The sequence below is a fragment of the Strix uralensis genome, chromosome 1, assembly GCF_047716275.1.
Source record: "Strix uralensis isolate ZFMK-TIS-50842 chromosome 1, bStrUra1, whole genome shotgun sequence".
Taxonomy (NCBI): Eukaryota; Metazoa; Chordata; class Aves; order Strigiformes; family Strigidae; genus Strix; species Strix uralensis.
The window spans coordinates 50,132,752-50,679,501 of NC_133972.1; the positions used below are offsets into that span (position 1 = coordinate 50,132,752).

General features: G+C 38.2%; 2 protein-coding genes across 2 annotated transcripts in view; both read left to right on the forward strand.

Annotated features, from left to right (window-relative positions):
- Positions 1-56,387, forward strand: part of MALRD1 (MAM and LDL receptor class A domain containing 1) — a 288,915-nt gene extending 232,528 nt beyond the window's left edge. The window contains exons 34-40 of the mRNA XM_074876823.1: positions 3,117-3,242; positions 6,856-6,922; positions 43,690-43,772; positions 43,865-43,955; positions 53,455-53,530; positions 55,180-55,236; positions 55,969-56,387. Of these exons, the coding sequence (XP_074732924.1) occupies positions 3,117-3,242; positions 6,856-6,922; positions 43,690-43,772; positions 43,865-43,955; positions 53,455-53,530; positions 55,180-55,236; positions 55,969-56,097 (629 nt within the window). The 3' untranslated portion in view covers positions 56,098-56,387. The remainder of the gene's footprint in view (positions 1-3,116; positions 3,243-6,855; positions 6,923-43,689; positions 43,773-43,864; positions 43,956-53,454; positions 53,531-55,179; positions 55,237-55,968) is intronic.
- A 30,383-nt stretch (positions 56,388-86,770) lies between these two features.
- On the forward strand, positions 86,771-366,605 carry PLXDC2 (plexin domain containing 2). The gene is made up of 14 exons (XM_074865842.1): positions 86,771-87,595; positions 209,597-209,808; positions 231,826-231,972; positions 236,755-236,824; positions 285,270-285,392; positions 288,301-288,419; positions 297,508-297,607; positions 307,029-307,124; positions 308,027-308,108; positions 332,723-332,783; positions 335,591-335,744; positions 337,167-337,205; positions 351,231-351,391; positions 363,595-366,605. The coding sequence occupies exons 1-14, from the start codon at positions 87,487-87,489 to the stop codon at positions 363,709-363,711; spliced, it is 1,590 nt and encodes a 529-aa protein (XP_074721943.1). The 5' UTR covers positions 86,771-87,486; the 3' UTR covers positions 363,712-366,605.
- The last annotated feature ends 180,145 nt before the right edge of the window (positions 366,606-546,750 follow it).

A 546,750-nucleotide genomic window follows, 5' to 3' on the forward strand; every position in this document is an offset into this window, starting at 1 on the left:
GAAGGCCAGGACAAAGAAAAACAAACAAACAAAAAGCATTAGTCAGATCTCTAGTGAAACCACAATTTCTACCACAGAAATATTTTTCTGCATGACTTAGAGATTTATGTAGACAGAGTTTCCTGTAGAGTTCACTCAGCAGTTAGGTTGTACAGTATTATGTTAATACTGTTTTATACCTACTAACGTGGTGGATTTTTTTATTACTTGCTGTTTTTAACAAGAAAATCTGGGAACTGTTTTCCAGATACATAAGTTCTACTTGGCCAGCCCTCTTCTTGTCAATTTTAGTGAAGGGTACTTTATCTCACCTATTTTATCTAATTATTTAAGAAAAAAAAAATCCTGATTACAATAATAAGGATGTAAAATAAACATATTGGCACCAATGGGGTGTATACATTACTTTTCCACAGACCCCCAACACCATCTGACTGAAATGCTAATAGCAATGAACAAAAAATGATTTCTCATTTCTCTGTAGTGCACCAAAATGTATCTGTTGTAATCTTGGTAAGGTTTAAATACCTACTTACTAGGTATATACCTAGTATACTTTCAAAGGGGATGTGATATTTTTATCCTTTCTACAGATTTAATTTGGACATAGAAGATGAAATGTAGGTGAAAATCTATTTTCACTTCCCTGTCTTCACTGTTGTTAATGACTCCATTTAATGTCTTTATCCCAAAACCACTTGAAAGCTTCTCATAAAAGTAAAGAATAACTAGTCAGAGAAATGTCAAGGTACTTGTAACTCTGTTAACAGTAAGCAATTTTAATTTTCATTTCAATGAAATAAGAGAAAAAAAATATTTTTAAAATGTGCTCTTAACATTCTTTACCTCGGCACCAATAACTTAGTGTCATTGTCCTTTCCTGTCATAAATGCTGGATCTGTGCAAAGTATTCAGCAGTCAGATCCATTGCCATGACTGTTCCCTCAGTATGTGGTATAAAAATCTCAGTGCAGTGAGATTGTTCAAGGTAAAGGAATATGTCAAAAGCACCATGCTGATCAACAGATACAAATGGACCAAAAATAATTAACATTTCTTCTGTTTTATCCTTAGGTATGAGTATAGCAGGCAGTCCAGGACTAGTGGAAATAATAAAAGGCTAAACGATACTTTCTGTTCTTACCATAACCCTCAGTGCCAGTTAAAACTCATGAACTGAATCTCTGTATTAGTCATAATATACATGAAAAACCATAAGTAATACTCTATATCCACATAGTTTACAGCTTCCTTAAAATACACGTGCGGGCAAATAGAGATCTAAAGCACATAAGAAGAATATGGTTTTTGTCAAATTTCCAACTTTGTTTCTGTTGAAGTCCTAGTCTGAACATGTAATTACGTCTACAGACTGGGTATTTGTTGCAAATGACCACTTATAAAACTGGTTCATATACCACTGGGACATCATCCCCCAAATTGCAAAGATTGTCCAGGATTTGCATCTGATTGCACCAAAATAAGTATGAGATTATTATTTGGCTAGGAAAGTGCAGCAAAGGGCATGGGACTGTCACTTACTTTCTGGAAAACTGACGATCGTAAGAGATAGATGGTAGGATATGCTACAAATGTGGAGTAAATCTGCTGGGGTTTTTCAGTCTGCCACAACTTGTTCCGCCAGACTGAGTGGTCAAGGGAATGGAGAGCAGAAAAGGAAATTTCTGTTCTTGCTGTCACATTTATACTGCTGCCACTACCAGAAAATTCCCTCTTCAATATCAAGACTTCTCCAGTCAATTGAAGAGACTTTGATATAAACACATATGAAGAACAGTATAGTGATAGTTTAAAACCAGCCAAAGCTTTTAAGTTCTCATAAAGTTGAATTGAAATCAGAAACAAAAGCAAGTTTCTCTTTATAGTTGCTAGTATTCTTCTACAGATTTTTCTGCAGACTTTAGTAAATGGTCAGTGTATGTAATTAAAAGGTTTCATCCTACAAACCCTTAGTCACATGAGTAATTTCATATTTCTGAAAAATATCAAAACTGGCAAGAGCTGACTGGCAAGATCAAAACTGGCAAGCTTTGCCTCCATTATTGTGGTCTAAATTGAACTGCAGTATTTTCAGTTTAGCACAGTCTTGCATTCTATATAGGCCAGTGGTTTAAATTATATCTAAGAGTGGAACAAATATATCCTACATCAGTTGGCCATCCATCCTGGGAAGCTTATTGCCATGTACACTGGCTCTTGAACCCAGACGTAGGAAAGTATTATGAAATTTAAATGTGGCAGTGGGGTATTTTTAATATTCCCAGATTCTTTCTCTCACTGTAAACTCACAAGCTAATGTGAATAAATCTAACTGATGGAGTCAGAAGAGTTCCCTCTGATTTGCATTAGTCATGGTGACAGAGTTCAACTTAAATTACCTAAACAAAAACCTTATAAAACAGTAGTTTAAGGCAGTGTAAGAGAACTTTGTGTGAGGTAAAATGACAAAATGGCGTTATACTCTACAGGATTCTGTAGGACCATCAGGTACATCCTGTAGATCAGTGACTCAGTAATAATTCAGTGGTTATGTGATTACAGAAAGATTTACTCCTATAATTCTTCAGGACAAATGTAGAAAATATAACCAAATGCCCAAGAATAAAAAAGCTGTGCAAGTTTAGATGTTTCAGTCAAGTATTTCTCTACTTTTTATATGTTAACTATCCCTTAGTATTTGGTTTCTTGTAATAGAAGAAAACTACATAATGTCAATTTTTTTATTTGTTTAAAAATTAATTCCATCATTTTAAAACTTTTAAACATCATTTATGAATGAGAGTTGATTCTGGTTTGTGATATCTTTTTATGGGTTTTCATTGGAGTTTTGCAGCTTTCTCTGTCAACATTTTAAATAAATACACCCTCCTCTTCTTTACAGATATAACATGGGAAAATCCAGCTTCTGTAACATCTGTGCTCTGTGTTTGTTTATTTATTTATCTACTCAATAGTAAAGTTGTATGTCTTTGAAGATGAAAGCTTGTAGAGGTCACACAAATGCAAGTTTATATACTATAGTACAAACCAAGTTTTTTAACAGTGAGAAAAAGAAATATAGTTGATAATAACTGTCATGTTACTTTTCATTTCAGCCATTAAAGATTGTTTCAACGGTTCTTTGTTATGTGCATCAACTAATCAATGTATAGCAATCTCCCAACGTTGTGATGGCATTGCAAACTGCATTGATTTCAGCCTTGATGAGTCCAGCTGTTCAGGTACTGAGTTATGCAGAAAAATATCATTTGAAACAAAAAAATATAGTCATTTTCTACTGAATCTTTAGACAGTCCTCAAATTAGACTCTGCTAAAACTTAATCAAATTATAATAGGCATGAATTTTCCTGATGAAAGTATGACACAGATAAAATAGGGAGAAAAAAATGGAAAATAATATGCTTAGTTAACATCTTCCCAAGGAGTGTTCCATAAGGTATAAATACACTGTTTTAAAAAAAATTTCTGTAGTATACTACTAAAGCACTCTTGATTTTAGGCAATTGAATGACCCACTTCAATTAACCCACATTTCTGAGTTAATAGGATTTTTTCTTTGGTTTTTTTTTTCAAGTCTAATGCAAATCCAGGTTGGAAAATAAAACAAAACATATAGCATTTGTTTTAACACAGTACATTTCCCACAATATTCAGGTTTTGTTTGCAATAGTTAAATGGTGGAGAAAGGTAAGAACAAGACAATAATATACATCCAATAGGGATCAGACTTCTGTTAACAAAATCTAACAAAAACATAGATGATGATAGATTGAGACTTTTTTGCATCAGTCTTCACCAGAAAGGGCTCCAGTCACACCATCCAAGACACAGAAGGTAAAGGCGGGGACACCCACCAAAGGAGACGATCAGGTTGAAGACCATCTAAGGAACCTGAAGGTGCACAAGTCTATTGGACCTGATGAGATGTGTCCATAGGTCCTGAGGGAACTGGCGGATGAAGTGGCTAAGCCACCATCCATCATACTTCAGAAGTTGTGGCAGTCCGGAGAAGTTCCTGCTGACTGGAAAAGGGGAAACATAACCTCCATTTTTAAAAAGGTTAAAAAGAAAGACCCAGGAAACTACAGGTCAGTCAGTCTCACCCCTGTGCCTGGCAAGAGGGTGCAGCGGATCCTCCTAGAAACTATTCTAGGCACATGGAAAATAAGAAAGTGATTGGTGACAGCAAAGATGGCTTCACTAAGGGCAAATTGTGCCTTAAAATTTGGTGGCCTTCTACAGTGGGATTACAGTGTTGGTGGATAAGGAAGAGGATAAGGACATCCTTCTCTCTAAACTGGAGAGACATGGGTTTGATGGATGGATCACTCAGTGGATAAGGAATTGGTTGGATGGTCACACTCAGAGTTGTGGTTAACGGCTCGATGTCCAAGTGGAGACCAGTGACGAGTGGAGTTCCTCAGGTGTCAGTATTGGGACCGGCGCTGTTTAACATCTTTGTTGGTGACATGGACAGTGGGATTGAGTACACCCTCAGCAAGTCTGCCGATGACACCAAGCTGTGTGGTGTGGTCAACACGCTGGAGGGAAGGGATGTCATCCAGAGGGACCTGGACAGGCTTGAGAGGTGGGCCCATGTGAACCTCATGAAGTTCAACAAGGTCAAGTGCAAGGTCCTGCACATGGGTCAAGGCAATCCCAAGCACAAATACAGGCTGGGTAAAGAGCGGATTGAGCGCAGCCCTGCAGAGAAGTACCTGGGGGTATTAGCAGATGGAAAACTGACTACGAGCCAGCAATGTGCGCTTGCAGCCCAGAAAGTCAACCATATCCCGGGCTGCATCAAGAAAAGGGTGGCCAGCAGGTCAAGGGAGGTGATTCTCCCCCTCTACTCCACTCTCGTGAGACCCCACCTGTAGTACTGTATCCAGCTCTGGGGCCCCCAACATAAGAAGGACATGGACCTGCTCGAGCGGGTCCAGAGGAGGGCCACAAAGATGATCAGGGGGCTGGAGCACCTCCCCTGTGAGCACAGGATGAGAGTTGGCGTTGTTCAACTTAGAGAAGAGAAGGCTCAGGGGAGACTTCATAGTAGCCTTCCAGTACCTAAAGGGGGCTTACAGGAAGGATGAGGAGGACTCTTTGTCAGGGAGCGTAGTGGTAGGATGAGGGGTAATGGTTTTCAACTGACAGAGGGTCGATTTAGGCTAGATATTAGGAAGAAATTCTTCCCTGTGAGGGTGGTGAGACACTGGAACAGGTTGCCCAGAGAAGCTGTGGCTGCCCCCTCCCTGGAAGTGTTCAAGGCCAGGTTGGATGGGGCTTTGAGCAACCTGATGTAGTGGAAGGTGTCCCTGCCCATGGCAGGGGGGTTGGAACTAGATGATCTTTAAGGTCCCTTCCGACCCAAACCATTCTATGGTTCTATGACAGAAATAATTAAATTTAGATTCAAAGCATGCCATTCAGTGACACAAAAATGCTGCAGTTCTTCCCCACACCAGTTACGAGCTCTGGGCCAGTTCTGTGTAACAGTACTCCCCCAACTTTGTGGAAGTTGCATTAGTTGAGAATTTAACTCTGTTTTTATAATTTATTATGAGTTATGTGATAAAGTTCACAATATATAGCATGTATAGTGATGATATAATTCATTATAGTATGTTAAATATTTATTTACAAAATAAATTTTTATTTTCACTTCTTGGTAGGAAGCATCCACTGGTTTCTCTGGGAGTCAAACTTGCCCACAAGTATTCTGTTCATTATATATGTTTGTTATACTTTTTTTTTTTTTTAATGTGAGAGAAGAAATCATACTTTAACATAAAAAATTACCAGTTTTACACTGCAGAGAGAAAACATACTAGTAAATTTACTTTATAAGAAGTATTTTAAATTAAACACTTTAAATTCCTTTAAATTAAAATGGATATATTCAGAAAATTAGTCCAATGTAGAAGAATATAGAACATAAACTACTAGACTTGAATGAAAATAAATTACAAATCTTCCACTATTTTGTCAGAAAGCAGATCTTTTGAAAAAGTAATTTACTTTCAAAAATTTCTTCTTGAAACTGGAGGTGTCCACACTGAATGGCATTGTTTATATGCCTCAGCAAACAATTTTATGTGGCATACATGCAAAATTCTTTAGACCTAATTGGCATTTTACCAGTTATTTTATTGCTAACGAAGATTGAGGGGATTCGGGTTTGGTTTTGGGTTTTTTTTGTTGTGGGGATATAAAACTAAACTTCTATAAAATTAAATGTGATGATGAGGAAATCCATATTAAGGGATTTCAAAAGCTGATAATAGTATATCACTGACATCCCCCTCTACTTAAAAACCTTTACTCTACTCAGGACTGATTTCTCTAGTTCTTAACTAGAAGTGGTTTTTAAGTGTTAAAATTCTGGACATCTTTAATAAGAAAGTTGGTGATACAGGAGTAAGTGTCTGTTCATCACCCCTATATATAAAAGCTATTATAATAAAATAGACAGGTACTAACTAAATATAAGTTCAGTTCTTTTAGCTCTTATTTTATATATTCTTATTTGTTTGAAATTTGAGTAAGGTGGCAAAAGCTCCATTTTTGGAGTCAAATAAAACTCTGACTTGAGAAAAATTAGAAGCCTGTTCAAGTGAAGGATTTCTACAAGCCCAAGAGGACCCCATTAGCTATAATGTATTTATGGCTTGACACTTTTATCACCAAGTCAAGGTCTAAAGGAAGAGTTTTTGGAAGTGCTAAGCACCCAAAATGACAGATGTGAATATTCTGCCATTTTGAAAATCAGGCAATGACAAAGATAATAACAAGGGGGCAAATTTAAATTATAATTTTTACTTTTGTTTTTGCAGTTTGTCCTGAAGAATACTGCAAAAATGGAGGAAGATGCATCCTCAAAGATGACATTCCATTATGCCAGTAAGTTTCATTGGGTACTGACTTGTGCTTGAAGTTGGGAAAAGGTGCTGTTGAAAGAGCTGGTTCATTCCCCAGGGACTGAAATGATGATCAATAGAAATGTAGTTTTAAAAGTCTCTGTATGTCTACACGATTATTTACAGTTGCTGAGTTAAACCATATTTTGAGAAGAATATTATCAGATAGAATTTTCTGTGACTTTCATCTATCATTACATGAGACAACCTGTTGGCCCGACACCTTAAGTTTTCTGTCTCATGTTTCACATCAACATTTAACAACTTGCTTCTATAAAAAATAGTGGCTTATACGGAGCAAGTATTGTGTACCTTGGATGAGATTTACAGCAGGCCATGTTCTCCTCTTTACTGGAACTTGTGATGTATTTCTGTTATAATGTTAGTTTTTGCATATATTCAAAGAAGGTAATGTTTTTCCACTTATGTCAAACAAAGAGTTAAACATATGTTTGTATTTTTCTTGAAATACTCTATTCTGAAAAACAGATAATGTATGAAATTCTGATGAGGAATGTGTGAGTCATTAGAAAGTGTCTCAGGCTATCTGAAGGGATTCATTTGCACAAAATATCACCCTGTTTCCCACAGGAGACTTTTTAAAGTGCAAAGAAAGAAATGACGTTATACATTATCATACTTTTGTCCTTCAGTAGATCTTGCCAAAGAGTTTGCCGAATTACTAAAGAAGTGATTGTTTTATCAGAATATCTATCTTCGTCAAGACCAGGTGTTAAGATATGTCTCCTAGTCTCCAGGAAACTCACATTAAAAATTTCAGTCACTGCAGAATTCGTATCTTTCAAGACAGGTTTATTCTTTACTGGTTGAAGAATTGTGATAAATAACATACTCAGAAAATACAGGCACTCGTATGGAGTACTTTGATTTTGCTCTCAGAAAATATGGTTAATTACCTGCAGATTTTCCAAAGAATCTCCTCTATCATAAGAATAGAGAATAGTCTCTGCAAGAAGCTTGGAATTTCATTAAGGTGGCTGTTTCAAAACGTCTTGGGACACGGAAAGAGAAGAAGGGGACAAAAAACATGGGGAAAGGTAGCAGATGAAATGGAATGGATAGCCAGCAGAAAATAAAGGGATTAGGAATAGACAGGGAATTTACAATTGGTAGATTAAACCAGCGGTCAACAAGAAAATTGCTTGTAGGGACAAAGCACTGGGGGAGTAATTCATATTTTAAGGATAAAAGAAAATTATAAAAATGGAACTTATGTTAGGACTTGCAAATGAAAGGAAACCACATTAAAAAGTGTTCTTTATACACAGAAATAAGATAGTTGGAATAGTAAAATAGTAAATAGGATACTTTCCCTCAGCATTCAGTAAGAAACATGATATTGAATTCTGATGCAATGCATAGGTAATTGGAGCAAAGGCACAGAAATGAAAATGACCTAATTGATGGGCTAACATAACTCCAGGAGCACCATGTGCTTGTGTTGGGGAAATTGGTCATCTCTGTTCAAGAATACTAGAAAAGTAGTTCATGTTGCAATAGTGGAAGTCTTTCTGAAAACTCTGCCGGTAAGGGAAGTGACTGGAGAACAACAAATGGAGAAGAAACGGAATAATCAGTACTATTTAAAGCTTTATAATATTTTGAAGAAATTACTCATACATATAACAGGCAAGTCAGCCATTTCTAAGATAAACTTCTGTATGATTTTCGAAAATCGTACATGTCAACATCATGAAAAGAAATAAAAGAATAAAATGTACCTTAAATGATAAAAAAATGTAGAAGTATCCCAGTTTGCATTTCCTATGAAAAAAAAATTAAAACCCTAGAAAAGTGTGGAAAAGACACTATTTTTTCACCTGTTTGCTCTCAGTTCTTACCTTAAATTTCCTGAAAAAAGGATGATAGATTTAGGTGGAGATATCTTCTCTTGAGAGCTACTGCTCTTGTAGACTGCAGGGTAGGTCAGGAGAAAAAGCAGAATGCATAAAAATGCAGGAAGCCTGTTGGGCAGCAAGGAGACCCCTGAAAAGAGCGGAGTACAGATACTGCCCAGTCACAGAAGTGGCAGAGAAGGAGAGTCTTCCTACATGCCCAGAGATAATTGTGTGGAGATTACAGTGATCCTAAAAGTAACTGAGTTTGACTAATACTCTTCAATGACACAGTGGACAAGGGGAAAATTTGTTAACATATACTTTCATTGCTATTTTTTCTTATACAAGGGATTCCAATCTTCCTCCACTTTAGATGCTTGTGTTCTAGTTTCTATAAAACAAAACCTGAGTGTGGAGTTTAAAACGTCTTTGGCCTCTCTGAGAATGTTGGTTTAACAAAAAAATTCTGGACAGGTCTCAAAGCTTCATTTGTTTCAAGGTTCCATCATGTTCCTATAAAAACAGAAATTGCTGCTCATCTTACCTTAGTTTGAGGTATATTGATAGAAAAAAATTCAGTCTCTGGAAAACATTTTTGTTGTTGATAGGAGGTGAGTTTTTCTGTGTTTTTAATGCAATGTGGTTGAAGTAGTTAACTGTAGAGACTCCTCCAAGTAGTTTAATATGTCAACATGGGAACAGAGAATTTGCAGTAGCTGCTAAGACAATAGAAATCAATTTGAAGAGATTGAAAGTTGATAGTAGATTTTATACATTTAGCACTTCTAAGTTTCTTTGATGATGTATGTTTTTATATGTGTGTGTGCTATTGTTGCTTAGATATATAAAATGAATACTCAGGACATCAACCTGACTTTCTTTCATCAGTATGTAACTAAGAGGGATCAGTAGAAGGTGGACAGTGAGCACTGACATTCCTCTATGAAGAGATATCTGTAGACCAAGTGGAAAAGATAACAGTGGATACAAGCCTAGATAAAGTTTCAGTATGTATTGCAGCGGGTAACAGGGTTGGTATATCAGGTTGCTGTCATTTCTGTTCATGCTACTGAAAACAGCTATTCTTAGCCAGTGCATAATGATTGTTATAACATCAGTGAGATGCCACAGTATTTGAGAATGTGACTACTGATATGGTGGTAGATGTTCTCAGTGAGAGTTTGTGAGTAAATGCAGAGCAACAGTGTTTTGCAGGTGATGGTTAACTTCCTACTTGAATGAAACACAGCTTGATGTCTGTCCTGATCCTCTCTGGTATTTTCTTCTGAGTTAGGTTTGAAAGCCATTTATATTTGCTTCTCTTATTTAGTCAGGACAGTACTTGGGGCACATATCAAATATGTTTATCGTGTTCTTATTACTTCTTGGGTATCCTCTTTGGCTGCCAGACTAGATGACGCTTTAGTCTGAAATGCTATGGCCACTTTCATTTCACAAAATGTGACTCCTATGTGTCCTGACTGGGTTCCCTTCTGTAGTGGATGTGCAGCCAAGTGGCTAGCGCTGGCAATCAGCTATGGTGACTGGGCATGCAAATCACGATGATTTGAGCAATAATGGCTAGAACTTTTGAAATTTCAATAGTCTAATTTTAAAAATATTCTTTTGATTATATGTGTACTTTCCCCAATTGCTTGTCCAGTGTTTTTTTCTGTTTGTTTTATTTTTTTATAAGTGAGACCACAGAGCTGTGGAAACATAGGAAAAGAATATTGATGAGAACAGGCAAGTTGGGAAATGTGTGTTTGTAACACACTGAAGTGGAAGGGTGAGGCTTCAAAGATTGTACTAGTGCTGAAAAAAAACCCTGAGAACAGAAAAAAAAATATTTTACCAGACTGATAATATATAATTTTAACTCTCATAGCATCTAGACAAGATTAATATAATACATTAACATTTAAAAGGTACTAAAACTCATGTATATTAAACATATTAGAGTGCTTGTCTTTCCTTTTATTTTATACAAACTCTTTGCATGTAATATACCAAATTTCAAAGTACTTACACTGACTAATACTAAAGAGTATAATGAGAGTGCTTTTATGAATGTCTGAACTGTAAGAAGACTCTATCCTTAAGCAGAAAATATAATTACATTCACTGGCCTGTAATTAAACAATCACGTTATAAATTAGAAATACATCTTCATTAAACAGTTTTTAAATTACATTGAGTATGTACCATCTAGCTAACTGAGCTGTGGAGATTATCATTTCAAAGAGTCATTATACATAGATAATTAATTAAGTTTATCTTTGTAGTTGTGTATCTACATTGATTTGGCCCAAAGTATGGAAACTGAATTGTTTGTTTTCTCTATGTGATAAAAGTGAAAAACATTACTTTCCTTTTTATGTTTTAGAAAATAATGATTTTACAGGGTAATAATTCATTCAGAGGAGGGGAGTTTTGCTTATACTCCTTAGAAAAGCTACAGGCTATTTGGTCCTCTATTTTTCACTTCTCTCCTTCTCATTTTTAAAATGAGCTCATTATTATAACCACAAATGGTCTGTTTTAATGTGCAAAAAAAGTATTTTATCCCCAGTGATACAATAACAAATAGTAATCTACAAAAAAAATTTTAAAAGTTACTTTTTTGGTTGTTGAGACATTTTCTCACAATCTGATTTTGTCTTCAAAATACCAACTTCTGGTAAGCACAATACATTTTTTATGAGAAGCCCTTAGGTGGCATGCCACCTTAAATAATGCCACAGTAGACCTGTCCAATACCTTTTCCAGTCAAGTTTTATATGTGGCAAAGGATAGAAATTCCACATCCTCTCTGGGCAATGTCTTCCAGTGAGGAATGTAGTGCGTTCTTTTCTAAATATGTTTGCCTTTGGATGTACTCTTACATGTACTGTTTTACTGGATTTTTGAGGAGTCATGGTGGTAGTTATCTTTAAAAACTAAAAGAGGTGAGATTGCTTTAATATCACACAGTATGTCATGAAAATGGAGTGATAATAGTATTCCCACCTAAGAAAATAAAATGCTTGGAAGCATCTGGCCTGCAATTTGATGGAAATACAAAGCCTAGATACTGACAAGATAGACACATCCAATTCATGAGTAAAGAGAGTTTACAATGGGAGAAGACAGCAGTTTCCATTTCAGCTGTTTGTCCTGATGCTCTCAGAGATTCCCACCTCAGTTGCAGGGAGGATTGCTGATGTAGCAGTTGCTGAATCACTGCAGATTATTAACTGTTAAAGCAAAGCAAATTTGTACTGATTTCACTTGCTTCCTAAAAATTTTCTTTTAGATTTACTGAACAAGTGCGACATAAGCAAATTGATAAAGCTATATAGAACCTATAAATCTACCCAAGAAAGCGGTAGTCATGCAAAAGCTATTGTAGATAGAGGGGGAATGGAACAGGGATGTAACCATGAATAACAACAAAAACCATGATGAGTAGTCAAAAAGATAAGATATTGAAAAGGAATGTTATGTTAAGATTTTGCTTCTGGGAAATGAAGACAAAGGCATATTCTTACATGGACACTTCTATACAAACATACATAGCTTGCAAAGAAGAGCTTTTTTCATATCGTTCCATTATTCAAGTACCATCTGAAAAGGGATGCCAAGGCAAATAAAATTCAGGTTGCCCAAGTTGAGTATAACTGAGAATGGGAAGAAAAATTAATATGTCTGTTCTCTAGAATAAATGAGACACAGCTTGTTGTGAGAGTAAATATACTATATTTACTCTAGAGTAAATGTGAGGGTAAATATTGATGGAATGCACCTTTAAAGGTTTTCTTGCAGAAAACTCTTTCCCGAACTTTCTATTTCATATCTTATTTTCTGTTTACTCTTTATCCTTTCTTATTCAGAAAAGTTTCATGTAATCAAGGTGCCTGTTGCTGATACAATAGTACTGTTGCTTTTTGGCTTTTCATATTTCTAACATCATAGTCTTTTCCAAAAAAGGCAAACATGATGTCATTAAGAATATATATGAGATAAGAGAACAGTAAGCATCAGAGGAAATTAAACTCTTCAGTAACCTTTTGATTCCATTTCATAAAAAAGCAGCAATCAGAGCTACATAAACACAAGTTTACGCAACAAGACAACTGGCTCCCAATAAAATTGCATCCATGCTTGCTGATGCTGGAGTCTTTTTTTTTTATAAAACAATTGAATAGTGACTATTGTTTCTCAAAAATTTTACTTTTAAAATAAATTTGTCATATTTGCACCTTTTGTGGGTTTTTTGCCAGTCATATGAAACGGTCAATTGAGCTCACCCGGAAGTTTGTGGCATTTTATGTATTCAAGTATTACTAATTAATGTTTTTCATTCTTTTTCCCTGTACTAGGAAGACAACTAGGATACAAGAATCATCATATACATAATCTAGGTATAATGCCCTTCCTTTAGAGCCTAAAGTATTTCTGAAACTTGTACACTGTATTTTAGTGTTCCCTGTACCAGCCCTGGACCTATGTTATTACTTCTCTGTCCAAACTGCATATTTCATTCAACAGTCTGGATCTCTCTATTGAGGTATTTTGTTTTCCACTGAATCTGGCTGTGGCATTTAGTCAGCTCATATGGTGACTCCTTACCTATCTTCAGGATACCCAAACGATAATGTTAGAAGGCTGCTGCTGTGGAGAACCAGAGTACTGATTTTCCTTCAGGTCATGGTATATTTCATATGACCTGCATGCATTTTTGTTTGTTCTTCCCCCACCCCCAAACATTAAGCATTATGGTGCAATGTGACAGAAACATAGATTCATAAATCTTACGTATTTAGTCTATTTTGTAATAGTTGGAATGAAACAGCTTTTGATTTTAATGCTGATCACCTACTTGCAGGGCTTTCAGCAATCATTTCACAACATAAATAAACTGAAAAAAAGTTATGAAATCCATTGAATTCTTCAAATATGAAAATTCAGGAAATACTGGTTGTCTGTAAGGAAAGAAATATGCCAAATATGTCTACAAATTTTTTTAAATATATTTTCCCCACTTGTACCAAGTGACTTCAAAGTAAATACGTTCAGCCAAAACAGTTTTACCTAGTGAGAACCTTTCCATTGAGCAAATTATTATTTCTTTACAAGTGGATATACTGGCTATCTTTTTCTATTTAGAAGCAGTTACTTCGACCTTTGCTCTTTTTCATCCTCTTTGCAGATAATAGTATAATCCTGAGGTCAGCTCCTTATCACACCAGAGCCAGCTGCTTCATGCAGTTTGCAACTCCTAGAAATGATGAAAAAAACCCAAATATTTATCTCAGTAAAAACTAATCAAATATATAGGGCAGTTTGCTACCATCTCCAATGAGGCAGCAACATCCTGTGAGGCTCACTTGTGAGTGGTCTGAATTGGTTGATTTCTGAATCCAATAATTTCAGAAGGAATCTCTCTTTTTCAGTTTCTTTATTCTAAAACAAAAACAGGGTTGTCTCTATGTGAATGCTAAAGTTTGACTGCACGTAATTGAGAGCCAGATGTTTTATTCAATTAAACAAATATGACTGAACAGACCCAAAGCTTGGTTTCACAACAACTGTTTCTGATCATGTTCTTGAGAAATCTCTAGCACCTGATTCAAATGTAAATTCCACTTTCTCACTTCACTCTTGGTTTCGATCTTTTTTTGTACAGAAAACTAAAGCTCAGGATACCTGTAAAACTGGAAATGAGCAAAGTAGCTTATAGTCTTCTTCTGTCTTCCTGAGGTGAAATATTACTCTGACAAACAGAAAAAGTCTCTCTTGAATGACACATTGCATGAATCTGAATAGCACTCATAATGGAAGGACGTAGTTTAGATATAGCCCATTGGTCACGCCAGAAAATAAACTGTGACCTAGATATTTTCAAATTGTCTCTTTATGATATGTTTGCTGAGTGGGGAGGTTTTTACCTGTATAGAAAATCAGAAAGGAATTTCTGGGACAATTTCTAAATCAGAGAGCCTGATGAACATTTTGTACAACCTTTTCTTGAAAGATTTTGGAGTTGAGAGGAGCTGACACTTAGCTTTTGGAATAAAAGTAACTGCATGTTTCATTTTAAAAGGTGAATTTAGTACATTATCAAGCTCACTGCAACTCTCAAGATCAGAATGAGAATTATATTTAGAGTTTGATCAAAATAATTGATCTGAAGATACTATAATCTTATCGAGAAAGGTGTAGACAAATAAGTATAATTTAGCAGATAGAGTGAAAATTACTTGGGCATATAAGAATGCTTATGGGAAAAATTTTCTCCTCGGGTTTCCTCTACCTACAAAATTTAGTATCAGTAGTGTTTAAGATGCTAAAAGCATTCAAGCACTCAAATATCCTATATTTCTATTTTGATTTTCAATTCATTCTTTAAAAAAGAGTCAAAGCGAAAAGAAGTAACTACAAGGTGTAGAAAACCATGGTGAGATTTTTATTATTACTAAGTGCAGTGCACCTTTACCTCAGAATGACTTATACCCCAGAACTATAAGCATCATTACATTAAAATTCAGGAGATAGGTTTGTCTGCAGTAGGGAAAAGCTTAGGATCTGGGAAGTGTATCTGTAGGAGAGGATGCTTGTTGAGTTATAATATGAGATAATTTTATATGGGAGAATGTTAATTAATCTTGGATATTGGATGCTTGCCAAACTATGGAGGGTTCCCTGAAGGGTTACTCCTACGAACTCCAGATGCTGAAGAGCAGGAAACAAAGATGAAAAGCTTTAAATCACAACATTTTTTGTTCTGTTTTGTTCAAAACAGGAAAGAATAGCTTTAAAATAATAAATACTTTTCAAAAGAGAGAAAAATAGGGAACAATTGAAGAATTACATACCAGTGAAGGAAGTATAAACACAAGGGTTTTTATACTCTCCTTCACATTCACGTGGTTGTCTTTTGTCCACAGAAATTTAAAAACATCTTTGGGTATATCTATTTATTGGCACATAAATTACTGTACATCTTTTGAATTATATGAAATCAAACAATAATTAACACAGTCCAGGTTCAGATTGTCTTACTTAGCTTAAGTAACAATCTTCTTTCAGACTCAGTCCTCCTAGTTCTAAATAAGAGACAGTACTTGGTGTGAAAACCAGTATTCTCATACCCTAAGATGTCATCTGCATGTCATCAAAACTTCACTGTCTAGAATCAGCTCACCACTAGAGCCCTCTCTGTAGGAAGTACCTGGAGGCTATTGGTTGGGTATATCTAATACAGTACAAAATGTATCATAAAAGTTGTAAGGGAGACTTTTGGAAAAAATATATATACCATCAAGCATGTTGATAAGAGTTTTGAACTTGCACTACAGTGAGGAACATTGAAATGCAGATAAGTATATGTTGAGGATGGCAGGAAAGACAGGGATGGTGGAGATCTGTATTTGAGAATCTGTATTATTGTGTAAGTTGTGTAGGGGAAGACATGTATCTTCTATTCTGTACTAACTACATCCTGACATGTGGCCTACTCAGTCTGACCCACTAGACACCCTGCTGTCACAATGTCCTCAAGCTATCTTGCACGTTTTCAATTTTCCCTCTCGTTCAGCCAGTGTGAATTTAAGTGTACAAGAATTATACCCTTTGTGCTGTTCCTAGGTGGCTAAGGGATTGCCTAAAAGTGGCAAGTTCTACTAAATTAAGAACTTTTGAACTTCTTGTCAGCTTTTGCAGTGTTGACTGATCTGTAAAGCTCCATGCATTTTAATTTTAAATACACATACAAACATAGAGGATTTTTCTCAACACTTGGAAGAATCTTTTCACATTTGTTATTGCTCTAATCAGCTACTAGGCTGCATCTCTAAGTGGGAAGCAGTAACTATGTGCTATTCCAACACAGACTTTTGTATGTCCTTTAGGGAAAAATACCTATACATTTAAGCTAAAATAATTTTGTCTGCATCTGGTCTGCAAGTCATATTTTCAATGTACAGAAATATTCTTTTTTAAAAGTTTCTATTGGATTGTAAGATATATGTGAACTTTGAAATATCCTCTGTGCAGCCACATGGAAACCAAAACTGTGGTGATTCTCTCTGTGGTTGGTGAGAAAGGATTTTCAACTAGCCCAAACTGGCTTCTCCATTTTTATCTCAAGTTCTGTACGTACTTAGAGCACCTTGGAAGCTGCTGAAATTCCTTGGATGAATTTCGGGTATCAACTGTGTATAAACACACGCATTGCACCTAGGCTAATCCTCGTCAAGTGTCTTTGTTGGTAAAGAAAACAGTATTGGAGCCAACAATATGTGATGATGGTTTCTTTAATGTAAGCGCTAGGTGAGATTATATGGTAAGGCTTGTCTAAATTCTAACATTAAATGTGTGTAAATTCTGGGTCATTAACTTAGCATATTAGAAAATTATTTTTATTGCTTCATGAGTTTCCTTGTTTCCACTTAGAACTTTTCAATTATGTGCTTTAACCCTTTTGCCATTTATCCTTATTAACTACTATATTTTCCACTGATGAAATGCCTGCTCAACTGAGTTTGGTGGCAAAAGTTGTATGAATAAAAAAAAAATTGCTTAGGGTTGTAAAATGAAGCTAACAGAATAACTACTTACAGTTAAATGGAGCCTGTATTATGCAGTCCTTGCATGCTTGAGTTTCCTACACAAGCTAATGATGGTGCAGCTTTGCATGACTAGGAGCTGAACAAAGCATTTTTTAAGCAGTGTTACATAGAGCTGAATATCCTAATGCTTGTTTTTCACAGAGCAGAATTCTAGTTTATAAATAGCTAATGCTGCTCTGGTAACTTTATTTTCAGATTTTAGGTACTCTTTTGCAAACCTCTGATTTTTATCAGATGAATTAAAGTGCATGGTTTGATTTGTATTGTAGTCTAATAAAAAAGTAAAAAAGTTAAAAAATAGACCAACAGGAGTTTTTTAACCACCCATTATTAACAGCCTTCAATAGGTGGAAAAAAGCTTTTATTTGCTTTGCTTTTCTTTATCCCTTCTGCAAATTAATACTTTATTAATGTGCAATTTGTTTGGGACTTAGGAAAATGGAAGAACAATCTCCTAAAACTTGTTTAATATTTTAGTATATGGAAAATACTGCGTTTACATAGCCACAGAAATCCACAGAGATTATCCTCCCATCACTTTTGCTTCTAGAGGTGAAGGTGAGGTGATTTGGTAGCATAAGTTTTGAGGCTACACGGCAACTATTCATTATTTTATTTCTAGTGGTTTAATAGATATCAATTTTTTCTTCATTTGTCAGGGCTTCCCTTACACTATTAGTAAAGTTTATCAGTATTTTTTCTATAATAAGATCAGCAAAAACCACAGACTAAGAATGTTTTACTTAGTGTAAGTAGCTAAGAATTTTTTTCTGATGAATCATAAGATAGTAATCTAAAAATGTGCATACAGCTGTGTAACCAATAACATAAACTACATTATACCAGTATAATAAGTATATTTCATTTAGCTTTTATATCTATATATATAGACAAATAGATATAATGCTTCTACAGCTATCTAATACTTTGTGCCTTTAGAATACTTTTCAGCATGCTGTTACTACAGACAACAAGATACAAGTCACTGTAAACACAGTTGTTCACATACCTGATGCTTTATTCTGACCTACAAAAATACTGCTACAGAACTATGAGCATCATGTTTCAAGGTGGGAATATACAACACAACTGTGTATTTAAATATAATATAGAAATTGATAAATTATCAAATTGCTCTTCCTTAGCTTTCTAAAATTCTATATTTATTTATATTTTCATTAAAATATATCATACGGTAAGGCCAGAGTAAGACCTCCATAGGTGTCATAATGTGACCCTAACAATGAACCTTACCATTTTATTTTTTTATATATATATAATTTATATGGCAGAACCATTGTATATATGAAAAAGATAGTGAAGATCTAATCAGCTTTTTCTATGCAGACTATACCGACTACAAGGTCAATGTCACCTGAGTTTTAGTCTTGTGAAAAAGTCCTCCAGAAAATCTTTTCCTTAATCATCCTGAGCTACTCTACAATTCTACACTCTGAACTTCCCCTAATACCCACAGGCATGTTGCGTCTGTACCTTGCACATTCTTTCTCGATTTTTCATTTTAAGATGTGTTCTTGCCCATCACATCTAACAAAGGTTCTTGACCAAGCTGTCATCTTCATGCATCTCAGTTACTGCAGCATTGTCCCTCCTTGCTTGGATGACTGCAAGGATTTTAGGCTGATGTTGCTCAGAAAGCAGATGCAGAGAGAATTCTTCTGACCATTGCTTTGATCATATTGTTCTCCTTTGTGCATCTCTGCTGCTTCTTTCTTATTACATTAAATGTTAATTAATGACCCTGCTTTCAAAACCTGCACATTTTATTCCCACTCCATCTATGATTCCTCATTTAGCAAGTATAATTTGAATACATTTCAAATACTGGATGTTAATCCAGGGTGTAATATGGACAGTATAACCTGTCGCCTACCAAGCGCACAACAATAGCAATAGATTGTTTATGTTTTAAAAGGTCTCCTCTCCCTTGTCAAAGTTTAGAGCACAATTTGACAAAACCCTTTATACTTACTGAACAGAAAGCAGGTATCTCTTTCAAAATAACTTCATTCTAAATGTGCATGAAACAAGGACTGAACAGAGGAAAGAATTAAGCATATGCTTCCCTATAAATCCAGATAATCAAAGCATAGTACAATAATCTTGCCTTTGCCATCTAAGCTTCTTTTACAACTTTTTCATTTTCAGTCTCTAGCCTTCTTTTTTAATAACCTATTTTGTTCTGGCAGTATGAAGACTTCACAGCTGGTAATGGCGTGTAAAGGCTGGAACAAATACTTTGGTAAATTTTCAAGGCCATCTTTATTTGAATATTTTTTCTTATAACTGTGAAGAATGTACAAATATTCCCAAAAAATGCACAGCAGTGAACCATAAAATTCTTTTATAAAGGCAGGCTAGACTGCAACATTCAAAGCCCTGCTGGTATTTCAGAAGTACACATGTGCTGCAATAGTAACAAAAATGAAAACTTTCCCCTTTTTCAGGCTGGCTCAAGAAAGTAATTTATTGTTCATAAGGTCTTGGGGGGGGGGGGGGGGGAAGAGAGACGAAAAAAACCCCAAACAAACAAAAAACCCCAATCAAAACCTTTGTTAATGCCATGGGCTAAAGACATTCATTTGTATCTTTCTTTCTATTTGGATCTGGGAGAAGAAAAAGTTGCATGCAATTTATAGGCGACTAGGGATATAATATTATTTCCTAAGAAGGCAGGCAGGCAGATTTTAGCCTTATTCTGTAAATTCTAATTTGCTTAGACTTTGTCAAATATTACAAAATTGAATTAAAATTTAGTTAGAAGATTGATCCTTTTTTCTCCTTTCACCTCCTCCCCCCAAGGACATGCTAATGAAAATCAGAATAGTGTTATCCTTGCTCAAATTCTCAAGATAAGGAATAATTTTTTCACTAGAAATCCAAACACTTTAAAGTTTTTTGGTGAAAAGCAGAATTTCTAGCAAAATATTCTGCAAAATGCTGTCTAGTCAGAAAAGTTTCTACAAAGTTATTTTTGAGGGAAAATATCCCATCTGACCTAGCCAAAATCTCTGGAATATTTAGAAAGGAAGAATACTTGTCTTCATTCTTAGATTGTACCTTTCTGGGGGTTTTTTGGTTATAAATTTTATGGAAGTGTCCAGTCAAGATTCACTGTTCTCAATACAAGCCTGGCTTGTCACTGAACAAACACATCAGTAACATGTATATGTTACATGATGAAGGGAAGAGGTTCTCAGGAGATGGAGTACTTTTTCAACATCTGAAAAATAATTTTCCTTCTTGTGAATGAAGTGTGTCCTCATTACAAAGTATTTTCACCCAGTATACCAGAATAGTCTCTTTTCTAGTGTCACTAAAATACAAAAGTTGTCAGAAGACTCTTATCTGGGGCTTATATTCCGGTGTAGCATCAGTGAAACAGGAAGCACGGAAAAATTGTAAAACACTTTTTTTGTTTAGTGGTTTAAAAAATTATTGAAGCTAAGTATTCAGAGCAGTGCCAGTGTGTGAATTCCTCATGACTAATTTCACTCTTCCGCAACAAAAAACCCACATGGAAATTTTTTTTGCTGTTGTTATTTTTAGGTCAGTTCAAGCAGCAGTTTCAGGCACAGATTTATGAAGCCTGTCAGGAAAGATGGCTGGACCTTTAAAAAACAAATTTTTGAAATAAAACTTCTAAGGCCACAGAAAAAAGTGCTTGAGCAACTGAGCACTTACTGTGCCCATCCATTCATTCTGCTTCTGAGCGGGTATAAAACTAGTCCTGAGAATAAAGTACACGTCTGGAATTGAGGATTTCTGAGCTCAGCATGTGCAGCTCCCCTAAAATAAGGTTTTCCATAGCACACAAACAATTTAAAAGCCCATATCCTACCTACTTTCAAGAGGCTTTTTGATGCAATATTGCTTAAGTATTAGTAAAGTTCACCCTTCTCTCTTTGTGACTTCTTTATCAGTAATGATCTTATAACAGTGCTCCCTCTCTTCCAGTCCTTTTCGTGTGCTTGTTTCAAGCTCTTCATGAGAAGGACTCTTTGGAGTTTTGTTTACCTTGATTAAATGGGACCCAGATATAATAATAAACACAGGAACTGCAATAGTAAATTTTAAGTACATAAACAAATGTTAAGGTTCTACAGGCTCTTAGAGACTTTTGAGTACCCTGAGAAGCCAGTAAAACAGCTTCTGAAAAAAACAATACTGTTCTAAAAATGTGGAAGCATAATATGAGTTCTTGCAGAACATTTGTATTTTCTTATGTGCTTATTTCAAAAAGTTGAAAACCAAATTAATAAACAGCACACTTTTGCTATTTATTTTTTAATGTTAATGAGGCTTCTGGAAGACTAGTGCCAGGGTAAGGCAATGATAGATCTATGTAACAGTTTGGTGAATAAACTCTGCTGGACCTTAGTAATGAAGTACCAGACTCTAGTTAAGAATATTCCATAAAGATTATTTTCAGTAACCTACTAAAGCAGAACTGGAATGGCTTATTCTAGCTGAATCACTGCTCAGCTTTAACTGAGGCTTTCACCTTTATGTTCATAATGTCACACAGTATATGCAGGAGTGAATCAGGCATCCTTAGGCTAAACAGCAATCAATATTTTAATTTCTACTTACTTCTATGTAAACATTGGTTTATGTCTCCACTTCTGCTCCCTTAGACCTGACTGTGAACTAAATTCCTTGTAGGGGAAATATCAGTATTAATAGAAATTCCACATCTGGATCTAGGATACATATCTGTCAGCAATGAATGTATCAAGATTCATCTGTACTTTCCAAAGAATGCAAGGGTAAGATAGGAATTGATACAGATATGCAGGCTCTCTAAATAGTGCCAATCTTTGCAAATAATTACCCTGATTTTTCAGCCAGTTCAGGCAAACCACAATTCTGTGCAGATCACAGGGGATGGAAGGATTATTGGCCTTTCCATCCACATTCGTTTTGAAACCCTGTGTTTATGAAATGTCATGAGAAAAATACTGCATTTGCTAACCTTCCTTATGATTAACTAAGCCGGGGTTTAGGGGCCAGAGAATTACTTTCTTCCACTGCATGTTTACCACAAAATAAGCACATCTGCTGTAACTTTAAAAGTGTGGATCCAGTAATGCTTTCCTAATCACCACAGATATGGCACACAGGACATTTCTCCAATTCTTGGCTCTTGATTCCCAGTGAAGTCACCACCCACAAAGCATTGTCTGTGCAAGTCAAAATTCTGGCAGCAGGCTCAAGAGCAAAGGCTCAGACCCAAACCATAAGAGATATGTCAGCAAACAGTTTAACTTCCTTTTTGCTGTGTGGGTGACCAGAGCAACAGGAAGACTGTTTTTATTGAATCCTCATGGAAAGTAAGTTTTCAAAGTTTCTTTCTTGAGGAAGAAGTAAAAGAAGAGCTGGAATGGAACTGCTTAGGGACAGGCACCAAAGCAGCATTAAATGTTCAGGAAAAAATAACCTCAAAAGTAAATCGAATCATATAAAGGGTTATTCACAACACCAAGTGCATGAACACCAAGTGTTGATCTCATGTTAACCCTTAACCCTTCAAGAAAAGACTGAGTATAGTCTGAGATACTAGCAACTTTTCAATGGTGAAATAAAAACCAAAATTCTGTACTCAGTTTACAAAACTGAGTAAATCCTTCAATTTGTGCTGATGTTCATACAAGTTCTACAATTTGTACACGCCTGCAACAAATTCTGTTTCCACTCTTGCCAGTACTTTGGTCCCATAGGTTTTATATTTCTAGCTTCATTCTTGAGCACTAAAAGAAGTTCATAGTAGTAACACCACATTAATAACTGAACCAATTATTCTGCTGATGTAAATGTTCTTGTCTCCATCTGGAAGTGTGAAGTGAAAAAGCCAGACACTTTACACCAACGTTGCTCCATAAATTGGGCAAGATTTTGTTCATGTCTTACCAAAAGGAATTACTTTGAAATAGAACTTTAACTGGGTTTGTGCTAGACCTGAAGATACTGTTTTTAATGAAACCCTGGACTTTATTTTTCCTTTTAATTTTGAATTTTTTGCTAAACAGTCTTTCACAGAGTTAAACTTTTAAGTGACAAGAAATAAGGTGCTGGTCTGTTGAGCAATGAAACAATTTCATCATAGTATTGAGCAGTATAGTATAAAGTACTTAAAGACAGGACTTGACCTTGATTTTTTTCATCCTCTGATTTGAAGTTTGTGACAAAGCCCTGTCCTTCAAGTTCACATTCTGTGTTTGATTTGCAGTTGTAATTTTTGAATAATCCTTATGAAAGGATTTCCCAAATTTAAAATTCTAGGGGTTTTCTCATGACTCTTAACATAGCTAATTTGGTTTTATACTTTGTTATTGTCTTATTTTGCTGTAGTCTTAGTTTCTTGATATTGAGGTTTCTTCAGATCTAGCATGAAATATCTTTTTTTCTAGAGTAATACCAACCAAGTGTCTATTATGTGAAACCAGTGACACAGGTATTATTTTTCATTTGTATTTAGAACAACTCATTATTTTGTTTTTGTCTGGTAGGTTTGCTTTGCTTTCTCACTTCTTTTTCTTAACAAGATCCTCTGTAGAAATATCATACAAACCAGTTGTGTGGTATTTACCATCTGTCCAAATTATAAAATATCAGGAAAGATATATTTTTGTTGGAGGACCAAATCAAATCAAGAAAAGAGGGTCAGAAAATATTATAATCTGCAACCTGTTATGGGTAGACAGCACCATTACTCTTCCATCTTCAGAAATCCAAACTGCTCCAATGTCTATGATTATATCCTCACCTAACCACTGACCTTCAAATTAAGTCTTTGAACATAAAAGAGGATTACAAACATTCCTTTCTCTCATGGGTATTTGAGCAAAAGGTCCTGAATAGAATTCCTTGTAATAGAAGTCTGCCATAACTTTAACCGCTTAAAGGAGAAAATCTATATGTTCATAAAGTATTACAAATATATTTATGAATCAAACTTTGAGAATTGCTGTACAGCATCCCAAAATTTTGTTCCTTAAGTACTGCCCCTTATAATTCCTACTTATTATAAGCAGGTGAGAAACAAATAATTAGACATTATTTATTTTAATACATTTAAGATTAGAGTTCATGTTTTGGCTTTCTATTCTGTCAAGTCATTCTAGAGTTCATTAAAAAGCTGGGAGGAAAAGGTGGCAGGGCCCTCAGTCATATGTATGCTTGAGGTCTGAGCCAAAATTTGCTCTCTGATCCACTCCAAATAACTTTTACTCTCAAATGGAAGTTATTCACTGTCTTACAAGTCAGTTAATTTAAGCTTTCATCAGGTCAGCCAGAGAAGAGAGCTGAGTCCTCTGTACTCATATTGCTCAATTAAACTCAGGTAGGATGAGTAATCTGGAAGGAGATGCAAGGATCAGGCAGTGAAGTGAAATCTCTCTTGTGGGGATGTATAGATGTGTTTCAAAACTGGTGGAGCTCTGAGTGATCTGAAAACATTTGTAAGACCTTTAACTAAGAAAGGGATGTGTTCGCTTAATAACTGAAATAGGGCAATGTCAATGATAGAGGTAGAGGTAGATTGCCTAAAGATCTAAGAATTAAGAGAAAGGAAAGGAAAGGGAAAGGGAAGGAAAGGGAAGGAAAGGGAAGGAAAGGGAAGGAAAGGGAAGGAAAGGGAAGGAAAGGGAAGGAAAGGGAAGGAAAGGGAAGGAAAGGGAAGGAAAGGGAAGGAAAGGGAAGGAAAGGGAAGGAAAGGGAAGGAAAGGGAAGGAAAGGGAAGGAAAGGGAAGGAAAGGGAAGGAAAGGAAAGGAAAGGAAAGGAAAGGAAAGGAAAGGAAAGGAAAGGAAAGGAAAGGAAAGGAAAGGAAAGGAAAGGAAAGGAAAGGAAAGGAAAGGAAAGGAAAGGAAAGGAAAGGAAAGGAAAGGAAAGGAAAGGAAAGGAAAGGAAAGGAAAGGAAAGGAAAGGAAAGGAAAGGAAAGGAAAGGAAAGGAAAGGAAAGGAAAGGAAAGGAAAGGAAAGGAAAGGAAAGGAAAGGAAAGGGCAAGGATGTTATTGGGACATACAAGTCTTAATGGACATTGGACCCAGTTACAAACAGAAGAGAGAAATTCTGTATTTTTAAACTTTTTTTTTTTTTTATCCTGATACATTAAGGAAATAAAGTTAGTGTAACTGTATTGTTATTTTCTTTGTCAGTCCATGACTCTTTCCACCCAAATCCATATTTAGTCAGTCAATTTTCACCAATCTTGACAAGAGAGATAGAGATGTCCAAGATGTGATAACCCTAGAACCTTTTGGAAAAAATGTTTACTATAGAAAGACATGAAAACCTAATTTGTAGTCCTCTGCTCTCTCCAAAATAAGGCAAAATGGCAGTATGACCTCAGTAGCCATCCATCCTCTTTGCCCTGCATGTATTAACCAACAAATAAGCACACACTTGTCTCATCTCACCATGCTAACTTTTGTCCATCATGTATATGCTCATGTGAGAGACTTGAGACTATTGTAGAGAAGGCCTGAAAGAAATAGGCTGAAGATGGACAAAATCATGAGGACATGAGAAAAGTGATGTTATTGAGAGTATGAATGGACATGAACACATAGGAAAGTAGGCATTATTAAATCCACTGTTAGCAAAACATCTTTTTATTAAAATTGCTAATAATCACCTATATACAATTTAATATTTCAATATATTAAAATCTTCAATAAAGAGATAATTGAGGGAATAAAGAAAATGCAATTTTTCATCACTATAATTTGTAGCTGAAGAGTGTCTGTATGTTTTAAAGATATATTTACAAAAGCAATTCCCAACCATGGGCTTGCAAAGCCCATCATGCAGGATGTTTTCCTCTAGCCTGCCCCCTTTTCAGCCAAGCAGAGGCAGGCTCAGGTTCCTGTCACTTCCTAGAAGCTGCGTGTCTCATCTTGTAGTTGTGTGTGGGAAAACACCAACAGATGCAGACACAAAAATCACCTGGGTCAGTGTTTTTTACTGGAAGTTTTACTGTATTGTCACACCCACAATATAGGGACCCCAAAAGGAGACTCTAATTTTGTGGCTGCCAAGGTTGCAATATTTTATGACCTAGCCTAAGGTCAAACCCAGGCTAAGAAAAAAACATTTGGCTTTTTTTTTTTTTTCTAATAATATCGTTGTGCTGTTTTTATCCCATAAAATGTACTTGCAGCTTGCTCTATCTTAAAAGTGGATGTGCCCAGACTAAACACAAAAAGGCTTTTAAACCAAAAGCCAGGTTTTACTGGAATCTGAATTAGAACACTATTTAAATTGAGAAAACTCAGTGTGACTGGGGACAATAGAGTGGAAATAAAAGCATTTACTCACAACTGTCCCCTTGCCTACTTGTCCTCACAGATGTGTCCTTTCTTCCCAGCTTGTTGCAGTTAACTCAGACATTTTCTGAGTGGCTGCAAGCTCTGCTCCTTCTCCTGTGGTCCCAAGGAAGCATCCCTTTGTCTCTGAGGGCCTGTGTCTCTCCTTTCAGTTGTTTCTCAGTCTTCTTTACTTGAGCTGCAGGCTGGCAGCTCTGTGCTCTGTCTCCCTGTCCTGCTGAGCCTGATTTCATCTTTGGTATCTGCTCTTTTTCCCAGCTCTTCTCTGGCTGCTCAGTAGTTTCCCAGGAAAAGAGCAAGCTGCTTCCTCTGTCAGAGGGTTCAATAAAAACTAATCACTCCAATTAAAGGAACTTAAAATAAAGCTGAAAACAAACATACAATCTATCTACATATTTACATTTGGAAAGAAACAGGCAAGATTCTCAAATTTTCTTTATGAAAAATAAGCATTGTATGTCCTGTGATAAAATGGCAAGAATGGCCAACAAGATAGCCTTGCATTAGCTTGTCACTATTTTCATGGCTCTGTGCATATCCTTGGTGCTCACACCATATCTTCTGGGATTTAGTAGTCCAGGTTCAGACATACCATCAGTCCTGATGATGAGTTTTGGTTAATATCACAATATAACCAGAAATTTATACTGTACAAGTTTTGGAGAGAGAAAAAAAGGTACCATAGACTACTGAGCTCTAAAATTAAGAGTACTTCCCAAAACAAGAAAAAGGACACAACAATGGGCAGGAAAATTTTAGATTACAAAACCGGCAAGTCTGTAAAGCAGCAGGTCATCAAGTACATCATGAAAAGGAGGATAAAACTTTGGGCTATTCTTGGTTTTACATTAACAAATTCAAAGGAACTGCTATAAGAAAATCCTTCTAGTAAGAAAAACTAGAAAAAGAAATTAGAAAACATCAATGTCTAAGCTCGTTCAAAAGATAGAAAACTGTCATGTGCAAATAAGTTCAGTCTCCTTTTACATATTACACAGTTGGCTAGTTCAGGTCATATTTGAAAACACATTTCAGAATCTCATGCTTTGTTATAATATATGATGAATTTATTTACATAAATGTAAAAAAGTAATTGGTGTGCAGTAATGTGATACATTTCTTACTCTAATTCTTTGAAAAGATTGTGAAATTAAGATATCTTGTTTTGATTTTCAGTTATTTGATGTGGAAGAATAAAGGCAGGGCATTGTACCAGCTTTGTAACAGACTGTTTCAAGAGTAGTAAAAAAAATCAGCTGTTAGGAACCAGGCAGAAAAAAATTTACAGTTTTTATTCCAAATAGATGAAAAATTGCAATGTCCTTGCACTCGGAGAAGTGGGTTAATGAAATCAGTTTTTCAGCTATATAAAAGCTGACTTCAGCTTATATAAAAGTCTTGGTCCTGTGCCTTTACAAAATGTAAATGTGTCCCTTATTAATATGGAATGTTTGTCATGGCTCCCTGCCACCTTATCCCAACTGTTGACATAAAATAATCAGTAGAAAAATGGAACACAGAAGGATTCTTTGACCTCACAGGTTTTTAGATGCTACCTCTGTCTGTAGGTCTGTTGACCAGCAATGCAGGTTAACTAGGTTTTTGTTCTGTCTGGTGGTACATGCTAAAGGAGCATAAAGACTGCTCTGCATTGTACAAGAACAGTGATTCACTGCACAGCAGTGTTAACATCGGTGGAATAGTTCCCTGTTCTTCATCTGTACTGCATATTCCTTGGCTGCAACCAAGACTTTATTGAACGGATGCTGGAATGCTGTTAAAACTTCTTCTATCATTAGCAATAGTTCACCAGCAATATGTGGTGCACTAAAGACCGTGGGAAAGATTTTGCTTTATCAAAGTGTCAAGTATAACAGTTGAAATAAGCTCTTCTATCGAATTTAGGCAAATAAATCAGATTTAGACCTATCTATTCTCCTTAATAAAAGTTTCAAGAATGTACTTGCAGTTCAAATTTCTCTTCATGTCAACTAATAGAGCAGTCTTAAGTGCTGAAGCTTGAAGGCTTGAACACTGGTGACAGAAGAGATGATTTAGCTATTCATAATAACAATAGGGTTTTTTCTGGTTTTTATTAGGCACAGTGAATTACCTCCACTGTATGCCATGATAATAATCTTGTTGCAAGGCTGAATACCAGAATTAAGTTTTTTTATTTGGGAGGGAAGTGCAGGGGGCGTTTGTGATCTTCCAATTAAATACTGTGCCTGAACACGCATGCATGAGGTTTTGAATTGAAATTGCATGTGAATCCTTAATTCCAGCCTCTCCTAAATTCTAAAGTCTTGACTCTGTAACCATAACAACACTAAGAGAATGTGGAGCTGGGAGAAGCATTGTGATGAAATTATTTTTATTGCATCTAAAGTGTCTTAGGTTCTCATAAATTGTTAAAAGGTCATTTCTCTGAAGATTTCATAAATTTAACTCGTTAGCAAGAAACTAGAGAGTGAATTCTCCAAACTTCTGTGAAATTCATCTCTAATATCAAGAGGACTGTGGAATTTATGCAGCAACAACATCCCAGCATTATTCTTTTCCATGGACCACATTGTCACGTGTAGAACTTATTGCAGAATTTAAGCCTTTTCAGGGGGATGAGAGATTCAAATGGAGTGTAAACCACTGTCTGTATTACATGGAGGGTAAGCAGAAGAGAAGTTTTGTGGCTTTTTTGTTTGTTTGTTCCTTATAGATATACATTTAAAATGCAAGCAAAAAGATTTAAAGAATGTATTTGTGTTGATGTAATCTTAGCCTGTAATTGTACACCCAGCTTGTATGATGTTGAGAAGCAGTAGTATTAGATGTTATTGTACAGTGTTGTCTCCCATGTAAGCAGATAGTTAACAACTGTCTGAGAATGACAAAATGATTTATAGTCTCCAATATATACTGCAATACACCTGCCAGGAGCAATGCCATGTGTTGGCAGACTCTGGTTAAAGCAGACCATTTCAGCTGATAAAAAGACTAGACTAATGCTGGAAAGAGGCAGCAGGAAAGGAAAGAAAATAATTTTATTACTTTTTTTTTACTTGTGCCAAATACGTGGTTTAATACAGACAAAACATTTCCATTGCTCAAGCTTTTTTAATAACTTTAATTTCACCTGGACATTGCAGATTTATCCATATGAAAGCTATTCAGACAATAAACAGCAGTGAAAAGCAGATACATGAACTGATTTTGCAATAAATACCTATTATTTCTTACCTAACTAGTTATAGTGCAGATAATAAACTAGTGAGTATGTAGTACTCTTACAGTTTGACTAAAGGCAATAAGAGCAAACAATGAAAAAAAAACCAAAACTCTCCACCCCCAAAAATACAAACCCACAATCTAGAAAAAAACAGAGCAAGAAAAGGAAGACCTCTGTGGAAATATCTAGCTACTGTAAATATATTCAGATCTTTTATTAGGTTTTCTGCTGATATGTAACCCCATCTGTTCTATCAACAGAACGGTCATTTAAGCAAAAAGTTTTTTCTGTGAAATTAACAGGTCTATCTTAAAACTAGATGTCTCTTCTATACTTTATTGCATTATTTCCTAATCTTGCCTAAATATGAAATCAGTGCCATTTCTGAAAGCAAAAGAATTTTGCTACCAGTTGTCAATACAGATACATGGTCAGGCTTTCTGTCAGGTCATTCCTTAATCTCTTTTATTCAGTCCTCTAGAAGTTGCAGCTAGGGGGACATATATCTGAGACACAAACATGTAAAAAGTGTTTCTCTTTGTCTCCTTGCTCTCTTTCTATGTTCTTCAAGAGCAATTCAAGCATCAGCTCCAAGTGCATGTTCTACAAGTAGCAAAAGGGGGGGGGAGAATAGAAGAAAGAGAAACACGAGAGGGGCAAAGAAAGAAAGGCATATAAGATTGGACAAAAAAAAAAAAAAGTACTGGGAAACAAGATGGACAGGCAGACTGGCATAAAGAACTGGTTCTTTACTGTAAGCTGATTTAAGCTAAAGCGTATCTCTTCAGTGAGCTTTTCCACTTTGCTTCAACAGTTAGATACCACCATACTGATACAGACTTCTTGAGTAGGTTCGTATTGTAAATGGTAATTTGTATTACTTCAATCGCCTAGGTTCCTTAGAGTAAGAGGAAATGGAGATAAGTCCCTTTTCTCACTCGTGAAGTGCTCACTGTGCTAGGTGTATCACACGGAGTACCTGCACCAAACCTCTCTCAGTCAGCAAGGTGCCAGCCTTGCTCTCCCAGTACCCCATCTTTTAATTCTAGTACACCAAATGAATAATTTTCACTGGTTTATCCAAGTTTAAAATTACATGAGTTTTTTATGGGCAAGGTTATTTATTCTGATGATCACTTTCTACAAAGCACAGCTCCAGACTTAAAAGCAGTGGGCTGAAAGTCAGGACTCAGTTGTAATTTGAACTCTGATCTCCGCTGGTCAGTCATCAGTGTACCTACTACATCGTTTCAAGCTGTTTCTTTTTTCTGTTGTGTGAATGTCTCATGTCAGGATCAGTTAGAATTAAACAATATGCTTTCTGGTGTTTTGACCTTTAAATAAAGTTGGGTTGAAATATTGGTTTTGTCCTAGAGAAAATTCCTTTTATTTTTTATTTTTTTTTTTACTGGAAGAAATCTTAAGACTTTCATTTTTTTTAATTGTTAGCTAAGTGAATAGTCATTTCCCTAATGAATCTAGCACCAAATCCTTTCTTCAGCACCAAGAGTAGCTTCATGACTTGTCTCGCTGGGACTTCTAACCATTATTTTGTGAGTGGAAAATCTGTTACCAGAAAACTATTATTTAAGAAGGTGGGAAATGGTAGCATAAAAAAGAGCGTAGTTGTTTGAAATGGTGAATTTCAGGTCTGACTGTCTGCTGTGAAGACATACTTCTGCTTCATTGCTGTAGCTGAATGAATCTGTGCCATAAAATAGAGTGTGCGCCTCAGTGAATTCTGCTGGGGTCTATTTCACTCAAGAGTAAAAACACAAAAGCAAATGACACAGCAAATAATTTCCATATAGATCTGCATTTCCTTATTATAGGATAAAATACACTGAAAAAAAATCTGTCATGTACAAGACTATCACACTGGTCTGAAACAGGAAGAATTTTAGTGAAGCCATGAAGTGATTTGTTTCACACGAGTGTTATTCTCAGCAGAGTAACTTCAAAATCTGGGTTTGTTCTGAGGCTTTTAGGGTAAGAGCCAAACAAGAAATCAGGCAGGACATCAGGCAGGTTTCAGAGACTGACAGAATTTCTTTAAAATTTCAATTCATATCCTCTGTGAAATATGAGGTTTTTCATGTGTCAACTAATTTCAGTGAAAAAATATTTGCTCTGAAATTTTCCAATCATCTCTACTTAAAACGACTGAAGCTAGAGATAGTATTTACCTTTCCTTCTTTAATAAATGGTTTGCCTGGACCTAACAGGGTGTCATTTGCAAGCTGTCCATGATACAAAGCTCACCCTCGTGCTCCTACTCTAGCATCAGACATTGCTTGTTTTCTGTTTAAATATTTAACAGCAAGCATTAAGGTGTTGTTCCTCTTGCCTAGCTGTGTAACAGCTAAATGTACCTATCTAATCTGAACTAGTCATTGTGACACTGTTATAACCAATAGTATAGTAAAGGATCCAGATGAGGTTTTGTCTCTTTATTTCACATAGTCTAATCTTGTCCAGACTGTGTCTTGATACCTCCCTTTTCAGGTGGTTAATGTTAGAAAAATTAAGTCCCACTCTAAACATTTAAAATCAGTCACCATAGTTTCATTGTGTATCTATACAAAAAGCCATTAGATACACTGACTGAGTCCTCCCTTCTAACGGTTACCTCTTCTTATTCAATGCAGGCTGTAATTAGAACCTCTCATTGTGGTTATAAGAGCAATGAGTAATCACAGTGTGTCATGCTGGGGACCACGGAGTAGCTACCAGCATGTCCTCGGAGAAAAGAAACCAGAAGATACATGTGAAAATGATGATGCCAATATATGAATTTTCTTTCAAATTGCCATCAGTTAGCACTTTAAGCTCTGTAATCTCTAAAGAGTTTCATTCTCTGTTTTAAGGAGTTGCCTCTAGTATATATCATTAAATTCTTGGCTTCTAAGACTTACTATGGCAAGGACTCTCCCAGGTCAGTTAAGAACTATGTGACAAATAGCTTCCTTATTATTAGTTTAAAATGTATTTCCTTTCAGTTTGATTGAATGTTCTAGAGGATAGACAGCAACACACAATTTTTCTTCCATTTACCATATATCATTTTGTTTACCTTCAGCATATCTGCTCCCACTCATCTTCTGTATAAATTGAATCTGATCTTTTCAGTCTCTGCTATATGATTTTAATCACTGTAATCTCTAATGTCTTCTATCTTACTCTTTATGCATAGTGCATGCTTTTATGGTACAAGTGAGCAGTTGCATTTATTGGATAATCTGTGAGGATGCATAGATATTTTCTTAGAGTACTTTCATTTCATTTATACTTTATATTACTCTGCATCATGTTGATTCTTTTGTATTTGCCAGTTATGATTTTTAGCAGTTTTCAGAACAGAGGCTATATCTGGGTCCTCAAATTCAGGCCCTTGTTATCACACACAGTCACATCATATAATTCTCTTCAGAATTTTAGTTAGCTTTCTTTTATGGGGAATTCTTGGCTTGCATATTCCTCTCTACCTTGCTGTGCTGCTGGGGTTTTCCAGCATCTGAGGATCTTTAGAGTATGTGGTACCAAGTACAGAGGATACCAGCTGACTCTTCTGAAGCAACATGCTATGAGAAATGCAGGAAGGATAACACCCTTGCTCCTCTATTCAGATACTTTCTAATAATTTCCTCATAAATTTATTCATAGCCAGTTTATACCCATTTGTGGTTTTGCCAGCATCCTCCACCAACCTAAAAAGTCCCTCAGTACCTCTGTTGTTTATCCTCCAAAGGGTTTCTAGAGAAAAGCCATGTGCCTTTCAACTTTTCTTTCAGCAGACTAAACAAGCTGAACTCTTTTGGAATCCTCTTGTGAGAGACTATTTTTCTGCTCACCTTAGTAGTCCTCCTCTGCCTTGTTCCATCTGCCTGAACAGGAATGGGCTAAACTGCACAGTGGCTCAGAGAACATCTGACTCTCCCAGTGGGTTAATCTGCCCTTACCTACATGCTACAGTTTCTTGACATTCAAGGTTGCCATCCGCTTCACCTGTCTTTTCCAAGAGAGGTTTGTCCTTGTCCCACATCTGTGAGCTTAACAACAAACAGAATAATGTGAGTCCTAATTCTAGATACAGTCATTATAAGTTATTTTCATTATAAGTTACATTCATCACAAGTAGGATATCTTCTGAGGCCATTCATGCAACATTCACTATTGGAATATTGTATACTTTGATTCAGCAATAACGACTAATCAGAGAGGTTTTTTTTTTTTCTTTTTGAACATCGTTAATAATAGCTAGAGTGCAAATGGATAACTACATCACTGAAGTAGAGGTTACTTTTTTTCCCATAATGGAATGAAGAGTTGCTGTTTTCATCATACTTGTTAAGTGTCTAGGGAAGCTTATTTTGCATAACACTGATTACAAAGGCTAGTGAGCAGAGAAGCTTCTTCTACACTGATACAGCAAAGGGATGTAAAGTCTCTGTTTTCTGCAAAGAACTAAGTTGTAGATTGTTTTTCTATTTCCCCTGTATCCTCTGTCATCACTCCTGGAGTAACCTGGAGGTAGTAACCTTCAATAGTTATGGCACAGCTCCTGAATAATGTCAGCACTCATGTAATGATCCCCATGCAATGTATTATAAACATAGCAATGGCAAATCTGGGTTCACACAGAACATCCTGGCTTGGTGCATTGTGGCAGATTCATAAGCACAGTCTCTAAAGGATACTACAATGTGTAAAGTCGTATACACAGGAAAATATAACTACATATTACTGCCTTAATTTAGATACTACTAATACAATGCACACTAAATAGTTAACTGTTAGTCCTTCTGAATGTACACATAACAGATTAGGTTTTCTGTATGACAAATGTTTCAGATAAAAGCAGATGTGTCTCACAGGAGAGAAAAGGTGTACTTTGGCCAAGAGATACTGGTGAGAATGACAGAGAGGTCTTGTAAGTAGGAATGGTTAGTTTTGGACTTCCCATTTGTTAATTGTTTTCTGTCAGTAACTGAGTGAGCTATGTTACCAACACTTGCAGACAAAAATAGAAATTAGTGCTGGTTTTACATTTATCACATGCTTAAGTGTACCTCACTCCCATCTATGTATGAAATTTCTGTGGGCAGAAGCAGCTTTAGTCACTGTTGTTTGTCTAGTGGTTAATTTTTCTGTTTTGTCTACATTACTTGCTGAGAAATTCCTTTTACACATCTGTGTAGATTTAAATAAATAAGTAAAAATAAAAATTCTGTAGGCATTTCCATGATCACAAAAGATGATTAACATTTCAGGATATTTTCTTAATGCTCAATCTGCCTTTTAATGCAATTTTTTTTAACAAACAAGATTGGCATTTAAATTATTAAATCCGAAGAAGTGCAGAGGAGATGCCAAATGGATATTTTAGTATTTATTGCTTTGAATGCTGCTAGGTTAACATCACATATGATTTCATATTTTTTTTAACCTTTTATCCGGTTCAGCATAAAACATGAGGGCTCTTGAGAAAAGTGAAACCAATACAGCATATTGACAAAAGCTAACAACTTTCAAAACTGAAAATGTAGAACATTGCTTTATACTGAACAACCTTAGTTATTACAAAACATTAATAACTGCTGCTGTTGGGAAAAAAAAAGAAAAAAGGAAAGAAAAAAAACCCAAACCCAACAGATTTCAGCATTCAATTTTTCACCTTCATCAAAGCCTTCCTTGAAAATACAGCTTGTTGGAACTTTTTCTTACAGAGTTAATGAGGATCTGTGCTTCTGCTTGTTCTTGGAGGTCATGGACTTGATTCCCTACTGCAAAGCTCTTCTCTTGTCATTTGGCCCTATCCAAGAGCTATATGTAATACTGATTCATTAGAGTGATAGAGTTTATCTATCTCAGACTGGAGAAAATAATTGCACCAGTAAGGAATCAGATGCCAGGAGGAAAATGAGCAATTAAGTACACATCTGTATCTGCAGTTGCCGAGGCGAGCAAAGGGAGAAACGAATCTTTGCACAGGAGTTGTCAGGGCTCATTGAAAGGGCTTTAAACTAGACTTGTAGGGGGAAAGGGATAAAACCAGGCTCACCAGAGATAAGCCTGGGAGCAGCATGCCAATGTTTGAGGGATGGTGTGCTAGCAAGATCCTTCAGTCTGCCGTCTCAGTGGAGGTAGGGGATGGAGATCCATGTGGCAGCAAAGACGCAAGGGTTATTGATGTATTTGAAACCATGGAAGTACCTGAGGATGGTCACATAGGAATTAGGGCTTCTCCACCTAAAAAGCTGGCAGGATCAGTAGCCCAGCTGAGGTGCATCACATCTACACCAATGCACGCAGCATGGGCAACAAACAGGAGGAGCTGGAAGCCATTGTGCAGCAGGAAAACTATGATAGCTGCCACCATAGGAACATGGTAGGATGACTCACACAACTGGAATGCTGCAATGGATGGCTATAAACTGTTCAGAAGGGATAAACAAGGAAAGAGAGCAACAAAAGGAAGGCTAAGGAGAATCTCCATCATTTATTGGATGTGGATGGAAACATAACAACAAAGGATGAGGAAAAGGCTGAGGTACTTAATGCCTTCTTTGCCTCCATATTTAATAGTAAGACAGTTATTCTCCAGGTACCCAGCCCCCTGAGCTGGAAGAAAGGGACCAGGAGCAGGATAAAGCCCCCATAATTCAAGGGGAAATGTTTAGCAACCTGCTACACCACTTAGACACACAAAAGTCTATGGGACTGGATGGGATCCACTCCAGGGTACTGAGGGAGCTGGTGGAAGTGCCCACCAAGCCACTTTCAATTATTTTTCAGCAGTCCTGGCTAAGCAGGGAGATCGCAGTTGACTGGAGGTTAGCAAATGTGATGTCCATCTACAAGAAGGGCCAGAAGGAGGATCCAGGGAACTGCAGACCTGTCAGTCTGACCTTGGTGCCATGGAAGGTTATGGACCAGATCATCCTGAGTGCCATCACACGGCACATACAGAACAAGAAGGCAATCAAGCCCATCCAGCCTGTGTTTATGAAAGGCAGGTTCTGGTTGACTAGCCTGATCTCCTTCTATCACAAGGTGACCCACTTAGTGGATGAAGGAAAGGCTGTGGATATTGTCTACCTGGACTTTAGTAAAGCCTTTGACAGTTTTCCACAGCATTCTCCTGGAGAAACTGGCTGTTCATGGCTTGGACGGGCACACGCTTTGCTGGGTAAAAAAACTGGCTGGATGGCCAAGCCCAAAGACTTGTGGTGAATGGAGTTAAATCCAGTTGGCAGTTGGTCACAAGTGGTGATCCCCAGGGCCCAGTACTGGGGTTGGTTCTGTTTAATATCTTTATCAGTGATGTGGATGAAAGGATTGAGTGCATCCTCAGTATGTTTGCAGATGACACCAAGTCGTGGGGTGAGTGTTGATCTGCTTGAGGGTAGGAAGACTCTACAGAGGGATCTGGACAGTCTGCATCGATGGGTCGAGGCCAACAGTATGAGATTCAACAAGGCTGAGTGCCGGGTCCTGCACTTGGGTCACAACAACCCCATGCAACGCCACAGGCCTGGGGAAGAGTGGAAAGCTGCCCAGTAGAAAAGGACCTAGGGGTGTTAGTCAACAGCTGGCTGAATGTGAGCCAGCAGTGTGCCCAGGTGGCCAGGAAGGCCAATAGCATCCTGTCTTGTATCAGAAATAGTGTGGCCAGCAGGACTAGGGAAGTGATTGTCCCCCTGTACTTGGAACCGGTGAGGCCGCACCTCAAATACTGTGTTCAGTTTTGGGCCCCTCACTACAGGAAAGACATTGAGGTGCTGGAGTGTCTCCAGAGAAGTGCAACAAAGCTGGTGAAAGGTCTAGAGCACAAGTCTTATGAGGAGCAACTGAGGGAACTGGGGTTGTTTAGCGTGGAAAAAAGGAGGCTCAGGGGAAACCTTATCACTCTCCACAACTACCTGAAAGGAGGTTGTAGCAAGGTGGGTGTCGGTCTCTTCTCCCAAGTAACAAGCAATAGGATCAGAGGAAAGAGCCTTAAGTTGCGCCAGGGGAGGTTTAGATTGGATGTCAGGAAAGATTTCTTTGCCAAAAGGGTTGTCAAGCACTGGAACAAACTTCCCAGGGAAGTGGTTGAGTCACCATCCCTGGAGATATTTAAAAGATGTGTAGATGTGGCACTTACTTAGGGACATGGTTTAGTGGTGGACTTGACAGTGCTAGGTTAATGGTTGGACTTGATCTTAAAGGTCTTTTCCAATCTAAATGACTCCAAGATTCTATGATTTATTTTGAGTTTTTCATATGCTACCTTTAATACAGCATAGAGTTTGATATTCTGAAATGCAGCAGCATATCAGTCAGACACATCCTTGTAAATTAAAACCTGCCCTGAATGAACATCCAAAACAACAGACACCTTATCTGGTTTTTACTTTTCATTCTGACTGAGATGAACCATAACTGCAGGCACAGGATGCAGCAACACAGGCAATGCTTAGTTCATTCCTCTACATTACCAATATCTATATTAAAAAATAGTGAATTGAAAATCCTAGAAGCAAATTTGGAGGGTTAACATTCTCCCTTCCAGGGTGACTCTCCCATAAGAACTTACTAATAAGCAGAAGACATTTTGTCAGGCAGGATAGATTAGGATGTGCACTGGGATGAAAGTATTCAAGTGCTATTTCATCTGCCTTTCTCTCTTGCTCCTCCTGTTTCAACTATGAGGAGTTTCCTGTCTGAATGGATTGCAATGGCTATCTCTGTATTTCAGATAAGCTTAAGACTCATGTAAAAAGTGGTGCTGCTAATTAGTCAAGATGTAATTAGTCCAAGGAAATTAATTGTACATAAATAATGTGGAATTTCAGCTTCATGGCTCAAGAGATAAATTCAGAGCCTTTTCAGAGTTGTCTGTCTTAAAAATAAAATAGCAGAAAAGGATTATTGAAGAAGCTCTTCAAAATTCCCATTACTCTGCTAATGAAGATTTAACACATTGCCCAGAAGACATGGCTGATCTGCACTCTGTAAGGTCCTTCCACTGCCTCAGCATTTGCATATCCCCAGCTGCTCTCATCAGAGAGGAAGCTAATAGTGACATTGAAGAAGCAACTCATCTACCTCCCAGCTGAAAGTAAAGCACTGTAAGTACAGTCCATGCACAGCAGTGGGTAGGTAGTTAAGAGTGTTCTCCTTCATTAACTGGACTTCAAGTAAGCCATCTCTTGGGTGCATACCACAGGCTGCTCTGACCTACCTGGAGCTGTTAGAGTAATTAAAGTTCACTTCAGGATTGCATGTGCCAAGGACTGCACAGTACAAAGGTGAAGTTTGACTTCATTTCCTATAAAGCTGCCTGGTATTATTACCATTATTCGTTGATACAGTTTTGAGTAACAGGCAAAGGACCAAGTCTGCGGGTTGAGTCTGTATTATTGTGAATGCAAAAGCACAGGAATATGTATTCTGTGCCCTCAGTACAAACAGGTAAGGAAACCTCTTCCATGTCCTCAAAAACACTATGAACTAATACTATACTTGGTTTGGAACTTGCCTTTCCCACCTTTTTTCCTGATATTTTTATTTTATTCCTTGATGAAAAGCGGGACACTTCTGGTCTTTTATCCACCACCTAGTCCTACATGCATTGGACAAAGAATAAAGTCTATGGGAAATGTCACTATATAAGAACATCATTTCAAGACCTACCTCACACAGTTGCCAAGGACTACACAGGCAGATGGCTGCAAAGAGTCATACTCAGAGAAATGGGTAGATGTATCTCATTCCTTAAGGACAATAGGTTTTGTGTTTTGTTGTATAAGTTTTGTTTAGTTTCCAAAACAGTTTGATTGGTTAGTTATGGCCTGCAATGGTTTCTGGATTTTGTTTAATATAAAATTATATATAGTGATATAGCATTTTCAAATGTGTAAAATATTCTCAAACTTCTGGATTTCTTATGAAAACCTCTGACTATCCCATAGAAGACCATGCCTAAAATATTTATTTGTTTGAAAATACCCCTCAGCTTTACAGTGGAGTGAAATAACTGCAGTAGATTGTTCAGAATTATTTATTTTATTTTAAATTCATGGTCTAGAACTGTTATCTTCTATAATCTGAGTTATTGGCAGATACTGGTGCCATTAAAAATCTCATTCTATTCTCTTCTCTCAAGTTAGAGAGTGATTTCTCCACCACAACTATCACTGTAGTCAGCTAGAGTTTCTACAGAGAATAGATATAAAAGGATCAAGATATAGTAAGACATCTACAAAACACAACTGTTTTGGATATTTAAGACAAGTCTCCCTCTATTCTGGGCACAGAAATGCTTGGCTTCAGTATAAGCAAGGAGCAGTGCTTGTAGCAGCTGAGACCCAAAGGTGTTAATTAACAATTTTCCCATGTTTTTCTTGTAGCCTCACTGAAAGTTGCAGGCTTCTCAGCTAGCTGTAACTCTTATTTTCTGTTGGTTTTGTTTTTGTTTTTTTTACTTGAGAAGACTGCATTTTGTAATGAACAGACAGACCTTAGGAAGAGTTAAATGAATCTCCAAATTATAACCTAGAGTTTTCTGATAGTCTTATACTTTACTTCAGTGGCAGCGATGATTGCTAAGTTCCCCTGCCAAAGATAAAAATGAACAAATAAATTAATGTGTGAAGATACAAGTGGGAGTTCTTAACCAACTGATATACTCACTCTTCAAGTTTTTTGTGTTTTGCACTGTTTTTCCATCCAGATCTTTGAGATTTAGCTATGTTGTCTTTACTATCTTCATCATTTTGCTTTGCCTCCTCCCTCTCCCTATAAATAGTCCCCATGCTTCATACTTTACAATATTTTTTCCCACCTATTTGTGTTTTAATTTGACCTAATCACTTACCAAGCTTCAGAGATACTATCTTTGCTTTACCTTAATCCATTTTTTATCCTTTTTTTTTTTTAAAGCAATGACAGTATTATAAGGTGACACTTTCGGTAACAACCTAGATGGACCCAGTTGAAAATCATTTCACTGGCCAAAATTACACGTTGATAGTCTGACATCAGATTTCTAAGTGGTGTGTGTCATGTAACATAAAACAATACCATTGAGATTCAGAGATTTGGAGGGGAATAAATGGCCAATTTAAGGTAGTTCATTATAAAACCTATATGTATGTATAATAAGATAAACTGGTTATCTATATGGCTAAAAGGTGCTTAACTTTCTTATCTATAATTCAAACACAGCATGAATATGTGGAAATATTTAATCAATAAATGGGAGCATTGCATATGAAGATATACTTAGTTATTTCTGGGTAGTAGAACTTTCCCATACTCTTACCAGTACACATCCCTGCTTTATGAGAACTACCTCTTTGCAGCTCTGTGGTGAGCCATGCCCCGGTGGCTCCAGAACAGCAGATGGCACCTCTCTTGCCATGTCTGGGCAGTGCTTGTGCACAGCTGCAAATCTGTTTTCTCATTCTTTCTTTTACAGTCAAGTAAGTTCTGCAGTGATGAGAGAGAGGGCAATTTTGGTTAAAAGCATATCTAGCTCAACAGAAAATCTGGCAAATGGGGAGAAAGAAAATTATGCAATTGAGAGCAATCACAAAATGATTTTGATGGGTGATTACCATCAGATTGTAATGTTTCTACATGGATCCACAGGGCTTGGTATGAGCCCAACTGCAATTTGACATTTGTATAAAATCATCAGTCTGCATAAAAGAACAGCTTATGAATGACATGATTTTTTGTAGTATGCTGAAGGAGGACTGAAGGGACCAGGTATTTTCAGTCACTGAATACAATGGGTCTCCAGCTCAGTCAGAGCTGTCAGCTGAAATTGTGCCACTTTTTCTTCAAAATGAGCATGTCAGATGTTATTGGCTCCAGTCTCTAAAGCTCAGATTCATTAGTATACCAGTTACTAACCTTGAACAAGGTAAGCCTTTAACCAGAGAAAACTCAGGTCTGTAGAGTAAAATGTGTTTGAGTAGAGCTGGTACTTTCCTCCCAGCACTTTCTCCACCCACTATTTTTCAGTGGTCCACTGGGTTGCAACAAATCCCGCATCAGCTTCTTTTGGTCTTTAGTGAAGTCACCTTCTTCCTGTCATGTCTGAGACTGGGCTGGATCTGCTTTCTGACATGTCCTGATCTTTTCAGGGTTCTTCTAAATTTCACTGAGGCTACAGACAGATGCCTGCTGCTCCTATCATCTTAGTCTTCCTCTCCCTACATCCACCCTGCTCAGACATTTTCTGGGAAAATGATATACTCCCTTCCCACCGGAGTGCCTCAGTTAACTCAGTGTGCAATTTCTAGGATAAGGCACATAGCCAATACCATGTGCTAAACCATGACAAACAACATGAAGTTCTCTCTCACATGTTCAAATAAAATAGCCTTAATATAAAGATTTAATTGTGTAAATGTGAGACTTTGTATTATACATTTAAGGGCAGGAGAGGAAAACACAGTTACGAAATACAAATTACTTTAAAAAAATTGGTGACTATGAAATAAATGGTGTTACAGTGAGCAAGCAATTCAATATACAATTCCCCCCACATTAATAGTTTGTGAAACTGTAAAGAGAGAAATCAGAAGTGAAACTGATTTCCTATTAATTTGACATTAGTAGAACTGAAACTGGATTACTACCATCACTTCTTGATGATCCTTTTTTTTTAAAAAAAAAAAAAAGTTGAAAATTTATGAAGCTCATAAACCACCAGCCATGCAGATAATGAAAAGTTGGTAGAAGTCATTCAGTGTGACACTCAGGGTGGGGTTCAACTCATCAAGTGGGGTGCCTGAAATTTAGATGTCAGTATGTAGCTGTCTCTCTAACAACCCTTTAAAGTAGTCACCATTTAGGGTTTGTAAATGTAGGTGCCTACAGACATATTGAGACTCCCTGGGGTACCCAGAAGGGCTACGTGATGTACTCCAAACTGCACCTGTCTCAGCAAAGGCAGCCGACACTCACCTGGGTCTCCAAGACCCCTTCATTCTGGTGGAGAAGGTCCACAATAAAACCAAGTAGACAAAAGTTAAATCCAGACAAATTAAAGTGAGAAATGATACACACTTTTTTGGTGACTGTGCTTAACTGTTAAACAACAGGTGTAAAATAAAACATCAAAGCTTGTGTCAGATTGTTTGTATTTTGGTTACTTCAAATCAAGACTGGATTTGAACCAAAGAGCAAATCTAGAATAACTGACATGGCTGCAGTTGTTAGCTCAAATGTAGTGCTTTGGTTTTGAAGAGGCATTTGTTGAAGGGGTATCATTTTTACAAGAAAATAGAAAAACAGAAGATAGACAGATTAGGTGGGGGGAGAAAAACATCTTTCTTATCTCTAATTGTGTCTCTTTGTCTACATTGGGGTCCCAGATCCTCAGCTCAGAAATGTATTTAACCCTCACATGGGGGATAACAGGGAAATTAGTCAAAATTCTTTTGCTGTGGGAGAATGCTGTGATGGCAACATGGACAAGGCATCCAGTTCTAATATTTGATATTTTTTTTTGTTTTATTTTTCTCTTTCTTAAGTTTGTTTTGTGTATTTCTCAAGTTTCATTCTATTTGATTTTGCTCTTTGTATTTCCTGGGTGAGCTTTAGTCACTGGCAAAAGTGCTCAAAAGGATTTGCATTTCTTGGGTGCTTATCACTGTTTATGATCCTTGCTTATCCCTTTTTCAAAAATTGTTATTTTATTCACAGATGTGGAAAAGAATGGAAAGGAAACCGTTGCCACATAAGCACTAAGCCTCTTCAGCCTCCCACTTCAAGTCTCCTTCGAAATGGTGGGTCTGTAAAAAGAAAGAAATATCTTTCAATTCATTCTTTAAGTGTTTCCTTTTACTTATTTCTGTCTTTGATTGCTCTGATTTTGCAGATATTTGGATTGGGTTGGGTATCAGTTTCTTGCTGATTAAAATTACAGCTGCTGCCTTGTATTTTCTTTCGAAGAAGAAAGTGCCAGAAACGTAAGTGAAACTTTTATTTTGTGTAAAGCAGACACAAATGTGGCACAAAGCAATGGCTAACTGCCCCGTATCATTGGTTCCAACTTTTAAATCTCCCCACAGTTTGTTTGCCTTCATATGCATAAAACCTAGCTTTGCAACAAAAGCTGACCTTAGTGGACCCCAGTCTGGAAACAATGAGTTATGGCTTGACTGCCTAGAATATTTTGATTGCAACGTCGTATGATTATTCTTAAACTATAAAATTCATTATTCATCCACCTTAACAGCAGTAGCCCTGGTTTTTGTACATGATGATTAAATGTGAATAATAGGAGATATTTATGGTTTCTTGAAACCTCTGATGCCAATTTAGTTTCTTACAGGCAGTTTCACAGCTCTTTCTGAAGCTACTGGGTACCACACGTACCTAGTGGGACATTTTTTCCCTAAATATTTCAGTATTTACACACATCTGAGAACTTTCCTTTTCCCTGTGGTACCTCGTTGGAATAAAAGTGGGGTTTTTTCTACTTTAAAATATTAGGGTTTTTCATAAAAAGCTTCGACAGATTAGAAAAAATGCAAGCTTTGATACTGCAGAATTACACGACCACTTTTACAAATCATAGTGTTTGTCCCCTCTCTTTTAGTTATTACAGACACACTCACAGTCTCTCTGTTTTAATGTTGTAGTAGTCATCTTAATCAGTGTTTGTTTAGATGTGTCTCACCAACGTCACCTTACCTATTCCACCCATTTCCCATCCCTCTTCATCTCACACCCATTATCCAATACTGCCATTTTGCACTAGGATTACCCCAGTACAGACCTCTTGGCTTGTGGTTCAAGGACCTGTCTTAGTCATGGTGAATGAGTTCTCTAGCTGGTGATTTATATTTCTTTTCAAAATCTATATCTCTTCCACTCAGTACTATGCTTGCTATTAGTACCATGTAAATAGCAACTAGATTATCTTCTGACAACCTACTGCATAAAGTGCATCCTCAGTAAAGGAAAACTTGCAAAAAAAAAAAAGGGGGGGCAAAATTAGTGGTAGTTTATTTCAAAATTTATTTCAATTGCTTTGAATAACAATACTAGTAGTACTAGAGATATCTCCAACCATTTATTTGAGTTCGGAGGTTAAAATAGGCCTTAGACTGACAGTTCATTATTTCACAGATATATTTACTAGCCCTTCCTGTCATCCCTTTGATAATCTCTACTTTCTCCTCCCTAATTTAAGATATTTTTTTTTTCTGTTTTTTATTTTCCTCTAACAGTGGTATTTCTTCTCTGTCCATCTCCTGACTTATTCTTCTAGATTCTTCTCTGTCAGCAAGTACATACCACTGTCCCTTCCTCCCTTTCATCAACTTCTATTGTGCATTGTTTTGTCCATTTTCATGTTGTTAGATTTCCCTCACCCCTCATTTTCTTCTCCAGAATTCATCTTCAAAGCTGTCTCTTTTTCTTTAAACTTGTGCTTTTCTATAGACCTTTCTCTCTTTGGGGATGTTGTTATCTCCCAAACTATCTACTAAACTGTGCAGACTCCTGTCCTCACGTTACTGTTGCTGACACATCTCCTAACACTGCATGCTACCCCTGACGGGTAAAGTTGTCTATGGACACAGAAGTAAAATGTTGAAGCAGGAACATTTAGTGGTTGTGCTACTGTTAACTGAGTGCATAGCTTCACCTACTTTCTTTATGTCTGCTTCCTCTTCTGTAAAGTGGGAATAATAGCATTTCCTTATCTTACTTCATAGGGGCTTTAAGACTTAATTCATTCACATTTTTACAACCTGCTAAGGTACACATGGAAAGGCACCTCAGAAGTGCAAGATTAGTTGTATTCTAAAAGCTATTTGATATTTTTTTCTGTAATTTCAATTAATATTTTTGAAAAAAAAAAATCTAATTCTTTTTTTCTCAAAACATGATGGTCTTTTAATAAATAAAATAAATTATTACTTTTTTCTGACACTACTTCTCCTGTGCTCTAAACACTCCCTTTTACCTTTTTCTTTCACAAATGTCTGCTTAAGGGTTACTGCACTGCCATCCACTTCTCTTCTACCTATATATCTATATTCAAGGATTTTTTTTTCCTTTCTTGTAATCATACATGCTAAATAAAATAGAGTCATTTTTGTACACGAAAAGGTACCCTGTTGCAATATGATGTCAAACACTTAAGTGTTCTATTAGGTATGTAATAAAACATGGATGAATTAGGATCTTCTTACTATGGCACTGACATGAAGAGAATCGGAGCTGTGAAATAGACAGTTAGATAGCTTACACAATGAAGTTCATTCTGGTCTTGATTATTTTCACTGGAGCTGCCAAAAAGTTAAGTCATGATGATGGAAATTTTTGTGGTTCCAAGCTTTGTCTATTAGGAACTGACTAAGATTATCAAATCATTTTGCCCATGGTACAGAATAAAAACATTTATTTAATTGTTTTTAATTACAATTGACTTAACAGGTAAGTTAAAATGCATTTTATCGGCATTTTATCAAGAAATAATCCAGCTAATAAGTGGCAATTTGATTGAAATTGTGAAAACAATGAAATCTGAAACTTTGAATTTGAGAAGATAAACTCATCAGTTTGTCTCTCCCTCTTCACATACCTAATGCTTAGCATGATTTGGTATCCAAAAATCACAGCTGGAAACATAGTAGTAAATTAAGGCAAATTATTCATTAACTGCTTAATCAGTCATCAGAAGTGACTAGTTAAAATGCAGCCAATGTTATCATACTGAAGTTTGGATCTTTAAGACAGGGCTTTAGAATAAGAATTGACTTGTGTTTGCATAAGTCTGCAAAATGTACAATGTGACAGCACCACACAGAGGCATGAGATTTTTCTCCTGATCTTTTTTTAAGGCGATTTGATGAACCAGAGGAATTTAACTGTGCACATGAATGACACTTTCCTACAGTTCATTTTCAGTTCAAAGGCTTGTGTCCACTTCCTAGGTCATGTTGTTTTCTTAAAGTCATTAGGCACTAGAGGAACTCTAGGAGTGCCTGTTCAGCCATTCTTTCACAGGGAAGCTTTCATATGCTTGAGCCCATATTTTCTGCCTTTTGGTAAATTCTTCTCCTAGCTAATTCTTAATAATTTCTATTAGTGTCTCCTTTTTCCTTACTGATATAGACACACATGCAGGCTTTGCCAGATGGTCCTCCAGAGGCACATTAACAGTTGTAGGGGCTAGCTCCCAGGACATTTTAAAATGGAGTGCAGGTCCATCTATACCTCAACAGAAATAGCACAGGAATGTGCACAAGCGCTGGAGGAGAAGTTTCAGAGTCCAACACAACAAATTATTTCACCAGAAAAACAGGTAGCAGGCAGTAGTGGTAGGCTGGCAACCCCTTTGACAACTGCTAAGAAGTTGTCACTAACAGCAGTGAGAATCTGAGTTACATTTGTCCCTCTTTTTCTTCACTGGAAAGATTGATAGCACCTTAACCCCTTCTTTCAATGCAAGAAGTATGCCCCGCTTCCCCTTTGCTCCCTTTTTCTTCTCCTTCCTTTGCAAAAATTTCATCTCTGACCCAGAGGCTTTAAACTCTTCAGTGCCTGAATCAGGGTTACTGAAAGTCATCATATAAGTTTATTTCCTAATGGACAAAAGTGGCCCACCACGTGGCTTGGCAGCTGTGTACTTCATTACCACAATGGCATTCAGATATGCAAACAACTTCCCACCTCCCAGCTGGGGATATGTGAAACTTTTGCATAGAAACCCCAAATCAGAGGAAACTTATAAGTTTTTCACATTTCTGTTTGTGTTCCAGAGATGACGTTTTCTAGTCCAGAAGGGAAGGCTGCCAGTTACTCCACTCCTTCAGTGGCATCTGTCCTTATTGACCAAACAGAAGCAAAGCTTCATTTTAGCTTCCATTTTATTGCAGCAGCCTTCTCATGCTTCATTGTACTTTATAAAGTGAGAATCAAACACCTTCCACCCAGCTAAGTTGTTTCTTTGCTGTTGCATCCAAAGCAGTCAATGTCGCTGAATCCTTTCAGGTTATTTCTTTCCTGTTCTTGATCTGTGCCATCAGCTGCAATGCTAATGTATCACAGCTGTTATCAGTCCTGTCAGTCATAATGAACAGAGAACATTAAATTTTGCAAAGAATATCAATAATATATCTTGCCACACAGGCAATAGAGTGAGATGCTCTGAGAAAATATTTTAAAATGATGAAAATCATGGGAAAACAGGACCCACAGAAGCCATTTTTCATCCTGTCACAGGACAGACCTAATTGTGTCACTTCTGAGTTTGCACCTCTAGCAACATGAATTCAATGGACTCCTTAGGCAACCTTGGTACCCTAGGTAGAAAGAAAGTTTACTGTTAGAAGGCTTTTTTCTAACTGCTAATATGTCTGTTCACAATTTAAGTTCATTCCTGTTCACCATGGACAAAATCAGATCATTCCCTTCCTCCCTGCAAAAAGCTTTTTAAGTACTTGAAGGCAGTTGTCATGCCTCCTTACAGGTTGCTTTCTTTAGGCTAAACAAGCTCAGTGCTTTCAGCCTTTCTTCATGGTTAAAGTTTTCTTACAATTATGATGACTTCCAGTTGCTGTTGACTTTCTCAAATTAGATCATACTATACCCTCTGGAGGTCTGGTGTGGAGGAAGGGATAGCGTATTCCAGGAGAGGGTCTCCAAGTGGATCTGAAGGACAGCCAGAGGTCATTGCTGGCTATGCCTCTGTTCCTATATCCCAAAGTGATAAACAGAATGACAATAGAATGACATTTATTGAACCGTTTTCAGTTTGTGAACTGGAATGGAGATAGATACTGTTCTTGTAAAATGAGAGAAAAAGGTGTTTTTCTTTTATGAGAAAAAGAAAAACAAAACTAGGAAGCAGCAGCCATAACTGTTGTTTGGGAGTTGTCTTGTTAGTCTAATGCTGCTGTCCAAATCCATTCCTTCTGTAGAATTTTTTTTTCTGAAGAATGAAACCTAGAGCTATATTCAGAAGTCCAGTTTTTCTGAAATGTACATCTCACAAACACCACATATAGGAAAGTTTGCAAAGAAACAAGAGGTGACATGCTGAAAGTACAGAGCAAATCTCTCAGTCTATAGCCTTCAGGATCACCAAGAGGAAAAACGCAAAGAACTGATTTTTTAAAAAAATAATAATTATGTTTCCTAAAGTGATGCAAAAGGTACAAAGTGCAGACCTAGGAAGCCCAGACAGCGTATTAACAGCCTAATCAAGTATCCAAGTGACTTTTGGATGATGCTAAATGCAGCTTGTGGAAAGTCGGCCCTCCTTGCACCACGCTTCCCGTTTCTTCTGTGGGATGTGCAAAATATAGCCTACTTCTGCAAACCTAAACTTAGTTTAAAAGGTTTTATAAATGCTTTGGAAATTGAGGTCTTGAGTTATAGTTTCTGTTTAGAACAGAAGCTTTAGAATACCTATAAAGAATTCTTTTAAGTGATTATTTTAATTAATAGCTTAATTGTAACTGAAACTTTGGCCCACTAGGATTTTGTCACTGTTGTTATGGACCTGATGATAAACATTCTTGTAGTACAGTATTTCCTGCAAATTTGTGTACTGTCTAAAAGAAATAGTTAATTTTCATTGAAAGGTACATTGAAAAGTACAAAATTCTGAGCTATTGCATCCAAACAAATGAACTTAGATACTTTCATTTTCCATTAAAAAGCATGATGTTACTCAGCAGTCCCTTTATACACTGGCAGGTATTTTATGGAGCATACAACTTTCTCCCATCTCTGTGAAGCTGTAGTGGAGAAACATATGACAAGGCAGTAGTTTCTGCTACTAAAGAATGCAGATGAGCCTAGCAAAGCTATGACCCATGTGACCTCAGCCCAAGATGATTAATCCTCTCCTTTCCTACTGTGGTATTTCTGGTTATGTTAGAAAACCCAGTTCTCTCTGAGCTGCCTTACCCACATGTTTGAGTCTTTATTTTACTTTTTTTTAAACCATTCTATGTTTGGCATTTTTAACCCTACTTATTCCCTGCTTGGTACAGTCTTCTGAACTTGGCATTTATGCTTTTTCATCATAGACTAGATTTATCAACATTTCACATTGATAAATTATTCTGGACTGTAATTTTTGTAAGTGTTGAGTTACCCTTGCCCTTAGTGTACAGTGATAACACATACATAACTTTCTTCCCATCATGAGACCTTGTGATGGACATATTGCTCTTTACTGTAGCAGTAAGCTATCATTTTTTATCAGGGTGATGTTTCATTCATGTAAAGTAACAGTAAGCACTGCAAGAATGAGCTTAACTCAAGTCACTGCAATACATTTAGTTAAACTGCCTGATCAAGCAGTTTAAAATTAGGGTGTAAACTCATGACCAGATGGCAATGCTCACCGCACTGACTAATACTGCACTTTTGTGCTTTCCTTAGCAGTACCTCTATTGGTGACAGAGTACTGGAGTGGGCATACCATCACTTTGCCCTAAAAATGAAATTTTCATATTTCTAATTAACTAAAGATCTAATGTGTTATGTCTACTTCTAGGGATGTTTGCACAACATGTAAAGTAATATGAATATATCATCTGTGTTCCCAAGCACAGACTTCTTCAGGCAGTTACCACCTGCTGGATTATAGCACTTCTGTAAACATGTGATTAAATTTTCATTTGTATATTTTTGAGGTCTTTCAAGTAATTCAAAAATATATCAGAATTTTTTAAGGATAATTATTGGATTCCCTTAGAAAGAATTGTTTGCTGCATTCACAAACAGGGTTTAACCATACATATGTTTGTATAAGTACATATGCATCTATGTGTATATATGTGTAACATATATGTTACATATAGATAATATATTCAAGGTGACTTCCAAAGCCTTGCTTTGGCAAAAAGATTCCTAAGAAGAGGAGAGAAATTAAGAAAGCTTTTTCTCCACTTCACCTAAATCTAGGGTGCATAAATTCAACCAGTGCCCACATTTTGGGCCATAAAAATTCCCATCATCCCTAAGATTAGGTGCCAAACTACATATGCTCTTTCATGATTCAGACCTGAAATGGAGGGATGCCTGAAATCTGCTGGACAACCTGAGCAAGACTCAATTTTCATGCTTGAGAAAGCCTCACACACATAGACAGGACCAGTTTCAGCACTAAACACAGCAACCACAGACATGCTGTTGAAGAACTCAGCCAGGACTCTTTTTGGTGCCCACAGTTTGGCACAGTATCCTGATGGTTAGTTAGTTTCTCCTTGCAGAGGAAGCTGGAGATCTGTGTTCAGCGTCCTTCCTGCCCTCAGGACAGACCTAAGTACTCAGCGAGTTCTTGCCCAAATAAGCAATATATATGTCTTGCAAAAATTACTTAAGTTCAATGGGGGAGTGGGGCACGAAAGAAAATCAGACCCGCCCCTATCCTTATAATTTCCTATTGGCCCATTAAAGGTGGTTCCCACTGTGAATTGTGTGACTTGCATTGCCCTTTGGAAGTGTCTTCACTGTAAGCAGAATCAATGTGCTTAGTTCTGTATTGTGCTGTTAGGCCATACAGTTGGTTTGTGATGTCTAAATAAGACATCAAAATTAAAGTATGCAAATCTGGCCCTTTGGGCACTAGTTTAGAAGCAGAGCTAAGTTCCTTGAAAACTTCTTATCTGAGTTTGCTCCTGGTCTCAGGTTTTGTGAGCCATTGTGATATTAGAGTAAAAAATCAATTCTGTGTACATTTTGTCAACTTTATTCAGAAGGATTAGTATGCAAATATACACTTAGGAGGCATATAAATTACCTAATATAGCTTCACTAAACTAACTAAAAGCATCAGAATATCATGATTTATTACAGTTAAGATTAAGATCAAATGAACAAATCAACACGTTCAAATACTCAGCTCTCCACACTGCTGTGTCAAGTAACCAAACTGAGTTATGAGACTGGCATCAGAAGGAATTAATTTCTGGAAGCCTTGTTTTGAAAGACTTTAAGGAAACATGCCTGTTTTAGTCTAAAACCCAAACTAAAGTTCTTGCTCTGATTTAACTCATAAGGTTATTCCTATATTTCTGTAGGCTACCTGTGCCTTCCTCCTAAGCATCCATTCTGGTTTCAGTTCTTTGCAAAAGAAATCATGTGGTGTGTCTCCCCTGTGGCTCTCCCTGAGGAATAACAGCTGTGCTTCCCAACATCTCCATTGGCTGTGTTTCTATGACTGCTCTATTCCCTCAGTCCTGCCTGCCACAGTAACACAGAGCCTGTCTGTTGGTTCCTAGGGAGGCACAGCTTAAGGCATCTGTGGGAGCAGTTTTGGAATAGAAACACCTTTTAATACAAGAAAATCCATCTCTCAATCATTGAGATTGAGTATTAGCTTTAGGGAAAATATTATTTTAGAATACTGTATAAACACAGCTTTCTATGTACAAAAAGACATGTATATGTTCTTATTCATAGAAGCATTAGTGAAAAAAAACCCAAAGACAACTAAATGCCTCTCTTCAAAAGCAAAGATTAAAAAAAATAAAGTGTGACTCTGCTTCATTCTTCAGTAGTTTTAACTAATGCAGCTGTTGCTTTTTATATGGCATTGGAATAGTTTTGATGACTTCAAGCATTATGGAATATAAACAACCAGTCATCTATATGGAAAAAAAATTTAGATGTATGCAGAAACTTCCATCCCCAAATATCCTTTGCTTTTGCAGAATTAATGGGATTAACTGCACAGGTCATAAGTGCTTCCGAAAAAAGGAATGTGTGAAGGCCTCTGTCAGGAAAGCATATGTTTAAACTTCTAGCTGAGGTAATGGACGTGAGACCCATAACTAGTAAAATTTTTCCTATTATTCTATTATGAATTGCTTAAGGCATTGTGTTCATTCACAAAACCTTTACATTCCAATAACATCAGTGATTCTTTAAATATTTCTGGCTTTGTAGCAAAAGGTATGGGGAGCTTCTATAACTTTAAAACTAATTATGATGATTTTGACCTAAAATGCAAGTTCTTTCTTAATTCATTGAAAAAAAGAGTTCTTACAACAATTAAATAACTAATGTGTTCTTGAACTCGGAGCCTAAGACCATGTTAATTACTGAATTACTAGTGTGATGGTAGCAAAACTCAGAAAGAACATGATCTCATCATATGCAAACAAGTTATAGCAGTGCAACTTTTTAGCTAATATCATGTTTTATTTAATGTATAGCACTGTACCTGCATTTTATGAATCCCAAATAGCTTTATGCATATCCAAAAGCATGTTTATTTTTAGCAGCAACATATTAAAATTTATTATTTTAACCTACACATGACTTACACAGAACACTGGTTTAAGTTCATTCATTTCAGAAAAGATCAATCGGAAATATATTTAGCCATCTTCATTTTTTGACTCAAGTATTTTCATCCTGAAACTGTTTGGTTCTTTGACAACCTGTGTGACATTGTGGGTGGTTTTATTGTTGTTTGCTTGACCTTTCAAGGAAACTGGAGGAGACCACTAATGCTTCATTTGCCAACCCATTGTACGAAGCCCTTAGTTCATCTGGGAAAGTAAAGGTAAGTAGCAATAGCTGCTTCTATACATTCAGAAAAATGTAAGGTTGTAGTACTCAAATAAGTTTTCCATTAAATAAAACAGTGTAATCCCTCAATGAATGCTATTTAATAAAAGAAGTAAGAATTAAAAATTGCTGCATCATTCTGATCAGTTTCACTGCATTTTCAAAACATAGGCAGATTTGAAATCAGCTCAGTTTTGAAAACATCTTGATGTTTATAACTAATCTTGACTGTGAGCTGCTGAGTCTAAGAAAAAAAGAGTTTTGGGTGAAATATTTAGCCAGACATATAAAAGAAAAAAGCTCCCTGGATTTGTCTCCCTTTTCTTCTGGAAAAAAAAAAAAAAAAAAAAAAAAAAAAGAAAGAAAACACCCAACAACTAAAAAACACTACCACTGACAAAAACACAAAATGCATGATTCAGCACCCAAGTTGCCTTTGCACACTCACTTAACTTCAATAAAAGTGTTTATAACACTTCCCAATGCCTTAAATACACATTACTATTCCCATCACTGTAAAATTCACTTTGACACTAAAAAAACACTTGGTCACACATTTCCCTAATACCATAATTAAGAGACTGCTAGAGTAACAAAGAAGTTTGTGAATAAAATATATATCTAAAAGTGAACATACTGCAACAAAAGATTTCAAGGCAAGATTTAATTATCAAATTACAGTGGTAGCTAAAATTTGTTTTACATTTAGAAAGAGAAATATGATGCAGCTCTTTGCTATTTGATTTATCACTGAAAATAATACAAAGCACCTTGGAGTAAAAGAAGAAAATAAATGTTTAAAACAACCTTCCTGCCCTCATTTTGATACTACCCTTGTTAACATTGAAAGAACTAGGCTTGGTTTGAAATAGAAAATAAAATTTCCTTTTCCTTTCCACAGTCAGTAATATAAGATTCCACTGAAGCTTTGAATAGGATTAACTATGACATGCCATTTACTTTCTATAAAAGGTTCCTTACACCTGATTTTAGAGACATTAGACCAAATTAATTCACTTAGAGGTTGGGGTTTGTGAGAGCTCCAAGTTGGAAACTTTCCCATCACAATCATGTCCAATTTATCAGGACATTTTTATTTTAATTAAAATAGATTCCTGACAGGCTTCATTTAATAGCAAGTTGAAAAACAGAAGCACAGTGTCAGGAGAGACATTTTCATAGAAGACAGCTCCAGGCACTATGATTGAAGTCCAGTGCTGTACCAGATTTTCCTCTATTTTCTTTAAGATTGGGAAAATACATGTTTTCACTAATTCTTCTTTAAAAGGGAAAACAAGAGTTATGAGTTTTCTCTGAGTATGATGAGCCTTAAATCTGAATGGTGTATAACCAGTCAAAAGGTATGGCAAAACATGAGCAACAGCCCTTATCTCCAGCTGAATACCTGCAAGTTACACACTTGCGGGCATCTATAAGTTTCATAAAGAAAGAACAATTCTCCACAGACCTTTCCAAACACCAAAACCATGCAGGCCTAGTGTTGCCACACACTTGCCTGTAACATTGCCTTGTAGTTCTGGATCCAGAGAGTGTGTTACTCAGACAGCCGCATGGAAGGATATTTTCAGAATATTACTTACATTTCACTAGAAGTATTCTGAAGAAGTTTCTTTATTCTTATAGTCTCCTGGGTATGCCACCTCACCTGCTGTTCAAATCAGTGTTTCTCCTTGGCACGAGGTATGTAATCTTCTAAAGTAGGATATATATTGGGCTATTAAATAAAATTCATTTGCAGAGGAAAGGGGAAAAAGTCACTTAAAGTGAAAGGTATATTGCTACTCATAATGTTAGCACCTCTGGAAATCTGAGAAAGATGACCAGGGTTGGATTGGCTGACAAGGACCTCATAATAGCAATATAATTAATGTTGCTTACAGTAGCTACTTGTATACCGTAGGGCAGTTCAACACTTTCCAGTAACGCAGATGTTGAAGAAAATGTTTAGAACTATAGAAGTCCTTACCTGACTCTTTTCTCTTTTCTTTTCTCATATCTCTTTTCTCATATGTTCCTCATTCAAGAAAATTAGAACCGGTCATTTAAATGACAATACCATGTACTAAAATTAGTGAGCCACTGCAATTACATATTGTACACAGATTCTCCCAAACTAATACTATATGCGTGTTAGAGCAAGAGCTCTGGAGACAAGTAAAAGAAAGGTGGGAACGGATGCAGAAGGTTGAATGACTTGATCAGGTGTATGTGAGAGATAATGGTTTTGGTGGAGATATGCTCATTTTTATCAGCTGAAAATCTGGTCTAAAAGGTTTAGAGATTTTTTAGTTTTCTTTGAACTTAGCATCTTATGTTACTTCTGTAATGAATCTATAGCCATTCACATGTCCATTCTAACAAATGAAATGAATGACTTGGTTTTTAAATTTCATTCTATATTTTTTCTTTTAGTATCCATTTAATGAAGATGCGAATGTTACTTCTTTTCTAAATCCTCTCTATGGTGAAGCATCAGAAGACATGGAGAAATTATGCAGTTCCTTGAAAATAGACATAAAACAGGATCAATATTGCTTGTAACTCTTTGCCTGAAGATTTGCTCTAAAATCTGAAAGTATGTCATGATACTGTAGCATTTGCAATATGAATCAATAACTCTTCACAGAATAATTCTTTTATTAAAATAATTATGTTCAGAAAGTAACTTTATATTAAAAATTGAATCCATACATAAGTAAAACATACATATATATAGTCTTCTGTCATTTCTGTTGGAGCAGAAAGAGATTGGTAACTATAACTATGAATTCATTTTGCATTTCCACATTTCAAATTCCAGTATGTTAATAAAATGTTCAATCAAATCCAGATTCTTGAGGTTTGGGAATCATAATTTTATGTCTATTATTTGAGAAATTATGACTTCAATATTTCTGTAATTTTGCATTAGAAAGGGATTTTAAATGGCTATTTTAGTGTTCCAAGGGGCTGAAGCAAAAGAAAAGTCTTTGTATAATTAGAAACATATTGAGCTAAATCAAAGATGGTCATGAATCATGAATTTGCATATCAGCTCAGCATGTGATTCATCCATGTGACATATCAGTATGTACACTTATTTTTATAAAATATGTTTATTATTAACCTTGATAGCTATATCTGACCAAATTCCCTTCTGGACGGCTCTACAGTGCTCACCACAGTCCTTCTGATATATTTAGCCAGTGGTTGACAGAGGGTGGGAACTAGGATGTTCAGGAAACCGTGTTTCTGCTGAATAGCTTGGCCTCCCACACAACTGAAACTTATGTTGTCCCATGCCTACATGAGAAAGATATTGGGGGGGAATTCCGGGTTGCCTCTTGATTTTGAGTGTCATCCTCTGTGATACCAGGCATAGCTTGCAATAGTGCTTACACTTTAAATAACCTGACAATATGTCATTTTCCATAATGCTCACTTGAATTATATGGTGGTCAGTTTTAGCTTGAAGGCTTAACTGTTCCTGCTGTGCTTGTGTTTTCCTTCTTTACTGTATTCCTACAGTCTGCTTAATTTTAAGTCCATTGGCAAGTTTCAAAGATACAACTCCTACAAATTTCATAAAAACAGACACTGGATAGTAAACAGTAATTCTGTTAATACCTTCATTCAGGGAAAGATGAAATGCTTGACATTTATTAGACTTTAGAGACTCCAGACAGAAAAGCACATTGAAGCCTGGCTTCACTCCATCATGCACGGGACTGTTCATTTTGGGTTTGGTTTTGTTTTGCTTTGTTTTTCTTTCACTTTTTCTTAATAGCATAACAGTAGTCCATAGCTCTCTACCTGGGGCCACAAAACTACTTTTTGACTTAGGTTTTGTTATCTGACTGGCATGTTGTTCCATGGGTAGCAGAAGTAACAAGGCATGATTCCTATAGATGTTTGTCCATCATTCGCTCCATACCTTTCTGGCAATATGCTCATAAGTGCCTCTTTGCTGCATTGTAAACCTTCCTATTTCTTTTTCCCCTCTCTTCCACTGTAATATCCTCAGTTCTTCTCCAAGCTTCACAGCCCACCCAAACACTTTGTCTCTTAAGTTGTTTCCCTGACATGTCCTAACTACAAACTGAAAAAGAAGCATCAGTCGCTGCCTGACCCAGAGCTACACACATGATGATCAGCTGCCATACGTTTGGCCAGTTGGCCGCACAAGTAACAAGCTCACACTGCAACTTCTCCTACTCTGTGCCCTGAGTTTGTACGGCTGTCTCCTCTCCCACTGCTACTTTAATGAAGCCACTTGGAGCTTCACATCTTTTGTATACACACCTGCCTTAATTCCAAGTTTAGTTGGATGTTACCAAATGTTATTCATGGATGTTTTAAATAGGGAACTGTGACAAGAGGATCACACATGCTCTTTTCTTTCTGAAACAAGATTATTAAGACAGAAACATAGAATTTGCTTACTATACTTCTACTTGACACAGAGAATGCACTTGATCCAGCAAAGTGCCAAGTGTCTCTAGCTCCTGAACTCTGTTATTTTGATAAATCTGTGTGAGATGATTGATCTCCACATTATAAACACACATTGAATATTCCTACAAGGTTAAGCCGATGTAGTCAAATTCTCATTTATTCTGCAATAGAGTAGCACTGCTTTCAGAATTTCATTAAACACTAAAATGCTGGTTATACTATAGTCCTGAAATCTCCAATTATGTCACACTATGTATATCTATAAAAAATTACAATAATGAAAAGGATAAAATTAATAACAGTAGAATTTTATCACATTCTCCCTTATGAAACAAAATATATTTATTTTACTATTAATGGTACTTACATTTTAATGTCCTAAATAAAAGCATATGATTATAAAGAATTATTTTTAAAAAGCTCAAAGAATACCATATTTCTCATCAGTAGCTATTTCCGGAGAGAACTGTGACTCTTCTGGATTATCTCTGAAGCAAGGTAGGCCTTTCACCAAAATAATTTTCCATTTTTATAACTGATAGAATGTTTTTAAAGAAAGTGTTAAAATTCAGATTTTTATCTTCCTGAACTTCAATCATTTTTTACTATTCTTATTTCACCAAGAACAAAAGATTTACTTATATTCCCTGTATTGTTATTGTCTCTTGCCTAACAGCTGACTAACAACAGCCCCAGACTGAAATGTTTAAGACAAAAATTATACTTTTTATTTCATTTTCTGAAATTTTTCAGTAATTTGAACCAAAGCAGTAGAATTCACATTTTCAGTTACCCTTGCCACAATTTCAATTTCAAAATCTAAAGAATATGACAGGAAAAAAATATTGTTAAATCTCGCTACATAGTTTTCTTATTTCTCTCAATTAATAATAGCCCTTAACTAAATACCCTCTGTAAGCTTATGCTGTTATTATTATAACTTCTAAGTAGCAAAACTTAATTGTTTCAAAGTGGCTTGTTTTTTGGCAATAAATTAGAAGAAGATACTCTATACAGATGATGAATACTGTACTTACTCTATTTTAAACATGTTTGTACATTAATGATCCAAGTTAATAGCAAAAATAAATTACAGACAAAACTTTTAACAAAACCTAATACTACCTGCAGTGAGATCAATATGGTCTTCTGAGCTGTTTCAGCTCCCAAAATCTCACACTCATAAAGAATGCAAGCAAGAAAGTCTCTTGCTTTTGGCTAAACTGCATTTCAAAACAAGACATGGTTATGGTACATATCAACAACCACATTTCACACACAGATAGCCATATCCTTATCTTAGAAAGGGTCATTGTATTTGCAGCTTGTTCCAATACTTGCCTTGACATCTGCCACTGGTCACTACTCAGCAATTTTGGAAGAGGTGGGGAAGGAGAGAAGGATCTTATCTTCTGTTTAAAAAACTTTAAGCACAACATGTGGCTGCATACCCTTCTCCTTGCCAATACTGAGGGGCTCAGGCTGTGCTCAGAGCTTCCCTTTGGGCTCATTGCTTGCACTGTTGCAGCCTCACTAGTGCTTCGTACTGCCGCCCCATTTCTCCATATTCTCCTGCATCTTCTGGCCATTACAGTTGAGATCCCTATGGATGTAGTCCAGGTGCTTGCTGACTTTCTCTCATTCTTGCCCTGTTTCATCAGCAACAGCCTGATCAGCATGAAGATGATAAAATTGATCTACATGATCTAATTTTGAAGTTATTCTGGCTTTGAGCTGGAGGATGGTTTAGATGACATGCAGAAGTCCTTTCTGACCTAAATGTTCTTGTAGTTCTATGATTCTGTGGTGTTGGTGGCACATAGTTCCTCCTTGACAACACTGTCCTCATGCAGTTCTGTCTCCAGCTTGTGCCATGCAGGCATATGCTTGCTGAGATTGTTCTGAAGCCAGGGGTATCCTCAGCTCCCCCTTGTAGTTTCTTTGTTATTTGCTCAGCTTTGGCTGAGGCCACAGGCACAGCTTTTGACGTTTTTGATGACCTGTTTCTGTACCTGACACAGCTGGAGATAGGCTCTCGCATTATTTAGAGCTTTGATCTGATCTGTTACATCTTAATTGAAGTTGCTGCCATATATGAACAACAGAGCCACCTAAAAAATGCCCACTCTTAGTAGCCATCAAGTTGGCAAGGGTTCAATTAAACTTGTCCGCAAGTAGATGCCTACCCTAGAGTGCAGTGAATGAAATTCTAGCAGTTCCTAATTCTTTCTATTGACTGTAAAGACAGCCTAGACATGATGCCTGCAATGGAGGTGTCCAGATTTAATAATATAAATCCCATTCATACTGTCTTATTTTCTTAACTTGAAATTTCATTAATGTATGCATGTGATATGGAGATTCTCACTGGATAATCCTCTTTACAAGTGTACATACAAATTCTCTCTTAGACACATTTTCCAGACCTCTCTCTGTTTATACAAATCAGACAAAAAGAGCTTAATGTGTACATATAACATGGAGTAATGCATCTGTCAAAACCTGACATCTTCTGTCTTTCATTTTCGGTTTGTGTGGGGAAGAGAGGGAGAAGTAGGTGGGGAGAATTCATATATAAGTTAATAAAAATTGAAGTTCATAAACACCTAAGCAGAAAAATCTATTGAGGGCTGTATAGATCCATGTAGATCACAGCATGTGAGAAGTCAGGCACCTGACATGCAACAGGATTCTTCTCAAAGTACTTAAAAACAGTAATTTATTTTCCAAGGTACCAGTTAGTTACTAAGACTTGTGAACAGGAAACTGTTCTCCACTGTGTTGGGATGAAGAAGTAAAAAATGCAGCAAAGGAAAGACACTACTAAGAACACGTGTAGCGACATCATTCTAAACTGTTCCTACACTGTTACCACTTCATTGCCTGTAGCTCTTACATTGTAGCCCCTTTTTATTTGAAAGCAGGTATGCAGCTGACCAGAAGGGTAGCCATAATGTGGGTGTTCCTGCAGCAGCCAACAACAGATCTTCAAAAATTCCAAGCCTGTTAATATTCATATTTGGATTTTAATTCGCCATCTGCAGCTATAATAATTCTTAGGGACATACTCCACTCTCAAAAAAATAGGTGTGCTTTTCTACAGGATATTTAATGTGTGACAACTAAGATATGGTAAACGGTAGAGCATATTAGTCATGGTGGGTTTTCATTTTACTTTTATGAGAATACTCAGGTGAATCTTAAAGGTGGGAAGGGAATAGATCAAACCATAACCTTAATCACACCAGGAATTTACAGCATATTTACTGTTCTATTATAAAAACACTTTCTTTTTGCCCTCATTTAATAGTGCCAAAGAGCAACATACTGTTCATCCCAGAAGAGGATCCAAGAACATAAAGCTTGACCAGGGTGTTCAAGTGGTGAGAATGGGGTGTGGTATCTAAACTAGAGTAGCTTGTGATGTGACAATTAATTTCTTGCAGCCCTCTGGCCCTCCAAGGATCACAAGCTAAAATATGTCTCCCATCATTGGTTCCAACTACTAGAAAGAATTTTCCATTCTGATAGTTCAATGAATTTTTAAATGTATACCTCTCTTTTTGACCATTTCTTCATAAAAGGAGTTCATTTGTCCTGTTTTTATGAACAATGTCAAATTCTTATGCTTTGGAGAAGTGCTGGTCAAGTCCAGGGAAATGTTTAGGCACCAGGATGAAGTCAGAAAAAGTTATCAGCTAGAGGGGAGGGTGTGTATTCTACTTTTCCAATGAAAATGTGAGTCTCTGAGGCAAGTTAGCAAAGCACATTCAACTGGGCTAAATGGGTTTAACAGGGAGAAATGAGCACAAATTTTTCATGGGAATTCTTTAATCTGCTGTGTAATTATGTGATCATTCCCAGAACAAAGACTTTGATTGATCATAACAGGAGAAAAAGTCAGTTTGCACTCCGCATGATTAGCATACAGCTATAGAGAACAAAAAAAAAAAAAAAAAAAAAAAATTATCATCTAGCACTATAATATTTTCTGCATATTTTGAAAGTTTGGGATGTTAAGCCTGAATAATTTAGAGGTAATTATGAATAATCCTTTTTTTTTTTTTTCCAAAAGAAAGCTGTTTTCATTTTGTTCTTCATTTTAGTCTTTAATATTGAGTCCTACTTCTTCAAGTCACTCATTTTTTTTCAACCACTTAATGCAGATCATAAAACAGTATAATTCTGTGACAGGTTTTTTACAATATATACGGTATGTGAATTTGTAAAGCTTTAGTCAACATTATTATGGTTTTGGTATCTAAGGCTTAGAATAAAATTGACTGAGCAGTATATCAACAGCATTAACTTTAGCAATGTATTTGGTATTCACATGGACATGTTAGCAAGAAGTGGACATTAATAAGCATCACATTACAGTTGGTCTCCAATGAAATTGTGTATTATAGCTACCTTAGTAGTTAAAGTATTCAACATGATTCATGTTAAGTGTTGTCAGAGAATTAATAATGATTTGCTTCTTTTTGTAAAAAGGGTCTGTATTCATTATAACGACATGATTAATCATGTAATAAATTAACTCAAGGAGGTAAGTAGGACTCTCAGGGTTATGCACTGCCCTGAGCAAAATTGCTACTGACACAAAGCAAATCAAGATGATAAAGGAATATACACCTAGGAATATACTCCTAGATATATACTCTTATACCAATCTAGAATATCTGGAATATAAAAAGGGTTAAATTACTCTACAGTTTCTGTTTAGCTGTTTTAGTTTGTGGGTGGTTTCTCTGGATACCCTTGAGAAAATTCAGTGGCCAAAGGATGCTCAGGTTGAAAAGTTCTGGTAACCCATATAACTTCCTTTCTAATAAACTTTTAAAGGACTGTTGCTGCATTTTAACAACACTTCAACTGTTACATTAAACCAGTCTAAAATCTGCCTGTTTTACTAGCTTTGTGATCCTTCTCCTGAAGATCTATTTTTCACAGGTGACAGTTTTGAAAGGCAGCATTGATACATTATGATTTGTTCTCATTTTATTTTCCTGTTTGTATGCCTTTGTATTTCACTTTAACTTTTCTACCAAAAAGTAGATACATGGGAAACCCTATTCAGTTCAACTTCAACAAAGCTGTCTTGGAATATGTATGGGGTAGAATGGTGAGAGGCAAGGGGGAGAATTAATCTCAGTAAATATTCACCATACTAAGGTATCTAGGCATCGAGTTTTTTATTTTCACAATTATATCTTGTCTGTGGCCTATTTCCTACTTACAGATAAAAAATCAAATAATAAACTAACATCTTCCTTCTTTAAATTCAGTGTAAATTATCCTAAGAATATTCTTAAGGCATTTAACTGAAAGAGGAAAAAAAACCAAATCAAAACCATTCAGACCAAAAATTGTATATTGCTATAGTGGTGGGAATTCTTGAAAAAATGGCCCGTAGAAAGTTGCTGCATAAAATGTTGCCTATAAGTAGGGACATGTGGGCTCACTCCTTATATTTAGTTTGTCATCCTCCTATAAGCAGCAATTAAACTCACTCACCACCTTATACATTCCTTCAAAGCTCTCTAGAAATGAAACTAAAACATAAGTGGTACCCAGTGCATACCATATAGAGATCTCAGACTGATGTACAACTTTTTACTTCAAACTGAAAAGATCATTTGTAAATATGATTATTTACATAGAGCCTTACAAGAGAAAATATAAAATCTCTCACTGAAGGGGTCACACGGGTAGCTTTGATTTCTTTTACCACGGTACTGATTAATCAAGTTGCACGCATGTGTTATTTTAAATTAAGTTAAGCTTGCATTATATTTTTTAACCTGACACAAATTAATCATCTATCTATACATATATACATATGTTAACTGCCATAAGGAAAGGAAAGAAACGCACATACTCTCTGAACCTCTGCACCTTCAAAGAACTGTCTATGCTTTTGGCTGGACTTTTCCTGTGTTAATGGGCTGTTTATTTCAACTTTCAATCTTTCAATTTTTTTCAGCCTTTCAATCTTCATATATCTGCCTTTTTATCCTCTCTTTCCTATCCTCTTTCACTGATCACTCAACCTTCACTTATCCTCTCTGCTACATGAAAGGGAAATGGGTTTTTGAACAAATATGCCATTTGTTTCAATCATGTTGGTTAAGTTATACTTACCTTCTATACTGTCTCTAACTTATATATCGGATTGCAAATTTCTCAAGGCTTCCTTGGTCCTCAGGCACTACTACATTGATTATCATGAATAATGTCACCTGATTGTCAAAAGTTTCAATTGCCTATAAATCTTACTGAAGCCAATGAGAACTGCAGTCCTGGAACCTCCAGAAATTTCTCATAGAAGAGGCTTGCATCATTAGATCAAATCATTTTCAGATAGTTCAAAACCATGTTGTAGGAACTGTACCTAAAACATAGCATCACAGACATTGGAAGCATTACTGTTCTCCATTACTCTATGCTATCTTGTGACACCATGAGTGCAATAAGTGCTGTGTGCTGCCTGATGTTTGAGAGGGTATACACCTGGGAGGGAACACAAGGCACATGGTAGCGAGGGAGAGTTCATTTCACACAAATAATGCTCCTGCATCTGACACACCACAAAGTAATGGTATAACAATAAGACAAGTTTGTTGTGGATTTTTTGTTGTTTCAGTTAGAATTTGCAATGTGAGCAATATACTAGTTTTCCCTTTCAAGTGACGTGGTTCTGGAGCTCATCTATCACTTTGATTTCTACTGATCACCTTAGCATTTTGCTCTGCCCCAGAGACTGGGAACAGTTGCCTATAAACCAGCCATACCTAGTTAACAGGATTAGGTATAATCTTTATCCCTTCTAGTCAAAGAAAATCTTAGGCTCCAATGTCATTTGGATGGTGTTCAAAAACTTTGAACCCCATTGAAAGACCCTTGGTACCACCAGCATTATGGCATCTGATAAAACATGGAGGAAAAGCAATGAACCTGGAGAATGGTGCAAAACAATCAGTGCTAGAAGTGCTGGCTAAGAAGCACTGCCAATGGTGACATTTTTACATAGTGATTCCACAAACCTGGTTGCATACTTGGTGTTCAAGTATCATAATTAATGACTATAGGCTTTTTTGTTGTTCAATGGTAAGAACATAACAGAATGGAGAATTTGCAATTCTGAGTACTTTTTACAAGTATGTTAATTATCTATCAATATGGCATATAAAAGTCGTATCTTCTTTAGAACCACAAAAGAGGTAGGTTTTTTGTTTGTTTGTTTTTTCATTTGTTTGTTTAAGTGGGTACACTGAAACCCCCCATAAGTTTTAATTTAGGAAAAGATGTGCCCTGTCCAAAATGGTATACTTGTTAGTAGATTCTTCTTTTCTGAACGAAAAGGTCTTAGCTCACATGGATGAAAATGACAAGTATTTCTGCATTGTGTGGTCTGCTTATTCTGAATATCTGAAATATCCCAATTCACTCTCTTTTGGGAGCAAATATCTGTATATCTCAAATGGAGTTGCTGTTGAAAAGCATCAGGTGACTTTGTGCAAAAATGTAGCCAGGAAAATAAAAGATTAGTTGGTTGCCATTGGGAGAGACATTGTTTGCAGAGACAGGAATGAGGACAGATTGTTTTGCATTTGTCTTTAATCTTTTAAAATGGCCTAATCTGTGTGAAGGTATGCACAAAAGGTCAGCAGTGTTCCAGGGATCTACAATACGAGAGAGATATCAAGGTGCTGGAGTGAGTGCAGAGGAGGGCAACGAAGCTGGTGAAGGACCTGGAGAATAAATCCTGTGAGGAGAGATTGAAGGAGCTGGGACTGTTTAGCTTGAAGAAGAGAAGGCTGAGGGGAGACCTCGTCACTCTCTACAACTACCTGAAAGGACATTGTAGAAAGGTTGGTGCTGATCTCTTCTCACAGGTAATTAGTGACAGAACAAGGGGGAACGGCTTTAAACTGCAACAGGGGAGGTTCAGACTGGACATTAGGGAAAAATTTTTCACATAAAGAGTGGTCAGACAGTGGAATAGGCTGCCCAGGGAGGTGGTGGAGTCACCATCCCTGGATGTGTTTAAGGGTCATTTAAATGAGATGTTGGGGGATATGGTGTAGGGAAGAACTTTGTAGAGTAGGACTGATGGTTGGACTCGATGATCCCAAGGGTCTTTTCCAACCTGAATGATTCTGTGATTCTGTAATACTATACTACATAAAAATGTATTTAATGAGTGTTTTATCTAGTAAATTCAAATTCCTCAAGAAACATTTGAGAAAAGAGAAGAAATAGTCTACTTAAGAGAAGTTCTTTTTTGTTTAACCTTTCTTCTCTACTTGGCTTCAAGTTTCATGATACATTCTGACCTTAACAATATGTGAATAGTAAACTCATATTGGTATGTCTGTTTTACACTATAACATTATTAACTATGGAACTGCAGTGCACCACAAAGACACATCACAGCACTTTTCTATTTACACTATGTTAAAATAATAAATATGTTATGTAGGACTCAAGAAGAGACTTACAGGAGAAGCCTGTATATCAGAAGAAGATATTTTGTCCCTCTCTGACAGCCATGTCACACATTTAATACACTGCCAGCACTGTAAATCACACAGACAGCCTTTTCTATTTAGCAAAGAAGTATTGCTATTCTAGTAAAGCTGTACTTTTTTTGGTGATGGCACTTGCTACTTTATGCAGCAGTCAACAGAACTCTGTATCAAAATAGATCATTGTGTAAGCAGAAAGCAAACGTGCAAATTTTCAATTGCAAAACCACTTCAGCTGCAGTACAGACACAACAGTACTTGCTTTCAATAGCTAAGGGAAAAAAGAGATTAATAGACATACCAATCAAATTGCTGTAACTTCCAATCCAATATAACAATGGCAAACTGCCCAAAGGAAATGCCCAAAATATTTGATCTGAGCTATGTTGAAGGACAGTGATTGCACACTGGGAACTTTTAACCTTAACAATCATGATTAAACTTAAAAAGAAGAAAAAAAATCACTACTGCTAAAGATACCTTGTCCAGTAGCAAAATTTTGGCTGTGATGCTTTACAGGATATATTCTATCTCTACATGTTTAACAGCTCCCTGTGAAATTCTTTTCTTTAGCAATGTCTCCAGTATCTAAATTGTAAAGGAGCTGATTTTAATTTCCATCCATGCATAATATAGAACTATCTTCTGTTCTTGTTTATATTTATATATTTTATGTATTATACATAAACTTTTTACAAAATATGTATTTTCCATTCTATTTAGGGGTGTGTGTTAAATGCAATTTTAAGGGTTTAGCTTAATGAAAAATATATTGTTTGACTAGTATTTATTTAAGGTTATGTTCTGGTAATCTTTTTTTTATGACATAACATTTTCTATATCATTTTTTCAATGAAAAGTAATGCTGCACATTGTTGCTGCTAAACACTAATGGCAGCCCTTAAAAAACAATAAAAATAGATCCTGAAGTTATGTGCAACATGTAATTACACATTCAATGATCCAGTCTGTAGTGTACTTCTGCACAACATATTTGTGATTGATCAAACAAGAATAAGTATACTAGTTCAAAAGCTAACATGAATACGTCAATGAATCATCTTATCAAGCCCTCCCTCAATCATATTCCAACAAACTATATAGTTTGTGCTTCATTTTAAACACATCAGTAATTCCAGAGCAGTCCCATCAAAATCAAGGTTATCAAAAATGCTGTTTCGAAAATACATCATATCCTACTTGATGATTACATGATATGGATAAGAATGGATATTCTTAGGTGGCACCAATTTTGTATCAGAAGGTGTTATATAATGAGAGTGCCAAAATATTAATACACATTCTCAGAAACACAAAATTTGGAACTGTTCTTATATGAAATTACCTTTTTCTAAGTGGTAATAGATAAATATTAACTAGCATAACTAAATCCCCTAAGAGCTGGAGTGCCTATCATCTTCTCTTTAATATCCATAGAATGGTGGGAAGCATAAGTTAAGTTTTAGTTATGAAGTGAGAGACGTAACTACAGTAAATGACACAATGCAGACCAGTTCTGTTCAAGGCGAAATTTGCGTGAAGTTTTTACACATTTAACTTCTAAGTGTCTGCTGAAAGTACTTGCTTAGGCTTTACTGGAATACATTCTTAAATTTCATTGCTGATTTACTTCTTAACTGCCTTAAGCACTAAAGGTCTGAGCAGGTAATGCAGCAGTTCTTAAATGTTTCAAGACTGAGTAATATTTTTCCTTTTCCATCATAGTTACCCTCACCTTCATACATCTCACACACCTAAACCTCCTCACTTCAGCCAGCTCTCTATCACTTTGTATGCCACTCATGCACCTTGTATGGGGAGTCAGCATGCACTACCTGAGTTGTGTCCTAGCACGTCTCGTGCAACCTAACACCACAAATGTTGCTCTCCAGCTTCTCTAATGGACTCCTCTTGCACCCTCACTGGCCTCAGAAACCCCCTTCCACCTCTTTTACTTCCTCATAACCATCCCTTGCCCTTGTGCACAGAGATCTCTCCCCTTAAAACAGCCACAGAGCTGCACCATCGAACTCTTGAGTCTCTGCTCCTGCAGGAGGAAGCAGCAGGATGCTTACATGGGGCTGTTGCTCAGCCCAAGCCCAGCATGGAGAGGGAATAAAGCAAGGGAAATCAGAGCAGGTCCCAAAAAGCTACAGCCATGAGATGATCCATGATCTTCTCTATTCCACTCAGTAAAAGTAAACGTGATTCTATTTAACTAGCAAAGAAGAGAAATGCCCAGCTACCAAAGAAGATAAATCTTCAGGTTTGAAAACAATATTATATTTGTTATAAGCCTTTTAGTTTTACAGATGGAAATTAGAATTAATAATTACTGGAACTGACTGATATTTTCCCTGGATAACATATTTTGATCCTTGCACTCTGCTACAGGCTCTTGGTCAGGGAGTTTGGGGAAAAAAAACAGATATCCTGCATTAAATTTTAAACATGTCATAACCATTTAAAGAACTTACATTGCCCCTATATCCAAAAGCTTCTTCATCATTATTAGATGGTCCATCCCTAATGAAACTGTCTGATGGGCAGTCAGTAGTTGAGGTTCAGTTTAAATGTGGGAACCGAGGCAGAGTCCAAGTTCTGGATCTCCATCCCTGCTCCAGCTTCAAGGATTTAAGCGTATGCAGTGCAGTACAAGAATTCAGATTACTTTATCCAAGCAAGCAAAGTCAATTATCCTGCCTGTGACCTGTGACAACTTCAGTCTCCTGTTTAATTCACAAAGTCTCCCTGCACCAGTCTGGTGACCAGATCATGCTGAACATGCGCTCATACAAGGATGAAACATGTGCCAACATGTATGTTCACAAATATGGGCAGGATAATTCCCTGGTGTTTAGTGCACTTATCTCAGAATAGTGAGATATGGATTCCTAGACTATGTTATTCTCCTGGTGAGAAGGAGTAAGAAGGAAAATAAAACAGCTGTCCAATCCCTATCTACACTTTTTCAGAAAAGCACATAGGCAAGGGCAAACTACATACGCTCTTTACAAATTCCCTTGCAAACACACATTATTAGAGTGAATGAAAGATTCAGTGCCAGAGAACCAGAAGCAAGAGATCCCTGCATAGGGGGCTTGATTTCTGGTTTTTATCCTTTATGTATTTTCATTACTGATCCCTTGAAGAAAATGCATGTCTTCTCAGGAGCCAGGATCAGACTCCAAGACCCAGTCCCCATCACAGATTTGAAGGAAATGAGCTTGTTATCCAAAATCAGCTCTAGGAAGGGGCTTTCATGCTGTGGACCCCAATTTTACTGTTTGGGTTTGCAGGTAAGTATGTGGTGAAGTGCTGGAGGGCTCTGGGAATGGAGATGCCCCTTTCTCCTCAGGACTTCTCAGCACGTGGCTTGACTGCCTCTCCTGAGTGTGCTGTCTGGTGGGAAGTATCTTCATCTGCACGTAGCTTACTTGGTTTACTTTATAGAGAGATTTGGTTGGTGACTTTGCCCACACCTTCCCCAGAGCAGTGCCTCACTCATTGCATACCCAGCTCCACTGGGACACTGCTGGTGAGTCTGCACCACAGGGGTTTGCCCAAGCCCACAGAAGCAGCACACCAGGAATAAGGAGTTGAATCAGGGCACCTCATCTTCCAGGCTAGTGATTGACAAGTTTTTCTCTCATTTTTAAGCGGTCTCGGATCCTGATGGAGATGACCAGGCGCTATGGGTTGTATGTGCTACATGGTGAAGCAGTGACCACAGAGCTTTGCTCTGGCTCCCTTGAGCCCAGCACCTGCTGAAGACCACAAACCAGTAAGAGATCACTTCCCCTTGGTTCTCATAGTTTATTAAACTGCTGTCCTCAGCTAACATCATCAACAGATACAGCTGAACAAAGAATTAGCTTAGTAGTAATAAATGACAAAGGATCTTTTTTTCCCAAAAAAACTTTGAAACTTAAAGGTGGAAGTATCTTTGTTGCTAGAGTAAATGACAAGTAGCCTGTGCAAGGATGCTGCCATCTGGAAATGAGAAACCAGAAAACACAATGTATACTTGTCTATGCCATTTCCATTAGCAGAGACTGGATGTGCAGAGTGCCTTACTATGCAGCGTTAATTCAACCTATTGTATAAAATTTGCCAAATTCTGGAGTGCTTATTTGTGTCTGCAGAGATTAAAGATCTGTCTATCGTCAGAACAGACAAGACTATATTTGGCATCTGAATATATATTTTAAAAATGCAATTTGAGATAGCAATTTGTGCTAGCAATATTTCTAATAGAAGATTTTATCTCAGTATCTAAAAGATACCTTTATTCACCTTCAGTTCAGAGCACCCAGACATTTTATTATTTTTTATTCTCGTGCTGTACATTATTTAATAAAGGGGAAAGAGGGGATTGGAACCTAATTACATGTTACTGTATAAGGAACAATATTTGGCACAGGTTTTCTATTATATAGTCCCCCCCAAATGGTACATTCTGGGTCCTTATTAAGACCAAAATATGTCTCCATGTACCCAGAATAAAGATGATTTGTCTCATTGACAGGTATTTTCTTCTTGTTCTATTTCTAAACTTAGAATACACGCACAAGAACTGACACAGATAAACACAAATTTGCACGTGCTTTATACATTTTAAAATGCAATTACTTTCCTAACACCTTTTTTAATACACGATCAATTCAGAGCCAAGATCTGGGGAAACTGTTTTGTTTTCATAACTACAGCAATCAATCAAAAGTAGAATGAGATCTTTTAGCACGGATATTTCTGAGCAATGGTCAAAAAAATAATTGATAGTTGAGATTTTCTTCAACAAATATCTTTACCACAGTATTCTACTTGAAAGTTAAACACTTCTTCCTGAGCTGCAAATGTAGGAAGATGGTTACATCTGATTTCAAGAAGTGACTACTGAGACCAGTACCAATGCAGGTCAATCACATGATGTCACTTTAAGATCTCTGTTCCTGCTCCCTTAATAATTGCAGCCACAGGTAGGTCTTTATGCAGATTGTAATTGAGATGGTATAACTTTTCAGCCTGTTCTTATCTGACAATTAGAAACTTCTTTCCTCAGACACACCAGCTGGAACTACTAAAGACCATGATGAAGAACATACACTTCACACTGCAGCAGTCACCCAGGAAGAGTTAATAATATCACAATCTGCTCTCCTCCCCCTTTTTTCCTTTACTCCTCCACCAAGCAGCTAATGAGGGGCAGCTGCTATAAAAGACGGCAAATCAACTTGTGTAAAGGTGATGAATGATGGTACCACAGGGGCCTCTGGAGCATTCTGGTGGGGAGAGGGCCCTTGTAGGCCTGGCAGGAGGCACCAGCAGGCTAATGTGGGTTGTAGCCTGCAAGAGAGACTGAACTTGAGTCTGGATTTCCCTGCAGAAAGCGAAATGGTGGCTCTGAGATTAAAGGACTGATGATGCAAGACTAATCATCCATCTTCAGTTTTATGTTACTCGGAGGTGGGTGATACATGTTGCATGTAGCGGTAGGGAGGGGCTTCTCTGAAGGCATTATGGGGCATGCTTGTTGGCTTTTGTCACCCTATCCTGAGATTAAAATAAAGCGTGATTAGATTGAAATGGAGCTTTTTAATTTTATTTTTTTAAGAAGAAAATGTTCATTTCTTCTTCTATCTCAGAACTCTTTCTTCAACTCCCTCTTTTCCAAAAGAAAGCAAATTCTGTACTGTCACACTGCACTAGTCCCCAGGGCTAGGCCAAATTCTGCTGTCAGTTGTAGCAATGAAGCCATTAGGGAATGACAGCCCTAGGGAGATATCACCTGCATTAAGAAGAGCAGAATCTTGCCTTCTGTGTCTGTGGTGACACTTGTTTTTACTTGAATAGCTTTTATAGCAAGGTTTACATTTTTTTGCTGATGTGTAATAAAACACTTTTACTGTGGTTGGTTTAATTTTCAAAGCTTTAAAAAAATCAATTTGTTTCTTTGTACTCAGTATATTGGAGTTGAAAACCGTAATGTACTATTACTTCAGGGTCAGTGCTTAACTTCTGTTCACCCTCTTGCCCATGAATATTTCCTGGAGTTTATTACTACAATCTATTTCCTGGATTTTTTTACGCATAAACTTACATTTCGTGTTCTTAAGTAACCACTATCGAAGTCTTTAGGAACAATGATTGATTTTAGGGAAAAAACAATTTACCACGTGCAGGAACAAAAAATCCATGAGACACTTCTCATGAATACCCATGTTCTAGTCTTTGTTCTGCAAAGATTTTGGGGGTGTAAGAAATGTGGATGTTTCAGATGGAGTAATGTACAATGGGGAAAGAAAACATGCAGTGCATAGAGCAAATAGGACACATTAACAAATATCATTCTGTCCTTTAGGGCAATTCTGAGTTAAATACCTGCTAATGTATATCACAGCTTCTTCAACCAGGAGGAGGAAGATAAGGATGGTGCCAAAATCCTTGTTAAGTTTTTGGCAAACACTTTGACAAATTACTGGAAATATTAAACTTTTTTTAGTACAGGGAGGTCTTTAAGAGCTACTTAATGTACTACAGCTGTATTGGAGAGTAGCATTAAAGGCAAACCAGGATTCCTGTTGTAACTGTCCAGGACAGGGTTGGCCAGTAGAGTTGCTTCCTTAAAGGCAGCTATCCAGAGATCTGAGGCCAACATGTTACCCTGCTTATCTCTGTTGTTAAAGGGCAGTATCTAGATTTTCTTGACAGATGTACATATTATGGTTACCACCAGACAACTAGTAATAAGATTTCTGTCTGAGTATGTCTATATTTGCCTAATTAATCTCTTATGCCATGCTAAAAACATCTAACTCTCTCCTCACCAACAAGAAGCAAAACAGTATAAAAACTTCTAATACCTCACTCCTACTAGAAAAATAATTTTTTCTATCAATGCAATATATATAATGGATGAGATGCCAGAGTGTCCTTCACAGTTGTTATCCAGTTTGGATGCTCTGTAACAGTATTTCTTATGATCCTAGTATCTCTGTGTTTTACAGGTTATAGCAATACAATGATACTATATTAGTCACATCACCGATTCTCACTCTACTTATCAAAGCAGCCTTTAGATAACTTCCAGATGAGACATGACAGTGGATAATCCATTATCCTCTTTGCTGGTTCTTTTGTTTTCTGAACAAAGGATTTGATTCAAATTATTAAGCTGATTCCAAGACGTAGCAGTTAAGACTAGCATTTTGAAAATGTTTTTTCCATGCTTGAATGGAATGAATGAGCCTCTTCTGCTTGCTCTAGGGAGAGAGGGCAATGTGTAGAGAGTGAGATGAATAATGACCTGATTTAGTAAAGGGAAAAATGCTGTAGGGAGAGATAATATTATGGGAACAAATAAAAAACCCCAAAGCAGGGAAGCTGAATACTACTTGAAGAAGGAGAGGGAAATGTTTTAATAATCCTGCTCTTTGTCTGAACATCATAGGAGGAAAAAAAAAAAAATAATATCGAGACATCCTCAGGGCATGACCTGCAGCTTGACAGCCAGCAGGTCACCCAGGTTCTGAAGCATGGGAATAGCACCATCTATTGCACAGCCACCCTTACCAAGGTGGTGTCAGACCTCATAGCCTTCCCTGTGTGGCCCTCAAAACAGCTTTGTAAGATAAGGACAGGGTATTTTCTTAATTTAGGAGGGGGGAATCTCCTTTTCTGGTGTCTTGCAAAAAGCCAGTGATAAAGCAGAAATTGAGCCCAAGTCTTCTGAATGACAAGCTCATGCTGTAACTTCTGGCTCTGTTTCCTCTCCTACTAAGAAGTCTCATCTGCTTGAGAACCTTGATAAATCAGGCTAACAAGACCACTTGTAACTATATCGCTTTCCACTAACCTTAGGGAACATATTCGCCCTTACCAGAAGATTATAAGCATGCAGCACTGTATTTTCACATAACCAAGAGAAGAATCTGTCTTTAAGCTCTTACCAAGAGCTGATGGTATCTCACAGTGGCTACACAATGACATTTTTAAAAAATTTCAAAAACCCCCAAACTGTGATAATGTAATGACCCTTTGGAATATCACATACTCATATGCTATATAAAACTTGTCCCAAGTTCAAATCAGAAAGAATTAACTCACAACTCTCTTGCTACTAGAGAAGCATGGTCTCACATTTTCCAGCAGGCAGGGGTGTATGTACATACACACACCCCTCACAACCCTCCACCCTGCCTTTTTCCTCCCAAATCAGTCTTGTAAAACTCTAAAAGTTGTAGTCATGCTACCTGATAATTATCTTTCATCTGACTGTTATCCAACAAAAATAAAGGTAGTGCAATGTTAGACTTAGCTCATTTATTTTCATGAAAACATAAATGACATGTTTTTAAAGGTTGGATAGCATTAAGGAAACAGCCATTTTCCAATCATTACCTGCATAACCGTTTCACCTGCTGAAAGACTGCAAGCATGTCTGTAATTCATTTAGGGGGGTCTTCTGGAGAAGGGCTGTCAAGTCCAGCCATATACTTCCACTGTACTTCCTCAAATGGTCTGAAGTGACATAACCCTCTTGGACATCCAAGTATTTCAGTTCACACCAGCTGAAGGTCTTGCTCTGATATCTTAACAAGATAAGACTTTTTGCCTGGTATCAGGCAGGACCTCTAACATTGGTTTCCAGAAGGAGTTTTTATTCAGTCATGGAAGAAAGTGAAAATATTCTACAATTGTTGTAGTGAACTAGCACACAGACAAAAAAATTGGGAGGCCCAGCTCAGTTGTATATGCTTTTTTTTTTTTCTCCCTAGACCACAACTGGCTATTCCATACACACTGGCTTAGTTGTCTAACTTGGCTAAATTACCTTAGCAGTGTTGAAACAGCAGTGCTATGTGAATGATGCTAGCCAAGAACCTCTCCCTGTGGTCCTGCACATTTAATTCTTATTCAGACCGATGTAACTGACCTTACAAGGAATGTAGATAAATGGGGAATGTAAGACTTCATCCTATTTGTGTTACAATGACTGAAAGAAACAGTATTAGCTATATGAATTGGTATGAGTAACAGTTCGTGTTGAACAAAATACTGAATTTAGAAAAATGTGCTGTTTTCTTTCCCAAACAAAAAATTGCAGATGTATCCAAAACTCAAAAATTATAATTAAAAAAAAGTAGTGTGCTTTGAAAAACATTTTGGCGGAACTACTCTACTGTCAAACCTCTAAAAAAAAATCCACTTTAATGATAAAGAGATTGTAAATCTTTGAAGTATGCTTGACGTAGACTTATTTGCACCCTCTAGAGTTTATAAATTTCTTGCTTCAAAGCACTATTTTGCTTCATGAGCAAAAATAGAAATATATAGGGGAAGATGCAAAGAAAAAATAAAGGTGGAAAGAAATAGATGTATTATAATGCAGAGAAGTTTCTTTATCAAAACAGAGTTTGACTTGTGACGCTGATTGACCTGCAACTTTGAGGTACATTCCATAGCATGTGGAAATTTATAGCTGCCAAAATACCTAATAAGATTAAACAGAAAATCCTGAGACTGTGTGCAAAGGTATTAGCTGCATAGACTTCTTATTTTATTACTGAAAGGAACATAAGACAATTGTTTCTGTTGCATCATTTTCTTCCTTGATACTATTAAATAGCAACTTGTTGCCAACACAGCAGTGTGGGTTGAGGAGAAACTGTGTGAGTTAAGCAGACTTCAGTTAACTTAAGACTTCATGTGTCATCTGTCCCTAAAAATTCACCAAGTGCTTCCAAACAATAAAATTTAGCTCCTTTTTTCCTTTTGTTGGCTAGGATTCAAACACTGCCAGTTTAGGATGCTATTTTCTATTTTCATTTTAAAAACCTTTTGTTTTACAATCTGCATATGCACGGTCTGTCTTCTCTATGCAATATTCATTGTGCACTAGAAACCTAATTGTTCTTGCTGTTAGCAGAGCAACTTTGATGGTTGCAGCTGGGCAACTCAGATCAAACTTCATGGTGAAGCATAAAACTGAGAGGTCATAATCTCAGAAAATTCTTGTATTTACTGACTGTATATATATCACTTGTATGTTTTTACTATCCACTTATTTCGGAAACCCAATCTGAATTAGTGACACGACCATACTGGCAACCTCTTTGAAGATTTATTTCTTCAGTATTATGTGAATAAAACAGAGGCAACAAACTGTAATTGTAACCAACCATTAAAATACACCTAGAAGTTTTGTACCTAGTCCCTCAAAAATTAGAACTCTTATTGATTTAATGAGACTTCACTTAGTGGTATCATACAAACGCTACTGTGAAACTGTTTTTTCTGATCACATGAAATAAGACTGCTCACACGTTAGGAGAACGAGAAGTTGACAAAGTAGTCCACAAAACATTTCTGAATGAAGCTTGAGACCACATTTTGACAACAGTGTCCCGATCCAATATCGGGGCGGGTTCTTAAACAATCCCAAGAGCGAGATTAAGACACAAACGAGGTCAGATGCTGTATAACCTTGTGAACTTTATTTCCCGTAACAATTAGTAATAGCGATAGGACAGAGAGAAAAGGAAAGAGAAAGTCAGAATCCCTAAGCCAGAAAACGGTAGAGATGCAGCTAATTACCGCCACCACCAGGGATCCAACGATGTTCCGTAGACTCGGCCTCGGTGCAGGTGGTGGTGCTCCAAGCTCCGCCGAGGTCCCAGCTCCAGGTAACAGGTGTCAAAGCAGGATGCAAAGACAGTGGCCCCAAGCAGGAGTACGCAGTCCTTTAGTCCCCACGATTTCCCCGAAGAGTCCGCCCATTTCCACGGAGCTCATTGTAATATGTGCCGCCCTGTGGTCCTCCATACACGCATGCCCAGGTGTTCGTGGTGGCCGTGCTGGCGGGGTGGGGGGGGGGGTCGACCTGCAGTCCCTTCAGCTTTTGCACGTCTCCCTCGCCCCGCACCCAGCTTGCGCGCAGGTACAGCTTGGCAGGCACTGCCAAGGCTGTCATTGTTCTCACTTTGAGCGGACGTCGTGGTTTTGTCGGGGACTCTGTAGCGTACTCCTTTAGAACAACAGGATGCCAGGGGTGGGAAGTGGTGGTTGCGGAGCAGCAATGTTGAGACAAACAATGTCTAACACAGTTCCTTACAAACAGTAACCTCAAAATTTTTGCATGAGCTCGTATTTTGACCTGGACAATTGACTATGTAACAAGAATAAAGAAGCATACCATGGTATGGGTTTTCCTGAAGATGTCAACTGCTTGCCTTTGCCAAAGGTAAGAGTACTTTACATTTACTTAGAGCTTTGTTTTAAAACCTGGCTTTTGGAGGTAATATCCAGACACAGTTTGGCATGAAACTAGATACATTTTCTGTGATTCCCAAACTTTTCTGAGTTCTCAGCACTCAAAGGGTTTGTCAGCAATACCAGTTTGTTTGGTCTCCCAGAGGGAGAAGAGCTTCTGATTTATCAGAAGTGCCTGAGCTCATTTAAAACACCACAACAGATTAACAAGAAAATCCGTTGTTTTATTCTACCAAAAAGGAAAAGGTTTAGGTTCTTAATTACAAAACTGGAAAACAGTTAATGTAGTCCTGAATCGCTTTACCTCTAAACTTCTTCTATACTTCCTCCAGTGATTTGGTTAACATGAGGCAGACGTGGCATGTTCACATCTCCTGTTTTCATGGTTGGCTTGTCTTGGAGAACCTTCTGAATTTATGTCTATTTTGAGGATGCTGCTTAAGCTGGAATCTCCTTCTCTTTTCAGATCTCTTTCCTAAGTCTGTTATTTTGTAAGACTACACTAAGATAGCTCCTCATCAGTTATGACTAAGATAACTTTGCTTTCTCTTTCTCTGTTCAATACATTGCATAAAGTAAATGCAACAATGTTGGACATTTCCTGGGCTTATCTCTGGGATTTAATGCATTCTTCAATTAGCATTAATTAAACATCCTTTCCACAAGTGTTAATGTTTTCAAGACTCTTAAATGAGAAGTATTAGCTGTAAATGCATATTATCAAAATCCTTAATCTCTAGTTTCATGCTAAAATCTACATAAGGAACATATGTGACATAGCACATGTCAGATTTATTACTGTTAATAAAAGTGGGGTTTTATCCTGAACCACCTTATCATCCTCCATCTTTCAATAGCATTGGGTGCTCGAAGCACCACAAAACAAAGCAGTGTAAATAGGGACATCCTGAGGTAAACATGTTAAGTGTGTTGAATTGTTGTAGTTGAGTTTAAAAGAGGATGAAATCATCTCTTTCCACTGTCTAGACATTTGAAAGGGTTGTCAGGACTACAGCTACAGCCTACCAAGCATCTGCTTTTGCTCCACAGGGAGAGCTAAATCTTTGAGATCAAAGTCTCACAATAAACCCTAAGCTGGGGTGGATTTCTGACATGAAAAATCATTAAATGAGTGCTACCCTTCACTGGACTCTTGCTTACCATTTCTCATTAGGCACACAGCCAGGCTCCATGGTGTACATGGAAGCCACAGAGAACCACATCTGGATGTTTATATAGGGGCTAAGGTGTTCAAGGGTAGATTAGAACAGTGTGCAGGGGTAAATCACAGGGAAACTTACTGCTGAGAGGTGTGGAAGCTGTCAAAGAGCAGGACTTACTGCTTGGGGCAAGCTCATTGCCTAGCAGATGGGTAAACCTACCTTTGAAGAAATAATTCTTGTGTTTCTGAGAGATAGGAACCACCACAGAAACCTTTTCAATCTGCAATAACCAAGTAGGGACCACTTCAAAACAAGATAAAAGGAGACAGTCATCTGCTTTAGCCTCCAATTGCTCCTGGAGAGTTCACCCCTTCTTGAAGACTTCCCTGGCAAAGGAAATATCACCAGTGACTGGAAGGAAGAAAACTTGCTAGGTCGTACTCTTCTTTGAAGGTATATCCCCTCCTTAAGCCTGCTATCAGCACAAGTCAGAGTGGCATTTTGCAAATCTGCTATGCATTCCTATACATTGAATGTTTATCACGCATTTTAAAACGCTCCATCAAAACACAGGGGAAATATGCTAAAGTGAAATCTAAGACAAGCTTCTAAGTAACTGTATTTCTCATTTCTTTGTAGCCAGATCACCTCTGTACTGAAGATGATTTAGTTCAGTTAAAAAGGATGTCTCTGGCATACTCCATTCTCCGCCTGCACAGGCTGCAGCCTCTGTAACCAGTTTAAGTGGCCAGGTCCCTGCTTGCCTACCTTGGCATGGTCCTGCAATGCCCATGCTGGGGATGCAGGCTCCTGGTGTGCTTCTGAAACAGGTTTCAGGGTATTCACATCCTACTCCTATGTGAGGGTCTGATGGGGCAATCATCTGGGAAGCACATGCAGAGGTCATATGAGCAGAGTTACTGGAGATTGGAGGGGACCCAGGAACAGAACTGCCTCGGAGTTAAAAATTCATCCTCTTCTCTTTGTAATTGAGAGTCTCTTTCAAAGTGTTCCGTGTTAATTTGGGTCTTTAAATTCTCCTGTCTGTTAAAATTGTGCAGAGGAAAAGGATATGGACCTAAGCATAAACTTTCTGTCTTTAGCTAGACTGTGCCAGCTAGTGAGGTTTACCGAGTACTTTGTTGGTTGATAATGACTCTTCAGAACTGCTCCTTGAAAGCAACCAAATTCCTCTCGACAGTTTTGCAGAAGAGATATGAGTGGACACAAGTGATACAAGGAAAAAAGACAGAGCTCTAATACAGCAAAATGCTGTACCCTTTTTCAGAAAAGAGCACGTATTGTCTAATGGACTGTTGTGCTTGTCAAAGCTATGTAAATACCACTCTGAGAGATATAGATTGGTCCAGAACAAAAGCAGGACTTAGATGTTTAATAAAGAAGGGAGAGGGGAAAAGGCTGCAGAAAGAGGAAAGGTCAACATAAACCAAAGTTTGTATTGTGGAAACAGGTATGAAAATAGGGAGTTCAACAAGGATCTTGGATTTCAGATATGTAGCTCAAATCCAGAGGGGATGAGGAGGATGGAGAATTGAGCTGAAGGGATAAAGGACTGAACACATGCAAGGACGGGACAACCTGAGTTGAAGGATAAAGATGTCTTCCCTGTTGCATGACCCAATGCAGCATAATCACTGGTTTGTGGCTCATCAGATATGACAGCTGTGCCTAGAGACATCAGTCCATATGGTAGGGAGGAAGCCCAAGTTCTGTAGCACATAATCTTCATATTGTAAGAGAACAAGTTTTTCAACAGTATTATTTCTTCCAGATGTTAAATTGAAGAAAAAACACCATATATGAACTGCACCCCAAACATGTTGCACAGTCTTGATGCCAATAATGGACCAAGCTGTGGCAATCCAAACAACAAAGGTCTTCCTGGCCACAAACTGCTAGAGCAGTCTGTAGTGTGGTTTCATCTGCAAGCAAGTTGGGAAAAGGCAAATGGGCAATGAGCTGATGGATGTGCAGCAGATTGTTATGCTGCTGTGGACACTGTACAAAAATGTGCCAGTTGTTTTCAAGACTTAACTCCCAAATTTTTGCTACTGGTTGCAGCTACTCCACTCCCCCACCCCCAAAACCATCATTAACACCAAGCATTGACTCTCTACAGAAGGTCTGTGCCACAGTCACTCCTGTGTCAGTTATCTCAGCTAAGCACTTGTTAAGATCATTCTATCATTAAAGTTTACCCAGGCTTGCTGACCTAAAACCTAATCCCAACCCAATTACTTTTTGTAACACCAGTCCTAACCCTTGTCTGCCTTCCCCTGCTGTGCCCAGCAGCAGATTTTGTGATTTGGCCTTGACTGATTAAATAAAGTTAACTCACAACTGTATGAGCCCTAGTAATTACTCAGGCCCTCCTACCAGCTCTAGGTCATGAGCAAGAAAGGCCTTAGTGTGGAATTGCTTGGTATACTTCTGCAGATCCTAATAAAGGTTGCTTTCTTGGAAAATGTGGTCACTGAAAAGCTATGTTTGAAATTGGTTTTAGTTTTAGCTGAAAATTTTTCATCTATTTAAAAACTTCCCTCAGCCTTTTTTGAATTGACTACTTGAGTGACAACTGGTACCAACATACCCACCAAGAAATGTGTCTGTTCTGAATATGCTGAGCCCCGCTGCCCTGGCTGAATGAGACCTAATGGATTGCTCTGGCCTTCATTCCTCTCCTTAGCCCATCTCACCTTCCCTGTGGCCATCCATGATAAAAGGCCTCATTGCTGTGCACACAATCATCACACAAAAGTCTGCGTCCATATATATGTTAAGGTTTCCATCACAGCAACAGATAAATGTCACTGGCAAATTGCTTTTTCCTTCTCTCACTTTTATTTCCATGCTTGCTTTCTCTTCTATGTCATCCTTTAGCCTCTTTCAGTTCTCCTATGGCTTTAAATTAGCCCGCTGACCAGTGCTATACTGAAATTTGAACTTCTCTGTTAAACTTGGCCCTGTCACAAGCATTCAGGGAGCCTTCTGGTTCTTCTCCCGTTCCTGGGTCCCATAGCTATCACTGTACTGGACGTGTATGTCAAATAAGGGTCACAACCACAGCTTTTGCTGGAGCTGCAAGGATGGGGTGTGGGACTTGGAACTCCCAGGCCCTGTTTTGCGCTTTGTTGCCTTGTGGTTTTCAAAGTTGAGTAATGTCCTTGGAGCTCCTCATCACAAGCAGGCAAAGGCATTGTTTGGTGCAGCATTGATGGTGCCTGTGTCAATGTTGCTGCAGAGGCAGATTCATTGAAAGAATATGTTTGAAGCATCTCTAATTCAAATAACTGAACTTTAGCTGGAACTTTTTGTTTCTCATTTTGAAAGGACGTTCCATTTCAAAAACTATTCCATTCTTTTAAAATCATTACAGAGCTCAAATACGAATCAAGACTGGTTTGGATTAAACTTTTAGTTTAACCTCAAACTTTATTATTTTTTTCATGCTGCCTTGCTTGCTGAAATGTTTCTCTTTAATTTTTCCCCTCCTCAAATTGCCAGTGAACCACTTTATCACTACATGAGATAATGAGACTGAGTTCCAGTTTCCACATCACAAAGTGTCTACCACACCATGAAACTGAACTATCTCTTTACCCCCACAGAACCTCTCCCTAACCATACATTGAGGCCTAGGCATAAGGCAGTACGTGGGGGAGGTCTGTCATACTGCTGTCCTAGAGATAAGCAGAAAGCTTCACTGAACAAAGCTGCACTAGCATTAACCACACAGCTCTTAGAGACAGAGTACAGGCATATTCTAATTAATCACAATTATGCAAACTCATGTATTTGCATAGAGCACGGCACACAGGGTTACAGGGAATTTGGCAGATGCCTACTGGATGTGACTCAGCCAGGAAGGGAACCTCAGCGCTTGCCCCAGGAAATCAAGCTGAATGATGAGACTCGAGGCTCTCCCAGCCAGGGGAACAGGAGGAGAAACAAAGGCTTGTTTAAGAGTGCAGTAACGCTTCTCTGGAAAGTTACTGTATTTCCTATTTAACAAGGAAGCTACCTGTCTGCTTCATACTTCAGATCTGAGTTTTGCATGGCCCTTTAGTGATTCAACTAAAATGCTGTGCTCATCCTTTGAACTGGCAAAGTCAAAGGCAGCTGCCAGCTGGGCAGTACTCTGAATTCATAGCTCTAACACCTCCCTTTGACAATACTAAACCTAATGCCTCAGCCAAATTCCCAATAGCAATGCTATTCACCTTCCTGAGCCCTAATCAGCTATCAGCAGAGCTCCAAAGGGAGGGAGGTGAATGTCAGTGGCAAACTCACTCCAGGACATTAAAGCCTATGTGCAGCTTCAATCTGCGATACTCATAACATCAAGCTGCAGACTACTTGCCCCATAAGGGTCACATACTCAATTTTGTCCCTGTGGGGACTAATCCTGGCAGATCAAGTATTATTTATGGCTCTAAAATTATCTAGATCTTTTTCTCTCTGCAGCTGGGAATGTAGGTTATTTGTTAGACACTGCTCAGTTACAAGAAGAAGATATTGCTGGTTGTAGTCTATTTATTAATATGCAGGCAAAATCCTCTGCAGAACAACTGCAAGTGCAAATTCACTAAACAGGAAAACTCACTTCATTTTTTTCCTGGAAGAGAATACAGAGGTATTCTCCCCGCTCTCACGGATGCTGCAATTACCTACCAGCTTCTTTTTCCCAAATGAAGCATAGATCCTCCCCTGACTTCTCAAATTCAAAGCAGGTATCATTCCAGGCTAGCACTGAATGCTTACAGGAGTGCAGTTGAGAGGTGCCTCACCTGTACCTATCAAAGCAGAATAGCTAACATGTTAAAAAAGACAGAGAAAAGAAATATCAAAAACTCTGCTTTTCCTAATCAGATTGCATTAAGCCCAGAAAATGTGTAGGTTGAAAAGACTGTGTTGATAAAAAAACAAAAAAGGAAAATAAAAAGAAGGCAAACTCTTAAATGAATGTGTGAATGAGAGTGAGCGCTTGCAAGCAGTATGACAGTGGAATACAATGATCAGGGAGAATCTTTCCACCCTTCTTTCCTGAATGATTGATGTTATAATCAGGGATGCTGGAGCTATGGAAGAATAGAAAAATATAAGGCCATATTCTTGACTGGTGAAAATGAAAGAATTCGCATTGATTTCTACGGAACCACTGCTGTTTATGCCACTGTAAGATATATCCCTAAGAGAGGTGAGATAATGTGCAAGGACGGTGAAGATAAAAGCACATTAGAGAAATGAAAACTTATCACAGGCACTGTGTTCCAAGTAAACACAGCTCATAACCTCAGAAAGCCTTCAAGAACTTGTTCTTTCAGTTTTACTTGTGCTTTATAAATAACAATGAACGCATATACTTCTCTGTTATGAATGCCTCTCCAGCAATGACATATTGTCATTAATCATTATAGGATTCATTATTAGCTTTCATCTGAGATTTTTTTCAGTTCAATAAAATGTTTTGCCTGTGCTTTTACACACCATTATACCAAGATATAGCTATGTCCTGATTATCTTTTTTAATACAAGAGGAACAATGCATATAGGCTTCCCTGGAGGGCATGGTTTGATTTTTACCATGGAGCACCAGAGGTACTGAATGCAGTGACTCTGTGCTAAGCTCCCAGCGAGCACACTGCAAAACTGTCACACAACTGCATAGAGCATTGCAAATTAGGACTGTGGGACCTAGTATGGTACTGGTACTTTGATCTGCAACTGCATGCTTCAGCTGATTGTTGCTAATCTTTTCCTTTCTTCAGCATACAGAGTTTTTTGTAGTACATCTATGAAGAATATAAATCTAAAACTATAAACCTCTGTAGGACTGAGAAGCAGACAGCAAATGAAAGAAAATTTGAGTTGCCCTCATTTAGGTTTTTCTGTACTACATAGTGGGCTTGAAGAATTTTATTTTAGCAACATGTAAACTTTTCTTCTCAAATCAGTCAAGTCTTTCATATTTTAAGATACACTATAATATGATTTATAATATGATAATTTATGATTAAAAAGTACAAAAGCAGATGAAAACAGATTTTGAAAGTTCTCCAGACCTTACTGTTCTTATTCTCATCTAACAATACTGCTGACAAACAGCTGAGAGGCAGTCCTTCTTTAAGATTAACTCTCTACCCCTTCCAGTAAATGCCAAAAGCTCAATAGCCCTCTCAGCAACTCCACAAAACTTGGGGAAAATTGGGCAATCCAACCAAGTACCAAGGAAGAAAATGGTATTCAAACAGCATGAAGAAACCTCCCTCTCCCATTTTGTTTGAGAAACACCAATAACTTGACCAAACCTGCACAAAAGTCTGTGGCATAATCCAGATCACCTGGTATACAAGGTGATAACACTCCCCAAATTCCTAGAGAGTTCAGCAAGGCCAGGATTTCATTCCTGCTGTTACTTAGCATAAGATCTTCAGTATCATCTTCTCTTAGAAAAGAATTTCTGCAGTTATTTTTTAGCACTACTTGGACTGCTTTTTTGCTGTTTAAGGGGATGTGCAAAAAGGTTGTACCAGAAGGGCCCACTATAAATTCAAATGTATAAACCTTATGGGTGTTATCCTCCGGTATCCTATTTGAATATATGTTGAAAAGATTTTACAAATTTCTGATTATACTTCAAATATATTTCTTAAAACCAGAAGTGTTCTGCTTTGATTTACACACCAGCACATCAAAGATTAAAGAGCAAGACAATTACAATGAAGCTGATGAATTCATCTCAGAAACTGTGGTAAATTAAGGGAAAACACAGTCTCGTTACTGGTTGTTCTTTTGTGATTAAGTAGTAGTTATCTGCGATGTTTGACATTCTGTAGACCTATTTATTTGATTAATTTAATTGTCGTCCTAATTAATTTAATTATTTTGTAGCAAGGGTTGAGAGGCTCGTGCATTCATGGTTCTCCCCATGGCGCTCAACTGATTACCAGTGCCACAGTTTGCTGAACTGGTAAAAAGCCGCCGCCCGGCCCCGGGTGCCCCTTTCGCTTGCCTGGGTTTGACTGATGTGCCCTCTGCTAGTTTCTGTCTCCGGGCCGTTGTTCACAGATTAACGTAGGGGATGGGATTATTCACGGTGCGTTTAATTAAGCATGTAGATAAATTTTCGCGGGAGAGAGCCCCCAGTCCTTGCACTTTTTAAGTGATGAGTGTACACAAACAACTCTTCCATTTGTGAAGAGACAAATAAAATAAGACGGGGGGGGGGGGGGGGGGGAAGGCAGTGGGAAGGGAGTCTGGAGTCTGGTTTCCCCGGAAGCACAGGGAAAAAGGGGGGGAGGGGGCAGGGAAGGGGGATTTGGGTGTTGCTTTAGTTTGTCACTCCGCGAAACGGTCGCATCTTTGCAAAGCAACTTTTGAATAACCAGGCGACGGCGGGCTGGGCTCTCTGCGTCCCGCGGGGCTACCCGTGCCGCACGCCCTCCACTCCCCACGCACACACCGAGCGGCTCCGCGGCCGCGCAGGGGGCGCGCCCCGTGGCCCCAGCCTCCCGCCGTGCCCCGTGGCCCCCCGGGGCAGCGAGCCGCGCCGCGGCCGGGTGCGCGGAGAGCCAGCGCCTCCCGCCACCGCCGCGCGGCTGACCGCGGAGCGCAGCGCGGCTGCGGGAGCGCTCCACCGCGGCCGCTGCCGGGAGAGACGGGGCAGCCCCGGCGCCTGCGCCCCACCGCGTTCCTGCGGAGGGGGGGGCGAGGCGGCCGGGACCCGGCCCCGGGCGAGCCCCCGGCCCGCCCCTGCGCAGCGGGCGGCGGAGACAGAGCGGGGACGCACGGCGGCGGGGGGCGCGCTGGGGGCCGGGGGAGCGCCCGCCTCCCGCGGCTGCCCTCGGCCCCGCACTAGCCCCGGCGGCCGCGGAACCCGCCCCGAAAGAGCAGGAGAACTTGTTCGTCCCCGCCCGCCTCCCCGCCGCCCGCACGTCCTCTCCCGCGGCGCATCCGCCCGCCCTCCGGGTCCTGCTCCCCCCGGAGCTCGGGGCCGGCCCGCCGGCTCTGGCTGGAAGACTTCCCCGTTCGTTTCCCTTGGAGGGGTTTTGTCGGTAGCGGTGTACCGAGGAGAGGCTCCGTCCCCGAGGCACCCTGCCTCACCCTGCGGGGGAAGGGAGCTGGGTGGGGGCGAGCCAGGAAGGGAGGATCTCAGTGGCTCTCCTAAAATCTATCAGCAGGCTGCGAGGAGGGAAGAGTTTGGCACTTCGCAGGCGAGGCTGGGCTTGTTTTCCCCAGCGGTGATGCCGCTGGACTAAGAGCGGCGCGGCCGTGGAAGTTAGGGGGACGGAGACCCATCCCCCCCCCCCAACTTCACCGCCCCCCAGAACCGGTCCAGAGCCTTCAGCCCCGGTGGCTCGTCCCTGCCGCCCCGCTGTATGAGAGCTGGTCCGAGGACAGGGCGACTCGGCGCCTGCTAGGGCTGCTCTCCACCCCCCCGCCCCGGACTTTCCCACCACCGACGAGGAGCGGCCCGCACCCCGGAGAGCTGTCTCGGCAGGCTCCGTGCTATGGCGAGGCTGCGGAGAAGCAAACTAGCCGCTGGATTTCTATTACTTTTCCAGTGCCTGAGCGAGCGCTGCCAGCTCGCTGGCGGGGAGACGCTGAGGCAGAGCCGCGGTAAGCGAGGCCGTTACCTGCCGGGCGGGGCCGGCCCGGGCAGCGCCGCGGAGCCCGGGGCAGCGCGGCCGGGCCGGGCAGGGGGGGGGGCGACGGGGGCGGGGGGCTGGGCCGCCCCCCGCAGCACCGGCGCGGTGCGGGCGCCGCCGGCGGCTCCGCGGGCCGCGTCCCCGGAGAGGAGTAACGCCGTTTGGGGGTTGCCTCCCCCCTGCTCCCGAGGGAGGCCCGGGGTGGCCGCGGCCCCGGCTTCTCACCCTTCCCTGCCCCGGCTTCTCCGGAAGGAGCTTCCCATTACTTCATTTTTTACACTAACGAGAATCCAGGACTTTCCTCCTTCAATAAATCTGCCCCACGATCGCCGGGAGCCGGTGCTGTTCCCATCCCCAGCCCCTTCGCGGGGTCCTGGCCGCCTCCTTCCCAGCCGTGTACGAGACGCTCCCGAAGGCGAGGGGCTCCACTCGAGCGCCGGGAAGGGAGGGACGGGGACACCGGCGCCCCCGGGAGCCCGAGGCAGCGGGGAGCGGCGGGCCGGGGTGCCCGGGCAGCACCCCTCCGCCCGCCCGTGGTGGGGCCCCGCGTCTCGCCCGGCCCCGAGCCGCGGAAGGGGAGGCAAAGTTTCCCTGCAGATCCTGCCTGGGAGAGCTAGCGGGCACTCTCCTCCCCCGCGGCAGTCAGTAGCTTGCAGCCTTCCCTGGAAGCCAGGCGGTGAGAGAAGGAGCGAGATCAGGGAAGGAGCCCCCGAGGGCTGCGGGACCTGTGCGTGAGGAGCCAGAGGCTGGCTCTGCCGGCTGAGTTTGCTTGGGCTGTTGGGGTCCTCTCGTGAGTCCTTCTCGGAGACACCTGTTAATCCGTGACCCGCAGCACCTGTAGTGCTTTCTCTGGGGCCACTCTTCCCCTCAGCGTGGGGTTCCCTTTTGATCATTAAAACCTCTGTATCCCGCATTCCTGTGCTGTGGAGGGGAAAGCTGCTGAAGGAAAGCTTGGCGCCTTTGCGGATAGGTATTTCAGGAACAAGTGAGGAAAGTCATGGGGTTTGTGTGTCAGGGGACCTTGCTGCAGCAGCTTCTAGCTTCTAGATATTTTCAAAAGCTGTGCTTTTATATTCGAAATACCAGCCAGATTATTATCAGATGAAACATGTCCACTGGCTTCCCTGGTGCATCAGAACTGCCCGTTCTTCCTTTTCTAAAACGTTTGATATTAATGTGAAGAGTTTTCTGGTCACAGCGTAACTGACCCGAACAAGAGAGACTGGGGAGGTTTTTGAAATGTCCGGTGAGATAATGTGCCAGACAGAGCGGGGATTTTCCCAGGCAGGGGCCTACCACTGCATTTGGGAATTGCTAAATGACAAGGTAGCTCAGCAGGTTGCTGGGGCTCACATGTCACTTGGGGCCAAAGGGAAAAAACAGGAGGAGGCTTTTCATGTACTGCTGCAAAATTCATGTTGCTGTTCTCAAGGGCTGTAGGCAGCAACTGTTGGTATTTGTTAATGTTAGTTATAAGGGAAACAAAGCGTGGTGGTGATACTAGAAAAAGAAAATTACGATGTTGTGTGGCAGTGGACTGAGCTCACAAAGTTTATTAATCTTGCAGCCATTGTATCTGGAAAAGAAAATGTTAGTGCTAACTTAATGAAATATAATTTATCAGTGGGCAAATAATCACCGCACGTCACTGATTTAGGCTATTAAGTCGTAGTAGTCCTCAATGTCTGCACCAGGAGGTGCTAAATAGAAGGTACACCAACAGCTTGCTTATCTGTAAATCATTTATTAATCTCTTGTGTCTTCCTGAATGTGATATGAAGTATCAAGGAGTTTATAATCAGGCAAATATTATTTTGATATTTAATACATTCTGAAGAAAGTATACCAAGCAATTGTTTTCTTCAACTAGTAAGATGTACAATCTGATGTCAGTTTTGACAGCTAGATGTTTATAACTTTGGCGTCTTTTCCTTCCCTCTTGGTTAAAAAGTCTGTATTATGACAGAAAGAATTAAGTGTCATTAACATAATCAGAGTTGTATGTAACATATTTTCATCATTCTTTTTTTTTTTTCTAATACTGCTCTTCTTTGGAAAAAAATGCAACTGAGGGACTGTGTCTAATCGGTAAGAAGAGGATAATTATGTAAAGCCAGGGAAATTCAACTTCACGTTTTGTGTGTCAAAATAAAACCTGCTGTTTCAAAGTTTTACTGTGTTTAGCATCTAGTGTATACGTTTAGATCAGCTCACATAAAAACTGTAAAGAATTAAGGTAAAAAATAAATCTTTGAAGTAGCTGCAAATTCTTAAGGGAAGCTGTTTTGACATATTCTTCGAATACTCAGTAACAAAACAGCTTGTTGAAACTGAATGACATAACACTACCAAGAAATGGAAACGTTTAGTATGCCCTGGCAGAGCTGGAGCCAGGAGAGGATTTCTGAGGATGGTACCAAAGGGATATGCTATGGTTCCAACAGATGGAAAAAACACACAGGCATGTTTTGCCAGGTCCTCAGAATTACCTGGATGGGTAAAATCAGGTCGGATTAATTCAAGTCAAATCATTTTCTAGGCCTGCCGGAACTTGTCTGGCTGCCTCTGGGTGTTTTTAAAATCCAGATTTGTGTGACCAAGGTGCAAGGCGGCGCTGGCAGGAGCAGGGCTGTCCCCGCTAGAGGGCACAGCGGCAGCCCCGCAGGCTGCGGCTCTTCCCCTGGATCCCTCCCTCCATCCCTCCCTCCATCCCTCCCTCCATCCTCCCCTGTGCCTGCTCAGAGCTTCATTTTTGCTGACAAAAACGCTGTAAATCAAGGATGAAGGTTCTTAAACATACAGTTTTTGTGCATGTGTGTTTTACAGTAGCCAAACTGAATATGGCATGAATTTAGTGAACTGAAGCAAATGGTCTTTTGAAAGCTCGCATCACAATTAAGGCTCTCAGTTGTTTTAAGTGAGGGCTCACTGCTTGTTGAAGTGTTGCCACAAGAAGTCTTGGAAGTGTTACATTCTTTTGCAAACACTGTCAGTCATAATTAGGAGGTTGTTATTTTAATTTTTCTTCTGTCAAAGCATATTCCAGAATCCTGGTATAATTTACATTCATTGGACTGCTGCTGACTCCAGCATCAGCATTTAGAGAGGAGTAGAATTATTTTTATGGGATAAACTATTATTAAAGAGTGTTTATCTAACATTTACCTATTGCTGAAATAGTCACATTTTCTGTATTGCCTGAGCTTCACTCTGTTTAAAACAGAAAAACCACAACCAAAACTGAACTTTCGTCATTACACGTTAGGACCTTCAGCTTTTATCTTAGAAGTGTCAAATGAAATACAATATTAGACAACATGTATGTCAGGTATTTTTTTCTCTTTGCATTCAAAATTACTTTTTTTTTTCTTCTGTACATGATATGTAAATGGGGACAATTGGGTTAGAGAACCCCAGTGACATTTGTGAGTAAATCCGATTTACATATTATACGTATTTTACTAAGAATTCCCACTAAAGTAATCTTTTTTTAACTTTCATCCTGGTTCTTCCTTTTATTTTTCATGCTTTTTGTCACTGTCATTTCCTCTGAAATGGTGGTTTGAAATATTGCTAGTAAATAGTGGGTAAATTAAGACTATGATAAGGTTAACTTAGGTATTAAATTCGGTTTCACAGAAACTGATTTCCACAAGTTTAGAGTAAGATCAATACTCATAGTTCATTGAAGGTTTAAAAATCCCTTGGGGAAAACAGTGTTTTTGTTTGGCTGTAAATATTCCTCTTCCAGGGTTTACATCCTCAGGCAGGCACTTAAAACTCAGCAAACACTTGACTCAGACGCTAGGTTTTGTCTGACACTTAACTTGGAGTTGATGATGAGTAACTGGGAAACTAGCTCTCTGCACTGTAAACAAATGTAGAAAATGAGGAAAAGATCTTTATAGCTTGAAAAGTTCTTTTGTTCTGGGCAGCACATAATGCCCATTTAGAGCAAAATGCTGGGACAACACCTACTGCCTTGCTGAATACCAAATTTCTGTAAAAAGTCTGTGGTTCAGGAGGGCTCGTTCTTTTAGGGGAAGAGACTCCTGAGACCGTGAAGGAGGTCAATGAGGAAATTCATAGTGTCAGATGATGAGAGAGACCCACTGAGGAAAATAGTTGCCTATGGTGAGTTAGCATTTTCATTAAGGACTTTTTGGCACAGTTTAGGTGTAGCAGTGCTGCAGATCTCTGCACCTGCACAGATGTCAGGAGATGGAGGTTTGGACCTGAAGTTTATGTTTCCTGCAGGACTACTATGCAGCAATGCCCAGAAAGTTGCTTTGCTTTGAATTATGCTGAAGACAGCTATCACACAAGAAATGTGCTTGGTTGAATTGTAGTGGTTTTCTCCACAAAGGAGATAAAAATTTATTAGAAGAAATAAAAATAAAAGCATCATTTGACTCTGTTTTTGATAAAAGTCACTGTGGTTTCATTGGACTGTCTGAAGTACTGAGCAGTTCTGCTGCGGGTAACCTTGACAGCACTGGCAAAAAGAAAGCTCTACAGCAGCCCCATTTTCAAAACTTATTGAGGCCGCAGTCTCTAGGCTGAGAACACAGCTGGGGTAACTGGTGTGAGTATATTTTTGAATTGCTGGTGTGGATCAGGCTTCCTAAGAAAAATGAATACCAAAGCAATTTAAGAAGGCAGCAGTTAAGGTAAGCGTGTGCTGGGGGCTCTCTACAGAGCGAACAAAAGGTAATTTGGTGGGAGAATTTCTCATTCAGTACAAGGAAATGTTGAAAGCTTTCCAGCAGTGTGAAATTATATCCAACTATTAGGTTGGATGAGGGCTGAGCTGGGGCTGTTATTGCGGTGCAATTGGCGGATGTCATATTTACTAAACTGGAGAATTGCATAATCACAGCAGGAACTGGAAGAACCCAGGAGATTACTTTCCATGGAGAAGTATGCAGAGAAGCCATGCGAAGTGCACGTGGGTTTTGTTTTTGTTTGTGGCTTCTGACAAATGAGCATAAAACATTGCCCTGAGGTAATGTTTGTGAGTGCTGGGTGCTGTATCTCATCATGGAACACTTCCTCCACTTCCTCCTCTTTTCTTTTTCCTCATCCAACTAATAAACATAGCTTCAATTAGCACTCCTTGCTGTCAACATTGAGCAATCAGTTGTGCTAAGTGTCCTTGTAAATTTCTGGGTTTCAAAGAGCTTGTGTAACATTTTCATCTCCCTCCACCAACTGGCAGCTGTAGGAGTGTGTTTTCAAGTTGGATTTGGCCCAACCTTTTTCTCTTCTGAAAAGGGCAAATGGAGCATGTTCTTAGGCCAGATCCAGAGTCAGCCTTGACACTTGAATTGTTGACACAGTTTCAAAAGTAGCAAACTTTTTGATGGGATGATAAATCAAGAGAAATATAAGGATTAATATGAAGATAGCTACAAGACAAGGCATCACAGGAGTGATGCATCTGCTCTGCTCAACAATGGTAAGATCCCACCAGGAATATTCCCTTCAGTTTCAAGTACTGCACTTTAAGAAATATGTGGCCTAATTGAGGAGTGTCATATGAAATAAAAAAGGGAAGAACACGGATAGAATAAAACTAAGAGATGACACGGTAACAATCTTCAAGTGTGTAAAAGGCTTCCACAGAGAAGGGAATAACTTGTCCTCAACAACAAGTAATGACTTAAATTGCAGCAAGGCAGACTTCTAAATGTTACAGCTAAGGGAGTAGGTTATTTCCGAGTAGTCTTCATCACTGGAACAGGCTAGATAAACATATGCCCAAAATGTCATTCTGTCCAGAAAGGCAGCTGTTCCTGCCTTGGAGCAAATGGCTGGACAATGTGACCTTTCAAGGTCTCACCCAGCTATTTTGAATCATTCTGTGGGGGCAGCTTTAAGAATACAAGGGTTCACCTTGAACTCCACAGCTAGATAAAATACAAGCATGAATAAAAGTGTTCTCTTAGCTCGGGGCCTCTGTCTATCATTTGTCGATGATATATGTGTCTTTAATGTGATTTTAACATACACTTTCTGTGGCTGCAGACAAGGTAAAGACATTTAAAATGCTGCTTTAGTTAGAGTCCTTATGTCATGAAATAGGGCTTTTAAAATGAGATTTTGCTCTTACCTGGTTTAGAACTTTTGTCTTTTAATACAAACACTACCTTGGTTGCATTATAAGCAGATACCTTTTTTTTCTTTTAAGATGTTCTCATAGTGACTCTTTTGGACTTTGGGCAGGCATCACTTATCCCATGTCATTTTATTGAGTGAAAAATCCTTGCCTTGAATAGGTAGAGTTCCACAAATGGAATATATAAACCTTTCCATTTAACCTATCTCTGGTAATGTTTCAGGTATGTGTTGTTTCACAGTTGATGCTAGGAGCTCTGGTCCTTTTCTTTATAGGTGTAATTGAACTGTGTCAAAGGGCTGCTTTTGTTACAGGGATGCAATGCCATTTATAGGTTTTACTGCAGCTTTCCTTAACTGCGGTAGTTAGTAGGGCAGATTCTGTTGGAAGTTTCATCTGTATTTAGTAGCAGAATAGGATGCAGTGGTTATCCAGTAATAAGCACTTTGAGTCGTTTTGTTTGGTTTTTTTTTCTTCTATTCAAGCATTACCTTTTTTTTTCCCCCTTTGGTCATAATGTGAATCCTGCAAATACTAAATGGGCAATACTGCATCTGGGCTGAGTAATTACAGCTTTTCTCTTCACAAGAGTTGTTACTAGGCTGATTGTAAAAGGCAAGTATTATCCATTGTAATTTCAGTGCTTTCTGAAGGGTGAAGTGTTAAAGAGAGGGGAGTTCATCACTATGCAGGTTCTTTCGCTGAGTCAGCAGTTAAACTAAAAATCCATTGGAAAATGCTATCTTGGCCTCCAAAGAGATGGGAGCCAGAATGAGTCTTTACTGCTATAGTTGCTCCATGATATTTTTCCAGCTGCATGTTTCTGCTTTCCTGTGTGGGTGTATGTGATTCTCCTTTTGAATTTGCAAGCCAGAGAGTATGTATTTGCAATTCAACCTCAGTCACCCTGGGGTATAAAGCCAAGGCCCTCTGTTAGGAATCTTTTCATGGCAGGACATGTTTCAGAGTTCCTAGGCTCTTCTCTCCCATTCTTCATCCCCTGCCTGCTTCGCAGGTTGCTTTCTTCTCACTTGCGCTCTTTCAGTAGTTCATGTGTCCATGCTCCTAGGTCAGATGGATCAGACCTGCTCTCCTTAGTGTGAGATTTGAGAGAGAGAAAAGACTACATTTTGGAAGAGGTAGGGGAGGTGAAAATAAAATTACAAGGAGAATGAATGTATTTTTAAACCTCTGAGAATTATAAATCCTCTTAGAACAATGTAAAAACTCTGGAAGAGTAGACTACCTGACTTCTGTTTAATACTACATAGTCTGTGTTACATAGTCAAAAAATGTTCAGAGAAACAACTAATTGAAGTTGGAAAATTATGCCAAAGTTGACATGGTCTTGTCAAATATGTCACTGGGAAGTGTCAAAACAAGTAATTTTGAGTTTCTTATTTTGTTGATGGTAAAATGTCTCATTTCAAATTTTTCATTTTGACTTTTAGATTAAAATTATTATATTAGGATGTATAAGCATAATTGAAAAGCACTTTGGTTTGGAGTTTGTGTGTGTATATCTTAATATTTTTCATTTCATATCCTACAGCAAACATTGACTAATTACTTTTACCAGAACAAGATCAAAATTTTGGTTTAGGGTGAGTAATTTACTTTCTAGTCATCTCTAATTGAGACTTACTATTATTGAGAATTTGTCTACATACTGTAAGCCCTATAAGAACAGACCATTTTATCTTGTAGAAACCTTACTTTTATTTGATGACAGGAAAGGGGGGAATGGCTGAAAAAAACAGTCATCTTGATTATCCAGTTACTTTTTTTTTTTTTTTACTTTATCGCTTATTTCTCCTTCAGGTTGCTTTTTGGTTAATATGATATTCATGAGGCAACTAAATTAAAAGAGAGCACATTTTCCAGATTGCAGCTGCTGTAAAGATAATAGATTTATGGTTTATTTGCAGTGAAGGCATTTATGGACTAGAAGCTTAGCATTTGGTGTATTGCAGAAACCTGACTTCAATATCAACACAATTTATTACTGGTTCCTATTTAAACATATATATAGTGATCTAAGTTGTAGTCTCAAAACAAAGAAAACTAATAGGGTGAATCACCATTATAGATTATCATCAGTTCTTGTTTACATTTACTTTTTATTACATCTGTTATGAATTTTCTTTAAAAAGTTTTTATGGATAAAGTATATGTAATGCAATGCTTTTTAGTTTTATTATGCCAATTATGCAAGACTTAATAATTGAAATGTATAGGTGTGCACTGTGGAAGTACACAGCTTTTCATGTTTGCATTCAGTCACAGAAAACAGAAGGGGTCTTTCCAATGATAAACATCAAGCTAAGCAAAAACATAATTGGTTCCAGTTTTGCTAATGCTAATGTATTTACCCTTCCCACACCTTCTCATTTCACTTCTAATACTGCAAGCTGTTGGAGGCATTTCCATCCTTCTAATGCACAAATAAAATAATAATAATAGTAGTAAGTTGTCCTACCAATTTCTTTCCTAGGACCGCATAGCTAGAAGGGACTACCTAGGTCATCAAGTCTTTCTCTGGGATGAGAAGCAGTTGTGTCGTGGATGTCTGTGGCACATGGCCCTGTGCACTGCAGGCCATCAGTAATGCTCTTCCCCATAACAATCTTCAGGAATGTAGTAAAATAGCAGCAGCCCCAAGTATAATGTGTCACAGAAGATAACAAGGGCATTGACAACAGTTTTAAGTTTCTACAGTAGCAGAGAATTTTTAATTTTAGTACGCTTTGTTGAAAGCTGGTCTGTCTTTATCTGGTTTTGCTAAGCCTGCTTTTCTGTTTGTTTTTTGACCTAATATACTTGGCTTTTTCAGCCCGTTTTGTTTCATGTACAATTACGTGGACATTTATTGCCAAGTTGGTAATACTGGTTTTGTTTCAATTCAGAGCCATTTTCTAGAATAGCATAAATGACCTGCAAAATGGCTCTTCCTATAGTAAACTTGTCAGTTTGAATGGAGAAAAGGAACTGTTATCATTTGTCAGCCTTTTGAGCTAGCCATGTATACATCCTGAAATCTAACATTTAAAAGGAGGCAACTTTATACTCTGCTTCAGCTAAGATGCCTGAGGATTGGCAGTTCTGCCATACCAGGGTTAAATGTTGTACTTACTTGCAGTTTTTTGGGGTTTTGTTTGTTTGCTTGTTTTTTCCTGGGTATGAATTTGTGTTATTTCAGCTCCTTGGACTAATTTTAATCCTTTAATGTGTCGGACTGCAAGCTTGAATCCAACTTGTGTTCCTAACTTTGTCTAGGTACTCTCTGAGGTTCAACCCCAGACTTTTGATTCCCATCACTCATCAGCAGGCACTTTGTATGCTCTACTTCTCCACTGATGTTCGTAGGGCACACTCATCTTACAGCTTTCTCATAATCATCATAGCTATGCACTTTATAGTTATTAGTATTCTTATTCTTGGAAGACCTTGTAGAAGTAAGGTAATATCCTAATTTTACAAATAGGAAGGTGGTTTTGAAAAAGCGACTACCTTGCCAAAGTTAAAAATGCGTTGTTCATGTCTCAGTGTATGAGTTGCTTTCTTCTGCAATAGCCCAGTTACCTTTTGAACTTCCCCTTGCTTCACCAAATTCAGGGCTGTAATTTCTCTCTTCGTTCTCATCCTTGAATTCCCTAACCTAAGATTTTAAATCCCAGTCAGACCTCTGTTCAAATAACCTATGTCTGTCTGGAAAAAAAAAAAAGATTAGAATTGACTAAGGGCTCTGATTTAGTGCCGAGACAGCAAGGCTTAGTTTGGGACTGCTGTAGATTTTGCCATTTCTGATGTTCCTCTCCTCACTTACGCTTGCAGCAGGAAAGGGATGTGTCTCTCAGCTGTTTATACAGCAGATCCCAAACTGCGACATTTTATAGTCTAATGTAATAAGTTTCTTTCCTAAACAGAAGTGTGTCTGAAGGACAGACAAATACTGAGTCAGATTTCTGCTGGTTGGCACTTCGACAATTTGGAAGGATTATGTCCAAATCTCTTTGGTTTTGCCATTGAGTTCTTGGAGAGAAGAGAATGATGATGTTTCACAAACAGTAAAATTATTTTTCCTGTAATCAAACTTTGAAAATAACAATCCAGATTCAGTAATTACTAGTCAGAAGACAGAGTTCCAAAGCAGTCAGTTTGCAGCACTGCTGAGTTGAACTCTTTGTCTGTTTAAAAAGTTTATCTTCCTCAGAAAATGAGCATTGCAAGATGCAGAATATTATTTTACTGCAAAAATATGATAGCAGCCTTTACTGGAATTGTATCTTCATGAACCTTTAAGCAGAAAGATTGCTGACAAATGCTGTATAACACATGTATTATACAGAATCCACGTACAATGCTGTGCCTCTGATGCTATAAATCATTCTGAAATTTCCTGTAGAGTAAGTATCTGTCTAAAAACAGAACTGATAGATTTACTAATACAATCAGTGCTTTTCAGTGTCTGCTGTTTTATCACCAATGGTGTCTTTTGTTTGTTCTGTAGAAATAGTGATAAGTTTAAAAAGCTGGATTTTAAAAAGCTGTATTCTTAGCTTGCAAAGTATGAGTTTTCCTCCCCCCACCTAATTTGAGAAGAAATTTAAATTATCTTTTCCAGACTAATAAAGCCGTCAGTGGGGGGGAAAACACAAACCAACCCAAACAAAACAATACAAGAAAACAACAACAAAACCAACAAAAAAACAAAACCAGACTTTATGCTTTGGAATATTTGGGGTTGCATCTTTAGGTTCCAATTATGGAAAACTTCCCTTATTTAGAACTGTGCTTAAATGTTTGCTTAACAGTGGCAATGTATACAAGTGGTGTCCTACAGATGGGTGAACTGAAAAGGATGTCGATGTTTAGGATTTTTCTCTGATCTTGGACTTTGGAATTTGGTTGGCCCAGAAGTCCCAGGCCAGTTGCAACAGTGGCAGTAAGTTTTGCAGCATTTTGCAGATCCTGAAGATATTTCTGGAGAGAAGGATCTCTCAGCCTGCAGAAAAGACTGACTGCTACCTTCCCATATTGTTGTAGTGGATAACAGGAGAGGACTACAGAGAGTAACCTGTCCTCTGATGCAGGCATGTTGTGTTCTCCGTTAAGAGCTGGGCACAGGGATGTTATTTTAATTTTTTTTTTTTGATGATGTGCAAGACACGTTTAGGAGATGCACGAACTAAATATTCACTTAGATTTTATGATCAGTCTCCAAGGGACTGAAATGTGTCCTGAGTTTGAGAAGCAGTAAGCACACACAGCTCACATCAAATTTAAGTGTAAATGCTTATTACATGCTGCTTTTTGAATGCAAATTTATGGTTTATTGTTCCACTCTTTACACAAACAAGATTGCTGTTAGCTTCAAGGGATGACCCAGAGATGTTAATGAATCACAATTTTTCTCCAGGTAGGCATAGATAATAATCTGAAAGTGAGATCTTTAGGATAGGAAGTTATGTCCAGCTTTATTTGCAGAAGTTTGCTGTAGTTAGTGTAGGATGTAAAATAAACCCAATTCTTTTAGCTTTAGCCTTGACCCTCCCATGCCTATATTTGAACTTCATTATTTTATTCCTATTCTGCTGTTTTATGGCACAGCTAAGTGGGGTGTATACCAAGCCAGCGTTCCTACTGAAATTTAAAAACTGTGGCCAGGGAGATTGTCCAGTGTTTGGTTATGTCTTGCACTGACACAATCATGGTTTTTTATTGATCATCATAAATCCACTGCAGTTTTAACTCTTATCTCTCTAATTATCGGAGAGTCTTTGAAACTGATGCTGAAACAGTTATAAAGCCAGCCAGTTGGCCCTCTTTTTCCAATAATCTATTGTTTCAAAATCTAGGGAAAGGTTTCTCAACTTCTAAGTAGAATTCAAATCGATTTTGAGGGTTTCTGTAAAGTAGGAGAAGGCAAAGAGAGGAAAGATGGAAATGCCTTATAAAAAGAAAAATAGTTGCAACACTTGCAAGTTCAGTTTGGCACAGCACTTAAAAATGCAGCTGAAGTGTGTGCTTGAAGAGAAGTGCGTATGTAAAGTCTTCACCAAACTCACTTGTGCTGAAACATGCTGGTAGGTGTTACTAAAATGTTTATAGGGCCTTTTATATCTAGAATTTAATTTAGGAAAAAAGAGGTTAAAGTCTGCCCTCACATACTTCAACACAGCCACAGTTTACTCCTTTAAGAGCAGTTTGGGCCAATTTGTAAGGAGCCTTTAGCCCACAAAACCTTTCCTCTAATTCTGTACTGTGCTCAACCACCCTTAGTGCATGTGAAATATTGCAGTGTGGGATCTTTGGTGACAGTGCAGCTAGATACCACTTTCCCGTGGGCTTTAAGCATGGTTTGTACAATCCAAGGAAGAGAATGAATGGGAGTGATTTTTACCTTGGTACTGAAAACATACTTAATTTCCCAAAATTGTTCATTACACTCTCTGAAGGTATTTGGGATTGAAGACTGGGAGGTTCTGGTTGCCTGGTTCATTGCTGATGTTTATATTTGTATTATCTACTTATAATTTATGATAAAGTAATTTGCTTAATTGTAAGGGTAAAGGATATTCATTGGCTTTCAGAGTGCTTGAGGCTCTTGGGAAAAAGAGGAGCAAGCAGAGCAGAGTCCATGGGTTGACTGTGAGAGCTATCAGAACATTTGCTGGGCAGGAATGAAAGGCCTGATTCAGTTCACTCTATACATTTCAGCAGCCGTATTAATTCTGTGGGGCTATTCAGCCTGGAAGTCTACAGGAAAGAGATCAAAACATCCATGTTGATTAAAAAAAATAGGTTACTTTGAGGACAAATACTCTGCTCCTTTAATTTAAATCTGTAGGGAGCCAGAGAGCAGAGATAGGAAAGGATATATGCAGAAGCTCTGTAGGGAAGCAGTGTCCTTTTAGGGGAAGATACTGCATTTTCTATTCTATTTCCATTTCTTTTTTAGTCTTTAAAAAGGAGTAAAAACAACCCAAAAAAGGAGACTTTCTCTGATTCTGTACTCCTGAAAATCACAGAATGGAGGAACTGTCTGCTACACAGTTTAAGGAATGTCAGAAACTTCTTAATTATATCGGACAGGTAAAAGGGAAAAGAAAGGTTCCCAACCTGTATCTCCCTGCCAGGTGACTGCTCTTATCAATGGCTGCCTTGTAAAAAATATCTGAGGCATGAAAAGACTTTTTGTCCGGGTCTGTGCTGGGCTATGCTTCTAGGCATTCAGGAGCAGTGCTTCCTTTTTTTATTCCTGAACACCTGTTTTAGCAAGGCATCACAGGATGGGGGGAGGACAGGCCAGGAAGGCAGAGTGGGACCCTTCTGGTCTGTAGCACTTCTTCAAAGATGCAGTTGTTTATATACTCCTATAAACATGCTTTTCTGAGGTGGAAAGAGGGAAAAAATGAATAATGATGATAAAGATAAGTACAGGCTGAGTTCATTTTGCCCTATGGTAATTTTCTGTATATTTACAGCTGTAATGTGGCAGTAGTGGTTTAACTTGTAGCTTGACAGAGTATCCTCTGACCATCATTGTGGTACTGCAAATCACAGCAGAAAGCACTAAGATACAACCCAAAATAATGGCTTCATTATAAAGGGGATGCTGAACGTGAATGTGTTCTGCTCTCACTGCGCATCCCTCTGCAATTGTGGGCTGTATTTCCTTAACTTGTTAACTGACATGGTAGATCATTTATCTTTGTTTGCCAAAGCAAATCGCTCCAATCTTCATCTTTCCCAGGAATCCTAAAACATGTTTCTGGTTCAGAGATGCCCATCCCCCTCAACTTGCTATTTTTATCAGTAGCAAGGCATCTCTGCTCTTACTAACTTAGGGGTTTTGATACCCACCTGCCAAGGTATTAGTAGGAAGTTCATTGAACTATAGCTATTCCTGCTGTTCATATTTATCCAGCCAAATGGCATTTGAAGAATAATAGCCATCATTCTACAAACTCACCGAGAAATCCCATGTGCATTTCATGATTTAAAGTCATGTCATGTGCTTTTTCTCCCTCCCATCCCTCTTGGTATTTATGCTTTAATATATTTTACTTTGCATTTGCGGATTTAGAATGTATGGCTTTGAGTTTTGAGATAATTATTTATAAGCTTTTCTATAGGTTTCATCATCACTATATATTAAAGTACTTTGTAAAGACCGATGGATTTAGCCACAAAACTGCCATGTCTAATAACTGCTATTATTTATTTTCATTTTACCAGTGGAGCACTGGAGTATTGAATGACTTGCCAAGATCACACACAGCAAATTTGGTGTAGGCACAAGAAAAAAATCTCACAGTTCTAATTTGTGTTTTCATGTTTAACCTTCAGAGCAGACACTGTATACTTCATAGTGATAGAACCACAGACTTAAAATTAAATATTCAAGAACTACTCACTAAAACACAAGCCAATAGCCTCTTTACAATTTCTGTCAGAACTCCACCGTCCTGCCAACAGCTCTTTAACTTCGATTTAAATATTTGGCAATCCAAGACTGGGTTTTTCCTCTCTCTGTTGCTGCAAGATGCCATTCAAGCTTACTGCTGAGTAGAGCTGTAGTCTCTTAAAGTAATTAGGGAATCTGTTTTGTTTCCATGGGAATACTAATATACACTTCACAAATCCCCCAAAAAACAACAAAACACTCAACACCCCCAAAAATCCACAAAAAAACAAATCCTGCCCCCCAAACCAAATGAAAACCCTCACCTCTATGAAGTTATTAATTTAGTTACAGATTGTACTTATTTGCCATTGTAGATTTTTGAGAACCTGCCTGCAATTCGGTTCTTCTCTTTCTCATCTTTTTACTTTTTCCTTCAATGCTGTCAGGAAGAAGTAGAAGTGGAAGTTATGTGAGGCCAAAGGAACAGAGATCCGTGCTGTCCTGGAGCAAAGGCTTGTCAGAGAAGTGGAGGTCTAGAGGGGTCTAGGCTCACATTCAGCATCTCTTGCGTCTATGTGAAGGAGATAATGAAGCCCTAGAAATCTCCTTAGAAGAGGAAAAATCTGGAGAAATGCTATAGCCCAAGGATAGTTACATTACTAAGACGTTTTTCCAAATGTTCCTTTCAGCTGCATTTCACTAAGAGCATGAGTTCTTCTGCCTCAGTGAGCAAGGACAAAAGAAAAAGTATGTGACTCCCTAACATTTCTTCTGGCCTACACTTAAAATGTACCTGGTCTTTCACTAAATTACACTACATATTCACAGGCAGCAAAAACCTGACTTGATATTGTGACTGAGCTTGGCTTTGGGACTTCCCAGCAGCAAAGGTACTCCAAAATTTAAGCTCTGGTGATAAAAGAACCCCATATTCCTTAGGATGTGGAGCCCAGCACAACTTTTTGGATTCTTCCGTTGATCTGAAGATTGTATAGTGTGTAGCCTAGAAATAAATATATAAATCATTCATCAGCTCACTTTACCTTGAAAAAGATATGCCAAGTTGTTGAAGAGTTGTTCACAAAGAAATGATGACCAAGAGAAGGCAGCCAAATGTGAACTGTTAATTTTCTTGTGCAATATATGCAACTGAGCATTTAATCTAATTTATAGTCCTTTTGCAATATAAAATTAATGACCTGTACAATTTATTTTAAGGTCTGCTATAAATTAAATGCATCAGCTGGATGTTTTTCTTTTCTCTAAAGAACAATTATCTGGTTTGGAAATCTAATTAAGTCATCAAGTAAAATTATTTTCTCAATTCTAAAAGAAACACAATTGTCTGAATATTTAGAACAGATTTACAGGAAAAAATACAAGTTTTCTAATCCTTTGCTTAATAACTTCCATGAAACGTGTGCTCCAATTAGCTTGGAATGTCTGGCTTTACAATGACCACAATACATTTGTAACCCTCTCAGCAAAACTGAAAATATGAGGATTTAGTTAATAAGATGAAATTAACATGCAGTTATACCATGCAGTTCTGTGACATTACTGTACAGTTCCTTAAGTGCTTCATCTTGGGCATTTAGCACTGACATCAGTAGGAGCTAAATGCCCAAAATCTCCTTAAGCACTCTAGCTGTGCAGTATACAAGGTTATATTTTGCATTTAGTTTGGGTGGGTTTTATTCACTTTTAATAATACCAGGTAATGTGGAGGTTTTGCAGCTTAGTAAGCCTTTCACTTGGGAGCAGATTGAATTCCAGCCATTAGTCCTTGCAATCAAAATAGGAAAAGTAATAGTCTGTCTTGGGACATGATGAATTCTGATCAGTAGTCCCGTGCATTCACAGGGCATTTGAATATGCGTTTCTTGAAGAACAAATATTTTCCATTGATTCCTGAAGAGTTCAACTCTGCAGCAGTCACTGGTCTGGGGGAAGCTGCTGGCCTGGGAAGCACTGAGCTGTATGTACAAGGGGCTGCCAGGTCTTATGATCCTGGTTGTCTTTGTTTCCTGCTGCTAAATATTATTTAAGGAAATGTAAAATGTCACAACTGTGTAGGAACAATGAAAAATAAATTAGAAATATTTAGAAGGAGTTGTGGTACGTTGTGGATTTATATGTGGACAATATTTATGAACCCATTTTTACTGGTGTCCAATCGCAAGTCATTTTGTCATCAGTGTGTAACCTCTTACATAACTGTACAGATAGAAGGGGTGTGTGTAGGTACATGTATATATGCTTGTGTGTATATATAGACATATTTAAAGACAAGGCCCCATATCAGTTATGCAGTAAATTTTCTTTACCTTCATTCTTTATTTGCCTATTTACACATAGGTTTTCATGGTCTCAATAAGGATGTTACTTTGAACACTTGGTGTATTTACTTCCCAGAGGTACCATTCCTTTTACTGTTCTACGAGTGCATTCCACTCCAAGTTTTGCTTTCATTTATTGATGCAGTGTGGTGTATTCAGGAAAGCACAACTGTCTTTATCCTAGCTTAGTTACTGTTTTCAGGATTTTATAATCTTTTTTATACTCTGTACAAATCAAAGTGATAAATCAATAGAAGACTGCAAAGAGCATCTAGTAATTATCTTTTCTTGAAGTTTAGTTTTACTTTTCAACTTTTCGCTTCTGTTAGTACCTCATACTGTTTCCAGTAGTACCTCATAGTGCATTCAAATAAAGTGACTACAGGAGAGTATCAGGGTTCTTCTGATCGTTTTTTTTTTGCTACTCCTTATACAAGTAACTTTGCATGTTGATGATCATTGTGCACTGCTGTACTTAAAGATGTTAGTCTAAATTTGCTTTTCTTACTCTGGCAAATATCTCAGTGCCTTCAGTAACAATTTGCCTATTAAGGTTTATAGCTGTCCTTGATGGAGCAACCCAGGTCCAGCTGCTCACAGTGGCTGTCTGGAGCCCAAGAGGAAGAAGGCGCGTGAGGCTCACATTGCTCTCCAGCCCAGGAGGACAAAGGGTCCACAGTGCGGTCCGGTCAACTGACATGTGACACAGCTCTTGCTGAGGCGGGTGACAATTTCTCCCTGAGTCTTATGGATGTGGCATAGTAATGCAGGGCCTTCAAAGGTTGTTAGAACTGGGGGCTAAAACTTGTGTTGAAACAAAAGCCGAATCATGTGGTATCAATACTGTAGTAGGTGTTTTCTGCTTCAAAACTCTCCATGGGCTGCAGGATCAAGTTTCAAGGAAGAAAATCCTCTACTTGCTTATACATCTAATTGGTTTCTCTGCAGCAGGTGGACACTTTTTGTGTTTGGCATGCGTTATATCCTTAGTATATAGAAGCAAATAGCAAGAATAATAAGCTTAAACTAAAACAAGATGATTTGAGTTTACTGCTGTTAAAATACTGTTCTCTTATTTGGGGAAGCAGGAACTGAAGAGACTGGAAACACCTACTGACTTTTAATAAATAGACCGCATTGGCAGATATGCCTATGTAATTTCCTGCTCTTGAGAGTTTTATGACCTCTTCAGCCCTGAGTCTCTGTCTTTTACTGCAACCCTCCATCTGCTGAAGCAAATGAATCTTGCAAGAAATAGTTGTAAGTAGCAAAGCAGCTTTGTTGCTCTCCCTTAGCAAACTATTACCAGCTTCCTCAGGATTCTTCATTAGGACACCTGAAGTGACGCATTTTTGAAGAGGGTTTAATTATAGGTCTAGTGGAACGTGAATAAAGAAGAAACTCAGCAGGCCTACAGCTGGTGAAGCAAATTATACAAAGTTCTTTGTTGAAAGAGGTGTCTTTTTAAACATGGATACTCAAAAGGATGTCTCATAAGTTTATCCAACAGTTTTAGCAGAGAAATTCCCTACGCTCTTCACCCCATAATGATAATACAAATCAGAAACATTCTCAACTGAATATCAGTCCAGGCTCAATATGTATTTTGATAGGGGAGGTTGTTTGTTTTGCAGGTGGCTTTGTAAGAGACATGTTTTTTTCCTTTTTTTTTTTGGTTAAGACTTGACTAAAACAGGAAAAAAAAGCTTTTACCTTTTCACCCTTTGATTTTCAGTGTTTCTCTAGGAAAAAAGAATCTTTTTTTTTATTTGGTAATACATGACATTTTGTCATGTATCTCTTATTTTCAGAATGAGAAATAGTGATGCAGGCAATTACACTCTTAGGCTTTAGAACACATTTTGAAACAATAATTTTAAAATTTCAGTTGTACACTGACATAATGATTTACTGTTTGTTTTTTTTTCTTTTTTTTTAAGATCTAGGCAATGGATTTTTGAGAAAGGGAAGATAATCATTTTACCCTTTAGTGAAAGGGGTTTGTTGTAGATATTATTTTACTTTTCTTCCCAAAGGCATTTGGTATGATATCACATGGAGGTTCTTAGTTCAGCTAGGGAAAATGGTTACTAACAGAAGGACATGGCAAGACTCTGTGAAAGTGAAACTGGAAGTAGCTTCCCTCCAAGCAAATAGAAATTCTCATAATTGGATTTGGGACTGGTCTTTTTTAGTATTTCTGTAATAAATTTGTCATTAAAAAAAATGGGAGTATGCCAGTAAATTCTGCTGCTTTACTGATGATTCTGTTTAATTTGTGTCAGAGGAGGACTAGAAAATCATGTAAAAAATAATTAGGAGATGGTGAAGTATGAAAAAGACATGAAATAATACAAAGTTAAATTTCACACATTTTGTGACTGATACCCAAGAATTCTGCTTCTAAGCTAAAAAAACCCATCATCTGCCTATTTACTGCAGAAAGACTGGACCTTAAAAATGTGTGACAGATGTGGAAACAGCAAACGTGCTGCTAAAAGGTAGAAGAACCAGCTTTTTCAGTGGTCAGAAGGAAGTATGCTGGTATAACTGAACATAAAGTATTGCATAATGTTCTGATAATTCATTTGCAATAAAATTCATTCAAATTGCAACAGATGCAGAGGAAGCCTATTTGGGATGAAAAGGGACAATTTATCCTCAGTGAGGTAGGATAAATTTCTTTAGTCTCACAAAATAAAGTCTGAAAGAAGATGTAATAGCTGTCTATAAATATATTTAGGCAGAAAAAACAAAGAAGAGGAGATATTTGAGGTAAAGAACAAACAGTTATACATTGACCATGAATAAATTTATGCTGTAAATACGAAGATCAGTAACCAATAATGCAGTGAGGTTCTGAGTGTGCTTCGCTTGCAAAGTCAAAGAGCTCTCTGAAGAGTGTGTACCTAAAATTTATGATACATTATATAGTGGATGCATGTGGCTGTAAGGTGCTGGAGTCCTAACTCCAGTATAACTGCTGCATAACTTAAACTGCTCCTTTCAGGTCCTGTTGTCCAATACTGTGGAGAAAAGTGTTTTGTCCATCTCAGGAGGTGATGAATGAGCCCTCCAACACTGCTCAGTCAATCTTCCACAGATAAACACCTGCAGGGGCAATGCAAGGGAAGGGTGTTGCTCAAAGTCTGAGGCTGGAGATGTAGGAGAAGTAGACATGTTCACAGGACATGTTTGGCATGTTCTGGCCTTGCAGTTCCCTTTCTGCCATGATCTGAAAAGACACTTAAATCATGCGTGCTAGACTCTTAAAACAAATGTGACAGTTTCTGCAGCCTGGAGAGCATCCCAACGGGACTTTGTCCAGGAGCCTTGGCTTGCAGTGTCACCAGCAGTGCTGTTTGTGGACACGGGTTATATCACAACTTTGCTGTTTCTGCTCCAGCTGAACCAATGAGAGCAGTTTCTTAGCATCATAGTTGTGTGTCTAACCTGCTGGCTTCTGCGGAGACTTTATGGCATGGCTGTTTAACTACGGATTTCACTCTAGGTTTTTCTCTAATGGTACCGTGATAGGTACTTATATGACCCTGTTGTATCCCTCTGCAATCTGTCCAGACCTTGCAGCATGGTTTCAAATACCGAGAGGGTGGCTGGTCATTGTTTTTTAAAACCACTGTGGCCCCTGTGTAGTGGAGGATTGAAAATGAAGCACTGTGTTTGAGCCCTTCAGGCATTCCCCTGAAGGGATACAGGCATGTCACGCACATCAGACAACCCCTTCCCTAATCCTGTAATTAAGTTATGCTTGAGTACCACGTTTAGATCCTGTTGGCTCCTGAAGGTGAAGTAATTCCAGTTATGTGACTAATGCATGTGTAATTACAAAGTTGGTGTGATAACAATTAGTAAAATTTTATCATTATGTATTAGGCTTTTAACTAGCAAAAGCAGTTTAAAGCTAATCCAGAAATTTAATGTAATTAAGAAGAATCTAGGGATATTTAAAAAAAAAAAAAAGAGGGGTGGAGGTGTGTGTGTCCCAGCACCCACTGACAAAAGAAGAGGAAGCAACCTTTGAAAGGACAAATGAGCAGGGCTGTGGCGTTTGAAGTTGGGAAACCTAGTGAGAGGCTCACAGCTCCTTACTATGTGCCGTTCCTCCCTTTTCTGGAATATTATTTAGGCAAAAGAAACCAGAAAGGCTCAAAATTGGATTTGGTAGCAAAGAGGCTCTTGAAAAAGTGGTGGCCAGAAGAGCTGTTTCAGAGAGACGGAGCAAATCTAGCTCCAAAAGCTCGCTCATGTGGTAAGCTTGAGAAGCTAGCTGATCAGTCTAACAAAGGTAACTGTACTGTTGGAGTTGCTGATAGTATGTTCTCTTACTTTTGTCTTTTTGGAGCTTGTTTCAGTCTTGTAAATCTGTTTACAGGGGACGAAGAGCACTTGTCCAGTGTCTCACTGTCTTCCTTCAGAGTATCCAAGGGATAACACAGCTGTACAGGGTAGTTTAAAAATTGGAAAACAGATTTAGGAATATCTGGGTGTCAGAGGCATCTACCCATCATCAAACTAACCTCGAAAGCTCTGTGGTGGACAGCTAAGTAACAGGGTGTCAGTTCCTGGGGTGCCCTGGGAGTTTGCAACTTTGACGTTGTATTGTTAAGGCCTAAGTATATGTGTGTTTTAAAAGAAATATGACTTAAAGACTTCAGGTAACGAAGACTGCAACATATAATTTCATCCTACAGTTGTAGGATAGTCACCAAACCAATTTTCAGGAGATCCAGTTTCAATCCCAGTTCTTTCAAATACTGTCTGTGTGAAAGGACCTAACTGAAAATCAGTTTCTGTGCCTGGTCTCCAGCAGTTTTGAGAACAGTGTTTCCTTCTTTATGCCTTTTGTCTTTGAGGGTGGTGACAATTCTTAATGCATTTGGATGATTTCTGTAGCAAGGAAGCCTCCACCCTGGTTCAAATCACAGAGGGAGTGAAATCGCAACTGTGTTGTCTGGGCTCCAGGATGTTTCCTGTGCTTCTCCACACACAAATAACAACCTATGTCCAAAGACTTTAGGAAGAAAAGAAAGGATGGCCAAGGGAGCTTTTTACCCTGCCCCATCAATACCAATTGCACACATTTTTGCATCATGTGAAGAGAAGCTCTAGGAGCTGTAGGAGCACTTCAGGACTTCCAGAAAAGGCATATGTTGCAGCAATTGTTTGAAATACAGTTGTGATCTAGAAGTTGATTTTTGGTAGTACCTCATTTAATGTAAATACATTTTTTTTACTCTGTATCAAAAATCTATCAGGTAATCTGAACATCTGAGAACCCAAACTTCCAATTCCATGTTAGTTTGATATTGAATTCTTTCTTTTGCTTCTAACTCAGTCTTTTTCTTTGGTTTGCTGAAGCACTGATTAGATGTACAGTGTGATATCCCATGTCATTATTAGCATCCAAACACTGATTATAGGGCAGCAGATGTCAGAAAAGCATTATAGTAATAAGGACATGAATGTATCAGCCAAATTTTGCTCTGGTGGAAACCTCTTCTTTATGAGGAACAAGTGCTGCAGTGTTTTGCCTGACGCTAGTTTATGATGTTCTTCAAAGTTATTTTTATCAGTGTAATTGGAGAAAATAGGAATGTGAAATTTTAGATTTTGTTTGGTGATGTTGGAATATATATTTCCTACTCCAGTGTACAGACTGAACAAGCAATAGATTCACTCTGGTGCAGTGTCCAGGTTTTTTTAATACTAGTGGTAACAGACCCGTACCCCTGCCTTCATGAATCAAGCTTTACCATGCAACTGATTCCAAAATTAAATGCCACGAGTCTCAAGAAATCATGGGATTTGTTAAGAAATAATAATATTGGCATTTTTTGTTTGCTTCTTGTATAATTTCTGTGTTGTCCAGACAATTTTTTATTTTTCCTCTAGAAGCCAAAGAGTAAAAGCCGCAGTCTTTATTCAGTGGCAGGACTTTTGTAATTGATCTTTTAGAAAGGGAAGTATGTGTGAGCTAATGGCACTTATGTGTGAGAGCCCAGCAGTATATTAAGCCTATTTAATTTCTTGCCGTTATTTGGCCACCTTTGTCCACTGGGTCTGAGATACTCTGAGTAGTTTGTATTGCTTTCCTATTTGAAGGTCTCTCCACACACTTGTTAGCCTATAAATTAGCTTGCATTGCTATACTCTAGGCTGATAATCCTTTCTCTAAGCCTTCCTCACTGGTGCTGCACCTTGGTGCAGAGATAGATGGTTTTGCAACCCTGTATGATATATGGTGTGCATTCTGTCTAGCCTGGGACTGAAGAATGACTAAATTCTCTCTCATTTAGGCAAAAATTGTATCAGCTTCTGTGACTGCAGGACTTGGATGATGGAATTTTCACACAGCTGGCATTTAGCTTTAATGAGTGCACTGGTTATGTGTAGCACTAAATGGCAAGTGGTGCAAACAGCTGTCCTCTCACCCTAACTTCAGAGCATCAGTGACAAAGTTCATTTGGTGGTGAGGGAACTCTGAGGGCAAACAATAAGGTTATCACACCACAATCTGCTAACATCTGAAGTAGGAACATAGAGTGGGGTCTACTCCTCATATGAGGAATATGAGGCTCTTCTAGTATTTTAATTTAGCATTGGATGTCCTCAAGAGCTGGCTTCATGGCTGAGAAGTCCGCAAATTTCCATACTGACCCTGGAAAGAAAAGTTGTTGTGTTTTCTTCTCTCTTCAATCCTATGGCATCATAGTATTTATGAACTGAATTTTTAATTCAGTAAGACCTTTTTTCCCCCTCCCTACAACTTCCGTTAAAATATTTCTTGCTCTTAATGTGTCAGGCTGTGATCTGCTTTGTTGTCTGGCTTCTGTTTAAATCTTCATCAGTTCAAAGCCAGAGACTGTGGCTATTCACACAGCACTGCTATGACATCTGGGGCGTTTATACATGTCATGTCCTTCTTATCCAGTGTTTCGTGGTTAAGTTCTGAAAATTGCAGCTACTGCAAGGCTCTTAAAACACTGCGAAGTTATGTGAAGATTCTGGACAGCCCTTTCAAAGGGCGATGAGGATTTCTTAGAATAGGAGGTTTTTTCAGGTATATGTTTTATATATAGTAAAGTAGAATTTGCATGCGTGCATGTGCAAGTACTGACACACAGTTTTCCCAAAAGATTGCTTATACATTTTATTTTCTTCCGCTTTCTTTATTTACATCTCACTTACTGTAACCTTTATGTCACTGCATTGTATCTTCTTGTCTGATGGATTTTATTTTAGGCAACCTGGGGATGAGTGTTCAAGAAAATCACCACTGTGATTCTAAGGCTTCAATTATCTCCTGGGGCTCTGCTTTTGGAAGCATACTTTCACAGTTTCTGACTTCATGAGAAGCTTCTGATTGAATAATAGTCTTGAATTCCATTAGGAACCATGTGTTTTTTCTGAGCAAAATATGGAGAAGGTGTCTATTTTCCCATAAGCAACCTGCTTAATTTTCTTGCAGTCTATCTCCGTGTTACACATGTGCTGCTCCTGTTGTCATTCATTAATTTTCCTTTTGAGATGCTTGTTAAGTCATTATTTTCTGCCAAGTCCTGAAGAATATATTTATACAGGATTTTTTCCAACTCTTCCTTCTTTCTGTGAATTAATTATAAATTGAATCATTTGCTATCTGCTTGTCTATGTTCCAAGCAAATGATAATTGGATGTGCATTTGATTGCATCAGTTATTATTTTATGTATTTCAATTTCTGGAGTAATCATAGTTTCACAAGTGCTGTCCATTCTTCTGCGTCTCAAAGACTGCATGCTCAGAGAAGGGACATTACAGAGAAAACATGCACCACAGCTGAACGTGCTATGTGACTATCCATTGAAGGACCAGTATGGCTTCTTTCCTTTAGCATCCAGCTATAACAGAGTTTTAGTTAACCTGTTGAAAAGAGTCTCTATAAATAAAGTATATATATCCATGATACAGATTAGGGAAATGGGTGCATATGACTCAGTGTACTGTATTGGTTGTTTTGTAACTGTGATTAACTATGGCTGCTTTTGTGGGACTGTTGTAGAATTGGAAGCGTTTTCTTTCTTGTTTTGAAGAGTCTTTAGTGCTGATAGATGACAGCAAAAGGAGAGAAGCAGAAACTTGTATGGTTATGAGTTTGAGCTATGGTACAGTGAACCATGATGGCGCGCTCTAGCATATTGGGTTGCCTCATGGGATTTGCCTGTCTGCATGTTTGTTCTGTCACTGGCTGCTTTGCTAAGGCTCCCAGCAAACGCAGTAATTGGGGGTGTAGAGGGTGGTTTGAGCTCATATCTTCAGAGATATTTAAGCATGTTACAACAGTAGGATTTTGGTACCTAAATACCTTTCAGGATCTAGGTCTTTCTCATTTTTTTGCAATACATGTGCATACAGAGAAGTTCATCAAGAGAGACTTAGTGCTTTGATCCCTGTCCAACATAACCTTCAAACTTGTACTCAATTGTCAAGCTCTTGGGTAATCCCATTGAAATACCTGTGAGTCCTTGGCTGGAACAGAATAGACTTGGCATCCTTTAGCCTGGCACTGTACAAAACTACTTGTCTAGCCAGAAATTGCTCATCACAAGTCCAGAAAAAGGACTGTGATTGCCAACTCTTCTTGCGTCCTTTGGGTCACTGAATAGTTACTGGACAGTAATGATATTTTATATTTGATGACCCAGACGTTAAAGGTTATGTCACCATTACTAAACTGTCTCTCTAGTGGGGGCACATTGAGCACTCACTGGTGTCTGCTGATTGTCTTTCTGGGTCAGTGGCTGGTAAGTCCTTTCAGATTCATTGAAATGTTGGCAGTTCAGGCTCTTTTATATAAAACAGCGTTGTGCCTCACCTAAAAATGAGCAAATGGGAAGCTATTGATTTCACAGCCTGTTCACTTTACTGAGCCTGATGGTGGATGAACAGAAGGAATGCACTAGGTAAACTTAATCCAAGGTCTCAGTAAGCATTTCACATAGCCTAGCGAACAGCAGATATCATGCTCTGCCCAGTCTGGACATGGTGTGTTGTCTGTGTATCGTAGGTGCCATCTTGTCACTTTTGAACAGATTACTTTACTTGTAAAGCTGAGATGTTTATTATGTTTTAATTATCTTGTGCCATGCTGCTGGGATTTCTCTTCTCAACCCTGAGTCACAGAATAGCAGTGGAGACTGAATTCTGTTTTGTTGGTATGCCTGCTGCTGCCTGGAAAAGGGTCTGGTTGTTGTTGCACATAAATAAGTAAAGGAGGAAATGTTTTGAGTCTCCACATTATCACAGAGGTAAAATGAAGATGCTATATTCTGCAGCCAGTATTTTTGGCTTGAGTGCACTCATATTCTCTCAAATGTGATAATTATTTAATGTTTTGACTTCACCCTTTTATGGGAAAAAAGCAACGTTTGCCTTCTGTTGATAATGGACTTTTTGCATGGCACCCGGAGGAAGCATTGCTTCAGTTCTCAGGTCTGATGTTTTGTAGATGTCTTCTATGTTGTTGGGGAAAAGAAGGGATGGATAAGAGATGTTAGCTGAAAGTGCCAATAGATGTCTGCAAATTACAGCCCAAATACCGTGATTACAAAGGCCAAGCCAGGTGTGGCAGTGTGTGACAACAGGAGGTGCTCTGTGGTTTGTTTTTTACAAAGCTTAACAAAGCAATGGCCCCTGCATGCTTACCTGGGAAAGTAACTGGTTAGAAAAATTACACGTAATTCTAAATAACTGCAGCTGGGTTGTGTTTGCTTGTTGTTGTTTTTCCTTTTAAATGGGTTTAATTAATGATTTTATTCTTTTCCTTCAGGGCTTGGTCATGCACCATAAAAGTAACTGGGCTTTTTTCCAGTGACTTGAATGTGACCTGCTCTACAATTAGCTTTAAATTAGCTGCTAACATAAGGCAGTGAAACCAGTACTGGAGACTGAAGTTGCTGTACTGCCTCCAAGAGAGATGTTAAGGAATTCCTGAGTTTTTGTTAAGGGATGATTTATACACTCATAAATCAGCCACCTGACTCTTCCATCTCTCAGAGTTTAGGTGGATGTTGAAATAGATCCAGATAACCCAGATAACATTTTGCAAACTCACCTATGTTCAGCATCTTCCAGCTGAGGACAGAGCTTGCCTTCTGTGTTTCCCCTGTCTCCCAGGGGTAATGTGGATGCATGTTCTCATACTTACCTTCTAAGCAGAGTAACTCCATTTAGAGTGACTGTATTCTCTGAAAATATAAACTACTAAATCAGTTTAGTCTGAGACTCTACAGCTGAAGCACCTTACGAAAGCTGAGGCATAAAATAAAATGATTAAGGGGATGGTATGCCCTTTTGCCTCTATAATTTCCCAAGTAAAATTCAAGGCTCCTGGCAGTAGCCAGAGGCAGCAGAAGAATCTGTTGCTATTGCGGGAAAAGGCAAATTTTACCACCATTGGTCATTTAGTTTAAAGTGTGGAAAACAGAATAAGCAAAAATGTGATTTAACATGACTTAAGAAATAATTTTGCCATATGTTCTTACCATCATAGCTCCATTTAGTCCCATCTATATGAGAGCTTTTTTAGGGAAAAGACCCAGTAAACTCTCCAGCAGTCTTTGTTTATGGTTATGGATAGTCATTTCAGCCATTGAAATTCTTTGGGCACTACTGAATTAGCAGTACCCATGATTGGAAATGTTTAGCAGGTCTCCTAGAGCCCTAGCTGCAGTAGTTGTGGAAAACAAATTACTATCCTGAGGTGCAAGCAGATTGAATATCTGATTTCTTCCTTCTGTGTTATTCCCAGTCATCCTGATGATCAGAATGGGATAACATAGGATTTCATGGTGTGCCATTCTAGGGCTTTCTGTAAAGGTGCCTTTTGATGTTGCATTTTCAGTGTCTTTGAGGTTGTATATTATCCATTTTTAGAAATACTCATTCTAGTCTTTTGTTTAACCCGGGTAGCCACCTGGCTTACCTCGCCCTATCTGTTCTGGGTATAATATTCCCTGTGCTTTTTTCTTCTGCTGTTCTCTAAAGATATATCAGTGACTGTCCGTTGCTTGAATGCTGCATTCATTTGAGGTCATCCTATCAGAAATCAAAAGACAAGGGGGTTCAGAAATGAGCTAGAAAATAATTGGGGGTTGAAAGACCTGCCCAGATGGACAGTATCTCTTTGTCTTGGACTCATTAGTTATGAAAGGCTCCAACTGAGGAAAGATGGAAAAACTAACAAGGATGGAGCATGCAAATCAAACACTATGCTTTCGTCTTCTTGTACTATTGGAAAGGCATATCCAGTAAAACTGAGAGGAACAAATAAAAAAGCTGAAGAAAACGAGAAGGTGTGATTTTTTGGTCTTGTTTTGGTTTTTGTGTGACTCATGTTTAACCTCGGAGAACCCACTGCCAAAAGTTACGGAGTCTGAGAGCTCTGCTGAATTTCAAAGAGAGTAAGTCCCTTACAAGGATAATGTGAACATCCCCAACATAGGCGATAAAATTGTGCTTCAGGAGTATGTACCATTCTTAGGGCTGTGATATATAAAATTCTTAAATGCTGTTATTTCACAGAAACTTAATTTTTCTCAGAGGCTATGAATATCCCCTCTTTCCCAATATTCTGCAGAAGAGCATTAACTTTTAAACAACTTGAAAGTTTTAAAGAGTTTGATGTGTTCTCCATTTGCTACCAGTTTGAAAAGGGCTTTCTATTATAATAAAACAAATGGAAGTTGTGGTGTCTGCCTAAGGAAATGCAAACCACTCATTGTTTACATTTTTAGCTCTATGTATTATGTATTGGAGTAGTTGGGCACTGGGTAAAGACTTTTTTTAATAATGGTTTATTGGACAACTGTTGGGCTTCCTCTAGATGTGGGATGATGTATTCTGGATCCTTTTTTTCCCCTACATCTGTACAGAATTCCTATACAGATTTTATTCACATATTTTAATTTACCACTCAGATACTGAATGGAGAGACAAAAGACATTAAAAATAAACTTTGTATTAGTGGGGCTGGGGGGCAAAAAGCTATGAATATGGAGTTGTTTTTGTAATTAGTGTGGCTTTAAATCAGTCATTTTTTAAAAGTTTGGGTAACAAAAAATATATTAATGTGGGATATTCTGATCAGACATTAAGATTTTTCTTTTTACCATAAGCATGATCAAATACTGGAATAGGATGCACAGAGAGGTTGTGGTGTCTGTGTCCTTGGAGGTTCTCAAGACTCAACTGGACGTGGGCTTGAGCAGCCTGATTTAAACAGACCTGCTTTGAGCAAGGGGTTAGACTAGATGATACTGGAAGTCCTATCTGACCTCAGTTATTCTGTGATTCCATTTACCATTTTGAAGAAACTCACTGCTAACCGTGCATTCAGTGAAAATGAGTTCTCTCCCACAATGTGGTAAGATTACAAAGGTTTCTAGTAGAAGCTGCATTATACAACATACATTTATAAACAGTTACTGTCTCCATAACATCTGAGAAACTATGCTCTTAATGAATTATTAAAAAGGTTATTCAGGGATTTATCTGAAGCAATGCAAGAAGAAAAAAAAAAAATACTTGTAAGACTTACTGAAATAAAAATTAAGAAAGACCATCTTCCCTGTAAATGCTGTGCAGTCAATAGAAAGGAGTTATAAGTAGCATTGCACCCCTATTGATTCTGTCACGAAGCAACTATTATTCAATGCATTGATTGGACTCCCCATTTCTGAAATGCTTCAGAATTTTGTTTGCAAAATATGTTTTACCAGGCTATCAGTTTATGGGGAAAGATGGAAGCAAAAGACCTTTTTTGGTGGGAAAAGGGCAACAGAAATAACAGCTGCTGTTACAGCTGGTGAATGCGGTAGGTAGCCATAACATTTTCAAAAATGAGTAAGCAATTCAGGACAGCATGGGGCAGGTGCAAGCCAGGTTAGAATGAAATCAAGTCAGAGGAGATTCTTCAGCTTCATAAATTAGGTGATTATTTCTGTGATGCATCCTGTTCAAGAATATGGTACCTCAGGATCCAGTTATATTTTCACAGATTAATGGCTGGGTCTTGGCAGTGCATTTTGACTCTCTTTGGGAGCAAAGCCAAGGATATTTTATTGAAATGGAATCACCTTTACACCTCTCTTTGGTCTGTTGTTGGCCATATGTATGCCTAAGTCATCTCTGTAACGTAGCTGATCAAATACAATGAAACAATTACAGGGTGCATTCCCAAGTACAAATTACTTTCTACAGACCACTTGTGTTAAATTCCTCTACAAATAGCCCCATTTCTTGGTCTTGCTCCAGCTGGCCTGGCTCAGCACTATTCAGTATTCTGGTTTTCACTAACTCTCACTTGCAGCATCCTTCAGAAATGAGTAGCAGATGCCCAGTTTGATGGTGCAGGTCCTCTGATCATTGAGTGCATATGGTCTTTAGTCATTCTGTCTCAATAATTGAAAGTACTGTCAGATGAGAAAACAACAAAACCCTTCTAAGATCCTAGGAAAAATTGTTTCAGCCTAATCATCTGGATGGATTTTCAGCTTACAAACAGTTCCTCTGCACATTTATCATCTTCTGTCCAGGGAAAGTCCGTCTGTACTGATAGCTCTCAGCTTTGCTTCCTGAGTGCCTCAGCCTACTCACCATTTTTTTAACTTTGCTATCATCTTGTATTTCATGTAAAGAATATTTCAGTTAGTAATCTAACTTCTTGGTAATGAAGAATTTCCTTCTTATCTCCTTGCGTTTTTAGTGGAATTTATGGTATTCACATGTATGGAAATAGTTATTGTCTGGCCATTTTGTTTTGTACTATTGAACAGAAAAATGGTGTTGGTGGAATAAGGAAGTTTTTATGGAACCCTCTCTGCCAGAAATGATGGTTGTCATTTTTGGCAATTGCCAGCCTTGCATTTCCGTATTGAACCCACTGAAATGGAAACTCGTCTTTTGTACTGATGCGTGTTTAGTCTTTTTTTTACTTCACTATAAAGATGCATTTCATGTAAGATTACTTCACCTGGATCTTTCAAAAATACCAAGATTAAGCCCTTGACCCATTTGGATGTGGGAGATCAAGAAGGAAAGCAAGAAAAGAGCTGAAACACAGTGCAAGTAATTAAAAGGTTGCTTGCATCTTCTTTCGTCTCACGGCATGGAAAATTTCTTACAGCATCGGTCAGAGAACACTTCACAGCTGATTTTTCGATGGCATGTCACACCATATTGTTAGAGAAATATCTTTTGGGTTGTATCATTCTTAGGCAGCACAGGGGTCAAAGGAATGATCTGTACAGAGGGCAATAAAAGAGCAGTTTTTTCAAGTTATTTAACATGTTAGGAACTGAGACACCAGTTTCTATTCCTGATTCAGCAGCAGATAATACAGAGCAGAGTGAAACATGGAATAATGAATGCTAATTTACAAAGTTTTGACTTGGGGGATTTGACTGTTCTATCAAAGAGAGTTCCAGAAGTTACTAGTTAATGAGAAGTGGTGGGACTTGAAATGGTGTTTGAAAGAACTGTGGGAACAAAGAGGCACAAACTCCAATTACATAGTTGATAGCAGTTTGGGGAGATGAATTATGGGAACACGAAAGGTCTGATGTTTGGGATACGAGAGGAATATTTTTCTGGTAAAATTAATTGGTTCTGATAGATTAGATAAATGGGATCTTTTAGAGCTTTCCTGAATCTGAAGAGAGCTGTTATCTACAAGGAAAAATATGTTGTGGAGATGAATATTAGAAATCCTATTTTTACAGTTAGCTTTTTTTTTAAGAAGTTGGTTGAACAAAAGCAAATTGTGTGCAGTAACTCATAACTTTTTTGTTCTGAATTATATATCTTTTTGTGATATATGAATATAATGGATAGGCTTAAGAGCACCCCCATTCTTTTTTGAAGTGCATTCTGATCAATTCCAGGTTGGATATAGGGAGACACTTGTTTTCAATATTAAAAATTATTGTACAGGAAAGGCAAGGATCATATGAACTTGCATCTGTTCTTATTTTACCTCTACTGATTCAACCATGCTTAGGCTTTTAGGAGATTTATAGCTAGACACTTGAGAAATGCTAGTAAAATATGCAGTGAAATAAGAATAATAATTACCATGAGAGCAACAGTGAAAAGGCTTGTTGCCAGTTCCACAGACGTCAACTAATCAGAATAATTTAAGTCTTGGACACATTTCAGAAAGGCCATTTATATAACAACTCCAAGTGAACTGTCTAGCTTAGGAGCTCTTCTCTTTGTTGCTAATTTATCAGCTTTCATTCTGAGAAAACAGAAGATGCTGCTAATAGTTTTAAAGAATTATGTAGTAAAGACCAGAGATGAAATACAGAGTTTTTATTAGCCAGAGCTGTGATTTTCTAACTGATGGAGGGATAGGTTCTGTTTCTCACCTATGTGTCATACTTCATTGACAGTAATAGCTGTGTTCCACATTCCTGTCTTTCAGAAACTCCTTTCTGCAAAGATCAGTGTATGGCCTCAAATGACAGAGATGGTGTTGATGGAAAACATCCTTCTCATAATCTTGAAACATTCCCTAATTACATCCACTATTTCACAGAACCTCCCATCTGAAATGTCTTTAGGCTCCCTCCACACTTCAATTAAGAGTATTCACACCAGAGTAGGATACGTTCATGAAATTAGTGACTATTGACCACAGCCCATCCTCCAGGCCTTTGCACAATTGCTACAAGAAAGATCATTGAAGCAATGAGTTTTGATTGCATGAAGGTTAAGACTGAAATTCACTGGGCTTCAGTGTGACATGACTTCACCACAGGTGCATGAAAAATGGAGAGTTGGGTACTGCATATACCGTGATACTAAGCAGTGCAGCCTAATAGACTAGGGACTTTGTCCAAGAAATATGCATAGCTTTGCCCAAAAAGTATGTCACAAATAGTTTTGTACTATACATGCGTTAACTTTAAAACCAACCAAACAGACGTTTTTGGAATACATTATGTAACTCATATGAACAGCTGCATTGATGTCAAGCAGATTATCTGTAAAGAGTATTGGCTACAATGCTGTGTTTATACAACATGAGAAACATTTTAAACTTTTAGAAGTAAATATTATCTTAAATTGCACAATAGCAAAGGTAGTAGAGACAAACGCTGTCCTAAATCCCTTCAGCAATGAGCAGCTTAACATAGATTGTATAACACAATTATAAAGAACAGGAAAATTACTTGGGTGACAGTATACCTGAGGGAAAAACTGAGTTCATGGTATAATGGAAGGGAAATAGGTATATTTTGTTCTGTAGCTATGGAACATTGAAACATTGAAAAGAAACTAAAGAAATTAACAGTTCTGTGCTCTCCTCTGAGAACTCAGATGCTATTGCATATGCTAGGCACGTTTACTAATAGGTTGTCAACTTTGAAAAATCAACTGAGAAATACTAAATTTGCAGATGAAGCAAAGGTGAGCGGATTAAAAGTATATTAGAGGGTTGGATTCAGGATGATCATGACAAATGAGAGCAGGATTCTGAAAGAAACAGAAGCCAATTCTATGTGAAAATGTGCAAGATTCTGTTCCTCAGAATAGCATCAGCACCATTACAGGAATGAGAAAAGATGGACGAGACAGAGGATCCATATTAGAAGTTTTAAAGGCTAAAATGGATCCTACAAAGAAGAAGAACGTAAGGCTGTCTGTTCTCTTCTGAGCTCATACAGCCTCAACAGAAATGCTGCATATGAGCTTGCACATTGTAGTTCAGAAAGGATGCAAGCCAGCTAATTAGACCAAAGGAGACAGAGAAGATGTAGCAAACGTGACCTACATGTCTGGAAAGCGTGGAGAAATGTTAAAGGGCCTTGAATAGCAAAACAGGAAGCAGACTGAAATGGAACACAAATATATTTTTCAGGTGCTTAAAAGGTAGTTGCAAAGGTAAAGGCAATAGTTTGCTCTCCCTTTCCATTGTGGATAGGATAAGCAGTGCTGAGCTTAGATGGCAGCAATGAGAGTAGAGGGTTAGGAAGACCCTCGTGACTGTATGAGCAGTTAAGCTATACAGTAAATTGCGTAATGACGTGGAAAATCTCCACTGGTAGAGATACTTGAGAATGTATTAGACAAATGTCTGGCAGGAATATCTGAAGTATAATTGAGCCTGCTTCCATGCAGAGGGATGTTACAGATTTCCTCTTGCTAAATTTTCTGTGCCTTCTGTGAAATACATAAAAAAATGCTCTCTTTGTCTTTCTTCAGTCATTTATCTTTCCCAGATCATTTTAGTTAGAGGCATTTTGGTTGATTCTAGTGCTGAATAACTACTGCTGCCCAAATCTTGACTGTTGCTGCTTAGGTGGACCCTGTGACTGAAGCAGAGGAGTCCATGTGTTCATCCTGGAAATCATCTCAATAGGCCCAGAGCAAAGATTAGTTGGAAAAGTTGTATTTGAGTTGATATCCTGACAGCTAGGAGTGAAATATGAGCTTTTGCTGGTAGTTTTGAGACCAAACTGAGCAACAGTTTTTATCTGTTTTTTGAAAAAAATCTTTGGGAAGTTTTATTACTGGCTTATTATGGACAGGCTTTATAAGATTAACATACTAAAACGTTGACAAGATGTCAGTCATTCTGTCAATACTGAATGACATACAATTACCATAACCAGAGGAAAGCATAACAGTGTTTCATAACAGAAATTGGCACAGCAACAGTTTAGGAAAACTTGTGGAGATTCATTGCTATTACCCTTCAGCTGTCACTGTGTTTGCCTTTCATTCCATTTTAAAATGTCAGTTATGACTGTCTGTGTCCATATATGCTGACAGAAGGGCCTTGGGGTAAAGTTTGGGTTCCTCTGAGTCAACAAACTGCCAGTGTCTTGCATGAGGTCAAGACTTTGTCTCCAGTCTTTTCTTTCTCTCCTCATGTAATAGTGGGACCTTTCTTCATTTGTATTCTTGCCTTCAGAATGGTAGATGGAAGTCCAGGGACTTTGTGAAATCTGAGACTCATGGGAATTTTTCTTAAAGTAAAAAGAAATAAATCAGAACTGAAGCAGTGTTATATGAATGGGCTTCTGAGAGCTGGCTAGACTAGTGGCAAATGCCTTGTACTTATTTCTGATATGATCTGATGCTGGAACTCAAATGTTCAAAGCTGCCAGACATGTTCATGTCTTTTCCTCAGAATAGTAAATAATGGATATGTTTGTGAGTGGCCTTCAGATGCTCTGAATTCCAGGTTGTGTAATCACCCTGAGTTTCAAGCTTGAGAATTAAAGCACATAATTGCAATTACTCCTCTGGGATAATTGTTGTCTTGTTGAACAAGAATTTCATTCCTTTTGTTGCTCAGCCCATCCTGAAGTATTAAGAACTTTTAATAACAAATAAAATAATTGAATTCATATTGTATTGAGTGTGGTGTCTTGTATAATCCAAAATGGTTTTGGTTGGATTTACATTCTGGGCTGTATTATTCAGCACCTCCTCTGGCTCTCAATCTAGGCAGCTGCCCTGGCTCCCAACCTCTACCTGGCAAATATCCTCCTTCAGAAAGCTTGTGGTTGCAGGGACTAAAGAACAGGATGGAGCAGCTGCAGATCACTACATGTGTGTCTTCTGGATCCAGTAGTATTTGATTACTTGAGAATTTAAGAGAACCCTAATCTCCCATTTGGTTTAATTAGATTTAAAATTTGGTTATTTTTAAGGGGCTGGCTGATTCAGCATTTGGTAGGTCTATCCCAAAGCTGAGAGAGATGAAGCAAGCATCTTTCTTTACAGATTCATTTAGCTTATTTGCTTAATTACTATTCCTTCCACAAACAAATAGTTATATTGCAGGTTTTCTTGTTTGCACTTTGATGGTACTACAGAGTCTTCAATTGAAGCTTTTTTAAGTCTTTTCTAAATGTTATTTTTCATTTTTAATCCTCCTTTGAACTCTCTTTGTTTTCTATAGTTTATCGAGTTCTTCTCAAGACAAAAGAAGCCATACCAAATACAAAAAAACAACTGTTTTCCCTCCCTCAGAGACTGGTGGCTAATTATGTCAGTATGTTCATCTTTGGAAAGTGAATCAGAATCTGAGTGCTTCTCAAGCAAAACTAAAATCTAGGCAGATTATTTCTGTATCACTATTCAAGCCAGCAGGAGTAAGAAATATAGCAAAGTCTCTGCACTGTGGATATATGTCTGGCAACTTACTGCACAGCATCGGTAGTATCCAAGGGGTGTCTTGCCTAGTAGTTAGTGTGACACATAATGAAGATACTAGGATGTGAATTGCCTTCGTGAGAGAACTTGGAGTAAACTCTTTTTTAAAGGAGAGTATGAGAATGCTCGAATAGAATGTGGCTTCTGAACACCTGACTTAATGAACCGACCTCCAGTATGTCTAGCTATGCTTCACCCCATGCTGCAGTCTTCTCCTTCTCATTATGCTGTTCATTAAAATAATTTCTTCAGACCAGACGGGGAGCATGTGCTAAGGTGTGTATCACTAACAGAGGTCTTTTTCTTACTTACTAACAAGTATTATTGGTGTGATGTATTAAAAACCCTGCATGTAGGTGCTTAGACCTTTCTGACAGATGAGTGATTTCAACCTAAAGCATCCAATTCTTTTACCCTTTTTTCTATCATTCTGGTGGAATGAATTTTTTTCAAAAACTTTGAAATGCATTCTGTCTTTTCGGGAATAGTCTTGACAATAACATATATCTAAACCATTCTGACCTGAAAGAAGCCTATTTGTATCTCCTGTGGTGTATGGCAGTTTAATGAAAAAGCTATATAATTCTGTGCTGTAATTTGCCAGGTCAAATTAACCCTTTTTTTCAGGCAGGAAAGCTGGCAATCTGAGAACATCCGTTCAGATTTTGGTTTTGCCGGATATATGATTATGAGAAGGTATCATGCTTCTGAGTAGAGAAACATCAGCTATCTTCCAGAACTATGTTTAAATATATTATTTAGATAGCAAATCATCCAGTCTGCTCAGAAACACCTTTGGAAGAAAGATCCATACTACTAATAGAAACCAAGCTACGGACACATACACATTTTCTCTGCTTTGTGCATGAAAAGGGAAGTCTGTCTGTGTGAAAAGCTGATGTCTGGAATTCCCCTCTGTGTATCTCCCTCTTCCCAGGCCATTTAATATTTACTCAGAAATTAAATGCTATAAATTGGAGAATATATACTTTTTTTTAATGCATACAGAAAAGAGCATGTCTTTCACAAATCTGAGTTAGTGAAAAATCTTGAAAACAGGCAAAAATACCCCTGTAGCTTGTGCTTAGGCTTTGGAGACCATCGCTGCTTCACAGCAGGATTTGCTGCCTGTCCTCTTTTTCCTCTGTTCTGGCTAGAAGCAGAAACCTTGTGTTCTAAAATAATTGAATGGTCTTTAACTCATTTAAAAAAAAAAAAAAAAAAAAAAAAAAAAGATGTCCTGCTAATTCTACCTTCTAAAAGATTTACTGAGTCGATCAGAGGTTTTGTTGCAGTTTTCTCTCTATTCCCATAGTTTTTTGAGTTTTTGGAGTTCTGTGGGGGGCACAGTATTTTACTCTCATTACTATTTCTGTGCAGTTGATGGATGATGGTCATTCTTTGCTGCTTCCCATGAATTATTACTTCTGTCCACAACAGTGGATATAACATAAGAAAAAGGAAAAATTCATTTTCTTACCTGTAATTTTGCCTTCCCTCAGTATTGATTTACTACTTAGTAAAGACTTTTCTTATACTAAGATGGTAATCTGTCTTACATTTGGACTGGTACAGAATTCCTGGTTTGTTTGATTTGTCTGAGTGAAGACAAGAGTGAGGATCACATAAGGTTAAACTTTCACATATTGGCACCCTGCTGTTTCCTTTCCTGCTTGGTTCAAAGATGCTATTTGTGGATGTTTTGTGTGTCTTCTGCTGTGGAAGTCTGCTTCTAGGAAAGCTCCAATGGTCAATCAGTGTATTCAAGCTCAAACAGCAGGTTTTTAAAAAGAGATAGGAGAATTGCATATGCCTTCACTCATCTAGGTCATTATTGTAACACTTGATTTTACAAGTGGCAAACCCATCATAAGAGAAAACAAAAGATCAAAAAAAGAGAGAACTAATTTAGTTTTTCCAATATGAATACACTATGAAGAAAATTATGCATCTCAACATTAGACATCTGAAGGATTTTGCTAGTACGAATCTCAGCCTCATTATATGCGAAACTTGATACTATTTCAATTTTGTTGTTTTAAAGCAATCTTTATGGGGAGGAAAAAAAAAGCTTATGGCAGTGAGGTTGTAGAGAATAAAATAAAAGGATGTAGTCAAAATATCTTAAGTTTTCATTGAAAATCTTTCTGTCATTTCTTTTGAATTTTATTTAATCAGTGCTTTTTTTTCACATTTGGGCTTTGGATATTAAAGAAGTTTAGAACCAGGTTGAATAACTGATGCCTGTACCAACTGCTAAGGCTTTCTACTTAACCTGAATTGCTACTTGCTTTTTGTTTATTTGAACCTGTGAAAAGCTTCTAATCTGCTACCTGTTTCAGGCATAGAGAGAACATTTTGGGGTGTGGAGGATTCTTCCTTTGGTAAAGGCTAGCAGGAAAAGCTGCGGCGAAAATTGCTTAAGCTGATGAGTAGCTCCATATCCATGTTACATTTAGTTTTTGAATAGCCTCTGAGGAAAAAAAAAATACAATTTCTTTGTCAAAGGAATTGTTGATTTGTTTGGGTTTTTTTTCCTTGGCTTTCCATTCATTGTCCTAGGGGCTACCTTAAGTTATTGTTTTGAAGGTTCTTGCTTCATCCCCTGTTAGATGTTTGTGCTAAAGTTGTATTGACATAAACATCTGCATAAATCCCGGTTCAAAAGAATACTTAGTTGAGGGAATTGTTGCAGAAACAGCTGCCAGTTGACATCCTGTTACTGCGAGGCTGGAGAGGCTGGCATACACCTAACATTTTTCTCTTTCTGCCTGTTGTGCATAGACAGCTGAGTTGGCCATAAATTGCATTTCATGTAGTAAAGATTGAAAGACTGGGCCAGGTATTCTAGACAGCCCGAGTGTTACTGACTCCTCATAAATTATTTAGCATGGTTTTGCTCACTCACTGTCACTGTGATCATTCTTCCTCCAAAAAAATGAGGAATCTGTACAAATTTTAAAGAAGCATAGAAGCACCAAAACATCCCTGTGCATATAAGCAAACAATGGATGAAAATAAAGGTAATACAATAATTGTTCAATGTTAGCGTAAGTTCTGTGTTGTCAAAGTCTGTCACCAGGCATAGTTAGAAGCATACTAATCACTTTCAATTATAAGGGTAAAATTACAGTTTTTTAAGGCAATAAGATTTTATTTTCATAATTGCTTTGTTACACCTTAGTTGCAATTTTGAAAAGTATGTAAGGGGATACCAGAGGGGCAGAGGTTTTGGGGGGAAAGAAAAAAGGGAGGATATTTTTTTTTTCCCTCTCAACTGAAAAAGATTAAGAAACACTATGCTTGGGTTTTGTGCATGGACTGCAATGCCAGGAGAACATTTTGGTTTTGCTGATGTAATGGTGGGAGCTGTCGGGGAGAGACATCAGGCACTAGTTAAATCCAGGAATTTGATGGTACAAGAAACACATCACCTATTTTATTAGACTTTGTATTTTATAATGTATTATTGCTGTTATCCTCAGGCAATGACATTTTTACCTAATAGATGGAGTGAAGGGCAAGGGTTTTTTATAGACCTAGATGATAATTGCCCAATAAAAGTTTCATTTGCAACTAAGGCAGTGATAAATGCTTGACAGATGAAACAGGAAGAAAGAGAGACAAAGTGTCCATCAATGCCTTTTAAAGGATAACAAGCCAATATGTTTGTGTTCAGCTTTCAAAGCTCAGGATGATGACTGGAGATACACAGCTGTTAGGCAGTAATGTATTTATGGATTATGTATGTCTCGTGAATGACATTGCAAAAAAAAAATAATTAGTTCTTCAGATGTACTTTTGACGAAACAATGATAAAGCATGTATCATTCTGTCAAGATTATTTTACTTGTCCATTCATTCAAGATAGGGTAAAATATCTGGCTCTTAAATGCATAGTTAAGTCTCTAAGCATGCCACATTTTGAGTTTATTTTTTGGCTTTTACAAATCTATTGCATGTCTGAACTTGACAATGTAAAGACAATGTGAGAGATAGCTATAGGATATCAGTTTTATAGGGGATGGGCTTGAAAACTAGGCAATTATCCTTCAAAAATGTGCACTAACTAAAACTGGACTTTGTCTGATAATGTTTGATAATTAAATGTTTTATAGATCTCTAAATCAAAGCATGCACAGGTATCTTACTTCACTGAATTGCTTGTTGGTTATTTTAAAGCAAGGTAATGACCAATAAAATGCTGAGCATTGCTACCTTTTGACACAGTGAGAGCATTTGCTGACAAAATCATTCAGTATCCATTCAAGATTACATTGTAGCAACTCCAGACATGTCTCAGAGCTGTCCCCTCTCTCTTTTAGGTGTCAGTGCTCTAACAACTATACTGCTGCATGGGTGACGTAATGCAGAGGTTGGAAGGACCCTTGACAGTAAAGTGACAGCAGTGCTTCAGAGGGGAGAGAGTTACTCATTACCTAGAGAAAAAATACTATGGCATTAATTACTATCAATCAAGCAGTCTTTCTCCAGATGCAAACTCAAGAGACTTGCTGTGCTTGAAATTCTGTAAGCTGATAATAGACATGAGCTAATGCTTTGATGCTCACCTTCCATCTACCCACAATGAATGTAGTAGCCCTGATGTTCACTGTTAGGCACCTTACACTTTCCTGGGTGTGGCAGTTTATGACTTTTTCTGTCTCTTATTTATTTATTCACCTGTTTATTTATTTATTTTACAATTTATTTAGAATAGAATAGTTCCAGTTGGAAGGGATCTATAGCAGTCATCTAGTCCAACTGCCTGACCACTTCAGGGTTGACTAAAAATTAAAGCATATTATTAAGGGTATTGTCCAAATGCCTCTTAAACACTGATAGGCTTGGAGCATTGACCACCTCTCTAGGATGCCTGTTCCAGTGTTTGACCACCCTCTAGGTAAATAAATGTTCCTAATATCTAGTTTCATTTAAAAGCAAATGAAAGCTTTATGCCAGTCATCTAAACCAATTTTAGTGTTTACTAGTTGTCAGCAAAGAATTCTCTTTGTCTCAATTATGAGAAGGTATTTAACAACTGAAACAAAATTAAATCATGCTGTCATCTTTCTCAGAAAATGAGCTAGTGAAGTAACAGTATGTTGCAAGTATATACTGTCTGTGCCTATACTGCTGGACAGCTATTATTCTAATACAGCTGAGGAAAAGCTATAGAGGCTGAATCATAGAATGGTTTGGGGTGGAAGGGACCTTTAAAGGTCATCTAGTCCAACGCCTGCTGCAATGAACAGGGACATCTTCAACTAGATCAGGCTGCTCATCATGACTTGATCATCTTGACTTCCTTGGGGAAAATGCTAGTGTAATGTTATTGAACACCAGTATCCTAAATTGTATTATTCTACCTGTACTGGACTAGAATTGTGACATTCATTCCCATAAACAGGCAAGTTTAAGATGTAGTGTCGTACTTTGGAGTTTGAAGTAAAGCTTCTGGATAAAGCTCAGTACACTTACCTCTCCTTCACACACACTCACCTGTGTATGCACACCCCCACACACAAAAACATCAGCCTAGCTTTGCAAGGAAGACCTCATTTCCCACTGTACATGTTTCATATATTTATCTCTCCATATCCAAAAATGTTCTGCAATGATCATGGTAGATAATGATATTTTGTATTGCTTCGAACAGCAGCACCATTATCTCTATCCTGTGGCATTTTCAGCCTCTGCCACAGAAACAGGTAAAGGTAGAGCTGGTTTCTCCCAAGACAGTGCACTACAGTCCGTTGACAAACCAGAGGGGTGAGATGTCACAGGAATGTCTAGTTTAACATATTAAGTTAGTCATCAAACATTTGTTCATCTGTTTTCTTGCAATATCAGATTTGTGTATTATCAAAACGTGCTGCTTTAGGTGCTGTCTAATCACAAAGGAACACAAGGTGTTTTCCATGTATTTGTATATATGCAAACATGTTCCTACAAGGTTATTGAAAAGCAGGTTTTACCAGATAAATTGTAATTCAGATTTTGGTGCTATATAAACAAACTATAAGAATTTATAGTTTATTTATTTATAAAATGAATAAAATATGGTAAATTATATGTAAAAGTTTTAAAGAGGTCAGAAGAATGTTGTAAGGATGGTGAACACTTCATTTTTCAGAAATGTCAGCTAGAAGCTCTGAAATACTTGTGCTGGAAGGAGTGTTGTAAGAGCAGGCATTAGCGAGGGCTAATGGAAGGGAAGGGAAAAAGGAACTGACAGGTAAAGGAAATGATTCTTCTTGAAGTGTCCCTTGATTTTCATTAGTAGAAAATAATCAGCAATGAGAGTAGTAGAAATGATAGGAGGAAGCAAGATAGATAATTACAAGCAGGTAAGGATTTTTTGGGGGGAGGCTTTGCTGACTAGTTTAGTGAATACTGCCTTGGCAAAAGCTGGGGAATATAAATTCAGCAACTCTCACTGGTTAAGTAAAAACTCCAAAAGACAAGGTGTGAGCATTATTTTTGCTCTTAAAGACTTGGACATTTTTCTTTAATTTAACAAATCATAGCCAGGATCCTTTTTTCTTTATGAATAATCCATTAGTCTTCCTCAGTTTGAGTAATCCACCACAATGACACAGGCAGAATTTTTTACTGCCTTATTTCGTAGTGGTAGGTCTTTGCGTTCTCCTAAAATGCCCTGGCAAGGTTTATCTGATATGCTATGTGATCTGGACAGAAGCAGAGGTTTCTGAGTTATCTGGGGTGCCTATGAGTCGCACATCTGTGCAAAAATTATAAGACCTGTTTTATCTGGAATACTGTACCTCCATAGATCCAGCTCATGGACAGGTTTATCTGGCTGAAAGGCTAGGCATTAAAAATGCCAATCTGTTTTGCATTCTTAAACATTAACTTTTTCTTGAATCCTCTGAAGTTAGCATCAGGTTTTGTCCATAAAGAAAGGCAGAATCAAACTGGAGGACAGCCTTCTGTGCTTGGCTTCTGTTGCTGATTATTGCTTTTTATATTAATAATGTTGATGTCAACTGTGGGCACTGTTTGCTGCAGAGAATCCCAAGCTGTGAAGAATGGCTAGGACATTGCTCAAATTTAATTATCTTTTCTTATTGAAGTAGGCAAGGATGTCATCAATATGCATCAGAAAGTATATAGCACAGTACAATAGTAATCTCTGAAAGGTCAATGTTTTATCTTTTTGCTGTGTAGTCAAGTTCTTCACACATGAACATGAATGATCGTCATAACTGATCATCAAAAAACTCCTAGTGCAGAGAAAAAAATTCATTGATCTCATTTAGAGGAGTGAGAATTTCCCCTGAAAATAAGGAAACTAATGAGAAAGTTCATTCTAATAAAGTCTGTGAAGCATTAGCTAATGAAAATGCAAGTATCTTTTTTTTTTTTTTTGCCTTTCACTGTGTACACATTCAGTAAATCTTACCTTACTAAAAAACTTTTTCAACTAGAAAGTTTTTAGAAGTCACATTTCAAATAAGAAATGTCAGTTGCTCCGGCATAGCTTGGAATGCCCTTGGGGGATTTTCCAGTTCAGGCTGGTGGTGCCTTAAGCTTACGGTCAAGCTTATTTTTCAAGAGGATTGATGGCTGGGGACTGTTGGGAAATTGCTTTCTTCTTCTTTCCCAGTATAGGGTACAGAATCACCTGCTGTTTAGAATAATTTCCCATAAAGTACCTTTGTAAATCTAGATGAATAATGGGCAGAGAAGAAAAGCGAAGATTTTACATTGTGCGTATATCAAGGCTTTTTCCATCTTAATAAAATCATAAGTATATTGGGTCTTTTCCTTAGCATGTGAACTTGAGGCCTGACTGCTAGGTCTATTCGTACATCTCAGTCATAGTCTTTATACTCTTCAAGGTCTTTATTTGATCATATGTTTCACTTACAGTAATAAATACCATTAATAAAAACCATTGTGATTACACAGAAAAGATTTTCTGAAACTTTAGATATTGCTGCTGTTAGTATAATACTGTGTTCCGAGAAATCAGCCACGGAGCAGTAGTAAAATGGCAGTCTATTGCTTTACAAAGTTAGTTATAAAGTTCCTGGTTTGTACCTGGGAAACCTGAACACAGTGTTACAAATCTAATTAGGACTTTGGTTCTTCATATTTTTAAGCAATATAACGCCTGCTGGGAGGTCCAGGTGTTATTGAAATCTTGGCCCAATTTGCACAAAGTGCTCTGCAGGGAACTTTCTACCCCCTTTTGTGCGATTCTCTTTGTGCAGGTGCCAGCATAGCAGGTGCCCTGAGGCTGCCCGGCTCTGGCTGGCACCTCTCCCTGAGCTCTCAGTGAAGCAGGGCTTGCCTGTCTGCAATTTAGGTGTCTGCCCTTTAGAAAATGGGATGTAAGCACACCTTTGAAAATGGCATTTGAAAATGGTCTTGGCTACGTTTCCAGTTTTAGTTATTGTAGTAGAGAAAGCAAAAACAAATGTAGACTGCTTAGAGGCCTTGCTTATTGGGAGCGTTATTGGTTAGTGTAATAGAAGTGAGACTTAGCTGGTATGTTTAATCATTTGCCCTTAACTCAGAAAGCAGAGAGTTGTTTATTATTAATGGCTAATAAGGCAAATAAATACATCCCTGTGCTAATTTGGTGGGTAGGAATGGATTTAGACTGGATGGTAACAGTATTTTGATAACATGAGATGCTTGTGAGTTTTGGCTGTTCTGACACCAATTATATTTATGTAGTTACAGTGGTAGGATTAATGTGGAAGTAATGTAAAAGAAGTTTTACTTCTTTTTGATAGTAGACTCCCAAATACACTGTAGGGAATGCAAAGACTTTAAATGTATATGAAAATAAGTATAAAGAGGTGGTTCAGGAATGTCCTCCAACATGCTATCTTTAAAAGCCAGCAGTTGGCTTAGTTTGCCAAGCCAAAGACACTCTGGATATGAAAAGGATAAATAATAACTGCCGGCAAACTTTTTTCTTTTATAATAAAGGGCAAATTTTATCTTTTTTATTTTTGCTGGGAAAAAAAAAATGTCATTTGTTAAACATTTTAGTGACACTGGTCAGAGATGGACTTGGCAAAAGTCATCCGCACCTTGTTTAAAGTTAAATTTGTCCATCAGCAGTTGATAAATAATTGGATTATAGAAGCTAATGCTTATTCCAGCTGAAATTGCAGGCATTCATAGATCTCTGTTACAGCATTATAGAAAAAAAAGCATATACATTGAGAAAGGCATGAATGTGTAGTTAATATGTTTCCAAGGCAACAAATAATTGTTATTGCTACTTTTGGACTTTAAGCTAGTTAAGAAAGCAGGAATTGTAAACACAAAGTGTATTAGTCAGCATTTCTGCAAAGTTTGGTTATTCAGTAGGACAACAAATGTGCAAAGGGGAAGATGAGGCAAAAGATACTTTCTTTAGATTTTTTTGTATATGCATTTGCCACTTCTATATGAGGTGTGGGAAATGTTACAAAAGGCAGAATTTGTTGCTGGCATTGATTTCTTGATCAACCGTTGCCAACATGTGACAGCAAGGAAAGAGTAAAATTTAAAGGATGTGTTTTGCTCATAGATTCTTCCTGGCAGTGAGTCAGAGGTCTTAGCACAAGATTAAAAGTACAAATAATATCTAGATGCTGTGGAAAGGGATAAAAGTGTCAACTGTTGAATCAGACAGATTTCCAATATCTTAATTTTTTTAAGTTTCATTTTCACTGAACTCACCTCACCAGTAGTTAGAAAAAAAGCTGAAAAACCTCCGTTCCTCTGATAAGTCTTCAAACTATATATCCTGCCATATTTATGGGACTGTTGGGATCTTTGGAAGAAAAGATTAATGATTTTCTATTGCACAGGTTTGAGAAAGGAGCGGTACCATGTTGTGCTTGTGCTTTAAAGGGTAATTCTGACTAGAATCTGATTCCTAGTTTTTCAGTTTAGGTGAGATTATGGCCAGTTCAGAGAGATACAGAGAAGAGGGGTGAGTTCCTGGAAATGTGCTTCTGGGAGCAACAGAGTGAACAAGTTGCAAGTGTGGGAGACTCCCGAAGGACGGCTGTCCGAATAGACTGCCCTGTTCCATGGAAACCCCTGCTGGTTCCCTCGGGCATTTTAGGTTACACAGTGAAGCAGTATACACGGGTACTTCTGGCATAATGGCAGTGTACCATTAAACCAGCTAATAAGCCTTGTTAACCTCTCCCTTCAGTGTGTTCCACTGAGAGCAGTGGTTGGAACCTGAGCCAGTAGTTCACAGATTGCCCTTATTAGGACAGCTGTAACATCACCATGATGTAATAATACTGCTTGCAGTTGCAGAGCTTCTCAGTCTCTCTAACCTGTGCCCTGCTGAACAGTGGTCACAGGCTCTCTGAGAGTCTTGCAGCAGTTTAAAGAGGAAGAACTTGGAGCAGAGTTAAAAACAAGTAAAGGAAACTGCAGGGAGCAAATGTAAACCTCCTAAATAGTAAAATGGTTACAAGCCTTTCCTTTTCTCTTTATACACTTGCTCACAAACACATATACCTTGTGGGAATGGAAGTTAACTCCATCATTTCAAAGTTACTACCTCTCAGTTTTTTACACAAAGAGACTTAATTTCTTTGTTCTATACTTTGTGAAGAAAAGTCTGAGACTGTAGTACAAGGCTCCCAGAAATCAGCCCTTGCTATAGGAAATAGACCTTTATATCCAAATCTTCCAGAGTTTGTAACTGAATAGTGTTATCTCACATCTCAAAGATAAAACATTTTGGGAGCCACCGAAGTCTGTATTGAAAAAACCTGTTGTCATCCTGGACTATGTACTACTTCTTTTGCATCTTCAGTGTGCTAAGTAGGCTGAATTGAAAAAAATACGGATCTTGAAAGAATATGAAAAGATGCAGCCACAGTATTGTGTGGAGAATCATAGACGGCTATAAGCATGGAAAACGCAGAAATAACTGTAGATGCACGGGGCAAGCATACTGTGCTGCAGATGGGAAGAAGGTGGTAGGAGTTCTCAAGAAAAGGCATTTTTTGATACCTGTGGCAACAATGTGGAAAATGACAAGAAACAGTGTTAGAGGTTAGTGTTTTGGAAGCTGTAATTTGCAATTCAGACTGTTCAGAGTGGAGACTTCTTGGCCAAACTAAATAATGGAGAAGAAATGAGATGAGCACAGTAAAAACAATCAATAAATTCAGTAACAGCAGAGAGAGGCATGCATAACTAGTGCCTGTCCACCATGTGCACTTGACTCTGCACAGACAGCTGAAGCTGACACAAGAGATTTTGGGGAGCAGTCTGGTGTCAGGCATCCTGTTAATTCCTTAGATTAATTCTTTCACCTTCTGCACCTTCATTGACCACATCATCTGCTCCATCTGGCAAAGTCTGCACTGCTGATCATAGAGACTCTGAGCATGTTTTTGTTTTGCTTCTTCCTTTGTACTTCATGTTTTATATAATGGCTTATTGCCAAGTGCTAAACCTAGAGGCAGAAAAATATGGATATTAACATGACATAGACTGTGAAAATGAAAATCCATGTCTACTGTGTGAAGTCTACATTAACATATTCAGAAGAATATGATAAATAATTGCTTTTTCATTTACCTTTCTGTGCATACTTTGTTCCCATTGATGTTAATAGCAAATATGCCTGTGGATCTGGGAAAGACTATGCCAGAACTTTACTGGCTAAATTATGCAACTGATTCTCTTTTGAAAACTACTCATTTTAAGGTTAACACTCATTTCCACCTTGAGTTGTAGACCAAGACATATGTGTCCATGAATGGAATTTTAATGATAAAAGAGTTTTACAAAAGTATCATATCTCTATCCCAGTGTTAGGTACACTTCAGATTGCTTCTGGTCCTGTGATACCCAAGGGAACCTTTATGTGGCCGCAAGTTGCACAGCGCATAATTCAGAAAGGCAGGAGGAGGATAAAGTATGTATGTATCTCAAAGGCAAGAAGCAGTTATATGGGAAGGCTAATACTGCATCACAGTGTTCTGGGGATTAGGCTGCTTTGGGTGTGCAGCTGTGCTTTGTGTAACCCAGCAAGCCTGGTTTCAGCTGCTCCCTCTTGATATTTTCAGTTGCTTTTGTGCCGGATTGCTTCTAGTGCCATCCAGGAAGGTGCCAGCTTCATGATCAGCACAAGAGAAACGGTTGGTTTGGAAGCCACAAGTTAACTGTCTTTGCTATGTGTTCTGTTAAAGCACGTGTTGAAATAACAATGAGTGATAGGACCAAAGCACTGCAGTATGAATTCTTATTTCCAGTACTGCAAAATGCAAAAGGACAGTAGTATTATAATCCCATGTCATATTTTATTTTTGTATCTCATTTCTTATTATTGTGTTGTATAAAATGGGACAAAGTGTTTTGTAAAGGTTACTATCACATTTTGCAAACAGAGTAATTTCAGTATGAAAAGGAGATGAAAATAAGCATTTTATTATTGTGCAATTAGCCAGTGTTTGGTAGAGATTGCTGAATCTGTCAGGGACCCTTGTCCACCCACAGTTTAGCTAAATTATGGGTGGTACTTGCACTGTACAGCATAGAATGAGATTAACCAAAGAAACAGGTGACCTAAAACTAAAGCCCTACTTTCTTGCTTCAAGAATGTGTGTGACTTCTTGAAGACAGAGAATAGGCCAGGCTGCTTTAGGTTATTTTTAGCTTGTCATTTGTAGAACAGTCTTACCCTGACTTCAGTCCTTGTGAGCATTTTAGTAGACCCATTGTTTTCAGTAGGCTTTCTTATCTGAATAGCAATTATTTCTGTGAATAAGCATTTGTAGTGGTGAGCTCTTAATCAGTCTTGCAATTGTCAAGTGCTAATAATGCACAGCGTGTTCTGCATGAAGTTACACTGACACTTGCCCTCAACATCACTGTGAAACTCCTCCACTGCAAGTGGGCGAGACATCGCCCTGGCTTCCATGACTTGATTTATCCTTTTTACCTTTTTAGAATTTTCTAAAGTGATGCTTGATCTTAACAAACATTAGTTGAAGCCTTCTCTAAACTGAAAGGATTGCGTTGAGATGTTAATCAATGAGGAAAAGCAAATCTGGCCTTTGGCTTTCTCCAGCATCACGTAGGAGTCATGTTACTGCATCCTTTCTGCTTCCTGTCGATTCTCTAATTGCCTTGGCTGGATGGAAGTTTTGAATGAGTGTAATCTGTGGACAATAACAAGTCCAGATGCAAATTGAAAGTTTCTGGTTTGCACTCATGTCTGGCCTGCTGGCTGCTCAGCTGCTTCTTTCAATATTGCTCTCTGTGGAATTGTGTCACTCACAGTTCATCAGTAAATAAATGGGATGATCGATAGTCTTAGTTGTGGCTTTTATAATGATATGATGACTCATTTAGGAGTAGGGATAGTTCAGATCTCTCAAACAGATATATTCGGGCTATCAGAGTACTACCCATTCAGTGATATGTTAAAGACAGTAGGAGAACATTTAATTAAATAATCTAGTAACTCTAGACCTTCAGAATATAATAAAGAATATACAGTGTGTGATTAGTCACAGTATGAAATTTTATGGCTCCAGTTGTGGTAGGTGTAGGGAAATCTGGCCTATTAATAAATGAAGATTTCTTTTTGTCTACACTGGAAGAAAGACATCTCTTGTTTCCTCCATTCTAACTCCAGAGCTGTTTATGATCTTATATTATCAGCAGTCTGACATGGCTCTGATTTATTCACAAAAGATATTGCTAGAATTTAGTAATCTTGCTTTGATTTTACCTCTTCTTTATTTGCAGTAGCGTTGATTTTTACATTTTTTATTCGAAGAGGAGTCAAATTTTCTGAAGGTGCTGAGAGAAAAGGTGCATAAAAATGCTGCCATTTGGATGTCTTCACGTCCTTGCACAAGATGCTGCTCTGCATTGTAGCAAATGTCAAAATTTTGATGGCTTGTCATATTGCACTACGAGGCAGTGAGGGGGAGATCAGTGTGTCTCCAAAAGCAGTTCAGTAAAGACAGGTAACGTACTTTTCTTTGCCATATCAAAAGCTTTTTCTCCTTTATTTTTTAATAATCCTACTCATCTACATGATGCATTAGACAATTAAAAACCAGTAAGGTAGAGATTTTTAACACTGTAAATTTACAGGCTGCTATGTTTTTCTAATGACTGCTGACTGCTTGTGCAGCTAATCTTATTTTACTGAAAATGGGTTTGCTTTTGTTAATTACCTATTGAGAACCTATTGGATGAAGTTCATAGAGCTTCAGACTCACAAACCACAAGTTAAAAACTGTGAATTCAGTTAATTAGCTGAGCCAGAACTAACATAAATTATTTACATGGAGCTTGGTCCTTAGTACTTTTTAATGAGAGATAGAAGACAACATGGTATAATATTCATAACATAACAGTAAATTTTATCAGATTTTCTCTGGAATAATTTAAGATTGCTTAAGGCTGTGTTTTCACACCCAGTCTACCTCTGTTTGTGTAGCTATTTTAGGAGACTAATCACCATTCTCATGTTCTTGCAGAGACATTCTTTATTGGTTTGCATGGTGGGATGATAGAAATCTCATATATTTTGTTACATTGGTTTTGGGCTAAAAAGAATGTGGCTTGTTCACCCGCTAATACATTAAAATCTGGCATAAAGTTTTCAATGGGATTGGCTGGAATTTTGCTCTTAACACACTGCTAATCTCTTGGGTTTTAAAAAATGAGAAGTTTATATTTTAAGTCTGGGATGCCTTTGTCTTACAGTAAGGGAGTAAGCTGCTTTTGCTCCCAAGACACAGTGTTGGCATGGGGATTTCAGCTGTGCTTTTCATCTGGGATTGTGAAGTAGATACTGTTGGATACAAAATAGTTTTAAGCTTAATGTTCCTATTACAGAACAATGTGATTTTAAACTCAAAAACTTGTATGTAATTTTTACCAGTTATATGCTTGTATGCTCGTGTGACAATCTGCACTTCTCAAGCAATATATGTGACTTAAAGATTAAAATCTCACCTAAATGTTTGTCCAGTCCTTTCTTTAAAATAAAAAGAGGTTTAATAAGTGCAATTAGGAAGGAATTTCTAAAAAATTGCTAAAGAAATAAACCTTGGTAAGGATGAGCACTTCTGTCATAGACCAAATGGTAAAATTCCCATGCTCTTTTCATATATACTTGCAACTTGATTTATAGCAGGTATCACTGCTTTCTCACTGAGCAGTACATGACTTTTTCTACCTAAGATGAGCAAGCAGGATATGGCAATGCATTTAAAGTATGGAGCAGGTTGCTTCTCTATTTTATACTGTTCATAGGCTTCTCAGAGTGACAGTATAGTTCAGGGAGTGCCATAGGGCAGCACAAATGGGTCTTGTCACTTTAACTGAAATGTATAATATATGGTAAAATACATACAAAATATCATTTGATACCAAGAAAGTAGTAGTTTCAAGGGATAAAATGGTGGACATCATTGCATCTTCCATGCTCATTAGAGAAAACATGAGCAGTTTGTTATGCCAGGACTTGCTCTGGGAATGAACAAAGACAGGGCAGCTACATGCCAGGGACATCCAAACAGCATGGCTCTGCCTTCTGCTTTGCCCATCCCACAGGCGAGGAGGGCCTGGAGGTCTGCTGCACCCTGTGATGGGCAGTGGGAGCAGAAAGCCCAGCTCCCTGTGGTTGTTTCCCTTTCTCCCAGGCATCCCAGCTGAGCCCTTTGACTCCAGCAACAGGCTCTTTATTACTGGTGTGGCAAAGATGAGTTTTGTTTTTGTTGCCAGGAAGCCTTGGGCTGTCCCAGACCCCATTGTGGGAAGATTATCATGAGGGGATGGCACCAAATCTGCACCTAGTTTGTAGCTCAGGTTACTGCAACACCTCTTAAAAATTTTATAACTTAAATCTTTTTTACTTTCCCGTGTTTCTAGAAAATACATATTGGGCTTTAAGGAGAGGAAGAATAGTTGGCCTCGAACATAGCCTAGGAGTTAGAATGCCTCTGGAGATGTATTTAGCCATATGTGTAGTTGAACATTGTTTTCTTCCCTTGTTTTCACTTCTTACCTTGTACACAGATCTCAACACTGACTTTCACCTGCACACTGTAAAACTGAGATACTGACACTGGTCCTGACCCATAGTAGAGAGTGCTTATGACCCGGGTAGAAGGGAGATGCTTCTCCTTCTTTAGCCAAAGTTGTGGTAGTGTGTTTCTGTGGCTCTCACACATTCTTGTCCTTCGTTCTCTACCCAAAACATAGGCTGTACTTGACTCTATCATATGGGATCTAATCATACACACTATTACTAGAGATTCATGAGAGACAGGCTCACATATAATCTGCTAATTTCACATGCAAGACAATCTCTCCAGTCAAAACAGGATTTGGGGATAATTTTATGGTTTTTTTAGTTTGCAGAAAGCAGTAATGACTTACCATTAAAGCAATTACCTTCCTGGTTTACCTATATATGTGCAGTATAGCAGATTGTGGTTTTCAGAAAATCTGGTGTCTCTAGATTTCTGCCTGATTTTAAAATCTTGCAGTGATAGGTTCTGCATTACAGAAATTCCCTGCCCTTTTCCTGAGCTCTGTGTGGATTTACCTAAGTTACATGCTTAAAATTTCCTGCCTGTGATGAATGTTGTGCTCAGCTGAGTTTGGCAGCAGCTGGAAACCCTCCACTTGCTGCCCATCCTGTCAAGCTCCCATGTGTTTGTTCCAGTTGTAAAGCACAGACCAGCACTGCCCAGGTTCTGCATAGGAACGAAGGAAGATTTAGGGCTTCTGAAAACTGGGACACGAATGCCAGTGATTGTATAGCCAGAAAGTGAAGTCCTCCATTCAGAAACATTTCTGTTAACACAACACCATCCAGAACTGCTATGGGGAATGTATGCCTGAGGGAAGGACAAAGTACTCTCCTGAGTACCTGTTAACTGTTTTATCATGTGGTTAGGTGAGCCAGGGGAGCTGACATGATGCACACCAAAAGGATGGTGCTTTCCTTCTCCCCACTGCTTGCCCCAGAGTCTGGTTGCCTGACCACAGTCCCTCTTGTGCATTGGCTTATGTCAGCTGGTTTGACTCTTTAAATCAGAAAAAAATCCAACAAAAATCCTTTACATCTTGGTGAGGTAATTTGGCTGATTGAGTGGTCAGGCTAAAGTTAGAGTCAACACAGGGGAATGGGGCAGGACCATGCAACCAGGAGGAGAGGAGAGAGAGGGGTCACTCTGGTGATGGTGACCTGACAGCACTGCTCAGCAGTGTTGTCAGGTCAGGCTCTGGGACATGGAAGTATCTGCTCCCCCACACTCAACCCGGCATCTAGCTCTGGAAGCAATGGAGGAGAGGTCCTGCGTTGAATAATGTACCAGCTCTGTGCACTCACTGAAGACGAGTTCTGTTGTGAATGACTTGGAGGCTTTGTGAAGAAAATAGTGTAACTGTGTATTCAGAAATGCTACCATAAAGCACACACAGGGGTTAAGCACATTTGCAGTGGCTTTTCCTACGTTTCAGGAACTATTTTTTGTGAAGGTTTATTGTCACAGAGCATATTTTGGAAGGAAAATGAGAATGAGGAAAACGTGAGGAGAGGCTGAGGGGCCTGGGATTGTTAAACCCTGAGAAAAAAGGGTGCAGGGGGACCTCACTGCTATCTGCAGCTAAAGATGGGAGATGGTAGGACAAGTAGCAATGGACACAAGTTGCAACAAAAGAAACCTAGTTAGATCTTAGAGAAAAAAATCACAATAATGGTCATGGCTTGAGTAAGGGATTGGACCTCCCAGAGGTAATTAATCTCTGGATAATGACTCTAGGCATTTTTTAGTATGTTATGTTATGTACTGATGACCTGTTATATTGCTCTGATAAATCATGCTCCCTCCTTTTCGTTTGCTTTTGAGCCTTAATTCTTTTTAGTCTCTTATCCCTTCTGCTGGTTTTGGTGATTGTTATTTGTCTTGAAAAAAAAGGAAAAAAAAGAGCTTGGTTTGGCCTACAGTACCAATCCTGTAATTGTGTCTTCTCACACTATAAATTGATCATAATAATTAGTCACAGCTAAATTCTTCTCTACTGCAAGTCCACCAACTTCAATGTTACGTAATATTGATTTGCCAGGATTATTAGATTGCACATGTCCGGCTCACTGAGTTGATGGAGTTTGTCTGACAGATGTCCTGGCCACTATCCACATTCCTCCTGTTCTGAAAAACAGAGGACATGAGTCTGCAAGTCTGCCGAGCCAAACCCTTTCGTAACCTTTATTTTCGTGTATTTATTTTGGAAAGACGTCAGCAAAATGAAGTTTGTGTTGTTGCTGACAGACTTATATATGCTAAAATCAGAATATAAAGTATTCAATACTGCCATTTTATTTTTTGTTAAATATTCACAGCCTGATTAATTATGTAGTTGCAGTATGACTTAGTTCTCAAAATTATTTGGAAAAATATGACAAAAGTTTTGGAGGAAGTAAGCAAAATTGATTTTGAGAGTTCAAAGGGGTAAATGACTATTCTCAATTCAAAACTGAGAACTCAGCTGTTTTAAATCTTTTACTCAAATGTGATCTTAATTTAAAAAGGAAGAACAGAAAACATGGAAAGAGAAAAACAAATTTTTGGCAGGAACATGACTAGACAGTCACTGGGGTAGAAAAAAAGTGTTCAGTCTCTAAAATATGGCATGATCTCACAAATGTCTCTAATTTCTTCACTGTCGTTCTTTTGAAGATGACTCTGCACAGAGATTAGGAGTGCTGTAGAAGACTCCCCATAGACTAATGAATAAACTATTTGAAGAAATAAGTGTGTGTGTGTGTGTGTGTGTGTGTGTGTGTAACGCTAGAAAGGTCTTGTTCAGATTCATGTGTTTTTCATGACAGTTGCTTTGTTGGGAGCCAAGTTCTGCCTTGGACCCTGCACAGATGTTTTTCCTGCTATGCAGAGAGGAGGGAGAGTTTTGATACCTCACAAACACTGTTTGCTTTTGCTGAACACGAGCTCCCTGTGTTGTCTGAGGGTGGAGGAAAGTCTTATGTTGCCTGAGATCAAGAGTCAATGCTGAAAACATGGAGAAGGTCTCATAAAATAAAATTTGTGGCACTGAATCAGGCCACTGTTAAATCTCACCAGATTGATCCCTTTGATGTTCAGTACCAGCTGCTTCAGACTAAGATGTGAAAACCATTATAATGCACCTTACATATCTGTTTTTTCTAATTTTAAAAGTTGATGAGGTTGGTTTGTTTAGTTTTTTTTCCTAAATAACATCTCACTAGTTACTTTATATGTCTTTAATGCTTACTTTTAATATTTTATTTTAGTGGCTTAAATACATATTATCTGTTTGAAAAAAACGAAGAGAGAAAAAATAAACCTTACAGATCTAGTATACGTCTTTGTTCTCTTGGAAAGAAAAATGGAAGCATACCTTGCTTGCTAGTAGCTGTTATACAATAGTAATTCTTGAAATTTTTACCTTCCTGTTTCTACCAAGAGAAATATGCTTTGGGATACAACATAACATCCTAAAAATAAGTTAATACACGTGAAAATGTGAAACACAGTGCTTAAAGATCCCACTATGATAGGTTAAGTATAGCTATGCTTTTTCCTAAACTCTGTAGGACTTTCTGGGTTTGTTTTTAAACTCTCCTTAGCAAAACACTTGCTATATAATTACAGTTAATTTTTCCTAATCTTTTCCTAACGCTTTCAGCAACTGTCATCTCTGCTTTATGAGAATCAGAATGAGGTCATCCAGTGGTCAGAATGAATATTTACAAGTTCTGATACAAAAACATTGACATGCTGGCATGGAACATGTTCATCCTTAAGGCTTCAACTGAGATCACCAAAACATATGTTTAAAAGATGGATATGACATATCCTCATGTCCTAGACCATTTCAAACACTGCTATCAGCTATGAAGTCTTATGTTGTAATATTTCTGCACTGATTTCTACTTTCCTTTACTAAATGTATTACCTTATTCACTTTGCTGCCACATATAGGGTAGAATTCATCACTGAGTCTTTGTGAGACCTGGATTTTTTTTTACATACTGAAATTACTGGAGAAGCTGTACAAATGAGATATAGTCATAACTGTCCCTTACAGTGTAGATCACCTTATCTTGTCTCTCTTTATGTCCTTCATCTGAGTTTCCCATTTATACGTTTCCCATTCTGATCTGAGAGATGCAGAGTACCTGCCTCTTTCAATTGGGTTTTACAATTACCTATAGTCCTAATTAAAATAATTTTTCATGGTGGTGCCCTTTTTAAAAACTATCCTGTAGACTAAATTATCATTTCTCTTAATGTTAAGGAAAACCTGCTTATCTTTGCTGTTCATTTCCTGCCTCTTAGCCATCATCACACTTTCCGGAAGGCAGCTGCTATGAGCAGCAAAAGAGTTAACAGCAATTGAAAGGGCTTACAGAAAAGCATAAGAACAAAATAATTAAAGAATTGTTTCGTGGTAGGAAAGAAAAAGAGGTAGCTTTTTATAACCACTGTTAGACAGTTCTGCCAGGGCAAATGTCATTTTGAAATAGAGTTAAAGCTGAAGATGTTAAAGGCATGGGACAAACAAGGCATTTGGGGGTCTAACATTGTTTCAGCCCAGCCCATGCTCTTTCATGTTTAATTGCTTAATTACAGTTTACTGTACATTTTAATGGCATAGACTGAATCACTCAAGCTAAAGCAATGTATGATGATGTGGTGCTCACTGCATTTTTCCAGTGTAAGTGGAATTCATTAATGTGCCTAGTCAAGCAAATGAAATTATCTTTTGTGCCATTTGCTCTTGTTCCTTCCTGGTTTTCTCAACTGACTGGCATCTTTAGGGGGGTTAACAGCTTTGCAAGTAAAAAAGGGAAGGAATAACAAATGAGTAATGGGCTACTTTTTTTGTGATATTGAAAATGGCAAAAATATTGGTTCATGATACTGATTAATCCAGCATTTAGCAGAAAACAGAAGATTTCTTTTTTTCAAACATAGATCCCTGATTTGTTGCCTATTGATTTATCTTGGTCACTGAAGCATGCTGTAGTCTTAACACAATATTGAACATCCAGATAGTCCTTCAGGGCAGTGTTAAAACCTTGTTGATGTTCAACAAATTATTTGACCATTAATTAAACTGTAAATCAGTACATCAGTTTCTACCTTTTTCTTTGTTTCCTTTTCCTTTTTTTTAGCTTTTCCCTTTTCTTTTTCTCCCTCTTTCCTCCCTTTCCTTTTTCCCCTCTTTTTCATAAAACAGAACACAAAAGCTACATAGCTTGTTTTGAAATTTGCATGCTATTGTTTGTAGTGAATCCAATGACTCCAGTATAGATTATTTACTACAACCAAACAGCTACATGAGTGGTAGGGAAGTACTTTTGTAATATGTTAATGAACTCACCAGGTTTTGCTACACTTTGATAAATCATGATGGCTGCATGGCATATTACAAATGAGAATTACGATCAGATTTCTCTTCTTCTGTGTTCTAGTGATTTTTAAGTGCTTTGTGGAGATCATCATTGGTAGATTTCAAATTAAAACTTGGCTGTAGTCAGAGTGATAAATATTTGATAGACATTCATTAAAAGTGTCACCAGCTGTTTTGGATGATACACTTCAGAGAGAAACAAGACTCGTTAGCTGTGGAATGAGTAGCTGCTTCTTTCTTCCTCATTAGTCCATCAGGAGTGCCCTCATCAAGGGAGGAAGGGAGCATAAAGGACAACAACCTCACTGAAGCCAGACATGGAAGGTAAAGACCATATTTAACTTCTATGCAACCAGTCTGGAACCTGTAGCAAATGCCAAATTCCTTTCCTGAGTTTTCTGCAGAGGTGATGGATTGTTTATGGCGATTGAGCTGGTTCCAGAGCAGATCATGTTCCTTGCTGTTCACTGGGAGCTGTCTAATACTTGTACATGTCATTGGATTGTTCTGCATTGGCTACTTATTCCTCCAATGCAGTAGCTGGAGGATTGTGACTATGCTCAAGTCCCAAAGAAAAGTAGAGGGTCAGAGCCTGAAGAACAGAGCAGTAAGTGAGGCTGAACCTGGGCGTAGTCATAGGAGTAGTGTGCCACTGCTGTGCTTCTGGTAAAGGGTAAGGGTTAGAATAGATCCTGTTTACATCAGTATCTGCACTTGGAGTACAGCTTTTCTGTACTCCATAGACTCTTAATCAGGCCATATGAAACAGAACATGGTTTTCTACGCATTTACCTCCTCATCTTCTTCCACTGGGAAAGCACCCATGTGTCTGCAGTGAGCCACCTTGTTTTCACAGGGCTTTTTTGTCCTGGTGATTTTGTTGTGATAGCATCTTGCCTCCCTACACAGACTGTAGAGCCCTATGTGGAAAAAGGATAAAGCCACAGAAATGTGCCCTGTGCATGGAGCAGGTAGCAATGAGGGTTGTGATGGTTATTTGTGCTGCCTTGGACCAGGATCTAAGAAAGTTTCTCATCTAGAGAGCACATTCACCCTTATGGTAGAGATGCTTTATCTTTGCTGTATCAGTGTCTGACCTGCAGACTTGTAATACTGAGCCTGGTGCTTGCATGTTTATTTTATTCCCTTAGGAGTAGGGCATGTGTTATTAAATGGAGGCACAGAAAACAGAGGTTTAAGTTGATTTCACAGGTGCAAATGAGAATCTTTGCCTGTATTACCGAACTGAAATTGATGGTAGAAATGAGTTGCGTTAGAAAGCCCAATCTGTGAAAAGATATTTTCTGCCTTACCTAGGCATCTCTTTATTTTTGCAGCTTGATCACTGCAAGAATGATTTTTCAGTGCTGTTGTTATTTTTCTCCTGGGCCAAATTGTCGAGTGCCAAAATGAACAATTTTTTCACTTTGAAAAATACACAGACTTCTGAAACTGGAGAGTTAAATGGACATGAGAACAATACTACCTTGCAGGATTACTCACGGATGGCAGTTTCAAAACGTAATCTATTTCATATAAAAAAATACACCCTTCTCCTTTCTTAAGAGTGAAATTATGGCTGGAGCAGTGAAGGAGGGATAAGACAAAACTCAGTGAACTTCATTAAATGGCCTCTTCTGCAGAATGGAAGACCAAGCAGGAGCAGAGTGGTGTTTTGAGGGTATTCTTCATTTGTAGCTATGTGAAAAGAGGTGTTCTGCCCTTCTGATCCTGTGGGCAGGGTCCTGCCATACACATTGTTTTAAAAAATGCTATTTTTGCACATTTCAGCACCATGTCTTTTGAGATAAACCAGACAGACTGAACAGAGAAATATTTGATCATGTGCAGAGACATATGCACCACCTAGCCAAATACAGCCGGTGTGGCTAGCCTTAGGTTTCCTAGCATATATAATCTTTCTCTAGCTACAGTAGTGTGAATAGCCTGTTGCCATAAAGCACCATAAAGCAAAGTATTAGTGAGTAGTTATGTTTTTTCTCTTAGATGATTTCTGCTCTGATGCAATCACTACGGCTTGATTTCACAAACACAAACAAGAAGTGGTTTTACTTGTCAAGCCTTTCTGAACAAGTGAAGCAATTAAACAACCAGATATGTTTGAGCTTTCTTATGCCATATGTCTATACACACATTTTCACAAACAGGCTACAAATTGTTTCTCAAATGTAAATAAAAACACTGATTTCTGGCCTGTGGATGCCTCTGAAGGCTGTTAGCTCACAAAATTTGAGACACTTCTGAAGCCCAGAGGGAGCAGCAAGTGCTGCCTGTTGTGTACAGCCCTGCTCGTACCTGCAGCAGAAAACATCTGATCAGAGAGTCTGATCCTGTCCCACCTTGCATCACACACGCTGCCTGCCTGCTGCTAAGGGAGATGGGCTCTGCAGGTCCCTGCCACCACCTTGTGTCCCCTGTGTCACTGGCTGTGCCAGAGGAGCCCAGGCTCATGCTGCCCCTTGTCCCTGATGTGCTCCCAGGCCTGATGTAGAGATGTGCCTGCCCACTCCTCTCCGTTTTCTATGAGCAGAGATTCCTCTTATATAAAGTGGTAAGTCAGGACTTGCCATTTGTATTGAATCTGTCAGGCACTCACATTAGCAAAAAGTGAAACAGGATAATCATTCTTAATTTCCATTTTTAGGTATAGTGATCATGTACCTTGTAGCTCAGTAGGAACAGAATAGGATTTCCAGCATACAGTACAAATCAAATTAATAGCGTAACTCCCATTAGTGCAGCTGGTGTGGCTGGTTTTCTCCATGCTGCAGATACATCTATTACATTAATCTCATATCCACTTAATTGCTGCTTACCATTGAATTTTTCTCATTGATCAAAGTCCAGTTCTGCCACAGTGTAATGCTGGCTGTTACCAAACATCAACAAGAGCAGATTTCTTCAAAATTAAGGTGCAGTTCCAGGAAATCCAAGCCTGTGCTCAGCTGTATTGGGGCAATTTTATTGACAGCTGGAAGATGATCTGTTTTTAAATCCTGGCATTAAATTCTCTGCTGTTTTAAAATTATTCAGTAAATGAATGTGAAGTATCTTTATATGTTCTCTGTAGTTTTGAATTTACACATGCTCAGTTTTCGTCAATCTTGAAACACATCTCTTAGCAGCTAAGAGGAACTAATGATATTGCAAGTTTCTATTTCTTAATGCCACTGTGGCCAAAGTGCCCCTTGGCTTCCTCTGTGTCTTTTGAGTCAGGATTGTTCTGTGTAGCTGTTTTGAAGATGCTGGTCTGGTTTATCTTCTGTCCTAAGGGACTGGTCCTGACCTTCTTCACTATGAAAAGCGATAATCCTGTTTCTTGGTGTGACCGACAAATGCAATCATATCTTACTAGTCACACTTATATAGGGTTTTGTGGGGTTGGGCACAAAGGATTGATTTAGCACAGTGTCTGTAGAAGCTTTTTTTTTGCAACAAGGATAGATTTTTGCAGGAGCCCAAGTGTTCATGTAGTTTAAAATTACAGATGAATTCCTACTCATCCTAATCCTTATACTACTCTATCTACAGGAGGATTATGTGCTCTTTCAAGGGTGGGGACACATTAAAAGAAAGTATCTGGTGTTGTTTAGACCTACTACAGCTAGTTTGTAAACAGAAACCAAAATAATCATTGTGACTCTGCTGCCAAAGCTCAGCTAACTATTTAAGGCATTATGATAGTAGTGAACTGGAACCACTTTTTTTAGGGAAAGGTTTTTTTGGCCAAAGAGAACATATATGACAGCAAGTAATACTGCAGCCTGCGTCATTTACTTCTCCTGTATGACTTTGTTTTGCATTTCACTGTGTCTTTATTGACTTATTTGGATAGCAATTCTATCATGTGCCAGAATGGCATTGTCTACATAGGAATCACTCTCAAATAAAATGCAAAAGGCCACAGACTTGTTCTGAAGATCTGAGCACATTGCTGAACACATTAACACAATCAAATTGCAAAATGTATTAACAAATCTGTAGTCTCTTTTAAATTTAAATCTTCTAGGACTGTGGAAATCTGTAACAGTGAAATCAGTTGTGACAGCATTGCTGTCCACATGTTAGCAAAGTCCCAGTAATAGCATAACCCAAAAGAAACAGTACTTACACTAATGTACCATAACTATTAAAAAGAGAAAAGGATAACTAAGAATAATTGAGAGGCCAGAGAGAGAGAATACATTAGCCAGAGCAGAATAAATGTTCAACTAATGTCAGTCTGCCAGGATAGGAAAAGCTCTAAACCTAAATCCACATAATTCTCTCAGATCTCTTCTCTACAAATTCACATTAGTCATGAATACCAAATACACTGATTAAAAAAGTACCTCTGTAAGCTTAGTAGGCTAGAACAGAAAAAAAAAACACTGGTAAGACCATCCGCTGATACTTGTGATGACATATTTTCTAGACCAAGCAAACAAAACAAAACAGAGAAAAAGAAAACGTGAAGTTGTGTCTCATGTATAACCTCTTAATTGCTGGCAGGCATTTTTTCCCATCGTTCTTTAGAGAACAGATGGTGTCCCTGTTATTTGTAAATTGGTTGCAGTACTGGAGAAATTAATGTAATGTTGCAAGTTATTACATTTTAAATTATACTCTTCCATTGCACCAGGATTGTGCATTGTAACATCCATAGCCAGCCCTTTTCTGATTATTTTAACATTTTATTCTTTTTTCTGTCTGAAGTAGGAAATGCTTGTTCAAAGGATCAATGCTCTGCCAAGACTGGTGGTATATAATGAAAGTGAGCCTAAGCTCAATCTTCATTCTTCTGAAGTTTTTTACAGAGATAATTAAATCAGAAATTTCACATCCTGAATATGCTGAAAGCAAATGGGAATATTTGTAGTGTTTTAAAAAAAATATTACATGACCAAAGTGACAGACTGCATTATATTATTTTAAATGAGGGATAATGTTCTAATACATACAGGTACATATGGGCAAACTACAATGGTATTTCCAATTCAGAAAGGTATTTTTGCCCATTTGCAAATTGAGCTTCATTTATTTATTTTTATTCTTTTCCATACACCTTTTTTTTTCTCCTCAATCCAGCATGAATACATAGAAGAAAAACATGACATTATGATGGATTTCAATCTGAAATGCATAAACTTTAAATAAAAAAACCTCACCCAATGCCACTGAAAACAGGGTTACACAAAAGTAACCTTTCTAGAAAAGGAAGTGTTTTCAAAAACAGTCACTCGGTCAGTTTAAAAGCTTTGGTGGTGACCAGTGGAACATGATTTCCAGTGTGATGAGAGGAGTTGGAGACCAAACACCATGTGCAGATGCATGAACCAGCTAAAAAGGATTAGAAATAATATGCATCATTAGAGGCCCTTTAGAAATAATACTGATAAACTTGAAAAGATTGACAAAGGTGATGTTTCTCCCAGTGAGAAGCTTGATATGTTTAGCTTATCAAGAGAGCAAAAGGGTGATATTTCATATTCCAGAGAAATCCTGGTGAAAACACCTAATATAGCAGAAGGTCATGAAGTGTTCTAAGGACTAAAGGCTTCAATCTAATATATTAAGACTTGAAATGAGACATGATTTTTAAATGGTTATAATAAATTAACCCCGAGAACAGCTTGCACAGGTATTCCACAGATTCTCCTTCACACAAAATCTTTAGAGTTGCTTGCATGTCTTTCTGAAAGCTATGTTGTAGCTAACAGGGGATTACAGATTTGATTCAGAGATAGAGATGTCTGCACACTGAGTTAAACCTGGGCCTCTGCCAGTCTCTCTCAGCATCCAGAATATCCATCCCTGGATCTGGGCACCTTTTGTAGCTTGAAATCTTATGGAGAATTCAGGATCAGGGAAAATCAAGGCATCCCAGGTAAAGTTCTCTTTGACTCACGGACAGGGTGATGGCAAAGAATTCTGAAACTTGGTAACAGGCACAAACTACCCACTGAGAAGTGGTCGAGAGCAGCTTTTTAACTGGAGTGAGCCCTTCTGGTTCTACTTAAGTATGAATCTGAGCAAGTTATGTTCACCCAGCAAAAATGGTGAGGTAGCACCTGCATGGTGAGTTATACCTCAGAGGTGATTTACCAAGACAGTGGTTCCCACCTGTTTGTTGCAGTCTTCCAGAACAAGTGACCTCATGCCCAGCCTGCCTGTGGAGAGCACTCAGAGCGCATTAGCTCCCCATTCAAACCAGAGGGCACGACACATGGTCCCGTTTCATGTGATGCATCGGCAGGGCTGTGGAGTTGCCTGTCCCATGGCCAGGCAGGAGCTGCCGTCGCAGGTGAGCGGTGGCTGAGGCTGCCCTACCACGCAGCTCTCATAACCTGCTGAATGGGCTAGGAGCTCCGCAGTCACACAACACATGAGCAGGTATTTGTCTGTGCAACCCCCTCCTTTCCTTTTTGTTCTTTTGCCCATCCACATCACCGCTGCATCCTGCCCCAAGAAGATGATTTCTAGCACTTTTTATTCTCTTCACTATTGGCAAGTACTGTAAAGGATTATATCTACTAACTGTCAGAGAATATCAGTGAATGAATGAGTGAAACACAGTGCTGTTTTCATTTTAATTGCATTCTGTTCAAGGCAGCATCAAATGCCGTTTTCATCCTCATTCATTCATAAAGGATATTTTGCTGATGTGTGTATTCGTGGCACTCAATTTTAAGCATTGCTGTAGAAACCTACATGAAACATGGAGGAAGGAATGGCTGCGGAGGCAAGAAAGCTTGGAAGTATGTGCACGTGGCTTGGAAGCACACTGTGGATGCAACTCTTAAGGTGACTAGCTGCCTTAATAAGGAGCTACTTTTTTTTTTCCATTGGTACAGTGTTTCCTTGTAACTTTCTAGCACTTAGCCCAGGAAACATTCACCCCTCTGGAATCACCAGAAATTATGTCAAAAATTACTCTGGTCTAAAACTTTCCAAAGTAATGGCAGGTCATTTTGAGTTGTTTGATTTTTTCCTGTGACAATAAAAGGACTTGTGGGATAACTGCACCTAGATATTACCAAGCACTGGCATTACCAAGAAGTGCTGAGAATGAGTGAAATGTGAAGTTAACCCAATACAGTTTGATCTGCTTCACTGAAGTATTTAGCAACTGTACTGGTCCTAGGTAGTTACCATTATAAAAAAAAAAAGTACTGTAACTATTGTTTGAATATGTAAGTCATAACGAGCATACTCACTGGCTGTTGCAACAACATACATCCAAACTGGCATTAAAATTATGATCTTCATACTTGGGCTGGGAGGACCTCTGCAAAGCAATTTTCTGCTGTCTATCCTCTTCCCATGCAATGAATTGGGGGTGAATGCCTTTCTTTGGGGCTGCTAATTCCCCACCAGCCATGAATGCAGAAATGGTTTTAGTTTAAAAAGTAGTGTGAAAGTGAAACTTTTCATTCTGGGGGCAGGGTGGAAACAGTGGAGGAGAGTCTCAAAGTATTCAGTAATTGAATTAATAAAACTATAATAAGAGGAAAGAAGGCTGCATCTTGGTTCTGATTGACTTTCACCACGTCCCTTTCAATCACAGAAAAATGCAATGTTCTGCTTTGTTCTGCAAATATTGTCAAGATCATTCATTTACCCCTTTTAACTTATTATAAGGCATTCATGCAGTGGATTTTTAATTAAAAAATAAAAGGCAAGGCTCAGCCTTTTTTACTTGGACCACTCAGTTTGCATTTCAATCTTTTTTATGGATGCCTTGTTGAGCCCTTAGTTGCATGTCATTTACAGCCTCTGCGTCGACCCTTTGGCATGATTTGAAATGAGAGAGTGGAGCTGTCTCATTCAAATTCGACAGACTTTTCCATCTGAAAATTCCCACATACCTTTTTCTGCAGTCCGGTTATACAGGAACAGAGAAATAATGCTTGCAACAACAGAGACAGCATTCATGAAAAAATGAAACTAGACACTGATTGCAGGAGATAGAGCCCACAACAAGCCACTTTGAGTTATATGGTTCTCATTGATTTAATTCCTGAAGGAGGAAAGCACTCACAATTAAACTGCATGGAAATTGGTGGGTCTTCAAGTTTGTGTTGTATGTGGTCTCAAGAGTTATGTTGCAGCATTTCCCTCCCTGCTGAGTTTTCACTTCCAAGCAGTTCAGCTGTATGTATGTGTCTAGTTTATTGCTTATTTTATTTTTCCTTGCCTTTTTTGCTTTCCCAACCTGATTCCCCAGGATGTTATTTCTGGTAGTGGGATGCAGGGTTTGGATGAATGACTCCACAGGGGTTCTCCTGCTCAGTATTCTGCAGGGGTTCTCCTCAAAACCCTTTAAAGCCCGCTGGCACCGAGGAGACACCCCTGATGTGTGACCTCACGACAGCTTTCCTCTGGCACTGCACAACACTCTCTGGAATATCATTACTAATTCTTATTTGTTAAACTCTTGACACCGTGCCAGACACAAATGCCAAGCCAGTTCTGGTTGCAGAGACACAGAAGGATAAAATGCATTAGGAGACTCAAGAGGCAAAAGAAATTTATACATAGGTGTGTTGTGTATGTTTAATGCATAAACACGCTGTCACACTCCCCTGACCACACGATCAAACTTCCAAACAGATTTATAGTAGGTGACTTGCAATAGGTTTAGCATTTGTACCTGAGTAAAGATGTTAATAATCAAGAGGAAAGATGCTGGATGAGAAAGAGCTTAACAGGAGTAAGACCACACTTGATGATCTGGCAAGTGGTCTCTTAGTATGTCCAGATCAACTGACTACAACACTGCAGTTTTCAACTTGTTTAAATGGGGCTGACCTTCCTGTGACTGCTGGAGCTGCTTCCATTTACTTGACACCAAAAGCTGATGTCTTGGGTTTTTACAAATCTTTCATTTGAATTTTAATACTCTGCATTACCTTACTTCCTTTCGAAAATGACTGTGAACTCTGTTTATCAGTTCTGTAATATGTATCACTTTCTATACAAACTATTTGCAGGTACCTATGTAATGAGCACTATTAGTCCTTTATAAAGATAGGAGTGTTTGCCACATTTCCTTTTAAATAATTTATTCTCTCTCCTTGTCTGCTTGCTTCACATCTGCTGTGTTTATATTCTTACTACTCCCATTATCAGGGAGTTTCTCACTGCCTTGCAGAACCATGCTAAGCAGCTTGACTAATGTTTGTCATATGCAGTTCATTCTTTTTCTCCTTCCTCCAGGTGGGAGATTGTTTATACAATGTTGTTTTAGTTTTAAGGGAGTTTTCTAAATTATGTGTACACCATACATGTGCTATAAAATACTGTGTTATCAAAATCAAAGTAGTGCCTATTGCACTTGGAAAAAGAACAAGATGGTGAGTTTTTCAGCTCCCACGGAAGCTTGTTCTGGTCTGAAAATGGTCTTCTGTACATCTGAGCTTTATTCAGCTGTGATAAGCTCTTTTTCTCTCTGTAGCTATAGCGGTCTTGTTATGGAAAGAGATAATTTGATTTCTTGGCTGTAAGAAATAGCACATGGAAGTTGAGATGGCATTTTAAAGTTTGTCACTGTAGAAGCAAAGATCACTATCATATTTGGCTTACAGTTTCTTGCCAGTTGATTGCTCAGATTGCTCTGTCATAGACCAGCTGGCAAGAAACAAAGTTGGGTCATCATTTGGGAAGAAAACAAAGCACCAATATATGTGATTTTTTTATTTATCCCTAATCGTGGCATATGCCTAAACAAGGTCCATTCCATTGTCCATTGCTTTCAAAGTGTCATATGTGTTTAGGAGAGTGTTATTCGCATGAGTATCACTTCCGTTTTCCTAAAATTGAGAATATTTGTTTCAGGTCTGTATAATTTTTAGTCTTCTATTCATTCTTCATGGGACATAAGCAAAATCTTTAGGGAAGCTGCAAAATTCCAGTTCTACAATCAAAGTTCCTGTCATTTTTCTCATTCTCCTGGTACATTAGAGTGACATTATCTTTTTCTGTGCTATAAGAAGCACTGTTTTTAACCATCATTGAATCTTTTTTTTTTCCATAGTGGTTCATTATGAATGCATTCAAGCACCTGGGGAAAAAAAGAAACAAAAAGGAAAAGGAAAAGAAAAAAGAAAGAAAAATAGCAAAAAAGGAAAATCTAATACCAGGAAAAGTCAGTTTACATTTAGCAAGCACTAGAGAATTTACATTAAATGATTTCTACATTGGAATTTTTCAGTAATTTTTACATTTGTTCAAGATTTTACCTTTTGATCTGTAGGGCAGGGACCACAGTAAAGCTGTTATGCCTGATGCCAGTAATTCATGCAGAATGAATGGACTGTGATGGATTGCTTTGTTTCAACAATTGAAGTAAACAGATCAAATTTGTTACCTTGAGACTTAATAAGAGATGATGAATGAGAACTTCCGTGGAACAAGAAGTAAGGTGTACTTTCCTAGGGCATACTATAATGCTGAGCAGTCTCCGGGAATATGATGAAAAGCAGGCAAGCAGTTCCATGGAAATACACACTTTCCCAAGTAGAGAAAGTGAGGCAGTCAGTGGAGCATGACTTTGTATGAATTAGTCTCCAAAATGATAATAGCTGGGCTAAATGAAACCTCTCTTTCCTCCTGGCTTGCTCCCTTTTGCTCTATTTGTAAGACTGCAATAGAGCAGCTCTTCCAAATTTCATACTTTATTTAGATGGAATCGAAAAGATGTTGGCATTGTTCTGCTTACAGGGTTTCTCTCTTCTGTGGGGAAATTATTATCTAAAATGCATTTTCAGGCACTGAATTTCTGCTAGTTCCAAGCTGGGACACCATGACATTTTAATTTTAGGCTCTGGTAACCAGTATCTTGCAGTTCTCAAGTCCATTGAATGTTTTGATAGATTCAGGGTCTGGCCTAGCTTCGAGAAAACGTTTCCAATTATAGTCTTGCCACAGCAAAACATGAAGACCAGCATTGTCAGGCTTGCTCCTTGCTAAAGGCATCTGACCACCTTTTTTTGCTTTTCGGAACTGCGTCTTGTATCCCTGAGCTAGAAGCCTATTAATAGCAGTAACAAGAATTTGCACACATTCAATACTCCCACTACAAGTCCTATTAAATTAAATAAACACTTGTTAATGAGAACTAAAAGTACAACACAGAGAAATATGCCTAATTGTAGTGATATAAAAAGCTTAGTGCATCCCCACAAAATCCCAGTATAGATGGAATTTGCACAGTTAAATCAATAGCCTGCAGTCTATGTTTACAAACTGGCAGTCTCCATTTAATGAATCAAATTGTCTTAATTTTATTCATCAACAGTCAGACACATTGTGTGCAATGAAATTACTTCTTTAGAGTCATTTCTGTCTTTTTTCCTTCCTTCTATCCCCACCACCTTTTCTTACTTCCCTGTAAATCTGATGAAAGCAATTCTGTCTCCTTCTTGCAGCATGTGCTCAGTAGGAATGGTGAGGCTCTCAGTCCCTCTTGGAAGGCACTGCAGACTGAAAACCAGAACTTTCACTTCTCCCCTTGGTATTGTTTGATTGCCTGTGCTTTGCCCTGAAACACAGTAAAAACCACTGCTGACGGAGAGACTGCATTCATTTGCACATATGACATTTATAACAGCATTTTAATTAGAGGATGCATTCAGCATGATGCTCCCATAATTAATGTATCTGAAATCGCCAGCTTTACTGCAGCATTCAGAAATATGTATTCATTAATAAAATGTAATAAGTTGATGATACAGCTTTAATTGCATGAGTGATTTAAACATGCAGACACGTCTGCCTCCTCAAAGTCAAACCTGGGACACTTCCACATGTTCATAGTCATGTCCTGCTTCTTTTTTCTGTGTTGTTGAATCCAAGGCTGATGGATTTTTCTAAGACAACACAGCAGTATGTCAGTGATTGTAAAACCAAGTTTAAGCCTCTGGATTTCATGAAAATTAGTTGTCTCTGAACTGTTTTGCTGAGTAAGAAGAGGTAGAGTGGAGAGGTGGGCGGGAAGGAGGAGAAGGGTTGCCATTTAGTGTCATCTCTACTGCATATCAGGATGCACACCTGGCTGTCTCGGTGCTGTGATGGATCCCTAGCAAAATCGCTTTCTGTACAAGTTCAACAAAAGTAATACTGGATCTTGTGTTAAGTGAGTTTACAGAACTTTAATTTATGTGACATGCAGGTTAAGAAGGTTGGTAATAACAATTAAACCTCACTTTCTGAACGTCTCTGCATACCTCCAAAGTATGTTCCAATCCCCATTTTTACTACATAAACAAAACAGAACCTGATTTTAGGTTTAAAAGTGGCTTTAAAAACACCAAGGTGGGGGGGGGGGGGGGGGGGGGGAAGTGGGGTTAATCTTCCTGAGCAGACCCAATTTGTTATTTCACTAATTTCCACTTTGCTAGTCATGTAAGCTGCTATCCTACTGAGTAAATGCCTTGTAGTCCTGTGAAAATAAGAAGTCATCCTCATATGCCTGCTTTAAAAATGTGTGCAACTTCAAGAGGCAGGATAATCCACTGAGTAAAATACTAAACAAGGACTTGGCATAACTGTGAGACTTGCTCTGTTTCTTTTTCCCTATATGATGTTTACCAGATTACTGTGGTCAAGATCAGCAAGTCCATATAACTTGGGTCCATAAATTTATTGCTAGATATGTCTGGCATACTTTTGGGAAATCATTTCATGAACTGTAGCTGCCTGTGGAGCTGAGTTAGCCTGAGTCTAATTGGTTAATTATCTAGGATCCCCTTGTAACCAGTGGGCAGAGGTAAGTACCGCCAGGTTTGATTCAGCCCAGTCTAAGGCAGGTGTGTGAAATGTTGGGACAAGTGAACTTGCAGATGTGTGTTGTATTTCAATGTTGTAGGAGCTGAGGCATCTAAATCAGCTTAAATATAACTAGTAACTTTGAGTTGCTGAAGTGAAATGAATCTCCAGCTCTTTTTGTTCTCCTCTATAGTCAAGACACTAGATGGATACTGTGAAGATAAAAACACTAGAAACTGTGAAGTGCTTGTATCAGTGACTGAGACTACTATTTTCGGCTCTTCCACCACTATAAAGTCTGAGCACCTGTATGTCTTAGCTTTAGACATGCACAAATAGTCATGGACTGTTAAGAAGGTGGAGACAAGATGATTTCTTGCAGCTGGTTTAGGTTCAACCAAACTTAATTCATGTAATTCAATATGCCTGATTTTCAAAATCTTGGTTAGAAAACCATTCTCTCTCTCTCTTTTTTCTTTTTTTTTTTTTTTTTGTCTTAGCTAATTCTAAGTAGGATATCCTACAGGGAAATGTTAGATTAGTGCCTCAGGCTGTATGTCATTCTCAGAGACCGGGGAACATTTTGGGAGACTGAACCACAGAAAATCCAGTAATTATTTATTTTCTTCAAAATTTCAGAATTTTTTTAAAACTGTGATTAATTTCTTTGGCTTTGAGAAGAGTATTACAGCATACAAAATTTTTCCTTAATGACCGCCTCTCACTGTATTACAACATACATTTATCTTCAATTTCAGGAACTCTCTTAAGCTGTCTTCAGATTTTTGTGCTGTTCTAGAAGCTGACAGAATAGGTCAGCTGTACAAGAGTGAGGTTTTCAGAACATACAGTATTTAACATCTGATGCTTGATTTAAAAGGGCATTGGTAATTCTGCTTTAGGATATACAAAAAATTCCTATCACAATTACATTACATTACATCTACATTGCAACATTTTCCTTCACTTATGTTTAAACCGTGGCTTTATTTTTCTTTTTTCTTTTATTTCTCTCTTCTTTGAGAGGGCTGAATCCAGTCGAATGCTGGTACTCTTAAGCCAACTCAAGTTAGCTGTGATTGTTGATGCTCAGAGTGTGGCTTATGGTGCTTAGCACTGAGCAGAATCGATCCCCCTGCATGTGTTAAATCTCCTCATGGACTAATCTGCAAACAGAGCTGTTATCTTTCAGCAGGAGTTTTCTGTATGTTCCATTTCTAAAAGCAACTGCAAGAACAGATAAGGATTGATACCAGAGAGAAATAAGAAATGGAAAAAGAAAGAAATGAGGACAAAAAATGTGGTGTGTTATAGAAAAGCAGATAAATATTTGAAAGAGAACAGTTATAAAACATTAAAATTGAATTCTTATTCACCTAACTCTTACAATCACAGGAGATCTTACGTATTTTTGTTAATTTAGTATATAAATTAATGCATACAGGGGCTTTAAATGAGCTGATGGTTTTGCTACTTCAGCTAATGTGAGATGTAGTATTTGCCCTGAAGAGCTTGCAAGCTAGACAATTAGTCTGTCAGAGAAGGCAGCTATTTCAAAAATTTATTTTATTTTATTTTATTTTATGTGGAATGACAATGGATGCTTCCAAGTGTGAGGTTTCTTTTAATTGTCAGCAGCCCTGGTGTTACACCTTTGTTTTTTTCAAGTTGGAAAGATCAGAAACAAGGGGTTTAATACCAGATAATCTGCTATGGGGAGATCAGCATAGACCTTTCACATCCTTGGTTGGTGCTTTCATGTTCATCTCCTGTTCAGTCCTGATTAAGAGTAAAGAATCTGCAATCTTGGAGCTAAATGCAGCTCTGAGCCTGCAGATTGCCTGCAGGTCCATTTCACTTACCTGTGGTACCAAGGTATGATTTAACATGAGGCTCATCAAAACAGTTCTGTTTGGTTTTGGGTTTTTTTAATTTTACCTTCTTAGCTGGTTTACACTTAAAAAAATCCTTCTCATCTCAAGTAAAAGGCCATGTGGGGCTCTTGGGGATGATGGGATGGCTATTCTGTTATTTCATGCTTTCCTGGTTTCCCACATGACGTTGGGATTCCTCCCTCAAAAGCCTGTGATTCAAGGACAAGGTACACAAATTTGTTGTGATGACATGAAATTTGGTTGTGATTATTTCCAAACAACTTTACTGAAGGCAGTGTGGAGGAAATGTGGTTTAACATCTCATTGGTTTTGCCTCTTAATTTTAAGGGAAAATAGTACTTCTATTATTATAAGCAATATTTTCTGAATGGGGGAATTAAGATACTGCCATATTTGTGTGTTTTACGGAGCAGATCTTTAGGTCAGTTTGGCATTCCAGAATTACTCTAGTTTTGTTGTTAATTTCAGTGGAATGAGGTTGAAGAGTTAAAGAGCAGATATTCCTACTGGCAAATTGCTACCTAGAGAAGCATTTTTGGACACTGAAATGACAGTGTATTGATTTTCTGATTTACATTTCTTTAGCTCTGGACACTCTTTACTTCCAAGGCAAGATACATGATTTAGAAAGTACTCTACTATACTTAATGCTCTGTAGGAAGGAATAATGCAAGCCACTAAAAATAGATTAGTAAAGGTATAGCCCTACTTCAGTATCAGATCTGTTCTGTCATAACAGGTGAATAATGGGGAAGATCAAGGCAGCAAAGACTGCTTAAATGTTTATAGACATTCTTGTATGTGAGTGTTAGGTTTATAGAGAAGCCTCTCTGTGTTTCCTTCACAATACAGAATTAAATACAAAATTTCTAAAATTTTAACTGATTTAAAGCATCTTTACTCAGGTAGAGCTCTTATGCTTTGGCTTTTCTAGAACCAAATCTGTTGCTTTGCTTTTCTCTCAGTGCTGGAGGCAGAGGGATACCTAGTGATAGACACTGCTGTTATCATGTCAGTTCTGTTCAGTAGCATGAGACAGTTAAAATCATGTTATCTGGCATGTAGATTCTTATTATAAGGAATGTGAACTTCTGATTCGAGCTGTTTTATTTGCTCAGCCTGATGAAGAGCCTGTTGCAAAAGGGGCAATGCCAGAGTTATGAAATTGAACAGTCTATTCGGAACAACTTTTCTGACACTTTCCAGTCTTGGGGAAAAAATAATTTCTTGTCTCATTGTCATCCTGAGTGCATAGATGTCATATGAACATTATTTACTTTCCTGATGAAAGCTTAATGCTTCAGATGATGAAGGCTGAATGCAAGATTTGTACTGTTATCAGAAAAATAATTTGTTGGTTAGTTCTCTTTCTTTTTATTCCTTTATTTTTTTAAAAAATGTGATTTTTTTTTTTTATATAATTTGTGGGTTTGTGTTCAGTGTTGGACAACATGAGGTAGCTGTATTTTTAAGTCTTTTATGTGGTGCGTTTGTTGTTTACAATATGCTATAGTTTTTGCTACCACTTCCTTTGCACTGTAAGCAAGAATTTATTCTACATAAAACCACAGCCTTGTTAAATATTTTGATAGATGACGCTTTGCATCGTGGCAGAAAAGGCTAAGCGCCTGACATGCTGGGCATTGTTCTTAGCACTTTGTCAACACAGAGTCCCTCATGATGTGCATGTTCTGTTCAAAATCTGTCTTCTGATTTAATAATAAAAGAATTTTGTTAATATGTACTCTGTTCCTTGAGGAAGCAATGTATGTGATGATTAATAACCTCAAACATCTATAAATATTTCCTCTGAGTATTTTGCATTGCTTTGCAAATGTAAGTTCCACAACATTTTTCTAAAATACTTTATGTTAAGTAACTTCTACTTATCTTTTGTATTTGAATCCTTCCTGCTGTGTTGTTACATGTGGCTAAAATGAATTGCCTAACATCATGCATCACCTAACCCCCTGCATTAGGCTTTGGATATGTCCACATAGAAGATGAAGATGACTGCCCTGTGCATGGCATGCACAACTTTAATTTAATCTCACTAGCTCCCGTGCCAACAGAAGTACAAGTGCAGCAAATGCTTTCTGATTCAAGAATGGATCGATCCCAAGCACACCTCTGTAGCTACCTTGTCTTTGGTAACCAGGCTGGCTTAGATTAAAGCTATCATGTTCCACAACTGTAGACAAAACTCTTCATGCTCAGAATTTATTTTCTGGGTAGACGTTTTACCCAGGTCAGCTCACATGCACCACTAACCCATACATTAAAAAATTTATTAATATGCTAATAGTATTAATAATAATAATGCTATTGTTATTTATAATAATAGTAATAATTTGCCAAAATAAGTTTATCATTAATTTACTGCACCTGGCTCACATTTGGACACCAAGTAGATTTTCATCCTTAATGCAATTTATATAATAGTGTGAAAGTATTCAAATCAGTGCCAGAAACACAATTTCTAGCCTTTTTGAGGATAGACCTAGAAATTAAGAATATAGAATCTTGAAGAACCTTTAAACTGATGTGTAAGTGAAATCAGAGCTTATTCCAGGCATCAAAATTGTGATTCTAGATTTTTAATTAAAATTTAATAAAGTTTGGACCTTAAAAATGTGACTGTTTTTAGAACCTTTTCAATAAAACATTTTTTAAAACACACTGGGCCATACTATTACTTGACACATCTCACAGTAATATTCCTGAAAACAGATATTTTTTATAGTACACAGACTGGAAAAAACAGCCTGGGAGAAAAGGAATGAGGGTGGCACATTTATGTAAACATCACCTTTGTATTATAAAAATACTGTATCCATGCTGAGATGTATGTGGCAGACAATCCATTCAGATGTTAACCTTGGCAGCATGTAGGAGTGCTTAAGTGGTATAGATCAGCAGCTCAGAAACTTTCTCTTGCATTATACTATTTATTCATTTATTGATTGATTGATTTATTGATTTGTTAGTATCAAGCACAGACATTTTATTGTGTTTCAAACTGAAGACTAGAGTGTGTGGCTCCAAAACAGGGAAATAGATACCCTAGGTTTTGGTGCTTGCATCCTACATATGCTATGAAGATCACTTTAGATGTCCATAGTACTGGGTCATAGTGACTGCAAAGAATAATCTAGGACCTGGCAATGTTCATCATCTTAGGTGATCTTAGGTAATTAAATGTAGTTACCCAACATGTTTGGGTTTTTTTAACTTTGATGCCCAGAAATCTGTAATATTAATGGCTTAGAAACTATTTCCCTTTACTTTTATTTTTTAAAATATAAGAATTTTAATAACATGTATATTTGTATTTAGTTCTCTTACTGTCAGTGGAAAATACAATTCCACTGTAAAGAAAACAGACAAAATAGAACGAGATGACTTATCTGCCTTGCTGTTGCTAAAAGCAGCATGCGGTGGAGAGGTGCCAGGGAACGTTGTGGAAGTCTCAGAGCTGTTGCCAAGGGAACTCCAAGTTGCACATAGTAAACGTTGGGTTTTTTCCTGAAAAGAGAACAAATGTCTCTTGGGCACTTTGGCTGGATCTTTGTTCAGAGTTGTGGTGAAGCCTTAAACTGGAGAACTCAAGACCAAACAGGCTCTTATGTCGTCCCTGGAGTTAGTGTGTTTGATTCAGGATTGGGTTTACTGTAGATGTCAGGTATTAGTATTTCCAGTTCCTATCACCAAGGCCAGTCTTAGTTTTCTGCCTCTGAGTAGGGATTAACTACTGTTGATGAGTTGGTTAGAAAACCTGAAAGATGCATTATTTCCCTCCATGTGGTTTGGTTTTGTTTTACTCTTTCTAGCCCAAGAATTTTCATGTTTATAATTCTTACCTAGATCTGTTTCTCCTTCTGCTATTTTTTTTTTAAGTTGCATTTAGGACATTATTAACTTTCAAAATTTCAAACATTCATTCATCTTTTGGATGAAATTTTTTTAAAATCTGTGTTGCCTCTGTCAGTGGAGACCGTTTCTTGAAATAATCACAGTAATATGCAAAGTGATTACTGTGTTTATTTGTTCACAGCTTAAGTTTATACTAATGAGGGAGGCTCTGTCTTAAACTAATGGGAAGAGAGCGAGCCATCCCTTACTTCAGATACTTGCATTGGGATGGGATGAATCACCAGCTAGTGACAGGCAGGCCTACCTGGCACTTGGTGAACCCAGCCTGCAGCTTCCAGGCTTGCTTTCCTAATGGACGTGTCACCTGAAACCACATCCAAATCTCTGCACATACCTGGCACAAATTGTTCATATCCTCTGATTTGGTTGAATTGTCAAATGTGGCAGTCCCTGTGAAGGGCAAACAGTTTGCTGTTTGCTTCTTCTAAAGAACAAGTCTTCAGGAAAAAAAAAAATAAATAAAAGGAAGGGAATAGGCATGGCTCTATAACAGCAGCAGAGAGGGCTTTAGATTTGCATGGGAAAGGAGTTCCTGGTAATCTTAGGGAGTCCTGAGTTACTTGTTTGCTAGGGAAAACGGCTCCTCACTCTGCTGCAGCTGTTCCTGCCTGGAAGTGAAAGGGAAAGAATTACTTTTAAGAGGCATCTGTGCCATTGATAGATCAGGGAAGGTAGGAATGTAGACAAGAGACTAGCCATGGAGTTGCCTCTCTTTCTTTTGCTGTATCACTGCCTCACAACTTCACTGATTTGCAGAGGGAGAACTGCATTTTCTCAGAGCAGTCTGCAACATGCAGAAAGGCAGTTCAGAGCTTGCGGAGATTGCTTAAAGGGGATTAGAGAACAAAGAGGTTCCTCCTCATCTAGTTATTCTGTAGGAACTAACTGCTGGGTTAGTACTGCCTCTTACATGAGATAGTTTGCATGTTACAACATCCAGTTTTCATTCTGCACAAAGAGTTCTATTTTATCTTCCTTTGGAAAGAATCCTGAAATTGTCATGTGCAGATAATTAGAAGAGACACAATGGCCATAACATCCATGTCTACCAATTTTCATTTATGAAGTTACTCATTGACTGTTCAACTCTTATGCTTAAACGGTTTCACAGTTGAAACCACTATGAGCCCAATCAATTTAATTGTGTTCTGTTAATTCAAGTGGTTTTTGTACACTACTGCATGGGAATTAGAGAATTGTTGAAATTACATAATGTACTTAAAAGCCCCTGAGTAACTGCAGTAACTACTCTCAAGTGCAGTTGTATAGCATACGTTGTGATATGTTTGTTACCTCAGTGTTAAAAAGACTATGGCATTTGAAAAGGTAATAGCTCAAACTGAAGATCTTCCATGGCTGGACTTAACAATGTTCACATATGTACATAAACCTGACAGTACTGCTACTGCAATGGAGGGGCATTTGAGCATCACTTTGGAAATCAGGTTTCACATAATTTAAGAATATGGGGCCAAGGCTTCTCCCATGGTAAATATGGGCACTAATCATAAGGCTTTCACAAATGTGAGCTTCATTTTTGCTCTAACATATTCTGCTCTAAAATTTTAATTTACTGACTATCTCTCCAACAGTCACCTTCAACTATGTAGTGAATTCATGTTTTCTGGGAGCAATTCAATGTTCCTTTGAGCTTATTAGTAATTCTTATATCCTAGATGTGAGACTACATATGTAGGTCATTTTACACAGCTTAGTGTGTAATATACAGTTTCCCATATTCCATAATGAATAGAGAGATCGAGGACTGGAGGGAAGAAAATGTAGTGCTGCTTTTTATAACAGGCTCTTAGGTACATGTAGGGAACTACAGGCTTGATATATCTGGTCATGCAGAGACCAGAAACGTAGATGAAATTCAGTACAAATAAAGTGATGCTTAGTGAAAAAACAATGCTAACTTCACAAACAGAATGGTAGATCTTGAGCTGCTGACCATTACTGCTGAAGAGCAAGATCTAAGTCTTATGGTGGATAGTTCTATGAAAGCTTCAGATAAATGTACAGGAGTGCTCCAAAACCAAATAGAAATGTAGAGCTTATTAGGAAAGTAACAGTAAACTAAACATGACAGCATCACTGTGCAATTGTAACATTACACAAGGCACTTGCACATTGAATACTGTGTGCTGTCCTGGTCTCCCTCCCAGAAAGGGTGTAGTAGAACTGGAAAAAATTCAGAGAAAGCAACCAAGGATAATCCAAGGTTGTTAAGCTCATTATTATATTTTCATTTTCTAGTGTTATCACAGTGTCTACAACAGGATAATAGATCAAAATGGACTACCTCAAAGCCAAGAAAGAGGTTATTTTCTAACTGGTGTTGTGACACATTAATTTTATGATACGAATCCTTCTTCATGTGTTGTCTAGATAGAGCTGACAATAAATAACTTATGCAATAGCTTCTCAACAGAAGTATTCACAATTTCAGGTACTATGCATCAATTTTGCTTTATCCTAAATGTTATCACAGCCCTATCCTGCTCAAGTAGGGTGTTTGCTTTCATCTTTTTCATAAAGAAAGATAATTCCTCTGTTTTTATTTTTAATTATGAGTAGAGGGTCTCTAAGAACCTTGCATATTTTAACCATAAAACTTCATTTTACTAATTGGGCTTATAAAATGTGTTTCTTCTGAGATTGTGAGCTTTTAAGTATCCGTGTTTGCACAACTCGGTTATAGACAGAGAGGTCTCAGGTGAGTGGTGGTGTGTGCTTTTAATAAGTCTGGTTTTCCTTTTAGCTGTAAATTTGCTGTGAAAAGAACAAGCATCCAAACAGCACTTTATTGTCTATAGCAGCACATTGTTAGCAAAACACCTCAGGGGCAGGGGAGATGTGATTTTCTACTTAATAGAAGCACCAGCAGGCAGAATTCTCAATCTCTTTTGTTGTTTTTTTTTGTTTGTTTGTTTTTTTCTCCTGTAGTGTTTTCATCAGGCATAGGAAATGTAATAAGCAATTACTAACAAACACTGTTTTAATTGTTCATTTTAAAGTTCTGAAATAAAGGTGAAAGACATGCTTTAGCTTTTCCTTTTTTTTTTTTTTTTGGATATTCTACAAGAAATCTACTAATTTGTTTTTGTTTGTCTAATACTTTTGTCCCCAAGAAATGTAAAAATTTGAAGAAATATCTGTTCTCGAGATGAAACATTGTATACTGAAAGTTGCAAAATGCTTATTTTAACTCCAGCTTACATTCTTACAATGACAAACCATAAAAGTATAATGAGCTGATACGGTTCTATGCATGACTACTTTCTGAACATTTGTTTTGCCTAGAGCCAATTTCCAGCACAAAAAAAAAAAAAAAGAAAGAAAAAATAAATAAGAAAAACAACAAAAACATATTTAAGCATACTGTGTTTGAGGTAGATGCTTTTTAGAAAGGCATCTGAATAAGCCACTTGAAATCATTGGCCAAGCACCTGAAACATAAGTTTGTTGAAGTGCAAAATCAGCTTCTGACAGAAATATCTGAATGTTCATGGGAATTATTTTATTTCAGTTTATTCAGTGAGTTCTGTTCAATGATTTGTTCCCTAAAAGTTAAGAAAAAATTTGAAATCAGAAAAGCCTGGAAGTTAGTCTTATTTTTAAATTTCAGTCTATGGTTAAAATACAGTATGTGAGAGGGTACTGCTTACTAGTTCTAAAATTTTGAAGACTGTGCTAACCAACATGAATCTATTTGAATTGCAAATTATAGATAGTACATCCATTTAAAATTATTTCATTTATATAATAATGTAAATTTAGTGGATTTATAATTTTGTTTATGTCTCTAGTGCACTTAGGCGTTTAGATTAAGTAATATGAGTGAGAATCATTCCACCTAGCATTAACTACTGAACTCCAAGCAAAAAGTTTGCCTTTCCTTTTTAGTCAGTGGGAGAAGATAGCCATTACAGATGGCAAATCATCTCATCCTCATCAGAAAGAGGAATCACTCACTGAAGTTGCCTCTTATCTCCACTGACTACAAACAGAGCCTCGGTTACTGGCTGAGACTAGGTGCTTAGCTTTTAGATGGATGAAGGTGAGATTATTCCCTGACTAAAGTAGTTTAATATTTTTTTTTCTGTTTATTTAAACTGAGATGCAATTTTCTATCCATATGCATAGACCCAGATAAAAGAATAAGATTTAACCATTATCCAGTTAGTAAGAAATACTCTATTCACTATTTTTATACTTAATAAAAAGTAAAAACTAAGATTTTGAATAAATTTGTACTAAGTGACACAATTATACTGGTCACTGTTTATGGGTATATTGTGTCTAATGCTCCTTGGTTACAAAAGAGATGAAAAATTATACCAGTCAGAAAGATTCAACTTTTCTTTAAAGAAAAAACCCTACAAATGAAAAACAAGATTAAACTCGAAGATTTAAGTCAAGCTCCTCTGCTGACTGATTAAACTCCTGATTAAATTTGGTGATTCCAATCATTTTGATTTAAATCTGTACACTCTGACATACAGTGAATTGTCCCATTAATTTTAATGAGTCTATTTCATGTGCAAAGCAAAGCACCTGTGCAAGTCTTTGCAGGGAGTAGTCCTTGGAGCATAAGGTTTCTGTTTTAATTATTATCTAGTCTTGTTTTTAGTGTTAATTTATAGTTACACGTTTTCTTTAAAGAGATGATACATGTGTTAACCACTTCATCTACGATTTATACCTCAGAAGTGGGACTGTTGAAGACTTTCTTCTTTAAGTAACTGAAGTGAGTCACAAGAAGATTTTGTTCAGTTCCTTCAACAGCTGGACTGTGAACTAGACAGAACTTAAGGAAAGATGAAAGTAAGAAAGTAGAATATCTGTGCTTTCATAAAGCCACTTCTTTGACTTCTAAGCCTGTTAACAGGGAATGAGAGATTTTTTTTTAACATCTATCATTTTGTTTCGCAAAGTGCCAGTATGAAATGTCTGTGGAAATTCAAGTTCAAGCTCGGATTGGAAGCCAAGTTAATTGAGGTTATTTGAATTGTATTTCTGATTCAAATAAATTCAGTAATGTAGTGCATTTTGCTAGATTTCTCACTGGATTTCAAAGGTCAAAGGATTAAATTGATCACAGCCGCCAAAATTGTATGTTTTGTCAATATGCTTGCTAGTACTCCTAGCAAACCTGCTCAACCTGTAAGTCAAAATTCTTGCTCTGAAAATAGCTCTCTTAAGAAACCTTCAACAAATGCATTCATTTGTGGCACTGTCCTGAAATATTTAAGGTTAGCTTTTTCATGCTGGCTGTGAATAACATGCTAGTTTACTATTCCTCTGAAAATAGGCACATGTGCCATAGGAGGAATGAGCAGATCACTTTAGCAGAAGTCCAGACATCCAATAGGCAAGTGTAATAGTATTCCCAAAGCCTCATGTTTAAAAAGTAGGTCAGGAAAGGAGAAGAATACAGAAGAAAAGACTTCAGTGCTTTAGTGTACATGTAAAAAATAAATCAAAAGCATCAGGTAAGGTTTGGCTAGACAGGCTTCCATTATTGGGCAGAAATACTGCAGGATGTATTCAGTATGTCAGCATGACTTTATCAGGAAAAAGAAAAAGCGCCTTTAGCTCTTAAACTGACACAAAAGGGATGTTTTCATTATAGACAAACAGGATTTTACAAACTTGCTGATATCTTGGCGTGACACCTGGCGTTCTAAATGTTAGAAAAAGTAACTTGAGCTGTCAGGACTTTGAAGCAGAATATTTTTTTAAATGCAAGAAATTTAATGGAGATTTCATTTTTTTTATTTTATTCTATTTCTGAAACTGTCATTTTTTTATGATACACCATGAACGACTATTCTGAAAATGGCACTAACAGAAGTTGATAATGTTTCATTCTCAGCCCACCCATGTGAATGAATGGGTCTTTCTCATTCCTTGGTTCAAAAGGCAGCAGCAGCCGATGTGAGGAGCTATATTTTTGGCATCCAACTCTGCTTTGTGTGCCTCAGGAAGCAGTGACTCCCCTGCCTTGCCATTCCTCAGCAAGCTCAGGTCATGCAGCAGTGGTCTGCCCTGCTTATTTTTACTTACTGACAGCACTTCAAGTGATTGAAAGAAAGAGGGGAGGGAAATAGTCCTCTTATTTATTTCCTTATAAATCCCCCCAAATGTTCAATAAAGACAGTGTGATGTTTAGAAAACATGTACTGTTGAAGTGTGGGAATATCTTTAATTACCAGTGCTGTGGGGTAAACTACAGAGCTTCCTTCTGCAGCGCTCCTTCATGTGAGGAGCAACATCAACACTCCTATGTGTTAGTAAATGTCCTGATTTCGTGAGACATTTCTGTTCACGTTTATGCCTACTTTGCTACTTTTCAACCTTTTAAGCCTTGTTAAAGAACATAAGAATTTCCTGCTAGTTAATCTCCAGCAGTTATAATCTGAGTATGTGTATGTATTTGTGTGTGTACTTGAAATGCAAATCTATTCTGTGTTTTTTAGAATCCAGAGGTTCTTTTATGTGACCAGCATTTAATCACTATCATCCTTGAGCCTCACTGAGGTTGACAGCATTACAGGTGTTATTTTATGTGACCTGCATTTAATCACAGATGATCCATGATTCTTGTTAAACATGGTAGCGTTACAGAGATCCTATCTTCACATTCTCTAATGTAGTAACAAGAAACTTTTGTGCCAGTGGGACATGCACTTATGTTTCCTGACTTCCTACATCTAGCTAATTATCATGGAAATTTCAAAGAAAGGATGCTTCCATTCCCTGTAAAACTCCTCCTATTTCAAAAATGAGAATGAAAATATTTTACTTTCAGAGCTGATCTAGATGCAAAGATTATCTCTCCACCTCTCTCTCTTCCTCTCCCTCCCACCCTTTCTCTCTCCCCTCCTCCCTCTCTTTCCTTCTTGCCTTATGTATGGCTGAAAAATGAAAAATTATATTACATAATTTTTTTTTACATCTGACATGTCTAAAAACCCCAACACATTCTTCTGAACGTTTCAGAAAATACAGAAGTATTTTTAACTGTTTACTTTTCTTGTTATATTTTGTTGAGTATTTACAGATAGTAATTTCAATCAGGTATTCACTTTAGTTGATGATGGCAGAAAAAACATAGCATTTTCCCTTAAAAAAAGCCTTGTTACCTGCCTGTACTGAAATTACTTAAGGATTGCAATAGGAATGTTAAGATATTTATGTATTACACCGTACTGCTGAAGCTGTGGTTGACAGCAAGATCACTGGGGTTTTTTAAGATTTTACATCATGAGTCAAGCTTAGTACTATCTCTACAATTACCATGTTTCAAAGGTTTACACCAAGGCTACACTCCATGAACAAAGTCATTTAACAAGTTCAGCAAATCCTAGGGCCATGTTTATACTTGAGAAGAAGCCTGGCTTCTTGGTGGCAGATGCCATTTAGGTGTATGGAGCAGGACCTTTCACAGGTTGGGGTCCTTAGTATCCAATTTAACAGTGACAAGTAGCTGTCAGCAAAAAATTCTGATAAAAGTTAGCCTCTCTTTCTCAGTTCAGAAGAGCTCGCTGACTTGTTGCTTACTCCTCTAAGCAAAGAGGTTGCTTAAACATATTCACCAGATGTTTTTAGAATTATTACAAGATGTGGTCAACAACACGTATTGCAAAATCAGAATGTATTGCGTATCTGTATTTGATCAGAAAACTTGTATAGCATTTAATCAGATCTGTGCCATGGTTTATATTATAAAATGAGATTGGGACACAATATTTCTGTTCTAAGTATGCACTGTATAAGTATTTTATCAACTATATATTGCAAAGCTTTTAACACCACTGGTCTGCACTTTTCAGCACAAAGAAAACATGCTTGAATTTTTGAGAATATTGCACATTCATGCACTGTCACACATTTTTAAGTCTTATCAGGAGACAAAAAAAGAATTTGTTTTAAGGGCATAATGATGAGCACAGCTTTAATCTTTGGTGGTCTTTGCTGGCAGTAAATGGTTTCATTTTTTTTTACATTTCTTTCACTGTTGGGAGTGGAGGGGAAATGGTCAAGGCAGGTCCAGAACCTGCTGCAATAAGTAATCTTATTTAGTTTTTTCAGTATTTTTCTTCATATTCTTTATTTGACTTTACATACTTTATAGCTAATAAAATCTTGTTAAATGGTATTTGACAAGCTAAATGAAAATTTCAACTAAGGTGTATTGCAGAGTACTTCCTACTTTCTCAGGTAAAGACGGAATGTTGTTGAGAGTGGGAGTGTTCATCAACTTTCCACAGCCTGAGTTACTCCTTAGTGGGTGTGTGTCTGTGTGTGCACGTGAGCATGTTTGCAGTATATCTAATATCTGAGAAATAAGAGTCATAATGACCTTTCCTAAAGTGAGAACAAATGTTTGAAATGATGATAGATCTTTCCTTTTAAGCAAATTACTTGCCTCTGTTAAGGCACAAACTTCAGAGCACATAAGAGCTTGGAGATTAAGTTGCTTAATCCTATGCAGTCTTTTTTCACATTAATCCGTTGCCTTATTTTGTCTTAGTTGACTCAGTAATTGTCATGACTTACACCTGTATTGTCCTTTAGCAGTGGCTTTTTATTCCAGCTGGACACAAAAAGGGCTGCTCCTTTTTCTATAGAAGTAAGAGAAGAAGCAAGACCAGTACTTCTTTTTTGAACTTCTCTTTCCACCAGGAACACTCAGGTTTAGGTTTCAAAAAAGTTTCCAATGTGGCTTGTTGAAGTCGTCAGGAGGACCCCATGCCAAGCAGCATTTTTGTTGCTTGGTGGGGAAAATGAACTAGAAGCATACAAAGAGGAGAAAAAAATAGAAGGGGAAATAGCTAAGGAGTGAGAAAGAAGAAACAGAAAATAAAAAATAGGCTGCAAAAGAGGGAGGAAGATAAATAAAAAGAAAACATGGCAGGAGTTGTGCTATATAAATGGTGGGCAGGGGCAGCCATCTATCAATCTGCCGTGGTCAGAGGCTTCACTGGAGGATGAGACCAGCCAGGCTGTTTACATGTGAGGATGACTGAATTCAAACCACAGCTAAACCAAGTCCTCCTCTGAAAGAGTAAAGGGTGATTACTTTTATGCACATCTATGTTTCCATGAATCAATTATATGTATGTATGTCCTGTATCTACATTTTAATGTTAATATCAAAGAATGAATAGTTTTAATGACTTTTTAAATTAAAATTAATTCAATTAACCAAAAAGAAAAATTCAGAAATCTGTTATATTTGTATGTATCAAGTCTCCAATGGAATAATCAGCATAGACACATGGACTTTCAGTGAATGAAGTGACAGAAGAACAGTGAGATCAACCCTGCCAAAAGTTTGAAATAAGTGTTTCTATCAAAACTATATCAAAATTGGGAATTCTACTTTTAATACATTCTTCTGCTCTTACATTGGATACACTGCTGTCTTTCTCAGCTGCACTCTCAGAACTTACAGGAGCCAGTGTTCACCTTTGCTTTAAGCAATGTGTACTGAATAAAAAATATATCTTTTTGTAGCTGTTGTATCACTGCTATTTAGTATTACTTTACCTGCTTGATATTATTCAGCAGGATCAGTCAGAGTTGCAGACAAAGCTGTTAGGAAGCAAACAGGAAAGACAGAACAATTTCAAAGATGAGATGTCACCAAGAGAAACAGGAGGCCCTGTGAGAGTAGTGGGAGTGCTAACAGGGAAATGTCAACCTCGATCCAGGTGGCTAACAAGATCCTAAGGCTTAGGACTAAAAGAGGGAGAAAGCTTAAAAGTGCCTCTTTACCCAGGAGAAGAGAGAGCCAACCAAAACTTCTGGAAATGTTTTTCTGACAAATTGCTGAAAAACTGCTGTAGCAGGGTTATGATTCTTTGACTCTGGCTATACTTGCAATGAAAAGACAATATTTAAATAAGATTCTACAGCCTGAATCATTAAACACATTCCTCGTTTCAGTGGGAGTTAGGGATGCTAAACACTGAATCTTCTAAATATTTCTGAAGTTCTCGATCAAGCTGCGTAGGCCACATTTACTGTTTTAATCCTCGCTGAGGAAATAACTAATAAATTATTTTGGTGAAACACTTTCAGTATCTTTAAAAATCTCTGTGTTCCAGAGAGAAGGTTTTTTTCAAGTACAGTATCTGCAGGGCCTGTCTTATTTTCAGGAATAGTGAAAAGGACTTTTTCCTGATCCAGGCCAAGAAGAGTCAGATCGTAAAGGATCTTTACCTCAGAGTGAGGAGGAAGAGTCCAGGCCTACCAACTGAGATACGTGATAGGGAGAGAGTGATCTAAATTTAAATTGTGACATAGTGAACAAAGTGTGTTGTGACTTACAGGTGACTAAACTGCAGAAGGACCATGCTGAACATCTCTAGAAGGAGATGGACAGCATCTCTGGAGAGAGATCATGTCTTGAGAGAAACAGGACAAAATAAGGCAGCACTTACTAGAAGAACCCATCATTTGAGGTCTCTTGATTTCAGCTGTTCAACACGTAATGTGTTGAACAAGCCTGTTCATAAATGTTAAAGAACTTCTTTGTCCCAAACGTTTTTTAGCTTAGTTTAATAGCTTAAGCAGAGTGTTCAGGAATCATCAAAGAATAAAAGCACTGCGCTTTGTTCAGGAAATATTAGATAAGACAAACCTGTCAGCATGGCTAGTTTCCTGTATCAGCCCTGCTAATCTAATAGTGCTTTTGAACATTGGAAGCACAATTTGTGTTTTCTTTGTTTTGGCTTAGTTCCAAGCATCTGAGAAATGCAGTGCTTTGCTCTTTTAAGTGTATTAAACTATTCTTGTGGAGTGAATTATGTTGATAGCTTGTTTTCTTGGAGGAGAAGGCAGCAATAAAAATGATTTGTGATTTTTTTTTTTTTGAAAAGATGGACTTCAGGCATCCAAGAAATCGGGATTTGTCCAACATGAGACCTTTTCACTTGCTCAAGTAGATGGCTATTAACCCTTACCACTGTTTAGTTTTTTGTTTTGTCATAAATTGTCCCTTTTTTACGGCCATTCTGAAGGTGGTGTTTAAAAAAAAAAAAAAACAAAACTGAAAATTATGGTAAGGACATCTGAATCACTTGATATTCTTATAAACTGATCTTTGGGACTTGTGCAAAGGAGAAAAAAGCTGTTAATATATGTAGAATTAATTCTGATGAATTATTCAACATGTAGGAATTTAGTGTATAATCTCTTTGAATAATCCTCCCATCTTAAAGCCTTCAGTTCTTTTGGGACTGAACAATGCTGGCTGATACTACTGAGGGTTGTAATACATTCTGATATGTCCTGTCTCGTTCTAGTACAGGTAAATTAAAAGCAAATTTATTTCTAATTAGCCAGATGGATTGCTCAAAGGACTAGGTGTGCTAGGTAGTGTTCAAGCTTTTAATTTCTTATGATCTGAAGTTGATGTTACATATTCTTGATTATTTGAATATCTGAAAAATCAAGAAAGTCTTAAGCAAATGTAATGGACAGTCTGAGAAATTATGGTAGTTTATGTTCAGAGCCATTATAAGACAGATGTTCACCACAGTGTGTTATGGCATTTAAACAAAGATGTCTTTTTCCCTATTTATTCTGAGCAAAAAATTAGTAAATGCCAGATTATCAGAACATTCACAGCCTGGCATATGGGTTCCTTGGAAAAATCTATTTTGTGTTTTACCTTGCTTGTTTGACTTTTTTTTTTCTTGACTTGATTTGAAAACATGGCAATGCCATCTCACTGGGATATAAAGCCCAGTTTGGTTTGTGAGTAAACCAGGCAGCTCAGAACAGAAACACAGTGCAATATGTTAGGTTTTGGCTTCAGTTAATCTGCCACAGTTCGTGAAGGAAATTTCAGAAGGGTCACAGAAATAAATATGCTCCAATGGTGGTGTGATCATAAAGTGTGGTATTTGAGGCACTTCTGGTAAATGGAAACTAATTACATTGTGCAGAGAACTGGTAAGACTTTTTTTCTGCAGTGCTGCACAGAGTTTTGGTATTCCATCTTCTGGAAGGATTAACTAAAACTGGAGTAGGCACTGAAGGAAATGCGAAATTAAATAGAGAGCTGTCAAAAGAGAGAAGACTAAGAGGCCTTGGCTTATTTAGCCTTCTAAAATGAAGGCTGAGATGATTGATCTTCATGCATAATTAGCAGGTTAAATAACATAGAGGGGAAGACCTATTTAAGGTAAAGAACAGTATTGGTGCAAGAATAAATACGTATATTCTACTTATGAATACACTGAAGTCAGAGTTTAGGAGAAATATATAGACATTTTTGGACAGCTTTCTGATAGGTTAGTAAGACTGAGCTACCAATAGACTATCAGTATGATCAATATATGAAGGAGCTTGTGAATCATGGAGGTATTAAGTTTTCTACATTAGTTAACAAGATAAAGAGACAGAATTATACCTTTGGGCCATCTTTATTTTTATTATGCACGCAACTGGATATATTAGGCTTGAGATGTTTCCCGTAAGATTTTGCTGTTCTATCAAAATTACCCCAGGTTTACTTTACTTGAGGACTAAACTCTCTTTTTTTCATGCTGTGAGTCCATTGCACACTTTAAAGCCACCCTTCTGTTCTTATTCCCTGACTCTTATGTTATCCAAGTGCCTTTCAGAAACATGTTGACTAATATGATTATAACGTGTCATACAAATTATTCTTTCTCTCTTTCTCAGAGTGTTCAGGAAAAAAAGCTGTGATGCACACACACACAACCACACAAAAAATATGTGGGAAGGCATGCTGAAAAAATGGTCTTTCTCAGAGAATGCATGGGTGAGGTGCTGAGGTTAAGCAGACTTTCATCCATTATTCTTGTATTGAGATCCATAGACTGGTCAAGTTAAGGGAGAGAGGAGTGTGGAGCATCCTGACTCAAACCAGTGCCTGAGGAAAGGTTTCAGATACTCCAGCAATCATTAAGGGTCATGTTTTCAAAGGCAGAAGTGTCAGAGGATGCAAGCAGGCATACTGGGACTTTCAGAAGCATTTTTATAAGCTTTTCATCTCAATCAGCTGGAAATGAGCACTGAAAATCGAGCCAGTGATCTGCCTCATTCAATATGTATCTAACTTGGCAAATTTCTCACTAAGATCCTCAAAGACAAAGAATAAAATCAGTCTGACATGATATTTTATAAGGCATCATCATCATGAAGGGGTTAATGCTTGAAAACAATGTAAAATGGTTGGGGTTTTTTAAATTATATGTTTACATATAGCTTAGCTCCGTACTGCCTGTTGGTGTAACTGTAATCTAAAGGGAGGTGTTTGCAGCAACACAAATTGTGGAGAAAATGCAATGTTTGTGTTCATAACAGCTGTAATCTCTTGAGAGTGCATAGTTTCATGTTTCTGTGGGTTGCAGTGCTGTATGAAGCAGAAATACTGAATGCATGTATTGCTGAATCCAAGAGATTATTTATCAAGACAGGGAACAGTCTCCTAGGTAGCATTAGTGGTGGGACGGGTGGCTTCCAGAAGGCAGTACGGGAAAACATGGCACATTAAGAGTCAGCTTAAATTCTGCACTGACTCAACCAGGTTTTTTAAAGGATAGTGACAGCACTTAAAAACAAATGTCATAAGAGCAAACTGTGAACACACTGTTTCAGACTATCACAACTGAAACTGTCATTCTTGGTTTCTGTACACTTTGGGCATATATTCCACAGTCGTGTAGTTTAGGACAGCAGCCTTAGAATTAATTTTCTAAAAGGCAGGTTGAAACAAACTGATGTAGTGGTAGGAAAAATCCAGGTACTAGTCAACTGCAATAATCACCATTATGATAAAGATTTAATAATGTACAGGGCTTAATGGAGGATGCTAAATCCTCTGTGATGCTCAAAGTTAACTAGTACAGCTGGCAGCAGCTTCATCCCAGGCTGAAAGACATCTGCATGTCTAACTGCAATGACATCTGCATATCTTCTGGGAGTATGCAGGGTTAGACTTAGAGAGACAGTAAGTGCTGGTACTTAAAACAGTAATTTGGATAGCACTAGGGAGATATAATACTCATTGAATGAAATTAACTGAGGGGCAGAGTGGAAAAAAATTCTAACTCTCTTCCTAAAATATGAATCATTCTGTCAAAATCTGACCAGCATGAGCTGAGGTGATAGTGTTTCATTAACTGTCTATTAATTGGTTTTATATTCGGTGTATGGTGGGTGTAACTGCAATTGTTTCGCTTGGGCTTGGCAAAACTTACACTGTAACTAATTGACACCCTTTTTCAGCTCACCCTGTTAAGTTGCCAAAAATCAAATGGATGTAAATTGAAATATCTTCTATTTCTAAATCTGTGATCTCTAAATCAAGGTATTTTGGTAGGTAAACTTGCTTTTCTGATGCTACTCCCTTAAATAAAGGGCACTTTAATTTCCAATGCTGTCAGACTAGAAATGCCCCCTCCACCAGAATTTGGAGAAAATAATTCAAAGTGGTCAAAAAAGTCAAAAGTGTCAAGAGACAAAAATCTGCTAGATGTGAGGTGAAGTTCCCTCTCATTCTGTAGTTTCTGGTTCCTGATTTTAAGAAGTAGAATATATTATAAAATCAGACAAGTTAACACTTTTCCTTTAATGTGAAATTCTGTGAATCTGCTGGATAAGTGGTGTTTGGGCAAGACTTAGCAATTGTGTGCAAATGTAAGTCAGCTCAGCGAAAAAAGTGATAATTGAAACTTTGGTTGCTCTGCAGATGGTGTATAAGCAGTGTTATAAGCCTGACTCAAAACGTGAAATAAGTGAAAGTATTCTTTTTTTCTTTAAAAAACAAACAAACAAACAAACCAGTAGAAAAACTTATCCTCCATTTAGCTCAGTAGAACATCTTTGAAGTAAGAGGAATTACACTGTTTTCCCAAAGCGGTACAAAGCAGTCACAAATTAGTCCCCAAAATGTCTGTCCGTCCTCATCTTTCCAAACACATTTAGTAGGTGATATCTTGGGACAGTCATGTAGTTAATATATTTGCTTCATTAGATTAGAACAACACATGAAAGACAAATTCAGGTCTTATTAAATGAATTGAAAATTCTTGTTAACTTCAGTGAAACCAGTGTACGGCATTTCAGAGTAAATTGTCAGTGGAGCAGCAGTTGCAGATCCAAATTTGTGTCTGTAGATTGCACACAGATTTGAATCTATTTTTTAGTTTAAAGAATCCCTGTAAAATCCAAGGGGATAGATATATCTACTATAGCATTCAAATTCTGGAAGGACATTGGTGCTGGGTAGCCCACTATACTACTCAGGTAACGTTCTGGTTAACTGCAGAAGCAGCAGAGAGCACCTTACGCTCAGATCTTGAAGAGCAACATTGTGTAGCTAAAATACTTCACACTAAACTAAATCATCTGTGTATGTAATCATTTTATAAGCTGTGTTATTTTACTCCCTTTATGCCTATTATACTCTAGTTATCCCAAGAAAATGCCCCACCATTACAATAAAGGCCTCTTCAAACAATTCATCTTTCCTCCACCTCAGTCAGCAGCTATTCTGAGGCTTGAAATAAGCTTTCGTCCTTAGTTGTATGTCCACTAATATCAATAACAAAATTACTGCTGACCTCATAGAAAGGAAAACAAAGTCCTTAAGACTTCCCAAATGCTGGATTCCTGTTGTAGCAGTCACAGATGTTATTTTATCTCTGGTTTATTATGTTATATAATTGACAACAGATAAGCATTAAGGCAGATGTCACAGCATGGTGCAGTCACACATGCTTCCAAGTCTTTTCCTTCACGTGCAATGTAGTGCACAGTCCTGTGAAGTACATGCTACAGCGTTTGTCTTCTATTTCATTAGACTTGACAGAAATAATGGTACTTAGAGAGCAAGTTACATGACCAGTACTACAGCCTGGTTTTGGCATTGGCCTTTCATCAGAGCCTCTTTTAGAAGCAGAATTTCTCATGGAGAATGGTCTACTTCTATTGAGATGAAAGAAGAAATCGTACTGTGTCCCTTTGGTTTCAGTCAGATGCACTTAGAATATAATTACAGAGTAGAAGCTGTTCACAGCAGAGTTAATCTGGCAAATTAGTGCCTGGGTTAGACTAGTCTAGGTATGAAATTCCTGTATAAAAAGCTGTATTAGAGCTGTTTTGTTCAAATGGGCATTGCATTCTCTCCTGTGAAACAGATGTATAAGGGAATATATCTCGTGGTTCTCAGACCTGCATTTGACTGCATGCCTTCAATTTAATTACTTCCTAATATAAAGTTGAAGAGATATTCTACTCTTTCCATACCCTAGCAGATGTGACCTTAACCCATCAGTGCAGTCAAGCCATTTCCTTCAGTCTGTAATGCTCTAGATTTCTGTCTGTAGTCTGTCTTCCCATCGGTAAAGTGAATATCAGTGTTGACTGTTATTTTGGAAAACACTGCCTGTTATCTTCTGCCTCTTACTAATACTATGAGTTGCTCTCTGAAAAGTTGTAATCATATGTGTACAAGTTACAGTATGATAGCAGAATCATAAACTTTGTGTCTGGAAGCCAAAAAGCCTGTTAGACACCAGCAATTACATGGCCATTTGTGGGATCATAGCATGCTGTGATGATAAAGGGCAAAAGCAGAAAAATAAAACACTTAAATAACCAGAAAGTGCACCTTTGGTTACACAGGCATGGTCCAGAAGATCTGAAAATGGGTTACATACCTATATCTTTAGTGTGAAGAAACCTGTATTGAGAATGTGTTTGTGACCGTGGATACAGAGCACAGCCCTGGTGTGTGCTGTATGAGTTTGCATTGAGATGAGCAGTTTGTATGTTCTTATTTTGAGACTTTATTAAACCCTTTGGTTTGAAATTTCTTCATTCTCTCTCAAACACTTCTCTGAGAGACTGAACAGGAAAATACTTTATAATAAAGTCAAAACGACAGGCAGCTCTGGGAACACAAAGCCTGTAGTGCAGTGCCCTTGTACGTGACCTCTCCCTGGTGCTGCAGTTACATACAGACTGTGGCAGAATGGGGCCTGGGGGATTACCCCTGCTGCCTCTCCCTGAACTACAATTGTCCCAGGGCTGCAAGGACTGCTAGCAGCAAGGGAAGCCATCCTAACAGCCTGGTTCTTGACCAGGACAAGCATCTGCAGTGCTGAGTCCCAGTACCTCCTGGCCACTGCATGCAAACAGCTGTCCGCAGACTTTACAACGCCGGTGGCAGTTCTCCTGCTTTATCACCCCTTTCAGCTCAGGGTAGTCTGTTACTAGCCTTCCCACGTTAAGCATGGTTTGTGTTTCAGCCTCTGATGCTTTTAACTTGTAAAGATCTTCAAACTGCCTTTATTTTTATGGAAAGAGAAGAGATACTTGCATCCTGCAAATACTTTATTTTTTCTGTATGAGGAAAGAAGAGAGGAAGCAAGAGACAAATGCCTTCCCCTGACTTGCTCGAAAGGAAGCTGTGAGTTTTACCCTTGTTGTCATGAATTCCATAGCTTTCTCCAGCTCCACTCCTCTTTCTTCTCAATGTTTCAGTCAGTAAAAATGTACTATCTGATTTATACTAAAGAAAAACAATACAATAAAGATGGGATAGTAGGTACTTTGATATATAGCCTGAAGAAGTCAAGGTCCTCTATTATTTGTGGCTGTGGTAGCAATAGAAAATAGGAACTTGCTGGGAGATCCTGGAGTAAAGACTGCAGTGGACAGTCATCTGTCTATGCCATAATGTTCTTCACCTTGTGATGTGTGATTACCAGGTTAAAGCAGAAGGGGCTCTTGAGCTGCAAGGAGAAAATGGAAACCTGCTTTGCCTGGAAATTTGATTGCATGTTCAGAGTTCCTGCTTCATCAGATGATCTCTTGCATCATTACCGAGCAATGAGCTAAAATTAAGGCCAGGATAAACAGGATGTTAAAATAAAATACTGCCGCATTACAGATGTCTGTGCAACCCACACCCCTTTTCTCTCCCAGCAGCTGGACACAGGATCTTTAGGGCCAAGAGTATTCTGGACATAAGACTGCCTCAGTGGTATTAGTGCCTAATATCTGTATGGCTTGTGGTAATGCTCTGGGGCTGATACCAGAGGGAAAGGAAAGTGTGTTGTCTCCTGTGTGTGTATGAATGGTCCTGGATGGTACTAGTTCCTTCTCTGCCTGCATGCGGAAGTGAGTACCAAAATAAAGCCCTGGTTTCCGTTGTACCTCTGCCCCTGTTTGGATAACAGCCGCGTGCAGGAAGGGGAGCAGGAGAAAGGCAGGGCCAAAGGCAGCAAAAGATCTTCTAATCTCAGCTGAAGTGGTACATTAAAAATGTGATCACACAATTTGCAGGATTTCCATATTACAGTATTGCAAACATACTTAGAGGGGGGTTTAGTAAATGTGTAAAATTTATGTGGCTACAGTAGATTATTATTTCTGCCTAATCCAGAAGTTGCTATGAACCAAGTTGCTATTTAATGAGCCAATATTATAGGCTCTCACAGTTAGTAGTAGATTACATTCCTTTTCAAAGGACTCCATTACTTTTGAATTGGGATAATTATTTTCTTTTAATTTCTTGAATGACTGGCATTACAATATTCCATGCACTTCTTAATGTAAAAAGCTAAAATTGATTAGTTCAAAGTTTGTTTGTTAAAAGATGCCTTCACTCTGAGCAACAATACAGTCTATTCCAAGAGGAGAGAATAGTTATGGTCAAGTTACACTCTTCTGAAGGTAGGAGATGATAGGAAAAAATTGCTTCCTAAGATACAGAAATGCAAGTAAGACAACCATGTGAAAAATAAAATACTGACAGTAGGTTTGTAAGATTGCATTATTTTGGTATTTTCTAGGTGAACCTAGAAAAATACTGTTTTTCTTTAGAAATGCATTAAAATTAATCATAAACAGGGTGACAGGAAACTTTCCTGATCTTACAAATACCAAGAGACATTTATATCATAACCATTTTACATTTTAGAATGATTACCATCCTGAGCAAACTTTTTACAAGGCATTATTAATGTGAAGATCTCCAGATACTTGAAACTAGAATTGTTTTATATCACTGGTCAGTGTGCCCATGGTGAATGCACTGTATTGATTGAGGTGGTATAAGGAGGTGTAAAAGGTTCCCCTTTCTATCTCAGCTGGTATAACTCCACTGGCTTTCTTTGAAGTACTTCTCCTGTCAAGAAATTGTCAGTGAATCACTGTCTCCATTGATCCCTAGTTTCTTCTTTGATATTTCTTCATGAAACAGCAATTAATGCTGGCAGTGCGACTCAGCAGAGGCCTTCCCATGTTCTTAATATATCCTTTGGGCATGAATGAAAAAGGCAGCAGTCTAACCGCAAAGGCTGCATTCTTGTTTTGAGAGCATAGCACAGTTTCTTTTAGAGTGAGAAATTTACTTAATTTTCCCTTGTAGAGGTATTTTGAAGAGAGAGGGAAATGTCTGTAATCTGTAGCCTCAAATCTGTTTCACACCAGGGATTTACTTGACTCAGAATCTAGTGCATACAGACACCATTATTTCAGCAATCAGAACTAAGATGCTTTAAAAAACACTGGTGCTATTAAACCATCACTGATAAACAGTTTGTTAACAACAATTCACTGTATTGAATCTCACAGTGAATATTCACTCTTCAGTCAGTTGCATTCAGAAGTTAAGATTTGCAGTGCTTTGCAGAGCATTCTGTATAGCTCTTGACAGTGCTGCCAGCTTACCTGTAGGACTGAACTTCACAGTCTGACTTGATATCATCTCACAAAATACTATCTCCAGGTAAAATTGGGAAGAAAAATGAAGCAATTATATTCTGAAAAAAATAATAAAATCCAGGTGATAAAACCTGAAAAATAGTTTATGTGACCACTGGATTTTTTTTGGTGTTTATTTATTTTTACACCTATAGTCTCTATAAATATTTTCCTGGGAAGGAAGTGCTTATCCACACATTCCCTGGAGTGTTAAGGAAGTTGCCACACGCTTGTGAGAACTTTGTCTTCAGGTTGCATTTCCATTTGCAGAAGTGTTGTCCATTTTGGGGGGGATTTATCCAATCAGTTGAGATGCTACCCTTGGGCAAGTTTGTCCCTGTTTTTTGACACCTTCTGTATTCTTGTTGTAGCTGTGTAGAATGAAGCACATGTGGGCACATGTAGAGCTGATATATTTCCAGCGATTTGCTATGTGGTTTCATTATTGAGACTTATGGATGTGTCATGGGAGGGTAAAGGTTATACACTTGATGCTTTGCCTGTCTGCATTTTCATATGCTGAAGCACAAGCCTATTTTGAAAGCTAGAAGATGACAGGGTATAGAGAAAATTCTTCCCTTATAGTATCTAAAACAATTTTGCTCTTTTTTTTCCCAACTAATGTGAGAAGTAAGTAATGTTCATAGCAGATGCCGTTAGTCTCAGTGCATCTCCAAGAATCCTCACCTTCATAACAGTACACTCGTACATGTGCTACTGCTGGTTCAAGTTCATGCTGAGTGGCAGAAAATGGAAATATCTTGAGTTCAGATACTTTCAGTATCCTTCACCCTTATTCTTCAGGGCATAAAATGCCTCCTAACACTTCCACCAGGCCAAGAGAGGCCTTTTTTTTCCGTATCAGGGGACTGTTTTCCACCCCAAAATTAAACAAGGAAAACACATAGTAACTGTCTGTCTCTGCAGAGTAAATGATTGAGAACAGATAGAAAATGGGGTTAGAGTAATTTTAGGATTATATACAGCTGTCTATTAGAACAACAATTTCCTTGAAAATTGGGATTGGTAACAAAGTACTTGGTGGAGTTCATGAAGTTTTGCTCTCTTTGCTTTTAAAGTATCAAAATCTCTGTATTAATTTGACACTCTTTTTGGTATATTACTCCTAATGGCCTGACTGCATTTTGAATACATCTGAGTTTTAAGACTGCAATGGTAGTTGTCATGTTAAATCTTCTTTCTACCTATGGAAATCTAGAGAGTAAATCTTATGTTGATACTCTGCATGCACTGAGTTTTCCCTCTGCTGTGCCAGATCTTTGTTTCTGCTTCGATATTTTACAACAGTAAAGAGGCTAATGTATAAATATAATTATACTTTTTGACACTTGTAGAATTCACAAAATCACTGAAGTCACACTGAAGATTAATAACATAATTACTGGTAAAACTTGCTTAGCTTGCTGAAGAGGTTTTGCATCCTGGAGAATGTTGTTTGAAACGTTTTCCAAAACACAGCTGAGCAACTAGATATTAACCTGAAAGATTTTCCCATGCATTCTTGAGCTAATTTAACAGGCAGTCAATTTACACTAACCTAGATTAATTGCTTTAGCAGGGAGAAAATATTTTAAAATAGGCAAAATGTTACTTGATAAAATTCAGCTAACAGACATGAATGATTATTAGATTCAATATTCTCAATATATTTTAAAAAGGCAACCAAACCTCTACCTTTCACAAGGAAGAAAATCTACATAAAAGCAGTTAAATATAATGAAGAGGAGATTTGCAAAAAGCTGGGTTTATGTTGCCCTATTATATAACTGTCATATCCTTTGTAATTTCCTTATATTGAACCAAAATCTAAAAGACTTAAGTTCTTTATTTGTTGTTCTGTCCAGTCACAAGGTTTTCATTTAGAGATGATCTGTACATCGCTATATCCTTATATCCGGGTCTTCTTAAGAAGCTGAAGTTAGCTGCTTGGTTTATGTGTATTATTTTAAGTTATTTATTCACTGAAATCTAAAGTTTAAAGGAATATTATGAAGTTAATACATGGTATAATTTTTGCAGGGATGGTTTGTATATGAAAGGAATCAGCCCTCCAGCTCTGTTTGTACCCTTGCTTTTTTTGAAGCAGAGCACGAACAAAGCTGTTTTGTGAAAGCCCTCTGTCACAGTCATTGGTCTTGTCCTGCAGGCCTCCACTGTGCAAATAGCATAAATCTCACTCTGAATTAGGGAAATACAACTGAAATTAGTGACTATATTCATGAATTGAATCTTTCAAGTTAGACCAGACTGTACTGTTTTCAATGTGGTCACCTTTCTGTTCCACATTCTGATAGAGAGCATTAGAGTTCACAGTTAGGTAATGTATGCCTTTAAACTATGTCTAGCTCTGTCCAGCTGTGTTTTAAATCTTGTTTTTTAAAACTCTTGTTTTTTCCATTTGACACTACTTGGCCAATGAAAATAAGCAAGTCATCCATGTATCTGTTATAGTGTTTTTCTAACCCAGAGCTGCAATGTGGAGGTACAAAACTGTATAAATCCTAACAGCATGAACTCAACCCAACATTTTTGAAACCTACATTAATAGTATGGCTTTCTGAACTCTACTTGAGAAAACTTATCCAACCAGTAGACAAAAGGGGGCACTCTAGATAAAACCACATTAGGGAGCTAGAATACACCATGAATAAATCTTTGGAGAAGGTCAGTAATGTGAAACTCTGCATGCAATTTTATAACCTAGAACTGATTTAAAATCCAGATGAAGAGCTAGTGGTATTTACCTGAGCTCTTCCCTCCCTGCATGCCATTTACCAGAGGGTGCTAGCTGATCCTCTCAGATGGAAAACTTCCTTCATCCTGGTGCCTGACATTACCCAATTCACTTTCTAATTTGGTGGCTCAGTCCAGCTCCTGAGTTTTCTAATCTTGACCTATGTTTATCTGTATTGACATTTATATTCACATTGCTTACTTCAGGGACAGAGGAAGAACCCCCAATTTATCAGAAATACGTGTGTACCTTTATAGACTACAGAGCTTAAGACAGAAATTATTTTTATCCAAGCAGACGAGTGTGTTCTTAATTTTAAAATAAATAAATAGATGGGCAGAAACCTATGTTCAAAGAAGAAAACAAACCAGTACAAATCTAGATGATGCTCTACATGCAAGTTCTTCCTTGGTTGCTCCAAAGTTTTGCCTGGTTAATGGAGCCAGCAAACTAGTTTCCTTCACCCGGGCTGGTACATGCAAAACTGTAGGTCAAAAGAGGGCTTTAAGCATGTTGAAATGGATTATGAGGAGTTCTTTGCTAGGTTGTGAGTGGGCTGCTTCATTTGCTTGCTTCTCCTGCAGTGGCTTCACTGCTTGGTGTGGAAGCCTTAACTTGTGAAAGGGAGATCTGTGGAACAGCAGGCAGGGCTTTTATTTTAAAAATTTGAACAATAAAGGACATGTCAAATTTTATTCTAGAAAAGGAAATAGGAGGGAGGAGACCTGTCTGCAAAACTTCAGATATACTAGCAAAAATGTGCATGTATATCTGCAGTTTCACTGTGATTTTTAGTCTTTTTCTCTCCTGAAAAGAGTGGATGATGCCTTTGCTTTAAGATGTTGACTAAAATGAAACATTAAACCAAAATAGTTGGCATGTAGAACAATACAAAATGTCCGTGTGGATGCAATAGTTAGACTGGTCTGGTGAGAATGTTGCTGCCACATTTCAGCATGTTTATGTATTTTTGCAGTTTTGAAGGTTTCTGAAAAGATAGTGCAGCGAATCCAAGTCTCTCTCCTTGACTGTGATGCTGGGCTCTGTACCCATTTCTAACCCTGCAGAGTACCCAGTACACCAGAGGGGGCCGGTGGACAGGTCTGAAGTGGACAGGTCGGGGGCAGGTGGGCAAGGCACTCCCCGTGGTAGGGGCGGACATGAGCACAGGCAGCCCCCCTGTGACCAATAGCCTCTCCTTGCCCCAGTTTGGTCCTCCAAACTCACAGCTCAGGCTTCTGCTAATGGGCCAAGTGAGGCTCTGTGGCTTCCCTCTGGAAGGATGGGAGCTTACGGAGAACTGTCACAGGGATCCAGGTAAGCAGAAGCCCAGGTAAAAGACTTTATTTGCCTTATTGAGGGCTGGCCCAGAGCCCACCAAAGTCAGCAGAAGTCCAAATATTGGGTCTGTTCTTGAATCTGTATGGGTGTCTTCTTCTTGGCTGAAAGCTTAACTGCTATCATATCAGTGTATTTTATTTAGCCAAATCACAGGAAAAAAAAGTAAATGCAAAGATTTTTTTCTGGCAGGGCTTTTTTTTTTTTGTGTGTCTAATTAAAATGTTTAGTCTTCAGAAACTTCCTTATTTGTGTTCTACAATTATACTGCTGAGTAAGGAACAGGGGGTCTTTGCAAAGAACGAAGTGAATTAGTTTTAGCTAACTGCATCTGAAAAGCAAAGCACGTGATCTTTTGGCCTTGCTTTGAGAGTAACTCAGCTAGCATTTTGGACAGCAGGCTCTCTGAATATCAGACCCAGGAAAAAATGTCACAGATTATTAGAAATGGGATGGATGGGAGCAGGCTTTACTGGAAACATTGGCTAAGCTTACATCGTAATTGCTGTGCTGAAGCAGTAAACAGCTGCTGATCCTGTGATCTTTCTGGTGAAAAACAATCATTTGTTGCAGTTATTTTTCAGATGTATGTTGTTGTTTGCATGGTATTTCAAGTGTCCTACTTGGTATTTATATTATTAGCTCAGTGTTCTACATTACAATAAATGTGTTTACTTATTACAGAAGTACTGACCCTTAAAACATCTGCTTCTCAGCTGAACATCCACAGCTCAGTGGGTGTGGGTAGCTTCTGTTAGCCATTCTTTCATAATATTTTGCAGTCTTTGGCAAGCAGTTTAAGTCAGATTCTGACCTCAGATGCACTTCTGTACAATGGGAATAGCTGCGTTCCAGTCAACAGCATTCTTCTAGTTTTATGTCAGTGTTAACTGAGGTCAGAGGACGTTGCAGCAAGTGGGCCACAATCCTGTCTAATTTTTGCCTGGTGGAGTTCTTTAAGTAAAATACATAAAAATCCTAGTGGCTGCAGACTGATGCCAAAGTCGCCCTCACTCTTCTGGTGACAGAACGATAGCAAATGATATGGCAGAAGGTTAATCAGATTGTTATGAGAAATAAAGGGTTGTGTGTCTATCAGCATCAGCGTGAGAGCTGTAACCACAGTCTGATGGGCTTGGAAGAATGGTGGATGGCTGAAGCGTGCCTTTTTCTTGTGCTGCCCCTTGCCTCTACCAATACGGGACCTGAGGGGAGTGGCTTAGAAGCTTCTTTTGGAGAGGAGGAAAGAGCTTCAATTGCCTCATGAACTGGGGGATGGAATGGGGTCACCTGTTATTTCCAGCAGTGGGGAGAAGACTGTATTGAAATCTCCGTGGTTGGTGTTGAAATGGGGAAAGAATCATTTTAAGGGCTTTGGTGTCTTAGCAAACAGTCATCTTTTTTCTCCTCCCCTTTATTTCCAGCCTTCTCTTAGGTGAGTATGTCTCAGCCCACTTTCCCTTTCTCCCATCCTAAGCAAGTTGTCCATGGTCTGTGATCCATACCTGCTCTGCCCTTTGTGCCTGAGGTCCTGCCTTTCCATCCCTGATATGCCACTCTAAAGGTGTGGAAAGAGCGCCCAACTCAGACCTCTCTCTCTCCCAGAGGCCTGCTGCCTCCTCTGCTGCTGAGCCACCTGAGGAGAGGGAAGATGGTCAGGTTATCTCAGAGCACAGCCTAATTGAGCGCACGCTTAACTCTCTATGCAGCAACAGGAAGGATTGGACAGTCTTTTTCCTCTGCGTTTGCAGGGCATCTACCATCCTGGGTCTCATCAACAGAGAAGGAACTTAGCCATTATGATCATACAAGAAAAAATAATAACATCAACCAACCAGAGGCTGTGTGGGTTGGTATCAGCTGTGACTTCTATAGTGGAAAGAGCCCAAAAGTGAAAACACAGTATGAATTTAATATACACAGCATCCCCTAGAGGTTTGTGCTGCAACTTACGGACAGGGTAATTGAACAGTCCTTTTCCGTAATTGGCTCGTCTTACAGATGCGGTCTAGTAATCATTATAATAAGAATACATGTTGGAATTAGTTTGTAGATGGGTCACGGTTTAAACAATATTGGTGATATATTTTGGAAAACAAGTCTCACTCTGAAATAGAAAAGTTTTGCAAAACTGTTTAGCAACACATCCATTGCAGATTGGTGGAAAAATTGAGCTATTCTGTATTTCTGTTCATTGCTTTATCACCAACAAACTGTCTATTTCCCAAGTGTCTTTACTGCCCTTTTTAAATGGATTAAACTGTTATATTTTCTAGTACGTACATTTAATGTTGACAGCACTGTTTCCAGAAATCAAATGGGCTCTCCTAAAGAACTTCAGACCATACAAATGTTTATGCTAGATAATGGATATCCAAATAAAAATGCAGTGAAAGTTGGCCTGCACAATACATGGAAACATATTGATATGGTTAATTTGACATATAAATAAACCATATTCACACCTTGAATGAAACCATTTACTAAAGAAAAGTAATCAGTGTTTCATCTGCAGCTTCTTTTTGATGTGGAAGACACTTTTGATATTCCCAGGCTATAGTATTTAGTATGCCTCCTTGTGTAAAGGAGGAAAACTCCCGATAAAGCTATTCTGATGTTGTTGATGTCCTGTGGAAACTGGTGATTGAGCATGGAGAATACACCAACAGATGGTATAGCCCCACACGAGGTCAGTAAGCTGTGGAAATACAAAACTGCCAATCCTGAAATTGAAAACAGGTGGCAAAAATTTCACTTGGAGACTTGGCATCTGTAAGTAATCAGTTACTGTAAGAGCCTTGGTCAGACACAAATTAACTTAATTGCTGATTGCATTTTCAATAAGTAAAAGAGAAAGCAGCTGCATTTGATTAGAATCACAACACTGTAGAAATACATAGAAAGTGTTTAGAAGAATTTAATTTTTTGTTTTTTAAGTTAGTTTGAGTATATACTGTTCATTAGATTTTTCTTTTTTTTTTTTCCTTCCCCCTAATATTTTGATCGAGAAGAAAACATGTTTTACAACAGTTCTAGCAGTGCTTCTGGGATCAAGGCTTTTTCTCAGAGCTTTCAAACTGTTTCTCACCATTCCTACATCACTTTCTGCTTCTACAAAATGTAAATAAATAAATAAACACAGGACATCTGGGTTTGCTTTGGGGGTTTTTAATTTCAAATAAGGAAATAAAAAAGCTATTTTGACTAGAACTGAACTATGCTAATGGGGGATGTTGTGTTCTTGAACTTTGTACTTTCTGGCAAGCCCTCCTTCTCCCCACAAATAGTAGTTACCTAACTGAAAATGCAGAAGTCTGACAGTGACCCAGTGGTGACTTTCCTAGCAATGACAAGGAATTTCAGAGCAGGCAATGTGTTAGTGGTGCTAGTCTGAGAAAAAGTATGAAAAGTATGAGGTTTAGAACACTTTCAAAACATTTAAACAGAAGTTATTATTGTATTGGCAGCCACCCTATCTGCAACATCTTCAATATACAAAGGGAAAAGCCTTTGGTGTTGATCACCTAGAATATTCCGGGTTTAAAGGATCAAGTTAAGTCAGGGCAAAAAAGGTTTGGTCCATGGGGGAAAACTAATCCAGTAACACTAGAGTCAGAGCAACCTTCAGAATTGCAGTATTCAAGAGGATTTTGAAGTTGGGGAGATGATCTCCTCCAACTGATGTTGTATGAGGCATAAACATTTATGAGAAGGTAGCAGTACCTGTTCCCAGAAATTTGAGAGTCTGTTACAGCTGATTTCAACTCAGTTTTCCACAGCTGGATGTTTCAAAGAGGCTATCGCCTCCAGTCAGACACCATGCCATACTAGGAGTGGCTTGACATCAAAGGTATTGTGAGCATCCACAACTCCACTGAAATCATTAGATCTTCAGGAGGTCACATACTTGTGTTTACATCTCCCAGAAGAAGTGATTATAATTTTAAGTCTTGAACTGTGTGGTGATAGTGATAATATAAGGAAGAAACTGAGCTTACTAATGAGAACCAGAAGATAAAGAGTTGGTGGATATCTGTGAGGACATGTTTCTGGATGGAATGATATTCAGAAAGTGCTAACAGGTCAGCCAGCAAAAATTATGCTTCTATAAGATGCTTCAGTCAGGCACCTGCAAAATATGGAATGCTCAGTCGTGTTGAGCAGTGCTGGCCACAGGGTTTGGTAATACAAATCATTCACAAATTCATGTTTCAACAGAGATGTTGCCTCATGGGCCTACTTTCCAGCCTATTCGCCATTGCATAGATGATTATCCTCTTTCTGGTAACAGAATAATATTCCTGTGGCAATTGCAGCAATTGCTTACATGGAACAATAAATACCAGATAAATATTTAATACAAGTTTAACTTTTTAAATGTTGTTTAGTAGCTGAATACAGAGGAAGCAGCATGCTGTGACTGATCGGCTCTCTGCAGACCACCAGCAAGTACTCCTGTTTGCTGTAATGCAAAATGTATAGCTTCCAGATCACTTTGTGAGATTTAAAGATACCCATTTCTTGGATATACAGTGCATCTTATGGTAGAAGAATTCTGTCTTTTTCTGAGTTTTCCAACATCTGAGTTTTCCAAGAGAGGCAAGACGAGCGTATTCCATGACTAGCAGTTTTATGGTGGTGTTGTATGTTTAGATATCATCAGTAAATTACCTTCTACTTTTTCCTGCAATCTAGACATCCCACTGGACTCAACATGCACAGCTATTTCATTCCAGTCCCTATGTGCCATGCAAACCACTTGCTATTTTGCCACTGCCTTGACTAAGTGATTTTCTTAGTGATTTATGTCACATTTATTCCTGGAACAGTAAGTAACAAATTAGAACATGCATATAGACTCTTCTGTAAAATAAAACATGTAAGTTCAGTGTCCACAGGTTTGAAGAGTGTGAAATAAGCCCAGTGCTGTTGCTATGTTCTCATAATGGAACACATTTCTGATATTAAATTCAGATATGAAAGGTCCTAATTTTAAAATTTTAAAACCAGAAATAAGATTCCTTTTGTGATACTGAGAAAATATATGATAGCAAAATAGAGCTCAGGCTTGTCATGTTTCTTATCAGAGCAGTGATTTTCTGACTGTGTAGAGCTCCACACCATCTTACTCTCCCCTCTGCTGTTTTATCTGCCTCTGACAGGTCACTGAAGAGGATAACAACTAATTTCAGACAATAAGGTTGAGAAGAGGTAGCAGACAAGTGGGGCCAAAGCCTGTGGCTGAGGCTATGAGACAGTCTCTGCATGCAACATCACCTTTACCTCTCTGCTCTGCTCCTCCTCCTCCTCCTGGCAACTAGGCTAAATGGAAGGGTTGCAACATGGGGTCTGACACCAGGCCTCTTCCTGGGAGAGCACAGACTGATTTGGAGAGACCAGGCAGCTGGGGAAAAAAGGAGATAATTAGAGTAGAGCTGCAAATTGCTGATTGACTGAAATGGGGGCAGAAGGAAACCTAAGGAAACACCTAAAAGGAGGATTTCCCTATAGCTGGTGGGATTGAGTTGGTTCTGGGTGGTGGAGTCTCTAATAAAAGCTGGTGTTCCAGATGTAGAAAGGTTAATCTAAGTTGGGTGAGATGAGACTTCTTTTGGAGTCCAAGGATATTGAAGAGAATAGTCAGTCTGGGTTATTATACCCTGCGGGGGAAAGAGAGAGGGTGTCCGGGGCAGGAAACACAGTGAGGAGTGGGGACACATGCACATGTAGGGGGAGGGAAAAAAAAACCTCACAAGAAAAAGAGAAGAGAGATTCAGTTTGCAAATATTTGAGTACCTGTGCATTACAGACCTAAAAGAAATTGTGTGAGCTGCTGTTTGTGAAATCACTCATAGTTAAGGCTTAAGCTGACAAACAATCTATTGATGAGCCGATGTTTTCTGTGGAGAACCTGTATTAATGATGCTGAAAGTTTTCTCCCACAGCTTTCAGTCTCCTTACTTCAGCAAAACTGATGAAAGTAATAAAGTAAGTTGTTGCTTTTTTTCCTTCTTACTACATTCATGTGAGAGGAGGAGGTTGAATGTGCTGTCTTTTATTACTTTTCTCCTCTGGGAGCAGGTAAAAAGTGGTAATGCTTCATCCTTTTTTACAAACAGATGATACTAGACAGATGCTTAGAAACAGCTTAGCTAAATCATGTGAAGAGAAGCATACACTGTGTGGAAAATCTGCAGCTTTTGGCATAACCAGGCAGAAGTGGAGATTAATTTGGGACACAAAAAGTTGTGAATTTTTGGTTTACCGTTAATGGAAAAGAGGGAAAATCGCCACTAGGAGTTATGCAATAGAGTTCAGTTAAATAACAGGCCTTTGAAGGGCCCTGGTTCGTGGAAGTGTCAGTGGTTTTGGGGGCTCATTTCGAGCCAAAAAATGTGCCCAAATGCACCAAACTATGAGAAACTTCCACATGACTGACATGAAACCAGAATACTTAGATGCGATATATGGGCTGAAGAAACAGATTTAGTCTTCGAAGCAAGTGGGCATTTGCTGTCAACACTGACTAGTGTTGCACAAACTCTTCCTCCCAAATTTGTTTAAGGTTACAAATGTGATAAAGGACTTGAGCGCCTACAAACTCAGTGTTTTCATGACAAATTTGTAGCTTTCTAATTCCTAAGTGCAAGCAATGTTAGTTGCTTACTGTTAATACTTAAATTGCAATCCCAAACACCAATTTGTGGATCTGAGTGTTACCTGAAAATGAGGAACAAAACCAAGCAATGCCCATCATGTATCTGAAATCCTGCTTTTTTCTGGGCAATAGCTGCTCGGTTAAGGGTTGCAAGAAGACACCTAATTGCCTCAGGGTCCAGCATGTGCAGTGTACTTCTGAGAGTGACAGTTGGCCTTTGCAAGAAATGAGAAGACTCTCCATTTGTCTTCTGAGCTGAAGTACTGCTGTCTTGTATTTGCATAGCATTCTAGTGGTTATGCACTCTCCAGGGAAGTGGGGCAGAGATTTCAAGGCTCCCTTTACCCTGGAAGAGGTCTTCCATCTCCTAGCAAGGTATCCTGCTTTTGAAGTTCCAGAAAATGTTGCAGACTAATTGGAACAAGAGAGGGAGCAGGGTGGACAGTTTATAAAATCCATGGGGACTCTCACTAGCCCTGATTTGAGAAGAAAAGAGTTTACTCTGAGTTTTTAGACAGTTCTGTCAGTGAGCATATGCTTTCCAAAACTGGAAAGCAGGAGCAAGTGAACTACTCAGACAGGGAAGAAAGGTGGCCAAGCCAGCACTTAGTAAGGTGGGGACATGTAGTTTGCCAGAGTCTTTTACGGACTGAGCCTGACTGCATCCTTTATTACTGGATAACCCAGTACTTCCATTTATCTAAAGAGAAAATACAATAGACCAGACCTGTTAACTGTAGGGGGTTTGGAAGTGATGGGGCTGTGGGACATCCTGCACAAGGACAGCCAACCTGTGCAAGCTTAGCAGTCGCTTGTCCAGGACATCCAGATATCCAGGAATTGGTAACTTACCCCTCTATAATTCAGACATGGAATGATATACCTGTAGTGACTGAGCTGTTTCTCTGCATCAGTAAATGAGATGTACGTGTTGAGGAAGGCAGTCAGCATTCAGCAAGAAGACAGATTAATTTAAGATTAACTCCTCAGTGGAGTGGAACTGACACCCCTGTGGAAGATGAACAGTTCTAGGGACTGTTAAAGTCCCATTTAAGTTCACCAGGTTGAGACTGGATGAGATGTAAGTGGTTTGACAGTATGAATATATGTGGTACAGAGGCAGAGTTTGTGCCCTGCTACTTCTCTGCATTGAGCTAATTTGGAACAAAATCAAAATGACTATGTCCTTGAGAAATTTAAGTATGATTTTTGGGGTCACATTATCTCCAGGAATCAGGTAAATCTTTGCATCGTACTCTTACAACACTGAATTAAGTCTAGCTGTTGTTGAATCAGTTCCCTGTTGCAAGATGCAAAGAGCTGGTTTCAAACCCTGCTGTGGCTGCTGTGGCTCTGGATGGGCTGTCAGCCAGTCTGTGGGTTAAAACCTTGGCAGCAAGATGCTTTAACATAGAAATATAAGACTGCTCTGAAAGATGGCTTTTTATGCAACTGGCTAGTGCTTTACTGGCACTGAGTCTCAAGGACAGGGTATGGGGAATTATAGCTGACTGCTGGCACTGTGCTTCATTTGGAAAGGGAAAAAAATAGCACGTTGAGACATTGTTAATATGCGCTTGTTAGGAATAAAATCTGTAGTGGGTAGAATGAGAAGAAACACAAGTGATTTTTCAAGTATATTTTACAGCTATATCAGTCTCTGTCTGACAAACTAGGCCACATTTAGACTTATTTTCCCAACTCGTTCTGTACATGAGGTATTCCTGTCTTTGATTAACAAGCCAGAAGGAGGTAAACATTTAAATGTCATTGTGTCCAAAAACTTTTAAAACCCACTATATTCACTCTTATTTCCAGACATTTTTGCCTCTCTCTTCTTCTCATTTGCCTTCCAACCAGTGATAATAAAGAACCTGAGCAACAGCTTGAGCAAGTGGCTAAATAGAAGCTCTGCGGAACCACAGTGGTTACCCAAGAAGAAAACAGACCTTGTGAAGAAGGACTCTTTCTCATAGAGCCATCCATTCAGCTCTGTTAATGCACTGGGTAGTGTTTGCATGCATCTAAATCACTGAGTCTACCATGTCTATACTCCCCTCAGCTCCATTTACAAAATAAGCCCCTCCAAAGCACTTACACACACTTAACGGAGTTTTTTTATGAAGTGTACTGAACTGTCTTGTTCTATGTGTTGCCTCTATTCTTTTTTACCCTCTGAAAAGTAAAATAACATATTCTTCATGTGATGATCAATGTGTAATGATCTTCACACATTGCATAATGTCCTATCTTCCACTTGGAAAAGCACAGGCATAGCAGAGAGAGTTGTAAATTTGTCCATTCGTAACTGTAGAGTGATGTCATTTGAGCTGCCTCATCCCTGCACAGCTTCCAAAACTCCATGTGCTTTGCAGCACGGCAGCATCCATCCCTGCCTCCTCGTTAAGAAAATGCACAGATGAAATGTACGTACACAGCATGCTAGCAAAGCCACCCCAGCAGGAGTGCTGCAAAGCTATTAATGTTTTTTCTTGGGAATGTTGTGGCAGAATTGGAAGGTGTATAATAAAGAAAAAACCCACATTTATCCAATCTTTTCCCAGAACACGTCTATCCAAATAACTAAATTCCACATAAGTTCCATGCATTAAAAGTGGATACCAGCAATGCAGCTTTCTCATTTTATTTAGGCACAATGGAAATGCATGTAAACAGTGTCAAATGTAATATATATCTAAAACTATGCTTTATTTGTAAATTCTAAAATACCTTTGTAGGAGTTGAGTCCTTCCAGCCCTGTTAGTTAAAAACTGTGAAAATGTGTCCTTCCTGCACTTCACTCCCTGTATCTGCACAATCCACAGTACCAGTTTGTCTGTCTTTTGGGAGAAGACAAAGGCAATATTCAATAGTCCATATATTGGGCAGTCCAATTAAATATTTGCTAGATAATTTCATTGCTTTGACAAGTTTCAAGATTGATGCAATATTTTCTCTTCTGTTTCCCCAGTATCTCTGCCAGTTTTCAAATGGATTATTTCTTTTCTGCCAAACAAAGAATGCCTTTCTATCATTCATATCTCTAACTGGCTTAATTCTTATTTTTATGTCTCTGCTTCTTGATAGGTTTAATACAGCTGTTCTTTGACTCTAAATACATATCTACAACAATTCATCTTTAATATATGATTTATTTTTTTGTTCCCACACTAAGTCTAGCAATGCAGACTTTGTGCCAGAGCTTAAGAACAGTCTCTGCTCTAATTTCCTCCCATTAGTGTGCTAGAAACATGTTGTTTTTCTCCAGCAGATCTCCTGATGAAGCTAAAATGAGAATTTTTCCTGAAAGGAAGTGAAGGCATTTAGACCTGTTTTAATTTCAGTGACAAATCTAATCTTCATTTGATAAGATAGAAAAGAGTTTGCCCCTGCAGAGTAACAGACAGTCTGGAAGAAATAAACAATGGCATTTCAGTAATAATATATAACTGTTATCTAGTGTTTTTCATCAGTAACAGAGAATATGTTTAACAGACAAAGCCAGTATCATTATCTGCATGTTACAGATAGCAAAATGAAGCATCCATTGAGCTATTATGCAAAAATACTAAAAAAAGTTAAGTAACCCACGCTTTCACAGTACATTTTTGGTTCCTTTTATAGAATCCGTCTCTACACCATATATATTTACTATAGTTACTTAGTTTGCTCTTGTGCTTCTGGGAAAGTTGAAAGGTTCTGACTTCTCTAGTCACTGGTCTTACAGAGGGCCATATCTATAGTACTGACTTACTGCATTGGACAGATTTGAGCCCATATTGTTTAAAATCACTATTACGTTTTCAGAAGTCCTGAAAATACCTACTTAATGCATATGGATGAAAATGGAGGGCATTGGATCTTCTTTTTTTAAAGTTTTGAACTATTCTTTTGGAATAAAGATACAGAAAAGAATGAACTGTTGAGAGTGAAGAGAGATTGAAACAAGCTTCAAACTCTTCTTTTTAAAAAATATCATTGTCATTTCTTGACCATCCCATCTCTACAGAAAAAGCCTCAAGAATAAAACACAGTAAGCATAATTCAGTGTATCTGTAAAGCCAAGAAAATTAGGTAAAAAATACCTCGAGATTTTTAAAGTACTAAGATTTAAAGTATTTCTCAAACATTGCTGACCTAAACAGGTAACCCTACCACATAAGCCCAGTGAAACCATCTTTATTTTTCCTGACCCTTGGAGCAACTCCATGTTTAAACATGCCAATTTAGTACTTTTACTTTTTTCAGGACGTTTTATGAAAACCCTGTCTTGACACCACAGTGTAGTGAGTTCTGGCACTAAGCCTTCACTTTTTGTTAAATGAATTAATTAATTCCAGAAATGATCAATCTATTTACTTGTAGCTGGCATTATCTTTCTAAATCCTGAATCACTGTTGCTCTAGGAAACCTTCGTGTGCAGAAAATGAAAGAAGATATAAAATTTCCTTATTTAATCCAAAATGAAAATCAAGGGGTTTAAATTTTGAATTCTGTCTGAAATGTTTGTGCATTTAGCACTGAGCCCAAGTTATGTCTCCACAAACAGTTGTAAATTTTAACTTTGCCAGCTTTAAAAACCTCTTTTACCAGCATACTGGAAGAATAGTCATACAGCTTTTTTCTTCAGCTTTTATAATGTCAAATACTATTGCATTCACCACTACACGTTTCTGGGCAACAGCAATTGCTTGTTCGTTTTCCAGTTTTCCAAATCCTGAGCTCTGTGAAACATCTAATACCGCAAACCACTTCCTTTCTACTCCTGCAAGGGGGGCAGAGGGAACTGAGGACACAGCAGGAGAAATGTGTCATGTTTCAGTCATTCCGGGTCTATGTTGCATGATCTCCCTTGTTTGAAAGTGTTCAGGTTGGCTTGAGTTCTGAGTGGTGGCACTCTTTATGTATGCTGTATTTTGGCCTGCTGCCACAGACTCAGTAAGAAATGAGTTAGGAGCAAGTAAGGGCCTCAGGAGTTTGTCCCTGTTTGCAGACAAACCTGCTAACAAGGTGATTACAGTCTGTTGGGCACTCCTGACAAGGGAGGAAAGGAAAACCTTGGTCAGTGTGTCCATCAGTGTTTGCTGTAGCCACTGAAGTGTTATGCTGCCTTTCTTCTCTTATTTCTGCTCTGCCTGGATGCTCAGATTTTAATCTGTGCCTGCGAGGTGATGTTACGTATACGTGTATGTATGGGTAGCTCCATTGTGTTGATACCTGAGTTTTGTTTTCCTGTCTGTATCTCTTTGCTTGAACCACCAAATCCAGTGTGGTTGCCTTTGGTGTGAATGCTGATGTTGATCCCTGTGCCTGACTTGAAGTCAGCCTGACAGGGCTACCCGGGAAGCCAATTACCCTCTGATGCTGCTCCAGCACCAGTGAGTAACAGGCCTGTGGAGAGCTAACTGATGTTGTCTTGGCCAGAGCAGTGTCCCTGGAATTGCCACTCTTTGCTTCTGCACACTACAAAAAGACTAGTGCTGTCTATGCTAATCCATTTTTCAAGCAATGGGTTTACATCTGTTTTAGCCTCTGGCTTTTCCTTAGGCTAAAACTGAAGATAACCCTTCTACCAGAGTTGCATTTGCTACTGACTGCTGGGAAGGGCATAAATTAGCCAAGCTAATAGAGTTTGGTACATCCCAGATATTTGCTGTCTTCTCCCTCTACAAGTCATGCAAAAGGAGTTACAGACATGTGCTGCAGTTCAAATTATGAATGACTAGTTCATTTTTGTATGCTTTTCTCTGCTGCCCAGAAACTGAAATTAGTCCTAATGATATGACTGCAAAATTGTCCATCTAACTTTTTAACTCCATTTCATATCATCTACATATCTGTGCACATCGGTGTATGTCTTCTAGCTGAATGGATTGCTTGCTCATTCTGGTTAAGCCTGGATCTAGAGGAGGAGCTGACCCACCATGGGGCTGGCATCGTCAGGTTGTTCTAGTGCACAGGTTTGCTAGATCCTTCAGGAAAAAGAAAGATGCTTTCAAATGTGAATACACATTGTGAGGTGGACACATTGGAGACAGCTCTAAATGCTCCTGTCCAACGTTAGCAATCATACTGTAATCTAGTTACTGACTAGACAAAGCCTATATAAACTTTTGTCCAATGCCTTGGTATTAGTATTCTCTGGAAAACCCTTGAATCTAGGCTGGAAAAGCAAGAATTTGCATATAAATAGAATATTACAGAGAAATCTCCATTTCTCTTAGCAGGACATTTTTTTGTGGAATTATTTATTTTTTGTTGCTTTTTACACAAATAATTTTGTGGCTTAGCAAGGGATTGTGATATAGTGAGGTTTGGACAGAAAATGCATAAATTACACATGAATTAACATTTTGACATTATTACTACGATGGTTAATTGGAAAACCTCAGATGATTTAAAACATGTTAACTTCCTGCTTTTCTATGCTGTAATTTGATAATCAACAAGAAAATACACTTATTAATATTTCGAGTTGTGTGCTGGGGACATAAGAACGTAGCAGATATACTTCATTTTGCTTTATGTGGAAACTCAGTATGTGATAAATATTCATTTAGGTACACTTGGGTGTCTGCATTACTATAATTATTGGAAGTGCAACTGGGACTGTGGATATGAAGCATGTTTGTATGGTGTGCAAACATTATGTGATGTTAATCATGCTGAATATGGGTAGCTGAAAGTAAAAGGCCTAAAAAAAAAAATCCCAGCACTGTTCAATGTATCAAGAAGAACCTCTTTTTGCTAGTCTGGTGAGATCAGGAGAGTCAGGCTTCCCTTCTATAATGCAAAACTTTGTGCTGGAAAAGAGATGAAAGGGAGAACCGGGAACCTTTGAGTGGGCTTAAATGTACAACTCTACTAGGAAATTTTTAGGGGTCTTCAGCTGAAAAAAAGGTTGAAGGCCAATGTTAAAAAATGGTTGTATGTATAGCAAAGATCAAAGTTATGTGAAGAGAAGCTATACTGAAGTTACAGCAGCTGAGATAAGAAAAAATTATGGAGAAGGAAAACTCTCTACCATTTTTCAGTTGGAGAAACTATTTCAGTTGTGCATTGTATACTGAGTTTGCACAGGCACTAATAGCATGGTTTTGAATTTCTTCATGCATTCCATGATGTCCAGCTCTCTGACTTGATCCACTTGAAAGCTCTGAAAAATATCACATTAGTAACAGTACATCTGTGGAGTTTTAAATTAAATCAGAACTACACTATTTTGTCTTTTCTGTTTTTTTGTTAATAGGGATGCTAAGTAGTACACAAATTGAATTTCCCATGGCTGGATATCTAAGCCTATTAGAACTTCTTCTTTTGTAAGGAAAGGCTAAACCAGAATCAATTCCATCGTCATTTTCTGTGGTTTCCTTTCAAAGTGATTTTGTCTCCCTGTCTCAGAAAGTGGTTGGTTGTGATAAAGGATTATACTCTGCATTTTTTTTTTTTTGTTAGCGTAACATAATTGTGTTTTTACTGTTCCAGAAGTAATGCAAAAGGTCTGCACCTGTGGGATGCAGATGTGCATGAGACATGTAAGAGCCTAGTAGGTATGAAATGTGACATGACTTCCACTTCTGTTACCATCATTGTTCCCTAGACTCCTGTCACTGTTTAAACCTCAGTTGCGAAAGCAGCTTAACTCCATCTAGACTGTGCGTATAAAAAAGTTTAAGTACATCAAATAATAACACATCTTTTTCCTTTTAAAATCTTCTTCTTACTATAATGGCTTCAAAATCTTGATACTGGTTAGGTTTTTGATGATGACAGATATCACTCTTTACTGACCAAATCTCTCTCCCCCTTATTAACCAGTGTCCTGGTTTGAGCCCAGAGGGAAACTGACACCACACAGCCAGTCCCTCACCCCTCCCCTCTCAGGAATGGGAAGGAGAAGATAAAGCAAAAGGTTCCAAATAGAGATAAGGATAGGGTGGGATGACTCACCCTTTATTGTCATGGGCAAGAGACAGATTCGTCAGGGGAAGAAAACAGAACATTAGTTTACTTCAAACACTAACAAAAATTTAACAGACTGAGTAGGACAGTGAGAAGCATTACCGCATCTTAAAAACACCTTCCCCCACCCCTCCCTTCTTCCTGGGCTCAGCTTTGCTCTTGATTTCTCTACCTCCTTCCCCGCAGCGGCGCAGGGGGCAGGGAATGGGGTTATGGTCATTCTGCCACTCCTTCCTCCTCAGGGGGAGGACTCCTCACATTCTTCCCCTGTTCCAGTGTGGGGTCCCTCTCACAGGAGACAGTCCTCCAGGAACTTTCTCTGATGTGAGTCCTTCCCATAGGCCACAATGTTTCCTGAGTTGCTCCGGCGTGGATCCCTCCTGCATGTTGCAATCCTCCCAAGAACAGCAGGGGCTTCTTCCTTCCACAGAGTCCTGGCCTTCTTTAGGCGCAGTCGCCTGCTCTGGTGTGGGGTCCTCCATGGGCTGCAGGCAGATATCTGCTCCACTCTGGACCTCCATGGTGGCAGGGGGGTGGCCCTGCCGTCTCACCATGGGCTGCAGGGAGAATCTTTGCACCACCGCACCCTCCTGACCTCAGAGTTTGCATAGGCATTTCCCTCACAACTCCAACTCCTCCTCTCAGGTTTCCCTTCTTAAATATGTTATTGCAGAGGTGCAGCCACCATCACTGATTGGCTCAGCCTTGGCCATAGGCAGGTCCGACATGGAGCCAAGGCAGCTTCAAGAAGCTTCTCACAGAGGCCACTGCTGTGGCCCCCTCCCCCACTACCAGAACACCCCCGCCACACACAAACCCAACACACCCAGCATCTTCAAGACTGCAAGCCTCCTTTGAGGCATGAGTTGTCTTTATTTTTTTTATTCTGTGTGTATCCAGTTAGCAATAAATTTAGATCCTGGTCCCCGAGTGGAACTGACAGGAAGAGTATCAAAACAAATCCATAATACATTAGAAAGCTATAATCAGACTGCTTATAAATCCAACGTGCATGTTAAATTACTGTGTTTACATAGCTGGAGAGTATGAGTGAAGCTGGAGTTAGACAATATTTCCTCAGTGTTGCTGTATGCTAATCAAAGATACAGTATTGTTACCAGTGGACTCAGACTCCTGACTTTACCAATACCATTTTAATTTACCCAGTATGATTACATAAATAATTGCAAAATGAAAGTAAATCAGACCATTTTAAAAAAAAAACCCCAAACTACTACAGCAGTTATAGTTGTGACAAAGATAAAGTTCTAGAAGTGTGATAATGTGCTCTTTGGGACCACTTGTAGTGGTGAAAAATAATTATTGAATAGAAAGAGGCTGTGAAGGGAAAAGTCTGAATGTGTAAGGAAATTACCAGTTATGGGTTATTACTGATAGTAACTCTGTATTGCACACGAGTCTTAGTAGCTATTTATTGTATAATTGCAAGAAAAACATGCATCAAGATGACGTTTTTATTTCAGACATTATTTGTTGTTCTGAGCATGCAATTCAACAGCAGTACTGTGATCATAATCTGCCATCATTCAATATTTTATTATCATTAACTGCTGACTCCCTTTGCAGGCCACACAAATTCTCATGCCCTGTTTGGTGAAAATTGAGTCATCCTAAGAATCGTTCTCTCACATAATATTAAAATACTGTTAGCAGTCTCAGACAAGCTTTAAAAAGAAAATGTCAGAGTGTGGTCTTTTGTTGCTTTTAAAATCATGATCCAAATTGACACAGCTGATTGCTAATTGTCACTGTGGGATAGCTTTTACAAGTCATGTTATTTATGAGTTTGTTAAGAAATTTATCCTGTCATTATCATGGACATATTGAAAGTCAAGCAAATCTGTTATTTCTTTCCTAAATTAAGGGCAGAAAGATGGAATTGGTCCTAGTCCCATGAATCAGGTACAGCAGAAAAATAAGTTTCTATAGTGTTGAGCTTTTCAAAGGCAGACATAATTTAAGCTGAAAATCCTTCTTCTTATGAGAAGTATGATTGATTTTGCTGTGATATTGGGCATTCAGGATATAAGCACTCTACCTGGCGAATCCTTTAAAAGAATGTTTATGTTTTGAAGAGTCTATCACTTTATGGGTCCAGTATTCATTATCTTCCACCAACGTTTTTTGGTTTCTCATATGAGCTATAGAAAGTTACTTAAGTCGAAGGAGTGTGATGGCATTTTCAGTTCCTTGATGAATAAATTCATATGTTTGATATTTGATTTTTGCTGGCATTTGGTCTGTGGCAGATTTAGAAAGATGATACTATATTTCATGAGCAATCTGTTGAATAGAGGTTTCAGTGTGTATTTCTGGGCTTTCAAAAAACAGTCTTGTTGATTATGGTGCATTTATGAAATTAGTCAAATTGTAGAGTTGACCTAAATATGTGCAGTCATGAAATGTAATTTACACATGTTTTTCAGAAATGCAATTCTGAAATTCTCATGTGCTGAAACATTCTACAAACCTCTGTTTGACCTCATGGAAAGGGGGGAAAAATAAAAAACAAAACAGTTGAATGAGTAGTAGATGATTTACCTATTTGCCTTTTTTGTTTCAAAATAGTGTTTCTTTCTCCTTTAGTTACATTGCTGTTCATAAAATTTCGAATGTTTCTTTTTTTCTTGTAAAGTGAGAGCTAGATCTTCATTCTAGATAAAGCTTTATGCAGACGAGACTTCCCTATTAAATCAGAGCTATCTTACTTGTCAAGATCTGCTGTTTCATTTTGGGTTTATTTACTTAGCATTTTTCCCTTTTTTTTTGAGGGCAGGCTTGGCAAAACAGAGTACCCATGCCCCAGCCATAGTCAGGCAGCTTCTTCCCTTTCAGCAAGTCTTTCTTCTATAGCCCAATCCGCACTTCCAATCCATAAGAGCTGCTTGCATAATTCACACTACTGAAAGACAGACTTCTCTACATATTCAGTTGTTGTCCACTTGCAGCAGTGATTTATGTTCACGACATAAGTGTTGAACAGTTCTGTGTATTTTGTAGTACGTGACACACATCTTCCTGCCCAAAACCTCAGACTAGCAAAGCTACCTCAAAAGTCAGGTCCTGATGTACAACAGGATACAGATTTCAGTCATGTGTTCTCCATCAGGTTAGCTTAATACAGTTTAAAAGCTTGTTTAGTACTTGTTAAAATGCAAGCTAAGGTAGTCAGAAAGCTATTAGCGGGATACATGATGGTTTAGGCAAGAGATGCAAAAATCTTTTAAGTCTTTTTCCTGTGAGCAGGTAAACCTGTCCAGAAGGAAATCTGAAGCACCTGTCTTAGTTGTGAACAAAAGCAAGTCTGTCTGTAATTTTCCCTTCCCATCCCCCTTCCTCAGCCTCCTCTCTAAATACTCTGCGAGGTCTTCGCAGTTTGTGTGAATGATGCCCCTATTCCCTTAAAGCCTTTGGTGGTAATTCTGGTCAGTCACATTGACTACAAAGGCCTGAACTGGCCAACTGTGACAAGAGTTTCTGAACTTGCCAACAGATGTTAACTCCAGATAATAGCAGAGCAGTGAAAGCTTTTTATAGATTTGTTTCCCTTACCCCCACCCCACTACCTTTCTAGCTTTATTCAACACAGAGTTGAAATCTTAAATTTTAACTTAACCCAAGAGGGAAAGGAGCTGCAGACATAGTGATTTTCATTGCTAATTTTATGAAAACTTCAAGGACAAGAGCTGAAGGATCAGACCAAAACACCAGCTTAGTCACATATTCATTAGAAAGACCTGTAATCTGTTTTTACTACTTCCAAAACTACAGTACAATATCAGCTCTACAGACCTTCACACTGAGGTAATTGCATGCCAGTGACAGGACTATATATAACACTCTTGTGGTTTGCACATAAAAATAATCAGTCTAAAACTGTAGTTCCAATTTTAGCAGATTTGAAGGCTTATTGTAGTTCTGAGTCTCTGTTTATACAAGTTGAACAAGTTACTACTCATCTATGTTTGCTAATATTATGATTTTATTATTAATCAGATAATACAGCATTTGGCTGCTTTCCAATTGATTTGAATGACATGTTCTCCTTCAGTGTTAATTAGGTGTGAGCTCTGAGATCTAAAAGATAAGAGTATAATACTTTGGTACATTTCCTCTAAAATGCCCTTTATGTGATTTATTAGCTACACAGTGATTTCGACCTGAAACGTGAAGTAGTTCTAACTTGTAAAGTATTGGATTTTTAGGTCTCTGAATGTTTTTTTCTGCATGAGCTGCCTGCGTTTAGAACTTGAAAATTAATTTATCTATCCATTATCTATGAATTTATGTATTTAAATTAGATTTACATAAAAGGAAAACACCCTGTTTAGCTCATTTAAAAAAAAAAAAAATCATGTTTGTCACTTACTCAGCATTAGAGGTATGTCAGGATAAACCAGAGACACCACACTGCATCAGAGCTGGTCAGGCCGAGCCCATCATCTCTCTGTCTTTCCATCCCCAGTAGCTTAAGAAAAAAGTTTAATGAAGGAGGAAGCATACATTAAATTTCTCTCTTTATTCCCTGAAAACACATCCAGATTTTCTCACATTGTTGCTTCAGTATCCCCATACTGCCAGTCCAGGACAGTTAACTAGTTTAGTGATAACACTGGTAGAAGCTTTCATGGATAATGGTGAAAAAAACCCCAAAGACTAGTTTTAAACTGAAAATGTTATCAGTTCATGCTTTTTAATTCTTGATATTATTAAATTTAGAAGGATATAATGCATTCTGAATGTAGTTAGATGATTGTAAGGCTTCCTTATGTCAGTATAGCTTGTACCTGTAAAATAGTATTTATCAGTGTAATGGCACTAACCATATGGTTTGGAACATTTTCTGTTTCAAGGGAAAAATCACGTAATTAAAACAGTTGAAACAGGATAAAAGTTGTGCACTGACGACATCAAAGATTTCTCTAATGGAGAATGGCCCATGCCAACTTTTGCAGATGCCATGACACAATTACACTGTAAAATAAAATTATGGGGAAAAATGTGTAGAATTTCCAAGCCAGTGGCAATACTCCAATGTACTTATCTCTTTCTTCTCTCCAGCACTATATTATTATTTTAAAAAGCAGTTTATGTTACAACACCTTAAAGCTTAGGAACCACATTCATTTCTATTTGGGATGTGGGAGAACAAAGTGTAATTGCTTTCCTTTACAGACGAGGCTCAGCCTGAGGTGAATAGGATTTAAGACCCTCCCCTAACCTTCAACGTTTTCTATTTGCTAATTTAAGTGATTGCCTCAACATGTTGATTGTGGGAGTGCAGAATGAGGGTAAATAGACTTTTTGCCTGTCTCTCTGAACGTGGGTGTTGAGCCACTAAGGGCAGCCAGGAAAGGTGCTTCAGAAGAAGGGAGCGGAGTCCTGCAGGCATGTAGCTGTTGCACTGTGGCCTAGGACACCTGTTTGCAGGTGTCTAATGCTCCCCGTGCCTCGTAGAAGGTGTTGAGGTGCCTTAGTGCCGCAGATGCAGCTGCAGCGGGAGGGCAAACGTTGACTCTATGGATCCAGCCTCAGGCACTGCATATCACAGGCAGAAAGTGCCTATTTGCGATTGTATCTGGGAAGTTTGCTGTGTCTGTCAGCTTTCTGATGCCCTTATCACCATAACAGCATGGTGAGTGCCTCCAAGCTGAAGCAGGGAGGGCAGCTTTGAATAGATTTTGATAAGGACTGCGGGGGAATAAGTTAGTTCATCTGCTGAGCTGTCCCTCTGCATCTGGCAACTGATTGCTTGATAAAACAGGGAATGTGCTGGCAATTTGTTGAAGACAAGTGTTCTAAGACTTTTAAGAAATGCAAGGAAACAGTTTTCCAAAACCCACCAATTAAAAGAAGTCTGATTACTTGGGGTCTGAGGAAAGTTATGGCCTGAGATTGCTTATTTTGCATTTCTTGAATTCTGATTTCTCTAGGTGACAAAGCACCTTCAGTTCACATTAATTTCAGTGTGATTGAGAGTGATCAAATAGCTTAGGAAATAAATCTAGTAGATTTGGAGAACTTGATAGAAAAATGGAATCACACAGAGCCTAAAGCATATTAGAGACTGTTTCTGTGCTGTAACTCTTTCTAGTCTGTCAAGAACAATGTCTGGCAGAGTCTCCTATATCCATGACTCCGCTACCTGTTCCTGCTTTGATGCAGGAAAATCTTACTTCTTATTTAAACCTTTGATAGGTAATTTTCTAGTTTTCTGTCTCTTCTGTACCTAGACAACATAGGCGATGCTTAGCAAGGACATTGGAAGTGGTGCCTTCCTTTGCTCAGAAGCTTCTGCCAAACAGAAGCCATGGAAATATTTCTACAAATAATTTCTTTACCAGTTTGTCCTTTCTCTCAGTATTTTGCTTTTACTTTGCCACTTCTCGCAAGAGTTCATTTGGAACCGCACAGTTCTGGTTTTTGAACAAGATCCCTTTCTGGCACATGAAAAGCACAGAGAACCCCTCTACTTCTCCTTTTAGACCCAAAGACAATATGGAAAGCCCCTCTACTTCTCCTTTTAGATCCAAAGACAATATGGAAAGCATATCTGATTTTTAGTGCAAAGTATGCAAAACTACCCCTTCTTGATGGTGTTAACTCCCATACATTAACAAAAAATACTTTGGTTTTTTGGATTGGGCAAACTGGAAACTACTGAAAAATCTATGGTTTTGTCTTGGTGATAGTTTTACTAGCATGAAAAAGTTGTGAATGAGCATGACTTACATCCCACCCAACTACTCATCCTTTGCAGAGGATAGAGTGGGTGTCTGCAGACTTCACACATCATTCACATTTATCACTTACACAATGGGACAGCTTTATTTTTGCACTGGAAGAGAAGCTTACAGGAATTTCATGCCTCGCATAATGTTTATTCGACTTCACGTGGCTTCCAAGCTCTTCCTACATGAATCAGTAGCAAAAGCTAAGTCTGTACCGGTGTTTCTCTCCCTCTCTACTTCTGTTTTTTTGGATAATTAACTGATTTTTATTTTATTTTGAAAAGTGACACCTATGGGTAGGCAAGTATCAAAGTTACAAAAGTTACCAGGAAGACTTTTCCCAGACATAAAATAAGGTAAATAAAACATTTAGAATGTTTAGAGGAGTCTACAAAACTTAGTCCAAATTCTTGAATTTTGTAGACGTGTAATATGCCATCTATTCTTTTAAACTCTTATGTTGTTGTAGAAAGTTTATCAGAGATATAAATGGCTATTTTTTGGAGTTGTTCAAAACATTAAAAAAAATACTATTCTTAGGTTTTCAATTATGAGTAGTAAACCAAAGTTTCACTCACTATCTTGTTTTGGGTTTTTTTTTTGTCAAACAGGTGTGTTTTATGAAGTTGTTCAGAGCTTCCCTCGAGTGGAAGAAAATGTGCAAGTCGACTCACATGTAAGCAGCCACAGGTGGAGGAGGCACTCGGAGTCTCTCAAATCAGTCGACACCAACAGAGCCAGCATGGGGCAGGATTCTTCTGAGCCAGGGGGCTTCACAGACCTGCTGCTTGAAGAGGGACGTGACAACACCACCCAGATTGAGGTAGAAATTAATTCTATTTTTTTATTCAATTTGTTGTCTTTGATTGGGGGTAAGTAAAAAATGAAGATATTTACTTCAGACTAATCAAACATTGATAGGGGAAGAGAACCTCCACAGACTTTGTATTTGTGACCCAGTGAGTACACGGAAGCCAGGTTTTTCTCCTGCCCTGATGCTGCAGCCTGCCCTTTCTGACTTTGAAGATAGTCTCTTGAGGATGTCAGTGTCTTTACTGAAAAACAGTTATGGGAAGTCCCATGTTGTAACAGTTCTTGCTGGAGAACTGGAAAATGCAGTAGTATTAAAATAAAACTGAATTCTTTCTTAGAAGTTGGGGTAAGCATCTCAATTTGTGAGATTTTGCCTGGTCTCTGTGGAGAGTGATATCCAAATATGAAGGGGAAAAGACCCTAGAGAAAGAAATTAGGAAAAAATCCAGATTGGTCATTGAAACAATTTGCCAATACTGTTTGACTGTTGATCTTCCAAAAAAGAATAAGATGGATCAAATCCATCTCCATGGAGTCTTGGGACATTATCCCACTGTTCTATGGTTTCATTCAATCTCTAATTGCTTGTTTGAAAATGTCTAACTGCCAGGTTGCCCTCATATGGACATAACGTAAATCCAAGTGAGTACCAGTTCTGTCTTTAGGGCTGCTCTCAGTTTTGAATAGTGTAGGGAGAGCAGAAGTTGACCATAATGTTATGTTGTGATTGGTGCAGAACGTATCCACCTATGATGAATTGTGGGTATTCTTCTATCCTGCCATTTTATCCTTCTGGTTCTACATAAACACACTGGCTGAACTGATTTTGCTTTTATACACAGATAGCAAGTGTTAATATTACAATTACTGTATTTTTACTGATTTTTTTTTTTAAAGTATTAGGTTTGGTGTTTTCTTATTAATAAAATCTGCATCCTATTTTTCAATAAAATACAGCTTGGAATAAGCTACGCTTAACATATTTTAGTCTTTATAGTCTGCTTCCAAAGCAACAGTGCTATTTACTTTTCAGTTTAGAGGAGCTCATTCTCAGACAAACAAAACAGCTTTCAGATTTTGGGTTGTTATCTTACACAATAACAAAAGCAAAGCAATATAAATCCCATCTGTAGAGACAATGGTGTCTCTACAGCATGAGTCAAAAAATAATAATGCTTTCTGAGAGGTGTGTTTTGTGTTTGTTTTTTAAGTTTCCCAGTTTGCACAGTGCTAATTATGTTTCCTCTTGCATAAACATGGAAGTCGCTAGTTGGTAAATTATATTTTTGAATTGCATGTTGATTTTATGATTTGTTTCTTGCCCCCTGTAATCCCCTCTGGCCATACTTGTAGCAATTCACTCAGGCACGACACAGATGGATCCTGCTTGTAATTATTTTAGCAGGTAAAGTGAAAGAGTCTCAGGTACAGGAAAGTTCATGTAGCTGATCTTTCCATGGCTTACCTGCAGATCCCCATGCAGTGTCTCCCTTCAGTTGAGTCTGAAGCTCTTATGAAGCAAAATGGGTCAGAGTTTCCCCTCTAACACTTACCTATGGCAACATGGAGGATAAAAGTGAATGCTTGCAAATGGACATATGTAGAATGATGTTTTTCCAGGGCCATCTTTCCTGACAGATTAATGGCCTTATACTGTCTTAACCTCAAAAGTACATCACCCTTACTGAGTTCATTAAATTCAGGTTTTGTGTTCTGTCTCAGCCCTCTCTATTCTAAGGTCCTCCCAGCACAATAAGATAACCAAGTTGACGTTTTACACATTATTGGATTCGGTTGTAAATCCCTACTACAACACACAGGCATTTTACAAAAAAGCCTTGATGCCTGGCTTTATAGAGAAGGTAATGTGTACAACAGATATTCATAGTGTAAGAATCCATATGTTGCAAAGTCTTCTGCAGTTTGGGAGCTTATCGGTGGTGCTGGAGAGCATATTGATTTTTTTAAACCCTTCTCTGTGTGTTGCAGTTCTTGCTGAAGAAAATCCAGAGAGTGAGTACTACCTGCCACTCATTTAATGACACTACAGAATTACAGCATCCCTCTGTCACAGATACTGTTTCTTCCCAAAGTATTTTGTAGGCTTGCCATGCAAATGTGAAAGATTTCTTTTACAGGAAGGCTGACAATGATGAACATATCTTTAATTTTCACTTGATACTGTTTTCTGTTCTTATTTATAATGATGAGTTTACTTTCTATCCAGCTTTGGGAAAAAAAACCCAAACCAAAACAAAAAAAACCAACCAACCAAACAAAAAAAACCCCACAAAAAACCCAGAACAAACCAACCCCACCCCCCCAGAGAAAAACTGAAAACAACCAGGGTAAAAGGGAACGCAGTATGCAGAAATTTCTGCACAGCTTAAAAATAACTCTAAATATTTCCTGTGTTATCAGATCTATACAGTCATAATGTGGAAATAATAAAATCAACCTGTGTGGAGCATAGCTTAGTTCCACTGGCTTCCCTTGATGTTTTAAGGTAATGAGATTTTTTCATTCATGTTTTTCTATTGGAGTTACTGGGAATTGTTCTGTAACTTCACAGATGCACCATGCTGGATCAGCCCTAATCCAGAGGCAGTTTTAACATCAGCTTGAGTGGAACATGAAGTTCAGGCCTTCAGGAACAGCTTTAGAATGTACAACGTAAATTAGTTTATCACATCTTTGCAGTAGCCAGGGTTGACCTGCTCCCATATGTAAGAAAGATGATAATGCTCAGATTCTCTTTGAAGATGCTGTCTCTCTTCGCATCTCTGTTTTGCCTCCTGTATTTGTTTGGACCTGTGATTCAGGACAGAACTCATGCAAAATGATGTACATGTTCAGGTGCTTTTTTGAATCAAGATGTTCTCTTGAACTAGAGTCTCTGAAAGGTGAACTGCATTGCAGAGACTAGCAGAAGCAGTGGCTATAGCTTTTTTTTGTGCAGGACCTTCAGAAATGGGCAGGACCTTGGGGAGGAGAAGGCAAGACCTCCAAGTCTCATTAAGTTGCTGGAGAATGGGAATTTTGTGGTCCATAGGTGCAGTGTTGTAGCAGCACATACCTGCAAAACTAGAGGTGCCAAAGAGAAAGTCAAAGGACAGGAAGAACAGGTTTCTGCTGCAAGCCACACTTTCTAGGCATGTAATATTTGTGGTCTTTCTGGAGAGCGGATAGTAAACTGGAGATTATAGGGTAAAATCAATGAATAACAAATGCTTATCATAAACACTTTATAAAACAGTATGACAATCTTGAAAATACTCCTCTTTTCTCCTAGTTTAGTAGGGTTATTGTAATGTGCCAGTTAGGGACTAGAATGTTGTAAATCCAAAAAGGTTCCCAAGGATGGAGACTAGTGTCCTATTTGCTTTATTTGCAATTGGTACTACTGAGCCCAAATACAGAGGAGGGAGAACATGTAAGTCTCTGGGGCCATATACCGTAAGATGCTTATTAAAGTTTTGTTCCCACTACATAATGTAGGCAGAGAGAGTGAGCAAACTCTGGGGAGGGGCAGGTGTAAAAAGGGAGAAATACCCAAAGCAGGTAGCCTTGGGACAGGTAGAGAAATAGGTTGTCAGCACTCCAAATCAACTGCAGAGGTCAACCACAAAAAGACAGTATTCTGGTGATGCAGTGAAACAGAGTTTGCTTCTTGGCTTCGTGGCAAATGAGAGCATCAGTCTCCCTTTGAAGACAGGAGCATCTGTGACTAAGGCATATTTATTCCCAAGTGTCACAAAACCAAACATGAAAACCTTCTACCTGGAATAACTTTGGGACTGTCAGAAGCTGAAGTGTTTCCCACTAAGCTAGAGGAGTTTTATAGAGTTTGGAAGCATCAGAATTGCATCCCATATGTGTTAAGTGGTGCTCAGGACTGGCCAGTACAGAGGCAGCATCCATGGTCCCATGGGTGCTAGGCTAAGAGGGGAAATATATATCACACTGTAGATACAGGGGCCTCAAAGACAGAGATGATTGGGGGGCATATTTGAGAAATCAGGTGGGACATTCAAAGATGAAGTGCCATTTATATCAACAATTCTTCTTTCTAGATAATTTGTTTCTTAAATTTCTGGGATTTTGCAATTTTACAATTTCAAGTCTAGCTTTCCTTTTTGTTTCCTCTCCCCCCCCCCCCCCCCCCCCCCCCCCCATCTTTTTTGGGAGTCTTCTCTCCAGTGTTGGGAGTCTGAGTTCTTTTTTTATTTGTTGAGTAATCTACCACTTTTGTTTATTGTGGGACATTCAGAAGTGCCTTTTATTTAGAACAAATAGAGCCAAGGAAATGCAATGTGTAGGTTGGAATTTGTTGCTGTAAACACTGTAAGACCCTGAAAAACCAATGAGCATGAAAATACATCTTAATGAATCTGTCCAGTTTGGCATGTCTTCTTTCAAGCAAGGAGAAAAATAGGACAAATATACTACCTTTCTTTACATACTCTCATAAAAGAAAAGTATGCTCTATAATAATTCACTGTTATTAAGTAAATGAGTATTAATATTGTTAAAATAAACTCTGATTCATGGTATGACCAACTCTTCTGTTAATTCCTGAAGCCCTGTAGCCGTAAAGGTAATAATGAAGGCAGGTAGCAGAGGTTCTTGTTGCCTGTTGCTCTTTTTCATTTACTGGAAAAGGAACTGATCCCTGAAATGCATCTAGTATGGATGTTGGGTCCCCGGTGTCCAAAACTGCGTTCCTGTTTGCTAATGTGGGGTGACCACTAAGCACTGGAAAAGGCATAGTAATGTATTAATATATAATTGTGTATTGCACAAATGTTGCACAATAATATTTCCATAGTTTAAAATGTGCATCATTTTTCAAGTGATATCCTGTGATTATGGCTATGTGGAGCTCCATACAGAGGTGATTCTCCTTCTGTGTTTATGTGTCTCTATCGCAGATCTTCTATAAAGCAGCTCCAGCTGCAGGCTTTATAGATTTCTAGGCAATTTGCTTGGTCCTTTGCTTCACCATTCTCTGTCCCTGATCCTTGTGACTGGTTAACCCCCAGTGAACAGCGTAACACTGAAAAGTAAAATACAGAGAAATTGAAGTGGAGCAGTTTCTAATATATATATATAGCTAGCATTGGCATTAGCAGAAGATGACAAACTTTGCAAAATAACTTTAGAACACATGAATTACTTTCAAATTTGTTGCCACTGTATAGAGATACTACATCAAAACAATAGTCCTTCACAAACTTCAAATATAAAGAAGAAATCCAGCAATAAAATAATAGATTAAATCATAGTCAGGCTTGAGCTGAGCGTAGCCATGCTTATAGTAAAGTTTTATTGCTTTGTACTGTGAAAAGAGTGAGAAAAACATAATTTGTGATATAAAGTCTTAGAACAGAATGAATGATTGCAACTGTATGACAGAAGGTTCAGTTCCAAGCAAGAAACAGCATTCTGAGCATGCTAAGGCAAATAAAATTGCCTGTATCTTAATTTCTCCACCCCTCCCCAACATGGTACTTGTGGGCATAGAAAATTGTGGCTATTTTAGTACAAACCAAATTTGTTTTCAAGTAGTGAAGTGATTCATTTATTCCTGTGGATGTCACTGATACCTCCTGCTGTGTATTGCTTTTAATAAAGTTGTGGCTAACTGAAAACAGCTTGCTTTCTTTTTTGTGTCCTTTCTTTAGTTTCTCTAGTTGTTATTTGAAATATAAATTTTAGCAGTCCCTATAGTTTAAACCTAAAAACCATCTTGCCCCTATCAGAACAACATTGGTGAATTTCCTACTGGCAACAATCTTCTGCTGAATTTTGCATCTTCTCCCAGAGTTTCTGCCCAGAAGAAGGCTTCTCCCTTATCAGTCCCAGTCACTTGTGGAAGCAAAGATGTCTCATTCTGACTGGCAAAAACAACAGAAGGGATTGAGTTTTACAGCCCTTGGGATTTGAGAGCAATTATTCTCAGCTACTGACAGCAGTGTCAGCATGCCCACTGCTGTGTTCTTATTGCAAGTCTGAGCAAGGAAGAAAAATAATGGTTAAGATACAAATTTCACTCAGCTGGACAAATAATAAGGCAGCCCTGCAATTACTGCTCTAATGCACTGTATTAAAAGTAGAAAAACTTGTCCATGCATAAGTGAAGCCCCAAAACTAAACATTATCATAGTCACATAGTGAGTTGCCGGTTTGGCCAAGCTGGCCTCTGGCTTGTTCCTTTTTTCTTTTTTTTTTTTTTTCCCCTTCCACCCCCCCATCCCAATGCTTTTAATACCAGTTACATGTGAAGAACTTAGAAATAGAGCAGTGTTACTAACACTGTATTCTGAAACCATGATCCTTCCAATTTACTGAGAAGAAAGTTCTGCATTTAAGAAAAAATCCCTTATCATATAGTTTAATGATGCTTTCTGTTCTCTTTCCTCATCCCAAGATATGAAAGAGACATGCTTTACTTCTAAAGTCTGTTCTCTGACTTGCCATCTCTTAGAGCCTTTAATTACCTGTGTAGAGTTGCCTGCTTATTTAGCTTTTGAATTTATTAATCAAGTATTTTGCTAAAATAGTGTTTGTATCTTCTTTTCCCTTTTGGTGATCCTCAACAATGTAAGAGTGAATTCCATGGATAACCTTTTGATATACTCACTGTAATAAAATTGGGGATTCTGTTGATCTCTGCATCAGGACAGAATTCTTTTTTAAAGCATAGTCACATTATAATGTAGATTATAAAGTATCGAAGTAATGCATATTCAGTACAAAGTTTTAACCAGATTCTAGGCTTTTAATTTTTATTTCAATTAAAGCAGTTGATATGTAAGAGGGGAGGAATGAAGCTTTGCAGAACAAAGATTTGTCACTGGAGTTAGCTGATTCTTTAGAGAGCAAAAGAACTGTACTCCTGTTCTGAAAGCTGTATTGAGAAAAAAAGTGTGAAAAAAACCCCTAAAAAACCAAGGTGACAATCAGTTTTATCTTTGATACCTGCTTTCAAGAGTTGCTTAGTTTTGGGGAAAGATCCTAGACTATATTATTTAGCTCAATAAAATAAATAGCAAATTTTGTGTTAGATCATTTTAAGTTCCAAGTAAAGAAATCCTCTTTAACTGATTTAATTACAAGGCTGCAGTTTACACAGTCTACTTGCAAAATCTTTATCATAACAAAAGTTGCATTCATTCTTATTTTTAGTTTTAGGGAAGTATAGTTGTCTCTTGTTCACAGTTAATAGTTACTACATCATGTGATTTTTGGTGTATGTAAAGGATTCATTCAAGAGAGGAAGGAAAATTTGAGCTCCTCCTGTAGGCTTGCAAGTATTTTTTTCAATCTTTGATTAATCTTTATTCAGCAGGTATAGCTCTGGCATTTCCAGGGCTAAAACTACTGTGACTAAAAGACGTATTTTTACAATTGAAAGTGGTATTACATCAGGTTTTCTGCCATTTCAGATGCTATCTTATGTTGTCTTAGACCATTTCATGTTCGGTTGTATTTAAAACACAGTTGTCTTGCTCATTTTAAACCAGTGTGACTTAAGCCCAGAATTCTCTGTTTGGATGTGTGCTGTTCACGGCTTTGATGTTTCCATAATGTTTTAGAGGATTAAACAAGCATCCCATATGATTCCTCTCTACTGCACATCATTAAACTGTAAAAGCTCTGGAGCTCATTGACACTGAATGTTGGGGATGCCGAAATTTACAAAATTAGACAAATTCATGGAATAGAAATTTGTCAAGGATTATTAAACACAAAGGGAGTTTCTGAAGAGCAGATCACTGGAACCTAGGAAAAATGGGGAATTGCCACTGTTTGCCCTGGGTCCTTTACTCTTCCTAGGCATCGTTCTTAGTCAGTTCTGGGGACCAGACTGAAAGGCCTAAGAGAGTACAGCTGTTCTTGTGCTCTTATTGGTGTTCACTTTCTAAATTAAGTTAAATGTCATATTATTATTTTCATAGTTAGAAGCTTGAAAATTACAACAGATATTTAGCATATACTGGAGGAACAGTCTTGGGATATGCTGGAGTTGCACTGAAATAGTCATGGATATATCTCTTGCTTTTCTATGTAGTAGAATATAGATGTCATATTTTTGTTGTAAGAGAGATAAAATTTGCTGTTAAATGATAAAGTAATTAAAAGCTAAGATGTATAGGATTTTCTTGCAGTGTTTCAAAGCAAAACTTTTCTTACGCTGTTTTCTAAAACAGTTTATTACACTGTTTTCTAAAAAGGTTGTTACTGCTGTTTTTAAATGCTTTTATTCACACTCTTTGAGAGTTTATTTTAGAAGATTACCTTGTTACTTTGGAGATGATGGAGACAGAATCATAGCATAGTTTGGATTGGAAGGGATCTTAAAGATTATCTAGTTCTAAACCCCCTGCCACGGGCAGGGACACCTTCCACTAGACCAGGTTGCTCAAAGCCCCGTCCAGCCTGGCCTTGAACACTTCCAGGGAGGGGGCAGCCACAACTTCTCTGGGCAACCTGTTCCAGTGTCTCACTGGAGATGGAGAATGTTTTGTTTTGGTTTTTTTTCAGAAAAATCAAGTCTCCTTTTTTCAACGTGAGTCAAGGGAAAAAAATGTTTCTTACTTTCCCTAACATCACATGAAGAAGTATTTGAACTTTCTCAAAATGAAGGTGCTTCAGATGACATCCTAAGTCAAATTAAAATTTTTGTAAATTACTGATAAATCCAGTATTTAATTGATTATTTTTAATAGCTATAAAGAAGAGCCAGAAAGTGAATTGTCCTGGAAGCAGCACAAATCACACATGAAACATCCTAGTCCTCCACTCTTACTAAATCCCACCAAACAGTATGTTACCTGCAACATGAGAATCTGGGGCAATCATTAATTTACTCACTCTTTTCCGCTTGTCCAGCTGAGTTGTCCACCAATGATGTCACAATTTCTAGCTCGCCAGCAGGCTGATACGTCACTGTCTTATTTTCTTTCAGGCTTTCAGTTGCAAAATGGTAAACTAGAGAAAAGCCTCATATTTTTTTTTTTGGTCTTGAATTTATTAATTGCTTATTTAAATCAAGGTCATCTTGACACTTGCACTAGGTCTTTCTACAGTCTTCAGTTAGACTGAATTCATTGCCAGCTCTGCAAGAAGTGTTATAGCAATGAGCCTGTCAACATTACCATTATTCTCAATCTAAACTGAGTGGTGATGTTTCTGCTAATAACTCGGGTATAGCTGAAAAAGAAGAAGGTAAAGTCTGGAGGTGAGATTAATTCGCTATTTCCTTTAAACTTGGGGGAGGATGGGGATGTAAAGAACTTAAAAACAAGTTTCCCCACTCTTAAGTAAGGGAATTCACAGTTCTCTGTGGTAATCGTGAGTTCATTTCCACACGCTTAGCTATGTTGGCACACAAGGCATTTAATTTAACATGCTGATGATAATGAATTTTTATAGCAAAGGAGACGGGGGATTCAGAATTTAATGGAATCTGCCTTTGAATTTTCTTGATGATAATATTTTTCATTTCCATATCCCTCTTCATCTCCAAGTTCCTAAAGCACATTACAATTATTCCAGAATCGCTGAACTCGTAACTGAAGAGAGCTATGAGCAGTATCAACAACAGACCTTGTACTTTCTTTCTGAATTAATTCAGTCATACATGCCTCAGCCCCTGCTTGCAGAAGTTTGCTGAAAACAGATTCAGCTAGTGAAAGCTGAATATAGGGTAGCTGTGAAGGCTGGAAAGGTCTTTCCAGTCACTTCTTTGCTGACCTTCTTCACTATGTTCTCGTGGAGTGTCCTCATGAGGGAGACTTGTATCAATTCGGTCATGCAGAAAGCAGAGGGTGATGCACATTTCAATCCATGCAAAACAAACGGCCCTAGCTAATTTAACAGCACGCAGCAAATTGTGCATAGCTGGTTGAAGCAGGGAGTGAGGGTGAATACATTACTGAGCTGTTAGTGGAGAGGAATTTGGGTAGGTAAGTAAAAAGTTGTTATACTAAGCCACATAATTCCAGTTTGGATAACACCAATCCTTAGGGATAGATTTTCAGAGCTGTAGGATTCCTGCTGACATTGATGGATTACTCTGTGCCACTCTGAAAATCTTTCATGTTTTTGTAATATGGGAGAGTCAATTATCTGTTATCCCAAAACAGTAACAACTTGGCATGTAAGCAGATGGGTACATCATTTCAGATTTGGTCAGACACTTCCTTTGTGTGTAAATTCAGTAATTATAACTTGAGAGCTTTCAGCATTTATCAGGAAGTCAATGGCCTGTCTTCATTGTGATTGCATCAGTTATACAGACTTCTCAAAGAGAATAATAAATGGGGCCAAAGCTCAAAATTTTTATCAAGAGGGGGATCAGAGTTAAGAAAGTTCTATTTGTAAAATGTGCATTTGTCCTTCCAAAAATGCCAGGTAAATGCTGTCAACTGCTGAAGAAAATGCTGATGAAACTCTTTAATAGCTATAGTATTTCATACACGGAACAGAAATTAATAAGTAATGAAAAAAACCAGATTTTTATTTTGTTTTCTTTCTTCTGTAGCACTGGTATGCATTCATGTGCAGCATGTCTAGCTTTTCACAGACCATCAGTAATAAAACAGTATATTTATTTCTAGAACACAAAATTGGCACTGGAGATTTTGGAGAGTCTGCAGTAAATTGCAGTGTGAATAACAAGGAGGCAACAAAAAAAAGAACAACAAACTTTCACATATTCACCAGACTTTTTAGCAGCACAACATTACAGAAGTAGAGAGATGTGACAGGGTTACTGGAGGTTCGCTTCATGCGTTTGTATCAAGCTGCATGACTTTTCAAAAGTTCCTATTAAAATTTTTAAATAAATGAAAGCATCACTCTCTTATTCCTTCTGTAGCCTTGGCAACAAAAGTAGGAAAGGGGAGAAATTGCAGATGGAAATCCTATCTGTCTCATCTCATACAGGTGGAGCAGTAAAATGTCATGAGGGATAAAATGCCATGATCTCTCGGAGGTATTCCCCTTTTGCTCCAGTACAGACAGCAAAACAAGCAGCTTTCTCACATTCTTCCTACCTCAGGTGAAGTGTGGATGCCTCTTTCCTGGTATATGAGAAGAAAAATGCCTTGCAGTGCTAGAACAGGCATAATCTGGCTCCAGAGTGCTACTGCTGAGTTCAGTCATATCCAGGAGTGGGCCAGCACTGTGGCTTCCACGTGTCAGCAGCCTGGTGGGTGCTCATTTAGGGGGGGTATACAAGTGGTTTGTAGCAAGTTCAGTGAGGATGTTTGGAACATCTTCCTTCCTTATAGGCAAGTGCACCATATGCCCCTATTTGTCTAGAAAACAAAACCCCAGTTGCTACAGGTGTACAACTGTTGACTACGGAGTTGAATGAAACAGCAACTTATTTCTGAGAATTTTCATTTTGTTGAAAAAGTAATTCATGTGCTATACAGCTGGACTACAGTTATATTACTGTGAGAAAAGGGTTTAAGTGTTGGGGTTTTTTTCAATAAAAATGGAAATAGAGTATTTGATGCTATCAGTCATTAACTGCATAAAATGTTGATTTTCTTATATTAGTATTATCTTCAAGGCACGTCAGACATTCTTTCCTTCACCTTGGAAATCAAGGTAATTTCTTAAATACACTGCAGAGCTTTTGTTTCTTACATAAACATTCAATTAAGGGTAGTACACATGTGTATACTGCTCTAATAATGTATATGAATTTCTATAAAATACTAGGCTACTGTGACTGCTATGAAAGGCTGGAGTCTGTACAAGTGGCTTTCTTTTTTAATTATAGTTAAGATTGAAATTGAAGGTGAAATTCAGCTCCTCAGTTTGGATATGTAAGTACAGGTGCATGTGGGTAGATGAGGTATGTGCAAGTTCTTGTCTGTGAGTTAAAGTATCGTATTATAGATGGTGGAAATTTAAGGTGAAATTCAGTTGCTTAGCTATAGGTGGCTGGTATCATTTTAGGCACTGTGGTGATACTGAACGGTTTGTTGTTAATCCCGTAGGATAGGGGTCTGCTGTAGGTCCTGGATCATATCTACAAGTCTCCAATGGCTCTGGCTTCCTCCTGTGCTTAGGCAACTGCATCTCATCATGGTCAGTACAGGCAGTGCAGTCAAGGTGGGTATTCCATTTGCTCTAAAGTGGACCTGAAAGCTTGCTGAGCTGGCAGACCTTCGCTGGCAGCATTTACTAGGTCTGTGGTACAGATAATGAGTACTTAGAAACCTAACTTACGCAAACAGCCGCACTGAAGTGTCTAACCTGCAAACCAAATACCACCCTGTTCAGCTACCTATTTATCTAAATCTGAAGTAACAAGGCCAAGGTTTATTGTGGTTTTTTGTTGTGGGTTTTTGGTTTGGGGTTTTTTTTAATATACCAGTAACAAATTGTATCAAGCAAATTAAAAATGGTCAGAGTCAAAATGATGAGATTCTTCCTCACTTCCCCCCCCGCCCCCTGCCAAAAAAAAAAAAAAAGATTGATTTGACACACAAGTAAGATCTCATGTCTTCATCTTTCACTGTTTTTCAGTGCTTAGGAAGGGATATACATGTTTCCCATCACTTTTTTTTGCTTGAAATTGTGAGAAGACACCTTTCAAGTCAACAGTAATTCTGTAGAACCTTCTGTTGTGCCTTCTAGTGTCCTGCATTTAGCTGAAAGCCAAAAAAGGAAATAGAAGTTTACAAAACTTTTTCACTTTGAATCACACTATTCTTAAAGAGCAATGTAGATTTTGAAATTATACACAAGAAAAAAATAACGTCAAAGTCCTGTGTTAGCATAATTTTGAAATATTTGAGAATATCGGATCAACTAGATGCTGGGTTAACTTGAAGGCAGTAGCGCTTTTTGGAAACAGCAGAGGAAGGGTATTATTTAGCATCTTGATCTTGTCTGAGTAATTGCGAAGTGTTCAGAGTATCCCTCCTGAAACGAGCAAGTGTGCAGATCCTTGTTCAGAAACCTTGTTTGGAGCCTGATGTTATGCAAAGGGAGTGACTTGGAAGTGCCTGTCTAGCCAGCATGTACCTGATCAAGCATCTCAATTAAATATGATGTTTTACAGTTGTGGTACTTATATTAGAGACCTCTCAAGGGATTTTTCCTTTTTTTTTTTTTTTTTTTTTTTTGAGTGTGACTGCAAGATCAGATAAAGAAGCATTTCTGTGACAAGTCTTTAAGAAATCTGGCTGGTGAGAACAATTTGTTAAAATTGTACATAGAGTTCCCTTCAATATTCTTGTATAGTCTTGTATAGAATATCCCAACTGAACTCCTGTTCAGATGTGTGTAGAAAAATACACGTGAACAAAGCAAAATGCATACTTTTTCCAAAGCAAAGAGCAAGCTTTCCAAAGAGCAACAGAAATCGGGGCTACACCTTAACCACTTTAATTATCACTACGTTTCTAAGGCATGAATGGTAATTTTGAAATTTTGCATATTCATTGTGGATTTCAGCCAGTCCTGTGTTTTAGTAACTAAAGATTCAAGTGTGTTGTATGTGAGGGCTAAACTAGAAAGTGCTCTGGTTAAATAGACTACCAGTTTTAGTTGCAATCCATTTAAACCGAGCACTCTCTAGAGAAGCCATGGTGATGCAGTTTGTCCTTTGATGCCCAGGCTCTGTGATGAGCGTGCTGCTGGCTGGCTCTAAGCTGAACAGCACACAGCTGAACTGAACACCACGGCTTTGGCAAAGACTAGTGCTGACTGAGGTGAGCATACAACACCTTTAAAAGCTTCAAATTAGGCTTTATCCCTACAGGTAAAAACCTACCGCATTAATAAACTCATGTTCCTACCTGTATCAATTTAATATCGATTGTATGTGTTCTTACAAGTGATTGCCCTATGATTTCAGCTGTGAGCCCTGATGGATCCCTGAGACGCAGTATTAACTGCTCAGGAATTGCAGCACACAGCAGTATGGAGACAGCTTCCTGCACTGTCCTACATAAAGCCCTGATCAACTAGAAACTATACCTCTAATTTTAACTTTATTCTTCAGATCTGTAACATTTTTCATCCCAATTTAGATTTGCCATTTTCCCTCCTCATGTGAGGCCTCAGGGCTGCTGCATCTTGGTGGTTCTGTTTTCATCTTGTCTCTTCCAGTAGAGAAGGGACAGAGAATGAGAAACAAGGATGATTTACCCATCCCAGTTTCTGAATATGTACCAGGAGGAATTAATAGGCTACAGAGATTTTAAAGTTGCTCTAATATCAGGACTCAAAAAAAAAAAAAAATTAAACTGAACTTATTATATGTATTTGGGGGGGGGGGGGGGGGGGGAATTGGACAAATGTGTCTCTAAGTATGTCAGAGTATATACACTCATAAATACATTATTGGTTATAATTCGACACAAGAAGGGAATCTTTGAAAGACTGAAATTCTAAATCTTTAAAAGCTAACTTGACAAAAATGTAATTATTTATGGCATTATCTGGAGTCATGAGCCCCCAAGAATGGGGCTGGTAACAGATATGGGCTCATAACCACTGATGATCTGTAGTCTAGACCTGGTAGTTAGTTTTTTATGTTTACAGTCATTTTTACAGTTTCAATTTTATGAACACTTTAGTCATTTATACATATCTAAAAATGAGAAAATAAACTCTATAACATATTTCATAATTACACCAAAATTAAATTGCTGCTAGGTGTTTTCATGGTCATTTTATTGCAGTGTTTCCTATTTTCTTTTAGTGGAAAGGATGCTACAGAGCAGTTAAAGGCTTATTTTGAGGATGTCATTTCTCAAACTCCTGCTCCAGCAAATCAGGAACAAAACTGCATAATAAATATTTCCCTACTGTAATTGGTTTTTGAGTGACTTGGTGATTTGGCTTTTTTCCTGGCTTAAGTAAGACATTGCAGACTTTTACTCTTTTGAAGCTTGTCTCTTATGACAAGACAGTCCAAGGGGCTTTATAAGACTGCTGTAATGACCCCTAAATAGGCTGACAGTTTTATATCGGTTCCCTAGAGGGAAGCTTCCTTTCAAAAGCAGCTGAATATCATGAAAAAGGCAGTAGCTCCACATTGGCTTTTCACAAATCCAGAAAGACTAAATGGCTTTTTAGATTAATAACAGGTTTATGGCATTCTTCTCTGCCAGACTGTCTGTCAGCGTGTGCGACCCTCCATTATAGGTGCTGTCAGGCACTCAGAAAAATGCAGTTTAAGGACATGGGAGTTTAAGATGTAGAGCTGTGTAAAGCCTTGTGTGTACATAGGGGTGAAAAGTGTGAGCTAAATTCTTGTTTCATCCCAGCTGGTGACATCATTTAGTGTTTACAATAACAACCTCCAGATGTAAGTCTGTGAGATTCTGGGCAAAGTGACTTCCATACTGGCCCTAGTGAAAACCTGAGTTTGAGGGTGACCGCACACACACAACAGGTGTTCAGGACTCTTCAGAGCACTCGTGTAGCCTCTTCTTGGAGAATATAGTGTCAGATGAAGTTCTCAGTCCCAATGCATGGAGACAAAGGATTTCTCCTCTTTTGTTAGATTGGGTTCCCCTCATTTGTTAGACATGATATTGGCTGTTCAGAATGGATTTTGCTAAGGCCTGTGTAATCAACAGTGATATTTGCAGACTGTTTTCAGGTTCTACTGACTGTTGATGTGGCATATGTATGCTGTGCCCATATATACTTATTTCCTAAATTATTCCCATGTCAGATATTAAAAAAAAAAAAAATCCAAAAAAAAAAAGGCGCCAGAAAAAAAAAAAGCAAGAACAGATTGTAGCTTTGTCATTGTGAAAGCAGTGAGGCAGTTCTGTAAATTGTATGTTTCCTCAGTAGAGATTCATTCAGAACAAATGCTTTTGTTAAGAAATCAAACAGCAGAGAGTTTATCCTTGATGCAAAGCACTTATGAAATGAAATCTGTACTTCTGAGCATCAGAAAACCACTCATAACAATCGAGTTTCCTAAGTAGCAGCCACTATATATATATCATCTGCAAGGCTTTCATGTGGTAGCTCACGTGTAGCTTATCTACTGAAATTAGAGCTTTCAATGTTTTGAGAGGCCAGTTCAAATTAAGCATTATTCTGGGTTCTTCAGTTATCAGATCCTATAAAAACTGTAAAATTGCATCGTAATATAAAAACTGTAAAATTGCATCGTAATATAAAAACTGTAAAATTGCATTGTAACAGTGCTATGTTATGATTATAATTACTTTGTGTTAAAATGCAGTTATATGGCAGCAGCATGCAAAATGTCTCTTTCCCCATTTTCTCTGGCCTTAATCTTCTCATTGGGACCACACCTCAGGATGGATGATCTTTTCTCATACTGTCTCATCTCTTCTGCTAGTGGCTGTTAGACCAGGGATATTCTTCATGTATCCTTGCTGCCCACCCCTGTCTCAGTCAGTGCCTGCCTAAAGAAAAGGTAAATAAATGAGGAAATTCAATTGCAACAGCATACACATGTGCTTCCTCTGCCCTGTTAACACAGAGCGTGACCGTGCATCTCTCACCCCCTCTCCGTGCCCAAACACATACCGGCTGGAAGAGGCTCTCGGTCAGCTGCAATGCAGAGCTAGCTCAAGCCCTACATGAGCTGTCATTTCTGTTCTCCTCCTTATGATGTTTTTAGCTGGTGGGTGCTAGTAATGTTCAGAAATCTAAGAGCAATTTTCTAACAAAAATCTGAAACAATTCAGAACTCAATTTTAGCTGTATTTTACTGACAGGATAGGCAGAGATACTATAAGAGAGTAACAAGCATTACGTGAGATTGGGTAAGAGCACAAAGAGTTTTGAGGAAGCTGGTTTCATTGTATGTGTGCAGGGCCATCTTGTCGTTGGCTTATTTTAATAGAAAGGGTGTTCTTTTTTCTTCTGCAAAATGAATTGTCAGAACTGCTTTTTTTTCATTAGGGAAATACTTCTAATTGCTAGCTCATTTCCTTCTTCTAAATTTCCCAAGTATTTTATTATTATCTTTGCTTTCTTCCTGAAAAGTAGTCTATTTTTAAATACATAATTGCCTGTTTTCTCCTTCCAGTATTTCCATTTTATTCTACAAATGCAGCTTTTAGAAAACATAATTGCCTGATTAATTTCACAGGCTATTCATCTATAAATGCTCATATTATATTCAGAGTTAAAGATGACTTTCTGAACTTAGTATTTGGTGATGAATCTCCTCAGTACTAATTTTTGGGGCAAATACCAGCACCACTTTCAGTTCATTTAAAAATAAGCCTAGTCTGTGATTTTTAGCAAAATTTGGACAATTTTTGAATACAGTTTGTTAAAAATCAGATACCAGACGTTCCTTTTACAGTGATAAAACTAGGCATCTATAAGTCTAACTCCATAGCCTTGATGGCTTCAGAGTTTGTTCGCTGTGGTGTCATCTCAATGGAAGTCTGAAAATGCAACTTCAATAAATTGAACATTTAAAGGAACAATAGATATCAAATTAAATGCAGTCTAATTGCCTTCTATTGCAGCTGGCAATACCTCGTGGCACTTAATCACAGATATTTCAAGTTAAGGAGCCTTGGATGATTGATTAATTGATTTGAATTTTTTTTTTTTTTTTTAATCAGTCATGTCACAAACAGCCTCCCAGGACTGGGAGAAAGCAACCAAAACTTAAGCTACCAAAATGTAACTGCTGGCTGACTGGCTGATCTATAATGATTTGCTTTGTGAATGTCAGTCTCTCTTCTTTAAACTGCAGAGAACCTAAGAGTTTTTGTACAGCATACTATTGTGCAGCAGTAGAGCTCATTCTGGATCCCAGCTGCTTTTTCTCTGGTTGAAGTTACTAGCTTTTTTCAGTTGCAGCCTTGCATATACATATGGCAAAACTTTTTGTTCAGTAATGTCTGTGGTTTGGATCCAATTAGATCCTGTATTTAAAAGCAAAATATTCACGCAGTTGGATTCAATAGAGGCTCTTATTCTTAAACTAAATCTTGTTTGATAATATCCTGTCTCCCAGAGATTTACAGTACCTTTCAATCTCTATTAAAGAAGAAATGTGACCTGTAAAGTCCTATGTTTATGTATGTGATTGCATCATCATTGAATCATGATGTCTTTTTCTGTTGAGGGGGAACTTTATTGTTTCAATTATGTTTTGGTACAATTTTCATGTACATCTTTTGGCCAGAATCCCAGTTAGTAATTTGAAAGCATTTCAGAGACGTAATGTGGTTGTTACTTTTAAATATTACACATAGTTACTTTATGGTGTATTGATTGCAACAGCTCACCTCACATATTTGAAGCCTTAATCTGTTAAGGGACAGCAGTTACTGAGGAAATGGGTATGTGGTGTTTGGACTGTATTTGGGAGTATCTGTATATGTAACGAATGGAATGCATGTTCAGTCATTGAATTTGACAAATAGTGAACACCAGGAATTTAAAGAGGGCTTAATCTTCAGTTGCGCTGAGCTTTCACGAGTAGTGCGTGCATTCAGCTTTCCTGAGAAAATTCAGTTGTAGCTGGAGAATATGGGAAAGCGTCATCACACAATATCCCTCGTGAAAACTGGAAGAAATTAATTTTCTTTACAATCTACAGTAAGATGGCAACTCAACATCGAGGATTGCCTTAGGTTAAAAATAACTTATTTCCCCAAAAGTGAAGAGTTATGAGAGAGCTTCTAATAAATATTCCCTTTATACTCACAAAGGTTGCCAACAGTAATCATCATAGCTGGTGCAAAAACTCTCTGGAAAAATCCTTTGCCTGAAAGCTGTACTTCTCAATATAAGAGAAGTGCTTCCTACTTCATATATATGCAGTATTCAGATAGAACTGTACATCTAGAGAAGCAATAAGGAAATAACGCTCATATCCCCAAAATACCTGGAAAACAAAGAAAAAATATTTTCTTGAAGTAGTAATGAGTACGTTCTCTGCTTTCTCTGCATGTTCTTTCGCTTGGTAACATTCTTCTATGTCATTAAAAGATACTGAAAAGTTTGTTTCTCTTCATGCTTGTATTTATATATAATTCTACCTATCTGCAGAACTCTATGTATGTGTCATGTAACTATTAAAATTATTTTCTTAATTCAGTAGTTTACATGCAAATTCAGCATAATTTCTGAAGCATTTTTGCATCTTCTTATAGTACCTGTAGGTGATGGAATGTATTATGAAGCAGGTGCGGTCAACCAAAGCCTATAAACAGCTCTGTCAGAATGAAAACTCATAGATATCTATTGATACCAATAAAATGTTTCTCAACAGCTGGGAAGTTTATAGAAGACTCCAACAATTTAACTGGGAATGCACATTAAAAGCTGTGAATGCAGCAGCTTGGAATGCAAGCATGGATCCTAACCTTACAAAGAGCTCCCAAGCTTCTCAGGCCAACTTTAGTAGTTAGCTGTACGTTTGTTATTGTAGTTAGATTGTAAATTTACAGATAGGATTAAAAAACAAATCAGAATGTAAGAGAGAGATATCTAATGATACATTCAAAAATACATCTATAGGAAGGTTATGAAGCTTTTCCAAAGAGCAAGAGGAATTCTGCTTTCCTTCTATAATCCAGGAAAGAAGTGTGTTTGTTTCCTTCCAGAGGTATCTAAGGTTATTTAACTTTAATTAAAACAGTAAATGAGAATTTTTTTAATGCAAAATTTAGTAGTTGTTTATACATGAGTAATTCCTCACCCACTGACAAAATTGTGGATCTGAAGGATGTAATTTAAGTGTTTGATTTACAAGATGTAAGTATGGATCAAGATACCGTTTAAAGCATTCTTACAGAGCAACCAACTAGGCTCAGTGTTAGAGCCTTCTAGTTGTGGAATTAGGGGCTTAGCTACTAGTAATTAACTGGAGTGGCTTTATTAGTTATGAAAAAGTGGAAATGCAAAAACTCTGCACAGTTTTAACTATAGTATAAAAATTGCATGTTTATCTGAAACAAGCTATTTTGTCAATTATTTCTTCTTCTTTGTCTCTCAGAGCTCTTTCCTTAAGACTTTGTGATGCCTTAAATGTAACTTTTAATTTCTATGGAAATTCTTCAGAATGATAAATTAAAACTGGGAAAATACATCTTTGTTGTCAAAACCTTTTAATTTACTGTACCTCCTTTGTATACATGACAGTAATACCTGTTGACATTAAAGAAGAAGAGATTTGGTAAGGTAGCTGGCTTTTGTCCTTTTCCTGACAATACAGTTTTAATTATATTTACTTATGTGACTAACCTAGATTTGCTGAAGTTGTTAGAAGTTGCTTCAAAAGTGTCACTGAGATTTACTCTGCAGGTACATCCTGGCATATAAAGTACAGCAGAAGATACTTTCTGTTTGATGTTTTCTGTAACCTGATTATATCAGCATCAGCTTAAGTAAAATGCATCAGTAATGGTGTTAATGTAGGGTGAAATCCAGGTGAAACAGGATTTATGGTCAATATATTTAACCTAGAACATGAACAGTATCATCTAGAATATCAGCCCTTGCTAAGTATATCTTCAGCTCAGGACCTCATCAGTAGGAATGGGTTATGCTCTGGGGAGTGGGTCGTGGGGAGGCGGTATCAGTCTGCATGGCAGCATGGCATGATGTGAAGGTAGACCCACACTGCTTGCTGGGGATAGGAGATGCTGCAGGAGAGAAACTTCTCCATCACTGGGGCTAATTCTAAATTCTGAGTCCGCCTCTTCTGTTTGCTATGCCACTGTTTATTTTCTAAGTTTATTCTAATTTTAAAACACTATCATTGAGGTTTTGTTTATTTTGCTTTGGCACAGAGGAGAAGGAAGGGAGAAAGGAACTGAGAAATACCAGCATGTACTACTTTTACAGTATTACTTGTAGCTATCCAGAAGAAAGCTGGCAATGATGTTGATTTAAATGTTTTATGGTTACAACAGCTTGGGACAAGTTAAGGAAGACTGGGAATGTGGGATGTGTTTCATCTCTCACCTCAGACCATGCACTTTTTTTTTCCTTTCACTATCTTAGTTATCTTTTAGGAAGGTACAGACCATCATAGCTGCTGACCTTGATAGAAATTTTGGAATTTTCTATGCTTAGGTTTTTAAACGTTAACTAAATTCTGCCTAATAAGATTTCAAAGTTTTACTTTTTTTACTGTGCTAAATGTATATGATTTCAAGTGTAAACTGATTGCAGTGAGGTTGAGCAGCATACAGAGTATTTTGAGTGTTGGGACTCTCAGCTTTGTTGTTGAAAATAGCAGACATTGCCAAGACTTTGACTGTCTTCTGAACCATGCACTTGATTGTGGAATTGGCTATCTGCAAGCTGCAGGATTTGATGGACCACTAGCACAATCTCCCGTGGCACACATAGGGTTCATGTATTTTACCTCTAAATTTGCTGTGACATGAGCATGAGAGCAACTACTGTCATTTTAAAGACTGCGAGAACTAGGCAGCTTTCTTCCATAAATATATATGTATTTGTCTCACTCTGGCAAATGTACAGTAAAACAGTCTTTTGGAGATTTAAAATGAAATAGCATTGTAAGCCTATAGCTATTAGGAATTTTTTGGGTGTTCTTATAAAAGGTCTTCTAGTAAATTATGTTTAGAAATGTTAGAAAAAACAATTTTTTAAGGTGTTAACTGTCAGTACTGCTCATTGCTTTGTTAGAGCATGACTGTTGGTATAGGAACTTACTGGCCATCTTACCTTGAAAGCCATCAAACATTTTGCCATAGATTTCACTGATGTGGTTACAGGAACTGTATGATTGGGATTGGGGGATAGTGAACATTATAATCATAATATAAAATGATTGCATGAGGTAGCTCTTTGTCTTGCCAACTGTTTGTGGTTAGGAGCAGAGCTGTCTTCTGCAACACATTTGCAATTTGTATTTTTTTTCCTTCATTGTTGACTTGCAGTGTAGTCTTTTTTGCTGCTCCCGGGAGCAACAGGATTCAGTATTTCAAGGGTGAGTTTTATATAAAACTAAGGTGTATCTTCCATTCTAATGCGGATTTTTTCCCCCTTTCAGGAGGATACAGATCATAATTATTATACTTCAAGGACGTATGGCCCATATGATTCTACCAGCCGGGATTTGTGGGTCAATATAGACCAAATGGAGAAAGACAAAGTAAAGATTCATGGGATTCTTTCCAATACACATCGGCAAGCAGCAGTAAGTTGTTACAGCTTTTTCTTCTTTGACTGACATGGATATTTTTCACCAGTGACCGACATAGTAGTATTACTAAGTATTGTGACTACTATTCACAGAGTTTTATCTTTGAATTTTCGTTAAGCTGTGAAAGCACAGTATCAAAATGATTCCAGGTTGTCTTTTTGCACCTGCTATAACAGGCCTTCAGAGATAGATTTAAAATTTGCCTTTGTTCTTAAGGATCACAAACTATCAAACAGTAAACTAGTTGTGTTGCTGAAGTCAGAGGGGAATTTTACCATTGACTTCAATAGCAACAGAACTGGGTTCAGGATTAAGTTGCTGAAATTTAAGTCTCCCATAGAGTGTGTTGGTGTCTGCACTTCCATTTTGTACGAGGTGTCACACTTATTTTTTCTTTTGGGACAACTGATAAAACTCATGAGAATGTCATATAGTAACAGAGGTGACAGATGAGATCACAATTTCAGGGTATCAACAAATAAATATCACAGAGCGTAAATAACAATCTTGTTTAACTTATTGTAATCATGCTGCCTGGTAAAATGGGTTTACATGCTTAGAAGTGAAATTGAGTCCTGCATGAGTTACAGATTATATTCTCGGATCTCACCTGTGGTTGGAAACTGCATGCATAGAGCCAATATTAGCACAAATTAAATACAGAAAATTACAACTCAGAATTGTGGTTCGTGAGGTTCTTGTTTCATCCGTTTACCAATTTAGCTCCAACAAAACGTCCTTGGGTTTTGCCAGTTTGAAAACAAAATCTAGTTAATGCCTTATTTAAAAGTTGTATATTTTTTAAAGATGCTGGTGTGTTTAACAGTTCTAAAGCTGAGAGAAAAGCCAAGTTTAATTTATCTTTTCTCTCAGTTTATCTGTTATCTCCCTGGCACCAGCCAGGTGACTGGCTCAGAGGAATGTAAGAGGCAGCAAGAAGAAATACTGTGTTGTTTAGCTCAGAAAACAAAAAGCAGAGTGGGGTGATAAATCCACTACATGTGACTAACGGAGAGTCCAATACATAAAATATATTCCTCATAGCCAAAAAGACTGTAAGAAGCCAGGGATAATGCAAATGCAGAGGGTTCAGGCAGTTATATATCTTTGGGGTATCAACTATTTTCTTAAGACAATTTGTTTCTAATGAGAAAAAAAAACCTCAAAGGCACCTAATGGTGAGAATCCGTATTGTCTGCCGTGCCTTCTTCATCTGGGATCCTGGTGCTCTGTGTTGAGGGAGAGAATGGAAACTTGCAAAAAAATTTAATAAAGGAATTAAAAATACCTATATAAGGTAAAATATCTTTCCCTAATAAAAATAATTTATGAAGTTTGGGACCTAAACATCAGTGAAATTCCTTTGAGAAATTTTAACCTATTGTTTAATGATTAGTGAAAATAACATCCTTCCACGTCTTTGTTCTAAGCACTTTTGTTTTCGGTTGGATCCCTGAGATTATACACCTGAAAATGCCAATTCCAAAGGGGACATTTTGTTGGAGTTACTGAACCAGAGGTTTAAAATGAAACGGTGCTTTTGGTCTGGGTGTGGGGTCAGTGTAGAGGACCATTCAGAATGGCAGAGGGGAGCTTGGCAGCATGAGGACTGCAACTGTTTCTCCCCAAAACAAGTGGTTTAAGACTTCTCTGCTGACTGTCAGGTGCCCACTCTGCCTTTCTGACAGCTCTAGCAGAGAAGGCTGTGGTCCCAGTTTAGCACATTGATATCCACCTCTTTTCATACTTACCCAAATATCTTGATCTGTGAACTCAAGTGACTGTAGCCATATCTACATGCTGTTTTAAAGACCACTTTTTCAGAGATTTGTTTTATATCCCCTCTGAGAAGGATAAAAAGTACCAGTGAGTCCTCCTGTAAGGCTTTGTATTTTATTTATGTGTCTATAATTGATTTCTTGTATGTGTCCGAGCAAACAACACCCATGTGTACTACACAACAAAGTTATTTTAAAAAAATATGTGTTCTCTATAACCGTGTAACAGCCATAGAGTTGTATATTATGAGCAGATCATACATAACTAAGCAGCAATCTCTTCCCTTCTCTTACATAGAGATAAACTTTGTTGTTACTCTTTTTAAAAGGGCATTTTGCACATCTTTGTGTGACTTGGTGATTTACATGCTGATAATCTCTAAAGTTTAGTCTCCAATTTGTAGAACAAGGAGTTAAATTACTATATGCTAAGTATTAATTAATCTTTCTAATAATGTCAGGGATTCTTTGCATGCTAAAAATTTTATGTGTTTTCCTTCATTTGGAAGTATGTAATCCTAAGAGTTCCCGGAAGTTGCCAGCTGGTTTTGCTTCTACAGGAAAAGTAATACAGAAAGGGTCCATGAGATGGTTTGGCTCTATAAACAGCACAGTCATTGTTTAGGGAAAGTAACACACAAATATTAATGGAACAATTAAAATGTCTAGCACTACAGGATTTATATCACTAGTAGTGATTTTTCTTTTCTTTTTAATATATTGCTACCACCTTCTTAATTGTGTAATAAAATTTTAGGTGTGGCTAGGATGCTCAGTGTGTTTAGATTAGATATCTAAGAGTTGATTACTCAAACACTGAACTAAAGACAGGATCACCTCATACTTGGAAACTCAAATCCCTTTCCTGCCAGTCCATGCTATCATTTATGCATGGAGAAAACATTTTTATTCTAGTGGATTGAAGATTCTAATATTCTTTCTGAAAATTGAGGTATGCTTTCTAGCAGCAAAAGTAAAAACACATTTATTTCTAGTGGCTGTTACAATATTACACTTTAAAATATTCCATAATCTTGTTGGTTCTTTATTACAGTATTAGACTAAACAATTGTCTATATTAAACATTTTTACATTGTCAGAATTTAAGGCATCACTTTTTGATTGAAGTCAATTGGAGATCTGTATCTGGCTTGAGTGGGCATAGGATCAAGTCATTATTGCAAACATCTTTATACTAATGTTTATATTTAGCAACTTAGAAGACTGTTAGGGAAGCACAGTTCTTTTGGAGCAGTTTAATTGTTATTGTGCTATTCAGAAAGTTAATGCTCATAGGTAAAATGGACAATACTATATAAAGGAAAGAGGGAAGGTTTGATCAGAAAATTGATGTTTTTAACAGTGTTCTTGGAAATTATGTTTGGTAGAGCAAGGACATAATTTAAATGGAGCACATACATAAACATTGCATACACTTCAGCAGTGAAAACTTTAGAACATGGTAAAAAAACCTATTTGTTTAAGTTAATTCATGAGCTGTCTTTTGCATATGACATTTTGATTAGAAATGTTCAGTTGTATATCCAAATTTATGTATATACAGAAAAGGTTATTAGAACCTACTCAGTCCAATTAACACAATGCAAATGGATTTTGCATTCTAATTAAAAACAAACAAAAAAAGTGCTAATAAATCCTGTCAAAACTCTGTCTTCCACTTAAGTGGAAAGCAAATCTAATTTAAAGTTACGTAAATCTTCAGCTGTTAATTTCATGCTAAATAATTCTTTAAATATTTCTGGTGGATGTAAATATAATTCTTCCCGAGAGAAGAAATATTCAGATATAATCTGAAAATATTAAACCCAGAATAGAAATAATGGTGGGAAAAATAAAGACAAAATACTTTCTTTTTTTTCCCCTTTTTTTAAAATGTGTGGACTGTTGCCCTTTCTTAAGTGGAGACATCAAAGGCTAGGTTTGAGGGACAGTCAACAGCAACCCATCTTCACACCAATTTTTACTGTAGTAAATCCTCCTAAATAACAAAAAATAATGGGCTGCATACCCCATTCCTATTTGGGCGTTGGGCCACTATGGAAGTTATGTGTTTTTTATGGAATATTACATTTAAACAGTGAAAAGACCTTACTGGGATTTCGGCACTCCTTTCTGTCATGACTACCAATTTGTTCAGAGTTTAGCCAGGTAACACACAAGTTGATAATTATGGGTGGCCACAATAATCAGAGAGCTATGGGAAAGGAGAGCCATAGGCAGAGAGGGAAATGAGTTTGAATTTGAATAGTGCTTTATGATGAGGTTAGGTGAGGAGAAGAGTCTGTTCTCTCTCTCTGCTGTGAGTTCAGCTGATTGAGGATAGTCACCTGTAGGCTGATGGGGGAAAAAAAGATTTTTCTTCTTCTTTTATTTTGCGATAAGTACCTTGAGTTTGTTAAAACTTCCACTGAATATTTCTTTATAAATCATTTCAGCTCCTAGTTAACAGCATAGAGAGGTTTGGGAACTGATGTCATGGGTTTCATGGAGGAGTTGCCTTCCAGTGATGACCAGCCTTCATCAAGTAAGCACCCAGGTAGCAGCAGGATGTCAGGGAGAGCAATTGAATCTGAAGGAGCATGTGGCAGAGGAGCAAACCACCCGCAGCAGTGGGCATCCTGTAAAACTTAGGTATTGCTAAGGCTTTAAATACTGATGGCTCCTATTAAGAAAGAGGTTAAAGCAACATTTTTTTAAGGAAAAACTCTAAAAATCTGTATTAATTTTATTCTTATGAGAGAGTTATAATGTCTGCTGATGTATTTCTGAAGTCTTCAGTTATGAAGATCTTTCAGGTGTTTAAGTGCTACATAGAATTGTTTCCAGTTAGCTTTCGACAATTCCAAATTAAGAATAGCAAGGCTCAGTGAAAAATAAGAACAATGAAACAGATGTTTGAAATGGATGACTGTTCATTTTGTTTTCTCTTACTTTTCTGCACAATATCAATTTTATTTTCTGGTGTTGTTCCTTTCAGAGAGTGAATCTGTCCTTTGATTTTCCATTTTATGGCCATTTTCTACGTGAAATTACAGTGGCAACTGGGGGTAAGTGGCTTTCTAACCATTTACTTTAAGTAATATGAGAAGGGTTTCTTGCAGCTATTTAAAATACCTTTTTTCCCCCATATATGTCAAGAGGTAAGCTGCAGCATTTATTTAGGAAATTTTGTTTTCCACAAAAAGAAAATTACAAAATATCGAAATGATGAGAAACCTCCAGCTGCTCAAGTTGAACTGTTATAAAACCCTCTCAGTGTAGCATTAATCATTTTCTGTTTAGGTATTTTCCTCAGAAATCTTTTGAGTGTGCATGTCTGGAGCGGTTGCACTTGTGGAGATAGTGCTGGAGACAAAACAGGGAGGAAATCTTAGGTGTTGCCTGCATGGGGGCGGAGGATTTACTATCCAAAGATAAAAAATGCTGCTAGAAGTATGTAACTTGTCACCTGTAAGGCAAACCCATTGTAGTGTGTTGCCTTGGTGTGGTACGGTGTCTGCAACAGTACCGTGGTGTTCCTCTCCTCCTCCTGTGGGGTGAGATGGGAGATATGGCACAGCTCCTGCTCCTGATCTTGTAGCCCTGGACACCACTGATGGCTCATAGTTAGGGTTCTCCCTCCCACTGCTGCTGGCTGCTGCTTGCACCGATCTCCTGCACTAGGGGCAGCCATTGACCCCTTCTGCTCCACTCCTGCTCCACCTCCTTGAAAGGCAAAGAGAAGACCAGAGGAAAATGAAATGATGTGGAAGACAACAAATGAGAAAAAGGAGGAGGAGGAGTAATGGTCAAAAAATGAAAACAGGGAGGTGCAGTGCAGCATCACAGAGAGCACACCCACAGCAAGTTCATGGACTCTGTCTGGTGGTGCTCTGCCTAGAGGTGTGACAGGACAAGCAGACAGAAATAGGGACCACCATCGACAGGACCAATCCTATCCTGTCCCTGGTCAAGGTTTCTCCTTCTTATGCTATGGGTGGCCATCTTAAGAAGAATTGCAGCCAGTGTCTCAACAAGAGTACGAGCTGGAACAGAGGTTTCTGTCATGCTCTGTGTCAGGATATCCATTTTGCTACCAAAGCAGAGAAATACAAGAGATGAACAAAGGTGAAAAAAGATGGATATTAAATGGTTGATTTGCAGTCAGAATGATAAAAAAGGATGCAGAATCATGGGGTGACTTCAGTACCAGGGTTTTCTTTTCTTGATCAGCAATGACATTTTGATGTTGATTTGGATCAGATGAGCCATGAACTACACTGACTGGGATTTTGAGACTTGCATGATTTCCGTTCTGTTTTGCTTTTAGTTTCATTTTGGTGCTTGATCATCGATGCCTAGGTCTGTGTTCTATTATTAGAGGAGTTGTATTTGACAGGTGCCCAAATCAAGTGCATGATCTGTATAGCATGAAAGAATGGGGTGGGATGGGTCCTGCACAGCTAAAACAGCAACAGTGGAGACAGTGTTCATTCTTTAAGTGTCTCCTTATTCTTACTAATGAAATTGGTTCCTTAAAACTTACAAAATTCACTCTTTCTCCAAGTAATTCTTGTGTGGTCACTCTGCTGGGCCTTCACTTGTAATGGAAGTCCCGAATTTTTACCACTGCTCTCACTAGTATGCTGCTGTCATCAGTCTCCCCCATCTGCCCGCAAAGACTTGGGAGTAAAGTTAAGTTTCCAATGAGAACTGTGTAGTAGTAATTTGTGAGGGAAACATTTTTTCTTTTGGTGTAGAGCATTTGGGGAATTTAGGTGTTTTGGTGTGGTTTTTTTTTAAAAAAAAACAAAAAGAAACCCCAAAAACAAACAACAAAAAAAACCAAACCAAAACAAAAAAAACACAAAAAAAAACAAAAAAACAAAACAAAACAACCACCGAACATGTAGGCATATAAGAATAGCTGCAGTTCTGCAGAACTCTTTTCTCTTGCTATTAATGGAACACTGAATGATAATTCTACTTTTTTTTTTTTTGCTACGCTTCTACTAAATAATATTGCTGTGAATAGATCTACTGATTATTGTCAAGATAAACAGGACTTTTAATGTCAGTGCTTCTACAGTAGGCCACTGACATTAGTACAGAGATACTTCTGTCTTTCATGTGACACTTCCATGATTTTCAACCTCAAAATTCAGCATGAAAAAGTAAGATCTAGTCAATAATCATTTAAAAAAATCTTACCTTGATAAAGCCCAGTAACTGTACATCATCCTGTCAATCCAGGGCAGGATGCAACCTTTTCTCAACTTTGACTTCTAAACCCATTTAGTGGGAAAATAAAGATTTATTTCTGTCCTAACTCTCTGATAAATGTGTTGCTTTGGCTATATTTGCAGATTTTGTTACCGTAAGTCATTGGTGGTGCAGTGAGGCTTATAGCCTAGAAACAAAGCATAAAGACAGGTTCCAAGTACTTTTTATACTCTATGGTCTACTATTTCTTAGTAATCAAGATTTTACAATGACATTACTATTATTAGAGATCTGGAACACCTCCAGAGTTTATTCTGAGATCAAAAGAATTACAGAGTTAATGTCTACAGGAGTCCCACATGACAGATGTCCATTTCCTGAAGAACAGGATATGATTAATTGTGCTAACGACAACACTACAAACTGGTTTTACCCCCAAATAATAAATTAAATAACCTTGTTAAAAGGAAAGTTGAAGACAATGGCTCATTAAATCCCTGTCATAATAAAAACTTCTACCCAAATGGTTTCTGACATTCTTCATGGAGGGTGTATTGTGGCATAGGAGGGTTTCCAAGTTACTTAAGATTACTTTGAAATTGCTGTGGTGTAAAATTCAACCCTTATTTTGTCTTTAACTAATATTTATTTCCTATTGTGAATGGTTTTGATGAGCTGATTGTGTTTAACTAAGGAAAGGAAGAACAGGCAGTGAAAATAACCAGTTTGAGGGCTTTATTCACTGTTGTCCTTAGTTAGTATTTGACAAGGCTATTTAATTCATAACTAGGAGGTAAGACAGCTTATAGTATTGCTAACATAATTAGTAACTTGTGGTTCTTTGAGATATGGGCATCTGTCTCCCCACATTCCTATAGAAAGTGTTTTTTAAAGCAACCTCTGGAGAGCTCTCAAATTTTTAATAATAGTAGATAATACAGGAAGCCGCCAAGTTTTGATTTTTGTGAAGCTTTGTAAAGTTTTTGCTCTACAGGCCACAAATGCTGTTATTTCTGTAATAAATCACTTGAGTTAGTGAGTCTTGCTGTGAATGTCAGGAAGCTAAGCTCATGAATTCTGTTTGTTGCCAGTCACTGATACCCCTAACAGAGCTCGGTGGCTGTTGTCCTGACCCAGTGTCAGGAGAGGTTTCAATATGATCCAAGAACAAGATCAAGACACAAATGCCATACACCTAAACCAGTTTATTATTAAAAGTGAAGAGTGGTAGTGGTAGGACAGAATGGAAGGAAAAGACAGAAATCAAGCAAGCATCCGGAATAGAGTTGCAAGAATAGTCACCACCATGGATCCAGCGGCGTCCTGTTGGTCCTCAGTCTTCAGTTCTTCAGTGGTGGGTGCATCCTTCGATACACTCCTGCTTCCTTGGGTGACTTTCCTTAGACTAATCCAAAGGCCACAGCTTGTCATTGAGATTTGCACAGACACAGCTTTGAGACAGTCATTTGACATTTCAGTCTCTCACAGCTGTGGTGGTGGGAAAACCCTTTCTGTGCTACAGCTCTCCAGGCAGTAACATAGACCTTCTCATGGGAGTCCTTGAAGCTCTGTGGCCCCACATCCTCCTACTCAACATGCAGCAATGCTTCATAGTTGGTTGTGTTAATTTTCCATGCTCATCGTAGTAAATCCCTCTTGTTTTTTCTCTGTGGCTTACTTTTTTCTTTATCATTCTATGTTTTCTAGTGCAAGCGTTGTATCCGATACTGTAAATATTTAGGAATTTTTTTTCCTTGTATGGCATCTCTCATTGACGTTACATTTATCTATGGTATTGCAATGCCTGTAGCAGCATTACAGAGGAGTGTGGTAGCTAACCCAGATTATTATGTATTGTCATTAAACCTTATATCTGTTGCCTGGGATTAATAAAGGTTTTAACTTTCAGTTTTGGAATTTCTCCTGATGGTTTGAATTATCAAAGTTCATGAGGTGTCTTAAAGCAGTTTCAGTCTCTGTTCTTTCCATGGAATAACTGAATATTATTGTATGTAGCCTGTAAATCAAAAACATGTAATAGAACCAAACTGCTTAGGAGCATAAAACATATTTGATTTTCACGTTTAACAATAGATATTTGAAAGCAGCAAGGGAAACAGCAAATAAAAAAAAAATAGTTCTGCATTATCATATACTGGGAAAGCAACATTTTGGTCATGGAACTTTTCTCTAGAATTATGTTATCAAGGAAGTAGTTAAGCAGTTGTTTATAAGATAATACCTTAGGTCTGTCAGATTTTATTGGACAGTGCAGATAACTTGGTATGGGTACACATTTGGTATTTTATTAGGGAATCCTTCAAGGTATCTGCAAGTCTTCCTCTTTTTTTTTCTCTTTTTTTCACATGTATTTTGTCTGAAAACTTTTTGAAGGTAACTTTTTTTCTCTTTCAATAGCAGTCATATTTTTATAGGTAGTGTGATATACACATATTGTGAGACGAATTCAGAGGCAGATCTTGAACTGACTTAAGTTTACACTATTTTGATGTAATAGTTTGTGCTATTGTCTTTTGAACTAGGATGAGTTCAGCAACATTCTTGCTGGGAAATCTTTGATTATAAGTTTATCATCCTCACGCTGATTCTAATGACCCTATGCAGTCTTCCTGAATTCATCCCTTGGCAGTCAAGATTGGGGGGGGGTTTGTCTAGAGTTGATACATTATTTTTTCTATTTTATCAGTCATATCTATGTGAAACACTATTCCAATTTTTTCCTAATTTTTCCCTAAAATCTTCAGGTAAATTTAGCTATTACTATCCATATTGTAGTTATCTTTCCCATATTGTGTGCCTATAATGACAGCTGCTCTAGTTAGCATTGAGTACACTGGTAGAGTTTTCAGAGATAATAATACCATCTAAGTGTAGCTAAGAGATTCCACTGTATGAAAATATAATTGCCTTTGAGGTTGGTATCTTGGGCAACTCAAGTATATAATCTATTACTAACATTTATTGGGAATCTAGCAGATACAGATAGGTAAAGAAGAGTAATATGAAAACCCAAGCTGTTAATGGTAAATCTGGTTATCAGGTTATTGTATGGGGCTGACGACACAGAAAATTTTGTGGATTTGTGCAAAATGTGGCTCCACAAGGCACCCTAGGTGAACGGGACTGAAGTCAGGAGCAGAAAACTTCTTGCTTGACCCATGCTGAACTCACACCCAGATTGCAGACTTCTGGGTGGAAGTGTGTGAGTTAGGTTTTTACAGAGATAAATGCTATTCTGGCTCTTGCTCCAGCCCATCTTGTAGATACAGTGGTCACAATAGAAAAACTCCATCCCTGTAGGCATTGGTAACTTATGGTGGCATGGAGGCCCAGAGAGATTTCAACAGACTTTGTACAGAAAACTGCAGTAGGAAGCTATGTTGTGGAAACCAGGAGTGTATCACACAGCATGAGCCCTGATATAAGGAACAAACCAGAGTCAAGTTCTTTGTCCTTCCAGCCACCATCACTTTGTTTGCCACAGCTCCAGTTTGTCTGACCCCACTCAGGTCATGAACTCCACAACAGTCACACTGTATCACACTGAGTATCTGTTCACTGGGGCTAAGAGGAGGTTTCTTCTATCCTCGGTCCTCTCATGATTTTGTCTGTAGCAGGAAGATGCAATAGTGGAAATTGCAATGAATATACAGAAAAAGTGTTTAGAATATGACCACAGTATTTGTACAGGTGAAAATAAGTCAAATGTAAAACTTGTGGTTAATTTGGGGCTAATTCCTACTAGAGGCACCTGTAAGTATATGGTGGCAATAACATCCATTATTTGACAGTTTATTTACTTCCCCTTAGCTTTTTTTTTCCCTGGCAGAGCAACATCTGGAAGCTCCAAAACAGATTAGATGATCTTGCCGGTCAATATGACCATTGATTTAGCTGATCTTTCAGGAATTGTCATTAAAAAGAAAACGAGGTGTGCATCACCTAAAAATGCTAGTTTTCTGATAAGTAACTATCAGCTTGGGTTCTGTTGTGGGTTTTGTTTAGGTTTTTCAAAGCCCATTTCTGTTAGATTTTCTCTACACCTAGTGAACACTTCTAGACCAATCCAGACTATAGCTGGATGTGATTTCAGTTGACGGGGAGCACTGGATTGTAGCAAGGAGATGGTATCCCAGAAAAGCTAGAAGGAAGAAAAGCTGTGAGAGAAACGGTTGGAGGGAGGAATCAAGCTGCAGGTCACTACTATTAGGATAAGTAATAGCCATTTAATAGGTCAGCAATCTATTGGAACTGAACCCATCAGCTCCTGATGGGGAAGCTGTTGTACTTGAGGAGCACAGATGAGTGCATTTTGTATTATGTTAGAAATGAGTGCATTTCTGCAGGTATGTGAAATTGTAAACAAGAATACTGTGGAAATTACAGAAGAATACAAAGCAAATAATTGTGGCAGGCTTCCATGTGGAGAAATATGAAAATCAGCATGCTTAATAGTAGGTAAATTACATTAGGAAAACCACAGAATTGTAGGGGGATAGATTATAAATTGCACAAGGTAAGAGCAACCACCTGGTCACCTCTAGTAAGCAAAGATCACTATTTACTCCAGCAACCTCCGAACATGTCAGTAACTGCCTGGGCATTTCGTGAAAAAATCAATTTGAAAGACATATCTTTGTAAGCATAACTTATAAAATGTATACTATCAAGAAGTAAAAAGTAACAGAAAAACAAGAGATTAGTATTTGGTGAAGGAATGTGAAAGAGGACTGACATGATTATTGCTTTGTGAAAGCTTAGCTAATTTACGATGGGTTGATCACTCACAGTGCTGGAAGGGACACTGCAGTGAAAGCGCACAGAGTCTGAAAAAAGTCTATGAGGTACAACCGTGGCCATAGCCTACAGGCAAATTTACAAGTGAAATAAATAGATGATATACAAAGGGTATGGTTCATCTAGCTGTGCCAACATCTATATCCATGTTTATCAGCCTAAACTCATATACAGTCAGTAGAGATGTAATATAGTCAGAAGAGTCTATGAAAACTGAAGGCAGATATTTAAAGTAGGTTGGATGAATTGCATCCTGTGTCTAATTCTCTCCATATGTCAATGTGTATATATATATGGCTACAAAGAGAATCTGGTGTGTTCATATATAGATGTTTACATTTTTAGATTTATAAAGCTGAGTTGACTATTGAGACATTTTACCAACTACCATGAAGAAGGCTCCAGAAAATGTCCACCTACCCCATACAATAGCAAATGAACAAATTTGTCAGGAAAAAATGGAGCTCAAAGGACTCGAAGTTGTTACAGAGAAAAAACATGAATCCAAAATGTTCTGCATAGGTAGACATCTTATGTAAGAATTACAACAAGGAAAGCTTGCAACTGCTAAGCCAGTCAAAAGATAGCTGAAATGGTATCTTGTAGGCAATCAAATCATAGCACTGAAAATAAAATACTTTAGATGTTTGAAACAACCTGGAATGCCAAAGATAACATGTATTGGCCAAATATAATCAAGGATATTAGAGGGCTGATGGGAGTGTATGGGGAGAACAGCAGTAGGAGCCAATAAAAATGTGCAATATGTTTTGGGGCAGAGTAGGGATGGGCCTTTAAAAAGCAAGCCATGTATTACCTCATTGCTGTAGCTTACTGCTCAGAGATCTGGAAACTAGACAGCCTGTGAGACATTTCCACAGCAAGCAATGGACCCAAAGCACTGACACATTTCAGCAGAGCAGTAGGGTATTCCAGCCTGAGACATTTTGAGGCAATGATTCCCAGTCGTCCTGTAGTGAGGTTCTGGCATTTGTCTGAGGATGGGGATTCAGACACATATAGCTCTGCTGAAGTTGGAGCAAGCAGTTGACTTTGTAAAGACTGTATTAAAATCTGGTGAGATAATATTTGATAAATCATACTTCAGTAGAGGAACGTTCATGAGCATCAGATGGAGGAATTGTTTGAAATAATTTTTATGGTGGAGATGTTGCCTGAACATTTCTACCGCTGTTAATGATGGAAAGAGTACCAAAGAAATAAAAAGGCACCCCAATATTAAATCCCACTGTGATCGAGTTAAAGTTGGCAATTTTCTAAAACAGAAATCAAGAACTCTTTGTATGATTGTGTTACTTCCTAAGGTCAGAAGATATGCTTAAAAATAATTGTACTTATTAAAGAGAGAAGTCTTTGTGCATGTAAGATACATACAGCTTTTCGTCAAAACTGCAACTGTTTTACCCACTGTTGACCCAAGATAAAATCACAGGCATTGAAGGTACTGAAATAAATTTTCCACTGAAACCTGGTATTATTGGAACCTGTCCTGATGAGCAGCTGTGAGGTACCTGAACATGGTTTCTAAGCACTGACCAGTCAGGACAACTGGTTCAAAGTAATCTTTTATTCTTACAGGAAAGAATCACACTTACTCAACTATCAACTGTTTATAAGTGTGCGTATAGCTTGTGGGAAAGTAACAGAGACAGAAAATACTGGGTTAGCTAGCTAGCTGGTTAACTGCTTAGAATTTTAAGTTCTGTACAGAGATAACACATTTTGAATTTCCCTTTGGATATTTAGTGTATATACAGGATTATGGTATTATATCATGTTTAATTGGACTATTTTCAATAAAAAGAATCATAGAATGGTTTGGGTTGGAAGGGACCCTAAAGATCATCCAGTTCCAAACCCCCTGCCATGGGCAGGGACACCTTCCACTAGACCAGATTGCTCAAAGCCCCGTCCAACCTGGCCTTGAACACTTCCAGGGAGGGGGCAGCCACAACTTCTCTGGGCAACCTGTTCCAGTGTCTCACTATACCCTCACAGTAAAGAATTTCTTTCTTAGATCTCAATCTACCCTCTTTTAGTTTAAAACCATTACCCCTTGTCCTATCCCTACACTCCCTGACAAAGAGTCCCTCCCCATCTTTCCTGTAGGCCCCTTTTAAGTACTGGAAGGCTGCTATAAGGTCTCCCTGGAGCTTTCTCTTCTCCGGGCTGAACAATCCCAACTCTCTCAGCCTGTCCTCACAGGGGAGGTGCTCCAGCCCCCTGGTCATGTTCGTGGCCCTCCTCTGGACCTGCTCTAGCAGGTCCATGTTCTTCTTATGTTGGGGGCCCCAGAGCTGGGTGCAGTACTCCAGGTGGGGTCTCCCTTCACCTGCTGGCCACACTTCTCTCGATTCAAAGGGGTATCCCTTCTATCAGCTTTCTCCTGAAACTCTGTTTTGTCTTGCTTTCCATCAGTGAAGTCTTACAACTCTTTCTGCTCCTGACCTTATGCTTTATCTTTACAAATTAGATGAGAAACACTTAGGGCAAAAAGAATTATAAACTTTAGGAAAAAATACAAATTCCATATCCCTTGACATCACTCTGACCTTCATATTGGAAGGCATCTGCCAACTTTGACTCTGAGTCTTACGAGCAGTAGTTGTACTGAAGTGGTAACAGGACTTAAAATGACCACATTTGTGTTCGTCTGTAACATTCTGTTTCATAAAATAACAGATAACTAACAAAAGCATTTGCCCATATGTAATGCCAAACAAGCACTTATATAATTTTGCAGATCAGACAATAATAAATTAAATGGCTTAATGTTAATGCAAAGAGCTTTCAGGATAGCCAGCAACTCCTTCACTGAACACTGGAAAGTTGTTAGATATACACTACGTCTAAGATGGATCCATCATTTTTTATTGTAGAATTTTATGGTAGACATATATCTTATGTTCAGCCTTTATAGAAGCATTGCAAAGTTTCAATAATATTGTGCTTTTACACTGTAGTAAAGATTTTTAACACAAGTGTTTATTTTCTGCACCTCCTACAAAATATGGTTTGTTTGTTTGTTGCATGCTTACAAGTTAAAAGGTAAACCTCATTTCTGCCTTTTTACCAATTGGCTTTGTAAAAGCCACTATGTCTGTCCAGTCTCATAAAATTTTATGTGGTTTTATTTTGTCTTTCCTACCTTATAACACAATTTTAGCTCCTATTCTCAATGTAAAAGATTGAATAACTGAACTCTGCAAACCCGTTGAAAAGTGATTTATTGAGAAAAACAAAAAATCATTCCCAAACCAACATCAGGCAAGATGATGAGAACAATGGATAATATATTTAGTTTCTAATTAAAAGAGGAAATTCCTGATAAAGAGTGGGAAATAGATCTTTTGTTGCTGTAAGGCAGTACTTCATAAAAATGATGTATTAATGTGGAAGTCCTGGTCTTAATGAAATGTGCTTAGTCCATTAAGCTTATAAGATTTGTAAAATAGTACTTGTGTATATCTCTTTCATAAAGTCAAAATAAAAAACATGCTGGCAGTTGGTTACAAATTTTTTTTTAAAATTAAGTCTTTCAAAGCATAGAACATTTAGAGACCAATCAGGCTGGGAAATGTGTTGAAAATTAAACTCAGAGTGAGTATAATTATTAAACAAAAGGACTGCTGTAAGTTGAGGTATTTCTAATAAGAGGTGGGGTCTTACTAGTTTGAATTTTGTCCAAATATAATTAAGAGTTGTCCTTTTCTAAAAAGTTAATTTCTAAGTTTGGCAAAAGCTCTGTTCCCTGTTCTCTTAAGTAAGTTTTTCTTGTTTGGTTTTTTTTGGTTTTTTAAACGTGTTGAATTTCTAATAATATCAATTTAAATGCGAAGGGGTATTACAAGTTTTTTTGTCAGTTGGTTCTATGTGCATCTTAGTGAAGGGTCTTTCCTTTCATCTTTCAGGCGAACTTGCTTTAGGCCTCAAATCAGGCTGCTGTAAATACACTATTAAAATTCTGGATGCAAAATCCTGTACAGCATGCGATACTGTGCCGTTGCTGATTACTAATAACAGCCAGGGAAACTGAAGGCTTCGTATCCTTCACATGTCATCAACCATATCTGTAAATGTCACAAGTTTATGTCCTTATTCATAAAATACTTAGGAAGTTCATGTAGTTCCTTGTATTTCTCCTGAAATCTACAGACACCTGCATTGACTGATCATTTGGCTGCTTTAAGAAACGACTTAAAATAACTGATCACAGAAATGGTGTCCTGGTCCTACTGCTATCAAAATAGGCTGTAAAGTTCCTCATGTTGCCACACGATGCTTCCCTAATTGCTTATATTTTGTCTCAGGGCAAGTCTCCCAATTCAAGGTAGTCGCTTTGTTAAAACCATGTTCTACTGTGGCAGGTAGCGCCGATACTCACCCCTGCTCCTCTCTGAAATAGCTGAGTATATTTACAAGTTGTAGGAGTGCAAGAGTCAAAGGGCAAAGTGTCAAAGTCTGTGGGGGTTTTTTTCCACTTACATGGGTAGTATTAGGTACAAGAAGAGAGTAATACGGGCAAGGTTTTTCCATGTGTATAGATAAAGTGCCTTTAATTCTCTCAGGAAAGGATATTAAAAATATTATATTTGGAAGAACTCATAAACTGCTGTGCCCGTTCAACTAAACGGTGTTTTTAAAGCTATGATTAGGTGACAGTTCTATCCAGTTAATAATTTTTTGTTCTAGCAATGAGGGGATCTCTCTCCACTTTTATGCTGTGCAGTTTAATACCTTAACAGTATTTCAACAGCTCATATGATGATGTATAGCAAGGTGTTTAAGCTAGTGCAATGTTAGTACAACAGGTAAGCATTTATGCTTTATTACGTTTGTAACTTAATCTAATGCCTCTGCATTGCATTACATTAGCTTTAGTACCTCTAACGTGATGCAGTGGTACATGGTATAGATGCGCTTATAAAGGTCCAATTTAAAAAAAAAAAAAAATTAATCTGAAGAGCCATCATCCAAAGAATTAATTAATAAGGAAAACAAATTGTAAGAAAAAGAGAAATGTAAAGCCTTGAAACAATGTCCTAGTTTGCAACTTGTAATATCTTGGAAGAGAAGCTTCTTTCTTACCCCTTTATTTTACTTCAAGCTGACTAGTTCATTGGGCCACTGGCAGTATGTACAAAGCAATTTTTGCAAGTGACAGTAGGTTTGGTTTCCAGCTGCATTAGTAAGCGTGGAATTTCTGGTTGTTGTGCTATAAGCAGCATGTTATCTAAAAGAAAAGTTTGCAAGCTTACATAGGCTTAATTAAAATCAATGAAAGATTTAAAAGTGAATACTGAAATTATTGCTGGAGAAATATAATTAACAAAGTAAATTGCATTCTAAAATGATTCCAGATCAGCCCACAGGGACCCAGTGCCAGTCCTCACTGATGAGGAAGCAGCAAATATTCTGGGGGAGCTGAAAGAAGGCAGCAGCAAAAAAGACTGGAACTATCCTACTGATGGCACAGCCTTACATTAAGAGGAGACTATTTAGTCAGTTTTACGTGTTACCAGCAGCATTATTCAAAAATAAATATAATTTCTCTTTCTTTTTGCTATTAAGAGTATCTGCTTTTTTGAATCTAAAGCTACTAATCACCCATAATTTCCATTTCCTATCTGTATGTGTGAAGAAAGACTGCTAGAGAGTATGAAAAGCACATGAATCCAGCTATGTAAGCCTTTTTATGTTTATTAGTTCAGATAAAGTATTCTAATTTCCCTACTTGGGATCTGTCAATGTCAGAAGAAATGTCTGCACCTAGAATTTCATTAGAATCTCTAACAGACAGTATAAGGAATACAGATTTTCTTAATATCTCAACTGTGCTGCAGTGTGGATGTGATGACTGCCCCCCTCTGACTCTTGGAGAGTCTTAAGAAAAGCAAATGCTGCTACGTGGTTTGCATACTCAACAGTTGAAAAACAGAGTGCATGCAACTGTTGTCTGAGTCACATTATGAAAAATCACTTGTCCATTGCCAGCTTCTTCATTATAACATTATTCCTTCCTTGGCAACAACCTTGTCTCAAGCCAGTCCTTGCTAAATTCATTACCCTTGCAGATTGTTCAGATTGATACCAGTCCGTTTTCTGAAACCAAGGCCATTGAAATAAACAGGTTCCCATGGTTATTTGTCAGTTTTGAATTGGGACTTAAATTTCTTCACTTGCTTCCCACTCCTCCTTACAATCTTGGCCTTGGCCCCATTCACATCCTTTCCCCTTCCTCCTGTCAGTGTTGTCATTTGACTGTGACATCGCCAGCCTTCAAGCTTTTTCATGCATATGCTTATTCCTGAAAAGAAGGTTCCAGGTGTGAATGGTGGGAAAAAAAGCATTTGGTGCTAAATAATAGTTTGCTTCTCAAATAAATCTTAGGAAAGAATTCATGAGAGGGTTGTTTTTTTTTTTCCTTGCTACGTCTTGAACTGATGATTTTGTCACAAAGCATTGATTTAATGATAAGAACGTGTCATGAAAGATTGAACAAATATAAGATAGTTTTTGTTGTTTTCATGGAAAGCTTACCTCAAAACCAGACATCTGTTTTCATGTGGTTTAGTTCCATTTACGTTGTTCTTCATGTTCCAGTGCGTTGCAGTCACTCTTCTAGACAAGGCTTTTATTTTAGAACCGCTACCACTAGCCTGTAATATAGTAATAATTGCACATGTTATATGTGTTGTTTTGATAGTGACATTCAAACAGGCTCCTACTTCAGTCTGGAAAAGCAGCTTGTTGTTGTGTCTTTCTAGTGTGTCTGCAGGAAATCATAAGGTAGCCAGAATCACTAGCATGAGGTTCTTACTCTGCCTCAACGACCAGTCCTGATCTCAGCTCTTAAAAAGTAGGGGATGAATAGACAAGGGGTTAGGGCCATTGGTGCAAATGCTGCTTCTTCTTTAAGTGTTAGTGGGTTCAAAGCTGCCGTGTCTTGCCAGAGACAACATTGGTATAACTTGTGGGCAGGGTCTGCCCTGCAATTCCTGTTAGAAGTGTTTTAACTTCACCCGTTACTGTACTACAAAATCTGTTCAGGCTGAAGTATAGCCTATAACTCTGCTTTTAACCAATGTGAAAAAAGAAAGCCAGACCTTGTAAAACTGCATCATGACCCTTGACGCCCGGGGCCATTTACCTTGAAAAATCTTTCTGTAGCTATTTGCTCAGGTAGAAATGGTGACTTTTGATTTCAAGCTGCTGCACGTGGCAGTCTGGTACGTGCCTGCACATCTGAGAGCAGACAGACTCTAAAGGCTGTTGAAGAGAACTTGAGTGGTGGCTGTTTTATGAATCAAAGGATTTAACTGGCTTACTAAAAATGAGTGTGATATTATCCTATTGTTTCTTCAAAGAAATAAATGCTTATTAATTTAATAATTTATTAATTGAAGTGAGCTAGCTGCATAATTGTTATAGCCTGAGCTGAATGGCAGTAGATGTGTGATTTCATATATCTCACTGGTTAGTTGCAGTGAAGCCAAATAAAACAAGGTGTTATTTGGCAATGGTTTAATAGTGCAATAAAAGTAAATTTCTATGAGCCCATTCTTTTTTACTACAGTTTACATTCTGCTTTCATTCCTTGCCTTATGTGGGGGAGGCATGATATATAAAGGAATAAAAATATCTATGGAGTGTTGACTAAGATTCTTTAAATTCTATCTCAATCCTATGGAATAAAATAAAGATTTTCCTTCTTTTGAGTAGATATCTATGAAGTGTGATTAGGAGGCATTATGCATATTAATACCTTTTACTTTCCGATTCCTATCCCCTAATTTCTACCTCTGTCATAAAATGCATTACAATCAGAAGGGCAAAATTGCATTTCTTAACTGATGGCCCGCATTTATTCCCTAGGGTATTCTCTAAGCCATTAGGCCCAGAGACTTTTGGGGCCTCCTTAGTGATTATCTGAACTGTACACCTGCTTCCCTGTCCAAATCATACACTCCTACCTGTGACTTCTGCTTCCTTTCCTCCACCTTAGCAGCTCTGAGCTGTACCTGTTTTCAAGTGTTAGAGAGAGGTTAGGACAGTGATGTCATTACTCACCTCAGTTATAAAAATCTATATCCACATTTTCAGGAAGAAAAATCTTCAGGCCTTCTTTGAAACAAGTTTTGTTCTTAGCCATCCTGCTAAATTATTGTCTTTTAAATAGTGATGTGAAAGAGAAATCATTTTTTACTTTGGAGGCACCATGGTTACACTGCCCATAAACAGCCAGCCAGCAGCTTGATTATATACATAAAAGTTTCTCTTTAAGGAGAGTTTCTAAGTTTTTACAAATACTTTTTTCATGCTTCTGCAGCTGTAGCCTTTATGAGTATTTTATTTGTTAATTCCAACTTCTAGTATGAACATGGGCTTCTGATAACACAGAGATGAGAAAGTTGTGCATTCAACTGTGAAAATGTCTAAGGAATAATATCTGGCATTACTTCATATGTATTCACTCAACAAATAGTGAAAAAGTTTGGTGGAGCAGCTTGCATCCTCTGGTACTTCTCAGAACTCAGAGTGCTTTAAAATCTAGTCCTAGATCTCCAACTGCAAAATGAATGTATTTCAACTTTTATAAATACATATTTAATCTACTTCCATTGTGGAGGGAGGGAACGGGACAGATGTTTATGAGGCATTCAACTGGTTTTACCCTACATGAAGAGTAACTCAAGTAATTCTCACCAAGCACTTTGGGCATTTGGAAGGAGTAGTTAGGGTCATTTCATTGGTTGAGACATTGTTTTCACTGCTAGCTATGTTGGGTTTATTCTGTCATCACTGACATTTATTGAGAAAACACAATTTTGCTGGAAACACAAATGGAGCGTGAGGAGTATCTGTCCATAAATGTACATCTTAAAAGAAAGACACTGACACATTATAGCAGTATAATTATCAATTATTCCAATAGGTCTAATTAATTTTTATGCAGACCAGAAAAGAATGGCAAAATGTGGATTTTCTGTAGTAAATTATGTATTTGGTTTACTGTGAAATAAAAAAGTAGAAAATTATCTGTGGAGTACTCTTTATCCGTAAAAAAATGATATGTTAAAGTCCATGTGATGTGCAGCTTCTAGTTTGAAGACAGATTTTCATGTGTACATTTTATTGACAGAAACCTATCCCGTTTCTATCATACACTGTTGTTAAGACTGGGGAGATGGGAAGGATCAGAATTTTCATTAATCTTATATGACGTGTTTTCCTTTCACAGGTGTTGAAAAGCACTTATCTTCCAGGCAAAAATGCAGTGCTGGCTAGGCAGTCAAGAAGATTCTCAAATATTTCTGAGGTTGAAATATAGTTGTTTTGAAGTATAGCAGTGTTGGCATTTTGTTTTTCTTTAAATTTAGTCATTTTGACAGTCAGTATAGATATTAAAGGTCAGCTCCACTCACAAAAGCACTTTAAACTTATCAAATATTTGAAAACTAATAAAGGCACACTTTATTCACTGTTTCCCATTTAGATGTCTATTTTTTTCTAATACATTTACGGTTTGGGGTTTTTACCTCGTAGTCATGTTATCAGGATGCCACAGTCAGATAGGTTTTCCCTGGTTTTGTTTCTGGATGATGTCTTGTGAAACAGAATGTAAGCACCTTTATCAACTTGCAGTTTCTCTTGGGTCACTCAGATTCTGCAGTGTTTGCCATCATGCGTCTTATAGAAAACATTTCCCTGGTAAAGGCCTTTTCAGCCTTGCTCCTTTAGATGAGTGATCGCTGAAAATGAGTATGCATGGTAGCTTTTGTCTGTTCCTTAGCAGATTGGGAGGTTTGGTCTTGTTGACATGGTCATATGAAATCGGCCATCTAATAGAGACACTTTTTGGTCTTGCAACCCAATAATCATAGATGGCTATGAGCCATATTAAAATTGTTCTTCCTCTTTTACACAGATCAGAAATGTTCCTTTCAGATAAACTAGTGCAGTTCTTAAGATGAAAAAGGAAGGACTGAGGACTCCAATCCTCCAGCTCCAAAATGCAAAGCTACCGTTCTCTGCTACCAGAGGCCTGGCATTAACAAGGCACAGTTCAACTTTGAGAAACTTCTGAAATGAGTTCTCTGCCTGTGGATGATTCCCTCTGTTTGACAGGTAGTTGAATGGTCAGAGGGTACATATGTGGCTTTTTGTTGGGAGCATACTGAGTTCTCTTTGTTTTTCAGCACTGCTTTAGTGTTGCCCTCAGCAGTTAGTTGCCTTCCCTGGATATGTCAGAAGCTTGCATCCCGCAAGAGCAAACACTAGCACAGGACTGGTAGGCAGCTTACCAGTGCATGTTCACTGGTGCATAACTGTCTGATGTGCCCATTAATTGTATTTCAACTGAACAGCAGTTCTGTAGGAGAATGATGGTTGTGTTGCAACAATTAAGCTATACATTTTGATAATATGGCAAATAACTTTGTCACCTCGGTACATTAATGTAAAAGTGGGACAGTGTGAAAAAATATTCCATTTAGCAGGCAGTCAACATGTCCTTTAAGCCAGCAGGCACTGAAAATGTATTTTTTGGACAGCAATGTGAAACAGGTGGTCTCCAAAGATAACAGTGTACCAGGAGAAGCTTCAGTCAAAAGAAAATGTAAGGAATAGCAGAAAGGAGAGACCATTTTGAATAGGTTTACAGAGATCTTGTCATCTCATCATTACTTCCTGTGGCAGATTAGCACTCCTATTAATATTTTGACTTCAAATAATCTAACATCATTCCTTTAGTGTGTTTGGCAGCCTTTTTTGTTTGTGACTGTCTTTCTTTAAGCTAATGTTCCACACAACTGGAACTATGCACTTTATATTATGATTTTGAATCACAGATCAAAAGGTCAGTCAAAAGACAAATATTTTGTCCTCACATCTTTCTGTGCATGTAAGTATTATCACACATTCTTTGGTCTCATGTTTTGGTGTAATGAGATGAGTCCTGGCATGACAGAAAGTCACACAGCCTCATAACTTGGTGGAACCCCATCCGCACAGGCAAACCAGCACAAAAGCCCTAGCCAGTTCAGCTAGCATCTCTTGTGCATTGGTACCAAGAAAATTGAGGTCCCTTCTCAATTTCTAAAGGTGATGACCTGGGTGGGTTCAGTGTGTCCTGAAAAGTCTACTTATTGAATGGCCATCCTTTTGTGGGGAAGGAGGCAATACTGGATTCAAACAGATAGGCTGTGACCAGACATAGCTTATGGGAATTTTTGTATTCATCACAGTATTGAAATGTGTCCTTATGTGGCCGCAGCAAGATTATAAATTCACAAATAATTTTATTGATTTGGGTAATTTTTTGCCAGAAGGAAAGAAAAAGGAAAATAAAACATGACACAGCCATTTCTGGGAATGTGGGGAAATACATCTGATCATGTATATCCTTATATATCTTTGTTTATATGATATCAGGATTATGAAAAATGTGAATTGTTTAAATTGCTATAAAGTCATGGTAGCCAACTGTATAAATCCGTCTTTAAGAGCATGACGATTGCTGGTATGTATGACTAGACAGAAAAAAGGGTCATGTTACTAGATGGCTGCATGTCATAAAACTATGGTGAAAAATTCCTGAGTTTTCTGTTGAAACATCATTTTTTCTCTATTCCATTTCCAACAATAATACTGAATTTTGTATCTGTAATTCTGTTTGTATTCTTTGATAACCTCTTCTGGAGATTTTCTTATGCATGATCATGGATGTTTAGTGTTTTTTGCTGTCTGGAAGTAGGAGCAAAGGGCATTGATCAGTTCATCAGCTTTTCAAAAACTACTGTTTTCTCTGTTGAATTTAAATATGGATATCTCAGGCTTCTACTTGCTTTCTGTCCATTGGTTTTTTTCACTGTGTACTACATTATATTTCAATTTCAGACAGATGAATCAATGAATACATTCTTCATCTTATTTCATTCATCTCTGGTTATATCAAGTGTTCTTGCCCTGTTGACAGTCTCAGAGCCTCAACCTGATTTTACCCTTCTCTTCCTGTCTCTAGTCACTTCATTGTCTTCTTGCTGTTATTTTGGCTTCTTGTGTACATTATTTTTATATAGCAGTGCTCCCATTCTGGAGCCCATTTCTGCCTATATTTCAGCATATTCTCAAACTTTAAAACAGTGGTTGAAGCAGAACCTTTTAGCTGAAACCTCAACATTATCTCCTCAAAATCCTTAGGAGATTTGTTACTGACTTTGTCAAGAGTGGGAATCAATCTGTGATGCAGTTGAGCCTCATCCTCCTATTGTATCTCATCATTGAGGCTGAAAGCTGTTGGATAGCAGAGCAATTCTGTTTATGGCATGCTTCAGAAAAAAAAAAAAAAAAAGACTGAACCTCTGGTTGTGGATCCTGCATGGGACAGCCATATAAATATTCATGGAAATGTTGAACACCTCAGATTGAGAAGGACCTTCAGAGATCACTGTGTCCAACCATGTGCTTCAAGCAGGGGGCTAATAAATTAGTCTTGCCTGAAATATTTATTCCTTCAGTGTATTTAAAATATACAAACCAGAGAGGTAGTTATTTAATTTAAAATCACTACTAGAGTTGCAATAAATTTTGAAATTAGGTGCTTTAACTTTCCTTTAAGCATTTCCAGTAATATTACGGAAGTAGAACCACAGAATATGCTTAAAACAGGGACCAAGAAAAACTCACTAGTACACTGATATGCGAAAAAGAATTTTGCAACGTGAAATGAGCAAACCATGGGCTGCCTGTAGGCATCCCTGCTTCATAAATATTCATCTGACCTTCTGGTTCAGTTGTAGTCAGAGGGTAAAAGCCCTTGTAGACTCAGTGAAGCAAGGCAGATCATGGTCATGGGAGACTGTTTGTTCCACTTTAATTTCCATAGGATCACAGGAATTTCTTTAACTGTTAAAGTCATCCTCATATTATTAACCTAATTCACTATTTTCATCTTAATCAGATGTTGTGTGATCCTTGGGTAAAATTACAGACCTGAGGACAGCTGTATGAAGTTGTTTTCATAAACACAGGAATTTTCAGGTGATGTGTTTTGATGTTTCTAAAAAGAAACAAATTTAACTTCTGCCATTTATTGCAGTCATTCTGAGCATATGTTGACTGATCCTTACCATAGAAAGAATTAAAGCCTGACTGCTTCACTGATTGACTTCATGAAAGCAAACATAACTGCATGAAGCATTTTTCCTTTCACCTGCTCAAGAAAATGAATGATTTAAAAGCATTGGCCTAAGACCCCATTTTGTGTCACAACACCTATAAGCAGGTTCTAACCCAGTGGTTTCATAGCAATAAACAAATAAAAGGTTGCCTCTGTAATGAGTGAGTGGAGAAACTTTAAGGAGACAGTGACTAGAAGAATCTCATTATAAGCGCTGATTGATATCCATGGAAACCTTCTCAACCTTGTAAGAAGGTTGAGAAAATAAATAGCCATAAGAAAATTTACTGAATAGGATTCAGTGCATTGTTATCACTTAACTGGATGATTAAAATGAAGGAGCATTTAGATTTGGCCCCTCCTTTAACCCATCAACAAAATGAACATGGTGTATGTATGAATTTGTAATGTGATGTGCATTTTTTTGTGGGAAAAGTTTCCATGGTAACGCGGCAGAAAATCGATAAAAGAGTTGTGGTGTGATCTAAACAGTGCTTCACCTCCAGGTAAAGTTTGAAGCAGTGCGAAAACAGTATAGTTATCAGCAAACTGCAGACAGTTTGTGTAATTCAGCCAGCCACTTAATTTTATTCATGGATGACTCTAACTTCATCCTGTAAGATTGCCCTATTCCATAACTCTAGTTTCTCCAACAGTACAATTTAAGAATGAAATTGTTGTGCCCCATAGGGCAGGTGATAACAACTTCAATAGTCAGGCAGTAAATACAAAAGACCATGACTGGTTTAGTTTAGCAGGTCTGCTACTGTTTTAATGACTTTGATCTCCATTAAATATTCTGTTTCGTAGTATATCAGCTTGATCTCATTAAACTGCTGAGGTTGAAAAAATAGTTAATGAAATGCTCATTTATGGAATGATGCTTTTTCAGGCAGAATTGTTATTAGTCCAAAAATTAATGGCTATGTCACAAAATATACATATAATAGCCTTGCATGCATTTGCCTTCAGTCAGTCATAGAGAAGGTAATTTTTAAACATAAAAGAATCACAGAGGGGTTGAGGTTGGAAGGGACCTCTAGAAGTCATTGGCTCCATCCCCCTACTCAAGCAGGGCTCCCTAGAGTCAGTTGCCTAGTACAGTCTCCAGACGGCTTTTTAATATCTCCAGGGACAGAGACTCTACAGGTTCACTGGGCAACACGTGCCAGTGCAGAGCCACCCTCACAGTAAAAAAGTGCTTTCAGATGTTCAGACAGAACCTCCTGAGTCTCAGTTTGTGCCCACTGCCTCTTGTCCTGTCACAGGGCTCTATTGAGAAGAGCCAACTCCATCTTCTTTGAACCCTCCCTTCAGGTGTTTATACACCCTGTTGAAATCCACACTGAGTCTTGTGTTCTCTTGGCTAAACAGTCCCTTAATCATCTTTACTGGAGTGTCCTCGCTGGAGAGTCCTTCACTGAACTCTCACCAATAGCTCCATATGTCTGTTGTGCTGAGGAGCTCAGAGCTGGATGCAGCACTCTGGATGTGTCCCACCATTACTGGCTCATGTTCAACTTGATGTCCACCAGACTGCCAGGTCTTCTGCGAAGCTCCTTTCCAGCCAGTCACCCCCCAGTATATACTCTTAAAAAAAACCCCAAACCCAAACATGAAGTCTGAGCTGCAACTAGTATTCAGATTATACAATATCTCATAAATGCTGGAGTTACGTGTCTCTGTGTTGGTATCATCTAACCATAAAATGATAGCTTGCTAAACTGTATTAATTTAATGGCATGGTCTTCTGCTCAGAAAAGTCTAAAATGGACAAAATCAATTATTCCACTTGAGTTATAACAACTGTGATTTCAGACCAGCAATGAAAATTGATGTTTAAGATCAGATTTCAATGTAAATGGCATGCTATAAGTCTAGCTGCAGACTCTTCATGGCATGCTGTAAGTCTAGATGCAGACTCTTCTTTTAAAACGTGAAGGAAGGACCTGTTATGGTTAAGGGCTTGTTATGATTGCTTTGAGTACAAGTGTAGTGAAGACAGGGTAGAGTGTCTTTGTGTTAGAATCAGGGGGAAAGCCAACAGGGCAGATGTTGTAGTAAGAGTCTACTATAGGCCACCCAACCAGGACAGAGAGGTGGGTGAAATATTCTATAGGCATTTAGGAGAAATCTCACGATCGCTTGCCCTTGTTCTTGTGGGAGACTTTAACTTCCCAGACATCTGCTGGAAATACAACACAGCAGAGAGGGATCAGTCCTGGAGATTCCTGGAATGTGTGGGAGATAACTTCCTGACACAGCTGGTGAGAGAACCAACGAGAGAAGGTGCCCTGCTGGATCTCCTCTTTGTGAACAGAGAAGGACTGGTGGATGATGTGGCGGTTGGAGGACTACTAGAGCACAGCAATCACGGAATAATAGAGTTCTCTAGAGAGGCCAGGAGAGGGCTAAGCAGAACTGACATCCTGGACTTCCAAAGAGCTGACTTTGTCTTCTTTAGGCACCTGCTTGAAAGGATCCCTTGGGAGACGATCCTGAAGGGTATAGGGGTCCAGGAAGGCTGGGCGCTCTTTAAGAAGGAAGTCTTAATGGCTCAGGACCAGACGGTCCCCAGGTGCTGTAAGAGAAGCCGGCAACAAAGAAGACCACCCTGGCTAAACAGGGAGCTTTGGCTGCAACTCAGGGAGAAAAGGAGAGTTTACAGCCTTTGGAAGAAGGGGCTAGCGACTCACAATGATTACAAAGATGCTGTGAGGCTATGCAGGGCGGGAATCAGGATGTGTAAAGCCCAGCTGGAAATTAATCTGGGTTCAGCAATCAAGGACAACAAGAAATGTTTCTATAAGTATGTCAGTAGCAAAAGAAAGACCAGGGAGAGTCTCCATCCCCTGCCAGACACAGGAGGAAACATGGTAACAAGTGATGAGGAGAAGGCTGAGGTCCTTAATGCCTTCTTTGACTCCGTCTTTAATAACAAGACTAGTTGTATTGAGGGAATCCAGCCTCCTCAGCCAGAAGGCAGAGACTGGGAGAACGACCCCCCTGCATTCCAGGAGGAGATAGTCGGTGACCTACTGCATCACATAGACAGACACAAGTCTATGGGACTGGACGGGCTACACCCGAGGGTGCTGAAGGATCTGGCTGGGGTGCTCGCCAAGCCACTTTCCATCATTTACCAGCAGTCCTGGGTGACCGGGGAGGTCCCAACAGATTGGAAATTGGCCAATGTGACGCCCATCTATAAGAAGGGTCGGAAGGATGATCCAGGAAATTACAGGCCTGTCAGCTTGACTTTGGTGCCCGGGAAGCTGATAGAGCAGCTCATCCTGAGTACCATCATACAACACATGCGGGACAACCAGATGATCAGGCCCAGTCAGCATGGGTTTATGAAAGGCAGGTCCTGCTTGACAAACCTGATCTCCTTCTATGACAGGGCGACCTGTTTATTGGATGAGGGAAAGGCTGTGGACGTAGTTTACCTTGACTTTAGTAAGGCTTTTGGCACTGTTTCCCACAGCATTCTCCTGGCAAAACTGGCTGCTCAAGGCTTGGATGATCGCATGCTTTACTGGGTAAAAAACTGGCTGGAAGGCCAGGCCCAAAGAGTTGTGGTGAATGGAGTTAAATCCAGTTGGCGGCCGGTCACGAGTGGTGTCCCCCAGGGCTCAATTTTGGGGCCTCTCCTGTTTAACATCTTTATTGATGATCTAGACGAGGGGATCAAGTGCACCCTCAGTAAGTTTGCAGATGACACCAAGTTGGGTGGGAGTGTTGATCTGCTCGAGGGTAGGGAGGCTCTGCAGAGAGACCTGGACAGGCTGGAGCGATGGGCTAAAGCCAACTGTAGGAGTTTCAATAAGGCCAAATGCCGGGTGCTGCACTTTGGCCACAACAACCCCCAGCAGCGCTACAGGCTTGGGGAGGAGTGGCTGGAGAGCTGTCAGTCAGAGAAGGACCTGGGGGTGTTGATTGACAGCTGCTAGAACATGAGCCAGCAGTGTGCCAATGGTAGCCTGGCTTGCATCAGAAATAGTGTGGCCAGCAGGGACAGGGAAGTGATCTTACCCCTGTACTCAGCACTGGTGAGGCCGCATCTCGATTCCTGTGTTCAGTTTTGGGCCCCTCACTACAAGAAGGACATTGAATTACTCGAGCGTGTCCAGAGAAGGGCAACGAAGCTGGTGAAGGGTCTGGAGCACATGTCGTACGAGGAGCGGCTGAGGGAACTGGGGTTGTTTAGTCTGTAGAAGAGGAGGCTGAGGGGAGACCTCATCGCCCTCTACAACTACCTGAAAGGAGGTTGCAGAGATCTGGGGATGAGTCTCTTTAATGAAGTAACAAGCGATAGGACAAGAGGGAATGTCCTCAAGTTGAGCCAGGGAAGGTTTTGACTAGATATTAGGAAGCATTTCTTTACAGAACGGGTTGTTAGGCGTTGGAATGGGCTGCCCAGGGAGGTGGTGGAGTCCCCATTTGTGGAGGTGTTTAAGAGTCGGGTCGACATAGCGCTGAGGGATATGGTGTAGTTGGAAACTGTCAGTGCTAGGTTAACGGTTGGACTAGATGATCGACAAGGTCCTTTCCAACCTAGATGATTCTGTGATTCTGTGAAGGACACCTGACTGGATCCAGCTGTGATGGGAGGGATCTCACAAAGCTTTACTTCAACTGTTGGTGCTTTTTTGCTGTCAGCAAAGGTAGTACATTCACCTGATTTTCATCAGCTCATTTTCTGAAGTGAGACAGAATAAAAAACAACTGTCAGTAGCATATTATTGTATATCTACTGTATACTTCAGAGGGTCTCAGTCCGCTGATTGTACGTAGCACATGCTCTTATGACACCAGAATTAGAGTAAAAACTAAACTCCATGGAATTAAAAAGCTCCAAAAGTTCAGAACAGTGGTCTTTTTTTTTCTTCAAGAAAGAAAAATTTTTGCTTTGTGCTTGTAAAAGGTTTTTGTTGGTCAATTTTTTTAATTTTTTCAAATGGTGTTGATTGAGGATACCTTTATGAAAAAAAAAAGTTTAGCTTTGTAATATATCTGTATCTCAACAGTCTGGTTTGATTTCGTTTGATTGCATTTGAAAAGGTGTTTCTCATCTGAGGTCCTGCTACTGGAGAAGAGGTATCACTTTCATTATTACATATAGTAGAGGCTTTGTTATGCAGCACTAATGTAAAGAAAATAATTTTTTTAAAAAAAAAAAAGTAGTACAGAGCTAGCAGGCACTTAACTGATTAACTTTTGATCTCAAATGAGGATATAGTATGTCACACTGAGCAAAGATTGTTTCCAAACAAACTAAAGCTCCAGGACTAGGTTACTTAAAATTGGATTCTCCTTAGCCATGTAGTGAAAGAAAAGCTTGACAAAGCAAAAAGCAGTATACAGACCCTGGAGAGCTTTCTATGAGACTCTTTATAATGAGGTAAACATAAGGTAGTGCCTGAATGTGAGAGTATGAATTCATAATGTCACATCAACTCCCTTGCCTGGAAAGTCAAATGATAACATGGCAGGGAGGTTTCTTATGCAGCTTGATAACAAATATCAACCAGGACACAATTTTTCTTCCCATTTATCTGCTGTTTCAGAAGTCACAGTCACTGCCTGAAGTAAATCTTCATAGGAGAGCACTACAGTGTAGCACTACAGCACATTTTCACTTTGCTCCTGGTGTAGGAATTCACTCGCATTAGGAGACTGCTGATGAGAAACCAAGAGCAGGTCATATCTGATGAGCTGAAGGAATATGTTACCAGCAGACCTTCACTCTGAGAAATGGGGTAAGAGAGTAAGTTACACCTGCTGAAGGTAAATGATTTATCTCAACCCTGTGAGGTTCTCAGATCTCTGGTAGCAAATACTGTAAATGTGCCAGTAAATAAAATGAGCAGTCCTTTGTTTAAGTGCAGTATCAAAATACACAAGATGGAAGATGTCATTAGCAGGAGACTTAGCAGGACAGAAAAATGCACAGCGATTGGATGTGTGTTTGGGACAGCAGCTAAAAGCAGCTTCTGTGAGCTAATAGTCCTTTGCTTTCTAGCTACCTTTAGTAGCATGATTGATACAAGAGAAATAGGCATTAAATATTGTAGAAAACAATTAAATTAAAAAAGTATTATGATACTGCCAACAATTTTTCGAAGCATGCAGGCTGCATAGCACAGATAACTAGTTAAAATCAAGAGTTGCTCTGTTAGGTACAGAATCCCTTGTTCCACTCTTTCTGCAAGAATCCCTCAGAAATATGTAGTTAAAATTAAGCACTGAAGTTCAGAAAAAGTATGAAAATTCTTGCAGAAAGTCAGTTGCAGAAAAGGGTACAATTCTAACCTGGAGATCAGAAAGCCTGTTTCATGGGGGAAACCCCAAAGTATTGAAAATATGCGGCCTTGAGAAAGGAGAGAACTTGATTACAGAGTTTAAGTATTTAAAAGACCAATGCAAGTGCCTCAGGAAAGATCTGCTCAGATTAAGGAGGATGGCAAAGCAAAAGAGTTTGAATTCTGATATGCTGAGAACTGACAGTAAAGGGAAAATTTATCTCTGAGCACAAACGGATCAGTAGCAGTGAAAAGTCAAGATGAAATATTCAATATATGCAACTGAGTACTGAGCAGTACCCTGCAAAGGGCTAAATCTTCAACACTGGTATCTTAAATTCCTTTCTTCATCAGCACTAAAAGGAAGGGAAAGCAGGAAGTACTTTGGTAAATCCTGCCAACTTTTATTAAGGTATCAAAAGATCAGCTAAGTACTTTCTTTTCTGGTACCTTGTTTAGAAAACATTTGGCTGACTATGCATAAGATGAAAGGGTGTAGATCCAGTGAAGAGTTGCACCCAAGAAATGCATGAATTAGATAAGTCAAATATTGCTTTTGCCTTGTGTCCTTTCTGTGCAGTCAATTTTGCTAAGAGTAGCTACTATCTACTATGAATAAGAAATGTTGTACATGCATATGCGCATGAACAAGTTGCTTTTACATATGAAATTTAGACAGAATTATGGAAAAAGGCCACTTTTCCTCTCCAATCTCATGGAAATGAATCAATGATGTTGTGGTGGGCTAGTTTAGACCAAAAGATGTCATTTCCCAATGGTAAGTGCCAGTGAGATTCCAACTTTTTTTGTTAGGGGCCTGACAAAACTGTGCATGGGATATCCAGGAAGCAAATTTTTCACTGATTAAAATAGATTTCATTAGAACGTTTTTGCTAACATGTGATAGGAGAACTTGTGCATTATGTTTCACATTACTAACATGATGTTAGTAATATGACATATTACTGAGCTCCCAACATAACTTATGGGATCTCAGCCATACTGTCTTAGGAACCAGCTGTATCAGAGTGTGAATTGTGTGTGCTCTGTCAAGGTAGATGCTTCTCTAAGGGATGTATCCATCAGGTCTAAAGTAGTTTTCTGAGTTTGGCTGATATGCCTTATGTGGTAGTTACATTTTGTCCTCTGCACTTAGCAGTTTCATTTGGACTCATTTGGACTTCACCTCAGAAGAGCTCCTACTAGCTGATACTGGTACTTGTTCTACAATGTATGAGTGTTCCTAGCTTAATTAATTTGCAGGTCAAGTGAAGGGGCACAACTCACGCAGATGACACATTCCCAAATGAAAGGTTAAGTGTGCTGAAAACAAATTGTCATTGCAGAAATGTTTTTGGCTGCACACCACTAGTGAGATATGTTGTACTGAAGAGAAAATGTGCAAATAAGTGGTGTTTCAGTAGAAATGGTGCTCCACTGTTTACTGTCCGTGTGGACTTCTGGTATCCTGATCTTCACAAAAAGCACCAAAAAAAAAGTGTTTAAAAACAATTAACAAGGGAGAAACAAGTAGAAACCAAAGCAATGGTAATGGAAACAAATGTATGAGCAGACCTCTTCTTCCTCTGCAAAGGTGCTGTGAGAGCAGCCAGTGCCAAGTGTGCAAGGATTTCCTCTCTTGTGCTTAAGTGAACGTATGATTTCCATCTGCTGGAGGTATAAAATTTTTTTCTTGTGATTGGATGGAAGGCCTGGAAGCAACCTGAGGCAGAAAAGTCCCTAGGCATGGCTGAATTCTTTTCTACAAGGCTGTTCAACAAAATGGGAAACAGTGTCCATGGCATTCAGCCACTTGTGCTGCAGGAGGTATTTGATGGCCAAGAGGACTGTGTGTGAATGTCTTATTAGGACTGAAAGGCCACCCTGAATCCATGTCACCAGATACCCATGCAGACCTTTACGGTAGTAACTTAAGTGTGTAGAAGTTTAAATCTAGTTTCCAGTACTATATTCCATGTGTGGCTGAATGGTAGCAGTAGACTTTTCTTGAGTGCTGTAGTAATATTGGCAGGAGCTGTAGAGATAAGTGTTATCTTTTGATAGAAAAATATGTATAGGTGGAAAACCAGACTTCCTGTCAAACCATTCATACACTGTGAGCACTCTAAATATTGACTGAATACAATAGGCATTGATGGTCCTTCAAGCCTTTGCAGGCTCAAGCCCTTAAATACTTTTATAATTTGCTAAATGTGAAGAGCCATTTCTGCAACTGGTGGAATATTCAGTCCTTTAGGGCTTTTAATTTGATTGCGTTACTGGCCTTTGCTGAATAACTGAAGCATTACATTTAGTCATAAAATGCATGGATTGCTTATAGGCTTCACTGTAAATAATGTGTATTTATTTTATGAAATATGATTTTCACAAGTATATTAAAAACTGAATTAAAATTTAGTTTTGATACATAACATAAATTTGAATAGTTGAGTTCCCTCTTTTTGTGATTCCATCTTGTGAATTCATCAGTCTTATTTCAATAAGTATTTTTAATGGAGCTTAGTCCTTCTATTTCTATAGTTTCTGTATGTGACTAGAATTAAAGAGGCATGTGTGCATTTTTTTCTATTAAGAAATGGCTTGACATTCATTTATGTCAAATTTATAAGCCATTGGTTTCAACATGATGGGGTTTAATGAGTTTTCAGAAGCTGAAATAAAGTGTGGGGCTATGATTTCTCAAGAACCAATGTGTTTTCCACCATGGAGAAAAATATCTAATGAAAGACAGATTTATGATCCTTTCTAAGATTTCTGGTTGAGTGTTTTTAAGTATCTTAGTTTTGGGGGGTTTTTTTACTGGCTTGTTTTGTAGATGATCTAATGTTTAACATTCAATTCCAGCATTTTCACACCATGTGATTGCTTCCTCATGCCTCATCACTGAATCTGTGTATTTGCAAATAAGAAGAAAATCTATTCCTAGGGCATGTCTCTTCTACTGTCAGATGCATTTTTCAGTCACTGTTGAGAAAGGATTTTTAGCTATACCAGACCTGGAAGCATGTGATTTCAGTTCAGGAAGAGGTCATTTGGTCATCTCCATCTTAGAACTGAAGAAAAAGGTAAAGCCTAACTAGCAGGTTTACACTTAATTTATACTAGCAGAAGTAAAAATTTTTGTTAGATGCAATTTAGGCCAAAAATTTTAGAAGTTTCAGAGGGAGTACATTAGCCCACTTATAGTCTCAAGTGGAAATTGAAAGCTCAAGAGATTTTCAAAGTAACATTAATCATACTGACTTGTCTCAGGCTGGACATTCATAAAGACTTTGAATTGGCATAAGGCTACACAGCCAAGAAAAGAAACAGTTTCACTCACCTCTGACCCTGTCTGCTACCTTGTGGCCTTGTGCCTGCTACCAGACCACAAGCACTGTCCTTGGGGTAGCAGAAGTGCTTGTGCTGCAATAGAGTGGAGTAATAAAGATTTTCTTGTCGGTGTTTTTGCTGGCTTTGTTTTCTGTCCCTCAATAGGAGGCATGTGAAAGCAGGTAAAGTGGTCGAGGGCAGCACATTGGATGAGGATGTGGGTTTACATCACCTTGTGTTCATTAAACAAGCTGAAGAACTGAGAACTTGAATTGCAGTGGGGAAGTGTGAGTCTAGTCTTGGAGGCAAAAAGTCTGTGGCATGAAGATCGTGTCAGATTGGTGACAATCCCTTTCAAGGTTATAAACACGAAGTGGGCTTTTATTTTGGTGTAAACCAAGGGTCTGGTGCCAGCCATCTGTACTGTACACAAAGAGAAGGCAGTCCTGTTCTGTGATGGGGATTTCAAGACAGTTTCCCCAAGAAAGGGGAAAGCTTTCATTTCTGTTACCAACCATCATTTCAGCAAACAGCTTCAGAGAAGGCAACCAGCCATGGTGTTCTGGTAACTGCTATTTGGGTTTGGGCACTGCCAAAGCAGTCCTGTTTCAGCCTTTCCCTTGGGAAACTACAGAATGAAGAGCAACAGTGACAACATGGATCTGTGCATAGTTACACTCTTACCAAGCTTTGCTGGTCTTAGTTGGCATCTTACATTATTTGCTTGAGCACACACAGATAGAATCAATGTAAGTCACATCAGTCACATTGGTAGAAATCCTCAGCAGTGATTTTGACATGTTGCCCATTCTGCATAATGCTGGAGTTTGTGTGAAGAGTAACAAGTTATAGTTAAAGTTCATCTGCAAATAGAGGAAGATGGGCAGTGAAGAGAGAATTTAGGGACAGAAATATGAATGTTCTTGAAAATCGGTGTTGAACTTGCCTTTTATGCAGTGTTTTAGTTGACAGAAGAGAGTTGATGTGACCATTTGGAAACTACCTTTCCCTGAACCAGATAGCTTAGTGTAAAAGAGGCAACAAGCACCAGTGTAGTTCAGGAGATGATACTCCACAGCCATCAAGTCCAGTATTATTGCTGAGTAATAGATAAGGTGGTGATCATAGTGGGTTTGACTTGATTGCTTTCTCAGTGTGTTGGTCCTGTTAATTGGATGTGTCCCAACCATTATCTTCTCTGCCAAGAAAAAATACTGTTCTACCACATTGTATGCTGGTGTAAATCACAGTCAAAGTTTTCCTTCTGTCACTTTGATTGATGTAGGAAGTTGCATGGCATCCTTATCTTCCACAACTCCTTCCTGACTGATACTGTACAAGAAAGTCAGGATGCACATAATGCTAGGTCTGTTAAGATCAACAAAGTCACTGTGCTGCTCTTGATCATTTGTGGTGTTGCCTTCCTCATCAGCAGTCACTGAGCTCAGAAAGCTGGGCTCTGGCAATGTCAGGAATCACTGCAACTTCACTACTTGCTGCTGTAGTGATGGACCTGTGTCAGCAGAGTACAGATGAAGCTGGGTCTGACCCCTTATCAGGATCCTGTTTTTCTGAAGTGTCTTTTATGATGTTTGCATGATTAAAAGGGAATGCATAGTATCAGGGTGGTAAGGCCAAACACAGGATTGCACTACCCTTTGTACTAGCTATTGCTTCTTTACGTTTCCAGGAGGATCAAATCTCTCGGGGGCCTTTACATAGACTCAGTTACAAAATCTTGGTTACTGCTAACTGTGACTTGCACTACATATACATGTGGTATAATTAGTAATAGAGGCTACAAGCTGGTTCTTCATTCATTTTACCAAACGTATTTCTGGTCAGAACAAATTATGATTGTTTTTATGTGTTTGTATGTCCACAGTGAATTTTAAAAAATTTTAACCATCAAGTATTGGCCTGATAAGCCAGAGAGAGTATCCAGGGAAGATGTAAAATAATTATGTCCAGATAAGTGGCTTCCCAGGCTAGGGACTCTTCTGGGGAAAGAGCTGGGTCATGTTATGCACTGCAATTCTTATAAAAGCCCTTATGGCATGACAGATGCAGAGGCACAAACTCTTGGGCAAGGGAGCTGAGGCCACTGTAACTGGCATTAGAGGGGAGCCATCTCCTGGTCCAGTGAGTGCTGTGACTTTTGCAGAACAGCCAGATGTGGAAGAGGCCCTGGGTACTTGGTTAACACCCCCCTTCTGCCTAGTGACTCCTTCCCCATGATAGTCATCATCCTCTGAATCATCTTTAAGCTACTCTCAAGTCTTTGCTCTAAAGTTTTGCCTGATATACCAGGGCTTGTTCTATGTTTTTTCCCCAGGATGTAAGAATGCTATCTGAAGGTCTGTGATCAGAACATTTGTCTCCATAATTTTTGGTTCAGCATATCTCCTGGTAATATCCAGACTTCTCACCACTCTCACAGCTCTGGCTTCTCTGTCAAGAGGCAGAAAACTTTTGCCTCTGTGTCCTTTAGGTTGATTGATACAGCTAGTCATGGCTTCAGTGTGCTCCTTAACTCACTTGTCTATATAGAGAGCCCAGCTCTCACTTGCAGCCATGTCTACTTTTCCATCTTACTATTGTCTTCAGTGCATGTGTTATCAACCCTATGATAAGAGCCAGACTGCCTTCTCTCAGAAACTACTGCAAAGTGTCCATGTTCTGAAAGCAATTAAAATTCCAGCTAAGAAGTGACTGTATATACCCTGCAACTGCTATGCACAGAGACAGAGAGCAGATGAAGTGAAATCTGTATGGGTGTTTTAAGTTATCCCAGCAAGCAGTGTTTACAAGGATGCAAATGAACACCAACTTTACAAACCACTTAAGCATTAAACTCCTGCTCAAAGTTGTAGCCAAAGGCCAAAATTGCGGGTTTAGTTTTCCCTGAAGAAGTTAGTTATGTATGCCCAAACCACCCCTCTTTCTTTCCTGTTCCATTCCCATCACATTCAAGAACAAAATAAGAACATTTCTAGATGCTTCTGTCTACATTTGTGTTTCATTCTCATGTATTAGTTTCCCATGCTAATGAAATCATTGCAGTCCCACCAGACCAAAAACATTCAAGAGAGAATTGCTGAATGCTCTGCAATGACTTTGAGGGGGAGTGGTCTTTGGCTTTTAAAATCAGGTAGTCCAGATGTTGCTGGAGAGCATGGTGTCATGACTGACCATTGCAACTGAGTCCCCAAGCCAAAGAGGATGAACACCCAGTTGTGTGAGCAGATTTTCAAAGAATGAATAGTGCCCCAAACTGTAGCCTCGGGGTAGACATTTGAAATCTTTTCCTGCTGCCTTTTTCTTAATTTCTTGACAAAGATCTTAAAATCCTGTGGTGGAAAAACATTATTTCTTTTCCTCTATTTCCTTTATTAAGAAATAATGGTATGTGCACCTTACCAAATGAGATCATGTACTCAACAAATAATTACGTTCCTCAGAGAAAAAATATGAGTTGCCATACTGATGGCAACTTGTGAAAGTAGCAGCTTTTGGAATATAAAATTTGGACAAGAATAAAAGTAATAATGAGTTCCCTAATGAAGCCACGGCAGCCATGACAGCAGCCAGAAGGATGCCAAGCCATATGTCTATACACTTTCAAGGGAAATAAATAGAACCTGCATCTTTTTGTACAAGCTTAATGAAGTAAAAAAATTCATAGGTTCTCCATTTTTCCTCTGGTGCCACTCATGACCTCCAACACTGAAAACAACCATGAGTACAGGCGGTAGCTAAAAGTAGTTTTGTTTGCACATCTGCCTGTGCATGCTTCCTGAATTTAATCTTTCATGTACTTAATTTCTTAAAAAAATAACAGAATGTGAACAAGACTATATTTTGCCTTCTGAGAGTTCATGGGAGGCAAGATTTTCTTCTTGTATCTTCATGGTTTAATCCATACTCTCCATTTTGTTACTCATTCAAAAGGAATTGGGTAAAATGCTCATGGAAGAAACTGACACCACTCTTCTATAGCTGTCATCTGATGGGAAGAGCAGCCTATTGTGTCTTATGCAGCATACAGGCATTTTCCACCACAGCATGATGAAACAGCCTTATCCTCATTACAGCTAATATCTGTCTAAGGCTTCATACATTAAGAGTAGTTTTCTAGCTTTCCTGACATAACTTTTATCTTTCGGATGAGTGATGAGTCATGGGGCTACAGTTATGCTTCACCAGCTCCTCATGTTGAAAGGAATTAATATGTTTTCTTTGGGTAGAACCTAAATGGCTTTTTCTTGGCAAATACCATCCAGCCACGTGATGTTTACTTTTAGTAAATTATGTGGTAACCTGCACTTCGGTTTAGGAGGCAGGGATTGCTGTTTATGTACCCTGTAATTACATGGTATTTACAACAGATATACTACTGCTGCTTGTAACTTACCGTATGGTTAAATGACCAACATTTATCATCAGAGTGAAGTGTGCATCGCATGATGTGTCTTCCACAAAGTAGGACAATATTGTAACTTAAGTTCTTAGCCCTTTTAAAATTAATTTTTGGTCTAGTTAAAAGGCATTTTCTGTTTACTTCCTATGACTGTTCCTACAGTAGTCATATTTAAGCTCATCAGGTGACTGTTGGAAGACTTATACAAAACATTTGCAGAGTCCTTCATTCAGAGTTTCTTTCAGATCATGTAGCATTGCATACTGAATTTATGAAAGATGACCCTTCCAGTCGTTTGCAGATGTCTGAAAGACATGAACCACATATGTTTTCATATGTATTTTACTAAAGCATAGAAACACAGACCCAGTTTCATGCTTGTGTTAGTACATGCTCCCTTGTGCTTCAAGGCACTGGGGTAAAATTTACTCATTAAAGGCATCTGCCTAGTAGGGCTAACTCTAGTGTACAACAAAGTGTTCAGGCAACCCATCACAGCATGTACATCCCACTGGTGACCCTACACTTCAATCTGTTAAAAATGTATTAACGAAAAGAGCTATGAGACTTGGCAGAACTGTATTTACTAAAGGAGTTTGTAGTGATTGCAGGCAAATCAGCTTCCTACTGTTGGCTTTTTATGCTTGTGACAAGTGAACTCTGAACAGCACAGCTACATGCCACCAGCTGCCCAGCCATGGCCTATTTCCACACTCTGAATGTATGGAACAGATGGGTTATTACAGGTCTGAGGTCTTCAGAGGGACAGATTGATTCCCTTGTGCTCCTAAACCTCCTCATTCACAACTCCCACACAGGCTCACCCCTGTCAAGGTTCTTTTTTTTTTTTTTTAAAGGGGCAACCCACATTTTAAAAACATTACTTGAGTTGGAACCAAAGATTTTTCCTTTCCTTTTATTCTTTTTATGACCATAAGAGAAATCTTTTCACTCTTCCCCTTAGAGCCCTTATTCACACACACAAACACTATTTTAAAAGTTGCAACCATACTGCTGTTACTTTTATTGCAACCTTTGTGTTCAAAGTTGAGGCTAGTGTGCTTCTCAGGGCAGAAATTTGTCATCAACTTGTTCAAAGTGGTATTGAATATTTTTTTTGCATTCATTCTTTTTGGCCAGATTATTAAAACCTCAAACTTGGAACTGTGATACAGCACAGGTCCTGTTCCAACAGGAAGATAACAGGAAGGCTTTTTCTCTGATTAAAAGAATTAATCTGAAGAGAGAGTGTAATTACCTGTTTTGACACTACAGATTTTTCTGACACCTTTATGGGACCTTTGTTAAGGTACATTCTTAGAGAAAATTTCATCTTTCTGGATCTGAGTGAATATCTTCCTGTATTAACTGACACAGAGAAAGATATTTTGCTCTTCCCGTCCCCATCGTGTATTACTAAGTTGCGTATGAATATCCATATTTCTCATGAAGGTGTTTAGTATTGAAATTCTGTAAAAACTTAAATGTAATAAAGGAACACTTTATCCAAGCAATATTTGCCTTTATCGAAGGGAAATCAGTCCATTTCCCCATGTGTTTTCAGAAGTTTTGTTTGTGTGCTTTGAAGTACAGATGAATACAGCGCTTTCATGTAATGTAATTTGCTTTAATGTAAACTAATGCAGCAAAAGAGAGGAAACACAAGGGAATTACTGATGATACCAGAGCTAATGTGGCTTAATTCCCAAATTCTAACCACTGAGACTAATATATTCTAGCTTTTCCCCACTTAGATTTTTGCCTGTTCTCTGTTTTGTTCTGCTTGTGTTGCTCTAAGTCAGATGTTTTCATAGATTCATTCCACAACTGAAGAGTGTAGGCAAAAGTGATAATGAGGTAATGAGTGGAGAAAGGAGGCAAAGAAAGGATGAGCCCAAAATTGGTGGCTTCAGCTTCAGGATACGATGTGTCTGTTATAATTCTGGTTAAGTATTGGTTTCCCTGCTTGCTGTCTGTTCCTCTTCAGCTCACCAGCGAGCCCCCACCCCCCTGCCCACACAATCTTTGTCTAGTGCAGGAAGAGTTAGGCCAGCAAATTGATCTTGGTCAGAAATGGTTGGATTGGATTTTATTTATTTTTGACCCAGGGTAGAGATTCCTCATCCAAAGCATTACCCCCTAGTAGTTCGTGAAAGGTGGGAAATAAGTTGTCCAGTGAGGTCTGATGAGTGGTGCATCCAGTTCTGGTTATCAAGGTGAAATCACTGAAAGGGACAGAGGCATCTGATTTTCCCTTACAATGGCTACATTAGAGAGATCATCTCAGGGGGTATGCAGACTTGAACTAGAGACCAGAGTAATATGCTTATGTATGCACAAACTTTAACTGAGAAACATGTGTGAACAAAAACCTCTTTCTTAATAGACACACGTGACCTTGCTTCCCTGAAGCCCAAGTTGCACATGAACACCTACCAGTTTCTCTCTTGCTGTTTTGAGCTGTATGTTCACTGCTGACTAGTCCTGCTTGAGGCAAACCTATACTGAACCCCCTCTCTGAACTTTGTGTCCAGCACGAACAGATGTGGTGAGCAAACAAGGAACTGGAGAACACATACCTATGGCAGGATGTTGGCAGTAGAAGAACACAGAGCTAAATGCCCTTCTGAAAAATTCCTGCTAGCATAAATACTTCATTACATGCTATTTCACTGTTTGTTTTTATGTATATATGTGAAATGTAATTTAATGGCTTCTCTGAAACTTCTCTAATGATGCGTGCTAGCCTCTGTGGGCTTCCCTGACATGCTGTAGGATGTTGTTTTACATGGATAGAAGTATGTGAATATTATATACATAGGATTAGCTTTAGTAGTTTAGGAAGGATTAATAGAAGTAATATAATAGCATTATATAATGGGTGTGGAATTAATCTAATACCTAATAATCCCAAAGTTATATTTCAAATAACACTGATTTACTACAGTAGAAACCAGACATTCAGCAAAGTCTCTTTCTGTTATGCATAAATTTTAAGCAGACTCTTTAGAATTTAAAAAATAGTATTTTCCTCTTCTGCAACATTGCTTTTTTTTTGTTGCAAACTTCTATAAAATGAATGACAACCCAGTCTGATGGCATTTCAAACATTAAAAAATCATTTTCCTCAGTTTCATCCAAACTTTTTTATTGATGACAAGAGTTGTTCAGGCGTAAGGATATTTTACCCAACCAGCAGAAGAGACGCTTATATCAGAAATAGACTGCAAAATTAGATTTCCCCCCAACAGCTCTATTCAAACCTCATCCTAGGATTTAGCAGCACCAGGGTTACTGCAATGACACAGCTGCTAAGATATTCAGCCCAAGCGAGATAATCCTCCCGCCAACCTCTTTTCTCTGGATCCAGCCTGTCTAGGAACCATGCTGGTCTTTGTTTGACCGGAGCTGAGAGGCACTTGGGAGCTATCGCAGGGCGGTATCTCACCAAGTAGATACTGTATTTCATGCCTCTGTCCAAGAATTTTCTTTCGGGAAGTATGCACATGATTGGACAGGAACTGATACAAGTCATTAGATTCTAAATAACCTGTGGGTTTGTTTCTCCTTAACTTGAGAGCATTCACAATTTAGAGTCATTAAAAGTATGCAAACATTTGCAAGTTGTTTGCAGTCCATCACAGTGTCCTTACTTAAAAGTGCTTCTCTTGCTCCCATACTCTTCCTAGTGATATCTGACAACCTCTTGACAAGGGATGTCTCGTGGCATGTCAGAAGAAAAAGCTCTACTGGAAGAGTTTCATGATACGTAATCCCCTAAATCCCTTTGCTGAATTGAATAGGATATTCATCAGAATGGGCTACATTCCACCAGATCATATACTTTTCACAACAGACGTGAGTAGCAGGGAAACTACAGCAAGCTGGAAAACTTATTGGCATTTACTCAATTACATACATTACACGTTCTCAAATTTTCCAGATAATGCTTTCAGTATTAACAAAGCAGCAGGAAAAATAATGGTGAAAAACTAAACTTCTGGCCTTTAAATATCTACATAAGATAGCACAGAAGTACAGCCAAGAGTATGAGGATCCCAGATAGCTTTTCTTTTTTCTCTCATGCACAGACACACAAAAAGTCTTTGTAAGGTTATGCAATTAAGAAACACTGTTATACTTATGCCTTCTGGGGTTTAGCTCTTAGATAGCCCACTTTTCAGGCCAAAAGAAGAAATGGGTTGATGCATTCAATCTAGTCAAGCAAAAGCAAAGCCAACATATATATATAATCTGTCTCTAATTCATTTTCCCCAGAAGGCTGAAAAAAATTATAAAATAGCATGAGAGATTGGTTCATTTTTACACTGATCTTGAAAGCCCATTAAGGTATTTAACTTTCATGGATTGTCTGAGGGATCTGGAGTTGCTGTTATCCTTTTGTTTAATTACACTGTAATCTTCATGCAATTACAGTGATGATAACATTCTTCCACAGACATAACAATAAATTAGCCATCTGGGGATAAATGACATTACTTAAAGCTTACTTCAGTGAAGTATCAAAGAAATATTAATATGGCTATATCGGACAAGGCGTGAAAATAAATGATATTTTCTGTTTCATCATTCCAGTATTCATCATTCCAGTATATTTTAGGGGCTTAATAGCATAACATATTATTGAATTTGCTTCATCATGAAGTAGTTGGTGAGAAATATCAGGAAATGCACAGGGAAAACACATTTTAGCATAGTTGAAAAATATACGATGCAGAGTTTCGTGGGCTATGCTTTATACACCTATGCAATATTTCTCAACTTCACAAAATAAATAGTGAGCAATACTATTCCTGATACGTTTTATTTCCCCCATGACACATCTTGCCATTTTTCTATCGATGTAAAAGTGTCTTTTCAGTCCTTTTGCAGTTTAATTCCAGAAATAAGAATAGATTCATCAGGTTTTTACTGTTACTGCTGAAGAGAAAAAAAGAAAGTAAGAAGAAAATAAGTGGTATGTCAGAAACAGAAAGAGATGGAGAACAAGAAACATACTGAAAATAAAATGCAAGTCAAAATTTTGAAGCTGTTCTCAGCAGCTCCAATTTAAAATAATTACAAAAAAATAGCATGCTACTGAGCTTTCAACCAAAGAGAAAACTTGCAGCTCTGACCTTTCCCAACTGAAGTATCGAATATGATCATAAATTGATGAAAAATATTTTGAAAATATACTTTGAAATGGAAAAAACGTGACAACTTCATAGACAGTGAGAGAATTTTACTGTCTGATAAAGCTTTTTTTATTGATTAGGGAGCTGATCTGCTTATTCTCAATTTCTATGACGTTGGTTATAATTGTACTAAGGTAAATTAGATAAAAAAGTGGAATTAAACTGATGTGATAACTATTTCAAGAACATGTTTAAGTAGTGTCAGTCCAAACAAATGTCTTCTAACCTAATGAGAAGTAGTAATGTTTTATCACTCTGGAGAAAAGTAGCTGCAATAAAAGGGCTGAATCTTTCACTACCACTTAGAACAATTATATTTATTAAAAAGAAAGAGATGAGCAGGAAGAGGTGTCAATGTGTGTGGAAGAGTCTTTTATAGGAGGAGTCTAGTTTCTATAGCCTCATTTACGTGTGGCATAAAACATAATTTATTCTCTTGTTTGAACAGAGAAGAAGTTTTTGCAAATGAGTTGTTTTCTGTGCTACAATTGAAATGAGTTTTCTTGAATGGTTCATGAATAAAAGGATGCCAGGATTTTATTAGATGCTAATTTTTAATAAAGCTTTGTTTACAAAAATCTTTTAGAAGTGAATGACTGCATGAGAACCAGTTGCTTAAAAGGCAGCATTTTCCACTTGGTAGAACTATTTGGAATTCTCTGGCACTTTGAAAACACAAATGCCTATCTTCTTGAGTTATGTTCATGTTCTCTATCTTATATTGATCTCAGCTGATGGTTAGATGTGCCTAAGTAACAACAGTCCTAAAATTTTCTGTCCTTCCTACCGGGGAAAGCTTAGTTAGTTGTGCTGAAGGCAGACGCCATAGCTTTCCCAAATGATAGCTATGTTCTCCAGCATCTTACTACACAAAAAGTGCATTAAGGAATATCTGTTCTCATACTGAAGTATTTTAATGGTTTGATTTTTTGTTTGGCAATTTCTTTTTGTAGGTACATATTAGCACGTGTGTCGCAAATAAAAGAGATCTTAGATGGGATGTCTGTGGCTGGGCCCACTGAGCTGGGCTCACTAATAAGTCTGGACCAAGATACTGGAGTGATCTGAGCAAGGGAGCGTATGAGACAGAGTGCACCAGCATGGGGTGGCCCTGAGGGCAGAGGCTGCAGTTCTCTTCCTGCCTTTGGCAAAGCTGTTGCTATACTCCAGTAATCTTTACAGAGGGTGCAGATATGTTTCACTAGCTCTTATTTCACTACCTAAATCTGGACTTCCTGACTCCAAATAGCAACAAACTATACTCTGATTTCCGTATTTGATTTATTTTCAGCTTTCTATTTACAAATGGGAATATTCAGAAATTGCTGAATTGGTCTTTAAAGCTAATCTCATGCAGATATGCTGAGATGTTGCTGTGTAGAATTAAATACAGTAATATTTGTCTCAGAATGTGCCAGGTCTGATAATTAATTTTTGAAATTACTATTAGAACCTCAGTTTTACAGATGCTTATATAAACTCTCACGTCGTACTTCTCAGTCCCTATCTCTGGTCTATTTTTCCTACTGTCCTGGCAAATAGTAGTTTAACAAGAGAAATGAATGCACCTTTTTGCATCACCAGTGATCACAGTCAGCAAACTGGAGAACTCAGAGGAAGAATTTTTGATCCACTTTCCAATTTTTTTCTTTGGCAAGACAGAATCTCTGGCAACTGGAGACATCAAAACATATGAATCGATTTTAGGATGTGAGGGGTTTTTACCCCCCATTAAGTTGTGAGCCGCTTATCTTTGTCTTAGTCGGTGATGCCCAACTCTGCTTGACAGAAACCAGGCATTAAACATTTCTTTGGCCCCACAGCTGGTTATGGTGGGTTTTTTAAACAAACCCAAGATAAGTCTCTTAATGTTTCTCTCCTACTGTCTTCATCAGGGATGGGGAAATAGATCCTCAGATGAGGGAGACAGCATATCCCATTTTATGTCAGTCTTTCAACAATATATAATTGTTAGGTTGGGGATAAAGTTGCAAAAATCATGGTAAATCTTAATCTGTACAGTACTGTATTTGTGCTGACTCTGGTTTCCACTGCCCTCAGAAATGGGCAGTGCACTGGGTAAGTAAGATGGTAAAGATGGAGTAGAAGCACTGCTACCCATTGAGGTAGCTTTGGGGTCATATGAGATACCAACAAATGCCCCAGGGCAGATTCTCTCAGAAGGCCTTGATTATACTGAGACCAAAAGAGAAGCAGCCAGAGAGCTGGGAAGCTCCTGCCAGTTCCTCTGCACTTTTGTCTCTTGGCTGCACAGTTTTCAGAATGTTTTGGAGGAAAATGAGCAGTAGAAGTCATGTACTCTCACCCTATTTAAGAAAATTAACAGGGATAAATGAAAGGAATGATTCCTCTATGCAACAAGATATTTTGGGAGGTATGTGAGAGTGTGTTGTTACATCTCTACAAAGCTTGTTGCATATGTGAATATACAAGCTGAAATCAAGGCTTTCCCTTGGGTGATCTGGGTAGGAGCCTGTCGTCTTAGGAAAACCACTTTCCTCTGGTTCTGTTTTTCGGAAGCTGCTCTGCCATTTCCCCACTAGTTTATATGCTGCAAAGGCACTCGAGCAAACCCACACTGAACTGTGCGCTCAAATGGCAGCTCTGCCCTTGCCAAGTGACAGTCTCTCTCATGCAAAACCTTTCATTGTTCAGCCACTGCTGGCAGGCAGTTCCTTTTCCAGATAAGTAACCACAGCTTGTTGTATTACTAAGGGTTTTAACATATGGTTTTACTTAACGTTAGCTGCCTGATAAGAAAATGAACTTTTTTTTTTCCCAAAGCAGTCTTATTTCTTTCTACATTTAATATTTTGTATGAGATGGTTAGATTTGTTCTTCGTTTTGAGCTCCAGGTTGTTATACCAGTCCGTTCATTTGGGGTTTTTTAAATGCATATTTTTTCATTTGGTCTTAAATTCCAGGTATCATCTTTTCACTTCTCTTATCTGGAATTAAGTAAGCTGTCTCAAGAAAAATGTACGTCATCCTTCTTTTGCTTCCCTATGAATCAACATCTTCAGGCTCATTGTATGGCAGAAAACGCCTTCTCTGGAGACTCCCTGACACGCTTCAGATAACATAAATCCATGTGGAAAGGGAACAGTTAGTTACCTTTAAAACACATCAGGCTTTGTAGGTCGTAAAAGTAATATTGATGTCTGTACCTGAAACATGATTGCTGCTGTACAAAAGGTACATGAGCCAACTTGTACCATGATGGTAAAACCACCCAATAAGTAGAGTTGGTTTATGGAGCTTTGGTGGAACTTACCTGCCATTCAGTCAAGCTCTCAAATTCTTCAGAACTGTGAAAAGAAGGGAATGATAATTACAGGGGGTTTTTTGAGGCCGGAGCCAAACTGCTTTTGGCAGCTATACAAAGTGGTTTTGAGCATTTGTATTCTTGTCAAATGCATTGTTTGGTATTCCGGGTTGAAAGAAGTATTGTTTCAGGTGTTTGTTTCCAATAAAGATAATTTTGGAGAATAAGCAAAATTCTATATGCTTTTTATGAAAGCAATGTCATGGCTATTTGAAGGAGTAATTCTGCATCAACTTATTTCATTGCTGTTATTTAGCACCGTTTAATTTTTTGTTTTTCAGCAGATACAATGATTCTTTTTCTCTAGATCATTTTCTTTTTGTCAGAACATTTTTCCCTTTTTAGAAGGCAAACGGTATTATATAGTGGGAGTGACCTGACCTGGGCAAGAGCTAGCAGTTGCTGAGGGTAGGACTGATACATTAAATACTCTGTTTCAGCTGCAACTTTACACCTGTCTTCTACTAGAAAAACAGTAATCTAAAAATAAAAAAAAACCCTCTTTAACAAGATACTAAAAATTCCAGTCATTCAGATAAATAATATTATTGTTGCATATTAGGTAAAATAGTTGATATCTAAAACAAAATATTAAATAGGTAATATATGAAACAAGTAAAATATTAGGTTAAGTCTTAGATTGTATTAGGGGCCTGTGGCAAGGTTTCGGTATTGGGGTGGCTGCCTCTATAGAAGGACATGAGAGGCTGCCCTGTGTCAGGCAGAGACAGATCCAGCTGGCTCCAGTGGACCCACTGCAGGACACAGCTGAGCCCATCTGCCAAGCTGGTGGAACCTCTGGGAAAACATATTTAAGAAAGGGTAAAAAGAGTTGCACAGCAGTGTCAAGAGTGAGAGGAAAAGCATGAGAAGCAACCCTGTAAACACCAAGGGGAGAGAAGGTCACCCAGGGACGAAAGCATCTGTGGAGGAGACCGGGCTAGAGCAGGTATTTCCCTGCAGGCCGTTGAAGAGCCCACGCTGGAAGTGTGGAAATGTCCTGAAGGATCTATGGCCTGTGGAGGACCCATGCTGGAGCAGTTTTATCCTGAAGGGCCACAGCCTGTGGGAGGGACCTACACTGGAGCAGGGAAAAATATGAGAAAGAAGGAGCAACGGAGATGGAGTATTATGAAGTGACTGCAACCCACATTCCCCATCTCCCTGCACTGCTTAATGGAGAGGAGGAGATAGAGGGGTTGGGAATGAAGGAGTGACATTGAGTCTGGGAAGAGGGGAGGGGTGGGAGGAAGGTGTTGTTTTCATTTGTCTTCATTTCTCACTATCCAAACCTATTTTATCTGGCAAAGAATTAAATTAATTTTCCCCAAGTCAATTCTGTTTTGCCCATGACAGTAATTGGCAAGTGTTCTCCCTGTCTATATCTGGACCCATAAGTTTTTTCATCTTATTTTGTCCTCCTGTCCTGCTGATGAAGGGGACTGAGTGAGCAGCTGGATGGGTGTGTGGCAGCTGGCAAAGGTCAACCCACCACATAGATAAAGACTGAACTGTCATAATAGCTTTGAAGAAGTGCTGAGCATCTAAAATATATATTCTCAGAACTGAGCCTACTCATCACAAACACATAGAAGTATAATTCATTTATACCCTGTATTCAGGATGATGCTTTTAAGATATGAGCAGTTCAGATATTTAAAAATAAATCACACATGAAATCATAAAGTGGTGTTCGTTATGATTCAGCTAAATGCTAAAGTGCAAAAATGGTTTATTATAATATCACCTACATAAAATCAGGCTCAGGTTTGTGTAACTTGTTCGTGCAAGGTCTTAGAAAGGGGAAGATAGTTATCAACTGAAATGTTTCATTTTTATGTTGCCTGCATGTCTCATATCCTATCGTGTCTTTATAGACGCACAATAGCAACTTCAAAGGACTCATTGCCTGTGCAATAAGAATGTGTATTCTTATTAAGAATTCTTAATAAGAATGTGTATTATAAGAATGTATATTCTTATTCTTCACATCTGCCAAACACTGTTGAAAAACTTTCTAAGTGGTACTGAGTTTCTGCATAGCTAGGAGTAGAAAAAAGAAATGGCAGAAAGTTTATGTGCAGATTGTTGTAATCTTGTATGTTCAATCTTACAGGTAAATGTAATATCTTAAAATGCAACTGATATGGAGCATATTTTGCAATGGATAAATTCAGATGTAAAATAAAGTCAGAATCCTGCATCAAGTGGAAGTGGTGTGTTTTATATATATATCTATATGTAGTTTTCCCCTCTGTGAGGGAAATTTGTACACTGTGAGGACTGGGAGTATACCCTCCTTGATTTACAAGTGGCTTTAGTATTAGCTCATCCTCAGTTTTAGTTAAATTTATATATACACATAAAAGCTACAAAATGCTGTGCACGCTTCCTATTTGTCTTCATTCCAGTATTTAGGAGCATATTATGCTTCTAGGTATAGTACTTGTGGAGAGTTTTGGGAAAGAGTTCTACCAACCCCTCCCACAAAGGAGAGATTAAGTGGTTCAGGAAATTGCAGGTCTGAAAAATTGTTCCTTGACCAAATGAATCAAGCATGGGAATTTACCACTGTCAGAAAATTAGGTCACAGATAGCATAAGCCAATTTTCTGTGGAAGTTCATTCAGGAATAAGTTAATTTTACATTTGCTGCTTTCTTTAAGTTGTAGTGGCAATGATAAAATGTCCATGCTCAACAGTGGCTTCAGCCTTTGAATCTCTGGGATGATTTGAAATGACTTTGTGTTTCTTTTCAAGTTGTTCCAACGCATGACTGGAGTTCTCATTAGAATGATCTTCATGCAAGGCCTGCCTGCTTCCCAGCTATCATCCACCTCCTGCTTTCCATTTTTGTCTAAAATAAAGCTGCATCCGGCAATCACTTGGAAATACGCTCTGTGGTTACTAATTACCTGGACTGATTTACTTGGTTATGTGTTCCAGCACAATTAAGTCCTTTCTTTTCCTATTGTATCTGCCTCATTATTAGTTATAATGGTGACATTTATACTGTAAATGGGATGAAAGCATGAAAGGGAAACTGTGTGTAAGGATAGAACCATTGTGCAACGGATGAATAAGTATTGAAGTATTAATGCTAATTGTAATACATTAATAACAATTGAAAGGTTTTGTTTATATTGTCTTCAAAATATTTTTGCAGAATGGTTTCAAGGTTATAGACCTACCCAAGATGGTGTTAAAATACATGTGCACATGACCATAGGAGTAATAAGAGGCACAAATATAATATGAAATTACATGTATTTAAAATGTCTAAATAAGCATGAGGGAATACTTCTCAAGGAAATTACATTTTAAAAGCAGACAGCAATAAATAGGAAATAATGAAAATGCATTTCAGGAACTACACTTTGGCAGGACTGTTGGCTATCTTAAAATGATGAGTAATAGAGTAAAATTACAGCCACAATTATATATTCTGAAAGTTCAAGTTTATACGTGACTTGTAAATATGTGTAGGCAGATTTATTCTTTTTACTTGGTGTTTCTCTCTCCCTATCAATTAGCAAAAGACAAAAGTGGTATTTAGATATTTAACGGAAAGAATCTCCCTCCCCGCCCCCCCCCCCCCAAAAAAAAAAAGACAGTTATAGTTTAGTCCTAGGAATTAATTTAGTAGTTAGGAGATGTCCAGATATTAAAATACTGTAGTTTCAATACATAGGTGTGTTTTAAACAAAGTGCAGACATCTATGTTCCTAGCTCACCCCTTTGTCAATGCCAAATGTTTTCAAATGAATCTTTTGTTGTATTTTCTCCACACCTGGCTTTATCTTATCACCTCCACTTGAGTTGACTTCATGGTACTTGATCTTAACTGCTAGCAGCCATGCAGGAAAATTATTTCAAAGAACCACCTTTTTTGTTTGTTTGTTTATTGCCTCTTATGACTTCTAGAACTAGTTCCATGAACAGTTAACAAGCATTTAGCAACGTAATTTCAGGAGAGGACAAGAGTAGAAGGATGCCTAAAAACTTATATTTTTTATGCTCTCAGCGATTTCCTATATCATATCAAATAAACCTTTTAACAAACTTGCCTTATCTCACAGTGGTTAGGATGGAGATATTATCATTAAGAGAGTGGGGTTGCACACTAATAGTTTTCTAATATCATATATTATCTGGAGTGGCTGGAAAATGGGATTTCTACCTTGTGGGTAATTCCAGTTGTTCAGGTTTGTGTTTAGTTCTGGAATTTAACAACCGTGTTTTAGGTATAGATTTATATTCTACTTCATCTTTTGTTGTATTACAATGATACTAAATGTGAGAAGAAAGGGCCTCTTGGGCTTGACAGTAAAAGGGGTTGTAGAGGAAGAGAGAATCTCAATACGACTGAAGAAGGAAAAGAAAATACAAACCAGCATAAATACTGTTGCAGTGGATAATATAATTTGCCAGTTAAGAACTGAATTTCTGTGAGATGTCTTCCAAATAGATTTTTTTCTGTTAGAAAATTTTCAGTCAACAACAATATTCTTGTTTTTATTGAGGTATTTGCTTTTGGAATATACTTCATTAAATCAACAGAGGGAGAAAAAGCAAACACTTCAGCACAAGGCACTGTCTGGTAGACACTTTTAAGAGGAGAGGTAATATGCAAACCTTAGTTTTGAAGATCTGCCTGTAGCTCCAAACAACTTAAAGTTTGTCAGTTTTGACCAGCGAGGCAAAGGCTAAAATAAAACTTAAGAAAAGACTCACTCTAGGGCGATGGGAGTTTTTAAGTCAGGCCCTAGGTTGGGACTCTAAAGAAGTTAGTCCCAATGGTCAGTTGAAGTGGAGTTGGCAAACCTAAACAATACAGGTTTATTGTTAGACCATTTATTGTTTAAAATGGCAGGGTTTCCTGCCATTAAAATACACAAAGTTTTGCTTTGAAAAAAAATGCAGCATTACTGTGTTCACTGTAGATGACTGTTTTTCCTTGAAGGAAGAACTCCAGTTCCAAACCAGTAAGAGGTTTTGTTTGAGCACTTCTGATGAAAGAAGCCCGCTATTGATCTGATGAGTACTCTGGATTCAGAGATAAATAGGATAAACTAGTGAGACCTGACACTGCAGAGAATGTAGCGGAAATGATGCTTGGCTTATAATCATGAAAAAATCCTATCTGTTCCACTCTTCATCTGACTTTTTTTTTTTATTTTCCTAAAGGTTGTCATCTCTTGTCTGAAATAGTCTCTTACTCTGTGTCTCTAGAAATATGAAAAAGGGTTAGACTTAACTTTTGAAGAGGTAACAATTTGCAAAAGAAAAACAAATTGCAGATTTTTGGAAGGAATAGAAAGCACTATGGAATATGCATGGTGGTAAATGGCTTATTTTGATAATGCCCCATATCTGGATTTTGCCCATAACTGGAATTATTCTTCCTTGAGTTTGCTCTGGTTTTATTTCTGTATGAAAACTTGCTTCTTGAACTAACTCTTCCATTGTTCATCTTCAAACTTGTTCTTCTGGCAGCCATCACAGGCTTCTTCCTGAAATTTTAGCTCTTACTTAACTCATTATAAAATTGGTGGTGGGATTAATTTCAGGTGACCCTTTAATGCTCTGGCAATGCTTAATTCAACCTACCATTCTATTAAATCTTTTCAGAAGTTACTGAAATGGTCTCAATTTTTTTTTTTATTGTAGGTTTCATATATACTGGAGAAGTTGTGCATCGAATGCTAACAGCTACACAATATATTGCACCCTTAATGGCAAATTTTGACCCCAGTGTGTCAAGAAATTCAACAGTCAGATACTTTGATAATGGTATGTAGTAGTCCTTCATAAATGAATGTGTCTGTGTCCCTTGTCTCTTCATATTTTCCTAAATAACTATTTTTGAAGGAAAAATTGAAGATTTTAAAATTCTTTTTTTGTTCTTTTTTTTTAACCTCACGGGCCGTATAAAGCATGTGGCAAGACATCCATAAAGTTCTTAATTTAGAACATGATTAAAGAGTCATGAATGCGCTTTCCTAACTGGACAGATATCTTCTGGATATTAAAGTACATAAACTGAAACTAGCAATGTATTTTGTCAGTTTTAAAAGGAAAAATCTGTCTTGTATAAAAGTGCAAGTTCTCATTACTTCAAAATATATATAGTAAATACCATACACCCACTAGCTAAAATGAAAATAGCATTTGTGGAATGCAATAGCAAGAATACACAAAAGCAGGGCAGGTATAAGGTTAATAAACCTGTCAAAGACTAAGTGTTCCTGGAGTCCCAGGATTGGAATCCAATACATTCATCTACACCACAAGTTCTCAACAGTCTGTTGTACGAAAGATTGAAAGGGTAAAAGAAAAACTGCAATGTTATACTTGAAGCTCTGTGAGATATTTCAAAGGCCTTGAATATGTGGGTATTTGTCTCATGGAGTCAGTTATAATCAATTTTTTTAAAACATAGCTTATGTGATTAAAAGGCTTCTGGTGCCTTACCTCGGGCCTTTACTGATCAAATACAATCGCAGTGACTGTTTATTCTGACTTTTGAACTTAGAGACTTTAGTATCATGACTTAATTTCATGAGATCTTCCTGGATAAGCCTGTGCCATTCTCTATATGTTTATTCATAGTGAATTTAAGCACAAATTATGAACATGTCCAAAAATACGTCACATTTCCAACCAGGTGTGTTAATTTGTACTCTTCAGATCAGGGATCAAACTGCATCCTATAACCTTTGCACCTAGTCATAACCTTTACTTTCAATCTAGTCATTACTTGCAGCATTTGTTTGTTAAAAATCCAATAAAATAGACTTACATGAGAAAATCCTACTCCTTGCATGGAGAATTTTCAAACAATAAAAAAAATTAATTTCACAAATTATTTGACATTATGGCCTAAAATTTGTCATCTTTATTGAAAGAATCTGAGGATTCTGGGGAAGACACTTCTAATTCTCATTGTAATTCCTGACTTCCACTCTTTGTGCCAGGTGTATCAGGCTGTATTACATGGCTTTCATGACAAGGTTAAATACTTCTTTGAGATTTTGGATCCCTCTTCATGTGTAAGGCATGATGATCTTTTGGACCCCGTGTGCTTTAGGACAAAGAATTTGCTATCTTACCCCAAATAAAAAGGAACTGAGCAAATTGTGTCTTCAACCCCTTATTTCTTATTCATACATGGTTTATGCCTGTGAGTATGTGTGCTGCTTTAGAGCAGCATCTGTAGTGGGCAAGCACAGAGTATGGTTACCCATCAAAGTCTCACTCACGGAGCTAACTGCAAGGAACTTAATGTACACACAAATCTATATAAAAGCCCTGGGAGTGAGAAGACTGTTTTGGAGGCAGCTGACTTCCACGTAAGCTTGGGATTCTGAGATGCACATAGATCTGAGGCGCTCAAAGACTGACTATAATAAGTTCTGGCTATTTTTGCTCCAGTAATTTAAAAAATTCCTTTAAATTCCTTTAAAATGAGATTTAATACAGTCAAATAAATATGCAGAAAGCAGTTAATGAATGTGGTCACAGAAGGAAAAACACACTGTGTGCACGATTAATGAGCATGTACCATACTTATGAAAGACACATGGGACAATAATGTGGTGGACTTAGTGCAGTATGCACCCAAAATTTGCATGCTCATAGTTTCATGACATCCCTTGCCAAGATGTGTTCATTAAAGTTACAGCACAGAAGATCTGTGACAAAAGATGTTTCAAGGATATAGCAAAAATCTATTGAGCTGGATGCATACTGACCCACCTTGAACACTCCAGGAGGAAGTTAAATTAAAGTGTTGTGAATCAAAGCACATAAGTCCCATTAGTGCCAAAGAGAGGAGTATGTTGAGGAAGACATATAAAGATGAAAAAGTTATTTTCAGTAAACACAGTTTTGGTGATAAGTGTCTTTCAGCCAGGCTGCTTAAATATAACCCTCAAGATCAGTAAAACATGCTCACAGGGTATGCAAGTTGCTTGGGGTACATTTTTAGTGCAATAAGTGGATATTCAGCCAGAGAACTCCCGTGAATATTAACAAGCCTCTTGCAACTAAATCTCTGCACACCAGACTCAGTATTTACCCCATCTATGAATCCTTAGTGGTTTTAATTTAAACTACATTTATTTATTGCCAACACCTAATATTTTTCACGTTGCAGAACTTCAGGCAGGGCTTGCACCACACAGAAGAAAACTAATGCTCTTTATATTAATATATAGTTAATGGAAGAATCTGAATTCCTCAAATAATAACTTTTACTAAACAGGCAATGTTATTAGCACTTCACATTTCAAAGTCATCGGGGTATATATATAAAGTGTAAAAAAAGCCACTGCAGAACAGTGGTTGTGGCAGGACACCTGAATTCTGAGTGCTGAATCCTACCTTTACTGATTGTTCACTCCTTGAGGAATTCCAAGCATGTTACTTGACCACCCTTGCTTTAGCAGACTTTTGTGCGAGTAGTTGAGGTAGATATTTGTGACAATGTGGTGTCTACCTTTAAGAGGACTTCAGCTGCAACTTGTGTTTGTAATATTTTTGGCATTTCAAGATGTTGGGCTGAAAGTTACTAAAAAGAGACAAATCACTGTTCTTGTTTCACATAACTGCAGTTAAGTGCTTTTCCTACAGTCAGTTAATATTTTTCTCAAATTTTTTTCTTCCCTTTGCCTCTCTACCCCCACTCTGGGGTTCACAGGCACAGCACTAGTTGTCCAGTGGGACCATGTACATCTGCAGGATAATTACAACCTGGGCAGTTTCACTTTTCAGGCCACCCTTCTCAATGATGGGCGTATCATTTTCGGCTACAAAGAAGTAAGTTGGGTGTGAAAATTATCATTTAAGTAGACAAATTACTTTATACCTGCCAGGAATTTCCCTACATTTTTGGGGGGAATATTTGAAAGTTCAGCTATATAAGATCATATCATTATATTGCTTATAAGATCATTATTTTGCTGAAAATGGCATTTTATTTTAAAAGCGATGTTTATGTGATGGACTTGAAAACCATCATGGTTCAAATGTGCTACTCCTGGATTTCAGCTGGCCTTTTTTGGGTGTTTGTAAGTGTTGAGCACTTAGCAAATTCTTGACTGTTTAGTAAATTCCTCTTGGGTTTTGAAAGGTAGGGTCTAATTTGCTCAATTAGTTCGCCTAATTTGGGTCTGTTTGAAAATGCTGTAGAATCAATGGTTAGTATTAAAAGGTCACGTTTTTCCTGCAGCTATCATTTCTTGGCAGCTGACATATTTCAAAGTTCATATATTTCAAATAAGGAATAACTGGCTTGTATCTCTGGCTCTGCGAGGTTTTCCATCTATTTGGTGATAACACTGGTTGGATTGAGGCCATTTGGTTTGTCTTCATAGCACCAATATGTTGTTATCTCAGTTGGGCTCTTCTGCATTATCCAGGTGTTTCAGAATTTCAATTGTTACTTTAGGTGATTTTTTTTTCTTGCTAGAGTTGCTGGAGTCCTGGAGGCTACAGACTAGAGGCTGTACTTCCAGTTGAATTTCATGCAAATGACAATCAGAAGGTAGATGAGCTCAAATCTCTAGGGGGAAAGAAATCTTTCTTTCTTTTTTTTGGTTATTTTCATCTCAATTTGGCATGCAAAGTGTGACTTTCTCCTCAAGATAAGTCTCCCTGTTATCCTCATAGTAAAAAAATGTAATCAGTGATATGACTGATTGTTCAGACTTGGAGAAATCTGGCCTCTCTTATTTCTCTGCTATAAACCAGTTGTGAGCCTTCAGGTTCTTTTTTCATGCCTGTGTTGAAGCCATGCACCTGAATGAAGCAGAAATAATAGCACTCTTCTCCCTTTCATTAGAAAGCTAGTGAGGATATGGGTTATTCTACTAGCAGCAGTCATATCTTCACCTAAAACAGATGTCTTTGCACCTTGCAAACAGGATTACTGCAGGATTAATTTTGTAGACACAAGAAACTTCTGGTATGCCCAGGTACCTGGCTTTCTTAATCTTATAAAAGGCGTCCTGATGTCTGCCAGCTCTGTTTCTGAGTGTTATATACAGGCTAGTAGTCTTCATCTATGAAAATGCAGTTCATTTGTATTTTGACTCCAGCTTCATAAAAACTTCACTCTGCTTAGCACAATGGAGCCTGTGCTTGATTAAAGGAGGGTGCACCAAAGCTTTGTTTATCTCCTGTTGTTGTGACCTTCTTAAAGAAAAAAAAATCTTTTTAAAGGCTGCAGAAAGGTTCCTGCCTTCAAGACCAAGAGAAGTGGGGAGGGACACTACTTCAGTTTGTAACTGTAAGACAAATTTGACAAGAACTTTATATACATTCTGACATTGAAATGGTGACAGTTTCAGGAGACTACTATTCTTGGTTATGAGATGCTCCGCCCTGTCTGTTACTGTCCAGCCCTGTGCAAAATAAATCTAATATATGTGACAGAACCTGTTGCTCTAAATTGATAGTATCTTGCGTTCATTTTGCATAAATGTAAATGATGATGCAGAGTGCCAAACAGTGGTAAACTTTATTCATTTAGGAAGACAGGAGACAATTGGCCACCTCTTTAATCACATGTGGTTCCCTAGAATTTCATGCAAGTATGTCATTTCATCTGTGGATAAACAATTTCTGTGATACAATGGCATAGGCTGCTTGCTCTCACTGCACTACTGGAAGCTTCCTCCAGAACCACAGTGCTTTTGTGGGGAGGTGTTAATGCTTGTTTCATTAATCCTGAGACAGAAAGAATTGGAATTTACAAATGGGATAATTTCCTTTTTTTCCACTGCTGAATCTTTGAAATCTCCTGTCCTGGGTTATTCTTGCCCGGAATGGAATTATGAAACCACTTCAGAACTATTGCACATAGTTAAGGAAAGAGACTTTCTGAAGTGGTAATACTACTGATAACATCTAGTGATCTGTAAATCTTTGGACAAAAGATTATTGTAAAACCTTAGAATGTTACAACTAGTGTATTCCAGTGGGAATTACTTGGGGAATGGATTTGGAGGCTGAGATTACCAGAAGACTACGCTCTTTATTTGTAGCTTTTACTCCATTAAAACTACCTCAGCTTTTCACCTAAGTGAGGAAAATGCAATAAAATTTCCAATCACTGATCAGATACAAGTTGTCTAAAAGGAAAACTGGACACTTGTAAATTTAAATTTGACTCTAGAGCTTATAAATCTGGCTAGGAATTTATTTACTTTCCAGTGCTGAACCCCTTGCTTTCTGAGAAAGTCCTTACTTCTGGAACCATTTCTCTTGCTGGTGAGTCATGTTGTTGGGAGCCCCATTATCTCCATTAAGATTATGTGTGTGAGTGCTCACTAGCATGAGTAAAAGTTGCATGAGAAGATTTCTACCATCTTTTTGGTGCCATTTCATTTTAGCGTCACAGTTCATCAAAAATGACAGTAATGTATCGCAAATCTGTGAGGTCTTCATTGCATTGTCATTGAAAGCCTTCAAGCTGAAACAGCATGTCAGAAACACATCATACAGATTGCCAGTAACGTTATAAAGCATCCCACAGGAACTCTGTACTAGTGACACCAGGTGTTTATCTTGAAGAATCTCCTTTTAAAATAACTGTAATTACACATTTAAGAGAGGTACAAATAGGGACTTTTATGTCTAAAGCACTTCAGGTAAATTTTACCTTTTATTTCTCATTTATTCAAAGCATATGAGATTCCCTTTTTCATGTACTTCCTACTCATACATTAGGTTTGCTACCTCATAAACCTGGTGTTGATCACCAAGGCAGGTTCTTGACTGAGGTTTGCTGCGTATCAAAGGAGCTGTTCTGCCCGATCTTCTGCATTCTGTTGTTTGCCCAATAGGAAGCAGTCTGAAATGCACAATTGTGATCCAAAATCCAGAATAGATTCTGAAATAATAAAAAATTAGAAAAGGAGCCCAGCCACCAGGATAGTGAAATCTGGAGACATCAGAATATCTTTCAGAAGAGTTAATGGGTAGGAGAAGGAGCTGTACAGTCAAATTTTCAAAATGTAAAAGCAATTTGAAATATGGCAAGGTCCTATAGCAAGTCAAATATTTATATCTGTACCAATTTACTTTGTTTACACGTTCCATTTTAAATATCACTTTGCTTACACCAATTATAGTGTTCTGGCAAATGGTCAATATGTCAGGAAACATCAGCTGGTAGGAAAATTTTACTGGTGCACCTCTACTACGTGTGAAGTATATTATAGCGCAAACTCACAGAACATAGTAATAAAGAAAATTTTCTGCAAAGGGTTACTTTTGTACATATTACTAGTGAATATTCATTTCTTATGCTCTAAATTTCACAAAAGTTCAGTTCTCAAGAGCTTTGCTTCTTTTTGAACAAAATAACTATTCTATATAGTCTTTTCCCATTAGTGCTTATAACTAATGTTCCTTAGTGTAACATTTGGTTTCTTTTTCTGTCCGTGATTAATACAGGACACATTAAGCAAAGGTACCAAAGGCTTTGTTAATGGTTTAGGATATTTTTCTTAATTTCACTGGCTTGAAGGATTTCTTTGTTCATTTAAATAGTAGTGACTCTTTATTTATGTAGTCATCCAGAAACCATTATTAAAGTTGAAATGCTTGTTCAAATTGCCCAATATGTGAAGTTGGAAAACAATTCTAAAAGACACTTGTAGTAGAATTTTTTTCTACTGTGAAAGGAGGCAGAATTGAATGGAACAGATTAAGTGCTAGCACTTAGATAAAATTGATGCTCCAGCTATGTGTGATGGAAAATATTCTGTATCCAGTAACAAGACTCCAAACCTTGTGATTATTTCCTGAAAACTAAAAGGAAAAAAAAAAAAAAAAAAGCATAGTCTTCTTGGTTATTCTGCCTGCATTATACATGCCTGGCATTTCTTTACCTCTGTTATTATTATCAAAAATATTAACATGGAAGCAGGATCTTTGATTTTATGAGGTGATCAGTTTATGCAACTTAAAATTCTTGATTAAGTTTCATGCAGTTTGACCTGTAGAGTAATTAATTGTTATTTAGGAAACTTGCAATGAAAACCCTGCAAGAGTACTATTGTGTTCCTAATTACTATTTTGCAGCATACTCTTTGACTCAGTTTTGAAGTGGGGCAGAAATTGCACCCTCCTTACCATCATCTTCAGAATAAGTTCAGAGGCCATTATTTTGTTCTTTTTTGAAGGGTAAGATTCTGACATGTCCTTAAAGTTGAGAAGAATAAAATTTGAGAACTTTGATGGAAAATACTGTCTAGATTACTGATCCAAATGATGAACAGAATTCAGCATGAATTCTGAATATTTTTCTCCCTATTGTTGAAGTACATAATCCAAAATATAGATGTCGATGGCCCGAGCGCTAGTGTGCATTTGGGAAGCTTATTCATAAACTGGTGACTTGTACAACACAGGAGTTCATATTGTCTATGGTAGACCTAATACACACTTTGGAATGATTCTAGTTAAAATCCATCCTCTGAATGTAATGCCATAAACCCCCTGCCATCCATTACCAACCATTTGTACATTCCTAGCTTACTGTTAAACTGTTTACGTGTCAACTTGTCATGACATATCTTGCTATTCAGGTGAGGAGTTCAGAACACCAGCTATCTGCTTGCTACCTGTGTTTTGCTGTAATTTTCAATAAATTATTTTATCATTTACTACAGGCATTCTGTCAAAAGGGCGTATTTCCTAATAGGCTATCATATGGTAAAAGCCCATTTTATCTTGACATCTCATTCAAAAATTTTCACCTATAAAATGGCACTCAGTACATTCATCACCAAGTGACTGAAGTATTCAGTTCTGTAAAATTATTTTTCTTGCCATGCTTTAAAAATAAATACACGTTTTTTTAAATACAGGTTTCATAACGCTGTAGTTTTTCAAGAGAATAAAAGTTTTCCTGGGTTGTGGATTCCCTCTCTTTCACCTGCATTTCTGTCTGTATGACTAATTGTTTGACACAGGCTGTATCTCAGTTTCAAAGAGCTGGCTATACTAACTTAATTTGTGTTTTCCTCACCTTACACACTTGTTTCTAAACCCTGTTTCTAAAAACATATATCCAAAAGTTTGACTGTTTCTTCTGTTAGACTGGACCCTACTGCAACTTTTTTATTTGTTTTAGAAAATGATTCCGCAAGTTCTTCACTCTCACTAGAATGCCCAACACAAGAGCATGGACACCTGCAGGGATTTTGACAAAATCTACTGAGATATTTCTCCTCCAAAATTTTCTAATTTCTCCTGAAGTTTTTGTTTGTATTTTCTGTTCAACTTGGCTAATATGTCCTATTTCAGTACAGATATCATGCAGTCATTCATAATTTTAATTAAGTAGTGAAACTGAAAGTGACTTTCAAGCTCTGAACCAAGTTGCAATGAAAATAAATTTACTAAAAAAAATAACCAACAAACCACTTGTGGCATTTGTACTGCAAGAACCCATCACTCCTTCCTGGGGGAAAAAAAAAAAAAAAAAAAAAATTAATTTGCTGTTATAATTTTTGAGGGAAAGATGCAAATTGTTTATTTATTCACAAATTCAGAAAAAAAGTGATAAGGCACTAGACTTAAAATTAGGAAGACTTATTCAAGGAGACCTGAGTGCAACTTCTCCTGGTTTGCACTCACACATAAAAATTCGTGTAATTCTTTTCATGTATCAGACACGATTTGTGCCTTGAGCTGCCAATTTTGCCAGCATATTTTGTTGGTCACACACCTACTCATAATGCCAGTTCCAACTACATTTTTGTCCATAAAACTCTGACTCCTTTCTTCATCTGCTGTTTCCTCTCTAACTTGGAAGAGAAGTAGTCATTACATCCTTCTCTTCAGTGCTTTTTCTAACTTGATTTTCAATATCTTCTCTAGAGTGTCCTCCTCAAAATCTTTTAAGACAGTTTCTTTGATAGTTAATATAAGCTTTTCTCTACAGTATTCTGAGACTGTGAATAATTCCCTTATTTTGTGCATACTTTCATGCTGGAGAAAGTTTATAGACTTACTTCTGAACTCAGTGAGCCTTTTATTTTGAAGACTTTGAAAATATGGCTTTCAGCCTTCTTATGTCATATTCTCCAGTAACTGCATCAGAGCTAAACTGATATAAGCCAAATTTAAATTGATGTATTGCTGGCAGTATTTTCAAGCCACTTCTGTTTTTCATGTTGGTTTAACATCATTCCTTTTGTTATACCAAAGCAGATCATGTATGCAAGTATCCCCAAATAAATCAGCTAAACCAGCTGCTAAATCAAGTAAAAGAAAAGGAAATTTATAGAATCATAGAATCGTTTAGGCTGGAAAAGACCTTTAAGGTTGTCAAGTACAACCATTAACCTAGCACTGCCATGTCCACCACTAAACCTCCTTTCAGGTAGTTGTAGGGAGCAATAAGGTCTCTCCTGAGCCTCCTTTTCTCCAGGGTAAACAGCCCCAGTTCCCACAGCTGCTCCTCATAAGTCTTGTTCTCTACAGCCTTCACCAGCCTCATTGCCCTTCTTTGGACATGCTCCAGCACCTCAATGTCTTTCCTGTAGTGAGGGGCCCAAAACTGAACACAGTATTCAAGGTGTAGCCTCATCAGTGACAAGTACAGGGGGATGATCACTTCCCTAGTCCCGCTAGCCACACTATTTCTGATACAAGCCAGGATGCCACTGGCCTTTCTGGCCACCTGGGCACACTGCTGGCTCATATTCAGCTGGCTGTCGACCAACACCCCCAGGTCTTTTTCTGCCAGGCAGCTTTCCAGCCACTCTTCCCCAGGCCTGTAGTGTTGCATGGGGTAGTATGACACTATTTAATTCACCAGAACTCACTATTTCTGTTAATATTCTCAAATTTAACTTTTCCTAGACAGCTACCAGTGTAATCCGGAAAAAACGCAGCTAAATGATGTTTTGGGAACAAGGAGAACAACTACTGATGCTCAACTCAAATACCAGAAGTTGTGCCATTAATTGACATGTAGACAATACTGAATCCTCATTCACTAGATGTGTAACCAACATTTTACTTTGTCATTTTTCTGCTATGTGAAAAATACTGGCCAACAGTATAATTTTGGTAGTTTTACATAGGTAAAGCCAGAGCCGACTATTAGATTAGCTGAGCTAGTACCTCATATCTCAGTTTCTTACACTTGATCCAGTTTCATCTGTCTTCAGCCTAGTAATTTCTGGTTAACTGAAGGCCAGCTTTGAAAAACAAGATATCCAACTGTGATTTGAAAGCAGCAATGGTAGAGAATCATAATTTCATTTGGTAGTTTATCACAGTGGTTAATAACATTCCGTCATATATACATGTGGCTTATTCTGTTTTGAAGGTATCTGTCTGCAGCTTCCACCTTCTGCTTATATCTTTCTGTGCTAGATGAAAAATTCTTTAGCCCCTGAGTAATTTCTCTCTGTGGTAGTACTTGTTTATGGTAATCTAGACAGCTTTCCATTTTCCCTTTGAGAAGACAAATAGATAGAGCTCTTTAACTCTTCTTTAATGACATTTGAAAACTCCAAAAGTTTTCAAAATATTTTTATGACTCTTCTAATCTTTCTTCTTTTAAATTTTCAGCATCTTTTTAACAAATAGATACTCCCAAAGTACATTTCAGTAATAGTCTAATGTGCAGGTACAAGTACAATGGCCACCCCACTCCTAGGCTATATTTCACTGTTTGTGTAACTAAATATCACATCAATTAAATTTTCTTGCTGCAATGTTCCTTCTGACAGCTGAGTTGTTCATCCACTACAATACTGAGATTCCTTCCAGAACTGCTGCTTGCTTGAATTTGGTCCCCAAGCCCTAACCTTGCACTTTTTTTTCTGTGAGCTATAACTCTGCAATTTTTAAAAAGTCTAACTTTGCTAATTGATCCAGGCATTTAATTATTTTTACTCTAGCAGTGGCGTCTGCAGAACTGCTAGGTAGTAAATTTATGTTTCCTTCCTGGTCTTTGATAAAACCTTTGAATACTAGGTCTGATGTCTGGAGAAGCAAGATAAACTGTAAAGACACTGTCTGATCTGCTTCTTTAGTGGTGGCTGCTGTTTGTGATCAGTCTAGTTAACTGTATTAATGTTGTATAAATGCTACGTGTCACTAAGTCAAACACCTTACAAAATTCTAAAGCTATTACATCTATACAAGTATCAGCCAAAACTGTAATCTTGCCTAAAGAGTGAAATCAAACTTGACACTTATTTTCACACAACCATGTTGCCCAGCATCAATATCTCTCTTATGTAAAGCTGGACTGGTCTATGGCTATCTAAGTATTTTTATTTCTTCCTCTAGATATTGGTAAGTGATCATCTGGCATTTTCCACATTTTCCATGACTTTGATAATTTCCCTGCTATTCCAAGACATATTAAACATGAATATCATTGGACCAGAACTTTCTTCAGATAGCTCTTCAAACAGCTTTCAGTGCAAGTTAACTGAGCCATCAGCTTTTAAAATGTTTATCCCAAGCTGAACTTTCATAGTTTGTGTGTTCAATAGTAGACAAGAGGTATTGCCTCCTCCTCCTCCTTGTCTGATACTAGCACATCATCCCACTTTTTCTTCAACTGGGGGAAATAAATTACTGAAAATTACTGCCTTTTTCTGTTTTGTAGTTAACAATTGTTCCACCTCTAAGTGTTGATGTGAATATTGTTATATAAGAAGCAAAGAGAACTGGGATAAAATAAGAATTAAAATGAGAAATTTCAATCTTCAGTAAATCCTTAGTCATATTATGCTGTATTGTATAAAATATTTATTTAGGACTTTAATTTGCACTGGTTATATGTTTATTCTGGCAGTGCTGTTATTTTTAGTGTGAATTTTTTTACTTTCATTTTTCATGCATATCTTCCTGTTTTGTCTTCCAGATTCCTGTAGCTGTGACACAGATAAGTTCAACCAACCACCCAGTGAAAGTGGGACTCTCAGATGCATTTGTGGTCGTGCATAGAATCCAGCAAATTCCCAGTATGTAGAATTGTACTGGTGCTAATGGTTTGGAGGCTGAGAAATTAGTATAAGCTGATTTAATCAAGGATGATTAGCTGCACAACAAATCACTTAGCTAATTTCAGCTTGTTAATTCAAGTGTAATTTTATTTGCTTGATAATTCCCAGTGTGGCTTTCTCTGTCATTGTTTCTTTTGAGCTGATAAATTAAATAAATAAAACTAAATGGCCAGCTAAATAATGTAAAATTAAACTGTCAACCAGCACAATTTGGTATTCCATAAGATAATTTATCTGGAATATGTCTCCTTATCATAGTAGGGAAGAGGCAACCTGTTGAGAAAAATCATCTGTATCCAAAAAGAGAAAAATATCCAGGCTGGAAGTTCTTGATACTTTACATTCTGAACTTCAAATTCATATATACATTTTACTGAGAGAAAAGAAGAGGAGATGTAGTTATTAAATAGCATCTTGGGCTCACGTAGTTGTGGCAACAGTAATGCAGGTGACATTTAATTTTCTCTGGCTTTAATTATACATCATATGGCTTGACTGAAAATGAATAGTAGGAAATCAAGTATGATTTCTTTGATGCTTTGTTTTAACATAATGTGTACAGAACCCTTTGAGATTGTTTAGCTATTGGAGAACATGCTCAATTTCCAAGTCTGCAGGTTTTATTTACACATTTGGAGCAAATTTACTAAGTTCAATTTTTGATGATCCCCTAATAGCAGGGTGTAGATGGAAGGAGCTGTGCTTGAACCAGTCTCCTAGGACTGAGTTCAGGCATATTCTCCTAAAGTGAACCCTGAAAGAAGTGTGGCGCAGATAAAGCTCATAAGGTCTGACCTGATCCATCCCATCTTTAAGGCAGTCAGCAGATGGGGCTGACACTGAAGTTGCAGGTACCATTGTCTCTCAGCTCATCCTATCCCCTCATCACAGTTAAACTAGTCTTTGATATGAGGGAGCATAAATCCTATGTCTTATATGCCCTGCCATGGAGAAAATGGAAAATTTCAGCACCATCTGTTGCTTGTTGTGAACTCAGAGTAGTGTGAAGGAGGTTGGCATGCCCAGATTTCACTTAAAAGATCAGGTCTTGGAAGAAATTTGTTTCTGAAGTATGATAGATAGTTGTAATGTGCCTGTGGTCATATGGATTGCTTTTGAGTGCTTAGGAACAAATGAATCTAGGCAACTGATGTCAGCAATTTGAGTGATGTTTGTTAAGTGAACGATCTGAATATTTCTGTGAGTCTTCAGCTTGTAAGAGCTCCTAAAATGGATTCAGGTGGAAATTACGTTGATTGACCTGTGCAAATGGTTTATGAGAATAGTCACACAGAAATTCAATGTAAGAGATGCAGTGTGCAGATCTTCTGGCATCGGGCCTCCATCATCAAACAGCACTAAAGGACTTATTTTAGATTTAAATATTTTGTATGTAAAATATGTGGTATATGTGACTCTTTATTCTAGTTTGAATGTTTGTTTCTGTAGCAGTATTTCAGACATGCACCTTGTTTTAGTACGACTACATAACATTGGTTTTGATGAATGCACAGAATATTCAGATTTAATAGTCTTCTGCGTTTAGTATTTCTGTGAACCTTTTTGTCACATGACACTTTCTGCTAAGTGAAAAGACTGTAATTACCAGAAAATCTGTCTAGTGCTTCATCTTAGACTTACTCTGTTCATTAAGTTACATCAAGAAGTGGCAGGTAAGAATAGAATGTGGGTAAAGAATCTGAAATGTGCCACGGCAGCAACCGTTTTGATAGCATTTTTTCTGTATTACTGCATGCAGTGCACTGCTTTTCTCCTTAATAACTGGTTCTGTGGATAGTGATCATTCATGATTTTTTTTGCTAGTTTGCAGCTAACACTAGAGCTAGTATTAATCAAGGGAACCATCAGTTTGCAGTAGATTTTCCTGAAGCTAAATTGTGCTTTCAATGAAACAGGTTTATATTAGTATATATAGGCAACATAATAGCACCCTGAAAGAACCGGTAAATAATGTTGGCCCATAGAGAGCCCAGTGCACGTGCTCTTAAAATATGCATGTTCTTGCATTCTTGTTTTTCAGAGGTGTTAAATCAACCATGGTTCTAGTCAATTACTGAAAAGTAATATAATAGAATTGTTGGTTTACTTTATTTGTTAGCTTCTTAAGACAACAGAAGAATATAAATTGCTGTTTGTTTGTCCCAAAATAAGGCAAAGATAGTATAGCTATTAGTTCTTGCTTACCACTTTAACAAAGACTTTTCCATCAAGAGAACCCAGTTTCCCTTTATGTTCATGGCTAGTTATAAAAAAAAACAAACCAAACTCAAATCAGACAAAAAAACCCACAACTCTACTGCTTCACGCTTGAGTTTTGTCAGTTATTTTTGTATACATCTTGCATTTGAAAAGGAAAGAGACCTTAAGTGCAACACAAGCCTGTTTGAACAAAAATATCCTCTCAATTTTCAAAAATGCTGAATGTCTTTGGTGCACTCTGTATGCTCAGTGTTCTAAAATTTGAGTATAGTAGTCCTAGTTTATTGAAGTAATTTTGGAAGATTTAGAAATATTTGTCAGATTTTTTCCAGACATACTGTCCAAAACATTGGTAATAACAGTTTCAATACTTATGAAAGGTGAGTTCTAAAGCCAGGCAAACCTATTTCATTCTGAGGAGAGAAAAATATGCTTTTTGATCAGCCATTTCATTTCAGAAGTGCATTTTAATGAATGCTGAAAAGGATCCTCTTGAAGAGCCAAGAGCAAAAAGAAAGGATTTTCTGAACTTTCTGAAATGGAGGACCTTGAGCATTTCATACCTATTTTTGTTAATATACTTCTACATATAAAGGCTTTGCAGTAATACCCCTTTCATCTGTCCCTAAAAGAATACAGGTATATACATTTTTTCACCTTATCTTTTAAGAGCTAGAGCACAGAGATGAGAGATTTTTGCTAGGTGGCTTTCTGCCTGTTTTCTGTGTTGGTTTTTTTTTTTTTCTCGATCTGCTACTGTTGCTTATATGTAGTGTCTTTATTTTTGAGCCTATATGTGGTACATTTATATTGATCCAGATTGGCCAGTATTTTGATTCCTGTATGTACTCTAGAAGTGCTTTGGAGTGAATGGTAATGTGTGAACGGAAGTGAATTTTTGCTTGACACCAAAGTTAACAAGAAAAACCCTAAATTCTGAGATTTATATGGCAGCAAAATGGCAAACTAAGTCCATCAATTAATTTCAGAGGAAAAGTTTTTGCTGCTTCAATGTAATTCAAGTGAAGTGAGCCAGGCTCTGGACCTCTGATTCTGATTTGTCTGATAAGTTAGAGGGACCACCCTTCAGACAGGCTGAACACTTGTACGTTAACTATTTTTCCTTTTGTTATGAAGACACTGAGAAAGTTTAAAGGATGTCTTCCACTTAGACAGCACATGATTGGTGAAGACAAACCTGGGGGATAGTTTTACATGTTCCTCCAGCAAGTTTTCCTTCTTCCTTTTTTTCAGCATCTTCAGTGCATCGTGAACCTTGTCCCTGTCCCATTGTAACCACCTTCTTTTCTCTGTTCTCTCTTCTTGTTTTTTTCTCAGCCATCCTTGGCATTCCGTTCTTGGTCCTTCTTTCAGTTGTCTGTGGTGTCCTTTGCTCTCCCTTCTGCAGACTCCCAAGATCTCTCTCTAATTTCATGACCATCTTTCTTCCCCTATGTCTTTCCTTCAGAGTTACTACATTTGTCTCCTTTGTTTTAGTGCTCTCTTTCCTTTTGTCTTTTATTTAGCTTTTTATTGTGCATGAAGAAATTAAAAAGCATTTCCTGCAACCCACTATTTTATTTTAGCAATGAAAAAGTCCACCAGTGAAATTGCCCAGATTGTGTTTTGTTTTCCACAAGAGCATGAAATACACTGGTAAAATGAAAGAGTGCCAGATTCAGGAGGTCAACACACTGAGATACTAGTGTTGCACTTACAGATAATGGCTAGGTTTTTCTTTACAGTGAGACATACTTCTCCATGATCTTGGCCTCTACTGTATTAGGTACAGCTCTTTTAGGAAATCCATACCTTGACAACCCAACATTTAATGACACTGAAATTACTCAACAACACTGTGTACACAGATGAAATTGTAGCTGAGCTCTGTGTTAGTAATATTCTAGTTTCAGTACAATTAGTGCCACTCAATATGTAGTGTAACTCAAGCATGTAATTAAGTGACAACTCTGCATGTTATAACTGTTTGCTGAAGATTTCTCTCCAGTTTGTTTACAGCAGTGAGGCTCCTGAAAGAACCTTAGCATTACCTTCCTGAAGGGTAAAAGAAGACTAGCTGTTTATGTTGTGATGTTTATTGTATAAAGATGCAGCACCATCTGGGAAGTTGCAAAGTCTGATTTGTTGCTGCCTCACTGAGAATGTTGTCATTTACCTCTGTGCAAAACGGGCCCCAAAGTTACCTCTCTAAATTCGCAGTATTTATTCTTGCTTTCCACTAGTGTAACTAATTCCACAGAGTGCCAGCTCCTCCAGCCCCATGTGTTTGTCTGCTGGCCCAAAAGGGTTTAGGCAGGCAGCTCAGTACCTTGCACTAGAGGTCTGATTTGGGAGCAGTGAGGGAAGGAAATGGGCATGCTGCCAATCTTTGGAGGCATAACAACACTTCAGGGACTGGTACAAGGTGATCAAAGTTTAAAATGTTCTTGTTTTAGCCAAAGCCTTAACTGGCTATAGACCAATCTCAAAATTAGGCAGTTCGGTGCATGGTGCTTTAAGGGAATAAAGCCTATTTTTCACACCTAGATCCCATACTAAGAGCAGCTCAGCTGGCATCAGGAATTGGGGTAAATCTGAAAGGACATGGAGAGTTTCAAAGTAAATGATGTGTGATAGGCACAGAGCATTGGTCCAGAACAGTTTCTTCTACATTGTTCATAAAGCAGATATTTTCAGGGAGTACTTCACTGCGTTGCTTATTCACAGATTATATTTCTTTGAGGTGCAGCTTCCAGGTTTTAAAGGATTTTTTTTTTAGTAACTTTTAAGAGAATGATAAAATTAATACAACTAGGGAATCTGAATTTTGATCTAGATTCAGATGTGTGTACTAGTCAGTGACCAAGAGCAATTGTGGTGGTGGTTTGATTACAGGCACATTTGATCCTAATATCAGTGCCTTGTGGTGATAGCAATCAGACATACCAGCCTGGAAAAATATATATTTGCATGAAGGTTTTATTCAGCCAGTGGTGCTAAACAAAGTCCATATCAAGCAAAGCCAGTAGCTATGTAGTACAGCAACTGTGCCCCACCCCTCTGTATCCCTTGTATTTTTTACAAATTGCTTGCAGTGTAAGATGGATATGTTTCATAAAGGGTTTGCTTCAAATTGACTTTTGCATAATCAAATGCACCCCCTTAACCATTTGTGTTTTCTGTCAGCTAGACTTAAAAATGAAAGTGCAGCTGTGTGAATACGTACGGCCTTGTTTAGCACTTTTTGCTGGGTATATGTCCAATCTCAATTCCCTAGAAATCTTTCACTGACAAAGATTTTTATTTGTGTATATTTATTTTTTAAAAATCAGACCGGCTTCTCCAATATTTTCACATTTCACTGGGTTGCAGGTTTTAGCTGAGGAATGCTGTGTGAGGAGAAGTGATTATGTGATGGAAAAGTACCAGAGAGATTGTTCATCTGTTGGACACATATTTAGAATGGTTTATTACCCTTCAGATATGTTAGGAAGTCATTGGTGCTCTTCTGGCACTGCTCCATCTCCAGAGCAGTCTCCCTATCTAGTACATTTAGTTAACTCTGGCAGTTCTGTTTCATAGAATATTTATATGCCATTATTTAGTTTAAAACTACTGTGATAAAACTACATAGAAATGTTTTGTCGCACTAGAATCTTGCACATCTATAATTTACTGATCCATTGCTTAATCCCTTGAAAGGATTCTTTCAATTGGCCTTCTGACCCCTGATGTTATCTCTCTGGGTCACTGAGGAACGTACTTACCTCAAGTAGTTGGTGTTTTCTTCAGCTTTTTCTGCTGGAACTGTACCTTTGGCCTTGTATTCAAAGATAGCGCAGGTACATGCCACAGAAACAAACTAAAGAACAATTTGGACCATGCTGTAAATTAAACAAAATGTAACAAAATAGAATCTGTTATTAAAGAAAAATCTATCATTTGGTTAAAAGGGGTGTTTGAAATACTCAGACCTACAGAAAAGTAAAATATTTTCATGACTAGGAGGAGAATATATACATATTTTCTGAAATTCAGAACCAGGAATTGTACTTCAAAAGTACATATGCATGCAAAATGTCCTTTTCCTTTCCTCCCTTCCCTGTTAGACCTGATGTAATGCCTCTTTTCAGAAAAAAAGCTGCACATGATGCTTAAATTTTTGTCTGTTACTACATCAAATGATTCCACTAGTTCTTGTTAAGTTAAAGTGCATACTGAAGTATGTGGGCTCATAAGCTCTTTGTGATTCTGCACTTGTACTTGTTTGTAAAAGAGCTAAATAGGTAGCATAAGACAAAGAACAAGTTCCATCTGAGTGAAGGCAGTTAAAGCAGGAGTGTGTGTGGAAAGGTTGAAGGGTAAGTGTCAGGGGAGGGTATTCATTTTTCTGTTTATCCTGTTGAGTTTAGCTTCTCTAGCCTGTTTTGTTAAGGGGATACAGGCTCAGAATTATAAATAGGGAGAAAAAAAGTGCATTTTGAGGAGCTAAGCATGGCATGTTTCAAGTCAGACTTTCAAAAGAATCTACATCTGCATGTTTTTACAACCTGGCCAGGCAGATAAATTCGAACACTCATGTTTCCAACCACCTGCCTGCAAGTATATACAAAGCTGTTAGAATGTGACTATGCAAATACCTCTCTCTGCTTAGATTTCTTACAGTAGATAGATCCCTTGTATGCAAACTCACCACCTGTGGTTGGCACAGTCTTCTTCCTGAAGAAGAAAAGATCTAACCCGAGTCTACCAGGCAGTGGGATTTAATGGGATCAACAGTCATGCTGAAATATGCATGATTGGGAATTTTTTTTTTTATAACAAACTTAAAATCAGTGGTTTTTAGAAATTTCATGCACTGGGTGAGATAAAAGTGGCTGTGACCTGAGTCAGTGATTCTTACTGGATTTTTGGAAAGCCAAAAGCTCCTTATTTCTTGTAAGGCCTGTCAGAAGTCTGTTAGGAAAGGTTCAGAGTAAACAGGATTATAGCATACCAGCCTGTACCACTACTGATGAGATGAAGTTCAATTAAAGTGTCGGCACCTAACATTTTAATTTATGTATTCATTTGCTTATTTTTTTGGACAGAAGGATAAAGATTTCTGTGGAAACAAATTACAGCCTTCAGCATTGGCAGGAGTTAATTCCAAACACATTTCCTGATCACTCTGATTTGGCAGGTGCTTTTATGTGACTTACCATCCTGGGAGCATAAACCTCTCACTGCTGGCAAGAGATTTTCCCCACCCCAGCACAAGATTAGCTTTGTCTTGAAAACCCTTTCTGTCCAGTGGATTTGAAGGACATGGCTAAGGCCATTATTGGAGTAAATGTTCAGCACATCCCCATATCTGTCTTTTAACTAGTCAGAATGACTTTGTAGGTAAAACATAAAACTAACTCAATTATAAGCACATTTCATGCCAAAAGAGAAATCTGCGCTCAGGAGGGGTAAATCCAAAGCAAAGTCAGCTTCAGATAAATGGCAAGAGGAACTGCTTGGCAAAGGTGCTGATTTGGAGCTAAACAGAAATATTACTGTCTGAAAGCCAGACATTGCCTACCTGTGCCTGGGAGCTTATGCAGTGAGAGAGGACAGAGAAGGTGCTTTACCTGCAGCGATCCTGGCTGTTGCAGGAGAAAGTTATCCCACCCAGCACAACTCTGCTTCTGCCTCCCCATCCCTCCTCAGAGATTGTCCTGTTTATTCCAACTGACACCAATACCTTGATGGTTAGTTTCTGTGTGGTGTAAAGGGGATTCCCACAGTTGTGCTTTTAGATATTGGCCATCCCTCTTAGAAAGCCTCCTCCACTTGAGCCAAGAGGCACCTTAGCCACAGGACACCTTAGTGCACTTTCTCTCTTCCCTTAGAAATTAGTATTTATTTTTGACTGATTTTAGTTGAGGTTCCATCTTCTGTCTGAAAATGTCTACAACATCCCTCCTAACAAGAGATTGTGAAAAACACTTTGAATTTGGTGCTATGTGATTGCTTAACAGCTGGGGAGCCCGTGTGAGTCCACTTCAAGCTGCAGGAACAGAGCCTTTATACCAAGCAACAAGGTGTGCTCTAATCCATACAGGGCTGGCAGCACAAAAGACTGCCTAAGATTGGGTTTGTGGCTGCCTGCAATTCCTTCTCTTCTGTTGCATGTAGACTCAGGACAGCCATTGACCAGAGTAACCTGCTATTTCTCTGTATATAACCCTTTACTCCTCTCTGGCGTGATTACACAAGGTCAGTGATTGTATTTAGCATTGATTTCAATTAGTTTAGCAGGCCTTTAAAAAGGATGTAAAATTTAATCCAGCACACCAGGAAATCATCATTATTGTGTCAGATTGGCAGTATAGGCTGTACTTCTAATTTGCAAATGTACAAGCTCACCAGTCTGCATTTCAACCATGCACTGAAAATCTGGAATGTTCAGAATACATTATAGGATGTTGATCTGGAAACTGACAAGTATGTGATTTTTTCACACTTATCTGAGGTTGGGTCTCACAGTTGTTTGTGTTCAAAGCCCATAAGAACAATGCATTGACTATTGAATTTCTGCTTTGAGAAACTTAGGTGCAGTCACCTTGTGTAAAGATTACGCATAACATTGGATGTTTAGGAAGACTTGTCTTCTTTAATGTTATAATATGAAAAAATGTTCTAGCACATTTAGATGTGATCTACCTCGTGGCTAACAAATTTGATTAAGCAATGAAATCAGTTTTGTTTGTACATCTTGACAGCTGACAAAGTGAGCATATAAAGCATTTCTCTCAAATCTCTAAGCTGAGAAATGTCTTAGGAAAGCAAACATCTGAAATATATCCTAAAATGTCTGACAGTATACTCTAGAATTTCTGCTTAAATGAATGACTAAGATGCATGAGAGCACACTCAGTGTTTTCATAATCCTTTACCAGGAATAGGTGCCTATTCTGTCAGCTCTGATGGTTTCTCAAGTAAAAATTTCTCTATCTATACCTATTACATGTTCCTTCATGCTGTCTAAAGTTAAAAATATATTCTTGAGGAAAATTGGTGGCATGTGTGCATCTAAGGAACAGTGAGCAATCATCACGTCCATTATTTTTCACAATCTACAGACTGAAAAATAGTAAAGTGTGAAAATATTTTTATTTCTCTTTCCTGGTAGATGTCCGTAGAAGAACAATTTATGAGTACCACAGGGTGGAGCTACAGATGTCAAAGATTACCAATCTCTCAGCTGTTGAAATGATACCTCTTCCAAGTAAGTAAAACATAAAATGGGCAGGAGCCAGATCTGGGAAGGACTCCCCTCCCCCTCCCAGCAACACACACACAATTTTAAATATTTTGGTTATCTGTGGACTTGGAGTCATGGACAGATTAATTTATCCTCTCTCAGATTTATTCCCAGATGGATGCTACATTATCCAGTGCATCCTCATGTATCTCAAGTTAGTTTATAGGTATATAGCTCCCAGTAGTTTTTGAATGAAATTTGTGCCAAATCATTTTTTCAGAAGCATGATTATATTGCCTTTAAATTTGTTTCCTTGAGAAAAAAAGAACAGTTTTCATGCTTGCGAGGCAAACACAAATTCTTCTATGTGTTGTGCATCACATCGCAAAGGAATATCCCCAAACACATTTTGCAGTTCATATGCCTCTTTTGTCCAAGGTAAAACTACATTGTTTAGAAATCTCTGGGTTTAAACTGCCAGCTGTACTACTGTGAAAAAAACAGAAACAGCTATTTTCTTTTCTCTAATCCAGTTATAGTTCTTGCACATTTTCATACCAGCCTTATTATCTGCTTATATCTAAATGTTAGCAGCACCAAGGAACACTGGAGCCAGGGAGGAAGGAGATTTAAGGAAATACTTAATATTAAACAAAAAGATAAAAATTTAGCAATGAAGCTAAATGAACAGATGTGGAAGTGGGAATACATTTACAAATGGAATCCTACAGCTAAAATGTACCTTTGTGCGTATGGTTATGCAATGTGTTGTAATAGGCTGGTTTTGATGTCTTAGTTTGGGCATGTGTGAACCTGTTGAGTCCCTAAATACGTATTATCAGAAGATGTATGCTTCCTTTGTGCTTTTTAGGATAATTATTTGTGAGACTAATGTAATAATTTGTGTTTGTTTATCTACATCCCAGCATGTCTCCAGTTTACCAGCTGTGGTCCCTGTGTCACTGCCCAGATTGGTTTCAACTGCAGCTGGTGCAGTAAACTCCAAAGGTAAAGAAAAGGATTTTTCTTTTTTGTGTGGGTATGCAGCTGTGCTCAAATGATATCCAAAAATATTGCCTATAGGTTATTCAACACAAAAGGTTGTTATATTTAGGTCTTATATACATGCATTGACATGAACATAACCTTCAATTGTGATCACTAGCAACACATCATTGTCTCACTTCAGCAAAGAAAATAGGCAAGAATAGTCAAAACAGTTGTTTTGGGAGTTAAGACATTGTTCCTATTTCCTTAACCCTACTTTAAAATCCTGTTGAATGAGAACAAGAAGTAGAAATCATAATAAAATTCATATTTTCTCCCTGTATCCCTGCTTTATCAAAAATAACATAACCATGTGGAGATGCAGAGTCATAATGTAACTATAAAGACATACACGTTCAGAAGGGTGAGGCACGGCAGTTTGCATGGCAGTTCGTGCAGGCAGGGCGAGTGGACAGGGCCCAGTCCATCTCCTGGGTCTAGAACTTATCTGAGCTAGTTTCATCTTATCGTCCTCCACAAGTAGACTGAACCATGGTCTCCACTTGGGTCAAAACCACCACCAGAAAGAACGTGGTGACCCAGACAGAGCTGCCACACAAACATGCAGTGGTGCAGGTCCCAGGCTGCAGGGAGTGCCTGAGCCTGTCAATCCTCTCGGAGGGCAGCAGTGACAACACCTGTGTGCGCTGTGATCAGCTGGATGACCTGCTCAGCCTGGTGGCAGAACTCAAAGAAGAAGTTGAAAGATTAAGAAGTATTAGGGAGTGTGAAAGGGAAATTGATTGGTGGCGTAGCACCTTAGCACCCCTGAAGCATCAGGAGCAAATGGAGGCTCCAAAAGAGGCAGGCAATCCCTCACCCTCTTGCTGCCAGGCAGAAGAGATGGGGGAGACTGGAAACAGGTCCCTGCTCAGGGAGGCAGGAAAATCCTCTCTCGACCTCCTCACTTTCCATGGTGTCCCTTCACAACAGATATGGGGCCCTGGAACTTTTGAATGAAGTAGAGAAGGACAAAGAAAATGAGTCAAACAAGGAGGAAGACCAAGGTCCACCAAGGCCAGGTCGTTCTAGACCAGGTATTAAAACCAGTTCTAAAAAGAACCCCGGAAGAGTCATTGTAGTGGGTGACTCCATTCGGAGGGGTATCAAAGGCCCAATATGCAGACCAGACCCACTTCATAGGAAAGTCTGTTGCCTCCCTGGGGCCTGGGTGAAGGACCTCACGGCAAAACTCCCCAAGGCCCAAGGACTACTACCCTCTCTTGGTTTTTCAGGTAAGTAGTGACAATATTAGCAGGAGAAGTCCTAAATCAATGAAGAGAGATTTCAGGGCCTTGGGGAAACTGGTTAAGGGTTGGGGGCACAAATTGTGTTCTCCTCCACCCCTTCAGCTGCAGGGGTGGATGAAGAAGATTACAGGAGACCTCAACAGATGAACTTGTGGCTCCAAGACTGGTGTTACCGTCAGGGCTTCGGATTTTTCAATCATGGGTTAGTATACAGGGCGCCAGACCTTTTGGCATCAGCTGGGATGCACCTGTCCCAGAGGGGGAAAAGAATATTGGGGCAGGAGTTAGCTGGACTCATTGAGAGAGCTTTAAACTAGATTTGAAGGGGAAAGAGAACAAAACATCAGCCCATCTGAAGTACATGTATACCAGTGCACACAGCATGGGTTAACAAACAGGAGGAGCTTGAAGCCATGATGAAACAGGAAAATTATGCTATAGTGGCTATTACAGAAACATGGTGAGATGTCTCCCATGTGCCAGTTGATGGCTGCAAGCTCTTTCAGAGGGATAGACAAGGAAGGAGAGGCAGTGAGGTGGCGCTGTATGTTAGGGACTGTTATGATTGCTTTGGGCACAAGTGTAGTGAAAGCAGGGTGGAGTGTCTTTGTGTTAGAATTGGGGAAGGCCAACAGGGCAGATGTTGTAGTAAGAGTCTACTATAGGCCACCCAACCAGGACAGAGAGGTGGGTGAAATATTCTATAGGCATTTAGGAGAAATCTCACAATCGCTTGCCCTTGTTCTTGTGGGAGACTTCAACTTCCCAGACATCTGCTGGGAATACAACACAGCAGAGCGGGACCAGTCCCGGAGATTCCTGGAATGTGTGGCAGATAACTTCCTGATGCAGCTGGTGACTGAACCGACCAGAGAAGGTGCCCTGCTGGATCTCCTCTTTGTGAACAGAGAAGGACTGGTGGATGATGTGGTGGTTGGAGGCTGACTAGGGCACAGCGATCATGAAATAGTAGCGTTCTCTATTCTTAGAGAGGCCAGGAGAGGGGGCAGCAGAACTGACATCCTGGACTTCCAAAGAGCTGACTTTGTCTTGTTTAAGCACATGCTTGACAGGATCCCTTGGGAGACGATCCTGAAGGGTATAGGGGTCCAGGAAGGCTGGACACTTTTTAAGAAAGAAGTCTTAATGCCACAGGAGCAGGCTGTCCCCAAGTGCTATAAGAGAAGCCGGCAACAGAGAAGACCACCCTGGCTAAACAGGGAGCTTTGGCTGCAACTCAGGGAGAAAAGGAGAGTTTACAGCCTTTGGAAGAAGGGGCTAGCGACTCACAATGATTACAAAGATGCTGTGAAGCTATGCAGGGTGGAAATCAGGAGGTGTAAAGCCCAGCCGGAAATTAATCTGGCTTCAGCAATCAAGGATAACAAGAAATATTTCTATAAGTATGTCAACAGCAAAAGAAAAACAGGGACAGCCTCCATCCCCTGCTAGGAGGAAGCATGGTAACAAGTGATGAGGAGAAGGCTGAGGTGCTTAATGCCTTCTTTGACTCAGTCTTTAATAACAAGACTAGTTGTATTGAGGGAATCCAGCCTCCTCAGCCAGAAGGCAGAGACTGGGAGAACGACCCCCCCACAATCCAGGAGAAGACAGTCAGGGACCTACTGCATCACATAGACAGACACAAGTCTATGGGACTGGACGGGCTACACCCGAGGGTGCTGAAGGATCTGGCTGGGGTGCTCGCCAAGCCACTTTCCATCATTTACCAGCAGTCCTGGGTGACCGGGGAGGTCCCAACAGATTGGAAATTGGCCAATGTGATGCCCGTCTATAAGAAGGGTCGGAAGGATGATCCAGGAAATTACAGGCCTGTCAGCTTGACTTCGGTGCCCGGGAAGCTGATGGAACAGCTCATCCTGAGTACCATCATACAACACGTGCGGGACAACCAGATGATCAGGCCCAGTCAGCATGGGTTTATGAAAGTCAGGTCCTGCTTGACAAACCTGATCTCCTTCTATGTCAGGGCGACCTGCTTATTGGATAAGGGAAAGGCTGTGGACGTAGTTTACCTTGACTTTAGTAAGGCCTTTGACACCATTTCCCACAGCATTCTCCTGGCAAAACTGGCTGCTCATGGTTTGGATGGACATATGCTTTGCTGGGTAAAAAACTGGCTGGATGGCCGGGCCCAAAGAGTTGTGGTGAATGGAGTTAAATCCAGTTGGCGGCCGGTCACGAGTGGTGTCCCCCAGGGCTCGGTTTTGGGGCCACTCCTGTTTAACATCTTTATTGATGATCTAGACGAGGGGATCGAGTGCACCCTCAGTAAGTTTGCAGATGACATCAAGTTGGGTGGGAGTGTTGATCTGCTCGAGGGTAGGGAGGCTCTGCAGAGAGACCTGGACAGGCTGGAGCGATGGGCTAAGGCCAACTGTAGGAGTTTCAATAAGGCCAAATGCCGGGTGCTGCACTTTGGCCACAACAACCCCCAGCAGCGCTACAGGCTTGGGGAGGAGTGGCTGGAGAGCTGCCAGTCAGAGAGGGACCTGGGGGTGTTGATTGACAGCTGGCTGAACATGAGCCAGCAGTGTGCCCAGGTGGCCAAGAAGGCCAATGGCATCCTGGCTTGTATCAGCAATAGGGTGGCCAGCAGGGACAGGGAAGTGATCTTACCCCTGTACTCGGCACTGGTGAGGCTGCACCTTGATTCCTGTGTTCAGTTTTGAGCCCCTCACTACAAGAAGGACATTGAATTACTCGAGCGTGTCCAGAGAAGGGCAACGAAGCTGGTGAAGGGTCTGGAGCACATGTCGTATGAGGAGCAGCTGAGGGAACTGGGGTTGTTTAGTCTGGAGAAGAGGAGGCTGAGGGGAGACCTCATCGCCCTCTACAACTACCTGAAAGGAAGCTGCAGAGATCTGGGAATGAGTCTCTTTAATGAAGTAACAAGCGATAGGACAAGAGGGAATGGCCTCAAGTTGAGCCAGGGAAGGTTTAGACTAGATATTAGGAAGCATTTCTTTACAGAACAGGTTGTTAGGCGTTGGAATGGGCTGCCCAGGGAGGTGGTGGAGTCCCCATTTGTGGAGGTGTTTAAGAGTCGGGTTGACATAGCGCTGAGGGATATGGTGTAGTTGGGAACTGTCAATGTTAGGTTAATGGTTAAACTAGGTGATCTTCAAGGTCTTTCCCAACCTATATGATTCTGTGATTCTGTTCTCTTAACGGTAGGGAGACTGATATGTCCAAAGAGTCAGTCTTCTCTCTTTTAACCTCTCATTATACGTAGTGGGTACACTGGTTCTGCTCAGCCTCTCAGTGTCGCATTGACAAGGACAGTCAAGTCAGTAGCAGCAGCGATTTAGACTCTGGAGCAGCTGGAGTGCAAACAGCAAAACGGAAACTCTGCAGCTGCAGCTTTTCCAAAAAGTTCTTCACTCACTGATCTTCATTGACCTTCATAGCAAGAATGTATTTAACACCAGTTCTCTGACACAAAATGCAGTATCATAATGGATATTTATTGTTGTTTTGTTTTTCAACCCTAGTGATTAGGTTCAGAAATGTTATGTATAAAATGGATGCATAATGAAAGGAGGAAAGGCTATTAGCATTCTAAAACAGTGCAATAATTTGACACCATGTTGAAGTACTGATAAATAGCTGATGAACATGATATGGAATTAGGAACTTGGGGTGACTTTTATTATGTTTTCTTAAGATTCAACTCCTGTGGTAAGTAATTTGAAAAGTCACTCTGTTCTCAGTTTCTCTTGCAAAAAACCCCCTCTTTTTAGTGGAATTGGAGCTAAATGAAATCACATCACAGAAAACATATCAAACATCTTCAAGAGTAGGGATACTTGTAGAAAACTGTTTCAAGCAAGCACAAATAGATCTACCTTGCTTTAGACAATTTCTTGGTTTCAAGCATTGCTTGATTCTTCTTCCATTCATAAATGTTGTAGCACTGATTTCTGTTGGCTTTGGTTTGAGCAAGGTCTGTTGCTTTGTGGCCAGTGTTTTCATTTCTGTTTGGATAAATTCAATTGTATGGTAGAGTTCAAACCTCTTATGAATCACAGATAAACCTTGAGGTCCTTTGTAGTTTTCTGTAGTTTGTGAAGAACTGCGTTTCCTGAGTTCTGGAATTGCTGGAAAATCTGTTTTGCTCACTGAGCCACAAATTCACTCTGGAGAACTAAAAGTTTTATCCTTCACCTTTAGCAGGAAGCAACACAAGGCACATAGTCACATTGTGTTCCCTTCCACGTATTTAGGTGAATTTGTGGCTGCCCCTTCACAACTGGCAAGGTGTAGTCTACTGCTGAAAAATACACAGTCTCAACACATTTGTATTCAATTTTGTATTCAATTAAATTCTGCATGAAAAAATCTTGGTTTTCATTTTGCCTGTAAAGATCACACTGCAGTCAAAGATGAACCTACTGTGACGTGGTCCTGCACTCTTTCCCAAAAACAGCTGGCTCCATGCTGCAGCAGATAGACTGAACAGTTTTATTGCTGTTAATTAGCTCATTACTGACAGTAGTGAGACTGTCATTTCATACAGGCTGTGTTTGGACATTGTTTGACTAGCAGCAAAAGCAGGAACTGGAGTCAAATCTTTAAAAAAGGATCCAGAAAAGCAAACTAAGATTATGCCTCTACCTGGGAATTTCAGTCATACCATCCAATTTGCATCAGCCAGATTTAAACAAATGAAACATTGCGTATAGAATCATGAAATAGTTCACAATGGAAGGATTTACTAGAGGTCATCTAGTCTAACCTCCTGCTTAAAGTAGGGCCAGCTGTGAGATCAGACCAGTTTGTTCATGATTTTGTTCAGCTGGATCTTGAAAACCTCTGAGGCTATGGTCCAGTTCCCTGAACATCTTAATTTTATACTAGATTTTACGCCTTATTTTTTAAATTGTTATTTCCTTCGGAAACATGGCTGTGGTGATGATGTCTGCCTCAGACCCCATTGCTTTTCTTGGCCACTTTCCTCTAGCTTTTGAAATGAGCAACTTATTTCAACTAATTCAGCTCTACAGAGAAACAGATCTGAAATAGTAAGTGAATACAAACTTTGTGAAAAGAGGCAACTTGCTTTCCAAAATGTGAAGACTGAGCATTTATTTAGTTAGGGTACATCACACTGCAGGATCATTGCAATCAGTACTCATTCCTGTCTCAGCTTTGACAAATTTTCTGCCCCCTACCATTTCTGGATACTCTTACCTGCCTTCTAAACAAGTGCCTCTCTTCTTTTACCTTGCTGTTCCTCAGCATGTTTATTCATTTTAGGGAGATACAAAAAAAAAAGCCTTATTCCATTCTCAGTAGAGATGTCTGGATCACAGGAGAGTACTCAGAATCATTTACTTCAGTACCACACTGTGGTTTTGCTCCCCTCAAATAAATTTGCTGTGTTAAAATGTTCTTTTTGCATGTGATAAAGAAGCACTTGCTCATCAAGAAAGCCTAACTGTCCTGGTTAAAAATTATAAAGGATGGAAAGTTGTGAGTTCTTTCATCACAGTGCTCCAGCTTTTTCTGTGTGTTACTTCTCTTCAGTCATCAGCCTTGTAAATCAACCTAGACATTTATCTCCTGTTGTGATATACATTGCTCTCCAGCAACAGAATAAAATCTGCTTGGAAAAGCAAGGGCAAAGCATTACATGAAGTATTAACTTACACATTTCAGAAGTGCCCAGAGTACGAAGAAAATTAATATTTACGGTCCACTTGCAAATGAGTACTCATAGGATTTTTTAAGTAAACAGATGCTTAAGAGTAATGCCTGGGTAGTGCTTCTGGGTTGCAAAGCTGACTGGACACACTCATTCAGGAGGTGAGAAACCAAAAGCTGTCTCTTTTGGTTGTAGGCAAAGCCCAGGGTGGAGAAGGCAATTAGCCTTTGGTGCAAAAGCCTGAAGAAGGCTTTGAACTTCCAGTGTCATAATAATCTGCCCTAGTCCTCTGATTTCTGCAGAGGGATAATGTCTGTTTGCTAGTGAGAAGACTGTTAGGGAGCGATGAGGGTCAGATATGGCTGTAACAGACAATGATGTTCCTTCTGTGGAGCCAGAGTAGCTCTTTGGTACTCTAAAGTGCGATCTCCCAGAGCAAACAGACTTCCATGTGGGTAATAAGCAAACACGTATCCAGGGGGAAACAAAACTCTGTACCAATTCTACAACTGCTTTTTCTCAACAAGTTATGACCCTATTTAGCCAGAGCAATATTACTACCAAGAACAGCATCTTGTATATTTTTTTCCTCACATAAAATTTAAACTGTATGTTGAATCATTCACACAACAAAGTACAGTTGTTGGAAAAGCAGCAAGTTTATATAAAACCTGTAACTGCAGAAGAAAAATTGACCAGCAGAGCCATTGCAGAATAACTGTACTCCCCCATGTGGGCAATCTGTGTTGGAATGAAAATAACTTTATTCTACAACAGTAGGTTGTTTCCTACCTGTAACTTTAGCCCAGCTGCTGTGCAAACGCTGCAATCTTAAGAAAGGCACGTTCTTTTTGTAGGTGATTCAGAACAAAATCTTCTATTTCTGTCACTCTCTACAAACCTAAATCACAGTTTCCCATTTCATAAGGGATCATCAAACTATCCACTCTGAAATCCAATATGACGTATGTCATACAGTTTCATCATGACTAAAGCAAACTATGTTATTTTCTTTTGACTTCAGCAGATGGAGGATCGCCCTAGGAGCTACTTTTTTTTGAACTATGTATATTCCATAACTGTTCCATAAGTAAAACTGTTCAATAAGTAAAAGAGACTAACTAAAAATACGTAAGCTAAGATGGTATCGTAGCTTCTCCTACACAAGGATCTATGTCTGTAAAATGACAGAAACACTTTGCATCTGTCTCATAGTAGTCACCTGTGGCTGAAACTTGGATTATTTGCCCTTCATTATCTCTGACTTCCCAGCATGTAAAAACTGGGAGAATTCTTTGATGTTAGATCTGTTTATATAATCTTTTCATGCTTCTGAAATGTATACTCTAGGCACTTGGTACAGCCTGCATGTTAGAGATGTCATTTTCTAGGAAAGTTTTTGGAAGCTTTAAGCAACTTTGCTGTTATTTTATAGGTTAAATTTGTACAAATTGCTTACAATACTGAAATAGTGAGTTCCCTTGGAAATTTCCGATAAATAAATTGTATTTATTAATTTTAAAAGAGTTGGCACTGAAATAGAATAGAAATATGATGGTTAAATGATCAAGGAATTTTTAAAAGCCACCTTTATACAAAGTTTTGGAAAGATTTATGTTCAGTTTCTGTAGATACGTTTTGTTTTCATGAACTTCAGGAAAGTGTCAGATTTTGGCAGTGAATTGATACTGATATTTCAAGTGAGTTCAGAAATAAGCAGACAAAGAGCACACCCTTGCAATTTGTGAATGCTGGAGATTCAGGTTTTCAATGTGTATCATGCTTCACTTCATTAAAACAGGAGAAAAGCATCTCCCAATCCTTGCAACATCCCTCAGGTTTAGCATAGTACTGTCATCCCAACACTGGAGACAGGGAACTGGAGTACTGAAGGACTAAGGGCAAGAGCTGCAAACAGTTTAGGTGATAGTTTTATTCAGCTGTCACTGTTGGTACCTATATTCAAATTTTAAATCCTCACAACTGGCTGCCTTATGCCAAGGGTACCTAAAAGCCTAAAGGCTAGATCCCCAATGATGTTTTGCTGGCTGACTCACTTAGGTTCTAAGGGAAGTTATGCAGAATAGGAAAGCAGTACTAGAAGTACATTTTTCACCAAACTCTGGACTTAAGTATCTAAGACCAAAAAGGTCTCTAGGGATCAAACACTTTGTCTGAGGAAATACCTACAACTGCCAGAGTCTAAACAGGGCTCAGCAGTGAAGTCCCCCAGCCCCATGAAGCTCTCATGATGTGTGCCCTTTAGACAACAACAGTCTCACAATGATCAGAGAATCCCCTGAGGCACAGGAGGTAAGGGAACTGGGTCCTCTGAACACAAGGCACCCCTTAAGGGTGGCCCATTAGATGCCTAGGTGCCTAAGCCTGAGCACTGAAACTCATACCCCCTTGCATGGCTCCAGCTCAGTGCAGCTCCCCTGTCCTCAGGCAGTGGCTGCCTGAAGATTTAGGGTCTGCATTTCACTGTATTTCACTGCTGTCCAGGCAGCCCTGCTGGGGGCTTTTCCCGGTCTGCAAGAAAAGAGATTCAGCTTTGGGAATGCCAGTTCACAAAAGGATCTTGCTCATGTTAAGTGCTTAAATGCACTTTTATCCTTAAGAGTCTCTGTTTTCCAGACTATGCATTGAATAATCTGGTTTGAAATCATATCACTTTATGGTATCGACCCATGGAGCGCAAACACCCAGTTTGAAAAGTGCCCTGGAACAGACTGCGCAAATTCACGTGTTGGACTTTCTGTGTGTAGTGATGAGCCAGGACACTCCCTGCACTCTAGGCAGAGTTATTCTGCCCGTGTGCATGCACACAGCTCCCAAAGCTTCTTGTACTCTTAAAACAATCCTGAGCTAAAAAGATGAAAGAATCCCATTTGTGATACATTTCACTTCAATGCTTAATCCTGTATGCCAGCAACAGCACTAGTTGAAAAGGTTACGGCTTGTTTTTATGGAATGTATTCTGAGCAAAGTGAAAAATCAGAAATGTGTCTGGGAATAGTAGCAATAATGTGTTTTAAATCTTAATACTTCTAATCTTTTATTATGATAATCTCTGTTCCTATCTAAGCAGGTAATAAAGAAATGAGTTGTTTTGCATGCCATGCTGATTAGCTGGAAAGTGAGGAAGGGAAAATCTTTAGGCACTTGCTGTTCTTAAGAAAACATTTTACAGTTGAAATATGAAGTGACAGTTTTCCATGGTGCCCTTATGGTAAATGAGATAAAAAATGGTTACCTATTGTTTGTCTTCTGAACTTCTGGGCAAGCTTGAAATGTCTTGTTTGTTTATTCTTCCTTTAGAAAGAAACTGGAAACATGTTTAGTTAACTTTCAAATCTGAGTTTATGTCTGGAAATTTTTAATATCAGGAAGAAAAAGGGTTAGGTTTTTTGTTTGTTGTTCTGTATGTCCCACCTGTTAAGAACTATCTTCATAAAAAGTGTGTTGAATTAAAGATTGTAGTATAAGTAACAGTCTTATGTAATCTTAAATATTTATTGGCTGAGCAAAGTACCACCCATACAGAATTAGGAAAAAAAAAAGCACGAAAATAAATATCACACTATCTGACTACATAAAACCCTTCATTTACAAAAGGAAATAATTAAATCCAAATAAGAAACACAGGATCTTTCTCCACACATAGCTGATTGGTTAGTATCTACATTTCTCTGATCTTTTATTTGATAGCTGACACCATAACAAAGGTTGTAGATTCCATTACGGAGCAGGGAAACGCAACGGATGAGATCAGGACCAAAAATGCTCATCATCTGAGAGTGCAGATACATTAGCTTAATTGTGCAGTGAGCATCTCCTGTTGTGGCATGCTTTGGTCTAAGCCCTTCAGTTTATTTTACCAAAGCTATGAAGTTCTTAAAAAAAACCCCAAATCCTGAAATCTAGAAGTTTTTAACTCAGATGTTATAAATACACTCCTCAAAAGCTCTGGAAGTTCTTCTTATGCAAAGAAATTACAATTAAGGCATAGAACTGAAGTTGCTGTTGGTTTGATGGGTGAGGTAACAAGCTTGGGCATTGCAGTGCAAGGTGGCAAAACACTTAGTACAGTGCAAGGAAGGAAGTTTTACCTTGTAAACTTGTAAATATTTTTATTCCTGTTACTACATTCATAAGCATCCATTTGTTGAGCTCAATTTCTTTTCATAGAATCACAAAATGTTTTGGGTTGGAAGGGACCTTTAAAGGTTATCTAGTCCAACCCCTCCTTCCATGAGCAGGGACATTTCCACCTAGATCAGGTTGCTCAGAGCCCCATCCAACCTGACCTTGAACATTGCTAGGTATGGGGCATCTACCACCCCTCTGGGCAACTTGCTCCAGTGTTTCACCACCCTCATTGTAAAAGATTTCTTCCTTATATCTATTCTAAATCTACCCTCTTTTAGTTTAAAACCATTACCCCTTGTCCTATCGCTACAGGCCTCGGTAAAAAGTCTCTCTCCATCTTTCTTATAAACTCCCTTTAAGTATTGAAAGGCTGCAATAAAGTCTCCCCAGAGCCTTCTCTTCTCCGACCTGAACAACCCAACTGTCTTAGCCTGTGCTCATCTGTGTGTTCCAGCCCTCTGATCATTTTCATGGGCCTCCTCTGGACCTGCTCCAACCGGTCCATGTCCTTCTTATGTTGAATGCCCCAGAGCTAGACAGAGTACTCCAGGTGGGGTCTCAGGAGAGCAGAGTCACCTTCCTCAAGTTGCTGGCTACACTTCTCTTGATGCAGCCCAGGATATGGTTGGCTTGCTGGGCTGAAAGTGCACGTTGCCGGCTCATGTCCAGCTTTTCATCCACCAGTACTCCCACGTTCTTCTCCACAGGGCTGCTCTCAATCTCTTCATCCCCCAGCCTACCCACTAGGTTGCCCTGACCAGGGTGCAGGACCTTGCACTTGGCCTTGTTGAACCTCAGGAGGTTCACATGGGCTCACTTCCCAAGCTCATCCAGGTCCCTCTGGATGGCATCCCATCCCTCAGGTGTGTCAACTGCACCACTCAGCTTGATGTCGTCTGCAAACTTGCTGAGGGCACACTCAATCCCACTGTCCATGTCATTGATGAAGATACTAAACAGCACTGGTCCCAGTATGGACCCCTGGAGGATGCCATTTGTCATTGATCTCCATTTGGACATTGAGCCATTGACATCTACCCTCTGAATGAGACCATCCAACCAAACAATCCACCCATCAAATCTATATCTCTCCAATTTAGAGAGAAGGATGTGGGGGACCATGTCAGAGGCCTTACAGAAGTCCAGATAGACAACATCAGTATCTCTTCCCTTGCCCACTGATGTAGTCGCTCCATCATAGAAGGCCACTAGGTTGGTTCAAATGCTCACTTTTAAATACTTCCTGGTTTTAACTATTTGAGAGTTTCATTTTCTTTGCTTGTTTGCTTTAGGGATATTACATATTTCAATTCCAAATTAAAAGGTGGGAGGAAGACTTGCTGATTTATACTCAGGCGGTTTTTATCCCAACACTATTTAACTGACAGTAGCGTGCTGTTATTACTAAATTGGCCACAGTATCTTACCCATTGTATTACAAAGTTTTAAAAAATAAAGCATTTGTATGGATTAAGTAAACCACCAGAGGGAGCATATATAATCCAATCAGTGTAATAGATTCATATACAAATGACAAGGAAAATCACATTTTAAATGCTTTAGAAGGACTAGAGTTTTAAAATATAGTGTATTCTATAAAATATATTCCACTCTGTCAATGTGTATAACTTCATGAATTTGCTGATCATACTGCTGCTTCAGGCAAAGCAAAAAAATGTGCCAGATTCTGCCTGTCTATAGAATTTGTATTCCACTACAGCAGTTCTTCATGCTGGAGTGGTTTTATATGAAAACATGGCAGAGTCTTAACACCTGAGTCTTAACAAGCAGACTGTTGAATTAGGTCAGATTTATCCTGTGATAAATGAAAAGTAATGTCAGTACTATTTTTCTAACTTGTATACTCTTTCTTTGCAAATTAGGGAGCAATCATATTGAAAATCTGAGAAATAGAAATTGTGGCCCTTTGTCAGAGTTTGCTCTGATTAAAATGCAACATATTTTTCTTCTGGTTTAGAAGTTGTGTTGAGACAGCAATTGGTCTTTTTAATCAACTGCAACAAATGAATGTGTAAATTTGTCAGGCTGGATACATTACAGATAAGAATGATATGATAACTAGATCTATACTTTATTGAGCAGAAAATTGCTCCACACCCAACTTCTTCAAATCCTTTCCAAGCTGGTCGCTTTTAATTTGACAAGCTAATTCAAACGCATGAACTGCAAGAAACTGTTAGGAAATTAGCATTCAATAATTGAGAATTTTGAATGCATGGCAAGCCCGACGGGAGTAAAGCAAGAAAAGAAAGTGACACAGAAGTGCTTAATGAACAAAGCATTTTCTCAAACCAGAGTGAGCCCAGTGATGGTATTGTTTGATGAAAGAAGCCTCACAAGATCATAGTAGTAGATATTCTCAAGTGGGATGACAGTTCTGTTTAGGAGACAGTGTAAGCTTCAGTGAGCCTGAAGGTACATTTTAAAATACATAACGGTAAAGATGTACTTATCAGTAAAATGTACATAATGGTACATTTAAAAGTACTGTTATGGAACATAGATGATCCTGAGCTCTTAATGTGTTTTTATTGAAAGTTAGCCTGCAGCCAGATGAACTAACTTTTCACTGAGATTGATATGTGGATAAATAGCAGGCAAATAGCCTTTCTACATTTTTTTATAAGTTTGTGGAATTCATTAGTACTGGATTCCGTGGAATTATTGTGGAATTTCTGTAATTCCCCTTGAGTACAGATTGTCTGGAACAATTCCTGATTAATACAAATAAACCTAAAGAGTTCAGTCTCTGAAAAGAACTCTAGTGAAGGTGCAGTAGCTCTCAGAGCCCCACAACACATCAGAATAAGACCAGCCAATCCACTAGATACAGTGTGGGACCCGCTAGAGTAGAATCATCCCTTTACATGGTTCAAAGCTGATATCCTAAAATGGGTACATGCCGCCTGAGACCTATGTGGAATACTTTTTCAGGGCAAAAACCTGAGCTTTTTTCTGCATTAGTAGAACTTTGTCTTATGAGCTTCATTCCTCAAATTTCCTTTCTCCACACATTATTCTGCAGTGTCCTCCTTTCTGCTCACCGATGTTTTCAGCAGCCCAAAGATAGAGAATAAAACTATCCCTAGCCTACCATTAATGGATTTGATATCTACTCAACTGAATTCGAATCCTGCTTTGATACAGAAACTAGCCAGTTTACTTACAGCTGCAGCATTAGTCACACACTTTTACTTATGTAGGCCTTACTTTGTTTTCCTGAATAACTCAGAACTTGAGGACAACAGTTATGCTCATAACTGATGGAGATTTTTAAGAAATGCAAGGCTGGGTTACAAAACATTAAATTATTTCTAGAAAATGGGCAGAAGATTGCTACAATTCTTATTTCTTTGAAATCCTAATCTTTCTGTTGAAATATTTTCCATGAAATCCTGGACCTGAAGACTGGGAAGCGTTTTGAAGTTTCTTAACCTAGGTATAAACACAGTGACTTATGTAAGCTACATCACTCACACTACTCATGTATTTGTGTTTCTTACTATATCATTTGCTTTTCAGAATTTGAGACTGGTTTCACTAGGTATTGATTCCCTTGCCAGAGATGTCTCTGTGTCTTCTGGAGCTTAGTAACTCTGTTCATTATCCACTCTGCAGGTTTCTGTGATTTTCAGTTTTGCTTGGCCAAGACGTAGATATCACAGTCAATACAAAAAGGACCAGACTGTTTTAAGACCTTAATACAAAGTCTGTCTCATGTAGGTCTATCAAATATATCACATTCTTAAGGTGTTTTATTATAAATGCAGGAAATAGTTATCAAAGGTACAGAGGACAGTTAAGCAGTTAAATCCCTTTGAGAGGAGGGAAAGTAGACATCTGTCTGTTTTTTATAACTTTGAGAATATTTACTTTTGCTGATTAATTTGGAAGGAAGATCACAAAATCTGTATTTAATTTCCATGTTTAATTTCACAGATGCACCTAAGATACCATAGTGATCAAACACTAGATAAATAGGTAGGTAGCACAGCTCTTTTCTGTAGAAACTTCTTTTGAAAATTCTTTTACATAGTTGTGACTTTTTATTCTTCATTTATTGTATTAGAACAATTAAACAAAACCCCATGCAGTATTTGATGAACCATTTATATCTAGAAGCACAACTTCTCTGCCAGTCATAAATCTTTCAAATAGCAACAGAGCTGAGTTCAGACTTAATTCTGCATTGTTTGTTTATCCAGATTGCTCTAGCCATAATAGTGGGTATTTCCCTGCTCTATTAAACAGGCATTCACTTTGGGATTAAAGTCATTTGCTGGCAGAACTGCATCACATTCAGTCACACAGCAGCCTCAAATTCTTTTATGTTTGGTTTCATTTTTATCTGTTCATTTCTTACATTTATAGCTAATACCAGAAAGTTTGGATTCAAACATGTTCCTATTTCACTGGTGAAGGGTGACACTTGCCTGTGAAATGGCTCCACAGAAAGATGCCTCAGAATGCAATTTATATGTATCCTAGACATTTTAAGGAGCTTGACTCAGACTTCTGATCATCATTCTATGCCATGTCATGGGCTTTCTCAGGACTGATTTTCTATACCAGGCATTATATCCTGGCTGATTCCCAAATAAATGTCTCAAATTGTGGTCTTATGTGGCTATTAGACTTTAATTGTATAATTAGAGGAGTGCAAGGAACACATCTCAAAGAAAACAGACTTTCCTGGTAACAAATAAAAAGATTTATACTTAACATGCTCGTGCAGTACACTGGAGCGGCTGAGGGAACTGGGGTTGTTTAGTCTGGAGAAGAGGAGGCTGAGGGGAGACTTCATCGCCCTCTACAACTACCTGAAAGGAGGTTGCAGAGATCTGGGGATGAGTCTCTTTAACTAAGTAATAAGTGATAGGACAAGAGGGAATGGCCTCAAGTTGCGCCAGGGAAGGTTTAAACTGAGTATTAGGAACCATTTCTTTACAGAACGGGTTGTTAGGCATTGGAATGGGCTGCCCAGGGCAGTGGTGGAGTCCCCATCCCTGGAGGTGTTTAAGAGTCGTGTTGACATAGTGCTGAGGGATATGGTGTAGTTGGGAACTGTTAATGTTGGGTTGGACTAGATGATCTTCAAGGTCTTTTCCAACCTAGACGATTCTGTGATTCTGTGAAAACAATATGTTAATTTGCATGGTATGGTAGCATGAAATATAGGTAGATGGTGATTAGGTGAATACAGAACAAAAATGAGAACAAACAGAAAAAATAAGATAGTTACTTAAACACAACAGTATAGATTACTTCAAAAACAATGAGAGGGAAGTTACCATGTAAGGCAGACATTTTACCTACTTTACCTGAATTCAGAGACAGCTTCAAGAAGGTTTTGACATCAGATAGGACCTGCCTCTATATGAGCACAGGTTCCAAGACAGAGGAGTGCACTCAGGGTCTCAGACTCCTCTGTGGTTGTCTCACTATAATATATCTTAACCTAAAATAATCAGATATCAGCATATCATCTTGTCTACAGCATAATTTTTACCCTGCTTAGATTGCCTCTTGGCACTCAGGTTGTTTCTTCCACTTCTTGTTTGTGTAAAGTCCCAACTCATCTCTTTTTCACACCTCTGAAATTTGCTAACTTTTCCTTAACCTAACTAACACTAATTTGTCTTGAAGAGTTACCTTTATTTGCTAAACTATTGATATTTTTATCCACTTCTCTCTCTGTCAACTATCATACATAGTTTTTTATATTATTTTATGTTAACTACCATTCCTGTGCTACTAGAAGAGTTAGAAGTAAGCTGACTGGTCTCTTCCCCTAATAAAAACAGCAAATTTTTAAATAGTTCATGGTCGCTACTCCTGAAACCAAGTATGGCAGGATATAAGGAGTTTTGACTTCAGAGAGAAAAACCCTTCAGAGTTCTAATATGGAAGCTAAGAAAAAAAAAAAAAAAAAGAAAACATAAGTAGGTGCTTAGTTTCTGAAGAGAGCAGCTAGGCCCTACAACAGCAGTTCTCCCAGTTTATGAGCCAAATATATAAGCAAGGTAATTAATTAGTTTTTGTAGTCCTGACTGAATTCTTACTCATAAAAGGTAGGTTAGTACTGAAATGAGTTAGTTCTGTTATCCATAGTTTCTCATTTTGTAATGTTTTTATGCATCGCTCTACATAAAGCAGTGCTACTGCTATTTTTGCAGTTTATCTTACCTTTTCAGTCCTTTTCCAATGGACTAAAATAAATCAACTTTACTGCTTACAACAGCTGGTCAGCTTGGGAATTTTTTTCCAACAACAATGTATTAGAAAATACAGAAATTTGACCAACCCAAGCTTTATGACTTCAGAACAATTTGTCAGATATATTCAGTTACAGAAAAATCTTCATTAAAGTATTAATAAAAATAATGATTGTGCATTATGTCAATTTTGTCCAATAGGCCCTCTTGGCAGAACATTAATTTAGTGAGGAACAAGGTATTAGATTTCTTCCCTTTTGTGTCTGAGATGAATTTAATTTGTAGTTTCTGACTCCTTCCTTGACTGTCAGAAAATGATGTGTTCTGAGAAATGAGTTGCTGTGTATCTTTATTCAAATATTTAAATGTTCATGAGACTATATTACAGAACCCAGATACCACCTCCCCCCTTGTATCCTAAATTGTTGGGCTAGATAATAATTTTCTCAACTGCCCCTTTCTTTCCTTGTTCCAAGTGTTTATAAAAAGTGAAGGAACAGAAACTGAGAGCAAAGCATTTCAGAAGACCTCCAAGTTCAGGACAAAAATTCAGAACACATCTGTGGAGACAGGCAGCCCATGTTATCACACCTGAGTCTAGGATACTTTATAGGATGAATGTTAATGGACTTTTGTGAAAGCATTAGTTTTCTTCCCTTCATATAAGCATCTAACCCCACTGCATTACTATGGAGAAATCTGTCTTCCACCAATTTTGTGACTCTCACTCTTCATTTCCTCTGCTCTCATTACAAGGAAAATAAATAAAACAAGGACTTAAATAAATCAAGTATTCTGTAATGGAATCTATCAAGATTTTTTAATGGAAAATTTTTACACTATATAAATTTTCTTTTTCTTTACATTTTCTATATCACTGAAATACAATGGAGAATGGCAGTCCCAGTCAGATTTGTTTAATGGTCGATTCAGTGGTCGTACAAAACAGTCACTTGTACAGCTGTAGTTCATCTTCCCATACCAAATATTTTTTGACATAGAATTACTTGCAAATTAAACAGAGCCTGGAAAGCTTCCTGGGCATTGGAAAACGATTGTCTGTGCCATTAAATAGTTATGATGTTCCCTGATGTGATTTCAGTCCATGCCCAGGAGCACTGCCCAGAACAGTTCCCAGGCATGGTACAGGGGTTGGAGTTGGACTGTTCCAGGGATTATTCCCAGTTGGCAGTTTATATGCAGCCTCCTTCTTTTCAAGGTTGATAGAGTTTGCTTGTTCAGACATAGACCATTCTGTGCCAGCAGTCTTCAGTGCCAAGGAACATTTCTGGGCATGTTTATTTTACTAGTATAGAAACAGCCAGAATGATCACAATAGTTTTAACTGCTTTCCAGAAGTGCTAACCTCTTATGGTTGTACTCCTCAATATAACTTGAGCATCACTGAAATCATATTTGTCTCATAGTCTCCTAGATATCACTCTTTAAGGAGGGGCCGTAAATGAAAAGTCTCTTTTTGTAGCATAATATTTTAAATTTTACATATTGCTATACACATATTCCTATGTAATGTTGTCAGAAATTTTTATTTAGACAAATCTGAAATCTGCTTGTCTCTTCATAAAGTTTGGATAATCTGAGATTAAGACCTGCTAAGGCAAACCATTTGATTTCTCAACATAGGCTACTGATTCTCTATAGCATGTATATTTTATCAGTCTTTCCAGTCAAATAAACAGTGTGGACTCTGTAACATTTCCCTGTAGGAGGTATTCCCAATTTCAGGGAAATAAGCAAAGTTTTCTCAGCATTCTTCCTAATATCAAGGCTTTTTTGTGCACCATTACATTTTTAGTTCCCTCTCTATTCAGGTCTATTAACTCTTACAATATCTGCATTAATGAAACCACTTCCCACTGGATATCACAACAAATATTAATATGTACAATTAATGAAGAAATTGAACCCCGACTGTTCTGTAATTCTTTGGTAATCTGTTTTGCAGACTGTTCTTGGTGAATGTTGACTTCAGAAATTGACTCACTTTTAGATAAAAAATGAAATGCAAGTAAAATAATAATTTGGGAAACAAATAACTTTTTGAACTTCAGGTTCCTTTGAACATAACCAGTTACAGGATGATTCATGTCCTTCCTTTCGTTTGCTCTCTAGCTGAAGAATTCACTGAGCCTTTCCAGCAGGTGTTTTTCTTAACCCTAATTCATCCATACTTTCCACAATGCAGTATTATGAATATGCAGTTTCAAAACTGTATGTTCTTTGTTCAGAATGCTCTCCTGTTTTGTTGGCATACCTTTATAAGCATATAAATGTTGGCTTATGTAGTCAATTTAGCACATTATGCCTCCTTCCCCTGTCATACCTCCTGCTTCCTTTGACTTCCTACTCTTTTTAGAGTTTTGAATGAGATATTACAGGAGCAGTAACCTAGCCTAACCAAAATATCTCTGCATTTCTCTTTCTAGCAGCTCAGATACTGACACCCACTAGTACTGAAACAGCCATGTTATGTATTGTGTTGCTGGTGATTCATGTGTGATAACAGAATTGCAAGCAGCCCTATTTCATACTATCTCTAGGCACCAGGCCACCTTCATCCTGTCCCAAGGGCTCTACTAGTTAATGTTAACAGTGGTTTGTTTGTTTGTTTTTAATAAAGCAGCATAGTTCCAGTAAAAGTGTATGACTAAAAAAGGGAGCTTGAGCAATGTGTGAATGAGATCTGTGCCTTGGTGCATGCTAGCTGAGACTTGATGTTTTTCAATATCATTCCCAGTTCTACAATTCATATGTCTAGTAGTACTATGGAAAACATAGGAACTGTGAATTAGTGTATATTCGTCTAGTTTTCAGAAAATCTGGGCTTAACTCTGGGTTCTGTTACAGAATTCTGTGTTATCTCAGCTGATCATTTCATGTCTCCTATTCTCTATTTCCTCATGTCTAAAGTGGAAAAGGAAATATTTTGTCCAAAGGTGACCTTCATGGTTTTATTTTAAAAACAAGAGACAAAGCAATGGGTATGTGAGGCTAACTGTGCTTCTGAGGGAGTCAGTGTAAAGCATTATAAAGCATCTTTCAAAATACAGCTGGCCACTCACTTTATTTAACTAGAAGGAAATGTAACATGTAATATTGGGAACAAAATGTGTATGATCATGGGAGCATCCACCCTAAAACTGAAGAGATCATTTTGGATATTCAAAGATAGAAAATAGTTCAGACAATCATGTAAAGGGGAGGTTAATTGTGCTACTTAGGATCACTAGCCAGAGTGTAAGGTACACCTAGTAGTGCTTCAGAGCTCTTTGCCTTCAATCCTGAGTAATTACTTGTGTGCAAAACAGGTAGCAATGCCAACAGATCAGAATTCTCTGCTAACGTCTGTTGCTATTAGCTCTTTATACCCACTTTGTGCAGGTAGAAATGCACAAAAACAGTGGAGAATGTAATCTAGTATCAGAGACTAATTTCAGTGTGTCTCCTTCCCAGAGAACACATTTGATTGTTAGTATTTTCTGCTTATTCTGTTGGAAGTTCTGATACCATAATCTCATAAATTTGACTCTAGGGCTCTGCTCTTACACTTTCTTTTTCCTTCTTGTTATTCAAAGCAGAGTCTTTAGCAAAAGCTTCTTTTTTATTCTTTATCTACTTTTCAGCGTGTTTCCTTTGTTGTTGTAACTGACATTAAGAATATAGAAAATATCCTCCTATTCTTCTTTAATCAGAACTCCGCCAAGTCTCGCTTTAACTAGAATCTTTTCCTTTCTTTCTAGTTGAATTGAAAATAAAACTTACTTCTTTTTAGCCCACTTTTATTCTTAGGCTCTTCCAATAGCACGAATTCCCCGTGGGAGTCCTTATTTCCTACTGCCTATTCACATGTTGTGTCAGAGTTCCAAATATCGAGCCTTACTCATGTTCAATCTTTTAGTGTAAAATAACAGCTTTTTTTTTTTTTAAACATCTTTTCACTTCTCTGTTTACGTGGTATTTCAAGAGTACTTTACAGAACATGTAGCTATATTTTTCCAAACTTTCTGTCCCATAATATTGTGGAACTATCATCAGACTGAAGATTGCCTGCCGGAATTTGCCACTCTGATCCTCCTTATCATCACCTGAATCTTGTAAATTTTGAGAAGCACACAGTGTTAAGACAATGATGGAATTCAGTGCTGCAGACACAGATATGCTGCATCAAGTATTAAATATACCTTAGTAATTATATTTGAATTTTTCATAAACATTAAAATAGTACAGGCTGTTTGTAGTGCTGTATGTTTAAAATCCTTGTATAAAGCAAGCCATCTTAGCTATTCTTACCTTATAACAGCAAGGTGGGAGCAAATCCTCTTCTAACTATTCAAATTGTCATCCTATTCTGAAGTACAGTTTAATTAAGCAACATGTTTAAGTAAAGGAAAAATACAAACACATTTATGCTTGAATTCAGATATATGATTGGGTGTATTGAGATAGATGATAAGCACAAATGCCATTCAGATACCTTACAAATTCATACCACAGCCACTCACCATGACACTTCACATGAACTTCATAAGCGCTTGGAGCTGTGATAAAGTTCCACATTTGTGACAGAGGAAAGTGGAAAATAACGAAGGAAGGAAAATACAGTCTTATTAAAGACTGAGTCAAAGAAGGCATTAAGGACCTCAGCCTTCTCCTCATCACTTGTTACCATGTTTCCTCCTGCATCTAGCAGGGGATGGAGACTCTCCCTGGTCTTTCTTTTGCTACTGACAAACATTTCTTGTTGTCCTTGATTGCTGAAGCAATCGGTTGGTTTAAAGAAAACAGTTGGTTGTGCATTTTAATGCTCTTGATTGTTTTATACGAGCTCAACCTGGTGAAAAGATTTTTCCATCCAGACTTTGTTCCTTTCCTTCCCAGTAATTTTCCATTATTTTTTTTGCTTTTACAGGTTAAGTCTTGATGAATTTTCTGTATACAGGGTATCTGATTTATTATTATTAATCCTTACTGAACTCTCTTAAAAGAAAGGCAGCAAAGCTCAGGTCCTGCACTGAATGGACACTTCTTGTCATTTAAATATTCTCTGCCAAATAGAAATAATTGGCATCTGGTAGATCTGATGACATCTCCATCTCTTTTCTGGCTATATACAGTTCACTGAAAGGATTCTGACATCTTTCTTGTTACCCAGATTCAGCTGTATTAGTTATGCCAGATCATCATTGCTATACATGCAGAGACTTTAATTCACCCTTTGCTCCCTGAACCAGTACTCCTGAGTTCCACACAAATCCTGGAATTCCTTACATTTCATGAATGTCCCTAACCTCATTTCCTGGGACATCTTTGTTATTGCTTTCCTAGGAGCTAATTTTGGTCATCACTTGACAATGAAGTTGTTATAAAATAACCATGTTGACAGATGGCATAAATGGCATAGCTAATCAAATCTGCTCCAATGTTTTAATGGCAACAGGGAATTATCACCATGCTACTAAATGAAGGTCTTAAAAATGCAGTCAGTAAAGCGGGTGGTGCACTGAAATGACAATTCCCAGAATTCTAACTCAACAACACAGCAATGATAGTAGCTGCTATGGCTGACATCTCATCGACATATGCCTCAAAGGAAGTTCACAAACAGGTTTGCTTGGAGCCTATCTTGTTCCTGATAAAGCTGCTTTCTGATAATATATTTTGGACTCACCATTGCATCAGTAGAAAATGTTAAATGAACAGTGTCCAGGATTTAATGTATTTTTCCTTAAGGTAGGGTCATCTGAAGAGTGTCTCACATGTTTGAGCCATTCCAAGTCCTTGCATGTAGCATTCAACTTCCAGCAGTTTATTAATTCCTGAGGGAAAATCAACCCCAGCAATGTTACTCACCGCTGTATTTCAGTAGTTAGAAAAGACTTAAGGACTGTAGTAGTAAAATTAGTGCACCTGGGATAAGTTTTTATTAATTCAATCTTTGGAGCCTTAAGTTTGACACCATTTAGATACAAGATAAAATTTAAGATAAAAGGTCATTAATCCCCACCAGGTCTAAGTAAAATTGGGGTTGAATTAGCGTGGATATGTAACTGCAGTAATTGCCTCCGTTGTAGGAATTTATGGGTAGCTTGATGTCATGTCTAAATATTGGGCTTGATTTTCAGGCATACAGAATATCCCCAAACCCATTAGATTTTACCCAGAGCAGTATGACTAAAATTACACCATAAATACATCTAACCATAACAGTGGCCTTATTTGCTTGCCTAGTCTTAGCAAAAGACAGTGAGAAAGTTATTTGCTGTACAGTCAGGTAAGTTATGACCATGGGTGCCAGATGACATTATACTGTATCATAACAAAATACTAGAGGAAATGAATGCAGAAAGTAGAAAACAAAACCAAGAAAATTTTAAAAACCCCAGCTGAGGAGAATCTCTTTCAAAGTCTAACATCATGGTTTAGTTATTTGCTTGCCATTTTAATAACGCTTTCTGTTTGTAATGCTACCTGTTGTCTGGGAGACCCTAAGTTGCTGTATAAACACTGATAACACTCATGAGATGGGAATTGCCAGCGGAATCATTACGTTAAAGTGTTACAAGTTGCTTTACAATTTCTTTGCTACATATTGCAAATGAGGAAGGATATTGCAAGCAGGTTATTAACATCACCTAATTTGGTAAGAAATATACATGCAACTTAAGTTTTCTGCAGATAGTGAGGAGGTAGAAGCAGCTGTATAGTATTCTCTAATTGTCATGAAGGCTGTTTAGAGGAGCTGTTACCTAAATCTGTGAACACTGATCGCATTATTATATGTGTAGCTTCATGTCTCAGATCACCTCTCCTGATAAAAGCAGTGACTGGTTCACAACATCTTTTGTGGGATTAAGTTTTCCTGGCTAGGAAATCTGGACATAAATAATTAAACCAATTTATATCCGTATGGCTGACATCAAACTTAAAAATGCTATAGCTCAGTGCAGGCTTAAGAATAATTATCCAGTGCAAGGGAGATATTCCTATTTAAGAACTATAAATTTAAAAGAAAAAAGACCTCATTAATTAAAACACCTTTCACTGAGGTGGATTAAATGATTGACTCATATTGCAAGCAATAGCCTCTTGAATAAAAGTAATACTGCAAAAATCATATGGATTTTAAAATAAATCACATAATTTACTTATTCTCTCTGTCATTCTCTTTTCTTCTTCTCCCTTCCTTTCTTGTTCTTGTTTTCCTCCTACTTCCATCTGGACAACTTCTATCTATTTCATCATTTAAAGATGCTCCAGTGGATTTGACCGTCACCGCCAAGATTGGGTAGACAGTGGCTGCCCTGAAGAGGTATGTGAGTAGTTTACATCCTCAGCCCATCAGAGGCCATTTATATACTTACAATGCTTTTGATTAAATTCTTTAGATTATGAAGCATGGTTTCAAGGCCAAAGACATGCTATATTTATCGTTCAGTGGAAATGCTGTAAGGTATAATAAAGAAAAATAGGCTGAGCAATTTCACTCCCCATTTGAGGGAATAAAATGGACACAAAGTAAAAATTTTATGTCTGAGAAAATACCTTAAAAAAAAAAAAAATGCTAGAAAGCCTGCCCCAAAATAGTGTCCCTGCACTGTTTTTCTCTTAGATCTCTGACTCTTAACAGAAAAGGGGAAGAAACTGTGATGTTTCTCATCTCAGAAAACCCTCTGCCAGGGTAGTCTCAAGTGAAAAACAGGCACTGCTTTTTGATTATGAAATCTGGCCAGATCTTTTAGTACAGAAGAAATTACATAGGTGAATTCAAAGAGATTTTAATAAAAACCCCACAACCTACAAGGCATTTGTATTTCCTTTCATGAAGAGGAAGTGAGAGAATGAGAAAGATATCTAACTGTGGTAGTGGTAGGCTGTCAAACAGGGACTGTGAGCCTCTTCTAAAACAGTTATTTGGGGTACTCCTGGACCAGAGTAGTTCATTTTCAAGACACATATATAAATATCTTACTGCTGTTTCTTTCCCAGTGTCCTCCCTTTAGAAGGTTTTTTGATTTGGCGGTTGTGGGTTTTTTGGGTTTTTCATTTGGGGATTGTGATAATAGGAACAAATTAATTTATGACACTGTTAGTCTCCTGATGGCCATAAAAAAGCAGTTACTTTTCCATTTTGGCTGAAAGGGCTAAATTCTGTCATGAGTTTCAGCAACATAGCTCTTCTGAAATGTAATGTCAGGTGAAACTGAGGGCAAAACATAGCCCCAAGTGTCTAGTTAGAAAAGCACATTCTGTTTTATTCTCAGTAGAAGCAAAAAGAAGTAATGATATAAATCCAGTCTGATGGAAGAAATTTTTTTTTCCTGTAACTGTAATTGCAAAATAACTGCATCCTACGTACTGCTTTGTTACATGGCCTTGAAGCTTCAGCTTTGCAGTTTGTAATCTTCCGATTTAAGGACGGAATTTCTGTGAGATTTATTGTCTGTGGAGGACAACCTGTTCAAGAACATAAAATAAAACTTACTGGGAGTGTGTGTTATTATAGACCACCTTTGTACTGCTTTAATCCAAATTATAGTTAGCTAGGACTCAGTTGTGCCTGTAGATGAAGTTATCCAAAAACTGCTCTCTGCAGAACAGTAGCATCCCATTCTGCTTCTCCCATCTTGTTTCAGCACAACTAGTGCTCCAAGGTATAGTACATGATCTGAGAGGAAATTATTGATACACACACTAAGTGTATCTGAGAAGCTAATAGTTTGATTTGCACAGTTTCAGGCTACTTGATTGCTGCTCACAGTCCAGCTTTCAGGCTCTCTGGAGTAGAAGCAACAGCTTTCTCAGCATCTTCAGAATGATGCCTGCTGGAGTTCAATGAAGGATCAATAATTAGCACACAGAGGTTAATTTTAGATGCAGCCATTCAAGAGGATGAATAATGAGGATTCTCATAGTAATGTTTCCTTCTTTGTAATATAGATTTTGAGCTAAATTTTCACTAAATTGGATTCATGAAATTAACAGTGGTTTTCAAGCTAAAACATGAAGAAATCTAAAGAATGATACTGCAGGTACTGATACGTTTTTTTAATGTAATATATTGTTTCTAGTAAAACAAAGGACAATAAAATACCCATGCATAATAAAAGACAGACAACACCCACTGGGTTTTAACAGCCAGATCTTAATAAAATGTACAGGCTTTGCAGGATTCCACTTCTGATTAAAATGAATAGGGACAGCAGGAGTTACAGGCAGTTTCCATATTTGCTGCTAGTTAATTGGATGTATTTTCCTGCAAAACTGTGTGATTCATAAAAGAAATTATTCTTTACACCTGCAGAATTTTAAGTGTCCAGAAATTTTTTAAAAACCAAAAAACTTGAGATTTGTATTGAAATATTTGTCCATGAAAATAAGTTAAATTATTATATGATGGTGATTATTATTTATGGTGTACTAGTATAATATAATAATTTGTATTATTATTATATGTTATAGTTTATATTTTTATAATACTTATATTTCATACAATAATTGTCATATACATATATAATACATAAAATTTTAATATCACATAGAATTAATAGGCATATAGTGAATGTGTTGGTCTGTAGTGTGGTATATAAATATTCAGTAGGCTGAATACATGCACACATTTTACACATATGTGCATATTCTTCTGTGATAACTGCATTAAAAGGCTAATTAAATGCTCCAGTTAACTACACACCACTCACTATGAAGAGCTACAATTTAATTCCCACTTATCTTTTTTAACATATGTTATGGCACCGAGACCAATGGCAGTGAGCATTCACAATAGAGGAGTGAAAATTTGAATGATAATCTTAGATGTTAAAATCTGATTGGGGGAAGTAACATGTCTGACATTCAGGGATGACTTTGGAGCCTTGTCATTAAGAATTGAGAGTTGTAAATTTTGCAGCTAAATGGAAACTATATGTTGCTGAATGCTGTGTACAGCATCTCAAAGGAAAAAAAATAAAAATTAAAAGCTCTTGAAATCCCTTGATTTAGGGTTTCCATTTTCATTCTTTTTATCCTGACAGCTTGTCCATGCTTAAATTCTTCATCCCGTGACAGTCTCCACTGAGAATTAATTTTCTGTTCTTTGTTTTTGTTGTTTCCCAACAGTCAAAAGATAAGATCTGTGAGAAGAATATAGACACAACTGAAACACCTCCGTACTCCACCACCACCCTTCTGCCAACCACCACAAAGTTCAGAGTTTTAACGACCACCAGAGAATCTACCACTTCTCACCTGCCAACTAGCCTGCCCACAGAAGGTGAAGTGTATACACTGCATTATTCTATAGTGCAAACATGTCATTTAGAAATGTAAAATTTATTTCCTTTAAGTACATGTTCCTGTTGACCTTTTCTCTTTGGGGCAGTGGAAGGAGTGGGGAATTGCAGTGAAGGCACTATCTGCTACTGCTTTTAAATGGCAACTTGCTCTCGCAAGAGTAAAGTGCGAAGGGGAGGAGCACTGGAACAGGAGGGAATGCTGGAGAAGCATGGGCATGCTAGGAAGACTTCTGGAGAACTTGTGGTTACAACGAGGTTTTTCTGTTCCTTTAGTCATCAGGCCATTGTCCAAAACCTGTTGAAACAGTAGAAGGAGAGGCCCCTGCTAAAGTTAGTGAAGGAACTCCCACCACAAACTTAATGAATTTTTAATCCCTTTTGGTATTCTTCTTAGCCAGGTGAAAATTAGAGAGAACCTAAATTAAAAACCTCTTTGAAATTTGCCTGTTTACTTTTTTTCAGTCAGTTGACACTGTTCTTTTCATGTAGTGCTCACTGTTGTGAAATAGTTTCTATAGGCACCTGAACTAAATTAACTGGGTAAGTAATGGTGTGTCAGTTCTCATCCTTGTTCCACTGGCTGCTTAAATCTTGCCTTTCTGTGTTTGAGATATCCTGCTTTCCTGATTCTAGACTTCTAGAGAAAATTTAGCTGTGTAGAAAAGCTAACTCAGATTAATCAAATAGCATCTCTAAAATAGGGGGGGGGGGGTGTGGGGGTGTGGAGTTTTCTGTTGGAATTGTATGTTAACACAAGAAAAGGTACCAGGTACAGGCAGATTTTTAAGTGGCCTGTGACAGGAAAATTTGAGCTGAAGGCATTTCAAGGTGAAAATCTATTGATAAGAAAGGCTGGGGGTTTTTGCAGCAAGAGAAGTTTAAAAACTGTCGCTGCGGGATTTGGACTGCATTAACAGCATTATTCCATGGCATTTTGTTCATTAAAGCTCACAACAAGAAGAGGAATATGGAAACAAATAGTGTTTAAAACTGGTAGATCCTTTCATGATTCTTTGAAGAGGAACTAAGCCATTGTTTTACTTTATTGTCATGTGTTGATTCATGCAGTCCTTAATATGATAGAACGCTCAAGCTACGTGTGAACATGTAAGATAAATTAATTATTTTTGTAATTATATGAGACAGACTCTAGTAACCTTATTTACCAGTATTTTGAATCCTCCTTTGCACTGTAACACTCTCATAAATGTTTTTTTAATAGTAAGGAGGTAAAGTGTTGCTCAGTATAAGGAGAGTACCACAATCTAATTCTCACTGAGTTGAGTACCAAATCATTTTCTAATTGTGAAAATTCTTTGACATCAGAAAGTCATTCTTAAAATGACTCATGACCTAGAAAAATGTATTTTCCTACAACTAACTTTGAATTTCCTTTATAGATGACACCAAGATAGCGCTGCACCTAAAAGATAATGGAGGTAAGAGATTTTTGTCTGTAAACAGTGTCAGTAGTTTGTCAAATTATTCCCCACTGAACTTCATTAATCAAAATCAGATTGTAGAAATATCTTTTACCAGACTCCCAAGGGACTTCAGCCTTCCACATCTGTGTGGAAGAGCAGCAGAGCGAATAAGCTTAGTAACTGCTTAGTAAATTAAACATTTACAACTCTCTTTATAACTCTTTAATAGAACAGCAGGTTTAATTAACTTCCAAATATGGACATATTAAGTAAATTTTTAACTGTATTAATACAGTTATTAACTGTATTATAATAATACAGTATTATTTAACTGTATTAAGAGAGGACATGATGCTAGTTCTAAATAATAGTATTGTGTTATCAATTCATTTACAGTAGTGAATTATTACATGACTTTTTGTTAATAAACATACCCTTTTTATACCTATGTCTCTGTACTAGCAGAGATCCTTTATTTCTCCATGTGCATTCCCTGTGGAAGTTAATAAGATCACCTTGTCTTACTGATAAAGGCCTCTGTTAAATGCGGCTCTGCGGGGGACTACTTTTGTCATGTTCTTTGTGGGTTCAAGGACTGAGACCTGAGGTTTGTTCCTTCTCCCTTTGAAGTCGATGAGAATTTTGCTATTAGTTAGAATAGGACTGTGTCATTAGATGTAGATTGTGTCTGTATTCACTGCCAAGGTAGAGCTTGCTGAGGAGAAAGGAAAGATTTGGGTTGATTTCTATGGGCTTCAGAAAGGTCTATCAAAGCAGAGAATGATTTGCTGAGCAAATTGAAATAAACTATATTTCCACTGATATAAAGGGGAATATTATTGGCTCTGATTGCCTTTCCTCCGGGTAGGGAGCACCGAGCTTCCCTCAGGGGCAGGGGAACTGGCAGCCAAGCATGACAGCAGGCACGGACAGGGCACAGGGTGAGTCCAGCAGTTCAGGGGCAGCAACTGTTGTCAGCCCCAGTCTAGTGACCATCTGCAGTGACAAGGCAGGCCCAGGGTCAAGGCAGGAAGCCAGGTTGACAAGGCAAGGCTGGAAGCAGCAAGGGATGAAAGGAAGGAGTTCCTGTCAGCAGTCCCAGAGAAGGCGAAGTGATGAACCAGGTTCATACAGGAAGTCTGGTCAGCTGCAAAAGGAGATAGGGCCAGAGATAAGTCTACAACACAGTTTCAAGCTCCATCCAAGGAGATGTGGACATGCCCATGGAGACAAGCTACCTTCAGCATAGCTGCAAGGTTGGTCCAGGAGACAAGATCAGAGATGGGGCTGAATACAGGTTTACCTACAATATAACTTAGGTCTGGGCTTGACTTTACATGGAGGCCCCATCCCCCTGGGCAGAGGTCCCAGGTGCAGTGGGTTAGGACAGCTGAGTCATAGTGGTCTCTCAGGGCCCTCACAGAGAATTATTCAAGTTTTGAAAAAAACATGGTGTGCAGATGCCAGTTAGCATTTTGGTCTGTTTTCCTGTCATTTGTTTTTCAGTATTATTCAGCCATTATTTTCTCCTTCCCTCAAATTAGAGATCTGCTCACTCCACAGGAGGCAGTTGCCATCCTCTTCCTTGCCAGTTGCTCCTCTGTCATTTTGCTGTCACTAACCACAACATAGCTGTACTGGGCATTGAATTGTCCATTTGTTGACAGTGTTGTTGTTTGACATGGCTTTGACACATAAGTGATCCATTGGAATAAGGTAATCTATAAAGTCAGGGTGGTACTTTTAGGCATTTTGTCTATGGGAATGTCCCTGAACCTTTCTCTTCTTCTTGAAATCAAAATGGTTTTTATTTTGTTATGAAAAGTACTTCAGTGGTCTTAAAGGTCAATAAGCAAGGTGAATCAGTCCTTCACTCTCCCATTTCATGTCCGCTCTGTACATGAGGCACATTCCCAGCTGAACTGTGCCCATACTCTGCCCTGTGAGCCATGGCTCGGTGGCAGGTGACTGGCCTGGGACCAGGCAGCTCTCCGTCATGAGCATCTCATAAACAGCTCAAAAATAATTCAGAAGGAAACATATCCAAGTTTCTTTTGGTTTGGGAATTGCAGCAGGATTATTTTTTCACCTGTCTACTCTTTGCCTATGATCTGAAAAGAAAAATCCCGTGAAAGCAAACAAAATGTTGAACGCTAGAGCAAGTGAGGGATGGCTGTGGCCTACTTCATAGAGTGAGGCGATAGGGTTTGTGGCATCACTTATCTTAAATATAGAAAGTTCATTTCCAAGGAGAAAGCTGCTGCATTTTAGGAGGACAAATCAACACCTGATGTGATTATTCATTTTCCTTGAGCTGTTTCTTTTATTCTTGAAATTAAAAAAAAAAAAAAAAAAAAGAAACTGACTTCAAACAACATGGAAGCAAAGCAACACACCAGGACTTCTCATTCACACAGTAAACGTAGCTTTTAATCTGAGAAGTTCTTTTTGATGAATCATCAATTATGCATTGAATTTTCCAGTGACCCCTAGATTAGGCTCAGATAAAACCTCTGCGGCCACAGGCGTGTTCTTTGATTCTCTGTGATTTGTCAGCCTTTCATAAAGAGTAGATTATTTCAGGTCACGAATACAGGGTCTTTACTTTCTCACACCAGATCCTTTAAAACTCTAATGAAAGAGAACCTTTTATAAGGGAAAACTAAAGCTATATTGGATCAATGATGGCCTATAGCTTGATGTGTCCTTGGATGATAGCAGTCAATATCTGGTTAGGTACAACAAAAGGATTCCATAGACATTCTGAATCTCACCTCTGCCTGAAACATTTGAAACCAAATGTTATAAAGCAACAGCTAAATTTAAATTAAATTTTGGGTTCAGGTCAAACTGCTTTGACCTTTTAATTGTATGAGAAAATCACTTGCAAGTTAGTGCTGTAATTCACCCACAGTCTTTTGTGGCATATTTTGACATACATTTCAAATTTGCTTGTTCTGTTTCTTCTGCCTTCCCTCCTTCTTCACAAACACATGACAGATGCCTAATACATACATGCCTAAACCTTTTTAAAATACAGCTGCCATGCCATCACGATTTTTGTTAAATCTTAATTCTCTTTAAGATAACAAGACTTTTGTAAGTTTTAAGATATATCCAGCACTATAAATGTACATTTTTGTTATTAATTGCAGATTCTGTTGTTTTATCATTTTTCTTATAACACAGCACAGCTGACTAAACAGTTTAAAAGCCTAATTTTTCATAAAAATTTTGAGCAATTGGCTGTGGCTGTACAGTAATGCAGTATTTTCTTGTTGAGAACTCCTTGGTGGATGATTCAGATGATTGGCCAGCACGTTAGGCATTTTATTTGACCTTTTTAGACACTGTGTTGTGATGATTTGATTGCTGTGAGTCCCTCTCAGTCCTTCAGCTTTATAACTGAAAAGTGTATGTGTGTTGAACAGTGTCAGAGAAACTGCTACACTTCTCATTCGTCAAAATTTGAGCTTAAAAGATTAGGAGACTTGGTAAGAAATGACCAAAATGCAGATCCAAGTTTTGAAAAAAAAAATATTTTCATATACCTTATATAATTTACCTAAGGATTTTTATTTTTTTTTTTTAGTAGTCAGTCCCCTATGACTGGAAACTAGTTACCATTAGTCATCTGTCTTCTTAATTTTCCTTAAAAATTGCAGTCTGAGCTCTTCCTACCATAAAAATTCTTGACAAATTATGGAGAAGACTCAGTCCTGTTTTTCTTGTGTAGACTGAACTGCAGCTGCAGCATGTTGAATGCTAGTTCATGCCTGCTAGTAATCATCTAATTTATTTCTTTCCAATATGTTAAGTTTCTAAGTGATCCAGAAAATGAAACCTATTTCAACAAAGAGACAAGCCAACCTTTTAGGGAAAACAAATATTTTTGACATAACAAAATTTATTATGACCACACAGTCCAAAACAGCTAACTCGGGTTAACAAGTCACTACAGATTAGCTGAGTCCTCATGCAATTTTAAAGTGAAGCACATTAAATTAAATAATGCTAAACCTAACCTTTGTGCTAGTTTAAAAATGTTTTGAAGTGGACCTTGTATAGGATAAAATCCATAGGATATGGCTTTGTTTTATCATCAAATCTTCGCCTAGCCATAGGGAATGACCTTCCAGAGCCTTCATCTCATCTAGTGTTAGCCACAAGCTCTTCTTTTGGCCCTCTCTCATAGCCAGTGGTAAGCAATAGGCAAGAGGAAGTCATTAATAGCATCCTAAAAGAAGTGCCCAAAGTGAGATAAGTTACTCTATAAGGGTGTCTATCAGCTATAGAGAAAAATCTAAATGACATGCTAAGAGTAGGCACCTTACCTGTAGGTATCCAAGGTTTCCTTACATTAATTCTCTTCACAGTGTCCTAGCTAATATATTCTGTTTCCATTCCTGTCCAGAAACCTGGCAGGTCAAAACTCAGACCTCTTCTTCCACTCTTCTATCATGAAAAAGGGAAGATTTAAAGTTTTTACCATTATTGCAAAAATCCTGTTGAGATTAGGTTTATGGATTATGTAATTATATGTTTACTTCTGTATGTTCCACTTACTCGAAATTGCTGATGCTCCACTAAAAATTGCAGGGTTCATAGAATTTTAGGCAAACAATGATTTCCTTGGAGACAACTTGTCATAAAGTTTACTTTATGTATGCTGTACTATATGCTGTGCTTGTATAATAAAATTCTTATCAAGGAGCAGCCTTGGAAGGGTTTCAGTAGTGATGGAAATAGAAGAAAAAAGGAAAAAGTATCAGAACACAGAGATAAGCAAAATAGGTGGTGATGGATACAAATGTGTTAATAGGATCATAATATGAAGGTAGATTCAAGATGAACAATTAGCAACCTTGATTATCAAATAAACCAGAAAGAGCCTTGTAAATAGACTTTATAGGATTTTTTACCCTTTTTCTTATATTTAGGTAGGGGGCAAATTCCAAAGGGAACAAATGAAATATAACTCAAATAAGTCAGTGAATCTTCCCGTATATTGTATTTCACACTGTAGATCACAAGCTAAGAAATGCTGATACATCTCCACATTTTATTCTCTGTTTCTCCCTGAACATTTCCAAGCTGTTCCTTCTTTATCATTTCTCAGCAGTCTCTTCTCAACAGTGGAGACAGGTTTTAAGATATATTAGAGATCTCTCTTGTTTTCTTCAGTGTGTTCAAAGCGTGATCAAAATTGAACTTTTAGACCCCGAGCAATTTGCTAAATGCTACTCACTGCTTTCTGCAAGTTCAGCTGTAATGCTCAGAATAGGAAAGCATTATTCTTAGGAAAAAGTGTGGGATCTACCTTAGGATGTTGCTGTAAGAAACATGAAATGATGTGCCCAATGTAATTCAAGTTCTTCCTTCTCAGGAAATCTTGTGACTTAAGGAAATCCTATACAGCCTTGCTGGTGTTCAGTATGATACTACATCAGTGTCTGCTGGCAGATATTGAAATGGAGCCTTCCAAAGCCAAGAAGCTTGGAAAAGCAACAGCCTTTGATATAAATATTCCCATCTTTCTTGTGCATCAGGCAAAGGAAGGAACATATTCTACATACTATATGCAATGCCAGTGGGCTACATGTGTGTTTTTTAAAGCAAATATAAATGAAAAGTGCTGAACTCATTCATTCTGGGTAAAAATATAATCATGGATTAATAGTCTTTATTCTTAGGACATTTAAAGTGGCAGCATTAATAAATTGTGTTTATTTTCTGTTTGTTTCATGGTACTTTGGGTTGTGCTTAAATGTTGCTTATAACAGTACGTTTGCATCTTTTCCAGAATTTCTTGCATTTCCACTGCATCCCAATTTTGCTGTTATAATCTTATTATAGCTATCATCACAAAATATGTAAAAAACACCCATGTAAGCTGCAGAAAGTCAATCAAATAATAGCAGAAGTTTTCCAAACTAGTGGCACTGGAATGTATCCCCTAGAAAGCAAATGTCGCTTTTGCATCTAGCACAAAAGGGCATTTTTACATCATATTAGGCATTATATACCACATTAGATTAAAGAAGCATGATGTTAAAACAGTTAAGCTAAACCAGAACAACTGTGTATAGACACTTCGACTTATATTGAAGTCTGACTTACTCCAGTTTGTTTCTCTTTAGTTTTCTAAGCCAGATATAAAATGATATATGGTATCTACTCTTACAGTTGTCATGACTTTGCTGTAAAGACACATATTTAACTGATTTTGTTAAGCATGTACAATTTGTGGACTTTGTACCACCTCAAAGGGTTAATGTGAAAACCATATGTAGATCGAACTGGAGATCTTATGGAGGGCTAAATGTAATAGATTGGATAAACTTCTAAAACAAGGCTGCATTACTTAATGTTTTATCTTATCTGCTCCTGTTGTTGCCACAATGCTGTGCAGTGTGACAGCTAGGGCACACAAAGCTCCTGTGATCTTCTGTCTTTTTAATAACCTATTCTATGTGCAGTTAACCCAGTAGTTGCAGTCAGTAGTCTCCTGCAATCTCGTCTACATTGCTCACTCATCTTCCACATCTGTGTGTATGGGTCACTGTGAAGGATGAGAAAAATGGAGGTCAAGTGAAAGAATACTAATATAGTTGTACGTTTTGCATTGAAATTGAAGTACTTGAAGTTGTTCAGTCTCCAAAAGGCGGGAGGGGCGGGGGGGTAAGTAATTCTGTAAGCGTTAGACATCTTTAGAGAGGAAGAGCCTGCTTGACCTGATGGTCTTGTGTTTACTTGGAGTAGGGTTAAGAAGAGTCAATGGGCTCACTGAATTGAAATTCTTGTAATCTGGTAACTTTTTGCTCTTCTGGATTTAGCAACAGCCAGCTGCTTGCCAGGCCAAATGGTGTGGTACAATATGGTACAGTATTGAGCTTTGTGATGGCCACTGCTTGATGCTACTAAGTATTGTAATGGCTTACATGGCCTCAAGCAACACAAACTAAAATTAATACTGATGACAACTGTTGTAGCATTAGGTGATATTTTAGAGCAGAAGAATGAAAGTCCTTAGCTAACATATTTAGAGTGCTGTCATCCTGTAAACAGAGGGATTTGATTTTAGTGCACTCTCATCCATTTACTGCACTAAGCAGTTGATCAATCTTGGAGAGACTTACTGAGTTGCCCTAGGTCCTGCAGAAAATTGATAGCAAAGCCAGATACTGAATTCAGAATTTGTGTGTAACAGTTCGTAATATTCTCACTCAAAGACCACTTTCATTCCTAACATGCAATCGGAAACCAATTTTTAAAGCATTAGCTGAGACGTAACTTTATAAATCATGAAACCAAGTAAAGTATAGCAATGGCTTAACCTCAAAATGTTAACAAATGCTGAGGGAATGAACCCACAAATCAAGACAATCACACTCCATTACTGTGAAGAAGCTGAGAAGTCCAGAGCACGCTGTTCCTAAAAGAGGTAGAGAGAACATTTTTAAGGAGATTCCTCTGAGCCTCTGGAGAATCCTTCCAACTGTACATTCCCTTATTCCCTCCCACAGTCACTATATGTAGGTCATTAATCATCTGTTCAGGAATCTGCATTATGTACAGGAAAAAAAACTTAGTTTTGGAGAACCATATACCTGCCCCATAAAACAAGCAGTTTCCTGGTAGACTCACATTCCAGATGTAAATGGAGGCCCAAAAAAGGGGAAAAATCCAGTGGCTCTACTGAGCTTACTGCAGGCTGTGACCCTGTGTGCTCAGCTGTCCTAAACATTATGTCCTCCTTCTTTGCAGGAGCATATTAACTCAAACCCATGGTCATGCAAATAGGGTGATGCAGCTTCCAGGCTAGAAATGACATACGTAATGGGGTGGAGGGCTGGTGGAGTGAACTGTAGGTGCAGGTTAGCCCCAGACCATGCAGCAAGAGAGGGTTTCTGCTCTTTGGCTGCCCAGAGAGGAGAGCAAACACATGGAGAGGAGGTGTTGCCAAATGGCTTGTAGAGATCTCACATGTGGAAACAGCTATCAGATACCCTGAAGCTCCTGAATGAGAGGAACCAGATCGATAATTGTCCAAGGATGGATATGGGAAAAGAACAGTTGTGGGTGTAAGGATGGTCAAATGAGATTAACATAGGTACAGTAGCATATTGGACAAATAACAGGGATAGTAACAAGGAGAGATGGGTTTGACCTGACAGATACAGCTGATTTGCCCAAAGTCTGAATGTTCCAGCACTGTCACTGGCAGACAGTTTTATTACCCTGAAATAAACCTTGGAGGGGGATGGAAATTGCTTGATTCCTTGCTTAGATGACTTTAAAAAAGATGGGTATATATTGTCATAGATTTCTAATGCATCAAATAGCATCTATCCTAAGCAGTACATGCCTTTGTTTTTTATAACTAGCAAAAGTAGTACTCAGCACCCAACCAAGAAGTAGAAATGAGCAGCTAAGAAATCAGCTTTCAGTATATCTCACTTTCCCCCACAGCTCAGGACTTCAGACTGAGATATTTTTTAAAGTGTGAATTACAAAACTTGCAGTATCTGATGGCATCCCTGAGAGCAATATAAAAAAAAAGTTATATTGAGTTGTCACAGCAAGTTTTAAGTTACCTAAATGCTGCATTCTTTAAGGTTCATCAAGTTTCTGTGATTCTGTAATAATAATAATAATGATATGTATAAGCATATCTGACTTTTCTAAGCTAGTATTTGAAGGATAGTGCCTTTTATGTAGGAACAGTAAGATACTCATTTTGCATTAGTATTAATAGTATGGCACAATCTACTTTAATCAATAGGTGTATTTTTATAAAGCTGGACATGCTACAGCTTCAAAATCATGGCCAATATCCAAATAGTCATTACCTAACATGTACATTTAGGAATGCAAGGGAATTTCTGCAGTTAGCAACTGAACTAATAAAAAATGGCATGTTTGCATGGAGGCTCTGAAAATATTATCACACATTCTGTTTCTGTAATGATTAATCTATGTAGTGCATACTCTTAAGTAATAAGAGTAAAAGAGTACATAAGTCTCTACCATAGATGTGGTTATACCTGAACCTACACATTTTTCCAGTCTGCTTCATCTGTAGGGGCTGTTTTCATGCACTTGTATCCAGACCCATTTTGCCATAACACTAAAACCATGCCAGAAATGCTGTCAACTTGATAAACCAGCATTTCTGTACCAATAGTACTGCATAGAGGCTCTTATACCCATGTGATAGCTTCATGTTCATCTGAACAACCAGCTAAAAAAAATGAGTTTTGATGAAAATTAAGAATTCGTCCAATTGCTGCCACGTGACCTAACAGCGAACACTCATTTTATCATAAAGCATTCCTATATGAGAAGAAATTTCAGGGTTCATTCTCTATCTCTTTGTGACAAATCCAGGGGTTTGCCATGAAAATTCATTCTTCAGGTAAAAAGTGGAGAAAAGAACAAAGCTCAGTATGGAGTTACCATCTTTAGGCTGATTGCTGCTATTTAGGTCATCTATATCCCTGGCTTTGTTAGTATAGCTGTGTCAGTCAGGAGGGTCAAAGAAGGTATTGCATTTTATCCCTTAAAGATGCATGTGCATATAAAAAGTGAGTTTGAATTGAGCTTTTTACCATCTGATCAAAATGCAAGAGTAAAAAAGAATGACACGGCTTTTGGAGGGAAAAAGCAAAGCTTTATTTTCCAAGTCCACACAATGAAATTCTACCTTTTTGTCTGTCATTTGCCCTCGGTTCCATGTCACTTTATATAAAGGAAAGTTTCTAGCCAGAAGGTTCTAGAAGTTCACCTATTTTTCCTCCATTTAACCATAAAACATTTTGTATCTCTGCTCTCACAGACAGAGATAATTAATCTCTGATACGTAAACTCTTTTCAATCTCATATCATGAGAGGTGTACATGTACATATCACAATTTTGTTTTCTCATATATAAAACTATCACAATAGAAACTTTCTGTAAACCTTAAATTTAGATACTAGAAAACAATGTATTTCATTATTTTGCAGACCTCAATGATTAATATGCAATAGTGAGAAAAGCAATGTTGAGAAAGTATCCACAATGTGTTTACAAACACTCTAAAGAGCAGTCCCAGTTTGTACACACCTTTGTTCCTGTCAAAGTCAGCATCACAGTTCCCATGGGCCAGGACAAGATTTTCGTTCGTGGTAATTCCTTGAGGTTTTTTTTTTTCCTACACCAAAAGAAGCTAACTCGACTGTACCTAGAGACAATATAGTAATATAAAATCAAAGACGATATAGTCTTTATGTGTTTATCATGCAAACAATGAGAACATTTTTATTGTATTTTCACTTCTATTTTTTAAACATGCCAGCAGGACAGCAGTTATTTCATGTTTGTATTGTGTGCCTTTATATTTGGGGAAAAAAGTTACTTGCTGTTTCTGTCCTGTTGTTCAGAACCTAATGAGAAGCAGACTAACCTTGGAGATGTTAACATGCTCCTTCTGCTTAAAAGCTTTATGCATGTAAAAAATTGGGGAGGAGTTATAAACATAAAGCATATTGTATGTAACAATTGTTTTTCTGACCACAAGAAAAGGAAAGTTTGGGGAAAGTTCTACTGAGAGAGCTCCTTTTGTGAAAGACTTGGTCATAAGACAATGGATTTAGCCTTGCCTGGAACAGCAGATGTGCTGTGATAAACTTAATAAGATTTCTGCACCTGAAAAAGTTTCCTAGTCCTTTTGTTCATCTATTTCCCTTGGTAGCTTTTTAAAAGAACTGTCAGTTGATTTTGCAGCTGAGAGTATTTTCAAAGTTGACAACACTGTTTATTGTCTCTGTGCAAAGAGAGTGAAATCAATTTCTCATGAGTATTTGAGCCCTGAGGTCAATGAACTGAATTTCGATTATGGAAATGACAAGTTACTTACACTTGTTGTCATTTAAGAAAAGCATTTCTTGTATTTCATTATTTTTTCGCATTTGGCATTCTGATCACTGCATTGATGTCCATGCAGTGCTCCACCCTAGACTAATAGAAATCTGGGCAGGAAGTTGTCACCTGTGTTATTTGGAAGCGTTCTTGTTTACAAAGTTGGATGCTAAACACTGAGAAAATATCAGACCAAAGGGGATTAATTTGATGGCCTTTACATGGTTAAATAGTGGTTAGGACCTTTCCTGAAGTCCAGCATTTTTTAATATGCAGAATGTGATGTTCTGTCTTCAACCATAACATAGTAACAATACAGATTACTCATTTAGTGCAAATTGGCCTGCAAATGGGTACAAGTGACAAAGTAGTTTATGAAGCACCGATGTGGCATTGGAGGGAAGAGTCAAAGAGTATGAAGCTGTCAAAAAGACAATTATGAGACAGACAAACTATGAATCCTCTGCTCCTTCTGGGAAGCAGTTACTTCTCAGTAGGGTGACTCACACAACTAACTGCTCATCACTTGGAATTAATAGTCCAACCCAGAGCATGTACAATAAAGCAGGCCTTTTCTGTTGGCCCTTCAATTGCTTAATTTGCATTTGTTTGGCACATATTGAAATATGTGTGCAAGTACTAAATGTTGTTACAGTGCATGAACAGAAATTAAGACTGAAGCTTCTATACATTCATCTATTCTTAGCTGAAAGTGAATAGCTATTTAATAAATTATTAATGACTCTGTCAAGTAAAAGACTCTGCTGCCTGACTGTTGGAGGAACCTTTTTTAGGGCCTCTTTTCTGTCCACTCCATGAATCTTGCATCCTTAGTTACATAGTGCTACAACCACTAGGAAGTGTTTTAAGTGTCCTTTGGGTGAGAATACATCCTAGGTAATATCTCCTTTCTTTCAGTGCAATGTAAAGGGTGGCCTGGAAATTTTCACTGTATGTACTGTGTTTAAAGAAAAATTAAAAATAATCAAATAGGGCTGACACTGCTTTTCTTTTTTAAAAGCTCGTCTGCATCTCTGTGAACTAAGCTTTAAGAAAGCTAAGTAAATCCCTTTGTAGGATTTAGTCAGGGAGAGGCCTCGTTCTTGGATCCTGTTCATGCCTGAAGTCAGACTTGGTGTTCAGTCAGTGCATTTAAGTTCCTGTGTGAACAGGTACTCATTAACTTTTCAGTAAAAAGAAAGATACCTTCAGGATCAGGCAGTACCTGAGTGGGGGTGCGTGCTTGCCATTTTTTATTGGATTCATTAATGCCTCCCATGTCCTAGTTTAGCCTCTCAAATTATTGGGTTCTTTTTCTTTGTCCTCTGATTCTGTTGCTCAACTCCTTACTCCACAAGCTGTCTCACTGACTTCATGGGAAAGAGCAGAGCAACACTCCATGATTTCAGCTGTCCTGACTGAAGATTGAGGAAATAAGTACAAAAGCAGGGGAAACATGAATCCCTTCTCTTCCCCCATAGATTCACTTCCATGTTATAGTTAGAAATATCTCCTGGCTAAGATAATGCATGTTCATTTTCCTTTTCTCCCTATTGTTGCAATGGTGCCATGCAATCCGCTGGGTGATGAGCCATGCAGGCCTTCCTGGATCTGCTGAGAAAAGTGCTCCCATATGTGGCTGCATGAGCTGTTACACTGAGATTAACCATTCCAGTTTTCTTTTATTGCCCCTCATACAAGACATTTAACACTACCTAGATCAATAGACCTTTCTTCTATTATTTTCCAATTCTCTTTTTTAGTATTAGCATGGAGTGCTCTACTCACAATCTGATAAAAGACCATGTACAGTTACTGTTATTGTTGTTGTTACTATTAATAACAATAACAGTAACTTGTTTGAAGTGGTACCCATAACTCAATAGCTGTTTTCCAAGAACAAATAGCAGAGACAGTCCCTCACCTCACAGACCACGCTCTAAGACAACCAAACAAATAGTTCAGGAGGATGGCACAACAAAAAAGATGACTGCAGAAATCAACAGTTTTCATTAGTCAGCTTAGCAAAGAAGCATGGTGAGAGGAAATTTAAAAGTGGAATTGAAAGAAAATTTCTCATAAGCAAGGCCAGAGACAGGTGTTGTGTGTAGTAAGGCATGGAGGTGATTTGAAGGATTGCCAGAAAGGCAGAAACCAGTGGGAATATGATGTAGGTTTGTGAAGCCAAATGAGCGGTGCTCTTCTGGTGTTTCTTAAACCTAGAGCTTCTGAATCACTCTTTTGCCTGCAGTAGTGGGTAGAACAGCACTTATTTTATGCAAGAGAATGCTAAAGAATCATTGCTTATCACCATGTTTGTACTTGCTGTGATATTCCAGGTTATCCAAAGTAGAAATCACACCCAAGCGCAAGCCATTCTACAGATGTTGGTTAATTTATTGGGAGACTTTTTCCATAAATGTTTCAGTGACTTATTTGGAAGCACTGCTGACAAGATGCTTGTGTGACAGATACAGCCCTCTTTTCTTCTGATGGGAGCATAGCACAAGCGGCCTCTCACTATCAAGTTTAGTAAATAGATGGTCTTCTGGAATACTTTGGTATGATGAGTGTTCTATTCAGACCAAGATTAGAATATTGCAGGGTCATTTAGCATCCATCTGTTACACTTTTGGCTGTCTGATTCAGTTGCACAGGGTGGTTCAAAACCCCTCTCCAAGCTTATGAATCAGGCTTTCAGAATGTGTTTATTACCTAGACATCACAAGGGTTTGTGGCATGTCTCAACTTGAACCTTTAAAAAAAAATACAACATTCAAAATATATTCAATTAGTACTTTTTGTCTGTAGAGCAACTGCAATAGTTTTATGAGAAAATTAAAGCAAAATTCATTATGAAGGTAATTAGGAACTTCAGAATGTCCAGACTGCATTCAAAATAAATGATATTAATTTTGTTCATTGAGTTAGAATTAGTAAAACATTTGGAAATGTCTGTTCATTGAGATTATGAGAGTACTTGGTTGTGGGAGAGAGACATCTAACATCTTTCTCCAGCTTGGGCTGTGGAAAACGAGGAACATGTAACACAGGAAAAGCAAATGCTCAGTTGCCATCTGTGAAATGGAATGGATAAGACATAAGTTACTGTGCTAATAAGTGTGTCATTTGTGCAGCTTCCACAGACGACAGTGCAGCGGAGAAGAAAGGTGGAACGCTTCATGCCGGCTTAATTGTCGGCATTCTAGTCCTGGTCCTCATTGTGGCTGCCGCCGTCCTCGTGACCGTCTATATGTATCATCATCCAACGTCAGCAGCTAGTCTCTTCTTTATAGAGGTAAGATAAAAGTAACATGTGTCACTAGTCCTGTCACTTGGCTAGGATAATTGGGGTCTCCTGAATAGAACTTTCTTAACTAAATCTAGAAAGTATTCTTGTGTTCGTAGTGTAAGCTTTGAAGAAATGGACCTCTCCTAGCAGGTGATGCTGTTTGTTCTTAGCATGTTTGTCACTCAGCTTCTTCTTTAACTACCATTGCTATTATTTTTTTGTTGTTTTTTACACAGAACATAACAATAAAAGATAGATCTCAGATACCACTCCACCTCTTTCCTATCCTTCATTTTCCTCACAATAGCATTTTTCCATTAGCTTTCATGTGCACTGGCATTTTAATTCAGGACATATATTTTTTCTATTATTTTCCTGAGGAAAAATAAAATGTATGCATTCTTAATTCTCAAAACCAGCTGATTTAAAGTAAGTTTTTAGCTGGAAACCTGTGTTAGCTGTTTCATACATTCATTTGTAGAAATCTTTTAACATTTTGCCTCAGAGTGTGGAAAAGATTCTTTTCACCTAATTTTAACATCTAAATCTAATATCATCTCCCTTTGCTCTTTTTATTACTGTAGAAAGAAACAAACTCTTTTAGACCATGATTCATCTGACCTATTTGAGACATCTCCTTTAGGATTAGATAAATTACCAGTTTTCTCCCTCAAATACAGATAGCTACCTTAGGTGCAGACATCTACATTGCAGATATGGACATTTATTCAGCTCAACTCCACTGTACATGACAATATGAGAAAGGAACATTTTCCATAGGTGTTTGATTCTACAAAAAACTATGAATACCTACACCTGCTTGGGGTTTTTTCAACTCAGCAATGTTCCTCTGCCTTATGGTAAGTATAGAGATGCTAAACATGAAAGAAAACACTGTCTGTTCATAACCCCCACTTGCAGTAGTCCCTTACCTTCAAGAGCCTGGGCACTTTCTAATCGGCAATAGTGAAGACACAGAACCACTGGAAGAGTCATTAGGGACGTATCTAGGGATTGCTTAGGTAAAGCCTGGACCAGGAAGTTACAGACATTCATTCTTAGTGACAGCACTGAGAATTGAAGTAAAACATGAACAGAATGATTCATCTTTAAAATCATCTTATAATAAATATACTGCTTAGATGCAATTGTAGTGTCAAAAATCAAAATGAATTGTTTATCAGTATTTCAGGCTCATGCAGTGTAACTGTGTTAACCATTGGGGAACAGCATCCATGTAATAAAATCAGTAGTTTTCTTTCATGTCTATGCGACATTTCAAGACAGTTCGCTATTGATGTAGACAAAAAAACCTCCACTGAAGAACTTGTACAAAACAGAAGGATTTGTCCCTTTCTTTTTTTCAGACACAGATTGAATTGCTATTCTTTCACGCTAAGTAAAACAAGTTTCTTATCTGTTATGATGTGACTGAAAGGCTAAGTAACTGGCAACACCATTTTTTAAGAAGAGAAGAATGCCAGATTGAAACACACATATATTTTTTTATTTTTGTTCTCAGTGTAGTAGTGGCATGTTATTTTGTTCATTGATATCACACTCATCATGCAAACAGTGGTGCTTTAATCACTTTTGTTAAACCCATTCCACTGAATTTAAATTTTAGGTGACATTAATCAATCTATGCAGTAAAAACTAAAATGTTTTTAGCAAGTAATGGAGACTTAGAAAAAATAGAAAAACATAATCTTTCTGTTTAAATAAAGGAGAAATAATTGAATAAGGACAGGAGGAAGTAAATCAGTCAAAATCAAATTTATGCAAAATAAACTACATCCTCTTTTGGTTACTAGGAAAATTGTGATACCTGTGAAGAATCAGCCATTTAGCAAGAATTATAAAAAGTTCTAGCCATGAAGGGGTAGCCTTTCCCTATGAGTGGTAAATCCACCAATGCAGTGGTAAAATCACAAGGGGTGGAGAAAGGGATTAGTATTTCAGAACATTTCCACAAATTCCAAAACTTTAAAGCCGTTGTTGGTATCATGAGCATAGAACAGGATAAGGTAATCCATTCTGGAAATGAAATTTCTTTTAAGTTTAATCATTTAATTTCCAAAGGAAGAAAAATAGTTTGACCAATTCAAGAAATAAAGAGTTGAATATATTATTCTTATATTCATTTGATCTATAGGATGTACATGTTTCCAATATAGAGGAAAATGTATCTTCTCAGACTTGTGTTTTGAAACTGAAGTACAAAAAAAATAAGGCATAACTGTTATAAATAGGTCACTTTTATGAAAAAGCATTACTTGTATTTGTGCAATTAAAAAATATTTGAGTAAGCTCTTACAGTTAACGTGGTACCCCACATACCACAGCAGACAAGCTGCATTATTTATGGGAAATGAATGAAATGTGGATCTGATGTTACCATTCTGGGGAAAGAGCTCAAGAGGATTGCCATGGACTTGGTCATGAAATGAGAACAAGCACATAAATATTTCAGAAAATAATACAGTTTTGTATAACTCTCTTGATTAATAAAGCAGGTTGCACAATTAAAACAGGATATGACAGATGGACAGGCAGCTCCCTCATACGGTTGTCTAAAAAATTCCTAGTATACTGTAGTCTGCCATCAAGTTTTCTAGCCAAATCAAGATCTGCATCAGTTTATCTATCATCAGTAATAAATATAAATCTAAGGCTGGGCAAAATAAAGAATGGGGACCTGTCCCATTTATGCTTACTTTAAAAGAAGCTACTTTATACAGGCATCATATTGACATTAAACATAGCATTCATTCAAAACTGTAACACAACTAATAGAGAAACTTCTTTTTACATCTAAGATTCTAGGGTGCTGTCATGATCACGTAGATATAGCATCATTTTCAGTCAGATTCTGTTGGGTTTTTTATGTTAAGGCCCACGTAAGGAATTTTGGGTGGATGTGTTTTATAGTCATGACTAGTTACTGAAAGAAAAGTATAATAAACTGATCTCATATCTGAGGCTTTAAGTCTTTCTCCCTTGTGTTCTCTGCAGATAGCACCCAATATTTACTTACCACCTCACTCAGATTTTCACATAGTTCATCTTGAATCCCATTCGTGGTGCCCCTCATGTTTATCATGTAGTCCCTTTTCTCAGTGAGCTCCCCCAGATAAGGATAAATACACCCACACTTTGACTACACTGTTTAACTTTGCACTGATAAATGTAATCCCTTGTGACACCTCTGAGCGCCATCAAATGATATCCTGAGTGCACTAGTTGGTTTAAGTAAGTGATACACAAAAACCAAGAAAAATGCCATTTATTCCAAAAGCAACAATTGTCTTAGAACAGAGTAGCATTATTCTCTGATTTTTTTACCCCTAAAGTCTAAAGAAAACACTTTCTCTGATGGTTTTGTTCATAGCTGTTGAGCACAATGCATATGTGCAGCCCTACCTGGAACAAAAATAGCTATTTTGAACAAACTGCGTGAGAAGTCTTGAATTCCAATGCTATTCCATTTGCCCATGGTAGTATATCATTTTAAAAGAATACCATCCAAGTAGTTCAATATGTTTTAAAAAAAGTTCCCTTTTTCATTAAGTGTGTAGAAGATACAAATAAAAATGAAATGTTTTCTTGATTCTTCCAGCCCCCACACTATTCAACATGTGTTTCATTGTTTAAGTTGGACACTTCTCTGGTGACCTTAAGACAGAATGAATTATCAGCTTTTAAAGTTAAGGGAGTTCTAGTCAAAGTTCCAATGAGTGCAGGCTCTTTCTAAACGCTGAGAGTAAATGTTGACTAAAGATTAGTGTGCAGAGTGACACAAGAGATATTGTATGCTTTGGTCTTTTATTTATTTATGGTTATCCCTGTGGTATTTCCCGTTCCTTGAATTTGATTTTGTTGCCAATAATTTCCCCTTTTGAATGCAGTTCCATACCTACTCTTACCTTGAGGAATCTTGTGTCTCTTGAGTATACCTTGAACTTCTTTGCACTGATTTTTGTAAAGTAGCATACATGTCAAATAGTGCTCTTCATGTCTTTTTGAGCAAAGCAGAAGCTGATGTTAGAAATCTAGCTATAGCACATATAGCCTCACACTAGCTATACCACAATTAAAAAGTAATTGATTTATTCACTAACCTATGTAGTGTACTTGCATTCAGGATTTGAGGTTTGGTGTCCAAGAAGCCAAGCATGATGACCCAACTCTAGTGGATTGCATGCCTGTGATATAGATCGTACCAAAAGTTATACAGATATCTGGAGCTGAACAGGGGTAAAGAAATTCCCAGCTGAGTCAGATGGATTTGCTCAAAATTCAGTGGATTGTGGGCCAAAGAGCAGCTTTAGTATTATTGATTTTACTTCTTCCCTTCTTTTTCTTTATGTTATTTTTTTTCTTACATTTTTAACCTTTATTGATTTGCATTTGTGTATGAACTTTGGCACTGAGAGCAATTAATGTCCAGGGAACATTTAGAAAATTGAAAAGCAAGGCATAAGGCAAACTGTCTTTTACTCAGATGTTTTTTGCCTGTTTGCAACCAGTTATCTGTGGACAGAACTGTTGACATGACACAAGAAGCTTCCATGTGCATGCTTTTTTTGTGTTTTTCTTACCTTCCTTACTTAAATGTTGGTCCAGAGTCCTTTTAATGTTTGAAACTTAGCTCAGCTGTCATCCCATTGCTCTGCCTTTGGGGAAACAGAGACAACATGATCTGGCCACAGCTGAGAAGACAGCAGAGGCCAATATGAAAGCAGAGAGTCAGACATTGCAATGTCTTTTCTCAGCTGGACACAGAGATACCATTGTTGAATGTGCTTATGTAAGGCTCGACAACAGCAGAATAAGATTATTCTATGGCAGTTCTCTGCGGGTAGGGGATTTTAAGAAGTCTAACATTGCAAATTGGGATCATCTTAACCTCAGGCAAAGAGCCTTTCTTTTGTATTGAGCTTATAGGTACAAAACCAAATCCAATTTATTAACACATGTAGACTCTGAAGCTGTAGAGATATGAGTGAATTCACAGCCTGTGTATTTCGTCATAGCGGCTGTGTATGTCTTAGTAGTAGTTAATATGTTACACGCTGAAGAGCGTGGGTGTTTGTGGTTACAAATTATCATTCTTTTGAGTTAAGATCCCATTTTAAAGGTCACAATCTTTGCATTCATGTTCTCACCCTCTCCGGAGGTTTTCCAGAGCTTTATTGTGCTGATTCAGCTCCTTAGAAACATGCATGTACACTCACACACACATATGCATATACCTATGACTTTTTTAGTCATTTTATTTACTTCATTTTGGATGTTTAAACTGAATAATTTCACAAATCTGTTTTTTCAAGTGGTCACACAGACAGTTGAACTGATGCTATGGAGCTAGGAGGTGACCTTGGGGAGAAAGAGACGGAGGAAGGAATGAGCAGCTGCAGATATTCAGCAAATAAAATAATAGTGCATGATCAGACCCTGGGGGATGCACCTTGACTCTTCCTGATTTAACTTGAATTATGTCTTTACTAGTAAATTAAATAAGCCTGGGACTGGTTTTTAGCATAAAGACCAACCAGCATGGAAGGGACTGCATTCCTGTCCCTTAACTCTGTCAGCCTCAAGTAAGGTGGTAGCGTGCAGACTATTAGTGTGGACTGAGGATGGCTCCCGATTCCTGAGCCCTAGCTGGGGTGGTCTGAGAAAGCACTAACTGTTGGGTATTTTTTTCTAACAGTTTTGCTGTATAGGTGGCATGCAGATCTAGCAGTAGATTTTCATCCAAAATGAAGTAGATTTTCTTTGGATTTTGACCTTGTTCTCATCCCTTGTCTGATTAGAGGAAGGAAATAAAAGGAGAAAATAGTCAAAAAAGCCAGAGACAGTTCTTGGTGTTCAGAGCTCAGGGAATTAATGGGCATTTCTGGCTCACTGTTCTACATCTCTGCTCATAGCAGCACAACACAAATAAGAGACATCATTTAACAGCCAGCCCTGTTCTCCATGCACCATTTCCAGGTTTTTGCGTTAATGTCACAGATGCAGTGTACGTCTTCAAATAAATTAGAAATAAATAGGAGAGAGAGTAAAAAAGAAAGAAGGAAGTAAAAAAGAGGAGACAGAGTAAAAAAGAAAAGAAAGAAAGAGTCACATCCTCAGCTGGCTTAGACAGGTGATGAAGCTGATACAGCTCTGCTGATTTCTTTAGGGATATGGCCTGTTGTTTTTATTACATACACATTTTACAGGGGATTATGCTTTTAGTTGGAAAAGGGCTTGACATGGTCATCAATTTGGTTTTGTCCAGAAGTTTGGGCTGAATTGTGTTTCATGAAGATGATGATTAAAAAGAACAAGTATCATTTTTATCTTCTTTCAAACTCCCGCAGCATCCTGGCATTTGGGGTATTGTCATTGATCTCACTGTCTTTGCCTTGTACTGATAGTAAAGTTATTTTTTCCAAAGCTTATCCAGCTCAGCAGGAACCAGCATCTCAGCAAGGGAAACCTATGTCAGCCACAAGGGAGAAGCTCTAAAATAAATAATCAACACTGACAATAAAAGTCAAAGGTGGGGAGGAAGGAGGCATTCTGTTTCTCATCCGTCAGCAGCCAGCTACTTAGATGAACTTAAGACTGCAGAAACATTGTTATAACAAGAAGTGGTTTAAATCACAAAGAGATACTTTAAACAAGCGCTTCTACCAAAAAGAAAAATAAATTAAGCTGGTAAATGATCCTGCTGAATTTTAAGTCTGAAGCAATCTTTATTTCAGAACAGTTTCTTCAAAATATTAAATTAAAATGGTGCAGGCAATTGATCTTTTCTTATTCCTTGAAATACCTATCAGAAGTACAGTTTCAGATATTTGACGCCTCATGCATTTCTGACTGTGATTTGCCAAATAAATTGGGTGTTTCTAGGAGAGATTAAAGACTGATGCACAAATTATAACTGCCTAAACAATATTTCAGGTAACTTCGAGCACACAAACACATGTTATGGACAGCGTAATTGGTAACAAAAAGATCTTTTTGTCATGACAAAGCAGAAGGCCTGGATACCCAGATAGATGAGCAGTGGACAACAGTACTTAGACTAAAGGGTCTTCATGGTATCAAGTTAAACATATGATCACTTAGTACTAGACCTTACTATAATTTTTTTCCCTTTTCTTAATCCATTTGAGTATGTCATTACAATTTTCCTGGGGTTTTGACAATTGATTTGGAATTTGGCTAGCTCTGTCTTTACATATTTCCAGTTAAGAGAGTTAAATAGACCTTGTTGGCAAAATGTGGTTAAAGAGTACAGCTTTTAAATAGATTTAAATGTCTTTCTACCCTTGAATTAGACAAAGAACTTGACATCAATGGAAATGTAAGACGCAATCTTCAGTAGAAACAGTGAAACAATCCTCTGAAAGTTTGAAAGATTTGAAATACAGGGAAATAATCAATAGATAGAGAAGACAAAGTTGCATCAGAGCATTCAGCCTAAAAAGTAGTCAATAACTTCAACTTTTGTGTAGTTTAGTGGGAAATCAAGTTTGCTAGGGAGCTCTGGAGAGTCTTTCAAGACTTTGAAAGATTGACCTTATGTGAATTCAAGTATTTGTACTCATGTAAACTCAGTTTGTAAAGAGAATCTGTGTGTGTCTTGGTGAAATCCATTGTTCAAGTGTACTGCTGGAGAGGAAGAAGGCTTGATCCATGCACAAGCACTCTGGGATTTTATGCTGGTTGAAATATACGAAGGAACTTTTGATAACCTTTTAGAAAATTTTCAGAAGGAAATGTGTGTGTGGCAGGGTTGGAAAGATGACAGAGGGGCAGATTTTTCATTATGTTTTCCATTCACTGCTCTTCTGACATTGCAGACCTGTACAGAATCATGCTCATTGCATTTTTCTGTACTGAATGAAGGATAGGATGAGTATGGGGTGGGGATAGTAGGGGATAGGATGTAAGAATATCAAATATGTAATACATGTTGCCAAGTTGCTTCTGTTCATTACTGATAAAAACTTGTCTTCGTGCAGATGTATGAAAGGAAATGTAAAAGCTTAGAATTACTGCAGCTAACAAAATATACATTATTACAATTGTTTTTAATGAATTAGCATGTCAGGTGAAAAGTGTTGACTGGCATAAATTTTAGAGATAGGGTATAATGTCAGACCAGAATCTCTCAAGAGCAGGGCATCAATCTTCAAATACCAGTATTTCAACAGAACTTTATACAACTGTCTGTCCTCCTCTAATTGATCTTGTATATTGCTTATCCCTTACAATTTATTTTTCTATGGCATCTACAAAGTAGATTTCATTTCTTGTTTATGTGTACTCAGTTTATTCTTTTCAAATATTTTTAAAATCCATTAAAAAATCTTGAACGGATTTTGTACCAGCTTCTTCACTGGAAATATGAATTGATCACTTCCTTTGTTTTCAAGATAATATTGATTTGAGAGAGTGATTGGTTTCTAGTCTGTAAGTCAGTGTAGAAATACATAATCCTTACTGAATTTTACCTATTTACTAAACTGTAGCAAACTGTTTTATAGTTGCATCATTGGTGATCTGGTGGCTCATAATAGGTAGGAGCCTTGCTGACAGTAGAAAATAAATGGCTTCACTTTAAATGATCTCTGGACAGTTAATACAGGCCCATAACATAAAAACTGATGGGTCCTTTTCCCTTTCTTCTCTTTCAATATGATCAAGTTTACTAGAACTTCCACCAATACAGTTAAACACATACAGAAAGAACTGATCTATCTGAAACTCTCCTACAGTTTTCAACTTGAGCCATTTTTTTCTCTTTTTCTTAAGAAAGTTACTGTTCAGCAGGAAATAAGATGGTCTAAAGCTAGCAGCCTCAAAAAAATTATAGACTGTAGCACTGGAAACCATGTTCAGATCATACCAATTGAATTTTGTTCAGACAATATTCAATTAAGGGCTCTCACATATGTATCAAACTTTTTTTTTTTTAATCATGTCTTAATGAGATCATACCATTTTGATAAATAAAAGAGGCCCTGCGAGGCTCAAAATTCCCTCATGTTGAAAGATGTCAGAAGAAGAAACTGGTCAACCACGAGAACACACTTCGAGACTTTTCTGTGCAACAACAGTGAGAAGATACTCCAGTCATCACCCTTTAGCATTTATTCATAGGTAGAATCCCCTCCTTTTTTTTCTCAGTTGATAAATAATATCCATTCTGCCTCTACTGCAAGATTTACATAAAGAGACTTATTCTAGCCTTAGTATTGCTGTAGGAAGTCAAATGTACTGCACAGCCACAAACAGTGGTATAGACAGACAAGATGTGAGAAACATGAAAGGTAGATCTTACTTTCCAGGAATTATCCAACTGCTAGTTTCTTTCATTTTATCATATTGATCTTCAATAGGAACTAACTTTTTTTTAATGTGTATCATAAATTATTATTCTACATCCTGACATGTATCTTCTGCATCCTGGTCATGTAAGGTGATAAATGCTTTTCCCTCATCCTTATTTGATTAAAATAATGAACCCAAGGAAGCTTCAGTCCTATGAGAAAAACCCTAGTCCTACTTTCCTGATTTATAATACACTGAAAGGAAGCAGGAGTTACAACTCTCCAGCCACAGCTCAGAGGATTTCCTGTAAGAGTTCTAATTCCAGAGAAAGAAGAATATTTTTTCCTGTTAAATTGGATGATGAAACTAAGGAATTACTTAAAATACTCAGCTTGTTTCATTGTTGTTTGGGGTTTGGAGATGAGGTTGGGGGGCAGTGAGTGGGGAGAGTAGGTTTTTTTGTATCTTCTTATTACTCTGCTTCACAGAGAATAAAAGGGAGGAATGTACTAGGCATTTCCTCAGCTGCTTCAGCAACTCAAGGAGCTTTGTACCTTCTGATAGCCAGTTACTTTTGGTTTTATCAATTAAAACTGTAATGTCTCTATAGCTTTTTTTGGGGTCAATACACAAGTCAATTAATTGATAGCTTGTCAGTGCTCTCTTTTAAGACTGGCAACCACTTGCATTACCCACATGCACACAAAGAAGCTGAAATTAAACAGATTCACTAGGAATGGAAAATTTCACCTCAGGCATGAAAGAGAAAACACAGAAAGGTGTAATTGTAATATTTGAAGATGACCTTCAAATCTGTTGGTTTATTTCTGGAACAACAGCTTATGTTTATATTGTATCACATGGTGTCATTAGAACTGATACACATCTGTTCCATATTTCATCATCTGGAAAGGTCAATTAAAAAAAGTAGCCCAAAACAGTAGATTTAGTTTCTAACAGCAACGTAGCAAGGAAGTAGTGACTAATCATGGAAACATCTTAAAATGAAATCAGGGAGCAACTTAATAGATTAAAAGTCAGCTCATCCTTATATGCTGCCATTTGAGACTGTTTCTAATTATTTTTTCCTAGTAGTTTTCCAATGGTTTTTCATTTTCTCTTTTCATTAGAGACCTCTTGGTCAAATTCTTTTCTCATTTATACCAGTGTGATTCTGGAATAAGTCCTTTACATTTAATTGAATTATTTCTGATTTACTTTAGTGAGTCTGAGAACAGAATATGACCCTTTCTCTTTAGCAGTAACCAACTGTCCTTCTTAATTTTGAAGCCACGCTGAATCAAGCTTAGGTAGAAAAAGGTTTCCAAAGTTTGAATAGTCTAAGTTTTCTTATTACGAAAAGACATCCATTAAAGAGGAGAGTGTTCTGCCTTCCTACTTGGAAGGAAGGTGTTGCGTTGAAAGGCCTGGGATTTTAAATTACCTGCCAAACAGAATTTAACTCTGGATGCCTCAAAAGTAACCGGATCCTGCGATGGGAGAAAAAGAAATCGGTTGCTTTTATATGTATCTTCCTAATGGCAATCACTGAGGAAGTCTTTGTGCTATACCCGCAGACAGCTGTGTGGTTAGTGGCTGCTGCCCTGCAGCACCATGAGTCCCAGCGTAATGTCATGGCTATGGCTGTTCTGTGGTCCCCTGCACCACCCCTCAGCAGCATGAAATATTGTTAGTGATCAGAAGGCAATCAAAATGGGGTATTATGGGTACAGAAAATCAAATGCAATGTTGATTTTCAGAAGAAAGATCATAAAGTAAAATTGTTTAGATTTTGAACTGTCAATGAAAACACAGGATGTAACTCATTTTCACTGTTTGTCGTCTTGTTTTCCTGCAATGTTTCTATGTAGGTTGCTATATCTTCCAGTCCTCCTTCCAAGCAGATTGTAACTGTGATCATTAAAGAAAAAGAAATATGTATCAGCATATTTGACAGATAAAATTTTCAATAGAGAATAATCATTTAGGAGAGCTTTTTCTGCTAACTGCCTTTAAGAAATAGTTTCCCTATTTTCCTGAAAGCTATGCCCTTTGACAGAATCTCAGCTTAGTCACCCAAAGTCCAAGCTTTCCAAGCTATTAATTAGTTTGAAAATACAGGATTTTTAAAGCAGTTTTCCTTCCCAGAGGCATCACAGTCATACAGGAATTGTTTCATCTGCCCTTGAGATCTGTTTCTTTTCTCTGTTTATTAGCTGTTTTTAAAGCAGACACAAAAGATCCTAATGAAAATTGGTTAGGGCCTCCTAAGACCCTTGTATCCAAAGGTCGTAAGAGTTTAAATGAAATGATTGCTTCTATTTGAACCATCAAAGCAAACTACTCAATTAGAAATTATGACATTTGAAGTAGAAAGTCATTATTTTGGCAGTTTTGCATAAGCATGCATAAATTTTGTTCTAAATAATTTTTAAAAGTACAGTTTCCATGGACTCTGCTACACATTCTCCCATGTTAGCAAATTCCTATGCAGAATTAGGAAGGAAGAGCAGTGGACAGATCTTTTAGGGGGTGGTGGATCAGCAGGTCTTTGTATGATGAAATTCACAGATCCACTGATTAACAGTTTTAGACAGGAGCTATTTTCGTTATCCTCATTCCTAGGACTTGTGGCAATTATGTAGGTCCTTGAGAACAGCCGTCACCCACAAATTTAGAAAGAGGGATTATTTCCTCTAACTTTTGCTGCTGAACTGTGCTTTTCCATTCCTGTAACAACTACACAGAGTAGGTTTTAGCATGAGAGAGAGACCAAAATTACGGGGCATTGTTTTTTTTATTATTAATTTTATTACTAATTAATTGTTGTACCCTTCATATTATGAAAGTTTATTTTCTTGTTATTGTTGTTACAGCGACGTCCAAGCAGATGGCCAGCGATGAAATTCAGAAGAGGATCTGGACATCCTGCCTATGCTGAAGTGGAACCTGTTGGAGAAAAAGAAGGGTTCATCGTATCAGAGCAGTGCTAAAATTTCTAGAACAGAACACCAGTACTGGCCTACAGGTGTAAGACATTTACTTTGCCTCTCTTTAAAGAAAAGGAGCCCTAAGCTGCTGTAGCCTGATAGAAAGAAGATTTTGGATAAGCTTTGTCCAAGAAGAAAAACTATCTAAGATACCAGATTACCACTGCACAATAGTTTTTGTTAGTGGACTGAGACACGATGGTTCATGCAGAACACTTGTCAGTGGACACCCACGGTATCAGAACTATGGCACAAGTGCCATGTTATTGGCTTTAGGTATGGGGATGCACAGTAATCAAAAACATAATAAAGCTTTGGTGCACAAGGGTATTACCCTTTGCTTCAAGTGTTCTTCTCTGGTATCTCAAAGACTGAGTGACAGTCTGTACCCTTTCAGTGCAAAGAGCACTGATCAGTGTTCACAGGTGATTGAGAACAGTATCTCAATGCAGGTAAAGAAGAAAAATATGAATTTTCCAATACTTCTACAAGTGGATGTGAAATACACTCACTTTTCAATTCTAAATTAACCTGCCCACGTAATTGAGGGAATCAGAATGTATATGCTTTCCAGGAGTAGTACAATGTTTCTTGTACGTTGCTGATTACTATCCTTCTAAATAACTCATGATATACAAATTGGTAAGAAACGAGGGCAACAGAGAATTTTCACAATGGTGAAATTATTTTATTTCGTGGAACTTCACAATGAAATAGGACTGATTTTCAGTTTCAGTGTTCACTAAAAATTAATTATGAGGTTTGTTCCAAGGGATATCTTTCATTCTGAGCAGTAGGCTGAAGTAAAGGCAACAGATCCTTTTAGCTGCCAGAGATCTTATGGACCATTTCTTAGGCAATGTGATACGAAAAATAAGATTTTAAACAAATGGGTTTCTATCCTTTGCCATTTCATTGTGAGTCCTTACTGAGAAGCACCACAGACTGCAATGCACCCCTTCCAGAGATTCAGATACAAGTGTTATTGAACCCTGCTGATTCATACAGTGATTTTGTTTAATGCACATAGTAGTTGCATAAATATATATAAAAATATATTTTTTTTTATAGCTAACACAAGGCGGGCTCTTGTGACTGTTAAGACTGCATTTTTGTCATCCAGACAAAGGAAATGGATTGCATTACTGCATATTTCCACTGAGTTGTAAAATAATCCTTAATCTTAGAATATTTTTATGTTGTGTAGGGAAGGTGGTTGATGTAGTTGCAGTGCCATAACCTTTCTGCCTATTGGAACCACTCTTTCTTTACTATTGACCCTTTCCCTCCCTGTTTAGGGAAAGACAAGACTATAAATTCACACCATCAAAAAGAGTTACTCCTTTCATGGAAGGGGTTAATATACACTGAGACCCAGATCTTCCATGAGGAGTAGAAACCTAAGTACTTTGATGATCTGGTCCTGAGCTATTAAAATATTAAATTCAGGTATTGTGTGTACTTTTCATCACAGTCATTGACTATCAAATTTTTTACATACTGTACAAGGCACTTGAACCATTTTAAAGTGAGGTACACAACATTTGCAGTTTCAGATCTCAAGCAGTTAAGAAAAGTTGTAGATACCACCTTAATAGTACAGTTATTTACATTTCTTGTTGATGCTTGTATGGTCTAAATTTGATTACTTAATGCTGTTTAAAAAAAAAAAACAAACATGATTTTTACTTGCTATTTTGTTCAGTAAATAATACAATACTGTATTTTCTGTATTCTTTTATTCTGTGTAACACACTTCATCTGTTTTAAATCATCTAGTGTGAGATTGAAACTGTTCAAAATCTAACTGGTATTAATCTGAAGGTACTAACAAACACATTGTCTTGAAGCCTGGTGAAAGCCTGTGGCAAGTATTCGGTTAAATTTGTGTGGGTCTGCTCAGCCCCATTTCTAATAGGGTGTGATAAATTGCAGGCCGTTAATTCCAATAGCAATAACCAAATGTATGCACATATTTCTGGTGACACTCATTTTTATTAAATAAAATGGTATCAGTGCACATCATTTAGACACATATTTGGTGTGCAATACTCATCATTAGTTTTTCTAGGAACCTTGGAAGTCACTAGCTAGGGTTCATGGGCCAAATGAAGCAATTGTAGAACCTCCATTTGAAGCATGCTGGAATCCTGTTTGAAATAATTTTTATTTCAGAGCACATCTTGGCAAATTATACTAAAAAATTTACAGAAATCTACGCAGTACTGCAATAAGTTCAAGGGATATTTCATATAAGTAAAGAAGATTTATATTATTATGGGTTTACAGGTCTGCACTTTGGCTGATTCACTCAACGTTTTTCACGTTTTTGCCCATGTATGTAATACAGTGGAGCTGACAGAATGTTTGTAACGTGATTAGACAAACACTACAACAATTTTAAAATCTGATCTTTTGATTACTTTTGTTGCAAGGCCCTCTGGCACAGCTGAAGGATGTTTGTTAGTATTTGCAAACTAACTTAAATTTCTTACTACTTCATAAAATAATAGCAATTATTTTTTTCACTCTTTGTCCACCTTTCATAATTTGGTGGCAGATTTCAGTGGTCTATGGGGAGCATCACAGTGTACTTCTTTTGATTTTTGCCATGATGTTATATGCTATGGATCATAACATGATGAGTTGCTGGGTTTATTTAATAAGATTGATAGGCTTATGTCTGATAAGAACTGATATCTGAAGAGAAAACCTCCTGCATACTAATGGATGTATAGTGTCTCTTTGGTGTCTGCTTTGATATATTCTGTGGTATGTTCTATTTATCCCAGTAGGCAAAAGTTAATTAAGTAATCTGTTGCTGTTTTGTAATTCCATCTGGTTTTCTAATTTTTTAATAATTAAAATTGCCACATTAAAAATTATACAAATATTAATCTATAGGTGTGATGAAATATTGACATTAACTGAGAATCCTATTCTTATCATTTTATAAAGCACCAGGTTAATTGATCCAGACAAAAAAGTGTAATGTAACCACCTGTCAGAGATCCAGCTGAAATCTTATTCAACAATTTATAAAGAAATTTTCATGCAGGTCTCTGAAACAGTGGCATCACTAGCATTCCCACTGGTCCTTCATTTGAAAGTACTTCAGAATATTTCATTTGTTTAAATGCTTACTTACAGAGTCATTTATTCTAACAGTTATTTTAACTCTTAAACTTTCCTGTAAATTTGTGTATCTAATGCATGTAATGATTGCAAGATCTCCCAAAATTATAATTTCTTATTATTTTTCATTTTAGTGTTAAATGTTCCATAACACCTAATACTCTCAGTACTATGCTTCAGCTCATCCTGTTTCACAGGAAAAAAAGGAAAATTTGAACTACAAGGATTCAAAATACATTACTTTTAAATCTCGGTAAGATGAAACAATAAATCAGATACGTGTATCACGCACAGAGATTGTTGAAAAAAGACCCTTAAATTTGCAAAATTGTATTTAGACATTGCAAAATTCTGGAACTGCAGAAGAAGTGGAATTTTAATCTCAGTCCCACGTGCATACATATAATGATGATGTCTTATTTAATTGTCTGCCATGTTTCTCAGTGCACCCTATGACACCTTGGATGTAGAGAATGCAGGCTGTTTGTAAGAAGAAGCTATTCCATATTTTTCTCCTCCTTGCTCATACTGTCCAAACCCTACTCAGAAGACATTTTTTTTTTTTTTCATGGACTTCTTTTCATTAGCCATCATTATTATACTTGAGGGATACATACACCTTGATACACTTGTGTTCTGAGCATTCCTGTGAAAGTAGAGAATTTTCCAGAGAAGACCAATGTGAAACTGTTCTTCCTTGTCTAATAATTGCCTTCCTTGTCCTCAGTAGCTTCAGCTGCAAATGCCATAGATGTCTTGTAAGTAACAACATCCTTCATTGCACCATTATAATTTAGCTTCAGATCAAGTTCATTTTCTACAAATAATGTATGTGATGGAATTCTGGGGAAAAACATAGTTCATCACTGTATTTTGAAAAATTGTGGGAGCCAAATTAAATTTTCACAAGTTGAACAGAATATTTGACTTCACCATTTTTCCTTGGTCAACACAGTTCAAACCATAAAGCTCACTACCAAGTATCTGAGCCAAATGGATAGTTGAATCACTAGTTTGCCATCCAAGTGTGGATAGCAATGGAAAAGGAAGTGAGGAGCCAGTTTGCCAGTGAGCAGGGAAGAGATTTTCTTTACAGAAGAGTAAAAAGGCTTCCAAAGAAAAGCATGAGACTATTTCTGTATTCTGTGAGGGCACCTCTTGGATAAGCAAAAGAAACTGTAAATGGCAACATCCATCTTTTTTATTTGTAGAGAATCTCTAAACAAGACTCTGCAAGCAGTTGTCATGAGCTGTCGGTATTTCACATAGTAGGTGGGTGACTGGGGCATGCAGAGTACTCCATGTTGGTTCATGTTCTAGCTCACAGACCATCAAAGGAATATTCCACTTAGAGTGAATACAGTGGCTGAAGCAATGGCAATGTTACTATTTTCTGACAACAGCAATGAATCTTTGTATAGAGACAAGATTTGGCATCCACCTAGAAGGTTTCTTAGCTGCACAAAATCACAGTACCTACAGCAATAGTATTAGCCATTAGGAGTACTGGAATAGAGCACAAATTTGGCTCAGATCAACATTTTTGCTCTCAGGGAATTTTTTGCTTCCAGTGAGGAGAAAGAATTGCAGCAAGAACTGTTTTCCAGAGTAAGAGCATTGGATTCCTTATAAATGTGCATCTTCTTGCAGAGAACTACATGAAGCTTGAAGCCTAAAAAACTCCAGGATTAAATGCTACTGAGCAATAAGGTAGCATTCACCCTAATTCTCATGTTTTAGGCTGAGACTTCAGCTGCTGAGACTGATAGCTGCTACTGTTTTTCTTTATGGATGTAATGGTAAGTTAGGTTTGAATGTTGGGTTTTGGGGTTTGGATTTTTTTGGAGCAAGAGGAAGAAAAGGGAAAAATGCAGGAGGGGAGGGGAGAGGTGTCAGTATTCCCAGATGTTCTAGAGCCAGGGCAAGAAACATTATGTACAGCCTTGAAAGCATCAGTACCATGTGCCAGTGGCACTGAGTGAGAACACATGAGGTCTTCCTTCATGTCCAGCTCCATCATTTAAAAATCAGAAATGTCACCAGAACCACTAGCTTCTGTATAAATCTGTAGAAGTCCGTATTTCATCTGATGGAGGGCTTATGTCACTCCTTACCAGAAGAAAGCTTGAACCGCAAGCAGCATTTTGAGATGGAACAGTGTGCCATTAGTACTTTACCAGAAGCTAAATGTGATAAAGCAGGATGCAGCTTGCATAAAGCTGGAAGGGACAAATGAGATTAATTTTATCCAGAACAGCCATTATCTTTATGGCTGGAGCACTGATAAAATATTCAAGTTTGTGGGCTGATTCAACCGGAAGTAGACAATATCATAATCTTAGAGCTGGCCTTTAATGATGAGCTTATTGTCAAATCTTGGGAGGGTTTCTTGATTTTTAATTTTTTATGGAGATTAAAACAGTTGATAATGCCCTATTGAATAAAGTATCTTTCTGATAGGAAGAGAGTCTCATTTCCTGACACAGTTCTCTTCCAACCAGAGTAGGTGCTCCCCTGTGCACAACTCATTTCAACAGGTCTCATGCTGACTCCAGGGTCTTTTTCAGGACATTCCATGCTTTTCAGTGCATGTTCAGTGTATGTCTCTTGCAAGATTTTCCAATACCTATTTCCTGCCTCACTTTTATATTCTTGTTTTTGGTTCTGCTCCACCTCTGATCTAACTCTGCTTTCTCATTACTTTGCTTTCTCACACTCCTCTAAGCCCTGAATTACATGCCAAAATGACCACTTTCAGTGTCACTCAAAACAAGCTTCAATCTGAAGAAAGCTCCACTTGATTTTTCTTCTATGTGTGGGTCTGGTTAAAACAACTATCTGAAGGTAGATATTCTTGTTATTGACTGAATTCTTTCCATGGGAGTTAGCAAGCTGAAGTCTGAATCTCTTGGTAACTTTTTGTTTAGACATTTTGGTCAAACAAACTACTGGTCTCTTCAGTGGAAAACTTGTCCCAGATAACTTTTTAAAGCAGCAAAAGGACTTTAAAAGCAGGCCTCAAGACAATACTTTTAATTACATCCATTTAACTAAGCAGATATTTTTGCCCAATTAATTAATATAGATGCCTGCTTCTCTGTTGTCTCTCTGGGAAGATATTGTTTAGGGATATTAATTAAACTCTTCCCATACAGTTTGCGTTATTTCCTTCAGAAATATTTGAAAAACAAAAAGGCGGTTTTATTAATTGCTAATGTTAGTTTGAAAGAGACTTAATTTATTGACTGCTTGGGTGGCACAATGTTTTCTCAGACACCTAGAAGCTGTTAGTAATAACTTCCACTAGTCCCTGCGTAGCTTTGTTTGGACTGATGGTTTTATTACCAGGTCATTTTTTTTTTCAATGTCAATGAGAGTCATTAAATTTTGTTTTGGGAGATAACAAATGATACTGTGATCTAATTGTCACGTTTGACTACATACACATCAGCAGTGGTGTCCTTTTAAGCTTAAAGGTTTTCAGCTCTGCCTTGCCTGCGAGGATGTCAGGATCACACCACACACCCTCATTTTAGTGACAAAATGCAGCTTTGCAAAGGAAACCTGTGTTCATAGACATGGATGTTTTCACAGTGGCCAGTTTCCAGAAGGAACCCTGTTCCTAGAGAGATGAGTCTGGTAGTCTAGGTTACAAACAGTGTGATTGAAAATAACTAACTCTGTAAAACATAAACCATATGCAGCTGCAGTGTCACTGGATGAAATTACCTCCAGTGCTCATGAGCTTCCAGGCTGGGGCATCACCCCAGCTACAGCCCCTCTCCCACATGGGCTGTGGGCTGGGGAGAAGGCAGGGCAGGAGGTGCTTGGAGGACTGCAGGTGCCATTCCTGCCCTGAGAACAAAGAGGCAGTGGGTGCCCCACAAAGATTTCAACTCTCCAGAAAATGAGGGTGACCTCATACCACCACCTGCCTTGTCAACAGTGAGAATGAGCAAAGTGTCTTCTCAGCAGCCTGGTGAGGAAAGCACCATAGGGTGAGACAGGCAGCAGCGCAGCCATGCACATGCACGCTTGCACGCCCTCACACTCACTGTCTTCTTCCAGCTGCTATCAGCAATACATTTTGGGTTTCAAGCATTTTCTCAGTGCAGGGCCTAGAGTAGTGAACAATGTGGATAATACAAAAGCAAGAGCACTCTGTCGCCGTAAAATATGACACAAAGTCATTTCACTCTATTTCACTCTGTATCTCCCACTGCACTAATGTGCCTCCTGCTGTGAGGACCTGACAGATCTCCTCCCAGTACATTTTTCCTCCTTGCCTGAGGTGAGCATGTCAGTGAAAGGTGGCAAGTGCTCAGGGCTTGACTTGGCCTGCAGGCTACTGCCTAGAGGTAACCAGAGATGACAAGGAGCCTGGCAGGAGCTGACAATCAATCTTTTAGAAAAGACCTAACATCTCAAATTTTAGCTACGGCTGAGTTATCCTACACAGCAGTGACCTTAAGGGCAAGAGCTATGAGGAGCACACGGCATATCTTTAAAACTTGCCAAGAGCAAGGATCATAGCAGAGAGCTTGGCAACCATCTCCACCTACACTCAGTGCTAATGGTGATGTCTGACTCCTCTTTCTAAGCCTAGCAATTAGATCATTTGACCAGGAGGTGATAAATGCAGTGCTCTGCCTGGGAGGTGCGTGAAGTCTCATTACCCAGGAGAACACCCCAACTAATGGCATACACATTAAGCTTCCCCAACCCCGTTCAACAGAAGCTGCCCCCCGCCTGGTGCAGAAAAGATGCAAGATTCTTTGGCCCCAAAAGAGCAAATGAGCATGGGATGGGATTAGTCAGTGCCCAACTGTAAAAGGTCTGTGCCAAGGGACAAGGGGTGTGATGGGTCCTGGATTCTGGTCTAGAGGTAGCATTTCAACTTGTAGAAATAGGAAGCAGTTTCAGGTTGTGGCTCTGACTCAAATATAAGCTCAGATCAGGGATGCTGGACTCCCCAAATCAGTAAGATATATTTTCAGACATACACTGCTATTTTACTTGCAACAGCCTAGGCATAAAACACCCTTGCCTTGTATGTCATGTCGTTTTTCATCAGCCTCATCCTCAGGAATCCAGTCCTCCAATATTTAGATCTAGGTATACATTAGCTTGGGAACCCTTGCTTGGAAATTTAATTCCTGGAGCTGATATGGAAATGCTCTGCATCACTGTATGCTGTTCTGTGACTTGCTAGGTGCCTTAGGAGTGAGGACGGGTAAAGCATTACTGCAGGATGCTGAAATATCAGTGATGAGCATCACTAGGAATAAAGAACATACAGATACATCCAGACACACACACACACACAAAAAGAAAAGCCAAGCTCTTCTCTCTGCTGCACAACAGGAAATCCTGAGCAAAACACTAATGATATCAGATGAACCCTTCACTGCAGAAGTGAAGTGCTGTGTGGATGCTAGTCTAGCCACCATCTATTCTAATGCACAGTCACCTTGTACTTTGGGAACTAAATGATGTATGGAGCTTTTATTTGTCTGCTCTTTGTCTGCTCTATGTCTTCTCTCCAGCCACTGCCTATTGCGGATTGGAAATATGTCAGCTTTTCTACTTCTAAGATAGTGTATACACAAAACTGAGGTTTAAAGACATAGTTATTTAGTAAAAGTTCTGTCAGCTGTATTGAATAAGCAATTTGGCTTTGAGAGAGGCACTGAGCCCTGTGGTTTTTCTCCTTCTTTCTCCCTGCAGTAGATATTAATAGTTGTACAGCATGTAGAGAGCTCAGCTGAAGTACTACAAATGTCAAATGCTACACATGGTAATGGGAAAATAATGAGTAAAATCACACTCAGACAAACAATACTCCTCGCCATATCTACGAACACTCAGATATTTTCACACAGATTGTTGTGGAATGATTCTGAGTGTTAAATAGACAGTAGTACATTTGATTTAAATAAAGGAGAAGATTTCTTTCATTTTCCATGATGTTATAATCATAACCAGCAGCCCAAAATACAAATAAAAGGCAAATCTTTTTCATTAGGTTTAAAAATATGAATGCCTGCATGGATTGATAGCATTAGTGGTTTTTTCTTTGCTGATTACATGTAGGATGCTAGCCTAATGTGCTGTGTATTATCAATAAAAGCCTTTCAGATGTTTCGAAATTAATTTTCTATATTTAGTTAATCTTAGACATCAACACTAAAACCACTGCAAATATTTCAAATATTGAAAGGAGTATAAACACACATTTAGCAGTGGCATGTAAGTACTAATAAAAACTTATTAGTTTTTAGGGAGTGATATGTAAATACACTGACAAGCATCTTTCTTGCTTAACCATCCCACTGACCTCAGAGACCGAATGAAGAGCATGCTGGAAAAGCTAGGTCTGAAAATGGCTATTTCTATGGCAAAGCTTTAGTTACCTCCTACTGACATTAAATTGGAATATGGAAACCATTAAGAGTCATCAGTTACAAAAATGTCCAAAAATAGGGTGCTTCATCTGACTGGCACCTCCTAGGGAGGCGAAGGGATCCATACCTGCAGAGAAAGAGGAGAGCTTAATGGTATGTCCAGCCACCATATTGAAACTTGTGAATACCCAGATCAGCTTAGACCCTGTGTTATTTCCTGCTTTCTTCCTTTAGAGCAGATGCATTGACTATTGTAACCTGCAGGATGGCTTCCACTCTGCCACTACAGAGCAGCCAGTCCTGCTGTAGCCCACCACTTTCAAAAAACCCCCAACCGAAACATAACCAAAAAAACTCAGCTAATTCATTACAGCGCTTGAAAGGAAAGATTTATGAAAAAATCTTTAACACAGTGATTAGCCAAAGGGCTGGGGGAGGGTATGTTGGTAGGTTTGAAATGAGAACTGTTGGATGACATTAGCATGGCATTCTTGAAAATAAAGAGCAGATTAAGCATCTGTGTCAGAGAAGCATTATAGCCTAAATGGAACTAATGCCATGAAATACCGCTCATAAATATAAGTGCTTCTTTAGCTGTTGCTCTTTTTTTCTTTCAAGGGGTTATGTAACACAATACATAACTTTACTCGGGATGATAATTTTTGTCATGCTCATATATGACTTTGGCAGAGACACAATCCCTTACAGGAAAATATTGCTGGCAACCAATAAAGATTCCTGCACTGAAACACAGAATTTTCTGGTCTGATGCCTGCCCACACAGACATCAATGGGGGAGCAGGTTGTTGTGGAAATGAGCGCATCCTCACAATGACAGCCAGTTGGTGAATTGTTCGCTGGGAGCCCAGCCGGGGAAGCAGCTGACAGCTGGTCACTGGCATGGGCAAAGGCAAAAGGCTGGGCTTCAGGAGGAAGGGACATGTGCTACCAGCTCACCTGCCTCAAGGATACGGCACTCCTGAGGCCATTAGCCACCTCTGTTCTTGTTGCAGCAGAGACAGAATCCCAGAAGACATAAAATGTGCTCTTCCCACACACCGTGGGGTGGTGCTGGTGGTTTTACTGGTGGAAATTAAGCACTTCCCACTTCATCACTGGCCCCAGAAACCCAATGCTAAATCGCCATGTAAACTCCAGTTCCTGATGCTAACAGTCAGGATTGACCTTGGCAAGACTTGGATCTCTGAAGCGTGTTTCCAGTTATCAACCTTATTGGCATAGCAGTGGAAAAAGAGACCAATAGGAAGCAGAGCAACCATACACAAAGAAAGCTCAACAATATGTGGCTTTTCCTGTAGAAAAAGGTGGAAATGAATTTCCTGCCTACTCACAGTTTCTTTTCTCTAACTCTTGTTTCAATGCTAACCAGCACAAAAAAGTTCAATTTCATAAAATTCCCAAAATGAAAGTATACGTACCCTTAGCCTTCTTAGCAGGGCTGAGTGATCAACAACCAAGTGAAGCCAAAATTACAAGTAGTTTCTGTGCCTGAAGTACTTCAAAACCTCCAGAAAACAATTTAAAATGTACACATAAAAAAACTATCATTTATTTTAAAAATCTTTATTCTTAAACTTGAATTGTAGTGGAGGCCCTGTAGCTCCTCTTAAGAAGAGGTCAAACTCTGTGTCATTATACAGATATTAGACAAATGATCTCCTAAATCAAGTCAGCACAACCTCAGCCTGGTAATATTACAGGTACCCTGCATCACATACCCGACTAGCTCATGTCTATCTGAATTGAAACATGGGCAAAAGAAGCTCCGATGTGCTCACCTGTTACCATGGAGAAGCTGAAACCAAATCCTTTATAGTTATAAGATTTCTGCTGCAAAGCCTGAGCTTTCCAGTGCTCCAGTTTATCTTCTCTCCTCTGCTTTTATGGGGATAACACTACAAACTGCAAAGTACAACCTGATTTCTGGAGCACTAAGAGCTCCCAGGCTTTAGAAGTTTTATTTTCCTTGCAGGGGGTGAGCAAGTCAAAGTGAGAATACAGGCAGGTAAATGCACACAAGAGAAATGTGGGTAGAAACACCAGGAGAAAGCAGTGTCTGATTCAATATCAGACTCAAAAATTCAAGTTTAATTTGAACAGCCACAGCAAATCTGAACATTCTCCACTTCCATCCTTGCAGATGTGCCAGAAAGTAATGAGATCTCTGTACAGGACAACAACCCTTGGAGGAATCCTGAAGTACTGGCTACAAACAGAGACAGGTTTTCAAGACCCATTTGCAATGCATTTTATTGTTAATAACTCAAGCAACTCTGTTTCCAGACATTGTAATCCAAGGGTTAGTGTTTTATCTCAACACAAAAAAGAGCTAGTCTTTCCTTGTAAGATTTTCCTAGTACTGAGCAGCAAAAGTCACTTTATTTCCACCAGTTTCAAATGAAATTCAAAACTCAACATTGACAACTTAATGTTGTTAAAAACGCTAATTGAGTCCCAAGATAGGATAGTTAATACTTGAATGGGGATCCATATTGCAGACCTGGGTATTGCAGAAGTTGTTTCCAAAGAGTCGGCAATAATCAGACTAGAAATACTAAATGGAGAGATGGACTTCTAATGCTCCAGGACTGCTGCACTGATGACAAATGGAAATTTAAAAAAGTAATCCTCTTTCTCATTTCAATGGAACTGGAAGTGAGATAATGCATCTGGCATATAGATTAATAAGAAATAGGGCAAAGAAAATGCTAGGTTCATGTATGGACTTACAGATAGCTAAATAAATTTCTAAGTTAGATAGTTTACCATAAAATGGAATCTCTCACTTCAGTTAAATGGAACACAAGGGAAGAAATTATCTGGGAGGAATTCAGTGTAAGTTCTTGAGCTCTCTAAAAGCTTCTGTAAGAAAAAAACAAAAAGAACTTCTAAGTCTACTAATTTAAAATACATGAATAAAAATTATACCTACTTTGTTACATATTATAATAAATCCTTTCATCTTTGGACAGAGGCCAGTCATCATACCAGAAATGTTTTTTTCCTCCCTATATGAATAAAGCAGTGCTGCATTTATATTCTTCTGTACATTTAATTTCTGATTTTTTTTTCCATTTTACACCAAGGCTGCGGAAAGTGTTATGAATTAGTCTCCTTTTTTTTTAATCCTATATTAAACTAATATATGATACATAAAATTCCATATCTTTGTTTCTCGCTAGTGCTGGTTACTTGTAAAAGGAAAGCACCAAAATACCCTCTAAGACTTTGTGGACTCCCAGCCTGGGATTACTTTGTTTTGTGATGGAAACCTTCGAGGTATATCCTAAACTATTTCCCAAAAAAAGTGCAGCAACATACCAGGCCAAATTCATATTCATAGTAAGCTCACACCATGGATGAATATGACCATCAGTTATGTTGCCAAATTCAAATGAGATGTGGTGAACCACACAGCTGAGGCTCTGAACCAGTAACTTGACAAGAAAAAAATAAATAAAAATGTCTTTAGAAATTATCATCCTGAACTAATATAGAATCATAATGCAAAATGTCTGGTAAAAGTGTCACTGTGAGTAGCCATATCTTTCGTCCCTGGTAATTCCAAACATAATTATTTTGTTTTATAGGATATGAACCTAATTGTATCTTTGACTAAGTATTAGCCTGGAAAAATCATTGCTGGTCCTTGAAGGTTGATATGACTGTTTTCCTCTCTATATATCAGCTCCAGTGATATAGGTTGCATAAGGCTAAACACTAATGTCAGAGGTCTGGGCAGGCAGACTGTTTTCCTTTTCTGCTTTGAATAATACCTGTGCATTTTGACTGCTCTCGGTGGATTTGCTCACATCTAACACTTTTCCAGGAACTGGGCTGCAGGAAACAATCTGCTGATGAGGTGTGAGCAGGGGTATAATCCAGCTCACTCACTTTTACTGCCTTGGCAATCTGTGCTGCCTGGAGCAAACGGATTATTAGAAACCCATCCTACTTAACCATATATATTAATACATAGATGAGCTAAACAGGAAAACAAATCTATTGAATAAGAAGGGGTCATTTTTACACAGGACCTTATCATGATCCAGCCTTACTTAAAACAATAAAAGTGACAGGAAAAGCATTATATACTGTTAATAAGATTTTCAGACAAGAAGTAACTGGAATGTCATGATGATCTGATTCATAAAATTCACCACTTGCGTCTATAAAGTCTAATAAATGTGAGGAACTATAACTTCTTTTTATCTACTCACTTTTATTATAAGCAGATATTTCAGGTTGAACATTTCATGGTGATTATATATTACAATTCTCAGGTGACTAAAGTTGTGGGGTCTTTAGTGTCATGTGTTTTAAAACTGCCAGGTTTGCTATAACTAGCCTGTAATAAAAGGCATACTACTTACTTGAACAATATGAGGCCCAGAAGGTATGATGACTTGAGTACCCCAGATTCCCACACATACTGCCCAATAGGTGCTAAGCTCTTCACAGCATTGGGTTTACCGGTAGGTAAAAAATAATATACATGTGTATCAATGTAGAATTTGGTCTTGGTATAAAACAAAATGTGTCATCTGTTTTTCTCCTTCCAATACAAAAGAGAATGAGAGGGACACAGTTACAATGTACATGTACTGCGTGATATTTACCCCCATGCACACCTTTCAGCTCTACTACGATGCATTTTTTGTAGCCATATCCATTAGTGGACACAAACACTCTCAGTCCTTCTTGCTATTATCACTAGCTGTGATTAAGCTTGGGGCATAGCAGGCCTTTTTGTGATTGCTATAGATTATTCATCTCAGGAAATTTGGCTTTTCTCTCAAGATTATTTCATGGTTACTCTGATTGAGCTATTGCAGACATATTGGTAATTTTTAGTTATTCTTCCTACCATAGGCCTTCACTCATTCCAGCTCCCCTCAAACAAAATCAAAACATCAGCTTGTCCAGAAAAGACAGAATTTGTAATTGCTATGCTAGAAATGCCCCTAATTCCTATTATTTTATGGAACAATTTTCAAAAGCTCTTGCTAAATCTTGAGAGTGAAAAAAAACCCCTCATATTTTTTGGTTTTGACTCAATTTCACACCCAGTGAAACCAAAGAATTAATATGCAGATACTTATGTCGGTGATTTATGCTATCCATGTTTGTTCTCACCATCACATCAAGTTTGAAACCACAAAGGAACACTAAACTAGCTGGTGCACCTCTTGCATATCTGTGGCCAATATGCAACAAGCACTTACCTTCAAGTGAGCCCAGTCACATTAGTGTGTCCAAAATCTGTAATGGTTACCACTAAACCATATTTTTCTCTTAGGTATCCCATCTTAACATGAAATTTTCTTTTTGATAATTGAAGGATACAGTGCACTTTGAAGGCATTACACACCTTGGGATTATGGTGACAGAGACCATCAATGCAACACCCTCTGAACTGGTATGTCTATTGTGTGGCAAAGCATCGCATAGAGAAACTACACTCCCAAAGCCGTACAACTCTACCAGATCCTGTTGCCAATGAGAAGGCTTCCCCACAGTGGAGCAATTGTGCCTCAAGAACCCCAGGTACTGTCCCAAACATCACCATGAATGTACAGGTTTCCAACTGCAGTTGGAAAGCAGAGCTCTTGTATAAGGAACTCCAGGCAATACTATAGCCCATACTGAATGTCAGAGAGACAGCCACAGCATGCATACTCATGTTAAATTCAGACCTGAGGGCAGACCAAACTCAGGGCAGAATCCAAACCATCACAGCACTCTTCATCCCAGGCATGTGCGAGTTCTATGCGTCAGGTGCAAAAAGCCCAGCACAGAGCGTCTTGCTCAGGGAAGTGCCTTTTTGCTTTTGTGTTTACAGAACTAGTACAATGAAACAAAAGCATTTCAGACAAAAAGTTCCATAGAAACACTATATCAGTTACTACTTAGTTAATTTTCCTCTATCACTGGTTCACACTCTAAGAAACTAAATTGGCATAAAAATTCTACATGAGATGCAAGACAGGTCTTTTGCTCTTCTGACTGCTAGCTGATAGCATATCTCAGCTATCAAAAACGAGTTTTAGACTAATCTTTGTCAACAGCATATCTTAACTGTGCACGTGCAATTAATTACAACTTACAGAAGAAATCTTGCCCCTTGCATTTTGATTTTTAAGCTTTTTTATTCTTTTGGTTGAGCCTACTGTGTCTCTTCCCATTTTTTTAGTTGTAAGGGTCAAGAACATAGATAACACTGGGTATGATACAGGGAAGCAGTAGGAAGTGGGATGGAAGCAGTTTATTGATTTACTAGTGACACATAATTACCCAGCAAATGTGTAGTTATCCTGAACTACACATTCAGGATACAGTTTCAGCAATAAACAGATAAACACCAGACATACACAAAATGTTAATGACCACCACATTTCTAACACTAATATAGCTAATCGCCATGGTGTAAGTCCCTCCCTTTTGCACCCAGTACTGTCCATGATGCTTTTCAAACTGACTTTTTTTTTTCTGGACAATCTCTTCATAATGCCCAGGTTATTATTTAATCAGGGTAAGGGAGCCTTTAGCAAACTTTGTCATTGTTAGTTTCCTGTTTGTGTTACCAGTTTTAGGGCAAACATCCTCTCAGAACAGAGAGGTTTTGATATTCTATTCACATACAAAGTTTACATTCACATACCTACCAGATCATCTATTGTCATCTGGGTCATGGTATCAAGAGGAGACAGTGCAGATTTTTTGACACTGTTTTTTTATTACTGTTGTTGTTGTTGTTGTTATTAATATTAATATTAATGTTAATATTAATATTATTCTGCCTGCTCTATGTACTTATGTAGTTCTTGTTACCCTGAGCACCAAAATACCTTTAAAATGTTAGAAATGACCCCCTAAAAATATGTCAATATAGCTTGATGCGAAACATCTTTGGGAGACAAGAAAGGATGCTAGGCACCGAGATTACAAGAAGTTGTCCCAGGTGACATCAGAAGTCAGCGTTAAAATCAGAAAATGGACCGTAGTCCCTAAATTCCATTCTAAGAGGCCAGTAATGTAATAATCCTTTCTCCCTTCACTCTCCCGTGCTATGAATGTAATGGATTTATCTTTCATAAATTTATTAAACTTTTTTTTGTAGCCAAATGGTGCAATTAATTTTTTATTTTGTTCAAAAAATAGTCACTTCCTAAATTAGGCCTATAATGCATATTACATATCTCATACACTGCATGTAACTATTGTTATTTACAGTAGGATCAGCCTCCATTATATTGTGAGAGCCAGTTACCAATCCCATGGGAGTATTATTAATATGTGTCAATACGTATGACTATTGATCTGTCAGAGTCAAAATAGAAGTCAACTGGTATGTGAAAATTCCTGATGTAGGAAAGTTTAGCACTGTTGCTAGATGACCAGTTATATCTCCAGCCAGAAGATGTTAAAACTCATAGAACCATGAGTCTTCATTAAGTTTCTTTTGAGTTTCCCAGAATTGTGTTTAAAGTCTTGGTGCCATATTGTGAACCAATCAATTGCAGGATGAAATCAAAGCTTGAGCTAATCACTTAAAAAATGAAATCAAAATTACTTCTAGCTCTAAAAACTTTGGATATGTTGTTTAGGTATGTTATCTATAAAGCTACAGCTCCCAAAGCAAGGCAGTCTTGATTGTTACACTAATGGAGTGAAGGAAAGTACTAATTTAAGGTGGGTTTTCTGCTTTCCTTAATGCTGTTTTCAGAATTCTGTATAAACATCAGGACAATGTAAAATAGTGTATCACTCTTAACCTTCACTTTCAGAGGAAGATGGAGATTTCACATCATGGCCACTATAAAATGATGATACATTGAAATTCAATCATATGTATGTTGTAACACTGATTTTTTTATAGCTTTCTGCAGGCTTCTACTAGAAGATTTATAGCGTGTGCTATACTATTTTCCAGTCCTTCAGTGATCTAATGTTAAAAAGTTTTTGACCTTTAAAGAGCCAAATTTGAGAGGTTTATTGACACTTTGTCATTCTAGCTCATCATTGTTCCCATATTCATCACTATTCTTCTTCTGGAAATACCTACATGAGTGTGAAAATGGTAGCCAAGGTTATTTTATTTCCAAATGTCCTTCACACACATATTTACAATTCCTCCAGAATGTCAGGGGATTTTCTTTGCACTGCAGTGTTGCTCCTTTCTTCCCCCTCAGGTGCTCCACACATTCATACATCCTAATGTATGCTGAATTTCCAGAGAAGTCCAAAAAGTGCAATCAGTCACTTCTTGCACAGAAAGCAAAACCAGGGTGTGTGGGTAATGATCTGAAATGTGCACACACTTAGCCTTGTTTATATCCTGTCCAGATTACTGCTATTACATTCCAATCAATGTGATTGCTGATAGGACAGGTATACCTTGGTATAAATGTCTGTTACAGCCAAATGCTTGATGATTTAACATGAAATTAAGAACTGTGTACATCTTAGAAGAAGAAAACAGCTCAAACCAAATCAGTGTAATTCTCAAGATAGCTGTCCCTCACCTTTAGTAATCCCTGAGCAACAAAGTAGATAGATAGGTGTAGGAAACATCACATTCTCCCTATCAAAATGGTCTAGAACAAGGACAACTTCCTACAGCTGAGTCATGGTGGCAAACCTCATTGAGCAATACATTGCATATTACCTATGATCTCTGATTAAGGCCACTGCTTTAGACAGAAATAAACCAAATCTTTTCAATTTTAGTTATACTTGGGGGCAAAATAAAAAGTTATATTGCCTCAACTACAGCTTTTGTACTCTCCTAAAAACCAAAAAGGGCTTGAATAAAGCTTGAAGAGAATTATTGCAGAAAATAGTATGACCTCAATCGACTTGAACATGGGTGAACTAAGTGGTACTGAGTACTCAGTTCTGATAGAGTTGCAGCAACAAAACTTTTTTTGACAGGCAGTGGAAACCTTTCCAATGGCAGCATATTGTCTAGAGCCAGTGAGAGCTCACATTTTCTTTAGAATTAGTGACTTTGAGCCTGCATTAAAAAACAAGGTGGAACTTCAATACCTCCTATTACACATAAAACTTACCACTTCTCTGTAGCATTTTCCAGCATTCTTCCATAGAAAAGTTTCGGCTATTCATAAACTTACCTTCCAGTTTTGCCAAATAAAAAAAATTTGTGGAGCCTTTTCTTCCTATTTCCTCCCACAATGAAATTACATTAACAGCATCTAAAATCCCTGGGAAGCCTTTAGATTTAAATCATATTTTCCTCAACCTTTATTCCTGTTAAATACTTAATTCATTTGAATATTGATTTCAGCCAAAAGAACATATTGCACAGAGTACTGTTGTTTACCTGCTAAAAAGGAGTGGCAATAGGCTTTCTTATTGAAATAAAGAACATTAATGGATGCATTACGAAGGCTGGTAGAGAAAAACTGATACCTGATTATAGCTGATTATTAATGCTTGGTACCTACTTGAAAGGGAAATCTGAAATATCTATTACACAAAACTGAAGATTTTACATATAGCTAAGGGAAAATCTCCCTTAGAAGCCCGAATACAACTTTTGAGTCTCATCTTACATAGAAGATCCTGTTTCGTTAGTACTAGAGGCAATGGGTATACGGCTCTGGCTTTTAATGATGATGGATTTTAATGGTCCAGGCCTTCTGGATCTAAGCCACAGTTAAGGATTTACTTGCTCAAGCAATTTACTTATGAAAAACAAGATAAGGAGACTTACAAGTTAAACGTCAACCATTGCACAAAGTCCCTCAGAGTAAAATCTGAGCCACGTTGTTCAAGTTGAGGGTGAGATGTTGACTTTAATTGTACTGCAACAATCAGTGGCAGCGCTTGATCTGTGAAAGCCAGCAGATGACGGAGGATCCATCTGCCCTAGCGTTCTGAACAACTGAATAAAATAGGCAAGGAAAAATAACCAAGTGAACTACTAGGGCACATCACTAAGGCATTTGAAAACTCATCTTCTTGTCTAAAACTGAGTTCAAAAGTCAGAGCAACAACCACCAGAACATCCTCTCTTACAGGTTGTATTGAAAGAGGGGAAATATATTTCTTCAATCTCTTGTAGCATTACCAGTCAGTATTCTTTTCTTTGTTCCTTTGTTTTCTTTGTTTCACAGCAGCCAAAATACTCTCGCAATTGAAACCCACTACTCCAGATGCATTTCTCAAAGCTCAAGGTGGGACCTTGCAAAGGCTTCAGGTGCCCAAGAGAGAAAACTTGAAACTGAGACCTTTAAGAAAGTGTAGGTTTCTAATGCAATATGTTACGTTTTGTTTATGAGATATTAAAGGTAGGACCTACATGTCTTACTTCCTAAAGACCAAACTGCATTTTATCATTTGAAGTGGTTATTTGAGCTGTGCTATCTCACCAGGCATAACTTGTTCAGCTTGTGCTCACCCCGCTGTCTGGGTGAAATAGGGAAATTCTTTATCCATAGCTGTCAGTTTTGTACTTTCAGTAAACTCACCTAGAAGAGAACATATCAAGGTAGGCAAGATATCCATTTTCTCTGAAATACCGTTATTCTTTCAAGCTTGTGAGTTTAAAATTTTCAAGAACACTGAATGGGATTTTTTGTACAGATGCAATTTGTATCTTGGGATTTCAATTGCTATTCATAGAATTTTATAAGACACTTGATTATAGTGTGAGAAGTTCCTTCCAAAACTAAAGAATTACAATGACATGTAAGAAACTATAGGAACATAGGTGGTAAAGGATCTGTATATCCTTTACCAAAAAAATTCTATGATTCTGTAAAGCCATATTATCCTTAAATCTTCTCAAAGGCAACACTGCAGACTGCTGGGGCAGCAAGCACCTTGGCCTTAACTAGGTATCAGGGTTGCTGCCTCAGAAGGAGGGGTTATGATGAGTGGAGTGGTAGCTACTGCTGAAAGTAGACTTTCCTCAGCTGCAGAAGCCATGGCATCCAAAGAAGCATCCAGCCCCCAAGCCCTGCCTTCCCCTTTTCTATCTTACCTTTCCTGAAGCAGCCATACCTCAAACCAGCCCCTGTCATATCTCCACCCCAACCCCTTTCCCACTGCCTTTCTCAGACCCATTTGTGCAACAACAAACTGTGATGCACAAACTGCTGGTCTCTGCTTCCACAAAAAGGTTGGAGAGAGGTTGGTGAAGGAGTGGAGGCATTAGGTTGCAGGCTGAAGGTGGACTGTGGGTGGGCACCCTGACCTGGGGCAAGAAAGCAGGAGTAGATCTGCAGAGTTTCTCACATGTCCAAAGAGCAGGCTGGTTGTGGAAAAGAAAGAAATACACTTCCTCACCCTAACCACGCCAAAACACTGGTTGACCTTGAATATTTACCCTCAATCCCACTGGGCCCTATTGGCCCTTCCTATTTCCTTCTCATCCTACCAGAATTCCCACTGACCTTTCACAGCTCACCATCCCTAACTATATGCCACTTCAACACCAAATTGAAGTTTCCACTCTAAGGCTGAGAGTACAAGAAAATCTTGAGACAGGAAATTTTCTTTAGCCTGTGAAACTGGAAGACTTTAAGCTGACCCCAAGCTAATTCATATCTGGTATAAACCAGTGAAAACCTGTGGATTGAACTAGGAATTAATTTGGTCTGATGCATTCACCTTGGAAAACTTAGAACATAAAACAGAAGATGTAGTTTTTTAAAAATTCTGAATCATATAATTATATCTAAGGTTAAGTGATAAATTGTCATGCATTAATTTATTCTGTCAAAGAGCTATTTTATTTTTCATTTACCTCCATCAATCACATAGGATAACAATAAATTCTGGAGTCACACATAGTGAGAATCAACTCAGATATTTCTCTGTTAAAAAAATAAAAACTACAGTGAGATCTCAAATTTCAGTGGCTAGTCCAATGATAAAACCCAAAGTTCCCTATTCTTTTGGCAGCCCTGCAGCTTCCTCAATTCTTTTTGTAGTTTATGAAAATTGCAGTTTGGTCCTTCCTATATATCCTTCCAGATAGTCTTTTTTTTTTTTTTTAATTTCAGCAAGTGTGATGTTTCATCACAGTTCAGATGCCACTCTCCATATGAGCATGTGTGGCATGTGTCTTTATGCACACTTCTCTTTTTGTCCTCTAATTTATCTATTTCATGTTCATCCTTTTTTTTTATTCAATACAAATACATCAATTTTCACTTCTTCCATCCCAGCTTTCCATTAGGGAAAAGAGACCTGATTATATGTTTTTTCAAGAGCTGTCTAGTGAGTTCAGAAAGTGTGACGCTGTGAGCACAGAGCAGTGGAAGCTTATTTTTAGTTCCTTACCCTTTTGCACCATTCTGCGTCCACATGGAGGAAATGTATGTAAAGTTTTTGGAGTATTCTTTCCTCATGACATTTTGGTTCCTAAGCAGAGAGTTCACATATGTCAAACACTAATATTTGCCACATGGGGTCAGAGATATATTCAACTGCAAGCATCGTATGACAAAACTGAGATGTTGTCTGTGGAGTTTAAAGATCACCAAGAAATTTTCCAAGTAAAAACTTTAACTGTGACATGACTTAAAATCTAGACTAGGCAGTTAGGCACAGCCTACACATTCTTCAGCTTCAATTATTTCTTCATAACTTAAGCTGTTTCGGAAGCTGTTGATGTGAAGGAGTTTGCAACCTTTTATAGCCAAGAAGCTGTTATGATAGTCTAGTCTGATTGCTGACTAACAAGTGAGCAAGTAGCTTACCAAATGATTACTGTATGTCAAAGTTTCAGGTTGAGTTAGACTTTACCTTCAGCAGGACTTCAATACTGATCTGAAGACTTCAGGTAACAGTGAAATTATGCAATACATTGGCAAATCTCTTCAAACATTAATAAGCTTCAGTACTATGTGTTCTCATTTTATTTTTTCATGACTGGCCGTACTTAAATAGCAAAAGAATGATTCCTGCACAACTTGCATGCTAAGTAAAAACCAATTTTGTATTACACACATATATTATTTGTCAGGATAAAAAGTAAAAAATGAAAAAAAAAACCTACCTGAAAGTATCAACAAAAGAGAAAATCAATGGGGAAATTTCTCATCAAAGTTTTGGCAAGTGACTACCAAGAAATCAGACGAAAAAAGAAAACACAGTCTTAGGAGACAGGATGGACAATAGTAATGGATGTGATTACCCTAAACTAGACTAAATATACCAGACTGAACAGCAGTGTAATGCATGGCAAAATCTCACATTAAAAGGCCATACTATAGATGTCTGTTCTGTCAGGAAGGTCATTAATTAGTTCAGGAAGAAAAGAGAAAAATTTTCACTAATGGAAAGCCATTCTGGAAATAAGTATAGCTTTGATATGGCAAGGCTGGCATTGCTGCATATGAAAATGTCATTGATAACAGGGTATCCAGAAGAACTTCTTTTTTTCTGTTAGAAAAATCAGACTGTAGCTGACTATTTGTCCTGCTGCTTATATCTAGTAACACTTTTAAAGTGTAGAGTACAGCTGGCACTCAAACTAGCTTTTATCATTACAAATATAGTCAGTGACTTGCTTTATGTACTTTTTACAGATGCTTTCCTCAGGCTATTCCACTTGACAAACAGAACTATCAAAACCAAACATACATGAAAATGCATGTTACTAGGCAAATTTCATTCTTATTTACAGCTTTTGCACAGGTGATAGGCTTGCTGCGTAGGGCAACCTTGGGCCATATTACTGTCTTTTTTACTTTTTTTTCCTCCTCTTTCTTTCATTAGTTAGACATATGGCACAGATACTCCTTTCTAATTAATCTTCTCTGATCTGCCTGATGATATTTGTTTTAGTTAATCTGATAGTTTTAAAATTGCTATGCTGTAACACCACTCATACTAACTTACACATGACTGTTTAAGCTTCCATGTATTAAAAATAATTGATTATTTGCACACTAAGATATAATAAAACCAGCATCGTCAGTTAGACTGCGTGTTGTTCAAGCAGGTGTACTGCAGTCAGTTGTAAATTGGTAAACATAAGGAAATTTTTATAAACGTTCAACAGGTTTCCATTGCCCCACAACCCTCTGAAGGGCTTATGTAGTTTTGAAGGCATGCTTTGGGGGCAGTGGGGAGGGTCCCATACCTCCAGAAACTGCTATGTGAGTGATTTTGCAACAGCCTTATGGGTACCTTATAATGGCAGTAATTTTTTCAGTTCACTAGACCTGCTGGATGTGCTGGCTGCAACATCCTGACAGAAACGGTCCCAGGTAGCTTAAGGCTGCTAAGAAGTCATTCAACAGCAATAACATTTCTGTGTGTTATGGAGCGAAGCAGCTCTGGTCCTCATCCTCCGTGACAGAACAAAGCTACAGCTGATTACAAAGGTGTCTCCACTTGACCATGGCATCTCGCATGGCCAGAGAGTTGATGGGGAAGGACTGCGGACCACACAGGAGGGGGAGAGCCCAGCACTACACTGCAGCTGAAAAGCCCTCTATCAAGTAGGCCTTGGACCACAGAGCCCCACGGGATATATTGCTCAGCTAGTATGGCCTCAGAGGCCCACAGTTTGGGACCTATCAGTGCCTCCTGCTCAAGAGGTTGTGGCAAAAATGGCTTGCTAGAGGCACATCCTTTACCCCAGTGCACATATGTTGGTTTCTCACTTGCTTTTCTTTTTCTTCTAATTATCATTTCACATCACCTTGCTTCATTATATCCCAGCTTCTTCTCTTCTTATGTAATATAAACTTGTAAGGCAAATTCTCAGATCATAAGTCATCTGCATCTGTGTTGAATTGTTTCTGTCATCCATTAGCCTTTAAATAATTCATGCCTTTCTGTATTTAGCTACATCTTTTCTCCATCACGTACAGCATTGTTTTCATCTGTTATGCCTGACTTACAGTAATATAATGCAGGACATTTAAAATAATTTACACTGGGTTTTTTTTTTCTTCAGCGATATATTCTTTCTGCTTCAACAGGCAGCAGCAGTGCTCCTTTTGCCATTAAAGCAGAACTTGCCATCGGCGCTGTTACGGGCAACTGAAGGAAAAGCTTTTTTTGTCCTTGTTCTTTTTTACTCCTTGCCCTCAACAGTTATATTAAAACACTGCAGATAGACATCAGTTCAGTGCCTACATGTTTCTGAATAAGCAGAGTGAAAGAGAAGAAAAAGACAAATTTATCAGCTGCTTTTGCACAAGGCAAAGAGGGACTTGTCTTTGTTTTAAAAAGAACAGGAATTGTCTGGAAGGTTATCCTTTACTTTCGTCAGTGCTGATAACATGATTAACATGGTGGTTTTTACCCTGGAGAGTCACACATAGCTGATAAAAATAGTCAGATGACAAGAAGTACATTTAGTGACCACTACAGATCTGGGAGATTTCTACCCAATTCCCTGATTACCCACCTGCTTCCTCCTCCGTGGTCCTGGGCAAATCACTGTGCCCCTGACTAGCAAGGGCGTTCTAGGACAAAGAAATGCTGTCCTTGCCATGCTGTGATGACAGCAGCACCTTAACTCTAGGAGCTTGCTTTAGGAAAGGGGGTTCACCAACCACTGTGAAATATCCCAGCTTGTCCATAGTGCCTTACGTGCATGTACACTGGCACCCAACACTTTGATCCATAACAGGCAGAGTGGAAGCAAGGCTTAAACTTCACACTCGGGAAGTTGAGGAGAGAAGCATGTCTGAAACATCCCATTTTGGCAGTACCCCTAATACAGTTCTGGGCATACACCTGACAGGAAAAAGAAACTTAGAGATTTAAACCCTCTCATCTTCCCTGATGTACTTAAACCACCCTTTGAGTATCTTCCTTCAGCACATAACTTTGTTAAATACTGTTACTGCTTGATGTTTTGTCCAGTAACAAACTTGCCAATGCATTCCAACTGGTATCAAAATGAAAAATTCTTTTGTGTGAAAACAAGCCATTAAAAAGCAGTAGATTTTTGATTTCTTAAGGCAAAATTCTCTTTAAGAGCTGAAGTCTTAAAGGTGACCTACAAAGCAGGAGATCCATTTTCCATTCTTTAATGCTTATTTATAGTTTATAAACTGTATTCAAGGATTTATCTTTCAAAGTAATTGGACCTTTTTTTTTAATGCATTTTCTCCCTTTCAGGTTAGAAATACTAGGTCCTCACTTTGTTCTCTGGGCTGCAGGAAACCTTGGCATCTTTGAAGAAAGTCCAAAGAGAGTCTTCACAGCTCTATTGTTTACTGGCTAGCTGGCTCACACAGAGACACATTCATACATTAGCATTACTTCATTAGTTAGTAGTATCAATTGTGATTCCTTTCAGACAGAATTTACATAAGATCCCAGACCTGCCACAAGGGTAAAGTTATAGAGGGAGTGTTGGACCCCCATTTAAGCCTTGCCAATGAATGGTCCAGCTGACTGCATGAAGCTTAGATGGAATGAGCCAGAAACTGCATTTAAGAGTCACTGTTGTCAACCGTGACAGAATTCTGCAATGTTCAGAAAAGAGGTTATTTTTCAGTTGTACCCTGTGTACAGTAATCAAATCTAACTAATGATTAACCATTATTTTCTTGCTGTAGGTGAGATTCAGACACTCTCTCCTCTGATGATTTCAAAACATGTACCTGTGGGTGAAAATTACCATGTTGGCAAAAATGCTAGTGCAACTCTCTGGAAAATATATATTCATAGACAGATCGAAAAATCGTGGACTTGCTATATGATCACAATGTGTTCTTAGTAAATAAGAATATTCAAATATGCAATCTAGCATAATATAAAACTAGTAGCCCTGACAGGCACTGCCTTTTTTTTACCATTATGATTTGTCTTCTATTGGCAATGTAGGAATTGCAAATGTATAGATAAAGAGAGGGTAACTTATGAAGACAAATCTCTCTAAACTGGGCACTTCTTAATAGCACTAAACATCACTTAAATTGTGGGCTGCATGTTTTCTCCAACACATTTGAATTCCCTGTGTTCATGATGAATTTGAAGTGAATGAATAGATAAGTTAACAGTTCGACAGCAAGGGAAATGAAATCTTGCTCCGCAGGATTTTTACAAGCGATATAACACACAGGTCTCAGCGAGCTCACAAGTGAAAGAGGTCCTGCAGGTCATCTGCTTCAGTGAGATAAGGTACTATTCCTCCTAGTGCAGCAGATGTAATCACATAAAAGGTCTTACTACAAGTTTAATCCGTTTGCTTGATTTTTCAAACTATTGAAAACTGAAATTTAGTATTTTACAATATTGTAAAAACACAGAGGTGTCTTAATTTCCTTTGCCTGTTAGTGGAGAAGGATTAGGGCACGTACCCACTAAATTACCACTTCAGATGATCTTAAAATGAAAAAAAAACCTCATTTGTGAGTGAATGACCATACCCATGCCTAAAGCAAAGGCTAGATACAAAGGGCAAGATTTACCTCATGCCATTCTTTGCTGTCTGAAAGTATGGGAGTATGTCTTTCTATTAGCTATCTAGGGCCAAAGTACAGCTAGCGAACAGAAACTAGCACTTCCAGAGACAGATTTTCCTTATCTACCTTAGAATAAACTGAAACAAATTCTGGAGTCATCTATCTCTCACCACTTACTCTAGAGGGACCTGAAGTTATTAGCCTAGTTAGAAGCCCATCTTTTTGCAGTTAAGTGGGCTGACTACTACCCAGCTTATCTGGATAATCTTGTTGTCCTCAGGACACACAATGTGGAAGATCAATGTGCCTGATGATATTATTATATTTTTTCAAAAAAAATACAAAAACATGCCTGGTAACAACTATCTTTTGCATAGTAAAGTGCTTTCTTTCTGACCGAAGTTGTGCTTAAGTTTTGGTCTGTACATGAAGTATGAAATATTTTTACTGGAAAACTTTGTGCCCTCAGCTGATTTTTTTTTTTTTTTCCTGAGGGAATTACAGAACTACAGCATTGGATATTATACTTTATATTTTAGTCCCATGAACCAATGTTTGCAGTTTTACACTCCCACTTGAAGTTATTGCTTCTGATCCCTATAAAAGTAGAATTTTTTTTTAGTGGTTTTCATGAACATGGAAATCTTTAAGTCAAATGTGCACCTCCAGTTTGTCTTTGGGAAAGTGTTGGAACGGTATTTAGCAGTATTGTGTTAAATATTGTTATTTTTGAGAAAATTAGGAATAATGGTGAATGTTAGCAAAGATAACTCTTGCCTCTGATAAATTTTTATTGAAAGAATGATGAAAGAACTGCTGTGTTAGGATTTAATATGTACCAACACTTCCTGCATGTTAAATACGTACTTTATTTGAAAGAATCAGCAATTTTGGGGGCCAGATTTTTCATGATCAGCATCTAGGAATGTAATAACTTGTGAGAGTGAAAAGTCTCTTTCTCTAAGGATAATGTTTTGCTCCCAAGATGCTCCCTGCCCCTATGGGGAGAAGGATACAGAACAGACAAAGCACAGAAGTAGGCTGAAAAGGGATATCTAGAAGTGCCAGGCCCTGGAAGGTCTCAGAAGTTCTCCTTTGGGTGTTGGGTGACACTGCTGTTCCCTCCAGGGCATTCATGAGAGGTGCAATAGAGGCCTGAAATACTGCCAAACAGATTTCATTATTACTTTTTCTAGCCTATTCTGTGCAAGTTTTGTGCTCTGAATCCCCAGGATTTTTTTGACAAGGCAGCTGACTCTGCAGGACAGTCTGGAAGTCCATATTGCTCTTCCTCTGCTCAGCAGTAGGCCGCTCCCCCCACATGACAGCCCTCATGGAATATGCAGACAATCCTCTTCCAAGAAAAACAGACCCAAAACACTGAAGGACTTCAGAAGACAATGGGACTGGATGTATGCTGAAGTATCCCAATAGGTTCATCATAAATGGAAAAATAAAAATAATTCTTATTAAAACCAGATTATTTCAAAGAGCAACCCCCTGGTTTTTATGATAAACCAGGGAAGCAGTGTGTAACTGCTCCTAACACTTCACAGTATGTTTGCTCATAATGGTGAAACAGGAATTTCTGGGTTTGTTGAGACTTTTGGTGCGGTCTTATGATTTGATTACAAGGGGTATATGTTGTGCATGGCATGGTGAATCACAGGCTTCTGTTTAAACACTACGGATTACAGACGCTGCAGCACAATTACCCTATAAATTTTTATGTCATTTGAGCTGTTTTATTGTGACTATCAAAATATTATTACATGCAATGGGCAAAATAATTCCATGCTCAGGTCTCAGACAGTTAAGTCTGAGAGAAGCTGAGGATGGAATCATCAACATCCATCCCTTCAGTTGTGCCTAAGAGTCTTCCTTTTACAAAGGAGAGCCAAAGCCTCTAGATATTCACTATGAAGTCTATCCTAAAAAGAAATCAGATGCTTACATAGGTGAGATTTTAAGTAACCTGTAGATGCATAAATTCAAAGTGGAAATTCCTACCTCCCCAACCATAATAACATCCAACTACCTTAAGCTAGTGTTTAACGTTGGAGCTGGGGAAAATTCATTGTGTGCTTACTTGTGACCCCAAGGATGCTCACTGCACTTTGAAGTCAGCTTCAGTGACCACATCAATCTCACCACCCAACCTATAAATTCCTGTGCCCTCTTTGGACAGAGAAATCACAGAAGTACGTAGGTTACTTGAGGGACAGAAGACACTTACCTTTTAGAGCCATGCTAATGCTAATCCAACTCACTACTAGGGGTGCAGTGTTTTTGTATTTTCTTATCTCAACCCATAAGTCCCCCAAGCTATCTAGGTTGCTATTCCAAGGCCGAGATGCCAAAAAGATAAGATTTTCACCATATCCTTTATAGACAATGTTTATTGTTCCTGAGAGAGCTATTTCCCTTAACAAAAAATGATATAGTTCATGAGGAAAGATAATTGACAAACACTGCTAACGATATATATTATATCCTTTGGTGGATCCCCTTCAGGAGCACATAAGCCTAAATTAGTGTAGTATTGGGAAACAATTCATGAGAGAATATGGAAACATATCTGTCTTTGGATGGAATAGCAGTGACCTTGCTGTTTTGACTATGTGTAGCATTAAAATTATGGTCAGTAATTGTAAAAAGTCTGCCTAATTTCATATACATATTCCTAATAATTTAGGAATTTATTCCTATAAACTTTCAAAAGCTTTCACATGAAATAAACCCTTGAGCTGTTCATTCCCAGTTAAAACATATTTTCTTTTTCCAAGAAAAACATCCATCTAGAAATTAAAGTACTATGCAGCAAAATGGTTGTGACAGGGTCAACACAAGCTTTGAATTGTTTTCTCTAAAAAATTCTTCAGAATTTTAGCTCCCTTAGGGTCATTTACTATCAGAATGTTTACACATCTGATAATTTTGATACTCTCAAACAAAATCAGTGATAGCTGTAAGTGCAATACTACCAATTTACTGAGTACACCTTTAGTTTTCTTTATCTAGCACTATCTTAAGACAGTGAATTTGAAAATGTACCAACCCTATATTAATCAAACCAATGTAGTTCCAAGCATCTTTCAAATACTTTTAGTTTTTGCTAAAACAAATTCCAAGAGAGAACAAACTACATTGCCCATATCATTATTTGTAAATATCCTCTAAGGAACACTGGTAAATAGTGCAGAGTTTAAAAAATATTTGTAGTAATTTAACAAACAGATTTAACACACTGATATCCTACTTTTCATTATCCATCATTCCAAATACAGGGAATGCTAAATAAATTAAAAAATAAATTTTTTAAAAAAAGATAAGTTAACAAACCCAAGCTATAACAAACCCAGAAGATAAGCCTGGCAGTGTGTTTGTAGGCAGCCATAGCTCCCTGGATGGTGGTGTAACACATGAGGGCTGCAAGCCAAGCAGCTTCAACCACCTGTGAAAAGCAGTGATTTCTCTGGAAGCTCAGTCTTGAATTTCTCGCTATTACAATAGAAATTATTTTCCTCTGTTTTCTCTGTTTCTCTCAGCCAATGGTACTTTCTAGTGTCTGTAGAAGAAAATCAGACAAGAATCCAAAGCAAAAGTGGGGGGATGGAAGTCACCCCTCTTCTACCCCTCTCCACATTTTGGTACACTTACCCATCCCTTACTACCAAAAAAATGCTCCCTCAGCATTTATTAATACTAAGGTTTGTTTATTTATTTGGCTGTTATTTGAATTACTTAAAACTATTAAAACTATTACTTAAAACTTAAACTTAAAACTATTACTTAAAACTATTTACAAAGCACTTTAACTATTGTCAGTTAATGTATCTACTTTGCCTTCAATCTGGTGAATTGATTCTTCTCTGTTTCATTAGCTCCACATGTTTCTCCTGTCCTCTCTGTCCCTAAATATTTCACACACCTATGGTATGCCAAATTTCTACATTCTGATTGGGCTCATAGGCTGCCCAAGAAAGTCAATGAGATCCAAGAAAGCATCAACACAGCAATTAAGATGTTTTATGGTCTTCTGCATAGTCTGTGTTTCAGCACATAGCAGAAAAAATATGCTTCATAGAAGCGAACATATAAAGAACAATAACAGTAGCAGCAGATGTTTTTCTTGTGATCATTGTAAATAAAGAAAACCTTAGACTGACTTGCCAAACAACTTCTGTAATTTCAGTATTTACCAAAGTTAATGCCATAAAAATAATCTAAACTATCAGTTCATTTGAAAAAAATTGTTTAGACAACTACATTTATCATTGCTACATTATATTTCTCAAATAAAATTATAAATACCTACTGCAAAATTCTATTTTCCCATAACTGCTTATCCAGAAGATGTGTTTGTTCATATTTAATACAGTCTGTTTTAAAAGAATAGGTGACTGGGGGATTGTAACTGAGGATGAGAACAATTAAGTGATGACCACTGGCTTCTTTCTGTGTACAGGTGTCGCCAGGCAAATATATCACAACAGGCATTAGCTGTCAACTGGCTGTCAGTCTTGGCAGAGGCTGTGGACTGGTAATTTTATTTATAGGCTCTCACTGATGGAGCAGGTCAGAATTTCTCATGACCAGGTCCGTAACTGCTGATGCATTATCAGGGTGCACCAAAAGCAGATCTGTTGCTCTGTTGGGCAACTGAACTACATAGACACTGCTGGAGAGTAGTGGTGATTTTCTGATCCTAGCCAAGCCCTGGAGAGATCAGCTTTCTAGGAACTAGGGGGTGCATGAGATAGCAACTCTGTATCAACAGAGGATACCCCCCACCAAGGTAAACTATAAGCTGTCGCTTTCCATCAGCAAAACGTTTTCTCCAAGAAAGAGAGAGGGTACAGAGAGATGCCAGTCAAGGCTGAATGTTCTTAGGATATCCACTGTCCATGATGCACTTTTGACTCTAATCATTCATTTCATTTTATTGCTGGAGAGAAGCACAAGCACATTCGCATCTTTCATCTCTTGTGCTGTTACTATTTTCTGATCTACTGTTAGAATCCATTACATTTAAGGCAGAGTTAGCCTGACATCAGCTATATGGGTGAAAGTGACAAAGTTACTCACGAGCATGAGAAAAACTCCCAGTGATATAGTTAATTTGAACAAGTGTCACAATTCAAAAGGTATTTAAGTCAAATGAGTTATAAATCTAAAGAAGATGTAATTGAGGTCATAAGTCTCCATAAAAGATCCTACAAAAGAAAGCAAAAATCAATTAATTATTTTGCAAGAATAGCAATACAAATGATGGTAGTAATAAGGTGAAAGATAGATGTTAGCTTCCAGGAAATAGTGAAATTTCTTTCTCATCGGAATGCAGCTCTGGGTCACAAAAATAGCATGAGATTTCTCTCTGACCTGTGCTAATTGACTGCAAATGAAAGTTTAGCCTCAGCTAATATGCACACGCTTCAAACAGATAGGTCAGTAGCAAGGCCAGATACACCAGCTGGTTTTAGAAAGGAGTTATTCAAAGTTTGTACTATCAAGCTGTAGGGCAGCATCCCAGAAGACACTTCTCAGACCATAACACCATGGAGAAGAAAACTCCAAGGTTTTGTTCTGTTAGATTGAAGGTGAAGGTGGAGAAGGTTTCTAGTTCTTTTTCTCTAGTTCTCCTCTAAGTGAGTTTAGTTCAATAAACTTTGAGAGGGAAGAGAAAGGAAATATATTGCAGATCAGATTGTTCACTGGAGAAATCAGTATTATCCTTTTTACCTAGGTGATTCTGCTGATTCATACCAGGATCTCAACCTCTGAATCTGAGCAAAGGTAACCAAAACTCTTGAGATTATCTATTAGACTGGCGTGTCAGACTCTTTCTTCACCAACTGTTCCCTTCTGGTTTTCCTTATTTCACTGCAAAGCTAAATTTTAGATCTGAAATCTTAACCATGGCTTAAAATCAGCTAGCAAGGCCTTGTTCTGCCCTAAGGCATTGCTCTGCCCTCAGCTTGCAGATAGAGCTCTGTGGATAGCACTCAGGAGCCACACTAGGGCTGGCTGAGGAAGGAGCCCTGCTGATGTGCTCCCCTGGAGGTGACAGTGCAATGTCCATGTGTCTTTGACATCTAGCTCATCATTCTGGGATGCAAAGTTTAGGAAGAGAACAAAACGAAAGCAAGAGATGAATTGACGAAATGATGTTCTTGTTTCTTGCTCTTGGCTGTCTGCTTCAGAAGGGCCTGTTGTCTAAAACCAATTACTAAAGATCACTGGGAGAGCTGTAATAACTTGTGATAGATGACAGTTTTGGCTTACACAGAGGTATAAACTGAGGGTGGCTATGGACACTGATATGCCTGGGTCATGAGCATCTACAGATCCCACTGAAAGGCTGGGGAAGAGAGAGTTTTATTACTTCCAAAAACTCACAGCCAGAAAAAGTCACCTATCAAATCTACACAAGGGAAGAGGAAGAGCTTTTCCAAACTTCATAACTTCTGTTTACTGAGGAGAGATGTGACTCGTTCTTCAATCAAGGCAGTAGACAATATTAGGAGGAATACAGGTGTTTGTTTGAAATAAGTGGTTGTAAGCTAGCCTGCAGTCCTGATGGGACAGTTCGATGTCCTGAATTAACTGTGCAAATAGTTACATGCCCAAATTGAAGCCTATTTCTACCATCAAGGACAAATATATAATTCTATCATGTAGAATATTATTATTTGAGAAAATGACACAAGCATGCTGTTGGCGTTTTCATTTAGATACAGAGGTTCATGTACAAATAGCTGGAAACTTACCAACTGGACAGAGAAATTGCATATTTTTAAACTCTAAAATGCTATGTTCTTTCAATTACATTGTTCTGTGCTCTGAAATAAACATAAAAGCTACTTCATGCTATTCTGAGTTTGAGATCATATTTCAGATTTTCTATTTATTTTATTCACAATCAACTGGGCATTGATGTATAAGATTTTATTTTCACAGAAAGGAAATGTGATTCATTAAAAAGAAATCTAGGAGCAAGCAAGCATCTAGGAGCATTTCCCTCTTGCAATTTGTGATAGTCACAGGTTAAATATCACAGTAACTTCTGATACTGATTTTTTTTTTTTGCTTAGAATAAACTCCTAGTTTGAAACTTGAGAAAAGAAGGATATTTGTAAAAGGTCTATACTCATGAATAACTTATTAACTTTGGGATTTATTTTTGTATATATATTTAAATGGCTAACAACATACATATAGATTCCTGCAGTCTGCATACTGTTTATCAGCAGTGTACTGCTGAGTTTGGATCTGAGAATTTAGCACCTACTGAACATCAGATGGGAGCTACAAATCCTCTTTGTATGTGCAGTGTTCTGGGAAATGTAATAGGAAGAAAGTGGATGTTTTGATATTGTGTAGCCAATGTATGACTTTAAATAATTTAGTTAGTTTAATCTGCATTGCTTTCCAGTTATACACAATTCCTCCTCTTAGAGTAGAGTGATATTACAAACGAGGATTCAGAAACTGTCACACTACTTTGAAAGTATGCTAAGGATGTGCTTCTGGTACAGTACTGGATATAGTGAAGAATAAAATAACATGAAGGAATGGAATAACTTGATTTTTGCTCCATGACCAAACGTCTTCAAAACATTCCCTTCTTTTCTTGTGAAAACCAATGTATCTTCTTCTGAAGCCAGTAAGTAGTAAAGGTTTCTTTAGGGAAAAAAAATCAAATATTAGCAGAGGCTGTATTTTTTCCTCTGTTCTGTGGGATTGAAAATAGCATTACTAGAAACATATAAAACACCCTCTGAAGCCAATGATGTAAGTAAACAAGTGGCTTTACTCTTTCGAGGGCTTGTTTGTAAAGTGAGGTACAGCTGAGCAAGACGATGCTTTCAGAACCTGTTCAGATTGCTCATTAGCACCTATTTGGAGAGAATCACTCTCAGTCTGAAAATTTAGGTTTTGCTCACCTATGAGGTGTTCTTTTTTACTGCAGCAAACAGCTGAAACGTCAGAACCAAAGGGCTTTATGTGAGCAGATTTATGGAACGATCCAAAAAGAAAGAGGGGGGAAGGTCAGTGCCACTTACTTGCATTTCCTTCATTTATTTCTTTTTCAGTTACCTTGAAAGAAATATCAAACGTATAGAGTTTCTCTCCAACCCACTGAACACTGGAAAGATTAGCAGAGTAAAATATACAGCCATGTGTGCACTGGAAATCTTTAATCTCTAACATAGCTCTGCCTGTATCAAAATTAGATGACACTGATTAATGTTTAATGTGTCTTGCGTGCTTAAACTGAAACAATCTGGAGAAGCAACTTGCACTTTATCTTCAGAGACATGTTCTTCACTAAAAGAAAGAATTGGGCAAAGGGTAGAGAAAGTGACATAGCAGAAAACTATGGCCCAAGAGAAAATGACAACTGTAAATTATACATGTATAAACTGGACCAAACACATTCCAATCTGCATTCTACTTAGTCATAGTAGTATTATAAACATTAATATTCAGTTCAGTGCTTTTATGCATTTTGAAGTATCCTTTTTTACTGGTGGGTCCTTAGAGCTTATAAACTGATTCAGTGTGCCAAATCCATCTGGAGTCTGTGAAATAATTCTTATTGCCATTTTTTATATAAGCTTCTGTTTGGACACTTAATCTCAACTTTGATGGCACACATGGCTAAACTTATTTTTTTTCTGTATATTTACATCCTTTTATCAGAGTCTGTTAACTGTCTTCCTTCTTTAATGGAAACTCTCAGTTGTTTTCATTTTTAGGTCTAGACATCATAAATTGGCATGCTCAGTTTCTGAAATACATCTACAATGATGGGAAACGAAATATTGTTTATAATACCTGTTCATTGAAATGCATAAGGACACACGAGCTTTGCGAGGTTATTAGCTTATTTGGAGAATTCAAATAAACATCTGAAAATGTGGACAGTTCTCTGAGCTGCCCCAGTTTCTAGCACCCAGAGGTAATAAATCCCAGATGACTGGCCTCTTCCATCAGACCTCTCCCATTTGCACTGACTGCAGAGAACCAAAAAGAGAAAGTATCTAAATATTTGCTCATTGTTAAGTGTTACATGAAGAAATGTGGTTGAAAAATATTTTGAATCACAATATTCAATGAAATCAATGAAAGCCTAAAAATGAGCAGTGACAACACACACGTACACAGGAATTTTGTGTGTTGCACAGAATACTTGTACCCAATCCTAGATTTCACTGTTGCCTACTCACAAATCATTTTAAAAAATATTTTCTTCCCACAATAGATACTTCAAGTTCTTATTAAAACATGGCCATGTAGTTCATATCTTTGACACCCTGCTTCAAATCAAAGGAGCAACCACGTAGTGTTTTCTACATTTCATCTCTTTTCAAGTTTTCCAGTAGCTTGGAAAGCTAAACTGTTATTTTTATTATCTGTTATCATTGTAGTGAATTTTTTTAATGCCAAGAGATTTAAAATCTTTCTTTAGTTATGACTTAAACTGATAAGAAAGGTTTTTTAAAATATTTACTTTTGTCAAGTTCTGTGTTTGTACATCATTTCCCCCAAAACAGTGAATCCCCGTCAGTTATTAAAGGAAATTTTGTTTTGCTTAATTTGCAGTTATAGACCATCTAGAGAAGGTGGGATTCATGTAACTTAACTTTAGACATCTAGAAACTTAGCACCTAATTCAAGTTAAATTCACTCTAGCTAGTTGCACAAGACACACACTTCCAAAGGGTGAGTCATCCTAATCCAAAATAGCCAGCTTCTTAAGTTTTGCATTTTTTCCATTTTGTTCAAAAACAACATATGCTGCATTACTTATTGGCATGCCAAAGGTGTTTTTCTTAATTGGGATTTGTGCCACTCTGTATTCTGGTGGAAACTAGAAGTACATTAAAAATGTACAAAATCAACATGTTTTTATTGATTAAATGAAGGCTTACAGATACAGAATATAAAAGAAAAAATGGCACATAAAAATATCTTATTAAATAGAGTCAGTATTACCTATACTGAACAAAAGGACAAACAACTTCTGGTCATTATAAAGTAGCTATTCAGAAATATTTAGGTGATAAATATGCTTGCTTGGTTTTTCAACGTGAGTTAGAGGTCCACCATCCTTGGCAACTGCCAAGTATGTGGTGCCTAGCCTGTTCAATGCACTGAAAAAAAATCCTGGCTGGCACCTCACTCTGGTCTGTGAAGACACCTGTGTACATTAAACTCATACTGTTAGTGACCATTTTGCCAGCCCCAGATGAGACAGCCATACCTTGTGTGGGTGCAGCATCATGGCAGCCTTTCATCCGCTTTGGGAAGCAGACAAGATGTGTCTAGCTAGCTCAAAGCACAGCATCTAATCAATAGACTAGTCTTAACAGAGTTACATTTAGAAAAGTTCAGGTTCATTTTGCAGATTCAATTTGCATGATAACTACACAGTTTTTAGTCACTGAATAATCTCCAAGTAACATTATTGGCCTTTCAACCACTCATTAATATGTGGTGACACAAAAACAAAGAAACTATTGAGATAAGAGACTGGATTCCCATAAAAAAAAAAAAAAAAAAGACAGGACATGTCTGGATTTTTTTTTAATATCATCACAGCTTTTTAGCTCATTTTTATAAATGATGCAGATTTTAGCACTTAAATCTCTAAAATCAGCACAGTTGGTCTTCCTAGATCAAATCATACTGTAAAAAACTAAGGTTAGAGAACTATTAGTTCTCTAACTAATATTATTAATGATAAATATTGGCAGGGGGCCCAAGCACAAAGATCTGTTCCTGATCCAGAGGTCTGGCTGCCATTGGCAGCCAGCACTGGATTACCATCACTTTAAGAGTAGACACAATCATGGACATGTCATAGGCTCCAAAAGCAAAGCCTGGGGAAGAATCTGTAACCACTTCTTCATGCACAGAGAGAAGATATAAACAAAATACCAGAGAAACAGCCACACAGTGTATTCCTTGGCCTACTAAAGAGTGTGTTTTGGACTATCCCTTGTAAGGAATATTATTTCAATAGCATGGTCAGGAAGTCTGTGTGGAATGAGTTGTAGGGGAGGAAGATGAAGAAGGTCAGACTTGAAGGTTACAACTGGAACGTAATCTGAGGTCAAAGAGGGAACTGTTGTACTGAAAAGAGAGACAAGAGATGAAGAAAGATATTAAGGCAGCTGATAAGCTAAGATCCTGGTATGTACAACTTTGTTCAGACTTACCTTGGTGAAGTTAACTGTGCCAAGACAAATTAATTAGATTTTGGTTTTGGTCTTTCAAAACCTCATATCATAAGAGGTTTAATTTTGCAAAGCCAAAGCTGGTTTGGACTTGCTTCTCTCTTCATCCTACTACCAAAGCATACCATAGATGGAAACTTATTTGGCTGAGTGCTTGGGTTTTGTTTGTGTTCATAGTCATCAAAAGAGAGCAAATGGGGATTTAAGGACAGTCATTCTGCAAACGCCTGTTGCAAAATTACTTCTCCCTTCCAGGTTACATTTTGCATTATGTACCACAAACTGAATAGGAGAGGGTATGCTCAGGGAAAAGTGTTTAGCTCACTGCTGGTATTTTTAGGACCTTTTCCTCCACTGTCTCACAGTATGTGTACCTCTTAATACTTGCCTAATTGTTACATAATTGCTGCCCTATGAAAAAATCAAGCTTTGTGATGAGAATATTAATCAAAATGCAGCACAATTCTAAGAACCCAGATATACTGTCTGAATTCTAGCACAGGAATATTATTCTTGTTCTTGGAAACCCTGGTATAAACATAACTCTGATATACAAATTGCAGTATAGCTATTTGGCCTTTCCTCCTTTTCTCTTCATAGCCTTCCTGATGCAGGTTAGAGTTCACACATTCCAGAAATCCATTAATTATCAGTGCTAAAGATAGCTTATTTAACAAATAAATACAAATTACATTTTCCAACTCAAGTAAGCAATAACTTTTCAATCAAATATCACAGATAACTAATTTAATTCCAACTTTCTCATCAATATAATGACAATTTAAAAAAATATAGTTTTATAACACTGACTTGTTTTCAGGATAGATGCAGATAATTTTTTTTTGTAACAGACAGATAATTTACATAACTGTTCAAACTGCAATATAAAGAACTTGCAGCAGCCTGTCTGCACTGAATTTTCTTCCATTTTTCGGAATGTCTATACTACACTTTACTACAGAAAATGGGTGATGACACCATCTTCCTGTAAAGAAAAAGAATAAACACTGCTCAGTTCATGGGAAGAACCATTATTTGGGACTGTTACCAGGACGGGACCCAAGGCTGTGAAGATAAATCCCTGTCAAAAGTCACAGCCCTGAAAATGCCTAAGAAAAAAAATCAGAGAACTCCCATCCTCACTATTTCCCATTGACTTGCACTAGATGGATCACTCCATTGGTCGTTTTCAGTCCCATCCTGATGTCTCTAATTTTTCTCTAAACTGTAGGAGGCACCTTCCCATCTAATCCACAGTTCTGGATTCTTCCCTAGGAACTGAGCCAAAGAAATGCTCTCTGATGTGACCCCAGGTAGAAAATTTTAAGAGACTGGAGTGAGACATGGAGAGGATCATAACTTTTTGTTTGCTGCTGACTCTCACTGTTTCTGATTTAGTATGAATATGAAGACCAAGGAGACAAAGGATAGATTAGCATACATATTTTAGTAGATAGAGCAATAATACATGTTTAAGTGGCAAATAACCAACCTGAAGAGAGAGATTATGAGAAAGGCATGTTGCTACGTATAAAACAGAAAAAATTGCTGGTTTCTACATATTCAAATGTTCCACCTGAAGGTGTCAAGATTTTAACGAAGCCGTCTGCAGAGACTAAGAGGATATACAGTGGCATAAAAGTGCTTGTTAAAAGTCTAAGCTATTTACAGGTCAAATTCCCAAGCAAAGAATAAATCAACAGTTAAAGGAGAAATGGCAATATTTCCATAGAGAGAAATGGGAAAAGCAAATTAAATTGCTTTACCAGCCTGACAGACACCTAAGTATGTAGGACATAGCAAGAAAGACTATTGCAGTGCTTTTTAGTCACCTCTATGGACACCTTCCTGGGACTTTAAGGACAGAAAAGGGACAAACTATATTAATTTCTATTCTGCTGAAGACAAGGATTTTAAATATTTCTTTTTCCTTTGGCTTAAGTAATAGATGTGACCATATCACAGAAGGAAGAAAGAAGAGCTTTTCTTAAAGATAAACAATCTCTGAATTGTATTGTGAGGGTTAGTACATAGTATTGTTAAAACTTAGAATATGAATAAAGCCTGTGCTCAAACAATATTTGAGGAGTAAAATTCTGATTAAACTAGTCATGGATCTTATTTGACAAGTTCTTCAGACAGTAGTGGATCAGGGCGTTGTTGACCAAGGAATAATCCTGCTCTCCTTTTACAAACCTCACAACATAGCATTTGCAAAGTATGACAGAAATAAGACAGATACCTGCTCAGAAAATGAACTTATGTTGTGGCTTCCCTTTCAGTTGTAGCTGATTTTGTAAAACTAACCACTTTTTTCTTATTTGCCAAAAGTAAGTACAAATTTCTAAAGAAAAGCATTTAAAAAAGAAATTTTTAGAGGTGTCACATTTAAAAATTTAGGTCAGAAGATAATATCTAGCCTCTGTTCCCCAGATTCCTCTGGAAACTTAGAGAGATACAGGAACAGATACCTTGTGTACAAAACACCCTTTTTATTGTTATTCACAGCTGAATTTAGAGATTATTAGTTCCTGTTGCTTGTCTAAGGAGTTCATGGTCTGTATTTTCCCCTTCCTCTCTATGTTACTTTCACTAATGGTAACAACAAAGAAGCCATATTTTTTTAAGATGTTGAGAAATTTCTAATCAAAGAATCCTTCTGTTCAAGCTTCTTTTTTGGCATATTTCAGTGTCAGCTCTATTTGAAACTAACAGAGAACTTGTTTATGGAAGAAGTACCAGGAGGGAGAGGTTTTGGCTCAGAGTTTCAGGGTTCTTGGTACATAGACACTTGGCTAGAGCTTTGGAAAAGTAAAGGCACTACAAAGACATTCCTGGACCCCTTTCAAAAACAGATGCTATTAGTCATCTGGGGCAAGCAGCTGAGGAGACATAGGGTAGGTTTTTGGTCAGACAGTTTGGGATTGTTCAATAATTAGCAAGCAGTCAGCAGATTCTGGGCCAATTATTACATTACTAAGAGGTTTTCTGTTGAATTATGTGCTCCTCATCACGTCCTTCAGTGCCAAGCATCATGCGCTCCTACGTAGTTGCCAAGATCCCAATTCCTTTCCTTGTCGTCAGTGGTCCCATTTTGCAACACCAACACAGAAAGCCAAAGCATGGAGTTGTCCAATGCTGATTTCTCTACAGAGACTTAGCTATGGAGGACAGGAGACTTGTTGAGAAAATGCAAAGACCCAGCAGATGGTAACTTTATCTAGGGCTTCTTGCCAGACTACTTTTTTCAGTAAGCAAAAGCAGTCAGGCATGCTAGCAGGTCATGTAGGTGTTTTCTGTACTAACACAGTAGGATGGCAACCCATCCTTTTCTTTGGCAATTGTGAGGCTGGCAGAGGAGCAAATCTTTCCAACACCCAGAGCCTGCAAGGCTCTCATATACCTTTACTTGAAGAAAGAAATCCTTGAATTTTTTTGTGTGTGTGTGTCTTCTTTTAAACAGTACCAATAGAAAAAATTCACCTTTGATGTATATTTATTGTGTTCACAAACAATGACAGAAGGCACTTTCTGTATAAACTTGGATAAATCATTACTTGGTAATCAGTTTGGGGACTCCTTATCATTCCCAATTCAAAATTGATTTATGGTTTTCTTACCACAGAGCTTTCATCTCAAAATCAAATTTAAAGAATGGAATTTATTCTGAAGAAGGGCATACTTAAAGTCAGTAATATTTATTGTAGCTTAAATATGGGACAACGTTCCAGATTGATACTGACTTTGCTTATAATGTTGATGATTCCACCAAAAAAGCTGTTCGTAAATGAAAAGAGGAAATCAGGCAGATGATTGAAACAAAGATAAGAAGAATACAACAACTACTGAAGAAAAAGTATGCTTGATTTCTTGATTGAAGGAAAACAAAGACTTCCTTGAGAAGTGGATATTAAAAACAAAGTGTGAATAACATGGTGTGGTTACTCAAAATAAAGTGCAGATCTTAGATGAAGATGTTCACCCTAATGAGTGAAGGGAATCTAAAACCATAAATTAAGGATTTTGCAAACATAAATCTCCTGTACAGAAAATGTGTGCAAAGAGTCAGGAAAAGATGCATTTAACTGAATGGTCTCAAGAAAAATTTTGTTAATGAAAAAATATTGTTACAAAGTATAATGTTCCAGCTAAAATATAAAGTCTATATACTGTTTTCCCAAGATTTGGGTGTAGATGAACTTCATTAACTGTATTAATAGCAAAAATATTGTCAAACGTTGAAAATAATGGTAGGATTCCTCAAGAACAGGAAGGATGCCACAGTTTCAGGTTGTAAAGAGCGTAGGATAGCAGACACAAGTGACATGGAGAGGAAAGCTTTGCCTAACAAATGAGGAAAAGCCTGCGATTTAGTTGGGTAAATTATACTGCAGTATACAATCGTATCACGCTGACAGAAATTTGCAATAATATGTTCGAATCTTTTAATTGTATCTGTTATTAGAATTTAAAATAGGCTGCATGGAGAAAAGAATGTAATGACAACAGAAGGAAAGAGTTTAGGAAAGGCCTAACTGCTCTTGCTTATCTTCTTGGGGTTTTTTTAAGTTGCAGATATTGAAATGTATAGGAAATGCTACTGGAAAACTAAAAGAAAGAACAATTTCCATATGCTTTATATGAATATGCTTTATTTATTTTCATATGCTCCACATGAAAATTCACAGGTTTTCCTTGATATTAATTCCTCAGTTAAAACTTTCTAAGATTTGAAAGATAATATTTAAATTAACAGTGTCTGTGATATTGAAAGGAATTGCACAAATGCCACAGGGAAGATGCATGGGCTGTGATATAAACAGCTTTATACAGGAGTTCAAGAGAAGAGAATTATGATGAGGAAACAAAGAAAACAAAGAGTATTTTTAAGGGAAATTGAGTAATGCTTAGGCTTACTTGAGGAGCTGCAACATACCACCCAATTAGATCATATGCCTGGCATTAGTGCCTTGATGAAAAGTGGATTTAAGGGAATCTGACAGGAGCAGCAGGAGGAAGTTAGCACTGTATGAACTCTGACCTGAAGTGACTTTATGTTGGCATGAAGTGTACAGAAGAAAAGATGAGATCAGTGAAGGATGTCGGGGAACACAATGAGTAATGACAGGAAACTATGAGAGATGGACTTACTGGATCAAAACCAAAACTATCAGGAATATACTACTTCTGACAATAAGTCATTAGACAACAGGAAGAGATACCCAAGCAGAAAGAGGTGAAAAAAACCCACATGGAGTATCTTTTACAGAATCTCATTGATTAAAATTGAAAATTACAAGTGAAAGTGACCTGACAAAGGAGGGACAGAACAGCTTGAAGTTTTAACTATGACTGTTCAAAATAGGTCATTTGCATAAGATATGTTAGTGCAAAGACAGAAGACAGATGATAGGGAAAATGCGAATTCAAACAATAAAATGTGTGACCTGGCCTCATTAACTGTAAATCACATTTCAGTTGATACATCTAACTGTCTCGAGATTAGTATAAATTACTACATTAGAAAGTTGTCAGTAATTTGCAGGAAGTAAGAAAGGAATGTTATCTTCATAAGACACAAATATGTAGAAAGTAAGAAATGAAAAAGTGTTACCAAATTTTTCTAACTTTACTATTAAAGAAATTGGAATATATTAAAAAGACCAGATGTGGCAATAGCAAAGAAAGAGATCCTCTGGAAAGTACGGAAAATATTGAACAGCAACAATCAGCAATTATAAGAATTGGAGAAAATATGGGGGGTGGAAAGCAGAAATGGAACACCAGTCATTTCTAGTGCACTGGGATTTTTGTCATAAGGATAACATCAGTATTATATAAATTGGAAGTCAGCTCTATTGCAGAAAGTCTTTTTGCAGTTGAGGTCAAAAAACAGTGCCAAATTTGTCCTCAACATACAGTGTGTGTTAAACACACCCAACTGGCAAATGATATCTAAATGATAAGGTTAAAATCCATCTTATGTCTGCTCAGTAAATGGCTAGGTTGTCCTGATGGCAGGTTTTTGTTGAATAGAAGGTGGCATGCACACACACGCACATATACTAGTTAATTATATTTTTTTAATAAGAGAAAACAAGGGGAGGGGGGGTATTTTTTAAAAGAAAGCTTTAAAATTTAAAATACATTTGGCAATACTGATAGAAATTGTATGAAATAGTGCAATTTGCAAGCATTAACTCTCACTGACTGTGACATTCCTTTTCTTTAGGGAGAGGGAAAGGAGAGATATGTGCAGGCACTTAAATGTCTCCCTGAGATATTCTTATGAGCATTAAAAGGCTTAGAGATTCTTCTGACAAAAACTGGGCTGATTTTTAACCTATGTGATGGTCTATGAAACAATAACTTATGACTGAGTGCAGACCCAGTTTTTCAGGGGCAAGAACTCAAGCACTGGACTCATGTTTTAAGAGTGATAGAAACTTTTATTTCAGGAGACCTAAGGAGCTGCAGGCTTTTTTGGGAATTTAAGAGTAGACTAATCTATCATGAGTCCTCCAGAAGGCAACTCAGAAACACATCTGTAAGATAATAAGGACACTGGTAATGTATTAAACACATTGATCTAAGTTATATACATATTAGCAATTTTATTAATCCAAATATCCGAAACTCTCAATCCTTCTGTACTTAAAAACATCAGGGATCTGGTTCTATGTTTCATCTTTTAGAGCTGGGACCCTTCTAGCTGGATGAGTCACGGTAACAATGTAATAGTTCAGGGGTCATAGATTTCTTCACCAAGACAAGGAAATTCAAGCTGTCACCCAATTTCCTTCATCATACTGTAATATGAAATCACATGTGACATCAGAGCTCATGCAGGGCACTCCAAACTCTTGACTCACTCTTTCTTTCAGTGGTTATAGCCAGATAAAGGTTAAGACCACAACACATTGCTCTTTCGAAGTTTTATTTATGGTTATTTATGGAAATTTTTTTTTTCAAAGTGGAAGGAAACTGAAAAGTAGGGAAGGAAACAAACCTCATAAAGAGTAAAATATGCCAAGCAGAATTAAATAAGAGAAAGACAGAGAGAGCACAGACAAAGTGGGCTGTAGGCAGGTGCCAGGGCTACTGGACTGAGCCCTGGTGAGGCTAAGCTGGACAAGGCACAAAAAAACTCACCAGATGAACTAGCCATTACAAGTCCTTGGATGTGACATATAACTGAGATGCTGTCAAAAGTTACAGAGCGCACTGTAGGAGAGGTCTGAAATTCACAGGTGCTTAAGGAAAAGTTATGTGTGAGATGGATGAACTTCACAGATAACTAGAGAGGAGCGCAGGCAGCTTCTGGGGTAGTCAAGTCTTGCAAGGTCAACAGTGCCTGGATGACCAGATCAATAATACCATATAAGGTTAAGATTACCTAAGCAATGGTAACAGAAATACCAAAAATGGGTATGAACATCCCAAAACTGACACAAATGGGGAAAAAGTAGTCAGGGATTGGTTGTCTATCTGAGAGAAAACTGGGCCAGAGAACTGTAAGGTGCAAGAGTGGAGAAAGAAAGAACAAAAAAGGGGTAATAAGGTATGCAACCGGTGCTGTTCAGGGGCACCTGTCAAGCAGCCCTGTACTTGATCACCACAGTCAGAGCAGGACAATAAACCGAACATGCTTCTTATCAACAGGCAGGAGTTGAACATGTCTCTGCAGTCGGGAGGATAGATGGGGGAGGTAGATTACTTCCCCAGGCAAAAAGGAAAGTACCAGTATGCATGGCCCAAGCACCCTGGCATCACCCTCTGGGTGCCCTTCCCAGTCTTGGTGGCATCAGCAACTGCACCACGCTTCCTAGGAGTGAGCTTCCGACATGCTGCGTCTTATGTCTCACTGGTCCCAGTCATGCTGCAAATGTTTAAGTGGATGAGAAAAATTGCTGAAGTTTGCCATCCTATGCTGGTAGGTAAAGCAATGTAAGTACATGCCAGTCCTGGTGAAGATGTTTATATTCCAGAATGAATTTAAATGATACTCACTCCATTGCTCCCTCTGGGGCACAGTTCTCAGAAGAAGAAAGAGAAGCAGGAGAGGTGCCTCAACACCGTAGGACCTCTTTCTTATTTCTTTTGCTTGACTTTTCGAGTCTCTTCTGAATTATAGATGCACCAAAGGGAAATGTGCTTTTAAAAAGTTAAAGGCTTTGATTATCATTGAAATTTAAAATGGATAAACCCTAGCAAATCTAATTTTCCTCTTTGTCAGTCTAAAAGTGCTTGCTATTATGCATTTGCTGTGTCTTTCCCATTCTCCTACTAAGGTCCCAAGAGACATGGTTTTACTACATTTCAGAAAGTTCTAGAGCTCCACAAAGTCAGGAAGATTTTCCTCTCAAAATGGAGATTTGCTTTCCTTGTTACTTTGGCTTATTTCTCCTTATTGTTATTAAAGCAAATTTCTAGCGGTCATGTAAAAATTACAAACCAAAACTAGGACAATGCTATACTGGCAGTGATTATTTCAACAGAGCTAATAGACTAGCTCCTACACAACAGTTTCCTATCCCAAAAGATTTATCCTTTTCTTATGCTAAAAAGTTCTGTCACTTCTCTGTGTTCGTGTCCATTAAATATTGGAAGACCTCTGTCATAGTTCCAGTAGCCATTAATCACTTGTCCAAGCTACCATATTGTCATGGTTTGAACACAGCCGGCAGCCAACCTCCACGCATCTTGTCGCTCACCCCGTCCAAGGAAACAGGGGAGGAAGAAAAAGGAAAAAGAAACTTGAAGGTTAAAATAAAAAAATTTAAAAAGTTTAGTGATTCCAATGTAACAAAACAATAATGGAAAGTCCAAATGGGTAATGCACAATGAAGATCCCACCGTGCAGAAGGACCTGAAGTGAGAGAGAACCCACCTCCTTTATATACCAAGAATAACGTCACATGATATGGAATGCTCCAAAGGCCAGTCCGGGCCCAGCACTCCAGCTGTTCCTCCTCCCAGCTCAAAGAAAATTAACTCTATTCTGGCCTAAATCCAGGTCAGGCACTCCATCTATGCTCTCTCCCAGCTCAAGAAAATTAACTTTATCCCAGCCGAAACCAGGACACATATGTATGTGTGGCTCTTCATCTTCTCTACGAAGTCAGTCTCTTTGTCTCTTTGGATCTCTCATCATTACAATTTCTTTTCTCAGATACCCTACCAATAATTTACATAGAAACAGGGTGTCACAGCACGTTTTGAAAGGGAATGCTGCCACCCTGTTCTTTCACACAATGCCTTTTCTTATGATAAATGGATCCTCGTAGTCTGTTATTTATCCGGTGCAGGCAATAGTGAATAACCTTTAAGAAAGTAAACTTTTAAAGAGAATACAATTCAGCACATGTGGACAGAATATTTTTCAATTATTTCATAGTCAAGACTTTAGCATATGCAGGACTGAACCAAGTAGCTTTCTCTATACATTTAGTTTTAAGTGACAAAACCATCATTTAAATTGACAAATAGTGCCACAATTGCAGACACAACTTGGAATCAAGTTAGTCACAAAGCCTTTTCCTTTTGCATTACCTATTGTTTATGCATTTTATTCAGATTTCCAAGCATGTTCAGAGACTGTGCTGAGCACCAATGCAAGATTTTGAAAAAGCTGAAGCTCTGTTCTTGCATATCTTAGTCAAAATATGCCCCTAACTATTCACCTAACAGCTTTTAGCTCTCCAGAGTAACACATAAAGAAGCAAAAAGCTGACAGTAATGCAAAGGATTTTCTCTAATCTGAGTGAAAGATGAGTGTCTACATGCCACATTTGGTTTGCAAAATTTTAACCATGCTTTTGCTGAATAAATGTGTGCTTGAAGATTCGAGTGGTAACCTGAGGTGGAGCCACAGCTTCTCCATACTCTCTGTTGCATAGAAGTAGGTATTTAAAGTAGTATAATGTGACTGATACTCATTTTACATTCACAGCTACTCAGTAATGGCTACTTCAGACTCATAGTGGTCAGGATTTCCTATTGATGCTGTGTAGAAGCGGTAATAACACACAATGCACACCAAAGCTAACAGGTAGGAAAGAGGAGTCAACACCAAATCTGGATAGCAGTTTCTTTATGCTTCAAGCTTCTCCATCTGAGCATTTTTGTCCCCCAGATGTCACCAGCAGTTGCTGCAGATCTCTCAGGAATTTTTGTAGCTGGAAACCCTTAGGGGAAAGAAGATAAAATGATGTGGAGAACAGACTTGCCTCCTCTCCTAGATTTGGCAGGATACTTAGAGATTTCATCACCCTGAATTTAAATGCTGTCAATAATAAAATATTTGGCAAGATTTCTCTGGAATGCTATCACATCCCAGAAAGCATGAAAACACAGAAAGACCAAGAACAGAAACAAAAATGAACTTCACTCAGTTATTTTCTTTTCCTTTAACTTCAGTTTCTAAAGATACTTTTTTTTCTCTCTCCAAGTTAAGAAAATCTATGCATTTAGAAGTTTCTGATGGGACTGTTTCCTGGTATATCATCATCTCCAATCATGCCAGTTCATTCTAAGGTAATAAACAGTATTTTCTACTTACAGTCATAATAGAGATTTCAATTTAGAATATGAATCTCAATCAAATATAGCCTCTAAAAGTAGGAATTATAGTTTAATCTGGTAACCTCTGTCATCTCTGGGGAGACATATGCACCTTCAGAGCAGTGATTCATTCCATCTGTTGATAGGTGTCCAAGGCAGGCAAGATGGAGGCTTTCACTCTCAATTATTGGGAGATCCTAGACGTCTAAATTTTTAGAAGACTGTCACTGTGTGAGATTAATCCCACTTTTATTCAGGGGTGTTAAATATTTAAGAGCTTTACCATCCTCTTCACAACAGTAACAATGATGGACATGTCCTCGTGTACACATATGTGAGTATGTGTAGTACACACACACACACACACACACACACACGATCAGGAAGCACTAGAAATCCCATTTTACACTGAAAGAACTGAGCCAGAGAGAAAGTTTACTCTGTTTCTTAAAGAAATTTAAGAAATAACTGCACAGCCAAGACTAGCTCTAAGCTCTTCTCAAGTATATTACCCACTAAACTATCCAGCTGTAGTTTGCTTCCCATGGCTGACTGCTATTCAGCTTGATATTTTAGGTGTGGAACTATTCATACTAAGCTTTTGAAACCAGTGGGCATACCCAGTGACTATAAAAGATTTAGCTAAATTCTGTTACTTTATCTACCCAAAAATAATCAGTTTGGTGGTTAAAATCCCTGAGAACATAATAAGGGGACTGACAAGGGTGCTGCCAAAGTTTTACTTCATTGCTAGCAGCTGTGCAGTATTAAAGCTAGTCTAGACACCACTAACCAATCTGTATTTATGCAGCAAAGATTCCTAGCCTAAGAGAAAGGGTGTTTAGAGAGCACACGAGAGAAAGATTTTGGCACTCCTTAATTGTAATGGACAAAAATTCGTAGGAGAGGTTTGTACTGACCCTACAAGATCAAAGAATTACTGTGATGTGGATGTGCTCTTTTCTTATATGCAGTGCTTCTTAGGTTCCATAAAGTAGAATTTTTAAATGCAGCAACTGCTATGACTTTTGTATGCCTCCATGTACAGAGTTAATGCATAGAGGAAGAAAGCAGTACAGAAGGAGGGAAAATAAGAGTGTGTTAACAGAGTTTTCTTCTGAAGGGTTGGTACTTTGTAGAATTATTCTATTTAATTATGTGTTTCACGATATACGCTTTCAAAAGAGCTGACAAAGATAGCATAACAATGGGAAGAAGAAAGAATGTAAAATAAATGGTAGACAATAAATTAAATACTAAACTGGGAATAAAATATTTCTCACCAAGTCACTTCCAATGTTTAAAAGTTTAGACAGAAGTGATGAGGATAAGTGCAAGGATACCAACAACACAGAGATAAAATAATGTTTCATGTAATTTGATTCAGACTACACTTGCACTTTATCTGCAAAAGAACAGATGCTCTAGCTAGATCCAAATTATGAAACTGTAGCTTCAAAACCCATTCTTCTCTCCAGTAAGCAGATTTAAAATTTAAATTAGTGTCTTTATGTTGCATGCAAGTCAACTACTTTTTTCACAGGAAGAACATGCTCCCATGCTTTCTATCAAGGCACAGGTCTCAGAAAACACATTTTACTTAGTGAGTTGTGAGTGACCACTTAAAAGTAAAATAGGTCCTTTATCATCATGCAGATAGGGGTAGCACTTATCAAAAAGCATAGAAACTCACAGTGTTAAAAGAACTCACACAGTTCTCTCTCTGACTGATTTACCACAAATAAGTAGATTTAGTATAACTGGTTCCCTGACATGTGATAGACCATAATGTTGGCAACCCTGTCATAAACCACATGGTCAGTCACTCACTACAATAGTTTCTAAGTTTTATTATCTAGTTCAGAAACAAAGCACAATGAAAATACTGATTTTTCCAAATAAAAAAGGTCTTCTGATGTCCAGAAGAGGGGAAACCCAAACACTACATCATTTATTCTTCAAATTCTAAAACTTTTCTTCAGACAGGATGATGACGTTCACGCTGAGAAACCTCAGCTTCCAGCTGACACAGAACTCATGAAGGGAAAGCCATAGGAATTCTGCCATGTTTATTTCCTATTTCATCCATTAGGGTAGCAGGGGAGAGACAGAGAGAGAAATCACAGAATCACAGAATCATTCAGGTTGGAAAAGACCCTTGGGATCATCGAGTCCAACCATCAGCCCTACTCTACAAAGTTCTTCCCTACACCATATCCCCCAGCATCTCATCTAAACGACCCTTAAACACATCCAGGGATGGTGACTCCACCACCTCCCTGGGCAGCCTATTCCACTGTCTGACCACTCCTTCTGTGAAAAATTTTTTCCTAATGTCCAGGCTGAACCTCCCCTGTTGCAGTTTAAAGCCATTCCTTCTTGTTCTATCACTAATCACCTGTGAGAAGAGACCAGCACCAACCTCTCTACAGTGTCCTTTCAGGTAGGTGTAGAGAGTGATGAGGTCTCCCCTCAGCCTTCTCTTCTTCAAACTAAACAGTCCCAGCAAAACATACTGTAGAATTTTGTGTCTAAATTACTCACTTTTAGTGTGAAATATAGCATTATATATACATTTATACAGTAAGTATTCCACCTGAGGGAATTGATAAAGAATCAGGAAAGATTCCTATAGTACAGTGTTACTTTAAAAGACGTAGCCATAAGAAGCAGATCTAAATAGGCATGGTGCTGCACGGTCTACATTTTCAAATCTTTGTGTATAAAATTACACTTACTGATTTATAGGCATGGCTCCATTTCCTATCCACCCTGTACTTGTCCCACTGTGTCTACAGGAACATTGTAATGACAGCAGCTTTACTTGGGGTGACATGAATAAGGGGAAATTGAAAAGTGGATCAATACTAATGCAATCACAGAGAGAAAAAAAATCTTAATCTCATATCATAACACTGCAGAAGTTGAAGTGGAATTGAAGAAGAACTTACTGATATAGACAAGAGAACTAACAGAATACACACAAACAACACCATTACCAGCAAAGTGGAGATGACCAGAGGAAATCTTTCAAACTGTCAGGCAGAGAGATGAGAAGAATACAGTGACAAATGAACTAAGCATGACGGATTTCTGGAAAGAACAATGGGAATGGGAGGCATCATATAACCCTTTGGCAAAGTAGATTGAAAATAGAACACGTGAATGGAGTGATGTGATTCATCAAAGTGAACTGCAAATCGCAAAAGAGGAAGTTCAAAGAAGATTGAGAAAATTACCTAATTGGAAAGCACCAGGGAAAAGAACAGAATCACTGATCATCAGCTAACAAGCTTTACAAACTAGTACCCTCAATTCAAAATACATGTATGAGAAGCTAAGAAAGGATGTATTTAGCAAAATAATGGCAGGAAGGATTCAATTAATTAAAAAGATGAAAAATGTGTTACACTAGAACAGGCTCACATGTGGGTTTGATGCTCCTAGAGAATGTACACAACACAGAGATGTCATAACATATTGCCTATCCCTTTGGAATGGACCTGCATTAGCCCATGTAGTAAAAAGGCTTACTTGGCAGCTAAAAACAGGTCACACTACCCTAGTCATTGCAGAAACTTGATAATTTCTGGCAAATGAGTTCCTGTATCAGAGAAATAGAGCCTCAGGAAAGAAGGCAGACCTGCCAGCAGGGCAGAATAGCCTTTTCCAGGAAAAAAAACCATACATGTTTCAAGACCTCACCAGAGGGGATTCCTACAAATCTTTTGAAGCAGTCTTTAGATGAAATTTATCTGAGACCAGAAAAACAGAAATAGTGTGATGAATAAGTTTGAACAGGAAAAAGCTGGAGGAAAGGACGTTTTTGTACACCTTATAAGACCAGTCAAAGCTGATCTCATAACCCACCTGTGTTACAGCCACTCATTACTGTTCTATTATTTCATTTCTCTATTCCCCTTTCTGGCTCAGCTTTTTCCTTTTCTGAGTATTTCAACTCATTTTCCTTTTCTGCTGCAAATAACTGTCACCATGTGGTTCCGTGTGAATGTTTCTCTGGTTCTGATTTAATAAACACTTATAAATTCAGATATCTGGGTCAGATATTTTTCTGATACGACAACATGTATTTTTATGAAGCTCTGAGAGTACTGCCAGCAGAATTCAAATTCTGCAGGATCAAAACATTTTGTTCAAATGTAGAGATCCAATACAAGTTTTCTAAATCTCATATACTCTTAGCTTCATAAAGGCTTTCAGTTTTTCTCTTGAATGTGCCTGCTCAGTTTGCTCCCCACACATTATCAAAAACATCTGGGATGTTCCTGTTATTTTACAGTCAGAATACACAATGTAGATGTGTCTGAAAGTTTGTGGCTTTTGCTTTGAACTTGAACATTTTGGCCAAATATTACTTTGTATCACTATGCTAGAATCAAATTGAATAGACTTCTCGTATCATCTAAAAAAGGCAGTATGTCAGATGATTAATTGTAATGCTGAAAATGCAGGGGAAAAAATGATGTGATTACTCATGTTGTCTTGATCGAATCATTAATCTTTCATTTGCAGCTGACCAAATTGGAGATGATGAGTGGTTTGGGCTCTGTAGAGGACAAGTGTTATGAGGATGTAAATGTTGAGTATCTTTATTATTATTATTATTATTACTACTACTACTATCAGTTCACACAAGGAATCGGGTAACAACTGAGAGGCTGCATTGCTGCTCAATTCCAACATAAAAAGTTCTAGGTGACTGACTATCTGAGAGATTGTTCTTTTTCCATTTAATCTAGTGGCAGGAGAGGAAACAAACAGTGGTAACAGTTCAACCAACTCTAGTTAATAGGAATTCATTCAGGCAATGAGGTGGGCTTCAATTAGATGAATGTATACAACACCTGGACTGATAATATTCTAAGCATGTGCTCCTCACTACTTGTGAGGCTGCAGAACAGATGCAAATAAATTTAAACCTTCAAAATAGCACTGTTTTTTTTCTGACTAGTGAAGCATTAGCAAATAGCAAGCGAATAATAAAAATACCTTGCAGTGATTTTTTGTTGATACAGATTAGCAGCAGGCCTAACTTAAATACCTCTCTACTTCTCCCCTGCTCCAGAGCCAAGTACCCCTTAAGTCAAGCAGCTTTGCTGCTTACACCTGGAGTTGGACAATTTCACCCCTACCTGATACACAGACCAGTATGGAGGCACTGCCTCTTAGAGATATTCACACACTAAAGGAAGCATGCACGTGATCTTAGAAGATGTATTAAATCAGGATAGTCCAATGTCTACTCTTCTCTCAAAACTGCGCAGTATTAGAGCAGACCTTGTAGACCTCTTAGTAAAGAGGTAGTTATAGGCACCTGCATCTTTGCACTGTCAGTCCCTCATGAATTAGTCAACAGAGTCAATAATCCACAACTGAAGGGAGTTTAGACACCCATGTTCCACATTCATACCAAAAGCACTACAAAGTCATCATGCATATCTCTGCACAGACTTGTTTTACATCAAAGTAACATCTGATACATTTGATGTCCAACTGCTACTCCTTTTCTGTCCCACTGGTGTTTTGCCAGTTGTACTTCTCGTTCATTCAGATGAACTCCAAATTACTCCTCTGAGCACACGTGTTTCCATGCACAAAGGCCGCCAAGACCCATGTGTACAGACCCTCACAAGGAAACCTCTGTCAATGGAGGTATAACCTAAGACATAATTCTTGAAACCTCAGATCCTGACAGCTTAGACCTGTGCCTGGAAAAACATCAGATAGAGTTCTGGCCCTCCTGCCCTCTCACAGAGCACAATGGCAAAAGCTGCCACAATTCTGGCATCTCAGGACTGAGGGATGAGGGAGGTATTGTCTTTGTTCTATTTCCTGTTTACCTAGAACAATACCACCTTCTTCTCCATCTCATTTTAGTCATCCTTAGTCTCCACATCTTCAACAACTGCCAGCTAGCAGCATAATAAGCAGATTCCCATTAATTAAAGAGCAACAACCAGACCTATTACTATAGGAACAAGGAGAAATGCTTAACCAGAACTGGGTCTTCAGGTAGAGTCTGGAGCATTAACTACTACATCCTCCCAGCTGAAGTCAGGAAGAATTTTCTTCTGCTCACAGGATGCAACACAGCTGAAAAATGAACCAGAGCCTTCCTGCTACCCTGAGCAGGGACACGAGGAGGTATATCCACATAACCTGAGCTCAGAATGCATCCAAAAGAATGTAATTCCTATGCTGCTTCTGTTTATTGCCTTCTGTGGCCTCTTCAGATTTCAGATTTGTTAATCAGAACATTTGTCACTCTTTATTTAACTATGACAACATTTATTGGAACAATCAAATTTAGAAAATGGGGGTTTTTTACAAATTCTCTGGATTTCTTAAACTTTTATCTTAATTGATATGCTGCTCTTAAGTGATCTGAAAGTGGCCCTTCGATTTTCAGGTCTGAGAATATTGAAAATAAAGTTTCTTCTAAAACTGAGTGTTCTGTAGATTTTAAAGCTACTACAGATTTACACCAGCACAACTGAAAGCCAAACTTGGCTTTCCATTTATCATTACTTAGTAAGTTTATGGATGGCCTGGCTAATGTGATCCATGATTTATGACACAAAATATTGCTGTGCATAGCCAAATATTCAGAATGCTTTGCAGTTATCGCTGGGCTGCACAAAGGGCAGGAACATTTCCTCCAAACCCAGATGCAAAAAATGAATCTGAATTATCTGCCAAAGGAAATCTTCCTAATAATGTGTGCTTTTCCATTGTCTTCAAGCCTGCAAGTTAGCTGTGGTTATATGAAATACACTTTTGCATTATTTACACACATACCCCCTATTACATACCTACTAAAAGAGCAGTGTTTGTGGATCAAACCAAAGATCTTTCTCATGTTGTTCTGTTCAGTTATATTCCTACATGGCCAGCGTAACTCCTCAACAATCTTCTCCTTACCCTGGATGTTCTGGCAGTTTGTAGCAGTAGGAAGTCGTGGCAACAAGTTGAGCTTTCCAGCAACTTTCAGCTGTAACACTGTCATGACTCTAGGTACAGCACCCTTGAACAGACTCCATCATCTGACTGGCATGGAAACGGTCCTCTGAGAGATGTTTAAAAGAGCATCTGTGGTGTCTCATTCCGAGCTTTTGATTCTGAGAGGGGAAAAAAATACTAACTATTAATAATGAGGAAAATATATTGTTATTAAGGCTCCCTGCTAGTAATTCGATTTCTTCATTCTGGTGAGAGTTCACCCAGATTTGTCTTACTCTGCTAGCAGATATTTAAGGATGGTATATACAAAAGAGGTCAGTCATTCTTTGGTCTGTGCCCAGCTGTATGTTGCATCTCTCTCTTGAAAAGCAAGAAGATGTAAATACCAAGTCTTTACAAACTTGATTCCACTCTCTGTTGCCAGTTTATGCTTTAAGGCATCAATGAGATGTGATTGGTACAAACTGATATGCATGTTTTAGCAGACATGTATTAAAATCCCTTCATTTCCATTATACTGGGTCCTTCTCTGTGCTCTTATGTATTAGTTAGTGGTTATTCCTGCTAGACTGACTGTTTGCTATGCAGAGCAGGGCTGTCTGCGGGTTTTGCTTTTTAATACTGGGCAGCTAGAAACAACCAAGTTCTTTTGAGCTCCTGATGGCTTATTTGTTTTTGCAAGAAGCTTGATGAGATCTTTGCTTCTAAAAATGCTTAAGTCAAAAGAAATATTGTTTGGAGGATGAAGTCACTATTCTGTTATTACAAAGTGGGAAACAAGCAAAACAACACTCTATAAATAAAATCATTTAAAAATTCTAGCAGGTTTTCAAATCTCAAAAAATAATATTTCATATGAATGTTATAAAGGAGAATAAATTATATTTTCATTTGTCTGAGTACTATGCATAAAGTGCAAATGTTGTATGTCTATTTATCAGGCTGGCCGGAACATGACTAATAAACTGAGAGAACAGATTCTTATTATTACAGTCTAATAAACAAGAATTCTCTCTTACATTGCTTTATGTTATTTTCTATGAAGCAGAAAGAAGATACGTTTTCATACAGTTATCATTTTTCACTTCCCCAATCTCTTCTTAAAAATCTTATCAGTATTTCAGAGAAACTGTTGAAAAATTGAGTGCTTGGAAAATTAAGAGGACATTTATGTCAGGAAGAGATAAGTTGCTCCCAGGTTTGTGCACCTCATTTCTACGGGTATTTTTAGGAGAAAACCCACAGGTAGTCTAACCATATCAGTAAAACGTCACATCCCTTAGATAGAACCCTCCTTTTAAAAAAGTTTATTATGTTTTTAACTTCTCAGAAGGATTTTTTTGTTGCTTTTTGGTTTGGTTTCTTCTTTTTTTTAATAACCTTCCATTTCCCTGCAGAACAATCTCAAGAGGAATCCGTGGTGTGAAGCTGAGGAGCTACAGATGACTTGCATAGTTTTGCATATGACCTTTTCTACGTTCCTCAGTTGGTATGACTTTGTAGGTGCATTTTGTTCTGTGCACCTGTAGCTGATGCTATATGCATGACATGACCTTGCACAATGTGATCTAAAGGTTTCTGAAGGAGGCACTGCAGCTTGTCCATGGAAATCAGCACAGATTAGGCTATTTGAGCCACTCACTTTACAAATTATTTACTGTCTGAGAGAGCTCTTTTGCCTTCCAGCAAACTGCTCCAGGGATGTACTTCTCACTTGTTTGCAATATGTCAAACCCACTCTTCATAGCTTTACAAAGTGAAATATCCACTCCTATCCTATCCCCTTTCTTGTTCTCTAAAGAGTAAAAGTCCTTAAAAACAAAGATTTTGCAGGTCAGCTTCCTTCTCTTCTAGAACCGAGTTAACCTCTCTATCTTCTGGAAAAATAGGGAATACACACCTCTTCAAGAGTCTTTGCTTTGTGTTTTCATTGCTATAACTTTGAGAATAACCATCTAAGTGGACTTGCAACAGCCACCCCACCTTCTAGAGACTGAAGTTTTAGCCACCTTTTTATTGAATCCATGTACATTGGGTTTTTTTCCCCTTCCCTGATCAAAGAGCAGTAATTTTTCAGTGGCCTCCCAACACCAGCTCTAGTTCTAGGCAAGCCAGAGAAGTCAACACATGCCATTAGATTCCATCCAATCTTGAAATCAAAAATTTTATTTCACTGTGATGCAGCAGCAAGGAGGAAGTCTGACAGTCCAGCTTAAGTATATATACTGCTTTCTTTTGAAAGGAAGAAAGACTTTTACAAAATCACAGAATCACAGAATCATCAAGGTTGGAAAAGACCTTGAAGATCATCTAGTCCAACCATTAACCTGACATTGACAGTTCCCAACTACACCATATCCGTAAGTGCTATGTCAACTCAACTCTTAAACACCTCCAGGGATGGGGAGTCCACCACCTCCCTGGGCAGCCCATTCCAATGCCTAACAACCCATTCTGTAAAGACGTTTTTGTACAAACGTCCATCAAGTCAAAATGTCAGATTTCAGCAGGAGAGGAAGGTTCTAGTTTATTATACATTCTATGCTATGTGTTTCTGCTTGCCATAGTCCTGATAAAGTAAATTACACTGGAAGTTTACTGCACCTAGAATTCACCTAGGCTTGGAAGCACAGCAAACTGCTCCAGGGATGTACTTTAAATGTATTAGATTTCTCTGTAGAAGAAGATTATTTTCTTCTTTTATTAATTACTGTAGCATTAGTTCTTTGCCAAAGTTATACTTTTTCCATATGTTGTCTCTCTTTTAAATCAATTTCACTACCTCCTGTGACAGCAACTAATGTGTCTTGCACTAAATGCTAAATTTGTTATGCCAGAATGCATGACAAATATGACACAATGAGTACTTGCTACTGGATAGCCAAATTATTTATTTAAAACATTCTTTTAAATGTAACACATCTTCTTTGGAAAATTAGTTTTTAATAAAATTTGCCAATGTTTTCTACCACAAACAACTTTCTTAAACTTTAACAGTTCTTTGTTCAAAAGAAGTAGCAATAATCATTGGAGCAGAGACCACAGCTTAACTTTTTCTCTTCCTACATACCAGTAGAGCAGCACAAGGCTCACTCCTTCTTCAGGCCTGTCTTTTCTGCCTTCCTCCTGTGCACTCCCAGGGTGTCCCTGGCATGGCACTGGCTCTCATAAGGGAGTGATAGGTGCCTCAGGGCCAGGGAGAGCATGGGCACCAGGACTTCACCTCTGGATGCCAGCTGTTGGATTGGCTTTGCTTTAAAGTAAAACTGAAGTCTCCATCACTCTTCTGAGAGATAAGACAGACTGGATTTGAACCAGGCCTTGTATGAACTCAGTGGTCTTGAAGCCTAAGATACGTGTGGATGTCAGAGGAAAACTTGACACTTCTCTTCCCAGGACAGCAAAGGCAAGTAGGACATGGATCTAACCTAGAGCTTCCAATCGTGGCCATAGATGTGGATCCCTGGTGAACACTTAGGCTTTATGGGGAGTCACTCAGTGAACTGCAGCTATTTCAAAGCAAAGTACCTACTGGTTCAAGCACTTGGTAAATCATACCAAAATTATTGTGTAATTAGTAACAAGGGAAAGAGAGATAAACTAGAAGCATGGAAGATTATTGAGGTGTTAGAGATACTGAAGTCAGCAGGGCCTGACAAAGTGTGGCCCTGAGTACTCACAGCAGTAGCCAGAGCAATCTCAGAATAATTCACACTGATTTCTGAAGATGTTTAGAAGACAGTGAGATCCCAAAGGACTGGAAAAGGTCAAAGAGAAAATCATTCTCAAAGAGGAAAAAGATGTCTCTAAGGAATTAGTGACTATTCAACCTAACTTTAGTACCCCAAAGGATAGTGGAATAAATTATCAAATCTATCAGTTCGTTAACAGCAAGAGGGTAATAAGAACAATTTAACATGTATTTGTCAAAAACAAAGTGTGCTCATGCAATACAATTTCCCTCTTTGACAAAATAATTGGCTAAGTGGGTGAGTGGGAAGCATGAAATGTGACATATCTTGTTTTTATTACGGCTTTTGACACAGACCGACATGACATCCTCATAATCAAAATATATTCTAGGTACAACTGCTGTACAGAAGGTTGAATAAAGAATAGTTCAAAGTCTGCTTCCTACCAAAAAGAGATTAAATGGATTCTTACAGAGATATGTCCTATGTCATAAATTCTTCAATATTTTCATTAAGGTGAAAAATAATACAGGGAATATATTGGCAAAATTAACAGATGACACCAAATAGAAAGCTCTCTGTAAAAGAGACTTAAAATTTAAAATTATCTCAAAAACTTTGAGAAATCATCTGAAAGAAAGAAATCGATATATGATGTTTTACATATGAAGTACACCACATAAGAATGGAAAAGGCTGAATGCAAAAATGCAAAATATGAAGTAAATAGTTAAAAACTACTTTAGGGAAGGATTAGAAGGATACTGTAAATCACAATGCTTCTTCAAAAAAGGCAAATCTCTTTCTAGCATACACAAAAGGTGCTTTTATAACGTGATCATTTTACTGTATCTGGGACTATATGTCTACTACATATACTGAACAAGGCCTCTATTTTTAAACACTACACATGAACAAAAATCTAGACAACATAGAAAATTCATAGGAAAGGAAAAATGTAAAATATTGCAGGCATTCTGGAAAAACTGCAGTAGTGGAAATGGTTCATGAACGAACAAGAACAAAGAAATAGGTTGTGGATTCCATTTTAACATAGACAAAAAGTTGATATGAAACTGATACGTTATTTGCTCTGGGACAGGAAAAGAAGAAATTACTGAAAAACATTGATGTTTCAGTATATTTGGAAGAGTGTGTAGAATGTTTGAAATGGTCTTGATCAGAGATTTCAGATCAAGGAATATGGTTATACTCATCTCAGGGACCTGACTTACCACGGTGTAACCATACTTCACTAAAAAACCGTGTATGATAAATCATAAAGGAGATATTGGCTGTCCACTAAATTATCTGGAGATCACACCACCACTGAATGTTCACAAACTGACAGAGTATCTTTAGCTCTGTGGTCACCCATCCTTCAATTCCTCACACCTAGGTGTCGAGCAGTGGACAATGGCACAGACTCCCTGCTGCATCCATGCATCAGGGAAAAATAAAAACACCAACCCTGGAGAGGGGCAAGAAGCAGAAACTCTTAGCAAAGAAAATGTGACCAAGAGTGGTACAAACAGCTTTAGACAAAGGAAAGCCTGCCTGGGGTCACAGGCTGGCTGCTAGGGCTGCAGGGTGCTCAATTCACCTACGCAGAAGAGAGATCTCATCTGTTACATCAGCAAACATCATTCAAACTGCAGAATCCCTTTGTATGGTTTTCTACAAATGCTGCTTTTTAGTCCTTTTCCCTTCCCTCTGCCCTGCTGGGAGCAAGAGTTGATCTCCAGGATGTTTACCCTTACACTGCAGCCCTGCCGTACCTCTCACTCAGCTCCTAGAAACCCTTATGCCTTCCCTGCCTCTTTTCCCTATCCACACTTCCCTAATCCCTCCTCCTACTCTCCCAAGCACTGTAGTTCTAGCTCCAGTGCAAATAGTAAGAGGGAAAAAGATCAAGATGGACTTAAAAAGACTTCAGGAAAAGAACAGGAGACCGAAAAAAGAGTTTTCTAGTAGAAGGAAAAGAAAGAAAGGTGAACAAACATCAAAACCATGTTGATAAAAAAACCAACCAACCAAACAAACAAACAAAAAATGAAGAAGAAAAACAGGTAATGAGATCATTTGGAAGAGCAAGGCAGAAAAAGGTGAGGGAGTCAGATGGTGACAGCATACCTTTCTTCAGATCCTGGCACTGGATTCAGCATTTCCAGGGCTCATCCCACCTCTTTCTAGTGAAACTCAGCATAACCCACTATTAAAATGTTTCTTTTCCTTCCCTCTAAAGATAAAGTGGCATGAAGGCTAACATTATTATTCCAATCAGTTCCCCTAAATGAAAACACAAGGGTTTGTTGGGTGTCATTCCAACAGACAGTATTTCTGTTTTCTCATTTAATTTTAAATTAGTAAGAGGTGCATTTTTAAAAAGTTATTGGAGGATGCTAAAAATGTTTTTTTTCAAATCTGGAAAATAAAGCACTCTAGTTAAAAAGTAGAAAAATTAAAGAAATCTGTTCATAGGCACCTTGCTATAGTTTCTTTAACTGCTTGTTAACCAATCATTACCCTACCTCTTAAACACTTCTTTGCATTTTTTTTACGTAAGCTGTATTTCCTTATACAACAGCTGTCTGAAGGCAGAGGAAGAATAACAGAGTTCTTATTAGCCTTTCCTTCCTAACTATAATCTTCCCAATTTATATATTGTCTGGATACAATATCTCCATACTGTAAAAGGAGGCAGCATAGTATCTAATATTTAGAAACTGTAACAGTAAATAAACAATAATACACAATGAACAAAGTATTCTGACAGCATAAATTTTGGGGAAAATATTTTTCCATTTAGTTCATATTTCTTTTTCCATCATATATCCCATGATCCTGAGAGGAGCAAGGCCAACAGAATTTGTACGTATTCTCTGACTTTTCATTTAACTGTCTTCTGATAACAGCATAAACACAATATCTGTTCTCTATGGTATATTATTCTACCATTGCCTATAGCTTCCCACCAATGAAAATGTATGCCCATATAGTTTAAAGATTACTTTACCTAGGTGATAGCTTGGGTATCTTCTGGTCTTGAATATCTCTCGTTGGCAATGTGAAGGCACCATTCACTGTCACTTAAAATACAGCCCACAGAGAGTCTGCTTCTGTGTGAGAACATGCCCAGGATTTAGGGCATGAGATGTCAGGGGAAAATAGGCTCTGATGGTCAAGAAACTAGAGGTGCTTATCTAACAAACATGTTTTCATACAATTAGATACTTCATTCTTTTTTTCTCCAGTCTTTTGTATAATTGTTCTGTGGTGCTCCACCTCTTTGTGTATCAAGGGATTTAAGAGGGCTAAGGGACATTCAGGTGACCTTCATGTTATGTCCAGCTGAGAATTTTCTTGCTTCTGTAAATGCCAAGGTCTCTCTCCATATATTCTTCTGCTGTAATATCAGACAGTGTCTTGTCTAAATGGAAAAGGAAAAAGTTGCAAAAACTATCATTGCCTACCCAAGGATTATTATGTTGAAACAGGCAGAGTTTAGAGGACGAAATGGTGTATTTTATTAGCCTGACTGATAAAGTTGGGGGAAAAGGCTATGTTTTGGATCTATCAAGCTCTGAACTATGCTAATTCTTCTACTAAAAAATACTATCACCCTAAAACCTTGCACATATAATGCATTGCTCAATTTGAGACTGTTTTGGCTGGAAAACATTGAATAATTCTTCAGGATGATCTCCTGAAACAGGAGATATATCAAGACAATTTAACAGCTCTGCATCTGCAATCTGATGTATTCTTTATTTCAAAAGCTAGAGTTTATTTAAGGATATACTTCAGGTTCCCTAGCTTCAGTGGAACCAAAACTCTTGCTCTGTTGACTTCCTGAATGCATTAAATGCTCTTCCAAATTGGAGCCTCCGGATGTCTCTGCAGTCCTCTATAACTCAAAAGTTTTCATAAGATATACATACAAAACATTGAAACAGCTTGAACATTCCAACATGTTGCAAGAAACTTCATTTTAAAAAGATACCCAGACAAGATTAAATTTGTAGTGCTTTAGGACTAGCACTGCCGACAGAGAATTCAGAGAAAACCATTCTACTTTATAGCTTTTCTGTCATAAAAATTAGCTGAAAACCAGGGGAGGGGGGGAGAAGGAAAAAAAAAAAAAAGTCATTTTCTTTTGTCTATCCCATAGAGACCTAATCTCTATAAAGACTATGAGACAGATGGGTGGGCATTCAGTCAGCTCTCTATCAGTTCAGAAGCACTGGATGACATCTGGTCCAGACAGAGTCAAAACATTTCTGTCTTTGGGGCATTTCAGTGTATATGGATACTAATGTTCTGCTTTCTTCAAAGCAGCAGGAAGATCCCCTTAGTGGTAAGATTCAGTCATTAGCATTTACTGGTTGATGTTGCAAGGGAGGAATGATGGTTCTGCAATAAAATATTAAGGCCCTTTTTGGGTCCTGACACACTGTGTAGCATGAAGACATGCAAAGGTGGAGAGTTAACTGTGCTAGCACTGGGCAGCTGTGCAGGGTACCTGTGAGCCCAGCTTGGTGTGGTGTCATTCATTCTGCCTAGAGGAAGGGGTCCCTGCAGCCATCCTGGGCTTTGCTCTGTTGGAAGCTGGCTGGTTGGTTGACTCCAGAATAGACCCCCCAGGAGTGATGTCACATTTATACAGATGATCCAAAAATCTGCTTCCAGATTCACTTCAAAGCAACGCCTAATGCCACTTCAAGGAGACAAGTTGGTGATTCCCAAGCTCTTTCTAATGAGAAGAAACTGGGTTATATATGAAGCAAATAGGAACAAAACTCAAGGCTTTGGACTTACCTGCAACTTTTAATTCACATTGCTTCAATGCTCATCTGAATAATCAAATGTCTATGCCAAAGGCCTTCTTCACACAAAGTGTCAATGAAAACAGTATTTGAAGAAAGTGCTGTTGTAATGTTTTGCTTTTCAAGCAGAACACAACTACCTGTGTCTGATGTATGTTATTCTGGAACATTGTACATTTTACATCTGTTTTAAGTGCTGAATGACACCACTATATGGATCAAGACTACTCAAAAGTACTTAAATCCATTCACATGCAATTTCTGACAATAAACAGTTTAAGATATGTATCTATACAATTCAAAATACAAGGAAATAAATGAGGAAAAATTATTGTTAAGGAGAATCTTTGGCTATATTATTAGAAGATACTGATATATACCAAGGTAGATCACAGTATGTGTTGTTATTATTACCTCATACGAGGCCACCTCCTGTCAAGTGGCAATGGATTGGCTTCTCATGAAGGAAAGAGGATATTAATGACACTGAATTTGAAAATAATTTTATTATATCAGCATGATATATATACATATAAATTATGAAATCAGACAACCAATCAGCATGCAGGATAATTCCTGCTCCCGGGAAGCTAAGCTCAGGACCAGCTTCCAGTTCGCAGATACTATTAAGAGCTAACACGGTAGAGACTTCGCAAACACCACAAAATTTGCCAGTGTCTTAAAAAACAGAACAGAGGAAACTTCATCTATAACCATGCTAGCTGGTGATGTTTGTCACAGCAATATCTGAAAATGAAGACATTTCCCCAAGCTTTATTAAATTCTGTATTGGATTATTGAAACAAAGCCCTTTTCCATTGAGGAAACAGGCCTTTTTGGAACAATTTTTATTGGCTGCAAGGCACTTCTACTAATAATACTGCCTAGTTGCCTCTTTGTAGACTTAGTCCTGCTCCTCTCCAGCCCTTGGGCAAGGAAGTTTGCATTTATTTAAAGGATCTTCACTAGCCTTCTTTTTAAGATACATCTTTGATCAGAAGTATCCCTCGGGTATATATAAGAATGAAATACATGGAGTGCTACAAACCTTTCCGGTATACTTTCTTGCAGGAAATTAAAAGTAAGAATTCAAAGATCCCTTTGTAGACATTCCTCTTTATCCTGTAAGTAAAGATCTGAGTAAGCAATGAAATAAATCTGACATAGGTTTCCTGTGCTTAAAGCTTGTTGCACAGTATGAAATCAAATGATGAGCACTACCTATCTCATTAGTTCCTTTCCTTGTATAACAATTGCAGGTGACAACTTTGGCTAGTAAATTTGAAACTATGTCCTTGGGAAAAGACACAGCTTTGACTTTCAGGTAGTTGTTATGTAAGGGTGAAAAAGTCATTTAGGAGAAAGTAAGTGTCGTTCATTTACAACATTGCAGCAATTTAAATAAGTTTTAGCTCCAGTAAGCATACGTTTACGAAGCAAAATATCTCACATAGAAAAGAGAAATATGCAGGCCCAAGGAAAGAATGTAAAACCCAATGCAAACTTCATGGTACAAAAATTGTACTGAGTCATTAGTGGAAGAACATATAAAAATTACACCTACTTAACTTTTTCCATGTCCTGAGGTCTTCTTCTTTGAATTTGGAACAGAGAGGCGTTGAAAGCAAGAGGAGTACACTTGCAGAGCCAAGATCTGAGGAGCAGCCCAACTCCATACATTTTGCTGACATCCTGTAATTTCACTAATACTTAAAACAGAAGTTTGGTCCCTCATAAGGAAAAAAGTACCTGCTGTCTCTAGCACTCAAGTTGTCAAGACAGTCGAGCTGTCTGTTGCTAAATCAGAGTTCACAGAATGAAATGTCAAAGATAGAGAAAATTTCAAACTTTCTATTTGAAAATAGAGAGACCCCTCGTGCTCTCATTTCTCTCTGTGAAGAATCCAAAAACTGTGCATCTATTATTGTAATTATTACAGAAAATCTTGCAGAGTCAGGAAGCAGAGACTTTTCAGATAAGTCTTATTTGGCACCTGTAATAATGGAAATCCCGTTTGTAGCACACCGTCATCTGAGCCATCACACACCAATGTTTAGAGCAATGCTGTGTACTGGAAGTGATAAAACACACTTTAGAAATAGCTCTTCAAGCATGGCCAGATACAACTGACTCAAATGTGGCACATCATGTGCATTATATTATCATCAGAAGGCATGCATAACATACTCCTAATCTTTAAGTCTCAGGTGACTTGAGAAGCAATGTGAATTACATGTTCAAGCATTTCTTTTTTCTAAATAGACTTATCAGATAATAGTTATAACTTAGTTTTAGTCAAAATCCATTGCATAACTGATTTCCAGTGCTAGATAGATTTTAGGTCCTTTTAAAGACCTAGCCTATTACTTTCTTATGTACTCCTTGTCAATGAAAAATTTTGCTGTTTTAGTTAAATGCTAATCTTATTGCTGCAAGACTCAAGAGACAGCTCTTTTCCAGCAACTTGCTGGGTAAATTTTGCATCTGGAATATTATCTGTGGCTTTGACACAGTAATATTTCCCTGGTTCATTTGAGCATGGTTTTATGCTCAGTTCAGCTTGAACACCTAATGCATCATCATCTGTCATCCATATGCAAATATAGATCAGAAACACTTTCAAAAAGATTCATATGAAAAAGGAAAAGCTTAATATGCAGATGGATTAAGAAAGAGGCATACACAGAGTTACTGACCCTATAGCCTTAGGAGACAACTCTGTGATTTCCTCCAAGCTGAGGAGCATTCCACCTGCTCCCAGCAAAGCTCATAGGCAGCCTGGAAACCTGCAGACCTCTCTACTTCTGCCACCCCTTTTCCTCAAGCATCAAACTTCCCTGATATTACACCAGTTCCCACAAGATGTTACTGACTGCAAAGAGACTTCTGAGAAGAAGTAAGTGATTTTTAACATGTGGCTGAGAAGGGAAAAAATTAGTTTGACAATTCTAGTGAAATATGTGTGCCTGATCAAACTAATTTGTATTACAGTCTTATTCTTTAAAGCTTCATTCTTCTTCATACATTAGTGTTGCCACCTTCATCGCTTCTTGCACTGTGCATAAAATTAGGAAAAGGTATTGCCTTTTACATTTTATCATAATACATTTTATAGAAATCAGGGGATTTTTTGACCAACTGTAAGGAACAACTTCAATATATGTGGGCACATGGGTATGCATGTACTTACCTGTGACTTACCTCACTCTGAGTCCCACAAATCAGACACAACATAATATAAAACAGACAATAAAATAAAGATATTCAGAAATTGTCCCTGTTGGTATCACTGTGACCTTCTTGTTTGTAGTTTATGAGAAATCTGAGAACAGTAGCAGGGTTTTGTTATTGTGGCAATTATAAGGGGCACAGTGTAGGTGTTTGCTAGCCCTGTGTTCAGTCACTCACCTGCCATTGGAGTTAGAACACTGTTAGAAGACCCTGCAGGGTTCATTTCTCCAAGCACAGTCAAGGCTCCTCCAGGTCATGGGCAGATGTCTGAAAGAACACAGTGTGTCTGTAACCTGAAGATTGGCTGTTCTTTCTCCAATACTATCAAGAGAAAAAGTTTTTACAGTATTTCAAAGTTCTCTGTGCCTCTCTGTTGTTCATTTCCAGCATTTTCCTTCCACAGTCTTTCAGTGAAACCATGACTCAGTCTTTATTTTCATATGATCATCTGAACCAAAATAAACCGAAGACTTTCCTCCTTTGGATTTTTATCCCTCAACAAGAAGCATAAGATTTTCCTTTAATTGACATATTGAACATGGCATGCTCACCTTCAACACATCTGTCCTTCCCCCTCCCAGAGTACAGCTGTGACCACAGAGCTACATATTGCCTAAGCACAGGAAAACCAGTGAGCTTCACTGCTTGCACATGAAGGGTAAGTCTAAGCAGCATAACGCTGTGTCAGGGAGAGATACCAAAGCAAACTTGTAATAGATTAACATGAGTAACAGCATTGCCTGCATATTCCCTGCTGTGTTATTTATAGCCAACACTGTTGTACTGATCTCAGGACTCAAGCCAGCATCCGAGAGCTACTATCTCTACATGCAACTGTGCTGAATTAACATGCCCAGCTCAGCTGCATCAATGGAGTCTAAAACTAATCCCATAGAGACAGTGACTTGAATGCCAGTTAATTATATGCAAAGAAGTTTCTCTGCATCACCCATTTTCACTGATTAATACTCCAGTCATTAAGCCCTCAGCACTTTCTACTCTTTTTACTTCCCTAGTAGCTGCAGAATAGGCAGGCTGCCCAGTATCCTGGTGAGTGGCTCAGCAGATCCCCGTTAACAGTTCCCAGGTCTCTGCAGAGGCAGTTTGGGTGAACTGTAGTATTCCAAGTTTCATCAGCACAGCCATAATTTTCTCCATCACTTTATCCCAATAGCTGCATTATCTCATCCTTTGAGAAAATGCTGTCCATCCTGCGGGCAGTGGTTTTCCAGCCTGAAGTATTAGATTGCAGGTTTTTTGAGACGAGCTGTAGGAACTTCAAGACTTTCTACATCAAGGCATTGTGAATTTTTTTCCACAACAGAGGCAGTTGTCCCTTGTAGTATTTTCCACATCTGAGTATTTGCATCAGGAAAAGACACTGTGCATAATGGTAGTGGGCTCCTCTATTAGCATGAAGACCCTACAGAATTCATTCTCTGTAAATTTGCTGGCAAGGCAGCACCAGCAACCTCAAAATTAGATCACCAATAACCACCTCAAATTAGAATTTTCCCTGAAATATGGAAAAATCTACTCAGTCCCTTGGTAGGATTTCATACATAAAAAGGAATCCAGGATCCTGGGATAGCTCGAGTCTGATGTTGTTGATATACTATGTAGATATTGTAATCCTCATTATGTTCACCCAGTAAAAATCATCCACTTCACATTTCTGGTTCATGGCATATTATGAACACAAACTTGCTCATCAATGTTTTTTCTCTGGTATCTTTTTGGGCATCTTTTACTCTTTATAAGTAGACTCTTCATACCTCCAGAAAATGCTGTGAATACCCAGTAAATTCAGACAAAAGATCACAAGGGCCTCTAAGGCAGACAGGCCTATTGTATTTGGGCAACTTATTGTTCAAGTTGTGACTTCAGCCTCATCTGTCTTAACAAGTATATTTCTTAAGAGAACACATTCAAGATCCATTTTTGCGTGATCTTGAAACTGAAAGACTTGTTTCTGTAACGGCACTAATTTATTTTAGGATGACAAACAACTACTCCATCTTTCTAATATACAGAGATGAACATCTAAGTATTCATTTGTTCAGAATTAAGTGGTGTAACATCTCTGCAAGCCACCAGTTCACATCTTTCAAATCTCACATTTAAGACCCGGTTGTTAGATTTCTTATGCTTATTCCCTCTGCCCAGGATGTGGCTCTCACTTGTGCACACCCAGACCCCATCCAAAGCAGAGGTCTTATGTCCTTTCCAGCCATGTTTCTAGAACATCTAGTGTGTTTTGGGGCCTTCTCAAAACAATAACAACTGTCATAAACTAGGATTAATCAAATCTGGTCCTTTCTTCTATGAGTTTATTCTTCTGTACACAGAGTCTCACTATCAGGTAATTATAACTATTCTGAACATTATATATTCATTCTATGAAATCATACTTCTTATAGATTTTCTATAATTCTATGTATTGATATAATTATTATTATATAATTTTATAATTATTAACTCATGCTGAAAAAAAATCAGGCTTTTAGACTGTGAGCATCTCAATGAAACAAAGTTTAGACCCAATGAAAGCTCAAGCCTAAAATCAGACGTAATCTTACCAGAACAGAGTTAAGCAGTGTTTGTGACAATCTTGAGATTATGTTCTCAGTTCATAACTTTGTTTTGATTAGTAAGTTTTCATTGTGTCTGTGGAATTCTCTTTCTGGAAGAGCAAGAGATGATTGTGACTTATTTCAAATTTACTAGTTAAAGCTCACAACAAGCTGTTGAAGAGAAAAAGCAAAATAAAACAGGAAAGAATATTTATATTTTAGCAATATTGGTTACAGCATTACAGTTCCTGCTTTATCAGCATTTTTACTGTAAATGACTCTCAAGGGTTTATAATTCAGTTGTCATATTTCTTTCTGCCCTGAGACGACATCCTAGAAGAATGGCTTTTGATTTTTCTGAATATTTAAAAAAACCCATTTCATATGGTGTTGTCAGTGAGCTCGCTGTGAAAGCTATTGTAAAATAAATGCAATGTTAAAAATGGATGTACTTAAAATTCACTCAACAGTTTGATGACACATGTTTTAGCCATTTACACAAAAACAGAGGAACTCCATTATTTTATGTCACTTTGAATAGTAAGCCTCGCAGAAGAACAGAATTTTTCTGAGATTTCAGTCTGGCATTCGTCAGAACCATTTTACCATAGCTGGGAAAAATACTATAGACTGGAAAAGTTAACAGCCGTGTTAGCTATGGGTTAGCAACTGGCACGTGGAAGCTGTTCCAGCAAGTGCTTCACCTGAGCCATGAACAGCGCTTCACTCTCAGCAGTGCACCGTCACTGCCAGGCTGTATCATCGGTGGCTGCATTACATCGCTTGTAAGATGGCTAGAAACAGTCAGTGGTTTTCATTATAATCACTAGGAACTCGTTTGTAAGTTAATGTAATGTATTTCTGGCACACTTGTCTTCTCCTGAGGCAATTTTACATTTTTTGGACTGTGGTTTTCTGAAATTCTTTTTATGACAGTTGTGCTGGCTTCCAAAAGCAAGGACAATTGTAATTGTCTAATTGGAAAACTATATTTGTACTGATTACCCTTTGCTACTTCAGTTACAACGTAATCTAGAAATTAGTTATGATTCGTACTTTCATTCAGAGATTAGCCAATTTTTTTCACTATTAGAAGCCAATCACTTTCAGACTGATTTTTTAAGGAAGCATATCCACTTTGTGCTGGATGGTATTCTTAGGCTGTCTTTCTAAGGTTATTTTGAACTTTGTCGTATTGTCATAATTTATCAAATGAATATAAAAAAACCTATCCTTTACAAGTATTACACCTTTTAGAGGGAATAAAATTAGCAGGACCTAATATAGTTGTATATTTGAAATCTTCCTTCTGTGGTCACTAAATAAGACCTACCCTATTCATATCTTTCACTTGGATACTAACACCCAAGGTTAGAGCAAAGCTTTTTATAAAAGTTTAATGTGGGATAGATCTATATTGACACGCACTCTAGGCAAATGCTTCTCTGATCATACCCAGAGCCAGCTGAACGCAAAGCCTCTCCAGTGAAGAAACTGAGCACAGCACCATGGCAGCACTGCTTCCCAGCTAAGCAGACAAACCTCCACCCCACCAGCGCCCTTCGTCCTGGCCCAGGTCCGATGGACACGCTACATGAGGACCCCTGCGCAGCCATGCCTTTGGCACGGCAGCCATCCTTACGTTCCTGGTCTAGAGCATGTGCAGACAACACCATACAGTACATACACAGTAAATCCAGGGTGGCATGGAAACATACATGCTGACGTTATTTTTGCCGCACTTTTAAGTTATTGTTCTTTGGCTCCTGATTGAATCTGGCTGACTTCTCAGAGAAGCTCACCAGGAGAATTTGCTCAGCTCACTCTGCCTGTCCTGCTGCCGGGACAATAGCTTCCAGGCAGCCATATAAACCTTTCAAAATAACACAATTTCTGCTTTGGCCATCTGTCCCTGGAATCAGATTAAAGTGTTTTTAGAGAAAATAATTCTTTGCCTTATTTTTATTATTACTCTTATTCATTCCATATTCCCTCTACTGAGCCAGGGACAACACAATAGTTCGGATTTCTCATACATATCCTATGGTTTTAAAACCAAAACAAACCTCTCTCCAAGCCACCAAAAAAAGCTTTAATCCTTAAACTAACAGTGTAATTATAAATCCATATCCCACAGAAATGTTCCCTACTAGCTACCGCTGTCAATAATAAATATTTCACATGGAGAGGCTCTAATGGCAAACACTCCACTTGAAAGCTCTTCACAGCAGACAGCAGGATAACAGTGTAATTCAAACCCAGAAGTGAGGAATGTTTGATTCTCATGCGATTTCCCCACTGACAAAGTGCAAACAAAATTCCATGGGTCTTCCTGCTAGAGGAAATGTGCTCAGTGAAATAGAGCTCTAAGGCTGCGGTTTAAGTGCATATATATTACAGACCACTAAAATGAGCTCTGTCTAGCATTGCGCTATATGATGCTTCCTGGAATGAAGCTGGGGAAAGTTTTATGAATGAGAATACCCCTTCTCTTGCATTAGGAAATACATATGAATATCTTGCATGGTCTTGCTGGGGAGAAATGCTGCAAGGAACTTATCCCCATTTCTTCACCCTCTACATCCACAAAGAGCAAGACAGGAGCCCTGTGCTGAGCCAGATGATGAAGATGTGGTAAACACCAGCCCTGAATATCTGAACCTTGCCTCATCCTGCAGGGTTACATGGATAGCATTACATGGACAGGAGAAAGATTGAGAAGCAATGGAAATGGAGTGAAAAGACCTGTTTGTAAGGAGTAGCAGCAAATATAAATGCATTCAAAAGTAAAGCTGCTTGAAAACATCTTGTGTCTGGTACTGGCCAGTTGTCTAGTCCTGTGGTAGTGACACCACCATCCACGAAATTGGACTGCCAGCGCTTGTGGCCCAGCTGTCCTCCCAGAGTGCCAGGTTAGGTACAGAGAACTAGGACAGTTATAGCACAAAACTGTAACTACCCCATGGCAGAGGAACAAGTCACTGTTATTCTTAGACCTTGAAATGAGCAGGAATCATTTGGTATTCAGTGCTGGAAAAAGCCAGGACCTTAATTTGCCTGTCTCAGGTTAAAACTTTGTTTCTAAACACTCCTTTATTATAAGCTTTGGCATCTTCACTATTTTCTGTTTGAAAGAACCCATATCATAAGAGGCACATCTGAGAAAAAAGTCAAATGTAAATTGAGCACATTGAACAAGCTTAAGGCAATAACAAACAAAAGATACTCTTTAAAAGTCACAAAATGTTACCTACAAAGTCGCTTATTACGTTGCCTTAGTCTCACCAGACATATATTTCACACTGCTATTTCATTAATGTTCTCCAGATGAAGTTGTACAATCAGCAGAAAACCATTAAAGAGACAAAGTATTGCTACACTAAATAGCTTATTTGATCTTCCTGTTTGTCTCCAAGCTATAGCTTTTTATCTTTCTTTTTTCCATTCCTGAAGACTGATCCAGCATGATCAAATTTCATGTCAGTAAAATATATTAGAATGAGAAAAGAAGGCATTTTTAATTTTCTAATTTGTTATTCCTAAAAAAGTCATATTGGCAATAGGGAAATTGAGTAGTATATATTATTTGCTTGATACTTGGAGCTATGAAATATAGATTATTTCCTGTTATTTAGTCCTTCCTGCCCAAAGCAAATGTTATTAAATTCACTGTTATGCTGGGATATTTTTAAGGAACAATAAAAAAAGCTTAACCGCTTTAATGTGTCTTATGAGTAATATAATACAACTAATTTGACAGGTAGAATATTTAAAATTAAACAGATTTCATGCTGAACCATAAAAGAGGAGCAGGAGTGGAGCAGAGTTATATGTATATCCAATATTAACGGAAAACTGTATATTTAAAATGAGCTGGGCAAATGACACTGTGACTTACTCTATATTTTCTAGAAGAATCTAACATAGACTCCAAAAATAGATACCAAGTAGAATGATGGAGAATATAAGCATACTTCGTTTTACTACCTCCTCAAGTTGCTTATAATGAAGAAATCAAGAATTGAAACATGTGGTTTGTCACAGCACATTTGTATTTGCATGCTGTGATTCAGTCCTCAGATAGAATTCTGTCTTTAAACACAAGCTTCCATGCTCTTCTTCTGAGGGATGTCTGTCTCACTCTGTGCAGAGGAGGAGGAGCATCCTAGGAATAAATGTGATTGATATGACTATTGTCCATAGCAGTGTTTTCCAAGCTTGCTTGCTTTTTTTTTTTTTTAAACCAGAACGCCAGAACCATTCTGAAACAAAATCAAGTCTGACCCACCATTTCTGGAGAGAAAACAAAAAAAAGGCAGCTGACTAACATTGGATATTGTTTCAATTTTGTTTATTTTCTTGCTTCTGTGGGTGGATGTGTACATATCGTAGAAGAGTTGCAGTCATTTAATGACTAGCTTTCTGGTACAGACCACAAGTTGAGAAATATTGGGGGTTTTGTCACATGTGGTAAATGCTTCTACTGGAGATTTTAAATTTGAATACTCAGGTTTTGCATATTTAAGCAGTTTCACCTGGCAACAGAGAAACAATCATGAACCACTCTTCCAGCTTCTAGCTCGAAGGACACGGATAATAAATGCTTCTCATTTAAACGCTTTTAATATAAGCTAACAGTATTTTCCATCTATCTTTTTTTCTAAAATGGTTGGATTGGTTTTGATTAATCTTTTAGACTATAATGAAAACCTGACTATATGATATATCCCTGCATGTAGACATACAGAAGCATAACTGAAACTGAAAACAAAATCTTACAATGGCAAATGACATTGTGAATCTTAAACAAAGGCAGAACAAGTAACTGGAGGGTGTCACACAATCTGTAGAAGGCACGATGGCTAGAGTTGAACAAGAGAACAAGGCTAAATATTTTCCTTTTAAAGCTACAGACAGTTGTGACACTTTATAAACAACACAAATGCCAGTTCTCTTGCCCCACAACTTTAAGCCTTAGTTACATGGCTGGTTTAAACTACTAAACAAAGCAGACCAACCCAAGCACCTTTCATCTATCTTTAGTCAGTATAACAATGCAATAAGCACTTTGATAAAGGTAAAGTCCTCTGAGGTGGAAAAGAATTGTTGATTTATTCTTTTTTGTAGGCTGAAAGGCACTACATTTGGAAACACACTGATGTGGACACGGGAAATTTTCTGCTTGAGAAAGAACTTAATCAAGAAGACTTGTGATTTGGAGATGAAATAAAAAGATGTCTCCTGATTTACCAAGCTAAAATGAGATGGGAAAGGAATTGCCTACCTACAATACTAGCAGTTCAACATTTAATCTCCACACTGAGATCTGGCAAATGGTACTGGATTCAAGAAATATGAATATAAAAATACTTAAAAATATAAAAATCTATCATCTGTTCATCTCTCTTTGGTCACACCCTTTTTCACACCTGAAATTTCCACAGTCTGAAGACTTCAGAGATTGGTTTAAAACCTCCAGACTTTCCACAGCCCAAACATCTCAATTGTCCATGTACAGGCTTGAAGCCAACCCAAGCCTCATCAGCCTTAGGGTTCAGTGAGAAAATGGTGATTTACAGCCCTGGGGGTTCATATTTCTGTCTGGGATTTCTGAGACAGAAATATGTGCGCAAGAACTGTACAGCGGCTAGACAGTGAGTTCATCATTGTGTGATGTCTCAGACTTACCATGCACGTGCTAAAGCAAAGGTCATCATCACCCCAGTCATCACCCTGTGCACTGCGTGTGGAACAGGGCTGATGGGAGCCAGGCACATCAACCCAATATTCATCCACAAACAAGACAGGTGTGTGGATGGCTATGGGTGTATTTCGCTCCTTCCCACCTTAATCCCCGAGGCAGATGAGCTTGAGTTCAGCACCTGACATAAGTTACCTGGCCCATTCTCACAGATGGGTTTTGAAAAGGATAACTGTCAGCATATGTAATGTCAGCTCATTTTCTTGCTCCACCACCACTGTTGTCCTTTTGAAATAAAGTCTGGATATATTTTCCCTTGTGAAAACATCTTTATTACTGTTTGAACATCAGGCAGACAACTAGCAATCTTAGGTATTCCCTAAATCAGGTGAAAAGAATGTTGACCGAGTTTAGACATGACACTCCAACCCTGCACCCTCCTGCCCCTTGAAACTAAAACAGATCCCCTTTGCTGGATTAAAGACAACATGGGAATACAAATTAGAAAAGTCATCAAAACAGCTTCCCATAGCAGTCTCTCAGCACCTTGCAAACACATCTTTGTAAAATTTTCATTCCCAGCATTTAACTCATTTCAGACAAGGATACCATATTCTGTACCTATCATCAATAGAAGAAAATAATTCTGTTTATCAATCAGGCCCAGTTTATAAACACAAGTTACACATTGTCAAAACTCTTTTAGTTTTTAACTTACAGAAATGAAGATTATAGAAATTATAATATAAGATTAATTTCATAATGTACTGACTTTGGTAGCAAATCTGGTTTAAGGAGCTGTTAAGGGATTTTTGCCTTCTCACTCCCCTGACTTACTTTTGCTCTTCCATCCTCACAGATGGCCAAACAGAGCAGTTTGCAGAGGTCACACAGTAAAGAAGCTCACTAAATGATCTTGGTTAAAAATAATGCACAGAAAAATATGTATCTCTTACAAGTTCCTCCCATTTCTACATTTCCAGCCTTGAAAACACTCATAAAAATGCAGCACTTCACCAGGGAACAATTTTCTCACCAGATATATCTTCAATGTATACACTGTGACTTCTCTCTTCTCCGGGGCTATGTCAGGTCCCAGATTCTTTTCTTTTCATCTAGGACCTTTACTCAAAAGGTTGCATACCTTTTCATTGCTTTCCTAGGTCATTGTGGGCATTGTGGACATCCCAGTCTGGAGCACCATCTATATCCACAATGCAGGTGCTTAGGATGTTGCACAGCCAACCATGTACATCTGTTTATCACATGAACAGGACACCCATGGACATGACAGGCTTTTGCCTTCTCATAATTGGTCATTTCTGTAGTTTACACCACTTCTTATCTGCATCAAACTCAACCCATAATCTCACAGGATTAATGAGGACAGGGTTCCTATGCCCTCATGGTGAATGTAGTCCTACCTTAACAAGGATGGCACCAGCTGGAATGACCGCAACAATGATTCCTGATCCAGGGGAAAATAAAAGGGGAAAAAAAAAAAAAACAAAAAAACACCACTACCAAAAAAAAAAAAAAAGAGAGAAGAGTACACATACATACATGACAGCCTTTCTAAGCGGGTTTAGCACATACTGCAGGACTGCTATCAGAATACATAAAGGGTAGTCATTCTTACAGCATTAAAGATGTGACGACAATGACCTTCTGTACCACAGTTTAAAAAGAAAAAAAAAAAAATACCACACCCACACATTGAAACATATTTGACAGGTTTTTCTGGTATAAGCAGGCTCAGTGAAGATACCCATTTCCCACATTGCGGACTCATAACTAACCGTGATATGAAATACATGATTATTTTAGCCATGTTTTCTACACTTTCACTTCTAAATCTACCATTGCTAAATGCAGCAGATTTTTATATATGGCAGGGAAGATTAATGAATTGGCTTTCAACCATAAAGCTTTCTTGTTCATTTTTTCCTGCAAATGAAGTAGGATCTTCTTTGTGAACATGTAGATTCAATGGTACCATAACTCATGTAAGATATAGTGGATAATCCAGCACTACTGAAACATCATCAGGCTCTGTCGGATTTTAATTATGGAGTCCAAACAGTTTGGACCTGATCTGGGTCTCAAGACTAACATTCACAAACCAACATAAATTGTCAAGAAATTCCTTTTTTTTGGAGGAATTTTCAGTTGAGACCCATTTTAAGTTTCCATAAAAGCTTTTTAATTCTGCATAAGCAGATTTGCAAGAAATCATCAGGCTTATTTATCTATTTTAGTGAAAAAACAGTTTAGCAAAGAAAATAAACCCTTGCTGTCAGAGGGACACCAAGATCAAATGCATCTGAAATTAGATCCCAAATTGTCAAAAATATGTCTTTTTAAAAACCACTTGAAAAGGGGAGCCTGACTGAGTTGTTCCTCATCGAGATGATCATATGCTGTTTCTGTGAGGTTCAACATCAGTGCAGAATACAAATGCAGTAAGCCTCTTTTTAGGGGAAGTACATAGACATTTTTGCATCACTGACAGTTGTAATTTCTTGCCTATCTTTTTTAAAAAAATGCAAGAAATAACAAATCAGAAAAACAAAATAAATTTCTTTTTGATTCTTTCATATCAGATTTCCATACTTCCATTACTTATAGTCAATGGCATCAGACAATGTAAAATGTGGGCAACAGCAACAAAGTTCTTCCCAGACCTAAAAAAGAGATAGCCACTTTCCCAAGTAGATCAGCTGGAATCAGTTGCCCTGTTAATTGCTTCATTTTCTCTTACAGATCCTCAGATTGATTTTCTGTTCCAGAGACTGGGAGTTGGCTCAAGTCTGCTGGTAGCAAATGCTGTCAATCTCCATTTCCTTATTTATCTCAGTCCGTGAGTCTGAGTAAAGATAGCATAGTACCTACCAAAGGGCTTTTTGTGCAAGAGTTTTCTCCAAATATATCTCAAGTCACAGAAAAAAATCAGCACCTCAAGCTCTCACTGTTATTAGCATATTTGCAGTAGCCATCTCTGGACTATATTTTCAAAAGGAAAAAGTCATGTTTGAAGAGAACTGCAACTTACTGGACAGAAACCTATCAGTTCAGGGGACCGGGTACAACTGCTGTGTTATATGTGGTCTCTTCATTTCTTTATCCTTCTGTTATTTTTCCTGCCAACCCTTTACATACTACATACCTCCTGTTTCAACAAGTTAACAAACAAGGACATTGTGTTTCCACAATGTGCATAACTCAACAGGAATCTCATGGTCATCTAATTGGTACTCTGGCAGAGAGAAGAATATGTGTGAATATGCAGAAGATCTTGACTCCATTAAATCAGAAGTAAAAATCCAATTGCCCACCCCCTGCAAGAACAAAATACAGAGAAAATGTCAGTCTTACTACAGCTTGAAATATGTTCTGTTCTTCTGTCCAACCATATTAAAGTTGTACTTGACTTAGTCTTTCATTCTGCCAGAGACACAACACCTTCCCATTCTTTGCTTTCTACTAAAATTCCCAATCTTCATACATATTTGGTGGTGATGCTTTATGAAGAAAATAGGATTTATTAATGAGACTTGGGTGAAATCCAGGCCACATGATAGCTAGCATGTAGAACCTTTGCCACTGACTTTCAGAAAACTAAGACTTTATCCTGAGTACCTCTAGGCTGAAGTACAGCTTTTACCATATGAGGAGACTTGCAGACATCAGGGGAATTCCTGCAGGGCAAACCTGTTTGAAGAACTGGGATCCAGGGACCATCAGCCAAACTCATGGGCTTAAGGCTGCATGTCTCAATCTACCCAACAAATGCAATGTTTTCCCAGAAAATATCTTTTCCCTCTGATGATTGTAGGCCTGTTGTTTATCAAGTGTAGAGTAAATCCCCAGTTTACAAAGGAATTTTTATATCTAGCTGCTTTGAGACTCATAATCGTAGTTTACAACATAATCCACAGAGGAAACTGGTTTGATATAAATGTATATTTTTCTAAAATTTTTTCATTTCCATAAAACCGCATTCCTTCATTTTCATGATTAAAAAAAAAAATACATACACAACATCTTGGTCTAGCTAAGAATTAGGTTGGATGGAATCTGAGCAACATATTTTTAAAATTATCTTTTTAAATGTATAAAACATTACTATCTTTGCTAACGTGATTTTTAATGCTTTGTAAGTCTTTTAACTTATTTCATGCTTTCATTTGAACATTACCAGACAATATTTTATTTCATCTTCTAAGCTGCATTTAACAGGCTTGAGAACTAATAGAATTAATTAAAAGTTTTTCTTAATTACGCCTCAGTTAAAGCATTTTTCTTCTAGTGCTAGTCCTTAGATAAGTTTCTTATTCACTCATAAGTGGAGATGTGAAACTCATCTAAGTACCACCATCTTCTCTACCATATGCAAGAAAGTGTTTATTTAACTTCTCTTTCAAGAAAAAGCTTTTGTAGTCATGTTTTTGGAGTCTTTTCCTATTATTGTTATTTCTCCCATTAATGAAACACATATCTTCTTTTCTATTTCCTCAATACTCCAGGCTACTTCTTTATCATTTCTGGTTCTATATGCAGATTAATTTAAAGCTTCTTGCAGCCTGTTGAGAAATGCTTAAGCTTTTGAATTATTTTAAGAGTTTATAGTCAGGTCTAGAATGGGCAGTGATATCTGGTTGATATTTTACTGATTTTCTGTCACGAACCTGGGACTGTTCCTTATGGACAGCGTGGTCTCAGAGCCATAATGTAGAGTACATAGATTTACTCTGCCAATGTGATAATCAGATCTAGCTTCCTCTGTTGATTTGGAATGGCTAAAAAAGCTACATGTGATAGCATCAAAAATATTCCAAGCTTATCACCAATCATTTCATTGTGCTGCTCTCTCTATTCCTTCACACTTACAGCTTCAAGTGCAGCTCAAACTTACAAGGGGTAAATCCTCTTCATGAACACTACCCACAAATCCCTGGTCTCTTCCTTTTTCCATAAGGAGCAGCATCGCCTGACTTTCCCTGAGCATCCAGGACAAGCGTGGACCAGCAGCCCTTCTCACAGGAAGAGGGGAGGTCCTCCCATGCCCAGCAGCATTCTGAACTCAATGGGAACTGCCCCGACCGAGGGCCACGTTACTGTTATCCAGTGTGACCTTGCCCCTATGCCTGGCAGGATTCACTCGTCCTCTGGATCAAGAGAGGAACACACACTTTGCTTGCAAATCAAAAAAAGTACAAATTTACAAATGCACATCCACATAGGCATAGCCACACAACAGAGATAGGCATATCTCTATCCTAATAGGTATGTAGGTCTATTTCCAGACTTAGCTAAAGGCATACCAGTTAAAAGATCTAAAAAACTTCCCTAACTAGTTAGCTTGTGCAATTCTGTCACAAAGTGAAAGAGACAGCAACAAGGACTGATGTCTGTCTGTCAAATAATATTTATCTATGCCTTGAACTCTAAACCCACTGGACTGTCCTTCTGGAAAGTCAGAATAAAACCCAACTAACACTTTAGCTCTCATTTATCCCAGCCTTTCTAAAGTCAAGTTCTTCTATTCAGTGGAGAAGACAATTCAGCCCCAAAGATGAAAATTGTCATCAGACACATATCTATTTCTTGTAATTGACTATAGCAAGAGATTAAAATGATTGCACTCCTAATTTACTGTCAAAAATGTGCCATTCTTAACTAAGATGCCGTCCACTGGAAGTCTGGAAGTTACCCCACCTTCTTAGAAAGGGCTCATTTTTTCTCAAGTGCTGGGGAACGGAAGCAAAAGAGCAGCGAGGAAGCTACAACCTCACCCAAGAAACACTGGTCCATGTTAAATGCCTTTAGTTTCATGTGTTGGAGAACCACTGGTGCCAATTCACAATTTTCCTTTCCCCACTGTGAGTGCATCAGACCTCAGTGCAATGTGGTGTGGCTGGGCCACAGTAAAAAATGCACCTGCTGAGTGCTTTGCAGTTGATAGGGGAGCATGGGGAACTTAAGTTGGTTAATAGACAGTGCTGTATAACTGGGCTGCCTAACCATAAAATGGTCAATAATTTTCTAAAGTGTATCATCAGAACACAAGCATCTTTTAGTATTGATTTATCATCATTTGTATCAACTTATCCTCTGTTATTGATTGTAAGTTCTGTGGGGTTGTAAGTGGTTCCATTATTTTTTTTCATTTTGGATGGTGCTTATCAACATTGGTACAACTTGATAATAATGTCTACTGTGGTTTTCATAAATTGAGAGCAGATAATTGTTAATCCCTTATATTTAATAATAGGTAATTTCAATAGAGCCGGGAAATATTCATCATTCTATTTATTTTAAAATGTCACAGAATCTCACAACTCAAAATTAGACCAATCTCAAAACAAATGTACTTTTAGGTGAATAGAAAATATCTATAAATGACAATTTTTCACTATATTTTATATTAGACATTAGTTCTGGCTAATTGTGAGGCTCTGAATTTTTTTAGACTAGGGCTAAAATTGTTGTTAACTTGAATATTCCCAAGATGAACAGTTGCAGACAAAGGCTGGTTTTCAGAGAGCTATGAAAATTACTTTCCCCATATCCATCTCTTGAAGAAGTCAAATGAATTCTGAAATGTGGTTCTGATATAATATGCACATAAATGTCAGAAAAGAGGTTATTACAGTCATTCACAGACAGGCAGGATAGGTTGGTTACAAATGCATGAATGTTGATACTAATGATTCAATTCCTACTGTGTTATTATGCCCACAGACAAAAAGTTCGTTCCTTCCACTAAAGTGAGACAACTATCTTTGCATTAAAGACTAACTAACAAAGTTCTCAAAAAGGAGTTCGTTTGTTTGGGGGGGAAAAAAAAAAAAAAAAAAAAAAGAACAATTGCTGAAGTGATCACTAATCACACTGCAATGCTCTTTAAAAAGTCTGGGGTTTAGCCCCTGTTAATGAAAATATTTGTCTATATGAGCATTCCTACATCACTAGAAAGAAATAATCTTTACGTTATGTGGACCCCGGAAGAAAAGACAAATAACTTTCTTGAGAAGTAGTCCCAGGAAAGATTGTGTAACCATTGTATGCACTAAGGACAAGTCAGTGGAATAACATAGGCACCCAGTTTCATTACTTATAACAACTTTTAAAAATGCCACTAAATTGCTTAAATAGATTATGAAGAGAACAAAAGTACATGCTCTAGCTTATTATCACTTGGCTAGTTAGTGTATTTACCTTGAAGAGATGTACTCTGATGTGTTCAGAATAGAAATTTCCACAAATAGTGCATCTTTAATGCCACCAAGGGGAATTACTAGCAGTACTAAAAATCATATCCTTTGTTGTCAAAGGCTCATATCTTACAGTTTTTGGTCAGAGGCAAAAAGTTGGATCTCCAGGGGCTCCAGTGTTGCCATTAAGATCTATAATGTTGGTTTCCCATTTCTTTCTTCATATGCCTGATGCTGAAACAGGGCAAGCTAAGAGTGGTTTAAAAATCATCTCTCTTCTTCCTAGGTTTGTCTAGCAGAGAAAACAAAACCTAGATTTAATGAGATCATGTTCAGGATCGAAATAAATCCTGCCCAAGGGGGTTGCAGGCCTATGAGAAGAGGGTCATGTGTTGCAGTCCTGTTCCAGGTATACTGCAATGCCACAGAGCAGCATCCCAGAGCCTGGCAGCATCATGTCTCCAGCATGACAGACAGATTGGCTGAATTGTATCACCAGAAGTGTTTTTAGTTTCACATAAGAGAATTTAGGTATTCTCTTTGACAGCCCCACCATATGCAAATCCAGGCAGTTGCATCATCTTAACACCTGTCTGATTTTAAATGTATTGGCTTTTTTAGTCACTCAGGAAAGGTGTTCTGGAATTATCATATTACACAGTCTGCATGTCACAACATCAAAGTCATGTCACTTTTTCATTTCTATAATAATTTCACTGTAACCAGGAAAAACTTCCTCCTTGAAAAATACTTTCAGGTAATCATCTGTATCCTTTTATATTTGTTTCCCTTCTTATGTGCTTTAAATATAGGGCAACATGACTTGGATAATTATCTTTGTGGCTAAATCCATCCAGCAGAGAGAAAAAGAAAAAGAATAATTTATAACTGAAAATAAATGCAACACTTTTAAGAAATATTAAGCCATTTGCAGCAGGCCACCAATAAATACGTCAAGCACAAAACTTATTGGTTGAACAAGTCTAAAATTTCAATGGAATTGAACTTTTGTTCACTTTCTGCTTTCCTATGTCAGCACAATATAACAACACCTTGTACTTCTGCTTTGAAAAGCAGCCATCTTAAATCAAATAAAAGTCTTATTAAATTTCCCACACCCTCCTTGAGAAAAATGCACACTGATATGGCATTTCCCATTGTCTGTCTTTAGTGTTGTTTAGCAGGGCTATTGAGATGATGCTAAGACAGCAGTACAGGTGGATGCAGAATGTATTAATAACAAAGTAATTGGAATGTCAAAGCTCATGAATTAGCACTTTTCAAATTCAACTGCAATCAGCAGATTATGGGTTTTGTGCCTTATACAAACTATAAACACTACAATTCATTTTACATACATCCTTTTTTTTTTTTTTTCTTCCCTGCAGGCTTCTTTGCCACTGAGTGCTAAATTAAGAAGTTAATCCTTCAGAGGTCAATGAAAAAGGCTTTATTGCTATTCACAAAATCAAATACTTGGAACATCAAACAGTCTGGGCAGCTCCCCAGTCCAGTATATCACCACTCCATCTGTGCTTAGCATTCCTTCCCTAGACACTTGGAGGGAATTTTTCAGGCTGAGATGAAAATTCAGACAGTTCTCAGCTATTGCTCCTTTCTCCTGAAAAGTCTAACTTCAATACATCAGACAAAATATTAGCTCTGTAAGAGGAGAATGTGGACATGATTAAGGCTTAAATCCTTCCTCCCTGAGCCAGTCCCTCAGGACTGATCCTTTCTTCCTTTAAACACACAGCTTTCTGCTGAAACCTCTTCCACTCCCACATGAAATAACATCTTCTCCTTTTTCTTGCATGCATGCATGCACAGATACCAAACAGCTTTGTAATACTGCAATGGACAATGACATATACCCAGGAGCTAACATTTGTTTAATCTATAGACTTGGGAAAAATAAGCTAGGGAGGTGATAAGCAGTAAAACTCTCTTTTTTTGGTCTACACAATTGTAAATACAAAAACCAAATAATAAACCACATCTAGTCATTGTGCCTTTTTTGACATAACATTCTGTCTGAGCCATTGGTTTCTTTACCTGGTGTCACACAGAACAGTTCAAAAGTTCAGTTCAGGTTAAAATTCTTCTGGGTTGAAACAAAGACCACTTTTGGTTTTATTATTTACAGGACTATTATTTTTATCACATAGAAAACCTGATGGAATGGTTCACTGATGAGTTACCCAAAGAAGAAAAAAAAAAAAAAAAATCCTTTCAGGAGCCTCTAACTCTTTTAGGTAGTATCTACAGTTTGCAAAAACTCTTCTTCAATGACTCTAGGGAAAGCTACACTTTATCTGGCACGCATCCAGTGCACGGCTCTTTAATAAAACTGATAGACAATTTTTTTTTTAACCCTGTGATCCTCTGTATCACTGATTCTTCTAGTCTGTAGAAATGCCTATGCTGAAAGGACATAGCCTCTGGGAGTTCATAATCTGACCTGTGCTTAGCTTGTTTTCTTGACTATATCAAAGATGACAGCTTTTTCTGTTTAGCTATATACAAACTATATATAGTGTTGCACAGGACAATACAGAAAGGATAACGTGTATTATAGTGTGATTGTCCACAGAAACTCAAATTTGTAACTTCCCTGAACATTAAAAGTCAAAGACACAAAAAAGATTCTGCTTTTGTGTCAGACTGTGATTTTCTTTTTCCCCCTTTCAACTTCTAACTAATCCTTCAGTGTTCATCAGAAAATAATTCTTTCCGCTCCCCCTCCCAGCACCACCTGGGCTCTTTCCTTGCTGTGATATTCCCTTGGAGCATCATGCTCTACTGATGTTAACCACTTTTTTTTCTCAGAGTCTCTAATTGAACATAAGCAAGTTAAATTCTGAGCAATTATTCTCTACTAGTACTTAGCTTTGAAGGTTGATGTCTTATATTTCAAAAGTGTTGAAAAGTTTTCATACCTTTAAACTGGTTTGATTTTTCTAATTGTATCAGCTGATCCACTAAAAGGTTTTACATCTCCCCATGAACCTTGCTTAACGCAGATTGCGAAGTATCGCATTCATTTTTTCATGTTTTTAATGGATATTCTACTAAGACCTTTATGTTTGCAAATATCAAACACCTTGCTGAATGTTACAAAACTGATCTCTTACAGCTGCCAGTTAATTTATTTAAATACCAGAAGTAATGCATTTTATATTAAACAACTAGTGAGGGAACAAAAGAGAAAGCTCTCTTTGTCTTTATTTCCCTAGCAGCATCCTAGCCCTGCCTGTGATCCACTCAATTTAGGGAATACGTAATCCCTCTGTAAATTCCACAAGTGAGTGCTGCCTGGTTATTGTCACTGCATAATGTCCAGCAAGAGGAAGCAAAGCTTGCAGAGGGATAACAGAGTATTCACATAGCTTTGCAGAAATATTGGATAATGGCTTCCCTCAGAGAGATTTGTAATGCTCCAATATCAAAAGACTTATGCATTAAAAATAACTGGAACACATATCAGATTAGCCTTTTCACACTTCCAAAATATGCAATTTGGAAGAGCACAAACCTAGTGACAGTGTAACTCTCATTTGTTACTTTCTGGACCTTATGTGAAACACTTTTTTTTCCCAAATAAAACATCCCAAATCATTCATTAAAAATGAAATTATTAATCTCTTTATGAATGTATTATCAACTTTTTAATTGTAAATAAAACCATTTAAATAAGCAATCTAATGGTAGATCTGCATAAGTAATTTATGGATCTGTGGAGTTTTCAGTCAAAAGACACAAACTCATACCACTCTGGAAATCTTTCTTGTACACAAATAGCAGGATCAGGCCAAAGAACTTTGCCAAGTTTCATTTCTGTACTTGCCTTCTTATACAGATCTCATACACTAATGTCACAGACATGTATTTACCCAGCAGACAGTATTTCACTCCATAGAAGACAGGAAAAAACTAAGAAACTTTTTTCCATTTCCTTCATTGCAAGATTCTTGCTCTCAGGAAGGTCTTGCCTAGCCTTGTGTAAAATGGCTCAGCAACAGGACTGACTTCATACCTCTGGAAAAATACAGTTCTCAGCCTAAGAGTGCTCAGTGTTGCTGAAATTCCCCTGAGGAACAGGATACACTTTTTGTGGCTCCCTATCTGTCCCATTTACAGATATTAAACTACTGATCCTGCAAGACACCAAGTGCCTCCAGTTCTCACTGAAATTGAATATAATCTTGCGACATGACAATTTATAGTAGAGTTATGTGCCTGTTTCCACATTAGGAGTAAGTTTACTGATAAATTAATGCATGTTAAGCCATAAACTTTTAAACAGCAAAACTTTGTATGGGAGTATTCCCCTTGGGCGAGTTTACAAAGAGCAGCAGCCTGCAGAGGACTTCCAAGTGACAGATCATCCTCTGCTAAAATGCATTCAGGACAAAACCAAAAAACTTCACAAGTGGTGGAGCCCTTGAACTAGAAAGAAAAAAATTCCCCATGCTCCTATTTTCCTGATGAACCTGAAATTTGAGTATGACCCAGTGATCCCAATACACCACCTTGTTCAGTGGACAACATTGTCTCTACCACAGCTACCTCAGCTTGGTGACCTCTGCAGAAAACATCAACAAGCCAGTTCCTCAGATGCTGTTTTTCTGAATCCTAACTCTCTTGCCAACCCTAAATATGGTCTTAATCATTACAAAAGCATCATTATCTGAAGTTAAACAGAAGATTTCTGTTCATGGATTTCTGTAAGCATTGCATTTTAGTTACATAGGACTTTCCATTCCCATTAGTACAATGAGATCTTAAGCTTCTGGCAGCAACAGTCCTTTTCCTGATGTCATCAGATTTGAAGAACTTGGGAATTAGTAATGTTCTACAGTCCTTCTCCTCCAAACACCTCCTCTGCCTCTCATATCATACCCAGCTATCCTGACTGATCCCCAGTCTTCCTAGATTAAACAAGCATTAAAGAAAATGTCAGTAAGACTCTTCCCCACACCCTAAGATTAAGCTAACTCTAAGCTTAAGTGTGACCCATGCCTAACTTAACATATGTCTTTCACTTCTGACAGAACATGCTTCTTGAACCTGAATAGAAATCTCTTTATACTACTTCGGATAGCACGGTCTACAGGGTTTCATAATGAGCTCTCAGGCAGGTTGATTAACTGATTCGGACTGGGAAATTTAACACGATGTTATGAATACTAATCAGAGAATATATGGCTAGGATTAGGGTAATGTCATGGACAAAAGTGGCTGCAGAATTCAGTTTATTGTTAAATTCTGCAAGATATGGTGAGTTAATAGGACTGACAGTCTTTGCAGCGGTAAATGCATCATGTTTATTGGAGGGTAAGACTTGAAATGGTTAAGGGTAGTTTTGGGGTTTGAGCTTGAGTGAGGATGAAAGTTTAGAGCTTCTGGCATTAAAGAAATGTTATTTCAGGATTTCAGCATTTAGGACACAGTCCTCCAAACCACTAAATGCCTGTCAAACACACTTGCACGGGATCTGTTCAACTACAAGAGAACTCTCTGCACAAGTTGGATAGAAACTTTCTTGCTAAGCAGAAAAGGAGTGGTTAACAATGCTACAAATCAGCTTGACCTACACAATCTGTCTGCCTACTATTCTGTCGTATTGCATGGATCAGTTTAGAACAGAGACAAGATAACAAAGAAACTTGAGCAGGGGGTAGTGTTCAACTGAGGCTTTGGGTTTCTCTTCAATACCTTTTGTGCTCTATAGTAAACAAAACTGTCAAAAGCAAACCTACAGCCATCATCCTATCATCACCCTCACCTTTTAATTTTAGCATAGTCCCTGTTATACTTTGAGTTCCTACCAATTAGTATTCTCTCAAAAAATCTCCCAGACACAAACTCCAAGTTAATACAAAAGGGACCAAAAGTGACCAAAGGGTAAAATAAATTTTCAGACATAAGCTATGCCTTTGGAACCAAATGGTCTCTGCCATTTGGATGATTGTCCAAACTCCATTTGATTCACGCAAAATCCTTGGTATGCTTATTGCTGAAATTTCCCTGGCTCTCATAAACAAATTACTGCTCAGCTCACAAAATAGCATGGATACAAGTAGTATTGAAAGCCATCCCTCACCTCTCCACTGGATGCCTTGAGTTAAAGACATTCTTGGGTTTCTTCCTGACACATGGCACCTTTGAGAAAGCTTTTCAAGTCTCCTGCAAGAGGTAGAATTGTTTCTTTTCCGTCCATTTACAAATGGGTACAGCTGAGGTCTTTGTCAATTGGTACTACAGGTCTAGATCAGCAGCTTCAAACACTGAGCAGTTAACTTTCCTTGGTGAACACTGGAAATAAACAACAATGAGCTAGGAGTCACTGCCCATAAGGTAATCAGAAGAAAGGTCTCATTCTAGGTAAGTTTTGTTACAAAGTCTGACCTGGTTTATGCAGATACCTTAATGTGATGGGTAGGGGACAAGAATGTCTATTATTTGGTTACTAAACATTCTATTATTGAACTTTTTACTGAGAGTTTTTCCCTGCTTTGTCCAAAATAACTGCTGTACCACTTAAGGGACATGCTGAAAGCACAAGGTGTTCAGTTCATACACGAAAAAAATGCAAATGCAGGAAAAAGGAAATCCATCACTATCATTTACAGCTCCGTAAGGCTAGAAAACCAGAGAATATGAAATAGTAGAACAACTCATACCAAATATAAGTTTACAATTAATAAAGACACACCTTAGGTAAATGCCACAACATCCATGAAACAGAGACTTGTTCTGCAGCGTCACTGCTGTGTTGTACCTTCATTAATAATCTTCATCAATATTATCAAGTGACCAAAGGCAACTATATAGAGACTGATTCTGCACATACTCATATCTGCGCTTGATTTTGTGTTCATAAGCCGTCTCATTAATGTCAATGGGACAACACATTCACGCAAAGTTAATTTCGAGGACAATTATTTGCAGCATTAACAACTTCTTTGTAATATGAAGAAGCAGAGATCAAAACTGCAGTGTTGTTTATAGCAAACTTCATTCAAAAGACACTTTTGTACAGTTTGCCCTTATTTTTCCTTATATATCATAGTCAGTACCTCCAGAATTTTCTGTAAGAATTATTGTGTTACAATAAATCTAAGACTGTATATACAATGAATTAAGTGGGCTCTTTTGTGTGTCCATATGGATATGTATAGGAATAGATAAACACTTTGTAAAGAGCCCATAACACAAATTCTATACACATCCATTTTTTGTCCTAATCTAATCCTTCCTTGTTATCACATTTTGTATAATACACATTTTACTGATAAACTAGCTATAGTGTTATCTAGAATTTGTACCAGAAATCCCTATAGCCCAATCCCAAAGTTTACAGGGTTTCCTGTAATGAAAAGAAAGCATGAAAAATAGAGACTTTCAGTCTCAAAATTTCATTTTCTGAACTGGAACTAGGCATGTCTGATGTCTGCATAGACTAGTTGCTCCCCCACATTCATCTTTCAGGAGACTTGATCTACAGATGTTCTCAAGACACACACAGAAGATGTACAATCAGGGCTGGTTCTCTACAGCTTGTAGTTGTCTTTTGTGCAGCTAATTAGTCCTTGTTTTCAGCAGTTTCTCACCCAAATAGGGTGATGGATTTGCCTCTTATTCTGAGGTACATATATTCTCCTAACTGTTGTAAAAAGGAGCCTGGGAAGAGCATGCAGTTTTCACTTCCAGAGCTGTTGCCTAAAGAGTGGATTAAGCAGCCTCAGTCTTGTCACACCCCAGTCTCTGCAGATCCAGTTCAAGTGGCTAACTGGATCTGGTCCCTACTTCTCTCAGAAATTCAGCACTCTGCTCTCATATTTAAATATCCATTTTCTCTAGCATGGAAATAGGCAGACTGCCATGTGCTTAATAAAGCCTGTTAATTTATAAATTTTAAATAAAAATAATTAAAGTAAACTGCTGGAAGAACAATTTGCTATTCATTTTCATACTGAACACAGTCATCGCTACCTTTTCACAAGAAATGAAGGCTTCTATTTTTTAATATCAGTCTCCAAATACATAAAAATCATTTTCATACGTAGTTTTCATTTTTGTTTCATGGCAAATTAAAAATGCTATCTATTTAGATCTTCCATGGTAGCAGATTTATGCAGCAGAATCACTGAGGCAATAGATTCAGATTTCCCCCCTTCTTGTATGCAGAATATTTCATATGGATGTAATTAAGACCTGAATGCAAAATCTATGACATTCACTAAAATACACATGAAACAGGATAGAGATCAATGTTTGCATCTCAGTAAGGATGGTTGCTAAGGTATAACAAAACAACAGTTTTTTGTAAAATGGACAGAAGCAATCTTGCGATACAAATGAAAAGGGAAATTGTGTCACATGGTCTATTCTATTAAGACAGAACATCATTTTATATATGGTATCAAAATTAAATTAAACTGGCTATTCTTTCCTATTTTTCATTAGCATTTCAAATTTTCAGAGCCTTCAATTTTTCAGTTTCAGCACTGCTACTGAAGAAGACTAACGTGGCTGCTTGCTTCAGCCTTTCTTTAATTTTCTCCTGATAGATTTTCAATGCAGCAATATTTTTCTGCAAGTGAAAGAAAATTACTCCATACATTCCTCATCCTTTCTTCATGGCACAGCATCAATCATACAGAAAGCAATACATTTTCTTAATATTAATTTTGTAAATCCCATTGAGCAACAATGACACCAATTCATTCATGTTTGTGGATCTAAAGAGGCCGAGCAAGTAGTTAACTTTCTGGCCAGTGCTAACTAGGTTCTGCATACCAGAAGAGTGCCAACAATGTCTTAAATAATTTCCAATATTTAAGGCTTAATTCTCCCCTAAAACATAAATAAGAATACTTGACTATCTCATCATCTTGAATCTGACATGCATAATGTAATTTCACATTCTAGAGCTGGTTGGGAAAAAAAAAAATCCAACAAAACATTTTCCTTTAGAATTTGCTCTTTTGTTGAAAAACAGAGCACTTTTAGGGAAAAAAAAAAATAAAATCAGTTTGGACAGATTTTTGGTAAGGTTGTTTGAAACTTGTACAGTTTCCTACCAGCCCACCAGCTTAGCTCCCTGGCAACCTACTGAGTCAAAGCTCTTCAACTGTGGAAATGATGGTCCTGACATCCTGCCACTTCTCAGACCCAGAGATGAAACCTCCCTACACAGCCAGCGTCACCAAGTTAACTTAGTGACAAGAGTTTCATTGTTTTCAATCACTAGAAGAAAAAAGTCTCCACCTTTCAATTGCTGGATGACTTCGATAGGTGGTTCATCTAGTATTTTCCTAGAGGGTGAAGTTATTGCTGTAATTTTTATAGACCCAGAGTGGCTTTTCACTGCTGTGGTTTATTTTCATTTCCTTACTTTTAAGAAGTGACAGATCAATGATCAGAAAAAAAAAAGTTTAGGAAAGAAAAATCTTTTTCCTGTCCTGAAGGAATTCATATTTCTGTAAAGTACACTACTATATTACTGGCTGAAGCACAGAAATTCACTATTTATATCAATAAAAGCAAAATCACAATCAGCCTACACTGCATTAGGTCAGAGGAAAAAAAAGTATTGATTTTCTTTGGATGAGTTACAACAGGAATATATTCCTCCTCTTACTTCTCATATAAAGGTGTGGAGGTAATGACAAAGAATGAATTTAGATTCCTGTTCAGTTTTGGATACGGAGCTAGAGCACTTCAAAAACAACGCTGCAAAACAATGTACTTCCTCAGCCCTGCTGCATGACACAGAGGTGTTTTAGCTTAGGCAGACATCTGACATGGAATATATAAACCTAATTGAGTAATGTTTTGGCAAAATTCTAAGTATTTGTTAACTGTCTCATAAGAGAGAATTGTACAATGTCAGTTAAAACAATACTTCCATCTCTGCACAGCAGAGCGTAAGGAAACTTTTTCCCCCCATGTCCAAACCCAAGAAAGAAACCTGTGAAGAACTTTTATTAATAGTAAAAATTCCATTCCTTACTGCCATTTCTGCTTCTGATGATTTCCTGTCCTCATCCTTTTTCAAACACAGGTTAGGTAATATGTATGCAGTGAATGATGTACAACCTTGCTGCTGCTCCTATTTCCATTCATGAAAGAGTTCCCATTAACTTCAATGTGCTGGGATGAATCTCTTGTATAAGACCACATCTTTTCTTATTCAGATCAACAAATAGATAGTATCACTGCTAAGATTGAAGAACTAGTGTCCAGGAAAAGTTAGATGAATGCTTTTCTAAATTTCTTAATTAAATAATTGCACACTTGCTAATCTGTAGTATCATGGAAGGGGCAGGGTGTGTTAAAAAAAACATACTAACTGTGTTAAGAATCTGGATTGACTGCATTGCACTGGCATCTAAAAGTAATGTCATTTCCATTTATGAATTGTAGTCATTTGCTACAGACATCACAATACAGTTATGCCTTTCAAATACAAGCCTTCAAGTGGTATCATTCAAAATACATAGTAGAGATGAATCAGTGGGAAAAAATATCACAGAAAGATGTCTAAGTAGATCTGTGAACAATAAATGTCTTTTTTTAATTCAAGTAATGTTAAAAGTTAGAAACATATACCATTTGTATGAATGATATATTAATTAGGGTTATGAAATTCCATTAATATATGCAGAGATAATTATTATCAGTGTCAATGGAACAAGAAAAAAAAATGCAATCATGAAAAGGAAGATATATTGTTATGCTGTCACAGGTAGATATCAATGGAAAAGCATTTACAGCATGAAAATATATACTTGCTGTTCTAGCAATGCTAGCAATGTGTCCAGAGAAAAGAGATTATTAGGATGAATTATTTTTTTTCTTTTCAGGTGATCTGGGCAAGGAAACCCTTTATATAAATTCAAAAACTTCTTGGTAAAAGTGCATAACAGATCATCTATCTTCATAAGTCCCTCAGGAGACCTCAGACATATTATAGGGAGAAAAATCACCACCAACCACATGTGAACATTATGAATCCAAGGACTCTTCTGAAGTATCAACCTTAAAGGTAGAATGCATTTCTCTGCATCAAGGACACATGCTATATTTCCACAAAAAGGAAGCAAGGACAGGTAGCCTGGAAGGAATACAGAGAAATTGTCCAAGCAGCCAGGGATCAGGTTAGGAAGGCCAAAGCCCTGATATAGCATCAAATCTGGCCAGGGACATCAAGGGCAACAAGAAAAGCTTCTATAGGTACGTCGGTGATAAAAGGAAGACTAGTGAAAATGTGGGCCCTTTGCAGAAGGAAATGGGAGACCTGGTTATCTGAGATATGGAGAAGGCTGAGGTACTCAACAACTTTTTTGCCTCAATCTTCACTGACAAGTGCTCCAGTCAAACTGACCACATCACAGAAGGCAAAGGCAGAGACTGGGAGAATGAAGAACTGACCACTGTAGGAAAAGATCAGGTTTGAGACCATCTACGGAACCTGAAGGTGCACAAGTCCATGGGACCTGATGAGATGTGTCCATAGGTCCTGAGGGAACTGGCGGATGATGTGGCTAAGCCACTTTCCATCATATTTGAGAAGTCATGGTAGTCTGGTGAAGTTCTCACTGACTGGCAAAGGGGAAACATAACCCCTATTTTTAAAAAGGAAGAAAAGGAAGACCCGGGGAACTACAGGCCAGTCAGTCTCACCTCTGTGCCCTGCAAGATCATGGAGCGAATCCTCCTGGAAACTATGCTAGGGCACATGGACAATAAGGAGGTGACTGGTGACAGCCAAAATGACTTCACCAAGGGCAAACTGGTGGATTTCTATGACTGGGTTACAGCGTTGGTGAATAAGGAAATAGCAACTGAATCATCTACCCAGACTTGTGCAAAGCATTTGACGCTGTCCCACATGACATCCTTGTCTCTAAATTGGAGAGACATGGATTTGATGGATGGATCACTCGGTGGATAACAAATTGGCTAGATGGTCGCACTCAAAGAGGTCAACAGCTCAATGTCCAAGTGGAGACCAGTGACAAGTGGTAATCCTCAGAAACTGTTTAACATCTTTGTCAGTGACATGGACAGCAGGATTGAGCCCACCCTCAGCAAGTCCATTGATGACACCAAGCCGTGTGGTGCAGTCGACACGCTGGAAGGAAGGGATGCCATCCAGAGGGACCTTGAAAGGTTTGGGAAGTGGGCCTGTGTGAACCTCATGAAGTTCAACAAGGCCAAGTGCAAGGTCCTGCACATGGGTTGAGGCAACCCCAAGCACAAATACAGGCTGGGCAATGAGTGGATTGAGAGCAGCCCTGTGGAGAAGGACTTAGTAGTAACGGATGGAAAACTAACTATGAGCCAGCCATGTGCAATCACAGACCAGAAAGCCAACTGTATCCTGGGCTGCATCAAGAGAAGTGTGGCTAGCAGGTTGAGGGAGGGGATTCTCCCCCTCTGTCTGCTCTCATGAGACACCACCTGGAGTGCCGTGTCCAGCTCTGGGACCACCAACACAAGGACATAAATCTGGTCAAGCAGGCTCAGAGGAGGTCCACAAAGATGATCAGGGGCTGGAGCACCTCCCCTGTGAGGACAGGCTGAGAGATTTGGGGTTGTTCAGCCTAGAGAAGAGAAGGCTCCAGGGAGACCTCATAGCAGCCTTTGAGTACCTAAAGGGGGCCTTACAGGAAAGCTGGGGAGGGACTCTTTGTCAGGGAGTGTAGTGAGAGGAGGAGGTGTAACAGTTTTCAACTGAAAGAGGGTAGATTTCCATTAGATGAAGGAAGAAATTCTTCATTGTGAGGGTGGTGAGGCAGTGGAACAGGTTGCCCAGAGAAGTTGTGGATGCCCCTCCCTGGAAGTGTTCAAGGCCAGGTTGGACGGGGCTTTGAGAAACCTGGTCTAGTGGAAAGTGCCCCTGCTTATGGCAGGGGGTTTGGAATTAGATGATCTTTAAGGTCCCTTACAGCCCAAACCATTCTATGATTCTATTATACTGTCTCCCAGAAGCCCTGCATGCCTCTGGACTGAAAGCTCAACACAGTCACTGATCAAGTATTCCAAATATGCAGAGAAAAGCAGATGGAGGGTTTTTACCAGACTAGAGATGCAGTAAACTATATACTCAGTTTCATAAAAGTTCCCCAAACTGGCATTTTCTCTCTTGTTCCATTAATCTGTTTGACAAAATCTGATTAAGTAAACAACATAACCTTCAGCCACTGCGATCTCCAAAGAAAAAAAAAGTCTCTCTTCCTCCAAGCAATGATTAACCAAGCAGAGACTGTATCTTCCTCCCGTGCCTTAGCCCTCTCGTGCCTAACCCCCTCCCTTAATACTCCCAACAGCTGTCAGGATATGAGGCATTTAGATGAATAGCTGTTTGTCAGAATACAGTTCTTGATGGTTCCCTAGTGCCTTTGCCTAAATAGGTAGCTTTTATTGATAAATGATAACATTATGTTATACGCACACTTAACACTGCCAGCAAGACACAATTGAGCCCATCACAAAAGTGCTAACCAGTGATAAGATTTTTGAAGATGATTTAAAAGGAAAATAGATTGCGCATGGCCAGTCTCACAGAAAATGCACAAACCTGCATAAAACATTCAGGAAATTTTAATGGAAACATACCAGAAATGTGAACCTGAAAAGGCACTCATCATGTATTCTCAGATGACATAATACTCCCTGAATGTTATTGATAGCTTTTTTCAGACAACACTTTTCATATTCTTGTGGGAGCATGTGTATCTTTGTTATATGTTTCCCTAAACAAAAAGCCAGAAACATCAGAACATTTTTTTTAAATATAAAACAGAAAACTGGGGAAACCAGTCCACATGTATATACCTAAACAACAAAAAAGATAAACTGAGAAAGATAACTTAATAGCAAATGCAGTGCATCCCCCATGAGATAATAAATTGTTAGAATGTGTCAAGAACTGCTTTTTATCTATCTCAGGGGCAATTTTTTAGTCACAGAATGTCATTCTAAGAAAACAAAGTTCAAGATCAAAAGGTGAGGTCATACTTCCTTAAGTTCTTTGTAGTTTTATGCTTTGGATCTCATGTTTTGAAAACTGAGAGTAAATAAATTTGTCCTTCTTGCTGTCTTACTAATACATGAAGGCAGGTTTATCCATCATACCTATTTTGAACCCTCCAAAGTCCTTCCACTGCATTTTTTCATCTGTTCCTTTTCTTCTGTAAATTCATTACTTTTATAGTAAGAAAGATATATGAGGACATAAAAAAAAGTGTCAGAAGAATCTTTGATTTCCACAATGAAACTTCCTAGGACACTAAAATTATTTTAATTGTTGATGAACTTGGTGACATCTCTGCATAAACCAAACATTTTGCAACTAAAATATTTGCATTTCCTCCAAATAAATATGCTCATTTTTTCCCCTATATTGATCAAGGTTCTAGCAACTGTTTTAAAGCCTTTCTACAACTGGAAAGTAACAAAAACAAAACCAAATTTTAAAAAATCTAATTCCATAAGAAAAAAATCTGTATTTTTTTGGGGACCCAACAATTAGAAAGTGTTATCTAGAATCTGCAAGCTGTATCCTGGGAGCCAAGTCTTCTTTAAAGTATTATTAACAAAGTTTTCTACTGTGACTACTTTCTTCTTTCACCTGTATAGAAAAAGCAAAGCTAAACAAAGGTGGCACCAGACAATTATGAAACTCCTTAATTCCTTTCACATTCTCAGTGTGAGCTTCCGCCTGTTAGAGATTAACGTTTTCCAAGGAGACAGAGTAAATAAAACTGAATTCTGTTAGCAGTATGGTGCAAATAATAGTAAGTTACAATAATTAAAAAACTCACTGCAAAGATGGCACCTTTCTGTTTATTTACTGAAATTTTTACCAAAAAAATTTCACTCACGAGAGAATCTGAGCTCTTTTTAGAAAAATCTTCCTTCTAAACGTCCATATACTGACTGCAACTGCCTGAAGGCTCAGTTAGGTGAAAAGGTATTTGGAGTCCTGTTTTCATAAAATCATCAGATAGTTTAAGCTAGAAGGGACTTCAGAAGGTCTCCAGTCTAACCTCCTCTTCAAAAGAGGATCAGCTACAAGGTCAGACCTGGTTGCTCATCTCTTCCTTCTACAAACTGGGTCTTCCTCTCGTGTCTCTCTCTGGCAGATCATCAAAGTGTTAAAGGAAAGATCATTTAGAGCATTTTCCATTTGGGCAAAAGGACAAAAAACTCCTGTGGCAGCTCTACCTTGCCACCCCATCACTCAGAGCTGAGGATCAGCACCTGGACATCTGCATTGCAAACAGTCATTGACACAACAAATTCTCTGGCAATATCCTGAAAACAGAGCACTGTGTGTCTCACTTTGACATGATGCCTGCTCTTCAGGGAGAGGGGCTGGAGGACAGTTTCCAGATTGCAAGCAGTAGAACCGAGGGGAAATCACAGGATTTTGGTGACACCATGGGGGTTTGATTCTTCAGAGCAGATAGCCCCCTGCCTCCTAGTAAATCAGGAATCCAGTGTATACAAGAACAAGTGATAATGGACTAAAGAAGAGTTCACAGCTCACCAAGGCTTGCTTCCTTCGTCCACAAGGCAGCAGTGTATTTTGAACAGAGAAAACCTTTCTCCATTAAAGGTTCCTCATTCTTGCTCTTTGTCCTCTTGTATGGAGATCCTTCCCCGGCACCTTAGCTTGTTCATGCATGCTCCAACGACAGAGGTGGGCAGACGTGCACATATTCCCTTTCAGTTCATCTTTCCCTGTAGGTTACCTGCACACAGCAACATGGTCCCTATAGATAACTTTTCCAAGATGCCTCAGTCTTCCTCTATTGTGCAACAAATCCTGGCATCATACTAGGATCCTGTTATGGCAACAGCACATTTAAATATTATATCACTAATATTACAGAGTGATCTGTAATCTAGGTTTTGAGTGGCTATGACTCCTGAAACTGGGGACTCTTCAGAAAGCTTTAAAACAAGAGAAGGAGTTTAAATGTAGAATGACAAATTCAGGCAACAGGACAAAAAACTAACAACTCAGGCTCCAGAGAATGTAGTTGGCTCTATGGGAAGGAAGGGAGAAAAGAAGATCTTGTGCTCTTTATATCTACAGGAAAAAGGTCATGAACTCCAAACAAAACCAAGATTTTTAATATTTAAATTTAACATAAATTACTTCATGAATCATCCTTATAAACATGCTAAGTCTATATAACTTTTGTCAAAAGGAGATTTGCTCAGTAGTAGCCTCAGTTGTAAGCACAGTGATCCTGCAATCACACAAGCTTCAACACAGAACAAAAGGCAGAACTTTAAGCATTGCCCACCCTAAAGAATACTTAAACAGGCTGTGGAGCATTCAGCTTTCAGGGCCCATCATGGTAATCATAAGACTACCATCAGCCTCAAGTCTTCTTGAGTTTTGCAGCAGGAATGTCAGGTTAGGACTCCAATTCTGATTAAATCATTTCTGCCTCTGGCATATCCCTGAAACGTACCTTATCACCATTTGGCCCATTAAATCAGTTTATTATTTTATAGGACCCATTTACTCCTAATAGTAACACCTCATCACTGATATTATTATCTGCTTCAGAAGCACAGTATGGATTGTTTTTTAGACTTGATTGCTCAATGTGGCTTGAAGGAAAATCTCTCCACATTTTTAATTTGATTGAACTGGTTTTTATCTTTGAGAAAGTGGATGAAAATGCAATATGCTGTCTGCCAGTAGCTGTTTGTACTATTATCTTGTAGTTACGTTATCTACTTGGTTATTTTTTCTTTCAGATTGAAGTTTTAATTTTTATAGACTGTGATCTGAGCATTAGTAGCTTAATAAATCAACAAGAGAGAAGGCATGAAAGGCGGCTAAGGACTGCTCAGAGAATAAGGAAACACAAGAATAGCTTTCCTTACAGATGGCCTTTAAAGTGAATGAGCAGTTGAGATTCTACCTGCTCAGAGGTGCCATAGCATAAAAGTACAGTGAGTGAAAACAAGCCAGAAGGGTCATGCTGTGCCCTCAGATGCACTCAGAGGACTCCCATTGACTCCAATCAGAGCCAGATGCCAAAATCTTACAGCAGAATTTAAACCTGAGCAACCTTTTCAAACAACAGACCAAACTGTAGTTTCAGATACACATACACAGTTCCCAAAAGAGAAAGAGGTTGCATGTGCTTTGTGTTTCTCACTTGCCTTCCAGCTATGATTTTCTTCACCAGGGACCTCTTGTTGGCTTAAGTCTGAACTTTGCTCATAGACTGCATTCACAGGCTGTTTACTAATGCTAAGCCCTCTATATGCGTGTGTGTGTGTGTGTGTCCAAATCAGAGGTACATAAAAATGCTTTCAATTATAGAAAATGCATTCAATTATTTAAAAAAATACTACCATACTTCTGAAACACCTGTCATCCCTTTCACAGCTATGTCAAAAGCAAGCAGGTCCACAGTAAAAAACACCTACCCCAGGTGCCACACAGCAGATTAAAGTGATTGAGGGGGGTGAAATTAGCATAAACAGAGTTTATTCTTTAAATCCATATTCTTCTTGCAGTTAATTATGACTGGTTTGGACTGTTTTGAACAGAGCATCCTACAAATTTAACTCTACCCACCCATTTTTAGCCACAGTATGCAAGACTAAAAAAATTATTTCCACTTAAGACACTTATTTTATATACATATTACCCTAAAATTCTTGAACATCCTACCTGAAATTTTGCAAATGATTAAAGCTGTCCTGTGCCAAAACAATCCAGAAAAAAAAATACAGTGCTAAATAAATAGATGTATCAGCTATGTAGCATGCATCACGATTTATCTTGCTACATACAACCTAATTTTATAAAACCTAATTTCAATAATTATTGGTATTCCTCAAGAGCTTGTACTAGCACGGTAATATCTGTGCAGAACCATTCAAGCACAGACTATGTGTGTTTGGCTGGGGGACAAGAGGAGGGTCTTGGTACTAAATGTCAGGCCACAGCAGGATTACAAACATACCATGAAAGATACTGAGAAAGGCAACCTCTGGTCACATCAGGCACATGCCTGGAACAGTCTGTGGCTGTGGGACAGGAAAGCAAGATCTGTCATGACAGCTGTAAAAGCCAAGCCAAATCCATGACAGGTAAAGTTTTAATAGGTTTAGGATTTCCATGAACAGAGTAATTTCAGATAACCAGCAGGAGCAGGTGTTAGCCAATTAGTCTTCTCCAGGTGCATTGACCAGCTTATTGATGAGCTTCTCAAAAGAGTTAATAAATTTATTCATTTTCCCCAAAAATGTTACACTCACAGCAACTTATGCATGCATTTTACAACATTTGATGTGCAGCTTTTCCATCTGTCTTAGCTGCTACTGACAGTGCACATGTGTCTATTTGTGCCTCATCTTATATTGAAACTACGTTTAGGAGCTGGAAATCACTAAATATGCAGGTGGCATGCAACCCATGGTACCAGCGAACAGATGTGGGAGCTAAGTACTCAGGATCATGTCATGATTCATTATCTGAAGATAGACTGATAATGCACAGCTTTATGAATGTGGCGATATTTAAAGTAGTTAGCTTCTAAGTAACTATTTTCTTTATTATAAGCAAAATTAATTGTTCTATTGCAAAACTTTTTATGCCTAGAACAGAAATTAACCACTTCAGAACATGAATTAATTTCCAACTTCCCCATTTGTTCATAGAAATAAATTCAGATGAGCCCCATAATCTTATAAATTTAGCTAATGAAAAGTCTTTTGTATCCTTTAACAAAGAAACAAACCCAGATATGCCAAGAAATCCAGTAGAAAAGTTTTGCCCTTTAAACATGTGAGAAGAGTTCCTGACATGCTATGCTTTCTATATTTTTTGTTATTTAATGTGGTCTCTCTAAGCAGGAAGTAATGAGTCAAAAATAATAATTTATCATAGTCACAGAATATATATTTGATGAAACAAGGTAATTTATCAGTAACTCCTGCTGAATTACATACAGACTTACATAATATTTAAGACATTGTATGTATGTTAAAAAATGTTATCTTTCCCAAATCTAATACTATATGACAGTCTCTTATTTTCACTCTCACTCAGAACTGAACTGACTTACTATGAATCTTCCTTGTACAGAATTTTTTAAAATAAACTAATACCATATCTTTCTAATCTTCTAGCTGGTATTTTATAAAACTTCAGAATTATAAAAATCTTATCTCTGCACTTATACATTCAGGTAATATTTTTTCTATTAATCAAGCTGTCTTGGGAGACTTCTGTAGTGCTGATATGGTAGTGATTCTCCTCCCAAAGATATTAATCAAATCAGCAACTCTGTGAAAAGTTTTCTTTTATCCCTTTCATCAATTTTTTTTAAAACAAATGGTTTCTGTCATTGTGATTTATAGCCGTGGTAGCTCATAGTAAAATTATATTTGCTGTGTAACCCTCTAACAGCTTAGCTACACCATGTCCACAGTCTGGGCAGTTTGAGTACCAAGTCAAGACAACCTGAATTCAAAGCTCAGGAGTTTGTCAAGCTCTTGGTCTGGACTTTAGGCAGTGTATATTTTTATTTTTTTTTAGTACCAGGGTTTGGGGGTGAGAAGCCGAAACCCAAAGCCAGGACCTGAGGTTTCTTTAGATTCCCAAGGAAAAGCAGGTACGACACAAGGAATGCCCAAAACCCAGTGCACTAGCCAGCAGGACACGTCTGAGCTCTGACTCCTTGGGAGCTCAGAAACAACACAGTCTCCTGAGCCAGCCCTACAGAAAACATCACCTATGCATTTCATCTCACCTAAACATTGAGACTAGACAGCTGGGGGAACAAGCAAACTGTAGTAGCCATTGTGGTGGTTTAGGCTCTGACGGGGTCTGAGACCACGCGGCCGCTGCCCCTCCCCCACAAAGGGAGTGAAATACAAAGCCCCAGAGCTGAGATAAGGAGAGGTTTAATACAACAGTGCAACAGCAACACAACAAACAACAACAATAACAGTAATAACAATGAACAGAGTAAGATATCTACCAATACAGCAGTGAGAGCAGAGAGATCACATAACACACGCCTTTACCGACTGTCCCGCGCTCCCGTGCTTGGGCACCCGGAGGTGACTGTCAGTGTGGTATTGAATAACCCGGCTAGAGCTTCCCCCCCACTGCTGGGGAAACTTAACCCTATCCTAGCTGAACCAGGACAGCCATAAAAAGCTTCTGTACAAGGACCACAGCTCAGACTACAGAACCAGTCTCCTCTTGCGTGCCTCCTGGCCACCATGTGCTTGCTACACGATGACAGGCTTGTATGGCGAGAGGCAGGGTGCTGTGCTCCTCTCCTCCAGCCCAGCTCATGCCTCAATGTCCAGTCTGTCTCCATGGAGGCCTACTTGAGTCTATTATACAAAAAATTAGGGAACCAATGTGACCAGCTGCAATTTTTTGGTCACTCCACCTGGCTGAGCCAAGCATTGACCTCAGCATGTGCTTTTCCCTACCATGGCATCAAGCAAATGGAAGGAGAGTCCAAATGGTACATCCAAGGTTACTAGCTGTAGTTCCTTACATAAATACCAGTCTCCTGATCTTTATCAATCCCTTACTGTTCACCTGAGGAGTCCAGGCTGCCTGTGGGATATGCCACAAAGTAAAATGAAGATGCAATACCCAAAGGAAACCCAGGCACATCCCAAAGGCAGTCTCAGCACTGCCTTTGTGCTGGGACTCACATGCACCAATGCAATCTTCCCATGCTGCTCACCCCAGGTGCTTCCGCAGCAGCTTTGGAGCATGGGGTACAAAAATTCAAGACCTACTAACAATTGCAAGTGCTAAAAATTTATTTTTCCAGATTGTAAGATCTTTTGAAAAAAAAAAAACCCAACTCTTTATGGAAAAGAAGAACCAAACCAAACAAAACCAACAGCTAGGCATTTTTTAAACTGAAAAATATTTTTTAATTTATTCCTGCTTCTATCTCATCTCTCCTGATGTGGCATGTTTTTCGGTTTCATGCTGAACAAATGAGATTTACTTATCCTTAGCACTTCTGCAGTTCTATTACTTTAAACTCAACTCAGCTACTCAGTTTAAATCATAGACTTCAAACTTCACTGTACAGAGCATGGACAGATTTTTAGTTTCTACAGGTTTTAACCAGATATAATTCAAAGTAGCATTAGATGCACTTTCAACTCTAGTTTTAAAAATAATAAGATTAGGTGGTTTATCTTTTTGGATGCTCCTGGCTAAATACATTTAAATAAATCAATATGCACAATAGGAAGCACAATTTTAAGGTAACCTGCAATACACATAGACAAGAACAGCTCAATAGATCTGGAATACAAAGTATATTAGTCATAATGGGCCAACTGGCAAGAAGTCAAGAGCCACTTGCTGCACTTCATGTTTAGGTGTAATGATAAAAGGAGACCATTAGCATTAAATATTAACATTTAAATGAAATACAATTTATAACATTGAAATACACCATCCATAGAAAGATTGAATACTCATGCAATTTCAAAATATTTCAAAAATATTCTGGAAAACTATAGCCCTAGAAAAACAAAAGTTTTCAAGTTATAAAATAATTTTTGAAATTTCAATGTGATCTCCATGTGACTTTTTTTTATAATAATAAATACCATTTTTTTTTACCTGACAACATAAAAGTAAATTGTCAGATACTCTCGCCATTGATAAACTCAGTCTCCCAGTCAGATCCAAGACAGACTTTACCCAGATCATTAACAGCTGCCCCCGTCTCCTAAAACTTTTCAATGCACATTAGCTAACTGATATCAACACAGGTGTTTTATTCCCAGTGCTTGCTACTCACTGACACTAAGCTTCAGCTGCTTTTCAAAGAAGAAAATAATCTTGCAACAGGAACTAATGTTGAATTTAACCCATTTTAATCTGATCATTTTGAAAAAAATTTTTTTTCATTGTAAAGTGACTTCTAAAATATTTCTAAAGTCATAATATAAGTATACACCTTTAAAAGTTGAATGGAAAATGGCAAATTTCCATACAGAAATACACACCAGGGTTTTTTAGTTCAAATAAATTATAATATTGTTTAAAAAAAACTCAAGCATTCTTACTTTTTTTAGTGTATTGTCCTCTAATTTTCAAAAAAATCTGACTTCCATTAGTAAGAAAGGAGACAGAATTCAGATTAAATTCCGCATATTTATTTTTCCAATTTCTGAATATTTTTCAGATAGGAAAAAAATGTGTAGCTTTCTCTTAATTAAAGAGAAACAAATTTTGTGAAACATAATTTTAAGAAATGGAAGTTACTTTCTCTCTTCTTCATTTTCTCAGGAGATGAGAAAGTGAAAACAGATAACGCTCTCCCACTCTCAAGCTAAGCATTTCGATAAATACAGGAATGTATCAGATTTTTCTGAACTCACTTTTTAAGTATTTAGAAGAGGTGATTTTTTTAAAGAGCACTGAATTATATTCCTTTTTTTCCACTGAGAAAACACTATTCATAGAAAAAAAAAATCTGATCAAGGCAGAGATTTCTGGCCAGCATGTTAAAGTATTGCCCAGTTTTTATTCACAGAATAGAGTCTTAAGGGGGCAATATTATTCCCTTTGACACTATATATTTTGCAATTCAGATATATACTACAGGTGTATTTTTAGACTCTGAAGTCACATAGGCATTACGAGTAATTTATTTCTGTTCAAAGGTCAGGGAGAACAGGCTTTAAATTAAAAACCAGAAATCTCTCATCACACCTTACACATGTGTGGAGCTTGTTTCATTTTACTTACATCCAGGGATAGAATCAGTCCCTTATTAAGAGAGTATACAGAAAAAAATAAAGCATGCTGCCTGATAATATTTTTATTGTTGGTGTACAGAGAATTTCTTACAAACATCTTTGTAGAAATTTTTTTTTACTAACTATGCAAGTGGAAGTCTTCTTAATCCTCAACTCTTTTGGAGTATGATACGAAACCTGGGTAGCCTGATCATTTTGCCACCCTGTATTACTAACATCTCCAACTGAGCAATTGTTTGGAAATGGTACTACACTTCCAGCAGCTCTCAACCCTCATGTTTTGCAAGGGTGAAGGTATAATGATATTAATAAGAGGGTGTGCACCAGAAATTCAATAATTTCATGGCAATCTGGAATAAAAGGTGTTGATTAAATTGGAGATGTAAGTTCTAATGCATAAATGCCTGATTATATAGGAATTACATATTTTTTTGAGTAATATTTTGGCAGTAGCAGATAGTAAAGCAACAAATAAAATAAATTTTAAAAAAAAAGGATGAAGAAAGTTAAGTTTTCAGTGAGAGATGGACAAAATAGTCTGGGTGGACCTGTGTGACAAAAAAATCATGTTCTTGACTGATATTGTGGGGTTAGAAAACGTACAGTTAAATTCATGCTTGTAAATTGAACAACAGTATTCTCTGGCATTAACTGGAATCAGAAGCAAAATTACTGGAATACAGGAAATTAGCTGAAATGAAAAAAACACTGCTAACCTCAGGCTCTGTCCAGAGTCAAATGTTATAATCTTAGAAACATCTGGAAAAAAATCAACACTGGTTTTAACATTCTTGAGGGTTGTTTTTTCTCTTCCTGCATAATCATCAACATTCTAAAGAAGTTAAGCAGGGCAATATTCCAGCCTTGTCTTTTCTGTTCTGTCAGTCTTTGCTGCCTTGATAGAAATCAGAAGCACTGGTGTGCAGAGAGAAAGAATGAAAAGAAAAATTACTATTGTTCACATACAGCCCCAGGCAAAATCACAATACCAGACTCACTTGGTGGGGATTTTGGGGGGGATTTGTTATGCTGTTCTAATCAGTACTAAGTAGTTAATTGTGACAAAGAATAACCCAAGGTTTATGTTCTGTGGCTTGAGAGGTGGTGTAGACAATCAGACATGTGGATGCAAGTGCAAGCTGGAACCCTAATTAAACACGACAGTGCAGACTGCACTAAAGTCTGGTCTGGAGTTTCTTAACACCAAGCTCAGTCGTATGACTAACCATGTGGATTCCTACAATGGATCTATCCTTAAAGTGGCACTATGAATTATTTTATCAGTGAAGCATTAAACCTGCTGTCACAATTTTTTAATCTAGAAATTCTGTATTATCCTCTTAAGTTTTCTGTTTGTGTTGCAAATAAAGTGCTATTACCCTTTGTTTGTACCTACCTATATAAATAGCCAGAGGAAAATTAAACAATGTTCTACTTCAGTTTCCTACTTTGTGGCATTGGCTTGAACAGCCAACTATAAAAATGAACGTAAATGGCATGATAGGCAAAATTTGTCAGTGAAGAAATTTTCTTATTGTTAGAGCAGGGATCGAATTAGCTTTTATAAAGCCACAAAATACAGAAATACACAGAAATTTTGGAGTTACTTGTGCTTCTTAGGTGAGGCAACATCTGGTGTTGACAGTAAATTATCACCTCCAGGAGGGCAATGGGTCACTACTGTGGGGCAATGCTATAATGACTGAAGAAGAAGACCTGAAATGAGGCTATGAGCAGATCATAAGCACAGTGAAGACTGTGGAGCTCTTCACTTGTCCACTCTAAATTACCAGCTTCAGGCCACTGTCAGCATCAAGTATCCCACAGCAGATTTCTAAAGCAAATACCTTACATATAGTTCTAATAAATACTTGCAAACTTCGAGGGGAAATCTCAGAACAAAGACTTCCAGTGTAAACATTACCTTTTGGAGTACCTCGCTGCTCAAGCTTTTTTCCCTAACTCAAGATAATTTTAAAATATTTCATTTTCAGTACTAGTGAATAACATTTTAGACAACTCAGACCCTGGTTTAATACACCGATAGACTAAAATGGAAACATTTATAACATGTGTTAATACCAAAATAATATGCCTAAATATAGAAAAAATCTGTTTGCCTGCTTGCTTACTATCAGTCTTAACATCACCATGTCAGATCTCTGCTGTGCCAGGCTGTGCCTCTTGTGTGAAAGGCCAAAAGGGAGAGCGGACACATGAAAATTTTGGTAAAATATACTCCTCCAAGAGCCTTTCAAGATACACTGTTCTTTACAGTAGTGGTTAAAGAGATGCTGTCTCAGAGAATAACAGATCTGCGATCTGTCACAGAGAGCAGTGTTTGCAAGCAGGACTCCAGTTCCACACCAGTGATTTCTATGACGCTACAAAGACAAAAATCCTCTCAGGCTATAGTTACCCTTGTTGAGGATGAATTATTTATAGAAATAATTCTCTTTCTATTAATTGTACTTACATTCTGATACAATTTTGATGGTGTCATATGAGAGAGAAAACATTTCTTTCTACTCCCTAGTCCCCTCTTTTGTTGGTCTGCAAATTTTCTCTGCTTCTTAGAGCTGTGGCCATAAAGCATACCAGTGTGGTTCACCTGTGAGAAATGTCTGTGCAAAGGCATCACATCCTCCTGTTCTTGTGCCAGGGAGGATCTGTCCTGTCCAGACAACTGTGCACTCAACAGGCAGGTAGATATCCACTGAAGTGACAGCAACCTACAAAACCTGCTGCACTAAAGTAGCAAGTAATGATATTTTTCATCACAAGGCTATTTCCTACTTCCAGATATCTCATAAATATTCATATTTACTTTTCCAGACTTTAATTTGATCACACTGCTCATTTCCTTCAGCTGGGTGCATCAAATGATTTGGTGCTCATATCTCCCTGTTACAAAGGATCTCGTACACAACATTCTGGTGTGCAAAGCTATAATTTTCTTTTATTTCTAACTCTCATTATTTTAAAAACCTTTCTCCCTTGGTTTAGCAAATCCTTCAGGGTCACTCAACACAACATTTTTAACCTAATAGAAGACATTATCACATTTTAGAATAAATTAACATAGTGATTTAAAATGCTTCTTAGACACTTTTGTTTGTTGTGTGACAGATTTGAATGCACGTTTAGCATAATTATTAAATGTAATTTATGTTTGTCATGGCTTAATATTCAAGCAACCTTCACAAAAACAGAATTAAAAAAACAAACCATGTTCAGTAATAGCAGAGATCAGTCTTGGAGACTGATAAAAGATGCTACAGAAAATGTAAGGTGCCATTAATAACAATGACAAAAGATCCCTTGCACTCTACCTCACTTGTATGCCTGCTGCAAACTTCTGGTTAGTCTTTGGAAGATATAATTCCTACCACTTCAAGGTAAAAAACAAAAGGATGACATTTACAGCTTCCAGTTTAAGATACTACTTTTTTTATCTAGGGTTAATAAATATCAAATGTTATCTGCTCAGCATGTTTTAAAATTGGAGATGACATACTGATGCTTCTAGTTTCCTTTGTGTCTGGCTCCTGATGAAAAACGAAAACAGCTATTTCACAAAGGAAAATGGTTTTACAGGTTCAGAAAGTTCTCAGGAGTAAAGCAATGACTAGTTAACTTATAAGATTGCTAGTGGGACTGGCTACAGTTCATATACAGAGGGAATGTCATATACCATAAGTCATAATAACATTCACTAAGGATTAAGTGAAGCAGCCAGATAAGAAAGAACAAATATCAGGCCCTTTGAGGCAGCAGGGTATTTCTCCTCTAGTGTTCACTGTAACAGAGTTTCCTCACAGAATGGCTCCTTTTGCAACAGTCATGTCCTATAAAGATACAGGTAATGTGAAAAAGAGAACCATTGCAGTTATATGTTTCATGTATACTATATTTACCCACTATGTATATATGAACTACTTATACTTCATATAATCACACTAGAATAGCACTGAAGTAGCTATATACAATTGGGTTTTTTAGGTGTTTATATTTCATTATAATCATAGATGCCTGGTCCAGAAGTATCTTTACTGTCCCCTAGATCACAATGTGAATATTTGCATTCATATGTCAGTGGCAATATATGTATCTCATTTTTCCCTTTCTAAAAACATCCTCAGTACTGGCAAATCTGTTCCCTTTTTGGAAGTTTCTATATTGGAGCAAACAGTCATCCCATTTCTTCATTATCTGTCATTTTAATCCTGCTACAGAAAACACGGACTGCAACACCCCCTCAAAAATATGCTTTCCTGAACTTGCTTGTTTGTCAAGGCATGTGTACTCAGGTTTTAAAAATACATCTATTCTACTGTTTTCTTAGTTGTTTTGCTAAAACACAATCCAGAAATCAAACCTAATTCATATATGACATTTGAGAAATAAATTTGCTGGAATTTTCTGTATGGCAGAATATTGATTTTTTTATGTTTTTCCCTAGGGCCCTTTGAATGTGTCTGCAAAAGCTTTCTGCTAACCTATCTGATGCTGTTCGTTGATAAGCAATATGTGGAGTGTGCTTTACCGAATTTCTCCTTAGCAGTATTTGAGACTCTTCAGGAACAGACTAAGGACCTTTATCTGAAATAATCTCTTCAGGAAACCCATAAGCAGCAAGAGGCTGTGTCTCAGCTCACCTCAGGAGCTGAAGTACTGATCTTGATCGTGTTTGGCCACCCCAAACCCAATTAGACAGTCACCTGCACATTTCAGGATACAATTCAGTTACAGGTGAGAAGGAACAGGCTCTAAGCTGTTTGGTGGCTCCTAAATAATTCATTCAAGTATGGTCAGGATATCTTTCTAAATACAGACAATTCACTATAGTCAGTATTCTGCTGAAAAACATTTATAGGATTTTTTTGTTTGTTTCCAAAGTGCAAAGTATTCCCTCCAACTCAACCAGCATCCTAACATGCATATTTCTCTTATATTAAAATTCATGTAACCATAGTAAAGAATCTCCTTTACCACTTAATATGATGATGAGAAGAAAGTATAACGTGCTGTTTTAAGAGACAGTCTTTAAATATAAAGTACAATCTGTTCACCTGTCATGTCTATCTCAAATGGAGAAAGGTTCCCTTAAAGTGAAATAAGTGGTCTAATCTCCATGTTTAAAGTAGTATTTTTCTCTCAGCGTTACCATATTCAACAGACCCTCTTGTTATCATTTTTGGACTGAAGCTTATTAAAAAGCATATAAACACAAAGTACCTAAAGAATGGAAATATTTACCTTTCACAATTTATTAATGATTGTCTCTACTTACAGATAGAGTCTTTATTTCTACATACTGAAAGTTAAAGGAAACTTTTTTAAATGTGAAGGGTCAGCTTTTTTTCAAATCAAATAGTGCAGCTTGTTCCTTGGTTGATCATCTCTCTCTTCTCAAGTTCTCTTGTACCATTAAGCAAAACATTTTCTCACTTTTTCCACAGAAACCAATTCAACAGGAAAAAGAGCTCTTGGGATTTGTTAAAGATGGCTAGAAAAATCTCATTTTTCTCTCAGCTCTTTCTTTAAATAAAACCAATCTTTCACCTATAAGGTTTTTGCTAAATCTTCATAGTGAAATTCACCCAGTGTCTGTAGAAAATTTAAATCTTTTCATAGCATAAATGTCACATTTCCCACTAGAATTCAGGCAAATATCCCCCCTTACTACTTCTCTGAAAACACATGTATAAAAATACTACTGCACATCTTGAACTTGTGTTTCACATTCTTACCATTCTCATTAAATTGAAAATCTTCCATGCTCTTATGTGTCCTTTCCACTACTGCTGGTTTTATTCTTTTTTAATAGCGAGTAGTCTTTCACCACTTCTTCACTTTCTTAAGCCAGTTGTTTTCGCGTGTCCTTGTCATCAAGTTTCTTAATGTTTTCTAACATACAAAAAACAGGCTCACACATTTTCAAGTTACTTACACTTTAGTTGCTACAAAAAAACCCCACAACTATCTGGGCCTAACTTTACTCACAGATTACATTATCATGTGGAAGGAGTAAGGACAGCACAAAATGACAGTACACTTCAGAACCCTTTCACTCCTCTGGTTGCCCACTGTCTCCTGGTTTGTCTGGGAAAAAAAGTTGCCCACCTCTCTTCTGCCAGGGTAGTACATGGTTTGGAGCTCTACACCTTCATCCAGGAAGCAGCATTCCCAGTGGCTGCTACAAATTACACTCCCAGATGTTCCAGGAGCTTGGTGGAGGTGCACTGTCCAGTCTTTTGGTTTTCTGTTGGTGTGAAGCAGCTGGAATTTATTCCATCTAGAGCCATTTTTAGGGTTTAGGCACACTGGACACAGGTTTTGCCTAAGCCCACACATCAATCCAAAATGTTAGACTTGCTTACTGAAACTGAATGGTTTTACACTGCATGACCAATGAAAACAGGATTCATCACGTTAGATGTACTCATTGAAGTAACATAAACTGGATAGACAGATAAGTTCAGACTATCTGGCACTGCATCCTTGTGCATGCACTGCCTAATGCAGTCTGGGAAGCCTGTTCTACCTAGAACACCAGGATCCATGTTCAGTGGGACCAAGCTTTAAAATAGCACTGGTTCTCCTCAATGCCAATAATTCTACCTCTCTGGATTATTTCTTCACTCCCTCATAGGAAGCTATTTCCACACACATCATACAGTCTTCTCCAGCTGAGAGCATAGATGACTTGATATTCTTTTCTGTCATCTAAAGTCTACAGCAGAAGAACCAGTTAACCTCTACAGTAATTGCTCTTTAGCAGTGGGAATATCATGGGACTATATAAAAAGTATGGGTTGTGTCTGAACTGTGGCATATTGGCATCCTTGTCCTTGGCCACATGGCCTGCCATATTCTCTCTGCCTTTTAGAATGAGACTTGAGTATACATCATCCCCACATCTTCCCTGGTACCCTTTGGACCATGTGATGCCTCTGTGGCATGGAGCCCAAATGCTCTCCTGTCTACCAAATGGCAGTCTGTACATCCCAGGTCTCCCTGTGCCACCTGGTCAAACTGTGCCTACCGTGTATCTGTTGTCTTGTCCTCCCTGGCAATGCAAGGGAGGACAGAAGGAGAACAGAACAAAATCAAATGCCATACTCCAGGTAGCTGGCCCAACCCAGCACATTTGTGTGTACAGGTGGTCAAAGCTCTGGGCTGGGATGAGACAGTGCCTCCAAACCATCCATAATGAGAATGAGAATTAGAGCCATAACCCTGTTAATGTTTGCTCTAAATAAAGGAATGAAAGAGGGCACAGAACAAAACAAATATAAGCTTGTATTAAAAATAAGTGTGATTTTTATTCCTTTTCTCATTGCGCTCATCCATTTTATTTTGCTGAATAATATGTTTTCTGAAGCTAGATATGTAGTATGATGTAAACAGAGATTAAGATAAATACAAGTGGCAATTTGCCTTCTTTCCTGTCCTTTTCATAGGAAAGGTAGAAAGAGTACTGTACAAGCATCATGCCAAAATACACTTCTGTCTGTTGCCAGGAATCCCAAAGATTTTGATGACTAGTCCGTTTATACTTAGCAGGTAGGTCAATACTTTTCTTCCCTAGTTAAAGAAATTCATATTAAAGTTTCCTCTTGATTGTTTGACACTTTTTAAAATCAGAAATGGTGTTCCTCAGAAGACTGAGCCTTTAAAGAAAACAGCTCTCCACATTATTTGATCAGAGGAAACAAAGCTGAGAGGAATGCTGACAGCAACATGCAGGCACACTCAGCTGAGCATAACTGCCTAATTAAGGTCCTCTCACCAGGTATGTCACTCCAAATAGATAATGAAGCAAGTGAATACGTTCTATATTTTGTAGCACACATGACACTAAATACACACTTGTTACTGAGATTTGGTGACTAAGAAGGGTGACCATGCATAGCATACACATCTCAATACCTGTTGCTAATTACTGCCAAACAAACTTTTCCTTCACTCACCCTTACAGCCTAAAGGGTAAAGCGACATGCAGCATGACTGCAAGTTCAGCACTAGCATGGGTTAGTAATAAAGTGGGTTTATAGTGTGCCCTCTCCTTATACCTTTCCCACTATTTAGCATTCACAAGAGTGATCTTTGCCCAATGGTAGTACAAGTTTTGTCTGTCTAAGGTCTAATACATAAAACTCTGCTCTGTGTATGTCATGGACATTATACCAAAGCATCCTCTTTAATAAAAGAAGCACATTTTTTTGACACCACAAAACCTTCCCCCCTAGTAGTCACTCTTCTCCAACCATTATAAAGACCTTTATCTGATATATGTGTAAGGAGAAATTACTTAACAGGGGTGACAGGAATCTGTTTTAGGAGTATGTACACTGCCTGGACCTCACTAACTGTGCACCACACACACGTCCCTGCACGTGTTTGTAGCTATGTTACAACAATAGCTGCCAGTACATTGTACTATTGTAAGTAAACATGATTTTCAAATGTGTTCCTAAAGTCTGGACTTTACAGAAACTTACACCTTTCCCATTTGTTTTGCTGATTAAGGATACCAATTAAACTCGGACACCAGAGTGAAAAGAGTAGGCGTACTTTACTAGTGATAACCAAGTAATGTAACAGCGTAATACAGAGAACATGCAGTAAGAAGAAGCAGAATAGTGCACTTAAAGCAACAAACAGAGTAATGCATCAAATCATTACTACACGAGAGAGAGAGAGAATAGTAATTAAGAGAAATACATCACCACTTGCATATATAATCATCATCATCCAGATCTGCAGACGCTGGGGAGCCCCGGTTACAGCGAGGATTTGGAGAGCCAGTCCCGGCAAGTGGGAAATCCTACGCGGTGCGTCCACCCATAGGTGAGGCTTCCAAAGTCGTTGCGAATGGGCCCAGCCTTATATACCAGAGATCGACAAGCCAGAATAGCTGGCACCTTTGTTTTGAGTGGAAAGTTTCTGGTTTCATTCTCCTGTTGGATTCCACCCGAAGCTTGGCCAGGGCTCGGGGGGGGAACCAAGGGAGTTTCTAACAAGGCCAAATACTTAGGTTCTCAGCCTTGAATGAGGTTGCGAAAGGAAAGAGGGATACACTCTCTCCCCTCTACTGATTATATTTTGTCTTTCACTAGTGAGTTTACATATTTCACTAATGACTACATGCTAAGTTAGCAGCTCCAGCTTGGGGCCTGTTGTTCAGGCTGCAGTATTTCAATGTTTTAGCACTTTTTACACCAGCATAAGTAGGTTGTTATAACTTAGTACAATACCTACTAGCACAATGATTATCAGTTATAAAATATACAGGATTCATCTATAGGTCAACTCTGGCTTGGACCTGTTGTCCAAGCCTTAGCACTTCACCGTTTCTTCACAATAATGTTTCAGGTGGTTTTTATAATAGACAGTAAATCATTGTTTTGCCACTTCTCCAAGCCAGATTTGAGTCCATGCCAAAATTCCCACTGAAGTCTGCTCACTAATCTGAGTGCACTTGTAGGCAATCCCCAGTGTATGTGATATTCTGGGGTGCCTATGGGAGCTAAATCAGGGAGCTGATTACCTCTTTCATTTCTGGCTCCTTTATAAAATCCCAGGCAGAAATCTATCAGTCTGGGACACGGTATAACTGTCATAACTACAGCAAGTCATTCAGTGCCTTGACACAACAAGAAACCAGCACTAGAGGCATCTAGGTATTTCTAGTTGGAATAAGACCAGAGAGCTCTAATAATTATCTATCTACAACATGCAAAAAAAGCTGCTAGGAAAGGTGGTGTCATTTATTAGCTATGCATAGGCTTAATAATTACGTAATTAAGCTTTTGGCAGCACTTTCACTAAAAAGGCTGTTTTTCTTGAGATGATCATTTAGCTAAAAGCTGGGAAAGTCTTTTGCCTGACAGGAAGTGACTTAACAATTTTTGAAGGACAAAACCTATGAAAGTATTGAAGTGACAGTGCACAAAAGTATTTGCTTGGTTTTGCCTGCCTACGTGTTGAGTTGCTCTTTCTTTAAGCTTTCCCTTCAGAATATACGTGTTGAAGATTTTCCATCAATACTTGCTTTCTGTGAGACTGCTAAGATGTTTGAGCTAAAGGTGCCAAACCCAATACCCACATGTCTAAGCTCAGCAAAAAAGTACATAAATTTTTGCAGAGACACCAACCACAATCGTGGTCACCTTCACTTCTAACACATGCAGTGAAGGTCACGACATAGCTTAACAGACTTCAACAGCAGGGTTATAGCCAGCAGAAATGTTCAATACTGTGTGGGTACTTGTATTGCAACATTTTAGCATAGCTGGAATTAGGCCACGTTCTTTTTATTTCATATAAACACAATATAACTGGTTACTCAAACATTTACCCAGTTTCTGATTTTAAAAATTAAATATTACAGACCATCCTAACTACTCAGCTTTACTTGAAGCAATTACCCTTGAATTTTAAAAACAGACATTGCTAAATTTACAGCTTAGACCACTAATGAAATGCAAAGATTTTGTGTAATGGAAATTAACCGGGTAGCAGAAATAACCAGGAAATGACGATTTATAATTATACTACTGATCTCAAAGGGAGAGCTGTGACACTCATATGAAGATTTAATTTTAGTGCTGTTGTTGAAACTAGTAAGGGAAGGACTGGGGTTTAAAAATGTAATGGCTTAAATGAACCATAAGCTGATAATGAATGGAGGGAAACATAATTTAACATTGACATAAAGTGTGTCTCTTTTTTAATAAATTAGATTTCTTATGTTGATGTGATGCATCAATTTGGTAAAACCAGAGTATCTTTTTATTAACTAGAAATAGAAATAATTATGGTAGTTATAAATGATATTTCATGAGACAAACTATTTTAACCAAACAAAATATGTGTATGTGCACATGTGTGTACATAAGGTTAAGTATAGATGATGCTGTAATTTAATGTATAATGTAATGTTTCAGAAGTGGAGGTAAACCAATGAAACATTGCATGCCAAATTTATTGTTGGGTCAGGAATATTATAGGTATTTAATGAACCATATTGATGACTATAATTAAGCTGATTTGAAATTAAAATTATATTAAAAACAACCTTCAGAGCTTTTCTATAAGATGATACCACAGGGCCTGTCATTCATTTCATTGCCAACACTTCAAGAGTGCTGAAAAAGATTGATTTTTTCCAGAACTGAGATCCCTTTTCTTGTTTTTCCCCATATTGGAAATGCAACTTAATGCAATAAATTTTTGTGGTACAAGCCTAACAAAACCAGCCATTGTGAAAAAATGGGGATTTAACAAAGAAGTTACAGAGTGAAACTCTACTAGATTTTTTCCTGGAGAAAGGGGAGCTTGTTGTTGATGTTTTTAAGGTTACAGGCTTTACTATTCTACAAAGAATTTTACCACTTAATGTGGGATTATCTTTTTTGCCATAAAGATAATACCAAGAAAATGGGCTGGGAGTTGGTGTTTTGCCAGCTCTTAGGCTATGCCAGTGTCAGTAAATTAGACAGTCAGCATTTTTTCTCTGGCACCAAGGCCAGCCAAAACAGAATGGCTTTGGAGCTATAGGTAAAGTGTCTATCCTACAGAAGAGTATCCTCATCCAAACCACATTTGGGAATCCCCACAACCATACATGAGATCACGCTAACAGTTTACCAGTATGGACAACAGATTCCTGGTGCCCCAGAGCATCACCTGCTACTACTTAATTTCTCAATATATAACATTATGTCCTGGAATCTACAGATCTGTAAAGTTACTTATTATATGTCTTTTTCTGTGAATTATTCCCTGTTCCTTGTGATATGAATAGAGCCAAACTATTCCAGACAGGATGCTGTGATACACCTCCTTAAATGAAAGAAAAAGTCAATAAGCATAACGTTGATGCAAGAATTTAAATGGGCAATAGATGTTCATTATCCTTATGCTATTGACTCTACTTCTGGCCTTCTCCAGTTCCAAGGCTAAGAATTTGAAGTTTGGAAGTGATTGATTATTCCTTTATTGTTAGTTTGATTATATTGCCATGCCCTGTCAGCCAAGAGGGAAAACTGCATCCTAGGGTGCATCAAACACAGTATAACCAGCCAGCCAAAAGAGGTGATTATCCCGCCATATTCAGTAATGGTGCAGCCTCACCTTGAGTACTGTGTGCAGTTCTGGGCCCCACAGTTTAAGAAGGATGTGAAGGTCCTTGAATGCATCCAGAGGAGGGCAAAGAAGCTGGTGAAAGGGCTGGAAGGAATGCCTATGAGGAGCGGCTAAGTACTTTGGGCTTGTCTAGTTTGGAGAAAAGGAAGCTCTGACGACCTCATTGCTCTCTACAGCTTCCTGAGGAGGGGAAGTGGAGAGGGAGGTGCTGAGCTCTTCTCCCTGGTATCCTGTGATAGGACATGTGGGAATGGTTCAAAGATGCACCAGCACAGGTTTAGACTGGACATGAGGAAGCATTTTTTTACCCAGAGGGTGGTCAAACACTGAAACAGGCTTCCTAGGGAGGTGGTCGATGCCCCAAGCCTGCCAGTGTTTAAGAGGCATTTGGACAACACCCTTAATAACATGCTTTAACTTGGTCAGCCCTGAATTGGTCAGGCAGTTGGACTAGATAATTGTTGTAGGTCCCTTCCAACTGGAATAGTCTAGTCTAGTCTATCAGGTTCAGATTTCTTAAGCAGTTCCACCTAGGCTTGTTTGTGCTGTTTTGAGAAGACTCTGTTAGTGCTACACTTTGAGATCAGGCAGCACAGCCACTGAACTCAATCCTGTTGCCCAAATATAGGCCCTGAAAGTAATCAAAAGACATGGTACCTCCTCATCACAAACAGAGTTTTCAGATGCCTAGGACATCTCAAGGACACACTAGAGACACCTACATTTCAGCAATTGAATTGAGATGTCCAGATTTCAAGACAATGATAAAACATATGTCTTTGCATACATGTAAGTTAAAACATGCTACACAGAAAAGATTTCAAGATTTTCAATGACTCATTAAATATATCTCAACAGGTTTAGGTTCCAGAAAGCAGACTTAGAGTGGATAAGGTTTGGATATCCTGGGTATACTTACAAGTTTTTCTGAGTCACCTTATCTAGAGAATGTCATTTCACAGGGATGCCTCCTTATTGCACTGTTTGCATTTTCCTAAATGTGCTTTTAATTAAAATCTTGAAGGGGAAGTCTCTGCCTGGAATGTGCCTGCTACGTGGTTCTGGGATTGACTCAAGTCTGTATAACCACCTTATGACACCTGTGTGAAATGCACTCAGCCTGGGAACGTAATGCGAGGAAACAGGTGCCTCACCTCCAGTGTCATGGCACAGAGCCTTTGCCTCAAAGTGTGTCTAAATACAAACCTTTTCAATAAAAAAACAAGGAAGATCAGGGCACACGCATTATGCTACAAAGACTACATACAATTAACTCAGGAAATACAGTTAGGAATAACAAACAATGGATTCTAATAACAGAATACTGTACATCCTGTTTTCTATACCGTGCCCAGCTGTCATTGCTTTATGCTGCAGCAAATTCAACAAAAGTTCTATTACTGTCTATAATTACTATAAACTGACTAATTAAATCCACATTTCAAATTGTCTGTGGAATGAGAATCCAGCATCTTTAAATAAAGAAGCTAAAAATTGAATAGCATAGCTAAATGTTATACATCTTTTTTCCTTTTTCAAATGTTTCATTCATATTTCATAGGATAATGTTGTAGCAGATAGGACTACTTACTATTCAATAAATGAAGAATTCTGATTAGCTATTATTTATAGTGCAATGTTTCCTATATGCTTTAGTATTGTTTACTTCAATGACAGCTTTAGAAAGAGCAAAAAAGAAGGTAATCTAATACTTTCTCAGATACAAATAATCAGGATAAAACCTGAAAGATGATAGCTAAAGCTCTTGTCTATAAGCATTCTCTCCTATTCTTAATTTAGTCTAGAGACAATCCTACAAAGAAAGAGACATTAAAAATACTCAAAAAGAGTGCTCAAAAGAAAGGGATGATGGAATAAAACAGACCAGGGGCTGACAAGAGTGAAGAGTAGTGAGAAACAGTCTTTCTCTGAACTAAAAAAAAGTGAGACTTGGAAGGAGGCAGAAATCATATAGATAGATTAGTGGCTTATCATATGATTTCTCAGTCAGTCTTTGGTTCTAAATAAGCAATACTTTGCTTAAAAAAGGCTATGTGTCACTGGCAGCACTTGAAGTGCAATAATGTAGAGAATATTTTGCTTTTACTTCTTTCGTTTTGTTAGTCTGCTCACTTGTTTACTTTAAGACAGACACATACCAGCTTTCGAGGGATTAGAAACTTCATTAGAAATGTTTGCTAGAATCCAATGTGAGTTTTTCTGTGAAAATTCTAAGTTTACAGAAGCCACAACACCCAGAAGGGGACAAAATCTTGCCTCCATGCATCGACCAATCATCCAGCCTTCAACCATCTCAGAACAAATTGGTCTGATGTGCTCACACCTGAACTACCTTATAGCTTATGGGAAGCTAAATTTCCACAGGACCCTTAGAGGGCTCAGTGGGAGACTAATTTCAGAAGTTCATTCTTTATCCAAACTAAAACACTAATCTAGACTCACTTCCTGATTTTGGGTATTGCCATAGAGCCAGAGTGACTTCCAAAGCCTGCTGAGCTCAGGTGTAGGACAGCTTCAGAATCCAGCTCCTGCTGAGCTGGAGTATCTTCCTTCTGTTTTACTCCACACTGACCCCTGGGCTTTACTGCTGCCACTGCTGTAAGGAACAAAAGCACACACATGGGACTAAGGCTTTCTGAGGTGACCATGGAGGAGGAACTGCATCTCAGAATGCTAGATAACAACGTGTAATATGTTTTTTTCAATCAAAGTCTCAAAATATATGGAACATGATACATTGAAAAGATTAGTAGAAAATCAGTACTCATGTGGTGGTAGTTCATAATACTTCTTCAGGTTGGCATAGCAATTCAGTAGACAAAATGTGGTCTGTAACTCAAGTCCCCCAGTCCAGAGAGATGTCAAACTCTTGCTAACAGAGAGAGAAGGGAAAAAAGTGAACTTGGGAATGAAACAGAAAACAAATCTCATGGCTTAGTTTCGCAATCCATGCACAGTCAGAGTTAGGGAAGGGAAAAAATATTCCTCAAAAATCTCTCTCTTCTGCTTCTAGGGATGCAGCTTCACCAAAATTGCTATTACCTTCAAAGGGACCTCAGATCCCAAGACACAGCCACATTGGGCAATAAGATCATCATCGATATAAAAGTGAAGCTTTAACAAATATCCTCTCAGGAATTAAAGCTTTATGAGAAGTAAAACCAGATGTTGATGTAAGGCATTCAAAGAAGAGGTCAAGAGATACATTTTCTTCGAGTAGTTTATTCATTTAGTTCCTATCAACTACCAAACTATTCATGCAAATGTACTTGCTTTGTAAGAGGTCAACATAGACCTCCCATTTGTATGATTCTTGCATAAGCAAAACATATTTGGTTGCTTGAAACCTTGGAGAGCTAGTGGAAGATCTGCCAAAGCAGAGGTTTTCTCCCATCTCACCTCTTTTTCTGTCACAAACAAGACATCACAAAAATACTAAAAAGGCTGGAATTTCATTAAGCCTTTCTTCTTCCTCAGAAACAAACTCATGGCAACTCATAAAAAACTAAATCCAGGAAGAAACAAAGCACAACTGAAGTGGAATTAGAGAGATAAGAGATGTTCCCCAAGTGAACATGCAAAACACACTAACTGTAAAAGGGAATTAGATTATTCTTACAAGATGCCAGCATGTAAATTAAGCCTGCCTGGGGAAAGATGAACTTGCGCATTAATTTTAGGTGGATTTTCAACATACAGTCTGTGCACAGGTTAAGAAACAGATATTCATTCTTCGAAAACCTTCTTCCAACACAGAGTATATATGCCACCTGTGCTTTGAAGGGAGCCAGGCCTCAGTGATGACAAAATACTTATACTAATTGTGAAAACTCTGGAACTGGCCTATTACCCAGTCATTTCACTATCATCAATACTTACATGTATCTGTTTGCCATGGTACCATATTTTGCTATGTATTGCCACTATCAATTTGTAATCTCCTCTCAGAATATGATAATTTTGTTTCAAGGATATAATAATCTGTGGATTTGTACAGAAGCAATGGTACTGTAGGAATGGGCAGTGCAAATGAACCCTGGGCTGTAAGGAGCACAGAGAACTCCTGCCTCAGGGAGGCATGGAGCCCTGAAATACCCAAAAAGAGAACACCAGAGAAAAAGGAGTGCCCAAAAAGTGAAAAACAGGTGATTTATGGGGCATCAGAGGATCAGCATGGATATAAAGTTGGTATACAGTACTTCTCTCAGGAAGAGAGGATGAGAAAACTTTATACAAGAAGAGGAAAACCAAGGTATAGACACAGCCCTTGGTAAAGACGGGACTGCAGGCAGGTTCTAAAATGGGATGTGAGGACAGTGTCATGAGAAATGAAAGCACACATACTGCATGAGTGCAGTAAAGCGTGCGTCCCTTTACTTATCTATGAAATCATTAGTTGTATTATTGTTGAGGGTTGAGAATGACATACACAGTGTTTCTGATACAGCAGTTTTTCCCTTCAGACACTCTACCTTCACTTGTAAAGAAGCAAGTAAAGTAGTCTTCTTGCAAAGAAGACTGTTTCTTCTCTATCCTGAACGTCAGGGTGCAGCAAGTGGCACAGGCACGGGGAGGCAGACACCAGCCAGGCAGGTGCCTCACTGGCAAGGTCCTGTAGTGCGTAAGCAGGGCAAGCAAAGCTGGACTGACGTGTGTGATTAGGGTCAGACACAGTCCAGCATTCGCCGGCATATCTCCAGCACTGAGGTGGGTCCAAGGTCAAGCCAGGAAGTCAGTCAGCAGCTCAGGGTCTAGAAATGGAAGAAGAAATCAGATAATAAAACACAGGGTGCCAGCAATCAATTTTTACGTTACATACAAGAAGAGCCACTTGTCATTAAACAGGACTGCAGTGCTCCATGAAAGAGATAAGAATATTTTAGAAGATGTTTAAAGTAATGTGCTTAGTGTGAAGGATTCTGATGTACTTGCCAAAACTAACAATTAGGAATATTGACTGATTCAAGCTACTAAAAATTAGATAAATATCTTCAAGCCTTTAGGAAATTAATTGAATTTAATCCTGTATCAATAATGATTATCTATTGTGCTTGACAGCTTGTTTGAAATTATCAGGGTCAACTTTGAACACTAAGAGGTGGCATTCATCTGCCTAATGCAGATATCCATAAGAGGTAATCACCAAGGCTTTGTCTACAGTCAATAGAAATCTGTCTAGTCAGTGTAGCAGAGACATGATTCATCTTATCCTAAGTACATACATAGAATAGGCAAGAGGAATTGCATTCAAAAAAGTGCCTATTTCCCTTCATCAGCTATAAACGGATCCTTAGGAGAGCAGTTCACACATAGATGAGTACACTGCAGACCTCTGAGGTGGGAAGAAATGACTGTGACTCTACATGCTCACATTACAAAAGAATATGACTTTTTCCCTGAAAAGGGGATTGGCTGGCCAGAGACACAGCACTTGATCCAAAGCTTACTCAAATGATTGAAAAAGTACACCTCAATAATTTGGACAGGTGTTCCAAGTGTATAAGTCCTGAAACTGTCATTCACTGTATTTGTGGGGTGATTTTTAAGCTATGAAACAAGATCTCTCAGACTATTAAATTCAGAGAGTTTTTCTCCTCTCTTGTATGCAAATGTTAATATGAGATGTTTTCCCTTGATTCACTCTATTGAGCTGAGAGGATAAAATATTTACGCTCACGTGTGTGATTCTAAATCAACAAAGATGCTGTGAAGATAATTTTGCTATATATTCTTCTTAAAAAAAAAAAAAAAAAAAGAACCAGAAGCAGAACTGTACTGAGGAACAGGAACAGGGCACACAGGCAGGTAAAAGCCAGAAGTCAGGCATATTCAGTTTCAAAGTTTCATTTTCATACAGTCACTATCCAGATAAATAGTTTTGTTTGCTTACTTTATATTTGTAAAGCACTTAAACATGAAAACTTCCCTAAGTGGTGAGTAGAACCACTGCTACCAAGACAGATGGCTTACCCACTGCTTGTGCACTGTAATGCTGGTTAAAGTGTCAGCACACAGTAAATAATAATTAGTGTCAGAAGCATTAATCCTTGCAGAGGATATAACTGCTGCTGGTCAGTGTGTTATTTGTATTTCATATTCATAAAGAGAAGAAAATATTTCTTTTTAACAGGTTTTCTTTCAACATTTTCCATTTAATTTGATGTGGTTGTGGTACTTTTCCTAGGCATAGGTGTACTGTACGTAATCAAAAAATACAATGCCACATTGGTATCTAGACATTCTTATCAAGTTGAAGACTTAAGGTTTGGAAAAAAAATATGAATCAAATTTAACCAGATAAAAAATACCTGTAGAGCCCTGAACCAGAGAGTTTATGCTGACTGAGTATGAATTTCTAGGCATAGATTGACAAGACCATCTGCACTGGCAGACACATACCCCTTGTGAATGCCAGCTTTGAAAACCTCCCATGAGCTACAGAGTTCTGCTGTATGCTCCAAATATTTGTCAGAACCTTCTAAAGAAGACCTATATAAGAATATAAATAACAAACGCAAGTCACTTTTTCCTTTTATTCCTTCAAACTGCTTTAATTCAGAGCTGAGGAACTTCTGCTCTACTTTGGAGTCTATGGCATGTTCTCTTTTTTCTATCAGATTCCTGAACAAAACTTTATCCCATCCCAAGCTTACATTGTACAAATTTATATTGTCCCATCACTGTGTACTCTCTGCTTGTCTCTCCTTATGTTCCTGAAAGTTTTTCATTCCTTAGGACTTTTAGCAGGTTCTCTGCATTGAATCCTCCCCGTTTCCCAGACATTTAATAGTAGGTTGCCATTGGCTTCAGCCTTAATATATTTTAAATATTTCCATTTTCTTTTCCAAACAGTGTTAAAGGATTGTTGAAATTTCTAATAAATCTGAGCATTTGTTGTAGATTCTTTCCATTTACTGCTTAGTTCTTCCCTGACACGTTCACTTTCAAACTATTTAGACGTGTTTATCCCTCTGATATTTCCAACTTTCACATCCATATGTTCAAGTGGAAATAGTATCTTGAATGAAAATTTACAGTAGTTCTGTCTTAGGGTTGTATATTTTTCTATGAGCCAGTCTTATTGAGATCAGTAGATACACCAGTGCCTTATCAGCTTGTGGTAATATTTCCTGCTGAATTACTCCATTGTCATATATATTACTGTCAAAGCATGTGTAAGGACTCACCCTTTGCTGGTCTTCTCCTTCTGACAGAATGCTTGGGTTGAGTGTTTCTGAGACAAACCTGAAAAAATCTGAAAATTTTAGATGGAAGTGTAGATTGGATAACGGGAATGATGAGAATTTCAGCCCTGTTGGTCTCTGTAAGTGTCCACCAGTGGAGGAAATAGTTTATATTTAGTACAGGGAAACATCTGTCTCTGGACTACAAGCCTTGAAACTGAAATTGTAATGGAAAGTGATGATATGTTACTTGCAGCCCATGGAAGAGCCATTACAGGCTGAGTTCTGAGTTACATCAGGCAATCTTTCTTTTAAGAGTCATAATTTTTGGCGCCAGCCCTGCTATAATCAATTTACAGAAAATACTGTAGCTTTATATGCCATCATATTGATTTTCAACAAAAAACATTGCTGGAAACTACTTACAGTCAGTGCAGTTATGGTACTCCACACTATGTTTTCTAGTATTTTCTAGTTGTGTGTGGTATTTTGTAAAACAGAGTATAATATGTCCTCTGCTGAAAATTTAGTTAATCCTTTTACTCTGCTTGTCCTTAAACAGATACAATGGTCCTCATTGGTTCTATTAGTACACAATAAAATGCAAAAGTTAACCAAACACCTAGACTGAGGCCAATAATGTATATGCATTTTCTTAAAAGTTTTCAAGAGAGCCATAAAAGATACGCCCTATTTATAGAGAATAGTTTTAATGAGGAAAGCATTTCATTTTGGTAAAATATGTTTTATGTAAATTGTGTAGTAATGGTTCTTTGATAATTTCAGTACATTCCCACTCCCCATCAGCATTATTTTGTGTTCTTTGTGTAACCCATAACCCCAAGCTTGAGGCTTGGAGGCTGCAATGCCAGGTGCAAGAGGAGTGCAAAATCATGCTAATGCTGAAGCTTATTTTCTAGCAGAAGATAAATATAAGAAGTCAGTCATCTTTACTATTCTGATATGTCACGAGGGACCCTAATCCAGCAGAAAGTCTTCCTTACTAAGGAGTAAAATAAGGTTGTGCAAATGGAAAGGTACAAGAAAGCCTCTGTGGTGATCTGAACCCTGCCTCTGGGCCCTGTGAAAACAGCTATTGGCAGAGAGTACAATAGCTGGTTCTAGCTGTTATATGAAACCTAAATTGCAGTAATCTAGTAACCATACACTCAGCATATATCTCAGAAAGCAAAAAATCCTCTCTGACCAAAAGGATTTTCAATCTCAGTTCTAACTGCAGCTGTAGGCACTCTGAGAAGCTAGCCTAACACTTCCTAGCAACCTTTAAAGCAAAAATAAACATATCAGTAGCAGTTTTCTTGAAGGACAAAAATGAACTAGCAAGGGTAAGAATTAGTCAAAAGATGTTCCACTGGCATATATTGTCCTTTTGTATCCCACTGCAGCAAAATATTTCTTCACTCTCCTCTATTTCTTCACTTTTGCAAAGTTTGCTACAACTTTATAGCTATTCAGATGTATTCAGTGCTTGAGATCACATTAAGTTAACCATGCAGTACAGTGGCTATTACAGTCACTATTGCTGTGGCACAGCAAGTCAGGCACCCTCGTCTTCTTGCTCTGTGGTAGTTGCTAATAGATTATGATTTTTTGATGGCAACCACTGTAGAAAGAACCCGTTATCCCTGTATATTTTCCAAATCTCATGCAGAGCAATTGTTGCTTCAGCAGTGGAAACCAGCTACCACTGAGAATACCACATCCGTTTCATGCTGTTTCATAAGGATAAGTAAACGCATCTTACCAGCTCGAGCTGTGCAGGAATAGAAGGATACTTACCACCCAGTACACATAGAGTTACTGTGCTGCCAGAAGCAGCATAGCTGTGAGCACACCTTGCAGGGTAGCTAGATTTGCTGAGAAACCCATGCAAAGCCAAGTTCTGAAGTACCTACACAACTTGTAGTGCCCCAGGTAACAAGTTCAGAGCTAACTCAAGTATCTTGGCACTGTGCTGCATGTATGTACAGTCAGCTATCCAGAAAAAGTATAAGTACAAATCAGCAGTGTTAAATGTCAACTCATTGTTTTAATCTTTTAATTCCAGAGAAATCTAATAAAGTACCTACTTGACTTTTCAGGTGTTCTGGAATGGGACTTAGCAACATTTTCTGCCATCAGTGCAAAGGTATAATTATTGCTCTAAGTTTTTGTTCTGGTTCACCATGAAATAGGCCAGCAGATGTACATACACTTCAAGTGAGAATCTTCATTAGTTGTAAAATTATGCTTTCTTTTTATTGCTGTTCTTCTAAACTATTCTGCATATTGCTAAATTTTTTTAATCTGGTTTGCCAAAACCAGCCTTTAATGTATGAGTGGTGACACAGGAATAGTTATTTAATAAATAATGAAAAGGCTTGCAAATGTTACAGTTGTGCTAAATATAGCTAGCTAAATATGCACGGTTTCTTCTTCTTCTGAGGACAAATTGCTTTTGTTGGTAGGCTGGGAGACACACAAGAGAGAAACCATCATCCTAGGGACTCGGTCGCACACTCGAAAACAAAACAGCAGTGACTGCTCAGACAGATTAATAACTTCAGAAATATGCAAAGAGAACCTTGCCTTCATTCTCAACAAACTAATCAGAAACAGAAATAATGATATAAATTGGTCAGTGTTATTGAAGTTATTTTCCTTGATATGACATCCAGAAGAATAATCACAGTTAAGGAATCTTGCTAAATCTTTATACAAAACTGTGCAAAATCAGTTTAGTCCAGATTTCCATGGAAATCAAAGCAACTTACAAATCTAAATTTGGCTTCCACTGAATCACTCACTTTTCAGGTGCCAACAAAAACTCCAGGCTATGTGAGGCTGACAGTTCTGGTCTACCAGCAAGAGGACTGTCTCTAAAGTTACCTTCCCTCACAAAGCCGGCATAAGTCTAAGTGACTGATACAATCCCTGTCCCTGTAAACTATTTTTTGTTTCTAAATTCAGAAAGAGAGAAACATAAATGTTTGATTTTAGATAAAATGTGAGGACTTGAATTTATTTCTTGCTGAGAATCTTCTTGAGTGTCTGCTGTCTTTGGAAAAGACATTGCTCTTTTCCTCCAAGATGCACCTGCTCTTTCCATTCAGTTATCAGTTTCATTATGTTTTGTAAAATGGCACCCTTAATCTCAACTCAGAGTTGGTCTGGCTGTGTTCAGGTTTGCCAAATCACGGGACAGTCAGATTGAATTTCTGCCACTGAATCTGGAATGCTTGTGGCTTCACTGATTTTTGAGGTCACTCAAACTTTGTAGAGATTATCTATGCAAGCTTGCTTCACTGTCTTCGGAGATCATTAAGTTTAGCAGTTCAAATTACCTTTGGTTCTGCTGGTATTTGATCGACACAGGGAATACACATTTATTTTACTGGCTCTTTTCCTCCCTTGGTGCTTCCATGCTCCTCGTTCTGCTTCCATACACTGCCTCTCTAACCTGCTCTTGCTCTTATTTGTAATGTGAACAGAGAAGTCTCTATTAAATGGGTGTGGAGCACACACATCTGTTTATGGTTTAGTGAAGGATGATGGTAGTTCAGGATGTGATATGGCCGCTAATCAAGTAATGAGTAATATACCTTGGAGAACATAAAACAAAGTGAATTACTGAAGCAGCAAAGATGTTTGCAGATGAGACTTTCAGGGCATTAGCTCAAGTGGTGCAGCTTATGTCAAAACTATAGAGACATTTGTGGCTTTAAAAGTCTGGAAAGAGACAATGGAAGTGGTTCTTCATAGTATGTGACCTTTGGGCAAGGGCATCTCTCTGCTTAGTTTCTCTTTAAGCAGGAGTCACAAGCAGGTGTTCAGTTTGTAGGATTTGGTGGAGACTTTCTATCTGGGTAGTACCATTAAATAACATCAGACTTTATTACTCATGTATCAAATACCACCACAGTGGACCACAAGACTGAGATACTTTGCTCTGCACCTTTACTCTCAGAACTGGTGGATGTTCAGGCTCTCTGATTTATGCATGAAACTGCATGAGATCCTGAGCAAAATAATGAACAAGAATTCTCCCTCACCACATATGCTGCATTCCTGGGGGGATTTGCAAGATGTACAGACCTTCAAACTCTCAGGAGGATCAGAGCTTATTTATTTTAAGAGAGAACAGTCTCAGAGGGCAAATTGTAAACTGTAAGAATTAACAAGGAGTTTTTCAAAGGCGTAAAGGGAAATCAGATGCCTAACTCACATTAAGTCAATAGGAATCGAGCATTTAATCCCATTAATGTCTTGGAAAAACTGCTTCTGAAAAGAAACTTTTATGCTCTTATTGAATTTCAAAGGAGTATTCTGAAAACTTCTGAGTGGACTTGAGTTTCAAGTTCCCTGCATAACTGAACAACAGTCAAAGGGTTTTCCTTTTTTTTAAGCTATACAGCAGCTGGGATAAAATGCCAGATATATATGAGGTGTTCTCACCCACCAGCCATCCTCCCCTCATAACAACCCACTATGCGATGGCTGACCTCTCTTTTGTAAAGACAATTGATCACCAGTGATATTGCTCCCTCTTTCCCTTACCTGCTGTTTTCCTTCCTTGAGCACTTCCTTTTGATAAGAAAAGGGTTTTTTTCAGCTCTCTGGTCTTCTTTCACTAGTTTGCCTTCAGCATAGTGCTTGCAAACCACCTTTCCCTACCACTTAGGTATATTCTTATTTTCTTTATCTGTGTTCACCTACAGCCCTCTGTAACAAAGGTATCATACACTCTCCAAAGGACTGCTGCTCACTTTGTAGAGCCAGCTAGGCAAGCTCTTCCTATCATTCACAAAGCTTTCACAGCAGTTGCTCTGTATTTACTCACTATAGTTTAATCCACATGAGCTCACATACCTCTCATTGTAATACTGTTATTATTACTTAGACCTCTGAACAGGGAAGATATTTATTTATCTGGCTGCTGCCTCATATCACTTATTTTAAAGAATATATGTACCACTTCCTCTGACATTCTCTGTTTGGAAGCCAAAGCTGGAAATAGCATGGAGATTAATCATCTAGATTTGTCATTTCAAGGAGAAGGAAAGAGGACATACATTCATGACCCACATTTTTATGCTACAACAATCGATTTTCTCTAGTATAATAAAGAAAAAAGCTTGGGGACGCAGAGACATAAGCTTTGGTTGAATCCTGTCCTTTGGCAGGGCAAGGCACAGAGAGCCGGCTATGGTGATCAGTTGAAACATGACTCTGTAGCCGCTGGAAAGCCCAGGAGCAGTCTCCAGGCAGCCGAGCATTCCCATTAAGGCCAATCAGTCTATCAGGTTTCATACACCCACCACCAGAGAAATTTCTCAACTGAGAGCAGCAGGGAGAATATTATACATCCAGAAGCTGGAGACATCTCCATAAACTCAGCAAACTGAACAATTCAAGACTAAGTTGTGTGGCAGCAAAAGCAATGTCCCAGAACCTACCACCATATTTTCCACTCCACTTACTCTCTGCTGCGTATTTCATTGATGATACATCCATGACTGTTGCACTGCTTGCAGTCTGATAAACCGCATTTGAATAGCCCTCACTGTGCAAGCAGGCACAGCTCCTTTTCATTTGTTGGTAACTATGTCAATGAGGGATTACAGCCATCAACAATCACACTAACATTTTAAGAGAGTGGGGAGTAGAAAAGAGCCTGAGAAAGGGACATCTTGGCCATACAGATACGCTTTATATAAACACCCCAGTTCTTAAATACCGTTTGCCATATGGCTTCAGTGGGACCTATTGAAAATTCATGAGTATTTTTCACACTGTCCTCAAAATATCACCAGTAAGAACAAACACCATTTAAAAAGTCTTCTATTTTAATATGAAAAATTGGAAGCACTTCTTTTTTTAAAGAAAAATAAAAGTGTTCTGATTTTCTCTCCCTTACCTTCCTCATTTCTTAGTGAGGAAAAGAAAAAAGGAGAGAAGACATACAAGTTTTCCAAATTCTCTCCCTTTTTCCTATCTTTCTATCTTTCCTGAGTAAGAAAACATAAATTGATGACAGAAAGACTGTTTTCTCCACCGCTCACCACTTAATGCTTTTCCCTCTCTCTTCCTTTCTTTCAGTGGAAAAAAACTGAGTATAAAACTAGAGCATAGGAATTTTCCAATCATTTTAGAAAAGTTCTTGTTAAAAAGTTGGTGAAGAAAAATAGTCTTGCGTGAACTACAGTTTAAAGTTTGCATTCTATATTTGTCTACTGTAAATACTGTGTCTTGTTAAGGCTTACCTGCATTAAAATCAGCAGCTTGAATAAAAATACTACTGTAAACTAAAGTTTTGCCAAAAAACATGTAAACCAGGGATAAAAAAAACAGCTCCTAACCAGGTGAAGTATTCTTTTGATAAAATTCTGCATATATTGATGCTTTCATTTTTTATCAATCATCTAGAAAAGGAAAAAAATGTGCGTTAAGGATATATAAAGGTTGAGACATAGTTTTATGTATAAATTTAAAGTATAGATATGATATATATTTAATATATGTAGTACAGCATAGACTTGTATAGTAAAAAATTTGCATATAGTAGCTTGGAAAGTGCAGCAAAAACTAGCTGTGGTAAAGAAATATCACAGAATAGATCTGGAAATCATAGAAATAAATTTGAAAAATTCCACAAGCAGATACATTAAAATAAATGCATGCTCTTACATGGCTATTGAGAGGAACTTAATCTTATACGTGAAATAGTATATGTAAGTGAGAAATGTGGGAAGTGTCACTGCTGTAACAGAAGTTTGAGTGATAGAGCATTACATGTAAGACATACTTGCAAGGAGATGTAACTACAGAAAATACTTGAGCAGTTTTAGCATGCCTAAATGAAGGCATCATATTGCAATACAATAGCAGGGATGCATGAGATTAGGCATGGGAGCAAATCCATAGCTAGTGTAAATTGTGATGGCTGCATTGCCTTTTTCACTGCTGGCAGCTGGCATGGCTGCAGGACAAGTTCTGGTGCTGTTGCATGGCAGTACTCCACTCAGCTGGGGGTGCTTTGTCACATCCAGGGGGGCCTGAGGAAAGCTCAGAAAGCAGAAACGGGAATGTTCAGGGCACAGCGGGACTGAATTATGAACAAATTAAAAGAGCTGAGTATGTGTAGCTTGGCTAAGCATACTATTAAAGGGCAAGAGGAGGGGGTATTGCTAAGGGTTGTGAGGCATCCTTTAGTACAATACATGAAAATACAGATATCAGCAATGCCATGAATTTAAGGGGAAATTCAGACCAAATGTCAGACAAAAAATATCCTTCCTGATATTAAGATCTATAAGACTAAAATAGTTTCCAAAGAAAATCAGAGAAGCATGGACACTTTTCAAGTCAGGCTGGACAAAACACTTAGAAACACTCAGGAAATGTAGAGAAAGAAGTTGCTTTACCAACATAGACCGGATTTTTTTTAAAAGATCTTTCATCACTTTTCAGTAAGACTTCTATGGAAATAAAATTGTAGTGTTGAGGATAACAGATACTAGTCTAAAAATATTGAACAGTTACAAAATAAATACTTGTGAACTAGATTAATCTGAACAATGCAAAGGAATTTTAAAAGAACTGAATGTGAAAGTATATATAGAATTTAAGCCACAAGTCAAAACCAGTTGTGACTGGAAAAAGTGCAGTCTGGCTGCACTTTCCCTTCAATGCAATCTATCATTCTGGCCAACATGGCTTCATGGGCCTGCCTAATGTTTGTAATGTTTGCAAAGTTCAGAAGAAGGGCAGTACTATTGATCCAAGGACAAAAAAGCATGAGAAGAGACCATAAAATCTGACTTTATAGACTATAAAAATGCAGTCCAAGGAGATTTAATTTTGGTATATAAAATCTTAAACAGTATAGTTAATGCCAAATCAACTTACTATTTTTTTGCTGGGAGATAGATAAGAGGACAAGGGGCATAATTGCAAAGTAAAGAAAAACAAATTTGAAACAGATGTCATGTGTCCCATTTTTCTTTGCACAGAGCCACAAGTGTATGCAGAATAGCTTATGAGTCAGAGGCTGAAGCTTAAACACTGGAGGATCATTCAAGAAACAATTACGGCAAATGGCATCCTGAGGGGATTAGAGTATTAAAAGAAAATGAACCTTAATAGACTGAATAGACTCCACTTAGTCCCTGAAATTTATTATGTTCATAAACCCCAAAACAAATACAGTAGCAGAAAGATAAAAGCTGTAGGTAGCCCACTTAATAATATTTTCTTCTTTCTCTGTATTTGAGTATAATTCTGGTCTTCACTTTTGCTGTTGAATGGTAAAACAAATACTAAATGCACATAAATACACCACAGACATTTCAAGCCATTCAGAATCTGCTTCAGGCAAAATTAACAAGAGCATTGCCTCTGAAATTTGGTGCAGCTGTTACTAATAAAAGAGCTAGTACTGCAGGCTGAAACAGCTGGAGATGATAAGTGAAAATAGAATTAAGGCTCAGTAATGCAGGTTTGCACTCTGGAGGGAATTCTGGGCAAAACCTGTGTGTGACCTCAGGTCTGATGGCCTTGTTCCTTACAGAACCCCAGTGATATGGCACATAGCACCACAGCTCTGGCCTCTCTGAGGATGGCCACACAAGTTCTGGCAGATGGGAGGTGTATTCAACTGGAAGATCATCCACATGTTCAGACATGCATGAAGATGAAAGTCTGCAAGTCAAACTTTGTGCAGAAGCAGAGTCCCTTCTTCCCTGCTGCCTGTCCTTCCCACCTGGGAGGCCGCTGTGCCTTTCTTCTTCCTATTAAAACAGTTTTCAACCCCATCCCCAAATGTTCTGAGTCTCAAATGCTTTCATGTGCATGGCCGCTCTTCCTTGCTGCAATGCACAACCATTTAGAAGAGTAATTTCACATAGTTTGAAGTCTCCCTGTTTAGGTGGTCACCTTGCACTACAAACTCTTACAACACTTTTCACTGAAGTATTCAAGACTGGTGTGCAACAGAAATAAGGAACCCTACTACAGTGAGAAGCAATATTTTACGTGCTACAGACTTTTCCTGGACTCTAGGAGAGAATGGAAAACAGGTACTCCACCTCCAGCTGCCTTGGAGGCAGAAAGAAGGGGAACAAAGGAGCACACATCGCCCTGAGGCTGTCGAATCTGATATCCTGCTCTAACAATGGTAGCACCACCTGCTTCAGAAGCAAATGCAAGACAAATATATAATGACGTACCCTGGAGAGGAAGTTTCTTTCTGACCCCAGGTTAGTAGTGATTGCCTGTTCCTTGCTATTCTCAGAGAATTTTACAACACTCTGCTGCACAAATGTAGCTCATGACTAATGGCATATGCCTTGTCCCAGAACTCAACTTAGAGCATTTCTATTATTCCTCAGGAGCACCTGTACCAGGGAACGTTTCACAGAGGTCTCCAAACCTGCATCAAAAAAAGGCTTTGGGAAGTGTGTATAACAGAGCACCAGGTTGCGTAAACGTTATCAGTCTGGATCTGAAAACAACACAGTCATGGTCTCCAGGCTCTGTTAGCGCTGGGACAGCACAGACCCAGCCAGGCTGGAAGCTGAAGTGGCTGAGACAATACCAAGGACTGAAGACCTAAACCACAGGAAATAAAACCTAAATGTAAAAATTTATTTTATATCCAGCCTGAGGTTGACTTGCAGCCCACAAGGATGAGCTGGCCTGCTATCTACTTTGGGCAGCTGCAGTCTGGTCCCAGCTATTTTCCTTCCCATGGATAACTGAGGAACAACTGAGAGATTGTGTCATGCAATAGGTCAACTGCATTGTATATGTTCCCAGGGCTTGGCCCTGTGATAGAGAAGACAAGGCAAAAAAAAAAAAAAAAGCTTCTTTTGGAACTTAAATTAACTTTGTAAGACTGCATCAGTAAAGCAAATGAAGTGTTATGTGGTGCTGCTTTGGATGAGTGCTGGACTTCACAGAGTCTCTAAGATTTCTCTTTCCTGACAAATGCAATTAAAAATAAGCAAGCCAAATATCTTAACAGATTTAGACTCTTGACAATTTGGTAACAGGACTGTGATTCACTCTAGCAAGCTTAACTGCTAACAGTGAGAGATGAGAAGTGGGTAAGAATGTGGTCCCACACCAGTTACCTTCCTGCTCTCACCTTCTCTCTCCAAAAGCTGTTTTGCTCTCGGGCTTCAATGTGCTTTATCAAGTCCTAGGCACTTCACAGCTGCATCTGGCATTACCATATGTCTACTCTTCCCTAGATAGATCCCCAAGGTCTCTCCTATATAATTTTTAATAATTGCTGGCTGCTTCTGGGTTGGAGGGAGAGGGGGAGTTTAAGTCCTTCCTTCTTCCTTTTTGCCAAAACCCAAAAGGCATCACAGCAGGAGGTGCTGACACCAAAATGGATACAGTTAACATTGGGCAGTGACAAAGTGCCTGAGGTGAGAAGGCTGTGACTGGGGACTGAGGAAAGAAGGACAAAAGGGCTTCAGTAGGAGGATGTTTGGGAAGAATGGGAGTACCATGGAGAACCAGGAAGGATCAGGAGGAGAAAAGATGCTCTGAAATAGATTATTGAGGAAAAGAGGGTAGTCCTGGAGTGAAAAGAGTAGCGAGAGTTTGAGAGGAGCTTGTGTAAGAGTTGTAGTGACAAGACTACCGTGGAAGTTAGACTTGATCTTTGAGACAACAAGGATGACAACTAAGGGCTTTGTCTATGTTAGGAAGTGCTGAAGGTTTTGTAATCAAAGAGTGGGAAATAACATAGAGCATCTTCCTCCTTAGGTGCTTCTTCCCTATGTTGTAGTAGGGAAATACACTTTCCATAGCCCCTCTGGTATTACACAGGGACTTCTCCTCCCCAGGACCCCTGCCCAGGACTCCCTTGGTCCCCATCTCAATCTGTTCCTGCTTTTACTACTTAAAATATATTGCTACTCAACAGCAAGTTCTGGTGTTAATAATACAGCTGAACATACTATTCTCTCCATTTCACGAATGTAAGTGTCATGTCTTTACACAGAGCATGGCAGTTGTTAGACAAGGATTGCATATTTATTGTGAGCGGGATATTTATTGCAAATAGATCAAATTAATAAAGCAGTCAATTGGCAAGAGATACCTGAGCTGAGAAAAGCAAACCTTCCTTCTATAGCAACCATGGAGAGTGGTGAGAACGAAGCATCTAAAATTAAACCATTCAGTGCCAGCTTCCCACTGAGTAGTACCTGGCTCTGCACAGTCAACCGGCTGGACACCAGCCCACAGCTCTGCAGCCAGGTCTGCTCCTAAGATCTAGCAGTGAGTGTCTTGTCCACACAGGGCAATGGACAGAGGGGATTTCATCATGTCAACTGCTTTTGTTTGGTTCTATCCCTTCTTTCTACACCCACACCCACACCCTCAGCACATGCAGCACCTTCCCTGCCCCACAACTCTGGGTGCATGTTGAGCAACCAGGCACCTTCCTCCCTAAATTTATTCCTGTAGTACTTATTCATTCATTCACACAGGGCTCTGTTGACTTACATCGCTAAGGCTCTTGTTTCTCCTCCTTTTTCACACCACAATTCATCTACAGCTTTCCTCCTTGTGTCCATGTATAGTAGAGTCCTGATGTTTTTATTTTTATATTTAACTGTCTTTTCTCTTGGGACACCACTTCTAAAGCTTTTCCATTCCAGCACAAAGGTTCTGAGGGAAAGACAAAGTCATGACCATCCCCTTCCTGCCTTTCTTACCCCTTTTCTTTAGTCTCAGCCATGCACAGGATTTCCAGTGGCCTACTCCCAAGTTTGACAAAAGCATCTCTCTTTAAACCTGCATTTTTTGCATTACAGCCTTCACCTCAAAATGACTGAACAGAGCCTAAGACTTAGTGCTAGCTGAAGCACAGCAATTCCACATTTCCAGGCTGACAGCACTGTTTTCTGCTGAGAGGAAAGCATTTGTCAACGCTTTATGTCATAACCACACACACAGGTCACATAGCTTATAATAAACTAAAGATATTGCATAGCTTTTCTACATGCAACAGAATTCTGTTGAGAATCGAGATGTCAGGAATAATTTATACTCATCTCTTTTTGTACCCCTGAGTAGACATAAATAAATATCAGACATCCTGCACAGCCTTCTTCCTATTAAATACTGTTTATTAACATCTGTTAAAATTAATATTTTTTTTATCCTCTCACCATTAATCATTTTAAAATGTGCTGTGTTTGTTGTTAGTGCAGTGACAGGCAGTAGAGACCCTTCCCCTCTTGCTTTAATCTCTAGCAAATTACATTACTGTGGCATCCTTTGGGACTGCAGAGTTTTGGATACATCAGCATTTCCTTTTACCAATACCCATTTTCATCCCTAAAATTACACGCTGCAATGGCTTGACACTCTGCACATGACATCTTAGGTCATGCATTTGATTCTCAAATAATTTAAATGTGTCTTTTCTTAACTTACAGAGCAGGCAAAAGAGGGAAAAAAAAAAAAAAAAAACCAAAACCACAGCCTATTGTAGCATAACATTTGAGCCCTGAAGATTTCTACAGAAGTAGGTCTGTGCAAGTATGTCTAGATGGCAGAATTAAGGCCTATGTTTCAAACAGTATCACTAAAATCAACAGATTAATAGAAACTTCAATCATTAGGAATTCCAGGAGTCAATCTTAAGCTAACATTTGCAGTTTCTCAACATAAACCCACAATGAGGTGTTAAGTTCAACATGATTGAAAAATGTATTCATATTCACTACTGCTCCCCAGAACCTTTCTCAGGTCACACAGTACCTGCTGCAGCTCTTGAGGGCTCAGTGAGGATCTATCCTCCAAGACCAACTACACACACCAAAGCCATACTGAGTTTGTGGGTAGAAAAATACACTGCAAACAGCAGCCTTGCAACAGTGAGCCTTTTTCAGCTGAAAATTAACATGGTCTACAGACAGCAGTCAAACATGTGTAAATATTTTACTACATATTACTATGCAATTTAACGTACTTCTCTCAAACGGGGCTCCAGGCCTGTGTTTGCCTGACACACGCAGAGCAACAGTCATCTGAGGTTGCAGAGCAATATGGATTCAATTCCATATTACTTGAGGAATAGTCTACGACTGAGTAATTAAAGGCCATATTGCAATGCATATGCTCCCCTAAGTGAAGCAAGCACTGTTGACAATGTTCATGTCTACAAACAGAAGGAGATTTAGCAGATACAGAAGGGCTTGTTTTTCAGTCTTGGAACATGCCCAGAAGCTATCGTGTTTACTTTTGTGCTTTCAGAAACTTCTAGAGACATTGTATTGCCTGCAACACCAAACCTGCAGCCACTTCAGATGGTTTCTTCACTGCCATTGGGAGAGGAAAAAAGGAAATACAGGATATAAACCCATGGTATAGTTGCTGACATTAAGAGACCTTCAGTTCCCATCAGACTGTATAGAAACTGAGTATGCTCTATACATCATTCAAATTCTTGGGCATAAAATAGGGTCCAATAAAGTTGACTAGTACAAAAGGGAAAAAAAACCCACAAAACCCTGAACAAACATATTATCTTTATAATCTCAAACAGCTCCTTTCTGCAAACTAACCATCTACCAGGAGGTAGGGGATCACAGCCACTTACAGAGATGCTTTGATAAATACAGTAACAAGCAAAGCTTCTACTAGTGACTTCCATGCCACTTACAGTATTTTTTTTTTTTTACTGATTGTGACTTTTTTTAATATCTCATTCCCACATTGTGTTGAATTGGCTCTGTTTTGATAGCAAAATAACATTCCTTTTAAGGAGAACCACCAAACACAAGCAAGGCAGGAGATAGAATGAATGTGCTCTGGATCAGTAACTGATTCAAGATCATCTCCCACCGCAATATAAAAAGTGAAACCTGGGGGAAAAAAAAGGTCACTGTATTTTCTACAGGAGTGTATAAATCTATAGTAACCCAATTAACTTTATTATAATTATTTTTTCATGGAGACTGAGCAGATACTCCAGAGATGAGAAACAGCATTTCTCAGAGAGAAACCATCTCAGAGAGAGGTTTGAGAAGACTTTTGCTGAGAAGCCAAGTTTATTAGCCAATAGACAGGCAGGACACGTACATCAGGACATTCACAGCACCAGTAATTAATTTTAACACAAACTACAAAACCAAAAATTTTTGTGTCAGAACTCATTAGACATCCCCCTAAAGTTTAGCATTTAACACCGATCTCCCCTCGGGGCATGGAGCACCTCGTGCTGACCACTGCCGGAGGTAGGAGAGGAAGCACAGGTCTGAGCTGACGCTGAGGTTCAGTGACTGACATCAAGCCCACAGCAAAGAAAGTGTTATTCCTCTTGAAGGCTTTCTTTTAAACTTTATATAGAACGACTCTAACCCTGCCAAGTGCCTCTTTCCCATCCCCAGTCGTCAGAAGAACACACTCATTATCCTGCTTTCAGGCGAAAAGGGAGCATGAAGGGTCTGTGTGGGGGTGCCTGTCAGTCACTTTGCCCACCTGTCAGACCCCATCCTTCTCATCTTCCTCCCACAGCTTTTGAAATATTGGGCAATTCCAGTTGCATTTGACAGAAGATAGGAAGTCCCAACCATTTGGGACAAGGGGGTTACATCTCCCCAGTAATTTGACATCAGCTTTCAGAAGGAGAACAAGGGTGGCTTCAAACACCAGCATCTCTCAGTGCCTCTGATCTCCAACTGACACAAGAACTACCAGGTCCAATAAATCTGAGGACGTGGCTGCCTTCCCACCAACACATCCTCTGGACTTGTGGTTAATAAGGAACTGAGGCAGATGCTCCTTTTCCTTCAAAATCCAGCAACAATCAGAACAAAGGGACACACACTCAGCTAATTATAACAGAAAAATGAAGATTTTTTCATGCCTTTCTAAAGGGATCCATAATTCACTGCCATCACACCTCTCACCAGAGTTCTTTCTAATTTAAGGCTATGCTTTCTTTTCCATTATCAGGTTTATAACTTAACTAAACTGAATTCAGCTTAAAAAATTTAGGTCCAGATAGAGTAATTTTTATACAGTATTTTATTATCTGGAAAATTTGCTTTTGAGAGTAGAATACATAAATTAGAGGTGCAGGCACAGAACATGACTGTCCATGTCCAGAAATGTCTATCATCTGGCAGGCAATGAAGTAAATAATTAGAAAAGCAATTTAAAAAATAACAAAAAGCCATATGAACTGCTGCAAATAAGACTTGCAGGATACATTGCCAGTCACATAGAATCAGGCCATTAGAGCATGCCTACTTAGAGAAATTGATTGACATAATGACAGTGTAATTTAACAGAATAATGTATTCTCCTTTCTTCCCTTAACTATCCCAGTTTACCTACTCCATGTGGATATGATTCCAGATTAAAGTGATTTTATTAAAAAATAGCTTTATTAAAAATAAAAGACCATTAATCTATCAGTCAGTTTCCTCAAGTGGAAAAGCTTTTAGGAACCTTTATAAGATCACCAGTTTAAATAAAATGAAACAAACGGCTTCTTCACCTCTTAGTACAGAAGTTTTGTCCCACATAGTGCCACATTTCTAAGTGCTGGGTGTGCAAGCAGCTGAGATGGGCAGAGTTGGGCTTTGAGTTCCACAACGTATAAGCACTGAGGACACAGCAAATGTATAAAGTCTAGGTTTCCTTTTAATACAAGTCAATTTCTAAAAATTCACCTTTTGTAGCAATCCTTAAAAGTCTAACATGACAGAAAAGAATCACGTGGGGTACAATGAACAGGTAGTTGGTGTCAGTTGTAGCAAGATGAGTGTAATAGAAGTCAAATTTTTGCACACTCTAAGGGGACCCTGTGTCATTTACCTTCTGTGTCAAATATTTATATGATATCTCTGTCTTTCTGTAGTCTGGCAGAGTCATCCATGATAAGCAGGAGCTGGTTATGGAGGAATGTTAACCAAAATGTTAGCAAACCTACAAAGAAATGCTAGGGCTGGACCTTACTGTGAAGAAGGTCTGGATATAATCCATCTTGGTTTAGGCATTTACCTGTAGTGCCTCTGTTAGATAGCCAGCACATCTGGACATTATGGGAACTATCAGGATGATTCAGCTTATCTAAGAGGTAACACCTCCCACCCAGAAATGCAACCACCCCAGCACCTCCCACCCAGAAATGCAGATATGCTCATATGAAAGTGGTCACACTCATACCCTTCTAATGATGAAAGTGTCTCTCTAAGGAATTTTACCCACTTAATGATGCAAATCAAAAATCCTGCAATTCTGCATGTAACTTGTATTTCCTCAGTATAAATTACATCTAAGTCACTTCTGAAAATAGGTCACAATCTTATTTCATGGATTAAAAATGTTTATGATTTGACTTTAAAAGCAATTTTTCCAAAGTCACTTATACAAAACATTGTTTTAGCATTGCTCTCTACAGCGTTCTGAAAAAATGAAGGCCGTCTGCTGTTCTACTGCCTTTTTCCCTCCCAAGTGCAGCAGTTCCCTGTCATGTATTTTTCTTTTCCAAACCTGATCATTAGACTGGACAGGAGTTTAATAATAACTAATTGCTCATGTTATGCTTAGTATTTCCATGAAGCAGAGCTCCACATTACTCCTTATGCAGTACATCCTATATTTGTTTTGCTGCTTTCTGAAGCCCACTGTGACAGCAAATTTGAAATTGCTATCCTTTTACAGAGAAATCCTCTAGAATTTTCTGGGGAAAGATTAAGTCTGTGTATATCTGCATGGTATGATTATATGTGTATACATGCTTGCATCTTTGTAATCAATGTATTTCTATATAATTTTCTATATTTATGTGTTCAAAAGTCAGATAATCGGTGGAGTAGAATGGTCAAAAGTTCTCACTAAGAACCTGCAGCACAGGTCTAAGCTGTGCTCTGAATTCCTGCTGAGGGCTGCCTCCAAGCAAGCAAGCTGTAAGTGTGCACTGGCTTGCTGAGCTAAGGAATCAAAGGTGACTAGACATCATGCCATATTATTCTTTTACACATGATTGAGAAGTAAGCATACCTTAACCAGATTAACTTGATAGGTGTTGGTCTGATGTTGCTGCTAAGGATTTTTATGAAAGTCTTAAAAGACTGTAAAAGAGAGCAATCATTCAGCGAAGTATTTTGTGTAACTCCTTAAGGTCTCTATTAGGCTTCTGGAAAATACTGTTGGCTCATTCATCCTCAATGCTATACAGATTTGCCACAGGACATATCTCTAGAGCATTATCGTATTCTCTTTTAATACACACACTAACCTGACTTTTCTGTGTTTTCCCTTACCTCTTACCCTAGTGTCCTCTCCTGAGCTCTACTGTCCTTAGAAACCTACCATGCTGCAGCTCCTGCCCTGGTGCAAGGCATGTCTGATTCCAACCCAAAATGAGGGATTTGGCATTTGATGCCAGGCATAAACCCTTCCCTCTGCACTCAGCTGGAATTTTTTCTCTCTTCCCTCATCACCCAGTCACAGGATCTAAAATTAACTCCACTGGGGAAATCAACAGACATATGCCTAAAGTAATCAGATTTGATAGTCTGCTCCATAAAACAGTATTCTTACTTGCTCATGTGTATTTTATAAGGGACAGTTTCAAATTTTATAGAATCACCCAACTGATGTCTCTCTCATGGCAGGAATAGGGAATTCAGCAGTATTATCCTTCACTCCAGCGTGTGCCGCTGTTTAATATGCCTCTACTCATTTCCTAAAACTTTTTCAGCCATCAAGGACCTGAAGTATCTAGTGAGGTAAAGAACACAACCGTTTTTCTGCATGGAGGACATCCTGTCTGCTCATTAACTCTATGGCAAAGTGACCCAACAAATTGCTCTGTCGGTTCCCACTGCAGTTTGAGTCTAAGTATAGTTTATTATGTAGCCTTGAGATTTGTATCAAAAATTAAGAGCTCAATCTGAGTGATTATACATTTACTTCCCAGCCCAAGAGATGCATTGGTATTGGTTTCTGTTTGTTTGTAAAGCAATACTGTGCTAGCTGCCAAGTCATTAAAACGTTACAGGCTTCAATCATAATTTTTAAGAGCATTTCTTTGTTTACATTTTGTTGTCCCAAGGTGATTAGCTCTTTTGCTAGAAGGTTACTTTGTTATTCTACTGCAAGGTTCTGGAATGAACTTCAGATGGGATTAGAAATTCCTCTGTAGCCAATAGCAGCACTTGCAAGCATTGCTTTTATGCAAGCATATGACAGAATTCAAGCTTTGGCACTAGTGCTGATAGTCCCTCTGCACCCTCTTGTCATGTACGCCTATTTGCAAAGTTTCATCAGGTTTCATTCACTGACTATAAAAAATAAAATGCTGAGCCATTTACTGCCACCTCAGCTCAATAACTGCAGATTTCTGGAGAGTAAATCCAAAAGGTCTGCAGCTTTGCATAGTGTTTTTAAACCACCATTAACTTAAAGAATATGACTAGGTAGCATAGAGAAAATTAAAAATTAATATATAATCGTTTCTTTGTGTTTCATTTTTAAATTGGAACTGAGAGATTAAAAAGCCAGTCTAAATCCACTGGTATGCCAGGAATCACTGATTCCCGAGGCTTTCGTACAATCACCACTTTATATTCTGTCCATACTCTCTATGAATAAATGTGTTTAGAGCCCTAAAGTAAGCTGAAATTCAGTTTGTATAGGCACGCAAAAATATGTTTGCTCATCTAAACTATTATTCATCTTCAAAATCAAGTCAGAGCCCTGTTATACTCTGAAGTGAGTAAATTTGGGCTGAAAACCTCAGGAGATAAGGTATTCTTGTATTTTATGCTTCCAGCTGTTTTGAAACAAGAGCAGATATATATAAAGGCAAATATAATGAGAAGTCAGCCAAGCTCTCTCAAAGGCTCAAACAGAATTGAACTTGCTTTCTAGATGAAGGCTTTTATTTCATTATTGGTATGTTTTGAGATATTTTGTCCTGAAACTCAGTATGCATAGGTGCTTCATCAACACACACTTAAAGCACTATCACATGGATATACTTGTGATCCTTTGAACTAGTACTCTTATGGTTTTTTTCTCCTCAGATCTGTACAGAGCTGATGAAAAATCTGAATCTATTTCAGACACCATGTTAGACACTGAAATGTATATTGATCTTGTACTGAAAGTTACCTCTTTAATAATCCTAAAACATGAATTAGAAATTGAGCAAGCAAGAATCAGAAATAGTTCTTGAGCTATAACATTCTAAATAAGTTTAGTATCCTTTCATCTCACCATGGATACATAAATGCTTAGTACATACATGTCCCTCATGCCTCCTACACACTGCAGATTCCTAGCCTCAACCACATTTTTGTAGCCAAATTCCTGAAAAACTGTTGATTCAACTTTAAAAAAAAAAAAAAGGTGATGTAAATAGAAGTAAACCAATAATGACAATATTTATTTGAGATAAAATTTTGTAACTAATATTGCACCAAGGCACATTACAACATTATTGTAAAAATAATCAACAAACCTTCTATTTTCTAGTTTAATGAGACTGCTTATAATCTATAGTTCTATATTCTCAACAGAATCTGTATTCTATTCTTCTGCAGCAAAACATTTCACCTAAAATGCTTCCCTCTACCTTTCACTTCTTTCATAACTAATGACTCCAGGTTTGGAAGATTTCCTGCAACGCATATTCCCCTGGCTCCTGACTGAACTGAACTTGGTTAGACTAGGGAGGCTTTCTTTTACAGGCAATTACAATGTATTTACATGAAACCTGCCAGGCAGAAAAATGCCATGCCTTACAAAGAGTCTAGGAATCACCTCACATATTATTACACTGTAACCATATCAGCAGAAAGTCATCTTTTCATCTTTTCCTTAGAGAAGTGTTTTATTTTGAAGGGGATAAACAAAATGTTTACTCTGAAAGAAATACAAGTATTTTAGATTGAGCCACTTAATTAAATTATACTGAAGAGGAGAAAGGAACTATATCTTGAAGCGATTTCATCTAAAAGGACTTATATTAAATTAACAAAAGCCTGGGTCTTGAGGTCCTTCTTTAGTTTTCAATCAAACAAAAGTTTAAAATTACAGTAGAGATGAGCCCATTTAAACACAGGTAAATAAAATCACAATCTGAATGGTTTGAGCCAAAGATGAAATAAAACAGACCAGATCCTCAGCTGGTGGATAACTCCATTGCTTTTAGCTAATGTTTTCTGATTTATACCAAGCAATCTCCTCTCTCATTTTGTTTGTCCTCTTTCTACTAATCCCCTGCAGATCCAGGAAAAACATGACTTGAATTTTAATCTACATGAATTTTGCCTCAGAGAAAAGCAAAGAAGATTTCAATGTCCACGTCACAGAGAAGGTAGGCACAGATCTGGGATGGACTTAGGGACTGCAATGACCAGCAACACATTGCCTCACATTGACTTACATGACAGAATTCACAGTCCTATACACAATCAATAAGTAGGAGAAAAGCATGTTAGAATTAAATCCTTAAAAGCAAAGTATGAAATAATCAAAATTAGCTAACAGAGAAACACTGAACTAATGCACAGGTCCTCAATCCCAACCATCTCTGAGGCATCATTTCCACAAGATGAGCTTTAGTGAGACAGCTGAGCCAACTTCAGATTTAATTGCCAACTGCTCCCATGAATGAGGGTCCTACTCTTCCTCCCCTTTTTCTTTTCCTCTTCCTGTTTCCAGTTTTGACAATTACCTGGTTCCCCCAGTGATCAGCTGAAGATCAGTAAAATACTCATTTTATTGCTCAGTTAGTTTTCTGCCAAATTCAATGGAATGAATTAACACTCTGACAAACTCCACAACTAGCGCAAGGTACAGGTCAGGAGTATGCACATAGAGCAGGAGAAGGGAGAAGCAGCAGGATGACCCCTTTTACAGCACGGAATTATTAGATCAACCATGCTTGGCTCATCTTTTTCTGCAGTTCAGGAAGAAACCTTCCTTTGATCAAGATTCAAAGGCCTGAACTCTCAAGTCCAGAGGGTTGGGTGAAAATAGGTGTTTGGCTAGTTCTGTTACACATGTTGACTAGTGACTTTCACTGTGTATTTTGTTCAGACCCTGAACTACAGACAGCTCTAGGATTAGGCACCTGCTCAGTGAGATCCTGAGGACTGAAATTTTGGACTTCAATTTTTTTAATTCTAAGAGCAGTATCTGACAAGACATAGTCTCGTAGTCAGTAAAAGTTACAACTTCATTTCAGTGACAATAATGTCAAACATTGTATTTAATCTAACTGTTTCTGAGGCCTTTAGCCGGCCACCACTCTAAAATTACAGTGCCTCAGTGAACTGGGATGCAGCATCCCTCCAGGCAGGTCCATTGCAGCCCACCATAAACAGAGTGGTTTTGTTCCAGCTCTATGAGACTCTGTTCAGACAGCACAGGACTAATGACTCTTTCACATAACCCATGCAAGGGTAATAAAAGAGACAATATCAATGTAATGAGCAAGATACAAGTATCTAGAAAGAGAACAATTACAGACCCCCTTCAGATACACTTCTAAATAGGAGAGCGCTGCAGAAAAGGCAGGAATCAGGTTAGGATGATGATGCAGGAGGCATCAGTACTAAAGAGTCCTAACAGCCACAATTCATATCAAGTAGTTTACCGGCTGAGAATAGAACAGAGCTATCAACAGAGGAACGGTAAGATGACCCTGTATGATCATGTGTTTCTTAAGACATCTTTGATTCAGTCTGTTGCTCTGCAAAGGGAAAAAGAACACTGTCCAGAGGCATCACTCTTAGTCTTGAGATGAACACTCAGCATTTACAAAATCTCTAAATAACTTTATCTGATTCAAAGAACTCCTACTGGCCACCTGCCTTGTTGGGAGTACTTCATTTCATCACTGGCATCTTCTCTTCTAGCGAAATAAATCTGGTATTGCTCCTTGTGTATGTATCTTTACACACTATGTGTGGTGGTGAGCTCATACAGGAATTTCAGCACCTGTGTACAGGATGTGTAAGTAAGAAAATGTGTAAGAGCCTGAATTATATGCTGAAATACCCATTGAGAAAAATTACCTGAGGATCCCTATTTCAGATGAAGGGCCTGACACCTGAGAATAATGCAAGTTAGCCCCAAATGAGGATACTGTCTATTGCCCAGCATTCTTAACCTGAGACATTTTTTATTACTGCATTCTCACAAACTTCCTCATTAAAAATTGGAACACAATTTTGAAACAAAATATGATAAAACTGCAGAGAAACACCCACCTGGATTCCAGGCATGAGCAGCTGCATGAGCCATCTGCACATACCATATGTTTAGTGCTTGATTTAGGGTGAATTAACAGGGATTAGAGGTAGACTGAATATCTACAGTGCAGTTAAGAAACTGCTTTCTTTCACACTTTCTTACATTTAAAACCCCCTTTTATTCTTCCTGTGGTGTAATTTTTTTCTCCTTTGTCTATTGGTAGCAATCAGTGCGTATGAACAAAACCATTATCCAGTCCCAGCCTGGTGTAGACCAAACACTGACTATTCAACTCCTGTTTCAGATAATTGGTGAGTTTGGTTATTTTGAAACACCTCATTTAGTCCAATGTTTTAATGCTCTCCTACCTCTAAACAGAAAAGTTTTTAAAAAACATAGAAGAATTTGTTAATTAAATCAAGTGCAGCATACCTTGGCTTCAAGCCATGCTTATCTTTACATGCTGTGAATAGTCCTAAGCCAGTTTTCATAGTGCTGCAGCTCTACTATCAGGTTCCAGAATGTAAACTCAGGTTCACCTGAGTTTGGAAGCCACATGTCAAAGTTTGCTCAAATTTCACATGAACGCAGATCAAAAGCTTCGAGGACCTGAAAGCATGTTTAAAAAAACAACTCTGTGGATCCAATGGAATTTTAGTTTGCATGTGGAGATTTGTTTAAATCCTAAATGCATTCAGAAATTCTGGATTATGAACCTATGTGAACAGAAGCCAATAAATTTCCTGTTAGCTTCAGATTATCTCTCACACCAAATATCAAACATGCTTTTTTTTTTTTCTTTCACCAGCCAGGATTGCAGCTTGTTAGCAACATTTCTGAGCCCAAGAGATTTTCAAGGGCTGTAGCTGAAACTGCTGCATTGCAAACTAATGGTGTATTGTGAACACCTCCAGAAACTATCTAGTAATACTTATGTTATTGATACTAATAATCCAGCTACAAAACATCTAAAAGCTATTACCTATAGTATATGCAGTATCTATTAATAGTTTTGCAAATTCATAGAGCATCCACAAAATGCACAAAATTTTAAATAATTTTAATTCTTAATTAATTACTTAGCATAAACGCAAAGCAATTAAATTCAATACAATGAGGATAGACTAGACAGAGTAAATAGTGTTTTGTAACCATGTCTTTTCAAGATGTTAACAAGCTACAGCTGTGGCTTTTAGAGGAGAAATAGCTTGAAGACTTTAAAAAGAAAGCTATTTGGTGCACAATAAAGAGGTTAAAAGCATGTGTATACGGGTGTCTAGAGTTATGGCATTTTGAAAAGTTTTAGAATGTGAATGTCAGAAATCTTCTTACCAGGAATTTTATGAGAAGTAGGTATCAGCCACATAGGGGTGGGGGAGGGTGTTCAGAGATGTGTGTTAATTCTAGCCATGTGTGCAACTTTCTGTGTGTGCAAGAGCGAATCTAGTCCATAATATCTGTGCTTGAAATCTCTTTAGTAATTTTTATGAGATTTCTTACTCTTTGTGGCATGATCTTTGGAAATCTCACAACAAAAATTTTCTAAGATTTTCACCATCCTGAAGAGAAGAAATAGTGCAGTACCAGCTGGTTTTGCTTCACTGTAATAAACTTAAAAATTAAACTTGGAATGTTATTATATTTTCCAGATCCTTTTAAACTAACCACAGAAGTGTTAATAGCTGCATTTATATCTGGAGATTTGATGCTACAGTTTAGTCATCCTACAACAAATCAAAGCTTTCTGACCAAAAATATAATTTTCATTTGTTTTCACTGTGATCACCTTACATTGACAGAATTTATTTAAATTCCTTTATTCACAAAGAAAACTACATAGTGGTGTGACTTCAAAAAATACAAAATTCAGAAAAATGTTCTGTGCGAGGAAAAAAACCTAAATTGGGTACCTTGTGTCTATGTTGTTCTATCATTTCATCTTAGTTGATCAGATGGTGGTTTAAATCAAAAGGACTCAAACAGGTTCCCTCATGCTGCATGTTTTTCTAGGGGCAGTGTGCTAGATCTGGATTATAAAAGATTCCGTCTTGACAGCACAACTCAGTCTGCATGCCAAAGAGTAATACTTTTCAACAGTCTTTTGAAGCCACATCACCCTCTCAAAAGAAAATGTTAATTTTGTTAGCCTGTACAACTCAGTAATACCAAATGGACTCATTATCATTTGTTATCCAATCATTACCTTGTCAATTCCTTACACTTCATTGCAGTTTGCCATGAGCACAAAGGACACAAGCTTCTACCACTCATCTCTGTTTTCTGATCCCAAAACATCCTAAACACCACCTCTCTGGATGCCTGCACAAGTATTTAATGTCAAGACCAATGCATTTCTCTTATCACATTAGAATCAACAAGTTGACAAGCAGCTGCAGGTGATGACTGCTACTGAGCTGAACTGTTTCACAGCTCAGTTCTTGGCACCACTTTTGCTGCATGGGCTTTCAGCAACTGGTAATGGCTGATTGCCATGTTTAGAAGACTCAGTTTGTTCCTTCACATGTATTTGGGACTCCAGCCAAGATTTTGAAAGGTAAAATCCTAAAAAGAGTTAGGCAACCATTTCCATATGCAAGAATCTAAGCAAATGCTTTAAAATCTATCTGATTCTGTTAATTACTAGATATGGATATAGCCACCTTATTTTTTAAGAGCCTAACATTTCAAATCCTGGCTAGCTTCACGGCTTACAGCATTACTGTACAGTCTTCCAGACATAACATTAGACACTGCAGGCTGTGTCATATGCAAGACAGAGACCATGCCACCCTGAACATAAAAGGTACACATGTGGGTTTCTGCTCTTTGTTTGGCAGGAGTGGGTTGGGGAAGTACTTGAGAACAGAGAACCAGAGGTATGAATGGCGTAAGTATCTATGTTCAAACAGTCATCCTAAAAACTGCATTCAGCTGACAAAATAGACCCTCAGCCATCTGCCTGGACTTGTAACTTTGTGCAGACCAACAAGCCTGTAGAGCTCAGCGGCTAACTTAATTGTCTAAACCTGATTTGATTCAGATGACAGTCATCTCCCTATTTAAGTCCCTTTGATAAGCAATCTAGCAGATATTTTCAGAGCACGCCTCCTCCACACAAAAATAAATCAATATCACAAAACTGCAATAGTGTCCTCTACTTTCCTTTAAAATGCCAGAGAGGATATGCCACTTGTTGCTTTCATATAAGCTCTTGCAACTGTGCTCATCTTGGCAGTGTGAAGCAAGGGTTCAATAAGCTTCTCTGCCTAAAGAGATAAGAACCTCTATTTCATACTGTCCAGGCAATTACAGCTTTCCAGGAAAGCCACCCAAACTGTCAATTCTAAACATTTATGAATAGGAATGCAGATCCTATTGGGTATGTGCACCGAGCTGAAAATGAAAATTTACTGGATCCGAGAAAGTGGAAGCAATGGCAAGTAAGGGTTTGATTTTGTAACCCAGAGTTTAACAGGCATATCTGTATTTGTGGTCACAGCTTCCACTGCTATAGTTTAGCAACGAACTGTTTAATGTAAAATGCAGGAACCACTCAGGAGAGAGAGTCAAGAGTCCAGGATGTTCTCAGCAGTGAGCCCCAGGACTGAATCATGCTTCTTCTCACACACACCACCTTTCTCTAAGCCAGTAGTGATGTCTCTGTAAGTAAACTAGATGTGTTCATGACCATTGCCTGGCCCTGAGGTCAGGTGGCACGGAACAACCCACATCCATGCCTCCAAACTTTCCTAACTTCCAAACAAAGATAGCCACATGCAAACTGCCAGCTGGGAAAGGTCCCTGGCTTGCACTAGCTTCCAAACCAGGTAGGAGAACTGTTTGGGAAAACAGGCAGCCAAAGCCACACAGTTGCCCATTCAGAGGATCTAAGAGTAAACACTGATTTCCCACCACCTGGCAGCATTCACTGGAGCTGTTTAATTTACTCATACAGAACATGCAGGTTGATTAATTTTCACCAGCAGCATAGCCTCTTTAGCCTATAGCTTGGCCAACACAGATCTGTCCACAGGGAAGAGATTTGTTGGTCAGAGCCACCCTGGATGCAGGAGGGGACAGACCTGGACTCTCCAGTCTCCAGAGTGCCCTAGTCCCAGGGCTGTCAGGCAAAGCCAACCTGCCTTCATCAGGCTTGGTTTTAACAGGATGGTATGGCCTGCCTTGTGCAGGGCACTGGACCAGATGACCCCAGAGGTCCCTTCTAACCTAGATTACTCTGTGATACAGCTACATTTTCTCAGAGTTACTAACCTATAAGTGAGTGTTACATGTGCTTAGAGATTACCTGGTGGATTGGAGTCCTTTGTCAGACTCTCCAATCAAAGATACTGCATCCCCCGCCCCCCGCAGAATCCTCCTTCACAAGAGCAGTTAGTGAATGACCTGATTTCTGGAACAAGGCATCTGGCCTGCACCATGGGGCAAACACAGATGCACAGGTCTGGGGCCAAACGAGGATGCCTACTGAAAGTCTACACTCCCATGGACTCAGATGGTCAATGCTCAGATTTTTCTGAAGGTACTTTATATAAAACTGAATTCCATTTAATGTCATGTATTGAATCCTGGTTTTGTATCTAAATGTTAGATCAAAATTACTGGAACACTTCTACAAAATCAGGGGGTTTTAAGCCTTGTGAAGAGAAGGCTAAAAGAGGAATCTAACTGCAGTTACATATGACCTGAAAGAGTGTTACAGGGAGGACACTTAGACTTCCACTTTGGTGCACATCTGAAAGATGAGAGGCAAAAGTTACAAGCTGCAACAAGGGAAATCCTGATTATACATAGGAAAATGCTCTTTACCAGGTGAGTGGCTAAGCCACTGGAATGGGATGCTTAGAGAGACTGTGGAACTGCCATCCCTGAAGATTTTCAAACCTCTACTGCACTGGCCCCTGAGCATTCTGATCTAGATTAAAAGTTAGCCCTGCTTTGACACATGATCAAACTTCATGACCTTGAGAGGATTTTTCCAACACAAATTTTTCTGTTATTCTATGGTATTTTCTAAACAGGCACTGAAAGGAAAGGGTCAATAGGACTTGGTTACATTCGGCAACATAAATGTCTTGCAGAAATCCACTTTGTCATCATCCATATTCTCCATTTTTACAGCTGAACTTTTTTACATTAATACAAATTCTTCTATAAATTAAACCTTAATGCTGAATTAAAATTAAGAACAACATAAATCGGATCCTCCTTATGAGAGAATTTACCATTCATTATGTATTGCCCCATATTAAAAGCAGTACCCCTGTTTCAAAACTGGGATTCATTAGTGACAGACAATATAAAAACAGAGAATCAGGTCTAAGAAAAACATGCACAATCACATTTATTCTTCTCAGCTTAAGCTATCATTTAATAAATAGTTGTTTAATAGTCCTTTTTCTGGTAGGATCTGCAACTTAATCAAGTAAATAAACATTCCTGGGAAATCTGTACATTCAAGTTGAAGTTATAATGATGGAAGCATTATTAGAGCAACACCTCAATTCATGAAACAACTTGGAATAACTTAACATTAAATTGGACATCAGTTTCATGTTCAAGAATATGAACATGAAATCTGTAGACTGGTTAATGTTGTAAACCCGTGGCTCAGCCACTTAGGAACTTGTTTCTCATGTCAGCTCAGCCTTCTTTAGCTTGGTCAATAAATTTTGGTCATGTAATTTTTTACTTTTCCAGTTTACTCACATTTTTCACTCATTTTCTCATATTTCCTGAAATATTTATTTTGTCCCTTTGTTTTCTAGAGTGTTAAACATTTTGAATTATTTCTACCTTTCTGCTTTTTATTCCATATGCACTTCATTTGTCTTACTTATCCAGCACATCCCTCTCTTTTCTGCTGAGGAAACATCTACTACAAGTAGGAAAGTATAAAAAAGTAAACAATCTTTCTAGTTAGTTGGACAGAACTTTTGTAATTTTCTTGAGAAAGCAAAACTTTAAGGATTACTTTTGCAAGAATAATATGTTTCTTCTTGACAAAAGACAGCTCAGTGCTTTTACATACCAGACACATCACAAAAATGTAAGAATTGTTTCCATAGGTTTCAGCGTTTATAGAAATGGAAGATATTAATGATGCATATAGGTAACATTTTCTGAACATTTCATTTTGAAATGTGGCAGAGGAATTAAAAGAATGCATTGCTTATGAGGGAGGAAACACATGAGGAATTCCACTTTCAGACTCATTTAAAATGAACTCAGGTTTTGTCATATTTGCCCTTACCAAAGTTTGATATTAATCTTTAATATTCTGCTTATCTGCCTTTGCTATATTTTTTACTTCACTGATTCAAAGAATGTATACGGCTATTAATTTGTGTGGACTTCATCACGCATGCTTTGACAGTAGACCACAATTAAATGCTCATTGGCTCATTAAACTGTCACACCCAACAGTATCTGCTGAGCTTAATGAAGCTAATATGAACATCTCGAGCGATGTCACAGTAAAGGGAATATTCTACACAAAAATGTCCATATCTGATTACCACTCTTTGGAAGTCAGTTATAATGTTGCAGCCTACAGGCTAAGGGGTTTTTTAATGCACACTTCTTTGGAAACTGCTGCCATGAGTTTGGTTTTTGCAGATCCTGTGAGAAATCAGTGTTATTGATTCTAAGGTTAATAGCCCACAGGTATAAACAACCACAGCTTTACATTTTGCTTCCCAAAAGTTTAAAAGCCAATTTTACACATATAGCTATATTTCTGGAGAAATCTCTTTGAGGAAATATCTTTTCTATAACAGTATTTTTAAAAAGGCTGTACACCACCCTGAACAATCTACCCTGGTATTTTAGCTTCATGTTCAGCCTTAGCTAAAACATGACAAGTATTCTCACTACCTAGCTGGATTAAAGATAAAAATCATAGTTCATGCAATATAACACAGAAATATGCAACAGGATGGGAATTCAGAATGGAAGGAAAACATGTGAGGCACAGAGTGGGAATCCTGTCCCCAAATGTAAATGTGTTCAATGCAAATATCTGGCATTCACTTCCAAACCTGCAGGTCAGACTCCTTTTCATGTCTATGGGGAACTACATTTAGACTGAAATTAATCCCACATGAATATCTAAGACCCTAAGATATCTAAAACAGATCAGCTGAAACACACCTCAGAAATGCTTATTATTCTCCATTGACCACCAGCACTAACACACCTCTCTACTACAGATGTCTAAACTTAGGCAAGAGCAGTTCCACTCTGAACATTGAAAACATGTATTGCAATTCAATTTTAACACTTCAGTTTCCCCAATGCTGCTTTAAAGTAACCTCATACCCACACTGCTCTTTTTATTGGCAAAATTCTGGCAGAGAGAAAGTGCCTAAATTAATCAGTGATAGGAACATTTCTAATATCTCATATCCATAGATGATTTTATAGCTTTAGAAGCAGAGAACAACAGTAAGAGAAAGGCTTCTGTCTTCAGTAAGGGAAAGTGAACTATAAATTAAAAACTGCAGATTCTTTTAAAATTCTTGGGGCACAAAATGAAGAAATAAACTACCACCATTTACAAATTTATTCCAGACAGCAGGGAAGCTGCTTGTGATTTTGGTATTATATAGTCATTTCTTCTCAATCTGCAGTCTGACAGGTTATTTTCTTTTTGGTTAATTTTTTTACAAGGTAAGAAGAATAGCTGCTCCATTTTCACTTCTTTATGTTTCAATCACCACAACTACACTAACCAGCCAAGAGATACCTGTTGTACTATACACTGTAAAAACTGCAAATGTGGTAGAGATACATTAGCCAAAATAATGTTACACAGATACATTCAGGTATGACTAGGGCTCTGTTTGTATGAAATATTACTTCTGCCTACATTGGCAAATATATTTATCATAATTTCACACAGAATTGACATAAAAATACATGCAAATATGTACTTAGCTGTCTAAATATCAAGTGGTTTATCACCTTAGAGATACACTATGAGATATGAGCCAAAAAGACTGCTCCAAAGCACAAAGCAGTTGATATGAATCACTCCAAAGTCTTCCCCAGTACACTCACTAAGCAACACTTGTAAAGTGAATTGTCACTCCAGTACACTTTGGCCACTAGGAATAATAAGAGCAAAATTCTTGAATACTTTAAAATGAAAGACAGGAAGACAAATACAAGATAATTATTATTTACATTAATTAAGAGAGATGCACTGAATTAATTCCACAACTGATAATGTGTTCTCCACAAATTTTCCATCAAAATAATTGTGAATCTCCAGGGTGATGCCTGACTCACTATAAACAAACAGAATTAAGATCAGACAGAGAGACTTTTTTCCTTAGTAAGCACAAATCACAAGTCTTTGGGAAAAAATAAAAAATAAACAAACAACAGTGTGAAAAATTGTTCTTTTGTGGCTTGGATAATAAATCTGTGAAACATATCCTAGATAATCTGTTTTCTACAGCAGCAGCTGTACCTGTTTTGGAACAAAATATGAATTTCAGGTGAAGGTTGGGGTTTTTTTAGGGTTCCTTGTATGTGTCACCAACACGCTGTTCAATAATACAAGATTATTTTATTAAAATCAGCAGTTATCCACTGCAAGTGCCATTGCATTCATATTTTTTAAGTACATGGAAAATGACAGTTTAGCTCTTTTATATTTAGAGCCAGGATTGCCTGTATATATTTCTTGGAATAGAGAGGCCAGTAGAAGGCAACAGATGATGCAAAATCAGAAACACAGAGCTTGGCATTTTATGATGGGAATCTGGATCACACCATTGGCCATTACTATCTTTCCACTGTAAAATTCATGAGCCTTTTAACTCATGGGTGTGAAAGCCTGTTACCACACTGAGTCAATGATCCCTGTTCAGAGGCACCCTTTTGACTATGGATGGTCCATCCTCCCACCCTCCACTGCCTCTAATCATTAAAAGATAAATTTCCCAAATGTGCAAATCAGGAAAACACAAAGACCCAGACAGGCCATTCATTCTCTGGTAAGGTTAGAACTGAACAGGACACACTGCCCTACAAATTTTACTACAAGTCAGTTATTTATGTCCCTGCAGGAAAACCTAAGACACAGAGAGGACTGTTTTGCCTTATCCATCCTTGGCACATGTGTAGGATGTGGAAATCTGATCTCTCTCATTGCAGTCTCTCAGGATTATTGGTCTCTACAGAAAATCTCAATACACAGACTCCTGTGCAACACTTACAGACAAGGAAAATAAGCACAGTCCTTTTCTTTTTGAAGAATCTTTGAAGAATTGGACCGGCCCCAGTTTTATTCAGCTAGGACTCTTCATCTGAAGTATTCATTTTGCATTCTGGATTTTTAGAAAAAATATATTAAGCAAAATTTGCATTCCAACCTGCTTCAAAAAGACTGTATGCAGAAGACAAAGCTCTTCTGAAATGCTGATAGCCCAAGCCAACTTTCCAAGATGATACTATATTCCAAAACCTTATATAATTAACCAAGAGGGTGAAGAAGACTGTTAGGCAACAATGCAATCCCTTCCTCACAATCTGTCTTGTCCCCCTCTCTGGGCTGGGATGGCAGGAGAAAACGTTGCTTACAGGTACAAATTGCACACACACTCATGAAGGAAAGCATCCGTGGCTTAAAGCAGCTTTCTACTCCTCTGTTCCCAGGCCATCTGTTTACCAGCTGTCCTCTGGTGTAAACTGGAGCATACTGAATGTTTGCTGCAGGGCTTTTCACACATTTCTTTGCCTTGTCAGCAAACTTGTTTTAACATGAGAGATTTGGTCCCTCACTTTACTCTGTTTCTCTCTCTTTCTTACACAGGTATATACCCACGCAAACATCCTACCTAACAGGCAGGAGAGAGCAGTACAGGACAATCACAAAAGAGACACCAGAATTATTAACCTATTGTGTTGCATTGCTGTCCATCACTACTGTGTCTGATTATCTTGCACTCTGTATCTATGTATAAGTATCAAAATGACTTAGTGCAGCATTCAGCACTTTTCCTGTTTCCATTGTCAAAATGCTGTCAAGAGTATCCTTGTATGTTGATTTTTGTGTTGGTTTTTTTTGCTTGCCATATTTTCTTTCCTCTCTTGTTTGAGTTGATTTGAGATAAAAAGGGCTGCCAATGCTGAGAGCACCATTCTCACCATGCAAGAGAGAGGAACATTATGCAGCCACCTCTAGAGAACAGTAGGACATTTGATTCATCTATTCTGCTCTAAAATTTGGTATCATAGCTGATTTTTTTTTTTTTTCAACAGAGAAAACTTTGATCCAGGTACTTATAAACCTTGTCCTTATTTCTTGGTCTGCTGTGACAGTTAAAAAATCAAACTGGAAAAGACCCTTTAAAATAACCAAGGTTTGCTGCACTGATAGCTCTGAAGAGTGAACCAGGACACTAAACAGTCACCAGGAGTCCAGCAATCACTATGGGAACTGGAGTTTGTGGTAGCCTGAGCCATATTGTGTACCAGCAGGAAGAGCATTATACAGTAATCCCAATTGGAGCTGACAAATGGCTCGCTGTGACAAATGTGCTCATTCAGTACTTGCTGTGGATAGCTCTTTGCTCAAAAAAAAAACGGCTGTTTCTTGAGAAGCTGGAGGTGAGAAAAGGCAATTTTAAGCACTGACATTTCCCAGTTACCCCAGCTTAATGGGGAGGCCAACAAGATACTGTGTGCCTTGATGAATGGGAGCTTCAGAGGAAGAGAAACAAGGTCCCAGGTAGTTTTCCAGTGCCTTCTCTCTCCGTTTTAGTTCAGTTTAGTTGAAGCAGTCACTGCTCAGCCAAAAGATGATTTCTTAGAGCCAAAGGGACTTTTTAGCTGGCTTGTTAATGAATACACAAATAGCTGAAGGTTGATGGCATTTGTGGATGTTAAGTTCATTGCATTTCATCCAACCTCTAAACAAACAAATGCACATTCTGGGCTGGCAGATCCCTGCAAGAGATTTTCAAAGGAGGTGTTACCAGCCTCCAGCCTGGGGCACAGCCTCCAACTGTCAGCATCCTCCACCTGGAGAAAGCCTTTTGAAGCCACTATTTAACATTGTCTCTTCAGCTCACAAAGCAGCAATTTAAAAAAGGCATGAGAGAAGTTCAGCCTCATGAACTTAAAGGTTTTGTCTACAACCCTGCCTGTAAGGAGGACACTGCACAAAAATTCACAAACACAGACCACATAGTTCGTATTAGGAAGCAAGTATTTTCAGAAAAAAATCTCCAGGGAAAGCATACAAGGCAATCTGTCCTTGTCACAAGTCAAACCCAGGGATTTGCCCCCACATCATGCACAGCTTCAGCGTGCCTGTGATTTCAGGTCACGGAAATGCCACAGAAGAACAAAACAGCGCTTTGGTAAGGGTTGATGCACACAGTGATGCTGTGTTAGTCACTTCAGACTAGAGCAGCCATGAAAAGAAGGCAGAGGCACTAGAGACAGAGGCTTTCCCCCTTTATTGAAAAATGCTCTATTTTAAGAGAAACTTGGTCCAAAGGGTTTCCTTGCAAAGAGCTCTGTGAAGCACAGAAACACTGAGTGGGACATAAGAAACATTAGGAGAAAAAGTGACCTTAATTTTCACTGCAAGTCAGTTCAGCTCTAGCACCAGAAAAGCTTTTCTCTGCCTTTTGATACCTTTCTTGGCTTCAAAGGGAAACAAATGAGAAACAGCCATTCAGAAAAGTCTCTTAGCCATATACTCATTAGAGAATAAAATTTAGCAACTTTTCCTTGCCAGCAGTCCTATCCTAACATTACCAAACCACTCACGCAGTCACACTGGGGTCATTCACAACTGTCTTGCCACTACCAGCACCAGTAGCAGACTACTAAGCATGTAGAGACAGACTCACTGGTGGATGCCGGCTGCTTTGTACCACTCCAGTGATGCGAAGCAGCTGTAAACCAGGTTTAACAGGCCAGTTAAACTAGCTTTATTATTGCTTTCTGTTGCTGACACAGTGCAAAGCTGCCAGAGCAACCCAAGGAATCTGATCTTCTGCATTCTTTTTGCAACAAAGTGGAGGAGTTAATCCCAACTTTGAATCCTGTCAAATTATTTAATAAAGTCCACTGGGAAGATCTTATAACCTTCCAGGCTGTTTGCATCATCATACATGGTCTATTCAAGCAAGACTGTGATACATAAAATTATCAATGTGACAACACAGTTTGTTTTTATTACAGAGCAAGAGGCAAGAGTTCAGACCTCCTTTCAGACTCATGATGGAGCAAACTCCTGCTTTATGAAGCTATACATAATACAAAGTTAAGAGACCTGAGGCATCAAAGGCAGTTGAATGTGATGATAGCCATACTGGTTTCTATGTGCTGTCAGCCACAGAAAACTGGCCTTTCTGTAGCTCAGTGGGACGCCTTGGCTCAATCAGATGTTCAACTTTCTGAACTCTAAACAAAGGTTTGAAAAGAGCCCTCTATCCAAAGGATCCTGTTAAAATGGATGAGCTGCAGATTTAAATACTGGTGTGGCATCATTATCATTTATCTACACAATCTTCTAACCCTCTGCTACATAAAATCTTGCCAGACCCCACTAGAGAGCAAAAACTCCCTCTTTCATTGCAAAATTACATTTCCATAATTATGATCGTTCTCCTTCACCCCTTTCAAGATTTACCCATTCATTTTCAGCTTGATGTAAAAACTACTAAAGCTATAAGGCATTTTTTGTGGAAGAATTAATAGTCTACAATACACCTGTTAAATACATTATTATCAAAGGAAAAAGAAGACACTGTCCTTCCGAATTCAAAATTATATAATTATGCAATGTCACTCTGAACAATAATGACAAAACTGTTCTATAAAGCCCTAATCTAGCAATCCATTAAAAATATATATCTTTATAAATTACCTATAACATCTACATACAGAACATTAGAACTTCCCATTTCAAGATTAAACTCAGCCACACTCATAAATCCCTAGAAACCTGACATTAAGATTTAAATAATGACAGGCATAATTTTTTGTATACTGCCTTTCCCACCTGTGATTGGAATAATACAATTCTCAGTAGCCACTTAGAATGACATTTTTTGTGTGCAGACACTAAAATGCCTCAAAGCAAATTTCAAAATAACCTGGAAAACAGCTAAGGAAATAAGTTAATGTTACAAAAAAATCTTAACTTATTATTCTTTCTCCTCTTCCATTCTCTTCAACTTGGTCCTGCGAGAATAGGAAGATCCACATTCATGAAGATACTTGGGAATCTAATTTCTGTCTGGATGTCCAACTTGCACTGAAACCAGTTGGAAATCAATGGGAATAAGGTACCTAGTATCATTTCTGGATGGGGACTGATGTTTGAGAAAGAACAGAACATTCATATCCTGTGCAAGTTTCACTGGGGAGACAGAAAACGAGACTTTTTTTCCCTTGCCTCCTGGCAGAAGAACTACACTGGCAGATTTCGATGGCTCTGATATATATACGTGTGTATATACAGTAGTTACAATAAAGTTAAGGAAAGAATACCCACCTAACCAGTGATTAGTGTGCCTTTGTGGGGTGGAAGGTGCAGCTTGACCTCGAGGTGAGTAATACTGGGATAGGAGGGTATATAGATAAGAGGGTAAAGGAAGAGAACAATTGTGTTCTGCGAGTTGTTCCTTTCTGCCACTGCTGACAAACCATAGGCTGGCTATGTGCAGTGCTCCACAAGCAGCTAACAGTGAGCGCAGGCAGGAAAAGCTAGTGAGGAGAAACATTAGGTGGCACAATTAAGGGTGAACCCAGTCAGCACTGAGCACAACAAACCACATGGCTGTCCAGCACAGTTAGGGAAAAGGGCAAAGACTCTGCTAATCCTACCTGTCATCAGCCATTCACATTCACATAATTATACTCGATTTTTTTCCTCTTCTCCCTTCTCCAATAAAGTTCTGTCTGTTAGAGACAGTTATTCAATACCTTGCTCATTGTGCTTCAAAAGCACTCTGTATAGGACTTGAGTTAGTATGTTTTAAGTTTTATATAACCGAGTTTGGTCTTTGCTGCTGGCAGAAGAAGGGCTGTACTGTGGGAGGCAGAGGAAATGTTCAGCCAAGATACTCTGGGTAGCACCCAGAAAGCACATGAAGTAAAACAACAATTTAGGAGAAGCATTTTGTGCTCATAGTGTTGGGAAACTGGCATAAGAGGATGCATACAATTGCAGGAAGCACTAACTGAGTTCAGGACTGGTAGGGCTTGGCTTAGATGCTCAAGTCTACGCATTTAGTGCCATGTGACATGCTCTAGAATATACGAGGTATCCCTGGCAGATATGACAATGCCTGTGGCATATCTGTGTCCTTTCAGTCTGACTGCTGGAGGTTATCACCTTCCTAGAAACTCTTGATGAGACCCTTATTAAAAATCACTCTTCTTATCCTAAAAAAGCCATTCAAAACAAGCCACAATTCGCATATTTTTCTCCACTGATTGTAAAGAAACTCCAGGGTGAACAGCTCAGGTGTAGCTGTCCATACTGTAGATGTTTAAAGTTAGGTTATATGAATTTCACCTCTGATATCTAACAAAGTGTGAGCAACAAATGGTGTGTTTTCAAAAAACAAGATAGCCACTACTTTCTCTGTCGCATGGGGATTACCTTGTGTCTTCAGGTACAGAGACCTGCAGTCTTTCACTCAACAAGGATATAGCAGGGCCTGTCTTTTCAGCCTGGCTGTATATTTTCTTAAACCATACAGGAAATTATGATTCTTCAGAGCACTTCCCCTTTTTATTACACTGGATTGCTACCAGTCAACAGACTTACCCAGAAGATTGGAAAGCTATCCAAAGACATGCAGTATGTTACTACAACCCTTCTTGCCCTAGGGAGCCACATTAAAGATATTTTAATTAAAAAGTCTGAAAAAATAAGAAATCCATTACAAAAAGAGTAAAATAGCAGTTATCATTCTATGGCAGCCTCCAAAAAATGCCTCCTCTTTAATAAGCTGTCTTCTGTTTCATTTATTTTAAGGGAAATCAAGAATTGAGCAGTGAACTGAAGCAGAGCCCATTCTTCTCTGCACTCCAGCAGAAGAGTCAACACCACCAATAATTTGCATAAAATGTGTCGTACTACACTGACATCTGCAAGGAGCTCATCATTCTTTAATGTTGTTTTCTTTTGTAATGCTTCTATCCTTTCCTTAGCCTAACCACCACCCCATGTCAAATAAAAACCTGACAGCACAGAGTACCCTAAAGCATGTTAGCCTGAAACTGAGGACAAGCTGGAAGATTCAAAGGCTGGAGAACCTGAATTTTTCTCCTTAGCTGGCAGCTGTTCTTTGTAACTTTAGGCTCATCTTTGTTAAACATTACCAAGACAAAAGCACTAGTGGCAATCCTTCACTGACCAGTACATGCATATGATTTTCTTCAGTAACTCAGAAGTAATATCTGGTTTCCATACAGCAGACCCAGTGGAAATATTTGCCAGGCAAAACTTTAATTATCAAGCAGGATATTAAAATCCTGATATCAATGTTGTCAACATTTCAGTAACAAGTATGGTTCTGAGAATCATTGTTTCTTGGAATATATCTTTAATCACTTCTAATGTAATAATATCTCTTCAGCAAGGCCTGTTAATATTGGTTAAGTGAGCAGCCATATTAATCTGTGGTACAGATGGATAAATTCTGCCTGAAATCAGCAGCTGAACTGATTATAAGTTCCTGCCAACCTACACAGGAGAACTACCTCAATCCTGAATTCTGTGCTTAAAAATTGGTCTGGTTCTACAATCTGCAAAAAGGAATCAAAATTTGCTACAGAGCAGCTGAATATACTGTGCCTGGGAAATCTTGTGGCAAGTCTCCTCCTTGCATACGGGCTTGGGCACAGAAGGGATTCTGCAGTTTAATTCAGACATAATGCAAAGTGGTGTCCCAAGAAACCAATAACAAAGTAATATATCAGCTGCCCTGAACTGCTCCAGGCTGCTCAGTGCTCAGTCACACTCAACGAGATTCATATGATTAACAACACATGTCTCCAGTGTAAACACACCAGAGCTAGCCTTCCCAGCCTGCTTTGGTCAATGGAGAATGAGTTAATGCTCAATAGACTCCAGGGTGCAATTCTTCTCATCCTAAGGTAGGCATTTAAAATAGATCAGATGAATCTCACCCCACAACTGTGCTCCTTGCAATGACTATAAACAGCCTTATGGTGATCAACTCAGCTGGAGCTGACATCTGCATGGCTGATTCCTAGGGCAGAGTTTATTTATTTAGGGCTATAGATAAGACAGAGGATCTAAGAGACTCATACCCTGCTGCACTGGCAGCTGGAGGCCAGGTGGGAAACTCCAGGGCATGTGAGCTGTGTGTAAGCACCCAAATCAAGTCCTAAACTGAAGCAGAATGAACCTTATTCCCTTCTCTCCTGAGACCAGAGCTCCATGTCCAACTTACCTCAGTTTTGCATCAATTCATGGAATAGAATCATAGAATCATCACATTGCCGAGGCAAGCAGCTCCGGTGCCAGCACGATCCACAGTGGAGCACTCCAGCGCGGTGCACAGGGGGGTTTCCCAAACCAGGGAACCTCAGGGAGAGCCAAGAGAGCTTCTGGCAGCCCACAGCAACAGCAGCTGATGGGACCTGGCCAGGCCAAGCCTTTCCCCCACGTATAGAATAAGCCCTTAGGGAGTACCAGTGACCAGGAGCGTGGCCAACAGTGTGGGCAAAGAGGCCTGGCACGTCCACAAGCCAATGGCATGGCAGCTCGCACACAGGGCATGCAGGAAGGGTGCTGAAGCCCTGCCAGCTCGACCAGGCAGCAACAGTATCCACTTGGCGGGAAGCCACAGTCTCTCTAAGCTCTGGACCCACCCTGACTGAGGCAGCTGCCCAGGCAGGGCTCCGAGGGCAACACACTGGCAGCCCGGTGCCAGGCCGCAGGTTGTGCCCTGCCCTCACGCCAGGACGGGCCAGCAGCAGTGAGCATGGCTGACAGAGGGTACACCCTCCGCATAGTGACGGAGCTCCAGGAGGAGGTGAGTATGCCAAGGACCATCAGGGAGCGCCAGAGAAAGAGAGACTGCTGGAGTATCACCAACCTTCCCTGGAGAGGCCCAGCAGGCAGACAGGGTCCATGATATGGAGGATTCCATGTCCTCTCTCTGCCTGGCTAAACACAGTGACTTAGGGGATAGGGGGCAATGGCGACAAGTTCCTGCCCGGTGCAGACCTCTCCTCTGTGACTGCCCCACCTTCCCAGGTGCCCTTGCATAATAGGTGTGAGGGTCTGCAAGTGGAACTAAACAATAACAAGAACAATGGTTCATCTAGCTGGGAGGTGTCACCGAGGTTAAGCCGGCCTACGCCCTGCGTCAAAACTGCCTCCATAAAGACTGCTGGACCTGTTTGTGAACAGAGAAGGACTTGTGGGTGATGTGATGGTTGGAGGCCATCTTAGACATAGCAATCGCAAAATGATAGAGTTTTTGATTCTTGGAGAAGTAAGGAGGGGGGTCAGCAGAACTGCTACCTCAGACTTCCAGAGGGCAGACTGGCCTGTTTAGGAGACTGGCTGACAGAGTCCTCTGGGAGGCAGTCCTGAAGGGCAAAGGAGTCCAGGAAGGCTGGACATTCTTCAAGAAGGAAATCTTAAAGGCACAGGAGCAGGCTGTCCCCATGTGCCAAAAGCTGAGCCAGCAGGGAAGAAGACGGCTAGCTGAACAGAGCTTTGGCTGGAACTCAGGAAAAAAGGGGAGAGTTTATGACCTTTGGAAGAAGGTGCAGGACTACAAGAATGTTGTGAGGTTATGCAGGGAGAAAATTAGAAGGACCAAAGCTCAACTAGAACTTACTCTGGCTACTGCCATAACAGACAGTAAAAAATGTTTCTATAAATACATTAGCAACAAAAGGAGGACTAAGGAGAATTGGGGTTGTTTAGCCTGGAGAGACTGCCCAGGGAAGTGGTTGATTCACCATCCCCGGAGGTATTTAAAAGGCATGTAGATGTGGTGCTTAGGGACATGGTTTAGTGGTGGACTTGGCAGTGTTAGGTTAATGGTTGGACTCTATGTTCTTAAAGGTCTTTTTCAACCTAAAACATAGAATCATAAAATCATAGAATCATTTTATATATAATATTCAGCCAGCTGTCGACCAACACCTCTGGGTCCTTTTCCACGCAGCTTTCCAGCCACTCTTCCCCAAGCCTCTGGCGTTGCATGGGGTTGTTGTGACCCAAGTGCAGGACCCAGCACTCAGCCTTATTGAACCTCACACAGTGGGCCTGAGCCCATCACTCCAGCCTGTCCAGATCACTCTGTAGAGCCTTCCTACTCTCAAGCAGATCAACACTCACCCCCCAACTTGATGTCATCTGCAAACATACTGAGGATGCACTCGATCCCCTCATCCACATCATTGGTAAAGATATTAAACAGAACTGGTCCCAATACTTGTGACTAGCTGCCACCTGGATTTAACTCCATTCACCACAACTCTTTGGGTCCAGCCATCCAGCCAGTTTTTTACCCAGCAAAGCATACACCCATCCAAGACACAGCCAGTTTCTCCAGGGGAATGCTGTGGGAAACAGTGTCAAAGACTTTACTAAAGTCCAGGTAGACAAAATCCACAGCCTTTCCCTCCTCCACTAAGCAGTTCACCTTGTCATAGAAGGAGAGCAGGTTAGTCAAGCAGGACCTGTCTTTCATAAATCCATGCTGACTGGGCCTGATCACCTGGTTGTCCTGTAAGTGCTGCATGATGTCACTCAAGATGATCTGCTCCATAACCTTCCTTGGCACTGAGGTCAGACTGACAGGCCTGTAGTTCCCTGGATCATCCTTCCAGCCCTTCTTGTAGATTAGCCAGGTTAGCCACGACTGCTGATAAATGATTGAAAGTGGGTTGGTGGGCACTTCCACCAGATCCATCAGTATCCTTCGGTGGATCCCATCCAGCCCCATAGACTTGTGTAGTAGCAATAGAATAGTAGCAATATATCTTCCGTAAATCTCAGGGAATGCCCCATACAAATTTTGCATGCAAGACCTAGATGTTTACCTCCCCAGTTTCTGTCATCACAAGGACTTATGGGATCACGGTGCAAGATAACAGGACTGCTGCTTCCAATGGTTTTATAGCTGTTGCTGTTTGTGGCTTTTGTAATATACAGGTGCCAAGGCATGTGCATGTCCTCTGTATGCAGAAAAACAGTTAAAGTGACATTTTCAAAGTTATCTGACTCAAGTATTTTCAGTGAGGGAAAGTAAGGGTATGTTTTCACTACAGATCATAACAGCGTACAGCAGGAGTGGGCAAGCCAAAGCACGAAAACCAGCACAACTAGGAAAGGCATTTATGCATCAACTTCTATTTCCTGGCTAGTAAAGTGCTCTGAATTCAACAGATGCTTGAAGCCACTGCCTGGAGCACAGTTGTTTTTCCACCAGGAGCCCCTTTGAAAAACACTACCTCCCTCTTCCTTTAATTTTCAATTTAAGAAAGAAAAACATAATCTGACCCAAAAGGTCAAGATCTCTCCTGTCCAAGGAAGATTCCTGAATTAGCTGTAAATGAGTTAATTCAACTACTAGAAACATTTTAGACACCCCCACAAGCATTCTGTGGGGCTAATCTGAAAAAATGTATTGATTTAATGAAATTATTATATTAAAATACCTTATAACAAATGGATACCTTTACTCACACGACTTTTGTCTTTTCCTTCATTTATGAAGTCAGATATGCTTTATTCCACCAAGATAAAAATGTATACAAATACAGCACCCTACAGGTGCAGATTGGCTGGATCATCAAAAAGTTCTCAGGACATTCACCGAGTTACTACCTGTATCACTGATTGTTCATCAAGTACTCTGTTTTGTTATCGGCTCCATCTTCTTTTCACTAAAATGCAGAGGATGAGGAAGTCACAACCCCCACTAAAGAGTTCAGGAGTATGCTTTGATCTTGTCAATAAAAATATATATTCAACATCTTCTCAAATATACCTCATGTAAGGCAGCAGACAAAAAGTCACCATGCAGGTTCAGGTATGATGAAGGTCCTTGCTGCATTTTTTACGAACATGTCTACTTTGGTTCATGATCTAGATTCTATTCCTTCTATATGTGTTTTGTTTTACATTGAGCTGGCACAGTAATGCAGTCTAGAGAGTGGCTTTTTTAAAATACTTAAATAAAGCACTTACAGTTCCACTGAAGATATTCCGCTCCTAAAAAAAAATCTGCAGTTCATCTCTCTATCAACAGGGAACTTTGCATTCCTCTTAGTTTATTGGTCATCTATGCAGAACATCTATCACCAATGAAGCAGCATGTTCATAAATTCCTCACAGCTTTAATCCCAATTCTTCAACTCTCTCATTGCATGGCCTTGGGCAGTCATTTGCCTTTCAACTCATTTTATCTCTTCTAAGAGAACAACAGTCTACCCATCTACCTCATAAGGATGTTGTACTGACTGATAGATACAAAGCACTAAGAATGTATAAAAATGCAAAGTGTTATTATTAGAGTGACCAATTTTACATAATGGAACCAAAGTCCACTGTATTTAATATACTTGTCAGGTGAATGTAATTAATATTATCATTACAAATTTTAATATTGATATCAGAAGTTGAAATTGATTTTCTGCAGCACAGCCTAGTAATTATGGCACCTCATCACATTCTGTTTCCAATGACTTTGTCGCCTCAGAATGTCACCCTACTGTGACCACAGGCTAAACCTAGATGGAAAAGAACGAGAACTGTAATAGTAATACTACTAACATACTTTATAATGTACACTCAGCTATTTCCACTATATTCGAGACCTGTGAGAAAAGAATCCTTTGCTTCTCCGTTGCCTGAGGGATCAGAGTGACAACATAAAACAGATCTTTGCTTATTAGTGCACACTGATCAAGCAGAAAATCGGAGTCAGAGTTGTAACACTGAGGTGACATCCTCAGTGTGATTCTACTTTCCAGGAGCTGATACAGTAATTTTGTCTGTTTTCATTATAATGCTGTTGGTCCTTTTGTACTTCAAAGCACATTGTGAAACCTGATACCTGACCATCATACAGTACTGCTTAAACTATCCAATTGCCTGAAAATAAATTCATTATTATTATTATTTTATCATGTTTAAGCTAGTGTACCAATTATCACACTTTCAAAAGCCATCTCCATTTACTATCAAAAGAGGATGCAATGAGGCAGAAGCTATGCAAACAGCTGTCCAGAAAAGGCCTCCTCTTCTATTCCTGGAATATTAATGTTTTAGCCATCAGTTGAAAGTGCTGGCTAGCAGAATAAAAATTTAAAAAATCAGTAACAGAATTTGGAGGTTATTCTTTTTTAATGCTCTCTACATTAGATTGTGCCTGGTTCCGAAGCTCTTGGAACTTAAGTAAATTCTGTTTCCCTGAAGTGAGCTGCAGCAACAAATCTCAGACTGTTATGATATCTCCTATCCTTGTTTACTCTACAGACTCTATTACCTACTGCTGTCTCTAAAAATGCATTGTTATTATAATAGTTCCAGTATCTTACTAAAGCATGCTGCCCTTCTAGAGCTGTTGAAAATTATTTTGACTTCACAAAATTTAAATTCGGGCCACTATTTCCCCCTGCTGCTTAAAACATCTCTCAAAAGCTGCATTCTGCTGCAAAAGGGGTTAGAGGTTTTTGTGATTCATATACTATGCCTCATGTCAGCCTTCCAAACTGCACAGGACTCAAGGCTGGACTTTTAGAGTTGTCTGTAAACTTTACACCACCCCTAATAGCCATTCAAATACCCAGCTCCAAGGCCTGCAAACAGTTATGTTGAATGGACTTCATCTGATACAACACAAAATGCTGCAACTGATAGCTGGACAAGGGATGCTAACTTTGGCCAGACTCCCCTTATATATATAAGGTGAATATCAGAGTGATGAATTGGAGGAATTACTACAACATGTTTTGAGTTTGCAAAGGCACAGAATGTTCATTCTCTTTTCTCCATTTGAGAAAGCCTGGCTGACAGAATTAAGGCTTTGAAGCTCATTCAGTTGCTTTTTAGCTGCCTGCTTCTCACCAAACCTTTAAAAGAAAAGAATAACTCAGTAGTGTGCATCCAATTAAGACATGTTTACAAATAATTTCTCACTATCTGCCCAGCTTTAATGATGATATACGGTTGTTCTGGGGATGCCCAGTAAGTTTTAAACTTTACATTTCAGACATAAAATCTATTATGGAGTCCTGGTGCTTTTATTAAGCTGCAATCTCTCTCAGAAAGCCTCACTCAGTCCCTCTCAAGGGACTTTGTATACGTTCTGTTAATTTTAAAATTCTTTAAATATATTTAAATGTATGTATTTCCAAGCTCTTGTGGCCATAGCTTAACTGGAAAAAAAAAATACATAAATGATTCATGAGTACATGGCACTTACTTGCTGGGATGATGGAGGGATGGGGAGAAGAATAAGAACCCAATGTTTTTTAAAAGTCTTGCCTTCCTGGATCCCAGGACACAGGATGTGTGATAGACAAAGCCTAACTTACACCACTACACTGAGTATGTCAAGTTTAAAACTAAGACAACGGAGCCTTCATCATCGCGAAAAACATTTTACTTACGTGTCCATTTGCTGAGCAGAAGGAGGAGGGGAGAACCTAACAGGGTTGCTGTGATGGGAAAGTTGTGACTTCTCCTGCACCGAGTGCCCGAGTACATACAATGGGCAAAGAACCGATGAATTCATACAGCTAATTCACCAGCTGGACAACTGCTCAGTGGGTTGCTCTGATATACTAGGACTGTATGAAATTAGGAAATGTTGTTACTTCATGCAGACTTGAATAGAAAGAAGCTTCCTGACACAGAAAAGACGTAAGCAAACTTTGTAATAGGACTAATAGTGGATTTACAGGAGTGAAAAGACCTATTGAATATACACACACAAAAGCATAATTTAACATGTAAAGTGTATGTCTCTTGATGAATAGGTTAGAAATTCAATAGTAAAAAAAAATGCAAAAGGCCATAAGATTTTTAAAGCAATAAAGACTGAAAACAGTCTGTCTTTTTTCATTCTAATAGGGTTACCATCATACTTTTCCCATAAAGTCAAAGCTCCTTTATTGCTAATTGGGCTTGCCTGCAGAAATCTTAGGCATTCAAACACGGTTTCCTTTCCTTTTATAACATCTTGCTCTATAAAGTAGTCACTCTCATTCATGATCTTTTCTGTGATGAAGAAAATATATTTAGATTCCTGTTGAGGAAAATAAAATACTGAAGGTAACAACTCTATTATTGCTAATTAGTTTATACCCACAGGTTAGGAACAAGGAAGGGAAAGAACTGTCATCAGAGAGAAAGGAAACTCCCTACCTGTTTGTCAACACCTATAACAAGAGCTGGCTCTATAATTTGCATTATTTCAGATCTGCATGGGAAATCAGGACACATGCAACCCAACATTTATAATTTTCTTGTGTTCTTATCTCTGCTGGCCCAAGCAGAAGAGGTTTACATGCTTCTTTCTAAATATAGACCTTGAAAGCAATGAATACTAATATGAAATGATACATTACTTATTTTCAAAGATATCTCTAATGTTATCCTATTAATACTGTAGGGATTATATAAAACAAGATGCAGATATTGTTGGTACAGAACACTTTTCTGCTGCAAAGCCCCACATATAGAATAAACATGTAATGACAGATCTTAATAAAACATACATCTGTTTCCTGTAACAGCCTGACAAGTTTGCTCAAGATATAGCTTAAGAGTGTCAAGTGAAAGAGCACTGATTTTCCAGGTAGCCCAGGACATTTCTCCCTTTTAAGAAAGCAAAGCAAAGTGGACTTTTTTTTCCCAAAAACTTCAGTCTTCTTCTCCTAAGCACGCAGGACATCTCTGCTCAGCAAATTGAAGGCAGAAATTAATGTTCCTCAGTGAGCTTTATAGTGTCTGAATTTCACTCTCAAGTGTTTGGCATCAATAGAGCTCAAGTAAAATCAAGCCCCGGACTACCTTGCTTTTTGGGCTTATTAGATCTTTGTTTCTATTTTTCCCCTTGGACATAATCAAGGGAAAGAGCTAAGTACAACTTCCCACCCATAGTCTTGTCTTTGGCTATCACACTGTCATCTCAAATTGCAACACTTTCCCTAACCCCCATGAATCCCATTAAGTTTTACTGATGCCAGAACCTGAATTGTTGTTTAGCTTCTAATGAGTACTTTGTGTTACAGTTTCTCTCATATTTGCTGGAAGTACACAATGGGCATGTCTGCTGGAGTTCCTGCAGTTCAGGTAAACATGTCCAAGTTAGCCTTGATGTAGCTAAATCAGTATTGACAGCTATGGTAGCATAGAGTTCAGCACAGCAAAGCACTGGAGATCTCGCCCAGCTCCTTGATCAGGTTTTGCTTTTCACACCATGGCTTCACAGCTGGCAGGATCCAGGCTAGCTATCTTAACATACCTCAAATACATTTATCCAAGCTGCACAGCAAAACATCCCATATTTAGCTTAAGAATCTTAGCAAACTCCCTTCAAACAGCAGGCTGCTTGGCTTATAGAGTAGGAACAAGCTCAAAACATTGTCAGAAGAATTTAAATTCTAATGTTTCTACTTTCACACAAAATTTGACTTTAAAATGCTTACTGATATTGGACTATGTGAATCAGCTGCTATGCTTTGCCTCAAACCTCATCTACATTGGACAAATGTACCATGACAGCAACGTGACAATCTCCAGTGAAACACCACACCACACCAGAGCTTCCTGTATGTCTACATCTGATGAAATTAAACCGGTGTTAGCAAGGTAGGATATATAGTTTTTACTATTCCTCTTTCTATTACAGTTCTTTACCAAGACTGAAATTGCATTGCTCTTTATTGTAAATACCCTAAGAGATGGGAAACAACATTTTACCAAAAACAAACAAACAAACAAACAAACAAATCTAACTAGATTCTTTATTTTTTAAAAAAGAAAGGCATCCTACACTCTGGGAAACAGCAGTGAAAATAATGCTATAATGTCACTGAAGAAAGATTCTCTACCCAGAAATTTATCTTCTACTAATAAGCTCTGACAGGTTTTTTGCTCTTTCCTGGCTGACCTCTACTACTGCGTAGCAGCTTGCATTCATCAGCTATGCCAGGACCTGGGATGAGGAATTGATCAAGGTTAAAACTAACTTCTTTTGTTTGTGGGTTAGCTGTAGTCATGCTCAGCTGCTGGATTTGGTTCACTGTATGGCTGTACAGAGACTTCTACTGGCGTAATAATGAGGAGGGTACAGGGCGGAACAAATGGCTGGCCGAGTAGGGCTGGTTCCTTTTCTCACTAACACAGATCACATCAGGTAAAACAACCCACAGAACTGCAATTATCTCTGCTTTCTGCTCTGTCTTACACAACCAAAATTAAATTCTAAACAGTGAAGTCCCAGTTAGCTTTTCATTTATCTGTTATAATGGTGAGAGGTAGGTATATATATATACACACACATATATATCGGAATACACTTCAAAAAAAGCTGAAGTGAGAGCTCCTAAGTAGCAACTAAAGCAGCATCTTTACCACAAGACTTGTTTAAAAGTGAAAATACTGAGAGCCACCCTCCACTATTTATATAAAAGTAAGCAACTTGCTCAACTTGTATACTAATTCTTGGTAGGAACAAGAACCTAAGGAAAGTAAAAGGGTCAACACTTCACCCCATTATATTCTTCCAACAGAATCATGTAATAAACACCTGAAAATTTTAAATGAGAACTAAAAGACATTAGTCACTGAGGAATTTGTTTTGCAACCATGACATGTAATGCCAAGAATAGCTACTCAGTCACCAATAAGCCATTAATAAATTGTGATTATTTTCCCAATTCTCACTATTTCTTCCAAGAGAGAGTTAACATAAGACATTTCTAAGACATAATAAGACACTCCTGATCTTAGGTATCTAAACACATTTTGGCATTGCCTTTTATTTTCTGGCATTAAGTTTCATTTTGGACAGCATAGATCACCTTCTTTGTTATATGTAGGACAGAAATTGAGGATTCATGAACCTTAGCATATACAATGGATTCTCTTTTTATGCCATTGTAGATACTGTATTTAACATCTGATGCACAGTGCTACTAATAAGATCTCAGTCAGAATGTAGAGATGTAAATGTACGATTCATTTCACAACAAATTCACTCCAAGAGCAAAACGAAGCACTGAATATTTGGAATCAAGAACTGGAAGAGATATCTATGGGACATAATATTCTTTTCAGGTCTGGGCCTGAAAACTAGTTACCACCTCTGATAGCTGTTTGGCAGTGACGATGTTTTCAGCCAGGGAAGCAAGAGGTGAACCATGAGCTTTGTGGTGCAACTTCAAAACACCTGTCACATCCTCACTGAATTCTGCTGCACGGAGTCAACCAGGGTTACAGAATGAATTCCTCTAAATTATTTGACAGGTGATGTTTGAAGATCTGGCAAAAAAGGAAAAAAACATCACAAGCACTTCTCAACTGTGTAAGACAGATACATGTTCTATTGTCCTGTTTTCTCTCCTTTCTTCCACCTGTCACTTTTCTCAGAGTTTAAAGCTGGGGCTGACTGAGCAGATCACCTGTCTGGTTGCTCAGGAAGAGCTTTTCAAAGCACAGATATAAAACCAGCAGAAATAGTCACTAAAATCTTCAGAGAACAAATGCCCAAGTTTTCTCTGGGAAATCCAGTATTGTTTCATCCAGACTTATTTTCTAGTCATTGCATATATAAGCTTCTCATAGTATGACTTCTAAATCACAGCATCATCGGAGAACTATTTAAGCAAAAGTCATAAAAAATTCTCTATGAATTACTTGTTGCCTACAAAACATACCAACAAGCCATCTTTGGAACCAGCAGAAATTCTAGTGTAATACGGAACTCTACAGCCCAACTCTGTACCAGAAAAAGGTGGCCGGTGCAGCAGCCTGGTCCCTATCTAGTATACCAAAATGGTATACCAAAAAAATCAGTGTCTTCTTCACTGAAATCAATAAATTATTACAAAAACAGAAATTAATTAGAATTATGAAAATAGAAAATAATGACGCATACACAAATTGGGTCACGACACAGGGAATAGTACTTATCCTGTTCTAAAATGTACTTTAAGAGCATGTGCACAACTTTAATGACTTTATTTTATGCATGGCAGAGTATTGCTCTACAGCACTCTGTGTCAGGACCTTTGAACAAACCAGTCACAGAAGGTGGTCTTTTATGAGTCACCATACAGAGCTCCTACAGCATGGACAGGCAATGGAGAAATATTCTTAATTCGAGGAATGACAACATGTCTGTAAAACTGCCGGGTTTAAAAGCTTCACCCAGGCTTTCTGGGATACAACTTGGTTTTTTGTCTTGAGAGGATAAACAGCTATTACATTTAGACTAGCTTTTATTCATTAGCTAATGTCCAGCTGTGAGATGTGCTGAACTTCAGTATTAAACTGTTATTAGCTGAATGTAATTTGGTGCTTTACAAACACACAGTAAATACAGTAATGTTTATCACAAATCTTCCACTAATACTTAGGAAATACTGTTTTCCATGTTTGTGGAGGACTGAGGTCAGAAACAACATGTTAAATACGCCAGGACAAAAATGATCAACCTACAAGATGGATTGGCTAAAACTAGCTGTCTTTTCAAATGTAGGTTAATAAACACCAACAACTAAAACTTGAGGGAAAAAAACCCAAACAAACTAGGGTTGAAAGATGAAGCAAGGGAATTGTTTCAATGACGGATATTTCCTCTTCACAGACCATAAATTAAATCTTCATCAAAGTAGTTGGAAACGGTCTTGATCATATTGTGTAAATAATGTACAGAGTTCAAAATTACTTTTATAATGTGAGACTGGATCACACTGCAATGAAACCACTTTTAGCCCAGGTTTACACAGCAGGTAACTGGAATTTAAAAGATTATGAAATGCTAAATAGCTTTATTTTAGTACCCAGTCTTCCCACGTTCAGTAATGTATTTTTTTAGCTTAATCAAAGTGTCTCTGTAACATCTTGGCAATGACCTAGCTATAAACAAAATTAAAGATCTGGAATTAAACTTAAGCTCTCATATCTTCTGCTCTGTTCTTTATTACATTCACAAAACACAGTGGAGGAATGCAGCAATTCTATAGTCAGAATTAATGAATTAAACTCCCGTCTGTAGAGAAAAAAACATAACAAAAATACAAGCTAAAAGCAGCTTTGGAACTCTTACTAGTAAAATTATGTAGAAATAGATAGTTATTATGACTAGAAAAGAGAATGTGTAGAAAAATGTTTAAAAATGCATCCCAGTGATATCCAGGCTAAGGAGCTAGGGACATAACTAAGGAATTCAATGAACCACAAGCAATTACTTTTGAAAATTAAAGGCCATGGAGATTCCTTTTAAAAGTAACCATAGTGTCTAGACTCAAAGCTTGGAAAAGGGCAATCATGGCAACTAACCACTTATCAGTCACTTTACTACATTTATGTTTATTTATTAAATAAAGGAGAGGAGCCTGCATGGTGCCACACAGAAAGCCAGAAGAATGAGGCCTTCAATGCATAGCCTCCCAGAGGCCCATTCCCAGAGGCTGGAGCCAGTCTTCAGTTCTACTCAGAGAGGTGAAGCCACACAGCCACATCTAGATGTCCACATTGGCCTGAGTTTGAACTCACTTTCATCCCAAATGCTCTGATCATCATTATTTTTACATTGCCATGTTAGCCAATTCTAGCTTGGAGCACATCAACTGGATCTCCAAGACCAGGATACCCAAGTATAGGGAAAAGCCACAGAGGGCCCAGGCACATGCACCCAAGGTGGAAGAAAGCAGTAAAGGAAATGTAATTTTGTAGCTAATAAATTTGAGGAAACAAGTGGAGCTATAAAAGCAGCAGATTTCCTACAGAAACCCAAGGGGAGCAGAAGTCGAGTCTTAGCAGTGTCTGATGGAGGAGATGCTGCCCAGGGTCCTCTCTCCATCACAATCATGGACCTCAGCGAGGCCCTACATAACTGGCTTCAGTTCTTAGAGCAAGGTAAAAGTCCTTCTTTCTGTGCTTCTGCTGAAGCTTTCCTAATCCTTGTGCTCATTTTAGGCAATGAGAGAAACAAAGAGAAAATGGAGGAAATTCAGAGAACTGAAATTATTTGCAACTGGCATATGAAGACATTTGGCAACTGTGGAAGAGAGATTAAAGCTATGCTCATGTAGAAAGCATCTATATAAAGAAAAGGCAAAGGGACTGCTTTATCCTGTCAGTAATACAGGTCAGTAGGTAAAATGAAGAAATCAAATATTTAGGGAACATCAGTTAGAGATGACTCTGACAATCAGGTATCAACAGTTTGGAAAAGAACATCCTCATTTTTTGACCTGAAACAATCCAAGTGAGGCTCAGAAACGTGCTTGGAAACATGAAAGGCAGCAGGGAAGCATAATCTACTCACCTCTGCATTGTCTCCAGCTGAACAGAGCCCCCACTGCTTCAAGGCAAATTTTAATCATCTGCTGGCACAATGGTATTTTAACAATAAAACACTGAGATTTTAAAGAGTCTTGAGTGCCTTTTCCTTCCACAGAAAAAAAAAGTCTCCCAAATTGCAGGCTCCCCCTGTGTATATATATATATGTAAATAGTTTATTCTCTTGTATTAATTCCATTAATTTCAACTCAGCCACAGTGAAGTTGTCATGAAATATCCCTGTGCTTGCAAAGTTTCATCTCTGTGTCTTGCATATTGAAGTATTTCAGGTGAATCTAAATAGGAGACAATTTTGAAGTTGGTGTTGCTTGAGCAAAAAAGTGCTATGTTAAGTCCAAGTCCAGCCAGCAATAAAAGTTCATTCTTAATGAAATCAGATGATATAAAATTAATGCTTTTATCTCTAGCACTTGAGTATTGTCTTGTAATTTTTTTTAAAAAGTATCAAAAATATTAATTTGCTTTAGATGAAATGTAGAACAGATCAGGTAATGAAGATGCAGAGTACATCACAGCAAGGAGAGGTTTGGGGAGGAAAACCGTCACTGCATGAGTAGTTGTCTCCACAGCAGATTAACTTGTTTTAATAGCATAATGAAATCTCTACTGCTGTAGCACCTCTTACTGCAGCTTTTCCTTGATCATGACTCCTGCACTGGCTTTTTTCTTGCAGTCATGTACAGCATTTTGTACACACATTTAACTCTATGAACTCCTAAGACACCACCATAGGCACCACCACAGGTTTCTAAGTATTAATTATCACTGTTCAGGGAGCACCTACACATCTTTAAGTACTAGGATGCCTTTAAGCACCACAACAATATGGGGCCAATATGTTTATATTTTAAGTGTTGAATTACAATAGTTGAATGGCTCATCTCATCTGATCCAGTAAAAAATATTAACTAAATATATTTTTATTCCCTAGTTATCTCTGCTATTGATCTGCCCTGGAAATCAAATTTTGTAATCAGTTTGTATTGCTAAACTCTTTTGATTTTATGTAGAAATGTGAGTTTTCATTATAATTAAATATACAGTACAATTTTACTTAAAATGCAATTAACATTTAAGCACATAACAAGACCGTTACCAGACTATGTCCTGCAGCTAATTCTGATCATTCATAAACACAATCTCAATCTTAAAATATGAAGACTTTTTAATGGTGCACATCTGCCCCCTTGTGCCGGTTTTACATGACTGCCTTTTCTTATTGCTAAGGGGACTAATGGACTATGGCTCACCCTGTGCTGTAAGGCAGTTTTAAAAGCTCACATGCAGGTATTTTGCTCTTCAGTTTCCCTTTTGGTGTACAATCGAAAAGAGGAAAAGTGATATTGATGTACATCTCCATCTCAGCTCCTGGACATTTTTTCTAAAAATGCAGATTTAGAAAAATGTGGATAGGTATATAGCTACTAGTGTATGCACATCAGGAGGATTACAGCAAATGACTGTGGCCAGTGACAGTTTCTGAATGTCTTCACCAGGTGAAGAGACCTTTGCTCCCATCACAGCAGGAAACTGCCCAAATAAAATAAACAAGAACAAGCTTGGTCTGCACTTCAAAAAGAAAGAAAATAAGAAACTATAAAGGCTGTTTTCATGGTAAAACCTATTATGCTTGGAAAACAGTAGGCCAAGAGAGGCATTGAGTGCTTTCAAGGATAATTTGATTTGAAGCAAAAAAATTAGGTTTTACTCCAGGAACGTTCCTCCTGTTCCTCCAGGTTTTGTAGTTGGCCTGGAAACTCTGAAAAATAATCATCACAAGTGCCCACATATCCACTTAGGAGAAAAGGTGCTTGAACATCCATCACCCTTTCCTGCCCTTCATGAACAGGGCAAGTGGTGGGGCCCAGTTCCCAGCAGACTTGGTCTATTGCAGCCCACTGGGGTACCTCCAGTTCTGCAACTCCTCTTGCCTCCCCCCAGGTTTGTATCCCCTCCTGGCACACCAGCTCCATCGCCTCCATAGCTGCACTCCCACCTTCAGATAACATGTCCCCACATCCCTTCTGCCACAGCCAATGCTCTGCTGCCCAAGATAAAAATATGCAACAAAGTAGAAAGAGCAACTTGCCAAAAAAAAGATAATAAAAAGAAGAGTTCAGAAATCTGCTGGTACTGAGCCAATGCTGAAATGACAGGGCTGAGCTGCAGGTTTTGAGGAAGGTGCCTGCAAGGCCACCCACTTGGAGTGACTTGCCCCAAGGAGGTTTGCACCCAAGGACCTGCTGCCACCAGCAGAGGCAAGGCACCACCAGTTCATCGGGGCAAAACCTCCCACTTTCTCAGAGCTTTGTGAGGAGCACCCATACCCTTAACAAAGCTGGGACACAAAATTGGGATTTGGCCCTCACTTTTTCCAGGTGATCCATTTCTGCTTGAGGATTTTCTATCTGTTGAAGGCTAACATGAGCATTCTCCCACTCATTCGACACCACACGATTTAAAAATGACCCACGACATGTGTCCAGCCACACAGGACATACTGAGTGAGAGCTACATGCTATATATTGCCCCTTCAGAGTTTCCTGACAGCAGGTAGGAAATGCTGAGACCAAAATCATCTCCAAGCTGAACCTCACCTGGGACGGCACAGGCACTTATTCATCCCTACTCACATTTCAGAGCCCTGAACACCTCACTGTATCTCAGCAAAGTTGCAACTTTACTGATCTCACAGAGCACTGGTACCATAGTGATGGCTAATATTTTCAAAGGAGTAATGAGCTGAGAAAGGTCTCACAGGAGTCTTTGCTATGTGCTTGCTCTAATGTCAAGATTGTAGCTGTTGTCATTGTAGCACATGTCCTCCTTTCGTAATAATCACAGCTGTGCAACAGAGCATCATGGCCAGTGGCATTTGAACAGGGAAGATGTTACTTGCTTTGATATGTTGCTTGAGGGTGATATAAAAAGCCTTGGAATGGAGGCTATTTCACAGGTGTTATTTAGCATAGCAATAAAAAATTGTAGGAAGAGAAAGTTATTTGGGCTACTCCAATGTTTCTGGTATTTCTCTCCCTTCTCACAAAGGTAACTGCCACAAGGAATGCAATGTTGAAAGCAGAGCAGAGCAAAATAATTTTTGTGGGTTTTGAGGGCCAAAAGAAAATGCAAAGGACTAAAGTAAAAGTTAAGTAACTTTAAGATTTGAAAGCACAACTGTAAAATGTTGTCTTCCAAGACCTTACATCTGCCCTTGAATCTATTCTTTCATTAAAGATTCATTTGTCTGACAATGCACTAAGGCATGCTGCAAGGAGCAGAGCTTTCCCATTACTTTTTTTAAAAAGTTAGAAGGAGGAAGGATAAAGGTTGGAAGTGCAAGCATGCTGAATGTCAACCCAAATGCCTATGCTGACACTCAAATTGCTTGTTTGCTCCACCTTGCACGTGGTTTGCCAAAACTATCCAATTCACTTTCTCCACTTCCAAGTTGATAGAGGAATTGTTTAATTAGCACAGCTAATTAGTTTAATAAAGACTTGTCATCTAATTCTTGTATTTGTTTTGAACTGCTGAAGTAGAAATTAAAATGACAGTCTCTTGAATAGCTGGGTCACTCAAATAAATACATGAACTCAGTTCTTAGTCGAACCACTTGCCAGCAAGACCTAATATGCCATTTATCCCATCTAACTTGAGATATCCACACTACATAATAGCTGCAGTCATCAAGGTCTGCCTAAACAGTTCCTTAGAGCCTAATTCATCTAACTCATTTTAGATGTATGCTTCCTAAGGTCAGTAAAAGCTATGAAATAGCAAGATGTCAATGTCATCTTGAGTCAGAGCAAATAGAAGTCAGGAAAAGTGTTTATAGTGACATAATTATTTATAGAAAGGCTGGATTTTGGTACAGATAATTGTGTCTTACAGAGTTCCTATGTGTCTAATTCAGAATAAGCAGTGCTAGGAACTGAAAGGTTCCAGGAAGCAGGGTAGTGCCTATCAACACAGCTTCCACAGTGAGCAACACACTACATCTACATGGCATGAGACCTTCATTCTAACACTGATGGAGAGAAAGTGACTCCTGAATGAAGAGTTCAGCCCCAGATCAGGGATAACATAATGAAGATGCTAATCCTCTGAAGGAAGAGAATGAACATGAATTGATTTGATTATTGACGAGACAGCAAAAAATGTGATCTTGCTCTTTTCTGAAATCAGCAGCTGAGCTCAGAAGCCAAAAGCACCCAGAGGCAAGGAGGGACAGCGAAAGCACTGTCAAGAGGACTCTTCACAAAGAATTGATCATAGCTGAGCCAACAGAAATGTAACACCCCTTGAGGTACATGGGCATGTGTTAATATTCTTTGAGTTCTGCTCAAAGGTCTTGACAACAGGTAGGTGAGCCACCCTTAAGTTTATAGTTTCTGCATGCAGGAACTATAGAGGGCAGTAAGTGGTGTGAAGGCCTGACTGGAGAGGCCCCAAGCCCATTGGGTTCGGTGACAGAGATGTCAGAGGCTGGCTGAAAGAAGAGGAGGCAAAAGGCCAAGATGTACAGTGAAGCCAGTGTACAACTGCTGGGAGAGGGAGAGCTTAACGGGGAGATAACACTAGCATTTTTCAAGCAATTTAAATTCTTCTCAGTGCCTTGAGCACTGTCCAAAGCAACACAATCCCAGAGGCTGTAAGCATGTCAAGAGAAGAAAGATGGAGGAGGAGGAAAAACTATGGCTTGAATCGAAGAACAATCACAAAAGCTGCCAGCTGTTTGTGAAATCATTGAAAATTGATATTTATATGCCAATACTATTTTAAGAGCCAGATGTTAATACCTGGAGATCTCTCTCTGTAGACACAAGTGGTCAAAGCCACAAGCCAGTAGTCTTCTGCATGAGAATGGGCCTCCCCATATGCAGATTTTATCAACAGCAGGCATGTGGGAAAGAAACCAAAGTTAAAATATATAAAATCAAGGATTGCTTAGACTCTATTTAGGACACAGTGCATAAATATGAATCTCCAGTTTCTGCTGTCATTGTTAAACACGTGCCCAGCACGTAGTCCATCATGCAGTATCAAATTTGTGAGGCAGGTGAGCTCGGTGGCACATCATCTCATCCTGGTACTTACACTGTTCAGTTAGGAACTCGCTGCGGTGCCATGGGGCTCAGTCTTCTGACTGTACACAAGGGGTTTCCTTACCGCAGGGCTCAAGAAGATGCAGTATAAACCAACTGACAATTTGTTCCCTCTGTACTCTCTGAAGTTTCATTTTCCGGAAGGATAAATTTGCCCTTACAAATGCCATACACCAGTGTATGGCCTGATGTTGGGATTCAGACTAACTGCTCAAAAGCTGGACCAGGTATCTGCTCACTACCCCATGGTCACTTCTGACACTACAGCACAGACATAAGCACAGAGACAGGCCAAGCACACCTACACAGTATTGCTCAGCTTACAGCTTAGTTGTTCAACCAGCATTCTCAGACATATGGTTGACTTTACTAACCTCTGTAGCAAAACCTAATAAGAAATCTGTGGCTTTTCACTTTGGCCATGCCTTCCCACCTATATCATACTACTACCTCTTTCCTTATGCTGATAGTACTGTTTTTGAGGCTGCACAAAAAACTAGATAACTAAAAGAACAATGATAAAAGGAATCCTTTGGAAGAAAAAAACAAATCTGGATCATTTGGTGATACCATTTCAGTGTAGCTTCAGGAAGCTTCATGGAAAGAAGAGAGAGGTACACTGCAGGACAGGATTGGAGACATGGTTGGGCTTGGTGGTTTGAGTGAGAGGAGGAAGGGCATGCAGTACTTGTCACAGCCAATGCATTGGGCAACTATTCCCTCAGCATAGAGAACTCTATGTAAAATCAGCTTACTCTTGTTAATTAAAAAAAAAAAAAAAAAAAAAAAAAAAAACATCAAAAGCCCAGTTCTGTGACAAGGCAGAAATGAGAGCATCCTAAAAGCAGTGACAGCTAGAAACTCTGAACCTATCCAATATGCAGCATGAAGGGTCTCCACAGGACTTTCAAGT

Excerpts from the sequence above, each read along its gene's own strand:
- PLXDC2 (XM_074865842.1), top strand. The coding sequence starts at position 87,487 with ATGGCGAGGCTGCGGAGAAGCAAACTAGCCGCTGGATTTCTATTACTT. Across the intron at positions 209,809-231,825 it reads ACAACACCACCCAGATTGAG|GAGGATACAGATCATAATTA; the intron begins GTAGAAATTAAT and ends TCCCCCTTTCAG. Across the intron at positions 236,825-285,269 it reads AATTACAGTGGCAACTGGGG|GTTTCATATATACTGGAGAA; the intron begins GTAAGTGGCTTT and ends TTTTTATTGTAG.